This window comes from Anastrepha obliqua, chromosome 1, assembly GCF_027943255.1.
Source record: "Anastrepha obliqua isolate idAnaObli1 chromosome 1, idAnaObli1_1.0, whole genome shotgun sequence".
Classification (NCBI taxonomy): domain Eukaryota; kingdom Metazoa; phylum Arthropoda; class Insecta; order Diptera; family Tephritidae; genus Anastrepha; species Anastrepha obliqua.
This window is the reverse complement of record NC_072892.1, coordinates 140973039-141462225: the sequence shown is the minus strand read 5'-3', so window position 1 is coordinate 141462225 and position 489187 is coordinate 140973039. Positions and strand designations below refer to the sequence as shown.

General features: G+C 37.2%; 6 protein-coding genes across 15 annotated transcripts; 4 read left to right on the top strand and 2 right to left on the bottom strand.

Moving 5' to 3' along the window:
- Positions 1–10626: 10626 nt before the first annotated feature.
- Positions 10627–43247, bottom strand: LOC129236340 (peroxisomal membrane protein 11C). Of its 2 annotated transcripts, XM_054870680.1 has the most exons (5): positions 43165–43247; positions 43003–43111; positions 16017–16381; positions 15889–15945; positions 10627–11362 (listed from the first exon to the last, which is right to left on the bottom strand). In XM_054870680.1, the coding sequence occupies exons 2-5, from the start codon at positions 43066–43068 to the stop codon at positions 11149–11151; spliced, it is 702 nt and encodes a 233-aa protein (XP_054726655.1). In that variant the 5' UTR covers positions 43069–43111; positions 43165–43247; the 3' UTR covers positions 10627–11148. The 2 variants fall into 2 exon arrangements, with proteins under 2 accessions (XP_054726655.1, XP_054726654.1); XM_054870679.1 differs by having other exon boundaries at positions 43003–43225.
- Positions 43248–50735: 7488 nt separating this feature from the next.
- On the top strand, positions 50736–54121 carry LOC129236339 (TAF5-like RNA polymerase II p300/CBP-associated factor-associated factor 65 kDa subunit 5L). Its single transcript, XM_054870678.1, has 7 exons — positions 50736–50917; positions 50981–51147; positions 51210–52061; positions 52155–52436; positions 52494–52794; positions 52854–53200; positions 53271–54121. Exons 1-7 carry the CDS (start codon positions 50813–50815, stop codon positions 53416–53418), a joined length of 2202 nt encoding a protein of 733 aa, XP_054726653.1. The 5' UTR covers positions 50736–50812; the 3' UTR covers positions 53419–54121.
- Positions 54122–61461: 7340 nt separating this feature from the next.
- LOC129236337 (transcription elongation factor B polypeptide 3) lies at positions 61462–70783 on the bottom strand. The gene is made up of 8 exons (XM_054870676.1): positions 70366–70783; positions 66499–67293; positions 63516–64058; positions 63231–63457; positions 63063–63157; positions 62804–63003; positions 62435–62726; positions 61462–62363 (listed from the first exon to the last, which is right to left on the bottom strand). Exons 1-8 carry the CDS (start codon positions 70441–70443, stop codon positions 62284–62286), a joined length of 2310 nt encoding a protein of 769 aa, XP_054726651.1. The 5' UTR covers positions 70444–70783; the 3' UTR covers positions 61462–62283.
- Positions 70784–73836: 3053 nt separating this feature from the next.
- Positions 73837–76177, top strand: LOC129237528 (DNA repair protein Rad60). Its single transcript, XM_054872337.1, has 6 exons — positions 73837–74068; positions 74134–74615; positions 74716–74832; positions 74894–75221; positions 75390–75591; positions 75661–76177. Exons 1-6 carry the CDS (start codon positions 74020–74022, stop codon positions 75752–75754), a joined length of 1272 nt encoding a protein of 423 aa, XP_054728312.1. The 5' UTR covers positions 73837–74019; the 3' UTR covers positions 75755–76177.
- A 26325-nt stretch (positions 76178–102502) lies between these two features.
- On the top strand, positions 102503–208746 carry LOC129252883 (endoplasmic reticulum aminopeptidase 2). Its single transcript, XM_054891023.1, has 14 exons — positions 102503–102656; positions 170379–170516; positions 199343–199483; positions 199615–199697; positions 199814–200022; positions 200102–200282; positions 200350–201204; positions 201267–201425; positions 201502–201808; positions 201891–202033; positions 202108–202370; positions 204862–204991; positions 207992–208363; positions 208461–208746. The coding sequence occupies exons 1-14, from the start codon at positions 102503–102505 to the stop codon at positions 208608–208610; spliced, it is 3285 nt and encodes a 1094-aa protein (XP_054746998.1). The 3' UTR covers positions 208611–208746.
- Positions 208747–230643: 21897 nt separating this feature from the next.
- Positions 230644–485830, top strand: LOC129236335 (segmentation protein cap'n'collar). Of its 9 annotated transcripts, XM_054870668.1 has the most exons (12): positions 270076–270227; positions 276702–276822; positions 277367–278143; positions 285397–286850; positions 357963–358142; positions 361513–361597; positions 428560–428639; positions 430812–431288; positions 458385–458816; positions 458875–458965; positions 482425–483680; positions 484283–485830. In XM_054870668.1, exons 4-12 carry the CDS (start codon positions 285861–285863, stop codon positions 484703–484705), a joined length of 4014 nt encoding a protein of 1337 aa, XP_054726643.1. In that variant the 5' UTR covers positions 270076–270227; positions 276702–276822; positions 277367–278143; positions 285397–285860; the 3' UTR covers positions 484706–485830. The 9 variants fall into 9 exon arrangements, with proteins under 9 accessions (XP_054726647.1, XP_054726648.1, XP_054726643.1 ...); XM_054870672.1 differs by lacking the exons at positions 270076–270227; positions 276702–276822; positions 277367–278143; positions 285397–286850 and adding exons at positions 230644–231400; positions 264494–264561; positions 264662–264862; XM_054870666.1 differs by lacking the exon at positions 276702–276822.
- Positions 485831–489187: the final 3357 nt, after the last annotated feature.

The following is a 489187-nucleotide window of genomic DNA, read 5'->3' as shown; positions in this document are numbered from 1 at the left end:
ATAAATAATTAAAAATAAGTAAATAAAAATAAATAAATAAAAATAAATAAATAAAAATAAATAATTCAAAATAAATAAGTAAATAAAAATAAATAATTGAAAATAAATAATTAAAAATAAGTTAATAAAAATAAATAAATAAAAATAAATAAATAAAAATAAATAAATGAAAATAAATAATAAAAAAATAAATAATAAAAATTAAAAAAAAATAGTTAAGCACTAAAGTGTATATGCACACATTCTTATAAGCAGTTCGCCTGCCTGACAATGAGAAAATGCTTCAAGTTCGCAAATAAAAATATCTAAATGCCTACATGCCTACATCCATACATACTTACATGCATACAAATACTTAGACTACTAACTATATATACAAACATATATGTCTATTATAATTAAATACAAACTAAAATGCATACATACATACAAACCTACCTGCCTAAACACCTTTCAAACTTATTACCTTAAATCAAAACATGCGGCTAGTAATACGAAAGAAATCGTGTACGCACATACATATGTGCATAGGTGCATACATACATACATATTAACTGCTTCAATTTACACTCTATACTGCAATATTATCATTATATTAATTGTCCCAATTCCAAATTCCTACTCGAATCCTAATAATAGGACTATGAATAAGTTCGTGCGGTTTTTTTTCAAAATTTGAAACTTTATTGACGTAAAATGGTTACAAATTTAATATTCAAAGTATTGTCCATCGCTTACTATTACTTTTTCCCATCTTTCTGGCAATTCACGGATTCCCTTTGTGAAAAATTCGGTCGGTTTTGCCGCAATCCACGAATCGATCCATTTTTTGACTTCATCGTAATTACGGAAGTGCTGGTCAGCCAGGCCATGTTGCATCGATCGGAAGAGATAGTAATCGGATGGCGCAAGGTCTGGACTATACGGCGGGTGGGGTAGGACATCCCATTTGAGCGTTTCTAAGTATGTTTTGACCACTTGTGCAACATGTGGCCGAGCATTGTCATGTTGCAAAATAACTTTGTCGTGTCTATCGGCGTATTGCGGCCGTTTTTCTCGCAGTGCTCGGCTCAAACGCATCAATTGTCGTCGGTAGACATCCCCCGTAATCGTTTCATTCGGTTTCAGTAGCTCATAATACACAACACCCAGCTGGTCCCACCAGATACACAGCATAACCTTCAGGCCATGAATATTCTGCGCCGACGTCGATGTTGAAGCATGGCCAGGGTATCCATACGTTGCCCGACGTTTTGGATTGTCGTAATGGACCCACTTTTCATCGCCAGTCACAATTCGATGCAAAAAACCCTTTCTTTTGTGCCGTTGAAGCAGTTGTTCGCATGCCATAAAACGGCGTTCAACGTCTCTTGGCTTCAATTCATACGGCACCCAATGGCCTACCTTTCGGATCATTCCCATGGCTTTTAAACGTTTGGAAATGGTTGATTGATCAACTCCCAAAGTTTTTGCAACCTCTTCTTGCGTTTGAGCCGGATCTTGATCGAGCAATTCCTCCAATTCGGTATCCATGAACTTTGGCGGCGCACCCTCGCGTTCTTCGTCTTCCAAGCCAAAATCACCACTTTTAAAGCGTGCAAACCACTTCTGGCACGTTCGCTCAGCTAGAGCATGCTCACCATAAACTTCCACCAAGATACGATGACTTTCGGCTGCTTTTTTCTTCATATTAAAAAATTCCCCGCAAAAACACATTATTTGGCACGAAATTCGACATTTTCAAGTGTGGTAAAAATATTGTTGTTTACGCTTCAAATAAAAAACTTATACTGACGTTTGTGCCTTACGACAGTAGCTCTCCAATGAATGTTTGGAAATGTGGATCGATGGAATAATAATCAAGTTACGCCATCTGTTGTAAAACCGCACGAACTTATTCATAGTCCTATTACATATTTTTAATGTCAAATCAAAGAATTTTAAACTAGAACTTGAACATAAATAAATACTTTTAAAAGAATATCGACGAATGCATAAGGACACATGCAAATATTTGTGAACCTAACATACCTACATACATGAATGCAATACCGTATATGCGTATATATTTATAAGAATAAAAAAAAATATAAAATGTTTAAAAGTGAAATCCATAAATACTTAATTAAAAACCGCGTAAGCGTGAAAATAGACTGGATAAAAAAAAATAACTTTGAAAAAAAAGCAAAGTAACATTTTAACACAAATTTGACAGAGTTAACCCCAAAAACTCATCGCAGACAACTCGCTTTAGTGCTGCATAACAGGCAATATTAATTATAATAGTTATACTTTTGTTAGGCCGTTGCTACTAAGACTATACAGCTTTGATGAAACTTTTAAATGAATTCGTAAACCCTAAATGTTGGAAATCACAGGGTATGTCTGTATGTAGGAATGTTACAGATAATAAAAAATATTTTCATACTAACATTACATTAAATCAAAAAAAAAGAAAAAACAAAAACATAAACATATTTATGTATGTACGAGCATAAATTAAAGAGCAAAACCGAATCGAAGAAGGGGAAGGAGAAGGAGAAACTCGATGCACAGAAGAAAAAATTTTAAACCTATCACTGAGGGTGAAGAAATTTCGAAAGTAAGGAACCAGAATAGGCGTAAGTAAATGAAAAAGCAAAAGAACATAAATATTCTAATTGTTTTCCCACCTTACATGAAAATATTACTGCAGTGCCATTTTAAATAGCTTCCGATAAGAACTACTAAATACATACATAAATACATACTTACATACATAAAACCTTGTACTTACATAAACTAAGAAAAAATTGTATTAAGTGAAAAGAAATTGCAAATTTTGCAAATTGCAAGTCAAAGATGTGTTTATGATAATTAAATACATACTTACATGCATACATGCATACACAAGCAAGATAATTTGTTACAGTGCATAAATGGAATGCAAATATTGCCTAATCATTATTAATTTAAGCAGTTCAGCTTTAGCTTTAAAAATAAGTATAAAAAATAACTTCGTATGGAATTGCAGTCAAATGCAATAAAAAACAATTTTTGAAACAAGTTGTAATCGTTGAAAATTTGAAAATAGACTCAGCATTAGATTGCAACTAACACACATACATATACAATATTTTAAATGCAAGTAAGAAACAATATTTTTAGGGCTTAAACGCAAAGCAATTTATAGAATAGGGTTGAGTATTTTCATTTTATTTTTTTTTAACGTAGACTTAGAAAATGTATTGAAGGACCTGCACAAATATATTTTTCTAGTAGCAGCAAATTGGTTATATTTAATTAATAAATTTAAAGCAGATAACATTGATAATTGGCGTAAAATAATTTGGAATTTGGAATGTGGAATGCAGGACGATATAAAAATAGCGCTCTAGCCAAAAATTATATAAGCCACAGAAATTAGTGCTCATGCACTGTGCATGAAAAAGGTATTTATCCAACTCCGCTCTTTTACCTCTCTGCTCTGCTCTTTTCTACGGTATCCCCCTGATTGTCAAGACTCTCACAGAAATACTACACGGTCAAACGGCGAGTGTTGAAGCACAGTAACAAATCCGCATTTTATTGTTTTTGTACCAACAAACTTCGAGATTTGTCGTTATTTTAAGGGGAGAATGTCGTTCGAGTAGTAGGGCCGATCGTGTGACCATTTCGCATGTTTTCTATATCTATATGGTCATTTTTCATACGAAATTTTCATTCTTGCTCGAATCTCAAAACAAAAAATGGTTTTCTAAACAAAACATAATTCTTAAAAGAGTGTCTTATTAAGTAAATATTTTTCGTGTAAGATTAAGTAAAGATACATACAAACATACCGACAAATGTTCCATCAAAAATGATGTAAAAAGTGCATTTTAGAACTAAACAAGTCCAACTGTGCATTGAAATTTCACCGTAATCTATAGGCTGCTTGTGGCTGGTACAAGGTGGCGCAAAATTAATCATCCTATTTTGTTCTTAAATAATTTTTTTACTGAAAAATTTAGTAATTTTGAGTGAAAAATTTAATAATTTTGAGTGATGGAAATCTTTATTTGACTTCTGCGCCCCCATTGCTTGTCTGTCTGTATGTATAGGTATACTGCAGCAGTGTAGTTCGCAAGTGTCAATATGACCAACATACGACACCATTTGCAAAAATTATATGCTTTCCGAAAAGGTGTTAATTTTGCGCCACCTTGAATAAACAACACGAGAAAGTCTAGCGTTTCGCAGACTATTTCGAATTCCGAATGCAAGGATATTCCGTTCAAAAATTATCCGGTATTTGTCAATAAAACGAGAACGGACAAAGTATTCATTAATATTTATTTAATTCCTCTCAACATTTTTTCCCATAGCCAAGCTGTGATTAAGGTTCTAACGGCGCCATGTTGCATATCCAAATTGGTGAACTCCTGTAAGCAGGAGATCAAATCTCTTGGGTGTGCAGGTAATTTTTCTCTGATCTGAGTTCCAGAACATAGGTACATAGTGGGAAATGAAATTACTAATGAGCTTTCCAGCAAGAGGTCGACTGAATTGGTCTCAGAGATCTCCTACCCGGTCATCGGCATCACCCTAACTGTTGTTAAAGGGTAATCGCACAACTTTTTTCTCAAGAAAGCACAGATCAGATGGAGCTCCATTTCTTCGTGTGCTATTTCAAAAATCCTTTGGGCTCAATATAATAGACAATTTCCAAGCTTGTAGCCGGTCATTGGACGATCGGCACTCACGCAGAATAGCTAGGGTTACTATTTAATCCCCATTGCAGAAGCTGTGGGGAGCTTCCAGAGGAGGAGACTATGGAACACTTTCTCTGCAAATATCCGGATTTGGTAGCCATAGGATTAAGGTCACTGGGTACTCCTTTCTTCGACAGCCTGGGGCAGTACTCCAACCTAAATCAAATCAACGTTCTCCGTTATAGCAACAACTCTGATTGGCTGCCCGTCCCGTTGGAGGTCTCATAATGGCATCGAAACGGCGCTTTAGTGGTTCGCTTGGGGAGTGTCAGTCTGGTATTTCAACCATTTCACTGCCTAACTAATCTCCATGATATCCAATACTTCATATTCGTGGTAGTCACACCTGCAATCGATTTCAGCTCCTTCCATGCATTCTTCTCTAATACGTCAATCGACTAAAAACGCAAACGAATGAGCCGTGCAAGAAATACTGTTACGGCCACTTATATGGAATATTCTCCCACAATCACTTCAATACGCTCACATAAAACTTTTTTACTGTTTTGGCTTGACGGAAGCAACTAGGAGTGGGTAACATCACGGCAATTATTTTCAAGTCGCATATCTGCTTCGCTGTATTAACTTTTTAAAAATGCAATACTTCCAAAAAAGTATTTTTATGCGTCACAGTTGTAGTGAAACAATTACTTAAACTGCAAATTCTCATTTCCTGTACACACAAAATTTCAATAATATAAATATTCATGAGTCAAAAGCAAAATTAACGTAGACAGAAAAAAATTTTAAATTTAAAAATATAATAAATATTTTTTTTTTATTTTAATATTTTAAAACCCAGGTAAACAGTAAATCAATAGATGAGTGCATTCATTAGCGGAGTACGGCTTCAATATATCTAACTAAATAGAAAACGAATGACTATAGAAAAAAAATATCACAATGAGGCTGCTAAAAACAAATAATGCAAATACCACATTTAAAATACATATTTAACTACATACATAAATACTTAGTCGTAGGTAGTGTAAGGGAAAATGTATTTAAATATATTAAGAGAAATGTAGCTAGGATTATTATAAAATTAAAAGAGAAAATAATCAAAATGAGCAATATAAAAATGCTTCAAATAACTGAATATATCTTTAATCAGCTGACTGCAACTATGAAGAAAAAATCATTTATAAAATTATGTACACTCATTGCTAGTTACGATCGATATCGATATCCCTACATACACACACTATGCATATATGTAAAATATTAATGCAATTTTAACGAGTAAAAATTGAGCATATGAAAATCAAATTATTCAAGAGAATAGTACGCATGAACGGCTGCTCCTACATGCATACATTGGCAATACAAGCACGTACTATACATGTATGAGCGCACTACGGGCTGATCAGCTACTGGTTAATAATTGTACAACAAAACGTATGAGCATGCTGAAAGCCAGCCATAAATACATGCATACACACATACATTAACACCTACAAGACGAGTGCACTCAAGCAGCGAACAAATAAATCAAACTGAGCTACGCTAAAGTTAACCAATATTTAACGTAAAACAATAGCAAATCAACGCAGCAATAAATCAAACTAAATTTGGTAAATCTAGTAAAGCAAAAACAATAGACTTGCAAACTCCTTTACGCGACACAAATCATTAAAGTACATACCTACTTATATCTAAAGCAAAATAAATATATTCTAAAACAAAGTATTACTGTTATACATAATTAAATTGAATAATGCAAAAATTGTAATCAAAAGCAGATGAAAAAAAAGAAAATAGAAATAAATAAACAAATTCAAAAGTAATAAATACTAAATATACACATATATAAATATATATATATTAAATATTTAAATGAGTATGACAATATACATATGCGCCTGTATTATAAGTTTAAATTGAAATGTACGAGTATGTATACCAATAAAGGATTCAGAACCAGAAAAACCGGACAACAAATACCTCTTCTTTGGATTACTGGGCTTTAATTTAAGAATAAGTTTTCATGTGTTGACTGATTGCAAAAGCTATTCACGTAGCCTATTAAAGCAAGGACATAGGAGCAGATTTTACTACTATAAAACTCTTTATTAGGTCGCTTGCGTGCTTGCCTGTTCGGTACAAATTTTGCAGTCGGTTTTATTAGGTTGGGTTCCTGGGCAGAGGGGACATGAGAGAAATGAAATGCCTGATCATATGGCTAAAAGAGGGGGAAATATGCCCCTAATTGGTCCTGAGCCTTTCCGTAGTCTTACAAAAGTGCACTCAGAAAGTGAGAGGAGAATAAATTGATTGAACACTGCCGAAATTCTATCGATCTATCACAAGCGAAACAATTCCTAATGCCGAACAGGGGAATTTCTAATACACTACTTTCGCTCAGTAGAGTAGACTTAAGACTTTTAACTGATTACTTTACGGTTGACTGTAGTCTGAGATATCGCTTAAGCAAAGTTGGTCTCTCTGAGACCTTTCTCCGTCGATTCTGTGAAATGGACACTGAAAATTCAGAACACATTCTTTGTGAATGTCCTGCACTAGGCAGAAAAAGGCTGCACCATCTTGGTGATTTTGCCGTGCATTCATATAAATTATAGAACAATAAGCCCCGGCATGTGTTACAATTTTTGAAAAGCCTTAAAATATAGGGTGCCTCAGAGAACAACCCAGGTACAATAGATCTGTTTCCATCGCAGCGCGTGTTTCAGCGTGTTTTATCAAGTCGTTATCGATATACAAGCATTGACGCAAAAATTGGGCATGGGACCGCAAATTTTACTTGCATCGTATTTACTTTTGGGTCCCTTATTTGAATAAAATTTTAATATTTGGTTCATTTAAAACAGAGATATCACGTTTCTTTTTTCTTTTTTAAAATTACCTTTATATGGTAGGTGGGCGTGGTTATTGACCGATTTCGCACATTTTTAATATCGAACTAAAGGGTGATTAGATTGGAGAAACTTCTTACAATAGGGTTTTTTGACAAATCACGCGTAACTACTGTTTAACTAAATAAATAATTTTGTTCAGTATTCATTGACATTTCATCATGGAAAGACTTACTTACCCCTCAACTACGTTTACAAGTCGTAAAATTGTATTACGAAAATCGACGCTATGTGAAAAGTGTTCATCGCGTGCTTAGGGCAACTTTTGGTCTACATAATCATTCAGCGACGAGGACCAGTTTTGGTTTAAGCGGCTCAAGAGCAACCCCAAGCCATTGAAGAACGGCTATTATATCCATTGAAAATAACCGTTTAGTGCGTGCGTGGTGCCTATGCGTTGAGGAATCATCGGGTCATATTTCTTCAAAGACGAAGCTCCATGATAAACGACTTTTTGATAACAAAAATTGAAGCCCGTGATCTCCACTACATTTGGCTACAACAAAATGGCGCTACTTGCCATTAGAGACAGACAGCGCGTGAAACAATGGATTTACTGCGTCGTCGTTCCGGTAAGCAATTTATCTCTCGCCTTGAACCAGTGGGTTGGCCACCAAGATCGTGTGATATCACACCTTTGGACTTTTATTTGTGGAGGTATGTAAAGTCGAAATGTTTTGTGGATAAACTAGCTTCGATTGAGGCATTGAAAGCCAACATTACTATAGTTATTCACGAGTTAACGAACGAAGTCCTCCAGCGAGTCATTCAATATTAGTGTTTACGGATGGCCAAATTACGGCACAGTTGCGGCCAACATTTGAAAGGGATCTTGAAAAAATAAATGTCATAAATGGTTCTACACCATATAAATAAAAAATAAAGATTACCCAATAAATTTGATTTTTCTTGTTTTATTGCAATTTAAAATCCAATACATCTAAATTGATCACCCCTTATTTTGAATAAAGAGCAATATGTGTACCAAGTTCATCGTGTGCTTGGACGGACATGACTAAATCAACTTCTCCTCATAGACACATTTGCCCATATTTTGGCGTTTCGTGTCCACAGCGGGCACTACATTCTGTCAAAAAAGTAATGGGAGTTGTTCAATAAAACACAAAAAAATTGTTTAATCAGAATTTAATCAAAATTTATTTTGTCACCTTCAAAATAGGCTCCATTCAAAGCAATGCACAGATGCCAACGATTAGTCCAGTCATCAAAGCACCTTTTAAACGGTGCTTTAGCTCCTTCAGCGAATTCTCCTTAATGGCCTTTATTGATTCAAAGCAGCATCTGCAGAGTGGCAATTTAAGTTTTTTGAAAAATCACAGAGGGCTAAATCCGGTGAATACGGTGGTTGTTCGATGATATTTGTCGAGTTTTTGGTCAAAAAAGTGTTCACAATATGAGCCTTGTGAGACGGTGCGTTATCATGGTGCAAGATCCATGAGTTTTCTTTCCACAAATCGGACCGTTTCCTACGCACATTCTCTCTCAAATGTCGCTAAACTTCCAAATAATATTCTTTACTTACCGTAGAACCATTTGGAGCGAATTCAGAGTGCACAACATCGCGATAATCAAAGAAAACGAGTAGCATGACTTTCACTTTTGACCGACTTTGACGTGTTTTTCTGGCGATAGCGCCATTCCGCCGCCTGTTGACTGGTTTGCATGTCAAACTTATATACATACGTCTCATCACCTGTTATGATGCGCTGGATAAACGTTGTGTCCGAATTCACTTGCTCAAGCATGTCTTCAGCCGCCTTCTTCTGATGAATTTTTTGAAAGAAATTCAACTCTCTTGGAACGAGTCGAGCAGCCACGCGTCTCATGCCCAATTGATAATGTAAAATGTTGCGAATAGATTCGTAAGACACGCTACCTCACTCAAACTTAAGGGGTTTTATACCTTGTGTTGGACTAAAAAATTATAAAAAAATTTTTTATGGCATATTCTAAAAGTGCATCATCTTAAAAATATAAATTCAAAAAATCATAAAGATCGAAGCACTAGAACAAAAGTTACAGACCGTGGAAGCGCGCAAATTATCCATAAATGAAGTGCACGCAAAACTTTAGACGCGATTATCTCGAAGTCGTATTTTTTGAAAATTGCCATCGCGGTGATCATTATTTATCAAAAACTATTTGACTGATTTGCATAAACTTTGTTTTTAATTATTCGAAGTTCCAACCTCGTGAATCTGAGCGGTTCACTTTTTATAAATATTTGCATAGTTCGCTGGAATTTATACCATATTTTTTTTTAATTTTTCAACTCCTCAAAAATCGTTTTCTTGGTTCAAAGCGGTTTTCATGTCGAGAAAAATTTTTTTTTTGGTAAATAAACCGTTCAGATTCACTAAAAAATTTGTTTCTACAATAATCATTTAATTTTTTTAATTTCAAATGAGCTGCTCATGCGCTACCGTGATCACCGCAAGCCTCTTCTAAAAAGCGGCGTTTCGGGGGAGGGGCGATGTCAACGATAAATAATAACACCAAAATGTATTCTTCGAGAGTTACCCTTCAGTATGATATATGCCTCATTTGAATAAAAGTTCTAAAAGATATTAAAAAAAAAATTATGACAATCGTCCATTTTTTCGGGCTCACAAGGTATATAACTCCGTAATGATGGTTTTCCGCCACCATTTCCTTGACTTTGTGGACGCTTTGAAGCGTTGAAGACGTTGATGGGCGACCTGATCGGGGCAAATCTTCCACGACTTCTCGGCCCTCTGCAAAAGCGTTATACCACTCGTAGACCCGTGTTTTTGATGAAGCACATTCGCCATAGTCTTCCTGCAACATTTCGACTATTGCATATTATCGTATATAGTAAAAAAGCCTTTGAAGTGATTTAAAAAACAAAAAGATGTTTCACAACAATTAAATTGTGAACTGATATTAGCCTTCATTTTTACAACCATTATAAAATTAGTTATTATTATTATTAAGAAACAGTTGATTTTGAATTTTTAAAATTGAAACACAAAATATGTATGTTTTTCTTTTAAATCGTTTTTTATTTTAGTTTTTTATTTGCATTTTCTTTTTGCAAATTTAGTTCCTTCTGTACACAAATATACATACACATTAGATATGTATGTCGATAAAGTATCGTATAAATTAAATTTTCTTTTTTTTCACTCTATAACATACAAAACAACAATTGCACGATTATTGATTAATTAATAAGGCCAAAATGGCTAAATCCTTGATTGCCTTGAGTTGCATTGGTTTCATATAATAAACTTATAAGATACATAGGAATACATTTGCAAATAACTCGTCAGTTTTGTCTCTCTTTTTTCATTTCCGTCGCGCAAATCGCAAATCACAAATATGTATAAAAAACTTTATTAAAACAAAAAACAAAGCATGAAAATCAATTATCAACTAATGCACTGAGTAGTGTAAAATATCCATTAGTAGAGCTTAGACGATATGTTTTGATGAGGGTACGAATGTGTGTGCGTGCTTGTACGCGGCTTTGCCGCAGGAAGTGTATATTGTTTTTTTTTTCATTTATTTAAACGTCGCTTGGCAAATAGTTGATAAATGCCAATCCCTGCGGAGAGTGTGCCGATGGCGCCTACTTGAAATGTGGATAATTTACCACCCCAAAGGTAGCCTTTGGGCAGCGTGCTGACGGCATGTGCGAAATCGAGTGACAGTCGAAGTACGGAGAGTAGCTCTAGTCGATGCTTTTTGAGTACTTTTTCATCTACATGGGAGCTGGAAAGGAAAATTAATTTAATAATTAAACAGTAATTATTTTGAATATTAATTTTTTATATTATATTAATTTAATAATTAAACAGAATGTTAATTGGTAAAATACAAGTCATTTCAAAAAAGCACTAATTTCTATAAATATAAGAGTTTATACAAGGCCTCTTTTTTCGCCAAGACTTAGCGAGAGGCGAATAAATGAAGCAACTGGTAGAAATGCATGATGGAAAGAATAATGAGATGGCGCCTATCGTGGTCCCGTTACTTTGCGCTCAGCGAATTTGACAACTAGTTACGTGATTTTAGCTCCAGTATGGCCAGATTACCATTTTCGTAACTTGATTTAGCATTTTTTTTTTTTGTTGTTTTTATTATTTTTTGTCTCGAAGTTTTAGTTCTTTCTTCATCACATTTTTCTAGCTGTTCTAATTAAAATGTCATGTTTATAATTTTGTAAAATATAAATTTTTTAATAATTATTTAAATAATTCACTCAGTTTTATTTAGCTTTACTTTTTTTTAACATCTGGTGGCATTGCCCGCGATTGCAGGTGTTGTTGGTGTTCTTCTGCTTTCGGCAGTCAAATCTCTTTCTCGCTACTGCAGTGTTGCCTAGCTTTGGATATAAAAACGCACTAAAATGCCCATTCAAAGAAAATAAACCAACAATTTTTTATTGAATTACTTAAGGAACTCTGTATGCGTGACAAATTGTCTTTAAAATGTGCGTTTTTTTTAAATAAATGTGTTGCTTATGTACAATTTAATTTATGAGTTTTTTTGTTAAGCGAGACTCTTTTGTTAAGGGAACGACTTTTTTGCTATATTTGAAGTTATGTAACTAGATAGGGTACTCTTTTTGTAAAAATGTCAGTATGGTTTTTTTAGTATTTTCTGGTATTTTGTTGTTTATTTTTACTATGAATACACCTCTTAATGTCCTATGTCTCACTAAGGATTGATGACCGGAAGAAACGATTACACCTCTATGGTTTTAATTCGCATTCAATAAATTCAAAGGCTTTTTAAAATGTGTAAAAAGGTTTTCAATCTTAAGAAGAGTTGAGAGAGGGGCATTTAATATTTTTGCATAACCTTAAATGGAGCCAAAAATTAAATTTGCACTTTCAAATTATCAAATTTTATAAGAGTAAACAAATTTTCATTAGCACTAAAATCTTCTCAGAGTGACCTTTTTTAACCTTTTTTTGTTTAATAATAAGTTTGTTTTTTAACTTAAAGTTTCGGTAGCTTTAAATTAAAAAAAAAAGCAACAAACACGAAACTTAAAAATGTTTGCATTTTCGGTATAAAAAAGCACTAAATTTATTGCGAAGAGCAAATGGTTGGCAATACTGCACAACTCAGCAAACGTGACGTCACGTACGCTCTGATGGGCGCAATCTTCTTTCTATCATTCTTGGTAGAAATGAACATACGTCGGCAATGCGGGAAGAGAACTGCCTTAAATTACATTTGCTGGTAAGGCAGTGCGGCCTAATGAGTTATAGCCATACTCACTAGCAGCGAATCTTTTTCGATATCTTTGTTGTTGCTTTGCATTGAAAAAGTTTATCGATCATAGAGACACCGAGCGGGGAAATAGCGAATACAAGAGGCCTACAGTGAACAAATATATTTTTTAATAAATGAAATACTAACGGCATACTTTTTTTCGAAGTATATTATATTTTTTTTTTTAATTAATAACTTAAATATAAATGTTATTTTAGTTTATTCTTGTTTAAAACCATAAAAAAATGTTAAATGGCTGTCGTTCCTATAGGACAGGAGTTCAACTCCACCTTTCAATGGAATGTAGCATTATCTTAGGTCGGTAACAAAATACCCTGTATATAAAGGGTGTTTTTCAAGAATTTGAGAACTTAAAATGATAATACAAAACAGAAATATTATTGGAATTATTTTTTTTTACTATATGTAATCTGTTAGATAATTTCAAGACATTTATTTTTTGAATATAATATCCGGAATATATCCATTCAATTAGTCCAATTTTGGACTACTTTTTCCAATAAATATGAATAATAAATCTAAATGAGTCCAATTATATTAACAAAAATGTGACGAAAACGATGGTCATTTGGCTTCAATTCTTGGACGAGCTGTATTTTATAGACACGTAAGCGAAATGGGTTGGTGCGTGACTACCATTCGGAATTCAGAGAGAACGTAGGTTCGTATCTCGGTGAAACAATAAAGTGAAGAAAAAGTTTTTCTATTAGCGGTCGACCGTCGGCAGACAATGGCAAACCTCCGATTGTATTTCTGCCATGAAAAAGCTTCTCATAAAATATATCTGCCATTCGGAGTCGGCTTGAAACTGTAGGTACCTCCATTTGTGGCACAACATCAAGACGCACGCCACAAAAAGGAGAAGCTCGGTCAAATACACGAAAAGGGTGTAAGCGCCAATTATATATATATGTATATATACATACAGTGTTGGAAAAAATAATAGAAACGATGTGAATTTTTCTTTCTTTTGGGTATATTTCTTGCAAAATAATTTTTGCTGTTGAAGTTCATATCTTTTTATAAAGAAACAGTTTTATATATAAAAAAAAATAGAGGTACTCAACTCTTGCTACATATTTGTAAAAAAGAAATCATGAAGTTCATTTTATTGTACTTGGAAAAAATAATAGAAACGACGTCCTTAAAGCTAAACATAAGTATTTTTCTTTAAGATAATTAAACAAAACTTTTAAAATTGTAAACAAATTAATATTTGGTTGTTGCACCCTGGGCTTTAATGACTGCGGTGCAACGCCGGCTTATTGAGTCCACTAACTTGGCACAAACTGATGGGTTTATACTAAACCATTCTGCCTGGACTTTTTCCCACAAATCTGCTTTATTTTTTGCCTTATAAGCGGCAATTCTCTTCTTCAGAATGCCCCAAAGGTGCTCTATTGGATTCAAGTCCGGGGATTGTGAAGGCCATTCTACTAACTTTACATTGTTATCCTGGAACCATTTCTTCGCCTGTTTAGAGGAGTGTTTTGGGTCGTTATCTTGTTGAAACTCCCAAATCAATGGCATTTCTTCTTTGACATATGGAAGCATGACATTATTTAAAATATTTACGTAGTCCGCAGCGCACATCTTATCTTTAATCCAGAATAAAGGACCAACTCCTGCCGACGAAAAACATCCCCAAAGTAGTATATTACCACCTCCACGCTTCACGGTCTTCAACATGTGCTTTGGATCGTATGCAGAGTTTTTAGGTCGTCTTACATGTACCTTGCCATCAGACCCAAACAAATTAATCTTTGTTTCATCTGACCTTAATACGTTTTTTCAATTTGCGCGCAGTAGATGTTTCTTTGCAAACGATAATCTGCAGGTTATGTTTTTTCTGCTAAGGTATGGTACTTTTCTTGCACTATAGGCCTTTAATCCCCCAGATAATAATCTATTTCGGATTGTTTGACTGCTTACTGGCGCTTGTAAAACATTTTTCAATTCTTTTGAGGATAAAAATGGTTTTTTTTTTCGATTCTCGTATAAGCAGTTGGTCAAACTTCTTTGAAGTTTGCGCGCTTTCGTCCTCGTTTTTCCTCTGTAATTTTAAAATTAATCGCAGAAAACACCTTTTTTTAACATTTCATTAAATCGGCAATCCGTGACATAGAAAGGTCATCACTTTTTATTTTTTTTATAATTTCTCTTTCATTAACAATACAGTGTTTACCACGTCCCATTCTGAATGCAATATTCATAAGATAAGAAATACTTTATGAACAAGACAATAATAAATATAATTTTTTACATACTTTTCCAACAAAATATAGAACAGTTTAAAAATAAGAGTATATTATTAATTTTAACTGTAGCTATTCAAATTTTTCCGAAACGTTTCTATTTTTTTTTTCCAACTAAAACACGCGGTTCTGCACCAAAAAGAATACTGAGCCTAAATATTTGCGATTATACACATAAAAACAAGACAAAATAAAGTACCGTTATCAAGCAGTATTACACAGTGTGTAACTGCATAAATAGGTACATACTTACAAACTAAAAATTGTATATGAAATATGGAGTGATTGTCGTTTCTATTATTTTTTCCAACACTGTATATAACTAAGTGCTCTCTCGTAGATTTCAAAAATAATATTCTAAAATTTTAAAATTTTTAATGCCAAAATAATATCCCACTTAATATTCAATAATTTTAATGTATGTACATATATATAGGGTGGCGCAAAATTAGTCACCCTATCGGAAGATTTACAATTTTTGCAAATAGCGTCGTGCGCCAATCTCATTTAACACGAGTGAATTGCAGCTGCAGTTTACAAACAAACAAGCAATAGAGTGAATAAAGATTTCCATCACTCAAAAAAATTTTTTAATCATATTTTTTTATGATCTTTTTTTATTATCTTTGATCAACAAAAACAGAATTAATGATTAATTTTACACCACCTTGCAGTGAATATAATTGGATTATTTAATTATATTATTAAATTATTATTTACACTGCATTCTCTACTCACTTAGCAACATTCACCTCATTAAACTTCTGTTGATTTAGCGAGTAACTTCGCAATGTTCTGAAAGCGAAGAATAAAAATTATGTAAATGCAGCTATTTAAATCAAATTATCAAAATCAATTCAAAGTACCTCATCAAATTCAAGTAAACGGAAAGTACCCAAAAAGAAGAGTTAAGCACATCCCAGGCATCTGCATTCTTAACATCGATAATATTGTGTTCCGATAGCCAGCAAATTTTCTCAACCGGGTAAAAAAGCAAATCCACAATATTTGCTGAAACTCCCAGCACCGCCATTAGTCGATCTGGCTCCGCTGTGCCCAAGCCATACTCCAAGGCGTATTGTATCATGGGGATGTCATCGATGAGGCGAAGGGTGGCGCGCGCGCCCGAAATACGTGAACTGGTAATGGCATAACGTTTCGCCAGCTCTGGGTTACGGCTGGAATGATAGCCGGCGATCAGTTTGGCGCTGTAGCACAGTGCCTTCATCACCTGTAAAAGATTGCCAGATTTAATTGCATACTCGTACACTGATAAGGAAAATAAGTAGAGCTAATAAGCGAATGTTTACAATACAGAAACCAATTGTTTAATTAACACTTTATTGCTATTAACAGCTCAAGTATTGTCGGCTTTGAAAATACTTTTAAAAATAAACTACGGCATGACTTCGAAGTTAAATGCAACAAATAAAAGTGTTGAAAAATAAAGCACAGTTGTATTGCTATCTATGCGCTGGGTTTTATATGACAAATAGATAATGAGAGGGCAAAAGCGCGCCAAGTTATTGTTTTTATAGCGCTGCTTGAGGAAACCCCCACATTTACTCATTACTGGAATTCCAAAGTATAGCCTCGTGTAATTGATTTTTAATTTCTTTCTTTTTTCTTGTTTTACGAATGTATAAGCTCTAAGCCGCTTAGTAAACAAAATAAACAATTCGTCTACTCTTGAGTGCTGATTAGACCTCCCAAAGTGTCATGAAGCGCAATGCACGCGATACACCTTATGATGGCCTAATCACTTAATCGCTTAGCTTTGTTTGTTTTTATTTATTATTAGTGGGTCGAGAAGAAGCCAACAACAGCAAGCGTTTCGGCTCGTTTTCCTAATCACTAGCCATTAATGAGGTAGCTGTCTTGTTAGGCAAAAATGACGAAATGACATACCGTCAAGGAGAGAGTGGCAGACACTAAGACCATGGAGAAGAGGGGGAATTCGATATCTATACAAATGGTGCCAAAGCTAGACGATAAGGTTGGCTATGGAATAATTTCGAAGGAACTATCCGTGCGACTACCAGACTACTGCAGCGCCCATCAGGCAAAAGTTCTAGTTATACAAGAAGTGGCTACGTATCTAAATACGCGTGGCGTAACAAAACTCCAGGTGATCATTAAATCAAATAATGCGGCTATACTAAGATCAAACGTTGCACGGAAACGCCGGGCAGTTCTAAGTGATATTAGTGCCGTATTCAAGGGCAGCCTTATTTGAGGGAAATTGTAAAGCCGATGAGCTAGCCAGGAAAGGTACGACCAAATTAATAATTAAGAATAACATTATCCAAGAGTCCAAGAGGTCAATAGGGCATGAAGAGATGAAGACACTTGCGTAACAGCTAGGCTACTATGGAAAAATACAAAGGAACTGCTTAGCCTCTCAAGAGAGGATATCTCGAAGGTCGTGGCTTGTAGAACTAGTCATTGGTTATTTGGCAGCATAGGTGGGCACACTGCATTATAAACTTACTGCATTACAAATAGCAGTAATCAGTAAAATTTTACTGATAATGAAGTTTAATTTGCATTACCAGTAAACTTTTACTGATTACTGAAAAAATTGCAGTAAAAATATTTTTTTACTGATTACTAAAAAAAAATTTGCATTAAAAATATTTTTTTACTGATTACTGAAAAAAATTGGAGTAAAAATATTTTTTTACTGATTACTGAAAAAAATTTGCAGTAAAAATATTTTTTTACTGATTACTGAAAAAAATTGCAGTAAAATTACTGATAATATAATTTGATTTGCATTATCAGTATAATATTTACTGTTTATGGGAAGTCAAAATGTAATACACTCTCATCACGAAATTCAATCATTTATGTACTCAATAATTCTTTTTTTTTGGTTTCTCTTATTTTCTTTCTTTCCAAAAGTAAAAAATCCTTCAATTTAATTGAAATTTTTTATATTTAATATACATATTTTCTTACTGCACAGATGCACACAACTTTGGAATAAATGCAATAGACCGAAATCTGCAGAAGTAGTTAATGGAGTGATAAATGCGAATTTAATAACTCCATGCATAACAAGGTGGAACTCGCTTTATGATTCCGTAAATAAGTTACTGGAGCACAAAACCAATTTAGCGGAATTGTGTTTCCGTTTAAAAATTCCTACCATTCTCAGTGGTGAGCTTGAGTACTTAGAGGAATACGTAAAGCTTATTAAACCTATTGCAGAAGCAATCGACTTCCTTCAGGGTGAAAAGACCATGTATTTTGGTTATTTCATACCCACTATAGTGTCCTTAAGAATAAAAATGCGTCGTTTGGAGCCTAAAAGTTTTAAGTATTTAACCGAAAGTAGCAAAAAAATGCATGAAGCATTGCTTAAAAGATTTGAAAAGTACTTCCTGATTCAGCCTGACGCTTGGGATGCTGTTAATGCCGCTATTTCTGTCCCTGACATTAAGTTGCGATTTGTGAAAGCTCTTTTAGAAACAGCTAAAACGCAAACAGGAAGTTAAAAAAATGTTGAACACTTATGTGGTCAAGTATGGAAAAGTAGCCTGTGCCAAAACGCGTATTCTACCTCAACCCCCTCAAAAAACATTGTTTGACTTCGGGGATGAAGTAATGGTAAACTTTTTACACTTGGTTTTCAATTAAATATTTGTTTTACGCATATATTTACTTAAATAGATATTAGCATACAATGTGGTTCCACTGACTCGGAAAATTATCTTCAAGAAACGCTCTTATACCTGGCCGAACGAGAAGAAACAACAAGTTGCCTAAATAAATATCAGGCTATTAAAAACGTATTTTTAAAATATAATACCCCATTACCGTCATCTGCACCTGTAGAACGGTTGTTTTCATTCGCTGGAATTGTAAATCGGTCCAGAAGGCAAAAACTCAGCGATGCAAATTTTGAAATGCTTGTGTTAAGAAAGGCTAATAGCTAATAGCAAATCAAATTATATTAACAGTATTTTTACTGCAATTTTTTTCAGTAATCAGTAAAAAAATATTTTTACTGCAATTTTTTTCAGTAATCATTAAAAAAATATTTTTACTGCAATTTTTTTCAGTAATTAGTAAAAAAATATTTTTACTGAAATTTTTTTTCAGTAATCAGTAAAAAAATATTTTTACTCCAAATTTTTTTCAGTAACCAGTAAAAGTTTACTGGTAATGAAAATTAAATTGCAATATCAGTAAAATATTATATTTACTGCATTTTTACTGTTACTGCAAAGTGCCCACCTATGTTTGGCAGGCATTCCTTGAGACTAGAAGTGAATATTGTAAAAGTTGTACAGATGAGCACTTCCTTTGCAATTGTCCAGCCTTAGCTAAAATTAGAACAAATTTCCTCGGAAATACTTTTTCAATTCTCTTACAGAACTGTCTGGCGTGGGGATGAGACCAATCCTGCGCTTCATAAGAGCCACAAAATGGTTCCACGAAGAAAAACAAATGCGGTTCCCGTCAACTTGCAAGGACCTGTAAGGTCTTAGTAAGTTGGTCGTACAGACCGACTACCACGATAACCTAACCTAACCTAGGCAAAAATGTGACTATCTTTAGAGAAATCTATATACAGGGTTGGCCATATTAAACTGACCCATTGAGTAACCCTATAACTTTTTACTGTAATTTCAGATCAGCTAATGACATACCGCGTTGGAAGCGTCAGTCGAGGGAGATTTATACCATGAAACAGTACACCCCAATAGAACGCGCTGAAATTGTTCAGCTGTACATTCAAAATTCCTTCTCGATTGTAAAAACGCAACGTGCGTGGAGAAAAAAAAATAAAGTGAAAAGTGCGCCGTCAAAGAACGCAATCAAGCAAATGCACAAAAGATTTTTGTCTTCCGGCACTGTGGCTAATACCCGACGTCCAAATAAAAAGCGGCCAAGACGATCTAACGAAAATATCGCGGCCGTACGAGCCAGTATCGAGTCATCGCCGCGAACGTCAGGTAATCGTCGTTCTGCTCAGTTGGACATCCCTCGGACCACTCTACGACGTATCATTCGTTTGGATTTGGGGATATTCCCGTACAAAATACAACTAAATCAACAACTGTTGCCGGCCGATAAGCCTCGTCGCTTGGAATATGCCAATTTTGTCGTCCGAATGGCCCAAACTGATGAGGATTTTTGGCATCAAATCATTATGAGTGATGAGGCCCATTTCTCCTTGAACGGAACCGTAAATAAGCAAAATTGCCGTTTCTACGCCACTGAAAACCCTCAAATTATTGAAGAGGTACCTCTCCACGACCAAAAAGTTACAGTCTGGTGTGGCATTTGCGCTGATATGGTCATTGGGCCGTTCTTCTTTGAAAATGGTCAACACCAACCATTGACCGTCAATCAAGAGCGTTATCGGGCCATGATAACCGATTTTGTGATGCCGATTGTTCGTGAAAATGGTATGGAGCACTTCTGGTTTCAGCAAGATGGCGCACCACCACACACAGCACGAGCCACCGTCAACTTATTGAAGACTTTGTTCCCTGGCCGTTTGATATCAAAAAGCGGCGATTTTGACTGGCCGCCACGATCACCGGATTTGACGCCACCGGACTTTTTTCTTTGGGGCTATTTGAAATCTAAGGTTTACGTCAACAAGCCAAAGACACTAGGCGCACTTAAGGCCAATATCCGACGGGAAATAGCCGCCATATCGGCCGAGACGCTGGCCAAAACTATGGAAAACGCCGAAAAACGGGCACATTACGCTATACGAGCTAAGGGCGACCACTTGCGCGATATCATATTCAAAAAGTGATGTAAACGAATCTCCTTGAACTAAATTAAATGTTTTTCACAATGAAACACAAAAAAATGTTTCTTTTTCCATATTTTTTTAATAATCACATGGGTCAGTTTAATATGGCCAACCCTGTATACTCGGATAGCCAAGCGGCGATAAAATCTCTTGGTGGGGTTGTCGCTAATTCCATCATTGCTCGCATCAAATGCCGGGCGTCTCTTAACGAGATAGCACAATATTTCCGCACTCATTTGATATAGGTGGCATACCAGGGAATTGAACTATAATTACATAAAAAAATTGTGGTATGCTTAGAATTTTCCAACCGAGTGCACAACCGAGTTCTCATAAACAAATCGTATTAGAACGAATTAATAGTGGTTAGGATTAAGTAAAAGGGGTTTAGGTAAACTATCATATCTTCATATACATATATTGGTACTACTTTTATTTATGTGGAAATCTTCATCTTTAATGAATATATGCACCTTTCCAAATACATTAAAATTTGACTTTGGGTTCTGAAATGCTGAGTTTTTGCTTTGAGTCGGGTGTGGGATTTGAGGAATTTTTCGTGGTTTCATAAAATTTCATAATTATTATGGCGGCCGCCGTACCCAAATGTGTTGTTACATGACTACCATCCGCAAGTGCACTGCGCCCCAAGAATTGAACCTAGAAACTTTTGAATGACATGCTATTGCTCCTCCCCTATCAACTATTGCGACAGCAGCAGCCGCACGACTTAGTTTACGTTTGCGTATCTCATACATATATGTATGTAACTTATTGAAGAATTGCCGGGGAGACTAGTGACCAAAAAATCATTTACCAATCACTTCCATATAAACTTAAGCTAATGTTCTATATGGCATAGCCTAATCGTAACTGGCATTTAAATGGTTTTTTTTTGTTAAATATACGAGTATACTTATACAAGCACATAAAATAAAAGTTTAAAGTAACATAAAAAACATAAAAAAAATTCGATATTAGATTTTATAATAAGCAATAACAGACCAAAGTGTCTATGGGCATACGCTTGCTTCTATAATATGAATGCATAATTAATAAAATCTAACAAAAATTTTATTAGAATTAAGTCTACAAACCTCTTTTCTTCGGCGCCAACCATTTTATTTACAGGGTCTGAACATTTCTGAACATTTCAAACGAGAAAATTTTTCAAATTGAGCAATTCGTAAGCTCTCAAAACGATAGGGTTTATTTGGTCCGACATTCATACGAGAATTTGAGTCATCGATTGACCACCAGGAGGCAGCACCCGTCAGAGGTAATGGTTTGGGCTGCTGGATCACAAATGGGAGCTCTCCTCTCGAGCCTGGCGTCAAGGTAAATGCGAAGGTTGCTTTGAAGCCGTCGGCAGACAAACATTTCCGTGGGAGGCCATGGACGTTTCAACAGAACTCGGAACCGACTCACAAAACTCGAGTGAACCAAGAATGGCTAAAAAACAGACTAGTAGTGGTTGCCCCTTGGTAGGTCATAGCAAACCTCCAGTGTATTTCTGCCATGAAAAAGCTCAATATACTCTTCTCTATTAATTAAAAACTTTTCTTAAGCTTGCATTTTTCACTTCGTAATTTACTTCAATAAATATTCATTTGGTATTTGCTAAACAGTGATGCCAAATCTCTCTACGGATCATAGAAAACTGCCAATGAGCGTTTTTTTTTTGTTTTTGTTTTTTGTGTTTTGGTAAGCGCAGATAGGTATACTTACAGGGTCCGGGACTCGAAGTGTAACCAACTTCAGACCGCTTACGCCCAGGCATCAGCTGTCTGTTAATTGGCTAAATGACAGTGCAGAGTATTGTTTACAAGTGCGCGGAAGCGGAAGCAAGCAAGAATGGCTAAAAAACAACATTTCGAACTTGATAACGCCCACGCAATGGCTCTCAAATTCAGTAGACGCGAATTCCTTGCCAGTCTAAGAAACTAATTATTTGTACAAATGGAAAATTTTTCTAAGAAAATAATTCAGTTTCTTTAGTACCTCGAAGGTTAATAAATATTGTTTTGATAAAACATTTGTTTTGATAAAATTTGTCTTAATTTGAAATTCAACGAAATGATTGGTAGTGGCATCTGTTTTGTAGTATTTTAAAGCAAGCAAACATCATGCAAATATTTACTTGAAGCGGCCGGAATTAGAAAAAACATTTTCCATCATTTGGTGTTTCATGTCCACAGTGGGTTTCGAGCCCAGTACCTGCCGAATCGTACTCACGCTCAAACCATTCGAATACGGCGGCCGCAAACTTAATATGTAGACATAAGAACGTCAATCCATCTCAATATGAATTCATACACGTCTCTTACTATTGGATACTAAGTAAAATTATTGCCGTAATTTAGCGCAATTCTATTAAGACATCTGTATGTATGTATGTAATATGGAGACTTTATTGCCGGACTTTATCGCAATTCAATTAGCACGTGGGTATGTACATATGTATGTATGGATGTGATCGGAATACGCTATCTTTTAAATCATATTTTGTTGCTTGAACTACTTATAGTACATACATACATACATACATCAAAGAGTTCATAAAAAAACAAAAACAAGAAGAAAGTGTCAAAATAAGTGAGTTATATGCATTCAACGCCTTTAACGTTAGTGACACGATGTGATAAGAGAAAAACTCGTAGACAGGTTGTTTCCGTTCAGCGAAATTACGAGTCAGTCGGCAGTAAATACCTTGGGTTGTGCAAAAACGTAAACTAGAATGCGCGCGTTTTCTCTTTCGATAGATGAAAAAATACATATATATGTATGTGCATAGAGTTGGGTTTCGGGAATTTCCCGACGGGAATTCTCGAGAAATTCTCGATATTTTTCCATCCCGAATCTCGAGAATTGAAATTTTTAGCATTTCGGGAAATCCCGAATCTCGAGAATGTTTCAAGATTTCTCGAGAAATCCATTTTTTTTTTTAAATTTTTGTTGTCAAATATTAAGAGAAAAACCAATTCTTTCAAAAGTAAAAGAATACACATACATATGATTAATACCTGGAAACACCAAACTGTAACGGCCATTATGTTACAAAGAAGCGCACACTACATACTGTTTCGCAGAATCACATACAATTCACACCATAGTTTCAATTGCTATGTGAAAAGCCACAACAGTATAACTGTTCCATTTGTATGTTTGTTTTTTTTTTTTTTTGTTTTAGGGTGACTACAGAGTAAATGCTAGATGCGTTGCTATGCTATGTCGAGGGGAAGTACTGTAACATCAAGCTAATGAAGTTTAGTTTTATGTGTTTCTTTTATGTAGCAGCAGTTAAGCAATTAGAAATGCTTTGAAAATAGTCAAGCAATTTCAATTTGTTCGCAGACTGCACAGACGACGTTTGCAAATTTATTTTTTGTAGTGAGCGGGTGCATTTCATTTGTGACTGATTAAGTATAAATTATACACCGTATAATAAAATATTTTGTGGTCCAAATATTACTTATTTTTAAGTTTTTAATCGACGTATCGTTGACTGTGACTACCGGTTAGTTACTTCCTTTAAAAAACAAAATTTAAAACAAATTTTGAATTTTTAGCATTAAAAATCATGAGTTCAGAATACGTATACGACCAAGTGTGGCAGCTTTTCAAGCCATTTGACGACGAAGCAACATGTTTGAAATGCAATAAAATCATTAAATGCAAGACATCGTCAACATCTGGACTTCACCGTCACATGGAGAGGATACACAACATGAAGCGAAGGGAACATGAGGCTCCAAAAGAACAGCCACCAGCCAAGAAGACCCGAACTCTTCACAACTTTTTCAATACTTTTTCCTCGCCTGAATCGCTTGAACAAATTGTTGCAAAATTGGCTGCAAAAGATGGAATTCCAATAAACGCGATAACAAAAAGTGAGTTCATTCGTAATAATATAGTATCAGCCGCTTAGGATTTCATCTTCCAAAGTGTCACAAAGCTGTTCTGGGTTTGGTTATGAAGTACTGCACGAAAATAAAAAGCGATTTGAAGATCAAAATTGAAAATTTTAAATCTGCACAGCGTAAGTTCAGCTTGAGCATCGACGAGTGGACAAGCGTGCGAAACCGACGTTACATGAACATCCATATATATTATGACGATGGACAATCTGACAACCTTGGCCTGGTTCGCATTCAGGAATCATGTCCCGCTGAAAAAGTATATTTTTCCACTACTTGGTTCGTATATTTTCTACGAGCATTCAAGAAGACCAAGCAGTGTCTAGTTCTGACGATGATGACGTATTTGCAACCAACAACGTGGATGAAGAAGACATGGCGAAACAGCTTGAAAAATACGTTCAGCAATGCTCAAAACCGAAAGCAGACATTGCGCAACATGCGGCGAACCAGATGTTTTCGTCGCTTAGAAACGTGCTAAAACTATATGAAAAAACTGGAGAGAAAACACAAAAAGTTGAGAGACTGATCGGAGCTTTTAACACTGTTAAGCCAACATCGACTCAAAATGAGAGGAATTTTTCTACAGCGGGTAATTTTGTGTCCAAAAAGCGTACGCGATTGTCAGACGAAGCCATTGACAGTCTGTGTTTTTTAAAACACCATTTTGGGAAATAATGTTTACAATCACTTTTTTCCCCTATTTTAATAAGTATAATCTTGAATTATTTTTGTTTTGAATTTTTTTGTAATTATTTTTGTTTCACTTTTTTGTTTGCAATAATTGAAATAGTAATATTTTCAAATATTTTTTTATGTAATTTACCATATACTTTAATAAAAATAATATTTTATGAAATTCATTGCTCTTACACTGGTTTTAGATTTTTTTTTTTAATTTTTTGGAATTTTTCCCGAATTTTCGAGAATTCTCGAGAAATCTCAAAAATTATTTTCGGGAAATCCCGCATCTCGAGAATTGAAATTTTCGTTATTTCGGGAAATCCCGATTCTCGAGATTGGGATTTTCTCGGGAAATACCCAACTCTATATGTGCATACACTAGGGCGGAGTAATTTTTCGAGAGCAAAAATTTTCCAAAAATAAAAATTATTTCGAATTTACAATAGTCCGTATCATGAAGTTTCACGAAAAAGTTATTCCAAAAGAGTTTTTAGATGAGAAAAATTTTTTTTTCTCGTTGCCGATAAGAGTTATTCCACAACTTTGATTTTTTACTTTGCCTGGTAAAAATTGCTTTAGCGACAGCCTTACCCTTGGGTTTACACAAGGCAATGGTTTGAAGACAACTGAAAATGCGTATTAGCAGTCAAAAAAGAGACTTAGGTGTCCAGACAGTTATTGGGTTTGGGAATAAGTTTCCGCCCTCGTAAAAGAGGTGTCGCTGCTGATACTATAGCGTTTTTCAATAGGTACGCTTTAACTTTTTTCCGATAGGGAGGGCGAACGACGCAATATTTTTTATTTTTCGCTTGTCATTTGTAAACTTCATTAGTATACATTTCATCATGGAACGCTACACACTTGAGCAACGATTGCAAATCGTGCAAATTTTTTATGAAAATAATCGTTCTGTTGCTGCTACTTTAAGAGCATTACGGCCAAAAAATCATCTTCAGTGATGAAGCTCACTTTTGGCTTAATGGCTTTGTCAACAAGCAAAATATGCGTTACTGGGCAGAAAGCAATCCACACGTGATTCATGAGGCACCGTTGCATCCCGAAAAAATCACTGTTTGGTGCGGTTTACATGCCGGCGGCGTAATTAGCCCATATTTTTTCGTTGACGAGAACGATCGCCACGTTACTGTGAATGGAAATCGATACCGCGACATGATAAACGATTATTTTTGGCCGCAATTGAATGGTATGGACTTAGACGACATGTGGTTTCAACAGGACGGGGCCACAAGCCACACAGCACACGCTACAATTGATTTATTGAAGAGTAAGTTCGATGAGCGCATTATTTCCAGAAATGGACCGGTCGAATGGCCTCCGCGCTCGTGTGATTTGACGCCTCTAGACTATTTTCTTTGGGGTTATGTGAAGTCATTGGTCTACAGTAACAAGCCGGCGACGATTTGTGAGCTCAGAGCCAATATTGAACGCGAAATTGATGGAATTTCGGCCGATTTATGCAAAAGAGTGGTCGAAAATTGGGTTCAACGATTGGACTTCGTAAAACGTGCACGCGGTGGTTTGCATGATCGAATTTCATACTTAAATGTATATGTTCAAACTCGATAATAAAAAAAAAATTAGTTAAAAAAGTCAAACCGTTTGTGTTTTATTCAAAAAAAAAGTTGAAGCGCTCTTACTGAAAAACGCTTTATTTTGAATTTTCGCAGGTTACGTATATTCGAATTTCGATTTTTTTGTGACGATATGTTAGTACTCATGTCTCTCACTCATGCCGACGAGTTCGGCCATTTTCAATGTACAGTTAATTGTTGACAGTGCGCGGATGCATTCCGAATGTTGACTGTGTTATACGGAGAAGCTACTTTGGACCAAAGCACGAATCAAAATGTTCTCAGAAGGCCGAGAAGATGTGAACGACGAAAAGCGTGTCGGACGCCCGAGCACTTCAACAATAGACGAAAAAATTGATGAAGTGAAGAAAATGGTATTGGCCAATCGTCAAATCACCGTTAGAGAAGTTGCTGAGGATCTAGACATATCGATTGGCTCGTACCATTCGATTTTTTTCAATGATTTGGGCATGAGACGGGTGGCCGCAAAATTCGTACCAAAACTGCTCAATTTCGACCGAAAGCAGCATCGCATGAACATTGCTACTGAGATGTTAGACTCTGTTCGCGAAAACCCAAATTTGCTCCAGAGGGTCATAACTGGTGACGAATCGTGGGTTTATGGTTATGACGTGGAAACCACAGCTCAATCATCTCAATGGAAGCTGCCGCACGAACCAAGACCGAAAAAAGCGCACCAAGTTCGGTCGAATGTAGAAGTTTTGCCTACCATTTTCTTCGATTGCAGAGGCGTTGTGCATCATGAGTTCTTGACACAGGGTAAAACGGTCAATAAGGAATATTACCTGCAAGTTATGCGCAATTTGCGCGAAGCAATCCGCCGACAACGCCCCTGCTCACACATAGTTGCTTGTACGCGACTTTTTGACCAAAAACAACACACCAATGATGCCGCAGACTTTTTCTTGTTCCCGAAACTGAAGAGGCTAATGAAAGGACGATGCTACGCTACGATTGACGGCATCGAAGGAGGAGCTGAACAAAATAAAAAAAAAAAATATTTTTTAAAGTGCTTCGAAGATTGGAAAAAACTTTGGCACAAGTGCATAATATCTCATGAGGATTACTTTGAAGGGGACAAAATTGATATTAATGAAAAAAAATAATAATTTTTGAAAAAACACAAAATTCCCGATACTTTTTAAACACATATCGTTATGAGAGGTCTCGATCGCAGTAGTTGACATTCGTTTAAGGCGTAAAGATCCTTTTTTATCTAACGTCAAAAATGTGTACGTTCGTTCAGCATTTGCAGGAGTCATGATTCATTATTACCTTTCAAAGAAAAGAGCAGCTGAAACGTGTCGTATATCGATCAATATTTACCGTAATAACGCTCCATCAAATACAACTTGTAAAGAGTGGTTCGACGCTTCCAAAGTGAAAATTTCGACGTGAGTGATAAATATCGCGAAGGGGAACCGAAAAAATTCGAAGATACTCAACTACAACAATTATTGGAAGACGCATGCCGAACCCCTGATGATGTGTCTAAAGAGCAGAAGCAGTTAACTGGGTGCCACATCAATAGAAGGAGAGGGATATCGAGAGAGGTTTGGTGACGTGTGAGGTGCTCCTTGAACGGCAGAAAAGACAAGGTTTTCTGCATCGCATCATCACTGGCGATGAAAAATGGATCTATTATGATAACTCCAAGCGTCGAAAATGTTGGAGCCTGCTAGGTAAACCAAGCCCATCGACAGCGAAAAAAATGCATGCTTCAAAGGTTATGTTGTGCATCTGGTGGGATCAGAAGGGTTTCATCTACTATGAACTCCTTAAACCATCTGAAACCATCACTGGCGATCGTTACCGACTGCGGCTAATGCGTTTAAATCGAGATCTCATAGAAAAGCGGATAGAATGGGACGGTAGGCATGACAAACTGATTTTGCTGCATGACAACTCCAGATCACACGTTGCTAAATCGGTCCAGAAATATTTAGAGGCACCGAATTTATAAATCTTGCCACACCCGCCGTATTCCTCAGACATTGCCGCTTCGGATTACCATCTGTTCCGACCAATGCAGTCAGCCCTTATTGGAGAGTGGTTCACTTCTTACGAGAGCATTGCAAACTAGCTCAATGAATGGATCAAGTCAAAAGAACTCGAATTTTTCGTCAGAGGAATCGGTATACTGCCTGAAGGATGGAATAAAGTTGTAGCTTCCAATGGCGCATACTTCACATAATATCGCGCATTAATTAATTGTTTAAATGATTCGAAACTTTGGCTAAGAAGGGATGGAAACTTATTCCCATACCCAATATATAGACAATTAACTTTTATCGCTAGAACTACCGTTGTTAAATATTGGTTGAGGAAAAATAAATCCATTATTTTTGCACAAATGTTTTAAAACTGTTTTATGGTTGATCTTTAGCTCATGGGCGTTGCTACGACTACTAACAGGTCAACTTCGATTATTTCTATGATTTTATCGACATTTTCTTTAACATCAAATAGAAATTCAATAACAAAAGGGCACGTAATTAACTGTTCCAGTATCGGCACCACAAACACCATTCACAAAAAAATTTACCGAATTTTCTCTTTATTTATGACACACGGTAACTCACAAACGAACAAGCAAGAACAGCAAAAGAATATTTTAGTGTGAAATGTCACCCTGACAACGAGCATTCACTTTAAATTGTTTGATCGATACTTTCATGGATTTCATAATGGATTTGTTGCATTCATTGCAGATATAAATCGTCCTAATTTTGTTGCACAATCACAAGGTTTTTTTTTTTTTGAGTTTTTGGCAGTGCAATCCATTGCTTTCGGTTCTCCTTTTTGGGAAGCTCCTTTTCTACAGCATTTATATTCTCTAGAGAGCTCTTCGGACAATTGGAACAAACTTTTTTGTCATTTTTTTTAATTTACTTCACAAGTTTCTTTATGTAGTATCCACAAATTGATTGCTGCTAAGTCCAAAATATAGTAAAATACCTGCAAAGGTCATCTACGTGACCCTCCTTTAGGCTATATTTATAGGCCATTTGGTCAACTACATCTACTTCAAACTTAGCCTCATTGTAAAACGATACAGTTTCAAGAATTCGTTTTCGATTAGAAGCAATATTTACCGATTTATGTTCAGAGCTAAGAAGTAGAACTCTTTTACGAGGCCTAAATTGTTAGAACAATAACATTTTGTAGAGTACCATAAAGAGCCCTGTTACCTTTTCTAACTTTAGCTATTTTCGGCAATTTCACCTTTCACAATTCCAACAAGACTTGTATTTTAGGCTAGAAGCTTCTTTGCAAGTTGTATATTTGTAAAAAGATTATCTGTTGCTATATTTTTGCCACAATTTACATAGTTTTCTACAAGATTCAAAACCACAAACTCGTTCAAAAGTAGACTCTCGGGGAAGTTGGAGCTTTTCGTCTGCGATGGGTGGTGGTTGGACTCCGATGATGGTATTCGGGGGTCGGGAGCTTAAGAAGGTGGTAAGGGTCCCCCGATGAATCTCGTTGATGGTTTGTCTGTACACTGTCCGATCCAGTAGCTGTCGGTCTATTTTGTCTTGGATCTCGTCCGCGTAATTGAGGAAGTGCCTCCTGAGATGCCTGAGAGGTGGCTCAGGCTCAAGCAGGTGTCTGCATGGGTGAGATCTGCGGTAGCATCATAGCAGGAACTGCTTGCTGAGCAGTTTGTTATACTCCTTCATAGGTAGCATAATGGCCTCGTCATGTAGGTGTTGTATCGTGGACATCATAAGACATCTTGTCGTGGTCCTTATGGCACTGTTTTGGCAGGTCTGTAGCTTCGTCCACTGCGTATCACTGGTTCCAGGCGACCAAACAGACGCAATTGCCTTAAATGTCGATAGCAACAATTCTTTGTTTTTGCCCCAAGTGCTGCCGGCAAGCGATTTGAGGACCTTGTTGCGATTTAGGACTTTAGTGGCAATTGCGGTTGTGTGCGCAGAGAAGGAGAGCAAACTGTCAAAGGTAACTCCCAATATTCTGGGGTTGTTTACCGTCGGAATTAGTGTGTTATCGACTTTCACCTTAAGTTGCAACTTGACCTCCTTTGTCACCACCTTGTTACCAGAGGGTCGCCGTGGATTTAGTGGGGGAAAGTTGTAAAATCCTCGCAGTGAAGAAGCGAGAAAGGCAGGCGAGGTGATCGTTTACCTTGGAGCATAGGCCATCAATGTCACTGCCCGACGCCATTATCGTGCAGTCGTCGGCGTAGGAGACCACAGAGACTTCCGCTGTTGGCTGGGAGAGTTTCAAGATGTAGAAGTTAAAAAAGCAAGGGTGAAAGGACACCACCCTGCGGAACTCCTAGCTTCATTTTCCTTCTCTTTGAATGTTTGGTCTCGAAACATCACCGACGAATGACGACCACGCAAGCAGTTCGCGGTCCACTACTTCAGCCCTGGCGGAATTGTCGACTGTAAAATTCCATCTAGTAGCATGGCGTGGCTGACTGTGTCGAAAGCCTTTTTTAGATCCAACGCCACTAGGGCAGTCCTCTCGCAGGGGCGGTTTGCACTCTTCGGAAGCCATGCTGGTGTGAGGCTGGGGTCAGGTGTTTCGTAAAGAGTGGGAGTAGAAGGGCTTCAAGAGTCTTCACTACTGGGGAAAGAAGAATTATTGGACGATAGGATCCCCCTTGGTTGGCGGGTTTCCCAGGTTTCAGTAGTGGAACCACTCTCCCTGATTTCCACTTGTCAGGAATGATGAGAGTGGTCATAGACAGATAGAAGACCCTGGTGAGGTATTCTACTCCCAACGGAGCATTCCCATGGCAGCGAGTTCAACGTTACCGGAATGACTCGGGTTTTTCCCGACCAAGGGCTGCCGCCCCATTCTTCGAAAAATAGTTGTTCTGCCCTAATGTACGTGCTCATCCCATATTCGTAATTTTATTTTAATATTATAGTTTTATCAAGCGTCTTGGGAAATCGCCATTATTAGTTTTTTTTTTGTTTTTTTTTTTGTGTTTTTTTTTTGTTTTTTTTTTTTGTTTTTTTTTTGTTTTTTTTTTTGTGCTACTCTTTGTTCGTTGTTTACTTGTCTAAGCAGTTGCTTACTTAGCCTTTAGGGGGTGGTTCATTTAGCATTTATTTGGAATTTAATTTAATTTTTTTTATAAAAGAAAGACGCATGAATATTTTACAATGAATTTCTAATGAAGCAGCTTTATTCATTCAAATGAACTCCCCGCCTCACTTCACAGTAGTATTAATTATTTTTAGTACATTTTCGCGAGTTTCAACACTTATCTCACCAATGACAACTTATATTTCATATTTCAACGCTCAAATAGTCTGGATTGTTGGCGTGACATTTAGTCTTAACAACGCTTCCTAGAAAAAACAGTCCAATGAAAGTTTCTAAGTGCCGTTTCTGCCGATTATTAAATTTTCGAAGAAAATCGAATATTTTTAAAATTTGTTGTATTAACTTAAAATTTAAAAAATAAAATCATAAACTAAATTCACGTGGCATCACGAATGCAATTTTAACAGCCAAAGTATAAAGAATCGATTGTTCAGACTTCAAGCGCTAGATTAATCACCCTGTAGAAACCGAAATTTAATTTTATATCTTGAAAATGTTAGCAAGAGGTATATAAATTCTCAACTCATATGCCGTAGACAATTTAGCTGCCTACCTTTCCCTCCTTTCCACCTACGGTCGCACAGCATTTTGACTCACGTGATTTTGTGACGGCAGCACTATTAAGGTGGGAGTGGCCTATTAAGTGGCCATGTCGCAGATTTATGATAACCCATATCGATGTGCAAATAAGAAAATTCCGCCAAAGTTGTGTGCTTAAGTAATCGAATTTTAATTTTATTAATAGGACTATGAATAAGTTCGTGCGGTTTTTTGAAACTTTATTGACGTAAAATGGTTACAAATTTAATATTCAAAGTATTGTCCATCGCTTACTACTACTTTTTCCCATCTTTCTGGCAATTCACGGATTCCCTTTGTGAAAAATTCGGTCGGTTTTGCCGCAATCCACGAATCGATCCATTTTTTGACTTCATCGTAATTACGGAAGTGCTGGTCAGCCAGGCCATGTTGCATCGATCGGAAGAGATAGTAATCGGATGGCGCAAGGTCTGGACTATACGGCGGGTGGGGTAGGACATCCCATTTGAGCGTTTCTAAGTATGTTTTGACCACTTGTGCAACATGTGGCCGAGCATTGTCATGTTGCAAAATAACTTTGTCGTGTCTATCGGCGTATTGCGGCCGTTTTTCTCGCAGTGCTCGGCTCAAACGCATCAATTGTCGTCGGTAGACATCCCCCGTAATCGTTTCATTCGGTTTCAGTAGCTCATAATACACAACACCCAGCTGGTCCCACCAGATACACAGCATAACCTTCAGGCCATGAATATTCTGCGCCGACGTCGATGTTGAAGCATGGCCAGGGTATCCATACGTTGCCCGACGTTTTGGATTGTCGTAATGGACCCACTTTTCATCGCCAGTCACAATTCGATGCAAAAAACCCTTTCTTTTGTGCCGTTGAAGCAGTTGTTCGCATGCCATAAAACGGCGTTCAACGTCTCTTGGCTTCAATTCATACGGCACCCAATGGCCTACCTTTCGGATCATTCCCATGGCTTTTAAACGTTTGGAAATGGTTGATTGATCAACTCCCAAAGTTTTTGCAACCTCTTCTTGCGGTATCCATGAACTTTGGCGGCGCACCCTCGCGTTCTTCGTCTTCCAAGCCAAAATCACCACTTTTAAAGCGTGCAAACCACTTCTGGCACGTTCGCTCAGCTAGAGCATGCTCACCATAAACTTCCACCAAGATACGATGACTTTCGGGTGCTTTTTTCTTCATATTAAAATAATGAAGAAGAATTCCCCGCAAAAACACATTATTTGGCACGAAATTTGACATTTTCAAGTGTGGTAAAAATATTGTTGTTTACGCTTCAAATAAAAAACTTATACTGACGTTTGTGCCTTACGACAGTAGCTCTCCAATGAATGTTTGGAAATGTGGATCGATGGAATAATAATCAAGTTACGCCATCTGTTGTAAAACCGCACGAACTTATTCATAGTCCTATTATTCCACAGCAGAGAAAAACCGCTTTGTTAGTAATAAATAATAATAAAATAAAAAAATACTTTCTTAGCGACATACATCAAACTGTGGGTTTAGTCAAGCAGTAAAGTATGCAGGCGGCCGAACGTTAATTTTGTTTACCAGTGTTTATACGTATATGATTCTATGTAAAAAAACAAATTCGGTTTTCAACGAGCCACAAATTAACAAAATTCATTCCAGCTCAGCTAAGTCATTTGAACCTTTTATTTTGTCATAAAAAAGCATCATAAAAAATGGGGAAAACTGGGAATTGGTGAATTCTTTATGATATTTTTTTTGGTCACACGGTGTAATTATTTAATAATTTGTATTCATCTAAAGATAGAAGTAAGCACAATCGTAAGTGCAATTGCTTTTTAAATCATATGAGTTCAAACCTGTTTTAGAAATATGCAAATGAATCATCTGCCGTTCGGAAGCAGCGTAAAACTATAGGTCCCTCCATTTGATGAACAACATCAAGACGCACACAATAATTCGGAGGAGGAGCTCGGCCAAACAATCAACAAAGTATGTAAGACCCAAATATATATGAATATATAAAGGGTGCTCACATTGGAGGTACTACTTTCAATAGAGGTTTTTTGACAGATCACACGTAACTACTGTCAAACTAAATACATAATTTTGTTCAGTATTCATTGCCATTTCATCATGAAAAGCCTCAACAATGTTTACAAATCGTTAAGCTGTATTACGAAAATTGACGCTCTAAGAAAAGTGTTCAACGCGCGCTCAGGTCAAGTTATGGTGTGCATGAATGAGATCCATTTTTGGTTTAATGACTATGTCAATTTGGGCTGAAGAGCAACCTGACAACATTCAAGAACAACTGGAGCCAATGTAACAGTGAATGGTGAAGCTATCGCGCAATCATAAACACCTTTTTGATAACAAAAATTGAAGTCCGTGATCTCCACTACATTTGGCTCCAATAAGACGACGCTACTTGCCATACAGCCAGACAGCCCGTGAAACAATGGATTTACTTCGTCGTCGTTTCGGTAAGCAATTTATCTCTGGCCTCGAACCAGTGGGTTGGCCACCAAGATCGTGTGATATCACACCTTTGGATTTTTATTTGTGGTGGTATGTAAAGTCTAAATGCTTTGTGAATATACCAGCTTCAATTGAGGCATTGGAAGCCAAACTTAATAAAATGATTCACGAGATACCGAACGAAGTTCTCCAGCGAGTCATTCAAAATTGGTGTTTACGGGATCATCTTTAAAAAATAAATGTCATGAATGGTTCTACTCACAAATAATAAAGATTGTCAATCAATTTGAAGTTTCGTTGTTATATTTCAATTTAAAATCCAATACCTCTAAATTGATCCCCCTTTATACATACCTATGTTTAGTGCCATAAAAATGCTCAAGATTGCGTAATCAATTTAATTATTTTTTCATTGTTGTGGAAAATCTTAGTTTATAAAAACTAACCAAAACCTTACATTTGAACCTATTAAAATGCAGCTAGGCATGAAAATTAATATTGCTATTTTGCGATCTACATACATATCATTTTTTTCAGTTTTTGATAGTGATCAGAAAACGATTTCGAGCAACCTCCTTCAAAACAGTGTTTGACTTTCATGGAGAAGGCCGCCTTTGGAACACTTAGCAATATGTTTTGCGTCATATCGAGCTGATAAATCCAGTTAAAAGTTATATTTTTCCGCACAAGGCAACGTGATATTCTGAATGCTTTTATAGACAAAACGATCTCTTATTTTATCAGTTTGATAAATTTGATCGATCCCGCCACTTGAAAAAAAAAAAATTCTTCCACCAAATCTTCTAAATATCACTTTGGGAAAAAAAAATGCATAATTTTTGTGTAAAATTTTTGCTCAAATGGTTTAAAACTGTTGTATGGCAATGCTGCGACTACTAACATGCCGGTCTACTTCGACTATTTCTGTGATTTTATCGACATTCCCGACATTATCGACATTTTCTTTAACTTGAACGGAATCGACGAAACTAAAATTTTACGTAATTAGCCGTTACAGTATCGGCACCACAAACACCATTCACAATTTCAGCGGCCTGGCTTCCATTTTAAATTTCTATAAAATAAACCGAATTTTCTCTTGACTTGTTAACACCCTGTAACTTACAACTGAATGGAACAAACAAAAAAACATCAAAAGAATCTTTTAGTTTGAAATGTCAGCTTGAAAACGAGGATGAACTTTAAATTGTGAGATCGATACTTTACGAGATATCGATGACTAAAGCCATCTTGAAAAAAAAGCCATCTACTTAAAAAAAAATGCCATAAATGAATATAATGAATTTTTTCCCGCCCAAACTAATGTTAACCTGTTGTTTACCGTAGATTGGAACGGCACACAAACTGCAAACGACCAAAACTACTAAAATGTAACGGTACACTAGACAGGGCTAGTTCGTCTGGAACCAGTGATTCACAGTGGACGAAGCTTCAAACCTGCCAAAACACTGCAATAAGGACCGCGACAGGATGTCTCTTGATGTCCCCGATACAACACCTACACGACGAGGCCCACATGCTGCATGTAAGGGAGATTAAGAAACTGCTCAGCAAGCAGTTTCTGCTAGAGTGTTACCGCAGGCCTCACCCATGCAGACACCTGAGTCTGAGCCACCTCCCAGGCATGTCAGGAGGCACTTCCTCAATTACGCGGACGAGATCCAAGACAAAACAGACCGGCAGCTACTGGATCGGAAAGTGGACAGACAGACCATAAACGACATTCATCGGGAGACCATTACCACCTTCTTAAGCTCCCGACCCCCGAATGCCGTTATCGGAGTCCAACCACCACCAATCGCAGACGAAAAGCTCCAACTTCCCCGAGAGTCCCGCGCAACCTTGGCACAATTGCGTTTTGGATACTGTAGCAGGTTAAACTCCTACTTCTTAACCAGAATCGACCCTGACATACTAAACATATGTCCGGCATGTGAAGGCACCCCGCACGACACTTACCACCTTTTCATATGCCCCATCAAACCCACTCATCTAACACCCTTCTCCCTCTGGGCCCAACCTATCGGAACAGCTAGTTTCCTGGGTCTACCGTTAGATGAGCTAGACGAAGACGGCCGGTGATTACACTACACTGACAGGGCAAAGTTACTGCTACAACAACAACAACAATGTAACTCGAATTCGCCCAAAATATGACAGCTCATCATTATGTTAGGTTTTTGCCATTTTAACAATTAACAATTTAACAATTGTTTTTAAGAAATTTCTACTTTTGTATCATAACCCCACATCTACACATTCCCATTTGCATGCGGCAACGCAGTTATCCAATTTGCTTAATGCAATTTTGAAAATGAAATGTTAGACGGAGAGGTGTCCACATGAGAAAACGGGACAAAGTCAAAACAGAAATTTTACCGATGTTAACCCTTTCGCTACATCTTTTTATTGCGTCATCCAAAAAATCCAAATTTTTCTCTGAGTATTTATTTTAGGACCAATAACAATACAAATACATTTTTTTTTTAATTTTTTTTGTTAAGTGCTTTTTTTTTAATGTTGCCATATGGCAACAAATGTTTTGTATTCGTTTCAATCGCAAATAAACTTCTTCTGCAATCTAATGAAAGTTAACACCTTACGAGAAATTCGTTGCCATATGGCAACAAGCTTAGTTTTAAAAATTAGCACAGCTTTTAAAGCTGCGAGCGAAAAAATATTTATATGCCAAATAACAGATTGAACATTTTTCTATATACTTTATTCAAAAATTGTTGAAAACATTTGCCCAAAATGCCTCAAAAATCTAAAAATGCAAAATACAAATTTCAGAGTGCAGTGCTATGTGCCAGAAGGCTTTCTTTAAAAATGTTGTATTACCAGTATATAATGGGCGGTTATTATTTATTTTATTTATGTTTAACCACTAAACTTCAATTTTTGAAAATATGTAACAAAAAAGTTGATATTTTTTACAAGAGAGTGTTGACGGCCTTTTAAAGTTTACTGTTGCCATATGGCAACAATATCGCGAAAGGGTTAACCCATTGCACTCGGAATGCCAGCACTGCTGGCAGTAGCATTTATTTCGGTAATTCGAAATGCAGACATTGCTGGCATGAAAAAGATGAGACAGGGCGTAATAAAACAATAAAACGGGCGATAACATGAAACAAAAAAATATCCTTTTTGGTAGCTTTTCTAAGAATTGGGTAATTAGTTAGGTTAGATGTAATAAGGTACAATAAGATGTTGTTAAATTTCAAAGGATGTTGAGATTCATTAAACTTTTGTTCGGCAACGTTGTTGGAAGGAAATGTGAAAATGCTCTCCGAGTGCAAAGGGTTAAGACACATTTAGTGGCAGGTATAAATGTGGGCTAAAGTGATCATCATCGCGTCGTTAGATGGATGAAGATAAAATATGTAATGGGAATAACTTTGAATCGATATTGATTAAACATACGAGGAAGTATTTCCTAAATAGTTTTCTCCATTACTGCACATAAGCATCTAGGCACCTGAGTAAACGAAAATCGGTTGTACCTCCAATTAAAAAGTTTCCAACTTATTTTTAAACTAGTAAATGTATGTATATACATAAATGTTGACATGTGCACTTACATACATATGTGCATATACAGGGCGGCTGATGAAAGCCGCTACCAAAAAAAAATTGAATAACTTGTTTTCTTTTTAAGTTATCTGTTCCATTTTTGTTTTAATTTGCAGATTGATCTTTAAAATTTATTAAAATGGATAACTGAGACACGCAAACAAGAATTTGGATAGTCCACCGCTATCACGCACTGGAGTCCGTATTTTTGGTACAGAGAGAGTACAGGCGGATGTTTGGCGGCGATCCCCCGAGCAGATGGACCATAATAAGAGTGGTGAATAATTTTGCTGTGCAAGGAACAGTCGCAAGAAGGCCTTATCATCGAAACCCACCAGTTCGGACGGAGGAAACGATCGCTGCTGTAGCTGCAGCTATACAAAGCAATCCAAGGGTTTCAACAAGAAGCTTATCTGCTACACTTGGTGTCAGCCGACAGTCTTTGCAAACAATAATGCACAAAGATTTAGACTTATTTCCCTACAAAATTCAAATGGTTAACAAACTGAATGCAGCAGACTTGCCGATTCGCTTGGAATTTTGCCAGAAGATCCTGCAAATGGTGGAAGAAGACCAAAACATGTTAAACTGCCTTTTCATGTCTGATGAGGCCCATTTCGATTTAAGCGGCAATGTGAACAAACAAAATTGTCGAATATGGAGTACTTCTAACCCACAGATACTCCACGAGACGGAATTGCATCCTCTTCGCGTGACAGTGTGGTGTGCGGTTTCTTCACGCTGTATTGTCGGGCCTTATTTTTTTGAAGAAAATGGTCACACCGTTACGGTTACTGGAGACCGTTATTTGAAAATGCTGAAAGAATTTTTCTATCCAGAACTACGCCGAAAGAGAATTCCTTTCAACTCTGTGTGGTTTCAACAAGATGGGGCAACGTGTCACATAGCCCAGACTGTTATGACAGAGTTGCGACGAAAATTTCCCAATAAACTGATTTCAAGAAACTCCGAATTTCGTTGGCCCCCAGGTCGCCTGACCTTACTGCACCTGACTTTTTCTTGTGGGGTTTATGTAAACAAGAAGTTTATAAAACAAAGCCAACAAATTTGGATGAACTAAAACAATCCATTCGGGCAACAATTGCGGCTATTCCTGTCGCAACTCTCAAAGCAGCAATGAACAACTTTTTACTAAGATGCCGCACTTGTGTCAACGAGCATGGGGGGCATTTGAATTCAATTATTTTTAAAACTAGTTAAGCTACATTTAATAAAATTAAATGACCTTCAACTTGAAAAAAAATAAATGAATTCCATACACTAAAAAAAAGTTATTTGAGTTTCTTAATGTAGCAAAATTCATCAGCCACCCTGTATTTGAGTTTGTTTAACAATTTCAATTGAGAATAAATTGCACTTTCCCATCAGTCAATAAACTGTATACGGAGATATGTACCTATACAGTTACTTTTGCCAGCATTGCCTTGCTTGCGATAAATACATCAAACACACCCAGTTCCATGGCCGTACTTTTATATACCTACGATGGAAACCGATATTAGCGGAAAATTTCGATCCCGGGATATTTTGAATGGATACAACTTATTTAATATGAGTTAAAATTTAATAACTAAAATCATTTTAAAATACCAAGAAATAAAATCATATAAAATTTTAGATAAAGTGATTTTAAAAATGTGATATTTACTAACGCGAGCAAATCTTGAAGTACCTAATGAATTTTTTGAATTGCATGTATTTAAAAAACCATTTAGTTCAAGAACGCATTCTTGCGTTAATTGTAAAAATATATACACATAGTAGAAAAAGTCTGCGTTCACCTATGCAAATATTCTGTGCATTAGAAAAAGTTCAAAACAATAAATATTTCAGACATTTTTTTTTAATGAGTTTTATTTAGTTCACTTAAATGTAACTATCACACATATTTCGCTACCAATAACAAAATCAAATTTAAAATGAGATCACATAAAATTAAAAATGCCAATCAAACTAAACGGAAAAAGTTTGCGTTCACTTCAATAATAATAAAATAAAAGGCTTAAGATCATAGAAATGTTTTAAAATTAATAGCTAGTTGGATATCCTCGCCTTTTTATGACTTCTAGAAGGCGTCTTTTCATTGATCCAACTAGTTTGGCTGTTATTTCTGGACTTATGGCTTCCCATTCCTCTTTAAGCGCGTTCTTAAGCATTTCCTTGCTAGTTATTGTACGCTCTCGTATTTTTTTTTTCTAGAACGTCCCGTAAGTGCTCAATGGGGTTAAGGTCAGGTGATTGTGGGGGTATGCGAAGTTGTTTTGGAACATTATACAACAACCACAACCTAACAATCCCTGCTGTGTGTTTCGGGTCGTTGTCCTGTTGGAAAACAAATCTTTCACCGAGTCCCAGTTTGATTGCACTTTCTCTCAAATTCGTTTTTAAAATATCGAGATAATTATGTCAGTTCATTATCGACTCAATAAACTGTATATTTCCAACGCCCGAACTAGTCATACACCCCCATATCATGGCACCTCTTCCTCCATGCTTTACCGTAGGTGCCAGATTTTGCTTTCCAAGTGCCGTTCCGTTTTTCCTCCAAATAATTTTACGACCTTTTATCCCGAAAATGCAAAACTTGCTCTCATCTGAAAAAATCACACTATTCCAAAACTCAGGGGCTTGTTTACGTATTCCTTGGCGAAAGCCATCCGCTTAAGTCGATTTACTCGCGATATGAAGGGTTTTTTTCGGGCCACTCTGCCGTGAAATCTGATTAGAAATCTGATAGAATTTTTCTTATTGTATCTGGATGCACTTTCTTTTGGTATTTTACTTCTATGTCTTTTGAAATTTGGCTTGCTGTTAATCGTGGATTAGACTTCACAAGAATAGTTATGTTGCGTTCTTCTCTTTCCGTCAGTTTTTTTGGACGCCCAGAACGAGGCTTAGACTCCAAACAATTCGTTTGCTTGAAGTTGTTTATCACTCTTTGGACCGAGGAGTATTGCCTCCCAACATTTTTCGCGATTTCCCGATAGCTCTTACTATTTTGTCACAACCTTGCAATGATTTTCCTTTCACCAATATCTATTTCTTTTCGCCTTTGGTCCATAGTAACAAAAAATGTATTTCTAATATCAATTTTTCCCTCTTCAGATTTGTTCTTAACCGCGTCAACTACATGAAAGATTTAAAATTAAATTTAACGTAATTGCCATGCAAATAATCGTCACTATTCGAAATGAACGCACACTTTTTCTGCTCAGCCTATTTAAGTAACTGTACTACAATCCCGTTATCTGAACACGACGCAGCTCAAACTCCAAAAAATTTTGTTCATACCCTCTACGAATAATTTTCTTTGAAATAAGTGAAAAGAAAGAGAGTTTTAAGATAACACGTTAAATTATTTTAATACTTTATAACAGTGGGTGAACGCAGACTTTTTCTACCATGTGTACATACATTCATACATACATACATACGTAGTGAGTATGAGTGTATATTTCGTGAATTTTATTGAAGTGTTAAAAAATATATAGTGTAATAGGCAAATTATAGTGAAGTTACAAAGGGCATTTTGAGACCTTTTTTATTAAATATCTCGAAAACTAAGCGAAATATCAAAACATTTTACTTTTTCATTTCGTTTTCTTTTGTCGAGTTCTATAAGAATCCGTCGTGAGATTGCGGCGCCACGGAAACAGCAGAATCCCCCATACGTATGTAACATAACCCCGTTGAAGTTCATGACAAAACAAAAATTTTAATTTGGTTTCTCACAAAATAGTTACTGTGGTAAATAGACTTCGAATTCATTTTTCATAATCTGGCAGATCCTGTAATTCACTTTCGATTTCACAATGCAATTACCAAAAGATTTCAATGAAATTCACTTGGACATGAATTACATAGCCGATTCGAATATGCCGCATCTAACTTTATATAACAGTTAACATACAAATGGTCACATATTTAAGTTCAATAGTTTTTCGGCGGGAGGGAGAAACCTGTTGTTCAGGTTGCTTGACGCTGGCAATGTGCGAATGGGCCAACGTAGCAGTGCGTGGCGCGTGCGACATCCGGATAAGTAGTGTGGAATTTAATTAAAAATTAGCAAATATTGCGGCTACTGCCATTGCTATTGCTAATAACAATAAGGAATTAGGGTAAACTTCAACTTACCTTATCGCGACCACCGTAAGTGTCGATAATTTCGCAAAATTCATTTACAAGCTTTGTTGTTGACATAGTTAGCCTAGCGCACCGAAGTTTCGTAGGTTCTAAGTAATAACTAAAGTTAATTAAATAATTCGATTTCTATTCAATGAAACTCAATTCACTCACAATAATTAAACTTTTATAAATAAACAAAAAAACGCGAACACCGCACTAGTTTTACGCACCAGTTATCAAAATGAACTGCCAACAAATTCGCGCATACGACGGGAATATCGATGTAATGAAAGAATAATAGAAAATTAAATGTCTTCGACGAAATACAAATACCCTACTATAAGGCATATGAAGTGATAGATATGTATTATATATTTATGAGTATACTAGCATTACCCAGTGGGCTTCGCACCACCATACATAAAATGTTTTTTTATATCGCAAGAAATTTTTCATATTAAGTTTTCTTTATAGAACTCGTAAAATGTTTAAACAGTTGATTTAGTTGATTTTTTTCATTCAACATACTTTCTAAAGATGTCACAATAGCCTTTTCTGTACTTTTTTTAAATTTTATTGTTGTGGTCACCTACATATATACAGGTAAGGTGAAAGAGCCGATAAAAACTTGTAATTAAACCTTGATTCTTTAATTTCCATTTCAATTTTTTATGCTAAATAAATTATGCTAAAATAAATAAAGTTAAAAATGTTTTTCCAGTTCCTCCTGGAGCATTCAATTTTTTATTATATTTGCGTCCAAAATGACTTGCAATTCGATAAAAAATTGATGCGAAAGTTGATTGCATCGCAAAAAAAATTGTTTTCTTGAGGGCGAATCATCAATCGATACGAATAAAAATTCATCGCACTTACGGTTTTCGTTGATTTTTGACCTGCGATGCAAAAATTAATTAGCGTATGAAAATTATTTAAAAATCATATTTAAACAAAAATAAAATGTGTATGTACCAGTTGTTGGATTTATCATTGGTATGTTGATATGATAGCCATCGTCCCCTCTCCAAAACAAAATGGGGTATTGCAATGCATCATAACAGCGATGGAGTTCTGAAATACGTTGTAATTGCTCATTTCTACGCACAAAACAATATCTCGTGGCTGAAACTGTTCACCAACCACAACAAAAGCTACTTCATCAATCGTTGGTACACTGAATCGTCTGGCGTGCTCCCAATTGGTGTTTTATCGGCTTTTATTATGATTTTGTGGCCATCGGTGGGCATCAGATCGAGTGCCACTTTGAACAATTTCACCAATTCATTGTGTTGATGGAACATTGTTTGCAATTCATTCACGATTGATCTTCTCGTATTCGTCAAAATTGCACAGCGCTGATCTAATTCACGATTCTCATCACCAATAAAATATATTTGCAAAAATTGATGGTCACCATCTGGGAATGGTAGTAAAGACCCAGCTCTATGGTATATTTGATCTTGAATCTGTAAAGTTCGAGAAATATATGTAGATAACGGATCTGAATTTTTAAAAACATTTTAACTGGTTGTAGTACATAAGAATGCAATCTGTTAACCTGAAGACGAGTTCCCAATTGGTCTATATCTGGAGTCCTTAGTTACCCAGCGAAAAGAAAAGTCCTCTTTTCATTAGCATTTATCAACAACTTACAATGGATACTCATGTGGTTCAAACACATCCTAGGGTTACCCGGGCACGCGTTTTGGCCTATTTATCGAGACCCTGGTATCCGATTCTTAAAATTTCACAACACAAACCATCTACTGAATAGTCCAAACAAAGCCTAAAAATTTGGTTTGGATAGGTGAGCCCGTTCTTGAGTTATAAGATTACCAAGGAAATGTAACTTCTTTTTATATATATAGATGTATGTATGTCAAGAATGATAGAATACAAGATTGCACCAAACCAGGGCCGAGTCGTCGTTTTTTTTATCATATTTTTATTGTTCATCCTGTTGTTATTGTTGTACCTCATTCAAATTCCCATATATGATTGATGAATGCTGCTGAAATGCTAGTCCATGGCTTGATAAAAATTCGAGTCGTCCCGCTAACGTTCAACCGACTAACGTGGGAATGATATGTCTATTTTATTTAAGTTAGGTTAAGTTGGCCTGGCTGGCTAAAAGCCAGCACATAGGCCTATGTGTTCTAAGTGATACCAGATGGAGCTGGACCTTTACGTTTCTCTGTAGTACACATCTCGTAATAAGCCTTCGTCTTTGGCGAATCTAAGTAAGCTCTGCAGCTCTAACCTGTTTTTTTTTTCAGAAACATTTACTGGTACGACAAAAGTGCCCAGTTCCGCGATTACGCTAAGTACTAAAATGTCGTTTTGCCTATACAAATCAGAATTCATATAATAGGAAGTTCGTGTGAAGAATCAAGTAACATTTCAACTTTTGTGTAGCGGTCAAATTACTCAAAGGGTTCATTTGCGAAGTAAACAAAACCAAATTTTAAGTACTCATCAAGTACAGTACAACCTGTATAAGTAAGACACCACGATGCAGCACGTTTTGTCCAGCTTAGGCAAGTGTCCAAGTTATAAAGAAATTAATTTTTTCCGGCTTCATTGACTTTATCTTAAAAACCAAGTAAATCAAAATGTGAATTGAATTCAATAGTTATTAACCCTTTCGCGGACAATAGTTTTTGGTAAGGCACCTATTGTATTTTCGGATATAATGAAGATAATTGCTTCGAAATTGCGGCAAAATTATTAAAGTCAATAGTTGAATTAACTTTTGGACATTATATACACTCCTCACAAAAATTAAGGGAGCAAGAAAAAAATTCAAATTTTTTCAGGTTTTTTGACGGACTGTATCTATGTGAAAAATGATCGTACCAGAAATTTAAAAAAAGCATTTTGAAGCTCCAGGGCTCTACTTTTCGAATCCGTGGAGCAAAAATTTTGCCAGGCCACGGTTTCAACGCAATCTGAAAAAGTATGACGAAAAAAAAATTTTCCAAATTTTTATCTTTCTTTCTTGGGCTCCACGGGCTCGAAAAAAATTTTTTCGATAAAGCGATCATATGGACCAGAAAGCCTGATTATTCAGCTTCATTTTCCTTTTTTTAAATTCTTCCTACGTCCATGTGTCACGGAGATATCCGGAATTGAACAAGAAAGGACCCTTTTGTCCTCAAGCAGCGATATCTCGACAACGAATGGTCGCATCGGAAATTGGAGGACGGTTTTGGAATCTGCAATAAATTCCCCATAAAATTCCGTGTAGGCGTTTCACGGCGAAATTTTTTTTTTCTTTCAGTACTTCCCTGCAAAAAGTGGAAAAAATTGAATTTTTCTCTTGATTTGGAAAATCGGCTGTATCACCGCAAATATTGAGCATTGAGCAACGGTTTTCAGGGTTTTTTTCACCTTAATGTATCCCTAATAACCCTGTAAATTTTTAGATTGATCCACTGAACCGTTTTTCCGGGCCGATCAATCAAAATTTTTAAAAAAATTAAAGGAACAAGATGTTTACCCTTAAACTCTGATCTTAACCCAATCGAGCATGTCTGGGATATCCTGAAGCGTCGATTACGTCGGTTTCACCCCAACATTAGAACCTTACCTGCATTAGAGCGGGCGTTAGTTGAAACGTGGCGACGGATTCCGCAGAGAATGATTCGAAACTGCATTTCGAATATGCCTCAAAGGTTGCAGGCTGTTAAGAGGAACAGAGGTGGCAATACGCGGTATTAGCCCACACACACACACACACACACACACACACACACACACAATCTTTAGAGAATGAGTTTGGAGTCTCAAAATACTGTGGAAGTGACGAGCCACGGGGTCTCATTCTCTGAGAAAACCACACACATACACGTGCGTAAGCACAAAAGAAGCGTGAATCCGACCGAGCAACCTCCACGTGGTGCGCTTTGGGTAACGCAAATGCCGGCGGTGGATGTTCCAATCCACTTTTATGTGGAATAATTTCAGTATTTGACTCAAATTTAAAAAAAAAATTTTTTCAAAAAAAAATTTTTTTTTCGAAAATTTTCGAAATTTTTTTTTGTGTTTCTTTTTTTGAACTAATGCAGTATCTGGTGCAGAATTGAGAAAAAAAGTGAGAGAAAAAAAGATTTTTCCATTTCAAAAAAATTACAAAATGTTTAAGGGTAAACATCTTGTTCCTTTAATTTTTTTAAAAATTTTGATTGATCGGCCCGGAAAAACGGTTCAGTGGATCAATCTAAAAATTTACAGGGTTATTAGGGATACATTAAGGTGAAAAAAACCCTGAAAACCGTTGCTCAATGCTCAATATTTGCGGTGATACAGCCGATTTTCCAAATCAAGAGAAAAATTCAATTTTTTCCACTTTTTGCAGGGAAGTACTGAAAGAAAAAAAAAATTTCGCCGTGAAACGTCTACACGGAATTTTATGGGGAATTTATTGCAGATTCCAAAACCGTCCTCCAATTTCCGATGCGACCATTCGTTGTCGAGATATCGCTGCTTGAGGACAAAAGGGTCCTTTCTTGTTCAATTCCGGATATCTCCGTGACACATGGACGTAGGAAGAATTTAAAAAAAGGAAAATGAAGCTGAATAATCAGGCTTTCTGGTCCATATGATCGCTTTATCGAAAAAATTTTTTTCGAGCCCGTGGAGCCCAAGAAAGAAAGATAAAAATTTGGAAAATTTTTTTTTCGTCATACTTTTTCAGATTGCGTTGAAACCGTGGCCTGGCAAAATTTTTGCTCCACGGATTCGAAAAGTAGAGCCCTGGAGCTTCAAAATGCTTTTTTTAAATTTCTGGTACGATCATTTTTCACATAGATACAGTCCGTCAAAAAACCTGAAAAAATTTGAATTTTTTTCTTGCTCCCTTAATTTTTGTGAGGAGTGTATACATTTTATTTCTGCGGATATAACCATTCTGTCCTATTTATAATCCAAACTTGATAACATAGGGCAGACTGGGAAGTTCCGCCTTTGTGCCTTTTACCGTTTTGTTGTTGTTGTTGTTGTAGTAGCATAAACATGCCGTTTTGTCCTATGTTTTGTTTCAATAATTAATGATGGGAAATGGTGTCCTGACCCTGTTTTTCTATGCAAATTTGACGGCGTTTACCGATTTGTCCGCGAAACGGAAAAAAATACACATTTGAAAATATATAGTTCAGTTTGTTTTAATCCACAAAATTCAACGCATGCAGAATTTCGCAAGAATAACTAAAATGCAATGTGTTAGGATAACAAAGTCCATTTACGCCGAGGTGCAAATATACGTATGTATACCCATATTTATGTATGTATATGTATGTGTGTGATGTGTAGCATGAAAAGTTTGTCTACATACATACTTAAGTATAACCCAACATATAAATACATTTTAATGCTTGTGATGTAAAAATTAGACAGTGTCCAAGTTATACAGGGAAAATATAATTAAATAAGGGTGTCAAGCCTTACAAGCCTTACTGTACTCATAAAATTTTAATGTATATAAAAATTAAGAATTATAGAAACGTCAAATAGTGAAATAGCAAAATCAGCTGATTGCCCATGGTTGCATTTTATACGCACACTATCTGCAACTCAACGCGTAAGAATTCAGTTAGGCTAAACTTAATTTTTGTAACTTACTTTACTATTTTACCCAATGTGTTATATATAGGAATTGGTTTAGTGAAATATTTTATTGTTTTTGGTTTGTTTAATTATTATTAACGGGATGAAGAAACAACAAATAGAAGCAATAGTTAATTTCAATGCGCAATCTGCGGCTAGTAATAGACAGTTTTAGGAACTAGCGCAAAAAAATATGGCAACAAAAGTATATTGAGTATCTGGCGTTATTTTATAATCTGAGAGATTTCAGGGGAGCAATTTTATAGGATTGAGTCGTTTTATAAGTAAGCTCGAAAATGTAGGTAATCTGGTTATATGTATGTATGTGAACCTATTATTCCGTAAATTGAGAACGTTGAGTGGAGAAAGGCTTATTTATCTTCGATTTTATAATTTTTAAAATTCAATGTACATAGAATTTTTTTTTTTTTTCTAAGTATTTAATGTGCCATTCTATGAGACGAACTGTTGTGACAAATGTAATGAAAGATACAAAATTGGAACATGTACGTGCTGAGTAATTATTGTCAAGGGAACCCGAGTGCAGTGCAATGGATTTAATTGTGTCGGAATGCTGCACCTGCTAGTCTGTCCCGACAAAAAAAAATTATTCCTAATTTCTTAAGCAGTTATATACAGAAGAAGAAAACACGAGTTTTTCAGAATTTTTTCTGAGAAAACTTTTAAATTTATTGATCTAAAAATTTGTACACATATTATGTTATCTTTTAACTGTAATTTAAGACTTAGTATTAGTAAAAATATTTATTTGGAAAGGAGCTACAGCTGATCTCCGGGAGCTCCTCTCAAAAAAGACTTTTTGCCGTGACACTTTATCTCTGAGCTGGATTCTCTTAAATTAAAAAACCAAACAGATTTCGTTAAAGTAATGTTAAATCTTGTAATTAATCGAAAGATAAAAAAATTTTTTTTGACAAAATGGCGCTTTCTAAAAAAAAATTGATTTTTGACCAAAATTTCAGCTTTAAGGGGGTCTTCTGGTCTCGAGGCCCTAAAATGAAGGGTTTTTTTGGGGATTGATTGTGACAAATCCTGTGAATATTTAAAAAAAAAATTTTTTATTTTAAAGGTACATGTCTTGGCTTTTAAAAAATGGTTTTGACTTTGAAAAAAATTAACACCCGCGACCTTGAAATGGCGCTGAAGACGTCCACCTCCAAACGAAACAGGTCTCCATTTTGGTCACGGTTTTTCCACCTGGGTAATCAGAAAGCAAAAAATAAGATATGCGTTGTCTTCAGAGTTGCCTTGGTTAAGTTTTCCCGTGACAGATTTTTTTTTTAATTTTTTTCAAAAGTTATGCAACAATTTGCAAAAAAAAATTTTTTTTGCTCATTTTTTGAACTTTAAAAGGTTATAAAAATGGAATGAAAAAAAATTTCAAAAATCGTACACGGAGAAACTTAGCGGTAAGTTTTCCGAACCTTTTAAGACCAAAACCATTGAAATCGGAGTATAACTACTATGAAAAGTGTGACCAAAATGCTTAAAAAACACGATTTTCGGGGAAACGCGTTTAAAGATAAAGTTTATGATAAAACGGCCGGAGGAGGGTACACTTCGGTGCCCAGAAAAATGTGAAAAAATGCGATTTTCAAAAAATCCTTTCTGTGCCGTATTCTCGCATACACATACAACAAAATTATGCAAAAAAAAAATCGATTTTTTTTTCGCTGGAGACCAGAAGACCCCCTTAAATTATTTATAAAAAAAATGTATCGGGGAGAAAAAATATTCGATTTGTTTTTAAAAATTATATTTAAGAAGCTCGTGTTTAAATCGGTTAAGCCGTTTTCGAGTAATCTTGGTCACCGACTTTCAAAACACCATTTTGAGAAAAACGCGTTTAAAGTTTGCTTTTACTCTCAAGCACTCTGAAACGCCTTTTCAAATTTGCGTGCAACTTCGAAAATAATCACCATATTAAATTAACGATATTAACTTTCTGTGTGTATTCTTAAATATATTTACATTAAGAAAAAAATCGATTTTTGAAAATTCTAACTGTATATAACCCCTTAAGTTAAGTTAAGTCTAAAGTAATTGAGCCTTTACGCGGCTTTATCTTTTCTTTCATAAATTATGGCACTCTTCCACTCTGTTTTGTATCAGCCGCAACAAACAGGTAATCGCCGTCGGTTTCTTCGTTTTGTCATAACTAATATCCTGCATTTGTTGCTAAATTTTGTATGGAATGCCAGAGATGGGTGAAAAAAGTAGTGGAAACAAAGTAAAGAAATCAAAAAATGATTTATTTCGCACTTCCTTGGGATATTACCTAAAGCAGAAAAGTTATGTGGTAAATATGCATGAAGCAAATATATTCCCTCTACTATTAGCGCCGCCAAAAACACTCTTTCAGGGTAGCGAAAAATTTCGAAAATCTGATTTCCTCCTACTGCAGAATAAGCAACAGTTCATGGTGCAAAAGATGCTGGATCTCGATCTACAATGTGGGAATAACTTCGCCTACTCCAATGTACTCTGCATCACAAACAATCATCACATTGTTGATCAACAATTTGGGCGGTAAGTTTTCCACCTCTATTCCAATAATGTCCTGCTAAACGAGCTTTATTACTTTCACACAGTTTTTCACAATTTGTTGAAGCACAAAGCGACTTCATACGACTAGAATTGCGACGCTTCTATGCGCCTATGTTGTGCCATCTTTATCTGGAGTTGATGAAAGCGCGCGAACAAAAGGCTGCAGTTGAGCTACTTAAAAAATATGCGCAACTAGTGTCGCCTGTAGAAACATACGATGCGCCGTTGCCCACGAAGATCAATGGCTGTTCCGTCTCGAATGACACGCATGCTGATCAAGCTAACGCTACCACTCCGCACACCAGCATACGCTTTGTCAGCCCGTCGAGTGAGACGCCCGTTGATCCCGAATTAATGTATTTCATTAAGCTCATACAAACACTCTCGGCTTGCACCAAACTGGAGACGGCCGAAAGTGATCCAGATGTGGCACAATTCCGTTCGTCCAAATATGAGATACACACTACCGAAGCGGTAGTAGATACTTTACGGGATTATTTGGAAAAACGTGGGCATGTACTAATACTCAATCTATTGTATTCATGGATGCATGTGCACGTCGTCGATAATGAAGTGCACAAATGGAGCGAAGATAATATAATATTGGGGTTTGAGGCCGCTGAAGATGACGAGGAGGAAAAAACTGAATTTCCTGAGGTCAAACCGAAAGTTAACGTTACAGCTGAACGCTCGAGTGCAAAGCGTATTGCGGAAGATCCTCCAGATGTTTTAATGGTCAAGACTGAGAAGTTGGAAAATATCACTGATGAAATAAAAAATTTGCGAGCACAACAAGTAGCAGAAAGCTTACAAACCTTGCAAGCATGCAATGAGCAGATGCTAAAGGCTCAAACACTATACCCCTATTTCATAAAGTTAGCCGATCGCGGCAGAGGGTGAGGGAAAAATTTATAAATATATTCTTTATATTTTAGCTCTTAATTTTATTATATTTATTTTGCTCCATATAAACACATTACTGTGCACAGACTTTCATCGGCTCACGTAGATGCCAGTGAATGCCATTTGGTAGCCGGTTTTAACAATTCAGTGGTGCAGCTTTGGCAGCTAAATCAGCAAACTTGTAGCGGGAAGAACCTATACGCACGCTTCGCGGATTCTGCTTGTCGGTGGGAGCTAAACAACCTTTGTGCGGAGGAGTCCGAGACTGAAGATCACATTGACTTGGATGTTAGAGAACATGCGCGCCTCAATAACAACGACCGACTGAAACGAAAATACGAAGCTGGCAAATACGAGAGCAATTCCTTGTAAGTTTGAAAGTTAACTGAATTTGTATTACTTGACTTACGTAATTCCGATTTTAGCAATGAATATGGTGGCATACAGTTGCGTGGTCATGGCGCTGGTGTAACAGACGTACGCTTCTCCGCACATTATCCCCTCCTTTATAGCTCATCTAAAGATAGCACCTTACGCAGTTGGCGGGCTGACAGCTATGGTTGCGCATGTATATATCGCGGACATCGATATCCAGTTTGGTGTCTCGATGAGAGCCCGGTAGGCATGTACATTGCTACTGGTTCAAAGGATCTCACAGCGCGTTTGTGGTCACTGGAACGTGATTTTCCACTAATAACCTATGTTGGTCACACACAGGATGTGGAGGTTAGTAGGTGAATAGAAAAGTTCTCTTTAACTCAACAAACGCATTATTACTTTTTTAGTGCATCGCTTTTCATCCGAATGGTAATTATCTTGCCACTGGTTCTGCAGATCTCTCCGTGCGTTTATGGTGCGTTACAAGTGGTAAACTAATGCGTGTATTCTCCGATTGCAAGCAACCTGTGACAAACATCGCATTCAGTCCGGATGGCAAAATGTTGGCGGCTGGTGGTGAAGAGTTGAAAATACGTATTTTCGATTTGGCCGCGGGCGCGCAGCTTAACGAGCTGAAAGATCACACAGCCACCGTAAACAGTATTTCATGGAGTAAGAGTGGTCGGCATTTGGCGTCAGTATGTCGTGATGGCACTTTACGCGTGTGGGATGTAAAAAAATTATCGCCCATGAAGTAAGTACTGTTTGAATTCGTTTCAAATTGTCGAAATTTTTATATGTAAATATATTTTTGGCTTTTCCAGTGACAGCAGCAGTGGCAGTAGCACAAATTCCTCCTCATCATCGTCAACTGCTTTGAATCGTGCAATGGCGCTGAGCAGCAATTGTCAGCGTCTGGTGAAAGTGGCATTTAGTAAACAAGATGAAATGGTGTGTGCTATAGGCAGCTAAGGCTTCAAAATATTACCCTTAGGATTTAAAATTGTATCTGATATGAACTGTAAGATTTCTGAAAACAGCAATGGCTGGACCGAAGCACACTGACTAGTTAGTAGTAGTGGAGCAGCTGATATCATTTTTTATTTATGTGGTCTCTTAATTGTAAGTGGTTATTTATAGATTTGGACATTCTAGAAACCAAAAGCGAAAACAAAATAAGTGAACCTTCGTGTTTTTGTTCTACTACTACCAGCAAAGATGCAAAAAGAAGACAGTTGCACTCAATGCCATAGCAGTCCTCGTCATCGAAATATGACGACCAGATTAAAAATGCTAATTAATTTTCTTTCAACTGCCTTAAATTCAATTATATGAAATAATATAAGAAATAGAATTAGTTGCGCATTTACTCGTACACTCGTACAAGCTGTAAATACTCAAAATAGTAATGCAAGGAAGCCGGTTTGCAGTTTTTAAATTTCGAAATATCATAATTTATTTGAACTATTAACAATTTGGAAACGTTACTAGCAATAGGAACAAATTATCTCCCCTTCAAGAATCCCTGCATCCATAAAAAAATTTCCAAGTGGAACTACCTTCTTTTCATGCATCTTTCCTGTGCCTCGGCCTGAACAAATTAATTTTAGGAATAAGCAAAAGTTCTGTTCTCGTACTAGTTGTAGTATATAAATGGTTGATATAAACTAAATTATTAAGCTCTGTCTAAAATAGAACAAATACAAACGAATTAATTAAGATATTACATTTGACTTTCATATAAAAAGTTGCATAGCATTACAGGTCAGGTCAGTTCATGAAGCAAATAATTTTTAACAATTGTTGTTATAAATTATCAAGTTTTTGTGTTCATGTACCTAAAACAAAAGTTGCAAAATAGGGGAGAGTGAGAGAGCAAGGTAGGTAGGTAGGTAGGTAAGATGGCAAGAGTACCCCAGGTACGCTACAAGTAGCACTTACGTGCCGTTTTGATACCATAAAGTGGACCACTACCTGTGAAAGGATTAAGGGAGGAGATAAGACCGTCTACAGCCATCCAGTGCTGTTGATGTAGCGGAGGAGAGAAAAGCGATCTAGGCTGGAGAATTTCATCAAGTTATCCCCAAAGGGGACGCTGAGGAATCTCAAGTGCCTAGCCGCCAAAGCCGGACATCTGCAGAGAAAGTGTTCCACAGTCTTTCCCTCCCAACAGCGATCCCGAAGCATTTTGCATGCCTGCAGGATCGCGAAGACCTCTGCTTGAAAGACGCTGCTTGTCTCCGGCCGTTTATAGGAGACCGAAATGTTGGCTGATTTGGAGTAGACCCCCGCTCCCACTCCAGACTCCATTTTGGATCCGTCAGTGAAAACAGAGGCATCTATATCCGCAACAACTCTCCCCTCTTTCCAATCTTGCCTGCTCGGAAAGATAGCCCTAGCACAATCCTCAAAGCACAATTTGCGGATGGAGAGGTCGGTGCGAATATCAGAGAAGGAAGGGGAGATCTGCTTCAAGATGCTGCTATGCCCTACAGGGAGTTGTCTCCAAAAGCCAAACTCCTTCAGTCTAATAGCACTCTGAGCAGCAATGGATTTAACCTGCAGATCCACAGGAATTAAGTGGAGTATAACGTTGAGCGTAGCGGTGGGACATGTTCTACAGGCACCAGTGATGCCCACACATGCAGTTCTCTGCACTCTCTCTAATTTAGTGAAGTTGTAGCCCTTCTGAAGAGCTAACCACCAAACTAGGCAACCGTATGTCAAAATTGGCAGAACCACTAAGATGTACATCCAAAGTACGACACGTGGCTTGAGGCCCCATTTTTTGCCGAACATAGATTTACAGGCGTAGAAGGCTATATTAGCCTTCTTAACTCGATTTTCTATGTGCAGCTTCCAGTGGAGCTTGGGGTCAAGTATTACACCAAGATACTTGACTTCCGATGAAAGTGTAAGACACTGGTTGTTAAGTCTAGGAAGCTTAAAAGGTGGAGGCTTGTATTTTCTGGTGAATAGCATCAACTCCGTTTTGTCAGAGTTGACTCTGAGACCGCTACTGGCGGCCCATCTGCTGAGTGTAGCCAGTGCACCTTCCAAAATTTCAGTCATTACTGATGGGAAGGGACCTGAGACCATCAGGACCAAGTCATCGGCATATGCTACCACCTCTTTCAAACACCTTGAGAATAAAGGAGGTAAGACTTATGGTATAGGTCTGAAGTCCTTGGCCAGGACGTGGCCCCTCCTTCCTGTCTTAGGAATGAAGACCACTTTGGTTTTCTTCCAGCTAGCAGGAACGTGGTTCAGCGAGATACACGCCGAGAAGATCTTTTGAAGAACGGGAACCACCACGGTCTTAGTCTTCTGAAGCATTACTGGCATGATACCATCGATACCTGGAGATTTGAAAGGGGAAACACTCTCGATTGCCCAGTTTATTCTGTTGACGGACAAGATCGGTGTCAGGGACATCACAGGTAACCCCTCCTGCCGGTTCGCGTCTTCGTTACAGACCGGATCAATAGAGTTTTCCGGGAAATGGGCATCAATAAGGATTTTTAAGGATTCGCCTGCAGATTCAGCCCACTCCCCATTCTCTCTTTTGACAAGAGTTTTACAGGAGTGGTCCTTGGATAGGATCCTGCTGAGTCTGGCCGAGTCTTTTACGGATTCGATGGATTCGCAGTACTCTTTCCAAGAGTTGCGCTTCGCATCTCTAATGGCTTTCATATAAACTTTCAAAATTTCCCGGTAATCTTGAAAGTTCCTTATTTGGTAAGTGAGAGAGCAAAATGACGTTTCATTTTGAGGGCAAGTTGCGGGTTTTTACTGAATAAAACTTTAACTTGTAAGAGTTTGCAAGTGAGAAAAGCAGTTGATGGCAACGTAAAAATAAAAACGAATTAAAATTTGCGAATTGCAATTGCTAATGGAATATTCTTCATCTCACAGCAATGATGAAATGGAACAAATTATTTTAGACAAAATGAAATCATGTGATTCCGAAGCTTATTATTTTGCGTTTTATTTGCTTTGTTTTTTTTTTAAGTGAAACTTCTTAAACGTCGTTGGACGAGCGAGAACGGAGAGTAAAATTTCAAGGCCATACAACGTTTTGGGCATTTTCGTTGCACGAGAGAGAAAAAAGCTATAACGTAGAGGAGAAGGAGAGAGAGAGAGCATTCTTATATATATTTGTTCTTTTTTTTTATAAGTTTTTCCTTGTGGTTGCAATTTCTAGCGAGAAATAACACTGCCTACTTTTTGGCGCTTGTTTGTTGGTGCAAACTTGTCGGAAATATATTTTTGGTGCTTACTTTTTGGCGTTATATTTCCTTGGCGCCTACTGTTTGAGGCGTTTTTTGGTCCCAATTTTTTTTTTTGGCGTTTTTTTTTTTGGTACCTACTTTTTGGCGCTTATTTCCGTTTCCTGGCTAGTGCTTGTGCGTACTATAAAGTGTTATCCATTCCGACGTCGGACTTATTGGTATTGCCTTGCGGTAATTTTTGCCGTTGCTGCGGTCCTAGAATCGCTGCGTTTTTGCGGGGAATAAACGCTAGAGTAGTGCGCGTTGTTGGCAGCCATTTTGTTTTGGTGACATCTGTCAAATCTTTTGTTTATTATTCAATTGTTTATGCCAAATCATTATGGCAAGTTACACGATTGAACAGCACGTTCAAATGATAAAACTTTATTATCAAAATGAGTGTTCATTAATGCAAACGTTGCGCGCATTGCGCCCATTTTTCGGTAGACGTGGTGGCCCTTCCAATTTCTTATGGCCTATATTGAACCATATGGACCTAGACGACAGGTGGTTCCAGCAGGACGGCGCTACGTGCCACACAACAAACGCCATTTTATTCCATTTCAACATCTACCCGCTCTTATTGAAAAACCCTTTACAATAAATCATAAAAAACAAGAGCTGGCGCAATAACGGTACAGACGAGTACAGTCTTACGTCAAAATATAGTTTGATCTCACAGACGGTGGAATACCTTGGAGTTTTATGTATTTTCATCACGCCATTTTAATTAAAGTTCAACAAAAATTCCTGATCGTTCCAATAGCGCATACCCGATTGTCAACCCGGAAATGTCGGTCGCGATTTCAGCATCTTAACTCAAGACAAAAAATGCAGCTTAAAGCTTAATAAAAGCTAAGTCCTAATAATAACACAAAGTTATTCAATTATTCTCTCAATTAATTTCGAAAAAGCATTCGATCTCATCGGTGCGCACATCGTCATCGAAACCCTCCAGTCGCGAGGCCTCGGCCGTATATCTTTAACATTCATCCATGTCTTTTTAACCAACCGTCTTTTCAGAATTAAAGTCAACAACTCATTCTTGGATACCCAACAATTGCACAACGGAATTCCACAAGGTTCGTCCTTGTCCGCAAAGCTATTCCAAGTCGCTTTCAGCCACATGTGCAACATCATACAAAAACACAAGCTATTAGATCGGACGATGTACGAGTATATATAATATAATGGACAAGGGAAACAGCAACAACGGCAACAACACACTATTAGGTAAGCCGTCGTAAGCGAAATCTGTATCTGGGCAAACATAGCTGGTACAAACATCAATTTTTCAAAATCAGCGATTCTGCATATCTGCGAGAACCACAACTGCATTCCACCGGACCTTACAATGAACTCCAGTCGAATCACATACGTAGACAAAATCTATTCCATACTGCCTATTTCTATACGGAAAAAGCCTGCAACTACTTTAAACATCAAGCCTTCCTACTACCACAAAGAGCAGTTTACATGCGTTGGTCACCACTCCAATAAACAGCATTTTGTCTGAATCAGGCCTTCCAGCACTGGAAGAAAGAGTCCACGAAAACAGCCATGCAGCACAGAGCTTACAAAATATATAAAAGACAAAAATCCTAACACATTACATCTACAAATATTTAGTCAACAACTCTACCAATTTCGTACATAAAATTCACACAAATACTACAAAAGTGGAACACAACACCGCATACACAGTAGTAGACTCAAAAGGCCAGACGCCATCAAACTACACTATGCCGCCTACCATATCTATATTTACCGCTGAAGCCGCTGGTATACTGGGCGCGCAGAAAATAACCCAAAAGAAGAGGGAAAAAGCTGGAAAAAGCCGACAGCCTTTCAGCCTTGGAAGCCATAAAAAACATATATAACAGCAACTGTGACACGCGTATGTATTCCCCGACACGTAGGAATTAGTGGCAATGAGTGGCAATAAGTGAAACGGCTGGAGCCACCTTAAGACCTGTTCAGGCCTTAAGTCGCACAGGGAGTGGTCCAAACGGTATGTGGCCACGTGTTGCTCCCGCCAGCAAGCGTCTGATGCCTCCACGGCTCTTACACCCCCTGATAGGCCGGCACTACCAACCGCCACCACAACCCACACCTCCCCGGTGAGGAGCCTATCGGAGCTACACAACTCCCCTTCAACCCCTCCCATCCCTTCCTGCTCCAACCCCAGTGCGGGGACAAACCAGCCGCTCCTGGTCCCCCGTACAGTCTGTTCCGTGTGTCAGACCGTAATACCTCGGAATCTGGTATCAGTCCAGTGCAATTCCTGCAATGGCTGGTGCCATTTTCGGAGATGTTCCGGCCTGTGCACCACCCGTGAGTGGACAACTGCCTACCTTGCCCCATGCTGCAGAGCTCTGCACCCACTATCGCTCCCGGAGGCGCGGCCGCCCACCACCATCAGGCCGCAACAACCACAGTGGATTGCGCAGCAGATCCCACGTAGACAACCCCACGCGTCCCTCACCCCCCGGATTACACAGACCTCACCGAGAAGCTTCAAGCTTCTCCAGTTTAACTGCAACGGACTTACGAGTAAGGTCGACGAGATAGTTGACTTTATGAGCGGGCACAGTATTAAAGTAGCTGCGGTCCAAGAAACAAAGTTGCACGCTAGGTCATCTCTGATCACCAGGGATGGATATAACGTGCACAGACACGATCGCGAGCGAGACAATGGTGGTGGCTTAGCGTTTATAGTCCACCACACAGTGCAGTATCGTCTCATCGATGAAGGAATCGACCGCAGGGACAGCACCTTAGAATCGAAATATTTAACGCATATATACCCCCTGTCACCTGCTGCCCGGCAGGATATCACCCTGATATAGGTGCGCTCATCAGAGGTGAAAACCGATTGGTTGTAGGTGACTTTAATGCGCATCACGATCTTTGGCATTCAAGCCTACCAAATGATCGTAGGGGACAGCAATTGGCAGAGCAGATAGACGACTCGACATTCAGCACTGTGAACGACGACGCCCCCACCAGGGTAGTGGGTAATTGTAGCAGCTCGCCTGACCTAACAATAGCTAGCGCGGGTCTGATAAATAGCATAACGTAGCGACCTATGCTATCGCTTGCATCAGACCACTTGCCCATTATCGTCTCGATTGAGAGACCTGCCGCCTCACCGAGGACACCTTCGCCGCTCTTCCCATCCCCACTGATGTGCACGTGGGCGAACGCGCATACCGCAAGGTGCTCACAGCTGCTGCGGCTCGCTTCATCCCAGCTGGAAGTTATAAGGACATTCGTCCTCATTTCCCAGCCGAAGCAGCCAGTTTAGCAAACGAGCGTGACCACCTACGCCAGGCCGATCCCGGGGATCCCCGCATAAGGGATCTCAATTTGGAGATCCGGCAACTGGTAAATCAACATAAGCGGACTAAATGGGTTGAGCACCTGAAGACCTGTAATCTCACCTCTGGGGTGAGTAAGCTCTTGTCCACCGTTAGGTCCCTGTCGAACCCGACGAAGCACAACGACAAGGTGGCTATCACCTTCAACGGTTGTACTTCGTCGGACCCGAAGAGATGCGCGAGCTATTTTAGCCGGCTTTTCATACTGCATCCTCCATCCAACCGCTTATGCGAGTTTAACAAAGCGCGCCAGTCGTTTCTTTCTCGTGCTAACCGGCGCCAGTTGGGCACACGAAGTGAAGCCAAGTCCTTCTCCACCTGATCTTTCCAACGCAGAGGAGGCCGCCCTCTTCCTCTGCTACCACCAGCTGGTACCGCATCGAATACTTTCAAAGCCGGAGCGTTTGTATCCATTCGGACGACATGACCCAGCCAACGTAGCCGCTGGCTCTTTATTCGCTGCGCTATGTCTATGTTGTTGTAAAGCTCATACAGCTCATCGTTCCATCGCCTGCGATATTAGCCGTTGCCCACGTATAAAAATCTTACGCAGAATCTTTCTCTCAAACACTCCAAGCGTCGCTTCATCGGATGTTGTCATCGTCCAAGCTTCTGAGCCATACGTCAGGACGGGCGTGATGAGAGCCTTGTAGAGTGTTAGTTTTGTTCGTCGAGAGAGGACTTTACTACTCATTTGCCTACTTAGTTCAAAGTAGCACTTGTTGGCAAGAGAGATTCTACGTTGGATTTGAAGGCTGACATTGTTGTCGATGTTAATGCCGGTTCCTAAATAAACGAAGTCCTTTACAACATCAAAATCGTAACTGTCAACTGTGACGTGGGTGCCAATACGCGAGTGCGCCGACTGTTTGTTTGAAGACAGGAGGTACTTCGTTTTGTTCTCGTTCCCCACTGGACTCATTCGCTTTGCCTCTTTATCCAGTTTGGAGAAGGCAGAACTAACAGCGCGGTTGTTAAGGCCGATGATGTCGATATCATCAGCATACGCCAGCAATTGTACGCTCTTATAAAAAATTGTGCCTGAGCGATTAAGTTCTGCGGCTCCTACGATGCTCTCCAACATCAATCATAAACACAAATAGCACACCTGCCATATACCAAACTACAATTGGAAAAGAAAAAAATTTTGTTTTCTCGCGCCTTCGCCTTGGCCACACAAACGTAACACATTCCCACCTGCTAAGCAATGAAACTGTCAACTGTCAACTGTCAAAGCAGCAACTGTCAACATTGCGCCACACGCCTCACTGTCAAATATCTCCTCGAATGCCTGGTACTCTGTAAGCTAACTATTAAATCTTATAATTTATTATAAATTTCAGTCAATAAAAAAATAAATAATATTCATTTTTATGTGTGGTATTTATTCAAAAATTTCCTACTTTAACGCTATCCCTTTAAATAATGTTTCTGTTTTTTTACACGGTTTTAACAATTAGCACAGCCGTAGTGCGTGCATTACACATTTGTGTGTAAATATGTAACTGCTTTATAATCGCTTATTAATATTTTAGTAGATAAGTAAATTATTTAACACAATAGTTAACCACAAAATTCAGAAATCTTACATTTACCCATATTTATTTTTAAAATATACTTATATATATATATCTATATATATACATTTATGTATGCGTATTTGAGTGTACATGTATGTGTGATGCTACGTTTTTACTGATGAATTATCATGGTTTTATCCTATAAATTTAAAACATTTCTCAGAATCTTGTAATGTTTGAAGAGTATACATGTGCTTGATCATACAGGGTGATCAATCAAGAGTTTTTTAAATTGAACAACCGATTTTCTTTTACTTTTACATCATAAATTATTATCCTTGGCGTTAAACTAAAGTGTGGTGCTTTTTTTTCTTGAGCAAAAATCAGTGATGCCAATTGGACGCCTACAAGCTGTGATTTCACTCGATTAGACAATTTTTTGTTGGCGCCGATGACTAGCCATAAACGATTCAAAAGATGAAACATGCAATCAAAGCCGCCATTGGTGAGTTAATTGGACTACCCTGTATATGTTCAGCTACATAATCATATTGAAACATTGTAATTTCATTAACACGTGCATAAGCAGTAAAATTTTTTTCAAACTAAGTCTAATTGAAAAAGAGGAAACGAACACAAATTGTTGAGTTCGGACTAAAAGTTAGCTTAACGCTTGTGGCGTCCACGCATGAACTGCAGTGTCTTGGCCATAAGTGGCGCCTTCTTCGCACGTAAAGGCGCATGAGCTGGAAAATATAGAAAATAATTGATTGAGTTGAATACAAAGGCATACTTTATATTTGTCCATTATGCTTACAAACTTGCGCCGCGTCCCGCACAGTAGCCGCTACTCGCAGACGCGTATCACCCACTTTGGCTGCATTCGGCGTGACGCTTGAGAGTGCTGCAACACGTGCAGCCGGGGTGGCAACCAGCTTGGCTTTTGTGCCATACTGCTCCTGTTTGCGCAGGACATTGCGTGGCGGTTTCACCATTGAATCCACAAATGCCAGTTGGGTCTTGCGTACGGGTGCAGCGATTATTTTCTGTGACTGTTTGATAGTCTCTGTAAGACTATTCAATTTTTGCTCCTTTTCCTCCTCACAACGCTAGAGAAAATACACAAAAGAAAGTGTGGAAAATAGAAAAATAAAAAATATTATTAATGGTTGGGGTGCAGGCATACCAAAAACATTTCACGCCAAGATTCCATTTCCAGCCGCTTTTTTGAACGAAAGTTTCGTTGTACGTGAATCTGCCACAAACAATCGCTGTCTTCCATCAAATATGGATTGTATTCTTCAAAGGTAAGAAGTTGTTGTGGTGTAGCGCGCTCCAAAACAGAACGTAACACCTCGAAAGGTACACCACCAGTGTATTCCAGCGCTGTAAATGAAGCTTACATTAGAACGGGTTATATTTTTTCACAACTACTAATGTCTCACCATCGATATTCTTTTGCAGTATGCGTATGCATAGATCAAATAATGATGGCACTTGTAATACTTGTCCAGTCTTGATACCCGAGTAAATTTTTGTACTAAATTTTCATGAAAACAAAGGAATCAATGCAATCGTGTCTTTATATAAAATATGCCAATGATAATGCTTACCGCATTGTTTTCGAAGAGATGCCATGGCTGAGGGCTTCTGCATCGGTAAGTGTACGCACAGGTGGCTTAGGGGTGCTAATCACGGCTCCACTATTTCGATAAACACAATCCATTACAGTCTTATTATGTGGGAGCGGTTTGTAATTGGCTGAAATCGTTGGCAGCTCAAGCGCAATACTGGGATCAAGTGGGGCCAGTTTTGCAGAGGCTGACAAAAGCTCTGGTTTCTGGAATGAATTAGTGAAATTCAATTTTATAATTTACAAAAATGTTTGTTCAACAAACCTCATCTATTGGCCTTGACGTAGATGACGCTGATGATATAGAACTTGGTTTGTATTCGTTTCTAGCATTCTTATTGGAGCTGTTGCTACTGCTCGGTTTGTCGTTGGCAGTACTCTTGCTGGGCGTACTAGAAGTGGGCGATTTGTTAATATTTAACGATTTTTTCGACTTCTTTGTTGGCATATTTAGCATGCCCAGAACATCGGCGAAATTCGCGCCCATCGAAGAATCAATGCCATCGTCGCCATCGGCTTCATCCTCATTATCCGTAGCTATCGCTTTTAATTTAATAGTTTTTGGTTTTTTCAACTCCTTAACTTTGGGTGGGGACGCATCGTTCGAGTCACTGTCGTGTTGACGTTTCCTGCTGCTGCTGCTGCCGCTATCTGGTGCCTGCGTATGTGATGCTGACGAAGTAGGTTTTTCGATGGTTGTTGTCGAAGGCTTACTACTGCTGATCGACGAATGTGATGTGGACGATTTGTGATGTTTTTCACGATGTGACGTGTTTTTGGACGACGATTTATTTTTGTCGTGCTTGTTCTTCAATGAAACAAGAATTTGAAATTAGTTAAATAATATTTGGAATTTCGATAATGAAAACCTTAACTACGCCGCTCGCCAAATGTTCTACATAAGAATTTACAACAAAAGGTCTGTTCAAGGAGCAACTAATTTGTAACAATTGTTGTTGTTGTAACAAATGTTTTTGACGTTAATGTATCCAAAAAACTTGCAAAGTAGGGGAAAGTGAGAGAGCAAAATGACATTTCATATTGAGGGGAAGTTGCAGGTATTTACTGGATGTATTTTTACTTATAAGAATTTGCATATCAGAGAAACAGCTGAGCGCAAAGTAAAAATAAACACGAATTAAAATTTTGCGAATTGAGTCAAAGTTCTAAAGTTAAATAAAAACGGTGATTAAAATGCAGAATGCAAGTAAATGTATTTTAGATAAAATGTATAAAGTTTATTAGAAGTCATATATTAAATAAGAATCAGCCAATGATTTAGAGGTACGTTCTTCTGAACCAAAGCCCTCAGTCACCGTTGCTGCAATTTCCGAAATACGAATCAAAAGCATTGAAGGCATCCTTTGTGTTTTATGCTAGCATTTTTTGGTTATTAACTAATTTGGCAATAAATGCAAGGAAGCAAGAAAAAAATGAAGAAAGCTGTGATTGCCACAACAATACTACTGCTGATGGAATATTCTTTATCTGACAGCGATGATGAAATAGAACAAATTATTGGAGACAAAATCAAATCATGTGATTTTAAGAATTTTATTAACTTTATTTTTTTTAGTTTAATACGAGGTAGCTGAAAATGTGTTAACTCTTTATGATTTTTCCCGCCAACATTTTAATTAGCTATTCGTAAAACTTGCAAATTGCTACTGGTTTTGAGTTCATGCCCTTTTTCTTGAAATTTTTCTCTTTGAGAGCGAATTTTTGGAAATTAAGTTACTTGCAAGTTGCTTGATAACTTTTACAAGAACAGACGTAATGCGGAATTATCTAATTTAGCTGCAGAACTTGTGCGGCACCTTTCAAATGAAATAATGAGAGATAGAGACGAATTCAGTGGAATAAAAAATAACTTGAGTGGATAGAAAACTTAACTGTGATCTGATTTTACGGACGTAGGCAAAATAGTAGTTTAACGATAACCTGCTATCGCCCTTCTAATTATGACTTTTCAAACTACCTAATTCTAACGATAGCTCAAATAAATGTTTGGCCTTTTCTTCCTATTTTTAAGAGTTTAAGGGTATATTTATAATAAAATCATGAAAAAAGTTGTATTAAGCCTACGCTTGGGCTGAGAAAAGTCTATTTAGTCTCGTAAAGTAATTGAATATCATAATTTTTTTATACAAAAACTGCATTATCACTTTCTGTCTACAGCTCGGCAATTAAATTTTTGAAATCTCGACTTAATTCTTGAAATTGACGAAATCATATTGAAAAGGTATACTCTGATAGAATAGGCAAAGTAGTTGTGAAAGCTAAACCAAATGTTAGAAAGCCACAAGGACGACCATCCGGAAGATGGAACGGATGCTGGATATCGAGCTCGCAACATGACTTCACACTTTACAGAAAACACAAGAAACAACTCCTCAGATCTATTCGCTACCGAAAATTTGTATCAACAATCGTTCGATAGACACCAGAAGGCATAGGCGCTGGAATATATGGCCCCAGAACCAAGCATTCTGTGCCAATGGGTAATTTTCCCAAGCAGCTTCCAAGCGGAGATATATGCCACCTGTCTATGTGTTCCCAGAATGAGCGACAGTACCATTCTGAGTAACAGGTAGGTGGCACTCAAGGCTCTATCATCCTCCTAAGATTAAGTCCTCACTGGTCCTTAAGTTTATCGAGAAACTCAATCTACAAGGAACGCACAATCGCATCCGGCTAATTGGGGTCCCAGGGCACTTGGGTATAACTGGGAAGGAAGTAGCGAACGTATTGACGAGAGAGACTGCGGTCTCGCCATTAATAGGACCCGAGCCTTTGTTTGCTATGGGACAACACACTATCAGGGAGAAACTTAGGAATGAAGAGATAGGGCTGAGAGAGGTTCGCGGCACCAAACTATGTGGCTACGCCAGGGGAAATCGTTACTGAGTGAGGGAGTACAACCAAAAGAGGTTTAGAAAACTCGAAACATTCACCAAGCATAAACTGAGAATGCTAAGAGGGATTATCACAGGCCACTGCAGACTATGCAGACTATGCAGTCATATGCACATGATCGGGATATGGCCCCGAATCTGGTCGTTTTTGCGGTCAATCCCATGAGACTTCAATGCACCTTCTCCTTGAAGGGAACTGGGTCTGGATGAGGTACTGTGATGAGCACACAAAAGACCATGAGGTCAAAGTGCAAGCCCAGAACAAATCTCTCTATCTAAACGGATATATATACATAATTATTTTGGCAATGACAAAAGCAGTTTGCTACATACCTCTCGCGATCGTTCGTGCTTATCTTTCTCCTTAGATGAGCTGTGTTTTTCACTGTCACCATGTTTTCTTGCCTTCTCTGGCAAGTGATTTGCGTGGTGTTTAGACGAGCTTGTATTTTCAATCTTCTGACTGTCTTTTTTATCTCTAGAATCACCACCATTTTTATGATGAGAGTTATTGGAAGCATTACTTTTTGCATCCCCTCTCGAGCTTTGTTTCTCACTGCGATCACGTTGTCGTTCTGATTTCTCGCGTGACGACTTATGCTGTTCATTTTCACGAATCTTAACTCCATTGTCTGGTTCATCATGTTTGGACTTTTTCGAAAATGGCATTTCTTTGTCCTCTTGTCCAAGATGCCTTTTGTGTTTCGACGATGAATGCGAACTCTTGTGAGAACTTTCGTCATTTTGTGATTTAGATTTATGTTCCGAACTGCCTTTATCCCTATGATTAGATTGTCGATCTTTCGACGTATTTTCACTTAAATTATTTGGTTCTTGAGCTGTATTTTTATTTTGAGTATGATTGTGATTATAGTGGTCATCATCGCTTGAACCATGCCCGTTGGCATTGTTCTCATCATCACAGTCGGTACTTTGGCAATTACTGGTGTCCATTGGTTCCTCCTCAGCCGCCACCATGGCTTTCCACTTGGTGACCAACGCTTTAGCAGCAACACCTATTTCTCCATTATATTTGCGTAAAGAGTTGACTGTTTTGCCAACACCAGTTTGCTGCAAATGTTCCACCTTTACCGGCAATCTATACAGTTTGTTAATGCAGTGCAGAAGCTAGAAATAAATTTAAATATTTTGTTCTTAAAAGAAATATCTTTGTAGATAATATACAAATTTTTCAAAAGTCAGTTTTTTATGTATCCACATATCTTTATCCTAATATAGAAAGGGTATAAACTATAGTTTCTTTCACACCTGACGGTGTTGAACATTTTCGCTAATTACGAAATTCAGGAAATTTCATTTTATATGGAGAAAATGCGCAACTTTACTTATATTAAAATAAGAGAAGTTTTGTAATGTTGTATAAGTTTGAAGCTTGAATTTTTTTGTTTTTTGTTAGGCAATGATCTAATCTTATATATAAAAATGAATGTTTGTCTGTATGTCATCGATGAACTCAAAAACTACTGGACCGATTATTATAAAAATTGGTATATATATGTATTTTTCCACGGAGAAGCTTTGTAGAATATGCTCATTGATGCCACTCGTCACCAGGTGGCGCTGCAGAGTAGGAACTTCTGCCCCGTTCAACCGATTGTCATAAAAATTAATATGGTGCAAAAAGTTTTCCCAAAAATTACAGTTTTGTGTACAAAAACCATCAGAGGCTCAGTACGCGTGCTATATTAGCAGCCAAAAACATCGATGTCAATACCATCAACTTCACCATTCTGCATGGAATACCCTGTAAAACGACAACATATACATATGTAAGTCCATCGATACTGTGGAGAATCAAGGCGAAGTTGTCAACTATCCAACATGTCGCCGCACGTTCTTACATTGAAAATTAGCGTACCCATCATTCTTCTTCGAATCATCAATCCACCACGACTTTGCACCGGCACCAGACTCTCAGTCAAGAAAATGATGAACAATGTTATCGAGGCAACAATTTTGACTGGAAAATTCAAAGGTGAAGACGTACTATTGCCACGTATCCCAATGATCTCAACAGATATGCCATTCGAATTCAAACGTTAACAGTTCGCGGTGCGACTCGCTTTCGCAATGACTATTAACAAAGCACAAGGACAATCGTTACAAGTGTGTGGATTAAATTTGGATAATCCATGCTTCTCACATGGACAGCTCTATGTGGCTTGCTCCCGTGTCGAAAAACCTTCCGATTTATTCGTCTATGCACCAGATGGAAAAACAAGAAATATTGTGTATCCGACAGCACTTCAATAAACATCGAATTGAAACTAAACTTTGTAATGTCACAGTTTTTTCGAAATAAACAAAATCAATAAAATGGTTTAGAATGAATTGAATATTTGTGTACTGATTTTTCTTTAAAGTTATTTTTCTTAAGGGGGTCCTCTAGTTTCTCGTCTGTTTTTTTCGGGTTTTTCAATAATTTTTAACGGGCAAACGATCAAAATAATAAATCTCATTGTGTTCACATAATCTTTAGTAACATTTAAATGAGCTTTACAAATTTTTTGAAGACAAAATATATAATAGAATAAAAGTTATAGTGGCCGACAAGAAGACATAAAGTAAAAGAGGTGCTTGACGGTGACCAAGATTGCGGCTGTTTGGCTTATCTGAAATCGAAAAACCAAACGACATTTTAATCTTCATATTTAAGACTAGCGATTGAACTAGAATGAATTCTTAATTACAAAAATTAATTTTTGTATACACTTTTGAAAATTAAATTCTATTTTTTACTTATTTTTTCTTAATTTTTTCGCTCATAGGAAAAAAACTATCGAAGCAATCATGATAATCCTAGTTCAATCGCTGGCTTATAATATATTAAAGATGAGGTATATATTTGAACAAGATCGGTTCAGTAGTTTTTGAAATATCGTGGTCACTATTTTGAAAAATAGTGTTTCGAGAAAAAAGCGTTTCAAAGTTCGCGCAGCGTTGAGCGCGCTAAGTATACCTGCTCCGTTCAAGGCCGTAACTTGTGAGCCACTTCGAATATCGAAAAATCCTTCAGCACATACTTTTAACACATGTTGTAAATGTGATTTATGAAAAAAAAAATTCGATATTTTCGACCCAAGAAACTAGAGGACCCCCTTAAATTTATTTTCCTTGTTGGCGTAGCAACGCGTGCCGGGTACAGCTAATTTTTAATAAAAATAATGAGCATTCAAATAAGAAAACTAATCAAAATGCTGAGATGTCGTTATTGTTGTTGTAACAGCATGAACATTCCACATACATATGCGGCGACTGCTGCTGGAGTGGCAGTCCTTGGCCGGATATAAATCCGGGTCGTTGCAGTAACGTAGAACCGACTGTCGTGGACGGACGAATGAACGGAGACGTTATGAGTGCTATGAGATGCTATCGTTTTCTTACGTGTTACGTATACATAAGTACATATGTACATACCATATATCCCCGGTTGTTTAGACCGCCTAATGTTTGGGTAATTTTAGTTAAGAGCCCAGACTTTAAGAAAAAGACGACACTTGAATATAAACTCCGTCAAGAAATTGACAGTCAATGGCGTAAAATCTTTTCCTTGAACTTCAATCTAGTTTATATTCGCTCTTGTCTATTGAAAAAAGGAGGTATAATCGAAAGAGACAATAGCAAGATTCTGCCAAGGACTTTCACTTCAACAGCATTCTCCAAAAATATTATATTGTATTGTATATTGTACAATATACAAATTTCATCAAGTCGATGAACTCCTTAATATTAACTACAGATAATTTTCGACCTTGATTCACTTTCAGCTGATGTGCATTACAAGTTATTACGTTTTTACAATATGAAATAGTAGTCATAATCCACTTGGCTGCTTACTATGCCTCCCTAAGTAAAAAAAGACAAATTCCCATCTAAAGAGATAATATTACTTGATATCACCATGAAATTTTGTACACAGCATAAAGGAAGAGCTTGTGGTCATTTCTGCATACATTTTTTTTTTTGTTTTTGGATTATGACACTCTTGCAAAAAATAAGCGATATGTAGTTCATTACGAGAATTCGGGAAATATTTTATATAGAAATACATACCTACATATATGTATAACAACACTAACCCAGCCACAAAATTTTCTTTAATGCAATTTTAGGCCTTAGGCATAATAATACTTCTAGCAAGGTTCTCAGAGTTGTGCTTTGACCACCATAATCACTTACTCTGCCTTCATCGTCCTGGGAATGCTCGATACTCTTTTGGTAATGTTCAATTACACTTAATATTGACGCAGAAGACATTTTTCCAACCGCCTCTCTGGGGAAACTTAGTCGATAATTAACGCAGGCTTGTTTCTTTTGTTAACGATTTGCTTGTCTATACGTGTAATTGCCAGTCTGTCTGGCTAGGTGTGGAGATTCGTCTCTTCAGCCAAAACAAAAGACCACAAAGAAAATTACGTTTCAGCGATCATCTGTACCAACGATTAAGCAATCGAAGACACGTATTAATAACACATTATATTTTTCACCATTTCTAATGAAAATTAGTCTTGAATGAGATATTTAATATAAAAAATTCTCTATTTTTCCACAACTTGCCAACAATCACATCGAATTTTCTTTCACTAATGCCAAAAAAGAAATGAAATTTCGCCTGACACTCAATGACGTTGGAGAGGTATGTTCAAAGAATGGAAATAGCACATAGTTGCATTGCGCACAGGGTAGTATATGAAAAATATAAGCCCAGGTATAAACAGTGGAAGTTAATGCACAAACACTAGCAGTCTATTAACAGAAATTGACAGAAGAGTTTAACTTAAAGAAAGTTTAACAATTAAGAGGCCGAATAAACAGATACAGATTAGAATAACAACCTTGCTGTTGCTACCTGCTTTATGTGCCTTGGTTTAGGTATAAAGTCACGACCTTTTGTATTTGGCGAGGTAAATTTTGAGTGTACAAAAAATTTAAACATATAAATGGTTCGGTCATGCAATATCCCAATTCGGAATTTTTTTTTGATTTCGTCATATATCGGCCGACTATTTAGTTGGTCTCAGTGCGCACACTACATTATTCAATCGTCACCGATTAAACAAATAGTTTGATGTGCAGCCCGATTGTAATCAAATTGAAGAGTCTGCTAATCAGCAAGGAGTTTCTCTACGCGCGAACGAAGTTTCAAATAGCTATTGATGTCCTACAAGACGAATTGAGTATCTATGGTGATGCCATTGAAAGACAGTTACTTTATTTTTTGCGATTTTGACAAGTCGGACGTCAGCTCAGTTCGCAATACGAAACAAACGAACAACACAAACAAAAGTAGGAAAAATTAGGCGTTAGTGGAAATTCAGTGAATGACTTGATAATTTTGTGATTTCTGAGATTTAAACTAATCAAACTAATGAGAACGAAGTGCCGTGAGTTAAATTGTGAAAGCACAAATTAATATAAAGCCTCTAAATGCAGTTTGCTTGGGTTTATATGCGGAAGACGCCATGGCGGGAAAGTATGTGTGTGTGTAAAATTTCTTGTGTTTGGTTGTTTCCATTCGTTTCGCCTACTCTTCTTCTTCACAAACAAGGAATTCCCCCTCCTTTTGCTTGTTTATTCATCCGCTCTTACGACAAAGCGACTTCTGTCTCTCTATCCTAGTTGACAAAGCTAACATATCTGTTTCCCTTTTCCCAGGCACATCTATTAAAAGTAGTAACGGTAAATCAGCTGATTTGCTTTTTTGTTCTTTCGCCGTGTCCATGTGGCTGCCAGCCCAGAATGAAACAAAGCGAATTCATTCTTTGCTTTTTTACTTGTCAATACCCTGAATCTTCAACCCAAGGTGGATTTAATAAGGTGACATCATTCACCCAGCTGAATTTTTCGCCGTAGGTATGGCTTACGTCAAAATGATATGCTTTGTTTGTATGTATTGGTATGTTTACATTCGTATGTTTACATTTGCTTGCTGATTTTGACATGATGCTTGCACCAAACGCAACAACAAATACATGTAGGGTTTTACTTATATGTGTTTGCTGTCACCTGTAATAAATTCGCCTTGCTTCAACCCGTAAAAAAAAAATGTAGATGAATCTAATTATTTTGCCGCCGTAAAAATAAGTGACGGCATGAAATCCGTCCCTGGGTACTCTTTAACCCGTTACCCGCTGTTCACTGCAATTCTGTCCATGCCTGGGATTTCGAACCCGGGCACTACCGAATGGTAATTACGCACCAACGCATTCCGCTTTGGTGTAATAATTATTTAATGTTTGCTTTGTACTACATCTCTAGTGCTTGTCGTATAAATTGTACATAAATAACTTAAAATAAGTAATTAAGTATATATAAACTAGCATTTCCCAGTGGGCTTCGCACCACCATATATAAAATGTTTTTTTTATATTGCAAGAAAATTTTCATATTAAGTTTTCTTTATAGAACTCGTAAAATGTTTAAACAGTTGAATTAGTTGATTTTTTTCATTCAACATACTTTCTAAAGATGTCACAATAGCCTTTTCTGTACTTTTTTAAAATTTGATTGTGGTGGTCACCTATATACAGGTAAGGTGAAAGAGCCGATAAAAACTTGTAATTAAACTTTGATTCTTTAATTTCCATTTCAATTTTTTACGCTAAATAAATTATGCTAAAATAAATAAAGTTAAAAATGTTTTTCCAGTTCCTCGAATGCTCCAGTTTTTATTATATTTTCGTCCAAAATTAATATTAACATAATACACTTACAACCACAACAGTACAACAGAAACGCTCATAAGCGGCTGTGCATTTGTTGTTGTTTTTCCCATACAGGCATTTCGTATGAGAGGAAACCGTTACTCACACAAAATGTCATAACTCAGGAACGGCTGCACCGATTTCAATCAAACTTCACACAAACCACCTCCTCAAAGATAGAAAAGAACTCTGAAATTTTTGTGTCAATCGGTTTGGCTGTTCTTGAGTTATAAGATTACCAAGGAAATGTAACTTCTTTTTATATATATAGATATACATTTCTGTATAAAATTAATTTCTGATTGAAAATTTGGTTACTTTTTCCAACTGTAGTATTTTTTTTATCGGTCGCAGTAACATTGGTTAGCGCTGTGACTCCCTATTTCGACGCTCCCCATGTGAACTCTGATCACATGCAAATCATTTCTTACGATAAAATCCAATGGATACCACTTGTCGCAATGCTTATGGCATGAGACATATCGCATGCCATTAACTGCCACTTTGATGTTTTAACAGCAATGGTTTATTTATACGCAATCTACATACAATCATTATAAAATCAAAAGCGAAATTTATAAACGAAGTGTTTCTCCTTTTTCCATTCCCTTATTTAACATTTTTAACGCATAAAGGCGTGCAAAATAAGTCGAAGAAAGTTGCAGAAAACATACTTCACTTGCGACATCTTATGTGCTTGATCAAATAAGCGAGGGTTTCCATATAATGAAAGCTGCCGGTTATGATTTTCGTGATATAAATTCGTAAAATACTGAAAAGGGAAAGAAAAGAAATATATAAATACCCTTTGTACTAAAAAAGCTCTAATCAACATTATATCTTAAAATGTTGTTTTTATAAAAAAAGTGCGTTCTGACTTACATGCACAGCTCTATGTAAAAATTAAGAATATTTCCTTGAATAATTTGCACAAAGCTGACAGCTTTTAAAAATTCAGTGAATACATAATAATAATCGGTTCAGCAGCTATCAAATATTCTACTTCACTATCTGAAACGTCAAATTGGCGGGTTCTAAAATTAAAGTGATTGTACTACATCCTTTGAAAACTTGTCTTAATTTATTCAGGAACAGGAACGCTGAGAGCATATTCAACACATGATAAAATATGTCACAGGATTATGATGTATTTGCCGATTTGTATGACAATGATAAAGGTAGCTGATATAAACATAATTTAGGTGAAAGCAATTTAAAAACAAGGACATGGTTTATTTTACAGATGATAATGCTAAGGTTTTGGAGACACTCACGTATCGCAATGCGGCTTTGTTAAAGAACGATAGTTCAGACGAAGACGATTTCCTTGTACCAAGTAAACAAAATAAGGGGAAAGGTCGTGGTAAAAAAGCGGGATCGACTTCAAATAAAGAATGTGCAGTAGCAAAAGCGCTTTCTCCAACCAAGAAGTCGAGGAAATCGCAGTCAGAACCGGATAAAGATGCGTTCCAGAAATCTGCTGAAGAGCAATCAACGCATTCAAATGCATGCGAGCCGATGGCTCGAAGGCGTACTTCACGCAGAAGCGCGGCAGTGTCGTCTGAAATAACAACAGATTCCACTCCAAGTACAACAGTAACTAGCGCTCCAGCAAGAGGAAGAAAGGGACGCCGTGGTAGAAATAGCCGAGAGATAAATGTGCCTACAGTGGAAAGCATCGATACGATGGTAATTGCTGCAGTAATGAGCCGAGGGGTGAGTGGTGTGAGTAGAACTATTGAAGTAATTGTTATTTGAAGTAATAATGAAAAAATAATGAATCTGCTATTAGTGGAATAATGAATTTATAAATTAACTTTTGCAGCCAAGGCGCAACGTAATGCGGGCTCGACGCGCTTGTTTAAGTGAAATCGCTGCGCGTGCCACTAACGTTGACTACATGGATTTGGTGTCTAGTCCAATACCACACATTGAGGGTGTTGTAAGTTGTGTACTTAAACACAATTTTGATAACTAATTTGTATATATTCTTATCAAAATAGATTACACTTGACTCTGACGGTGAGGATAGCATATCTAATAATAATGTACAGAGCTCGGGCACAGAAACACCAAACACGTCCAATGCTGCCACACTGGATTGCTCATTTGATGAAGATAATCCAGAAATTTCAGTAAAAATAAAATGGGAAGGTGGGCGACCCGAAATTTTTCAGCTACGTCGACATCAAAAATTTCACAACATTTTCAGTGAAATTGCCGACCGCGAAAATAAGTCAATTAATAACATAGTTTTTAACATTGATAATCGAATAATAGCGCCGAACGATACACCTGCCAGTATTAGCTATAAGGTTTATGAATTTATTAGTAAGTACTGAATAAGCATATCTTATTGCTAATGTTTATTGTAAGCGAAATCTATATATTGACTCTTCAATAATAGAAAGTTTTTAATATGCACAAATTTATATTCTTTTAATAATCTGTAATCAATTTACGTATTAATTTTAAATTTGTAACATTTCCTCTCGACAGGTGGACGCGAGCTAACCGAGTCATTCGAAGTAGGCACTGTGCGGAAGAAGCGTGATGCTAATGTAATTACGTTGAAAATTCAATCAGATTTATGGCCAAAAAGACCACTAAAAGTGGAGCTAAATAAATTAGATAAATTAAAAATTTTATATATCAAATGTGCTGAAGAACTAAAAATGTCAGCTGAGGATCTTGTATTAAGGTGTGTATCAGAACAAAAGATGTTAGCAGACCTGCATTGCAATAAATGCATTTTATTTATTTTATTTAGTTTCAATGGAGATCAATTGGGTTTCAACGACACGCCTGATGATTTCGAATTCGAAGGTGATGAAGCTATTGATTTACGTGTAAAGAAGAAATAAAATTGCCGTTAATGTGACTTTATTGTTTAAACTACTTTTTTATGCACTAATCTTTATTTTCTTTGTATGAACAACGTATACTGTAATTTTGATAAGCGTGTTTTTCTGCAGACTTGTAAGTAGTATTGTTGAAACGTTCAAATGTTCGGCAGAATTTCTAGATAATTAGTTTATTTATTATTTTGATTATGTCAAGAACTTCGATGTAAAGACTGTAAGCTCCATGTTAAAGTGGACTATGTCACTTCACCAGAAGATGAACTCATTTTAGCAGCTGCAGTGGAGTACGCTTCGAATTTTACTTTTTGTTTAGCTTATTCACTCATACTATATTTAAATTTTGTTCATTTATAAAACATACACATATGCGCCGAAATTGAAAATTATATTTAAGCATACATAAAATATTCATAACAAATTGCAGTTATGTTTTTTGAAACCAAAAATGTACTCTTAGCAACGACAAGTTTGCCATCGTGCAAGTGCAATGATTGGAATGCTTTCGTCTTCATCCATTAGTTTTCGCTGTACAGTAATTTGTGTTCTCTATTTCCTAGTATTGGAATATCGAATGGCAAATGAAAGCAGTTGAGCATTAGAAACACCTTGAGCAAATTCCATTGTGTTGTAATTGTGCGGATAAATATTAAACAGCAAGCGTGAGCGCATCCTTAGGGTTGAAACAGAGAGAGCTCTGGGCAAGAGAGCGAGAGAGAGAAAGAAAGGACTTAAAGTTCAGAAACAACATCACCCCATTTGCCACCCCCTGCAGTCCAGCCTCTTCGCTATGCGATAATATCAAAGCGCTTTTGCTCGCGCACATCCCACATTTCGGGAGAAAAATAAAAACGAAGACGAAAAGCGTAAAACCGTAAAACTTTGCAGATTTCATATTAATGGGATTTGCGCACACGAGTTTCGCTTTGGATGCGTTCAGAAAGAGCAAGTCCTTTGTGGCAAATGGCTGTGTTCTCTGTTTTGTTCATGCATAAATCTACAAGCAAATAATCAGCAAGCGCTTAAATATTCTTGTTTGTTTTTTTTTACTGTAAATTTAGAATTGCGCTTTAAATGCACTACAGTGTTAAATACGTCGTTTTATTTTGGCGCTGTGTCTAAAGCTAATTGCAAATGTGTTAAGAAATTCAGAAAATACAAATTAAAAAATCATAATAAAAACGAACAATTTGTTATTGAATAAAAGCAAAAGTGTTTTTTCTGCGGACTGCACTTAACAGAGCGGGCGTGTTGTGAATGTGGCAAAGACGCAATAGAACGCTTTTAAAGTGAGCAAAAAAGCTACTAAGTAATCCGCGTGAAATTTGTGTAATTTTTCTGGCACTTTACAAATAAACTGCAGGGAAAAGGTTCAACAACATATCTATTTTGAGAAAGTGATTAAGTAAAACGGAGAAAACTTGCGTATTACAGGTGATATTTAAAGGCATAGAAAAATTTAGGTAAATATGTCTTTGTTTTATTTTTAGATAATTCACACCTGCATACATACTAACATATATAGATTTAGTTTAGTTACAAATATTGATTGATTTAGTGCCAGCCAATAGTGATTTAGTATTAGTAAAGTTTTGAATTACTAAATCGCAAGCAGCGAGCGCGGATAAGCGCAATCGTTTGTATAGGGCGCAAAATGGCTTTCCTTAATAGTTGCAAGCATTCTCCATTAAAAGGCATAGGCTTTAATGTCGTTGTATGTGCATATGTATTGACTTTATGTGATAGTTACCCGAGAATTATTTCTTTTTCGTTTTGTGTTTAAAAAAATTAATTATTATTAATTTTGTGCTTAAAACCATTAATTACAATCAAAATGCAAACATACGAACGCGTACATACATATACAAGTGGCAGCTTGCGGCATAAGCAGCATGTAAATCTTCATTTTTCGCGACAACAGAAGCCACCATAAATTTTGTTGGTTAACAAATTATTCTTGTAAATCGACACAGGTGCTTTGTTTTCGTCGTTATTAAATACTTCAGACACGCATTCGCGCATGTATGTACGTACATGCATATGCAGATTTTAGTTTCGAAGGCAACGTGCCCCCTTCTACATATGTACACCTGAAAGTATGCATCAGTTCTGTTAAATGACGACTTCCGTTCAATCTCTACACATGCATGTGTTTGTATGGAAGCGTAGAAAATTTATGCGAAAGAGCATCAGTGCAGAAGCATTGCGCGATTTTAACATTTTAATGCCGTTGAAAGAATTGGCACCTGCTTGTATTAAAAAAAAAGAAGTAGTTTATCAATAAAATACATACAGTGATGAACTGTATGACTCGATGTTTATTAAATTTAATAAAAAAAATGTGTACGACTTATAATGAGATATGTATGTACGTACTGCTCACCACTGCAGAAAGAAAAATAACAAAAACTAAGCATGCTGAAAAAATATAGAAACAAATAGTTTTCTCATCAAAATATGCTCACAGCTTAAATGATGCAGTGTATTTTATGTTTTCTCTGAGAATGCAATGCCGGTGAAATGCATTTTTCTGTTTAGCTTAGCGTCTTAAGTCATTCTCAAAACATTTTTGTAAAGAAAAGTTGAAGAATTTAAATTTTTTGAAATGGGAAAACGGACCTCACTTGAAAAAAGTGAAGACGTTGTTCGTCATTATAAAGAGGGCAAATGCCAACGATAAATTGCAGAATTTGTTGCTATGAGTTCCTCAACTGTCCAGCTCATTATAGAAAGGTTTCGCCACGAAAACAGGATAGAAGATAAGGGCAGATAAGATTAATGATGCAGATAAAAGGTGGATTCTTCGCAAAGTTAAAGAAAACCCCGATTTAAGCGCTCCAAAATTAACGAACGAAGTCGAAAAATACTTAGGCAAGATCTGTAACACTAAAACAGTTCGTAAAGTTCTGCGCGAAGAACATTTTCATGGAAGGACTGCCCGAAATAAGCCTGCTCGTAATAGAAAACAAAGAATAGAGTTATGCAGACAACATTTGAACAAAGACATTTCGTTCTGGAAGTCCGTTGTTTTTGCGGATGAAAGCAAATTTAACCTTTTCAGGTCTGATGGGAAGTCCTGCATTTAGAGAAAACCAAACACACAGCGCTTCAATCATGTAATTTGCGCTCTACAGTTAAACACGGCGGGGGCAGTGTGATGGTATGGGTTGCATGTCCAATAGAGGCGTCGGAAATTTAACGTTTTTCGAAGGAAACATGAATAAAGAGATAATTTATTACAAAGTGCAGGTAAGTGGGCGTTAGGGATTCGTTTAGGTTCTACTAAGACAACGACCCCAAGCATACATCTGGTATTGTAAAAACTTGGCTTATTTGGAACTGCGCACATGTAGTACAGACACCTGCACAGAGTCCAGATCTCAACGTTATTGAGAATTTGTGGTCAGTGCTGGAAAATAAAATAAGAAATCACAATATTTCTAATACTTCTGATCTGAAACGGGCACTACAGGAAGAATGAGATAAAATTAGTTCCGACTATACAGCAAAACTTGTAGAATCTACGAATCCCCTATTAAAAGCTTTTCTGAATCAAAAGGGATACCCCACTAAGTATTAGCCGTAATCATAAAATCGGAATGTTAATGTGTTTATGTTTTTTGAATACTTTTAATTTAGTGCATCATTTAAGCTGTGACCTCAAAACTGTAACTGATCTTTTTGAATTTGCCGTATCTTTCTAATATGCAGAAACATTTTTTGTTACAATATTAAATAAAACAGAAAATATACGATTTTTTCTGTAATGGAAGTGCCATAAAATATATTTGATATTTTAATCATTTTCTTTTTTGGCTGCATCAAATAAGCTGTGAGTCACTGTACATAGGTATACCATACACAAATGAGTGTTACATTACGAGCATTATTGATATTATTAATAGGCTAGTGCGCTCTGCGATTAAAAGAGCTCTATTGCGGAAAGCTTACTGAGCTACAATATATTTTAAGGCTTTTTAAAAAATTTAATACATTCTGAGGTTTATTGTTTCATAATTTATATGAATGCATGGCAATAGAACCAAGGTGGTGTAGCTTTCTTCTGCCTAGTGCAGGACATTCACAAAGAATGTGCTGAATTTTCAGTGTCCATTTCACTGAATCGACGGAGGAAGGTCTCAGAGAGTACAATTTTGCTTAAGTGATATCTCGAACGAAACACAACGAATGACGTAGACTCTAAAGTTTCCCTCAAAAATTTTTTTTCACCATGCCTAACGAGCAAGCCTGGTATCTATCATCCTTGGTTGCCACCTAACTCTGAAGGGGAAAATGGTAAATAATCAAGGTTGATAGATTTCAAGGTTTTCTCTTTAACTATGGTGAAAAAGAAAATTGTGAGGGGAACTTTGGCTGCCACTTCACTTGGAGATATGGCAGCCGAATCCTGCACGATCATTCACACACTCGTCCAATCAGTCGTGGTGCAGACGGTAACGAAGTGTCATTGGTTGATTTTTTTCGTATATCATCAACACTTGTAGAACCACTACTTTTGTGTTGGTGCGTAACTACCATTTGAAGTTCAGAGAGAACGTATGTAGGTTCGAATCTCGGTGAAACACTAAAATGAAGAAAAAGTTTTTTCAATAGCGGTCGCTCCTCGGTAGGCAATGGAAAACCTCCGAGTGTATTTGTGCCATGAAAAAGCTTCTCATAAAAAATATCTGCCGTTCGGAGTCGGCTTGAAACTGTAGGTCTCTTCATTTGTGGAACAACATCAAGACGCACACCACAAATAGGAAGAGGAGCTTGACCAAACTCAAAAAGGGTGTACGCGCCAATTATATATATATCTTGATTTGACTATGAATCTGCCTATGTCGTTAATTTTCTTTTCTGCAATTTCTTTCAAGTTAACCATTGAGAATTCCCCCAGCATTCAGTGTTCCGAATATACACCGACGCGGACGCCATAATTCTTCTTGGATCCGTCAGTGTATGTAAAGAGCAGTTGCATTCTCTTTGACTACAGAATTCAAATCCCATTTCTTAAAACTCTGTTCTGATGTTCAGAGTGGCGGTAGTAAAATCTGATGAGCTACTCGTAAGCCTTTGGCTGTTTAACACAACACTGTGGCTGAAAGTCGTTCGACTTCGAATACGTCGCTGTTAGTCGTAGCTGTAAGTCTATTGGTAGCAGGTAGAGCGTGACATTAAATACCTCTGCTAGACACGATTTCATAGCTCCAGTTACTTCTGCGTAGGCTGCTCGTTATACGCTTGTTATCCGCCTTGCGTTATACTGTTTGTTTAAAGGGTTAGGGGTAGTCAGAGGCCCGAAAAAAGTATGATTTTTCATTTTTGCTAGTCAATTGTTTTTTTTTACAAAAATAAAAACGGAGTATTAATACATCATGTTTCGACTTGACTTTAGCAAAATTTCAAAAAAAAAAAAAAATTAATAATTGTAAAAATTATCACTGTTTGTGTGGAGCCCATTTTTGCAGAAGTCCCTTGGGGTGATCATCACAAGTCCTTGGAGATTAATCTAAAATCAATCAGACAAGAGAAATTAGTTTCATTAATAGATAATCTTGTGCCTGATCGAAGCTTTTTTTTTTGCTTTTTCAAAATTAACATTATGGCGGCCTCAGGAAATATTTATCAGATTTTCGAGAAAAAAACGATGATTAATGTTAAAAAAAATCGAAATATTTGAAAAGAAAATCCTTCGATCAGCCACGAGTTTCTTATGTTTTTCAAAAGCTGTATAAATTTTATTAAAATCTACCAAGCGGTTTTTAAGTTACAGTGATCACCAGTTCAAAAAACATAGTTTTGAGAAAAATGCATATAAAGTTTTGCTATCGATTTATGTAGAGTTATACGAATTATTTAATTAATTAATTTAATTATAATAGTTCTTCAGCCGTCATAGCAGCTTCCTAAATATCGAATGGCTGTTGTCTACGTAGCATTCTACCTTCTCGAGTGTTATAGTTACAGCGCTTATCTGCCACTTTCATACGTGCAGCATCCATTTTTTCAGCATATGAACTCTCCGGAGCGCCCAAGCGCCCTTTGTTAATTGTTGAATAATGCGCAAAGTATTTGTCGGACTCACTTCAAATTTTCACACAATATTTCTAAGATATTATATTTTAATAAAAGGCAAAAAAGATCAAATTTTTTGAAAATTCTCACTACCTCTAACCCCTTAATGCCGGCTACCATACCAATGCTTCGTATAACTTAACCGGTCTTACTGTGGCGGATGTGGGTATTCACGCAAACTCTGATTGAGTACGTTTTAATCAATAAGTATTGTTTTTTTCTTCCACTATCAATTATACGTTGATTGCTCCAAATAAGTACATAAGTAGCTCAAACGATTTTTTCATGCGCGATATCCATATTGAAACTAAAAATAAGTAAACAGAGAAGCAACTCAATAAGTATTTATATGTATGTATGTACATACACATTTAAAATTAAAAAAAAATTTTCAGCTAAAACCGGAGTTTGTTTGCCTCTCCGTTTCAAAAATTTAATGTCGATAGGTGTTTCAAGTATTTACTGAATTTCATTTTATACTCAAGCGAAACCATGGCCACCATTTACTACGTACGTATGTATGTATACGCTTCTAGATTAGCAAGGAATTAATTTTTGTAATTATATTTGTACATTCGCATACATATACATAGTTTATAGATTCATGCAGTCTATTGTTCGCAAAATATAAATACGACTTTCAAGGACTGTAATTATCAACGCTGATACCCAGTTACACTTAACTATCTAAGCATTTTATCAATATGCGTATGTATGTTATATGTAAATGTATGCATATGCATATGTATGTATATCTGCGCTTATTTTTACGCATGCATATATATGTACATGCAAGTATGTATGAAAATTGTGCGTAAACTTAGCCCGTGCGGATGTGATTTATAAACGTCACATACACACACGCACTCTAACTGTTGCCTTCCCGTGCACACATTCGTGCTTGGTTTTTAGTTGCGGAAATGTGTCTACTTGGAATGCACGCTTGTATGTACATACATATGTGCAATACTTACATGTGTGCGTAGAAACGTGTGTGAAAAAGAAGATGTACGTGCGTGTATTCGTGCTTGTAACGAATTTCCTCATTATTTTTTCGCTACACTGGTGCGTTACCACGGATACGTCACATTCAATCGCTCCGTGTAAGAGAGCGAAACAATTTAACGAGAAATTTGAATAAATTAAAATTAAAATTACCGTTAGTAAATCATGGTAGACAAACATACATACATTTCGAAATTTATTGTCAGCATTTTTAGAAGAAGAAAAATATCGCTGATTTTCTATGATTTCAAAAATATTTTACTTTTTAATGCGGACTATGTTTTTTAATCTATAGTATTACATTGCTCAATTTTAAAAACTACTCAACCCACCTGCCATATAATCTATCTTTTGTAGTTTAGTTAACACGATGGGGAGCAAAGGAAGACGCAATAAGTAATAGAAAGCTAAATTCGGTCCAGACTGAATTTTATATTCTTAGTCTTGCCATAAGTTCTGTTACAACTTAAGTCCGTTATAGATATGACATTATAATAGTTTTTTTTAATGAAGATGGTTTTATTTAATCATGTAAATATTAAAAAACAAACTATACATTTTCATTCCAAATGGTCAACATTTGCTTTCACACAAGCCTTCAAACGATTAGACAATTCAACTATTGCAGCACGCACGGATTCCATGGATATTGACGTTGCTGCTCGAACCAAATATTGTTTGAGACTCTCCAAATTTATGTGAGGCCTTCGACAGATCATGTTCTCCAATTCTGAACACACACTGTAGTCTAATGGATTCAGACCTGGACTTTCAGACGACAAATTTTCTGCGGCTATGAACCCAGGAATATTGTTTTTGAGCCACTGCTAGGTGGTTTTTGCCTTATGGGCTGGAGCGGAATCTTGCTGGAAGATCCAACGCTCGCCATTAAAGAGAGGGCTTCTCGACTGCTTTTAAGACATCCTTCTGGTACACTTCTGCGCCTGGCTTAACCTCTTTTTCGTAGAAATGAAGAGATGTAACGCCTTAACAAAACACTCCCCACCAAACCATTACGGAGCTCGGATGGTGGACACATTTTTTACGTCTTTAGAAGGATTAGCATAGATTTTGTTGTTTTACTTATTAAAAACTTCTTCAACAGCTAACATTTTTTCATCTGTGAAAAGAGTATTTTCATGGCCGTTGACCGCGTGCCACCGAAGAAGCTGCCTGCATCTGTTGAGACTAATTAACTTCAAGCGGCTTTCATGTGAAGATCACCTCTAATTAGCCTTAACATGGATTTCCCTGGACATAATTCCTTGCTTTCTAAGGGGATTTCTGCGAATTCTTTCTCGAACGGCTTTTATGGCTGCACTGGACGACTACTTCTTTTTCTCTCTGGCACTTCAGACGTTTGGGAAAAACGTCCATCGTTGATCGTACGGTAAACAAACATTCTCGAAATATTCAGTTTTTCAGTAATTCGTAAATCTCCAAAAATATAGAGGCTCCAATGTTACTTGCATTAGCTCCCAAGTATTGTAAACCGCTACGCGCTCCATTATTTGTCTGTTTGAATACTGTAGCTCTGTAGTTCAGAATTAGATTAGTTAAGATTGATTTGAGGTTTGCATTTCGACCTCATGGTCTTTTGTGTTCTCTACTCAGCACAGTACCTCATTCAGACCCAGTTTATTAAACTTAAGATAGAGCTGCGTTGATCTGTGTCTTTCTTCTGGCTGAGTTGGCCGAGATATCTCAACCTTCTCCGAGCTATGGAGAAGGTGCATAGGAGTTTGGCCCCTGGCACGACAAGAATCAGTAGACCATATTCCGATCATGTGCAGATGACTGCGCAATCTGCAATAGACTGTGAGTATGTCCGTGAGCATTATCGGTTTATTATTGGGGCGAGGTATGCGTTTTTAAACCTCTTTTAGTTGTTCCGCCCCCAGTAAGGATTTCGTCTGGCGTAGCCTCATAGTTTGGTGCCAGCTGACCTTCCTAAGCCTTAACTTTTCACTCCTAAGTTTCTTCTTGATGGTGTCTTGTCCCATAGCAAAGAAGGGCTGTACAAGGTGGCACAAAATTACTAGAAAAGTTGGATAATGGTGAAATGGTCGAAGTATCGCTCTAGCACTCCCCAAGTAGCACTAAAGCGCTGTTTTGATAACGTTATGAGATCTCCAACAGGCATATCTGCAGCCAGCCAGAGCTCGTCTAGATGCCCAACAATTTCCACTGAAAGGTCCCAACAGCTTCTACAATGGGTATTAAATGGTAAACCTAGCTTTTATGTGGTAAACACAGCTACGAGTTTGGACATTGAATGGCGTGGAGTCCCTAGAACTTTCTGAGCCCTCCGTCTATTTTACTAGGGCCACAGGGTTTTCAAAACAGCACGCGAAGAAATTGAGCTCCATCTTTTCTGCGCTTTCCTTAGATGTAAAAAAGTGATTCAAAAACAAAATTGGATGCCTAATTTTGAGCTACTTTGCTTGATCTTCTTTGTTTTTCCTCTACTTCCTGAATAAGAGAGAAGAAGTTACCTTTGCCTAGGGCACAAAATGGCAAGACCGCTCCTTTCCTGACAAATTTATCTGCCATTTTGTTCCCAGTGATTCCTATGTACTCTGGAACCCATAGGATACGTACCCACAAGATATTCAGCTTATCAACATATTCCCGCACCACCTTGAAGATTTTAGAGCTCTGATTGCTGTCTGACTAACAGTAAGAAAAATAGGTCCGAGGTGATGCAAAATTGATTGATTGATGGAGAAAAAACTCGAACAAATCAATGCAAAATATTATTTTGGGGGAAAAGAAATCCATTATTTTCTCGGTAGATGGCTTGGAAGGCTTTAGTGATCGATATCTCGTAAAGTATCGATCAAACAATTCAAAGTGAATGCCCGTCGACAAGGTGACATTTCACACTAAATAAATTATTTTGTTTAATTGAGTACATTTTACAGTTTTGTTTTGATGCCGATACTGTAACAACAAATTTCTTGCAATTTTGGTTTCGACGATTCCGTTCAGGCGTTTTTGATGTTAAATAAAATGTCAATAATGTCGATAAAATCACAGAAATCACAGAAATCGCCCAGCCCAGATAAAAATCGATCATAAAATAGTTTTAAACCATTTGCGCCAAAATTGTTACGCAAAAATAATGGATTTTTTTTTCCCGAGCTAATATTAAAATTTACAAGGAATAAAAGTCTATTATTTATTGCAATTGCAATCACACTGCGTCAAGAATTTACTAAAAATATTTAAAAATAGACTTACAAATGTGGACACTTGCCCAATATTACGCTAGCAAACTTTGACGCGCTGCCTATGTAAAAATAGTTTATGCAAATAGCGAGCAAAGAGTGCAAGTAACTCAAATTTTATTACCACCGGATGCCGTTTAACAAATGTCAATTTCGAAGGTAAACAAAATGCGACAAAAACAAAACGGAAGTAAATAAATGAAACAAAATGGCGAATAAAAGTAAAACAAGCAAAATGTTAAATGTAAACTGTTGACTGCACTGCGTTTTTGGCAAGCCATATTGTTGGTTTTGCTTTTGTTTCGTATTTGCATGAAACAAATGCATCATGGCGCGTCTAACCTTTGTACGGTAAAACACAAACAAAAAGGCCAATAAAAAATAAAAATAAAACAGCATGTTTATATGTATGTATGTATGTATGTTTCTGTACAATGGTACACCACAACTGTAATAGCAACAAAAGCCTCAGAACACCACACACAACAAGTAAACAAACAACATCGACATAAAACGAACCGAAACAATGGCGGCTCAGAAAGCCTGAGGGAACGGGGAAAAGCCACATTGTAAAGGGTCGTGAACGTAATGGCATTGCAACTGACTCGACTCCATTTGCCACTTGCCATTTGGCCATTAATCGCAAACACTTTAGAGACAGTCGTGCCAGCTTCGATGCTAGCCAAGTGCGCGAGCCCCCAATGACCGTTTACAACGTCTGGCTTTACTATCGAACACAAACTACAACACCGACTCTACCATTAAAACAACCATATCAATGTTCGTTTGAAGAGCCGCAATGTACAGAAACAAGGCAAAAGGCATGACCAACATTAGCTGCAGTTTTAGCTTCAGCCGCTCGTTTTGGTACGAGGAATTGTCCTGCACTAGGCGGTGGCAGTGGTATCGGCAGCTATGGAGTTGCAATGGCGGGCGCGTTGAGTGTCTATCCGGTGGCAACCGGCGGTATGGGCTTATGTACGTAAATACTTACATAGTTGTTTGTTATTTTTTCCGTTACTTTCAACATACCACACAGTTGAAAGTGTTTTATGTGCGTGAAGGAAAGTGGAAGGGAGGTTGCATTGTTAGTAAAACAATGTGGCGCGAATTTTGGTGGGCGTGGTGAGTGTATTTATGAAAGGCATACGCCTATGGGCGAATTAAAACATAAATGGAAAGTGCATACAATTTTTATATCCCGACTGCTAATGATGAGTGATTCTCTGCATGATTGAATTGCTGCCTTGAAAAGGTAGTTGGGTTATATTTATAACTTTAATAAAAAAAGTTTATTTATTTAAAACAGAGGATATTTCAGAGTTCCTTAAAAGTACGTTTGCTCAAAGATAAGAATCAAAATTTTAAATCTTTAAAGAGTTTATAATGAGTAGACAATTTTGGCGCAGGCTTTTTATGAGCAGCTGTTCATGATGGGAATACACTCGGAGGATTGCCATTACCTGACAAGGGGTGACCGCTATTAGAAAAACTTTTTCTATCATTTGATGTTGTCACGCATTCGGCTAGAGAGAGGACTCTCTACTCAATTACTGAATCGCACTGAGTAGCACTTGTTGGCAAGACAGACTCTCAGCTGCATTTCAAAGCTGACATTGTTATTGGTGTTAATGCTGGCCCGTAAATAAACGAAGACTCTTACAACTTCGAAATTATAACTATCAACAGTGACGTGAGTGCCGATATGCGAGTGCGCTAACTGTTTTTTGATGACAGCAGGTACTTCGTTTTGTCCTTATTTACGACCAGACCTATTCGCTTTTCTCTTTCCTTTTCCGTTATCCTGTTTGGTAAGGGCAGAACAGAATTGGGAAGGACCCCTTCGAGCAATTTGTTACCAAACGAGGTTTCAGACAGGGTGACTCTCCATGGTGTGTTTTCTTTAACCTCATGCTGTAAAAAAATTGTACGTGTCGCAGAACTTAGACGCTCAGGGCCATTTGTTCAAAGAGCGTACAATTGTTGGCGCATGCCGAACAAGGACAAGCCGAAGTACCTCCTACCACCACTCGCGTATTGGCACTGCTGACAGTTAAGATTTTCAAGTAGTTAGTATGAAACTTTAGGAACCAGAATTAGCACCGATAATTAGCCTTGAAATTCAATAGAGAATCTTTGATATGTCAGAGAAAAATAAATACGTATCAAAATGGGTTTAGCGGAATCAAAAGGAATTAATAGCATTAATTAATGCGATGATAGCAAATTTTAGGCGGCCGCCGCAGCCGATTGGGCTGGTGCGTGACTACTAGGGCGGGTCGATTTAAAAATCGCTCATTGCTCTGTGAAAATCGTATTTTAGGGATCAAAATAAGAAACTTTGCCGAAGGAACCATACCTCTAAAACGAATTCTGATGTCCCTCATTTCAAAATATCACCATTTTTGGCCTTTACATGAAAAAATCAGCTAAATGGCTATGTTTTTTCTTTATTTTTATTTATTGTATAATAATATTTATTATTTATTTATAATAATATCTATTTTTTTCTTAAGAAATTTATTTAGTCAGAACATATGTAAATGAAAAAATTAATTTAAGTGAGTTATAGAAAAGAAACTAAAAAGTTCGACCCAAATTGGGGGACATCAGAATTCGTTTTAGAGGTATGGTTAGTTCGGCAAAGTTTCTTATTTTGATCCCTAGAATATGATTTTAACAGAGCAATGGGCGATTTTTTTGCCTCCCCACAAAAGACACTAAATGTTCGACCCAAATTGGGAACATCAGAATTCGTTTTAGAGGTATGGTTCCTTCAGCAAAGTTTCTTATTTTGATCCCTAGAATATGATTTTCACAGAGTAATGGGCGATTTTTTTGCCTCCCCACAAATCGACCCGGCCTAGTGACTACCATTCGGAAGTCAGGCAGAATCTCGGTGAAACACCAAAATTGAGGAAACGTTTTTTTCTAAAAGCGGTCGGCCCTCGGCAGGCAATAGCAAACCTCCGAGTGTATTTCTGTCATGAAAAAGCTCCTCATAAAAAAAATATCTGCCGTTCAGGGTCGCCCTGAAACTGTAGGTCCCTCCATTTGTGGAACAACATCAAGACGCACGCCACAAATAGGATTAAAAAACTAACCAATTTCGTTCAACCAATATTGGTTAGGAAAATTTTCAGTTTTTTTTTGGCAAGACTTGAAGTTGAAAATTGTAATTGAAAAATGTCGAAAAGGATGTTGGCTTTACAAGTTGTGACTAAACCTTGTTTCACTTAATATAAATATTAACTTAGAAGACAAATAGAGCTTGAGAAATTAAACTGGTAATACAAAACCGAAATATTGTTGGAATGATTTTTCTTTTGTAATCTGATAGAGAGGTTAGGTTAGGTTAGGTTAGGTTAGGTTAGGTTAGGTTAGGTTAGGTTAGGTTAGGTTAGGTTAGGTTAGGTTAGGTTGAAGCAGTTGACATACTCAGACAGCGGTCACACTCAGACTCATAGCCGATTGAGATGCCGTATGGGGAACTTGTGCTTGTCTTTCCTAAAACCAGTGTGAACTTCCAAAAAAATTTTTCTCGAAATAGATGATGTAAGTAAATTAATGTTGGTTTTAAGAAGTAGTCTAAAGTTCTTAAATAAGCAAAATAAATTTGTTTGACAAATAGCGGTTTAAAAAAAAAATCGATTTTTGACAAAAATTTTGGCCTTAAATTGTTTAAAAAAAAATTACCGATGAGAAAAAATCTTCCATTAATTACTAAAAAATATATTTAAGAAGCTCGTGTTAAAATTTGAGACTGATCGGTTTAGCCGTTTTCGAGTAATGTTGGTCACCGACTTTGAAAACGCCATTTTGAGAAAAACGCGTTTAAAGTTTGAAAATATACATTTTTTTTAAACTTACATGGAGCTGTCTTCTCCAGGACCATATATGATAATACACCCTCCGCCGCTTTGGCAGCTTCTAATAACTCGGGCTGATGTTGTTTGCGGGCCATTCTTCCACCTCGGGTGCTCATACGCGCTCTGAGATCGGAAAAGTTCAAGCGCTGCTCATCTTCTTTTTCGGCATATGAATGCGCATTGGGCCCAAGTGTAATTCCTATTGCCTTCATATAATACAATAGTAATGCCATTCCTTCATTAAATATGCAGGCAGCTATGTATGCAGCGATATCCACAGTTTTCGAACCGGTCGGAACAACTTTCGGAGTGATTTTCCAAATCAGTTGATTGTAGCTCTCGTTGTTGTTTTGTTTAAAATCACCTACACATCTTTCTAATAAATTTTCACTGAGATCTGTATAAATCGGGAGTATAGCCTCAACAACATCTTCTGGTAATGGGTCATAATCATGTTCGAAAGTGGATAATTGATTGGCAGCTGCCGCCCTCTGCCAGCCGCACCATGAGTCTGGTTCGTCCGGGCACTTATCGTATTGAGGTTTTTCGTCAGTTGAACAATAATGATAATATGTGGTCCAGATAGCATTATACATTTTTTCAAGCCATAATAAACTGCCAATCATCTCTTCAGAAAGTTGCCTTTTCCACCGAGAGTTTTTCTTTTGTATTTTGACGTGATAACGTCTTATAATTCGATTTAGCCGGCTGCACGCACGAAAAAATGTGTCGTTACCTTGCTCATTAGTGTTACCTTGCTCATTTGTCGTTACCTTGCTAATTTGTCGTTACCTTGCTCATTGCCGTTACCTTGAATGAACTGCAAGCGAGAGCGCGGAACGAACGATAAAGAACACAATCGGTCCCCGCGTTCGGCAACGTTCGACATCTGGCTCTTTCCTACTTGAGTGAGCATATATGTATATGTATGTATATGCGCATATGTACATATATAAATTCACGTATTTGTATTTGCATGTGCCTTCTTATTGATTATTATTAATTTGATTTACTTGAAGAATTTAAAATAAAACCAAGTTTGTTAATAGTACCTGTTGTTTTAATGTTATTATTATTTTTTGACGTGATAACGTCTAATAATTCTATGTAGCCGGCTGCACGCACCAAAAAATGCGTCGTTATCTTGCTCATGCGTCGTTACCTTGCTTGAACAGCATGTTATGTTATGTTATGTTATGTTATGTTATGTTATGTTATGTTATGTTATGTTATGTTATGTTATGTTATGTTATGTTATGTTATGTTATGTTATGTTATGTTATGTTATGTTATGTTATGTTATGTTATGTTATGTTATGTTATGTTATGTTATGTTATGTTATGTTATGTTATGTTATGTTATGTTATGTTAATGTTAACTCATTCTCTATATCCATACAAAATATCTATCAAACAAATAAAATTAAAATTTTCTTTTGAAAAATGCAACCATTCAATCAATATTTTCTTATGACGTTATCACGTTAAACTATCGTCAGTAAACCGACTTTACAGACAACCTCTTTTTGTTTTCAACTGTTCAATCTCGGAGTCGCGTGCCCATTCGTTTCTGTACGTGTCCAATACATTATTTTTGCACAACTTCTTGATCACCGTAAGATGCAGCATTTCAAATTCCCGAGTAGGTTGTGGAGCCACCGTCTCCGGTATAATTTTTGTAATATACATGACTCCCAGATTTTCCAATGAAAGTTGGAACATTTCGACGGCTGAATGTACTTCCATTTTCCCAAAAGAACCAGAATGATTATCAATGCAAGTATTTTTACGCTCTGCATACCATTCATTATATTCTTCGGTATCGAATTTCTTCCTCCAAGTTGCACACTGTTTGCAGTAGGCAATTTTTTACAATAATATGAATGGTTTTACCAGAACAGTATCCGGATCAATGATGTCACACCGTACAAGGAAATAAACCCTCGCTTTTTCCATGTGCCATCGCCAGATACAGTTAATTCTGTCGAATGTTCATCATCTTGATGATCTGAAGTCAAATTTTTTTCTTCAGTACAAGCCTGTTGAAAACGATTTTCGGTGGTTGTTTTTACACTGGAGTGAATATTAATCATTATTAAATCGTAAGTGGGCTGTAATATAAAAGCTCGCATGCCCATTAATTTCGAATTTATATTAGTAGACATTGGCGTGCAGTGATACCGCTTTAATAGAGTTTACTAAAATCGAACCTAGGATGGATTCAGTGAAAGGGCAGATTATACCATATGTTCTCATTATATTTATGCCCAAACGCGTTTATAGCTTCTTCTGAATAAGAACTCTCACCCAATTTTCTATTTCTTTAGAATAATGGAATAGACCTATAAGCATTTCTCATTTATCAAGAAAACTTTTTGCCGTTCAAGAAAAAGTATGTACCATCTAAGTTTTTTCCCATCTTTGCTATTATTGTATGTTGCTACCACTTGAAATGGGAGTATTCAAACGCATCGAAGTGAATCTAACGGAAATGGGTTTACTCAAGAACAGTAGCAGTAAAGTTGCTGTGCAAATAGATTTTCTACTATAAAAATATACAAATGGTTCGCTGCAGGGAAATTTACTTGTGGGGGGTGGCTGTTTTAGTGTGCATGTGTGCGTGTGTGATTGTGCAAGCAATCTGCGCAGGCAGTCATTTTTATTTTCGAGTGTGATTTCTTTTAATGGTGGCGACCTGAATGTACGCACTCTGCTAACAGCTGATGCATACCCGGCAGTAAAATATAGTAAATGTGAGTGGTAGGGATTCGCTTAATTTGCAACTAGTCTTAGGTAAATTTAATGCCACAATGAGCGTAAAGGACTGATTCAGTTGTAAGACGGTCCAACTGATTACCTGACTGTATACATCTGTTGTCGGAAAAACTGCCAAGTTGTGATGCGCGGAAGAACTTCATTAGGATCGCGGTCTTGTGGAAGCTAAGTTTCGAACATAACTTTGTGTAGGAAGAAAACTGCCTAGTAACTGAGATAAAATTGGGCATTGGAAAGTTACAATTATGACACATTGCGTGCGGTAGTTGTGGACAATTTAACAGTAAAACTGATTAACTTTTATTTTGAACTAAAATTTAATGAAACTTCACGAATTTTTTACACAACATTAACTTATTATATCTATAAGATCAATATAAAAAACAAAGAAAAACACACAGTTACACATTGCATCAGTGGCGACAGCAAGAGAAAGCGGGCAACCGCGGTAATAGCGCAGACACACTAAATTTAGCGAAGTCCTCAACCATCAGTGAGATCCTTCTGGCAGTAAAATGTTAAACACAGATGGCGCTCTAAGCAGTAAGAAGCTGTTGTTCCCAAGTAACGACAGGTGGTCATTCCCACTATTTAGGACTGGTAGCGGCAGGCCAATCACTTACCCTGCCGGAAATCAAAATAAATTAACGAAACCAACGCAAGACTGAGTCTTGTCAAGGCCTTATGCTCCCGAGAGGAGTGAGCGGTTGCCCGCTTCTTCTTGCTGTCGCTACTGATGCAATGTGTAACTGCGTGTTTTTCTTTGTTTTAGCAGCCAGAATGCAAATAATGCGCTGACTATTGTGCGGGAGTAAAGATGGAAAGCCGCTTACTTAGATAATTAGAGATTTCTAAATCGGTGTGATATGCACAATTAGCGACGATAACTGTATGTCTCTTCATTCCTTAAGCTCAGTGTAGTTCTCCATGCTTTTTCTGAGGAAGAGCAGAAGAGTTGCGTGAAGTTATAGCCACTGGTAGTAAATGCATTTCCTCCTCTACCGTATTCACCCTGTATGTAGGGAATGTATGGACAGCCAGCAAATTCACTATTCGACAATCTCTTCTGCTCCTCCAGAACTTTTTCGAAAATGACGTTGAACCTGAAATGCAAAATTTTATACAAGTATCAACCAATGATGTCTCCAGTTCCACATCAAACAGTTTTCTCACTCCCGGTATGGATATTTTGCAATCTCACCTGCCCATTGAGGCAGATACGAACCTTATCACAGAAGTTGATCTCAACGTTAAAATTCAGATCTTAGTACGACGCAAACGATGGTCCAATGTCTACAATCTGTGCATTTCAATTTTATCCGCATGCAGGTCAATAAATCTCGAAATCTTAAAATCTTAGACATGGTAGTGGATGGGTAGAAGACAAGCGAGAATGTCGACGAATCGATAAATTTGAGTTTGCGGTCATACTCGTACTCACTTCTATATCACTGCAACTTATTGCATATAAACTTTTCAGATGGTCAATTAAGTGCACCTAAATATGGTCGAACTCCCTATTAACTTGAATTATCTTTCGAGAGTGAGGGCTTTATTTATTTATTTATTTCAAGAAATAACGAAAACATCAATTCAAACTGACTACTAAAAGTAAAGAATAATAAAAATATTCCATAATTGAATTACAAGCTTACATCTTCTCATCATCATACTGGCAGTGCAGTCCGGGGTGGACCACTCCCTCTTCCACAATACGCCTCCATTCTTGCTACTTCAGGATTTGCTTCAAAAACTTTTTTGGTCGCTCTTTCGCTGCTCATTCTTAAGACGTGTCCATACCCACGTAATCTTTGCGACTTTATAAACCGCGTTATATTTCGTCCCGCGAATAAAGCATTGAGCTCGTGGTTATAACGTATACGGTATGTAAAGGGCCGAATATTTCTCCGAGAATTTTATTTTTCAAATTGCTTCAGAAAATTCACGTCATTGACTTTAAGGACTCATGTTTCACAGCCGTAGGTGAGAACCGGTCTTATTATAGTTTTTTACATCTTGAGCTCTTGTTCCTTTGATATCAATGAAGACTTCATAAGTTTGATATGGACAAAGAATGCTCTGTTAGCTGCCTGAATACGGTCTTGTATTGATAAGGACGGATCCTGATTTATGCTGGGTACTACGCCTTAGTATTTAAACTCTCAAACTTACGCCTAACTAAACTAAAAGATAGAGTTGAATAGTGCAGAAAATTCTTTCTTTGAAATCGAGCAAATTCGAATTGAGAATAGGAGCATTACGCGCATAATTTGTATTGAATTTATTTAAATAAAAAGGAAGAGCGTAACGAAGAATTCTTGGAGGTGTACAGAAAATTAATGCTTTGAAGCAGAAATGGATAATCAATGTCACTCTTTATTACATTGAAAGCAAACGAGAGAGCAAGAAAAGATCTTCTATTTTCCAAAGACTGCAAGTTTATTGATAACAAACGGGATGTGTTAGATGGAATTGGTTCAGAAAGCTTTAATGATCTTAGTACAAATTTCCGGCACACGTTCGATCTTTTACGGCTAAATAAAGGATGATTTTTTAAGAGATATAGGAAAGTTTTTCCAAAAAAACACACGTAAAATACAGAAAAAAGCATGAAATTTGTATTTAAGTCGATAGTACAGTTCATATAATTTAATGTTTGAAGATTATTTCATGCAAATGTTGACCGCGACTACACTTCAAATGGTCCATCCGCTTAGTCTAGTTTTGGCATACTCTTTCCAATGTTTCGGCCGGTATCTCACATATAAATGCTTTAATGTTGTCTTTCAATGCGGATACATTGGTAGCTCTTGCAATTCTTCTTGCTGATCTTCACTCTAAAATCGACAATCCTGCTTATTTACGTGCCCATTGATCCAAAAATGAGCTTCGTCGCTGAACACAATTTTTCGATAAAAATGGATCTTCGGCCAACTTTCCAAGACCCATTCACCAAAAATTCTGCGTTGCGGTAAGTCGTTCGGCTTCAATTCTTGCACCAGCTGTATTTTCACACCTAAATCCTTTCGCAAAATTTTCCACGTTGTTAAATAACAGAGGCCCAATTGCTGCGAACGGCGACGAATCGATAATTGATGGTCATCATTAACACTGGCCGATACAGCTGCGATATTTTCTTCAGTTCGCACTCTACGTAAGCGTGTTGATGGTTTGATGTCCAATAATGCAAATTTGGTTCTAAATTCAGTCACAATAGCTCGAATAACCGCTTCAGTGGGTCGATTAAACTGACCATAAAATGGAAGAAGCGCACAATAAACTTTCTTAACAGAACACTCATTTTTATAATAAAATTCAATGATTTGCAAGCGTTGTTCGTGAGTAAGACGATTCATGTTTAAATTATAGACTAAACTGAAGATATTTGACAGTGAAACAAAACACGAAACGTGCGTCAGCTGTTTAAACCAACTGTTTAAAAAGATAATAGCTAAAAAATCACCCTTTAGTATATTTACGATATGAATAGATGTAAAAAAATCTGGAAAAAAATTTGGTATTTTTATTTTCTTGGTTTTTATCGCAAGAACTACAAGTCTAAAAAAACTCTCATTATTTAAAAAAAAAAACTACCAGAATATTGAGCAATTTACAAAAGATTCAAAGTCTATGCAAATTTCCGCAAACATAATTTAGAAAAGCGATACCGGGCAATCTCAACCGTGTTCAGCTCAGAGCCATGCACCCGCATAGAAGGTGTTCAACAATTTCTTCTTCTTCTATATCCTGACAGCTTCTACAATGTCATTGGATGGTGCCCCTAATCTTCTGGCATGTTTTCCTATTAGATGGGACACCTACTACGATTCTTAAATCCGTCCTAATTAATTTAAGTATACTCATAGTGCGACCCATGTTCCATTCAGGCGTGGCTGAGCTAAACGACTTCCAAATCACCGACTATATCAAGTTTCAGCGTCTTAAGTGGTCTGGACGAAATTGCAAAAAAGATCTACTAATACAATAATAAGCTATATGTTATGTGCCTTATAAAATCAGTTGCCCAAAGAAAACCAGGATTGATACAGTTAATGGCAAAGCCAAGATCTTTGGACTGAAAACTGGAGGATATCTGTACGGTATGGAGATTCTTGGTCGAAGTTATTAGAGAAGCCCAATGTTCAACCCGATCCCCCCGGTAAAGGATACCGCATTTAGTCAGATTCGTCAATTCCACAAAGGGAGGTAGGAGATATCACGGAGCTGGGTTGGCCGGTATACATAGTATGTAGGCATGCATTTGTGTTTCAAGCGGAGGGGTTTGCTGTTCAAGAAGCAATGAACTTTATTGGGGAAAACAGATGGAGAGGCAGATCTATATGGGTCTGCAGCGACAGCCAAGCTGCGTTCATGACCTTAGACAGCCCCCCAACCACTTCAAGGGTAGTCGACTCCTGTAAATCCAGGCTGAACTATGTCGGTAGACATAATAGCCTGATGCTAATATGGGCCTCGGGGCACGTGGGTATCGCGGGTAACGAGATCTATGACTCTTTAGCCAGAATGGGCTCTGAGGCCAACTTTCTTGCCCCAGAGCCCGTTCTGCCACTCCCTTCTGCAGCCATCAAAGCCACGGGCAGCAAACTGGTTACTTTAACCCACAAGCGAGCTTGGCAAGCTGAGAGAGGCTGCAGATGGACAAAACTGATGTTACCTGTCATGTCCGACCGACTGTCGCAGTTCCTCCTGTCACTAAGCAGAGAGGACTGTAAGCAACTGGTTGGACTGAAGACGGGCCACTTTCTATGGGAAAGCACATGGAAAAGCATCTCACACAGTGTACTCTGTCCAGCATGTGGAGAGGAGGGATGAGACGGCGGACCACTTTCTGTGTGTCTGATCCGCCTTCGCTCGAATCAGGCTTGAGATCTTTGGCATTGATGTGTAAAGAAGCGACCACCTTGGCTCCTTGCCACCACATGATCTACTCAGATTTCTTCGGAGGTCGAGTAGATTTAACCAAATTAAAAGGGAATCCGAGGGCAGTACAATGGACTTACTTGATTCTGAGTGCTGTACTTGCTAGTCGGCCCCGACAAAAAAAAAAAAAAAATGGTTTGTAGATAGCCACTTTAATATAATATAATATAATATAATAATCTTTGTCGCGCACCTCATAATGATCTGAATGGAATTGATCCTACATTGACCTGATTCCAGGTGATAAATATCAGGTCCCAACTGCCTTACTTTGCAATAGTTTGAAAGTAGTTACGTGTCCGTTTCAATTTTCAGCAAGAAACTGTTAGGTACTAACTTGTGTTTGTCTAAACATACATACATATGCAAGTATGCACAGAAAATTCTACCACAGCTTCCATAGGTTAACGCCTCCAGCCTCTTTCTGGAACACATTAACCTCCTTCTTTGCGTTTATTACAAACACAAAGCGTAATCATCTATTAAAGAGTGTTCTTTTAGTTGTTTGCTATTGTTGTCGGATTTTTTGCTTTTGTTATTTCTTATTTATTGTATGTTTGCTTTGTTTTAATTTTTTCTTACTCAGGGTGCATGCCCCAATGTGTGTTGGTTTATAGCAACTTGTGGCATATTACAACTGGAATAAGTTAAAAAAGCGCAACTTTGAGACTTCTCAGCTTTGTAATGGTAGATACGTTGCTCGTTGGCATGTTGATGCAGCAACGTTTCATTTATTGCAAGGAAGAAAATATACTGAAAACATGTTGAAGTGGGAGAAAACATACCCAGAGAAGAACAATGAAAAATAAGAAAACGAAAACTTAACTACTGAAAAACATGAGGAAAGTACAAATTCCGGCCAATACTCCGGTTACTTACTGCCGGAAATATACAGGACACTTACAAACACATATCCACATGGTTGCATGGAAAATTGTAAATTCAAACACACCAATACGAATATTTGCACAAACCAAGCGTACAGTTCAACGGCCGCTCTACTCACGATGTACCGCTCCACCGATAAAGTGACTCACTGAACTGTGTGAAGAGCTGCAAGGTGATGAGAGATGATATGCGGGGTCGTCTAGTGTTTGTTGTTGTTATTATTGTTAGACTCTAACAGGCAGACTTTTGTAGTGTTTTTGTGAGCATGATTGTCTGCCCGTGCCTATACAGAGAAAATGCCTCAGGTAGCTGGCGGCAAAATGGGAACTCCGAAAAAGCGCATCTATGTCGGAGTGTTTTCAGTTGTGTGTAGGAGACGAAACGATGCGAGGCGGGGCGTGGTTGTGACGTGTTTGTCAATTTCTCCAATACACCTATGCTTGTCTATGCCAGAGTAATGCATGATGCTTTCAGATGAAGTGGTGAAAGATGCAGGAGCGCACAATGGCAAGCGAATGAAAAGTTATTAAAAGTTTAAAGTGAGACACTTCGATAAAGTCGATTGAATGAGATGAGTGATGCAAAAGCTGTAAATAAAATAATGATATGAGGGTTGTAAAGCGCGGTAGGGACTTTGAAAAAGTTTTTTATAATTGTGTGAATTTAATTTTTCGCATGCAAGCATGACGAGGAATTGGTTGCTAAATGGAAACAACAATCTGAATTTATTCGCAATGTGTGAGCGTCTTTTCAAATAAAATAACGTTTTTGCATAGCCCTCTATGTGAGTTATTTTAATTTGGACAATTTATTGACGATTTCATATGCATAATGTGCACTATTCACAAATATTATCACTGACACTTAGATTTTGTGATTGTTTTTAATCAAATTAGTTTTCGTTTATGTACATACAATAATGGCCAGTATCGACAACATGTTGTGCAATACGACTCCCTTTCAGGCCCACAACCTTCCTGCCCCAATCCCAGTGCGGGGACAAACCAGCAACTCTTTGTCCGCCACACAGTCTGTTCCGTGTGACAGACCAGGGTTCCTCGGAACGTGACATCAGTCAAGTGCAGTTCTTGCAATGGCTGATACCACTTTCGGAGCTGTTTTGGCCTACGCACTACCCATGAGTGGACACGCGACCAGGTTGCAGGGTTCTGCACCCGCAACCACCCCCTGTGGCGTGGCCGCCCGACACCAGCAGGCCGCAACAACAACTGCGGAACGCATAGGAGGACTAACGCAGACAATATTACGGGTCCCTCACACCCCGAGTTACACCTATACTTCCGAGGAGATTCAAGCTTCTTCAACTTAATTGGTTCATGGGTAAGATAGATGAGATAGTCGACTTCATGAACCTGCCCTGATTACCAGGGATGGCTATAACGTGCACAGAACGGATGGTGAGCGAGACAACGGTGGTGGCCTAGCTTTTATAGTCCACCACACCGTGCAGTATCGTCTTATCGTTGAATGTATCGACGGCAGGGACAGCATCTTAGAATGTCAAGGTATAGCTGTCCTGTCAGGTGATGCCGAGTTCGAAATATTTAATATTTATATACGCCCTGTTACCTGTTGACCGGCGGGATATCAGCCTCAAATTGCTGCGCTCATCAGAGGTGAAAATCGATTGGTTATAGGTGACTTTAACGCGCATCATGATATTTGGCATTTAAACCTACCAAGCGATAGTAAGGGGCAGCACTTGGCAGAGCAGACAGACGACTCAACATTCAGCACAGTAAGCGTCGACGCCCTCACCAGGGTAGTGGGCAACTGCAACAGCTCGCCTGTCATAACAACTGCTAGCGCGGGACTGATAAATAGCATAATCTGGCAATCTATGCTATCGCTTGCATTAGACCACTTGTCCATTATCATCTCGATCGATCGACCTGTCGACTTTCTTTCCGCGCATTACCGGTCATATATTAACTTTAACAAAGCTAATTGGGTCGGCTTCGTGGAATTTACCGAGGACACCTTCGCCACTCTCCCCATCACCACCGATGTGCGCGTAGGTGAATGCGTATTCGGCAAGGTGCTTACAGCCGCCGCGGCTTGCTTCATCCCCGCTGGAATGAACCGGGACATACGTCCCAATTTCCCAGCTCAATAAGCCGTTCTAGCAAACGAGCGTGACCACCTACGTCAGGCCGATCCCGGGGATCCCCATATAAAGGATCTCAGTTTGGAGATCTGGCATCCAACGTAAGCGGACAAAATGGGAAGAGCAGCTTCACTTCTGGTGTGAGTAAGCTCTGGTCTACCGTAAGGTCGCTGTCGAGCCCGACGAAGCACAATGATAAGGTGAATATCACCTTCAACGGTTGCTCTTCGTTGGACCCGAAGAGAAGCGTGAGCTACTTTAGCAGGCAATTCATATTGCATCCTCCGACCGACAAATTCAAGCATCGTGTCACCAGGCGGCTCTACAAACTGCCAAGCAACAGTGCACCACTTGCTTTCTCCAGTAATGAGATTCAGGGGGCCATCAACAAAGCAAAACCATCAAAAGCCATTGGTCCTGAAGGACTAAACCAGCTGATGCTGAAAAAGCTGTTCCCATTTGAAGTAGAGTACCTCACAAGTGTTTTCAATATGTCCATGGCCACTCTCGTAATCCCTGACAAGTAGAAAACAGGGAGAATGGTCCCATTACTGAAATCTGGGAGTCTCGCCAACCAAGGGGATTCTTATCGGGTGATAGCTCGCCCTTCCCCAGTTGTGAAGACCCTTGAAGCCCTTCTACTCCCATTCTTTACGAAACTTTTGACCCTGGCTTTCGAAGAGTGCACAGAACCATCACGGCACCCACCGTCATTAATACCCAGGTAAAACGCGGGTTCTACCAAAACGGCCCCTGCGAGAGGACTGTCCTAGTAGCGTTGGACCTGAAAGAGGCTTTCGGCACAGTCAGCCATGCCACGCTACTAGATGACATTTATCAGTCGACACTCCCGCCAGGGCTGAAGACGTGGTCCGCGAACTATCTGAGTGGTCGATATTCGTTGGTGATATTTCGACACCAAATCTCTAAACAAAGGAAGATAAAGCAAGGAGTTCAGCAAGGTGGTGTCCTTTCACCCTTGTTTTTCAAGAAGAAATTTTGAAAAGAAAGATATTTTACGCAAATAGAAGCATTTTAAAACACTCTTAAGAATATCATTTACATCTTAATCAAATTCTCTCACTTAAATTCCATACCAGTTAGACAACAATTCTACCACGTCGAGACAAATTTTGAAAATTAGCTTTGTAAATAAATTTTCCGCGCATATGTATAATCTTATTATTAAAATAAGTAATTTGAATTACACTCATATACTAATTTTAATTAAATTAATATATTCTTTTTATTTTATTCCAGCTCATCAGCACCAATCTACTAAGAAATTTACATTAACATCTTTTATCAAAAAAAGTAATAATAGAATCCAGAAAGCGACCCCACCAAAATTTTTGTAATAACCTAATGATATAGAAAAATCAAAAAAAAAAAAAAAGATTTTACAATTATAAAACTGTAGAAAACTATATAGTAGTTATCTTTTGCTGTGTCACGCAATACCCCAATTTATATACCAGCAGTAGTACTTTTTACTCTCACCTACTCGTACACAAAACCATACTCGTAGCCATACTTGAACTTCGTTTGGAGTCTCAAGCACCAGCATACCACCATTAGTACAAACCACTCCAATTTGGCCGCCCTAAAATTGACATCTACACTCTATCCCTCCCCGTCACCAGCAACAATCAACGTAATTCGTGTCTACTTGCTCGCAGCGCATCCGTTGGAACTGAGTTGAGTCTACCACAATACATATTGCTTGACTGCCTGCCTGCACGTTTGTCGGCAATTTCCGCAAATTCTGTCAAATCCTGTCAATTTTACTTAATTTTCGGTCAACCTGAGTTCAAAGGGGAAAAAGAAAATTTCACCGATGTTATGTTGTGGATTTTGCTGCGGCAATATGTCGAAACGTGATTATAAGGTGGCCACAACGGATGGCATTGAACTGGAGCCATTGGGAGGCGAAAAAATTGACAAGGAAAAGGAAAAGGATAAGGAAAAGCAAACGAATGGCGTGACTTTCGGTAAGCAAATTTAAACATATTATTCAAAGATAACAAAGTCAGTTTATGAGGTTTCATTGGGGTCGCAGAATGGGTAAAAAAAATATCAATGATGTTATATGGAAAAAAGAGGTAAATTGTTTTAATACTCGTAGTGAAAGCTACAGTGAAATAAAACATGCATTGTAATGCAAAGTTTGCGAAGTTAGTATTTTGAAATTAAATAAGAAAATACGTATTCATTTACCAGATAAACAAGGTGAAGTCCAAAATAAACAAGACTGAGCTAAAATAGGAACGACAGAAGCTTTGATCTGATAACTTCGAGTTGATTTATTCAGAAAAGTCCCCTCTGACCTCGATACACTGTATTGCGCGATCTAAAATCTTTTCGAAAGAGTGTTTCAGGTCATTGACCGGAATGTCCGTCGGGATGACGGTACAAGCATTTTGGATGGCCCCTACGTACGTAAAACGTTTTCCTTTCATGGCCAAATATAATTTTCCGAAAAGGTAGAAATCACAGGGAGCCATATCAGGCGAACACGGTGAGCGATTGATGGTTAAAATACGATTTCTAGTCAAAAAATCAGTCACAAGAGTGGATCGATGAGATGGTGCATTATCATGCAATAAGCCCAGCTTCCACCCTCGTGATATTCACGGCAAATTCGAAGAATGCGATGCAACAAACGCTTCAAAATGCCAAAATAGAAAATTGCATTAACGGTTTGGCCCGTTGGCACGAACTCCTTGGGTACAATTCCTTTGGAATCGTAAACACAAATGAGCATCGACTTGATTTTTGACTTCTCCAAACGCGATTTTTTGGTGGCTCATCTGGGGCCTTCCATTCGGCACTTTGCACTTAGTTTCAGGTTCATGTTGGAAACACCACGTTTCATGATCGGTTACAATGTTTTAAAAGGCCTTTCTTTAATGAGGCCTTTCGAATGTTGAGTTCTCAGCAATTTTTGCTTCTCAGTTAACTCGTGCGGAATGAAACGTGCACAGACCTTTCGTAAGCCCAAATAATCAGTTAAAATGCGACAAATCGATGTTTTGGAGATATTCAACGCCGACTCCATGAATTTCAACGAAGATTTCGGTTGATTTTTGATAAATTTACGAACAGTTTTGACGGAGCTTTTGGTTATTACTGATTTTGGGTGGCCCGTATGTTCATTGTCATTTATGTCCTCACAATCATCTCTGAAACGTGTGAATCACTTACGAACTCTGGCTCAAGATAGACAATCATCGCCATAAACTCTTTTCATCAATTCGAACGTTTCGGTAAACGTTTTACCGATTTTAAAACAAAATTTGAAAAAACTCATTTTTGACACAAACATACTGACACTTTGGACGCAATAACTTCGCTTCCACTGAACCGAATGTCACCAAGCTTTCACTGGAAGTCAGCTAGAGATGTAACTTCCAACACACTAACTCATTAAAAAGATAGCGCCATTAAAAATATTTTGATGCCGCCAGGCTTGTTTATTTTGGACTTCACCTTGTATTTTGGCTAATTATTATTTAGTCTCGTCCATATCCAAAAGATTTCGCAGATATTTGGAAATTCATCACTTATTCAGGCCGTAAATTATTGCACGTATTTAGTCAGTATTTAATAGCCTCTATTTTGAATAAAGTATAAGCTGTTTGTTGCACTTTTTTGCTGCTTATTTAAAAAAAATACTGTTTACTTTCAAGAAACATTTACATCGTCCCCCGTTATGCCAGAAATATCAGAGTATAAAAATAAAAATGAGGTCAAAGCTTATTAAAAAAAAAAAAATTGCCGCGTACACTTTTGTTAGGTGTTTGGCCGAGTTCCTTCTTTTATTTGTGGTGGGCGTCTTGATGTTGTTCCACAAATGGAGGGGCCTACAGTTTTAAGCCAACTCCGAACGGCAAATGGTTTTTTATGAGGAGCTTTTTCATAGTAGAAATACACTTTAAGATTTGGCATTGCCTGCCGAGGGGCGACCGCTATTAAAAAACAACTTTTTCTATATTTTTGCTGTTTCATACACGGAGATTCGAACTTACGCACTTCCGAATGATAGTAACGCACCAGCCCATTCGGCTACGGTAGCCGCCAATTGTCAAAGTGTATTGCTCTTTTAGAATTAGAAGGTTTGGTTTCTAATATAAAAAGTTATCTGTGGCTTCGTATGCATCGACGAATTAGCGAGAGAGGCCTCTATCACTCGCGTACCTCTTTATATTGAGATTGTAGGTATACCTATCTCCACCTACAAACTGCGTGGTTCAAGTAGCACTGCCACTTCAGCCAACACGAGATGGGTTGCTAGTCTGACATGTAACGCTACAAAAAGTATTTGATCACGTGGCTCGAGAGTCAAAGGAATCATGCTGACTTCAAACGTGATCGCAGAGACACCGATGATGCACAACGCAGTGGACGTCCAAATAAGGCGGTAACACCAGAAAACATAAAAAAATCCACAAAATCGTTTTTAATGATCGAAAAGTGAAGTTGCTTGAGTTAGCTGGCATCGTAAAGGCATCAAAAGGACATGTGGGCTTTATATTGCATGAGCCTTTGACTATGAGACAACTTTTTTCAAAGTAGGTGCCGCATTTGCTCACTGTTGGCCAAAAACAAAAAGTCAAAAGTCAATCACAATAATGGCAAAAATGAATTGAACTTTGAATTGCTCCCACATCCACCGACTTCGCTAGATTTATCTCGCAGCGATTACTGACTATTCGCAGACCTAAAAAAATGCTAGCCGGTAAGAAATTTCACTCGAATGAAGGGTTGCCGCTGAAACTGAGGTCATTTCGAGGCAAAAGATGAAACGTTCAACAAAAGTGGTATTATAACATTAGAGCGGTGCTAGAATGATTGCGTTGGTCTTGATGGAAATTGCGTTGAAAAACAATTTTGAACAAAAAAAAACTTGTTTTCTTTGTTAGTCCCGGGATTTTTCAGCCCATGTGTTAGTTGCTTTGATCACAGGACACTGCCTCCTAGGTCGATATACTCACATTTAGACTATTGCAGAAGCTGCAAACATGAGGAGGAGGAAGAGTCTGTCAGTCATCTTCTCTGTCACTGTAATGCGTGACGTGCCAGTAGGTTTAGATACTTTGGCTCACATTTTTTGAATAATACTGATGACCTTTGGGATATTACTTGTGGTGTCAGCCAGATCAATCGGTTTGGACTTAAAACAAAATGGTGTAACGAGGAGAAGCTGATAAACTGTTATTGTGTTATCACAACGGATCAGCAACGGCCTAAGTGTGTGGGTTTAAAGACCAACTGCTACTTGCACCTACCTACCTCAGTATGCATGGTATTCTAGGTTTCAAGATGGAGCATCCAAAGGTTAATCAAGTTAACCCATTATCTCAAAATTGGAAAATTTGTGCATTTATGCTTCTGCCTTAAGGTGGTCAACATTATAAGTATTTTATGGATAGAATGTCCCGTGGCAGAATTAGGAATTAATAGCAAAATTACTAAGTAATTACTAATGGTACAAGTTTATTTCAATAATTATTACCAAAAGGGCAAATGCAAATTTTATTTATTTTGAATTATTTCCTCTAAATGTTACACGATTACACTCTTGGCAACTGTCCTCTGTACTCCGCGCCACTTCATAGAGAAGTGATATCGGGGTGTCATCAGCCTCGCGAATGATATTTTCTTTTAGTGCTGAGGAGGTCGCTGGGTTTGTTTCTTAGACTTTACTTTTGAGGTACCCCCACAAAAAAGTCCAAAAAAGATCGAGAGAACTGAGTGACCACAATACGTTATGTCACCGAAAAGGCTTATCAGTTTGTTAGAGAAGAAATCACGCAGTATCGCCATGATCTCCATGGCAGTGTGCGGCGTGAAGACATTTTGTTGTTGTGCGTACTCAAGGAAGGATGTTCTCTTATTATTGGTACAAAATATTACTTCAGTATACGCCGATAAGAGACACCGTTAACTGGAATTACTTGCCCTCGACCATTTTGAAAAAAAAATTTGGTCAAATTATTCCACTGCTTGAAAATGCATCCAAACAGTTACTTTGGGACTGTGAGGAGGCTGTTGATGTTCTATTTAGTAGTGGGTTCTGTCCTTTAGGTGACCAATAGTGGCAATTTTGTTTATTTACACTTGCATTTAAATGAAAATGGAATTGGAATGGAAGAATTGAAATCACTCCAAAATATCATATATGTATACCCTACGAAATTGCTTCAACATTGTTTCGCAAAATTTTTACTCAAATTCTAATCGTTGGGCTTAAGCGCTTGCGATATTTGAATTTTGAAAGAGTGAAGTCTTCTTCTTTAATATTTCATGCACAATTGTTTTTGGAAGTCCCAGGACAGCCGCTCTCTAGTGCATGGTCTGAAGGAGATTATCAATATTTTCATTTTTTCTCTGTGTCCGGCTGGACCCACCCATGATCGTTTGCCTCCAAACTTGTTGCGCGGAATCAAATCCTCACTTGGAGCATCACATAAACATCGAATATTCTAATGTGAACAAAATCTACGAGGAGCAGTTGCACTCAAATCATTGAACTTGAAATACTCTTAAATTGCGAACCCACGTTGTTCACTCGTAAAAAACTCGTACGAATAACGAAGCTAACGCGGTCCAATTCCCGCTCATACGCTCAGTGTTTAAGGAAAAACTTTAAATTTAAAACATAATTCAGCCATCGGACACCCTGTATTAAGTGAACTAAAAAGTACTGAATGTGTATCGCTAGATGCTTTTTGTGAGCCATATCTGACGATGTAAGCAGCGATTTAAAGAATAGTAGTGCGGGCAACCCACTTAAATATTCACTTAAATTTTTTATTGCACCAAAATAATGGTATGTAAAAATATATTTGAAATCGGACGAACCGTTTAACCAGACCGCCATCTATACAATTTTACGCGATTTTACTTTCATCTCGCTTCATTTTTCGTTTTACTAAGTCCAAAAAGAATAGAAATGTTTTTTTTTATAAAATATACTCAAAGCATAACAGTCACAACTGGCAGCTTGTTGCATAGAAGAATAGCGTATAGCAAAACACAAAGAGTCAATGATCCATCCAGAGAACGAATAGCAGGAGCTGCAATAATTTCGCTCAAAACAGTACTGGCCACAAGTTAAGCACTTCCTCAGTTGATTTTGTTGAAATGGTAAACGACGTTTTTGGTAGCCTTATATTGGGTAGTAATTTTTTTACGTACATACGTTTTTACATACCTGTTGTACCTATAACTTCAAGGAAGCATTTCAAATAGAGTCGTAAGCCCTGGCAGCCAATACTCTTTCATATTTTGCATTTTGATTAATCGAGATGTCTGATGAAGATAATCAGGAAGAACATTTGGCAGCCAATCGCCATAATTTCTTCAGGAAATCATCTTCTTCAGTTGACTTCGGTTCACTTGTTCTAACAGATGATGATGTCATTGAGGGATTGTTAAATATTAAAAACTCTTCTCATTCGGATGTAGACGGGCTTTCTGTAACTTTGTTTAAAAATTGTCTCTTAAAGTAATTTTTAACAAATTCCTGGCTGAAGGAGTATTTATCTATGATTGGAAGCTGACTTCAGTCACTCCAATTTTCAAAAGCGGAATAAAAGCGAAATTGCAAATTACAGGTCAATTTCCGAATTATCTGCTGTATCTAAACTTTTTGAATGTGTTGTCAAATGCAAGTGATGTTTTAGCATTAAACGTCTAATTAGTTCTAGGCAGCATGGTTTTGTAGTTGCAAGATTTACGTTATCTAACTTATTCGTTTTTTCTAAAGATTGCCACGCAAGCTTTCAGAATGGTTTCGAAACTGACGCGATATACACGGATTTCTCTAAAGCCTTTGATAAAATCTCCCATACGATTTTAGTAACTAAATTGGCATGTATCGGTTTTCATTCAACTTTCCTTGAGTGGATTCGACCCTATTTAATAAAGAGATGCAGTACTGTAGTTATCGATGGAGTTTCTTGGAAACAGTTCATCGCCACCTCTGGTGTACCTCAGAGTAGTATTTTAGGGTCTTTGTTATTTGTTTTGTTTATTTATGATATTTTCCTTCGCTAATTTTCTTCTCTATGCTGATGATCTAAAATTGTATGCTGAAATATGCAATTCTAGTGATTCAGCGGTCCTACAGTCCGAGTTGAATAATTTATTTTCCTGGTGCCTTATGAATCGCCTATTTCTTAATATTGAAAAATGTCATAAAATCACATTTTCTAAGCTTCAAAACCCCCTTAATAGCTCTTATCATATTAATTATACATATCTTGCTTTGTCCGATGTGATAAAAGATTTAAGGGTTCTCTTTGACAAAGCTTATTTTTATCACGCATTGAAATTATGCCGTTTCCAATTCATTTGCTATGCTCGCTTTTGTTAAACGTCACTCATTGCACTTCACTGACCCATATACTCTTAAGGGGACAGATACCAACTTACCAATATATATTTTTTTTAAATGGGCATACAGTTTATTTATACATTAAAATAATAATTTTTTTTTTTATCAAATAAAATGGCGGATGTACACTCAATTCTTCCAGGAAGGTCGCACTGGGGCTTCTCAATCGGTGGACATTGTAGCATCGGCGTCAGTGACCTGAATACAAAAAACCAAAATTTTTTTTTTATTAATGTCATAATTTCGACACGAATTAAACAAAAATGAAAAAAAAATTCCCGGAATAAAATGCTTTAAAAAAAACTGAATTTTGGGGCGAATTTTTCTACTATTTTTGCTTCGAAAAAATTTTTATTTCGAAAAATTTTCGAAAAGTGGTTAATTCACATAAAAAGTAATATCATAAATGAGATGTGTGCGAAATTTCAGGGAGATCGGTCATTAACTTATCGAGTTAAACAAATAAATAAATAATCTAATAAATAAACGATAATAAGAAAATGAAACGCCAATTCTTATGGAAAATAAAACTTTTGAATTTATTTTCCCCTTCTTCTTGATTGGCGCTATAATCGCTTACGCAATTTTGGCCGAGTTTAACAAAGCACACCAGTCTTTTCTTTCTCGTGCTAACCGGCGTCAATTGGACACACCAGGTGAAGCCAAGTCCTTCCCCACCTGATCTTTCCAACGCAGAAAATGCCTTCCTCTTCCTCTGCTACCAGCAGCTGCTACTGCATCGAATACTTTCAGAGCCGGAGCGTTTGTTTTTATTCGGATGACAACGAATGCGCTGGATCTTTATTCGCTGCGCTATGTCTATGTCATCGTAAGCTCATACAGCCCATCGTTTCATCGTCTGCGATACTCATTCAAAGACGTCGGTTTCATCAAAAAATTTACTGTAAGAAAAAATGTTTCGAAAACGTGCTTAAGTTTTGGCAAATACTGTACGTACAAAAGTAATGACAACGACAATTGCTTAATTGCACTCGTGTAATTTGCCGCTTAACTTATTTTCACTCATTTTCCCTGGAGCTGCTGCAAGAACCACGACGCTTGACTCGTGCTGCATTACATATAAATGCATGTGTATATGTATGCCTGCTTGTATGTGTGTACGAGTATTTATGCACTGCTTTGACATTTATTCCGCAAGTACATTATGCTAAATCAAATGCTGCGCGCTACGATGCCGAAAAGTATTTCTCATAACCAGGAATAATGGCTCAGTGTATTACGAGTACCAGATGGTTAGCTGAGGCTGCCTTGGTATGCTGTGCGCTTTCACGTTAAACGTTCCCTTTCATTACTCATTGTTAATAGTCGTTGTTGTTGTTTTTGTTGTTGATTTATTCATCAACACATTCACAATTTTTTAATTATGGCAACAAAAGCGCCAAGCCGCGTATAACAACAACATAAAAAGGAGCAAAAGCACTGACAACAGGAGAAGGCAGAATGAAGGTTTCATAGAATCTCAGTAGAAATGAGACAACACATACAAATATATTCAAGCTGAGTATCGGGGTGTGTAATACAGGGTGGCGCACGAATCGTGCTACAAAAACAAAACGTAATAACTTTTTTTCTAATCAATGTATTTAACTTTTGGTTTTTTTATTGTATAGATAATTCAATTTTATTTTATGTAACTAATTAGTTTTGAAAATAATAGAACGTAAATGACCTCCATGCTCATTCACGCATATGCGACACCTGATGAGAAAATTGTTCATTGCGCACTGAAGGGTTGAAGTCGGGATCGCCTCAATTATTGTTGTGATGGACTGCTTCAATTCAGTCAAATTACTTGGTTTTGCTTTATACACCTCTTGGTTGAGATAACCCCATAAAAAAAATCTGGTGCAGTGAGGTCAGGTGACCTTGGGGGCCAGCGGAAAGTGGAATTTCTGGATATCAATTTATTTCTAAATTTTCGTTGGAGCTCCTCCATAACCGGTCTGGCTATATGTGCAGTTGTTCCATCTTGCTGGAACCAAATGCTGTTAAAAGGGATACGTCTTCGCCGCAGTTCTGGATAAAAAAACTCCTTCAACATGTTTAAATAACGGTCCCCATTTACAGTCGCTGTTACACCGTTTTCTTCGAAGAAGTATGGCCCGACAATGCACCTTGACTGTTGTCTTCTTCGGCCATTTCAATAATTTTTTGGCAAAATTCCAGGCGAATAGGCAAATCCAGAGGGTTTAATTTGTTTGTGATTTGAACTTTGTACGGAAACAAGTTTAAGTCATCATGAACTATCCGCTGCAATGACCGTCTGCTAACTCCAATTTGCGCCGACAAGTTACGAGTCGAAACTCTTGGATTTGCCTGAATTGACGATGCTACAGCCGCGATTGTGGCTTCGACCCGAACATGGGGATCTCGATGGTACGGTGCGATGCTTCCAGATTCAGCAAACATGTTCACCAGCCTCATAATGGTCCATCTGCTCGGGGGAGTGCCGCCAAACTCCCGCCTAAATTCCCTTTGGACGGAAATGATGGACTGCAAAGCATGGTACCGCTGCACTATCCAAATCCTCTTTTCGGTATCCCAAGCCTCCATTTTTTGTAAATCTAAATACTAATCTGCAAAATAAAAAAAAAAAGCCGATTACTCACACAGAAAAAAAGTTATTACGTTTTGTTATTGTAGCACGATTCGTGCGCCACCCTGTATGTTGCAGTGGGTAAGGCAGCAAATTGACGACAGTAGTGAATAAAGTACGTCCAACCCCCCAAGACACCCCAAAACGGAAGAAACCTGATTTCCAAGTGGTAGACAGCAACAAGCTTGTGTTTTTGCGCACATTTTTTTCTTGCTATTTTCACAGGGAGCGGCTGCTGGGAAGTTGGGGGAAATATATAATATTTAGTGTAAACGATATGTATGTACCATGCGAAATTGTCGCACACTTTGCAAACCGCAGACGCACCACCGCCATCACCGACACATTGCGTTGCAAATGTCTAGCAGTAACTTTAAAGCTTCGCGAAAACGGTATGGCACAATGGGTATTTCGCCAGAGTAAATAACTATAAAGAAAAATGGACCTAAATGATAATATATGAAGGAGGGTGGATATCAAACAAAACAGAGTTAAAAAAGCATCGCCTCTCTAGTTTCATCCAATTATCTTGCCCAACTTTTCAAACCACTTCACTCTGCAACAATCGAGAGATAAAGCGTCTTGCGGTTGCACATAAAGGGTATTCCAAAAGTAACGCCTAGATGTCAGTAGTGAATAATTCCAAGATGGTACTTTTTTATGTGATCTTTGACATTTAGCAAGCAGAAATAAGTACAACTTTACTTGATGGAATAATGCGTGAAAATTACTGAAACTTAATATGAAGATGGTCGATTTTTAACTCACTTAAAACTATTCAAAACTCGATTACTATCAAAAGATGAAAATGTAAAAGGTGATAAATTTAGAGATATCGGATTTTAAATTGAAATAAAATAACGAAAATTCATACTGATTGGGCAAGCTTTATTATCTTTGTGTGGAACCATTCACGACATTTATTTTTTAAAAATAGTCCCTTGCAAACGTTGGGCGCAACTGCGCCAATTTTGAATGATTCGCTGGAGGACTTCGGTTGGTATCTCGTGCATAACTTTAGTAAAGCTGGCTTTCAATGCCTCAATCGAAGCTGGATTATTCACAAAGCAATTCATCTTAATATACCATCACAAATAAAAGCCCAAAGGCGTGATATCACACGATCTTGGTGGCCAATCCACTGGTGCGGACGAAAGAAAAATTGCTCACCGAAATGACGACGCAGTAAGTCCATTGTTTTACGGGCTGTATTGCAAGTAGCGCCGTTTTGTTGTAGCCAAATGTTGATCACCGGCTTCAATTTCCGGCATCAAAAAGTCATTTATCCTGGTGCGATAGCGTTCGCCAGCCTCGCTTTTGAAGAATCGTGGGCCGATTATTCCTCCAGCTCATAGCCGTTTTCAATGGATGTAATGGCTGTTCTTGAATGGATTTGGGTTGCTATTCAGCCCAAATATGGTAATTTTTCTTTTTGATGTAGCCGTTAAGCCTAAAATGGGTCTCATTGCTGAACACCATAAGTTGGCCTGAGCAGGCGATGAACACTTTTCACAGAGCGTCGATTTTCGTAATACAACTGTACGATTTGTGAACGTTGTTGAGGCGTAGGTCTTTCAGTGATGAAATTTCGATGACTACTAAAAAAAATTATGTAAATACTTTAACCGTAGTCACGCGTGATCTGCCAATAACACCCAATTGGATAAAGTACCTTCAATCTGATCACCCTATTTTTATCAATATCGCAGTTGCATATTTAACGTTTAAAATTCTTATTAGGGGCTTATCTATCGATAGTTGGCAATGGTTTTTGAGCGACTGTTCATTGCCACTTTTCTATGATTAACATAGGTATAGCGACATTTATTTGATTATCGATAGTGCCATCGCTAGTTTGCTACCTATTTTGAGAATATTTGCATGTTTATCGTTTTTGGGTTGTTACTTCATCCCACAATAAGTTAAGTAGAAAGTAAGAAATTAAGCAAGAAATTGGTGTTTTAAAGGACGGTGAGATGTTAATAACTAAAACAAAATCGAGTAAGTCAGCAACTGTTAGATTCCAAAAAAACAGAAGAAAAATAATAACAAATGGATCTACCGCTCTTGCAAACGTACTAGAAAAAAGTTCTGATCACCGCTAGAAGACTTTTTAAAGCTGCATTTCATTTAGTGTATCTTAATTTTATGAATCTTAAGGGGGGAAACCGGTTTAGGAGGCCAAAATTTTGGTATTTTTCTAGAATTTTTTGAACAAAGAAAGAATAGTCAGAAATTGTTTAAGTTTATTTTATTTATATTTAGGTACACTTTTAAATTTTTTTGAAGCTATTGCCGCAGGAGATAGTGGCGTTAGAGCGTGCTGCCCATAGATGATCGCCATCCGAGTGTCTTATATATATAATTGGCGCGTACACCCTTTTTGGGTGTTTGGCCGAGCTCCTCCTCCTATTTGTGGTGTGCGTCTTGATGTTGTTCCACAAATCCGAGTGTCTTGCTGGTGGGAATTCCTGAAGTTGCAATCTTTCTCTGAAATCAACAGCAATTTTTTTTTTATTAAGAACATATTTCCTAAGAATATGAACCTAATTGTGGTAAAAATATTGAAAATTGCATGCTTTTCAGTCGCTTGAACACAAGGGTACATTTTTTATACCATATTTTTTCATCTATTTTGCTTAAAAAACCATATTTTAAATAATAATATAATCCCAGAATTAGGTTCACATAAATTCGAATTGAATAAAGAAAAAATCCCGAAAAATTTTAGAACGATTGGTCGATAACTTAAAGTTAGAATGCCCACCAGTTGAAAAAAACTCGTTTCGAGAAAAACGCGTTTGAAATAAAGCATCGTATCGTAAGCGCTATGGGGCCGAACCGACGGGCGCTCACTTAAGTGCTCATAGCATCGGTAATAATACGAATTTAGTTTTAAATTTTTTACCACATATTCTTGAGTAGTTATTACTAACGATTTATGCAATAAAAAAAAATCGATTTTTTGATCGATCTAAACCGGTTTGCCCCCTTAAAGAAAGGATTTTTGTTCTAAACAGATTTTAATGAATTGTACCATGGTTATTAATTGAAAGAGGAATATAAAAAAATTTATTAATAAATAAATGAAAATATAAAATAAATTTTAAAATTTTTTTTTAAATATCGAACCTAACTAATTGAACCTTTTCTAACCTGTTGCAAGTGCAAAAGTATCGCGACTAGTTTATTAACATAAAATTGAAGCGTAAAATGTTTTGTGAAATATTCGGTGTAGATTGCCACCATTCTTTACTATTTTTCAATTTATTTCTGCATGCACACACATAGCCACATATCAAATAGACATAGACATTTTTTTCTTTTCTTTTTCGTTTCTTTTTTCCTTGGAAAGCTCACAACGTTGAATTCCTATTTGTCTTTTAGTTTTTCTTCCATTTCCCGTTTTATTTGTTAGTCGGTTTGTCGACCCGCTACGGCTGGTCACCACCGTCAGAGGCATTGTAACAATTGAACGAGACAGTTTTAGGCCATGTACGGTTTGTAAAGGACATTTTTCGAATAATGACATCGGTGGGTTTTTATGCCTCGTGGCGTATGGTGTGAGATTTATGTGGTGTTGCATATAAATACGAGTATATCCCTACAACTACGACTAACCACACGACTTTAGGTACATAAATTTACTTAGCTCGATTTTGAATGACTTGAAGCAAATAAATTTATTCGTTTGAAAATATACTCGCAGTTGTTATAAATTATGAATAATTTGAATATAAAAATACATACCTACATACATACAGACGTATGTACTATATGCCAATCAGACGTCGAAGACGTGGCTAAATATCACTCATACGCCATGACGAATTACGTGTCATTATTTCTTTTGGAATGTTTTTATTAACATTTAAAGATGACTTGATTTTTTTATAATTCATCGCAGTAGGTGGTTTACTTTAAAAGAGAATCGTCATATAAAAAACGAAATTCATTATGTCGGTATACAGTCGGCAGCCACCATTAGTCAGTTTTTAGTGACTCTTAGACTTAAAAAATTTAGGTAATGAAAATCAATCAACAATTTTTTAAAATTTTTATTATTGAAATTTGGTGCGCAACTAAGTTCCCGCTGTTTTTTTTTATGAAAATACATCTTTATTCTGAAAAAATGGTTACAAGTGAATCATTGAAAGTATTGCCCATCGCTGGGACCATGTGCCATCGATCGGGGTAATCGGACGGCGCAATATCTGGAGATCTGGAGAATATGGTGGTGGGGTAGGATTTCCCATTTCAGTGTTTCCAGGTAGGTTTTAACGGGTTTGGTAACGTGAAACCGAGCGTTGTCATGTTGTATAATCACTTTTTCATGCCTCGCCACGTATTGCGGCCGCCTCCCGCGCAGTGCTCGGCTCAATCGCATCAATTGAAGGCGATATCGATCCCCAGTGATGGTTTCGCTTGGTTTTAACAGTCCATAATTAATAACTCCAACTTGGTTCCACCAAATACATACATAGCATAACCTTCGCGACGTTCAACATTCCTTGGTTTTAACTCATAAGGAACCCAAGTCCCCTGTTTCTGAATCATTCTCAAAGCATGTAATCACTTGGAAATGGATTGGCGGGTAACTCCTAAGACTGAAGCAAGCTCTTTTTGCATTTGACACGGATCCTCATTGAGCAATGCCTCCAATTCAGCGTCTTCGAAGGTTTTTGGCCTTCCTTCACGCAGACCGTCGTCAACATTAAAATCACCGTCTTTGAAGCGACGGAACCAATGTCGGCACGTTGTTTCACTTAAAACAGCATCTCCATCAACTTTTTGTGACTCTCGATGCGCTTCAGCCGCCGTTTTTTTCGAATGAAAGAGGAAAATCAGACATTTTCACAAAACCAAAAGTGTATGACACAAAAAAAAAATCACTAATGTGTCAAAGCAGTTTGTTTACCATATGTCTAAGCTTGCTTTATGATGTTTAGGTTATGTTAGAATCGAGTAGCACACACTGCTGGCGGCATCTATTGACAAAAAGCGGGAACTTATTTGCGCACCAATACATTTTTTGAAGTTTTGTTTGAATTTTAGAAAAGGAATGCACCAAGGCTTACATTTTTATTTTCAATATAAGATATTTCAGACAAAAATCGTCCGCACCAATCAAGGTACGAAAAAGATATTTCTCTGAATATTTGCCTATAAGGCAGTTTCTTTTCTGTTTAATTATATTTCCTTTTTATAAATGTTTTATGGGCTGCAATTGTATTAGAATATTTTTTTTCGAATTATTGGGGGAAGATATTGCAGGCATTACAAAATCTCAACTTTTCAAAGTCAAGAAGGTACAAGAAATGTGAACGCGAAAAAATAAGGGCCAGTTGAAATTTACATGACGTACTTTGACATAATGGAATGAATTTATGATGAGTCATAGCTGTAGCATTCCCATATAGCAAACACTGCCAAATAGTATCGATGCCAAGCACCAAACTCAAAAGAGTCATCGAGTTAAAAAAGAAATACTTGCTCCAGTAAATAAGCATCGAGTTCTTCTTGTGCTATTTTGAAACCCCTTTGGTCCCAGTACAATATACGAAGGACTCAGAAAGTCCTTTGGACTGGCCGATCGGCACACACGCCGAAAAGCGAGGGTTACAATATAACCCCCATTGTAGAAGCTATGGGGACCCTTCAGAGAAGGATAGCCTGGTCAGTGCGCCTACATAAATCCCATCAATCTTTCCATTATATCAACAGCTCTGGCTGGCTGGCTGTAGATATCTGCCTGTTGGAGGTCTCATAATGGTATCAAAACGGCGCTTCAGTGCTACTTCAGGAGTGCCAGACTGGCACTTCAACCATTTCACCTACCTTCCTAAATATCTGGGATGGAATGTAACGCCGTTAAGAAACTTTGTTAATTATGATCAGTATTTAATAGCGCTTAGAAAACCACCAGAAAGCATCAGGAGAATGGTACTGAACTGGAACCCGCAAGGGAGCAGAAGTCCCGGTCGGCCAAAGATCACTTGGCAAAGGTCGCGAACTAACAGATGCCGACATCACAAGGGACGGCGCAAAAACAACAGCTCAGAACGGTGTACAATGGAAGAGTCTTGTCGAGGCCTTGTGCTCCCGAGCGGAGTGAACAAGGATATAAAAAATAAAATTAATAGCGCTTCCAAAGAACTAAAAAAAACAATTTTGGTTTTCCAAATATTTAGTACGACTTTGGACAAATATTAATGGTTTAAGAATATCTGTGCCGGAGTTCGAATAGTGCCCATAGTCGCTGTAGTTTCTATTATATCAACAGCTAAATTCAGACCACTTGCCCATTAATCTCACTGCTGGTGGCAGGTGTGAACCTCAAAGCGCTATATGTTAATGAATAGAAATACAGGGTGTATATATTTGGATCGTATGCCGGAAAATAGTGTACCTGTAAAATATTCTAATAAATTTCAATGTCTACCCTGATATTGAGGAAGAAATCGAAAAGTATACGAACCTTATTGAGGCAGCTGCTTGGTAGAGCACACCAGAATCAAAACTTAGAGACGTTTGAAAAAATTATGCAGCAGAAATTTTAGAAGGCAGAAAAAATTTAGAAAGGTATGATAATTAGTCCGTCCACAATAATTCAATGTCCTACTGAGTCATGACGCAATAATTAAAGGTGTTGTAAGATGTCTAATTTTTACCCTGTGTCAGTCATATTTTATTTCTTTATTTATTTAAATTTTAGTCATAAAACAAAAAGGTTCTTACTGACTTAATACTAATATAAACAATATATTAATAAAAAAAAAAGATTTAAAACAAAAATACAAATTGATTAAAGAGAATCGGATTATATTAGCAACTTAAATGATGCAACTAAAAAGAGAATTAATTTTTTGTTATTGTTAAACCTAACGATATGGAATTAGAGGTCTCAATAAATTCGCGATGAGTCCAAGTAATAGGTGCATTGGACTCGAAATTTGTCTTCTTTCGTATATCTTGAGCTAAAAAGGGTAAGAGTTGCGTAAAGTTCTAGCCGGAGTAAGAAAGTTAATGCGTTGTAAACGAAACGCACAATCAATGTCACTTTGAATTAAATGAAAGGCAAATGAAAGCGATAGAAGTGTCCTTCTGCCATCAAGCGACTTTAATGCAATTAATAACAAGCGGGAGCTGTAAGCGGGATAAGGAACAGAAAATTTTAGAGAACTTGAGGTATATTTAAGAAACATCTTTTGTACCCGTGCTGTTTTTGTGATAGCAAATTGGTGATAATATCTCCAAATAAAGCATATTTCAAGCGATACTAGACAAACGCGGTTAACAGTAACTTAACCGTGTAAGGGTCTGAGTAGTATGAATGGCTAGTGTGAATGGTTAACGTCTAACAAAGCCCAAGATCAAATATTATTTGGAGATAATATAATTGATATGACTTGAGCATTAAAAATTAGAGTCAAAAATTACTCCAAGGCCTCTGATCTCATCCACAGATTAGAGGACATTATTAGAGATATACAGTCTGTGTCAGACAAAAAGAACCGTTTTTTTTTTCTTGTAACTTCAAGAAATATATCGTTGTGCTTTTTTCTGCATAATAGTTCTACTCAAGAGCTACGACGGCAGGCCTAACTCAGGTTAGTGTCGTTCGAAACTTTCTCGTCAACGCAACCCAACAAAAATGAGTGAGCAGTACGCGAAGCGTTTTGAGGCGGTATTTTTATTCACGCATTCGAAAGAATGCGAGTGAAGCAAGTGTCGAAAAAAAAGCAGAATAAAGTGATCGTCTAACTTTTTAAGCGGGACCCTTCTTTGTGACTACGCCAAGCACGACCAGTTCTTGCTAAAAAGGGAATAGTTGTGAGTTTCAACATCATCGAACGTCGACTGAAGGAGGCGAACATATCCTACCGGCCAACATCGTCAAAACCACAACTCTCAGAAAAAAAGTCCCCAGACGCCAACCCCATTGAAAATGTGTGGGAAACTATGAAAATGCATCTTGCCGGAAGGTCAGTCCGTGATTTGAAGCAACTCGTGCGTCAAGTTCAGCCCTGTTTCTCGACGAGCTACGCAGGAAAGCTGGTTCAAAGCATGCCGAGAAGATGTCAGGCTATACTCAACAACGATGGAGACTACACGGCCTATTGAGTAATTGCGTCTCGTAGTTTTTTAAACTAATTTTAAATATATATCTTTTATACTTCATGAATAGTTGAATTGTACCAAAACAACTCATGTCACTTAGATAATATTTTAAGCATAGAAGGAAAACCGAGCGAAAGCTAAGAGAGCTCAGTGTTAAAGACCTTGGAGAAATCAACTTGAAGTGCAGACGAAATTGATTCAATATAATATTCACTGAAAACGGCCAGGTTGAAAACAGTGGATTTACCTGTGCCCATTACAGCTTTGAAATTGGTCTGTAGTTACGCATTCATTCTTTTCGCCACTTTTAAAGGTCGGAGTAACTTAAATACGAAACTCTTCGAAAAACATCATACCAGTATGGGTTTCGTGAAAAACATTCGTCTTCAGATCAAATTCAAGGAATTACACACATTAACGTAGATGTGTTAGAACAAGAGAGTATGCGGTGCGCAAATTGAGGGTCCCACAGTTTTATGCCACCTACGAACGCCAGTTGGGTTCTTAATAATAGGACTATGAATAAGTTCCTTGCGGTTTTACAACAGATGGCGTAACTTGATTATTATTCCATCGATCCACATTTCCAAACATTCATTGGAGAGCTACTGTCGTAAGGCACAAACGTCAGTATAAGTTTTTTATTTGAAGCGTAAACAACAATATTTTTACCACACTTGAAAATGTCGAATTTCGTGCCAAATAATGTGTTTTTGCGGGGAATTCTTCTTCATTATTTTAATATGAAGAAAAAAGCAGCCGAAAGTCATCGTATCTTGGTGGAAGTTTATGGTGAGCATGCTCTAGCTGAGCGAACGTGCCAGAAGTGGTTTGCACGCTTTAAAAGTGGTGATTTTGGCTTGGAAGACGAAGAACGCGAGGGTGCGCCGCCAAAGTTCATGGATACCGAATTGGAGGAATTGCTCGATCAAGATCCGGTTGCAAAGAAGAGGTTGCAAAAACTTTGGGAGTTGATCAATCAACCATTTCCAAACGTTTAAAAGCCATGGGAATGATCCGAAAGGTAGGCCATTGGGTGCCGTATGAATTGAAGCCAAGAGACGTTGAACGCCGTTTTATGGCATGCGAACAATTGCTTCAACGGCACAAAAGAAAGGGTTTTTTGCATCGAATTGTGACTGGCGATGAAAAGTGGCTCCATTACGACAATCCAAAACGTCGGGCAACGTATGGATACCCTGGCCATGCTTCAACATCGACGTCGGCGCAGAATATTCATGGCCTGAAGGTTATGCTGTGTATCTGGTGGGACCAGCTGGGTGTTGTGTATTATGAGCTACTGAAACCGAATGAAACTATTACAGGGGATGTCTACCGACGACAATTGATGCGTTTGAGCCGAGCACTGCGAGAAAAACGGCCGCAATACGCCGATAGACACGACAAAGTTATTTTGCAACATGACAATGCTCGGCCACATGTTGCACAAGTGGTCAAAACATACTTAGAAACGCTCAAATGGGATGTCCTACCCCCCCCGCCGTATAGTCCAGACCTTGCGCCTTCGGTTACTATCTCTTCCGATCGATGCAACATGGCCTGGCTGACCAGCACTTCCGTAATTACGATGAAGTCAAAAAATGGATCGATTCGTGGATTGCGGCAAAACCGACCGAATTTTTCACAAAGGGAATCCGTGAATTGCCAGAAAGATGGGAAAAAGTAGTAGTAAGCGATGGACAATACTTTGAATATTAAATTTGTAACCATTTTACGTCAATAAAGTTTCAAATTTCGAAAAAAAACCGCACGAACTTAACCATAGTCCTATTAAGTACTAGCAATTAGCCGGCCGTCGCTGCCGCAGAAAAACTAATTTTATTGAAAGATTAAGTTTGTTTAGTTCTAGCATATAATGAGTACACTTAAGGGGGCCCGGTGGTCTAGAAATTTCGAAAAAACCGTTTTTATGTTTTTTCGATATTTCGAAAGTTTAATATTTTAAGAATATCCTGCGGAATTTTCACGCTGAAATTCCCAATATTATAGCTTCTACAGTACATTAAGGGGGGCCTCTGATCAGTCGGCTTAAAAAAATCGTTTTTTTTACTGCAATCGATAGATATATTATAGGAGAATATTCCCTCAAAATTTTATAGCGGAATTCAAAGCGATTTCGGAGTTACAGGTCTGTGTACCGTCCCTCGTCTGAGTATACTGTCTACCTTCTGAAAACACTTTGAAACACTTGAAACACCCCCTTAACTAGGTAGAGAGCGCTCCGCGCGCTCCTGTACCTCAAACTTTAAACTCATTTATCTCGAAACTACTTTTTTCGGCCTGGAGTTGACAAAAATAAAACTATTCAATGTGTTGTTCACAACATCAATGGCTATCGCCAGTGCTAGAATCATATTATTATTTCAGTGATTTCATATTTTTTTTATTAAAAAACTGAAAAAGTCCGATTTTAGAGTGTCAAATTCAAAACCGCGCCTTTTTGTCAATTTTTTTTTATTCTAGTTGCAGGACATAGCTACAGTCACATTGATTAATAATATTTAGGTTTTTGTGTTTCAGATAAATAGAAGAGCGAAAATGGACAGCACCGTCCAGGTCCAATTTCTCGTGAGAGTCAACTTCAGCGTCATTTTTTAAATTATTAAAATTAAAAAAAAAAAATTTTTTTTCATTTTTGTATTCAAAAGGAGTTAAATAAAAAGCCTAAAAAGTTTAAATATCGTTTTTCATTTCTTTTATTGTAAAAAAAAATCCTGAAGATACCCTTAATTTTCGAGCTCTAGATCACCGGGACCCGTTAATGAAATTTAATGAGATTTCATTCAAGTGCTTTAGTATATAGAATCTTTTTTGTTTTTTCGTTTTTAGCAAAAACCAATACATTTTTTGGCTCTCCGATACGTGAACACTACATACAATTGGCCGTGTGAAAAACATGGATTTTCCAAATTCAATCTGCACACTTGAAGTGATTGATCTTGTATGATACAATACTTTGTTGATGGTCATAGAGAACGCAGGTCCAATGGGGGGTACTGCAGTCGTCTGATATCAAACGGCATACTTGTAGGATATTATGCAGATTAAAACTAAGGTGTGTTTCATAATCATAAGACACCTCTAATTTTTCAAAATATTAATTTGTATTGTATTGTATATAATTTAATTTGTAGATTTCGGAGAAAAATAAAAATTTTACTCATCGATTAAAGTAGCAAAAGTTAACAGTTTCATTACAAAATTTAGAACGTTTTTTTAATACAAAAAGAAAATTTTTGGCAAAAACGTATTTTCAGGCGTTTCAAAATGATAGGACACTGCTTAATTAAAGTGATCGTTTAACAAAAGTATACTTTTATCGAATTTTTTTCTGTCGACTAGCATATTTTAGTATTCTATGGAAGCACCATTTGCTTTTGCGACACAAAATATCCTTTTTTCATCGATTCTGTCAAATTGGCGACTGTTGGCGTAAACTCTTCTGAATAATATACCCCAAATGTTTTCTATTGGGTTTAGATCCGGAGAGAGGCTGTGTGACGTCAGTCAGTCCATAGTTTCCATGGAACAATCGGTCAAATACTGCCTTGTTTCCCTGCTTACGTGGATTCGGGCGTTGTCTTGCTGAAAAACGAAGGCCACTTCCCGATTATCCTGAATAAGGACTCCGTAATAACACAGCGACTTCTGCTTGTTTTTTTGCAATTAATTTTATTGACAAGCCTCAATCTTTGTAGGCCAAAATTTTTCCACGCTCCTCTTGTGATAATATTGAACCCTTCGGCATTTTAGGTGAAATTGAATAAAATTATAATTAAAGTCATCTTAAACAACAATCAGCAGCTTCTATCTCTTCAGAAGCTTATTTTCGACTAGTATCTTATCATTATGAAACGCCGAAAAGACTAGCAAAAGTGCAGCTTCTTGGAAAAAGATAACCGTTCTACAAAATAGAGTGAGCTTTTGCACCAGAAACAATTGATGGAAGTCTTAAGTCTGTTAAAAGACGCCAAATAAAAGCTACTCCGGAAAGTAAGAGCGAGCTTATGGTATAAAAAATTGGTTCAAAAATTGTATACCAAAGGTGTCTTATGATTATGAAAAGCACCTTAATTATTGTTGGATTATATACTCTCAGTACTCATTTTTGGTTTGTGGTTTGCTCTCTTTACCAATTCTCGATCACTTTTGGGCAATATCAAGACATTGACATTGAATGGTCTCGAAATCATGCAACGTTTAAAAACTGATCTATATGGGAGGTGTCACGTCTACTTGATCAATACCATCCACTTCTCATAATTATTAAGGAGGTGACATATTATGCATTTGTGCCAAATCCCATTATTCCACCATAAATGGTTTCGAAACTATGCAATATTAAAAACTGGTCTGCATGAGACGTGCCACGCGCCATTTACCAATATCGTCAATTTTTTGGCGTTGTTAAGGCATTGATATTTCATATATCTTTGCGAAATCATAATACTCCATTATGAATGCTATCGAAACTACACAATAAAAAGGAATTGGTTTATATGGCCTTTGCCAATGCCGCCCACTTTTCTGAATTGTTAAGGCAATAAATAATATTTTATATTCTTGGTTTGTATGGGAAGTGCCACTCCCGCTTATTCTAAGTTAATTTTACTATGCCTGTATTCTTCCGGCAACTGCAAGCAATAAGTTGACGAAGTTTCATTGCAATTCGGTGATTGGTTTGGTAGATTTTAAAATACATTCAAACAAACAAATATTCATTTACAGTCTGGGTCAGAAAAAAGGAACCGCGATTATTCATGAAGTATAGATATATATCTATTTAAAATTTTTTTACAAAACTACGAGTCGCAATTACTCAATAAGCCATGTAGTCGAGTATAGCCTGGCATCTTCTTCCAGCTTTTCTGCGTAGCTCGTCGACAAACAGGAATAGATTTTGTGAACTTGACGCACGAGTTGCTTTAAATCATGGATTGCTCCTCCGGCAAGATGCGTTTTCATACTCCCCCACACATTTTCAATGGGGTTCGCGTCTGGCGACTGGGAAGACCAGTCCAATACTGTGACGCCATTGTCTTGTTTTGTTGTTTCTCAATGTATTTGTCTGAGAGCAGTGGTTTTGATGATGTGGGAAGGTAGGATATGTTCGCCTTTTTCAGTCGACGTTCGATGATGTTGATACTCACATCTATTTCCTTTTTAGCAAGAACTGATTGTGCTTGGCGTAGTCACAAAGACGGGTCCCGCTTAAAAAGTTGGACGATCACTTTATTCTGCTTTTTTGTCGTCACTCGCTTCAAGCCGCGCTTGGAAAAGTCATCAATATTTTTGGACACTTTACACCGCTCATTCCACACCACAACAAACTTCTTTGATTTTTTAATCACTTTTACAGCCGCGGCGTAAGATGATTTCGGCCCTTTCGAATGCGTGAATAAAAATACCGCCTCAAAACACTTCGCGTACTTTCCACTCACGTTTGTTTGGTTGCGTTTACGCGGAAATTTCGAACGACACTAACCTGAGTTGGCACTGGCGTCGTAGCCCTTGAATGGGACTATTAACCAGCAAAAAGCAGGACGAAAGATATCTTAAAGTTACAAGAAAAAAAGCGGTTCTTTTTTTTTTGACACAGACCGTGGTCACCTGAGAGTGGGCCATTGTCCCTCATACAAAGTTTTTCATCATTTGATGTTTCACACCAGCAGTGGGCATCGAATTCACCGCCAACCGATTGGTAGTCATGCACCAACACACTCTGCTAGGGCGGCTGCGTAAATATTCATTAGATAGACGTTTTCAAAAAGTTTACCCAAGTAGTTTTGGTAAGCAAAACAAAATTATTGAAATAATTGCTTTTTTTATTTGTTGTTGTTGCAAAGCCAGCAATTCACGTTCATTTGACAGACATTGCGCGCGCTCGCAAATCCTCACAATTGCTTTTCTGCACAAGTGCATTTATTTTCTTGCTTTCAGTTACAATACGCACTTACTCCGCATAACTGTACATACAGACTTGCATTCATTTCGAACCTATACGCAAAAAATACCCACATATGCAGCATGTGTGTGTGTGTGTTGAATTTGTTGTGCCACTTGCCACATAAGCAATTAACATTCACGAACTTAAATCCACTTGGGATTTTTGTATGTCAACTTAATGGCATGCAAGCCAGCCGAGTCGAAAACGGAGTCAGAGCCGGAGTTGACGTGAGAGAAGCGTCGAGTGGCGATGATGAAGAGAGTGAAGAAGTGCAGAGTTGGAGTAGAGTGAAGTGATGTGGAGTGGCGTGTCGTGTGTCGTGTGCATAGTACTTTACTGTTGCTAACGTTTAGCAAATGCCTTTTGTAGGCAGAGTGCAGATGCACCGGCGCATGCTGGATGCTGCAAACGAGCTGCGTCACATCTTTAGTGACGCAGCAGTGCCACTTAAGATGTTCCAACAACAAAACAAAACCAAATGAAATCAAAGAAAAGCTTAAATGCGCCCCGTTGAGGAAAATGACGTGGCATATCCCAAAGGAATATACGGCAGCGCCGGATAGAGTGTGGCCCGCTGAGGCTGTACGAGACGCTGTGCTATGTGCAATAAAATTTGTTTGTGCTGCGCTAAATTGTTGCTGCAACTGCAGATATAAGACAGACAGATATGCATGTGTACGTGTGTATGTGAACATAGGCACGGAATCGCAAATATGTTTAACGTAGGTAAGTGCATTAGTTGGATAGCGAGAGCTATAAGCGTGGAAATAAATATATTTATAAACATAGTTATTAATACCCACATACATTCACACATGTGTGCAAATATATTAGTGAGTACTTGCATGAGTACTTTAGATTTATTCCCAATGCATTTGCAACGATACCAGCGGGATGTTATCAGCGTAAGGCTAGTGGAAGGCTGAGAGGTGCTAAGTGGTTCAGATACAATCAACACACGATGCGCTGGCAAAACAATACAGGCACACACCCACACACACACCCGGAGCCGTAGTCTCTACACATACAGGTTCTATGCACATACATTCAAACAAGCAGGCAAACGCTTTTATCGTCGCTTCTCTCCGCCAACGTTTTGCTCCTCGCTTAGTCTTCCTTTATCTCACAGTTGTTTATTTTCTATTTATTCTTTTTTTCTATGCCATGCAGGAGTGTTGCATGCAATATGCCATGCAGCCTTCCCGTTTGTCAGGCAGGTTGCAATACATTGCAAATACGAGCGCATGTTGGATGCATGTGTGTGTGTGTGTGCTTGTGTTTGTGTGGCAAGTGAAAGTAAAGTGGAGTGCAGTTGTAAGAAAAATGTGTTTTTAGGTCAAAGTGGGTACTTCAATAATGAAAATTGTGGAGAATAGGGAAAAAGGGAAAAAGGCCCAATTTAAATGCCAGCGGATGTGGAAGCGGATGTTGGCTGGCGGTTGATTGTGTGTGCCGCTGTATGGTTTGACGCTAGTGCGAAAACGGATGTGGTTCTTGCATTTGCTATTACAGCTGCTGCTGCTACTGCTGCTGCCGCTGCCGCATTTCCTGTCTTCTCGCTTGATAGTGTAAAGGAATTGTGGCACAATTTAGAGACAAAGCGCGCAAAGTGAGTGATGGCTGAAGGAAAGAAGGCATATGGATTGCTGCAGCCTGTGACATGCAAACTTACCGGAATATATGTATGCGTGTGTATGTATGCATATTTCGTACTCAACTTCGTTACACCAGTTGCTGGTCTATTTTAATGCTTTGCAAAAAGGAAAAAGAAATTAGCAAATAAAATGCAATATGTTGCATCATGCCTTTGCCATAAACCGCATTATTGGTTGGCCTGGCCACATAATTAAATTGAAATTGCACTCAACTAGCCTCCTGCTGTTATTGATACACCCCACTGTCTGAATTTATTTATATCTTAACACTGTTAGTCGGCTGTAAGCATATTACCGTGTTCTTAAATCGATTTACAGTTTGCAACTCTTCATTTTTTCGAAAAAGACTGCGTCAAAAATCGATTCACAGTTCTTTTTGTAATAATTTTTACTAAATAAAATGTCTTTCAAAAGATGCGCCTAGATATTGTTTTAAAATAAAGCAGACACAAATTTAGATTCTTTCAGGTTTCACTATTTTTGTGCAAAATACGGCTCTTCAGAATTATTTATGAAAAATAGCATCATTTTAATGTCTACCCTGAGCAGCTCTACAGGTAAAAGTCAGCCAAACAGTAGATTCATGAACGCCTAATTTTTGAGAACGTGGATATCTCAATGTTGAAACTTCTACAGCAAAACTTTGCGCTACACCAGCAATATTCTCCAGGATTTGGTCTGCCAGTTCTCTTTCAAATCTTGACAGAACCAGTTTCTTGAAGTTTTTTCATTAACTTTTGAATTGCCGATTCATTTGAACTCTTGATTACTTCCACCAAAAAATTATCTAATTTTCGGTGCGTTGTTCTTAAGGGGTTATATACAGTTAGAAGGCCGAAAAAAGCGAATTTTCCAGAATTTTTTTCTGAGAAAACTTTGAAATTTGTTGATCTAAAAATTTGTACACATATTATGTTATCTTTTAACTTCTTAAGACTTAGTATTAGTAAAAATATTTATTTGGAAAGAAGCTACAGCTGATCTCCGGTACCTCCTCTCAAAAAAGAACTTTTGCAGTGGCCACTATATATCTTCACTGGATCCTCTGAAATTAAAAAACCAAATTTCGGTAAAGTAATGTTAAATCTAGTATTTAATTGAAAGAATAAGCAAAATAAATTTTTTTGGCAAAATGGTTTCTCAAAAAAAAAAAAAAAAACGATTTTTGACCAAAATTTCCGCCATAAATTGTTTATAAAAAAAAATAAATATTTATCGGTGAGAAAAAATCTTCCACTAATTACTAAAAAATATATTTAAAAAGCACGTGCTAATAATTTGAGAATAATTGGTGTAGCCATTTTCGAGTAATGTTGGTCACTGACTTTGAAAACAGTATTTTGCGAAAAAAGCGCTCCCGCTCCGAAATAAAAATTGATTTTTTGAAAATTCCAACTATAGGGTGATTTTTTAATAGGAAAGTTTTTCAAAAAAACACACGTAAAATTCAGAAAAATGCAAGAAATTTTTATTTAAATCGGTAGTACAGTCCATATAATTTAATATTTGAAGATTATTTCATGCAAATGTTGACCGCGACTGCGCTTCAAATGGTCCATCCGCTTAGTCCAATTTTGGCATACTCTTTCCAATGTTTCGGCCGGTATCTCACATATAAATGCTTTAATGTTGTCTTTCAATGCGTTAATTGAAGCAGGCTAGTCTGGAAAGACATGAGCTTTAACATAGCCCCACAAAAAATAATCCAAAGGCGTTATATCGCATGATCTGGGTGGATGTTTGACAGTGAAACGCGTGTCAGCTGTTTAAACCAACTGTTTAAAAAGATAATAGCTAAAAAATCACCATCATCAAAATTATATATAACCCCTTAACTATCGACCATTTTCATAACATAAATTAAAAAAAAACGAGTTCCTCCTCCTATTTGTGGCGAGCGTCTTGATATTGTTTCGGAAATGGAGAGCCCTACAGTTTTTGGTTTTTTATGAGGAGCCTTTTCATGGCAGAAATACATTCAGAGGTTTGTCAGAGGGGCGACCGCTATTAGAAATCACTTTTCTATAATTTTGGTGTTTCCTGCACGAAGATTCGAATTCACGCACTCCCGAATGGTACTCACGCACCAACGCGTTCGGCTACGTCAGCCACCGTAACATAACAATTTTTAATAATTTTAACACGTTGATTTGTGGTGTAAAATTGTCTACGAAGGTGTCATAAAAGAGGTGCCGTCTAGGAATTATTCACTACAGACATTTAAAGTCCCGGGCCTAACACATAGATGGCACAAGTTTTATTGTATTCACCTCGTTTTCAGTACTAACCTTAAAAAGACAGCTGTTAAAATTTCAAAACAATGGATCAACAAGAATTTCGGTTTCGGAGTTTCAATTTTGTCCTGTTTCTTGATGGGGAAAAATACCGTTAAAGCGAAGCAATGGCTGGAAAAGTGTCATAGGGACCCCGCTCCATGAGAAACAATAATAAAACGATGGTTTGCTGACTTCAAACGTGGTCGTAGAGACACCGATGATGCACAACCCAGTGGACGTCCAAATGAGGCGGTAACACTAGAAAACAATAAAAAAGTGCACAAAATTGTTTTGAATGATCGAAAAGTGAAATTGCGTGAGTTAGCTGACATCGTTAAGATATGAAAAGGCCTGTTGGCTTTATATTGCATGAGCATTTGACTATGAAGAAGCTTTGTTCAATGTGGGTGCCGCGTTTGCTCACTGTTTTGTTTCATCAAGACAACGACCGTGTCACAGGTGAATCAAAACAATGGCAAAACTACATGAATTGAGCTTTGAATTGCTCCCACGTCTCCCGTATTCGCCATATTTCGCTCTCAGTGACTTTGATGGCATAAGCCCATATACTTAAGTTTCCTCTGAAGAATCAAGTATAAATCACTTCATCTTGGCCACCAATTCACATCACCTCCTCGAGAGATAACTGTACCCTCAAATCGTTCATAATTAAGTCTGCCCAATTGAGAAACTTGCCATGGTACGTTTGAATCAATTTCACTGCCTCATTCCTGCCAGCATCGAACTGTCTCTATTAGAGCTATCAGAGATAAGCCCATATGGTTTGTATAGGGTTTTTCAGTAAGAGCGCTTCAACTTTTGAACTTTTTTGAATAAAACACAAACGGTTTGACTTTTTTAACTAATTTTTTTTTTATTATCGAGTTTGAACATATACATTTAAGTATGAAATTCGATTTCTTTTGCATGACCACCGCGTGCACGTTTTACGAAGTCCAATCGTTGAACCCATTTTTCGACCACTCTTTTGCATAAATTCCAGTAATTTCGCGTTCAATATTGGCTCTGAGCTCACAAATCACATAACCCCAAAACGGGACGGCTTGTTAAATGGACCGTACAACTTTTTCTATCATTTGGCGTTTCATGTCCGAGATTTTGAACCAGTGCACTTCCAAATGATAGTCACATACCAGCCAATTCAGCTACGTCAGCCGGCCTATATGGTCTGCAATTACACATCAAACAAACTATGAACAATTAGTGCCCCGGATTGTTATAATTTTGTTCCTACAACATTTATTGATTTATTTCCTTTATTTCTGACATAACGGGTTAAATTGCTTTAAAATATCTTCATGTAAGTTGAATTCAAACTGATGATATTTCCCTCAACACAAACACACTGTGCTTGCGTTGCATTTGCTTATTGCTGCTTAGCTCAATTTCATAGCCACCTACTTATGACCACATATAGGCGGATATGTACTTACATTAGGCTGGGTTGGTGCCCAGACAAAAAAAATGTATGGGAGAAGAAACTATCCCGAATTTAAAGCTTATATGGAGAATATATCAAAACAAAGAACTTTTCTTTGGATCACCGTTGAAATCGCTCAGATATATTTTGTTGGCCTAATCGGCTTAAAACTGTAGGTCCCTCCACTTGTGGAGCAACATCAAAACGCACACCACAAGTAGGAGTAGGAGCTCAGCCAAACACACAAAAGGGCGCCAATTATTTATATACCTTCTACTCAAATATGAACGAGACGGTATCAATAAAACGGTCCGCGGATGACATATGGCAAAAATAAATTTTTTGTTTTTTGGTAGAACTGTTATAAGCTTACATGGCAAATTTCAGCGTGATATGTCACATAGTTTGTTTTCTGTGCTACTGTAAACAAGTCAAGCTCGAGTGTGTCCTTCGAATTCTCTTTTATGACTTCAATTGTCTCAAAATGTTTTCCACGGAACGGCAACTTGAGCTTATGAAACAGGAAAAAGTCACATGGAGCCATATCAGGCGAATACGGTGCTTGCGGAACGATATTAACATTATTTTTGTTCAAATAATCGCGAACAAGACGTGATGTGTGAGCTGGTGCATTATCGTGATGCAAGAACCATGACTTGTTGTCCCACAATTCCTTCCTTTTAAGACGAATGTTCTCGCGCAAACGCCTTAAAACGTCTAAATAATATTCAGTGTTAACCGATCGGCCTTGCGGAAGGAACTCCGAGTGCACCACACCTTCGTAATCGAAAAAAACAGTCAGCATAACCTGAATTTTTGAGCGACTTTGGCGTGGTTTTTTGGGTTGATGTACGGTACTCTTTGAACGATTTGTACCACTGGAAAACACGTGCACGCGATAGAGCAGAGTCCCCATAGGTTGTCTACAACATTTTTAAGGCGTCTGAAGCCGAAATTTTGTTGGAATAACAAAATTTCGAACAAATTCTTTGTTCAACTTGAATTTCCATCGTTAAATTCGAAGAACACACTCGAGCTTGACTTGTTTACAGTAGCACAGAAAACAAACTATGCGACATATCATGCTGAAATTTGCCATGTAAGCTTATAACAGTCCTACCAAAAAACAAAAAATTTATTTTTGCCATATGTCATCCGCGGACCGTTTTATTGATACCGTCTCGTTCATATTATATTTGAGTAGAAGGTATATTTTTTTGCCAGAACTTGATAACCGGTTTTTAAAAACGTTATGTATTGTAAACGTCTCGACGAGTGCTACATATTTTTCTAAGGTGTTATTCAGCTCTTACGTTATTCCACAAGTAAACTTTGGCAAGAGGCCTGGTTTTCTAATAGAACAGAATGGCAAGAGGGTTTAGAATCCGATTGCCACGCATACAATTTCTTTACAGATGGATCCAAAATGAAGAAAGGAGTAGGAGCAGTTGCTTTCAGCCCGCAGTTTTATCTCCAAAAATCTTTCGACCTACCTAATCACTGTAGCATATTTCAAGCTGAGATCTATGCAGCTGAATTAGCGTTGGAATTTACTCCCCTCGACACTCCCACAAGCTGCTATTAAAGCAATATTGGCTGTAATGACTAGCTCGGAAAGCGTGCAAAATTGTAAATCCGAAATGAACGAGATCTGCGAGAACTGGTCACGATTTACTGGGTTCCTTGAAACAAGGAAATAGAGGGAATTGAGACAGTTCACGAGCTTGCTAAGGCAGGCACCCACTTGCCTAGGATGAGTACATCGATCATATATCTCTCCCTCACAGTTTTAAGGGGGCAGATACCTGTGAAATTTTGAAAAAAAAATTGTTTTTTTTTCATAAAATGTTAATATAATCCTTTAAGAATATGTCAAAAAATGTTTAGAACGTAAATTTAAGTATTTCTTATATAGGGTGATCAATCATGAGGTGCGAACCCTGATTTTCATAATACAGTTGAACAATTTGTAGACGTTGTTGCGGTGTGAGTCTTTCCATGATGAAATGCCAAACGCTGTTCAACAAATCCACGATGACAGTTTGCCACAACTCGCGAGCGATCTGTAAAAAAAACGCAAATGAAAAAAACTCCTCTTAATTGATCACCCTATATTATAGATCGTCAACAGTGACTCTATTCTTTGTGTTCGAGCGCTGGGAGAGGTATAGTTAAGTTGCCGACTTTAGATGCGATTTTCTCAAAACTATATTTTTCGAATTGGCGTAGACGATAAAGCGAAAAGTTATTGACCGACCTCCAAGAAATTTTGCGCACATCATTTTTTTTAATATTACTTTCTATGTGAATTTACAATTCGAAAATTTTTCGAAAAAATAATTTTTTCGAAGCAAAAATATGTAGTAGGAAAATTCGCCCCAAAATTAATTTTTTTTTTAAGCATTTTATTCCGCGATTTTTTTCCATTTTTCTTAATTCATATAAAATTATGACATTAATAAACAAAAAAAAATTTAAATGATTAAAATAAAAAAAAAATATTTTATATTATTTTAATGTATAAATAAACTGTATGCCAATTTGAAAAAAATATATTGACTTCATTTCAAATAATTTGAACGAAAATCAGGAAAAATACGGCCGTTTACAGGTATCTGTCCCCTTAAAGGCGGCAGCAGACGAGGATCTAACTTTGCAAGCACAGTCTATATGGGAAGCCTCGACTTCTCACAGGATTGCCAAAATAAAGCTCCGAACTTGCAAATCAAAAACAACCAATTTTATTTGACCACTCGCAAAGAAGGAATGTAAAATATTGGTTGGGGTACTGACGGGACATTGTCTCATTCCATATCACGCAGCTAAAATGGGATTGGCGCAGAACGACGCGTGTAACTTATGCGAAGAAGAAAGGGGTGCGTTAGAACACTTCCTTTGTCACTGCTCAGCTCTGAACAGAAGTCGTCGTAACGCGCCTGATAAAAGTTTAAACTGCTTATGAAAGCTCGCCAAGACATGCATCACGAACTACTTGTATGTCTAACACGACTCCAACAACACTGACTGACACTACGAACTCTTGTGGTCTATCTGAAATCTATTGAGATCAGCCAGATAAACCCAACCCAATCTATTCATCACAGAAAAATAAATATTTTGCTAGTGTCGTTTTATATTACAAAAGTGAAAAAGCAAAAAAGTAAGCCAATTTTTCCGAAGAAGTGTTCAATAAAGTTTATAAAAAGCAAGTTATTGCCTCTTAAGTTTTTGTTGCAATTCTAAATTCATACACTAAAATTATGATAAAAACTTAATTTTTGCACTTTTTGGTGGTCCGCATAAGCCTTCAAATAGCCATATTTCGAATATGTTTTTTCCACCCTCTCTAATGTGGATCCATCAATCCCTATTGCCTCACTTGAGTTGCACATATTGCACTGCTATTTGGAGCGAAGCACAGCCTCTATGTGGCAGAAAGCTAGGAAGGATATAAGGGGAATAAAAGTTATGTGATGTGCCCTAAAATCAGCTGCAGGTGAGTTCATTGTACGCTCCAAGCTGCCTAACACCGAGTTTACTTTTTATTTTGCCCACATTCACTACCCCTCTTCTAACATGAAAATTGCTATTCGGTGTTATTGATTCCTTGTTGTTGCGCTGAAGCAGCAGCATTTGCCAGCTGCAGTCGGTAATCCAAAAAATTACAAATAGCGCACATTTTCAATTACCAGGATTAACATCTTCATTCAGTCTATGCGGATCTCAATGCCTATCGAGCTGTGCCCTGCAGCTTATTTGTTCGCTGTGAAATGAGACGATTTGTTGTTTGCTAGCTGGCTGTTGTTTGCTGCTTGCCAACAACAACAGTAAGAGCACGCAACTACAAGTATCTACATTTACTGCACGTGCCATGGAAAATGCCAAGCGAAATGTCTGCATGCCACATACCACAGGCCTCTTGCAGTGCTTACTGTGCAAATATTGCATTCAACCTGTGTTTGTGTAGCTGTGTGTGTGTACATATGCATGTGTATATAAGGAGAACGACGTTTTTTCGCAGTCGTACGATTACAAGTGCTTGAGCAGAGTACTTTTAATTGCAACTACATTGACTGGTACTTGTGGGTATTTTTACTTATAATCAGTCAATTAATGTACAGCTACGTTTGGTTGGCTAGCTGATTGCTTGTAAGTATTAATGTAGCGATGACGTATTCGTAGGTTTTATGCAAATTTTTGCACCATTCACTTAAGTTGATTTTGATTTGTGAGTACCTTTTTTGCGGAACTCTTTAACACGGTCTGCCAATTAATTAAGACTCTTGAAAAGTCGCATGAAATTGAGTGTGTAAACTTTAACTGGCAATGCCGTTGTGCATTGAACAGTGAAATTGCTTTGATTATTTTCGATTGATATGCACTTAATTACATTCATATATATGTATGTATGTATATGGCATATCTATACATGCCTGTGTATGTGCTTATTTACAAATAGATATTCTTCAGCTGGTCGAAGCCGCATGTGCCGAAGGTTTCGGTTTCTGAGTCCAGCCCGAACTGTATATACTCGCGCACATTTTAGTAATATTTAATAGTAAGTTTTTAATGTAGACCATTTTTTCCTTGTTCACTTTTCCCGGGAGCATAGGGCCTCGACAAGACTCTTCCACCATTCACGGTTCTGTGCTGTTATTTTTGCAACGTCCCATGAGATGTCGGCATCTGCTAGTTCGCGCAACATCAACCTTCTCCATGTGTTTTTTGGTCGACCGCGACCTCTGTTCCTTTGCGGTTTCCAGTCCAGTGCTATTGTCGTGATGCCATCTAGTGGTTTTCTCAACGTGTGACCTATCCATCGCCACTTTCTACGTTTGATTTGCCTAAGGATGGGTTCCTCATTCGTTAATCTCAACAGTGTCTCATTACTGATGGTGTTTGGCCAGAATATTCTGCAGATGATGCGGAGACATTTGTTTACGAAGGATTGTAGCCTCTGTGTGATGGTGTTAATTTAGTGAGTCTGGAGATTTGCGAACTTCCTCATACTGTATGCCTTCGCCCGAATGCCGCCCTTGCTTTGTTAAGCCTGCAGTTGACATCTTCCTCTGCTCCACCATCTGCCGTGATGATACAGTCGAGGTAGCAGAAGCTTTCAACAAATTCCACCGGGCATCCGTCAACCAATATTTGCCTCGCGTTATTGTGGCTAACTCTCATAGCCTTGGTCTTGGCGATGTTGACCTCCAATCCGACAGTGCGTGCCAGCGCGACTAGTCTGCCCGCCTTCGCTTGCATGTCAGAGAGTTAGTGAGAGAGGAGGCAAAAGTCATCGGCGAAGTCCAGGTCTTCAAGATGTCTGGTGAAATTCCATAAGATGCCTTTTTTGTGCAGGGTCAGTTGGCTCATCAAGGACGAAGGCGAAGAGAATGGGTGACAGGGGACAACCTTGCTTTACGCCTGTGTTGGTAGTGAATGGATCGCCGATATCGCTTTTGTGAAGCACTGCCAGTTCGGAGTTCTCGTAGAGGGCTTTCATAGGGCGGATTATCTTAGCGAGACTTCCCTTTCTACTCAGTGCCAGTCATATTGCGTCTCGTTTGATAGTGTCGAATGCCTTCTTAAAGTCTACGAACAGCATGTAGAGCGGGGAGTACCATTCAACTGATTGCTGTACTATAATCCGAAGAGTGTTGGCTTGGTCAACACAGCTTCGGTGAGGGCGAAAACCAGCTTGCTTGCCTCTTAAAGAGCGTTCGATATCTTTGAGCCTGCTTTTTATGATCGCGGCTACAATTTTGTAGATGATGTTAAGTAGGGTTATTCCTCGCTAGTTGCCGCTCTCACGCAGGTCGCCTTCCTTGGGCAGTTTCACGATGTAGACCATTAGCTGCGAAAAATTTCAAATCTTAACGGAAGAAAAATAATCTAGAGCCATCCAGTGCTGTTGTTGTAGTGGAGGAGAGAAACGCGATCTAAGGCCGCCTCAGACTATCCACGAAAGGCACACTAAGGAATCTCAAACGCCTAGCCGCCAGACTCGGACATTTGCAAAGAAAGTGCTCAATGGTATATTTCTCTGCCGGATCCCCACAGCTTCTGCAATGGGGATTGTATGGATGCCCAAGCTTCTCCGTATGAGATTCGACCCCCCAATGACCGGTGCTCACCACTATGAGTTTGCAAATTGAGTGGCGTGACATCCCCACACTTTAGGCGTCATGTTTCTGTCGTACTGAGGCCAAAGTGTTTTGAGATGGCACACGATAAGATGGAAGTCTATCTGTCTTGCGCTATTTTAAGAAAGAAATTGTGAAGTTTCCCTTTAACAACGCTCAAGGGGACACCGATGCCTGAGATGGGGACAACTGAAACCGACCTTGTCGACCCTTTCCGGACAAGCTCATCGGCAATTTCATTTTCATTTCCTTCTATGTTCCTATGCCCTGGAACCCAGATAAGAAAAATGTTTCCCGCACATTCGAGACGTTTGATCTCCTCCTTACAGGAGTTGACAAAAAGAGAGCTGCAACATAGCGACGACAGGGCTTTGATAGCAGCTTCGCCATCGGAAAAGCTATTTACGTCTCCCTCCCAATAGCGATCCCTAAGCATTTTGCATGCTTGCAATGCTTGCAGAATCGTGAATGTCTCTGCTCGAAGAACATTACTAGTTTTCGGCAGTTTAAAGAAAACTGAAATATTGGCTGATTTAGAGAAAACCCCCGGTCCAAGATCCAAGGTTCAATATGGAATCTGGAATCCGTCAGTGAAAACAGAGGTACCTACCTGCATATGTCCGTGCAGACCCTCTAAAGGTAGCAGGCACGAGATGAGAAATATTTACTGTAGGTATATGTATAGAAGCGTGAACGGAAAATTTCAAATTTATAGTTAGGTTAAGTTAGCCAGGTTGCATGTCTAAGACAAGACACTTGGTGGCCCTAAGGCCTATTATGATACCTGAATTGTGTTTCTATTCCCTTAGATCTTTTTGAGAAGGTGCCCAACCACTGCTGGGAGACATTTTGCGAATTTCCCATTCGGCACGGCTTCTTTGAAGTGCAGGAAACTCGCAGAGAAGTGTTGTACCGACTCAATTTCTTCTTCATCTCCACAACTCTTGCAGAAGTCATTGTAAGCTACACCCATTCTACTGGCTATGGTGACAATAGTGCAGTGACCCATTATAATACCTGAGAGGACCCTGGTAGTTGATCTGTTGAATCCAAGCAGACATTTTATTCTTTTAAGATTCAGTTTTGGCCAGAGCGCTTTGGAAACCCTGTTAGTAGTTAGTAGTCAGAAACCATCTTCTATTGGTTTCCGCAATTACGCTCAGGTTAATCGCAGTATATAATTCGTTTAGAAGAATGCTTATGTTCTCTACCACTCACTGAAGGTCAAATTTAGAGTTCCGTTATAAAAAAAAAATTTTTAAATCATATCCTTTTCCAAAATACGCGTTGTGCAGTTTGTTATTTTTGTGATAAATTTAGAAGCGTACGTTGTTTTTAGAAAATGAATTCCGTGCATTAAAAACAATTTGAAGAAGCGATCCTATGAACGCACCCTATAGGTCCAAAAATGTCACGTATATCTGTTCACAGGACGATCAATCGTTTTCCCAAACATCTGAAGTAACAGACAGAAAAAGAAGTGGTCATCCACGTGTAATTCGAACCAGAGCAGTCATAAAAGCTGTTCGAGAAAGAATTCGCAGAAATCCCCTTAGAAAGCAGAAAATCATGTCCAGGGAAATGAATGTATCGATCAGATTCATGTCAAGACTAATTGGAGAGGATCTCCACATGAAAGCCTTCCGTCGCTCAAGTGGTCATATTTTGACAACGCGCTTGAGGAAAAGCAAGCAAGCATCTACTTCGGTGGCACGCGATCAACGCCATGAAAATATTAATTTCACAGATGAAAAAATCTTAACTGTTGAAAAAGTTTTTAATAAGCAAAACAACAAATTCTATGCTAAACATTCTAAAGACGTAAATGTGGCCACCATCCGAGCTCCGTAATGGTTTGGTGGGGAGTGTTTTGTGAAGGCGTTACAGCTCTTCATTTCTACGAAAAAGCGGTTAAGCCAGGCGCAAAAGTGTACGAGGAGGATGTCTTAGATGCAATTGAAGAGCCCTCTCATCAATGGCGAGCGTTGCATCTTCCGTCAAGATTCCGCTCCAGCCCATAAGGCAAAACCCACCCAGCAGTGGCTGAAAAACAATATGCCTGGGTGCATAGCCGCAGAAGATTGGCCGTCCGGAAGACCAGATCTGAATCCATTGAGCTACAGTTTGGGGTCAGGATTGGTGAACATGGCCTGTCGAAGGCCTCGCACACATTTGGAGAGTCTCAAACAATATTTGGTTCGAGCAGGAAACCGTGCGTGCTGCAATAGTTGAATAGCCTAATCGTTTGAAGGCTTGAGTGAAAGCAAATGGTTACCATTTGGAATGAAAATGTAGAATGTTTTTTTAATATTTATATGACTAATGATTAAATAACACCAACTTCATTAAAAAAAAGTATTATAATTTCATATCTATAACGGACTTAACTTGTAACAGAACTTATGGCAGGATAATATACATAAGTAGTATATATTATATATATTTGTGTATATATGTATATGTAGTTATATATATTTTTGTATACATGCATATTATTTATTATTAATTGTGAACTGCCCTAATGTTTTGTACAACGTCATTCTCGTTACTCACTAGCCGCTCCTCCTATGCATAACTCTTCAACTTTTTTATATACCAGTGGATTGGGCATTTATTTTTATTTTTACAACTATGTATAGTATTAACATGCGACTCGTGTCATATACAAAAATCGAGATTTCATGAGAGTGAGGTATATACCTAAGTATATAAGTCAGCAGATAAAGGCAGCAACAAACACTCAACGTTGAGCAACATAATTGCATATTGAGTTATATACAATATACACACACAAAATATGTACATATATAATCATATTAACCGGCTTTGACAGGCCAATCGATAGCATTAATCCGTCGCAGTGTGACCTTAATCTGACTACATATAAAAAGCTACTGAGGGGTTAGGGAAGGTGAAAGATCTATTGAATACTACTATCGATTGGCTCGACTTTGAGATGGTCGACGCCTAAGCCTTTTGTTATTATTATTATAATTATGTATGACTATTATTATTATTTGCATTTTGAAGGTTCTTGTGCCTATATTGATAATATTTGCTCAGCGATTAATTTTACGGTTAGTGGGCACAGCAGTTTTTATTTGCATAGATAATAATATTCAAATATATAAGAAAATGAATGCGCTTGTATATATGTATGTACGAGTAAATTTACACATCCATCCGATTGCGATGTGGTGTGTCGGCAAGGAGGAGCCCGAGTCGAGGTATTTCTAAAAATCATATTGGTGCGCCACTAAGTTCCCGCTGTTTGTCAATAGATGCCGCCAGCAGTGTGTGCTAGTCGGTTCTAACATAACCTAAACGTCATGAACCAAGCTTAGACATATGGTAAACAAATTGCTTCGACACAGTAGTGATTTTGTTTTGGTATCATTTACTTTTGGTTTTGTGAAAATGTCTGATTTTGTGCCGAATAATCGTCATTTGCGGGAAGTGTTGATTTTTCTCTTTCATTCGAAAAAAACGGCGGCTGAAGCGCATCGAGAGCTACAAAGTTTATGGAGATGCTGCCGAGATTGGTTCCGTCGCTTCAAAGACGGTGATTTTAATGTTGACGACCGTCCGCGTGAAGGAAGGCCAAAACCCTTCGAAGGCGCTGAATTGGAGGCATTTCTCAATGAGGATCCGTGTCAAATGCAAGAAGAGCTTGCTACAGTATTAGGAGTTATTCACCAATCCATTTCCAAGCGATTGCATGCTTTGGGAATGATTCAGAAACAGGGAACTTAGGTTTCTTATGGGTTAAAACCAAGGGATGTTGAACGTCGTTTTTTCGCCTGAGAACAACTGCTCCAGCGGCTAAAAAGTAAGGGGTTTCTTCATCGCATCGGGACGGGTGATGAAAAATGGATTCATTATAGTAAACCAAAGAAAAGAAAGTCATGGGGACTTCCCGGTCATGCTTCTACGTAGTCGCCTCGGCCGATTATTCACGCTGCGAAGGTTATGCTATGTATTTGGTGGGACGAAGTTGGTGTTATTTATTATGAACTGATAAAACCAAGCAAAACCATCACTGGGGATCGATATCGACTTTAATTGATGCGATTGAGCCGAGCACTGGTGAGGCTTGAAAAGGGATTCTACGCTCGGCCTCACGTTGCCAAACCCGTTAAAAACTACTAGGAAATACTGAAATGGGAAATCCTACCCCACCCGCCATATTCTCCAGATATTGCGCCGTCCGATTATCACATGTTCCGATCGGTGGCACATGGTCTAGCTGACCAGCAGTTCCACTCATATGAAGATATCAAAAAATGAGGGTGCAAAGGACTGTATGCATTGGCATCGTCGGAGCATTTAAACTTGCCCCAGTGCTGCCCTGACTGTCCTTTTGCACTTACTTCCCATCGACTTTTACGATATTTCGATCGCAGCTCAAAATGCAATCAGGTTAAATGAGGTTGGCCTCTGAAGACAATCTCTCATGGGACATGGTAGCATTTTCGGGCAATTAACACTGTATTTCTCCGAACTACGAACAGATCTCTCTATCCGCAAACTAGAGTTTGAGAGTCGTGCTAGGGCAATCTTTCCAGGATTGGATACAGGGGAAAACCTGCACTGAAGCTTGCGCCTCTGACGGTTTCAAGATGAAATCGGGAGTCGGAGCAGGGTCTTTCTCTAAATTAGCCAATTTATTTGTCTTCTTTAAACTGCCGAATACTGCTAGTGTTTTTCAAGCAGAAGTCTTTTTCTCTGATAGTCAAGCCGCGATAAAGGCTCTGACGGCGCCATGGTGTAGAACGAAACTAGTAAACTCCTGTAAGGAGGACATTAAATCTCTTGGGTGTGCAGGTAACATTTGTAACAAGTAACATTTTGTCTGATCTGAGTTCCAGGACAAAGGAACATAGAGGGAAAGGAAATTGCCGATGAGTTTGCCAGGAATGGGACTGAATTGACTTTAGAGACCTCCTACCCGGGCATCAGCATCCCCCTGACAGTTGTTACAGTGGACCTGCTCAAATTTTTTCTCAGGAAAGCGCAGAAAGATGGAGCCCCATTTCTTCATGAGCTATTTCGAAAACCCGTTGGTCTCTGTACAATCTACGAAGGACTCAGAAAGTCCTTTTGACTCCTCGCCATTCAATTTCCAAACTCGTAGCTGTATTTACCGATCACTGGACGACCGGCACACACGCGGTTACTATTTAACCTTTCAGAGAAGGAGACTGTTGAGCAGTTTATCTGTAAATGTCCGGGTTTGGCAGCTAGACGACTAAGGCCACTGGATGCTCCTTTCTTCGACAGCCTGGGGCAGTGCACCAACCTAAATCCCATCAATCTTCTCCATTATATCGACAGCTCTGGCTGGCTGTAGATATCTGCCTGTTGGAGGTCTCATAATGGTATCAAAACGGCGCTTTAGTGCTACTTGAGGAGTGCCACACTGGCACTTGAACCATTTCACCTACCTACCTAGGAAGCGGCTTGCTATCCATCATTCCTAATAGTAAATATACTAACATATTGTCGGTCCCTATCCCATTTCCTCTCTTATCTTGTATTAAAATATTTATTTACTCTTCAATATCTATTTTGTCCCTAACTGAAAAGTCCTTCATCCGGATGAAATAGACTTGTATCTGCGCTTTTTTAATCCTCAATACGGTACTGCTATACTTTTTATGATGTAACCAGAAAAGTCTTCGCTTTTTATACTTTTACTTACCACTATCGAATACCTCGCTAAATCTTCAAAAGTCGCTCTATATCGCCATTTGCATAAAATAATTTTAATATAAGCAAACTTCATATTAAGGTATAAAATCCTCATCTACATTTGTGACTACGTGTTGAGAGGTATTCCATTGAGTTTCCTCCGCGAATATTTTACTGTGAAGGAATGGAAAAATAAATAAGGAGCAAATTATAGATAAGCGCCCACGTTGGTATCTTATTCTAAGCTCTAAGCTTCTATTTTTGCGCTAAGACTTTTCACTAAAACCTCGACTAAGACAAGTAAGTTCGATTATTTGTATGTACCTATGTTCATAAATATAATAAATATTATATTCAATCACAAATCCATTAAAATTCACTCAACATTTGCCTCACAGCTAATTTGCTACTGCCTTTGAAAACCTCTGCTATTCTCTGCTATCTCAGCTATTATGGCAGACACTCTCCCCAGCTTACAGATGTAGTTCAGGAACGAAAATACGTATAGCAAGTACAAATATATATATATATATATATATATATATGTAACAATATATAACATCACAAAAAACCCTTAGAAATTACAGCTCCAAGCAACTAACTGCCATATAATCACACAAAGCAATCGAATAATAAATGATTCTCGGACAAATACGGCTTTGGGCGTAGACGTCATTGTAATTATCAACATTAGTAGATATCAGTGCAATAGTATTCAAAAATTAATGCGAAGAGGCGTCGCATGAGATGATGACGACAAAGACTCCTATGACAGTAACGATGACGTTCGTGAGGTTTCGCGTAAAATGGTTTTGGGGGCAATGTTGGTGGGTGCACAGCAGAATACCCTTATGAATTTGTAAGTATGTATATGAGTAGTGTATGTAAGTTTATCGCCTGCATTGACGCTCACTACGAACTGTACGCTTATCGAATACTTCACACACCATTGCAGTTACAAACTCGCACAATTGCAAGGCAAAACAGAAGTGGTGGCATTGACTGCCGGGTTCATTCAACATTCAGCATCAGTTGTCGCAAAGGGATTCGTCTGTTGGCATCCCAGTAAACCAAATTAGCCATTTCCTCTCACTTATCTTTAAATTCTCTTCGAAAAAGTGTAGTTGCTGCAGAAGCTGGTTGATTTGTAGAGGTGCTGTTTGAGTGACACACCCCAGACTCAATTAGCACAAAGGGTGTCATTTTAGTACACCACTAGTAGAACCACTACCGTTATTTTGTCAAATCATCTTGATTTGGCTATAAAGGCATCTATTTTTTTTCCTGCAATTTCTACCAAGTTGTTCATTGAGTATTTCCGTATGTCGAAGAACACCCAAACTTGGGCCCTCACACAGATAGTGGAGGACTGTTTCCCTAGAATCTTCTTGATGGTAGCTTCTACATCTATCGTTACACGGCCCCTCCATTTTCCTAGCACGAATTTCGATATGCTAATGGTCGGTTATTGTTGACGTCATTCTAAAGATGTCTTGGTTTTCTTAACAACTCGTCAGTTCTGGACTTGTTGTAATCTGGCCACGTTTCTTTCGCTATTTTGCAGATATCGGTGTTGGTCCATCTGTCAACAGCCTGCTTCTGGAATTGCAAAAAGAACTCTCTTTTGTAGACGCTTCAGAGGCAGCCCACTGCTACCACTTCATATACTCTAGAGGAAGCCCAGCTCATCAGCTTTCTCATTCCTTCTATGTTCCTATGGCCAGGTACCCAGATGAGAGGGATGTCTGTCATGCGTGCTAAGGCATTTAATCCTTCTTTGCATTGCCTGACGATTTTTCAGTTGGTTGTTTGTAATTTTATAGCTAAAATGGCTGCCTGACTATCTGAAAAAATGCGTGCTTCTGATAGTTGTTGTGAATGATTTGTGAATATCCTGCAAGCTGCCCCTATCCTGAGAACTTCTGATTGCAAGATTCTCGAGGTTTTTCGAATATACAGCCGCGCCGATGCCGTAATCCATCTTGGATCCCTCGGTGTAAAGTGCGGTGGTATCTTCCTTGAATGCTATATTTAACTCCCATTACTTTCGCGTGGGAACATTACCTTAAATTGTAGTCTGAAGTCTAGGGTAGCGGTAATGAAGTCTGATGGATTGCCGTTGAGCAAACTGTAGAGGTAATATAAAGGTGGTTGTAGAGGTTATATAAAATAAGTTTATTAGTTAAATCTAGAGAACGACCGAACATTGCCTTCTAAGGCCTAACCGAACCGAAGCGAACCGAACTTCAACCAACAACATCAGAAATCGAAGAAAGAGTACAGGATATCGTGTTGGAAAATCGTCGAGTGACTGAAATCTCATTAGGCAGTGTAAGCAATATTTTGACTGAAGTATGGGTTTCACTGAAGTATTTTCTTGTATGCATGGGTGCCGCATTCGCGAACAGTGGAACAAAAACTCATTCGAATGCAATCAGCAACATTTAGACCATTCTGACCATCGCAAATCAAAACAAGAGCATAAAGAGTGGGGTTTTTTTTCGGGATTACGCCCGTGCAGAGGAAACTCTCACGAGTACTGCTATACCGGCATAGCAGTATGCACGACTTGTAGCCTCATAGGAATTGTAGCCAAAAGGAATTACCTCACGGGACTGGTTAGCTCATAGGCTGCTAGTTATTTCGTCTACGAACCTCCGCGCATTATCACTCGATTTTAGCATAAAACCTACAATATTTACTCCATCTAAAATACCACAGGTTTCGGGAGCATAGCGTGGGCTTTGGAATAAGACGTTCTCAGCGTCTTCTTCCCTATCCGAATCTATGGAGGATTTTCGAAATACTACGTGCCCTGAAAGGAATTGGGTTAGGTGGAAGTTTGCTTCCCCATGGTTCCTTTCTAACCTCGTCGTTAGAATGGCCCATGCGTCCATCTACCTTTCAGTGATCTGTTCCACCAATCTTGCCAGTAGGCGATTGCACGAGCCTTTCTCTTTTGCAATAGAGTGGTGTGAATCTGGTTATTCGGCTCCAAAATGAGTTCAGATCCAGAAATCGTCCAAGAAGGTATTTGTATCCGTGTTATGGGATGCGAAAGGAATTTTGTGGATTAAATACAAACTGGTAAAAAAATAAATTCTAAATATTATTGTAAGCTTTTAGACCAGCTGAAGGAAAAAATTTGTGAAAAAAGTCCCAGTTTGAAAAAGAAAAGATCTTTTTTGAGCATCCACCGTCATTCATCAGATTTGCCCCCTAGCGACCTCCATCTGCGTAAGATTCTTGGACCTTTGCACGTTGGCAACGGCGAATATCGCAGGCGATGGCACGATGAGCTGTATTTACGACGATATAGACCTTGCGCAGCGAATAAAGATCCAGCGGCTACGTTGGCTGGGTCATATCGTCCGAATAGATACAAACGCTCCGGCTCTGAAAGTATTCGATGCGGGTGGAAGTAGAGGAAGAGGAAGGCCTTTTCTGCGTTGGAAAGATCAGGTGGAGAAGGACTTGGCTTCACTTGGTGTGTCCAATTGGCGCCGGTTAGCACGAGAAAGAAACGACTGGCGCGCTTTGTTGAACTCGGCCAATATCGCGTAAGCGGTTATCGCGCCAATTAAGAAGAAGACCTCTATCTGTTTCCACACCTGAAAAAATTCATGCGTGGAAAGCGTTTTTCATCAAATTATGAAGGACGAAATAACATCAGTATTCAAAAATCGACTACGTTTGATTCAGTTGTACTAATTCACAAACTCGGTGAACTATTTTGAGTACCGTTTACCAAAAAATTTTAAATTAAAGTAAAAATTTGAATACCATCCAAAAAATAAGTTCAAATGCAGCAATACCACATAGCCTCTGTATTCACATGTAAATCCATACAATTTGCATCTGCGTCCAGCCAGGCCTCATGCGTACTGAATGTGGCAATCGACCCATGCGACTGAGGGAGAGTTGAATAAAATACGAAAATACACATTTAATAAGCTTTTGTTTATTGGGTTGCTTACTGTTGCGCTGTTGTTGTATGCGTTGTTAATATATTTATGTGCTTGACTGTGCTACTCATTCCGTCATCTGCAACTATTAACAACATCAACTCACCACCACAGCTTCCGAAAGAATTCATAGAGGGTGGATTTTTCTTTTGTTGATTTGTTTTGTTTTGTTTTGGTTTGTATGCATTTTATGTTGGTCTTGTTTCATTTGCTGCGTATTGTGTTTCCTGTGAGAATCAGTAATGAAATTAACATGAAACAAGTGCCGGTTAAAATGATCAATATAATATACGAGTGCGTGCATGTATTCTCGCAAGATTTACTTTAAGGCACTGTGAAACTTTATGGAATAAATGGGGGGAAAAACAAAAACAAATAATTGATAAATTATAGTATTTGAAAAATATGAATGTGTATACATTATGCATTCGATTTGAATACTTATTTTAGGAAAGAAGTTGTCCTGTAGGCACTGTAGGGGAAAGTAGTCAAAAAGACAGACTTAATGATTCGTAAAATTATTTTTCTCCCAAACACTTTGCGGAAAACTTTGCTAATTTAAGTAACTGAAACAGGTGCAAATGAAAGTTTGATGGTGAAAACTAGTACAGAATATCACTGCAGTCAAGAAATTAGAGCAATGAAGTCAAAGCCAGTTTAAAATTTGAACAACCATAGGTTAGGTTAAGTATATCTGGCTGACTTGAATAGATATCCCATAGTCCACAAAGGCCCGTAGTGTTACCAGTGTTGTTGGAGTTGTGTTAAACATGTCTTGGCAAGATTTGATTTAATATTTGATTAAATTTCATTCTTGAGAACCCCTCATTAGGTTTCTTCTGGCTTATTATCCGTCATGAAACATTTGAGAGGAAGGTATGCACTTCGACTGAAAAATCTAATCGCCTTTGCAACACTGCATATGATGAGCTGAAGATCGATATTTCGATCGAAAAGTTTGGTATTTTTTAGCATAAGCTTCCATAAAACGTTTTCACTTCCGAGCTTTATTTGCTCTTTTTTCAGTGAGTTAAAAAACTTGTCTAGCCAAAAAAAAAAATCGTGCGATGATTTACTACGATTTTCGAGGTAGATTATAGAGACAGGAGTGCATTGATCAACTTACTTCGACTTTTGGCGTTGAAGGACCACACTTGGCCACTGTGAAACACTGGTACAATGAGTTACAATGTGGCTGTCGTTCCTTGGAAGCTGAATTTCGTGAAAGATGTATGCCAATTGATAACACAAGACCGCTAAGCGTGACACATCGCGAGATAGAGTCATCATTTGGCATTAGTGGGACCAGCATGCATTAATGATTGTATGAACAATTGGTCGTCAAGTAGATTTCCTTCCGTTGGATGCCGCATAATTTGGTAATTGCCCGAAAAAGGACTCGAACTCTTGTCGATTGGTGTAAAGAAATGTGGAAGAAATTCAGCCATTCATAACCATTTGTTTGCCCGAAATTTTCGGAAAATTAACGAGATTAAGCTTTCACGTATAGGCTAACGCAAGAGAGTTTGTAAGCACTCACAAGATCAAATTAATGGGTCAAATCTGTTTTTATGTCCAAACATCGAAAACAGAATGCATCGTCAACGTTTTTCAACGGCTGAGAGGCTGTTGAAGTCTTTAAACAGCTCGTTTTGGAAGTAACCACTTTAGAGTGGCAAAGTGTTTTGAAAATTGACAGACATTTTTGACTATCGAGGAGAATTTTTTGAAAAATAGATAACGGCATTTTCGTTATTAGGTATTTTACTTTGTTTTCAGCAAGAAATTCAGGCAGAGCTCAGTAATAACTCCGAATAAGTAAAGTGATATCATTTATAACACGTATGATTTCGTTCTTCAGCTCCAAAATCGTCTGTGGCTTATTGGCAAATACCATACTTTTCACGCAGCCTTAGAAAAAGTGGTTCAATGGTATAAAATCTTGAGTTAATGCATGCCGGAAACTGCGTACCCAATAGAGGCATTGTTTCAGGCGCTGTGTGACAAGTGGCCACGTCTGGTTGAAACCATATCTTGTTCAAGTTCATGCCATCTAATTTAGGTCACATATTTAATACAATATCCCATTCTAATGCCCCACCAATATCAACGCTACCACCAGCATCGCTCTCAAGATCATTGCACCTACTACTAGGTTGTTCAATAAGTTTGGAGTTCGATGAGAAAAACACAATTTTATGGTTTGAAATACACTTTATCATTCAGCCTAGTCAATGAGATTCCAATTTATGAATTCCATCCCTGAAATGAAAATCTGGAAGGGTTCCAAAATATGCTTCCCCAGCTGTTATGACGTCATCCTTTGATGAAAAATGCTTTCCATTCATGGATTTTTTCAGGTCTGGAAACAGATGGAGGTCGCTAGGGGGCAAATCTGATGAATACGGTGGATGCTCAAAATTCCTGGATTTTAGCCAGTGTCCAAATGCTCTTGTGACGCGGTGTATTTTCCTGATGAAAAATAATTTTTCTTTTCGGCAAATTGGGTATTTTTTTGGAATTGTTTTTCTTTCAGCTGGTCTAAAGGGTTACAGTTTGCCAGTAATCCACAAACAAAAATCCTTTCGCATCCCAAAAAAGTGAGGCTAACAGCTTCTTAGCCAATTGCCGATTTTTGGACAAGAACTCGTTTCGGAGCCGAAGAGGCAGGTTCACACCACTCTTAGCCTCCTTTTTTGATTTCAGATCATGGTGATAAACCCAAGTCTTATCCATAGTGATGAAGCGATGCACAGAATCCACTTTATCTTTTCAAAAACGCACCAAATGTTGCTGAGAAAGTGGCATTCGAAAGTGTTTTTGTCCCATTGTTAGCGAATGCGGCACCCATTGCGCACACAGCGTTCTGATAACCAATACTTCAGACAAATTATTGCCCAATGAGATGCCTAGCGCTTCCCCCAAATCATTTTCAATCACTCGACGATATTCCAATATGTTGTTCTGTATTTTTTCTACGATTTCTAGTATTTTTGCTGTGTTTGGACATCCTTGACATGGATCGTCTTCAAGGCTTGTACAACCACATTTAAATACAGCAACCCATCTTTCTACTGTACTAATTAATGGCAAACACATTTTTTGTACATTTTTAACACTCGTTCATAAATTTCCTTTGCAGTTAAGCCTCCCAAAAATAAAAATTCAATCACTGTTCGGTACTTGAGGCATTAAAAAATCCTGTAACACGTTGATACTAAATTGCAAGCCAAAAAAATTGCATTGACAGATTGAAATGAAACTTCAAGAAGAAGAGTGTACCAATATAACGAAAAAACAATTTAGCAATTTAACATAAAAATATTTAATAATCTAGTAAGCCTTCTCATCGCGGTAAGATATTAATTCTTCGAGGAGAATTTAGGCCACAAAAAGTTTCTTATTTCGTCTCGATTACGTTCGCCGCTGAAGGAAATAGCGTTGTCGGTATCATTTTCGAAATATGAAGGCTCCGTCATCTCAAAAACTATACCAAATAGTGACTTGTTGTGCTTGCATGGGTTTTTCCTGAATGAGGTGCAGATTTGCAGTACCCCAAATGTGGCGCCAAAAGGCTGATTGTTCACTCAAATGGCCACTTATGTTTGCCGACAAAAGTCATGCAATGCACAAAATGGCCTTCTATGTAATGGAGTGAAATGCCTTTCTTAAAACGTTTGGATCACTTTTGCGCGCTGTTCAATAGAGTATCGCAGCATGAGTTAGTGTGCTAAAGCAGGTAGAACGAATTGTCTGAACAAAAAATTAAATATCACAAATATCGTAATGATAAGATTATTGAAAAATTTAATTGAGCGTTTTGGAATTTAAAGGTGATTAAATCTCCGGCCGCCGTAGCCGAATGGGTTGGTGCATGATTACCATTCGGAATTCACAGAATAAAAACATTTTTCTAATAGCGGTCGCCCATTGGCAGCAATGGCAAACCTCCGAGTGTATTTCTGCTATGAAAAAGCTCCTCATAAAAATATCTGCCGTTCGGAGTCGGCTTGAAACTGTGGGTCCCTCCAGGGTGTACGCGCCAATTATATATAAATAAATATGTTTTTAATCAACAACTTTAGAAGCAAGCACAGCCAACAAGCTTGATTAACTGGTCCAAAGTATAATTTTCTTATGCGCCAATGATTGTCGCACCATTTTTTTCTACATGAATTTGGCGAAGGAAAAAATATGAATTTAAAAAACCTCTTTAACATACTGTTCTATTGCTTAATTTGTGACAAGAGCGACCACGCAGATATACATACGCGCGATATGAGGGATTCCCCAAAACAATAAATCCATATGGCGCTCAAACGTTAGCAAAGCACAATAAAAGCCGATGCCGGCAGCATCCCTTGAAAATGCGTTGATAGAACAGTTTAGCGCATTTCAAAACGAAAATGAAGAAGAATATAATGCAAAAGAAGCTAGCGGCTGTGCTTTAAAAAGCCAACACAAACATCAAACGCAGTAGAACAACAACAAAATTGACAGTAGTATAAGGACATGAGCACTTGCAAAAGCAACAAAAGTATTCCGATAGCAGTTGAATAAAATATACGAAAAACGGAGGCTTTATGAATTGCGTGTATCGATGTACTAGTGTGTGTGTGTGTGTGTTCGGCCGTGTATAGGTAAGTGTGCTCACATGCGTGTATTTGATGTGCTGTATGAGCCGTAAAGGCCGGGTGGTTTATATGTGTAAGGGTGATGGCTGTTAGGTTGAAGGAGTGTTCAGTGTTGGGGCTGTTATTGCCGGCGCTTTTTCATGGCTGGGGGCGGAAGAGGATTGCTGCTAGTGTTGATAGTTGAAACAACCACCTGAAATAATACCAGCACTCGACTCATCAACAACGTCAGCATTTGCGTCGTGAACAGACGCGTCAAACTAAGAGGCAACTTTTCTCAAAAACTTGCTCACCAATACAAGCTCACAACTGTAAGCTTACAAACTGTTATTTGTGAGTCTATGTATCAAAGACTGCTGTATCATTTCCGTGTGCGTGCCGTTGAGAAGCAACTCTCTGAAAGCATAGAAACGCTCTTTTGAGCGGCAGGCTCTTATGCTCTACAAAAGCGCGCGCTGGACAAAACTGGATTTCCAACAGATGCAAGTTTATCGCCAAGCGAATCGCATGCGCTGCGCCGGTTACTGCGGTAATAGATTTGCATTCCAATAAAACAAAAAAGAAAAGAGTAACAAAATATTGTCAACAACAACAAATGTGACTTTTAATTGAGTGTTGTAGAGTAAGGGCAAAAGCGCAAGGTGTTGCGTCGTTGCGCTCTCCAGCCAGCGAGTTAGAACTTCGCGTTGGGCTCTGCCAATGAACAGCATCCAGTTGGGAAACGTCTGTAAAAGCAAACAACACATTGACGGACCGCGAGTCCGTTGTCGGGCTGTATTTTATTAAACCAATTTTTCCTTTTGATTATTACTGCTCAAAAATTACTTATAGTATTTATTGCCAAAGTTAAAAAGATTTAAAAAAATATATAAAATTTGGCTACCCAAGTCTGGTGGCGAAAAACGAAACAACGGCATCGAATAGTTAGAAATATATGTACATACATACATATTGCACTCGGAGTGAAAAACCTTCTTCAGTATCAAGTTCAAGCAGCTCGGCGGCACAGCGGCTGGGCGCTGCGCGGCCGATAAATTATCTATGCCGCAGGCACGGCAGCCACGGCGTATGATGCATGTTTTTGAGGCGACGCAGTGCGGGTATAATAGAAGTGACGAAAAACGTACTAATGAAACGGAAAGAGTGAAAAGAAATTGAGCGAAGTTTGTAGCAGACAATCAAATTATAGAGTTCACGACCAAAAAAAAAATACATATATAATTCGATTATGATTACAAGTGTTCCGATTGTGAATACCCAGTTGAGTGCTTGCGCCGTAGCGCCTTTACGCCCCTAAATATATACAACAGCAATGAAAACACACAAATACGAACAGACACACAGGCAGTAGGCGCATGGCGTACAAGAAGCACACGGAGCGTATAAGTGCAATGTAGTGCAGGTGAAATCGAATGTTTGATTTGGACAAAGTAAAGTCAAGTGAAAATTTTGCGTAAACGTCTTAGAACACTTCGAAGAGCCAGTCAAAGTCAAAGAGTGTGTATGTGTGTCAAAGTGAAAATCAACAGCAGCAGCAGTAAGAAAACAGCGCATTCAAGTGTTATTGAATTTTCCAAGCCCAGTTAGTCAGAGCTTCTTGCCACTAATCCATTTTCACTTAATTACAAAAACGTGTCCAAATATGTAGCACGCGTGCGAGGATATCAATTTGAATAAGCAGCCTTCAAGTCATTTATAAACTAGCCATATTTAGTTGTAGTTAAAGGGTGTCGTTTCTTGCGGGCGTACGCGTCGTATACGTGCCCTCTAACCTAATAAGCAAATGAGAAACGATATGTAGGGGGCCTGTATAAATAAATGTATACTTAGATATGCATGTATACCCCACACTCCACATACACACTTATATGCATATTCCTTATGTTTGTGTGTGAGCTTGTTTGCGCGCCGCTTCCGCCGTTTGGGACTTCCTGTAGCAATTTATTAAATGCGAAAGGTCACTTTACTTGATGGCACACCAGAAAAACCAGCTACTATAGTTGGGACGGTCACTAAAATAGCACAATTAGACCAGTCCAGGCCACACACATACTTATACTCACACAAGTATATATAAAGCAAAAACATGAGAAGCAAAACTTAAAATAACGGCAAAGAAAATGGTAAGCAAACAAACTTAAACGTTTGAATACTTTGAGGCAAATAAAAAACAAAACCAGAAGAAAAAAAAACAAAACTGAAATACAATAAAGCACGCAAGCAGCGTTTGTGGCAGCAATGGCAGTGGCGAAAGAAAAGTAAAAATGAGTACAAGTGAAAAAGAATACATTGGAAAGCGCACTATTGACATACATACGCCGCGCATTTGTGTGCTTTACACCTCTTTCACGTCTCTAAAGCGCAAGCATTATACGCCTCTCTCCCCCTCCCCCTCTGCCACTGCATACTGCTGCTTAGCGCGCTGTGAAGCTAAGCACTTCAAGCACTGTACGCCTCTTTGACACTGTTTTAACCAACTTGACTGGCAAGCGTGAAGGCGTACATGCACATACAAACACATATGAACTCAATAACAAACACCCATACATGTACATATATATACCTATACTTGCGGTTGCATATACTGTGCGGTGGAACATATGTGTATTTGTATTAGTTCTAATTTACTTCAAAATTGTTTGGCATTAGGTTATGGCAGCATATATGCAAGTGTGTGTGTGTGTGTGTGTTTATATTTTTTCCATGCAGTCGTTACAAATTTCTGCTTCTGCCATTCTATTAACACCATTTTTTCTGAGCTAATGGGAAAGCGAAATGTTCTAAATGAGCATTGGAAGTTTTTACTTCCTTTTTTCATTTTCTTTCTAGCACCAATTCTTTCCTTCCTACTTTTATTTAGCATTATTCTATTTTCCACTCATCACCCTTTAAGTTTAACTAGTTTCGTGTTTTTTGCAGACTGGAATAGGACACTTTCTCCTTCTCCATCTCCCTCTCTCTCACTCGCTGACCCTCTCTGAGCTCAGTTATTTCCACTCTCATCAAGCTATTCGTCGGCCATATTGCCTCTCTTCTCTCTGTCTGTATATTTCTCACTGTCTGTTACATTCCTGCAAAGCTCATCTGTTGGTTATAGTTGTTTGCGGTTTCGTTTATTTTTCGCTTATTCTCTAAGGAAAAAGTCCCGCCATTGGCATTTAACGTACATTAATATACATACATATATATATGTATGTATATGTACACATAAGCTCCTATACATACATGCCAGCTAGAGGGAATCATATGTTGAACGCATGTAAACAAAACGGCTGCACAAAGCGGAATTGCCGCTGTCGTTACTAGTAAGAACAACGAAAGAAAAATGCTGTAATCGAAATACGAGTATGCTTACGCATGTACTATATATGGTATGTGTGTATGTGAACACATATTAATGCGGTTTTACGTATTTCCGGCAACAAGTAAATCAATCTATTTTATATGTAGTTTTGTTGAACGTTTTGTAATCATGAAAATGAGGATATGAGAATATGACTGAAATTGTAATTGAATAACCGGCCTGTTTGGTTTTGGTCTACAGCGCAATTATTATGGTCGTATTAAGGATCATGTCACATAATTTGGCAAGTACGCGTCTATGAGAGCATATTCTTCACACTCAAAAAATCCACACATTATTGCCATTAGCATCGTCATGCATAGCTCGGTGCGAGCCTGAGCTTCACAAATTTTCTCCATGCATCTCGGTCCATAACTGTATCACGGTAACTGGCGCTCCTATGCATTTTAGATCGTCCTCTAGCCATCTTTTCCACGGTCGCCCTCTTCGCTTTTCACCACACATGCATGCATTCGAAACTTTGCGAGGTATTCTTTCGCTTGACATTCTGCAAACGTGTCTTTGCCATCGGATGCGCTGCGATTTTACCAAGTCGCACGACGTTTTCACCTAGCAGGAACTCCTCTAGTTCGCTATTATAATACATGGGCTGAAAAGCCTAGGGTCTGACAAAGAAAACACGTTTTATTTTCAAAACTCTAACGTTTTATCGGCGAGCATTTTTTTAGGTCTACGAACAGCCAGTAGTCGCTGGGAGCCAAATCTGGCAAATACGGTGGACGTGGGAGCAATTCGAAGTTTAATTCATGTAGTTTTGCCATTGTTTTGATTGACTTGTGAGACGATGCGTGAGTGAGCACACGCGGCGCCCACTTTGAACAGAGCTTTCTCATAGTGAAATGCTCATGCAATATAAAGCCAACAGGTCTTTTGATATCTTTACAATGTCAACTACCTCAGGAAACTTCATTTTTCGATCGCTCAAAACGATTTGTGGATTTCTTTGATATTTTCTGGTTTTACCGCCTCATTTGGACGGTGTATCAGCGGTGTCTCTACGACCACGTTTGAAGTCAGCAAACCATCGCTTCCTGTTGTTTCTGATGGAGCGGAGTCCCCGTAATACTTTTCAAGCCCTTGCTACGTTTGCAAGGTATTTTTTTTCATCAAAAAGCAGTGTAAAATTAAAACACAAAATTCTTATTGAGGTTTTTTTTACAAAAAAAAAGTTACATGATTCTTAGCACAATAACTCTCGAACCAATAAATAGAATATCAAAAAATTTTAACAGGTGCCTTTTTAAGGTTAGTACTAACTAAAAAATCGGTGAATGCAATAAAACTAGTTTCATGCACATAAGTCCGGGACTTTTCACTCCATGTGTTAGTAGGAAACGGACTTACATATCTGCGCGCAAGCCCTTTTTGCGGTATTCTGAATTTTTTTGGTGATAACTTAGAGTTTAGTGTGTATTCAGAGCGAGCGTCGTAGCAAGATTTTTCTGCCCAATTTGAAAAGTCCTTTTAGCACCCTTTTTTTTATGAAAAGACAACCCATTTCATCTTCTTTTGTACCAAATATTTTACCCCATTGATGTTAAAAGGAGGTCCTTAAGTGTGCTTTACTAAGCCAACACAAAGATTCTGTGCCATGATCTGTTGAAGTAGCGCCACTTTTCATTAGGCAGTCTATTGGTTGTCATTATAGTGCTCATGTCCAGGTGTCTATAACAGGATATAATAGGACATTACGGACCGTAAGGTAATCATAAAAGGTGTGACACATCAGAGATCAAAGGTAAGCCTAGACTGCTTTGTAAAAATATTTGTAAGAGATACTCATCTCTTCTTAATTAGCCCAGTAAGTGCCTAAATTCAGCGCTAGTTACTTATAGAAATTGTTGCGGGAATGTTGCGTGGAGAATCCTTAATATGTTGCGGGAATGTTGCGCCAAAAGTCCTATTTTTCAGAGCAAAATGAAAGTCTGCTGGTTCAGCTTCGAAATTACAATTTTTTTCTCACAATTTTATTACAACTATTCCCTATATATACACAATTATTTCAAACAAAACCTACTTATGTTCACAGAAAACTATATCGAATAACATGAGTTGAAAAACATTAAAGTATTTTAATCTAATACTAAACTGGACTCGACAGAAATATTAAATGAAGCATAATAAGTGCCGACTCCGAATGGCTCGTTCGGGTTTTTTGTCCGGAGCTTATTGATGGCAGAAATACACTCGAAGGTTTGCCATTACCTGCCGAGGGCCGACTGCTATTAAAACAAACTGTTTCTATCATTTAGTGTTTCATGTGTTTATGTTTTACACCCGGGTAATATTGAATGGCAGTCACGCACCAACCCACTCGGCTGCAACGGCCGCTACGAGTGCGACTAGGGACTTGTAAAATACAGTTTTAGTTCGCTGAGGGAGAATTTTAATGGGCAATTCAAAAAGACTTTCTTGGTTAACAAAGTGAGACAACCATTTTATTGCTCCGACCAAACTAATTTCAAGCGAGGAGATTTTTTTCCAACTTATTAAACTTGTCCTGATCTCTCCCAAAACCAATGGGAGCTTTTCAAAAATTTTAGAACAGATGGGTGATTCCCTCAGAGTCACAATGATCCAAGTTTGAGTTGTGCGAACTTACTCGGCTTGGTTTTCTCACACATCTTGTCAGGTGAAAAGTGCCTGATAAGTTCTTAAATCACAAGTTTGTTTTCTTGCTTGCTTTGGGTGAAAGGAAACGTATAACGTTTTGAGTCAAACTTAACCAGGCACTGAAAAGCTTATAATTTGATGCAGTTAGAATATCCTTCAACACACGGTGCAGTAACATAGGGCTTGGTGGTTATCCAACGATGCTGTGAAAACAGAATTACGCCAGAAGCATCCTAACTGACTTTCGAGACTGCATCTTGAAATGGGAAAAACCTGCTCAGCATGCATCTAAGATCCACATAACATCAATCATAACATAGATCTCAGTCCGAAGTCTCAGACGCACGAAACTCTTCAAACTGCACCAGTTTACTTTGCTAGGTTCTTCGGTCACAGGTTCAGGGAATCGATGATACTTGACGAAATCAGTTTTTTAATTAAACATTAAAATAAAGAAGAAATTGTAATTTCTTATAAAAATGGTGATCTAAACAGGATCTTAGCTTCCAATTTAAACTAACGTCTGCTCTTCGACAGGGGCTTTCCCAAGATTAGACTTATGGTAGATATCCAGTCGATTACGATGGAGTTGTTGTTGTTGTTGTTGTTGTTGTTGAGGTGGTTGAACATTTCTGAACTGAAATGCTCCTAATTAGTGACCAGCACCGTTTTACTACCACTATCTCGTGTGATGATGATGTTGTTATTTTTTTTTTTTTTTTTTTGTTTCCAAGTCAGATCCATTTAGTGAGGTCCAAGTATAGCAGCAAATCCTTTATCTCGATGTCTAAGATCTCCTTAATTTGCTGTAGGAAAGGCTTACCGAAGGATCGGAGTCGTGCCCTGGCTAGTCCCGGACATTCACATAAATAGTGGAACAGACTTTCCTTCGCCCCTTCCGCTTGACAGCTTCTACAGATAGGATTGAAGGGTAGATTGAGTCTAGCTGCATGATCCCCTACTTTCCAATGTCCTGTAAGGGTTGCAGTGATACGTAAAATGTTTGGCCGAGAACATCCTAGCACGTCATTCGTCCTTTGGATTTTGTATGACGGCCATGTGTTTTTTGTTGTAATACATGTAGGTATTTGCTTCCATCTTCTTTCGGCTAAAGCATGATAGTGTGAAGCAATGGATGCTTTTAGTGTGTTCAGTGGGGTGGAGACTGACACCGCCTCTGCTATGTCTAGTGTCGAGATGCTAGCTCATCCGCTATCTCTTTGCCCCGTATGCTCCTACGACCGGGAACCCATATCAGAGTAATTTCAAGCCAATGGCTGAGCAGTTTCAGCTCCTCTCTACACTGTAGGACCAGTTTGGATGAAATTTAGTTGGAGTCTAAGGCCTTAATAGCTGCTTGACTGTCTGAGAAGATAACTACTCTTGCACCAACTTCCTTGTAGAGTTCTAGGGATTTGCATGCTTTTCTGATCGCTAAAAGTTCTGCCTGGAACACGGTGGAATAATCGGGAAGACGAATTGATTGAGATAGGTTGAGTGGCTCCGAATGGAAGCCAGCTCCCACACCACAGTTCATCTTAGAACCATCGGTATAAATTTCGATATCGTGTATTCCAATCACCTCTCCTTTGCTCCACTCGGCTCTCGGTGGAAAACGTACCGTAAAGCCTTTCTTGAAGTTGAGGTCGGGGACTGTGTAGTCTGATCCATTTTTGAGCAGCGGGGGTCCCTGTAGGAGGATCTTACTGTGACCGTACGACCTTGTTATCCAGCTTCCTATGTCTCTGAGTCTCACCGCGCTGCAAGTAGCTATTGTTTCAATGTGTAAGTCTAATGGCAATAGATGTGTTAGTACATTGAGCGCTTCAGTAGGACTGCTGCTAAGCGCTCCTGTAGTTAAGATAGACGCTGTTCTTTGTATCTTATTCAGCTTAGTTTTGTTGTATTTCGTATTGTATTGTATTGTATTACTTCGATAAACCTCTCCAACACTCTGAGGTCCGCGTACTCTCTGTCAGAGACCAGAAGCCTCTCCTCCTCGAACCTGTCGAATAGTTGCCCAATATTGCAGACGAACCCCGCTAAAGAGCGGGCATAGTCAGCATTATCCCCATCTGACAGGACGGTTTCCACATCCATGCCCACGAGAGCTTCCTCTAACTTGGGCCTATCTCCTATGGTAGTGGTAAGGCCCAACCTTTATGCTGGTGGTGGTCATTTATGTTTAGTTCATTAGAAACTTATGTGCAATATATTTATAAGGAAAAGTTTGCCGTAGCAGTTGGCGGGGGTTGCAATGTTCCTCGTCGAGAAGAACGAGTAGAGCATAGTTAAACTCCTATTGACTCCGACCAGACTGAATTTTGCCGGAAATCATACTTCATAGGAGTTGCTGCACTGTACCCCTTGCTCCTACTATTCCAGCTATTAGGCCGTCAGCACAGAAAGCATTAACTTCACCTTAACGCTCATAGGAAAAGGTGACAACTCGTTCGTAGTTTTCTTCCCAACTTCTAAACATTTTTACAGAGATGTATTTTGTCATAGTTGCACAAACATAGCTACGCATAAATATGTATGTACTTAAGTATTTTTTGGGGAAATAAGCGAATAGACGATGCTCGACTCCCACCTGGGCTTCATTGTACAGTTGCTCACTAAATATTCACAAAAAACCAACGATTTTTTCACTAACTCAATGCGACATTGAAAATATGCGAGAAAATGTGGCGAAAAAATAATAGACCAAAAATATTTATAGGAATAGAATGAAAAGGGTGGATGCCGATGTTGTCGGCATCAAACTACACACTTACACGATTACTAACCTTCCTGCGGCTGAGTTGTTGCCGGAAAAAGTACACTGATAAGGACAATCAAGGTGATGGGGATAGTCGACGTGATGCTATGCTCATAAGTATGTATTTGAGGGTGAATCGCAGTTGGTGTTGGTGGTAGTTGTTGGCGCGGAGTATTTCAACTACACACATACATGCATATATACATTCATACAATTACGCCAAGTATTCCCGTGTATGTGCGTTTGTGTCTGTGTGTCTGCCAGTCTGGCTGTTGTCGTGTTCAAATTGTCTGCCTGCTCTTTTGAGCATGAACCGGCCGCCTAGGCACAGTGTGTTCTTTGTGCTGCTAGCTTTTCGCATTTCGCATTATTACGGTTATTCTAAAGTGTGCGTGAATTTCGACGCATACAAAGAGCCAACCGGTGAAAATTTCGATTCGCACCAAGCAAACACTTTAAATGGAATGACGATAAACTACCCCGAAATAAAATGAGATTTTTATGTTTGGTTCGTTGCTGGGGCTGACTTGCTTGGATTGAATTTGAACATTCCTTTTTTCATTTTCCCAAATTCTTTGCTGTTGTTGGCTTTATAGGTGAGCTTGTTTGGCACACAAAGCCATACATACAAGGATGTGACCGAAAAATTCAGTATTCGCCATTATATGTTTGTATGTAGCAAAGTGCAATGCAGTTGAATAAAATATGAGTTGGATTAACTAAGTAGAATACGGCCGGTGTTCATAATGTCTGCTGAGATTTCTAAGCTGTGAGGCATTTTGTTGACTGCAGCTTGTTTACATTTTGCCGGCAGACTACTCGACTGACTGGGCAACACTTCAAAGTGAATTTGCATATAAAATCATAAAATCAAAAATGAAGTGCTACAGTATGCGAAATATATATAAGTATCAAATCTATTGCATTCAGGGTTTGAAAGCCAAAATGATAAAAACGTTCCGCCGCGTGTGTGTCACTGACTTGCTGCGTAATTAGACTAATTTATGAAATAATGAAAGGTACACAAAAATGTATAAGCAGAAACGCTCAGACAAAATTATTATTAAAAAATTCGTTCAAATAAAAATTCCCGGCATTCAAAATTGAGTGAATATTGGAATTTACGTAAAAAGCTTAGTAAACACTCTGCAACAAAAGTAAATAAAAAAAAAAATTGTGTGTGTGTGTGGGTGTGCGCTTATAAGTAAGATTCGTGTCCAACGTCGAACGAACGAAATCGCGTAAACGTTTTTCATTTCGTTCTACGTGCCCAAGTAAAACGCAAAAATTCGTACGTACTGGCAGGAAGGCAAAGATCAGCGGGCCCCGTTAAGATATCGTTCGTTGGCGGCGGTCAGAGAGGTTCGAAAGTTTGGCGACGCGAACGCATCGAAATGACAAATGATCCAGATTTAGATGACTGTGCCTTTCTATCAGGTAGACATCCATACATACTTATGCATTTTAATAAATATATTTGTAAATAGAATAAATATAATAAAGCTTTGAAGAGTGCTCGTTTTTAAGTTATTTGTATAATTTACTATAGTGGCTCAATAAAGAACTTGGACACCCAAGTTATATGGTTTCAAAAAATATATATATATTAAAATGCAAATCTAATGCGTTTATAGGTCTCATTTATTTACGTTCTTCAAGTGTATTTTTCAAAACTACAAAAACATAAACAAATTTCAACGCATTCGTATTTACAGGGTTGCCCATATTCGACGGACCTATCTGGCAACCCTGTATTTTTTGACAGAGACGTCAGATCGCTTAATGACATACCGCGTTGGAAGCGTCGGTCTAAGCAGATTTTTACCATGGAACAGTACACGCCACGCGAGCGCTCCCAAATTGTTGAAATTTACATTCAACAAGAGAAGTCAAAAGAAGAAGAAGAACAAAATCATCATGTCCGATGAGCCTCATTTCTTATTGAATGGGACGGTAAACAAGCAAAATTGTCGTATTTACCACTGAAAATCCTCACGAAATTCAAGAGGTATCTCTTTACTGTTTGGTGCGGCGCACACTGGGGATTTTTGTACAGAGATGCGAAAAAAAGTATACATCCCAAAAAATATTTACATTTTTACTACTAACGAAGTTGTATATATTTGTGTATGAAAAGAACATGTCTAAAAACTATTTTTAAAAAAAATTAAAAAAAAATTTTTTTTTTTTAATTCATAAATTTTAATTTTTTTTTTTTTTTTATTAATATAAGCCAGCAAATATTTACGCACAGGATACATGTAAGTTCATAATTCTGAATTACCCTCAAAATGTCAAAACAAAATTAAAAGTGTTTCGTTATCATTATGCACACACTAGAAAGCGTTTAGTTATTATCATTGCCAAAAAATAATCAGTGGCGCCTGGTGGCACCTGCAATTGATTAAAACTGAAAGAGACGTTATTAAGCAACACGTTGATACTAGTTTCTGACCGTAGGTAAATGTAGCTCAACTTGCAGATCCAAGAATATGAAGGAACATGATTTTTTTTTTCGTAAAATTAATTATAAATAGATAATCAAATGCTTTACAGCCTTTGTTCCTCCGGCTAAAATATATAAAAATATCGTACCCTAAATGAAAAATAAAAAATTAGGAAGTCGGCTCAAGCAAAAAAAAAAAAAAACACCTTGGGCTTTGAAGTTTTTTCTTAGTCAGTTCAATACTATAAAAAAATTATACTTTTGACATATCTATAAAAAAAAAAACTGTAAGTCGGAGTTTAGTAATTCTTTTTGATTTTATTGTTGGTTCTATTCTGGAATTTAGAAATACCATTAAACACTGCGTAGGTGGTATGTTGCAAATTTGACTTTTTTCCGCAAAATCCCCAGTGTGCGGCGTTAGTGCGAAAACCCTTATTGGGCCGTTTTTCTTCGAAAATGAAGATGGTCAAGCTATTACCGTCAATCAGGAGCGTTATCGCGATATGATAGCCACTTTTGTGATGCCAATTATTCGTCGAAAGCGTATGAGGCAGTTCTGGTTTCAACAAGACGGCGCTCCACCACACACAACTCGCATCACAATCGATTTTTTGAAGAAATTGTTTCCTCGTCGTTTGATGTCGAAAAATTGCGATTTTGACTGGCCACCGCGTTCGCCCGATTTAACGCCACCAGACTTCTTCTTGTGGGGATATTTAAAATCAGAGGTTTACATTAATAAGCCAAAGACCAAAGAAGAGCTCAAGAACAACGTCCGAGAGGAAATAGCCGCTATTCCAGTCGAAATGTTAGCTAAAACTATGGAAAATGCTGCAAAATGGGCACAATACGCCGCACAGGCTCAAGGCCATTTGAGAGATATCATATTCAAAAAGTTATGTCAACAAATCTACTTGAACCAAATAAAATGATTATTATCGTCAACATCAAAAAAATTGTGTTAAAAAAAACACATGGGTCCGTCGAATATGGGCAACCCTGTACATACATAGAAAATACAAACATAAAAACTTAGCAAAATACATGACAAAAAAGAACTCGGATATTTATATAAAGTAGAGGTAGGCAAATGATATTTAAGAAAAAACAATATAATTAATATTTAGTGGGCAAGCCTTTATTTTTTCTCACAGCATTCCGTCATCTTGGCATGGACTCGACCAGCTTCTTGCATGTTAAGGGATCTAAAGTCTATGTCAGAAGAAAAGAACCGGCTTTTTCTTGTAATTGCAAGATGTATTTCGTTCTGCTTTTTGCTGCATAATAGTCGCACTCAAGGGCTACGACGCCGGTGTTAACTCAGGTTAATGTCGTTCGAAACTTTCCCGTAAACGCAACCAAACAAAAATGAGTGAGAAGTACACGAAGCGTATGAAGGCTGTGTTTTATGCACGCATTCGAAAGGGCCGAAATTATCTTCCGCCGCGGCTGCAAAAGTGATTAAAAAATCAAAAAAGTTTGTTGTGATGTGGAATCAGCGGTGTAAAGTGTACAAAAATATTGATGACTTTTCCGAGCGCGGCTTGAAGCGAGTGACGACAAAAAAGCAGAATAAAGTGATCGTCCAACTTTTTAAGCGGGACCCGTCTTTGTGACTATGCCAAGCACGACCAGTTCTTGCTAAAAAGGGAATAGATGTGAGTTTCAACATCATCAAACGACGACTGAAGGAGGCATACATATCCTACCGTTCCACATCATCAAAATCACTGCTCTCAGAAAAACACATTGAGGAACAACAAAACAAGAAAATAGAGGTCACAGTATTGTATTGGCCCTCACAATCCCCATTGAAAATGTGTAGAGAGCTATGAAAACGCTTCTTGCCGGAAGGATAGTCCGTAATTCAAAGCAACTTGGGGGTCAAGTTTGCAAAATCTAGCCCTGTTTATCGACGAGCTACGCAGAAAAGCTGGTTCAAATCATGCCGAGAAGATGCCAGGCCATACTCGACAATGAAGAAAACTATATGACTTATTGATTAATTTCGACTCGTAGTTTTGTACATACTTTAAAGTACAGTTTTTTTTAAATACAGGGTGCGCCATCTCGAGCTTCGGTATGGAAATATTGAATAACTTTGTTATCCATTGTCAGAAGGACTTGAGAAAAAATAATTTGGAAACGTCAGTTCAGTACAATTTTAACGATGAATAACTTTACACCTAAAGAACGCGCGGAAATTGTGACCATGTATTTGGAAAATGGTCGTTCAATTGTGCTTGCTCAGCGTGCATACCGTCGAAAATACCGCGGTCGTAAAGTGCCTTCTGATAACACCATACGCAATCTGACTAAAAATTTTGAAGAATCGGGGTCTGTAGCAAATCATCAACGTGTTTCAGTTCGTAAAAGACGCTCCAATGAAACTGTCAAGCAGAGTGTTTTGAAAAGCCCAAATCTGTCATATCGTCACCGTGCCCAGCAGCTAAACGTAAAAGAACCACTCTTAGAAGGATTTTAAAAGAGGATCTTCACATGTTTCCTTACAAAGTGCAAATAACTCAACGATTATTGCCCACTACATTGGAAGCGCTCAGGACCAACATTAGATGTGAAATAGAGGCAATATCACCCGAAATACTAGCAAAAGTAATGGAAAATTCGAAAAAAAGAGCACAATATTGTGTGGCTCGTAAAGGTGGTTATTTGTTGGATGTTGTGTTCTAAGTGCAGTTGAAACAGATTGTAAAGGACAAAATCAAATAAAAAAACACCAACAAACATTCAATTTTGCTAGTTGCTAAAGTTATTCAATATTTCCATACCGAAGCTCGAGATGGCGCACACTGTATATATCTTTTATACTTCATGAATAATCGCTGTTCCTTTTTTCCGACACATACTGTATTTTCCCCCACTCTTCTTTAATAGGATCTTCTAACTCTTCCTTGTTTCTAAGAGCATACTTTTTCAGTTGGTTTTCCAAATGAGCGCACAGACGTTCAATTACATAGATGTCTGCAATTTGTGAAGGTGTTTCAAGTACTTTAGAACAGTTGTACATAAGCCATAAACGGACATCAAGTGCCTTATGCTTGGTATCGTTGTCTCGATAGTTTCGGAAATTGTCCTTAATACCCAACTTTTCAGCACTTTGGAGCAAATTTTTTTCAATAATTGTTAGGTATTGCTTGTGGTCTATATTGCCGTTAATGAAGCACAAATTTCCAGTATCAGCAGCGGACATACAACCCCATGCCGTTACTGACGCATCCTCATGTTTAACTGTCGGACGTAAGTTTTTTCCCAGCAACTCTTCATTACGTCTTCTCCACGCATATGATTGTCCATCTAACCTAAATATGTTAAACTTTCTTTCATCTGCTAATAAAACGTGCCCCTAGCATCTGAAATCCTTATCCCCATGATGCTTTGCAAATTTTATTCTCTTGTGTCGGTTAATCTCGTTGATGAAAGGCTTTTTTCGTGCAACTCTTCCTTTATAATTATTCTTTCGCAACACTATACGTACACTTTCGGGGTTGCAGTTAATATTAACTTATTGGGCAGTTTCTGTTGTGAGCTAAGGAGCGCTCAATTATAATTATTGATTTTTCGTAATTTGTTGCACTCTCCACCGTCATCTGCATCCGAAAACAGTTTGGTCGTCCCGATTTCCTCTTATTTTCCACGGATTTTGTTTCTTTCAAACGTCGTATACAGTCGAATGGGGACTACCCACTATTTCTGCGATTTCTCGGTTTTACCCTTTTCATGATGACTAATAATTAAATTTCTGACTGCAATTGAGCTTTGTCCGCGCTGTCTACCCATGCCTTTATTTGGGCTTTTATTCAACAAAACACGACTGAAATTTTATTTTCATTTATTACGTTTGGTTGTTTCTTTGTACTGTTCTACCGAAAGCAAATTAATTGTGGGACTCTCCATTTTAAAGTGCCAAACAATCGCAATAATACCAGATGTCTTCGTCTGACTTCTTTTTTGACATCAATTTTGCGAATGGTGTATGATAAATTTTTTATAGCAAGGAGGCAATGGATTTGTAAATTATTATTGCTATTTTTAAAATCCTGTTTGAATACCCAATAAAAAAATAAAAATATTTAACTTGCATTTCTTACAAAAATTTTGAATTTGAAGCTCAATGCTATGTTCTTTATGGAGCCACTGTATTCAGTACTAAAGTATTACTGTTCTAAAGCGTTCGTAGGAGATTAAATATTTTTTATAAAAACGTATATACATATTTTTACTAATGCATTTATTTTATTTGAATTTACAAACAAGTTAAATTTGGTTATACACCTTTAAAACTATACACAGTCGGACCTGAGAGAAAATTTTATTAACGAGGTAATTTTTTAAATTTTTTTACGCCCACTTGAGTCCTTGAGGTAAAGTCAGTTGAAAACTACTCCACCCTGTTGATTAGATTTTCATTCAATTTGTTTTTTTACTAAAAAAAAAGTTATTTTGATTGAAGGTCACGCACGGGGGCTCCCTTTATATGCTGAACAAATGTAGTCATCCATAATAATTTTTCGAAGTGCAACCACTTTATTTCAAAATGCTTGTATATTAAGCTTGCGAATCTGCTAGTTTAGAAAATAAAAAGGCTAAAGTACTTTAATTCAGTGTTAGCGGTAGGCTGTGAGGCAAAATAATGGGTTTAAGGTTTTTAAAATATGTACTTGGAAAATGTATATTAACGTTATAATTTGGTCCATATTCAGAATAAATTTTATATTAATAAAATTTGCTCAAATTCGGATATGTTTTCTGCCGTATTTTTACAAGGTGGTGCAAAATTAATCGCCCTATTGGAGGATTTACAATTTTTGCAAATGGCGTCACACGTCAATCATATTTGACAATTGGCAACTAGACAGCTGCACCATACAAACACACAAGCAAGGGAGCGCGTAAAGGTCAACACAAAGATTTTCATCACTCAAAATTGTTGTATTTTTTATTTAGTAAAAAAAGTAAGAAATGTATCCCTAGGTTAGGTTAATATATTGGGTACGGCTTCTTTGAAGTGCAGGACATTCACAGAGCAGGTGTTGTGCCGACTCAATTTCTTCTTCATCTTCACAACTCTTGCAGAAGTCATTGTGAGGTACACCCATTCTACTGGCTATGGTGACAATAGTGCAGTGACCCATTATAATACCTGAGAGGACCCTGGTAGCTGATCTGCTGAATCCAAGCAGACGTTTTGTTCTTTTAAGATTCAGTTTTGACCAGAGCGTTTTGGAAACCCTGCAGTTAGTAGTCATAGACAACCTTATAATTGTTTCTGTGATTATACTCAAGTCAATCACAGTGTACGGTTTGTTTAGAGGAATGTTTATGTCCTCTACCACTGGCTGAAAGTCAAGCCCAAAGCCTTTCCTTGCTCCCTCATCCGCTCTTTCATTTCCCACCACTCCAGAGTGGCCGAGGACCCAACAAAGTGTGGCGTTGTGTTGCTGGATAAGAGCGAGCGGCCTCCAGCATTCTTTAATAAATCTTTAATTGATGTGCGCTGAGGCCAGTGCTTTGATCGCTGCTTAACTGTCAAGAGAAATCGTGAGGTTTGCCGGAGGTAAGTCTATTAATCTTAACGTTTTTGTTGCTTTGTCTATAGCGTAGATCTCAGCTTGGAAGATGCTTCACCGGTTTGAAAGTCTAAAAAGCAATTTGAGGATAGTTTTTTTGAGTACACTCTTGATCGGGTACACTCTTGTCCAACTTTGAGCCGTCAGTACAAATTTTGAATAAATGTCTTTCCAAACTATCCAAGAATGTATCCTCAAAATTTCAAAAGAAAATTCAAAATATCTTCGAAGTTACAGAAGAAATTGTGTGCGATTTCTCGGTTTTTTATTTTTACGATTTTTCCTAATTGGGGGGAAAGAAAGGGAAAAAGTTAAACATCCTACCGAAACGAGATAACATTGATTGTATTCGGAATTAAATTCTCTTCTAGTTGAACCTAAAAAATCTTAAGAAAGTTATGATTAACCCAAGTGAATTTGTTTTTCCAAATAAAATTAATTTTTTTTTTAATTAGCGAAAAAGTGTTGAATTTTTCACTTTTTGTTTAATTTTCTTGACTTAACTAGAAGCTATGGGTTTTTGGTTTCAGATGAAAATTGCGACTTGCATCTTTCCCGCCGCACGACACATGCACACTCGAGGCGCCTCGGCAAAATGCTTTTACCAGACATAATATGACATATATTTTAATGCAAAAAAGCAGACTGTTGAAATATATAACAATAAAACCTGAAAGTTTCGTTTCAATCGAATATTTCTTTCCTTCCCAAAAAAATCCACGAAAAAATCGATTTTTTGAAACCTCTAAAGCAGGCTTTCCCCTTAAAAAGGCAATAGTGGAACTTTCTTTCCATGACATAAAGTATACGCAGTGGCTACCTCTGTTTAAGTTTCCCCTAATAAATAATAAGTTAATAAAATTAATTGAAAATAAATTAACAAATAAGTAATACATTAATTTAGTCCTTTGAAAGACCTTCAAAAAAGTATGTTGATAAGGAACTAAAAAATTAATTATGTAGTATGGGTTATTCAATAAGTGCGCTTCAACTTTTTTCCGATAGGGAGGGCGAACGACGCAATATTTTTTATTTTTCGCTTGTCATTTGTAAACTTCATTAGGATACATTTCATCATGGAACGCTACACACTTGAGCAACGATTGCAAATCGTGCAAATTTTTTATGAAAATAATCGTTCTGTTGCTGCTACTTTAAGAGCATTACGGCCATTTTACGGTCCATTTAACAAGCCGTCCCGTTTTGGGGTTATGTGAAGTCATTGGTCTACAGTAACAAGCCGGCGACGATTTGTGAGCTCAGAGCCAATATTGAACGCGAAATTGCTGGAATTTCGGCCGATTTATGCAAAAGAGTGGTCGACGTGCACGCGGTGGTCATGCAAAAGAAATCGAATTTCATACTTAAATGTATATGTTCAAACTCGATAATAAAAAAAAATTAGTTAAAAAAGTCAAACCGTTTGTGTTTTATTCAAAAAAGTTCAAAAGTTGAAGCGCTCTTACTGAAAAACCCTATATTACCATATAAAATTTATAGTCTCGCGTGCATATTCAATTTTTATTACTTCATAAAAGTAGATTTTTGTCACAAGGTGTAATAAGTAAATATATATGATGTGAAAATAAAAGGTTTCACGGCGCTAGTCTCGTTATTTAATAGCCACACCTCGTATTTATAATTGCATACATAAATCTAACTGCTAGACACAATAAGCACTTAAAGGGGCCAACTATTTGCAACGACTCCTGGTACAAAGCAACAATCATCAAAAAACAAATCACCAAAAAAGTTGCAATAAAAACGAAAAAAGCCAGATAGTCCATAGAAATTATACGAAAAACTGTACGAAAAACCGAAAAAGTCTTTTGGGCGGCAACTAAATGTTGTTAGCTGTTGAATTGTTGATGTTGATTGAAGAGCGCGCTAGTCAGTGCTTTCTGCCAACTTGCCTTGTTTGGCTTGTTGAACTCTTACTTTATAGCCTTTTGTAGCAAAAAAAAAAAAAAACAAAAACAAGATTTAAAAATACAAAAATAAAAAATAAACTTTTTAATTAAATTTACAGGTGGCGAATCGAGTGGTCGACAGACGCGTCAAGGAGTCGCTGTATGCTCCCAGCGGCGCGCGCTACTGGTTGCTGGTATCGTTTTAGGCTCGCTGCTGCTCACCGCGTTAATAATAGCCTATGCTGGACCACAAAATGGTAGGTTGAAAGTGTGTTTGTTTGTGTGCATGCGGGTGTGTATTGCGGTGTATGATATTTTTATTATTTGTGGTTAAGCGGACACAAATACTCACATCCAAAAACACGGTTAATTGAAGTATCTTATGAATTTGCGTATATAGTTGCATCCACATACATAGTACATACACACATACATATATACGTACCATACACACATTCCTCTCTATCCCTGCAGGGAAATCAACTAGTTTTTGCTGATGTGCAACTAATGAAATCGCAGATCTGACCAGTTTGCCTTATATACATTTTCATATATAAGTATTTGATGAAATTTTGATTCCGTAAATTAAGTGAAGTTTTTATTGCACTAACTTTCGAAAAGTTTATTAGTTTTCCAATTTAGCGCGAACTTAATAGTTTCTTATTTATTGGCGCGTAGAAGAGGCGAAATCTATTAATCTATTAATAATTAAATGAATTTAAATCTGTTTACACTTAGTCCTTCCAGAAAAGTGGAGGTTTTCCTTTTTCTTTGTTGCCATCTTCAGACATCGTATCGAATACTGTCAGGGCCAGAGCCAGAGTGTCTGTGTCCATTTATACGACATGACCTAGCGAATGGGTTCGCTAAATCTTAATTCGCTGCACCATGCCCCTATCTGTGTACAGTTCATACCTCTAATCGTTCCATCGCCTATTCGCTCTCACTATACTAGCAGCAAAAGAGTCTTTCCTCATCCCACAACTTAATTTACCACTTCGCAGAAAGTTTTGAGTCAATTCAGGTGAAATGGAGAAGAATTTTCAGAAACAGCTGGACGTGATTAACCTATGAAAAGTGTTTTTTAGATTACAAAAAGCGTGGACACATGAGTATTGGGACATTAGCTAGCCAGCAGATGCACTGCGTTATGTCTATGTGCCGTAAAGTTCAACATTTCATCGTGTGCCACATTCGGTGCCGCCAACGCGGTAATGGTCCATAATTTTTTCCCAGAATATTTCTTTTGAACACTCCGAACAAGGTCCGCCTCATCTGTTTTTGTTATCATTAACGCCTCTACGTGATTTTATAGAACGGGCATGATAACAGTCGCTGTAGCCGAATGGGTTGGTGCGTGACTACCATTCCGAATTCGGAGAGAACGGAGTTTCGAATTTCCGTGAAACACCAAAATGAAGTAAACGTTTTTTCTAATAGCGATCGCCCATTGAAGGCAAGAAACAGCAGATGAACTGGCAAGAAGGGGATCTTCCATGAATAACGCTCTTGAAGAGTCGGTATTAAGAGTGCAATTTCTCTAAAACACCTCCGAATTGCGGATTGTAGATGGCCTATCTACAACCTTAAGCAATCGGCAACATTAATAAACATGAAACGACGGGACGCCTGGAGACCAACGACAGTCATAACTGGCTTTTGGTCTGTGGGAGAACAGAAGGACAGAATGTTTGCCCTGGGCAAACCACTGTTCGAGAGTCATGAACAGCTTAGATGTCAACAACCTGATAAGGTTCCTGAACCGCACAGACTGGATATATAGGGTGGGCCATGTAAAATTTGCCTTTTGAATCGGCTATAAAAAAAAACTAATCAATATTTTTTTAAATTTTCTTTTTTTTATTTTGAAGATTGAACATTGTCATTTATGAATGAAAAATAATGTCGTTCAAATGACTGCCATGACTGGCTTTACAGTAGGCCATTCGATCAACCCAATTTTTAAGCACATTTGCGATTGTTTGGGCTCCAATTTCATGAATGGCAACTTCGATTTCGTGTTTTAAAGCATCAATCGTCTCTGGATGGTTCGCATAGCATTTGTCCTTAACGGCTCCCCACAAAAAATAGTCCAACGGGCTTAAACCGATGTGAAAATGAGCTTCGTCAGAAAAGATGATTTTTCGGCAAAAATGCTCATCTTCGGTCAAACGATTTTCTGCCCATTGAGCGAACCTAACTAACTAACTAACCCTTCATATCGAGGTCTTTATCCAAAATTCTCCTCAAAGAAGTGCGTGAAATGTTCAATTCTTGAGAACGATGACGAGTTGAGGTTGTTGGATGTTCACGCACATTTTCGGCTACAGCAGCAATGTTTTCGGGTGTATGCACTGTATTAGCACGTTCACGTGTTGTTTTATCCATTAGCGATCCACTTTCACGAACACGATTAACAAATTGATCTACAAACTGTCTTGTTGGCAAATCTTTTTTTTGGAATTTTTTTTCAAATTTCTCACTGTTTGAGTAGAAGACTCACCACTCTGGAAATAGGTTTTCAATATTTCCCAATTTTGTTCAAGCGTATAGCGTCCCATTTCGTAAATGTCAAACCTTTAAGTAAATTATGAACACATGACATGTCATTTGTGTTACCATTTTCAAAAAAATAGGCGGTTCAAAATGCAAACGCTATATGGCCCACCCTGTACTCATGCTGTAAATAACTGGTAAGCAAGTAGTTGGATTCTGGAAGAATTACCACTTAAACTAATCAACCAACCAGCGATCGACCCTCGGCAGGCAATGGCAAATCTCCAACTGTATTTCTACCATGGAAAAACTCCTCATAAAAAATATCTGCCGTTCGGAGTCGGCTTAAAACTGTACGTCCCTTCATTTGTGGAACAACATCAAGACGCACGACACAAATAGGGCGAGGAGCTCTACCAAATACCCAAAAAGGGTGTAAGAGCCGATTGTTTGCATATGTATATATATGATGACAGCTTCCAGTTATTTTTGCAATAGCACAAACGAGCAAAAGTAGCACTTCATGGCAATACTAGGCTGATATCATTCATAATCTTACGAGTAATACTGATTCCCAAGTAAACGAAGTCTTCTTCGGAAATTAAAAATTTGATTTTCTTCAGTGATGTGGGTGCCGGAAATCCAGTGCACTAACTCGTTCAGCTCCAAGGTCATTTACTTCCCGTTTTTTATGTTTTTATGTATATTAGTTTAGAAAATGCAGAAGAAATGATATCAATACCGCCAGTATACGTGAACAATTGTATAATTTATTTCTACAAAATCTTTTCCAGCATCAGATTAAAGGGGTTCGAGGATAGTGATTTACTTTCTCTCTGAAAATTCGTTACGCAGCTACCAAATAACTTTTAGCATTCTTAAGAGCAACTGAAGGTTTCTTGGCCAACTGGAATTATGGATATACTTAGTTGGTTGGTTGAAGTGGTGATTCCCCAAGAGTTTAATAAGTGCTGCCACACCATTTTTGTGCCACATCCTCGCTACCTACCAGTTATACGATTACTTCTTCATGACTATATCCAGTCTGTGCGATTGAGAAACCATACACGGGTGCTTGCGTCTATCCTCGAGGTTTTCAAAACGCGGCTTGTCAATGGTTAACATTCGTGCCTGCCTTAAGGCAGAACATTCATAGAGGATGTGGAATATAGTTTCCTTTTGCTCCGGTTGATTACATCTATGGCAGTATGTATATATTGTCTGCCTTCTCTCCTATGGGCCAGAAACCAGTTATCACTGCCGGTACCCATTATTATTTCATATTTGTCAATGTTATCGTCTGTTTGTGGTTGTAGGGGGGCCATAACATTCCGCTGACTTTTGAGGTTGCCTGATCCCTCCGCCTACTTATACAGTCCGTAATTCGTAGATATTTTGAGCGGATTGCATTCTTGATTGCCCCCAGATTTAGGTAACGATATGGTTTACGCTCAAGGTGGTAAGGTTATTCCTACTTTGTTCCACCAGTTTAGAGGTTGTTGCAGGCGAATCAAATGCCTGAATTGCAGCTTGGCTATCCGAAAGATGGGCGATATTGCCTCCCTTACTCCATTTCGCCGAGATAGAAAGAGAGTGGCAAAATTCCTGTTGAATATCATCGTTAAAACGATGTAATCAGTCCTCCCCGAGGTGAACTGAGTTTGTCGCAACAATAGATTGCCATGACCATAAGGGGTTTCTCTCCAGCGACCCGCGTTTTTTTTTTTGTTTTTTTGAAGGGGGCTTAAATCAAAATGTCAGAAACAACGGAAAGGTGCCATCACACCAATAATATGTGGTGTACGCTCCCACTAATACTGCAACAATCCTCCCATCTCGGCTTCTGCCCTGGAACCACTAAAGTGTAACATCTGGGTAGAGCCGCGTACGTACGTGCGCCCAGGTTCCTCTGCTGGTTCCTGGAAGGCTATACGCCCTCAATAGTCCCAATTACTCCCACTGTGTTTATAGGGGGTTCTAAAGTAAAGGAGATATCGGAAAAGTTGCAGTAGTGGTATACTAACCCACTACCGTCTTGTCTTCTGCACGATATTGCATTGAGTTTTTTATTCAAAAGTCTGTGCTTGTCGTCGGTTCGTCAGATACCATTCGTCTTCTCTTTAGCTGCTGCTGCTGCGGCTGTAACTGTTGTTGTCTCGCTTTGCGCTCCCAATCAATGTGGCGGAATCGCTTCATGATCGTACCTGCGAACATTTGGGCTGCCTCCCACTTACTGCTGCTTGCGCACATATCTTCACGAGACTGCTGGGGGATGGTTGATGACTCAGGGATTTTTCGAGAATAGCTCGTTCCTCTCTGAAGCGATCGCAATAAAAAATCACGTGTTCTGCGTTTTCTTCAGTATTCGAGCAGTCTGGACAGAAAGGGCTGTCTGTCAGCCTAAAATGGTGCAGGTAATCCCGAAAACAGCCATGCCCGCTAGGCAACTGCGAAAGGGCATAGTCGGTGTGTCCATGATTTCTTACTAACCATTCATTAACACATGGTACGAGTTTGTAGGTGCAACGACCGCTTTGTGACTGATCCAACCGTTGCTGTCACCGAACTATTTGTCAGCAATTGCTCAGCCGCTTTTTGTACTGGTGTGGACCGTGCTTCTTGCACGTTATAGAGCCGATTCATTTCATTTGTTAAGAGGCCGAGATGCAGCTTTCCAGATTGCAGCTTTCAACTGTCACGAGGTCCAGAGGTAGCTTTCCAGCGACCCGCTTCATTTATCCTAATGCGCTAACGGTAGCCAGCTTTCTTGGTATGGAGATCTACCGGCGTCACATGTGTCAGTGTCATGAACTGTAGTCCTCCAGTTTAGTTTAGTGTTATGTAGGGACATATTACTGGGATACAACAGAGCTTAGCTTTGCTCCGACAGTGTTTCTTTGCTTTGCTTCACCCCAATTTATATCTATATATCAAATGGCTTGGTCTTCCTTGTATATTTGGAAGAGTTTGGAAGAGTACACTTAAATTTCAATCGTGGCAAAATTAATGGAAATTTAGAAGTAAAAGCGAGAATTTTAGATTAAAAAAATAATATATTATAATATAAAATATTAAAAATGAATAATAAATTATATTAAAAAAAAACTAAACGAATTAAAAAATTAAAAACAACTTAATAAATTAAAAAAAATAAATAAGTAATTAGGTTTTCCCTGCAGGGATGCATATCTTTGTAAGAATCTGCGTTTACCTCTGTTTTGAATATACTTTTACATACAGCAAGTATATCTGAAGGGTGTGTGAGTCACCATTTCATTGCCGACATTCTTTGTTTTCGTTCGTTTTCAGCTATATAAAATAAAGCAAACAAATTATTACAACAGTCATTAGTTAGGTATCAGCGTATTTTAATTTGATCATGTTTTTATACACGGTTTATCATGACTCAACCCTTTTTAACAAATTTCAATATCACACAGACTTCACGTACTTTAAATTTTGCCTTTAATTTCATTATTGTGTAAGATAAGCCTCAAAACTGACATTCGTAAGCAATTTTGAAATACATTCCACCTTACAAAAGATGCCTGACGATTTATAATTTTATTTTTATTATTTTTATTTTTACATTGGTAGGGGGATTGAGCAAGGCCATATCCCTTGGAATAAACACACACCACACTATCACAGTCCATCTTGGACTCGACGGTATAGAGACGCAAGACTTCCGTACCGGCAACTTGATTTCCTCTTCATTCTCTTCTAGATGGGAATCGTACCTGAAAGTTAAAATCTAGGTAGGTTATCTTATAGTCAGAGACAACGTCTATTGGCCCATCTACCAAGATATAGGAGTTCCACTCAGTTCCCTACTAACTGAGTCCTACTGCCGAGAATGCTGTAACGCATTTCCGGTGTAGATGAATAGGATCCAAGTCAGGATAACCTTTCGGAACTCTTTTGGAGAAGAAATATTTTTCAATATTTGAAGACTTCTGTGGTGGGGAGCTTTCAGAGAAGGAGACTGTAGAGCATTTTCTCTGTAAATGTTCGGGTTTGGCAGCTAGACGACTAGGGGCAGTGCGCCAACCTAAATCCCATCAACCTTCTCCATTATATCGACAGCTCTGGCTGCCTGTAGATATCTGCCTGTTGGAGGTCTCATAATGGTATCAAAACGGCGCTTTAGAGCTACTTGAGGAGTGCCACACTGTCCCTTTAACCATTTCACCTACCTACCTAAGACTTTTGTGGGATAATAATTAATCACGTATCGATTTTTCACGACTTAAAATATATTTACGTGTATATCGCACTTTAATTACTAACTACATAGAATTAGTGAAAAAAAGTGTTGCATGGTGCACGTATAAAAATTCAGAATGTTTTGGTTGTCGCGTGAAAAACTATAAAGTTCAATCATGCAAGCGAAAAGTAGCAAAATGAGAATGTAAAAAGAAAAGAAAAGTCCCGAAACGAGTCAGCGTGCTGCAGGATGTGTTAATTGTATGCCCCTTACTTTTTGCCTATTGAAGGCAAGCCGCCATATTAAGAAGTCACAAGTTAATATTGGTTCTTTTATGGTAGAATATATCCAATCCCAAGTTTTCCTTGCTACCCCCACTTTTTAACCTCTCAAAAAATAGGATTTGTCGAACTCTCCAAAATACGCCCCTGTCTCGGCAATGACTTCTTTGTTTGAACTAAATTTTTTCATGTTAGGGCACAAGTCGCACGGAGCCAGATCGGGTGAATACGGGGGGTGCGGTAGTAATTCATAATGCAATTCCTGCAGCTCGGTGGCGACAACTCCGGATGAATGGGCTGGTGCCTTATCATGGTGAAACAGAACCGTCTTCTACGCTAAATGCGGTCGTGTCTCTTTCAATTTTTTGGGAAAGCAGTCCAGTAACTGACTGTAAATTGTTCAGTGATCGTTCTTCATTTTTATAAAAAAATCCATGAGAATGACGCCGTTCGCATCCCAAAAAATCGTCGCCATAGCCTTTCTGGCCGATGGGACTATCTTGGCCTTCTTTGGAGCAGGTTCACCGGGAGAAATCCATTGTTTTGATTGTTGCGTAATTTCTGGTCTGTAATTATGAATCCAAGTTTCATCAACGGTGATAACTCGATGCAAAAATTCCTTCGGATCTCGCTTAAATTGATCCAACCACTGCTTTTAAGTTAACAGCCGCATCCGCTTGTTGTTGCTTGTGAGCAAACGCGGTACCCACCTGGACGACAATTTTTTTATCTCCAACTTATCATGTAAAATATTAAATGCCGTTCCTGCCAACACATCTATGTCCTCTGTTCGATCAGCTAGAATCATGTCGTGGACTTTTTGAATGATTGCCTCGGTAACCACGTCTGCCTGGCGTCCTGGTCGCTCCTCATCAAACACGGATGTGCGCCCACGTTTAAATTCGTTAAACCAATATTTACTGTGCTCATAGATGGCAAAGTGTCCCCATAGACAGCATCCAACTTTGATTTTATCTCCTCGCATTTTTTCCCATCCAAAATCAAAAAGTGCATTACCGAACGATACTGCTCCTTTTCCATCTTAGCGAAAATCACGAAACAAGTCTTACTTGAATAGCTGCCAAAGCCAAGCTAACCTATCAATCAGTCTGAAATTTGTTTTGCCGTCGTTTGATAGATGGCATCACACGATGCTAACACGAACTTCCCTTAGGAACGCCCTCTGTCATCAAACACGGATACTTATTGAAGCGATCTCGTAAAATTTTCTATCACCCACCGAGGGTTGTCAATGTTAGGGTTATCAATATTTTTCATGCATGATTAGAGTCAGTAGTAGCTTGTCCTTGAGCCTAGCGATGGTAGGTCAATCATAAGACTTTCTTCCACCTATCAGAACTGATAAATGCTCTGATTGAGTTTATACAGCGAACGACTCCGTACCTTCTTCACACTCTTGGTTCGATAATTGAATTTACACACGGGCATCGATTTTGTGAAAAGCAGAAACTAGCAAAGTTTATTAATAAGTTGAACATAAAGTAATAACCGCAGAATCACTAGCAAGACTTAACTAATGCATTTTCAATTTGCGTGACACTTTTGCGTATGTCGATATGCGAGTGTGTGCGCGTTTGTGTGCGTCGTCAGCTTCAATTAAACATATTACACAGAGGTCCTTTGTGCCAACAGGTTTGCCTTGTGAAAACATCAAGAACGCCCACGTGGGATCTCTCTAGCTGTACATATACGAGCACATAGGTACATATCTACAAGATCTGTGTTTGTGTTAAAAAGCTGTTTTTTTACATTCATCACCCTTTTAAACCCGTTACTCTTTGTCACTAACAAAAGAGGATGGGAAAAAAGTAATTAATGCAATAATAGAAAAATGGAATGTAGCAAAAGAAGAGTTAAGCGGAAAGAAAAGAAGAAAAAACACGATTAATTTATGCAGAGCACAAACATAAAGTTGCCATTGCATATTTAATGGCGTTTAATACGGGCAGGTTAATTGAATTGACAACAACTGACAGGACAAATTGCATGCTTGTAGCAGCTTATGAGAGGAGGGGTGGTGTTGAGTATAAAGAACATGACAGGTTTAATTTTTAAAGGTCTCATACGCTAGATGGTTTGTGGAAGGGCAATAATTTAGTTAGTGGCTGATTAAAGGTGCAACCGAAGTTAAGAAGGGGCTAAACAATACATTTTCTCTTCTTCACTGAATATTCAAGGCCATTACACTCTTGAAATCTGGCATCCGTACTCCGTGCCACTCGCTGGATAAGTGATGCAGAGATGCCATGAACCTCATAAATGATATTTTCTTTTAGTGTTGAGATGGTCGCTGGGCTTGTTTTATAGGCTTTACTTTTCAAGTACCCCCACAAAAAAAATCCATAGGGATAAGATCGAGCGACGTGGTTGGCCAGAATATGTCATCGAAACAGTCATCACTTCGTAAGGGATGAAATTACGCAGTGTCGCCATGGCCTCTCTGGCCGTGCTCGGTGCGGCGCCATCCTGCTGAATCTATGTGTGCATACTGAAGGCAGGATATTCTCTCATTACTAGTAGAAATTAATCGTTCAGCATGCGTTAATAGGAGACACCGTTCACAGAAATTGCTTGCCCCAGACGATTTTCCAAAATATTGTGTCCAATTATTCCACTGCAGGCAGAGCATTGCAAACATATTTACGGATGGCTCAAAGTCGGATGAAAGTGTTGTTGGGGGAGTATTCTGCGAAGAGCTCCCCATCAAGCTTAAATTTAGGCTTCCGGACCACTGTAGTGTTTTCCAAACGGAAGTAGCCGCAATTAAAGAAGAAGGGGATTGGTTGCTTACGTCTGTAATTACAGTAAATGATGTAAATATCTATTCCGACCTTGGGCTCATTGTTTGAGCGTTCGAAATTAGTCGGGAAATACTTTGGTATTAGGCCCATTTGGGTTCTCGGTCGCGGCGGCATGGAGGAAAACTGCTAGGCTGATGAGCTGACTAGACAGGTGACCCTGAAGACGGTTTCACCGCGAAATGGGAGGAATAGGGTTCCCTTGAGAGCCTGTGGTCTGCTCCTGGAAATATAGACGTCGCGTGAACTCAGCGAGCGCTGGGCTAGTGCGCAAACGTGAAAAGTCGCGCGGTCCTTCTGGCCGCGGGTAGATCGCGGGCGGGAACTTCTAAGGCTAACAAAACCGTACCTCTCGAATTTCATAGGTATCCTTACTGGACATTGTCTGTTAGGTGTCCATGCGGTGAGGCTTTGGGATTGCTTCAAGTCCTTTCTGCAGAAGCTGTCTGGAGGATGAGGTGGAATCTTCTCAGCTGCCCTGCTCTCGTTGGGCAAAGGTTTAGACATCTGGGTCCTCACTTTTTTTCTACACTTGCGGATATTGCGCACTTCGATTGCGAACGCACGTAGTTCATCGGTCCACTTCGCCATCTAAATTTTTACAAAGTCAAGTAACAGCTGATTTGTGAGAAAACGGCCCAACAAATTTTTAAAGTTTCTGATAGTGGAAATAATTTTTTTAGCTTTTTTAATTTTACTAGAATAAAGGCAAGTATTCTCGTCATGCATTTTTTGAGAACTTTCATTGTTTTTATTAATATAACATAAAATAGCGGACGGAATCGGAATTGGACGTAGGCTTGCAATTTTTTTTGCCACTTAGTTCATATGAGGCTTTGCTTTTATATTTTACGCCCAATAATGACAAATTCTCCAAATTTGATAAATATTCTCCTTGGAAGTTTATACTCTTTAGCATTCGTTAGAACTAATTTTTAAAACACTTGTGCACTCACAAGTGAATACCACTAAAATGAGCTGTTTAAGGACTTTAACAGCTTCTTCAGGCAAAAAAAAAAAATCATTAGGTGCTAAATCAGTGCTGCAAGGCTGGGGATCTATTACTTCGATCTTTTGAGTGCTCAAAAACCCTCTTTGTGAAGGATTACTCGTCTTCTGAGGTTGGTGTTCCTAAATTTTCCGAAAACTTCTGGCAAAAAAATGGACATTAAAATAAACTGTTTTAAGTTTCTCTGGTGGTAGAGTGGTGACATGCCTAGATTTTTCAAAAAAAGCAGGCGACCATTTGCTTTGAGGTGCTTCTTTCGCGAACAACTTTTGTTGGATTAACCTCGTCCTGGAACACCCATACTGTCGATTGTTGTTTTGTTTTCGCTTCATAAACATAGATCCAAAATTTGTCACATGCTATGATGTCATAGACGTGCTTTGAATCACCGCGGCTGAGTTTTTTCAGCATTTCATAACACCATCCTTTTTTCGGCAATTGTCGAATCATGCGGTATTTTATCTTCTTGATGACCAAATGTTAATGCAATATTGTATGTACGCTGATGCCTCGTAATGCCCCATGCTGTCTCTATCGTGCAATATGTCACTGCTGATCCTGCAAGGACAATCGTTTTTGAACGGCCTTCACGAAATGCATCTTGCAATGATCGACGGCCACGTTGGAACTCGTTTTACTAGCGTTTCATAGCGGGCAAGTGTTGTTGTTGTTTCAACACCAAAAGTTTAAGTAAATTGATCACTACACTCCTCTCTCGATAATCCCCGCCGAAAATCGTAATAAATCATCGCACGAAAATTTTCACCAGTTAATTCTCAACTCACTGAAAAAGAATAAATAAAGCTCGTAAGTGACAAAGTTTGTGCTAAAAAATACCATATTTCCTGATAAAAATATCAGATTATCACTAGTAGAGTCTCAAAGGCGCAAAATAATACATGGGCTGAAAAGTACCGGGCCTAACAAACCACGTTTTTTTTTGTTCAAAATGAGCTTTATTCATTAACGTCATTCCCTTCCAGAACAATGCAATCATGCCAGCGCTGCTCTAACATTTCAATACCTTTTTTGTTGAACGATTCATCTTTTGCCTCAAAATGGCCTCAGTTTCAGCGGCATCCTCTTCATTCGAGCGAAATTTTTCACTGGCGAGCAGTTTTTTTAGGTCAGCTTTTTTAAGTTAACCAGGCGAATACGGTGGATGTGAGAGCAACTCAAAGTTCGATTCTTGTAATATAGTTTTCACCTTGTTTTGAGAGACTTGCGACAAGATCGTTGTCTTAACGAAACCGAACAGTGAGCAAACGGCGCACATTTTGAACAAAGCTTTTTCATAGTCAAATGCTCATGCAATGTAAAGTCAACAGATTCTTTTGATATCTTCACGATGTCAGCTAACTCACGCAACTTCACTTTTCGATCATTCAATATGATTTTGTGGATTTTTTTGATGTTTTCTGATGTTACCGCCTCATTTGGACGTCCACTACGTTGTGCATCATCGGTGTTTCTACGTCCACGTCGGAAGTCAGCAAATCATCGTTTTATTGTTGTTTCTGAGTGTCCAGATTTCACTGTTCGCTACGGTAGGTAGTCAACATAAAAGGTTTTCCAGTAAGAGGTGTGATTTTGGTAAAAGATCAACGGTTTCATTGCTTGTGTGGCACGTAGCGCCGTCTTGTTGAAAATATACCTTGTCCAGATCAATACCATCCAATTCCGGCCATAAAAATCGCTAATCATCTCTCGATAGTGCAATCCATTCCCCGTAACTGTTGCTCCAGCTTCATTTTCGAAAAAGTAAGGTCCAATGACTCCGACGGACCATAAACCGCACCAAACAGTCAAACGTTGAGGATAGAGAGGCTTTTCAACAATAACTCTTGGATTTTCTGAGCCCCAGATCCGACAGTTTTGCTTGTTGACGAAGCCATCGAGGTGGAAATGGGCCTCAGCACTGAAGATGATTTTTCGATGGAATTCCGGATCCTTTTCAAGCATTTCAACGACCCAATCAGCAAAGACATATCGTTTTTGATGACCGGGCGGCTTGAGTTCTTGTGTTAACTGGACTTTATAAGCCTTAAGATCCAAATCTTTATGAAAAATATAGTAGTGTAATGACGTTTGTGGAATGCCTGATTCCAAAGAAAGACGAGGAATGGAGAAACTGGGGTTTTCTTCAACACTTTCGGCTACAACAGCAATATTTTTGGCTGTTCTTGAGCGACGTGCACGGGTTTTTTTCTTCACATCACTAACTTGTCCCAACAGCTCGAATTTTTTCACCAATTTCTGTAATGCGGTCCGACGAGTTTTACGAACCGTCTCTGCCAAATTTTCACCATTTTTATGGTGAATTTTAATAATTTCAATGCGTTGTTTAAGCGTGTATCTTTCCATTTTTATTAAGGGGGGAGCCTGGTTTATGAGGTCTATAAATTGCATCTTTTTGCGATTTTTTTTTTTAAGGAAAAAATTAATTTAGCACTGCAAAGTTTTTTCTATCTTTTAATCAACATTCAAAAAGTATAAAAAATTTTGGTACTGGTTAAAATAAGTTGAAAAAAATGTTTAACATAGAAATTAGTAGAGCGCTGCAACGCTGGAGTTTCCAACTGGCGTACAAGATACAGCTCGTAATTATTATCTAAAGCAAAAAATTCAAATGGATTTCTAATTATCATGATTTTTTATTCTAGATGAACTAAGAAAACTGAGAGAAATTCCGAAATTTCAACTTTTTGGAGGTTTTAAAGAAAAAAATGCCTTTCTATAAAAAAAAAATTCACTTCAACTTGGTATAAAAATCTAGAAAATTTTTTTTTTTTATCTATTTTGTTAGTTCAAAAAGAAGAGAATTTAATACTGAAGGGAACAAGCTATGATTCATTTCAAAAGGTTCATTAGTTTTTTTTCATTCATGTACGCCAATTCAAAGAAATCATAAAAAGGAAAAGTCGAGAAAAGAAGATAAAGTTTGTACTATAGCTGTCCGCTCACAGCGTAACTACCTAACGCTCGCCTACCTTTGGCTTTGTATCTACGGAAATATTGAGAATTAGGCTCTGTAACTTTGTGTGAATATTCTGAAATATATTAGGAATCGCTTAAAACGAAAAAAAAATGATTTTTTTGACCTTATAAACCAGGCTCCTCCCTTAATGGCGTAGTTTCTACTTGTCAAATATCAAAAAATGACAGCTTCAAAAGTGACATCTACCGAAATAGCGGGCTATTCAAAATAACACCTGTTACACTGTGGTACAAAAAAAAAAGTTGCAAAAAAACTTTGGATCGGACATGATGAGGGTTGTAGCTTATGAAAAACTGAAAAGAATGGTATAGGAGAAATTTCCAATACACCCCCAAAATCTCATTTTATGGCCATAAAACCGTTTTTCAGTAGGTTGATGTGAAGAATAACTCCTAACTTCGCCAATTTCCATCCGATTTCGAATTTGCTTTTTTAGTTCGAAAGAACAAAAACAAGCCTTTTTGACAGTGTGTTAACATTTTTTCTGAAATGACAACTGACGAGACTGTAGACGGAAGTATTTGGAATTTTTTTATTTTTTCTCTATTTTTTCGACTTTGGCATAATTTTTACGATATTATCCGATATTGAGGATTTTTTTTAGTACCCTACTGTGTTAGTAAATTTAATTTTGCGTCGAATGAGCTATATTTGACTGTAATTGAATTAAAATTAGTAGAGTTGTGCGAGTTTTAAGATTTTTTGTTTTTTTTTTTTACTAATTTGGAATGTTGGTATAGCTTACGCTAAATGGGAATAAGGACGTGTTTTGATGCGTTATTATAGATACGTAATATTTATTGGAGTGTATATGTATACATAAGAGTACACTGTACTGCATACAACAGAACTGGTTAGAACTTACGAAAATATTTGACATATTATAGCACTTTTTTTTTCAATAGAAATATGAAAAAGCTCCCAAGTGTACCAAAGTTCACTCTGTACATTGATTAACAAAAGAAGTTTGTTATTATAATTTAACCTTATTAAAACGTCAAAGTTGTATTGTTTGTTTCATTGAAATTCAAAAGATATAAATCAAAACGTTGCCAGAAAAGTCAAATTTCTCAATATTCTCCGATGATATGGCATCATCAGCCTTATCATAAACCAGATGATTGTTATTTTTGTAAAACGGACGTAAACGGTCATCGTTATAAAACTCGAAAGCACATAAAGTATGCTGATGTTGCAACTGTTAAGAACCACGTAGTCTTGGACGATATGATTGACTCAACTGCAGGTCATGAACTGAAGGAAGTTCAACTCATTGCTGATGATGATCAAACTGATAACAATAAACCTGATGATGAAGAGTACTTTCCGTCTGGTTCTAAGTTTTCAGAACGAGACATTGTATCAAATTCAGATTTTCAGGATCTTTCTCGTGATTTACATACTTCTATCGGGAAGACAATCTGAAACGCTCGCTTCTCGATTTAAACAATGGAATTTGGTTGATGACGAATTTCTTACAGAAAAGTATTCAAAACTGATGAAGAAATACAAATGTACCGTACCATACTAAACTCCAAAGGGCCGTTTCCAATGCATTTTTAAGTTTGGAACCAGTGCCGTTGTGTACTGCACCGCACCATACCGTACAGTGCTGCACTGCACAATACTCCAATAAATATTATGCGTTTATAATGACACTTGTTATTATTTTCATGCTTCGAAACGCATACCAAATCTCGTAGTAAAAAAAAAAGAAAAAATCTTAAAACCCACACAACTCTATTAATTTTAATTCAATTACAGTCAAATATAGCTCATTCGACGCAAAATTAAATTTACTAACACAGTAGGGTACTAAAAAAAATCCTCAATATCGGATAATATCGTAAAAATTATGCCAAAGTCGAAAAAATAGAGAAAAAATAAAAAAATTCCAAATACTTCCGTCTACAGTCTCGTCAGTTGTCATTTCAGAAAAAATGTTAACACACTGTCAAAAAGGCTTGTTTTTGTTCTTTCGAACTAAAAAAGCAAATTCGAAATCGGATGGAAATTGGCGAAGTTAGGAGTTATTCTTCACATCAACCTACTGAAAAACGGTTTTATGGCCATAAAATGAGATTTTGGGGGTGTATTGGAAATTTCTCCTATACCATTCTTTTCAGTTTTTCATAAGCTACAACCCTCATCATGTCCGATCCAAAGTTTTTTTCCAACTTTTTTTTTTGTACCACAGTGTTATTGGAAAACCCTTTACATTTAACTACATACGAGTGCATACGTAAACTAGTTTTTCTACCCCTCACCTACTCACTTAGTACCCCTATACATACGCAAACACATAGAACAAAATAATTGCCTCCCGATCCATACTTAGGTTTTCATCCAAGAATCGTCACCATATCTTATACAAAAGTATGTATGTATCGCTAAAAATATTTCGTATGTATGAGCACACCCAGCGAATTGATTCGCACTATATACATACATAAATATGTACTAAATGAGTACAAGTACAACTATCTACATATATACCATATGATACTGAGTTTTATGAATCCATGTACGATATAAATAAAAATATGTTTGTTTTTAATTTACTTTTTGCAAACGTTTTTTGCTAACCAAATGCAATTTATTCTATATATATTTTCTGTTTATATTTACATATTTATTGAAAAAAAAAAAAATTAAAAATCTGAAAAAAATAAATAAATAACGATTTCACTTTATGCTTGTTTGATTGGTAAAAATGTGAGTAAAATTTTTAAAGAAATATTACCTTTTGAGTAATCCCTTCACCTATTACCCTTCTTCACGTATTTTCGATATTTTTTCAATATGGCATGTTGGTGTCGAAGCAATTAAAAAAATGAGAATAAAACTAAAAATTAGTGCTTTCAAACGATTCCTAAAATCTAGGCAATTTCTCATTTAAAAGAATCATAATTTGACGTAACTATTAGTAGAAGTGTATGATTTGCGAAAAGAAATGATACAATCATTGATAATTTTATTTGATTAATTAAGTTTTAATTTTCATTCGCAAAAAAAAATAGTTTTTTCTTTCTTCATTCTACATGCATATGCCTGTATGTATATAATAAATATATTTCTTATGTGAATAACTTATTTACTTTTTATTTATCTTAGTTGCGACTATGAGACCTAACCGAATTTATTAACTCATTTTTCATGAACTCAAGAAAACATGATTTGAAACTGTCTACTGAATTTAATGAAAAATGCTTAAATTACAAACTTAAGCCTAACTAACCAAGAGATAGAGTTGAATAGTAGAGAAAGTTTTTTCTTTGAAACTGAGAAATCTAGCAATTTAGAGTTGGCGATCTCAATAAAATTAAGAAGTGCCCGTTCAATAGGAATATTACGCGCATAATTTGTATTGAACTTATTTAAATGAACAGGAAGAGTGTTACGGAGAATTCGTGGAGTTTGCAACAAGATTAATACTTTGAAGCAGAAATGGGCCATAAATGTTACCCATAGGTTAGGATAAATGGCTGCCCACGAGGGACCTACTTGAGCAAAGAACTAAAGTTCGTCTGTTGTGATTCCATACAGAAGGAGGAAAAACAGAGGGAAAATAACCAAACAGGAAGGAAAAGAGAAGAAGAGGAAAAACAGAGGGAAAATAACCAAACAGGAAGGAAAAGAGAAGAAGAGGCTTTGGATTGTAGGATGACTACCAACGGTGGTCATAATTTAAACCTAATATAACCGCAGGTGTAGCTAAAAAATGAGAGTCCAGTTTTCTGCCCGACGAGAGCAGAGCAGCTGAGAAGAACGTGCTGAGATGATTCCGCCTTATCCTCCAAACTGCTTCTGCAAGTGTAGCTACATAACAGACAATGCCCTGTAAAGGCACTCACCAAACCCGAAAGCTTCAACTTTGTTAGCCTTAGCAGTTCCCTCAGGTACCCCCTATCCACCCATGGTCAAAAGGATCGCACGACTTGACCCGTTTGCGCACTAACCCAGCGCTCCTTGAGTTGACGCGAGGCCCATCTTTCCAGTAGTAGGTTTTTAAGGGAACCCCATTCCTCTCATTTCACGGTGAAACCGTCTTCAGGATCACCTGTCTAGCCAGCTCCTCAGCCCAGAAGTTTCCCGCTTTGCCACTGAGACCGGGAACCCAAATAGCCTTAATATCGGAGTCATGGGATACAATGGAGGGAGAAATCAGGCATTCCCTAAAGACTAATTTCGAACGCGCAAACAACGAGTCCAGAGCCCTAATTGTCTGGCCTCGCTGTTGGAATAGATATTTACATTTTTTACAGTTATTACAGAAGTAACCAATCCACTGTTTTTTTAGTCGCGGCTACCTCCGCTTGGAAAACACTACAGTGGTCCGGAAAGCTAAATTTGTGCTTGCTCATGCTGCAGTACAGGGTTGCCCATATTCGACGGACCCATGTGTTTTTTGGGCCCATTCCAATCGACGAGGCTTGTCCGCAGCCAACAATCTTTGCGACAATTGAATCTTATACGAGAATAAATGCAAATCAATGCGGATAATTCGTTGTAAAGTGGTCCGAACAATGCCCAACTGCTGAGAACGGCAATTTTGGGATGTCCTTGGCGACGTCTCAACACTGGCTGATTCGATCGCCTTGGTCGCATCACCAGTCGAAAACCTTTCGTACAAACGTTTAATGGTGTTCTTAGAAGGCGCACTTTTCACATTATTTAATTTTTTATACGCACGTTGAGTTTTCACAATTGACTTCTTTTGTTGAATGTAAATTTCAACAATTTGGGAGCGCTCGCGTGGCGTGTACTGTTCCATGGTAAAAATTTGCTTGGACTGACACTTCCAACGCGGCATGTCATTAAGCGATCTGATGTCTCTGTCAAAAGATACAGGGTTACCAGATGTGTCCGACGAATAGAGGCAACCCTGTAGTTTACCCTGCGATGTCCATGGGTAATATATTTAGGATAGAGTTTAGCGCTAGAGGACAGGCCTCTGGTACTTCTCCAGCTTCATAATAGAAGTCCTTTCCAGCGAATTTCACCAGAAAAGAACTGAAGCCAAAATGTAACTTTAGGTCACCTTTTGTCAAAAGCGCCCCTATGTCTATATAAGGTGAATGTTGTCTTCTTGATTCTCTCTTCAATGTTGGGTTTCCACGTTAGCAATCTGTCAAGGATGAGTTCCAGTTCATTCACCTTATCAGAGAGCACCAATGGAGCTGCCGCTACTGAGGGAAGTTAAGCTCTATGTATTTTATATTTTCTCGAGGCCCGTCTTCAGAATATTTACCAAGAGATTGCAATCTGCAGATTTCACAATTAGTTTTACATAACGCTACCGACGACATTCTGTCCCGACCGTTCTGTGGCTAAACATTATGTGGATACATCTAATAAGGTCGGTTCCGACCTCTAGTTTATCCAGAGGCCTGGTGATTGCCACCTGAAGGACATTGTTAAAAGCTATAGGAGGCTTTTACCCGTAAAAACATTGAAAGCAAACGAGAGCGCAAATAACGATATTTTGCTTTCTAAAGACTTCAAGTTAATCAATACCAAATGGGATGTATAAGATGGCATTGGATCAAGAAACTTTAATGATCTCAGAACAGAGACAGCTTTTACACAAGCTTGATCCTGCAAATTTTGTTGTGCTTTCTGTAGCCAAGTTTCTGTTTGTTTTGCTTCTTCGTTGCTAAATTTCAGTCGGAGTTTAGAAGATGATAGCCTACATTACTAGAGTTGTCGAGCCGATGAAGGTTGTGCGAGAGCCCTTATCATACAGTACATTTCGTATTTTTTGGCTTGGGTAAGATTCGCGGCCGCCGTGGGCGAATGGGTTGGTGCGTGACTACCATTCGGAATTCAGAGAGAGAACGTCGGTTCGAATCTCGGTGAAAGATCAAAAATTAAGAAAAAGTTTTTTCTAACTTTGGAGTTCAGGCCACGGGCTAAATCATCTTATTCTTCTTGCTCGAAGAGATTCATATGGAGAGATGGCATTGACGAAAACGAAATGTACAGTTGAATACCTAAAAGTTGAAGGAGAATAGTTTAAAATGTTATATTTAAGAATGTACCTCTAAAATCTCCAAATCCGGTCTATCACCATCTTATCAATGTGCCCAATCTGACTGCTGCACTTATCTGGAGTTTTACATAAAGGTCGATGAGAGAAATAAGGTTTGGGGCGTTTTTGGCGGAACTAAGCGTGAAAACCCCAAAGTTAGTGTATATGATGTATCTTAATTAGCAGACCTTTGCATCTTGATATGTTGGTTTGTGTAGTGTACGAGTCTAAAGTCGTCATCAAAGTATAGCAGTACGAGGGTCGTTTAAAAAGCGCGTATTGAGGTTATGTATAGTTAGTAGCATCTCTTTCAAGTTTCAGCCAGATCGGCTTCTTTATTTATGTTGGCATTCGTTTGAATTGAATAAGTCCAGTGATTTTCATTTTCCATCACGACAGCACACCAGCTCACGCTTCACCAGTTGGGAACGCAAAATTTATGCAAATAGGGCACCAACTCGTTTTATATCCTGTTTTCCGATTATCCAGACTAGGCTCCCTCAGATTTTTTTGACACTCTAAAATTAGGGGTTTTTCAGTTTTTTAATAAAAAAAAAACGAAATAATTAATATAATAATATGATTCTAGTACGGGCGATAGCCATTGATGCTGTAAACAACAAATTAAAATTTCAGACGGTTCGGTTGAATAGTTTTTTTTTTTGACAACACCAGGCCGAAAAAAAGTTTGAGGTACAGGAACGCGCGGACCGCTTTCTATCTAGTTAATGGGCTCTAGAAGCTATAATATTGAAAATTTCACAGTATATTCTTAAGTTACTATACTTTCGAAATATCGAAAAAACAAAAAATCGTTTGAAATTTCTAGACTACCGGGTCCCCTTCAGTCTATGCAAAATTCACCTCAGATTAATGCGTAAAATGTTAAAGTGTTTAGATCGATGTTCATCGAATGAATTCTATACTCAGCAGTCGCATTCACGTCGGTACGTCCCGTGCGCCAATGGAAGGTATTCTTTTAATATATTTTTATGACTAATGTTCTTATAGGCCCAGACAGTATAGACACGTTGCGATTGAGGCATTTATAGTAATGAAAGTGCAGGGTATTTCTCGTTTTTGAAAGGACATTAAAGGAAGATAAATGAACTTCGAATTGGGTTATTCATATTTTTTCTGTTTCTTTTTTCTCAAAAAGTATACTTATCATTTAATCTGAAAAACATTTCTATGTACTTGCATACCTCTCTATGCTTGCATGTATTTACAGACTTATGCATGTATGTATGTGTACATAAACGTTTCTTCGCATGTGATGTAGTTTACAGACATTTCCTTGCTTGAGATACAACTGAGTCTTATTTTGAATACTCGCATTAGCTGGCTAAATTTTTTTTTTTTTCAATTTTGCATGCACTCTTGTATTAATATTAATAATGTTGAAATTTTTATTTACATACATTGGTTCATAAGCAAATAAGTAAAATTCTAATATTTTAGTTTGGGGGGGATGTAATGGCTCTTCCTGAAGGATTTCGTGTTGCTCTTCAGTCCATATACGGCAATTTTGCTTATTGACGTAGTCATTAAGCCAAAAATTACCTCCTCGCTGCACAAAATTCTGGTCCCAAAATATGGTCCATCCCCTTAGTCCAATTTTGGCATACTCTTTCCAATGTTTCGGCCGGTATCTCACATTTAAATGCTTTAATGTTGCCTTCCAATGTGTTAATTGAAGCAGGCTTGTCTGAATAAACATAAGCTTTAACATAGCCCCACAAAAAATAATCTAAAGGCGTTATATCGCACGATCTGGGTGGCCAATTGACAGGTCCCGAACGTGAAATAAAATGTTCACCGAACTCGCCTCTCAACAAGTCCATTGTTACGCGTGCTGTGTGGCATGTGGCACCGTCTTGCTGAAACCACATGCCATGCAAGTCAAGCTCTTGCATTTTGGGCAAAAAAAAGTTGGATATCATTTCACGGTAGCGCTCACCATTCACAGTTACGTTACGATTCGCAACATCTTTGAAGAAGTACGGTCCAATGATACCTCCAGCCCATAAACCGCACCAAACTGTGACCTTTTCTGGATACATTGGTAGCTCTTGCAATTCTTCTGGCTGATCTTCACTCCAAAATCGACAATTCTGCTTATTTACGTACCCATTGATCCAAAAATTAGCTTCGTCGCTGAACACAATTTTCCGACTTTAAACTTTCTTAACAGAACACACATTTTTATAATAAAATGCAATGATTTGCAAGCGTTGTTCGTTTGTAAGACGATTCATGGTTAAATTATAGACCAAACTGAAGATGTTTGACAGTGAAACAAAACACGAAACGTGCGTCAGCTGTTTAAACCAATTGTTTAAAAAGGTAATAGCTAAAAAATCACCCTTTAGTATCATAAAATAGTCGAAACTCTCATTAAAGCCGCAATATTCTCTTCACATCGGCCTGTATGTGGTCTAATCGGTCGAGCATCATTCAATAATGTAAAATTATTCTCAGTTTTGCCGATGGTTTGCTGAACAGTGCGTTCGGTGGGACAGTTACGTACATACATATACCATAAGTTGTCATGAGCGCACAATGAACTCTTTTCACGGAGCTCCGATTTTCGTCATACAATTATACGATTTGTAAAGGTTGTGGAAGCCATGTGCCTCGAAAGTAAGTCGAGGTATGCTTAGAGAATAGAGAATATGTGCAGAGGCAGAAGTTTTGGTATCTTCACTAACAATCAAACTACACTTTAAGCATTGATTAGCATTATAAATATTTCAAAACTAGTTCGGTCATACATGAATAATGGAGTCGCAGATAGCTGATAGCTTGACCAGATTGGGCTTTGGAATAGCCATCAGTCAATGGAATATATATATATTAGGCCGGGTCGATTTGTGGGGAGGCAAAAAAATCGCCTATTGCTCTGTGAAAATCATATTCTAGGGATCAAAATAAGAAACTTTGCCGAAGAAACCATACCTCTAAAACGAATTCTGATGTCCCCCAATTTGGGTCGAACTTTTTAGTTTCTTTTCTCATGTAAAGGCCAAAAATGGTGATATTTTGAAATGATTGTATGGGGAACCCCCCAGGGGAGTTCCAGGGGGTGTGCCACTGGCATGGGTGGATCGGCCGTCCAAAGTTAGTGGGGGTTGGTCATACATTTGGGCTCGATTGGAGCACTCTAAATGGGTCAAAGTGGGATTTTTCGTTCGACCCAAATTGGGGGACATCAGAATTCGTTTTAGAGGTATGGTTCCTTCGGCAAAGTTTCTTATTTTGATCCCTAGAATACGATTTACACAGGGCAATGAGCGATTTTTGAATCGACCCGACTTAATATATATATATATAGATATATGCTTTCCTTTAACTACTAGTGGCGCCTTTAGCGTATTGACGATTTGTTAGCAATTTATGTAGATTCGAAAAATTAGGTAGCTAGCCCGCCTATCCTAGTTTGATGAAAAATGAAATGAAAACTACCTAAACCTCCAAGCAGGTGTTGCCCATTTTGTTTCACGAGTGGTTTTTAATTTCTCACCTACCCTGCATATCTGACGAATGTTACGCTATCCGCCATCTGGGAACGTGACCGATGGGAGATAGGAAACTCCACACTGTAGTGGAATAGCTATTATTCGATGGAGCAACCATCAGAAAAATGAATTCATATTTTACTCAGTGATAGCTGAAGGATAACAACGAGGCTGTAGAGCGCTAAACTCAAGTTGCTCTCAATCTCAGAAGAGCGAATGCAATATACGCTCTCGCTAAGTAGATGGGACTACAGCAACTTGTTGGAATGCTTACTGAATCTTACTGGTATACATACCAGCCACATTTGCTCTTGCTGCCTTGAGAAGGATGAGCCTCTGGAACCTTTGCTGTGCGTTTGTTCTGCCTTTGCTAGAACTCGATAAGAAGCTTTTGAAAAAGATATATTAGAAGTCGAACATTTGATAGCTTTCATAAACAGCAGAACGATGCTTCAATAGTTTCCTCTAAAAATAACTACTTAAATGTTTTCATCTAAGAAGCTGATTCGGTATTTTTCTTTTTTAACTTCTTCTGGGTAAATCTAATGGGGAAGATCAGCTGGAATTCTTTGAATATTTTTGACACTTCTGGAAGGTCAACACCAGCTCCACAACAGTGATGTGTTATTCAAGTTGAATCCGATTGTCCTTGTTATAATGTCTGCCAGCTCGACCCTTTGAACCTTTATTATGGCTAGCAAAGATAACTCCAAGTGCTTCGAACGACCTGTTCTTCTATTCTCCATTGTATGAGCCAAGTTAGAAAGGCCTGTAAGTATGTGCCATAAGAAAGAAGTACAAACGATCAGTCCAACCCAGCTCTATCATAAGTTTAACAAGGGAGCTGGCGGTGGTACTCTCATGAGTAGAGCGCAGAAAAAACCATGAGGTCGAAGTGCAAACATCAAACCAAATCTATTTATCTTTCTATGAGCCAAGTATATCACTATGACTGTCAAACCAAAAATATGTGCGTGCGTATATTATCCATTTAGTCATTGCGATATTTTTAATAAGATTTAAAAATATTTATACTAAAACCAAGATACTTCACCAGACATGATTGCAAAGCACTCAGTGGTGTAATTCCTCAAATTAAGCTCTTTAGCATATGAGATCTATTGTTGATTTCCTCTTCAATCTGTTAAAGGAAATGGGATTGGTGGTAATTTTTGTAAGTAAGGGACTTAGGTGCGATAGATGTCTTATATTATATTAGTGATGTGGCTAGCTTTTTGATTTCCTCCGCTATTGTGGAACTTGGCGATTTGCGATCCTTTTTTGAGAGTTTTCGGTTGAATTTTTGGAGTATTTCGATAAGATGAATTCCGAGATATTTGGTCACATTATCTTGGGGTATGATTACATTATTGAGTTTAACTGGTGAACAAGTATTACGATTGAGTGTAAAGGTAACTTGAACAGATTTTATCTCATTTGATATTATTTTCCAGCCTCGATGGCTCGAGCTATTTAAACAATTCATTTTTTGGAGTTTAAGAGAAGTTAAATCAGGGAGTGAATCTGCAAAAGTTCCGACTATAGTTTCATCAGTAACTGGTAGATCGTGAATGTAAAGCAATTATAAGATAGGACCCATAATACTGCCTTGAGGCACACCATTGCGCAGAGCTGAAGCTCTGCCACTCGAAGTGTAATCAATTAAAAAGGTCATACATTTATTTTGGAAAATTACTTTTATTCAACTAAAAGTAAAAACTGTGTGAAAATAATCCAATATTAAAAATCAATTTACTTTTACTCGATATGACCACCTTTTGCCTTGACTATGGCCTTGAGACGGTCCAGAAACTAATCGCAACCTGACTGAATGTGACTTGCAGGTATTCTGGCCAACTCGCGGTCAATGCTTTTTTTCAGCGCCTCAAGACTGATGAATCTTTGTTCGGACCTTGTTCCCCAAAATGGGCCAAAGAGAATAATCCATCGGAATCGCGTCTGGTGAATTTGAGAGCCATTGCGAGTGAGAACGTTATGAAGTTCGGAACGTTGTTGCTTAGCCATTCTTGGTTCACTTGTAGAAACTTTTAAAACTTATTTTAAATATTATCCTCCCAATACTAAAAATAAATAATTTAGGGTTGTAAAGTTGTTGAACAGTTGTTAACTTTCCTTGATGTGCCCTGCAAGGTTTCATACAGTTACCATTCCAGAAGTAGTACGTAATTAATCATGGCACAACCTTCTCGATTGTTTTCAACTTTTGCAAATTTGGCCCGCACCTTTTTTTTTATCGGGAAATACTAGTACAGCACTCAGACACAATTAAGTCCATTGTACTGCACTCGGGTTCGCTTTTTAAATTTCTTTAAATTTACTCGATCTCCGAAGAAATCTGAGTAGATCTTGTGGTGCCAAGGAGCCAAGGTGGTCGCTCCTTAACACATCAGTGCCAAAGGCCTCAAGCCTGGTTCGTCCGACGGCGTGGCAGACGCACAGAAAGTAGTCCACCGTCTCATTCTCCTCTCCACATGCTAGGCAGAGTACACTATCATGCACCCGTCATCAGTCCAACCAGCCTCCTACAGTCCTCTCTGCTTAATGACAGGACGGGAAGGAAGTTGGCCTCAGAGCCCATTCTGGTTAAAGATTTAGAGACCTCGTTACCCGCGATACCCACGTGTCTCGGGATTCATGTTAGCATCAGGCTGTTATGTCTAACGATATAGTTCAGCCTAGATTTACAGGACTCAACTACCCTTGAAGTGGTTGGCGAGCTGTGTAAAGCCATGACCTCAGGTTGGTTGTCCCTGTAGACCCATATAAATCTACCTCTCCATCTGTTTTCCACAACAAAGTTCATAGCTTCTTGAACAGCATACACATCCGCTTGAAATACAGATGCATGCATTCCAAGAGCAAAGTGCAGTTTTGTCCCGCTGGATTCCACGTAGATCCCAGAGCCGGAGCCGTGCGCGGTCCCGGAGCTATCCGTGAAAATGGGAAAGCACTTGAGCCTCTGGCAGCAAAATACTGTATCTCTTGTCAAGCACGACTCTGGATGGCATAGAGTCAAGGGGCATGACGAGGATCGTTAGATCGAAGTCCATGCCTACTCTGTTGTCCAATGCCGGAAAGGGGCCGTACTAATTCTAATTTGTGTTTTAGCGTGCAGATGGCCTTCAAGGCCTCTCCTTGGATGAAAACATTAAATGGTAGACTAATCAGAGCATCTAATGCCGGGCCCGAAGTAGTCGGAAAATCTCCAGTACCACAGATGACCACAGTGCGTTGTAGTCTCCTCCTGACTCTCACGAGAGAGAGTATACTCATCCAGACCACTGATGCATAGGTGATAATAAGTCTTATCATAGCCGTATAGAACCATAGGACCTTGCTATGAGAAATACCCCACGTTTTCCCAAAAACACCCTTGCACTGCCAGAAGGCAGTCAGTGCTCTGGATGTCTTTGTTTCAACATGTGATTTCCATAGAAGTTTGCTATCGTAATCCCATTTACACAGCACCAAGTGTCAATCATATCTAGAGTTTTCTGCACTTTCCTACAGATGTTCACAAGCGAAAGGCCTATTACCAAAAAGGCAACGTCGTCCGCATATGCTAGAGCTTTGTGAGAAGTTCTGTTGAAACGTCCATGGCCTGCCACGGAAATGTGCGTCTGCCCACGGCTTCAAAAGAACCTCCAGAATACTTTCCAGATAATATTTCGCGTTTAACTTAACGCCAGGCTCGATGAAAACGATTGAAGAGCGCCCATCTGCGGTTACAGCGGCCCAAACCATTACCTTTTGCGGATGCTGCCTCCTGGTGGTCAATCGATGACTCATATTGCCGTATGAACAGTCGGTCAAATAAACCCTATTATTTTGAGAGCTAACGAATTGCTCAATTTGAAAAATTTTCTCGTCAGGAAACACAATGTTGGGAAATTGACCGCTTTCTGCCAAGCGAAGCGACTCCTTCGCTCTCTCAATTCGGACGTGTTGCTGCTTTGGTGTACGATCAAGCGCCTTTTGGATCTTGTAAGGCATGACTTTGAGATCATTTTTCAGTATGCGGCGGATGCTACGGTCAGATATTTTCAGTTCTTTCGCCATTTTATTGGCACTTCGTCGGAGATTTCGTCCAAGTCGCTTCTTCACTTTTTGAACCATTTCACATGACGTTGCAGTCTTTTGATGACCACCCCCATGACCTTTCACGATGCTACCAGTATCGTTCCAACGAGTGATGGTACGATAAACAAAAACTTTATTTACTTTAAGGTGCTCGAGCTCAAGAACAATCAATCACTGGTTGTGATTTTCCAGCCAAATATAATGCAATCACACTTATACGTTTGAAATCCATTACTGATTTTCTTGTTTCGCGTTTACTCTCGACAAAATGCTTCCGTGGCTTGTAAACAATACTCTGGACTGTCATTTCGCCAACTTACAGACAGCTGATGCCCGTGCCGAATTGGTGATTTGGGATTAATTTCTGGGCTTCAATTATGGGCATCACTCTTTTGAGAAGTAGTGACTCCAAAACTTTTGAGATAATAGGCAACAAGCTGATGAGGCGATAAGATTCCACTTTTTCGGCGCTTTTTCCGGATCATTTTTAGTTGTGTAACTTTCCATTGGGAGGAACGAAGCCAGTTTATATTGAGGCATGTTCATATGCGTGAGGAAAGATATTCCTTCTTCTGGAAGCCGCTTAAGTACTTCTCTACTGATGAGAGGGGGCTTCCTTGGTTTTAAGTTTTTTATCGCTTCTTTCACGTCGTATTTTTCATATTTTTATCATGTGGGGTAAAATCTCGAGGTAAGTGACGAGCTAATGTTTGAGCTTTTTGGAGATCCGATGGTTTTTTATGAGTAGATTTTCACTGCAGAAATAGACTCGGAGGCTTACCATTGCCGGTCGAGTGGCAACCGCTACTAATATAGAAAAATTATTTTCTATCATTTGATGCGTCATGCCACAGTGGGTCCTATCGAGTGCTAATCACGCACAAGCCCACTCCGCAACGGCGGAATGCGCTTGTTTCTACTTAAGCTACTGTATTTTTGTGTTAATATTTTGTTTTTCTTAATTTTATGAAGTAATTATGCAGTGCATGTAATTTTAATCAGTGCATGGGGAAGATTCTTAGATCGAAATAATTTTCTGCCCATTCTAATCTATTAATGCATGAGTATTGGTATGTATATATATACAAATTTATAGCTGTAAGTGAACAAACATAACTGTTTTTATTTATTAAAAAATAAGCTACTTTTAATGTTAGTTTACATCTATAATTTGAAATTATTTATTTTGAGTGTGCGTGTATTTATGTCTAAAAATAAACACTCGAATAGTGCATTAAGAAACACCAAATTATAATCAACTAAATCTCGTTTGTTTTTTTTACTTAGAAACACATTTACACCAATCAGCTGTTTTAGGTCTGAAACAAAATATATAAATATTATACATACATATATATATATATAGTAACTTTAATTCTTAACAAAAAAAAAAAAAACTTTTGCCTAGTTGTAAACAAATACGCGTGTGTATTGTACTCCCCAAATCCTTATGTATTAAGAAATTCTTATAAATAAATTATACAAAAATCTAAAAGAAGATGAGTAACAAGAATTTCTCTCATAACATTTCACTACCCTCCATTTGGCATCTTGTTTGCTTGCTTGCCATTGCAGATTGTTCGTGCGCCGGCAAATTGGCACCTGGGTTCGAAACGGATGAAGAGAACGACACACAACCCTTCAATCCGATTGCGACGAATGGCGAGCCCTATCCATGGCTGGAATTGGCACTGCCAACGAGTGCGCGTCCTCTGCGTTACATGGTGACAATACATCCCAATCTGACGACGTTGGATGTCAAGGGTAAGAAGAAGGCGCAGAGAAGCGTAGCGTCGGATGAAAGTGAACCAAAAATTCACTTTATAAGCGCTTGAGTGGGTAAAAATATATTAATTAACTTTTCTTTCCTTTACTCCCTTTTCTTAAATCATCAGGTCAAGTGACAATTGATCTTTTCATGGAGAAGGAGACGCATTTCATAGTGTTGCACATACAGGACTTGAATGTCACGGATAGGGTGAGTCGCATTAGGTTCTTATTATTGAGTTGCGCACTCGCACAAATTCTTACCCAATTCATTCGAATTCGTATAAAATTGATCGCACATAAAAACGTCTCTGCGTTTTCACACAGGCTATTGTGACGTCAGGCAATAAAGGTTATGCCATTAAAATTGTCAAAGTGTTGGAGTATCCACCACGTCAGCAACTATACATCGAAGTGAAGGAGAAACTGAAGAAAAAATTAAATTACACGCTCAACTTGCGTTGGTATTCGAAATTAAGTCCGGAGCCGGAAGGTTTTTATGTGGATCAATATGAAAGTTCAAATGGGCTCGAACGGTAAGTGCGGCCGGAAATAGAAAATATTTAGATTAAATATAAATTAAAATATTCGCTTTGTCTATCGCTTCCCTCATAGTTTACTAGCAGCTACAGTATTTCGGCCGAATAGCGCGCGTCGCGCTTTCCCTTGCTTTGATGAGCCGCAAATCCGCGCGCCCTTTCGAATTTCCGTTTTTCGTGATCGCTTCCACATTGGTCTTTCCAATTCGATTGTGCACACCACAGAAGATGTCGGCTTTTACATGGGCACGGGCTTGGTAAGTGTGTCTTGACTTGCACATTTCGCTTTATGCACTTCGTTGTAATCGAATTTATTCTACTCAGTTACGTGACGACTTCATTGAGACGCCACCACTTCCCGCCGATGCAGTCGCTTGGGTGGTGAGCGACTTCCAGCGCGAATCATTGCAGCCTTCGCCAGCCTATTTGCCCACCACACCCGCGCCGCCAGGTACTGGGTTGAAAAAGTCTACGCAGCTCAATAATTACACCCAGTTGAGGGATAAGAAACCACCAGTGCGCAATATCACCGCGCTAACCCATTCATTGAACATTAATCTGATGAAGAATGCCACCACAACGACAATTGCGCCCACTGCCGAAACGAATGGCAAGAATTTCACATCGTTGAGCCAGTCGACGGGTTCGCTTATCAAGCGCGCACCCTCCTACACCTTCTATGCGCCACGTGATCTACTGCCACGCTCATCTTTTATACTACACACAGCACGTGACGTATTGGAGCATCTTCAGACCTGGTTAGACATATTATATCCGCTGACGAAGGTCGACTTCGTGGCGTTGCCCTCTCTGGATCGCAACATTATCTCCTCGTTGGGCTTGGTTACATTGAAGACCGCTTTTCTAACAGATCCTGACTCCATTACAACAGAAGAATATCAGAAGAGCGCTTTGCAAGTGGCTGAGGCCATGGTGCGACAATTCTTTGGTGGTATTACATCAAGAAAGGTGCTGAAGGATGTGTGGCTATGGGAGGGACTCATCAAGTATTTGGGCATACATTCGCTTTCACCGCAAAAAACCAATTGGCCGTTGAAGGAAATGTATTTGCTAAAGATGGCTACTGCGGCCTTAGATATTGATGCCATACAGGGCTGGGACAGCATTATGAATGGAACCAAGCATGATGGGAACAATGAAGAGTTCTTCATACAAAAGGTAGAATGGCATATAGAATATTTGGAAAATGAAATTTAATAAAACACATTTTTCATTATAAGACCGCTGCCATATTTTCAATGTTACACACCGCCATTGGAGAAGACCGTTTTCGGGGTTGTCTCGGTGCTTTTCTAAAAATAAATCGTTTTAAAACTGCCGAACCCACTGATCTTTGGACAATTTGCACAAAGAAAGCGAATGGTTCCAAGAATATCAAAGTAAGTGTCTCGCTTTAAGTCCTTACTCTCCAACTTACCTGCTAAGCATTGAGTTTTTTGCTTATATTTTTTTAAGGACATGATGACTTTATGGACACATCAACCGGGCTTCCCTCTACTAACTGTTACCAAACTGGGCAACAGTGTATCCATATCACAAAGACCTTTCAAGCCGGCTGAATTTCTTGCCATACACGATGAGACTTATGACGGCAACAACTACAACAAAACAGTGGTGAATGTCACCCAGGCGCCGAGCACAGTGGCGCCAGCGACAACGGGTAAAAATAAGCAGCCCACGCATATGAAATGGATATTCCCAATCACTTACATAACCGACATTAATAATGTCAGTGAAACGTTATGGCTGCAAAACATTGATGGTGAGTGCGTTTAAAAGAATCGAATAGTAAAATATGCGGAAATTTTTAATTTTGTGAACATTTTCATTGAAACTACCCATAGTCACCTTCAATGTGCCGGAGAACGTAAAATGGATCAAGGTAAATGCGCTGCAATCAGGCTACTACCGCGTGCTGTATAACGATGATAATTGGGCCAACCTAATTGAGGAGCTCTCAAACAGCCCCGACAAATTTTCCAGTGAGGTGAGTGAGGCTTGCCAAAATATGCTTCATAACTAACTATTCAAATATTTTAACTGATTGTGTTGCCTTTTCAGGACCGCATTGGTCTGCTGTCAGATTCCTTTACACTGTGCCATGCCAATTTACTACCCTGTGAGATCACCATGAATATGATACAATATTTACCCAGTGAAACGAATTGGGGTCCAATGGCAGTGGCGTTACGGCATTTGGAAAAATGGCGACGCATACTGAAGTATTCAGAATGCTTCCTGATGTTGTCTGAATTTATTAAAATGAAATTGGCCACCGTCATTGAGAAAATCGGTTGGAACGATGACGGCGACGAGGCTAAGAGGTTAGTGAGGGCGAAAATGATACTTGAGTAGATTTACAAAATAATTGATGTATGCAGAAGATAGACTGATCAACTTCCATGCAGGATGCTGAGCAGCATTACGGTTAATAATTAATATAAGGCCTCTTCTATTCGCATCTTCTCTGCTCGACTAACTTGCATGCGAAAGCAACGACAAAGCTATCGAGCAACATGTCGCGGAAAGAAAAGGTCTCTAGTCAATTTAGATAGAACAGAATATTCTTAAAATTTCAATTTCCAAAGTCTATCACTTTCAAAACAAATGAAGTGCCCAGAAAAAATGTTGGGCTCTTAATCGGGAAATGTGTTTCTTTTGTGTTTTAATTTTTTTGAAATTTTGAATAAAAAAGTAAAGCTGGCATATTTTACCAGACTATTAGGCTACAAAGTGAAAGTTAAAAGTAGACTGCCGCGGAATTTAGATGTATCCTTCCAAATTGCATAGCAAAGACTCTGTGAAAGTCGTTTGAAAAGTCCATGCCAAATCAGAGAGGTGGCACTACTGGCGCGTATCGAGGTTATGTTTAATTAGTAGCACAGACATCATTGAACTAACAGACATCAAGTTTATGTCAGATCGGTTAATTTCTTTGTTAGTCATTCATTTGAATCGAGGAAGTCGAATCATTTTCCTTCTCTAACACGGCAACGCACCAGCTCACGCCTCAGCAGTCGTGAACGCAGAATTAATGGGGAAATAGGGTTATAACTAGTTTGGCATCCCCCTATTCTTCAGGCTTAGCTCTCTCGAGTCACTCGCACTACGATTTGTTCTCCAATTTGAAGAGATGGCTGGTGAGAAAAACATTATATTCAAACGAGGAGGTGATTGCACAACGACTGACTATTTTTCAGACTTGGACAAATCCCCTTATTAGGAAGAGATTAACAAACTACTATGGAACAGCGTTAAACGAAAATGGGAAGTAAATCTTTTTAAAGAAATATTAAGGGCCTACAACCCAGATCTTCTTGTTGAAGCCTCATGCTCAGTAAGGGGTATAAAGTTTTAAGCCGTTTCCGATCGGCAAAATGACTTTTCATGAGGAACTGTTTCATGGTAGAAATACACTCGGAGATTTACCATTGCCTGTCGAGGGACGACCACTATTAGAGAGAACTTTTTCTATAATTTTTGCTGTTTCATGCACGGAGATTCGAACCTACGCACACCCGAATAGTAGTGACGCATTAACCCATTCGGCTAAAAATACGGTCCAATTACTTCTCCCGTATGAGCAACGTACCACAGAGTGGCTTTGGATGGATGTCATAGTTCTTCGTGCATCACACGCGGATTTTCAGTGCCTCGAAAACGAAGAGTTTGCTTATTGACGTATTGAAAATGGGCGTCGTGGCTCATGCTGATCTTTGACACAAAATTCATTGTTGAGATTGACAGTAACCCACACGCGACAGACTGTCAGCAAGCACTTTCACTAAAATTCGCTGTATGGTCCGTCTAGTGATGACCAATTGCGTGGCTCCTCATCTTGTTGATGGTTCTTTGTTCTCAGCAACATCGACAGTCTCAATCGCGATATTTTCGACTGAATGAACAGTGCGGTGTCGGCGACGCTCTGCAAAGTATCGTGTGGTTCCTGTCTGTTCGAGTTGAGCAGTTAAACGCCGGAATGTTTGCCCGATTGGTGTGACACGATTTGCCCGATAGGAAGTCGACGTCGATATTCACGTCGTGGATGTTAATTGGTAAAAAAATCGATGCAATTAGTCTACGCTCTTGTGGAGTATAGCATATGACTGTTACACGCCAGTCTTGCAAATCAACGCTGGGTCGATCTTGCTTATCTCGATAACCAAAACATACGCAAAACTTTCAATATGCCCGAAGGATGGCAGACGGTCACATTCGACAATATTACCACAAGAGTGTGCGAATGCAAGGTTCTCCCAGAAAGGTTCGATCTTTTATATATTAGTATTGACGAATACTGCAGACAATGGAAGGAAACGTATGGAATTTGATGATGCTCCAGGTCATAAATGAGCGCAACGCGTCAATCCTGAAAGGTGATGGTAGACAAAGACGAAGATCTTTTCTGCATAAAAAACGCCTAGTGGAGTAGGGATTGGTTTCTTTTAGTGTTTCTACTCTGTAGCCATGAGAAAACGTAAGCTGCTACGAAGAGATGAGCTGGAAGTAGAAATTGTGTTGTATTTAAGAGATTGGATAACACCGTGAAACCTCCGTGAAAGCAAAAGCCAATATTTTTAGATAGTTAAGGCTTCTTCACATGCACGACGCATATTACAAATCACGTTTGTTGGCCCATTTTGGATAACTTGTCCCAAATCGTTCCAAATTATTCCGAACGTAATTGTGCTAAGTGGTGACATTTAGATTTGAACTTATTTTGCAAAGCAAAAAATTATTTATTTAGTATATATATATGTATTTATTGAATCTCATCCTCACTGAAACGCATTGAAATCTTTTCTTCTTTCTTAGACTCATGAGACCCGAAGTACTCTTAAGCTCAGTGCTCTGGGAAGACATCGATAGCATAACAAAGGCGAAAAATATGCTCAACCAATTTCTTTATTACAACGGCACGGCGATACCGCCTAATCTGCGAGAGGTAAGGGCATGTAATGAAGTGGTAGCCAAGTTTTTTACGCGCATATGTAGTGGTGCTCACAGCAAAAGAAAATGCACATCGACAATTGTCTTTAATTCGTCAAAACATTTGGCATCAATGTTTAACTAATATCATTAAACGATATCAACTAAGGCGAATGTATAGTAGGTGATATCCAAGGCAAACTTAGTACTGGTGGCGATGGTAGCGCCTTCCCAAAACAATTACTTTATTTTTCGCGATTTTGACGAATCTGACGTCAATATCTCCTTTTCAATACAAAACAAAAAAAAAGGGGGGGAAATTACTAGTTTCTGAAAATTCAGTGAATCGCTTGGTAATATTGTAATTTATGCGATTAAAACTAAACAAACTAATGAAAACGGAGTGCCGCGTATTTGTTAATTATTTCATGAGGACTGAGGCCTTTTGTTTGTTTATTTATGAGACCTGACGACACAGTGAATTCGGAAGGCGCAACCTGGTATTTCTTCATTCTTGGGTGATATCTGTAGAAAAGCTGATTAATTCACCGTGCGCACTTACGAGGTGTGTTCAAAAAGTATAGCGAATTTTGAATTTTCGCAGGTTATATATGATATATTCGAATTTCAATTTTTTTGTGGCGATTTTGCGGCCATTTCGAATGTTCAGTTAATTATTGACGGCTGCTTTGCTTGCACGAGTTTCTTCGATTTTTATCTATTCAAAAAGATGGAGCAAAGAACCTGTATCAAATTTTTTATGAAAAACGAGTGCGCGGATGCTTTTCGAATGTTGGCTGTGTCATACAGAGAAGCTACTTTGGACCAAAGCAACGTTTATCGGAGGAACAAGATGTTTTCAGAAGGCCGAGAAGATGTGAACGACGAAAAGCGTGCCGGACGGAAGTGCTCGGACTTCAACAACAGACGAAAAAATTGATGAAGTGAAGAAAATGGTTTTGGCCAATCGTGGGATCACCGTTAGAGAAGTTGCTGAGGACCTAGACACATCGATTGGCTCGTGCCATTCGATTTTTTTCAATGATTTGGGCATGAGACGGGTTGCCGCAAAATTCGTACCAAAAGTGCTCAATTTCGACCAAAAGCAGCATCGCATGAACATTGCTAATGAGATGTTGGACTCCGTCCGCGACGACCCAAATTTGCTCCAGAGGGTCATAACTGGTGACGAATCGTGGGTTTATGGTTATGACATGGAAACCAAAGCTCAATCATCTCAATGGAAGCTGCCGCACGAGCCAAGACCGAAAAAAGCTCGCCAAGTTCGGTCGAACGTAAAAGTTTTGCTAACCGTTTTCTTCGATTGCAGGGGCGTTGTGCATCATGAGTTCTTGCCACAGGATGAAACGGTCAATAAGGAATATTACCTGCACGTTATGCGCAATTTGCGCGGAGAAATCCGCCAGAAACGTCCGGATTTGTGGAAGAACAAAAATTGGCTCTTGCATACCGATTGGGACCCTGCTCACACATCGTTGCTTGTGCGCGACTTTTTGGCCAAAAACAACACACCGTAATCCACAGATCTGGCCCCCTGTGACTTTTTCTTGCTCCCGAAACTGAAGAGGACCATGAAAGGACGACGCTATGCTACGATTGACGAGATAAAGACGGCACCGAAGGCGGAGCTGAACGAGATAAAAAAAATGATTTTTGAAGTGCTTCGAAGATTTGCAAAAACGTTGGCACAAGTGCATAATATCTCATGGGGATTACTTTGAGGGGGACGAAATAGATATTAATGAATAAATAAATAATTTTGGAAAAAACACAAAATTCGCGATACTTTTTGAACACATCTCGTATGTGCTTTGTTTATATAACTCGCGGCTTACTTTACTATATTGAAGGGAAAATTCTTATTCGAAGTGTGAATAATAGCATTCCAGTCATTTAAATTAAATCCAAACAAACAAAAAGAAGTGGAAATATTATTTTAGGTAAAAACTTAATATGCGAGAGTGGAGAAGAGCTTGTTGCTCGCAATTTACAGAAAAGTGTGGATATGGCTGAATTACTTGAGGCATTCAGATATGTGTGTGACCTGTGGTGGAAGTAAGCATTGGGTGCCGGACGCTGTTCCACAGCCTCACCGTTGCCAATTACAAGCTCCAACTTTACTTCTTGCTTATCACCCAGGAGTAATTAATAAACCTGTGCAAGGTTTTACTAATAAAAATACTGCGAGCAATTAATTGAGATCTTTCCGTGTCTCTATTATTGGTTTTCTTATTCCACCAATTCGCCTTGGAAATTTTTCTTTTGATAACTGAGTCGAAAAAATAAAAATGCATGTAACCAAAGGCGCAATCATTAAAGGTGGTGGCACTCGACCAACAACAATATTTTGTACGCTTGTTTGTCAAAGAAAAGTATAGTCGAAATAGTAAAAAAAAGAATGAATTCGGCTCGTTTTGCTCTGGGCTGATAGCCACATGAACACGGTGAAAGGAAAAAAAGCAAATCAGCTGATTTACCAACACCACATTTAATAGATTCGCCTTGACTACTACTATCACCTTGAATAGACTCGCCTTGATATCAACGTAGGTCTCTTCTGTTGACATTTTGTTTAATATTAATTGACAATAAAACAGATGCCAAAAAGTCGATAAAAACTACATAACAAAACGTGCAACAATTTCATGAGCGCATATCAACCTGCTTGTTGATCGCTTGTTGCTTCATACAAATTTTAAACGTAGACGCAAAGCACTACACCAACAACAATATTTTGTATGTTTTTTTTGTCACGGCAAGGTATTGGCGAAATAGAAATTAAAAAAATTAGTTCGGCTTGTTTTATTCTGTGCTGACAGCTACATGGACACAGCGAAAGAAAAAAAAAACATCAGCTGATTTACCAACACCGTCTGTAATAGATTCGCCTTGCGTGTACGCATATCCGCGTAAACCAAAAACACAGCTATTACTCTTTAATTATAAATAAATTAAATTAAATTAAATTAAATATTTAAATTTTTCAAACTCACAGGTGGTCTATACCGGCTCCATACTCTCCGGCGAGTACATTTACTGGCAACACTGCTGGGAACGTTTCGTCACACTGCAACGCACATCGGAGAGTTTCGTCGAGCGCATGCAATTATTGCGAGCACTGGGCCGCACCAAAGACGCTTGGCTGCAAAATCGCTTGCTCTCGCATGTAACTATGCTGCCAACCGTCGAAGTAGTGCAGGTGCTGCAGGCCATTGCCGGCACACCGACGGGCGGCGCAATGGCGTGCCGCTTTCTACAAGCCAAATGGTTCGAGTTGGAAATGCGACTAGGCCATGGAACGATTAGTTTTGCTAAAGTGATATCAGCGATAACACAATACGGAGCGACGAAGTTCGATTACGATGAGGTTAGTTGATTTGTCAACAAACTTGGATGATATATAAAAGTCAATAAATAATTTTTTTTTTATAAATTTTTTTAATTTTTAATTTTTGTATTTATAGCTTAAATCGCTGGTGCATCGCTTTGGACGCGGTCCCGGCATGGAAGTGCTAAATATGACACTCAGTAGTGTGGCATCCAATGTGGAGTGGGTGGCGCGCTCTCAAACGTCGCTGTATAAATGGGTGGAGAGTAATTTGCATTCGCATTGATTCAGCAAAACAGCAACACGCAATAACAACAAAATATTAAGATTTTTGATTTAAAAGATTTTCGTTCAGTTATAGAGTTTCTCATCAAACAAGACTTCGTTCAAAATCATTGTAATGGACATGCGCAACTAACAAATATTCATACATACATACATGCATACATATATATGTAGGTACACTTGTGCATACAAACATACTACTTTTACATGTAGTAGTTACATATATTTACTACAACTACATAACATGAATATCAATCAATCAGTCGTACACTCATAAATTTCCTCATTTGTAATTATGTTCCTTACAAACTATTTACCATATACGTATTCATAAAAATTTACATACCTACATACAGCTCATAAATCGTGCAGTCTTAAGAAATAGATGGAGCGAGAGAGATCGAGGGAGAGATGGAGAGAGAGCGAGAGGTAGAAACAGCTGGAGGATGAAAGAGAAATAGGGATCATTCTAGGTTTAGTTATAGGCTAGGAAAAAGGTACTGGAACATAAGTTTATCATATCATCTAAAGGGTATAGTTAGTAGCTAAATTGTGTTAAGTGTATGTATGTAGAAAAGGGGGCATTTCGCAGTTTCTCAAAAACGTTTTATGCTTCATTTATTGCCATTTTTTTGTATTTGAGGCGTACATTTTTTGTTTTATCATTATTTATTAAATCGAAAAACCACAAGCATTTGCTATTTAAATAAGCTTACCAAATGCACATAAAATTGTGTTCAAAATAAAACAAGCCAATGTAATTGTACGTAATTGTACCTACTAAAAAATATGTGTTGTAATTAAGTTCATAAAACTCATTAATTCATTAGTAAAAGAACATATATTAAAAATTACTTAATTTTACGATGTCAAAAATGGAGCTCCAACGCAATATAAAAAAGTCTAAAAGCCATGTACATACATACAAGTATATCCCACGATTCAATGATAAAAGGTTTGCTCAGAACGCAGCTTTCACGTTTCCCTTGACAAATCCGCTGCCTTAGCCAGATACAGGGTTGCTAGCTCTAGAAATTTTGAGTAAAAGTGGAGGAAAACTATTAGGTTGGGGAATAAGTTCGTAGCGTTCCTACCGAAGACTTTTATTTAAACAAAAAGCTATAATTACATTAATAAGTTTGAAATTTGAATTGGTCGAGCCAAGGAGCACCAAGAGATTTGATGGCTCCTAAAACACTCAAGCTAAAAAGCCCATTGTATTTAGAACTCTGGAAAGGGGATAGATAGTCAAGGAGGGAAGGAGAAAAGTATAGGGTGATCAATCATGAGGTGCTTTTTTCAATAGTTAAAAAAAAAAAAACAAAAATGTAAATTATGTTCAAAACCTTTATATATCATTTGAAAGGACATTCTTTGACATTTACTTTTTGAATATGACTTCATTCAAATGTTGGCCGCAACTACGCTTAAGGTGGTCCATTCTGAAGGTCCAATTTTCAATCATTCGACTGGTATGTCGTGAATAACACGCGTAATGTTGGCTTCCATAGCTTCAATCGTAGCTGGTTTATCAGCATAGACCTTGGACTTCACGAATCCCCAAAGAAAAAAGTCCAAAGGTGTGATATCACAAGATCTTGGTGGCCAACTCACAGGTCCTAAACGTGAAATCAGCTGCTCTCCGAAATGACTTCTCAATAAAGTCATTGTTTCACGAGCTGTATGGCACAGAACGCTGATTTTCATAATACAGTTGAACAATTTGTAGACGTTGTTGCGGTGTGAGTCTTTCCATGATGAAATGCCAAACGCTGTTCAACAAATCCAAGATCTGTAAAAAAAACGCAAATGAAAAAAACTCCTCTTAATTGATCACCCTATATAAGAGAAGAATAGAGAGAGAGAGAGATAAAGGTAGTTAGTCCTGTGAGAAATTTCCAGATTCTTTGGTAAATCTGTAAATATCCTCCAATTGTAGGGAACGAATATTACTCACTCTCACGACATTGTAATCCTAACTCGTAGTCTTGCTCTCGCAAAGACAGTACACCCACAGGGAGCACTTGCTCAGTGCTACCCGGCCTCCTCCAAACAAGACAGACACATTGGGCTCTCAATGATTCCAATGGTGGTCATAGGCTGATCCCATGGGTTGTGCCTTGTAATAATACCGATCAGCAACCGAACGTCTTTCCTTTCACATTAATTAGTTATATTATAATATATAATTGATCCATTCGTCGTTGCTGTTTACAACCTCTGACACCTCTCGACCACTTTGTTCATATCGTTCCACCAAAAATCGCCAGATCTGGTGTCAAAGAAGTTGTTGAGTCAGTTTATAAGGGCCTCTTTTTTATCGTAAGTAACGCCCTTCATATGGTTTGATAGTGAGCGGAAAAGATGGTAATTGGTCGGTACAAAGTCCGAAGAATACGGCGGATGCTGAAGAATCTCACTTTAGAGCTCTTGGCGTTCGGCTTTGACGACTTGTGCAACATGGGGCCTGGCGTTGTCGTGAAGGAGTATAGTTTGACCATGTCGATCAGGTCATTCAGGCGGTGTAGATGGGCAATATAAAGCTCCTTGTTGACCGTGGCATTCTTTTCGAGCACCAAACACACACACACTTTGGATTCAGATCGGGCCTGACACTCGGCATTGACGTATCTCCTGGAGCCAGTCACTCCTTCCTTTGCTTCATATTGATGCATGCATGCCAAATCCCGACATATACAAGGCACCCCTCGTATTATAAAAGAAACACATGCATTTTAGGATTTAAACTTTCTTAAAGTGTGATGTCTTTCGAAACAAGACAAGTATCACAGTATTCCGAAGTTTCGCGTCTTTGTCCCTTTTCCTGTCTATTAGAACAAACAAGACAAGAGATTGTCTCTTTTCTTGCCTTTTCGCAAAATGTGCAGTTTTTTGTCCAGTCTTGTTTCAGTTGCTGAAGTGGAAGGTCTTGATCGATCTTCACCGAATTCACTCTTGACGAACTTCAAATGGGACAGTGGTTTTTCGTTCCTGCTTTTTTTACACACTTATATAAAATTTTAAAAGGTGGCCGCCGTGGCCGAATTGGTTGGGTTGGTGCGTGACTACCATTCGGAATTCAGAGAGAGAACGGCGGTTCGAATCTCCAGGAAAGATAAAAAATTAAGAAAAAATTAAGAGATTTTCTTAGAAAACAAAATGATGATGCGTATTGATCGGCGCGATCAACACCACTCAATGAAGCCGTGTAGTTAACAACAACTTTTGACTTCTCCACATTTTGTTGCTCGGCTCTTCTTACAAATCTGGTTTTTGTAATGAATTCAGCGCTATCACTGGTGCTTATCAGCGTAACCACCCTTTTATCATTCCAAGCCAATATCATCTTTCTTCCCTTTTTGTCAGCGATCGATTTATTTTCACCGAATTTAGGGATCTTTATTGGATTAGGTATGCCCCTGCAATTGATTTTTATTGCACCTGTTAGATGGCATTTCATTCGTAATAATTTTTCCGCCAGGACAATACTAGTGTAATACCTATCTGCATAAATATGGTTACTTTGTGCATCTGGTACGTTCGACAATAAATTGTTATGCAGGTGCAATGGAATTTTAGTACTAACAGGTAATTGAGGTTTTATAAGATTATCGAAGGTAATACTACCATAATATGGGAGAATATTGTACATATACCCAGTTACTGAGTCAGCCAAAACGTATATGCGTATGCCCCATTTTGTAGGCTTATTTGGATTGTAGGTTATAAAACTAACTTTACCCTTGAATTTTATTACCGATTCGTCGACACATATGTAAGTACAGTAGGTTCTGTTTTTATGCGGTAGATACGTTCCGCAAGAAACAGCATAAAAAAAGCTACCAGTTCTATAGTAAAACTATAGATACGTTTCCAATGCTAAAACCGCATAAATCTGAAATAATATAATAAAATCGCATAAAAAAGGGCACTAGTCTCATATTATATTATAACTATAGATACGTTCCATAGACCGCATGAATCTGAAATAATTAAATAAAATCGCATAAACAAAATATTGTATTTTTGAAAATTATATCTTTATTTAAGAAACGTTAGAATCGAAAAATAAATTTAAGTCAGAAATAGAATCAGACAATACCCACATGTTGCGCGTTCGTTTAGGATTTGGCTAAAATCACTTTCGTCACTTTAGGAAATGTACACGTCTGATCTAGATAGTTATGCAAGCGGTTCCATACTTGTAGGGTTAGCATTTCTGATGTAATCTGTGATGAGTTTTTGCTTAGCTGGTTTAGAATCTTGTTTATATGTACAATTTCCGATAGGTCGACATGCATTTTGTAATTAAAAAAAAACCACACTATTTCAAAACCGCATAAAAAAAAGCCGCATAAAAACAGAACCTACTGTATATCTTATCCTGGTATAAAATATTTCGCAAATTTTGAATTGATATATTCCATAAAATTACTTACCCGTTGAATCCGTGTTTGATGTCTGTTTTTTGCTGATTAACTGTTTTTAAATGTAACATCCGAAATAATTGGTTAAATCTGCTTCTAGTGAGCGCATCAGAAAAAAATGGTATTTTGGTATTTACACTAGTAGCACAATAATCTTGAACATTTGGCAGAAAAACAACCATGTCGCCACTACGGCGACAGCGGATTTATTGTTAGCTTTTTAATGTCGCAAATACGGCGACAACGGAGTGCAAAGGGTTAAGTGAAACAATTTTTTGTTTTAACATCAGACTTGGCCATTTCCGCTAATAACTTCTATTTGTATGTGTATCTTCTTTGTATATGTCCATATATGAAATAAATTTACGTTGTCCATAAAATATGTGATTCACATTCAAATATTAATTAAAATTTATTCGTTAAACCATTCGCAGTTCGTTTCCATTTACCGAAAAAAATACTTCTACCATTTTCAACAAAAACAGATTTAATTGTTTCCCCTTTTTCACCTTCTTAAACGCAACCTTTTATAAGGGAGTGTCAAAAATCGAATGTTACAAGTGAGCAAACCTTTCATACTTGAATCATGAACCCATTCGAAATAAAAATATTTTTATTTATCTATCAGTTATTTGCAAATATTCACTTAAAAGTCAAAACCACACAAATATTGTGCGAGATATCTGAAAATTATGCTCACTTTTTATGTATCTCAGAGATAGAAAAGTAGCGCCCCAGAAGTTCAAAAGCCCAGTTTAACTTAAAAAAACACACTCATAACATTTTAATATGTATGTACTATAGTATTCAGTAAATCAGTGACCCTTCCAGTCTAAATCTGCTAATAATAATATTTTGTAAATAAACATAAATTAAACATAAAACTACAGTAGAGCTACGCGCACACATTTATCCAAATAAAATCCCAACAAAGACTACAAATAAGCAGCAACAAGAAATTTACCTACAGTATTTATGTATATGTAAAAATGTATTAAAAAAGGTACTTTTTTGAAATATTATTTTAAATGAGATTGTTTGAAGCAAATGATTTATGTATGCATGCAAACAACTACGCTGAAAATACAAACAATATTTATTTAATTTAATTTAGTAAATTTGAAAACTTTTGGGTTTAGTAACCAAAAATTGATGACATAAACACCGTTAGGGTACTACTACAGCTAAGGTTATGGCGTTATGGTATGGCACCTCTACTTTGAGCTTAGACTTTCTGTTGCACTGTAGGCTAGGCTAGTACAAATGGCTGCCCTTGCGAGGGGCGTACTTGGCTAAATATTCAAAATTTGTACGTTGTGATATCAAATCGGGCGAGTGGAGGGCAAAGGAGAAGGAAAGGAAGCAAACAGTTGCAAAAAAGGAAAAAGGGGCTTTGGATTAGAGGGCCAACAGTGCCGATTTACGTGCGTATTAACCACTTCAAGCTACTGATAAATGTGTAATATTTAATCTCTTAACCTGCAATGACGGTGATCGGGCAGAAATGAATATTGCTAAATAAACGAAGTCTCTCACTTCTTCAAAATCATAACTGTTAACTATGACATGGGAGTGCGCCAGACCCATTCGCTTTGCTTCTCTATCCAGATTTGAAAAGGCAGAACTAATAGCACTAATAGAACTTATAACTGATACTCACTATGAAACTATAAAACTACTAATACTGTATTTTTCATTAGTTGGTTTACAAACAATCAAAATCGGAAAGTAATGTGAATCGCAAACAATCTATATTCTTGCACTGCATTAGACAGAACCTGAATGAAATGCCTAGGAGCTCTACAATACGTATGAGCCTCTTTCAACTCTTCTTAGTGTACGCCCGATGTCGATGTAAAGGCCTCCACCTTTATTTTGCCCCTCAGTACTCAGTATCTTCGGGATTTCCAAGGACTGGGAATTAGGAAAGTGATCCACAGGGAAGCATCCTCCCATGGCATTGCGTCAGTGATAGCCGCTTTTAACCAGTCCGCATCCAAAATGCCGGTTTTATGTTCTGATCTTTCTCCACCAGTATTCTCCCAAGGACAAAGTTCTGGATGAAGTCCATTTGATCTGTTGTTAGGGGCGTATTGAGATAATCGTTTGAGAGCACTGCCATTTTGACATCTGGGTCCTCTGATGATGAACTACATATTATGGCTGCTCACCCCATTTTCGTTTTTGTACAGCCTGTCTTTGTCTCGTCGAGATGCATTCACGAAAATGTGGGCACTTTGTGATTTCTTCTTCTATCGTTTATAGTAAATATTCAAATGTTGTTTGGCTCAACCTAAAATACTCGAAAAACTTTAGTGCGTTGTCCGATAAGCCTCGAAAGACGTTTAGAAATCTCTCAACATTTTCTGTTTTCCCACTTGTCAAAAATTACTTATTCGACTTTCTGGAAAATAAAACTCAGCAATTTTGTCCATAGAAGCGTTATGGCCATCAGAAAACTCTCACGCACGTAACCTCATTATTTAGACGAACAGGTCGTATCTGTAGCCCTTCAAGGCACGCCTGGTATTGCTGGTTTTAATAAAAACTATTTCACATAATTTTTTTATTTCAAATATTCTTTTTATTATTAATATGTTTTACAGAAATTATGCTGAACTCATTTCAAACATATTTCCAATACTTTCATAAAATGCTTGGGCATTTATTGTATTTACATATACACTTAAGTTTCAAGGCATTGTCAGCATTGAGCAGAATACATTTAGAACTAATAGATAATATTTATGTATTTAAATTGTAATTGTACTATAGTTATTGCAAACAAGTATTTTTTTAAAAGCAAAAAGCAACCCTCTACAAGTAAACATATAAATTTAAATAAATCATTATTTAAATGATAGTAATTAAATGATGAAAAAGTACTTAAAAATTGGGAATAAATGAAAATGGAGAACAGCAAACAATACTAAAAGTAAGTAGGCATGAAATGTGTATATGTATGTTTTTTAGACAAATATATACATGTTTTTTTTTTAATAAAATTAAATCGTCAACTCTAAGTTCAAAGTAATTTTAGTTTCCTAACGAAGCACTTAACTCACTTAGTTACTCTATCACTCTGTGTATTTTAAGTATTTAAGGTAATTACTGTAATACTTACTAGTTTTCAAAACTCCTATGAAATTAAACAAAAATATGTTAATGCATTTAGTTAATAATTTAGTTCAATTTGCAACAATTGTTTACTATTAAATAACTTAGTTAATGTTTTTATATGATTATCAATACTAGTAAGTGACTTTCTATACAACATTTAGCAAGTTTACATCCACTATGCGTAAATAATGTCAATCTACAGCAAAATGAAAATATTTTGAAAACATACAAATAATAAAAATGAGTACATAATGGGCCCAACAAAATAGTAAAACAAAAACGCATATGGGTAAAAAACAACTAGAAAAAAATTAGTGAAAACATAAATATTACATTTTGGAGACATTTTACTCTTTAATACTAAATTTAGCTAAAAATAAATATTAAAAAAATATGAAATAGAAATGGAAATCAAATGTTAGCGCAAATGATAAGAGAAACAAACACAGCAAAAAATGGACTTTTGTGAGCAAAACTTTATAGACAACTTTACAGTAGATTTTACAGTGAATGAGAAAAACAAAACTAAAAGCCAGGCAGTTTCTCTACATACCATACACACACACATATATACATAGAGGCAAATTATATAAACATTACAAAAAAAAAATGTATATGTTTTGAATGGCGGAGTTGACTTTGCAAAAATTGAGCGAACAACAACAATTACCTACATACATACAGGGTTTGATTGGAAAGTAATGAGCCTTATTTTTTTGAAGCAGTTTTATTAAACCTTTAGGCTTATACAACTAATATCCTTCAAAATAGAACCCTTGAGCGTCAATACACCGCTGGTAGCGGTCCTTCCACTGCAGGAAACATTTTTAAACTCATCCGCCGGAATCGCGTTCAATTCGGCTGTCACAGTTTTCTGGATCGCCTCGATGGGGTCGAAACGCCTCCCCTTCAGCTTTCTTTTCAGGCGCGGAGGTCCGGAAGTCCGGAGGGGAAAGGTCTGGGCTGTAGGGAGGGTGGGGAAGCACCGGAACCCCCATCGTGTGCGCCGACGCATTGTCGTGATAAAGGGTCCAATTGTTGACGAGGTCGGCCCGAACCCGGGCGACGCGGTTTTTCAGCCGAAGGAGCACTTCTTTGTAAAATAACGCGTTTACAGTGCTTCCTGTCACATCTTCGTCTGTTTGCGTCATCGAAGGCCTTCCAGATCGCTATTCGTTTTCGATGTCCTCCCGGCCTTCCTTGAACGACTTGTGCCACCGTTTTACCTGGGCACTGGACAGAGATTGGTCCCCGTAGCCCAATGGTTTCGGTACTCGTTTTATTTAGCTTTACGCAAAATTTGATCGAGTAACGTTGCTCCAACGATCGCTGCATTGTCGCCACTGCAAAGTCCTAACACACTTTTAAAAAGGCCAAAAATTTAGTTTGGAAAATTACTTTTATTCAATTCAAAGTAAAAAATGTGCAAAAATAATACAAAATTATCAATCAATTTACTTTTGCTCCATATGACAACCTTTTGCCTTGACTATGGCCTAGAGACGGTCCAGAAACGAATCGCAAGTTGCCCGAATATGACTTGCAGGTATTTTCGTCTGGTGAATTTAAGAGCCATTATGTGTGAGGACGTTAAGAAGTTCGGAACGTTGTTTTTTAGCCATTCTTGGTTTACTCGAGCTTTGTGAGACGGTACCGAGTCCTGTTGAAACGTCCATGATCTGCCACCGAAATGCTTGTCTGCCCACGGCTACAACCTACAGAATACTTTCCCGATACTATTTCGCATTTACCTTGACGCCAGTGCTGCCTCCTGGTAGCCAATCGATAACTCAAATTGTCGTATGAACGGTCGCTCAAATAAACCCTATCGTTTTGAGAGTTCACGAATCGCTCAATTTGAAAAATTTTCTCGTCAGACAACAAAATGTTGGGAAATTGACCGCTGTCGTCCAAGCGAAGCAACTCCTTCGCTCTCTCAAGTCCGTCTTGTTGCTGTTTTGGATCTTGTAATGCTTGAATTTGTGATCATTTTTCAGTATGCGGCGGATACTACGGTCAGATATTTTCAGTTCTTTCGCCATTTGATTGGCACTTCATCGGAGATTTCGCTCAAGTTGCTTCTTCTCTCTTTCCCTCTTTTTGAACTATTTCACGTTACGCTGCAGTCTTTTGATGACCACCTCCATGACGTTTCGCAATGGTAGTGGTATCATTGTAACGAGTAATGGTACGATAAACAAAAACTTTATTTACTTTAAGGTGCTCGAGCTCACGAACAATCCCTGGCGACGTTTGAAATCCATTACTGATTTTCTTTTTTCGCGTTTACTTTCGGCAAAATACTTCCGCGCGCTTGTAAACAATACTCTGGACTGTCATTTCGCCAACTAACAAACAACTGATGCCCGTGCAGGTACTTTTTCTAATTGGGTTTTTTGACAGATCTCGCGTAACTACTGTCAAACTATGTAAATACATCATTTTTTCAGCGTTCATCATGGGAAGGCGTAAGCCTCAAAAACGTTTACAAAAATCGAAGCACTGTGAAAAGTGGTAATCGCGTGCTCAGACCAACAGGTCAATAAACAAAATTGCCCCATTGTTGCTGTAGGTGCTGTCGCTGTATTATTTCAATTTAAAGTCCGTTACCTCTAACCCTCACTTACATATGCATATGTAGTAATAGAAGTAGGTTAGGTTCGGTTGAAGCGGTTGTTCACTGTTTGACATACTCAGGTTCATTGTCCAATACTTTTCAAAAATTTTAGAAGATCTCTGATTTTCACAGCATTGAGAACTTCCAATTCATTAAAAAATTGTCCACCTAGAATAGTAAACCTATGACTGGATAGAGCAGGACAGTGGCACAGGAGCTGCGAGGTCATCTCTTCCTCTTCCTCAACTAAACAGCTTCTGCAGAAGTCACGTGCTTGCACGTCCATCCTCGGGCGTGTTTGCTTATTAGGCAGTGCCTTGTTGTAACTGAAGTTAGTGTTCCAAGACTGTGCTTATTTTGGCTTAGCAGAGATTCTGTGCGTTTAGCATTGAGAGTCGACCGCCATCTCTCATTCGCTGGTCTTACAATTTCTTCAAAGATATTTAGCTTACATGGCCTATGTTATTGTCTGTGTACTCATCAGTCAAATTCGTAGTTGCCCTCAATGTTCCAATGGCCAGTACTTTAAAGGAAAACGACGCAGCTCAGGTATTGCATCACACTGTACCAGTGAGACGGCTTTCATTATTCTTATCAGTTCAGCCTGAACGAGGCTACAGTAGTCGTGAAGCCGAAAACTGAAGGAGATCCCCAGATGTTCGGAATATACACCTCCGCCCACACTGCTCTCGAGATTTGAGCCATCTGTGTATGCATGAATAGAAACGCTCTGTCTTACATTTTCCCGTTCGCACTCTTCCCTTGAGCGCAGGAGGATCGTGAACTTGTAGTACTAATTGCAGGCGGGAGTGCATAGTCCACCAGTCTGGGAAGCTGCGAAATGCAGCCTAGAAGTTTACGGTGGCCGTAGTCCTCGTTTGTTTACTTACTTAAAGAGTTCAACCCTATTGGAGCACCACGCGCGATATAATTTGCCTGCAGATCTTCTTGGACGAGGTTTAAAGCGGTATTTAATGCTGAGAAAAGTAGAGCGAAGGTATACGTATTTTTATTTAGAACAAAAATAACTACAGTTATTAACATTTTAAATTCATTAATGAAAATACTATGAAATAATAATAAAAATTTTCAAAGCACTTTGCCACTCAGAAGTGGATTCCTCCAAAACGAGCTGTTTAAAGACTTCAACAGCTTCATCAGGCATTGAAAAACATTGACCTCGCATCGAATTATGATCTTCGAGAAGAAAACGAAATTATTAGAATCCAAATCAGTGCTGTAAGGCGATCTTTTTTGAATGCTCAAAAACTCTTTTATGTGAGCCGATACGTGAGAGCTCGCATTGGCTTGATGAAGAATGATTTGTCTTCGGTGGTTGGTTTTCCTTTCTCCGAAAATTTCTGTAAAACAGATGGTTATATATCCCGCAGAATTAACTGTTTTAAGTTTCTCTAGTGGTACAGTTGCGACATGCATAGATTTCTCGAGAAAACTCACGACCATTTGCTTTGAGTTGCTTCTTCCGCGCACAACTTTTGTTGAATTAAGCTCACCTTGGAACACCCATACTGCCGATTGCAGTTTTGCTTTCGACTCGTGTGCATAGATTCAAGATTCGTTACCTGTTTCAATGCCATAGATGTACTTTGAGCCACCACAGCTGAATTTCTTCAACAATTCCTTACACTAATCGACCCGAGTCCGAGTCTTTTTTTGCGAAATTTTCAAATCATGCGATATCCAACGAGAACAAATTTTCTTATTGCATTTGGTAGTCATGTTCATGCAACAAGGCGAAGGCAAAGGTGCAAAATATGAAAGGCAACCCTCGTATTTCATGATTTTGCGCGAAAATTTCCTAGCAGCGCGTCATATAAATAAAAAGTGTACAGATGCAAGAGAAAATTGAGTGCATTTTTGGCCTTTAATATGATTAAAACCTCCATTCGTATTTAATGGCTGGAAAATTTTATTCGGAATTGAGTCAATTAATTTGCGCAGTGTCCAGCCAATCATGGAAAATTCCACTTTTATTTGAATACTACAGACCATTTAGATGCACAGCGCTTGGAATTATCGCCTGAACATTTTCAATGGCTGGCCAGTGGAGCAGTTTCTCCGATCGCGGAAAAAACGTTTCGACTTTCTGAAAACGTTTATACTGGCATCTTACTGTTGAAAAGTAAACTCAGTGTTCGAGTGGTCTTCCGTGCGCACCCATCATAATCAGCAGATTGAGATGGGCAGGTCACATATTGCGGGCTAATACGGATTACCCATCTCAGCAAATAGTCTTCGGTAAATGCCACAGCCAGAGAAAAAGGGGCCGTCCGCCGCTTGGATGGATTGACGGCGTATGTGAAGACGCTGGGATTTTGGAGATGGAGAACGCTGCTCGCCGAACTAAGACATTTGGAGACATATACTGCAACAGGCGAAGACCCGACCAGGTTTGTACAGCCAATAATAATGATGATGATGAATCTTTTGAAAGCCTGGCTAAGAAAACTTCGCTCACTGTACACGTTTCAAAAGTATTGCAACATTATAAAATAATGTGAATTTTTAAATGGGATACGTATTTCAATAATTCTCTAACCATTTTGTACCATCTCTGCTGCTGAAGCTCTATAAAATATTTTTCTGCAACATATTGTTGAATTGTCAATGACGTGGCACTAATTTTCCGAACAGCTTTTCCACACTTTATAGGTTCAGTCCTGAGTTACGTCTAATAAATTATATTATATAGTTTATTTCCGCTTCTACGGCTATCGATTTGCAGCGAAAGAGCTCACCAAGCAGGGAAATATGTATGTAAAGGGTTTTCCAATAAGAGGTGTTATTTTGATATTGAAAGAAAAATGCTATTTTTTAATATAAATGAGCGCATGTTTATTTCATTATAAAGAGGAAGGTATGCCGTTAATAGTGGGAAATAACATCAGGAAAATTACCACCACGACCACGCGTACAGGACAATATCATTTTCATGAAATTTTCCATAACCGAATTGCAAAGTGGCTGCCCTATGTCCTCGACAGCCTCACGAATTCCAACTTTGAGGTCTTGAATCGACCCTGGGCTGTTGGCGTAAACCTTCTCTTTCACGTGGCCCCAAAGAAAAAAGTTACAAGGTGTTAAGTCACAAGATCTTTTCGAGTGATAACACGATCCGGAAACTTTTCTCCTAAAAGATTAATGGTTTCGTTGCTTGTGTGGCACGTAGTGCCGTCTTGTTGAAAATAAACGTTGTCCAAGTCAATACCATCCAATCCCGGCCATGAAAAATCGTTAATCATTTCTCGATAGCGCAATTCAATACAAAATAACACCTGTTATTGGAAAACCCTTTACACATAACTAACACCTTTCTCCATTTAATAAGAGACCATCCTTTTGTACGCGTCATCTTTGTTTAAGTGGTTGGCCGAACTTCTAATGGATTTTCACGGTGTGCTTCTTGGTGAGAATCAAGATACTTATCATTCTTCGCATACTCTGAACGGCAGCTATTATAGTTTTCGCCAACAGCTCGCGTGCAGAAAAAAAGCTTTTTCTATCAACTGATTTTTCATGTTCGCAGTTTCGAGGCTGCGAATTTCCGCATTGTAATCATGCACAAATCCATTCGGGTAAGGCGGCGGAGCATAATAAATATTTAAAGTAAAGACTCAACGAAGGCGGCCGCCGTAGCCGAATGGGTTGGTGGTGCGTGACTACTATTGGGAATTCAGTGAGAGAACGTAGGTTCGAATCTCGGCGAAACACCAAAATGAAGAAAAAGTTTTTTCCAACAGCGGTCGCCCCTCGGCAGGCAATGGTAAATCTCCGAGTGTATTTTTGCCATGAAAAAGCCTCACATAAATAAAAAATACCAGTCTAACGGTTAGACGCGATAGAAGTGAAACCTTCCGTAAAACAAACTGAGAGAGAATGAGACGAAGGCAGCAATAGGAGCGGGATAATTATAGGTTCATTATAATATTGCTATAAAGTTCATATTTTATTTTCTTCATTTTATCATTATTCATCCTCAATGTTTTCAATTTCAACAAATGATATGAGTGGCTTATGATAGCTAAAATATGATACAAATGCTTTGGTTTCGATGTTGTCAACATATCTTTGAAATACCGTGTCAATTGTTGTTTTTTCTGTCGATATTCACGACACTTTTCTGTATTATTTTTCGGCATAATTGTGGTAAACATTTAAAAATGAAAATATTTACGAATATAAAAATACGGACGCAATAAAGCACACGCGGTTGCTATTATGAACGTCGTAGCGCGTATATTACACAGACGTACTAACATACACACAAACATTCGTAGGACGCTTGGTTTGAATTTTTTATACATATGTATGTATGCTATACTATGGCCTAGCCTATGTACGTACATACATATTTGTGTTCTGAACTTCCAGCAAAACAATGCTTATTAATATACACATATGCATCTACATACAACCGCACACACAGGCCACTCACTTTATTCCTGTAAATGCGTATGTCGTCCAAAGCTAAAATTCTATGCCTAGCGACTACAAGAACAAAATGCATTAATAGGCGCAGGCGTAGCGGCCATCATCCTAGTTGCCATAGCGCAGAACAGTTTCAACTATTGCTCTGTGCAACAAAAACTCATCATCAAAAAATTGATTTATAAATTCGAGCTCATAGTTCTAAGAGCAAGTACTTTCATTCATAAAACGAGCCGCCCATATGCTAATTTTCTCGACAATTCGAAAATAGTCAATATTGGAATATTTCGCGTAGAATTATTTGCCAATATTCAATTTAGGCCGGGTCGATTTGTGGGAAGGCAAAAAAATCGCCCATTGCTCTGTGAAAATCATATTCTAGGGATCAGAATAAGAAATTTTGCCGAAGGAACCATACCTCTAAAACGATTTCTGATGTCCCCCAATATGGGTCGAACTTTTTAGTTTCTTTTCTGTAACCCACATTCATTCATTTACATATGTTCTGACTAAATAAATTTCTTAAGAGAAAAAATAGATAATATTATAAATAAAGAAAAAGCATAGCCATTTAGCTGATTTTTTCATGTAAAGGCCAAAAATGGTGATATTTTGAAATTGGGGGACATCAGAATTCGTTTTGGAGGTATGGTTCCTTCGGCAAAGTTTCTTATTTTGATCCCTAGAATACGATTTTCATAGAGCAATGAGCGATTTTTAAATCGACCCGCCCTACTGTACATGCAATGCTGTGCCTATGAATGTGCGCTGTGCCTATGAATGCGCGCTGGATTTCTTGAGAAATTTTACCGTATGTTTTGCTGTGGCGAGGCACATATGTACATACACACAACATATATACATATATCCGCATATATACATACATATATAAATTCACAAATTTAAATTTGCTTATGCCATCCTTCTGTGTGCCTGGTAATGAAGCATTTTCTATACATACATATATATACGTATATCTTTTTTCTTCTTTTTTTTGGTGTCGTTTTTTCGTTTCACTTTTTCTCAAATCACTCCCAACGATTCTAAAGAAGTTTTCACTTCAAAAATATCTGCCGTTCGGAATCGGTTTGAAACTGTAGGGCCATTCATTTTTGGAACAACATCAAGACGCACACCACAAATAGGAGAAAGAGCTTGGCTAAACACCCAAACTATTTTACTTTACTACGAAAAATTCGTATCCCGGGAAAACGTTTTTGCGGAAGATGTCTGCAGAGCTTAAAGAAAAAGTTTGTTTGCCATCAAAATTAATTTGTTTTACCAAAAATATTCTTAGAATTGATTTTATTTGTGCAGCAATACAACTCCGTCATTTTTAAAGCTATTTTTATAAGTATTTTCATATTTTTTTCTAAAACAATTTTTTACGAGTTTTTATATTATAGAAATCCACTTTGTCTTCAGCTTCGCTTTTCGCATATTTCATAAAATTTTAACAATTTGTCCGTCCAACTTATTTAGTATTCTACTAATTCCATACTCTTTCCACACATACCTATACACATTTACGTTCATATAGAATTATTTGTATGTGTATAGAAATTATTTATTTCAACGTTTAGCGTTTCTTAGTGCGATTTTCTCGCCATACACTCACACTTGTAACTTTTGATACGCTCAATTTAGCAGCTTGAACGCATAAACAGAATTTTACAAAATAAATGTATTCACACACATACACATTTGCTTAGAGTTCAATTTCGCAATTAGTTCCATTTCAAATAGTTAATTTAGTCAAGTTAAGGAATCACTTATTTTAACTTTTAAGTAATTTTTAGTAGAATTTCTAGTTTACGGGAATATTTTCTTCGAAGCGTAGAATTATTAGAATTCTAATATTTTACATATATACATATTATATAGATGTAAACAAAGTTAAGCTAAGCTAAATGGGAATATCGAAATTGAATAAATAAAAAACAAAGTAAAATGTAAACCAAGATAAGCAAACGCAAATAGTTATGTTAATTAAGTTTTGTAGATCTGAAGGTGGTAAGTATGGGTTTTTTATAAGCTTCAAAAATTAAACTGTCATTAATGAACGCATTTGGTGCGAATAGCAATACAAGCTGAAGTCCAAAATAAACCAGCCTGAGCTAAAATAGGAACAACAGGAGCTTTGTTCTGATAACTTCGAGTTGATTTATTCAAAATAGTCTCCTCTGGCCTCGATACATTGTTTTGCGCGATCTAAAAGCTTTTCGAAAGAGTGTTTCAGGTCATTAACCGGAATGGCCTTAAGACTGTCGTTACAAGCCTTTTGGATGTCTTCTACAGACGCAAAATGTATTTCTTTCATGGCCAAATACAATTTTCCGAAAAGGTAGAAGTCACAGCGAGCCATATCAGGCGAACACGGTGAGCGATTGATGGTTAAAAAGCGATTTCTAGTCAAAAAATCAGTCACAAGAGTGGATCCATGAGATAGTGCATTTTCATTTCATTTTCATTTTTCAGCTTCCTCCTTCGCGGTATTCAGGACAAGTTCGTCGAATGCGATGCAACAAGCGTTTCAAAACGCCAAGATAGAAAATTACATAGACGGTTTGGCTCGTTGGCACGAACTCCTTGTGGACAATTCCTTTGGAATCGTAAAAACAAGTAAGCATCGACTTGATTTTTGACTTCTCCAAACGCGATTTTTTGGCTGGTGGTTCGTCTGGGGCCTTCCATTCGGCATTTTGACGCTTGGGTTCAGGTTCATGTTGAAAACACCGCGTTTAATCACCAATGTCGTAAAGAAAGTTCTCGTTTTTCTCGTCTCCTTAGAGCTCTTTCGGGTTGGTGATTACCATTAGGAATTCACAGAGAGATCGTTGGTTCGAATCTCGGTGAAAGCCAAATGAAAAAAAAAACATTGTTCTAATAGCGGTCGCCCTCGGCAGGCAATGGCAAACCTCCGAGTGTATTTCTGCCATGAAAAAGCTCCTCATAAAAATATCTGCAGTTCGGAGTCGGCTTGAAATTGTAGGTCCCTCCATTTGTGGAACAACATCAACACGCACACCACAAATAGGAGGAGGAGCTCGGCCAAGCACCTAACAGAAGTGTACGCGCCAATTATTTATTTTTTTTTTAGAGCTCTTTCGAATGGTGAATGAATACGGAATGAAACGTGCACACACCTTTCGTAAGCCCAAATGATGCGAATAACAATTGAGCGGTAAAGTTAAATCTTCCTTCTCCAGACTAAAAGGCGGCTCTTTAGTTTACTGCACAAGAAGAAATAGCAGCGGTTTACAGAATTCTGTTAATGGCAGAAAAATATGGGAATGACAGGACTTAAGCGTTTACAAGATAGCCATGAAGACGTCGAAAATGATTTATGTAACGCACTAACGACTCTCACAACTGCTCTCAACGAGTACTGCCGAACAACCTGGCATACACGAGCAATGGAGCAACATTTCTCGCTTTCTACGTACCGCCGCATGCCTGCCGATTGCTACCTAAGTTTGCTCTGCCCAATCCATAAGAAGGGCGATCCTGCAATTTGTGCTCATTACCGCGGGATTAGTCTTCTAAATATCGCCTATAAGGTTCTAGCGAGCTTATTGTGTGAAAGGCTGAAGCCCACCGTCAACCAACTGATTGGACCTTATCAGTGTGGCTTTAGACCTGGAAAGTCTACCATCAACCAAATATTCACAATACGCCAAATCTAGGAAAAGACCCACGAAAGGAGAATCGACACACACCATCTTTTCGTCGATTTCAAAGCTGCATTCGACAACACAGAAAGGAGTTACTTGTATGTCGCGATGTCTGAATTTGGTATCCCCGCAATACTAATACGGTTATGCAAGATGACGTTGCTCAATACGAGCACCGCCGTCAGAATCCGGAAGGACCTCTCTGAGCCATTTGATACCAAACGAGGTTTCAGACCGGGTGACTCGCTATCGTGCGACTTCTTTAACCTGATGTTGGAGAGGATCGTGCGAGCCGCAAAACTTAATCGCTCAGGCACAAGTTTTTATAAGAGCGTACAATTGTTGGCGTATGCCGATGGTATCGACATCATCACAATATCACAAAATCACCGCGTAAGCGGTTATCGCGCCAACTAAGAAGAAAATGAAGGTAATAATATCGAATACGAGTTCGATCTGACCGCCGGTTACGTAAACTCACGAGAATTCGGGGTCAATTTTGTAAGGGTTAAGAAATTTGAAGTGTGGAAGGTTCAGGACAACAAGTTCGGTGGCAAATAGCACACGGCAGGGGCCCAGCAAATGAAAATACCGAACTTGTCGCTGCAAGTTTGCAGGATAAACCGCGTCAGTCAGTTCCAAAAAATATTGAGAAAGGATCTTAGACTTCACTTACTAATTTATAGAACTATCTCTTACACTGTGAGCCTCACATTTTGAGGAGAACTTTTGGTCTTGTACGAGAGCCTGATGAGTCTTATAGAATAAAACATAACAATGAGATTGAAGAACTTATAAATGAACAAAACATAGTGGGCTTCGAGAGGGTGCAGCATCTTTGATGGCTAGGACACGCACTTCGAATAGATGGACGACAGAATTGCAAAGAAGACTTTTAACTCGTGCAGAAGGTGGACAGATGATGTGGAAGACGACCTGCATAGCATGAACGCACGAAGAAGTCATGAGATGAACCGAGACGTATGGAACGCAATAGTAAAGAAAGCACTGACTCACCCCGAGTTGTAAATGCTATAACGATGATGATGATGGATGTCTCAATAAGCAAAAATGCTGTTATTGGTCACCCAAGCGACATAACTTACTATTAAAATATCAACAGCCACTTTACAGTTCCTTGGGGACGGTTGTCAGTGACATTTGTCAAGCAATGGAATGATTGAAATATGTTTTGTTGAAAACCGTCGAGGGCAAGCAATTTGTGTGGACAGCGTCTCGTATCGGGTCATGCTGAAAGATTATTTTCTGCCAATAATAAGAGAATATCTTTTCTTCCGTACGCACACTTGGTTTCAGCAAGATGGCGTCACGCCGCATACGGCCACGGAGATCATGGCGATATTGCGTGATTTCTTCGCTAACAAACTGATAAGTCGTTTCGGTGGCATATCCTAGCTTTTCTTCTTTACTTTTTTCTGTGGGGGTACTTCAATGGTATGTTGGTTGGTTGAAGTGGTGATTCACCGGAATCCCATCCTCGCCACCAAGGAGTTATCAGATTATTTCTTCACGACTATATCCACTCTGTGCGATTGCGAAACCTCATAAGATTTACTTCTATACCGGCCAGCTCTTCGAGGTGTTTAAAAGGCGGTTTGCCAATGGTTAACATCCTCGCCTTCCATAACGCAGGACATTCACAGAGGATGTGGAAGATAGTTTGCTTTTTCTCTGGTTGATTACAATTACGGCAGTGTATATTGTAAGCGATACCCATTTTGGCAGCCTGCTCTCCTATGGGCCAGAAGCCAGTTATCACTGCCGGGAGTCTGCAGGTATCTTTTCGTTTCATATTTGTCAATATTGACGTTTGTGTGCAGTTGTAGTTGGGACTTCAAAAGGGAAATCAAACTACCATCTGAACACTAAAAGAAAATGTCATTGATGAGGTTCATGGCACCTCAGCATCACGGCCGTAACGGTCAACATTTGTCTTCTTTGTAGTAGTTATTGAAATAATGTAAACTTATCATTAGTAATTATTTTTAAATTTAGCCTTTAGTTCCTAATTCTGCCACCGGGCACCCTGTATTCATGGAAAGTTGAAACACACTCATGGCGTTGCATGTATGTACAGACATATTTATATGAACTATTGAGAAAAAAGCTCTTCATGAGCAGACATCTTGTTCGGAGTCGCCTTAAAACTGTAGGTCCCGCAATTTGTAAAACAACATCAAGGCGCACGCCACAAATAGGAGGAGGAGTTCGGCCAAACACCGAAAAAAGGTTGTGAGCGCCAATTATTTATAAATAAAATTTACATACGAAGAAAAAGCGTAGAATTTAGTCTAAGTAATTTTGAGTTGGTTCGTATTTGCGTAAATTTAAAACTAATGTCTTAAATAAAAACTGGCTAGAAAAAAGCCGCGAAACTAGAACTAAAATTCTGAGGTAAGAGAACAAAAATGAATATCAAATCTATAGAAGAAACTTCGACATTGTTGTTGCTTTCAGAGTTTGGAAACATTTACCTTTTAATTATAAATTCGGTCGTATGCAATTTAATCTTAATTTTTATTGCAAATGACTTGGCGCGTTGAGCGTTGCTATATGCAGATTCGTCCTACTACTATACATACAAGCACTAGTTATACATACGTACATGTATATATGTATGTGTAAAAAAATAGATTAACCCTTAGAGTACGGAGTCTATTTTATAACATAAACGACGGAGTGGGGTAACTTGGGCCCCCCAAACGAAAAACTTACCTTATAATTATAAATAAATTAATAATAGAGTGTCACTAATAAGTTTTTATAAAGGATTTAAAATAAAACTCGACTACCTAGAGGGAAGAAGAGAGAAAGAAATTATTTACGAAGTTGTTAAAGAAAAACTAATCTTGGGGGACCTAAAGTCTCCCACTCCGTACTCTAAGGGTTAATAAAATACCGCTCTTCGCGCCAAAACGGCAACACTGATCGCCACAATGATAGCTCTGTTAGCCAAGACTTAGACATAATTTTACATAATTTACGCCAACCTACCATACAAGCAGTGCGTATTTCTGGTTAGCCCAAACTGCGCTTCTCTACGCCAGAGAGCTGCAGATTTTAAATTCCCAAGTTAAGTGTTTTACGTAAATTGAGAGCCGTGAGAGAATCATGTTACCGTACCTTTTTTGCGCCTATTTTGAAATATTTTCCGAAAAATATACCAAACGCTAATCTTATGGAAGCGTATCAAAGCGAAAAAAAAGTAAACAATAAGCAAAAAAAAATTGCAAACATGCACGATGGAAAATATCGTTGACGCAATCATGCTGACGTGCCTCTAATTTTCTATGAAAACTATGTTAAGTCTATGTATTGCTTAACAGAGCTCTAACAGAGCTTTGATGGACTGTAAGAGCAGAGAATGTTAATTGCATTAACATTCTCTGGTAAGAGGGTCAAGTTGAGTAGTGGGTTGAGCAGGCAAGAGCAAAAACAAGTGAGCGACAGATGTCCAAAGCTAGTGCACTCTATAAAGTTTATAGTATAAACGATAGAATAATCTTGTATTCTCCTACATATTAAATGGTAGGTGCTCACAAATCTTTCGTGCTCTGACTCAAATATCACTTGATAATGTATTTGTATGACTAAAGCGAATGTGAGTAAGTTGCTTATGCGGCACTTGACGATTGGGGGAGGGAAGGTGAGAAATAATAGCGACAAAATGTGGCTCGACAAGAGTTGAGGCGGCAAAGGCAATAGCAGAAGCAACAGCTACCAGCTACGAGTTGTTTGTGATTTTTTCTAGTGACGCTCCAGTGTGAATCTAATTTACGTGTCGTTTTTTCTAATGCGCGTTATTTGTTTAATATTCAATAATTGGCAAGCTTTTTTTGTTTGACATTTATTATTCATAATTGAAGTATAACAAAAAAGTGACAAAAAACTTATTGAACAATTAAAGTAACAGCAACTTCTCATTGAAATATTAACCGCGGGCATTGATTAATAGACACCGGCGACGTCAGTGAAAAAGTGCGTGTAGTATTTTGTAATTCACAGCGGGGACTGAACCAGATGTACCATAAACAGCATGGTTGAGATTAGCTGTTGAAAAGTGAAAAAGATAACGAAAACGAAAATAAAGTGAACAAATTGAATTTTTTGCCAAGCGAAGACTTGTGCGAGGTGTGATAAAAGAGTAGTAAATAAATAAAAGATTTGTGAATAAATGTGACGTAAGGAAATACATGTTAAATTAGTGAGCATTAACAAAACTTTTCTATGAAGTGAATGTAAAAAACAAAAACAAGCTATTTTCATTAAGCTCTCTCTCTCTCTCGCAAAAAACAAAAAAGATACCTGATAATCAAAATTAAATACATAAAAACAAATCACTTACAGCGGCGTAGCAACTACACCTGTTACCGCTAGCCAACCACTTGAAGTTCAAGAAACAAAAATTCCCAGCATTAAACCGGTTACTTTTCAACTAACAATTTTTTTTGTGCAATCGGTATTTGTGCCGGCTGTTTTGAAGGTAAAGTGCGCATATTTTCTTGCGTTCTTCTAAAGCGCTTTTAGGTTAAGCATAAAAATCATTTAAAAAAATAAAAAAAATTTAAATAAACACGAAAATGAACAAAAATATTAAAAACACGCGCCAGGCGCGCAGAATATTTTGTCTAGTATGTTTTAGTGTATTAGCTTATATTTTTATATATGTACATATGTATGTGTTGTTGTATGTGTGTGTATATAAAACGAGCGCATACACAAGCGCATCTCTATTGATGATTCGGCAGCTCGGGCTGCCACAGTTGTGCGTAGTTGTGAAAGAGAGTTTTGATAACATGGAAAATTATTTAAAACTGATTAATGTTGAAACTACAAATTTGAATGGGGGCTAGCTCTGAAATGAGTGCATCTGATCTGTGGGTAAAAGTGGTACCGTTTGAACACTGGAGTTCCCTCACTATTAGCTGCCGGAAGCTTATTGTTTTCGGGTTATTTGTAGATAAAATTTTTAAATTTGCTAACCATAAAACGTCATTTCCTTATGAAGAAAAGCTCAACCTCAATTATTTTACTTGCACACACACACTTTAAAATATTTAAAATTGCTAGCACGTCTTTACTCTAATTATTATTTATAGGAAACCTTTTAAAATACAATCATAAAATAAATTTAATTTGCATGCCGCCAAAGAGCAAAAATTGTTTCAATTTGACAGCTATATACATATGTATGTGTTGTATCATACATATGTATGTATTATATATATATATAAAGTATACAGCCAAACAAATACAAGTATTGTACACCTTCGTTTATTTTTGTGTTGTAGAATTTCTTATACAGTGCACTCTCTCTTAAGCGGACACCTAAGGGACTGAACAATTTGACCGCTTATGGGAGGTGTTCGCTTATGAGAAAACTGTAAAAAAAGTGAATAATATGTTGTGGGAGGGTTGTGCGCTCAAGAGAATGCTAGGTTAAGTTAATCCGGTTAAATCTAAGCAGCGCAGGTGGATCGATTTTTGAGACATCTTCCAGACCCTCAAACTGTGGTACTCCCAGAAAAGAGAAAAAATAAAAAGAACTAAAATTCCTAAAGATTTTTGATATGTACGGAAAAAAGTGTCCGCTTATGGGAGGTGTCTACTCATGAGAGGTGTCCGCTTATGGGAGGTGTCTACTCATGAGAGGTGTCCGTTAGGAGGGAGTAAACTGTGCATATTCATTATATACATATATGATGTCCACCCGCCTGCGGCCGCCGTAGCCGAATGAGTTGGTACGTGACTATTATTCAGAAGTGCCCGGGTTCGGACATGAAACACCAAATGGTAAAAAAAACATAAGCATTTGTAATAGCGGTTGCCACACGGCAGACAATGGCAAACCTCTGCCATTAAAAAATATCTGCTGTTCGTAGTAGGCTTAAAACTGTAGGTCCCACAAGTTAAAGTGCAAGTAAAGTAATTAGCAATAAATCCACATAATTAATCTACCCGTTCACATATGGCAGATTACGTGCAAAATATTGTTTTGAAAGGTTTTTCATCATAGAACTTGCTTTGGTGGAATAATTTGGACTTTTCGGTTTGTTTAATTATTATTAACGATATGAAGAAAAGACAAGCAGAAGTAATAGCTAATTTAATTGCGCAATTGGCTTCCATTAATGAACAGTTGGAGGAAATCCGTGAACTGCGTTTACTAAGGTTTCAAAAAATTATGGCAGAAATACGCATTCGAAATTCGATATTACATGTTATAATAAGTAAGTTATATGTATGCATAGTTAACAATACCTAACAAACATTTTATTAGAATATTGTTTTCTTTGCCAGCATTCATTTTATTAAATTTTTACTTTTGACGTTTTGTCAAAGTTTATCTTTACATTCGTAAAAATAATTATCTATAAAACAGAAAAAAAAACAGGGTTGTATGTAAAAAGTATGATTATTTTATAATCTCAGATTTCGGGAGATCAATTTTGTATGCTTAATCTCGCTTTTTAATTACGGATTGGGAGTTAAGCTCGAAAAAGTAGATAATCCAGTTATATGTGAACGTATTATTAATCGAGCAGAGAGATAGCGAGCAGAGAAATGACGAATAGAAGAAGCCTATTATTTGCCTGCTGTTGCTTGCAAACAAACCAATTCTCATCAAGTGATCAGAAAAGGAATCCTAAGTCTCCAAACCGTCGGAGAAAGAAGAAATTAATCTAATTATTTTGCCGCCGTGAAAATTACCGACCGCAATTCACGCGATTAAATGTGTTCTAATTATGCAATTCTTACAATTCACATTATTCGCTTTTGAAATGGTTGTTAGCCACGCTATTAAACAAAACAAACAATGCTTAAGGCCTAGACATTTAGCTTAAGGCGCCAATATTTTTTTGTTTTTTGGTATGCTTGGATATGCGTGGAATCTTTTAAAGATACATACTTATGAGCCGACTCATACGCATGCCCGATTCACATGGAACTATAGTTGTAACCTAGCCTAGTCTAGGGCCTAGGAAACTTGATTCAAAAAGAGCCGGGGAATATCTCTTTTTGAATCAAGTTTCCTAGGGCCTAGACTAGGCTAGGTTACAACCATAGTTCAACGTTTCATCAGATTCTAGCATTTATTGTACTATGTTTCGTTCCCCATCAAATCTAGAACTTTCTTACAGGGCATACTCAGGAGTTTCATATTTTCCTTGGCAGTATAGGCAAAATGGGGAGTCTGTGTGCTTGTATTTGTAAAAATTGTGCCCAGTTAAAAACGGTGTCAGCATGAAATTAACGGTTCCTTGTGTTCTCCGGATCCTTTTCTGTATGTCGGGGATCATAGTGAAAGTGGTTCTTGTCTTCCCACTATCGTTCCATTTGATCTGCAAATTTTGCAGAGCGATATCATCGATCCTCTGTAGGGCGTCCCTCAGTGGGGCTTTGTTACCAGATATCCGCTCGGTTTTTGTAAGCTGGTATTTTTGTTTCATACAGTACGCCTTTATATCGAGGGGGATTCTGCCTGTTATTACCTCTGCTACTTCGTCAGATATGGTCCTGTAGCCTGTAATGAATCTAACATTGCAGAATCTGTACACCTGTTTAGCCTGTCTCAAGTAGCTGGGACATTTCACTACGTCGCCCCACACTTCCGCAGCGTAAAACACGATCGAGTTGCAGACGCTTGCTAATAATGCTTTCATTTGTTGTCTTGATCCACCCACATTGGGCATCAGTCACGATGAAGCCGTGCAGGATTTTACAGCTTTCGAACTTGCGTATTCCAGATGCTTTTTTGAACTGAGTCTTCTGTCTATCATCACCCCTAAATATTTTATGGTATCTGTTAATGTTATATTGTGGCCACCAACCTTTATTTGAAGGTTTTCAACTTTTTGTCGATTACTTATGAGAACCAGAACTTAACTAAAGGCCTTCGCACACGGATCGTATCGTCAATGGCAGTATATCATTTTTTAATTTGGCGACGTCGAAATACGAGTTGTCAATATGTCGAGTGATGAAGAGGAATTTATTTTATTGTTTTATCTTCTCCGGAGGAGAAATAAAAGAAACAAGAGTCACTCGGTGCATCCGTACAGTAAGAATAACTCAAACAGAAGATTATTCATTGCCACAAGGGAGTTACAAGAGAATGATTATAAATTTCAGACATTTTACAGAATGTATAAAAAAAACATGCGTTTCAAGATCTTTTGAAGCCGACTATTCGAAAAGAAACTACAAACACTGAAAATCGAGAACAAACTATAGGGTGAACCATGTAAAATTTGCTTTTTGAATCGGCTATAAAAAAAAACTAATCAATATTTTTTCAAATTTTTTTTTTTATTTTGAAGATTGAACATTTTCATTAATGAATGAAAAATAATATCGTTCAACCAAATCGTGATTGCCACGACTGGCTTTACAGTAGGCCATTCGATCAACCCAATTTTTAAGCACATTTTCGATTGTTTGGGCTCCAATTTCATGAATGGCAACTTCGATTTCGTGTTTTAAAGCATCAATCGTCTCTGGATGGTTCGCATAGCATTTGTCCTTAACGGCTCCCCACAAAAAATAACGGGCTTAAATCACAGCTCCGAGGCGGCCACTTGATATCGGAATTTCGGCTGATTATTCGGTTTTCAAAAACGGTAGCCAAATGTTCGAGTGTAACTTTGGCAGTGTGACAAGTTGTCCGTCCTGTTGAAACCAAATGTCGTCCATGTCTTCCTCTTCAATGTTTGGAAACAACTCGTTGAGCATGTCATTTGTGTTACCACTCTCAAAAAAATAGGTGGTTCAAAAAGCAAACGCTATATGGCCCACCCTGTACAAGCGTACAGGATATTTGACGACTCTGCTGTACGATAAGCGTCATGCCGCATGTTTGCTTTGACGAGAGCAGGTAACTAACGACCCGTGTGCGGTTCGCCATTTGAACACAGGCGTGCAACAACGAAGCGTATGCCTCGGGCACATTTTGTGGCATACGCTACGATGACAGTACGACGGTACATTCCCATAGCAGCCGGTTCTACGTTACCGAAATGACTCGGGTTTTTCCCGACCAAGGGCTAGTGTACCGTACCCCACCATGACGGTACGACCCGTGTGCTAAGGCCCTAAGAACTATTATCGTATCGTTTAAGGGCTAATTACACATACATACATATGAATCATTTGATCAACGTGCATGCTTACAATATATACATGGGGCGTTCCACGTCAACCGGACCAAAGCTCTGTCCAAAATTCTATGGGATGAAAATAATCATATAATATGTCAAAATACTCGTAAACTCATGCCCTTTCAATTGCAAAGTGGCAAATTTGAAAATTCAAAATGGCGTCATTACTGTGTCACCTCAAAGACACTAAATTCCAAAATTTGCAAATATATCTATCAATTACTTTTAAAAATAGGTTCAAAAATGATGACTCATGATATATTTGAATGTTTTTGGGGTCGCTGATTACGAATCTGAAATCAGATTTTCAAAATTCAAAATGGCGGATCCAATATGGCGGACATTTTTCGAAAATTTTTTTGGATTCGCTTGAAACTCATCACTTGGGGGTTTTCGGGGTCGCTGATGACGAATCCGATGTCAGATTTTCAAAATTCAAAATGGCGGATCCAATATGGCGGACATTTTTCGAAAATTTTTTTGGATTCGCTTGAAACTCATCACTTGGAGGTTTTCGGGGTCGCTGATGACGAATCCGATGTCAGTTTTTCAAAATTCAAAATGGCGGATCCAATATGGCGGATATTTTCGAAATTTTTTTTAATTTGCTTAAAATTTGTTACTCGGGGGTTTTCGAGGTCGCTGATGACGAATCCGATGTCAGTTTTTCAAAATTCAAAATGGCGGATCCAATATGGCGGATATTTTCGAAATTTTTTTTAATTTGCTTAAAATTTGTTACTCGGGGGTTTTCGAGGTCGCTGATGACGAATCCGATGTCAGTTTTTCAAAATTCAAAATGGCGGATCCAATATGGCGACTGAAATTGTAAAAGAATAATTGAGTTTACATGAACTATGTTACTCGGAGGTATTTGAGGTCGCAGATCACGAGTATGATGTTAGAATTTTGGCGTAGCAACGTTGATTTTTGTAACTTAATTAGCCATCATGGCGGATAATAAAATGGAAGCTTCTATTTATATGACTCATGTAGATAGATGCATTAATCCTTTAAATCTTCCTAACCATAAGGGGTTAATTTAAGAAAACTGTCCAAGACACTGTTAAAAAAGTTTCCTCTGGTAGCAGAAAATGCAAGAGTTTGCCATCAGTGTCGTAAATTGTGCAATAGCAACGATTATGATCATAGCGTTTGCGTCTGCTTAATTCATCAAAATTTTAAATTAATGATTGATGAGTTGAATTTTGAAAAACTGGCACCTGATTCAGAGCTTTTAATTAAAAATTATAAGGATTGTTTTAATTTTGTTTTATGTAAAATTCCTCAGCCCTCTTGTTTTCTTTTAGAATGCACCTCATGTCCTGGAATTGAAACCTTTTTAAATAAAGTGTCAACTGCTTTAGAAGCTAATGAAATTAGTGAAATTATTTGTAGATCTTGGCAATCGACTGATAGGTGTACTCTGAAGAAAATGTTCTTTTACTCAGAAGATTTTATAGGAGAAATGTCCACTCAGTTTAAGAAACTTTTACCGCATCATTTTATTGCTAAGAGGCAGTCTGAGTACTTTCAGGAAAAAAAAAAAAATCTTCAAGACGGCGAAGTAATATTGCAGTGTGATTTTTCTGAAAACTATGCTTATGTTGCGCAGGATGCTGTGCAAGGATTTCATTATAATAATGATCAATGTACAGTACATCCTGCAGTTTTCTATTACAAGGAAGGGAATGAAATGAAGCACCGCAGTATTGTATTACTGTCAGACTGTACAACGCATGATACTGCAGCAGTTTACATATTACAGCAGACAGTAATACCGGAAATAAAGAAAGTATGCCCAAATGTCAAAAAAATGACGGGGCTAAACAGCACTACAAAAATCGGTACCAAATAATAAATTTAATAAACCACGAAAAAGAGTTTAATGTAAAGGCTGAGTGGCATTTCCATGCAACTGCTCATGGGAAAGGAGCATGCGATGGCGTTGGAGCAGTTTTAAAAATAGAAGCAACGCGTGCCAGTTTACAACGTAAACCTCAAGACGCCATTTTGAATGCCAAAGCTCTTTTTGATTGGGCAAAAGAGCACATTAAATCGATTCAATTTTTTATTTATTCAAAACAGCAACATGAAAAAATGAAACGTTCGCTAAACAAGAGATTTTCCGCGGCACCTTCTGTAACAAAAATCCAATCAGCACATTGTTTTATAGTTACACCACATAATAAACTCAACGTTTATAGGTACTCGAATAACCATGAACCACTCGCCATTATCCAATATTAATCAGCCGTTTTGAAATATAAAACCATTTAAAGAGAGTTACTATCAATCAGCCCTTTTCAGAGCTAATAAATTAATTAAAACACCAAAAAATAAACCTTTAATCAGCCCCTTTCAGGGCTAATAAAGTAGCTAAAACACCAAAAAATAAATCATCAATCAGCCCTTTTTAGGGCTATAAAGCAACATTGATTTGACATATTGGATCCGCCATTTTGAATTTGAAAAACTGATATCGGATTCGTCATTAGCGACCTCGAAAACCCCCGAGTAACAAATTTTAAGCAAATTAAAAAAAATTTCGAAAATATCCGCCATATTGGATCTGCCATTTTGAATTTTGAAAAACTGACATCGGATTCGTCATCAGCGACCTCGAAAACCCCCGAGTAACAAATTTTAAGCAAATTAAAAAAATTTTCGAAAATATCCGCCATATTGGATCCGCCATTTTGAATTTTGAAAAACTGACATCGGATTCGTCATCAGCGACCCCGAAAACCTCCAAGTGATGAGTTTCAAGCGAATCCAAAAAAATTTTCGAAAAATGTCCGCCATATTGGATCCGCCATTTTGAATTTTGAAAATCTGACATCGGATTCGTCATCAGCGACCCCGAAAACCCCCAAGTGATGAGTTTCAAGCGAATCCAAAAAAATTTTCGAAAAATGTCCGCCATATTGGATCCGCCATTTTGAATTTTGAAAATCTGATTTCAGATTCGTAATCAGCGACCCCAAAAACATTCAAATATATCATGAGTCATCATTTTTGAACCTATTTTTAAAAGTAATTGATAGATATATTTGCAAATTTTGGAATTTAGTGTCTTTGAGGTGACACAGTAATGACGCCATTTTGAATTTTCAAATTTGCCACTTTGCAATTGAAAGGGCATGAGTTTACGAGTATTTTGACATATTATATGATTATTTTCATCCCATAGAATTTTGGACAGAGCTTTGGTCCGGTTGACGTGGAACGCCCCACATATATATATGTATGCAAATACAAGTAAATACGTTTGTATGAATGAGTTTATATAGTAACTGGTAATGACACATACTAATAATTGCTATTTACCCACTTGAATGCACTTTTAATGCAGCAATATAAAAAGTGATCTCAACTTTTAATTGACCATCAATTGTTGAAAGTAGGTAATTAATTATGCCGTTTTCCACATTCGAAACTACTCGACTACTGGCTGCATATATACATATGTAGGTCGATGGACTCGTTCTTCCGAAGCTTCAAAGAATCAAAATCCAGCTATCCAAAGAAATCAAATATCTTGGAGACATCCTCGATAATAAACTCCTTTGGAGTAACACGTTTAATCAAAAACATCCAAAGCACCGACAGCCTTATGACAGTGCAAGGTTTTGTTTGGGAAAACTTGGGGTCTTTCTCCTAGCAAGATCCTATGGATCTACACAGCGATGGTAAGACCAATTATTACCTATGCATCACTGGTCTGGATGAGTGAACTCTCTCTAGTGCGAGTCAGGAAGACCTTATCGAGATTGCGACGGCATTAGGTGCTCTGGTTAGTCTACCACCACTTGAATCCTTCATCCAAGGAGAGGCCTTGAAGGCCATCGCACGCACCAGAAGGCCGAACAAATTAAGAGGTTTTTTGAGATTTTTAGTGTCTTATTATAAATTTTTTGGCTGAGAATGTGGAAGATGCCCTTTTTATTAATTGATTGATAATGGGCCTCTTCTTTTCGCCAAGCTTTAGAAAGTGGCGAATAGATGAAGCAACTGGTACAAATGCACATACATACATATGTCGACAATGCGGGAAGAGAGCTGCCTTACATTGCAGGTGTTGGTAAGACAGTAGTCTAATGAGCTATAGCCATACTCGTAGCGGCGAATCTTACTCGATAACTTTCGTCTCTACGACAGTCGGTTCTACGTTACCGAAACGAGCCGGATTTATATCCGGCCAAGGACTGTCACTCCAGCAGCATTCGCCGTATGTAATATGGGTAATGTTTATGCTGCTACAACAACAACTACAACTCGATAACTTTTTGTTGTCTTCGCATGCAAATTTTTCGTCAAGTTAATCGAGCATAGAGATAGTGAGCGGGGAAGTGGCGAATATAATAGGTCTAATGTTGGCTTTCTCGCTGAAATGCGGCATTTCTAGTATTTTTTTTAATGAAATTTTTATAAATCAGCTGGTGCGAAAAAGCGTTACCAATTAACAGAAATCAGTCAAAAAGATCGTTCACAGCAAAACCCATTTGCCGAACTGCCAACTAAAAATAGCGAAAGTGAAGTGAATACCCCTAATGACTATGCCCAAAATTAGCAATGTCTGCGTCTTATCAACCTATTAATCAGAAAACAACTTATATATTATGTACATGTACATATGTATGTATGTAAAAATCGCTCCATACTGGTAAATTAAAATCTTATCTTAGCTCACCAGTAGACGAATTCAATTTCTGTGGAAAACCTGGCATCTGTTATATCGTGAAACTATGACGAACTTGAGCATTCGTATGTTATTCGTAATAATACGTGACTTCAGGAAGGAACACTTGGCTTTGAGAACTAAATATTTACTTTGAATAATTTGACAAATGTTGACTGTGTAGATAAAAGAAACAAAGAAGCGATTAGGAATTACAATAAAAAATATAGCATGTATGCACCTATACATATGCAAAATCGAAGTAATTGAGCATCAGTAAACACTCGAAGTAGTGCCAAGCAATCGGCCGTTTGTTCGTTCGGGAAGTTATGCTATGACAACAGTGCCGCTGCTATTGGCGGTGAGTGTTTGGTGAGATAAGATAAACAAGCGGGCGTCATGTTTATCAAGAAAATACGAGCTCACACAAACAAATTACTCTTTTGGGTACTCATTTATTTTTATTAATATTTCGTAAGCAGCTAAACTGTTTGCCAAAATAATTTGGTTTTTTTTATTATGCTGCTTTTGTGAGAAGCTTTTTCATTTTTCATGGAAAAATGCTTTGGAAATTTGCCATGGCTGTGAAAAAACCGAAAGTTCTCTTCGAATTCATTTCTCTATACATGTATTGTTATTTTTTTATGTATGCAAATATTTCATAACAGTTGAAATTCAAATGTTTGGCGATTCGAACTTTTTGAAGTGAAACTTCTTAGGCGTCGATCAACGAGTGAGAATGGAGAGTAAAATTTCAAGGCCATGCAACGTTTTGGGCATTTTCGTTGCGCGAGGGAGAAAAAAGATATAACGTATAGGAAAAGTAGAGAGAGAGATATACCTTATATATATCTTATATATATATTTTTCCTGAGTTTTTCCTTGTGGTTGCTAATTTCTAGCGAGAAATAACACTGCCTACTTTTTGGCGCTTGTTTGTTGGTGCAAACTTGTAGGAAATATATTTTTGGTGCCTACTTTTTGGCGTTATATTTCCTTCGTGCCTACTGTTTGGGGCGTTTTTTGGTCCCATTTTTTTGGCGTTTTTTGGTGCCTACTTTTTGGCGCTTATTTTCGTTTCCTGGCTAGTGCTTGTGCGTACTATAAAGTGCTATCCATCCGGCGTGGGATTTATGGGTATTGCTTTGCGGTAATTTGTGACGTTGCTGCAGTCCTGGAATCGCTGCGTTTGTGCGGGTGATAAACGCTCGGAGTAGTGCGCGTTGTTGCCACGGTTTGTGTCCGGCGTTTACCTACACCGGTCGACCCTTCTCAGTTTTTTGTAAATTTTGTCTATTTGTACTCTCTGCAAATGTTGTTTATTTATTTAGATATATATTCTTTCTCTCTCTCTCATTCTCTCTCGGGTATCTCCCTCTTTCTTTGTCTGCCTTGAAAGTTTTACTTCTGTTATGTGTACTACGCTACACGCACTTTTTTTTTGTCCCCATTTGAGAATCACATTTTGAAAAGAATCACATTCAGAATAATTTTTCTCTAGTTGAGGTTGGCAATTTATGCCATAAAAATACTCCTTATGTTGGCAATACGTGGGTTGCTATTTATCTGACCTTGAGCCATCTGACATTTCTATTGCAAAGTTTATCATATTTTACCATAAACGTACCCAGAACGCTTTGATGTGCGAGCCATACAAAACGAAGAAAAGCCACGGTTTTGACCTGATAACTTTGGTATTTTAGAAATATTTTACTTGATCAAGTTAATCTCAAGCCTCAAGGATTATAGAATACATACTCAAGAAGGATTAAAGCAAGAGTGCGCCCATCGGAAAGTGCGTGAAATCGCATTGGTGTAGGTGCATGAGAGAAATGTGAAAATGCGAACAAGAACGCAAAAAAAAAGAATAAATTACACGAACAACGCTAGAATAAATTGCATTAGTGCGACGTCACACACACAGCAAAATTCTGTCCGATTCACTGAGAGCAAAGTAGCGGTACCACGATGCGGTACCACGATCGGTGCCAACTTATTATTCTCTTCATCGTGAGTACATACACATATTTACATATGTACATATATGTATTAATAGTGTGTCTCATAGGACACGTCCCAACTATAAGAGAGAGAGTTCTCGTATAGGCCCGGAGCAAAAAATGTTCTCTAATATTTAATTAACTTTTGAGTGGATTTGCCAGAAAAATTCCGTCAAAAACTAATATTTTCAAACCATCTCCGAAATCCCCTTACTACTTCGATAGTAAATTTTCACAATTTCGATGGATTGTGCAGCTGTGCATCTCATTGCCCATGACTTCCTATGGTGCACATGATGTTCATGTCAGATAGTTGTCAAACAACAACTTTGTATAAGCAACACAAAAACCAAAGGGCAAATTCCAAGTAGATGATAAACAAATAATATACAGTAGCCGCTCGTTTGCCTAAACTAATTCAAAATAATCTAAAATGGCTGATAAGTACATTGGGTACAAATTATGGGGTAGTGATTTTATACACATACATATATACAATAGTAAGTATGTACTTATTGTAAGTATTTACTGCTCAACTCATACTTTGTCAGATATGTAAAGGGAAAACTTGGTTTTAATAATACAATGGAGTCATGTTTGGTTTTGGGTCATAATCATTTTACCTTGAAAAAGGCACAAAACCGTACAGCTTTTAATGAACTCGAAGTCATGAGAAAGCTCTGTTTAAAGTGGATGCCGCGTTTGCTCGCTGTCGACCGAAAACAAGAAGTCAGAAGTCAATCAACACAATGGCAAAACTACATGAATTAAGGGGGTATTCTAGTCTAGAAATTTGAAAAAATCGAAATTTTTTTTTTTTCAAAATTCGATAGTCTAGGTATTCAAAAATATCTCCCTAAAAGGATTTTGCAAAATTCGAATTATTTTCGAAATTCGAATTTTTCGAATAGTGACGCGACAGCTAGACTGGTTTGAGCGGACGGCGAAATTCAAACGCGTTTTTCTCAAAACTCCTTTTGCTGAGGTGGTTGACACGATATCTGAAGTTCTATCTGACCGATCCCTTTGAAATTTGGTGAGAATCTTTTTCATACATCTCTTTATCACTGGAGCCTTGGATTTTGAAAAATTTTAATTTGAAGTATTTTTAAAAAATTCGTAAAGGTCAAAAAACAGGGGTAAAAAAAAATTTTTTTTTTCAAGTAGGCGCCATTTTGTGAATTTTTATTTTTTTTTTTCGGCCGAGGCTCAAGATGTAGCGACATCTTTACTAATTAAGAATTTTCTTTGTTTGTTCGATTTAGATCACTACAAGGGTTGGAATCATGTCAACCAGGGAGCACTGTTTGACTAGCAACCCCTACTTCACCGACCTGTCACTGGATGAATTTTTGACTTTTTTTTTTTTTTAATTTTTTTTATATACCTTAAACATCAATAAATATTATATAAAAAAATGGATAGTAAAAATGTTTTTAATTTTTTTTTTATCCTAGTTTGAAAAATACCCAAAAAGTAGGGCTCTAGACCAGAATACCCCCTTAAACTTCGAATTGCTCCCACATCCATCGTATTTGCTAGACTTGTTTCCCAGTGACAGTGATATCGATATCATCGGCCTTAACAACCGCGCTGTTAGTTCTCTCTTCTCCAAACTGGATAAAGCGGCAAAGCGAATGGGTCTGGTGGTGAACGAGGACAAAACGAAATACCTCCTGTCTTCAAACAAACAGTCGGCGCACTCGCGTATCGGCACCCACGTCACTGTAGACAGTTATAATTTCCAGCTTGTAAGAGACTTCGTTTATCTAGAAACCAGTAATAACACCTTGAAGTCCAACGGAGAATCTCTCTTGCAATTGCCACTTTGACTAAGTAGTAAAGTCCTCTCTCGACGAACAAAACTAACACTCTACAAGGCTCTGAGCATGCCCGTCCTAACGTATTGCGCAGAAGCTTGACGATGGCAACATCCGCGGAAGCGACGCTTGGAGCGTTTGAGAGAAAGACTCTGCGTAAGATTTTGCACGTTGGCAGTGGCGAATATCGCAAGCGATGGATCGATGCGCTGTACGAGCTTTACGACGACATAGACATAGCGCAGCGAATAAAGATCCAGCGGCTACGGGTCATATCGTCCGAATGGATACAAACGCTCCGGATCTGAAAGTATTCGATGCGGTACCAGCTGGTGGACTTGGCTTCACTTGGTGTGTCCGATTGGTGCCGGTTAGCACGAGAAAGAAACGACTGGCGCGCTTTGTTAAACTCGGCCAAAATCGCGTAAGCGGTTATCGCGCCAATTAAGAAGAAGAAGAAGTTTCCCAGTGACGATTGGCTGTTCGCAGACCTAAAAGAATATTCGCCGGTAAGAAATTTCGCTCAAATGAAGAGGTCGTCGCTGAAACTGAGGCATATTTTGAGGCGAAAGATAAATCGTTCTATAAAAGTGATATTGAAATATTAGAGCAGCGCTGGAATGATTTCTATATTTTTGATAGAAATTACGTTGATGAATACATCTAATTTTGAAAAAAATAAAACGAATTTTCTTTGTCAGGCCCTGGATTTTCAGTCCATGTGTTATATTTAGATTTGTTTGGTAAAACGAGAAAACAATAAATTCGATGACGCTTTCACGTTTTGGCAGTAAGCCACAAACGTGCCACTTCTGAACAGCTTTTCGAGGCATAGTCTAAACATACCAGTGGAAAGTAATTTTTGTGTATCTAGCAAAACTCTGGAAAGGAGGAGAGATGCACGACAGTTGACTATATGACTTGCAATCTATATATACATAACTAAACTTTCCGTTAAGAGAGTGCGTTTGTGAACGTGAGCAAAAACAAACAAAAAAAAAAAAAATAAACAAAATCTGAATGTGCATTAGTTATGAGATCGTCATCGGGATTGTGCCTGGTTGGGAGTCAATTTGTGTAACCTAAAATTGATTTATTTGTACTTCTTAATCACACGATATAAATAATAAAATTCAAAATGATGTAGTATTTACATGGTGCAGTTGTCGAACGATAGGTCCGCCACCAATGCCATCTACTCAAAATAGTTTGAAGTGGCTGTATAAAATAATTACCATAGTCGAAATACAGTTCTTAGATGATGGAAAGAGTAATGAGATGGCGCCTATCGTGGTACCGTTACTTTGCTCTCAGCGAATTTGACAATGAGTTACGTCGTATTAGCAGTAGTATGGCCAGATTACCATTTTCGTAACTTGGTTTAGCAATTTTTTTTTTTGTTATTTAGTCTCGGAGTTTTAGTTCTTTCTTCAATACATTTTTGTAGCCTATTTTAATTAAAATGTAATGTTTATAATTTTGTAAAATATATATATATATTTTTTTAAATTAGTTCAATAATTCACTCAGTTTCAGTTAGCTTTTTTTTAACATCTGGTCGCATTGCCCGCGATTCCGGTTATTGTTGGTGTTCTTCTCCTTTCAGCAGTCAAATCTCTCTCTTGCTACTACAGCGTTGCCTAGATTTGGATATAAAAACGCACTCAAGTGCCCATTTAAAGAAAATAAAATACCAAATTTCTATTGAATTATTTAAAGAACTTTGTATGCGGGACAAATTGTCTTAAAAATGTGCGTTTTTTTTTAATAAATGTGTTATGATTATGAACAATTTAATTTATGAGTTTGTTTTGTTAAGCGAAACTCTTTTATTAAGAGAAAGACTTTTTTGCTATATTTGAGGTTATGTAACTCTTTTTGTAAAAATGCCGTTATGGTTTCTCCAGTATTTTCTGATATTTTGTTGCTTATTTTAAGTATGAATACACCTCTTGATGCCCTATATCCCACTAAGGTTTGAGGATCGGACGAAACGATTACACCTCTTTGATTTTAATTGGCATTCAGTAAATTCCAACGCTTTTTAAAATGTGTAAAAAGGTTTTCAATGTTAAGAAGAGTTGAGAGAAGAAGATTTAATATTCTTGTATCTTGCACCTTCAAAGGAGAAAAAAATTAAATTTGCACTATAAAAATATTAAATTTTATAAGAACCAACAAATTTTCATTAACGCTATAATCTTCTCAGAGTGACCTTTTTCAACATTATTTTATTTAATAATACGGTTTTTTTTTAACTTATAGTTTCGGTAGCCTTAAATTAAAAATAAGAAACAAACCCCAAACTTAAAAATTTTCGCATTTTGATATATAAAAAAGCTCTAAATTTATTGCGAAGAGCAAATGGTTGGCAACACTGCACAACTCTGCCAATGTGACGTCACGCACTCTCTAATGAGCGCAATCTTGTTTCTATCATTCTTGAGTTCTTATTTGTTCCCATACAGGCATATATCGTTTCCTGCTCTTCATCAGGCTCTGTCTCACACCAACCATATGTTTCTCACCAATTTTAATACTTCAAGAAAGAACTCATTCCCTCTTCCAAACTTTTTATGCACAAAGCACATTTACCCACTTTTTTTTTTTTTTTTGTTTTTATGCAATAAAATTTTATTCTGAAATTCCACATCGCAATAAGAATCTAGCTTTATGACGACATAGACATAGCCCAGCGAATAAAGATCCAGCGGCTACGTTGGCTGGGTCATGTCGTCCGAATGGATACAAACGCTCCGGCTTTGAAAGAATTCGATGCGGTACCAGCTGGTAATAGTAGAGGAAGAGGAAGGCCTCCTCTGCGTTGGAAAGATCAGGTGGAGAAGGACTTGGCTTCACTTGGTGTGTCCAATTGGCGCCGGTTAGCACGAGAAAGAAACGACTGGCGCGCTTTGTTAAACTCGGCCAAAATCGCGTAAGCGGTTATAGCACCAATTAAGAAGAAGAAGAATAAGATTGTAAACAATAAAATATGTAAACGCATAAAATCACCTATTTTAGACACTTGTGTACCAAAGTGCATAAATCAGCTGTTCTACTGACATCACCTTGTACAGACTTGCCTTGCATGTGGTTAATGCACCAGATTATAATTTGAGATCGATCTCTTTTTCCCAAAGTACAGACTGCTGATAAAGGATTATTTGCGTAAACCCTTTTCCCATATTTCGTTTTCTGGTGGGAAAAAATGCATGTATTTTTCACGAAAAGTGCAATCGAATGCTCGCAGATTATATACATATTTCGTGATGAATGTTGCTGTTGTTGTAGCAGTATAAACATTCCCCATGCACATACGGGGAATGTTACTGAAGTATTAGTCCTTGACCGCATATATGTAAATCCGGGTCGTTCCGGTTACATAGAACCGACTGCTGTGAGAACGGTTGTTGTTGTAGTAGCATAAAAATTCCCCCTGCATATACGGGAAATGCTGCTGAAGGTGGGCAATTTTTGCTGGTTAAAATTTCTTCAGCACAAAATGAACGTCTCTCTTGCATCAAACCAAGGTGGATTTAATAAGGTGACAGCATTCACCCAGCTGAATTTTTCGCCGTAGGGATGGCTTACGTCAAAATGATATGCTTTGTTTGTATGTATTGGTATGTTTACATTCGTATGTTTACATTTGCTTGCTGATTTTGACATGATGCTAGCACCAAACGCAACAACAAATACATGTAGGGTTTTACTTATATGTGTTTGCTGTCACCTGTAATAAATTCGCCTTGCATCAAACTGTGCGCTCTCAATTTTTGAATGCTGAATATTTTTACTACTTGCACAAATTAGGAATAAATATTACACCTAATTCTTCATTTAAACGTTGATTATTTAAACAGCACTTTCAATAAAATTACTAAGTTATTTTTGTACCGTAGCTATTTCTATTCGTATCAATTTTAATGGCCTCATGAATATTACCTCTTTGTTCCTATTGTCAATAATTAAAGTTTTAAAGGATTCTTGAATTATTATTTATATTTGTTATATTAATCTATGAAATAAAAATCACGTAAAATTTAGTATCTGAAGAATATTTAAATAACTTGTATTTTCCGTATTAACATACATACATACACATTTTCTAATGATCATACATACAGTCAGCGTCAAAATGATAGCACAATCACAAAAAAACTAAAAATTGCTTCAATATGTTTGTATTCCTTTTGTTATTCTTTTTGTTTTGCAATGTAAGAGTTAAATGTGTCCACTTGATCATTTTGAGCGGCATAGCGGTAAATATTTTTTAGTTAAACTATTTAAATATTTTTTAGTTAAACTACCGTTAAAAATGTGTGAAATCGGTGCATCAAAATGATAGCACATTTTCACAAAATAATTGGTAGGTATTAATGGACAGTCGTTAAATGTGGACAATAATTTTGTTTCACAAAAAAACGTGTTTATTTTGTACAATAAAGATAAAAATAACATTTATTGATAACAATGGGGCGAAGAACGCAGCTTAACAGTGCAGAAGTGAAAGTGGCTCTAAATTTGCATAAAAACAAAGCAAAAATAAGTGAAATTGCAAAACAATTAAATAGAAGTCGTAATGTAATTTCAAATTTATTAAAAGATCCCGAGAATTATGGAAAAGCTCATTCCGGAGGCCGCCCAAAATCAATTACGACTAGACAAGAGCGAGCGATTTTGCATCCAATTCTGACCTCACTGCCAAGAAAATTGCAGTAGCAGCTGGTGTTGAAACACGTGTACGTAATGTACAAAGATTTTTGCAAAAATCTGAAACTATCTAACGCAAAAAACTTCAAAGGAAGCCACCACTAACAGCGACGCATCGGCAAGAAAGATTACAATTTGCAGAAGAGCACATTAAGTGCAATAAACGTTGGCGGCATGTTATGTTCTGACGAAAAAAAGTTCAATTTAGATGGACCGGATGGTTGGGTTTACTTGACTTGCGGAAGGAGCCTAAGGTTTTGAGCCGTCGCCAACATGGAGGAGGATGTGTCATGCTATGGGCCGGGATTGGTTATCGTGGAAGGAGTGAAATTAAATTTGTACCTTCAAGAATGAACAGCAGAGACTACATAAATCTGATTGGCAACGAAGTGGTAAACTGTGGCCATCATGTTACAAAAGGTTCCCTAATTTTCCAGCAGGATAACGCAGATGTGCATACAGCAAAAATTGTAAAACAATTTTTCAACGAAAAAAACATTAATATTTTGAAGTGGTTCTCCCGATCTCCTGACCTAAACATATTGGAAAATTGTTGGGGATCTCTTGCGAGAAAGGTTTACTCCGAAAATCGTCAGTATGAAAGTATTGACGAACTTAAAAGCAGCATTTTAGCACAGTGGGACGAGATTCCGCAAAAGTATATTAAGAAACTATTTAAATCACTTCCAAATCGCATGACTGAAGTTATAAAGAAAAATGGAGGGTCTACTCATTATTAGAATAAGTTTTTTTCTTTATTTATTATTGTTATGTGTTTAAAACTCACTGATTCCATAAATGTGCTATATTTTTGACGCAGTACGAAAATATTTTTTTCACTTTAATGAAGAGCTACTAATTTTGGTTGTCCATAAATACTGTTTTTAAATATATTATTACATATACATATATTGGAACTGTATGAATCTAAATTTATCATTCGTAACATATGTAAAATTAAAAATAAAAAATCAAATGTGCTATCATTTTGACGCTGACTGTATGTATGTATGTATGTACATATGTATGCATGCATAGCTAAGTTTTTAATAAATATTTGACATAAACTCGTTCTGAATCCAGTATTTTTTCCCTCCTCCATATTCATATGTATGTACATACATATGTACATAAATAACTGGTGTATTTTACAAAACAATGAGTCAGAATGTGTAAATTTTTCGCATTGCAAACCTCTTTTGGTAGTATCATTCAATCTTCTAACTAACTAAATAAGCAAAACCTTCATCCGAGTTTTTAAAAAATAGTATTCCAACATAAATACATACATATGAACATATAAAATATCTAATTTAATACCTTGATTGAAGCAACTAAAAAAATATGTTCTATTATACATATGTACATAAATATTTCGCCTTAGCCATTATGAAGTAGAAATCAATTCCACAAGTTTATTGTTTTTTTTTTTCAATAAAGCTAACGAGCTGTGACAACATGTTTTTCTCTTTTCTATATTTTGCAAAAACGTCATTAGCATATCTCACCCCTGAGAAATCTATTTGCGAAATGTGTACGTATGTATGTATAGGTACATATTTGCCTGTTTATTTTCTTTGAAACTAAAATTATTGCTAACACTCAAATTGTGCACAGTGCCGGGCCAGCAGTTCTCTCACACTCACCATCCAAGCTGTTTAGGAGAATTTTTGGGAGCATGTAAAGTGTGTGTGTGCATATATAGGGTTTTCTATAAGGGATAACCTGATGTGGCAGCCGGGCTATTATGGCGCCGTCTGACAGAACTGTTATCTATGTTTAGTCACCGAAGCCAAATTACAATCGCACGTTCCCACGACAATCGGTTCTACGTAATCGGAACGACCCGGATTTATATCTAGCCAAGAACTATTACTTCAGCAGCATTCCCCGTATGTGCATGGAGAATGTTAATGCGGCTACAACAACAACAACAATCATCGCAATTTTCAGGAGTAAACAGCAAATCATACAATTTCATTATAAATGATTTAATGGTACAATTTTATATCGGAGTGTTTACACCCTATTAGACTTTTTCTTGTAGGATTTTCCGAAGTCACAGGTGTATGCCAATAGGCCGCAATCGACCGATGCCTCCGAGAATCATTAAAAATTGAATCTCTTACAGCCCTTCAATCGATTCTTCTATTGAATTAATACCTTACAAACAGCTTGCTTAATTTTATTTCGACTTGCCCTTATTGGAATACCCTACATATATATACTTGCATACGTAATAGGAAATCCCATTGACTGCAAATTTGTTATGTACATATTTGTAGCCATTAATACCCTGCAGGGAAATCTCCTTGTGTCGAACTGGTGCCCTTCCATTGAATTTAAAAGCGTGACTAGTTCGCGTTTCGTTTACTGATCCACACATTTTCAAGAAAATATTTAAATAATAAGCAGCTCTACTTTTTCATGCAGTCTTTAAGGGGGAACACCACTGTGATTTTTCAAAAAAATCTATTTTTTTTTTGCATTTTCTTAAAGTAATATAGATATATTCAAAAATATTCAAAAAAAAAATTTATCTTAAAATCTTGAAAATTGACGAAGTTATACCGAATACAATAAGTGCAGGTAGTGAAAGTGAAGTGCCGCCAATGAAAACGTTTTCTCAAAACGACTTTTCTGAACACGGTAGCCTCAATTTCTCGAAGACTTATGAACCGATTTTAATTTTTTTTTAATTTTTGTACATGTATTGGCTACAGTCGTACATAGCCGCCGTTTCCAAAAATTAATATCTTTTCAAGCCTTTCGAAAACAAAAAAGGGTAAAACCACAAACTCATTTTTCAAACCTCCACCATTTTCTCAAAAAAAAATAAAATTAAAATAAAAAACAAACGCCACGAACGACGATAGCCATTGATGTATAGATTAAGAATTTTTTTGGTTTTTTGCTTTCAGATGATTTTTCACCGCTGTATCGTAGCCACCAGGGTGCATCAGTTTTTTATGACTTCATCGCATTAATATTAATAACAATTATAATTTTTAATATTTCTTAATAAAAATGTGTGCCTGTATAGTTGAGTATATGTTAAATAAATTATAATTTGTCCGATTCTCAAATAATCGTCCCTACTTATAAAAAAAATTCATGTAAATCACTTAATTTTCACGCGTTCACAGTGGTGTTCCCCCTTAAGAGTGTTCCATTGAGCATTCCCACGACAGTCGGTTCTATGTAAGCGGAACGACCCGGATTTATATCCGGCCAAGGACTGTCACTTCAGCAGCATTCCTCGTATGTGCATGTCATGTTTATACAACAAGAACAACAACTGTTCCATTAAGTTCACCTTTTTGAAATATATCTTGAGTCAGCACAATAGTTTTCCAGTCTCTCCAGTTAGAGGTGAGCGAGAGGCTCAAGACCTACATTAGAAAATTTCCGTAGAATTTGGATGCATGGGTTCTGAAAGCCTTTTCTCATATCAGGATTCCCATTCACTTGCAGCGCATGCGTCATGAAAAAATATATGCCATATTTTCAATAAAAAGTACTTATCCGCACTTCGAGTGCTCCTGACTGGGGAGCTTTTGTGGTGTTTTCATATTTTCATATATAATATAATACATTTTAAATATATATTTGCGCATCAAAAAATTCTTAGAATTTTTCTGTGCAATCAATGTTGCTTGCAATAAAACTCTCTTCGTACCCACAATGTAAACATGTGCATACATATATACGTATGTATGTAGCGGTGGCGAATCAGCACTGGAAAAAAGATACTTGGTGCTAATTTATAGATTCTATAAAGGCGATAGAAGATGATGACAAACATATTGACTTAGAAAATTAATATAAAAACTTATAGCTGCTTTGGATATTAGGGCAGGTTGAAACATTTGGGACAAATTTGTACTATTCACCAAAATAACTTAATAAAGAAAATTGAAGCGACAAATCTGTTGTATTATTTTTTTTTAGTTCTTAGGGATTGAAGGCGATTTTTGGCGTTTGTGGTTTGTGGCAAGAGCAAACTCTTCTTGCAAGAAATATTACGCTTTCATGGTTTTTAAATCTAAAGAGAACTAAGAGAAATTCTCGTATATTGGTCACCATTGAAATGTTATTTCGAATGTGTAAGCATAAGCATACATCCACGTTGATTGATATGTGTAATTAGCCCCTAAGCCATAGTTCTTAGTTAACTTAAAAATATGTTCACACCTTAAGTTAAGTGTTTAAACCTTAAGTATTGTTTGTTTTGTTCAAGAGCGTGACTAACATCCATTTTTAAAAACGAATAAAAGCACAGATTGGACTTGACTACGAACCAGGTTGGGTGTGCATTTTTATATCGAGTGTGGCAAACTCAAAGGCAATGGAGAAAAGGAAAAATAAATTGTTTCACCAAATGAGAAAATAAAGTAGGCTATGAGGATTTTTCAAAAGAATTAGGACTAAATTACCTGTGCGACTACCGGACTACCATAGCGTCTACCAGGCAGACCTCTTAACCATAAAGGAGGTAACTGTGTACCTTAACACACGCGCCGTAACAAAAACTACGATAAAAAATTTCGCGGATAGCTAGGCGGCCATCAAATCAGACTAAGATCTAAGGTTGCTCAGGAATGCCTAGCAGCTCTAAATGGTATTAGCACCGTCTTTAAGGGGTTATATAGTTTACAGTTAGAATTTTCAAAAAATCGTTTTTTTTTTCTAAATGTATATACATATAGGGTTTTTCAGTAAGAGCGCTTCAACTTTTGAACTTTTTTGAATAAAACACAAACGGTTTGACTTTTTTAACTAATTTTTTTTTATTATCGAGTTTGAACATATACATTTAAGTATGAAATTCGATTTCTTTTGCATGACCACCGCGTGCACGTTTTACGAAGTCCAATCGTTGAACCCAATTTTCGACCACTCTTTTGCATAAATCGGCCGAAATTCCAGCAATTTCGCGTTCAATATTGGCTCTGAGCTCACAAATCGTCGCCGGCTTGTTACTGTAGACCAATGACTTCACACAACCCCAAAACGGGACAACTTGTTAAATGGATTACAGAACGATTATTTTCATAAAAAATTTGCACGACTTGCAATCGTTGCTCAAGTGTGTAGCGTTCCATGATGAAATGTATACTAATGAAGTTTACAAATGACAAGCGAAAAATAAAAAATATTGCGTCGTTCGCCCTCCCTATCGGAAAAAAGTTGAAGCGCACCTATTGAACAACCCTATATATTTAAGAATACACACATAAAATTTAATATCGTTCCGTTGAATATTTTTGAAGTTACACGCAAATTTGAAAAGGCGTTTCAGAGTGCTTAAAAGTACAAGAGCGGAGCGGCAGCGCGTTTTTCTCAAAATGGTGTTTTCAAAGTCGGTGACCAACATTACTCGAAAACGGCTTAACAGATTAGTCTCAAATTTTAACACGAGCTTCTTAAATATATTTTTTAGTAATTAATCGAAAATTTTTGCTCACAGCATTTTTTTTATAAACAATTTTAGGCCGCAATTTTGGCCAAAAATCGATTTTTTTACAAACCACCGTTTTGTCAAAAAATGTATTTTGCTTATTTCTTCGATTAATTACTAGATTTAACATTATTTTAAGGAAATCAGTTTGTTTTTTTAACTTCAGAGGATCCAATTCAGAGATATAGTGGTCACCGCAAAACGTCTTTATTGAGAGGAGCTCCCGGAGATCAGTTGTAGCTCCTTTCCAAATAAATATTTTTACTAATAGTAAGTCTTAAAATACAATTAAAAGATAACATTAATATGTGTACACATTCTTAGATCAATAAATTTCAAAGTTTTCTCAGAAAAAATTCTGGAAAACTCGCTTTTTTTCGCCTTCTAACTGTATATAAGCCCTTAAGGGCAGTCTCATATGGGTTCCGGAGCATAGAGATATTGGAGGAAATTGCAAGGCCGATAAGATAGCTAGAAAGGGTACTAATCTTCCACTGCTTGAAAATAGAGGCAAAATTTGAATGCCTATGGCAACTTGCAAATTAGAGATAAAAAATAATATTCTCCAGGAGGCCCATTGGTCACGGAGAGAAGAAACTACTTGTGTTACAACCAGGCTAATTTGGACGCAAATAGATAAGAAAAGGTCGGGAGAATTGCTCAACTTCTCAAGAGAGAACATCTCGAAAGTCATGGCTTGTGTCACCGGTCATTAGCTGTTAGGTTGGCACTCTTCTAGGCTAGCAGTATTTTCCCATGAATACTGCTGAAGTTATAGAGACGAGGAAGAAACTGTAGAATACTTCCTCCAGTCCAGTCTTAGCTGGGAGGAGAACAAGGTTTTTAGGAAACCCCTCGTTTGACTCTTTTACGAATCTATCCGGCTTTGGCAAAAAGCCTTTGCTACGCTTCATAAGAGCGTCTAAATGGTTCCAATGATGAACAAACGCTGAGATTTCCTTGTTACTCAGTGGTATCACAACGAACCCTTGTGGTCTAAGTGAGTTGGCTATTCTAAAGCGACTGCCACAAAAAACTAACCTAACATCTTACGAAGAATTAGAGCACTAAGGATCGGATTTGATTTTACTTTTTGGAGAACCTAACGCATTTCACATCCACACTTTGGGTAAATGCGGGTATCTCGATAACGACGTAATAAAAATAAACCCCGCCGTCTTTTGTTTAATGTTGGGATTTCATTTCTGTTCGTTTATCTGATGTCACAGGCTATAAACCTCCATTCCAAATTCCGAAAATTTATAGCCAGCTAATTAAATTTTATTAAACTGTGCGTGGCTATATAAAGTTCGATACGGACCGATTTTAGCTCTCCCTACTTGGTTTTTTTTTTTTTTGTCTTTTTGTTTTGTCTTTTTTTTGTTTATTTATTTATTTTTTTTTTGCATGTAGACCGAACCGGCTTAATATATGTAAATAAATACATACTAATACATTCATTAAAGGTGATGACAATAGACCAACAACAACGTTTTATACATTAGAATGTCACGACAGAAGAAAATATAAAAGAAAAAGACGAACTGGGTTCAAGCGCCGACATTCATTTGAAGTTAAAAGCATACGAATTGAAGGCTTTTCCTTATTTCATTTTGCGCTAACATCCGCATGTATACGGCGAAAGAACGAGAAACAAATCAGCCGGTCTGCTCCTATAACCTTCCATAGATTCGGCATGGCTTTTGCATAGAAATCGATCTGACCTAATGTACGTTCGCATGCGGCGGAATTGTTTGATATTTTTTTCATATTAAGACTCGTCTTAATGTATGGTATTTACATGCGAATTAATTTATATATGAACGTACTTACAATGTATATGTGTATGTATGTATGTACGTATGTTTGTCTGTATGTAATATAGTTACAACTCAATTTCGCTTCATAAAAGTACTCAGTGATTTCGTGTTAGCTGAACATTTTGAACACTAACGTGCGCGAAGTCAAAGTGAATTTGCAGCTGAAAGAGATCACGTGCATGTCTCATTACAGATCAATGTTAATGACAATGAATAAATTTGTAATCTAGCGACAGATGTCGGTGCGGATGTGTGTATTTGTAAACTCGTATTTTGTTACAGTTTATAGAAACTAGTTTGACAGCTTTAATTGACTTCATAATTTTTACGGTTTTGCTCATCTTATTAAAATTTACATCGCAACTGGAGATCAGATACATGAATAAATCGACACTAAGTTTGTATGTAAATACTTACCTTTTTACATCCTGAAATAGGCCTACTATTGCGAGTCTTAATTATTCAAAAGCGTGGCTTAAATTAAAAACAGTAACAATTTTTTTTAAATAAAATTACAACAACTCAATGAGATGTTCAGTACTCTGCTGCTGTTGCCTTGTAATTTGCATCAGGTTATGTGAAATTAATTTCACGTTGCGTTGTTGGATACACTATGGTTGGTCCAATCTTATACATGCACATGCCCCAGAAAGTCTGCGTTCACCCTACAATAACTTTTTAGCGAATGAAACACACAACCTGATTTAATATTGTAATTTTTATAAATTTGTATATATTGACATATGTTTATTATATGTTTAAGTTTCAAAAACAAAAATAAATTTCAAGATTCCTCACATAAGTTTTTAGATAGCGGTGAATAGTAACAAGTAAATAAAGCGACCATAAAGTCTGCGTTCAGTCTTAAAGTCTAATACAAAAACATGATATGCTATATACAAATATTAAATCTAATATTTAGTTGAATATACACGTTGCTTCAGTGAGGTGCCCGTTATTTACCAATTTGATTATTTTTCTTGCTACGATCATTTTTTTATATAAACGTCAGAATTTTGCTATAACAGTAATAATTTTGCTGCAAAAGTGAAAAAGTCTGAAATTTACACACAGTTAAACTTTAACTTCGATTAACTTTTAAAGGAGTCAATTTATCGAAAAATTACATGAGGTCTTTTTTGTAGAGAGTTAAAATTGCCATCAGAATATGTGTTTTTCATAGCTGTAAACTAGCATACTAGAGAAAAAAAAGTTTATTCCAAAAAGTACCAAAATCCCATGTTATGTAATATACATGGGAAATATATCGTGTTTGGGGCAAGATTTATTCTGAATATTAAGAGCTGATTTTGATCTGATAATTTTTCTTAGACGGAAAACTAAAAGTTTAGGGGGCGTCGCAAGAAAAATAATCAAATTGCTAAATAACGGACACCCTATTGCTTCAGGACTTCACCCAGCCTATTTGGCATTGAACTTACTAGTTTCTCTGTTTCCTCTGCTGTTATCTTCCTCCATTCTGCCTGCATGACACTCCGCAAAACCTCTTTACTAGTAATCACTTGCTGACGAATTCTTTTTTCCAATAGATCCCACAGATGCCCGATGGGGTTAAGATCTGGGGACTGTGGCGGTGTTTTAAGCTGTTTTAGAGCGTTGTACAAGACCCAAAGCTTAACGATCTCGGCTGTGTGCTTCGGGTCGTTATCTTGTTGAAACCAAAATGTTCTTGATAAGCCGAGATTTTCTGCACTTTGCTTTAAATTCCGTTTTAGTATGTTCAAGTATCTTAATTTATCCATCGTCGAATCAATAAATTCTAACTGACCCACCCCATTTGCCACCATGCAGCCCCAAACCATAACCCCGCCACCTCCGTGCTTAACCGTGCCAACAAGATTTTGCTTTTCAAGAGCAGTTCCAGGTTTTCGCCAAACAATTTGACGGCCTTTTATTCCGAATATACAAAATTTACTTTCGTCTGGAAATATCGCTTTTTTCCAGACCTCGGGAGGCTTATTTATGTACACATTAGCAAACTGAATGCGTTTACGTCTGTTCACAAGAGAAATGAAAGCTTTTCTTCAGGCGACTCTACCATGCTCTCCAGCTTTTTTGACAGTTTCAGCGCAAATACTTTTTTTAAATGTTTGATTTATGTTTTCAACTAATTTTGAGGATGTAATCCGGGGGTTAACCTTTGCCAAGTTGATTGTAGAACGCTCTTCCCGGGTCGATAATTTTTTCGGAAGCCTTGACCTGGGCTTAGATGTTCTTTAATTATCTCCAGTTATAAATAAAATATTCAACTAAGCTTTGTTAACACTCAGTCGAAGTAATGCGCAATTTTCCCGTTATCTAAAAAGTGAAGTGGGGAGTCTTGTTTTTTTTTTTGCCCTTAAAAGCTGGGAATGTAGTGAATAAACAAATTGTAAAGATTTCAATTTAATCATAATATTCTATTTTGTTTTTAATACATTTAAGAAGGCTATTCGGGTGAACGCAGACTTTGTGGGGCATGTGTATGTATGTACATTTACGTTTTATTTATTTTCGTATCGAATAATACTCCAAGATCCTTAAACTCTGTTACACTTCGTAGTGCCTTATTAGAAATGGTGTAGGATGAGTTAAAAATATACTGACGCCTCGAGAATGTCAAATGAAAACATGCTTTAATATTCAAAGACAGACACGAACGCATGCACCAACGATGAAAATTGTTCAAGTCCATTGTCCATTCCCATGGCAGCCGGTTCTACGTTACCTTAAGACCTGTTCAGGCCTTAAGACCCATAGGGAGTGGTCGACACGGTAAGTGGCCTCGTGTTTCTCCCGCTGCCAGGCGATGTTGTTGTTGTTTTAACCCTCTGCGACTGACGTGATTTAATTTTCACAATTCCACTGACATGGTAGTATATTAAACACCATTTCGACGACTTGCCTTTACCAAGTTCCGGCTTGTAAAGTTGGTGAAACTATTTTAATTTGTTGCTTAAAGACTTATATTTTTATTTATTAACATATTTATTGAATTTAGAATGGCAGTTTACGTTAAACAGGTTTTGTTCTCATTTTACAAAATAAACCTTAAAACTTATATCTATACAAAAACAACGAAAAATATTCCATATTTTTTTTTTTCAACAAATATTTTACATTTACTTTTGTTTAAACTTAAACTCAACGATATATTAAGAAAAAGATAAAATCAGTGCTTAAGTTAGAAATTATTTTATATTGAACATTAGTTAAAAATTCGTCCTCCAAAAGTTTTGTATTAAAACAAAAACAATATTCCATTCATTCATTCATTCATTAAAAAAAAATTTTGTATTCTATATTAAGCTTAAACTTATCAGTCTAGTAAAAAGAGATCATATGAATCGTGTAATAAAAAGTTACAAATTTTGTTGGATGGTCTCACAAAGTGTCTTAGAGTTTTGGAAGCAAATTGGTTTTAAGCGATTGCAGCAACAATATTTAGTTACTCTTTTTTTTTTGGCGGACAAATAGTGCAAAGTTTTCTTCCACTCGATGAGTTATATCGAATGGTTGGTGGGGGAGGGGGAAGATCTTTACCGAGAACCCTGCTTATCGTCATTCTTAGTTCTCTTATCAATCTTTCATTAAACACCCGAAATTTCATGTGATCTAACGCCAATTCTCTTGCCAGATTGAGTAAAAAAGTTTTTCTTCTCATTTTATCAACACTATCTGAACACATTTGATTCAAAACAAAGCAATTTATAAAAATCATATCTATTAGTCTTTCGAAAACTGCCATAGGCCGACGAGTTTTACGGCTGCTTTAATATATCGAACATTTTTTGTCAACTTCGTCGACTCCTCCTTTGGTATGGTTGCAATCTGCTATCATAACTGGTTTTTTTGTGTCAGCATCCATTTCTTGATTGTAAGTACTTTGTTGTTCAGCGATGGACCTGGCTTGACTTGAAACAATAAGCTCTTTATCTGTTTTATCATTTGAAACTTCATCGTTTTCTAAAAGTTCAGTTTCTGGCTGAAATTTGGGGTCAGTGCCTTCGTCATCAAAATCGCTGAACTCATGCTCGGTTTCTTCCTCCAATCACTTTTGTATCTGCTCGTCACGGCTTTTCAAAGTTCCAGATGATGTTCCCTTGGAAGAGTGTATCCTCTGATTTGTATTTAACTGCTCCATCAAATCAAAACTGAAAAAAATTTAAGGTAATGAAACAATTTCACTGATACGTTGATCAGGAGACACTACGAAAATATAACAAAAATACTGAGGTGATTGTTTCTCAGACACCTACGTCAATACTGATATGGTTGACTTCTAGACACTTTTTCACACACACCGACGCGTGCGCTCACTTCAACTGCCTTTTGTACACTAACGTACTCATGAGAACGTAATAAGAATAATAAAAATTTGAGATTATGTGCTTATAAAAGAATGGAGAAAAATAGTGTTTTGTAATATTTAGCCTCTGTTATATACCACGTCAGTTGTAGAGGGTTAACAGTAATAGCAGCCCCTTCAGTGTAGGGTATATCATCGGTTGTTTTCGTCTGGCTCATCTAAAGGTAGGCCCAGGAAACATGCTGTTTCGACGGGTTGGATCCAGAGGGAGAGGGGTGATAGATGAGTAGGTTTTAAAGGGCTTGTGAAAAGGTGGTTAGTATCGTGCGAGGTATCTTCACATGCCGGACATATGTTTGGTATGTCGTGGTCAATTCTGGATAAGTAGGAGTTTAACCTGCTACAGTACCCAGAACGCAATTGTGCCAGTGTTACGCGTGCCTCACGGGTAAGCTGGAGCTCTTCATCTGCTATAGGTGGTGGTTGGACTCCGATTACGGCGTTCACTGGACGGGAGCTTAAGCAAGTGATGACGGTCTCCCGGCGAATGTCGTTTAATGGCTGTCTAAACACTGTCTGGCCCAGTAGATTTCTGTCAGTTTTGTCCTGGATCTCGTCGGCGTAGTTTAAAAGGTGTCTCCTGACGTACCTAGGAGGCAGCTCTGGCTCAAGCAGGTGTCTGCAAGGGTGAAACCTGCGGTAGTACCCTAACAGGAACTGCTTGCTGAGCAGTTTGTTGTGCTGCCAGGTGTCTAATGCAGCAACGGCTACCACATCCCCTGATAGGCCGGCACTACCAACCGCCACCACAAACGCAACACAACACAACTCCCCCAACATAGCCCATCGCCATCCCTCCTGCTTCAACCCCAGTGCGGGGACAAACCAGCAGCTCTTGGTCCCCTGCGCAGTCTGCTTCGTGCGATCAGATCAGAATACCTCGTAACCTTGGTGTCCTTTCACCCTTTCTGTTCCAACTTCTATATATCGAAGTTCCCCCAGCCACCAGAGGGAGTCTCCCTGGTCTCATACGCTGACGATTGCACAATAATGGCGTCGGGCAATGGGCATTGATGGCCTGTGCGTCAAAGTGAACATCTACCTCACCGATATTTCTCGCTTTTTTACTGCGAGGAATCTCCAACTTTCCGCCACAAACTCGACGGCGACCCTCTTTCTATCACCTGGACAAAGGAAGTCAAGCTGCAACTCAAGGTAAAAGTTGACGACACACCAATTCCGACTGGTAACAATCTCAAAATTTTGGGTGTAACCATTGAAAGTTTGCTCTCCTTCTCTGCGCACACAACCGCAATTGCCACTAAAGTCAAAAATCGCAACTAGGTCCTCTAATCGCTTGCCGGTAGTATTTGGGGCAAAGACCGACTGCTACCGACTTTCAAGGCAATAGGCCGACCGGTTCTAAACTATGCTGCGCCTGTCTGGTCGCCTAGAACTAGTGACATGCAGTGGATAAAGGTCCAAACTTGCCAAAACACTGCTATTCGGACAGGGACGGGTTGCCTCTTCATGCCCCCTCTTCAACACCTTCACAACGAGGCACAGATGCTCCCGGTAAAGGAGCACAACAAACTACTCAGCAAATAGTTTCTGCTTAGGTGCTACCGCCGGTCTCACCCATGCAGACACCTGCTTGAGCCAGAGCCGCCTCCCAGACACGTCAGGAGACACCTTTTCAATTACGCCGACAAGATCCCGGACAAAACGAACAGACCATTAATTAATCGCAGCATGATCGAGCTAATGATGCACTCGTGACTTGAATAAGTTGAGAATATTTGAATCCTGGCCTGCTAGGTCTAGCCCCGAAAGTCCCGGTGGTTGACCAATGCAAAATAATGGGAAATGTAAATCATTTTATTTAAACAGAATTATTTTGCTGAACTTTTTATTTATCCACTTATGTAGGGCAGTCGGCTCTGACTATGGGCAATGTTCATGCTCGTACAAAAACAAAAACTGTTAGTTACGCCGATGCTACAATGCCCGCCTATTGAAAAGCCCCGCTGCGACCTTCCTGGATGAATTGAGTGTACATCCGCCATTTTAAATGATGAAAATAAAAACAAAATTTTAAATTATTTTAATGTATAAATAAATTGTAGGCCAATTTTGAAAAAAATATATTGACTTCTTCATTTTAAATAATTTTAATGAAAATCAGGGAAAATATGGCCGTTTAAAGGTATCTGTCCCCTTAACCTGTTTGTATACTGCAGTTGTCATTGTGCAGATTCATAAGTAAAAACATTCTCAGCTGATTGTCAAAAAATGCTTACAGCTGAGATCACCTGATTCCAAAATGCTCTTTTATGTAAAACTTTTGCATAAAAAATGATTAAATTGCATATAAAATAAATAAGAAATATATTAAAATATTTGTTATTGTAAAGCCAATATGTCAAAGATATCATTTTTTTTTTAATTTTCTATATTTATAATAATTCTAATTTGGCATAGCAACCCCTGCAATATGCTCAAGCAAAATATCAAAGTACTTACACCATCACAAACTTGACTGCCTGTCAAACTCACGCCAAAGGTGCCTGCCAAAAAAATTGGGAGAAGAAGAGTATTGTACCGGTATTTTTGTACGACTTTTGTAGAATTAAAATGCAAAAATTATAAATTTTCCGATAGGGTGATGAATTTTGTGCCACCCTGTACCAGTTAGGGCAGCTTTTTGGTGCTAATTAAGCTGTGGTACATCTTTTGAACTAAGTTTAAGCCAGAAAAAATGGACATTCAAACTTTAACTGGAGTAATTGGCCTTAGTCAATCACTTTTATATAGGTATATGTATATATAATTCACCCGTACACCCTTTTTGGGTGTTTGGCCGAGCTCCTCCTCCTATTTGTGGTGTGCGTCTTGATGTTGATGTCTTGCAGATATTTTTATGAGGGGCTTTTTCATGGCAGAAATACACTCGGAGGTTTGCCGAGGGGCGACCGCTATTAGAAAAATGTTTTTTTTTTTGCTTTCACCGAGATTCGAACCAACGTTCTCTCTGTGAATTCCGAATGGTAATCACGCACCAACCCATTCGCCTACGGCGGCCGCTAGTCAATCACTTTTACAAACAGAAAAAAATTCATGTGGAACGAAATGTAGTGCCACCGCCAAAATTTAGTATAAGCACTTAATATATGTATATGAGATAATGTAAAGAGTTTTCCAATAAAAAATGTTATTGGTGAATGGATTGCGCTATCGAGAGATGATTAACGATTTTTTATGGCCGGAATTGGATGGTATTGATCTGGACAACGTTCAGTTTCAACAAGACGGCGCTACGTGCCACACATTCGTGAGGCTATGGACAATTTCATGAAAAGGATATTGTCCTGTAAGCGTGGTCGTGGTGGTAATTTTCCTGATGTTATTTTCCACTATTAACGGCATACCTTCCTCTTTATAATGAAATAAACATCCGATCATTTATAATAAAAAACAACATTTTTCTTTGAATATCAAAATAACACTTCTTATTGGAAAACCCTTTACTTTCAGAAATCTGTAACGAGCGCTTTAAATCAATCTAAACTGAAAAAAGCTAAAGATTATTGAAAATTTACTCATTTCTTTTGCAGGCAAATAAACCAAAAACATTGGAGCTTGTGACGGATTCTGGAACTAGAAATTGGATAAGATTTTAAACGTATACATTGAGTCATAAGACTCCCCCGAGATATGCTAAATAAATATATAATATAAACTTTCTATATTACACTAACACAGATTCTCTTCATACTTTTCAGTTGTAAAAAGGTGAATGCTCAAGGGTTATGATAAGCTTAGAAGATTTACCACGCCTGGAGTCTTTATCTCCGGTTAAAGACATTGAGGCATATCATATGACGATACTGGAGACTAAGGAACCCGATAAGGAGTCGGTAGGGGATGGTGATGGCAAAGAGAATCATGCATGGCCAGGCCGTGGTTGTCGCTACATTAATCAGGTAAGTGCTTTGTTTGTCAAAATCAAATAAGTAGATACATGTGTGTATGTATAAGTATGCACTTATACAGGGTGGTCCATATAGGATTTTTCGTTTAAATAATATGTTATTTTGACTGTGGCAGTTCTTTCCCGCTGCATATCTTGAGAGAAAGTCAGTAGCATATCTCCGCGGAACTAATTGAATCGCTTTACGCTTGAATATTGGAAAATATTGATGAATTATTTCCAAAGTCAATGCACTGTAGCCCAGACAGGCGCCAAAATCATATTTTCTGACAGATCATATTTTCATCTCGGTGGCTTTCTTAATAAGCAAAACTGGCGCATCTGAAAATCGGAAAGCCTGCATGTGATCGTCGAGAAGCCAACGTTGCACCTTCAGAGAGTAACAATTGGGGGCGGGGCTTGAAGCGGCGATATTATAAGCCCATTTTTCTTTGAAAATGCTTCTAGAAACGCCATTTCAATCAGCGGTGAATGTTATAGAGGCAACGATTTCCGGTGACCGGAAATTCAATACATAGACATGGACGATCTTTCGCTTCAGCAAGATTGCGTGTCATGCCACACAGTCCATGCCGCAATCGATCTTTTGCTCACCAAGTTCGGTATTCGTGCTATCAGCCGTCGCGGCGATGTCAATGGGCCACCTCCGAGCTGCGATTTGACGCCGTTGGCCTTTTTTGTGCCGTCAAAGACCAATTTTATGCTAATAACACAGTCCTGCGAGGGTGAGTTTCTAGAATCGCTGTACTTGTTTCTTGTAGTTTTTTAAGCGCTGAAAACGAATCTGACCTTCAAAATGCTCCATCACGTCAGGATTTTTGGTAAATGAAGCCTAAAAGGTCAAAAAATGGCCATTTTAGCCATTTTTGATAATTTTTTTGGGGATAGAAAATTTTTTCTTTTCAATTTTCGACGAAAGGGTCGCATAGTACAACTCTTTAGCTTTAAAACCCATTTTTTTAAATTATTGTACGATTTTTAAAAAAAAAGTTATGACATTTTGAAATTAACAGTTTCAGTTACGCCAATAGACGTTATACCCAACGTATACGTAACTGAAACTGTTAATTTCAAAATGTCATAACTTTTTTTTAAAAAATCGTACAATAATTTTAAAAAATGGATTTTAAAGTTAAAGAGTTGTACTATGCGACCTTTTCGTCGAAAATTGAAAAAAAAAAATTTCTTTCCCAAAAAAAATTATCAAAAATTGCTAAAATGGCCATTTTTTGACCTTTTAGGCTTCATTTACCAAAAATCCTGACGTGATGGAGCATTTTGAAGGTCAGATTCGTTTTCAGCGCATAAAGAACTACAAGAAAGAAGTACAGCCATTCTAGAAACTGAAAAAAGTTAAATTTCGCAGGCCTGTGTAATTCATTAACGATCCAGTCCCTTAAGGTGAATATGGAGAAAGCCATTTGTGGGGTAAAGACAGAAACCCGCACCAGGTTCTTGGGAAAGTTGGATAAAAGTATGCGCCAAGCAAGCCGAGAATGAGCAAGAAGGAGCCGAGCAAGCCAGATGAATAAAAGCGTTTTTTTTTTATAAATAATGGGAATGTTTGGTTTTTCGATTGGGTTTTGTTTATTTTTTTTTAGAATTTTTGAAAATAACTCTCTACATGGACCACCCTTTATTTACTTAATCTTATCTGTGGTTACAAGCAATAACCGGTCAAGTCAAAAGTCCTGAGTTCAAGAAAAAGTAGGTGGCGCAAAATTAATTACCTTATCGGATGATAGGGAAGATGGCAAATGGCGTCGCAAGTCAATCATATTTGGCTTTTATGAACTAGAGAGAGCTGCAGTATACAAGCAGACAAGCAATGGAGTGCGTAAAGGTTGGAATAAATATTTAGAGCACTCAAAATATCTTTTTTGGTAAAAAAAAAAATTTTTTTAAAGAAAAATTTTGTAAAAAAAAAAAATTTGTAAAAAAATTTTGTAAAAAAAGTTTTGTAAAAAAAAATTTTGTAAAAAAAAATTTTGTAAAAAAAATTTTTTGTATATTACAAAAACAAATTTTCAAAAACAAAATTAGATGACTAATTTTGTAAAAAAGTTTTGTAAAAAAAAATTTTGTAAAAAAAATTTTTTTTGTTAAAAAAACAAATTTTCAAAAAACAAAATTAGATGATTAATTTTGCGCCACCTTGTAATTATGTTATAATATATTTTAGAAGAATATATATTTTTGTTAATTCGTGTCCTTAGTCGGATATAAATCCGAGTCGTTCCGGTACATTAGACTGTCGTGGGAACGTCGACTTATGCGGTTATTGCTAACAACTACAGCTGGTTATACAATATGTACATACACGTACACGAATCTCTGTATTTGACTATAAATAATTATATAAAATATTATTGTTATTTATTATACCTATTAGAGAAATATAAAATATTGCACTAACAATTTTAACACACTGGCGGCCAATGCAGCATTCAGTGTTTTTGCACTTAAGTGGTACGGATTTGGTAGTGTTGATTAAGTTGATGCTAATTTTACAATGCTTTGTGTAGATCTATAATATAATATAATAATGTAATATAAAAAAGATTCCTACAAATATGAAGAGTCAAGTTGTTTGCAAAATTTGGTTGAGAAACTCTTATGATATTTAATAGTGTCTAGCTTATCAAGAGTGTACTATATATGTGTATTATATTTATATATGTCTGTATGTATATGCACAAATGTATTTATAACAAAAAATGTATATAATTAATATTAAATGTAATTTATCTAAAATATGTGTGTAAGTAATAAGCTGTGAAAATTAAATTTTGCTTTTGTAAGGGGTGGACAGCGGATAGACATAAATGCTCCAGTCACCAGCGAGAGAGACAGAGTGTTAACAGAGTAGAGAGTGTATTTGTGTTAGAGACGGAGTAGCTTAATTAAGTTAAGAAATCGAACATATAAAACAGTTTTTAATATCTATGAGACTATTTTCATTTGACTGAGAATTTTATGGCATTAAATATTGAATATTACTAAACATTTCAAATATGATTTCGGGCTTGTGTTCAGCGCCACCAGCGCATATGTATGTGAATTGCCAAACCAAACTGACCTCAAAACAACCGATAACTATGAAAGCGGCTGTCGTAAAACACAGTTTTGCCAATTAAAAGTTCTCTGTTTCAACTTTTATTTATAAGTTTACTAACTACCCGACCCGAAACTCAGCATATTTATTACTTATCAATTTTGTATTATTTAACGCGAATTATCAAAAATGTCTACAATGGCAGTTGAAATTATTATTTAACTTTGTTTAGAAGTCGAAAGGCTTTACACATGTTTTCGATCCTGATACAAATGTTTATTTATGCCCCTATGGCTATTTACATGCAATCATTTTCCAAACAAAATTTAAAATTCTTTTTGTCAATCTGTTTTTCTTTATGCTGCGAGTACAGGCTAATCTTCTAAATGACTGTACCGATTTTATTGGGACTTTCATTCGCTAGTAGAAGTCCCGCTAGGGCATATTATAGGCTGTTTTATTAGTCTTTATGTTCAACTTTAGTCGATATATTATGACAAATTATCGTGTGCTTATATAGCTGGAATCCTGGCGTGTCACAAAGTGGCTTCGGCATAGCAGCTGATTTTCGTTTTTTACTTGCGATTTGGTGGTTCGAATCTCAAAGAGATTTGCTTCTTCTTATTTGCTGTTGGTTCATATTCTCATTGAAATTTTGACATGCAAACCACCGAATTGCAATAAAAAAGTGCATGTAAATGCAAGGTAAATGTTGCTCTACCGAATTTTCGTTTCAATCCGAATGAAATTTTGCATACAAACATATGCACATTATCACCTCATATTTGAAAGCGACCTTAGTGCCGATTTACATACGGAGACATCTGGAAGGGAGACATTGGAAATTGTCTTTTGAACGTTCGTCGACAATTTCTTAAATATTTCAATGAAGAATGCAAACTGGTTAAATATTAATAATTTTTTTTTTTATTTATTATACATACAAAAAAGTATATATAAATTTTTGTTCTAGAATGAAAAAAACAATTTAATTAAAAATACTTGATGTATAAATAATTAACTTAAAATTAACTTGAGTATTTAGAAAGGGGAGAAAAAATTAGAATTCAACATAAATATCCCCATAAGTTTTTTAAATTATACCTGCTCTACTAGCAAAAAGTATCCTTTATTTTCCAAGCTGCGTACCGATGTTTGTTGTCATTGATTTCTTCTATTTGATTAAAAACCAACAGAGAACTCAGAACTGTCTCCCACAAAAGAAGAAAACGAATGAAGTAACTGTCAAAAATCGTTTTGCACTCTACTTTAATGATGCTCAAGCTCACCAACGTAAACGTACGTCCGTATCAGCTGACACGATGAAACTAATGAGAGCCCCATGAAAATGAATTCTCACCGCCGTACCGTTCCGTAGTATCGTAGATCGTGGTGTCATCGTGTCAGCTGATACGAGCGTACGGGCGTACGTTGACGCTGGTGAGTGTGAGCACCATGAGACTGAAAATACGAATAGGAAGCACAAAGTGTGTCGCCAGTGCGGGAGACAAAATCCCCTCTCCACTCATCTAACACCCCTCTACGTCTCGACCGTCGAAACAACATGTTTCCTGGGCCTACCTTGAGTTAGACGAAGACGACTGGTGATATACACTATACTGACAGGGCTTGTATTACTGCTACAAAAACAACAAAATGGCCTCTCTCTCTCTTCTCCGTCCATCCTTCTCACACGAATGTTTCCCTATATAAATGGGCACTTAGTAAAACTTTTCTTAATAACCATAAAAAAACGGAAGAAGCTGAAAAAATTTAATTTTTTTGTTCACTTTTATGAAATATGCAATATTGAAGAATATGAACGCGCATTAAGGTAATGATTACATATTAGAGAGTTTGACGTACTCTTTAAAAATATTAAAAATTTAAAAATTAAAAATATTAAATTTTAAGTACTATTTAGTATTTGTACTATTTAAAAAAATGTGTAAATGCCACACTGGCATGCTTATAACTCCACCATCGCTCTCTGTTTCCAATTCGTAGTGCTTTCCAACAGTGACGAGCTTTTATCTTTACAATAAATTTCAACACACCCATCGTGGTGAATAAGTTCAACGAAACAAAATGGCAAAAGTAAACGTAAAAAATTCGTATGACAACGAGTTGTAGTTGTTGTGTGTGTTCAGTTCAATGAAGAATCTAGTAAAATTAACACAAAATTTATGCGTCTGTTGCTAGTTAATGTGAAGTGAAGAAATGTAAACGGAAAAGAAAATTAAGCATAAGAAAGGAAAACGAATTAATTTCCATTGCTCAAACAAAGCGATAATCCGTAAAAGTAAGCGATAAAGTATTTATAAACGTTTTAAAACTGGAATTGCACGCCATTGCGGCATTTTTATTTAGTGAGTGTGTGAAGTTAATTTGTGATACGAAAACATTGTCGTCGACGGGCGAACGAGCGAAGTTACGAGGCAGCGAACGACAAGAAAAACGTGCAAAGTGCAGGCAAATCAAGTTTTGCGGTTTACGATCTACATATGTACTTCTGACAAATAAAATTATGATGGCGTTGCAGATTATCAATTTTCTAGTGTAAAAATGTTTTTATACGCGAATGGCATGGCGTAAATAAAATGAAATTCAGGGCTGTCTGCCATGCCGCTGCGACTTTGTTGGCTACATTTTCTCTTGTGAATGCAATTAGAGCGGGAATAGTGCGCTGGTCAAAAATTATGAATTTATCGTACATAGAAAAGAAAGTATGTAGCCCAGGAAAGTGTAAGCAACACGCAAAGAAAGGAAACATATTGGTGAAAAGTGCTGCTGTTTTACCTATAAAAATGGAAGTGAACAAGTGCAATAGTAGCAGCAGCTGGTATTGTATGTGCGCGTAACTCAGCGCTTGCTTCTGTTGGCATTTGATTGCATGCAGTGCAGTGAAGTTTTTTTGCTGCGTCATAATGACAATAATTGTTCATGGTTGACCGGCCCTTAAATGCAACTCAGAGAGCGTCTAAAGTATGTTCTCAGTGCAGCTCCGACACGAATGCAAGTTGAAAGGAAAACGTCATAGTTTTTGCCCACACTTTGTTTTATGTATTTCACAACAATCTTGCTTGAATTATGATTGCATAGATATTTCTCGATGTAGTTGCAATTGTTGCGTGTGTGTGTGTTTTGTCTACTTACAAATACTAAAAGAAATTTAAATTAATTCTACCAGACATAAGTGCGAGAAATCGTGTTTGCTTTAAAGTTGTATTATTGCTGCTTCTGCTTTCGACGCTTGGATTTTGTGTATTTCTTCTATTAACCAAATCGGCAAAAGATGATCTCTGGACTTGACCCATTTGATGCGCTCTCTCTTTTATTATTGTTATTATTTTGGTCCCTCTATTGGGAAAATACGCCTACCTGCTTTGTTGTGGTCTAAGTCGATTGGGCCTTTTGTTGCAACAGTGTTGCCAACGCACGTGTAACAATGTAAGAAGGGGATATACCAGTGCTAGCAGCGACCCGAAATAAATCCTATTTTGTTTTGATTATTTAATGTTGAAGTGTCAAAAAACAAAAAATTCAAAAAAAAGAAGTGTTGAGAAAACGGCTTCATGGTTTTCAATTTACTATGCCTGCCTACGTAAGGGGAAAATATATTTTCATCTGATGCGGTACTGCTAATAGATATCGCTATGCATTTTTTACACGGCATAAAAGAAGAGTTTGCGGTAATTTCTGTATACTTATCTAAATTGAATTTATTCATTATTGTTTTTTGTAATGAAAAGTGTAAAATTTTTCAATATAGAGTTTGAGGATGTTTGTTTACTTAGTTTACCTTCAACGAACTTCATTTGTATGTACACACGTGAGCAAAATAATAGGAGCACGACGTAATACCAAGTTTTGACTTTTAAAAAATTTTTATTTTTTTATTTTCTTATTATTATTTTTTTCCCCCTTTTTATTTCTTTTTATTTTTTTTCTTTTAATTTTTTTTTCCTGTTTTTTCTTTTAATTTTTCTTTCTTTTAATTTTTAATTTTTTGTTCTTTTAATTTTTTTTTATTAATATATTTTTCTTTTTATTTTTTATTTATTTTTTTTTAATTTTATTTTTTTATTATTTTTCTTTTCATTTTTATTATTATTTTTTCTTTTTATTTAATTTTTTTTTATATATGTTTTATAAAAGTATACAACAAACACAAAATTTAGCTAATGGAAAAATCTTAGCTAAATAAAAAAACAATTCATTGCAATTTTTAATTATAATCTTAGAAATGTTCAAGGGGTGTAGTTTTATGGCTTATTCAATTTTATGATAATGGTGTGAAAATTTGCAGTTGCTAAACAACCGCTTTGATGCTTGACAACATTTTGCATAGCCAGGAAACGGAAATAAGAGCCAAAAACTAGGCACAAAAAAACACCAAAAAAGTTGGGACCAAAAAACGCCCCAAACAGTAGACACCAAGGAAATATAACAAAAAGTAGGCACCAAAAATATATTTCCTACAAGTTTGCACCAATAAACAAGCGCCAAAAAGTAGGCAGTGTTATTTCTCACTATAAATTAGCAACCACAAGGAAAAACTCAGGAAAAATAGCCCAAAAGTGGATTTAAGATATATAAAAGGTATAGCTCTCTCTCTCCTTTTCCTATACGTTATATCTTTTCTCTCTCGCGGAACGAAAATGCCCAAAAAGTTGCATGACCTTCAAATTTTACTCTCCATTATCGCCCGATCGTCGACGCCTAACAAGTTTCACTTCAAGAATTTAATAAAGGGTGTTTTTTTTAGAGGTTAGGTTTTCAAGATGAAATAAAACGTATATAATTTAATGTTATGGTCAAGAATTTAGCTTTATTATAAAGATAAGGGTTTGCCATTATGTTTTAAAAATGATTTCGCGCAAGTGGCCGCCGCGGCTGGCTCGAATAAATTCCAGCCGAGAGGCCCAATTTTCGACCACTTTTTGCAGCAATTGGGGCCGTATGTCAGCAATAACGCGCCGAATATTCTCTTCCAAGACGTCAATCGTCTCGGGCTTATCTGCGTAGACAAGCGACTTCACATAGCCCCACAAGAAATAGTCCAGCGGTGTTATATCGCACGATCTTGGAGGCCACGCCACAGGTCCACGGCGCGAGATAATGCGCTCACCAAAAGTTTCCTTCAATAAATCGATTGTTGCGTTGGCTGTATGGCATGTAGCGTCGTCTTGTTGGAACCAAAGGTCGTCCACATCAACATCGTCCAATTCAGGCACGAAAAAGTCATTAATCATGGCTCTATAGCGCTCTCCATTGACTGTAACATTATGGCCGGCTTCATTTTTAAAGAAATATGGACCAATGATTCCCTCTGCCCATAAGAGCACACCAAACAGTGACTTTTTGAGGATGTAACGGCGTCTCAGCAATGGCTTGTGGATTATGTTCACTCCAAATGCGACAATTTTGCTTATTGACATACCCATTCAACCAAAAGTGAGCTTCATCGCTGAACAAAATTTTCTTCGATGCGTCGCGCGAACCGAACCATTATTTTCGTAATAAATTTTCACGATTTGCAAACGTTCTTCAGGTGTAAGTCTATTCATTATGAAATGGCAAACCAAACTGAGCATAAATCAAGTGACAGCTGTCAAAAAGACCATCTACGAAAAAAGTAGTGCCAACTTGAAAACCTAACCTCTTAAAGAAACACCCTTTACAAAAAAAATTGTTAAAACTTGGGAATACATCGTCTTCCTATTATTTCTATATATGGTTGGTATGTGGCTAGGTACATACAACCCGCGATAAATGATAGCAAATCTACATTTGGATCAGTTTAGAAAACTTTTTTTTTCTATGTACATACTTTTTTTTTATTTTGTAAAGTTAATTTTTTTTAATCTTCATTATTTTTTATTACTGTTAATTATTTCTTAATTTTTTTTATATTTATTTATAAATGTTAAATGTTGTAATTTTTTTAACGTTCTAACATTTTTAAATGTTTATTGCGTCTTTTAATGTTGATTATTTGCTTTTTTGTGTTCATTTTTGTTTTTTATTGTTCATTATTTATTTTTATTTTCTTTATTATTTTTTAAAGTTCATTATTTTTTGTTTACGTTCGTTATTAAATTTTTATTGCTATTTATTTTTATTTCATGAACATTATTTTTTCATAATTTTTTTACATATTTTTTTGTCTTTTTTTCGATATTTGTTTCTTATTTTATTTTATTTTAATGTTAATCATTTTTTTTAATGTTAATAATTTTTTTTAATGTTAATAATTATTTTTTTAATGTTTATTATTTTTTTAATGCTCTTTTTTTAGTTTCATATGCATTATTTTTTCATAATTTTGTTAAATATTCACTTTTTTCGTTATTTGTTTTTGTTGTTTTAGTTACAATTTTTTTTAAGTTCATTATATTATTTTATTTTTTAATGTTCATTATTTTTTTATGCTCATTATTTTTTTTTAGTTTCATTATATTTTTCATGCTCTTTATTTTCGTTTCATGTGCATTACTTTTTCACAATTTTCATTAGTTTTTTATTTATTTGTTATTTTAATTATTATTTTTTTAATCTTCAGTTTTTATGTTCACTATGTTTTTTTTGTGTTCATTATTTTTTTTTAAGGCACCTTATTTTTTTTTGTTGATTTTATATTTTTTAACAAACAAAAACAATTTCTCTTACAAACACCATACAAATCCAAGTTTCAAACTTTATATAAAATGAGAAAAATTCCACAAGCGTTTCATCACAATTCCGCGGTTTTTAGTTATAATTGAAAAACATATAAATAACTCGTTTTCGATAAACAAACAAATATCTATCCGCTTTTCAAATCAGCTGATCGATCAATTTGTTCGTGACTAAGTCAATTTTGCTAGGTAAGCCCTCAATTTAACTACGTAGTTGGGGTGACGTGATGCACTGCTTGCCTCCAGGTATATTTACAATTAGCTTGACTTGGCTTTGTTTCACTTTCTCAACTTCAAAAAAGTGTATTTTTTTTAATAAATTGGTACCATAAAAATTAGAAACGTGATTTCTGTCAGATAGCTAACACGGCGGATAAGAAACAAGCTTCTAAAAATTATTGTATCCTGATCGAAAGAGACGTTTCGAGTTTTATGTTTGTAAATATGAAGCAATATCGCGCATAGAAGAACATATTTGTTTTACTATGATTTAGCGAAGATTTAAAAAAATTATTATTGATTAATAATTTCCCTTGTAGCAATTTTGCGCTTAATTCCTTTGTAATTTTTAAGTCTCGAGAAATTTACCTGCACCTGGTAAAGCAATCTAGCAGGATATTTAACACCTATTACAAAAATTAAAAATTATTAAAACGTAAATAGATGAGTAGTTTGCATATATGTATGTATAGCACTCCAACGAACTTTGTATATAATCACAAGCCCACATGCAGGGTAACCCGGCATGCGCATGAGCGTCTGTTGTAACTTTGCTGTCGAGTACTACCTGTATGCTGTCACTTGACTTTCTCCATTACTATACTCGGATTTCGCTTGCACACTTTTTACGAATTAATTCGTATATTACTCACGGCAATAAATATTTATCAATAAATTAAGAAAATTGTTACGGGTACTCTAACTCGTAATTATAAGATAAGAATTGTAATATGTAATATATACATAACTCAATTGTTTCTAAAGTCAATTGGGCGATTATTGCTCCAGATTACAGAGTTATATAAACAGAAATTAAGCCTTGAAGAGTCGTTTTGCCCCATGATAATGTCTAACCAAGCCAAAACTTCACCATGTGCGCCTCGGCATTTCGGGCACCGCTTAACGGCAGAAAGGGATAGAGCACCGCATAATACATATGTATGTATGTATGCATACATGTTTTACAAGAGTAACACTGGCAGTATCGTTATCAAAACAAAAATTCAAACTGCGTCGGAATAGGCAAGATCGGCAGGGAGTATTCGTTCACGCACAGTGCTACTCAGTTAGTTAGCCAATTTCACGTGTCTCTCTTCTGACACAACACTTCGGCAACCTCAATAGCCAAATAGAGAGTAAGAAAAAATAAACAAAAAATGAAAGAGGCTACACGCCAACACTCCTTTTCTAAGCGTTCGATTACTAAACAAACCAATGCGTACATACTTACATATCTAAGCTGATGAATAACCTACCCACTAAGCTCACTCGTTTTCCATGCCGCGTATTTTGCAGAGAACAAAGAAATCAACATTGCGCATCAACAACAACTAAAATACAACAGTGATGTTGATACTTGAAATGCATTTGTAGTAGCAGCAATAGCAATAACAACGTATGAATTAAGTTGAGTTGTGTGCGAATATGTACGAATATGTATGTATGCGCGGGTAGTGATTCATGCGAATACGAAAAATGTTGTACCAATGTCGGCAATGGTATCGTAATGCTACGAATAGCCAACGATTGCGTGCATGTGAATTTGTGAAAAATTTTAAAGCGCATATAGCAAACAGAAAGTCAGTCGGCGCGGTAAACGCATTTGCCGTTGCAGAGCTAAACCAATAAAAGTTTGCGAAATATTAAAATATTCTGATTAAGACAACAAAGCAGTGCAAGTGGTAAAGTGGAAGCAGCAAAAATAATAGCATTTAAATCAAACAAACAAAAAATACACACATCTACATATGTCTGTATATGCGCACATACATTCATACATAGTTACTAATATTTATACTTATTTCTATGTTTTCCTGTTGAATTGTGAGGCTTTATTTCATCGTTTTTTTGTTTGTTTTTTGTGTATGTGTGGGCAGACGTTAAGTCTAGTGCTTGCTGTAAAAATTACTTGACAAACCAACAAAATAATTAATAACAGCACTTCTAACTCGGTACTTAATCGCAGAAAGTCAAATACAAAAAATACAAATACAAAAGGTAAACGGTAAACGGTAAATACGCGAGAGTGCGGATTCTCATTTTCGTTAATTTTTATTTAAAATTAAAAAAAAAAAACAAAAAAAAACAACCTCAGTGAAATTCTTAAAGTGAATTAAAATACATTAAACAAATAGTGCCCCTGTCCATTAGGACTGGAAAGTGTGAGTGCAAATATGTAAATGGAAATCCCATTACTCGCCGCCGTTCTTCTGTTCTGAAATACATACATACATACATACATAAATTACTTAGAATAATTGCCAAACCAACACCATTTTTCAACAGCCACAACAAAATCAACAAGCAATTACTGAACATATGTATGTATGTGTAACGGTGATACCCTAGTGTTTTAAAATGTCTCCTATTCCAACAGAGGAGACACATGCGGTGCCTTCACCAGCGCCCAATCGTATTTGTTAGCTCTTGTTTGTGTTTGCTTTTTAGTACATATATTTTCACTTTTTTTATTCTCTCTATTTGGTCTATAAAAAGACTTCATTCTATTGTTTCGCCACACTTTTATCATTCTTTATCTAAGTGAAAGTACGTCGGCCAAGTTCAAGGACACGCACGTAGAGCGCGAGATATAGTAACAACAAGAACAACGAGTAAGTGCACATTGCTTGAAAATTAGTGACGCACTAGGCAATATCACGTTAATACAAAATATTCATCACAACAATAATAACAACAACAAAATCTCTGTCATAAATCGCCATAACTTCGATTTTGGAATTTTCGCCGGACAGTGACCCAAAAACAACATAAAATTAAATTCTCATCCACCCCCAGCCTCCTGCACTTTCCAACAACCCCTTGACACACACACACAAACAACAACGAAAAATAAAGAAGTGTACACTAATAAAGTAATTTTGTGCACGTATGCGAGCGCTGATTATGAGTTTATATATCGAGTAAAAGAACTTTTATGAGAGTAAATTTTGTGGGTTGTGTGGGTGTTTGTGCAGCTCCCACGTGGACGTAAAGTAAGTGAGGGCAGACAGAACTCAACACAGGATCATTCAACTAATAAAACAACAGAAAGCGCAACAATAACAAGAATTTTATTCCTTTGGAAAAATAAAGACACCTTAACACACACACACATTCACACTCTGTCGACGCCAAGGAGCGCCGCACACCAGTCATTGGTGCAATTGGCAGTCAATCGTCTTTGCTTTGCAAAAAACCGAAACTCTGCTAGTAGGGGTTAGCAGCTGCAGGGCAAGCAAATTGCGTCGCAATACTTTTGCTCTCACGAGTGTTGAGACGGTCGGTGCAAATATAGTAAACGCGAAAAAAGCCCGAAAAGGTGAGTGAACGACATGTCTCTGTAGAATGCCTGTAACTGCGAACTTTGCAGAGCATTCATATGTATGTTGTGTGTTTATTCTGCATTTGTTGTTGTTTACGCATAAAGCACCCACGCGGTATTGTTAAAATGCCATCATCTACATACATATACATATGCTAACATCTTTAAATAGTACATATGTATATACATATGTACATATACAGTAGGTTCTGTTTTTATGCGGTAGATACGTTCCGCAAGAAAGAGCATAAAAAAAAACAGCATAAAAAAAGCTACTAGTTCTATAGTAAAACTATAGATACGTTTCAAATGCTAAAACCGCATAAATCTGAAATAATGTAATAAAATCGCATAAAAAAGGGCACTAGTCCCATATTATAACTATAGATACGTTCCATAGACCGCATGAATCTGAAATAATTAAATAAAATCGCATAAACAAAATATTGTATTTTTGAAAATTATATCTTTATTTAAGAAACGTCAGAATCGAAAAATAAATTTAAGTCAGAAATAGAATCAGACAATACCCATATGTTGCGCGTTCGTTTAGGATTTGGCGTAAAATCACTTTCGTCACTTTAGGAAATGTACACGTCTGATCTAGATAGTTATGCAGGCGGTTCCATACTTGTAGGGTTAGCATTTCTGATGTAATCTGTGATGAGTTTTTGCTTAGTTGGTTTAGAATCTTGTTTATATGTACAATTCCCGATAGGTCGACATGCATTTTGTAATTTAAAAAAAAACCGCACTATTTCAAAACCGCATAAAAAAAAGCCGCATAAAAACAGAACCTACTGTATACAGAATATAACAAAATTAAATTCCTCAGTGTAATTATAAGAATCAATATAACATCATCGATTATTTTTCGTAATTTTTAGGGGAGTTAAGGTTTTTCGGTGTATGCAGTTTTATCACGTCTGGACACATTTGTAGATTTTTATGCATTTAAACAACATACATACATACATCCATATATACATATTTACTGTTCTCCATTACATGCTGATGCTCTGTATTCAGCCGAAAAAAATTTAGATAAGCTTCCGTTGAATGCACTTATTTTTTTTTTATCTTCGAACTTGCACTTATTTTTTTTTTATCTTTTAATGAAAAAAGAAAATAAATAAATATATCAAAAGCTCGCAGAAAGAAAATCTACTCACTCCAAAATATTACTAAACTAGAGAATATGGCATAATTTTAAAAAGAACTTCCCTACCGCAGGATACCACAAAAAGCTTTAAAGCGCGCGGAATAAAAAGTAGCACACCTAGGAGACCACATATGAGACAACATTAGGCTTCATATTGACTTTATTGCTCTAAGTTAAAATTTTTGTAATTTTTTTAAATCACAATTCAAAAGTAATATAGGTTTCAAGAATTTTGTGCGGGAACTTGCCTTATAGAAATGCGTCAGTGATGACTAAAGAAAAAAGGAATTTAGTATCTATAGGGTCCGCCATATAACTTTACGGAATTAAAAATGCTATAAAAGAGAAACTACTCAATATTTTTCCAAACTGTTTTTTTTTATTTTGAAGTACAATTCTTCCGGTTAATGATGGAACACAACTTCATTCATATGGCTGCCTCGGCTAGCCATGCACCATCCCATACGATCGGTCCAATTTTTCAACACATTTTCGATTGTATGCGGCTATATTTCAGCTATGACATCGCGTATGTTGGCCTTCAGTGCATCAATTGTTGCTGGTTTGTTGGCATAACACTGGTCTTTGACGGCACCCCAAAGATAATAATCTAACGGCGTCAAATCGCAGCTCCGAGGCGGCCAAACGATATCAGAACGCACATACGCTTCATGGGGTGCTTTGCTTCTTCCCATTGCCGTACGTAATTTTCGTACACATTCTGCAACATTACCATGATTTTCAAAGTAATGTCGCAATATTTCCCAGCGTTCTTTGAGCGTATACACAACCATTTTCGTTCAGCGGAAGAATAAAACTAAATTTCTGTCAAATCAGATGACAGCTAAGTGTTACCATTCTTCAAATAATACCTAGTTCAAATCCGTAACGATAGATGGCGGGCCCTATATAAGCAGCATGAACACATTTAGACGCGAAATTCAGAGAGAGGTTTATCCTTGCTGTGTTGGGATTGAGTCATTTGAATAAATAAATAAGCAATTAGTCGGCCGGTTCCGAATTATGCTGCGCGCGTCTAGTCGCCTAGCACTAGTGATTGGCCGTGGACAAAACTCTAGACCTGTCAAAATACTGCTATCAGAGCAGTCGCGGGATGCTTTCTAATGCCCTCCTGCAACACCATCATAACGAAGCTTCCGTGTTCCCATTCAAGGAGCACAGTAAAATGATCAGTAAATAATTTCTGTTTGGGTGTTACCGTAGGCAGACATTTGTGTTTTCGAAGCAGAGCCACCTCCCAGGCGAGTCAGGAGACATCTCTTTGACTGCATCAACGAAATGCAGAACCAAACACAACTGCAACTACTGAACCAGATGGAAGACTCCTTACCACCTTCCTAAACTCCCGACCCATGAATACCGTTATCGAAGTCTAACCACCACCCATTCCATACGAAGTGCTTCAGCTATCTCGTGAGACCCGCGTAACTTTGGCTCAATCGCGGTCTGGATATTGCAGTAGTTTAAACTCCTACTCATCCAGAATTGAGCCCGACACACCCAATATATGTCCAGCATGTGAAGTTACACCGCACAATAGTAACCGCCTATTTCCATGGCCTCTTAAATCAACCCTAGCACACCTCTCCCTGTGTATCCAACCTATCGAAACGGCACCTTTCCTGGGCCTACCGTTGGATGAGTTAGACGATGACGAACGGTGACTACACCGCCTAGTTAACTGTTACAACAACAACACTAAAGAAAAAAGCTTCCCATGTGAACTTTATAAATACCTTCAGAGTATTCATATAAACAAAAAATAAAAAAAATGATCGGGAATATTTTTAATATTTGATTAGTCTAAACAAATATAATTGAGCTTTGAAAAACTAAAGAAAATACATTTCAGAATCATTGTTATGCTACTTGAATTATGATGTGGAAACTTATTTATGTGAATTACTGTAGGTATCCTCGCAAGTGTGTGTGTGCAACACAACTGCATTACACATCATCGCACAGACTAACAGCATTCAACCTCAGCTGCTTCATTGCCACTCATCGCTTTTGCTTTTATTGTTTTGCGTTCTTCCCATTAATGCATGAAGGGAATGTTGAAAAGTGGCAATTTTATTTAAATCCAGCATTCTTACATACATACAAATATAATTTTTTGTTGTGATTCGTATTCTAACACCTCCGCCAATTCAGCAGAATCCTTTATTAAATTAGGCTGGGTGAAATGTTTTTGCAATATACGCATATTAGGAAAAATATCTAAATATATAATCTCATTTATTTATTTTTTTTTGTTTTTACACTGACAGCAGATGTGAAAAAATTGTTTATGCAAAAACGTGAAATGTGAAAAATACAAAATTATAAATAAATGCGCTTTTACAAAATCCTTGAAGTAATGGCCTTGACTTTTTTGCTTGCACTCGTAAATGCGTAGAAAATTTCGCAAGGCAAAATTTGCGAAAATTAGTATATGTTTTTTCAGAAGTTGTTGTATAAAAATATAGTCGCCTAATATTTTTTTTAATTTAAAAATATTTAACGATAAGAGGCTCCTTGCCTAGCTTACGCTATTGTTTTGATAAACTAGCACTACGTACTAAGCGAAATCGCTTTCGGTGCCTCAATCAATTAAAAGATTTGTATGAAATCAAAGCGCCGAAAATGTGTTTAGCCTAACCACGATTTTTGCCTCCACTCTTCTTGTTCGCTGCTGCGGCGATGGAGCTCTTATATGAATAGCTTCAAATCTTCCTCAAAAATTGTCGAAAAAACCATCTTAGCAATAGTTCTGAGTCGGCTATAAATTAGCATCGTTCCGTCAAGTAGACCCGACTATCGCGAAAGAAGTGCTATAGAGAATGCTGCGACTCAAGTAGCCAGTCTAATGGCTACGCATAACTTTCTCTATAGCTCAGCTATGGTGAAAAGATTTTTAGAGGTAGCAGACAGTTATTCGGCTCTGAGCGGATTCGACAGATATGCCGACGTCATTCGTTTTGTGTTTCACTAAGCTAAAGCTAAAATTTGTGAAACAAAAAAAGAATGACGTAGAATCCAAAATTCCCCTCAAAAAACATTTGTTTTTTCACCATACTTAACAAGCAAACCTGGTATCTATCATCCTAGTCGCGCAGCTGTAGTTATTGTTGTTTTAGCAATAAAATATTTCCCATAAATGTGTGGTGAATTCTATTGGAGTGTCCGTTCTTGGCTGCCTGCTCTGTCTTCTGTAATGGCTTTTTAAGTCTCGGAACCACTTTTTTGACTGCTTTCATCAGTTTTAGGTCACAACAGCATTGCCACTTAGCAAAAGCTAGACTCAGGCCAGTGTTGAAGAGTCGACAAGTAATTATAAGAGCTTCAATTCACTCGCATTTTGTGGAAACTTTTTCAGAGGTGATCTGTCTAGCCAGGTCTTAGTCACTGAAATCAATTTTATTGAAAAGTAATCATGTGCTTCCGAAAAAGAGTATATTTGCCTTTTTCTTTAGGGCATTGATGGCTGTCTTGATTGTCAGAAAATATATTAATATCTTCTTTCTTATGAAAAAATAAATAAAATAAATCGCAGTTCTGAACCACTAATCTACCGCATCGCTAATATACTCCTGCGATACTTCAAAGACACTACATTGACCGAAGAGAGAGACAGTTTAAGTAGATGATAAACGGTTCACTAGACAGGGGCTAATTAATCGGCATACTAAACATATGTCTTGCATGTGAAGACACCCAACACGACACTAACCACCTTTTCACATGCCCCACTAAACCCACTCATCTAACGCCCCTCTCCCTCTGGACCCAACCTGTCGAAACAGCAAGTTTCCTGAGCCTACCTTTAGATGAGTTAGACGAAGACGAGCGGTGATATACACTACACTGACAGAGGATAGGATTGCTGCTAAAACAACAAGAACAACAGTTTAAGTAGAACAATACATTTGTAATTTATTACCGCATTTTCAATTCTGCTAAATTTTGTTTAGAACAAAATATCGGCCAAGTGGCCGCCTCGGCCTCGGCGGCACACCTCCATCCGATGGTCCAAATTTTCGATGGCGCTGAGGTATAATTGAGGTTTTATGTCGTTAATGTGCCGAATTACCTCATCCTTTAGCTCTTGAATTGTTGCTGGCTTATCGACGTACACCTTTTCTTTCAAATAACCCCAGAGAAGGAAGTCCAACGGTGTCGAATCACATGATCTTGGCGTCCAATTGACATCGCCGCGACGTGAGATTATTTGGCTATCAAATGTTTCGCGCAAAAGAGCCGTTGTTTCGCTAGCTGTGTGACAAGTGGCACCACCATAACAAGTTCGTTATCATCTCACGATAGCGAACATTATTCACAATAACTGTCTGACCGGCCTCTTTTTGGAAAAAATACGGCCCAATGATGCCGCCGGCCCATAAACCGCACCAAACAGTCACTCTTTGTGGGTGCATTGGTTTTTCGGCAATCACTCTTAGATTATCATTCGCCCAAATGCTGCAATTCTGCTTATTGACGAATCCACTGAGGTGAAAATGTGGCTCATCACTGAAGATGATTTTCTTCGAAAATTGGTCATTCACTGTTGCCATTTCCTGCCACCATTCTGACCATTGACGACGCTTGAAATGGTCAAGAGGCTTTAGTTCTTGAGTCAATTGCACCTTGTAAGCGTGCAAATGCAAGTATTTATGCATAATGTTCATCAATGACGAGCGTGAGAGGTGCAATTGTTGGGCACGGCGACGAGTAGAGGTGGACGGCTCTTCAACCACACTATCGCGAACAGCAGCAATATTTTCTGCAGTACGAGCTGTACGAGCATGCACTGGTGTTTTCACATCTCCTACAGACCCGGTTTGCTCAAACTTTTGCACAATTTTTCCGATTGTACACACATTTGCACGATTAAATTGACCGAAAAAATCATAAAGTGCGCGATATGCATTTTGATTTGAACGCCCGTTTTCATAATAAGCCTGAATAACTTTAACGCGTTTCTCGATTGTGTATCTTCCATGGTTCAAATTGAGTTAGTCTGAAATTGAAAAATGTCAAATGAAATGCCCAAAAAAAATTGACGTTTAGGTGTGGTTCACATTCTACATCGGCCCTTAAAATTTAACCACCCTTTGTAAAAAATAAACCATTTCAGAATTTATAGTAGCGAAGTTTCTCAACAAACCCACGATGGAGAGAATAATAAGTTGGCACCGATCGTGGTACCGCTACTTTGCTGTCAGTTAATTTGCCAGAATTTTTCTGTGTGTGTGTGACGTCGCACTTGTGCAATTTATTCGTGTGTTGTTTGTGTGATTTCTTCTTTTTCTTGCTTTTTTGTTCGCATTTTCACATCTCCCTCATGCAACTGCACCAATGGGACGTTACGCGCATTGATATTTTCCCAGGTTTACAGATAAGTCATTTAGATACACAGATTTGTGAGTTAACATTTTCTCATTAGCGAGCAAACCATAACATCGTATGCGAAATTATGAATCGCCACCTCGATGTAGAGAAGCTTATTTTTTTATTTTTTATTTATATAAGCTTATATAATGTTAATTAACATATCGCACCCTAAATACAAAAGGGTCACAACTCAAAATGTACTTCTGCTCAAATATGAACGAGACGTTATCAATAAAACGGTCCGCTGATGACATATGGCAAAAATAATTTTTTTGTTTTTTGGTAGGACTGTTATAAGCTTACATGGCAAATTTCAGCGTGATATGTCACATAGTTTGTTTTCTGTGCTACTGTAAACAAGTCAAGCTCGAGTGTGGAAAATTTTGAGTTGTGACCCTTTTGTATTTAGGGTGCGATATGTACAACCTAAAATATGCAGCGCTAGCATCAGAGGCTATCAGCTGATGTGGAGAAGCTCAAACTGATATTCATACATTCCATGTGTCGGATAACTTCCTCATGCATTCAGCCTAATCTTATTCAATTATCATTATTTATGTGACTCGTTTGTGCCAACATTCAAACATCCTTCACACATCATCAGCTTAATCATTTAAATACAAATCTGTTCATATATCTGTGTATATTTATATGGTCATTTGTACATTAAGAAATTTTCTCTGATTTCTTTCAGAATTCGCTGCAATAAGAATTAATTAATTCTTTACAATTTGGATTTATCTCTGCGAGGCTGAGAGATCGATTGTGTGGGACGCGCAGCAAAACAATATAAAACAATCAGCAGCAGAGAAACGACTGCAGTAAAAGCCAGAAGCAATTAAACATTGCGACAAGCCAAATCTGCGTAATAAATATTTCATTATTGCTAGAAAATAAAAAACAAATAAACGCAAAATATCACAACACTAACGCACAAAACAACCTCTAACTCAAGGCAGTTGAGTCTGCGGCTGCGCCGGCAACGACGGCGCGATCGTCACTGAATGTTCAGTGTCGCTGTTAATAAGTGACAGTTCGGTACGTGACGGGGGTTGTGGAGGGTGCGGGTGACAGAGGCTGGTTGGTGCAAGCGTCGAACGCACGCATAAGACACCGTCAATAGAATAACGTCCAGCTTAGACACCAAGACGGCTCAAAATGATCTCCAACAAGAAATCGTACGCCATGAAAATGCTTCAAATAGCATTGGCCTTAAGCCTTCTGCAAGTGGATCCGGAAAATCGCCTACACAATTGGGACTCGCAGCTGGAGTTGCGCGATGGTGACGGTTGGGAATTGGAAATGTTGCGCGCCGTACCGATGGTGGAGTATCCCTATGCGAATCGTAAAACTATGATGCCGCTGATTGAGGATCTAATACGCTACGATCGACAACACGATGCCACGCCGTCACAATACAATGTCACCGCTTACATGTTGAACGTACAGCATGACGGCGGGACAAATCAGACGGCCACTTTGCCGGAGTTGCAAGCAACACCGAGTAATTCGGTTAACGCTGGCGGAACCGTGAATGTGGCGGGAGCCACTGCGCTGGAGCAGGCAGCCAATGCTGCGGCGGCAGCAGCTGCCGCCAGTACGAATGCCAGCAACATGGGACTGCCTACATCGGAGTTGGATGCGTTTCTCAATTCGGAAAACTTTCAAGACCAACGTTCGGTGTGGGAACAAAATCTGGCCGATTTGCGTGACTTTGGTGATCTCGCTGTGAATAATCCGTACGCTGGCTTGCCGCTCAAGGATGAGCCGTTCAACAACACTTATATTGATTTGAATTTGGACATGTTTTTTCCCAGCTTTGCGAGTGCTGCGACAGCAGCGGCTGATGCTGTGAAAGAAGAAGTGGAAGGAGATGAAGAAAAAGCAATTGGTGCTGGTGCCTTAAATGACACATATCCAGAACCCGCAGATATTGCCCGCATTAAAACCGAACAAGTAGATAAGGAAGATAAGGAATTTGTGCTGGACAACGAAGTGGCAAGCTCCAGTTCGAGCAGCCTAAATTTGGGGTCTACTGTGGCAGTCATAAAGAAGGAACTGGAGGGCAGTGGAGACGACAGTGAGCAAGCGGAAGCGGAGGATGTGGATTTGAGTCCCTTCATTAGTCAACTGGATCTAAACAAAGAGGTAACATATTTGGTTTTTAAATTCCTAAGTCATTGTTTAGATGTTGCGAGTTTGTTTAATGGCCCAAATAGCAAAAAAAAGGTAAAGTTTTCTGCGCCGTGTTGAAAATTCAATGCACTACCCCGCTTGGTATTTTTATGGATTTATATTTTATAAAGGAAATTGGCTATTTATGTGTACAATAGTAATAGGCATACACACTCGTTATGACTCGTCCTGTTCAACCCAAAAATAATATGTAAATCTCATTCAGAGTGTTGTAAGGACGCTGTAAAACCATTTATTTGACTTATTTTGACTTTGGGGGTTTGTCCGTGCTCCTCCTTTTTGTGGTGGGCGTCTTGATATTTTTCCACACCGAGCTATAGGGAGGGTGTTTATTTAGTAATATTGATTTAATTTATTTTTTATGTGGGCGAAATTGATTTGTTTGCGTAAATGGCGTGGCATATCGAACAAGATTGGGATATGTCAATGTTTTGCATGTGAGAATTTCGTCGTCACCAATATTTGGGTTTGCTCTTTTGTTTAATTTGCTCTATATACCTAAATTGTATTGATCCACTTCAGTAGATACTTATTTTCAACTCATAGAAGGTTTCAGACACCAAATATTTTCAGATATTGTGGAGTACTTTAAAATAAGAAGGTTGTTCTTTTAAATTCAAACTTGTCAATAGAGCAACTGAAGACGTCCTACGGCTCATAATTCATACTTAGAACCTATTTTTCAAGATACTCGAGGAAAAATTGAGTTTTATAAGAGCTCAAATAATCAGTTAAATGATTTAACTGAATGCACACATCTAAGCTTAAATCGCGATTTAGCTAATCCTCTGCCTGCAGCCCCGATTGGTATCAAGGAGCTACTTTGATGTTCGCAATTTTAACTGCGCTAGGGATTTGATATGCTGATTTCTACTCAGCCAAGAGGTGCTCCTCCAGCAGAAGAAATTAGTTGGTTCTACGTTACCGGAACGAGACTTTTTGATATTTTTATTTAATTTCATAAATTTATGGCCTTCGGACACAGAAAAAAATATACTACAGGGTCCGGCACTCGAAGTGTAACCAATTAAAAAGGTCATACATTTAGTTTGGAAAATTACTTTTATTCAATTCAAAGTAAAAAATTTGTGAAAATAATACAAAATTAAGAATCAATTTACTTTTGCTCGATATGACCACCTTTTGCCTTGACTATGGCCTTGAGACCATCCAGAAACAAATCGTAAGCTGCCCGAATGTGATTTGCAGGTATTTTGGACCACTCGTGGACCATGGCTTTTTTCAGCGCCTCGAGACTGGTGATTCTTTTAGTTCGGATCGTGCTCTCCAAAATGGCCCAAAGAGAATAATCCATCGGATTCGCGTCTGGTGAATGTGAGAGCCATTGTGTGAACGTTGTGAAGTTCGGAACGTTGTTTTTTAGCCATTCTTAGTTCACTCGTGCTTTGTGAGATGGTGCCGAGTCTTGTTGAAACGTCCATGATCTGCCACCGAAATGCTTGTCTGCCTCTACGGCTTCTACTCGTAAGCAACCTCCAAAATACTCTTCCGATAATATTTCGCATTTACCTTGACGCCATGATCGATGACTCAAATTCTCGTACGAGCGGTCGCTCAAATAAACCCTATCGTTTTGGGCGTTTACGAATTGCTCAATTTGAAAAGTTTTCTCGTCAGAAAACAGATTGTTCGGAAAGTGATCGCTTTCGGCCAAGCGAAGCAAATCCTTCGCTCTCTCAAGTCAGACTTGTTGCTGTTTTAGTGTGAGATCATGCGCCTTTTGGATCTTGTAAAGCTTGACTTTGAGATAATTTTTCAGTATGCGGCGGATGCTACGGTCAAATATTTTCAGTTCATTCGCCATTTGATTGGCAGTTCGTCGGGGATTTCGCTCAAGTCGCTTCTTCACTTTTTGAACCATTTCACGTGGCGTTACAATCTTTTGATGACCACCTCGATAACGTTTCGCGATGGTACCAGTATCATTGTAACGAGTAATGTGCGATAAACAAAAACTTTATTTACTTTAAAGTGCTCGAGCTCACGAACAATCCCTGGCTACGTTTGAATTCCATATCTGATTTTCCTTTTTCGCGTTTACTCTCAGCAAAATGCTTCCGCGTGCTTGTAATCAATACTCTGGACTGTCATTTAGTCAATTAACAGACAACTGATGCACGAGAAGCGGTCTGAAGTTGGTTGCACTTTGGGTACGGGACCCTGAAGTTTGAAGTTTACAAGAGCTCATATAAATAAGGGTGAGAACATCTCGAACAGCATAATTTTTGCTGGCGAAGCAAGTTTAATCCTCACAGATTAGACGACAAAAGTTTTGTTTTGAGAAAACCAAATGTAGAGCTACAACCACAAAATCTGGGCAGAACAGTAAAACACGGAGAAGGACACGTATTGGTATAACGTAACTGAGGAATGTCGTCTCAAGAAACCGGAAATTCAATTTTTATTGAAAATAGTATAGATAGGCATAAGCATTTGAATATCTTGAAGCAAAATTTTGCTAAAAGATGCCAAAAAATTTAGAATAATATTTCGAAAACGTTCGCTCCTATCATAAATCGGCGATTGTAAAAGTCATTGGCAATTGGGCATATTAGTCAAACAATAGCACAGTCGCCAGATTTGAGTGTTATTGAAAAGGGGATACCCTAAAAAATATTAATTTAAATACTAAAAATACATTATGAAAGTTTTTATTAACAAAATGGTTGCAAATATGCACTGTTGGGTAGAACTACATAATTTTGGCTGCCTTTTTAGCTTATGCTATGGTTTTGTACTGTAAAATAAACTTATTCGGAATATTCTAAATTATTTTTGTCCTTATATTTTAAATAAAAAGTTGTGTTACCAATTGGAATATCAATTTTATTCAAAATGTGTTTTATTTCTTTCTTTTTCGGCGTAGTTATGGGAAGAAAAGTTCGTTGAAAATTTATAAATAACAGTCTAAAATAGCTGTTACAATGCGATACAATTTTTATAATTATTTTTCAAGTGGAGCTACACACCACTGAGATTCAATCTTTATTATTTACATATTTAGTTCGACCAAACTTCGAGTTCTGAAAGTCAAGTACAGTAGTCCGCTTCTGTAAGAAATCGACAAAATTGTCGATTGTAATGACGTCACTTCGATACCATCCAATTGGTCGTTTGACCGAGAAAAAGTGTTTCTGCAAGCATTAATCGACAAAATGTGGAACAGTGATACAAATGGTCAGCCATGGGGCAGGGAATGTGTGAAATCGAATCCACATTAATTTGTGGCAACACTGAAAAAACTAAGCAGGAAAACCAAAATATTAATTTGGAAAAATGTATTATTTTTGCGTAAAATTTTCGCGCAAATGGTTTGAAACTGTTTTATTGTCGATCTTTAGCTCCTGGGCGATGCTTCGACCACTAACAGCCCGGCAAACTTTGATTATGTCTGTGATTTTATGGACATATTGGACATTATCGACATTTCCTTGAACATCAAAAATACCTGCACGGAATCGACGAAACCACGTAATTGTAGCTGTTACAGTATCGGCGCCATAAACACCATTCAAAATTTCAGTGGCTTGGTTTGCATTTTTGACGTGATAACGTCTTATAATTCGATTTAACAGGCTGCACGCACGAAAAAATGTGTCGTTACCTTGCTCATTACTGTTCATATGTAGTTACCTTGCTCATTGCCGTTACCTTGCTCATATTAGTGTTACCTTGCTCATTAGTGTTAGCTTGCTCATATTAGTGTTACCTTGCTCATTGCCGTTACCTTGCTCATTGCATTGAATGAACTGCAAGCGAAAGGGCGGAACGAACGACAAAGCAAACAAAGCAAACGAACGGCAACGTTCGATAGCTTGCTCTCTCCTACTTAAGTGAGCGTATATATGTATGTATGTATATGCGCAAATGTACATATATAAATTCACGTATTTGTGTTTGCATATGCCTTCTTATTGATTATTATTAATTTGATTCACTTGAAGAATTTAAAATAAAACCAAGTTTGTTAATAATACCTGTTGTTTTAATGTTATAATTATTAATTTTTTTATTATATATGAAGGAAAAAATGTATGGTATATTAATATTTACCATATACCTTATAAGATATGTTGTCTATACTAATATTATAAAGAGGAAAACTTTGTTTGTTTGTAATGAATAGGCTCAAAACTACTGGACCGATTTTAAAAATTCTTTCACCATTCGAAAGCTACATCATCCACGAGTAACATGGATTATATTTTATTTTGGAAATAGGGCTCGAGATATAGGTCAAAACGTGGACCCGGGTAGCCTTCGGATGTGTATGTACAATATGGGTATCAAATGGAAGCTGTTGGTGAATGCTTTAGTCCAGAGTATTTTTCATGCTGCTCCGTGACTAGGGTCTCGAGATAGAGACCAAAACGTGGACCCTAGAATGTGTTTGTACAATATGGATATCAAATTGAAGCTGTTGGTGAATGCTTTAGTACAGAGTATTTTTCATGCCGCTCCGTGACTGGGGTCTCGAGATATAGGTCAAAACGTGGACCCGGGTAACCTTTGGTTGTGTATGTACAATATGGGTATCAAATGAAAGCTGTTGATAAGTGCTTTAATACGGGGTAGTTTTCATACCTATTGATGACTAGGGTCTCGAAATATATGCCAAAACGTGGACCCGCCGTGTCTTTGAACCGAATTAAACCAAACTTACACACATTGTTAAGTAGGTATTGAAGATGATTTCCGTATAGTTTGAATACCTATTGGTAGATAGGGTCTCAAGATATAGGTGAAAACGTGGACCCGGGTAACCTTCGGACGTGTATGTACAATATGGGTATCAAATGAAAGCGTATTGCGGCCGTTTTTCTCGCAGTGCTCGGCTGAAACGCATCAATTGTCGTCGGTAGACATCCCCCGTAATCGTTTCATTCGGTTTCAGTAGCTCATAATACACAACACCCAGCTGGTCCCACCAGATACACAGCATAACCTTCAGGCCATGAATATTCTGCGCCGACGTCGATGTTGAAGCATGGCCAGGGTATCCATACGTTGCCCGACGTTTTGGATTGTCGTAATGGACCCACTTTTCATCGCCAGTCACAATTCGATGCAAAAAACCCTTTCTTTTGTGCCGTTGAAGCAGTTGTTCGCATGCCATAAAACGGCGTTCAACGTCTCTTGGCTTCAATTCATACGGCACCCAATGGCCTACCTTTCGGATCATTCCCATGGCTTTTAAACGTTTGGAAATGGTTGATTGATCAACTCCCAAAGTTTTTGCAACCTCTTCTTGCGTTTGAGCCGGATCTTGATCGAGCAATTCCTCCAATTCGGTATCCATGAACTTTGGCGGCGCACCCTCGCGTTCTTCGTCTTCCAAGCCAAAATCACCACTTTTAAAGCGTGCAAACCACTTCTGGCACGTTCGCTCAGCTAGAGCATGCTCACCATAAACTTCCACCAAGATACGATGACTTTCGGCTGCTTTTTTGACGTGATAACGTCTTATAATTCGATTTAACAGGCTGCACGCACGAAAAAATGTGTCGTTACCTTGCTCATTACTGTTCATATGTAGTTACCTTGCTCATATTAGTGTTACCTTGCTCATTACTGTTCATATGTAGTTACCTTGCTCATATGTAGTTACCTTGCTCATATTAGTGTTACCTTGCTCATATGTAGTTACCTTGCTCATATGTAGTTACCTTGCTCATATGTAGTTACCTTGCTCATATGTAGTTACCTTGCTCATATGTAGTTACCTTGCTCATATGTAGTTACCTTGCTCATATGTAGTTACCTTGCTCATATTAGTGTTACCTTGCTCATATGTAGTTACCTTGCTTATATGTAGTTACCTTGCTCATATGTAGTTACCTTGCTCATATGTAGTTACGTGAGCGTATATATGTATGTATGTATATGCGCAAATGTACATATATAAATTCACGTATTTGTATTTGCATATGCCTTCTTATTGATTATTATTAATTTGATTCACTTGAAGAATTTAAAATAAAACCAAGTTTGTTAATAATACCTGTTGTTTTAATGTTATTATTATTATTTTTTTATTATATCTGAAGGAAAAAATGTATGGTAATATTTACCATATCTATACTAATATTATAAAGAGGAAAACTTTGTTTGTTTGGTTGTAATGAATAGGCTCAAAAACTACTGGACCGATTTTAAAAATTCTTTCACCATTCGAAAGCTACATCACGAGTAACATGGATTATATTTTATTTTGGAAATAGGGCTCGAGATATAGGTCAAAACGTTGACCCGGGTAACCTTCGGATGTGTATGTACAATATGGGTATCAAATGGAAGCTGTTGGTGAATGCTTTAGTTCAGACTATTTCTATCTGCTCCGTGACTGGGGTCTCGAGATATAGGTCAAAACGTGGACCCGGGTAACCTTTGGTTGTGTATGTACAATATGGGTATCAAATGAAAGCTGTTGATAAGTGCTTTAATACGGGGTAATTTGTTATGTTATGTTATGTTATGTTATGTTATGTTATGTTATGTTATGTTATGTTATGTTATGTTATGTTATGTTATGTTATGTTATGTTATGTTATGTTATGTTATGTTATGTTATGTTATGTTATGTTATGTTATGTTATGTTATGTTATGTTATGTTATGTTATGTTATGTTATGTTATGTTATGTTATGTTATGTTATGTTATGTTATGTTATGTTATGTTATGTTATGTTATGTTATGTTATGTTATGTTATGTTATGTTATGTTATGTTATGTTATGTTATGTTATGTTATGTTATGTTATATTATGTTATGTTATGTTATGTTATGTTATGTTATGTTATGTTATGTTATGTTGTGTTGTGTTGTGTTGTGTTGTGTTGTGTTGTGTTATGTCATGTTATGTTATGTTATGTTATGTTGTGTTATGTTATGTTATGTTATGTTATGTTAAAGTATATGTTATGTTAATGTTAACTCATTCTCTATATCCATACAAAATATGTATCAAACAAATAAAATTAAAATTTTCTTTTGAAAAATGCAACCATTCAATCAGTATTTTCTTATGACGTTATCACGTTAAACTATCGTCAGTAAACCGACTTTGCAGACAACCTCTTTTATTCTTCATATTAAAATAATGAAGAAGAATTCCCCGCAAAAACACATTATTTGGCACGAAATTCGACATTTTCAAGTGTGGTAAAAATATTGTTGTTTACGCTTCAAATAAAAAACTTATACTGACGTTTGTGCCTTACGACAGTAGCTCTCCAATGAATGTTTGGAAATGTGGATCGATGGAATAATAATCAAGTTACGCCATCTGTTGTAAAACCGCACGAACTTATTCATAGTCCTATTATATTATGTTAATGTTAACTCATTCTCTATATCCATACAAAATATCTATCAAACAAATAAAATTAAAATTTTCTTTTGAAAATGCAACCATTCAATCAGTATTTTCTTATGACGTTATCACGTTAAACTATCGTCAGTAAACCGACTTTACAGACAACCTCTTTTATCAAAGAAAAACTGTAAATTTTCGGAATTTTCTCTTTGTTGAATTTGTATTTGCTGTCGCTAGCAAGTTTAAACGCAAACACCAGCTAAAACACTTGTCAAATTCCGTACAGATATCCTAACCCAAACCCATTTCAAACGCATCTTTCTTCATAGCGTGTTTGTGTTGGGTTTGCATGAATATTAGCCCTCTTCTATTTGCCAAATCTCTGGTTCACTTGGGGAAAAATTTGCATGTGAAAGCAACACAAAAGTTTTCGAGCAAGATTTTACGCTAGCGAGTACGGTTACACCTCATAAAACTGTTATAAGTCACTATTTTCACAAACGAATATAATTTTTCCCAACTCTTCTCGAGCGCAACCAAGATATGTTTATTTACTTGTATACCAGTTGCTTCATCTATTCGCCACTTGTTAACGATTCCTACGAGGCCTACAATTTTTTCCATCAAACACACAATGGAAACAGTTGAAAATTCTCTCAAATCCAAAATCTGCAAACCCAGAATTTGGAAACGTTTTATTAGAAAAGAAAGAACAGCAGATGCGTTCCATTTCAATTCAACCGGGCTATTCGGGCCATGTTCTTCGATTTCGATGTAACTGAAATATGTTTCTCTCTGGTCAAAATAATGAGACACGTACTTTTTTTCGCCCGAAAAAATTTTTTTTTCAAGAGTTATCGGCAATTTTGTTTTTCGGCTCAAACTTGATTTTTTTTTAATTATATAAGAACATTTTTCAGTGAGCAACATATTTCAGTTACATCGAAATCGAAGAACATGACCCGAATAGCCCGGTTGAATTGAAATGGAAAGCATCAGCAACTATTCGGTTAAATTTCGGTCGTAGATTGATAAAATTCGCCGAAGTTCAGTTCGGCCTGATATAAAGTCCTTCTCTACTTATTTATTTGCATTGCTGGGCACTTGGCGGAGAGAATAGTTTTACGCAGAGAATAGCGCAACATTCACACTCTTTTACTAATACATTTACAACTCTCTCATTGGCTTCGTAGCTGTCTATGATTTTACGAACGCAGTAAATTTGGCCAATCCAGCGACGTTTCGTTATAATTCGCGAAAGAATCGAAGTCAGAGCAAATAATTTGTGACGGATGATAGATTACCAGGTTTGCTATTTAGCTATGATGAAAAAATAAATTGTTAGGGGAACTTTGGCTGCCACGTCACTTGGGAGATTTTACAGCCGAATTCTTCTAATTCTCTTTTTACACGAATCGTTTTGTTTCAACACGATTTTCAATGTTTTAAGAATTTTTCTTGAATCTAATAGCGCAAATAGAGTGAGATTTTCAGAAAAAATCTCTAAGACTCGGTAGACTTTGCTCTCGCCGTTTAATCATTTATTTCTTATAATACATTTAATGAATTAAAATGTGTAAGCACGCAATAAATTCTTAAGTGAACTCTAAAAAGAATTTTTTAATATTGTTTTCACCTAATTCTCTTTTTACACGAATTTTTGAGAACGTGACTAACAAAATCTTATCGGCAGCCGAAATTTGCACTATTATTTCACACATATTTACGCATTCGTCCAATCAGTCGTTGTTCAGTTGGCAACGAAGTGTTGTCATTGATTGATTTTTTTCGTATATCATTAACACAATCTCGGTTTTTTCATAAACAAACCGTTTCGTGACCTAAGTGACGTCAGCCCATCAGCTGATTCTGTCCAATTCGCTCTCAACAGCAGTTGCTAAAAAGTAAATTGTCGAAAAAAAGTATTTTGTAATTTTTCTTAATGTCTGCGGCATTTAACTCTAGACATCATTAAATAAATAAATAACTGCCTGGACGCATGGGCTACGCAAACAAATTTTCTCGATTTTTGAGATTCGTATTGGCCTGTGTAAATTCAGGGTTAGGTTAGGTAGTGATGGTTGCCCAGAGAGTGGGCCCACTTGGACGAAAGAAGTTTGGTTCATCCTTTGTGATACCATTGCAAGAGGTGGAAAAGAGGTGAAGGAAAAAAGGACGAAAGGGAAAGGGATGGGAAGGGTTGAGTGTTTGTAGACTACGAACGGTGACTAGTCTGCGGTTGTGTGAACCTCTTTATGCTGCTGATGAAGTTCATCAGCGCTCGTTGAGTTGGTGCAAAGCTCATCCTTTCAGGAGTAGAGCGCAGGTTGTCAAGGGGATCTCGGTACACTACCTCACACGTCGCTTGTCTGGCCAGCTCGTCTGCTTTGCAGTTTTCAGTAATGCCACTGTGACCAGGTACCCAAATTATCTTTATGTCGAAGAATTCTGATGCAATCGAGAGAGAGACCAGGCAAATTCAGGGTGAGTCGTAATGGTTTTGTCTGACACAAAAATTTGCTTGAGTATGGCTTCGTACTCTTGCACCATTTGAGTCCCAGGACTTAGAATATCATAAGAGGAAATAAGGAAGCTACTTCAAATCTTTCTGTGTAGTTATTCGCTTTGTATTTTTTCTAGTAATCGTTTGAGTAGATAAATTTCTCATCGGCATCAGCGACAGCAGTAATTGCTTCCCACGTCTGGGCCGTCCGAATTTCGATGATAAAGCCTTCGAGCAATTGTTGGTCGCACTCTCGACTAAATATGTAATTTATCGGTGTCATTATTGTTCATCTACCCAGAGACATGGCGCCAATGGTGCAGTGAAATTAATTTTTGTACGCAAATTGTCGACTTCAGTGTTTGATTGGCGCTGCTCTACCCAAATATTTTTTTGTTATCTTAATTTCTTAAATTTAATTAGCAATCTGTGTATTAAAACAAATTTTATTGATTATTTATTTAAAACAAAAAACAAAAAAAGTTATTACATTTTGGTTTTTGTAGCGCATTGCGTCAGCCGCCCTGTTTCTTTGGGCAAGTGGACAAACCAGATTAATGAAGTATTCGACGAAATGTTTATGTAACGCGACGTTGACTAATTTAATTAATTTCATATTTCTGATGAGGTTTTTTAACTTTTCACAATCAATTATTTTAATTAATGTACAGATATTTGCGCTTTTGGGTACAGCACAAATTACGCGAATTACGAATACAACGCATAAATAAATGCGTTTTACTTGTCATGCCTAATTTGTCTTTGTAGTTTTGGCAACGTTGTATTTTTCATTTGCTTACGAAAGACACGAAATGTGTGTGATTGTGTCTAATTTTCTTTTTATTCGCGGCTGTATTATGAATTCGGTTTTTTTTTTTTGTTTTTTTTTTTTTTTTTTGTTGATGAAGGCCTACTATGGAAAGTTTCTTAAAACATTAGTTAAGAGGTAGACTTTCACTGGCTTCTCCCAAAACTTTCTTTTCTCTCAATTGCTTGCTTTTGATTTTTTTCAAAACTTCAGGAGGTATTGATTGCGAGTTTAGAGTAATGGAGAACAAGGTTTTTCGATTATTTTTCACTAACGATTTTCTAATACACAAAAATTTGTTCTTGATTTATGACAAGTGACATAATTTCTTCTTAATTTATTGACTAATTTTATAAACGAACTTGCTTCATGCAGCACCAAAAGGTTCGCGTTTTAGGCGGCATTTTGCGCCAATATTTTGTTGGTATTGCGTAACATTTTCATATGCAACCCTGAAATAAGATTTTCCGCCAATAAATTTATTTAAAAAAAAGCAACATTTGCACCAAGTAAATAGTAATTTTTATCTTCTTATTTTCTGTCAAATGCTTGCCAGTTTCCATATATTTGACGCTTGATTTTGCTTTACACAAAGAAAACCCACAGTTTGTATGTATTTACTGCTGCGTAGCAGAACCGAACAGGAAGCAGCTGCCAGCAGAAGTTTTTACGTTCAATAATAATTTCTTTATTCTTCCACGTATGGGCATTTCACCTCGTCTGATGTGCATCCTTTTCCTGCTTTCATTGCTTTGATTTCTACGGTGCATGGAAGATTTGCTTTGTTGTTACTGTTGTGCGCGAATAGAATGAGTTCTTTGCTTTTGTCAAAAAATATTTACGTACCAAAAAATAAAATATCGATTTTACACATTTTTTTGATGTTGCTGGACAAGAGATGCACCACTGCATTCGCCATAAAATATAAAATTTTTTTTAGGCTTGCACACTTTTAACCAGTATTTAGGCCATTTTTTTCCTTAACTTTCCATAAAATATTCACGTATTTGGCGAAGTAAAAGGTTCTGAATGAATGTGTAAACATTGCACCAGGTCATACTAGGCCTGTATAGCGATTTAAAGATAACATTAATACATACCCAAAAAAAGTTCTTTAATAGTTTTGAGTTTAGAGAAGCCCGTTATGGGTTACAGTGTTCTAAAATAAAAGTAGAAAAAGAGAAGATTCGAGATACCTTCTTCAGCTCGACTACGTCCAAGATGAAAAGCCGGAGCAGGCGGTCAAAAAAATGGTGCTATTTGTAGACCCAATACGGCAGTGCAGTGCAACAGCAAAGCAGTGAGTCCAACGATTGAGTTCTGGCAAGAATGATATATTACAAGGTTTTACCATCCGAAGTAAAACTGTGTGAGTAACTTCGAAAACAACGAGAAAAAGCAAGATGAGCGAAGACTGTGGTGATTTTTTTCATATATAACCAAAACAATCTCAGTTTTTTCGTAAGCAAATCCATGATGAAAATATTTTTAGAGGTGTACTACTAGCAGACCGTTATCCGGATCTGAGTGAATTTGACAGATATGCCGACGTCAAAGTTCCCCTCATTTTTTTATTTTTTCACCATACCTAACGAGCAAACGTGGTATATATCATCCTTAAATAAACCACTGTCGTGACTTCGGTTCCGTCAGCCAATCAGCTGATTCTATCAAATTCTCTGAAAGCCGGTTAACTGATTTTTTTCACTATCCGCTCATATCACACCAATGATTATAGATTAGCAGGTTTGCTCTTTAGCATTGGTGAAAACGAAAATTATGAAGGGAACTTCGGCTGGCACTTCATAGAGTATTCGCCAGCCGAATTCTGCACAATTCTTTCACATGCATTCACGCCCAAGGCGAATTGAGTATTTAAAGGTGGCGCCATTAAAAAATAGTGCCTTTATTTTTCGCGATTTTGACAAATTTGACGTCAGCTCCCTTCGCAGTACAAAACAAACGAGCAGAACAAACAAAAGTAGGAGAAAGTATGTACATGTTTGTGAAAATTAAGTGAATGGCTTGGTAGTATTATGATTTGTGAGATTTAAACTAATTAAACTAATGTAAACAAAGCGTCATCTGTTAAATTGTGAAAGCACAAATCAATATAAAGTCTCCAAATGCAGTTTGTTGGCGTTTTTAAGCGGAAGATGCTGTGGCAAGAAAGTTTGTGTGCGTGCGTATAATTTCTTGTTCTTGGCTGTTTCCATTGCTTTCGCCTACTCTTCTAATTCCCCTTCCTTTTGCTTGTTTATTTACCCGACACGGCGAATTCGGAAGGTGGAATCGTGTATTCTACCATTCTTGATTCACGTCAGCTCATCAGCTGATTCTAAGGCGAATTTATTACAGGTGATAGCATTCGCATATAAGTAGAAACATAAGTGTACTTTGCTTTTGCTTTTTGACTTCCTTCACGTCAAAATCAGCATGCCCTCCTTCACATTTGCCATTTCAATTCACCTCCAGGAACGCCAAAAAGGGTGCTTTACGCCGCTTAACTTTTTTCAAGCCGAATTCACTTTAATTTTTTTTTTTTTGTAATATTCCACTTTAGATATTACAGTTTGTCAAGAATGAGTTTTCACACTGAAAATAAATTTAATTTTTTGTTTTAAGAAGCATAAAAGTTCATTTATTTATTTGGTACAATTTTTTTTAAGCAATTTATATTTAAATAAACATTTATAGTTACTTCATGGGAAAAGAATTAAAAATTAAACGGAAAGAAAACAAAAAAATACAGCAAAAAGAAATATTAGCTCATTTTGTAAGTGTCAAATTACTCTTTTCACAATTGATATTGTTTGCTTTCTTAAACAAGTTATTAAGGAAATGCATACTCTTTTGTAAAAATTAATACTTGGTATTGTTACCCTTTGCATCTATTACGCATTGTAGCCTTTTTTTCATGGACTGCACCAACTTTACCAGGTCATAATTGTTTGGTATATCATGCCACTCTTCTAATATGGCAGTTTTAAGTGCTGTTCGGTTTTTGGGCTGCCTCTTTGCTACTTTTTTTTTTAAATGCACCCATAGATTTTCAATGGGGTTTACGTCGGGGCTCTGAGCTGGTGTATCCATAACTTTTCCGCAGTTATACAGAAGCCACATACACACTCTATGCTCTTTGTGTTTGGGATCATTGTCTTGATAAAATTTAAAATAAGGTTTGTTGTTTGTTACGAACCCAAATTTCGTCGCACTGCTTACTAAATGTCTCTTTAAAATCTGCAAGTACTGCGTAGAATCCATAGTATCCTCTACGAATGCCAAATCTCCTACTCCTCTGCTGGAAATACACCCCCAAATCATGACTGACAACTTTCCAAATTTTACAGTCGGAATAATATTGCGTCTTTCTAGCGATGTTAATGCCTTGCGCCACACTCTTGCAGGCCCGTCGTTATAATATAACATCATTTTCGTCTCATCACAGAATATAACGTCGTCCCAATAGTCAACAGGCTCGGAAATCAGCATAGTTGCGAAGGACAAACGTTTTTCCACATTCGCTGAAGACAGCAACGGTTTTTTGCGTGCTGACCTTGAAAAATATTTGTGCTGCATTATGGTTTGGCGTACTGTTTCATGTGAAACAACAATTCCGCACTCTTCCTTAAGTTCTCTCGCAAGAGTTCTGGTCGAAACCTGAGGATTTTGATTAATTTTTCGCATGATTACGCGCTCTGCACGTTTTGTTATTTTTTTCGAGGGACCTCCTCCACACTTTGGCTCTAATCTATTCTCATTTTCAGCTCGATTTATCACATTATATATTGTTTTTCGACTTATGCAAAACATTTCAGACAATTCCCGCGCACTTTTACCCAATTGATGGTTATAATAAATCAATTGTACCACATCAAACGATAATCTTTTTCCGGGCATTTTAGAAGTACAATATTTTAATAATTTCCGTCCCGTCAAAGCAAAAACTAATGAGCTATTGACAGAAAGTTCATAGGAAATAGGAATGTAAAGGTTTTGTAACTTAAATTACCGCTCTTCCGTGAATAAGCTCTAAAAAATTTTAAAAGCGATATAGTGAAAACAGTTGTTTGACACTAACAAAACAAAGTGGGATAGGTTTTTGTTGTATTTTGCAATTTTATTTATATGAACTTGTGCTATTTTTTGCATACCTTTAAATTTATTGTATTTATAAATAAAAATCATCAAAAAACAAGTTCCAAAGAAATTTAATTAATACTTCTCTTGATCACTTTAAAAAAATTTGTGTTTATTTTCAGTGTGAAAACTCATTCTTGACAAACTGTATTTAAATCCCAAACTATACATTCTCAATGTACACAAATCGCAAAGTAAACACACAGATGTAAACAAAACAAATAATTTTGACGTTGCGGCGAAAAAATCAGCTGGGCAGATGCCAGCACCAGTAATAAATACATCTTATCTGATTCTTCCAAATTCGCTCAGAGCCGAATAACAGTCTGTTATTGGGCACACCTTCTCAATTCTTTTCATCATGAACAAACTGGGCACAAAAGGCCGTGAAGTAAAAGTGCAAACTTCATTTTCATTCATGCAAGCAAACTGTTGGATCTGAGGTGGCTAAGTCAACTCTTTTAAATTTCAAAGACTTATCGAGCAATACTCGTATGACCCTTTTCCACGATGGTCGAGCTCAACAGCAGCATTCCCTAACAATGTCTGGGGAAAATTTTATTATTACAATAATAACAACAACCAAAGGTCGAGACGTGACAATTGCGGCATTAGTGTGCTGAAGAAAAAATGAATTCTTTTTTCCCGATATTCTTATATTTATAACATATAAACATATTAGAAAAATAAATCCAGTTCCAGCTAATGTGTGTTGAAAGAATTTTTTGCCAAAGGCGTTGAACGAGACGGAAAAAAACACAACTTTCTAAATTAGATTCAAGCTAAAACGAAAAATTGCATTTGGGTCAACGCTAATGATTTACTAAACTGAAGTAAAACTATATTAGCTTTGCATTGCTTTGGCTCAGGGTCTAACTGATTCAACGATTTTCTATTATAAAACGAATTTATTAAAACGTTTCGGCTATTTATTTGCATACATTTGCATTGAACTCAAAAAACAATAAAAAAAAATTTCACTAAAAAAAGACTAAACGAAAACATAAACAAAAATGAGAAAACAAACATACAAACATGTATGCACACACATATGTACATATGTATGTATGTGTAGTATATCTTAAAAGCGTTCGCCTTAACGCTACGAATCAAGAACATCCAGTCGTTTAGTCAGCGAATCAGTCAGATGCTGCTGCGCTCTGCTTTTATTTTTGCCAATGCTTTGTTGTTACTGCTGTTGATGTTGACGCGGTTGTTGCGATTGCTTGTGACATGCACACGACAGCGAATGCTACTCTTGAAGAATAAATGCACACACATTTATATAATCTTGTATTTGCACACACACAGACAAATGTATTTGTGCATATAAATGTAGATATTCCTCCCAGATAATCGGATTGTGTCAATCCTAATTCAGAACTAGGCCGTTTTGGCGCTGCAAATAAGCTCGTCCATGATCGCCTGCAAATGCTTTCAATTATAGGGATTCCATTAAATTTTGAAAGCCAATAATGTTATTAGAATAGAAGACTGCGCTCTGGGACTTGCTTTGGTGTCAGAATCGAAGCCGCAGTGCGAATTGGAGACAAAGAAGTAATGCAAAAATCTCATACAAATGCAAGAATTTCAGAAATGATAAGCAAATAGGCGAACGTTTGTATAAAAATGTAAAATAACTACTTTAAAATTAATAAAAAAATACATAAAAATATTATTTTATTTGATAGTTTATGATGAAAAAATATTAAAATATTCTTCTTCATGATTTGCGCGCTAACAGCTTAAGCGAATTGAGCCGAGTTGAACAAAGCGCGTCAGTCGTTTCTTTCTCATGCTAACCGGCACCAGTTGGACACACCAAGTGAAGCCAAATCCTCCGCCTGATCTTTCCAACGCAAAGGAGGCCTTCCCCTTCCTCTTCATCTGTTACCACCAGCTTGTACCGCATCGCACACTTTCATGTCCCAGCCAACGCCTCCTTCTTTTTGATTGGCGCGATAAGTGCTTACGCGAGTTTGGTCAGGTTAGCTGGTTGTTCGCTAGGTTTAAGGTAGGATGATTCAATATGTGGAAGTCCTCGCAAGTGGAGAAAGTCACTGATTACCATTCACTTGGAAGTAACCAGGACGATTCTTCTGCATATAGTCCAAGCAGCTCACAATTTCCGGGCTAAGCCCAAGTATCCTCTGGGTAGCTCCCGAGCACCCGTTAGAGAGCGAGCTAATGGGAGAAGGCGAAACAACCCAGGATAGCTGGTTGTTGTGCACGCCGTCGTCAACGTGTAAAGCTCCAAAAATCTTCCGTTGAATCTTTTCCCCAAACGCTCAAAGCGTCGCCTCATCGAGTATTGTCATCGTCCAAGCTGCTGCGCCATACAATAGGACGGGCATGATGAGAGACTTGTTGAGAGTTAGTTTTGTTCGTCGAGAGAGCATTTTACTACTCAGTTGCCTACAGAGTCCAAAGTAGCACACTTTGGCAAGAGAGATTCTCTGTTGGATTTCAAGGTTGACTTTGTTATTGGTGTTAATACGGGTTTCTAGATAAACGAAGTCTCTTACAACCTCGAATTCATAACTGCCAACACTGACGTGGGTGCCGATACGCGTGTGCGCCGACTATTTGTTTGGTGGCAGGACGTACTTCGTTTTGTCCTTGTTCACCACTAGACCCATCCAGTTTGGGGAGGGCAGAACCGATAGCGCGTTTGTTAACGGCAATTGTACGCTTTTATAAAACAAATTGTGCCTGAGCGACTAAGTTCTGCGGCTTGCACGATCTTTTTTAGTATCAGCTTAAAGAAGTCACACGACAGCGAGTCACCCTTCCTGAAACCTTGCTCGATATCAAACGGCTTGGAGAGGTCCTTCCCAATTCTGACGGCGCTGTGGCCATATTAGTTTTGCCGGGATACCAAATTGAGACAACTGGGCATATGGTCAACTCCTTTTCATGCTGTTGAATGCAGTTTTAAAATCGACAATAGGATGGATATGTATCGATTCTTCTTTCATGGGTCTTTTCTAAGACTTGGCGTATTGTGAATATCTGGTCGATTGTCGATTTTCCAGGTCCAAGCAAATTACAAAAAAAAAATATTATATGTGCATTTGCATATGCAAGTAGTCTCGAATTGGTTAGTACTGGACTAGTCATTTTACATACATACATATAAAAAATTCACGATCGTATGACTGCATTGCTATTAGGGCCTCCGCACACGGATCGTATCGTCAGCAGCACTACATTACATTTTTTCATGACTATACGCTTGCTTCTTGTCCGCAGACAATGCAACTAGCTGTCGTACCGGTACGGGTTGTCAATATATCGAGCGATTAAGGGGAATTTATTTTATTGTATTATCTTCTCCATCGAAAGAGAAATAAAAGAAAAAGGAAGCATCATTGGGTGCAACCGTACATTAGGAATAACTCAGACAGCAGATTATTCATTGTCACAAGGGAGTTACAAGAGGATGATTACAAATTTCAGAAATTTTACAGAATATCAAAAATGCTTTCAAAGAGCTTGTAGAAATATTGAAGCCGACTATTCGAAAAGAAAATACTAAAACTGAAAATCAAAAACAAACTACAAGCGTACAGGATATTTGACGACTCTGCTGTACGCTAAGCGTCATGCCGCATGTTTGCTTTGACGATTACGAGTAGCTGACGACCCGTGTGCGGTTCGCCATTTGAACTCAAGTATGCGACAACGAAGCGTATGCCTCGTGTATATTCTGTCGCATACGCTGCGATGACGATACGACCCGTGTGCGGAGGCCTTTAGTTCCATGATATGAATAACCATGAGCGTATTTTTTGTGCGAATTTCGGGTAATATTTATTTTTAACGAATGCAAACCAGGCATCAGAGTGCTGAGAAAGAATATGGGATTCTTGCCTTCGTTGCTTGTTGTTTTGCTTGCTTAGCAAATATGCATTAAAAAAACAATTTTTCCATTTATGTATGCACATACATATATTTATTCATAATTGGAGATGTCGAAATTGGTATAGATGGGTTTGTAATTTGCTGCTTTCTTTTCGAATATTTTTGAAAATAAACACTAAAAGTACGTAATCCAGCTTGTGAATTATTATTTTTTTGTTTGAATTTTTTTTAAAGGCGCCAGAAAGGGTGAAACAAATTTAAACGAGCGCTTATAAGTTAGACAAAATTATTTAAAATAAAAAAATTTATTATTAAAAAAAAATTATAAAAAGAATATTAACAAAAAAAAATTAATTTAAACAAAAATTATAATTAATAATTATAAAACGGACAAAATTATTAAATTAAAATTATTAAAAAAAATTATTAGAAAAAAATATTAAAAACAAAAATATTAAAATTCAAAATTATTAAAAGAAAAATTATTAAAAAGAAAAATTATAAAAAAAAAATATTTAGAAATCAAACATTAAAAAAAATAATAATAATTTAAAATAATAACAATTTAAAATAATAATAATTAAAAAAAAAAAATTAAATAAAATATTTAAAAAAATTATCAAAAAAAAATTATAAAAAAGGAAAATTATTAAAAAAAAATTATTAAATTAAAATAGATTATTAAAAAAAAATATTATAAAAAAAAAATATTATAAAAAAAAATATTATAAAAAAAAATAAATGTTTCAATTGCCTTTACGAGTAAATGATTGAGTGTGCAACGTAAAAAATTTACATTTGTAAATGGTGCTATTCAAAAATGAGTATTAAATAGATATCAAATTATCAAAATGGGTATTCAAATGAGATTCCAAACTCGAAAGTCTATATTTTAAGCTACTTTAAAACCAAACTTTCAAAACTGAACTTTCTAAATAGTTGAGGAATATAACTTTACTCACTTCAGTTTTTGGTTTGCCCTGCAGTAGCCCATTCCATCAATCTAATTAGGGGGAAAATACCCGGCTTTTGGATTGCGGTTTCTATAACAGTTAATTTTCAGCAAAAAAAAAAAACACATTATCATGTTTAAGAGCTTGAATTGTTGACTCAATAATAAATCTTTAGCAGCATCCTATAATAAAAAGTCTAACGGTATCAAATTGCATAACCGTGCAATCCGGCTGACATCACCGGTTAGTAAACTGCTGCAACAACAACAACAACAACAATAGCTGACATCACCTGTTAGTAAACTGCTGCAACAACTGTCGTGCTAGTGATCGCCTGATTACACGACCTATCGCACTTGGAGCACAAAATATCGATTACTGCACGATTTGTTTGGCACGTAGCGCCATCTTGCTGAAACCAGAGATCGCGCACATCCATTTCTTCAAGGAGTTGCCAACACAAATAGTGTTTCGCATGCCTCCGCCGATCGATATTGCCGCCGCTGGCACTTCCCATGAAGAAATGGAGCTCCATCTTTTCTGCGCTTTCCTGATAAATAAGTTGTGCAATTCCCCTTTAACAACTGTCAGGTGGATGCCGATAACCTGGTAGGAGGTTTCTGAGGCCAATTCAGTCAACCCCTTCTTGGCAAGCTCATCTGCAATTTTATTTCCCCCTATGTTCCTGTCCTGGAACCCAGATCAGAGAAATGTTACCTGCACACCCAAGGGATTTGGTCTCCTCCTTACAGGAGGGAGTTCGCTAGTTTGGTTCTACACCATAAGCATTTTGCATGCCTGCAGGGGTCGCAAAGACTTCTGTATGAAATACACTGGCAGTATGCGGTATTTCAGTATTTTAAGGAGATGGGTTGGTTGGTTAAAGTGGTGATTCTTCCAGAATCCAACTAGCGCTTTCGCACCATTTTGTTGCCACATCCTCGTTGCCAACTTGTTTAACGGTTTTTTACAGCATAACTATATCCAGTCTGTGCGGTTTAGGAACCTTATTAGGTTGTTAACGTCTAAGCCAGATAGTTGTTCGAGATTCTCGAACAGCGGTTGGCCCAGGGTTAACAGTCTGTCCTTCCATAGGGCAGGGAGATGGGTAAATGTGCAGATTTTTCTCTCGATCCAATTCTGCCTATTAGAAAATATGGCCTAGCACGACCCTCAAACTACAGTTTGTGGATAGAGAGATTTGTCGGAAGTTCGGAGAAATACGGTGTTAACTGCCTGAAAATGTTACCATGTTCCTTGAGAGATTGTCTCTAGAGGCCAACTTCCTTTAACCTGATTGCATTTTGAGCTGCGATGGAAATGACGTAAAAGTCCAAGCGAATTAACTGCGAAACGACATTCTTAGCAGTACTCGGGCAAGTTTTACATACATGTTCCGGTGCTGCCAATGCATGCAGCCCATTGCACCCTCCTCTGTTTAGTGATATTATAGCCCTTTCGAAGAGCTTTCCACCAAATCAGGCATCCATACGTTAAAATTGGCAGAACTCCACTACGTTGTACATCCACAGCACGAGCTGCGGTGTGAGTCCCAATTTTTTACCGAACATAGATTTGCAGGAATAGAAGGCTATACTGGCCTTCCTTACTCGGTATCACTCAAAAAAAGAAAACCTAATAAACAAACAAACTTTCACGTTTATGATATAATATTATTAGGAAGTGTGATTACTATCTGTTGCATTACACAAAATATGTATTTAGCAGTAAATAGCTTAGCTTTGTGGTATACCATGTGGTCGTTGATAAGGAGCTGTTGATAAAATATGGTAGTTTTTCACCTTTAATGTATTTAATTTAGTTTGAATAGGGCCCCAATTTCATTTTTGCCCCCGGGCCCTTGGTTGCATAATTCCGCCCTTGACCATTCGGATTTGGTGCTCACTGTGAACATGAAACATCAAATGAAGCAAACTTTTCTGAATAAATATTCACCCCAATACCACGCTGTTATCTATCTATCCATTCAACTCACAGGTTATCACCCCTTTGAAAAGTAGTTTTCCCCACCGCCAGCATGATGACTGACGTGCTGTTGACAATCAACTGCATTTCATTTGATTAGTTCTCCACTTTCAATCGATAAATAACCCCGGCCACCGTAACAGATATTCACTCACTTCTGTTGCTGTTGTTGTTGCTAATAAGTCATTGTAATCGAATAATATACATTTCCAAACAGAACCAGCAAATGCACTTGTTATTTAATATTAAAATATTGATTATTTGAGTATTATTTTAACGGTATTGTGTTTGTTGTTGCTACTTTCTAGCTTAGATGAGTAATACATATAATAAATGTGTTTTAATTTTATGTTTGTATGTTTGTTTGTTTGTTTAAATGTTTCTCCAATATCGAAAAGCATTGCAACACAACGTTTATTAGAAAGTAGTAAAAGAGTTTGTAGATTTTCAAAGATTATATTTAATAAGTTGACAGTATTTATTTGAATTTATTTCTGGCGCCAATGCCGGAACACTATTTTACAATGCAGCACTTATTACAAATTAGTAATTAAAAAAAATGTGTCACTTTTGTTGTTTTTTTTCGTCTCTCACAAACAGAAATTCGTCAACCTGTTGACATAATCTCGTTAACTAAGTTTGCATTTTTGTTTTTGCTCAGTATTTAAATTCAACCATGAAACAAACTCACGATTTCTTACCGGTTTTAAAGCAACGGCATATTTGTGTGTATGTGTGAACACATATTTGACTGCTATCGCTTAATTGCTTTCTTTGTCGCTCAGCTGTGCGCAAACTCATAACGCCATTCACATAGTTCATATTGAGCTTAGTACAGAGTGTATGACCACAGCTCACCACTGATGACAATGACTCTCACACTGATTTCGCAAAGGCTAACCACTAGTTGACATTTTGTATGTGCGAACTTTCAAGCATATGTGTGCGTGTGTGTGCACGTTCATACCCACTAAAGATGCTAATGTCAGCGGCGATTGTTGATCCCGCAATCCTCCGCGTAAAACGAGACCTTATAGTATTGTATAGCTGATACAACAACAACAACAACAGACCTTACAGTATTTTTAAGGGGTTAGGAGTAGTCAGAGGCCCGCAAAAATGATGATTTTCAACAATTTTTTTTGCAAGTCAATTGCTTTATTTTACAAAAATAAAAATACATTCAGTTTCGACTTGACTTGAGCAAAATTTCAAAAACAAAAAAAAATTAATGATTGTAAAAATTATAGCTGTTCGGAATTCACAGAGAGGTCGTTAGTTCGAATCTCGGTGAAAGCAAAATTTATAAAAACATTTTTCTAATAGCGGTCGCCCCTCGGCAGGCAATGGCAAACCTCCGAGTGTATTTCTGCCATGAAAAAGCTCCTCATAAAAATATCTGCCGTTCGGAGTCGGCTTGAAACTGTAGGTCCCTCCATTTGTGGAACAACATCAAGACGCACACCACAAATAGGAGGAGGAGCTCGGCCAAACACCTAACAGAAGTGTACGCGCCAACTATTGTATTTATTTTGTATTTTAATAGATTTTTTTTCAAAATTAATAATATGGCGGCCTCAGGAAATATTTTTTAGATTTTCGAGAAAAGAAAACCGATAATTAATTGTTAAAAAACGTCGAAATTTTGGAAGAAAAAATCCTTCGATCAGCCACGAGTTTCTTATGTTTTTCAAAAGCAGTATAAATTTTATTTGAAATCTACCAAGCGGTTTTTAAGTTACAGTGATCACCAGTTCAAAAAACATAGTTTTGAGAAAAACGCATTTAAAGTTGTGTTATCGAACCGGAGCGCTCGAGGGCCCTTTGTTAATTGTTGAATAACTCGAAAAGAAAAAGATATTATAATTTAAGAAAATGCAAAAAATTCCAATTTTTTTTTAATTCTGACTACCCCTAACCCCTTAATGCTACCACGGAATTTCGGGATTCGTCCCGGGAAACATTATTCTTAAGGGGTTACATGGGCTTCCTCGGGTAAAAAAGTCCTATTTTCAATATTTTTCTGTTTAATAGATACATATTTAAAGAATAATTTCTGAAATTTTCAAAAAAAAAAAATTAAAAGTCCTCCATTGCGACGTCATTTCCGGCGACCCCTCGGAAAAAAAGATGCGTCCGTGTTGTCCGCATAACTCCTGACAGGATCATCTAAAATGAAAAAACAAAAATAAGTGTTTTAGTTAGACCATAAACTCGTGCTTGATTGAAGGAAAGAATAAAACAGTAAAAATTGGAATTTAGCAGACATTTTTCTAAAAAATGAAAAGAAAATTTCGGTCAAATTTGCTTTTTTTTAATATATATACATATATATATAATTGTCGCGTACACCCGTTTTGGGTGTTTGGCCGAGCTCCTCCGGTGTGCGTCTTGATGTTATTCCACAAATGGAGGGACCTACAGTTTCAAGCCGACTCCGAACGGCAGATATTTTTATGAGGACCTTTTTCATGGCAGAAATACACTCGGAGGTTTGCCATTGCCTGCCGAGGGCGACCGCTATTAGAAAAATGTTTTTCTTAATTTTGGTGTTTCACCGAGATTCGAACCTACGTTCTCTCTGTGAATTCCGAATGGTAGTCACGCACCAATCCATTCGGCTACGGCGGCCGAAAAAAAATCCTTAGTCCAAACTCTAGTAAATTGTATCTCGAACACCTGCGTAAAATTTCATCAAGATCGGTTGAGTAGTTTTCGAGAACATTTGACAAGCGACTTTGAAAACACAGTTCCGAGAAAAACGCGTTTAAAGTTTTGAGTAACAATAAAAGTGGCTTGGAGCGCACACCTCCAAAAGGCTGTATCTCCGAAACTAATATATTATTCGGATCGACTTGAAAATTTACGATAATATTCTTGAACTGTTGTAAAAATTAGTAAGCAAAAAAAACGATTTTTTGAACCCACGAAACCCATGCAACCCTTTAAATTGAGCGAAAATTTACTAAACCTAGCAGCCTTTTTTTTTTTAAACTGCAGGAATTTAATTTACATTTACATCCTTCAAAGCATACATTTCTTTCAGGTTTCACTATTTTTATTCAAAATATGGCTCTGAACAACTTATTATTTATGAAAAATGGCATCATTTAAATGTCCACCATGAACACGTCACCGGGAGAGTTAAAATGTGTCACACAAGAATTAACATCTTCAAGTGCCCCCGTACACTGAGTTCAGCAATCTCGATCCAAATGTTTTGTTTCAGTTCTGGAATCGTTGTTGACTTATTCACATAGACTTTATTTTTCAAGAAACTTCACTCTGGTCTGCCAGTCCTTTTTTTCTATCTTCAACATTTTCTTCAAATTTTTCACCAACCTTTCGATTGCCGACTCGTTCGGATGATTATTTCCAAAAAAAAACAAAAAAAAAATCATGAATTTTCCGATGTGTTGTTCCAAAAGATCGGCTGTTTTCATAAAAAGTTTGAATAATTTTAATGCGTTGCTCCATAGTGTAAAATTGTATACCTGTCTATTTGACGAGTATATTAAAGGTGACATAAAAAAGGCACCAGCTAGTCAATATCCACAACTGACTTCTAGGCGTTCATTTTGTAAGACCCTTCACATATTCCATTTTAAGATCAGTGTTGTCGCGACATCTAGAAAAATTTAATTTCTTTTTTTTTCATTTTCGAAGATTGAGAATAAATCTGCTCTCCTCACCTGTGCTGTGCCGAGCTCGTTCACATCCCGGAAAGAAATTGATATTAATTTTTACTTACTGCGCGAACTTCTACGCTCGTAGCCACGCAAACCTCACTTCCACATTTTTTGCACTTCTTTCCCACATTATCGCGGTTTAACTTAACAAATGTTTCTGAAAATAGAAAATAATGCTTCATAAATGAACATTCTTTAAGCAAAAATGATTAATTTTTAACTATGAATTTTTCTGTTATATGCACATTCAAATTTGCGTATGTTTTCGATATAAAAAAAATGGATAAATATTTTATTAAGTGCTCTAATATCCAGTTTAATCGCCTTTGGCGGCAATAACTGCTAGGATCCTGGCAAGTATTAAAGCAACGAGGTTTTCGAGAATTTCGTTAGGAATTTCATGTTCCCATATCTAATTAAGCACATTTCATCATTTCTGCCTTAGAGTTTGGTTTCTGTTGAGTCACTTTCTTTTTCATCGTGTGCCAGAGATGCTCAATCGGATTCAAGTCGGAAGAATTTCCTGGCCACGCCATATGCGATATTCTGAAATCTGCAAACATTTTCTACACCTGTAGAATATCGTAAAATATCGGCAGATGACACTTTTCTTAACCATAAGCATGGGATATATCGTTGATTAAATACCTTATAAAACCTTAACGATTTAGCCCGATGGCATGATGCCGGGCCGTCCTGAAAGATTGCCTCAGAAGTGTGTTCTTCTACCAGAGGAATGATGTAATTGGAGACAACATCTCCATACTTTTGGGTGTTCATCATTCCAGCAACAAAGAGTAAAGGACCCGCTGGTTTATGGAAAGAAAAACATGCCTGGACTATTTGCCTTTCAGGATGGTTTACCGTTCTCGTCACACAATTTTCTTTAAAGCGTTCTCGCGGTAGTCGACGGACTTACGGCTACATCCACCATTTCTCGCTATCACGCGAATAGGCACTCGTTCTTTTTTCCGCTTAATTAAATAATAATATGCATAAAATCAGGCATGTACTTTTATTCCAAATTTTCCTACGCTTCAACTTGCAGAAACACAAGTTTGGGCACTAATAGATCCCGGAATTTTCGGTACTTAAAAACAGGAGATTGGCATATCTATTGCGTAAATATTAAAGCGATTTGCAATTACAAAGTATGTGCCAAAGTGGCTGGTCGGTGGAGCGGAATGTTTGTGCGGTCGCATTCAATACTACAGAGAACTCCAGTAGTACCGGAGCGGCGCGCTTCTGGTGAATTTAGAACCAACACGGGTTTGTAATAGAAAATACTAAATAAAATAAAAAATACAACAATGTATAAATTGGCCCTCTGCCTCTGCATCTCTCTTTTGATTGTTCGGGACTAATGCTAAATTTCATGGCAAACAAAACCACAAAGTTGCTCGTATCGCTCAGCGTCAATGTGGTAATATTTATCCCGGTATTCATTCCCTGTATTTGTGTTGCTAAAGCAATTGTTGTCACCAGACAATTTCTTCAGGGCATTTATCTGATTTAGAGTGCCTAAAAAGTTGTTCCCATATACCGAATCCACTTTCCAAATAGTGTGAGGTAGTGAGGTAGTAATAGGGAGGATGCAAGCCCATCCTTTCTGCATGTTTCTCTGCTGAATGACCTCTAAGAACTCGGATGCCAGTAGAAATACATGTAAGGTGGCGCAAAATTAATCATTCAATTCAATTTTGTTTTTGAATACTTTTTTATTAAGTAAAAAAATAATTTTTTGAGTGATGGAAATCTTTATTTGGACCAGCTTGCCAGCTGTCTAGTTCACAAGTGTTAAATATCTTACTTTACCCACTCGTATTCGTTATCGGTCCCATTTCAGCCATGTCTGCTTTGATATCCGACAAGCTTTCACTAGATTAAAAAATAAATAAATATTTGGCTCTTCTCCACTGACACTTCTGTTGGGTGTTTGGCCGCGTTCCTCCTCCTATTTGTGGCGTGCGTTTTCATATTGTTCTACAAATAGAGGGACCTACAGTTTTAAGTCGACTCCGAACGGCAAATGGGTTTTTTGAGGAGCTTTTTCATGGCAGAAATACACTCGGAGGTTTGCTATTGCCTGTCGAGGGGCGACCGCTATTAGAAAAAAATGTTTCTATTGTTTTGCTGTTTCATGCACAGGGATTCGAACCTATGCACTTCCGCATGGTAGTCACGTCAATTACCTTATCCAAGTTCTCTAATTAGCAGTCTTCAAATGGAGTACGGCCTACCAATAGTGGTTCTTGGTCGTACTTTCGCTTTCAAATTCATTCGACATGCAGTTGGCCTCTATGTCTCTTCGATGTAGACTTCAAGTGAGCTGCAGTTTATTCTGTTTCACCACCTCTTGCGAAACTCGGCGATAAACAATAGCGAATTGCTCGTCATATGCAAGAAAGGCGATTATTTGCATTAATTTGGTTTCGAGTTGTCAGTTCCTGAAGACATGAGTAGCGAAGTAGTGGGAATTAGCGAAATCATACTACATAGTTTTCAACCAGAACTACCATTGATAGCCCAGCATTTTTCTGCAGAGAAGTAATCCCAAAGCTCAAACGCTTGAAAATTCAGGTAAACAGATATCCGTTTCTATTTATTGGAACGAAAGTAGTTTGAAAATAAATAAATCTTTCCATACAAGTAAGATGCTTTTAATAGTGATTTTCAATAAGATGAAACTTTTATATTCTGAAAGTTATTTTGAAAAGGCACACCACCTCTCTCTGTAGTATTGTTTACCACTTCGTAAGTCGAGACGTTACATCCAGTTACATTTTGGTAAATTATTTTTAGTGGCATTTTATGAACCGCACACTTTCAAATGCTTCGCGTCAGATATTTGCATGTTTAATGAAATTTTAGTGTTGATTGAATGCTGACTCACAGACGGCGGCTCTATTGAAGCAAACCAAAGTTATTTTTATATTTTACGATGCTAAACAAGCCGCATTATCTCATCAAGACTCGACACGTAATTTTTGTTTTTTAATCGGCTCGCTTATGTCAAAGCCGAAAACATCAATCAAAGCAAAAAAAAAGGGAAGCAAAGCTGATTAATAAGGGGCAAGGGAACAAATCGGCGGAGATAAGGGTTTCCTTTGTTTTTCTCTAATTCTTACCAAAAATGGGACTTTAAGGGGGGACCCTCATTTATCGGGTCAAAAAAATCGATTTTTTGGAAATAATTTTAATCTATTCTACAACTATTTAAGAATATACTTTCAAAATTTCAAGTCGATATCTGTATTTTTGAAGCAGTGACAAAATTTTTAACAGGACGCGACGGGTGGCCTCATCGCCTGTATCCAAAACTTTAAACGCGTTTTTCTCGAAACATCATTTTTCGATTTTGTGTACACAATTGAGAACGCTGTATTGAACCAATCAGGCTTTACAATAGCTCATTTTAAAGATAATTAAATTGTTTTCAATGTGACATTAAGTGTTTTTTTTTAAAAAAAGATTTTCATATTTTTTTGTAATTTTAAAGTCAATTTTTATGCATGAAAAATCACTTTTAACATAAAACTGGGTAAAAAATATCAATTTCGACATTTTTTTTTTAAATCAAAATGTTACATCGAAGGTATTATCCTAAAGTTTTAAAAAAAATTTGGTTTTTTTATTTCAGAAAAAAATTCAGAGCGCTAGAATGTACACAGATAGAATGAGGTGCCATGGACGAGGTGTATATTTCCATACTTAAAATGTTTTTTTTCTTCTCCGAAAATTTTTGTAGACAGTCAAGACATTTATTAAAGTACTTTATGAATTACAAAACGTTTGAAGTTATTTTACCTGAGAAAAAAATTCCCAAAAATGATGCATTTTTCGACCGTCTAAATGAGGGTCCCCCCTTAAATAAACATCTTACAGAGGAAGTAAAAATTTTTTATTTATTTATCTATTACGCGTAAAAACTATAAATTATTTTTACACGAAATAAGGAGCACTGGCTACCAGGGCCTTCAGTTCGCTGTTGCGGATATAAAGGAAAGATAAACTTAATTAAGTCTTATACGTAAAAGTGAGGCTATGATGAAATTAGCTATTAAGTCGTAGTTGTCCATATCCAATTAAGGGATTTTATCCTGTTTGTAATAAATATGCTGATATTTTTAATATGTTTTCTGGCGAAGTAGTATTTAATAGCGAAGAAGGACTTTGGCTATCGAAGATATTTTTCCTCATTGTTGTGAAATGGGGACATTCGTCGAGTAGGTGGTGGACGGTTGAGGCCAATCTCGGGCAGTGTAAGCAAAGAAGTGGGCTGGAACACAGAAGTAGATACGAGTGTGTGGCGGCGATTGTATGTCCTAAGCGTAAGCGGACGAATGCTTTGAGGTCATAGCAATGGCAACTTACTGGATAGTTTGGTGTTGTCCTGCATGGATTATGTATGGTGACGCCATTGGTGTGTTATATTGGCGATGCGATATAAAGTTGTATATGTCTTTTTTTGTGATATATCCAAAGGTTATAAGAGGTTGCTTTGAGTGAGGCAAGCTTTGCTTTCGTCCGCCAGTTAATTTGCATTGATGCCCGCATGTCTTGGTACCCAATTGAGTTTGCTTTGACTGCAGGAGATTAAGTAATATTTGTTCTTTCTGTTCATCCACTCTACACTCCATGGTTCATTTACTATCGGTGCCAATTACTGCTTTTAAATTGTTACTTTCTGCCAAGATGATTGCGTTGAAGATTCCTGCAGCTTCAGCTGTGTAGACGGACCCATGAGAATCAACAACTGCAAACAAGGTATTTGTGACGGTTTTTGAACCATCCGTAAAAATCAAGCACCATTCGGGAGGCAGAGCATTTGTGTGCCCCGCAAAAAGTTGTCGGTACACTGTCGAAATTGTACTGCTCTTCGTGTGCTTCTCAAAATTGAGATTTTATTATCCTTCAGGACGGAGACGATTCCTTTTGGCGAAGGGAAGGAAGTACGATATTAAAGTACTTTTGTGCATTTTCACGCCATAAAATCGGACTTATGGTTTATGCTCAATCAAAGTACCAAAATATGTCACCCTTAAGGCGCCTTCTTCAATTCGTTACTTCTCTGCTTGCTATGCTCGGGCTCTGCTCGCTTGAAGAAAAATTTGCATGGAAACGCAGGAACAGAGTTATCGAGCATGAATTTGTTTTTTAAAGAGTCCAAAAAGTACGGTAACTTATGTGTTAAAAGCAACTTCTTGGGTGGCATGCGGTCAATGACCATGAAAATATTCTTTTCACATATGAAACAATTTTCACTGTTGGAGAAGTTTTTAATAATCAAAACGACAAAATCTACGCTAAAACTTCTAACGATGCAAAAAAATTTGGTTCCAAGGGTTTAGCGTGGCCACCATTCAGCCTCCGTCCGTAATGGGTTGGTGGGGAGTGACTTGTAAAGGCGTTACATTTCTTCATTTCTCCGAAAAAGTTGTTAAGGCCGGGCCAAAGGTGTACCAGGAGGATGTCTTAGAAGGCATGTTGAAGCAGTTGAGCAGTACTCTCTTCATTGGAGAGAGGTGGATCTTCCAGCAAGATTCCGCTCTAGCCCATAAGGCAAAAAGTAACCAGCAGTGGCAAACATCACAGAAATTTGGAGAGTCCGAAACAATATTTCCAATATGGCTTTGATGGCTTGTGTAAAAGCAAATGGTGACCATTTGGAATGAAAACTAATTAAGTATAGTTTTGTTTTAATATTTACATGATTGAATAAAACTAACTTCATTAAAAAAGTATTATAATTTCATACCTATAACGGACTAAATGCAGAACTAATTATATTCAGTGTAAAATTTCATGCGTTCGCTCTTGTTTTTCAGCCTAATAAAAAGCTTCTTTCGCGTAATTCGCCGATGAAAGTTAGGTTTTTTCAACGCATTTCGAACTGTTTCATCACAAACTACTTAATTAGTGTTTACTTTATTAAGTTGTATGGCTGATAGAGTAAAGAAGCTGGAGAGGGTACAAAGGTCTGCCCTCATTGGAATCAGTGGGGCGCTCCGCTCCTACTCTACTCTAGCGCTTAACGCTATGCTGAATGTGGCACCCGTGGGCATTGTAGGAAAAAGTACCGCTCCACGCGCCGCAATCAGGCTAAGGTGTTCGGGCCATAAACTAGACTTGAGCTGCGGACACTCTAGCTTTTTTAAAAAATTTTTGTTTATCCCCATGGTGCTGGATCATTGTACACGTACGCTAGGTCTGAGCGGAGCTTTTTCCACTTATATTCCCTCAAGGGATGAATGGGCGGGGTGTAACTTTGACGGCAAGGCATGGCAAACATGTTCAGGGAGCTCCCCATCAAGCTCAAATTCAGGTTTCCGGACCACTGTAATGTTTTCCAAGCGCAGGTAGCCGCAATTAAGGAAGCACTGGATTGGTTGCTTACTTCAGTAATGACCGTTAGGAAGTAAATATTTATTCCGCTAGCCAAGCGGTAATAAGGGCCTCGCGCTCGTTGTTTGTGCGTTCAAAATTGGTCGGGGAATGTCTAGCTTCTCTCTCTCGATTGCATCCGAATACTTCGATATCAGGCTCATTTGGGTGCCCAGTTACAGCGGCATAGAGGGAAACTGCTGGGCTGATGAGTTGGCTAGACAGAGAACTTTGGAGGCGGTTTCGTCGCAAAATGAGTGAATTGGGGTTCCTTTAAGAACCTATGGTATGCTCTTGGAAAGATGAGCCTCGAGTCAACTCAGCAAGCGCAGACGTGTAAGGTCGCGAGATCTTTCTGGCCACGGGTAGATCGGGGACGCTCGAGGGAACTCCTAAGGCTAACAAAGCCTCAGCTCTCGAGTTTGGTGGGAATTCTTACCGCACATTGTTCGTTAGGTGTCCATGCAGTGAGATTTGGGATTGCCTCAAGTCCGTTCTGCAGAAGCTGTCTTGAGGACGAGGTAGAATCATCCCAACGCCTTCTTCTCAGCTGCCCTGCTCTCCTCTGGCAAAGATTTCGACATCTGGGCTCTCATTTTTTCGCTACGCCTGCGGATATAGTGGGTTTAAATATCACAAATTTGGTGAAGTTCATCAGTAAATCAGCCACCGTCGGCGTTGTCGTAAGTGCATGGTCATCATCCTCTAATCCCAGGGCTCCTTTCCCCTGTATGGCATCACAACAGTCTAATTTTGAATATTTGTCCAAGTGGGCCCCAAGCTAGGGCAGCCATTTAACCTAACCTAACCGATGACATTATTCATTCGAAATATAACGGAATAACAATAATATTCCATTTGATTACTGAAGTACAGCTATTTATTGGAATTCATAACACCAGGAAAGAAAAAAAGCTGAAGTAAAAATATCAAATATCTGCATATATATTCGCATAACAATGAAATGTAATGCAAAATCTAAATAAACTTTACGAATTCACTCATTTTGGACGTAGAAAATGCCTCGAAATTTGCCAAAACCATATGGAAACACATTTTTTGTCTCAAAACGAGCAACAAGAAAATATTTTCAAAGACAGAAAACTTACAACCGGCCATTAACGATCACGCGTATCTGTATATTTCTAGGTGTGTTGCATGTGTGAGTGTGACTCTGAGTGTGTACATACATAAATGCATGACTTTTACAAATACATAAGCGCACTAATTAATGGACACCTGTGCCGCTGCTTATGGTACTCAAGTGTGACAGACTTTTGATACATATGCGATCACGCAAACAAACGAATGTGTGCTTGTATGGGTGAATATTAAACCCTCTCTCTTACCTGACACTACATCATACCACACACCGCCTGATGAGAACCTTTCAGCTGTCGTTGATGGTCGCTTCATTTTCGATTCTACTTTACTTTACTTTTTTGGTTTTTCGTTTTTTGTTTCTCTTCTATTTTGTATTTAACTAGAATTACTTTTAGTTACAAGTTAGGTAAGTTTCTAACTCTGCACGCAAGCGATGTACGATGTAGAGAATACAAAGGTGGTGGTGTTATCTACAGTATCACCACTTTGTTCTTGGCGTATTTGACAGAATCGGCTGTTTTGAGTGACGTCAGCAGAGAACAGAATAAACAAATTTTGGGCGCAAGTTACTGTAGTTGTGAATATATTGGCTTTTCAATTAAGCAAATAATAAAAATGTATGTGCTAAACTGAACGTCACGGGAGTCTAAAGGGTTTTCCAATGAGAGGTGTTAATCCTGTAAAAGATCAATGGTTTCGTCGTTGATTGTGTGGCACGTAGCGCCGTCTTGTTGAAAATAAACCTTGTCCAAATCAATACCATCCAATTCCGGCCATAAAAAATCGTTAATCATCTCTCGATAGTGCAATCCATTTACCGCAACTGTTGCTTCAGCTTCATTTCATTCGAAAAAGTAAGTTCCAATGACTCCGCCGGACCATAAACCGCACCAAACTATCCTCACACGTTGAGGATAGAGAGGCTTTTCAACAATAACTCTTGGATTTTCTGAGCCCCAGATCCGACATTGTGCTTGTTGACGAAGCCACCGAGGTGCAAATGGGCATCATCACTGACGATGATTTTTCGATGGAATTCCGGATAATTTTCATGCATTTCAACGATCCAATCAGCAAAGACACGACGTTGTTGATGATCGGCCGGCTTGAGTTCTTGTGTTCACTGGACTTTATAAGCCTTAAGAGCCAAATCTTTATGCAAAATACGGTGCAATGGTGTTTGTGGAATGCCTAATTCCAAAGAAAGACGAGGAATGGACAAACCTGGGTTGTTTTCTTCAACACTTTCGGCTACAACAGCAATATTTTCGGCTGTTCTTGAGCGACGTGCACGGGTTTTATCCTTCACATCACTAACTTGTCCCAACAGCTCGAATTTTTTCACCAATTTCTGTATTGCGGTCCGACAAGGTGCTTCACGATGACCCAAAAATGATCGTCTCTGCCAAATTTTCACCATTTTTATAGTGAATTTTAATAATTTGAATGCGTTATTTAATCGAGTATCGTTCCATTTTTATTAATTGCGTAGTTTCTACTTGTCAAATATTAAAAAATGACAGCTTCAAAGTGACATCTACCGAAATAGCGGGCTATTCAAAATAACTCCTGTTATTGGAAAACCCTTTATTATTTTGTGTTCTATCATTCTTGCGAGGGATGCGTAAAGGTGTCTAACCAACGAGCGTAGGTAACAACGTTTGTGTTTGTGCTTGCGATCGCATTTGTCAGCTAACGAACTGAAGTGTAACTGCTGCTGCGCCACAACCTTTTTGAGTTAGAAAATGATTCATTGAACTTTCTTAGCTCTTTCTCATTGTACACATATACATACATACACATTTTTTTACTCTCTGTTTTGCGTTCTATTTGCGAAACGCTTTATTTTTTAGACTAGCAAGTTTTTATTTTTAATTTTTTTTTTATTTATTTATTTTTTTTTTCTTCATATTTTTAACATTTTATTTTTATATTCTGCTTCTTCTCTTTCTTTTCGTTTTTGCTATCCAGCTCAAGGTACTCGCTTTATTCTTACCTATTTTCGCTTTTGTGCCGCATTTGGCGTTTTATATTTTTTTTTTTACATCTCCAAGATGATTTTTAAATATATTCTCTTTCGAGCTGCCACAGACTGATTTCCGCTTTATTTTCTAGACAATCACAATATCAACAAATTTCTCAATTTCACGGATATAGAATTTAGTCTAGTTTTTAAGCTTTAATTAGTGCGCTAAAAATCTCTTTTAAACGTTTTGAAGATATTTTTTTTTGTTGTGGTGGAATGAATGAAGCGTTTATTTTAAAAGTTCGCCTCTTTTTTTCATTGAAATATAATCTTTTTTGTGTATTCGGCTAATACTTACACCACAGTAACATTAAAAATGTATGGAAATTTATTTCCAAAATAAGTTTTCAATAAAGAAGAGATCGCATTGCCTTTCGCTTAATATTCGATGCTCAGTGATGAGGCTCGTTTCTGGATAAGTAAAAATGTCTCAAAAAGTTGGGTTAAAAATGCCTTCGCACCATATAGTAACCATCGCTACTACGTGTGTGGTGATTCCAATAAAAATATCCCTCCTCTTCTCTTTGATTTTTCCCTCCACCCCGAGACTGCTTCCGCATTGCTTCGAGGCGTCCTAAGAAGTACTTACTCACCTTGCGTCCAGGGTCGCCTGTTTTGAGAAACCTATGCTCAATGCTCTTCAGCCTAAATTTCCATTTCACACTTCTTCTTTTTTCGGATAATATCCTCCACGGATGTTATCATTTTCTCGATTATTTCTTCAGGCGTAAATACACCAATATCTCGGTGCAGAGCTGTTCTCTCTATGTTCCACCTCTCGCCTTTAAAGAAGGTGTGCACCGCATCATCATACTCAGTATCTCCATATATGCAGTTTGGTAGGCTCACTTTTCCCATTCGCCACAAATATCAGGTCAGTCCATAAGTTCGTGCGTTTTTTAAAGGTGGTTTTAAAATTAATAAAAAACATGTTTAAAGTATTTATTAAGGCAGTAGTCTGCTTTAGAAGCCGAAAAAAAGCGTTTTTTAGCAATTTTTTTTGAAAGGGAAGGAAATGATTGCGGTAAACGGAATTTTAAGACGATAGTGTACTATATTTAAGGTTTAAAAAACAATATTTATTTTTAAAAAATATTGAAATTTTTTAAAGTTGTAAGTATTTTTCTGGAGCGCCTGGAGTCTGCACTTGTAAATCGGTGCCGGTGATGGAGGTCGTGCGATGCATCTGAAACAGTCGAACCAATTTTTTTTTTAATTTTTATAAGTTTCTTTTCTTTATGAACTAAAAAAATACCGAAGAAGTTATAAAATTCCAAATTTTTTCGAAGTTTGAAAAAAAAATTCACTTTTTTAAGAAAAAAATTGACTTTAAGTTGCAAAACAAGTAGTTTAAATAATACTTTTGTCCAACTTTTTTAGTTCAAATAGAAGATTATTTAATACTGAAGCTAGATCACTTTGGTTTTTTTCGATCGGACATATATTCTTTTTGCTATCGCCGGCACCGTTTTCTAACACTTGTGAAAATGAAAACTCGAGAAAACGCGCTTTAAAGTTCTGCCTGAGCATTCGCACCTGTTCGACGCTCGGCCACCAAAACTGCTCTAGCTTCGAAAATATGTCGAATTGGCCTCTGGAATTTTAAAGACATATTCTTGGATAGTTTTGGAAGAGATTTAAAACAAAACAAAAAAATCGATTTTTTGAAGCCTGTAAAGCAGACTACTGCCTTAATCAATAATATATTTTCCTTCCTCATTTACAATGTCTTCTCAACGTTTAGGCAAATTTTTAATTCCCTGCTCAAAAAATTGTTTGTCCTTGGAGCCAAAATACGCTTCGATATCCCTTTTTATAGCTTCTTTTGAGGAGTAGTTCTTGTTACTCATAAGGGATTGAAGCCCACGGAAAAGGTGATAATCACAAGTTGCAATACCCGGAGAGTTCGGTGGATGCAGCATTAGCTCCCATCCGAGCTCGTTCGGCTTGCCTAATGTTTGCCTTGCGCTATGAGGTCTTGCGTTGTCGTGGTGAAACAAAACTTTGCGTCTATTCATTAAAGACGATCGATTTTTTTAAGTGCCTCATTCAGGTTTGATAGCTGATGGGAATAATAATCAGCAGTTATCGTTTGGTTTAGTTCCAAAAGTTCATAATAAACAATACCGGACATATCCCACCAAATAGACAGGAGAATCTTCTTGGGGTGGAGGCCATCTCTAGGGGTCGGTTCTGGTGTTTCATCTTTATCTAACCATCGGCGTTTGCGAACAGGATTATTGTAAAGGACCAATTTTTCATCACCAGTAACGATAAGGTTCAAACAATTTTCATTTTCAAGCCGTTGCAGCAGCTGAGAACACACATTCACTCTCTGCTGAAGGTTGGCGACGGAAAGTCTATGCGGAACCCATTCTCCCAGCTTTGAAACCTTTCCCAACTGGACCAGGTGCCTGTGAACTGTTTCATGCGATCAATTTAACCTCTGAGATATCGACTGTCAAATTTGGCTCAGCTCAGAAAAGTGCTTAAATTCTGTTATAGTTTTGAATTTTTATTCAATAAAAATATTCAATGCAAATTAGTTTCATATTCTCTGAGTGAAGCAAACGTATGTAAAAGTTGGTTAAGTTTCAAGGGCCGGTGTTGATTTTGAATAAAATACAATTTTTTTTGGAAATTATTATAATTTCTCTTTATTATGATAATATTGGTATTGCTCAATTACGTATGGAATAAAATATTAGCCAAATGGCCGCCGCGGTTTCGGCGGCACACCTCCATCCGATGTTCCAAATTTTCGATGACGCTGAGGCAAAGTTGCTGTTAATGTGCCAATTCGGCACATCATCGTCATCATTTAGCTCTTGAATTATTGCTGGCTTATCGACGTACACCTTTTCTTTCAAATAACCCCAAAGAAAGAAGTCCAACGGTTTCGTTGACGTTTAGGTGTGGTTCACATTCAACATCGGCCCTTGAAAATTAACCACCCTTTAGATTTTTCTAAATTACATTACACACTCGCATACCTTCTTATTTGCGTACACTCGTTTCATATTACTACACGTTTTACACGATTTTAATATTATTATTTTTTTTTTTTTGGAATTGCTATTGACCTTTTCGTTGTTTCGAGCCAGTCAATTAGACTACTCCGCTGGCTTATCAATAAGGCGTGAATATCAGCTCATCAATGATAAATTCATCGCACTCGTGTTAGCCGATAACACAGATTTTCTATTTATTCTCTATTATTTATTAATAAAACGTTTTTTTTTTTTCATTTCAATTTTATGACAGTTGATTGCTTTTTTGACTTTGGACCGTAATTGCCTTTTCGAAAGTAGCTACGTGATCAATATTTACTTCTCTTTTCTATATATTTTTTGGTTTTTGTTGTTGTATAAATCTTTGATCTTTTATAGTACAACATGCATGGCTTTTCGCATTTTAATCACTGCTTATGTTTTGGCTTTTCGCTTACGCTACTTTTGTTGTCAGCTGGCAGCGTCAGTGGGACGGCAGTAGGAGGGACGTATTTGAACTCAAAAAATGTGAATTAATTATATGCAAATAGCTTGAAATGCAGTCGGATAGCCAGGGTTTCTGATTGAAATTAAAATAACGAAAGAAGAAGAAAAAAGAAAGAAATCAAAGAAAAATAATAAATAAGCCAATAAATATTTGCAAACTTGTGACAGCTTTTTAGGTTACATTTGAGCATATGTATGTATGTATATAGGTACATAATCAGTATCTAAATTTCGAATGGAATCGAGTTTTATATAAACAAATGATAATTTTACGATGTCTGCCGCTGACGATATTTTGATTTCACGCATATTTACTTATTGCCCTGCAAAAACAGTGACAGCCATTTGACCTATGTTGAAAAAAATTCAGTTGGCGTGGTCAATATTGGACCGTTCACCGGCTCTCAGGGAATTTGACAGAACCAGCTGATGGGCTGACGTACATAGGGTCATTACAGCGACTTGTTTACGAAAAAACTGAGTTTGTGTTGGTGATATACGAGAAAAGCAACACAGTATTTGCCCATATTACTTCGTTGGCGTCTGAACAACATGGTTGGACGAATGTGTGAAAACGTGTGAAATGCTGCCGAGTTTCCGGTGACGCTTCAGCCGAAGTTTAATTAGCTAAATTTCGTTTTTCACTATAACTGAAGGGTAAGCTTGGAAGTCTATTATCCTTGATTTGATTTGGTAACTTGTACTCAAGAATGATAGATTTTCAAGGTGTGCTCTTTAACTATGGTGAAAAAGAAAATTGTGAGGGGAAATTTGGCTGCCACCTCACTTGGGAGATTCTTCAGCCGAATTCTGCACGATCATTTCACATGTATTCACACACTCGCCCAATCAGTCGTTGTTCAATTGGCAACGTAGTTTTGTCATTGGTTGTTTTTTTTTTTCGTAAATCACTAACACAAGCTAAATTTCGTTAAACATATCCCAAGTGACGTCAACTCTTCATTTAATTCTGCCAAATGCGCTCAGAGCCGATTAACGGCCTGCTAAATAGCACACTTCTGAAAGTCTTTTCATCCTAGAAGGCCAAACCTGGTAATCTATCATCCTTGATTTGACCAATCATATGATGGCAATATTCGGCAATGCTCGGAGCAAAGTTTCCATTACATTCTTAAGAGACATTTGTATTATATTTGTGACTCTTCACCTTCCTCTAACTTAAGGAATTTGTCGACGAAAATAAACATATATCTGTACTGCTCTTTTGTACTGCTGCTTCTTTGTAGTCAACGTGGAAGTAAATATTTATCACGTATGACAAATCACAGCTGATATCTAAATCTTGCCTATATTTTGCGCCGGTTTCCATTTGCTTGCTTAATAATGAATTGTTTGATAAATTTAGCAGTGAAATCAGAGAAAGTGACTTGACTGACCTAGAAAAAAGTGACTAAAGTATAAAAAGTTTGGGGGTCAAAGTTTGTTGCTGCAAATAAAGTGATTTATGCCGGAAATTAAGTATCTGACGAACAATAAAAATCAATGAAAATAATGCATTATGCTTTAGTACAGGGTTTGGTTGAAAAGTAATGAGTCTTATTTTTTTAAGCAGTTTTATTAAACCTTGAGCGTCAATACACCGCTGGTAGCGGTCCTTCCACTGCAGGAAACATTTTTAAACTTATCCGCCGGAATCGCGTTCAATTCGGCTGTCACAGTTTTTTGGATCGCCTCGATGGAGTCGAAACCCCTCCCCTTCAGTTTTCTTTTCAGGCCCCTTCAGCTTTCTTTCAGAAGAAGTCCGGAGGGGACAGGTCTGGACTGTAGGGAGGGTGGGGAAGCACCGGAACCTCCATCTTGGCCAATGCAGAGGTGCAGAGGAAGGCGGTGTGCGCCGGCGCATTGTCGTGATGAAGGTTCCAAGTGTTGACGAGGTCGGGGCGACGCGGTTTTTCAGCCGTAGGAGCAGTTCTTTGTAAAATGCCGCGTGCACAATGCTTCCTGGAGGTACAAACTCCTTGTGGACGATGCCTCGAGAGTCGAAAAAGATGATCAGCATGGTTTTGACCTTGGATTTCGACATGCGCGCCTTCTTGGGTCGCCCTTAGGATCGTACTGAAAGCAGCAGGTTTCATCTCCTGTGATACAATTGTCTAAAGTATTATCCTGTTCGAATAACGTTGCTCCAACGATCGCTGCATTGTCGCCACTGCAAAGTCCTAACACCCTTTTAAAAAAGCTTTCACGCACGGAGCGATGTTGACTGCACCGCTGTTGCCAGCGAACTGTGACCGGTTTCTAGTGGAAGGGGAAAGTCCAACGATCATTTTTCCCCAACAGCCGATTAGGTTGATCGCTTGGCAGAGGCTCCGCGCGGGAAGGCTCATTACTTTTCAATCAAACCCTGTATCTGTATTTGATAGTTTGATAACAATAAACTATGATAATTTGATATAAAATAAAATAAATAGCTGTTCTACTTACTTTTGTTCTTTCATCACATATTTGGATGCTACTGGTTTTTATCACGATGTAGAGGATACTATACAGCTGGCGCTACTTTATTTTGGGGGAATTTGACAATCGAGTGTCGTCAGTACAGAACATAAACAAACTTTTACGTGCAAATGTATGTGAGCCCGATTTATTCTATGTTCTTGGCTTTCCATAATTCTACAAAAATACAAGTAAGAACAGTCTTCTTCTTTGTAAGTTTTGACAAGCACCTTTGGTGTGAGTTTGACAGGCAGTCAAGTGTGTCAAAAAAAAAAAAAATACGAAATAATATCTTTGACTTATTGACTTTCCAATAACAAATATTTGTAATAAATTTCTTAGCTATAAGAATGCTTTTAATTGAGAAATATCTGAGTTTTTACGTCAGTTTTTAGACTTTTCGGTACGATTTTATACGAAATTTAATATAATAATTTTTTATGCAACTATTTTACATAAAAGAGCGTTTTGGGGTGGTTTCAGCTGAGAGTGGTTTTACTCATAGATCTGTACAATGCCTTCCACTCACTTTTGCTTAGTCTACCATTTTTTTTTTTGTTTATTTATTTTTTGTACAGAGGGCACGGCGCTTGGCAGGTGCAATCTTGTATTCTTTCATTAGGCCTCTTCTTTTCGCCAAGACTTAGCAAGTGGTGAATAGATGAAGCAACTGGTACAAATGAACATACATACATACGTCGGCAATGCGTGAAGAGAGCGGCCTTAAATTGCATTGTTGGTAAGGCAGTGTGGCACACCAGTCTAATGATCTATATCCATACTCGGTAGCAGCGAATCTTACTCGATAACTTTGTTGTTGCTTTCGCATGCAATTTTTTCGTCAAGTTAATCGAGCGTTGAGATAGTGAGCGGGGAAATGGCGCATAGGAGAGGCCTATTCTTGGAGTTTTACCAGTTTTGCGCATACGAAACGCAAAAATTAGCATAGCTCAAACACTTGACATTTGCAAAAAGTGCCAAATTTTTGCATCAAACTTAATGCTTTGCAATATTAACGCACTGATGGAGACCCGAACAAGCCCATACTGACTTAAAAGTTGATGAAATATTTATTTGGTAAATAATATTTTTGACGTTTTCGCTTATGACTGCTGACTTGATGACTTATTGACCTATTTCAAAAGAGTTGCATACAAAAATAAATATAAATATAAAAATTTGCTATCTGTTATCTCATATATCTATTTCGAAATAGCTATTTCTGTTTCATTAAAATTGAAAAACAAAAATACTAATGAAGCGTTGAGTATAATTAAGTTTTTCTGAAGCCTTATAAATGGCTGTGCAGCCATTTTTGGTTAGTGATCTTCACTTCCGATTATCTGAAGGTATTTTGCGATTGTTGCATAGTTTCTGCATTCAACAGGGTAAAAAGATTATTTATTGGTTTTTAATTGGCGAACAATTTTGTGTTATGAGTATAGTAAAGTATTTTGCATAGCATAAGTATATATTATGTATGTATGTATGTATACTCGTATGTAGGTATACCATAAATGCTGCAGAAATAAGCAAAATGAACTTCGCTCGGTACTTTTTTTGTTTTGTTTTTTGCCATTTAAAAACTTAATATACTTGGGTATTATTCTGTTGTATTTTGCCATTTCCAACTTCGTTTCTTCTTGCTTCTCGTGCTAGTTAACAAAAAATATTTGAAGCAGGGGTCGAATTACAGTCACTCACACTTAATTTGTTGGATATACGATTTTGTTGTAAAGTGTTCTACATTTCATATATTTTGAGAAAATGGAAACCGAGTATGTAAACATCTCATTTAATTGTTTTATTTCATTTTTCAACATAAAATACAAAAAAGTGCCCACTCATTTTATTGTAATGCAAAAATAAAAAATAGAAATAACAAATTAAAAAATAAAAACATACAGAGAATTCTCGCCACATTTTAAGAGTTAACAAAGAGCAACTATTTATTTCAATTTTTTTAAATTTTAAGGTACCAGGTTGTTCAATAAATTTTGCGGTTCGATAGGAGAGGGCGTTGCTACCAGGCCTTCTTTGCTTCCAAGCCATTTCATATCGCTAACAGAAGTAATTAGAACCATTTAGTTTTTGCAAGTTGAAGATGCGTTAAACCCAGTTCAATATACAGACGTTTCTACATACAAAATTAAAATTAAAGTAAAAAAAAATTAAAATTAAAAAAAAAATTAAAATTAGAATAAAAAAAATTAAAATTAGAATTAAAAAAAAAATTAGAATCAAAACAAAACAATTAAAAAAATTAAACAAAATGAAAATTCAAATTAAAAAAAAAATTGAATTAAAAAAACAATTAAAAAAAATTAAAATTAAAATAAAAAAAATTTAACAAAATTAAAAAAATTCAAATTAAAAAAAAAAACAAGATTAAAATTAAAGTAAAAAAAAAATAAAATAAAAAAAAAAATAAAATAAAAAAAAAATAAAATAAAAAAAAAATAAAATAAAAAAAAAATAAAATTAGAATTAAAAAAAAAATGAAAATTAAAAATCTTAAATTAAAAAAAAATTAAATTAAAATAAAGAAAATTAAACAAAATTAAAAAAAAATTCAAATTAAAAAAAAACAAGATTAAAATTAAAGTAAAAAAAAAAATAAAATAAAAAAAAGTAAAATTAGAATTAAAAAAAAATGAAAAAAATTACAATAAAAAAAATTAAAATTAAAAAAAAAAATTACATTTAAATTAAAAAACATTTAAAAAAATTAAAATTTAAATTAAAAAAAAATTAAATTAAAATTAAAAAAAAAAATTAAAATTAAAAAAAAAATTTTAATTAAAAAAAAAAATTAAAATTAAAATAAAAAAAAAAGTTATCCAAGGGTTGTTTTTTTGACTTTGACGTGCGTTATTTCTGAGACCATTTAAATTTTCTAGTTGCAATGGAAAGTAACTCAAGGGGCTGTTTTATTCTCTTTTAATAGGTAGAAACAATTTAATATTGAAAATTCTTTTTATTACCCAAAATTTCAAAAAATAAAAACAGCTCCTCTTTCGCGTACTCGTATAAACTAAAACTGAAATCCAGAAAAATTTAAAACTGGTTTTCTTTGGAAACTTGTCAAAACAACTCAAATCAACTGCGCACTTTCTTTCCTATCAAACGCTAAATTTTTCATTTTTTTCAAAGTCAGTGCGAATTCCTTCAAGGTGAAGGCACTACAGCAACTAGGAATTTTTGTATTTATTGTCAAGGTGGCCTAATTCTTTGTTGATTTGTTGGTTTTTTACATTCGCATTTCAGGTAATAATACAAATTTTCTGTAAAGCATCAAGATTTCTTGATCTGAAATAAAGAACTGTTAACTTTTTAAATAACTTTTTGTTTGTTAAACGCCCACTGACTTTGTTTAGCAAATTTTAAATAATATTTTTTTTTGTCAAAATTCCACTGAATTTGTGTTACGGTACACAAGCATTTTCATTCTTATATCTTCTTTTTTGTTGTATTAGAATAATATTTACACTTAACATCAAAAACAGCGCATGAATCAAAAGCTTATTGCTGCTATGCCTTTATAATTTTTCCTTAGAAATCTGCGAATTACAATTAACTTGCAATTTTCACTTTATAATTTGCCAGAATTGTGTAAGTGAGACCGGATAGCTCACTGCATATCAGGGAAATTTTCCCGCATTTTCGCATACTTTTCTCCATTATCCCCTTCTCTGTAGAATGCATAGATGCGGGGTCGGCAACATTGTTTCAACGTGCCAAACATTGTTTCCCCGACGATGTATCAAACATATGTTTTTACCGGCTTTTTCTATTCACCATGAATCACACGTATGTTTTCAATTCCCTTGTAGCTGTATTCACAGTTGTTATCTTTCACCTCAGCAGAAAATGCTTTCAACTCAGCTCGCGTGCTTTTTTCGTTCACGTGTTGTATGCACAGCAACTAGCCTCAATTGTAAAGCGATGAGTATTCCACGATAGATGACGCACGCGGAGAGCTTTCCATTGTTAGCTCTACTGACCGCTAGAGGACGCCGTTGATCTTTTGCATAACAAGAACATTTGGTAGTTTATGAGGCTCGGCTGATATATTCGCTAGCAATATTTTTGAAATATGCATAAATACAGGTTTTGTAAATTCGAATGGATTACCGGCGCAAGATCGAAGATAAAAATAAATTTCTTGGATGAGAAAGAGAGAAATAATGGCAATGGCTTTTCGTAAAGCAAATTTTTGAAAGGTAGTGACGCTACCTTTATGACACCAATATTTTGTACGAGTATATTGGAATTTTTCGATAAAATAGAAAACAAAGAAGTCATTCATTTAGAAGGCAAAATACAAAAATATGAAAGGAATTAATTAATTTGGCTTCCTCAAATTATTTGAAAATATTCATTATAAATTTCCAAATATACGGTTATCAAGCACACTAATTAAACTGAAGTGTTATGTGCAAAATAAAAATCCCTGTCAGCGGGAATATTTTTATCAAGCATGGTTTGTCTTACCTTGGGTTTTCACAAGACAATAAATACTCAGAAGACAATTGAAAATACGATTAGCTGTCAAAAAGCAGAACAATTGTTTGCGTAGCCTAGGCGTCCAGACAGTTATAAGATTTTTTTTAACCCTTTCGGGACGAGTGTCGGCATAAGGTCGCCCAAGTCGGTTTACCCTTCCAGACGCGTGCCGGTATATAGCCGCGAAAATTGCTTCGTAGCTGCAAGGTTTGCGTCGTCTGTCGTTCTGAGCGATAAGATATGCATAGGTATAGCAAAAGAGTTACGTTTTCATTCAAAGACATTAGGGGCCATTAGCGATGAAGTCTTATCTTCCTTATAATGTAAACTTACGATGTGAGACGTCGGTAGAGTCCGAAAGAATTTCAGTTCTTCGAATCAGTCTCTCAGGGTCACTGCCAGAGGAACCAGCAGGCTCTTTATATATTTTTTATTTTATCCTACGCACGAAGGCTAAGCGATCTAAAGATGATGCGTTAGATATTGACATTATTTGCCGTCATTACCATGCCAGAATATAAAACGTATGCAACCGAGTAAATACAATCAAACTTGTTTTTGTTTGTAATAATTTTTTGATTTTATGCAAAAATTTTCTTGTGTTAAATAAAATCTTAGTTTTTATAACGTTCAACATATTTTATTTCTTTACTGCACACTCCAATACCTCTCGTCCTCAGTGATGCTCGCCCGTCGAGCGGCTCCGTCCCCAAAGGGTTAATATTTACCCTCAAGCATTGCAATCAAAAAGTTTAAAAGCAGCCAAAGAAGAGATACTCTTGAAAGAAATTCTTAAATTTTATAAAATAAATAAAAAATATAAACGATAATAAAAAAAAAATAAATAATAATAATAAAAAAAAATAAAAATTATAATAAAAAATATAAAAAATAATAAAAATATAAATAATAATAAAAAAATATAAATAATAATAATAAAAAATATAAATAATAATAAAAAAATATATATAAATAATAATAATAATAAATATATATTTTTTTTTTTTTTTGGTGGGTGAGGTAGGGTTCATAATGCCTTCGCACTTACAGCGACCGTCGTCTACTGCGTCGTGTGGTGTGGCCACTAAAACAATCCCTCCTCCTTTCCTGGGGAGACTCCCCTGCCGGAACTGCTTTGTGCATTACTTCGGGAGGGCCCAGGACGGTGTCCATGAAAAGGACCAATTCTATTCACCCACGTCTGGGTCCACCATATTTGTAGCCAGCATGCATGCTATAGGCTCGTCTTCTTGTGTCTCTATCTGCGGGGCTTCATGTTGTCGGCTTATCTTCTAGTCAGGTATATTAGCATGTCGGTTAGGCATCTCTGTCTATGTCAAGTTTTTTGGCACGTAGGACTCGCTTTATATTATATATGTACATGCGAATAATTTGCCAATTTTCTGCGCTTTCTATCATTTTATCAGTGATGTTGTCAGCTCTTAAGGGGCCTAGTCTGCCTTCGACGGCTTTGCGATCTAGTTTCCATCTCTCACATTTGAAGAAAATGTGATCTGCGTCGTCAATAAGTGCATCTCCGTAGATGCATTTAGTGGTTTCTGACTTGCCTATTTTGTTAAGGTATTTGTAAAAGATCCATGTCCAGATAGCATATGTGTAGTATAATAGTTTACCTCGCCGAACTGTCATAACAGACCAACCAACCAGACCAATAACCATTTGTCTAGATTTGGTATAAGTCTCTTCGTCCATCGGCCTTTCGTCTCTGACTCCCATCGCTCTTGCCATATTTGCAGTGTATGTGCTCTAATTTGCTGCTTTGCGCTCGTTTTGGTGCGGGCGCGTGTGTGGTCTCCTATGGCGTTTGTCTCGCTCTTTTTAAAGTTCCATAGTTCTTTTCGCTCTCTCGCTAGCAGATCTATAGGTATCGTGCCGCTAATAATGAGTACCGTGCGATAAGCTGAAGCAACACGGAGGGTGGCGGTTCTTTGGGCCTTGGCCAGGATCTTGCGGCGACACTCAGTTTTAAGTGTGTCCGCTCATACTTCACATCCGTATAGTAAAATTGATACCGTCGTGTCCATGAGCAGCTTCCGCCTGCTTGCGATGGGTCCTCCGATGTTAGCCATTAGTCTTGATAGCCTTGAGATTGTTTTGGCGGATTTTTCAGTAGCGTACTGGATTTGTGCCCAGTATGTCAGCTTGTTGTCGAGTTTGATGCCCAGATAGTTCACCACTTTTGAGGTTGTTTTGTTCTCTGTGTAGACTGGCATTGTCACTTCTACAGGTATGCGCGCTCTCGTGAATAGTAACAGTTGTGTTTTTATAAATATATTAATAATAATAAAAATATAAATAATAATACAAAAATTTAGATAATAATAAAAAAAATATAAATAATAATAAAAAAATATAAATAATAATAAAAAAATTTAAATGATAATAAAAAATATATAAATAATAATAAAAAAAATATAAAAAATAATACAAAAATTTAGATAATGGGTAAGACTCCGTCAGAAAATATGAGATTTGCAAGTGGTCTTTCGATTTCTTTGAAACTTTGGGAAATATTAGTTCTAGGTAAGATACATTCGAGTCTAAAAGGATTTTGAAAAATTTTCAAAATTGAGTCATCTACGCCATGTTGAAAATCGGGAGCGTGTTTTTTGCAAAAATCAATATTTCTTGAACCGTTGGATGGATTTCAATGCAATTTACAGACAATATAGAAACAAATAAGTAGTTTAAATTAGTATTATGTTAAAAAAAAAATTTCGAAATTTTGACCAAAAAAAAGTCAAAAAAATTTTTTGAATCAATTTTTAGTTGATTTGGCCAGTTTTTTAGATTTTCTGTTATACACGTAACGATTCCTTATGATTTAACCTTTATTTTGAAAAAAAAAAATTTTATGGTGTTTATAATAGTTCTCGAGATATTGCGATTTTAGTGGAAGCGCGCACCGTGAAGTTCGCGGTTACGCAGCGCGGGAGTAGAAAAACGCGCACAGACCTGCAGCAGTCTGCTCCAGTCACTTCATACAGGAACACATAACGCAGCGCAAACCGTGCGTGCGTACGCGAACCGTGCGTGCGCGCTTCCACTAAAATCGCAATATCTCGAGAAGTATTATAGACACCATAAAATTCTTTTTTTCAAAATAAAGGTTAAATCATAAGGAATCGTTACGTGTATAACAGAAAATCTAAAAAACTGGCCAAATCAACTAAAAATTGATTAAAAAAATTGTTTTGACTTTTTTTTGGTCAAAATTTCGAAATTTTTTTTTTAACATAATACTAATTTAAACTACTTATTTGTTTCTATATTGTCTGTAAATTGCATTGAAATCCATCCAACGGTTCAAGAAATATTGATTTTTGAAAAAAACACGGTCCCGATTTTCAACATGGCGTAGATGACTCAATTTTGAAAATGTTTCAAAATTCTTTTAGGCTCGAATGTATCTTACCTAGAACTAATATTTCCCAAAGTTTCAAAGAAATCGAAAGACCACTTGCAAATCTCATATTTTCTGACGGAGTCTTACCCTAATAATAAAAAAAATATAGATAATAATAAAAAAATATAAATAATAATAATAAAAAAAATATAAATAATAATAAAAAATGTAAATAATAATAATAAAAAAAATTTAAATAATAATAAAAAAATATAACCAATAATAAAAGATATATATGTAAATAATAAAAAAAAATATAATATATAAATACTAAAAAAAAATATATATAAATACTAAAAAAAAATATATAAATACTAAAAAAAAATATATAAATAATAATAAAAAATATAAATATTAATAAAAAAATATAATAATAAAAAAATAGTAAGACATTTTTTTTAAATAATAGCTCAACAAGGCCCTTTTTGACTGGCCACTATTTGCATGTGCATATGTATTATATGTTTGTGCGTATATAAATATGTTTGTGTATAATAAGTATGTGCGCACTTCTGCATATGCTATCGATAAATTTATTAATAAAAATATTCCACAATTTCTTCTCACGCAGAGCTAAGATCGCAACAACATGCAAAGTAACTGTGTTGTATTAATTTTTTTTTTTAATCGATTCCCCATTTTTATCCACACAAAAAAGCATATCAAATCGCGTAAAGCAAAAAACGTAACGAAGAAAGCATTCACTTAATTGCCAAACAACAACAACTACACCAAAGTTGCATATTGGCTGGTGATTGCCCAACAAAATCGTCATGAAATGCACTCAAATGCATGTATGTATGTGCATAAATACTGTGCATATGTCCTCTTCACATTCAAATAGTAATTTAATAATAATTTCTTTAATTGTTATGCGCAATTCAGGTAGCCAACCAGTCGACCATCAGCAACACCAAGTTACCACCGCCCCTCTTAACGTCGTCGCATTGTGCAAGTTCCGTTAATTGCCATTGTTGCTTCGTCTAGCTGAAATAGAAAAAAGTACAGAAAAAAACCAAAATGAGTTTATGCTCGTAAAAGCCATCCAAGCAGACATTTGTGGCTAAAGACAAAAAGCAAAAGGTGAAATGCGGTAGTAGAAATGAACGAACGTTGGTATTGGTGAGCTTTAAATGTTTTTGTGCTCACTTAACCTAATGTTGTTTCTTTACTTTTTATTGATTCTATGTTTTACTGCAATATTATCGTTTTTTTTTTGTTTCAATTGCCATTTACTGCTGCCACTGCGCTTCTCTCTGTGCAGTTACGCCCCTTTTATTGCGTCGTCATTCATGGTTTAGTTGTTGTTTGTTGTATATGCGCAAGTATTGAGTGCCACTTTGTGCTGGTGCGAGTGTTGCCACCATTTTAGTGTGACGTAAGGCCAATAATTTTAATTGCTTGCACACTTACGATAACTTCCGGTATAAGGCCGTGTTTGGCATTGTTGAAAAGTTATGGTTTAAGGTGGCTGGGATTCTATCTTGCTTTGCTGTAGGAGAAGTACTCAATACCATACCTACATTGTGGAATACTTATTTCAAATGGTTTTATATGGTAATGGTAATACGATACTTACTTGAATTCACTCTGAACTGGAGCTTTCGCTTTTATAGCACATTTTCGAACAGTCCAAGCAAATGAACAACTCGAAGCAAAGTATTCGATCACCTGTTCGGTGCAAGGATGATAGATTGGATTTACCAGGTTTGGCCATTAGCTATGGTGAAAAATAAAATCGTGCGAGCAACTTCGGCTGCCATGTCACAGGGGTCTCGGCAGCCGATGTCTGCCCGCTCATTTCATACGTATTCACACACTCATCCAATCAGGCGTTCAGACGGTAAGCAATATCGGCGAAGGCTGTTTTGATTTTTTTTGGTATATAACCAACACGAACTCAGTTTGTTTGTAAGCACAGCCCCGGTTTCGTCAGCCTATCAGCTGATTGTGCCAAATTCGCTTAGAGCCGTATAACGGTCTGATATTTGTCACACCTGTAAGCATCTTTTCACCATTTTACTTGAAATTATTTTAGCGTGAGCTTGCGTTTATCGAGCCTTTTCGACTAATTTGATTTTTAAAAGTTGAAGTTTTGAAGTTTTGCAAATTATTTATCCCCAGTGGTAAACTAGAGAAATGCTGACGAATAAAATTGACAATATTTGCTTCTAAAGCTCAAAATTTTCGAATTAATGAGTTTCGGCCGAGTGTCGAGCTATTCGCTCTGCTCGATACCCGGGTAACTGGAGCTCTACTCGAAACACAGCAAATTTTATGAATTTCGCAAAGATGTGGATATAATAAATTAACTGGCTTGGAAAGGTTATGCGGTTATATCTAAACAAAAAATTTAAGCTGAGGCTTGTCTCTATCCTAGAACGTCAATCGACGCCGCCACTTCTCGGTCACAATAACTTCATGACAAATTTTTTCAAAAAAACAAAAACAAATTATTTTTTTTTTATATTTAAATAGATTATACCAAGGGGTACAAAAGGGTAGCTGATGGAGCGTACAGAATCAGATACAATGATGAGATCGATCAGCTGATATCAGGTCAAAACATTGTACGGCTCGCTAAAGCTCAGCGGCTGAGATGGTTTCGACACCTACTCAGGTTGGACGACAGCAGAACTAGGAAAAATACCTTCAACTCTCTTCTTATGGGCAGTAAAAAGCGTGGAAGACCGCCAAGAAGATGGGCGGACTACATCGAAGGGCAGATTTACGCCTTATAAATGTTAGAAGCAGCGAAGCAATGAACCGAGTCAGTCGCATGGAGCGTGATTGTGAGGGAAGCACTGGCTCACCTCGAGCTGTAATTGCTATGAGGAGGATGGTGCCATAAGGGTATTTTAAAAATTTTGAAGATGGTGTATTCTTATTACGCAATAAATTTTTTCGCTCTGCTGTAAACTTTTAATAAAGAAGTTAACAGATTTTGCCGCGGCAGTGACGATTTAAAAGCTGAAAACCAGTTAATAATTTTTAAACCAATATTTCAGATCTTTTGTTTAAAATTTTCTCAATTTTTATTTCGCCAACATTCTTTGCTTAATTAGAAAAAAGTCAATAATTACCTGGGTATGAATTTTTAAATGTTTGAAAGAAGCTAAAACTATTTACTCTCCGACAATTTTAAAAAGAGAATTAAAGTTTTTTTTTTTTTGACAACAGGTAACACAAGGCGAATCAATTAAAGGTGGCATCAGTAGACCAGCTGAAAGCCTCAAAGGGTGCCAATTAGCACTTTGATGGGGTTTAAGACCTATCTAAACCTCTGCCGTTCTATGTGTCCGGCACCCGGTTGCAATGCAACTCCACATCGAGCCAACAAGCTCTGTCCGCATTTGGGTGTTGAACCACAACCACCACGCTGCTCTCTCCAAGGGGCCGTTCTCAAGAACAGGGCTCCTGTTCGCTGTAGTACCAGCTTTAAGTCTCCGGTCAGACTTCGTAGCCAAGTCTACTACCAGTTGAGCTTCCATACAGCTTTGGACTGGTGGCCATACACCAAATGCCACAACAGCATACACAAAAGCTCCGGCTAATCAATTGAACGCCTGAAAATGCCTTCGCCGTCTGAATACTTCACGCGCATATTGACCTAACAATTCAACATTCCGACGGGTGGATACTACACCACTCACATCAGACCGTCCATCGGTCCAACTAATCTCCACACCCGTAAGATTCCTAATGGCTGAGTGCATCGGGCATTCGCAGAGGACATGCATCCAGTCCTCTCTCTTGGCGACTCTCAAACATATTCCTCACTTATAGATAGCTGAGGTAGCTGTTTTACAATAACAACAAATAGTATTTAAGTTAAATTCATTCAGTTTGAAAAGCTTAAATTTGGTTAAGAAGCTGAATTGGCAAGGCAAAAACAATTTTCCTGTTTTAAGGAAATTTCTTGTCTGTCATGAAAAGGCTTGTCATTTTCGGAGGTGGCATAAAACTATAACTTCCTCCATTTGCGGAACAAAATCAAGATAAATAAATAATTGGCTCTTACACCCTTTATTGGGTATTTGGCCGAGTTTCTCTTGTGGCTGCGTCTAATGTTGTTCCATAAGTGGAGGGACCTACAGTTTTAAGTCGACTTCGCATGGCCGATGGTTTTTTTGAGGAGCTTTTTTATTATATATATGTATATAATGCGAAGGAAAAACTCAGAAGCGAATAACTAAGGCTTTAAGACATAAGCTGACACCAGGCTGAGAGTTTACTGGAAGGGTATAACCAAAAGATATTTACTCTAACGAGAAGAAGGAGTCGACCTCTCGACCTGATACGTCAAAACGAAGGTGCATACCTTTAATCTATCTCACCTCCAGAGAAGAACTCGAGAGAACTGGGTTTGTTGAAGAAGTCAAGAAAACGTAATTTCAGGCTGCTGCTAAAACTAAAGAATACTGAAAATATATACAAATTCAATTACAAACTTACATCTTTCTTAGAATATGAGAACATTTTTAAAATAAAAAAAATCGATTTGGAAATTGTTTTCAATCGCTTTTAAAATTTTATTTTCCGAGCAACAAAATCCGCTAAAAAATATTTTTTAATAAAATACGAAGTGTAAAATCTGCGCTAAAAAAGGTATGACTAATAACAATATTCAAATTGGCGACTTCTGCTTTGCACAAAACTTGAGCTCTCAATCTACGATGGTTGAAATTCTGTGAGCAGTGTTTTCTACATGAAACGATACTAAATACCACCACCTCCATCCTCATTTGACCAGCTTCAAATAATTTCGTGACTGACGAAAGCAATCAATATTTTTTTGAAATTGTTCCAGACCTCTAAAAATCTAAAAAAAAAAAAGAAAAAGCTGACCGAGCCTCATTATATTTTCCCCATTCAAATGTAGCTTCTTTTTTTATGTGCTTCTGCATTTTAATCTCGCCAGTGGCAACTCTCGACTTGCTTAACCGCAATTACTGTCACACATTCGGCTCCTCGCCTGAGTGCAAATTGCTGCGAAAGTTCACATGTCAAATCGATTATGGGCGTTCATAAAATATTCGCAATGTGTGTAATTGATTACTGCAACTGTCATCGAATCACTTGATGAGAAACAAACATTATAATTATAAGAAAATGCGACAAAGTGTATGGAGGAGGGTGCAGACAGCGAAAGCACCTCTATCCAGTATATGAAATTATGCAGCAAAAATAAATAAGTGCAAAGTAGCACAAATACATTTTGATATAAATTTTAATTTAATTTCTTTTAATAATCAAGTAAAATTTGACTGTGAGTTGGGAATTTCTAAATAATTTTTGCACATTCGATGATTCTCAGCGCAGCTAAAAAAAAGCAAAGCTGCCATTTAACGCCTTTGTCGAAAATAATCTCTATCACAATTGCTTTTCATCCCATTTTCCTTTTGGACTCTTTGCAATCTGCCATAATCAGCTACTCATTACAGCCAAAACGAACACCACAAGCAGACCTACTTCGGCGTGAGGTCTTTGACAAGCGAATGATTAATATTAAGCCAAAATGTCCAAATGTCATTGCGTCGTCGCCATCGTTGTGTTTGCCCTTTGAACTCAACAGTTTCGAGTTTCGCTTCAACTTTGGCGTCAAGTCGACTTGACTCTGCAGTTCCTCATGGAGATCACTTGTCTATTCGCATTCATTGGCTTGGCTGCATAAACGCCACAAATGGAGAAGCACAAGTTGGTTTTGTTGTTACCGGTTTTTTTTTGTTTTTTGTTTTTTTGTTTTTTATCCGTTTTGTGGCTTTATGTGTTTGCCGACCTGTCAGAGTCACTTTGGTGTCATCGAATTTTTCATTTTATTGATGATGCACCTTTCGGATTTGGAAGTTTTTATGGTAAATGGTAAATGTAAATTTACATGCACGCCGAATCGGTAACTGTGCACCTACTTTCTCTGCTTTCGCCATCTAATGCCATTGCAAGTGCTTGCTGGCCGACATAAGGACTATTTGTCAAACATTCAACACAATATCCATCATTAACCACAAAAAGTCGTAAATGTTGGACAAAGTGTTCGCACTGGCCATTGTCGCTGCCTTTGCATGTCAAAGGATATATTGAGGCACCGCCGATTTCGGTTACCTTTCAATGATCAAAAACACATTTATCTTGTTTTTTTATCTTGTGGTTGCCATCTAATCCATTGTGCAAGTCTGTCTGCTTCCTATGTGGTGGTCCGCACGATTGGCTGAGAGCCTATTGTATTCTTGTTGTTGGCATTTTACCAGCCCAGATAGTTGCTTAGGTGTTTTTAGTTGTTTTGCGCTAAGATTGTGGTCAGTGGACTAGCGTAAGATCCAAGCAATGCAGTGTCAATATTTTGACATAAAGTATTTTTAATTGACTATAAAACGATTAGTGTTGCTATTACGACAAAAAAAACGTAAACTTTCGATGTCATTAGTGCAAAAGCCAAAAAAAAAAAAAGTATTTATATTCATATTTTAGGTGCCGAAAATTAACTAAGAGGACTGAAAGAATAATTGTCTTATAAAATTTTACCTGGTGTGAAATTGATGTGAGCGATTTTAGGCTATAGTTTTGTTAGTGTGTCATGGCAGTTGATCCTGGATTCGCTGCCAAGTGCGGGCATTTTAAACATCCAAAAAGTCTCTAATAGCAAACAGACGCCCCTCGACAGGTCATGACAAACGTTCGACTAAATTTCTGGCATAAATATCATCGTTCGCGCTAAGGTTGCATACCATTTTATGCAACAACAACAATACAGGGTGCCCCAGACCATTCACGTCGCTTGGAATACGGAGAAACAGTCGCTCGAATGGTTGACACTGAACCCAATTTTTGGAAGCAAATTTTAATGACTGACGAGGCACATTTTAGTCTCTCTGGCAGCGTGACTAAACAAAAGTGCCGCAGAAGATCCATGAAACACCATTTCATGACCGGAAAGTAACTGTTTGGGCCGGAATTTGCGCCAAAACCATCATTGGGCCATATTTTTACCGAGAAAACGAAACGGTCGATGGAAACCGATATCGATGGGTGTTGGCTCATTATGTCTGCCCGCAAATGCGTGAGAAAGGTTTAATGTTGAAAACAGTGACCGACGTAAACGCATTACCCTGACAGCTGTTACGATCAAACTAATGAGAACACCAATGAAAATGAAAAATTCCTTCCTTCCGTATGGTAGTATCGTAGATTTTATTGCAGGATTGTTAAAAAATCCCGTAATCTCTTTCAGCTGATTGCTATCTCACCACACAGTGTTGCCAAGCAGTACATTTCGAAATCATTTACAAAATATACTTAGAAAAATTTAAATTTTTATTAAAATAACTTAAAAACACTGTTGAATAATGTTAATTATAGGTAAATGAACTATTTGCATTTGTTGGTTTTTGGCTTTGGTTTATTAAACAATGAAAAATTGTAACTGATAATGCGGATGTGTGAAAAAGTGTATAAGCAAAAATATCAATGGAAACATTGTGTAGATACAACCAAACACATACCCACACCGATGTATTGTGTAAATATGTAACTAAAAGAACGCAGTTGTTCTCTACGGGATGAGATTTGCTCAGTTTTGTGCTCGTTAGGGGCTGCGGTAAGAGACTGCGTACGTCGGTCACTGTTTTCAACATTAGACGATTACTGGTTTCAACAAGATGGCGCGCCATGCCACACTGCGAATGCAACAATTGAATTTCTGCAACGAAAATTCCCGGGACGTCTTGTGTCAAAAAGAGGCGACATCGACTGGCCTCCCAGATCACCTGACCTAACCCCCTCGGACTTCTTTTTCTTTGGTTATCTGAAAAGTAAGGTTACACCAACAAGCCGCAGACTATTGACCAGCTTAAGGCAAACATTCGTGCCGAAATCGACGCTATAAAACCCGAAATGCTTGGCAAGATGATCACAGAAAAAAGATCGCAGTTTGTGGTTCCTAATAAAGGTGGCCACTTCATTTATATTGTATTCAAAAAATGGTTTTAATAAATTGTAAATAACGAAACCAAATAAAAATACCTCACTTATACAAATCTGTTGGCACGAATTTTTTATGTTTTTCAAAAGCAGTATAAACTTTATTGAAATCTACAAAGCGGTTTTTAAGTTACAGTGATCACCAATTAAAAAAACATCCTGACTAGAAATTTTGGTAAGGCGGTGATTAGGCGCAAATAAGGCAGACCACATTCCAAATTTGCGCCTCATAAGACAGCCAAACTAGGCCCAAGTCCCGAAAGGTATCGCCACACATCTGCCTCATTAGGCGCAGGTTCGAAAAACCGAACTTCGGTAATACTACGGATGCCCTTCTACAAATCAGTTAAGGATTTCAATTTATGCCTAAGTGAGACACTGCCACAGATTTTCGTGACCACAACCAAATTTGGTATTGTTCTGGCATGCCAATCTTTGCCTTGCCTAACGTGGGCCTAGTAAGGTAATAGTGAGGCGTGCCTCAGTAAAGCCTGCCTAGTTTGGGCCTAACTGATTTTTCGGCATGCCTCACTATAATTCTAGTCGGGATAGTTTTGAGAAAAAGTTTTGCTATCGATTTATGTTACTTCCACTGTGTCATCTATTCCTGGGCTATATAATGGTTCTTCAGCCGTCATAGCAGCTTCCAAAATATCGATTTGCTGTTGTCTACGTAGCATTCTACCTTTTCGAGTGTTATCCTTAGCGCGCTTATCTGGCACTTTCATATGTCGGTTGCTTGCAGCTGCTGCTAGCTACTCGCTCTCGAACGCTCCGGAACGCCCGAGCACTCTTTGTTAATTGTTGAATAACTCGAAAAGTATTTGTCGGATTCACTTCAAATTTTCACACAATATTTTTAAGATATTATACTTTAAGAAAATGCAAAAAAAAATTGAAAAATTCTGACTACCCCTAACGCCTTAAAATGCACGTAATATGGCAGTTCGTTTGTGAGTGAAAAGTATGTGAGTCCGAAAACATGGCATTTTTAAGCGAAACGTCTTCGCAAGAAGTGTGCAAAAGGTGATCAATTTAGAGGTATCGGAATTTAAATTGAAATGAAATAACGAAAATTCCAAGTGATTAGGCAATCTTTTTTATTTTTGTGTAGAACCATTCCTGACATAAATTTTTTCAAGATAGTCCCTTTCAAATATTCACCGTAAACATCCGTAAACTCTAATTTTAAATGACTCACTGGAGGACTTCGGTCGTTATCTCGTGAATAACTTGGTTAACTAAATGTTGGCTTTCCAAGCCTCAACCGAAGCTGGTTTATCCACAAAGCATTTCGATTTTCCCTAACCATACAACTAAAAGTCCAAAGGTGTGATATCACACGATCTTGTCGGCCAATCCACTGGTCCGAGACGAGAGATACATTTGTCACCGAAACGACGACGCAGTAAATCCATTGTTTCACGGGATGTCTGGCTGTAAGGCAAGTAGCGCCGTCTTGTTGGAACAAAATCTTCTGGACATTACGGGCTGCGATTTCCGACATCAAAAAGTCGTTGGCACCAGCCTCGTCTTTGAAGCAATATGGATCGCTGATTCGTTCAGCCTAATAACGATCGCCTTTCGCCAGGCAAAGATGGCAAACCTCCGAGTGCATTTCTGTCATGAAAAAACTCCTCATAAAAAAATATCTGCCGTTCGGAGTCGGCTTGAAACTGTAAGTCTCTCCATTTGTGCACACACACAAATAGGAGGAGGCGCTCGGCCAAACACCCAAAATGGATGTACGCGCCAATTATATTATATATATATATGTAATGGCTGCTCTTGAATGACTTCGGGTTGCTCTTCAAGGCGTAAGTCTTTTCATGATAAAATGTCAATGTATACTAAACAAAATTATGTATTTAGTTTGACAGCAGTCACGCGTGATCTCTCAAAAGAATCCTATTGGCAAATTTTTAATTTCAGTTTCTTTGCCATAGATTTTTCTCAAAAGAAATGCCCACTAATCAAATATTTTCATAGGTGTCCCAAGGTAAACTCCTATGTTAAAATGATTTTGGGCAATAAATGAAATGAAATGAAAAAAAAGAAATGCCGTAGCGGCAAGCAGGAAAAAAAGTTGGGAAGCCATATCATTTGAATTCGATGGCTGTTGGATGGTATTACTTTCGTTCTTGATCAAAAATTCACGGATAATGATGCCACTCTACGATGGTGCATTATCACGATGCAAAATCCCCCATTGTTTTCTTACATATCCCATCTTTTTTGGCGTGTCTCATAACGCCATAATCGTGTGACCTTCTGACAAGAATTCATGGTGCATAATACCATTTTAAATTCATAAAAAACAATAAGTATAGCATTATTTTTTTACTAAAAATTATATGGTTTGTTTGGTCTTGGTTCATTTGTAGGTCTCCACTCACTCGCTTGATGTCTGGATTGGGTGTCGTACTGTTATGGTAAACAAACGTCTCGTTTCCAGTAATGATGTGTTTCATGAATTTTGGGTCGGATTCAGTTTTGGAAATCATGTCTTTGATGATATCAACGAGGTCCCTTTTTTGGATGAAATTCAGGTCCTTTGGGCTCAACACGACGCAAACCCAAATCACTAGCTACAATGTCCTGAAAGGATCCAATAAGCAATGTTCAAACCCTCTGCAAGCTCTCTGATTTTCTTTCACTTTATTGATGTTTTCATCAGTTTTCGATGTCGAGGGTTTGCCACTACATTCCTCATCCTCAATGGACTCACGATCTCTTCTGAAGCGTTCAGACTACGCGTAAACGGCTGTCGACTGTATTCTTTAGAGTTCACTGCCGAAGCAGTTTCCCAATATTTCTAAGATTTTCGCACCATTGAATCCATTTTTAACGCAAAATTTTTAATTCAGACTCGTTGCAAATTCAAATCCATTTTTAAAACTGTAAAAATCGAAAACACGCGCAGTGGTAGATTTACTCAAGAAGGTGTAACTTTTGCAAATGTCAAGCAATGGCGATAAAATTTTGGTGGGGAAAAAACAAAACAGTAACAAAAAAAAAAAAAAAACAGAAACAGTACTCCAATCAGTTGACTTGGAGCGTCTCCTGGCAGTTGTTCTAAGAACTTTTTGTTGGTGTTAGGTATACCGTAAACTTGCTTTAAAACAAAAAAAAAAAAAAAAAAAAAACACTCAAGTTTAGTCTATTGCGCTCTCCAACCAATTTCGCTCATTGTATTCAAAATTCTTTAAGTTATAATTACAATTTAGATGGAGCTCAAATGAAACTTCAGTCATAGGGATGTAAATAATCAGCGCGGCAGGCAGGGATAAAGCAGCGAAAAATAAAAATGTTGATATGGGGTTTTTATGCCTTCTAACGCTACTGTGCAGCACAAAAAATAGGGGTTTTGATTCTTTGTGTGTATATGTACGTGTGTATGTGTGTTTGAATGTATGCTTGTATGTACGCATGTATGTATGTGGTGAAGACACCTACCATTAAATTGGTAGGCCATCCCCTATTCGCCTTTTAATTGCTCATTTTTATGAAACATGCGCAGAGTCGGCCAACAACAACGCGCACACAGCTACGCACACTCGTCACGAAACAACCACTACATACACACATACACGCACATTTACCCATTTCTTTGCTATCCTGCCTGCACTTTCACATCAGCATCATCTCCTTCTAGCCAATTGGGCTCCCCGTGTGTGTATGTGTGTTTGTGTTTGCGTGTGTGTGTGTGTATCAAGCAACTGCAGCTCACACTGCCTTTGCTGCCAAAGTGGATCCTTTGCTGTCGCTACCGGCGGTGTTGCTGCTGCCGTCGTTGCGTTTATGTTTTTTTGTTTTTTACTCTTGCAGCGGCGCATCTAAAGGCCGTCCATTTTTGTGCTGAGTAATACAGGAGATAGGCGTGGTTAAATGGAATGATTGATTGTATCTTTTTTGTGAGTTTTCTACACGAGCAACACCAGCTTGCGCAGCGGTTTTTGTTCTTGTTGTTGTGGCATCATTACAACGGCGGCAATGCCTTCTGTGCACTGCCGTCGCTAGAGCGCTTTCAAGTTGCACAAGAAGAAAAGGTCGAAAGTAGAGTTGTACATATGTACAACAATGTATGTATGTTGCACTCGTATGTGTGTATATGTAAGCGAATGTGGTTCCAGATCCATTGAATTGGAAATTCTTACATTTTCATTACTAAAAATGGGCAAGAATATGAAGAAAATTCAATTGAAAATGTCATTTGACATTTAGTGCACGACAAAAGGCGACACAAAACATAACAGAAAAGTCAAGCCTTAGAAACGCCAAGCGAACTGCTACATGCGTATAGAAGAGGGAAGTCGGAGTGACTGGCCACTCAATTGGTCTTTCAGTTCTCATTAATGCGTGCCTACTGAGGTAGTTGTGTTTTTTTTTTTCTAGCAACAAAAAATGCTTTCTTCACTTTTTTCTGCTTTGGAAAACAATTTAATTAAGCCATCAACTAAGCTGCCTTGTAACCCAGCTGGGGCCGGCCAGTATTGTCAAAAGCGGTGCATAGGACAAGTGTTGTGTCATGCAGCGTGTGCATGTGACAGTTATACATATACATACATATATATGTGTACATGCATGGATATCTCCGTGCATACGTACATGCAAGCATCTGTTAAAAAAACAAAAAAACAAAAAAAAATATCCCAAACTCTTTCACTCACCTACACATCGCCACATATTTCCATGCCTCGCCGCACCACTCGCTTCCTGCACTTGTTTGATCTGTTTACTTTACTGCTTATGCTGCTATCTAGAAAATATCTTCTGTTCTGCGAATTCCTTCACTGTCTCCCTAACAGATTTTGACATGCAAAGATGGTCTCATCCCACTAATGGATGCGATTATGCCTCGATTATCTTTGGTTTAAACGTCACTGCATTGGTTCTTTTTTGCTAATTGTGCCTTTTAGTTGCTTTTGCAGTTGCATACTCGTACATTCATATGTACCTGATTCTCGTCAGCGGCTACCTGTAAAATGCCAAAAATTCCAACACCGCTCGGCTGCTTTATCTCTTTTTGTCTTTACTCTGCGGTTGTTGCGGCTTAAAACGCCCGCTTTTGTCCATCTGCCACTTGGACGTTTAGTTGTCAGTTACTGTGGCAGCTATTGTTGCTGTTGCTGTTGTTGTTGAGTGTTGTAAGTTGTTGACTTGCGAAAGGATTAAGTGCGCCGGTGCAGCGTTAATAATGCATCATTAACGCTATAATTTCGGATCGAGCGTGAATATGCAAAAATTTCAATTTGAAAATTTTTGCAGAATTTTATGATTTTTTTTTTTTTGTATATTTTTGCATTTCAAAATGTTCTTTGATGAAACAGAGGGATGGCACTAAATTTTGAATGTATGTACATAGTTTTCAGTGTTTTTAGTTGAGTTCTCTTAACCTTGCAAATGAAGAAATATACAGCCGTTGAAAAATACTTAAGAACGATACCCATTCGAGACTTTTTTCAACAAAATCACTTAAGGGTTTTGCATTTGTGGCTTAATTTTATAAATCTAAAATGTTTTCCATTTGTATTCGTTTTTTTTTTTATGTAAGAAAAACATAATTTTTTTTACTTGATCTACAAAAGTTAGTGCTATTCGAAAATCCTTTGAGAAAAATACTTAAGGACGAAGCCAAATAATAGTGAAATCATCAAAAATGCAAGTTATTGTACATTAATGAAAAGGAGTCTATGGAACACTTAATCACCAACTGTGAGGTATTAGGCCGCAGGAGACACAGAATCCTGGAGTCGTACCTACTAGAGGAGAAAGAACTACAATTGCTCCCTCCAAAGGAGCTGATTCGATTCCTCGGTATACTAAATAATTATAATTAAGTAATTAGGGGCGCACAATACATCCATCTGGTCGCAGCGCATATAAGCTTTAGCCTAACCTGCTCAACCATTACCATTACCATATTTTGTTGAAAATCGTGTCTGCTTTATTACTGCGGCACAGCGCCTCTGAATTGACGTTATAAAACCTCTACAACGTTCCACAGGAATGGATTCTGAAGCTGCCTTGGCCTTTTCAAATGATTGATTCCCAAGTTGCCTTGACCTGCTAGCAAATGACTGTTTCAAATTGTGGTATTGTGCGTACTGAGTGCGTTTTTTAAGTCGTTCCAAAGATGTTCGATTGGATTTAAGTTGGCAGTCGAAGATGCCCAATACAGAATAAAGAGCAAATTAGCTTTTTTGCTATACGAGTAGTGTGCTTCAGATCATTGTTTTGTTGAAATTTCCAAATTACCGTTAAATTATCTTCCGAAAAGAGAAAGTCTACGCCAACAGCCCAGGGTCAATTCAAGACCTCAAACACATCTTATTGGAAAACCCTTTATCTGAACGTACTTGACCGCATCCATATCACCTTCAATACGATTAATTGTCCCGACACCGTTCCACGAAAAGCAGCCCCACACCATTATTGAGCCTCCCCCGTGCTCTATGATTGATGAGACGCACTTGGGGTGGAATGAATGAATCTGCAACAACTCCATTTATTTTCGTTTCATCGCTAAATAACATAGAACGCCTCTCTCTGAATGGAGAAGCTCTCGAACAAACTCAATTCAGCTTTGTCGTTGCGATGCTGTTGTCGATGGCTTCTTCTGTGCCAGTCGACCATGAATTCCTGTTACTGCCAATCGAAGCGCAACTGTTCCTTTCGCTTTTGGCTTTTCCAGGTGAACATAAATTTGTTAATTGATGTCAGCAGCACTCTTCCTGGGACCTGTTTTGACAATCTCACAATCTGGCTAAGAGTCTTTCGCGCATCGTTTTTTTCTGGAGATGTTTTTTGCTGCTTTATACTCAGAAAAGTATTTCGAAGCATTAAAAAGCATCGTTTTTGAAACGTTTAATTCTCTTAAAATAGATTATCCGGTCTTTTGCAACTCATGATTGCTTTTCGAAAAGCTAGAATGCAATTTTTCACGTTCCACATTGAATATTGAATCAACTAAAGTGAATCGTTTCAACTAAGTGATGTAGGAATACTCCAAATATTTACTTAGCAGTTACAATATAAAATAGAAAATAATTTACAAAACTTTGGACGAAAACCGAATATTTCTTAAGTATTTTGTTTTCCTTGTTCACTCCTCTCGGGAGCATAGGGCCTCGAAAAGACTCTTCCATCGAAAACGGTTCTGTGCTGTTGTTTTTGCACCGTTCATTGGATGTCGGCATCTGCTAGTTCGCGCAGCATCGACCTTCTCCAAATGTTTTTTGGTCGACCGTACCCTCTGCTCTCTTGCAGGTTCCAGTCCAGTGTCATTCTCGTGATGCTATCTGGTGGTTTTCTGAAGTCTATATCTCACAAAAATATCAGTGATCCTACAAAAACGCAAAAAAACTACGCAAACATTTCCAGAAAAATAGATAAATGAATCCCATCTTTGCTTGGTAAAATTCCAGTTCATACTAAACCGAATGGCACTACGATGTGTTTACTGGGGTATTTTGTATAACAGATTTTTCTACGTCATTTTTCCGTAAATCTGTAAATGCAAATTTAATCTTTCTTATCGTTGGTTGGAAATGCAGCTAGCAAAAATTAATCCAACAACAAACTTTTTTTACATACGTACGTACATACATACACATATTCCCAGGTACATGCAGGTACACCTGTTTTCTGCTCACTTTTTGTTCGCTCTTTTTTTTTGTTTTTTTTTTCTTCTTCATGTACTTAGGCATGCAATTATTTCCTGTACCGATTATACAACTGACAATTTTTACGAAAGACAAATTCATCAGCAATGCAAAATTTTGAATAATCAGTCTAAAACTAAATGTTTTAAAGTAGTCTCAACTGAACAGATTCCCATGGCAACAGTATTTTTTTTCTAATTAAGAATTTAAAAATTATGAAAATTTTAGTGAAAGTGTTGGCTGGTTTTTCCGTGCCCTGCCGAGTACAATGGTAATAAACGCGTTAATAAAAAATGTTGTTTAAAAAATTCAAAAATTGTTGTTTCAAATGTTCAGACGTATAGTCTGCCTCAGAAGAAAAGAACCGTTTTTTTTTTTTCTTGTAACTTCAAGATATATTTCGTTCTGCTTTTTCCTCCGTAATAGTTCCACTCAAGGGCTACGACGCCAGTGCTAACCCAGGTTTTTGTCGTTCGAAGTGACGGTCGAGTGACGACAAAAAAGCAGGATAAAGTGAGCGGGACCCTTCTCTGCGACTACGCCAAGCACGATCAGTTCTTGCTAAAAAAGAAATAAATGTCAACACCATCGAACGTCGACTGAATGAGGCGAACAGTTCCCACCGTCCAACATCATCAAAACCACTGCACTCAGAAAAACATATTGAGAAACAAAAAAACAAGACAATGGCCTCACAGTATTGGACTGGCCTTCCCAGTCGCCAGACGCGAACCCCATTGAAAATGTGTGGGAAATTATGAAAACGCATATTGCTGGAAGGTCAGTCCATGATTTAAAGCAACTCATTCCTCAAGTTCGCAAAATCTAGTCCTGTTGGCGACAAGCTACGCAGAAAAGTTGGTTCAAAGCATGAAAAAGATGCCAACGACAACGATGAAGACTACTTAAAATTTTTTTAAATATATATCTTTTGTACTTCAAGAATAATCGGAACAGCGATTTTTTCTGCCACAGATTGTAAGTCTAGGAGAGCAGCATACTTCGTTATTTCCTTTCGAATGTTTGGTTTTCCTAAAGTTCTCAATTCTCAATATTAACCTAAAATCTTAACTTTACAATAATTGCCCAGCTTTCTTTTACAAAATCCTAGATTACAGTTATTTTACATCCTCCGTTAATTCATTAACCTTTTTAGTCTTTTTATTATAAAATGCTACGGTGAGATGGTTCAGTTTTAAATAAAGGCTGCTTAGAGTCTGATATTATGACTATGGGTTTCTGTTTACTCAAATACTTGGTAACTAAAGTGGCAACTTGCACTTGATTTTCGAAGTTGATTACCGGGACAGGAGAGCATTGGTCAACTTACTTCGACTTTTGGTGTTGAAGCACCACACTTAGCCACTGTGAAATGCTGATATAACGAACTCCAACGTGGCCGTCGGTCCTTGCAGGTCGAATTGAATTTTGTGAAGGTCGGTCGTTGCTGTGCGTCAATTGATAACACAAGATACGCATGTGACACACCGCGAGGTAGAGGCATCCTTGGTATTCATTGGACCAGCATACCTTCGATTTAGCATAAATATTTGGTCGCTAAGAAGATTTCTTCTCGTTGTATACTGCATAATTTGACTACTGCCCAAATGCCCAGAAAAGGACTCATGTCGATTGGTCTAAAAAAAAAGTGGAAGAAATTCAGTTGCGATTGCTCAAAGCACGTCTATGACATCGTAATATGCGGCGAATCTTAGATATATAAGTATATGAGCCTGAAATGAAACATAAATCGACGGTATGGCTATTTCAAGGCGAGTTTAATCCAACAAAAATTGTGCGCGCGGCTCATAGAAACAGAGGCACCTCATAGAACTGGTCTGTCGCAACTGTACTATTAGAGAAACTTAAGACAGTCAATCACTCAGTTGTATGGTACCCAATCATTTGCTTGCCAGAAGTTTTCGGAGAATTGAGGAAAACCAAATCATCCTCGAATCATCCTTCATCCAGACATTCCGAGATCTCACGTATCGGCTCACACAAGAGAGTTTATGAGTACTCAATAGATCGAATTAATTACACCCCTGATTTGGCAACTAACGATTTCTTTGTTCTCGAACATCAAAAATAAAATGCGAGACCAACGTTTTGCAACGCCTGAGAAGCTGTTGATGCCTTTAAATCGCTCGTTTTGGAGTTATCCGCTTCTGAGTGGCAAAAGTGCTTTGAAAATATGTTGAAGCGAATGCAGAAGTGCATTGGCTTCCTAGGAGAATATTTTGAAAAACAATAAAGTCATTTTTAGTACTATTTCACTGTGTTTTCATTATTGGACGCAAAATATAAAAAGCAACTCTCGTGGTGTTGTTGGTTTATAAAAAATTGAAACAATTTGTTTTACTAGTTTCCTAGTCGGTTTAACCCCCCGTTGGACACTTTTTTTAAAAACTTCGGTTGGGCGTCCTTTTTAAAAGGTTACATCCATAAATCGATAGGAAATTAGATTTTATGAAGCCAACTGGAAGCTCAAGTCGTCAGCTACAATAAAAATATGCAAAATTCATATCCAATGTCGAAAAAGTCTGGCCAGACCCAGGTGCCCAATTAAGGGTTAATTTCAACTTATTTCTTACGCTTATCGTAACGCCCAAGTATTTTCTTTTTAGTTTTGTCGATAATGAGTTTTATTTGTACACAACCATTTGTGTAGATCGCTAAAATTAGATTGTAATTTATTTCTTATTTCAACTACGTCTGAAACACTAATCGTTCATTATCAAAGCATCGATAAGTGGAATAGATTGTTCACGCTTATCGACTTCACTTGGCCGAAATTGGCGCGGAGATATTTCGGGAAAGGAAAAACCCGAACCTGTTTTATTTTGATATTACAATAAACTCTCGAACGATCTCCTATACAACAAAAAAAAGAAAGAAATAATAAAAAATAAAAAATATAAAAAAATAAATAAAAAATATAAAAAAAATAAATAAAATATATAAAAAAAATAAATAAGAAATATAAAAAAAATAAATAAGAAATATAAAAAAAAAAATAAATAAAAAAAAATAATAATAATAAATAAATAAAAAAAAAAATCAATAAATACAATTTTAAATAAATAAAAAAATGCAAAAAATTATAAATTAAATTTAAAAAATAAATAAATTAATATTAAATTTAAAAAATAAATATAAAATATAGAAAAAAATAAAATAAAATAGATAAAATATAAATAAATGTAATTTTGAAAAAAAAAATAAAAAACATACAAAAAAAAATAAAAAAAAAATAAAAAATATAAATTAAATTTAAAAAAATTAAATTAAAATAAATTAATTAAAATAATGAATTAAAATTAAATAAAAAAAATAAATAATTAAAAAATATAAAACAAGATACTTATATATAAAAGAAAAAAATGTTTAAGTAAAAAATATATATATAAATGAGAAACAAAATTAAAAAAAAATATGTAAATAAATAGAAAAATATATAAATAAATATAGAAATATTCAAATAAATAAAAATATTTCTATAAATAAAAATATAAATTAATATAAAAACATATAAATAAATAAAAAAACAAATAATTAAACAAAAAAAAACAAATAAATAAAAATATAAAAATAAAAAAGATAAATATAAATATAAATAAAAAATAAATAAATAAAATAAAAAAGAACTAATATAACGATATTTCTACTTTTGCATAACGAAAGAGAATTAATATAACTTAATTTTAGTTTTTTTATTTACCCATTTCGCTCATACTTTGATTATTACTTAATTAATCCCATAATTCCTTTTTCATTATCTCCTCAATGGAATGTTTTCACAAAATCGTGGAATTTCTTCAGACGTGCATACATTTTTTTTGGTAAATACGGATTCGGTCGAATACATCAATTTTTAATGGCTGGCAACCTTTAACTGGCCACTGCCGTGTATATATGGCGCTATGTACATATAATACAAAAATGTGTGCATAATCCGCACATGCCGACACTTGATGTAGACATAACATTTCTATAATTGGAGCCTTCAAATAAATAAGTTCAATTACTTTTCCGAATACATACATACATACTATACATATGTACATCATTTTTAACGAAATTTGCTTCGCACGCTTTAGTATTAATGAAAAGACTGCTGGACGAGGAGCCAATATACCACTTTTTTAAGGCGTAAAAATCAACAACCCAATTCTGTTCTGTTGACAGATATTTATCAAAAGAATTTTACGACATCGCACCTACTGAGTGCCGCATGATTATGGGTGGTAGTGTGGTGGTCCCGTAATTACCGAAATATACAATGCTAAAACCTACTATGTATAGCTTAAGTAATGAATTGTATGTATTTAGAGTAAGAGAGAGAGGCCTGGCACTCTTTCGAGAGGCTTATTAGCAAAGCAAGAAGAGCACGCCATATTCACAACACAAAACTAAAAGTAACAAAAGAGCGTTGCTGATAAGAAATCGCCTTCCGAATTAGTGTTGATATTCCGATGCGAAGCGCCGAACGTACATGTGGTAATTTACGAGAGTACAGTTCGCGGCAGAACAATAGCACCTCAATATGTTTTATCACTTTTGACTATTTTCCTTTTTTTTCTCAAATGTTATTGTTTTTATTTTTATGTTTTTATTTTTTTATTTATTTATTTTTTTTGTGTTTTTTGTTTTTATTATTATTCTTATATAAAAGTGTAGCTCAAAAACATATAAATCCGAATTTTGAACTTTATATATTGTACAATAGTATGTTGCAAATTTTTCTTGTTTTTTTCGAATGTTATATTTTTTGTTTGTTTTTATTTATTTATTATTATTTTTTTATTTTTTTTTTATTTTTTTTTTTTATTTTTGTTTTTATTTTTTATTTTTGTTTTTATTTTTTATTTTTGTTTTTTTTTTTTTATTTTTTTTTATTTTTATTATTTTGTTATATGTTTTTTTTTTGTATAAAAGTATAGCTCATTCCCAACCAAAAGCCATGTAAACCCAAATTTCAAACTTTATATAAAAACTAGAAGAATTCCAAAATTTTTTTTATCAAAATTGTCAAATCTTTTGTTTATTATTCAGTTGTTTATGCCAAATCATCATGGCAAGTTATACGATTGAACAGCACGTTCAAATGATAAAACTTTATTATCAAAATGAGTGTTCATTAACGCAAACGTTCCGCGCATTGCGCCCATTTTTCGGTAGACGTGGTGGCCCTTCCAATTTCTTATGACCCATATTGAACCATATGGACCTAGACGACATGTGGTTCCAGCAGGACGGCGCTACGTGCCGCACAGCAAACGCCATTTTATTCCATTTCAACATCTACCCGCCCTTATTGAAAAACCCTTTAGTTGTGGATCCCTTGCTTTATGTTCCAGTTTGTTCTTCAAATAATAGGATTTGTGCAAGTCTGAACAATAGCCATTCGTTTATGCAATAATAATTAATAATTGGTGCGCACACTTCTGTTAGGAGTTTGGCGAAGCTCCTCCTCCTATTTGTGATGGGTGTCTTGGTGTTTTTCCACAAATGGAGGGACCTACAGTTTTAAGCTGATTCCGAACGTCAAAAGGTTTATTTTAAGGAACTTTTTTTCATGGCAGAAATACACTCGGAGGTTTGCCATTGTGTGCCTTTTTCTATTATTTGGCTGTTTCCTTCACGGAGATTTGAAGCTACGCACTCTCAAATGGTAGTTACTCACCAACCCATTTGGCTACGGCGACCGCCTCTTACAAGAAATTTTACTAACTAAACATAAACGCGATACGCGCCATTGGTGCCCTCTGGCTCGGCACGGACTTTGCAAATGACACTCGTAGCTTATTTAATTTTAGTGTGTTGATGTGCAACCTTGAAATTACTATCCGTTCAATTTTATAAATTCTTTCTTTTCTCCATCAAATGTACAAACCTTTTTTAGACTTAATTTGTTGAATTTTTACATAAAGTTTGAAATTTGGATTTATATGGTTTTTGTCAAGCACTGAGCTATGCTTCTCTAAATAAAAAGATACTCAAAAGTGATCGAAATGTTGAGGTACTCCCATATGTCGCCGTCTGTAAATGCGTCACACAAATCGCGCTGCCTCTTTGGTGAATGCTTATCAGTAGCCAGCAGTTATAAAACTAAGTATGTAGAGAGCAATAATAATAACACAAAAAAAACGTATCTTCATAAATGAAAATTATACTTCGTAGCCGAGTCTGGCTATCAGCAGATAGACAAAATCAAAGAAAGCTAGAAACAAAAATATTACTAAGAAAAAGAGTAATTTTGTAAAGAGCCAATGTCGTAGAAAGACGTTTTCAGCGTGCACAGAGAAAGCAAAAAACGAAATTTTTAAATTGCAAAAACGCAATCATAAACACTCAGGACAGTAGACTTATTTCCAAAGTTTTAGATCAAGTGAAAGCCTAACAATCGCAGAAAATAGTGAAAAGTGAAACATTTTCATTTGCAGAATTCTTATAAAATAACGTACTCCCAATCATCTCAAATGCGGGCATACATAAACAAAGTGAGTTATTTAATGAAATATTTTGTGACAAAGAACCAAACAATTGCAAACAACTTGACTCGTTCACCGCTGCTTTTAATCCAGTCGATTCGCAAATCGGCATGGAATATTCCTAAATTTCATAAATTCATAGGACCATTCATATACTAGAAACATACACACATACATACATACATAATGCTTTTGCTTTTTGCGCTACGACGTGTACTCAAACTTCCACCTACTACGTTCAATTGCAGGAGAGCGAAATTGTCGATGTGCTGTGGAAGCAAGATGTCGATCTGGGTTATACATTGACACCACCGCATCTGCTAAACGCAACTGGCAATAATAGTAGCAGTAGTGGTACAACAGGCGTATTGGTTTCTGATGACGACATTGAGAAGTTGAAAGCATTGAAAGAGCTTAAATTAGATAAGGTAAGTGATAGTGAGTGGCGCCAACAACGAGAACATTAGAAAAGCATGAGATCGACGAGTGCTTAGTTGAGGCACAGTTATGCTCTTTGATAAATTTACTGCACAAGCGGCGTAAGAGCGCGGGATTTCCAATAGCAACAACAGTAGCACCAGCTGATTACAGGTAGAAGACCGCTTAGGTGTAAAAGCCAATTTCACAACAGGTGAAATTGCGCTTCTTTTTTTGGCTACAGTGGTGTAGGGGAATATCTTAAGCGCTCTCTGAAAAAAAAAATACTCGTTGCAAATTTTATAGGTGGCTTGCGACTTTAAAGCTGAGGTATTTTTTTGTACCTCCTAACCCGACTGTGATGTGGTGGAAAATAATTTAAGTTGGAACTGTGGTGTGGTGTAAACTTGTATAGCAATCTAAGGTGGCGCAAAACTAATCATCCTATTGTGAGATTTATAATTTTTGCAAATGGCGTCGCATGTCAATCAAATTTCACGACTGCGCAGTGTACAAGCAGACAGGGAATGGAGGGCGTAAAGATTACAATATTCCGTTGCCCAAAATAATTACACCTAATTCTCTGTTTAAACATTAAAAAAAAAAGTTAAAAAAATATATTTTTTTGCACAAATTTGATTTAAAACGAGTTAAAAAAAGAAACAAATATTTTTTTACACGAATGTGATTTAACACAAGTTAAAAAAAAATTATTTACACGAATTTGATTTAACACAAGTTAAAAAGAAGAAAAAAAATTTTTTGCACAAATTTGATTTATTATCAGTTAAAAAGAAAAAAATGCATATTTTGCACAAATTTGATTTAACACAAGTTAAAAGAAAAAAATTCGTTTTTACACCAATCGTTTTGTTTTAACACGATTTTCAATATTTTATAAATTTGGCTTGAATCTCATTCATAAAGCAAATAGAGTGAGATTTTTCTTCGCATGCACGAAGGGTTTAAATTAAAATGTGTAAGCACGAAATAAACGCTTAAGTGATAGGTAGGTAGGTAAGATGGCAAGAGCACCCCAGGTACACTTCAAGTAGTGATACCATAATGTGGACCACTACCTGTGAAAACATTAAGAGAAAAAACCATCTACAGCCATCCAGTGCTGTTGATGTAGTGGAGGAGAGAAAAGGGATCTAGGCTGGAGAATTTCTTCAAGTCATCCTCAAAGGCGCTTAAGTGGACTCTAAGAAGAATTTTTCAATATTAATTTCACCTAATTCTCTTTACACGAATTTTTTTACACGAATTTTTTGTACACGAATTTTTTTATCTTCTAAAAAGGGAATAAGGTGCATTATTTTTTTATTTAATAAAAAAGTCACTTAGAAACATAAATGGATGATTAATTTTGCGCCACCTTGTATGACAATGTTAAGGTATAATAGAAAAATTTGAGCATGCAGCATAGCTAGTCAAATGTACGCATTTTCAAATAAAATCATTTTTTTAGTGAAGGCAGCGCCTCATCATCCAACCACTTGAAATTAATCTCGATGAATTTTTATGCTGGTTGTAAAGTTTGAAATATGTTTGAGCTAAAAAATATTAAAGTTAAGATTTTAAATTTTAAAACAGAAAATTCATTATTTCTTTCTGCAATCGACAGTACCTATATCAAATTAACACTTTTTCCTCGTACAAAGCCACATTATATGAAAGCAAAATTTGATAAGGGAGGAAAGCTTTAGTAAAAGAGACCAGTAAACTAACCCAATCACGACAGAAAAAGATTGGCTCTTTCGCGGCCATTTATGTGAACATAGACATGCTCACTTAACTACCGAGTCAGCTACGTATTTGAAAGATTATTAAAATTTTAGGTCTTCGTACGTTCTCGTCAATAAATTTCAAAGTTCGAAAAAAGTTGAAAAATTAGTTCGAGGAAAAAGAAATTCATTATTTTCACGTAACATTTTTGCGAAAGTGATTTAAAACTGTTTTATGGACGATCTTCAGCGTCTGGGCGATGTTACCACTACTAACATGTCGTACTTGCTAGTTTGACCCGACACGAAAAAAAAAAAACATGCCTGTCAATTTCGATTATTTCTGTGATCTTATCGACTTTTTCGATCTTATTGACATTTTCTTTAACGAAATGCCTGAACGAAATCGATGAAGCCAAGATTGCCCGTAATTGGCCGTTGCAGTATCGGCACCATTAAAAATTTCAGCGGTTTTATGGTTGATTTTTAGCTCTTGGACGATGCTAACAACGGGCCAACTTCCATCATTTCTGTGATTTTATAGGCATTTTCTTTAATATCAAAAATGCCCGAACGGAAACGACGAAACCAAAATTGCACGTAAACACCATTCACCATTTCGAGGACCTGGCTTTCAAATGCTCCGCCTTTATCTAAGAAAAACTGTAAAATGTATGGAATTTTCTCATTGTTGACTTCCATTGTTAACAGCCTGTAACTCAAAACTGAATGGAACAAACAAAAAACAGCAAAAGAATTTTTTTAGTGTCGAATGTCCCCTTGACAAGGCGCACAAACTTTAAATTGTTTAATCGATGCGTTACGAGATGCCTACCGTAAAAATTATGGATTTCTTTTTCCCCAAACTCAAATTGCTGTATTAGTAGGTAATAAATTTCTCATCTACTGAAAACTTTCTTCATCATACGAGTACACGAGTTATATGATTTAAAAATGTTATGCTCTAGAATATGCCATACCACATCAGGGTTAAGACTAATGTACCCGTACGTACTTTGCTTTGTATGGGATTGCAAAGAAACATTTATTTTTGAGAACGCTCTGAGATTAGTATATAAATTGTACGCACCCAAAAATGAAAATTCTCTTAAATCTTTTATTGCTCTAAGCCTAGATCCAACATGTGATGCTCCGACACATACACACACGATGTAGGTAAACATCGTTGAGCGAAAAATGCGATAGATCGTTGATCATCACATGCAAACCGCGCTCAAATTGAAGATAATACGTTTTTAATACATAAAAATCAAAATGAATAAAATACAGAGATTTGATTTTAGTTGTAAATAAGTAGCATTTGAAGTGAGTGTAGCCATAGAGACACATAGAGGATTTTGCAAGGATGTGTTGGTTTGAGCCAATTTTGAAGGGATTTGTGAAGAAATCACGCAATCTTCTCAAGACAACGAAGGCAAAATATTTTATCTATACGCAAAAAGGACGCACCTATGTTTTGAAGCGCAAGGTGAAAGAGGATACCTGTGTAAAGAAATGTTTTACAGAGCCAACAGCAGACTCGCGACATTAATTTTTTTTTCTGTTTTTTCTTTTGATTTTTTTTTTACAATTCTCTTATGCATATTTTTGTGTTTTATAATAATATACTAAAACGATTGTTGTTGTTATATAGCCAAGCTTTGAGGACAAAGATGCGGCAGTATCCGATATTGATGATGAATGGGCTGGCATACCTTTTACGGTGGATAATGAAACTGGTAAGTGATATAATTAATATTCCAAAATATTCCTTATTTGTGGTGAAATTTGCCGAATGCTACCGAGTAACATCGTGTATATGTATGATATGAATGTGACGAAGTCTGTGATTGACGACAGGCAGGTAGTGCGCAATTAGGCGAGGGGATATATATACATACATATGTACATGTGGCTCATTCATCTTGAAAAGGCTCATAATTAAAACAAAAATTATTTTAGATAAATATTAGAAATGACCACAAGCGCTGTGATTTTATGCTATGTGGAGAAAAATCGAAGAAGAAGAAGATTAAATGGAAATACACAAGCATTTACTTTTACACGGTGAGACGTATGTGTATATGTATATGTGTACATATATATACATATATACCCTTTTTTTGGTGTTTGGCCAAGTTCCTTCTTCTTTTTGCGGCATGCGTCTTGTTGTTGTTCCACAAATGGAGAGCAGACATAGTAAATTGTAAACTTTAAACTTAAACGTTTTAATCGACATTTCGGTTTTTTGGGTTACGACACTATTGAAGTAAATGAGTGATATGTACATACATACATATATATTTCCATGGGTCAAGTAAATGAAGCAATTAGAAGTATATTTACAAATTTTTTATTGTACTTTGGAGATGCAGAAAAATGTAGTTAAATTAATGTAAATTTTTTTCTTTTTTAATACTAGAATGAGTAATCATCAAAATGTTGTATATTTTACTTGTAGCATATTTGCAATACAAGGTGTGTTCAAAAAGTATCGCGAATTTTGAATTTTCGCAGGTTACGTATATTCGAATTTCGATTTTTTTGTGGCGATATGTTGGTACTCATGTCTCTCACCCATGCCGACTAGTTCGGCCATTTTGAATGTTCAGTTAATTGTTGACAGCTGCTTTGCTTGCACGTGGTTCGGCTCATCTTTTCGCTCGATTTTTACCTATTCAAAAAGATGGAGTAAAGAACTTGTATCAAATTTTGTATTGAAAACGAAATTAAGTGCGCGGATGCATTCCGAATGTTGACTGTGGCTCATACGGAGAAGCTACTTTGGACCAAAGCAACGTTTATCGGTGGTACAAAATGTTCTCAGAAGGTCGAGAAGATGTGAACGACAAAAAGCGTCGCCGAAAGCCGGACGCCCGAGCACTTCAACAACAGTCGAAAAAATGTATGAAGTGAAGAAAATGGTTTTGGCCAATTGTCGAATCACCATTAGAGAAGTTGCTGAGCTCCTAGACATATCGATTGGCTCGTGCCATTCGATTTTTTTCGTACCAAAACTGCTCAATTTCGACCAAAAGCAGCATCACATGAACATTGCTAATGAGATGTTGGACTCTGTCCGCGACTACCCAAATTTGCTCCAGAGGGTCATAACAGGTGACGAATCGTGAGTTTATGGTTATGATGTGAAAACCAAAGCTCAATCATCTCAATGGAAGCTGCCGCACGAACCAAGACCGAAAAAAGGGCGCCAAGTTCGGTCGAATGTAAAAGTTTTGCTTTCCGTTTTCTTCGATTGCAGGGACGTTGTGCATCGTGAGTTCTTGCCACAGGGTAAAACGGTCAATAAGGAATATTATCTGCAAGTTATGCGCAATTTTCTCGAAGTAATCCGCCAGAAACGCCCGGATTTGGGGAAGAACAAAAATTGGCGCTTGCATCACGATAACGCCCCTGCTCACACGTCGTTGCTTGTGCGCAACTTTTTGGCCAAAAACAATACACTAATGATGCCACAGCCACCGTATTCCCCAGATCTGGCACCCTGAGACTTTTTCTTGTTCCTGAAACTGAAGAGGCCCATGAAAGGACGACGCTACGCTACGATTGACGAGATAAAGACTTCGATGCCGTCTGAAGCTGAGGGGAGCTGTACAAGATCAAAAAAATAAAAATAAATAATTTTTTGAAGTGCTTCGAAGATTGGAAAAAACGTTGGCACAAGTGCATAATATCTCATGAGGATTATTTGGAAGGGGACAAAATAGATATTAATGAATAAATAAAAATTTTTGAAAAAACACAAAATTCGCGATATTTCTTGAACACATCTCGTAAATACTACCACTACCACAGAAAAATATATAGTTCGTTTGCTAAAGGAACGTCATAAATCAAAAAATGTAAGATTTGAGTAAAACATCTTCAAAGTTGTCAATCTACTATGCCTCGCTAAGTAAAAGTAAAAACGCATTTTCAGCTAAAGAGATACCAGCTGCTTTCGATTCATCACATCTCTGCTCGCCGTAGAATTCCACTGCTTGCGGGGTGGAAAATTTTTAAGTGAAAGCACCAACAGCTTAACGACTCAAGCGACATGTTAAAGCCAGTGCTTCCGAGCATAAGTAGGGATATTTTTTTTTGTTAATATTCTATTTTGCATACTTTCAGGCGTGATGCTTTGATAAGCAATGAAATTACATAACAGTTTCTAAAAATGAAAATAATGCAATTAGGCCCATTAATATGCAACGTTGGCTTTTTTTTGTTTTATTCACTACTCGCTAGATGGTTGGTGAATCGAAAGCAGCTACTCTTAGAATATTTATTATTATTATTAGGCTACTGCGCACTGCGACCAAAAGAAATATATTGCGCAATATATATGTACATATACAGTATGTCAAGATAGATATTTGACATAGAAAATAAATTCAATTTTTAGACTTCAATAGCAAAAATTAGCATTTTTTTATCTTTGACTTCTTTTTTGTACTGATTCATATTTATTTACTGCATTTAAAGGGAATTAATAAAAAAACTTTAAATTCTTTGGGAAAAACAACAACTGAAGTAACAAAAACAAATAACACACTATTTCGACTATTTCTATATGGTATATAACATGACCATGAATTTTTCATGCATCATAAAATAAGCCATTTTTGCATGCTTATCGAAATTTTTTTTTAATGTTTTTTTTTATTTTTTTTTTTTAATTTTTTTTTTATTTTTTTAATTTTTTTTTATTTATTTATTAATTTTTTTTTTTTAATTTTTGTTTTTACGGCACTTCTGCCGCAAATGAGTGGTATGCATATACATATTTGCATATACATATGTGCATATACATATGTGTATGTGCAAGGTGGTGCAAAATTAATCATTCAATTTGGTTTTTGCATAACTCTTTTAATAAATACAAAAAAATAATTACTTTGAGTAATGGAAATCTTTGTTTTGACTATTACGCGCTCCATTGATTGTTTATTTTCCTACTGCAGCCGCCTAGTTCACAACTGTCAAATATGATCGCCATACGACGCCATTTGCAAGAATTGCAAATCTTCGGATAGAGTAATTAATTTTGCGCCAACTTGTACATAATTGTTTAAAATATTTGATTTTTTTTATAATTTTTTAATTCATACATGATTTGAAATTACATGCAAATACTGCAGGTTTCTTTCAGTTTCAGTTTATTTGCTCTTAGTAAAATTTTGCCAGAAATTCAGAATGTCAAAATACAACACTTTTAAACAAAATATATATTTTATGTATACATACATATAATTTTTTACGTATGCACAAGTAAATGTCGTAAATGTCGTAGAATATTGCATCAAGTTGCAAGGAATTTATTTTTATAAATATTAAACTAATTTTTTTTAAATTAATTTTGTTTTTAATTTTTTTTAACATTTTTTTAAATTTTCTTTTTCGAGTTTATTGAAACTAATTTGTTTAGTGTTTTTTTTAATTAAATATTTTAAATAAATTTTTTTAAATTAATTTTTAATTCTTTTTTTAAATATAATAGTTTCATTTTGTTTTAAATTAATTTTTGTTAATCTAATTTTTCTACTTTTTTTAAGTTAAAACAATATTGAATTTTTTTTTTCAATTTTATTTTTTTTCTTTTAATTTTTTCTTTTTAATTTTATTATACATATAGTATTTCTTTAATTAGTTTTTTTTAATCTAATTTTTTTTATTTAATATTTTTTCTTTTATTAAGTTTTTTATCTATTCTTAAATTATTGAAATTAATTTTTTTAGTGTTTTTTAATTGAATATTTTAAATTATTTTTTTAAATTTAATTTTTCTAATGTTTTCTTTTTATATAATATTTTAATTTTGTTTAAAATAATTTTTGTTTATCTAATTTTTCTGCTTTTTTTAAGTTAAATTGTTTCTTTTATTTAATTTTGTTTTTTTTTTTCAATTTAATGTTTTTTATTTTTTTTTTTTATTTATTCTTTTTAATTTTGTTATACATATTTCTTTAATTATTTTTTTTAATACATTTTTTTAATTTAATATTTTTTTATCTATTTTTAGTTTATTGAAATTTATTTTTTATTGTATTTAATAATACTTATTTATATAACATACTAATTTTTAAACTAAATTTTTGCCAATCTAATGTTTGTAATTTTTTAAGTTCATATTTTTTCTTGTATTTAATAGTTGTCAATTTAATTTTTTTTTTTTGAATTTTATTATACATACATATTGCTTTAATTAATTATTTTTATTTATTATCTTATTATTATCTTATTTTTTTATTATTTTTTTTAATCTATTTTTAGTTTATTGAAATTAATTTTTTAGTGTTTTTTTAGTTTTCATTAATTGTTTTTAATATAATTTTTTTGTATAATATTTTTGAGTTGTTTTAAATAAATTTTTAAGGTATTTTTTTTTGTTTTAATTTTTTTATAATTTTTGTAACTAATTTTTTTATCTATTTTTGTTTTAATTTGTTGTTTTTTTTTTCAATGTAATATTTTTGAACTTTTTAAATTAATATTTTTAATATAAAATTTTTTCTTTTTAATTCAATTTAATATTTCGTCCCCTTAGTATAACAATAGCCTATGTGCTCATAGGCTATTATTTTTTTATTGAATTTTTGGATTCTCCATCGTCGATTTTATATGTGGTCAAAATTTTCTCAAATTCTAGTTCCACAAAGTGGGTCAAAACGTCAGTCAAAAAATAATAAATATTTACAGACATAACGAGATTTGGGTGAGAGCTACTTTCGACAAAAAGTTTGAAATTCATTTTCTCAAAACATCAAAAAATTTATAGGCTATTTTAATACTAAGGGGACGATTTGTAATTTTATTAAATGTTTTTTATTAATTTTTTTATTTTGAATTTATGTAACAGTTTTTTAAATTAATGTTTTTTAATCAAGTTTTTAATTTTTTTTTAATTCAATATTTTTAATATATTTTAATTAATACTTTTCACAATAGATCAGCTCTGGTCGCAGTGCGTAATGGCCTTCTAATAATAATAATAATTAATGTTTTGTTAATCTAATTTTTTTTAATTATTTTCATTTTTTTTAATTCAATTCCTTAATTGTTCTGTTTAGGCTATTCTATTTTCGTATCTAAAAAATGAGTTACAGGCGTATTTGCGTCAATAATCAGAATGTAACTCTGCTAAGATTTTATTACCAAATTAAATATGCTCAATACTCATCTCTATAAAATATGTATGTATATGTACATATGTATGCAAGTTAAACTAAATACATAATTTTCTTTTTTTTTTTAATGTCTAAATATCGACATTTATATAATTTTATTTCGTAAAGTTGTGAAATTTAGCTCATTTGCAGGTAAATATTGCACGTAAGTATGTTTGTGTGTGTATATATTTATAAATAATAGACTAATTGTGTGTTTAAAACTGCTATGCTGTATGAAAGAATTTTTATCTGTATTTTTAAGCGTTAATGCTTTTTATCTACAATTTAAAGCTTATTAGAGCTACACTCGAACGAAATCTGTCGTTGATAAGAAATTAACTAATTTGAAATAAAAAATGCGAACCAAAAAATTTAGTGCCTAAAATTCAAGAAAACCCGCTTTTGTCTACAGCGCACTCTCGACTTTCAAATACTCAGCCATAAGAATGTTTATGTTTCTCTCAACTTACGAGTATGCGAAAGATTGTTTCAACATCCACATTCGGTGCTGCCTTAAGTGCTCGTATTGCTACAATTAAAAATTGGTGTTCCAGTTTATATATCAAATCTTCAGTGTTTCCATAGTTTTCATTTGGCTTATGAAGTGCTTGTGAAAAAATTAATTTGTTCCAAATGATCGCATTTTGCCTCTATGCCTACACGCTCTGGTCTGGCGCTATTGCTTCTTCGCAGGTTGCTTGGTTTCTAGATGCATTGATGATAATACGGCAGCAAGTGCTTGCTTAGGAGTCTAAAAATTTTGCAGATCATACCTTTTAAACCCGACCATAAGCTGTAATAGCTGTAATTTGAAGCATTCAAGTCCGAGCGTCATTCTTCAATAAGAATCAAAGCAGAAACGTTGATGCTGTGACTAGAACAAATGTTATTTAGTTGCTTTAAGCCAACATTTGTGTATGCATTAAAACCCAACAAACAATTTGGAAGGCAGAATTTGCTGAGTAAACTTTGAAGTATTTTGTTAAACCTCTGATGAGATGAAATCATATACAGATGTGGTCACAATAACAGCACTGTGGCATTTTGTAAAGTTTTGACTATTTATTTATTTATTTTTGAAATTTTTTTATCATAAAATAATAGGATATCTTCTTCTTTATCTTAATCGGCGCGATAACCGCTTACGTGATTTTGGCCGAGTTTAACAAAGCGCGCCAGTCGTTTCTGTGCCAGTTGGACAAACCCAAGTGAAGCCAAGTCCTTCTCCACCTGATCTTTCCAATGTAGAGAAGGCCATCCTCTCCTACCACCTGCCGGTACCGCATCGAATACTTTAGGTAATACTGCAACGAAGACCATGTAAGCCAAAGTGTAATTTTTTTTCCTTGTTCACTCCTCTCGGGTGCATAAGAGCCTCGACAAGACTCTTGTCTTGCGTTGGTTTCGCTAATCTATTTGATTTCTGACAGGGTAGGTGATTATTCTAATTGCAATATATAATTTACCGAAAGCATGCAATGTATGCATCCACACAATAGATCTATATTAGAGGGCATGCTTTCAAACCGAAAATATTGGACTGTTCTTAGGCAGCGTATGCATACATACATATGCAAGTACGCCTGTGTTCAAAATAATAGGAACGCGACGAGTTACCAAATTTTGACTTTTTTTTATATATTTTTTTATGATTTTTTAAGCTGACTTAATAATTTCTTCATATAAATAAATGCCGATTTGGGAAAACTCCATCTTCCATTAGTTTTCATTAGATTAGATGGTTGCCTGCCAAGGAGAAGAGCTATAGGAATCCGTGCATTGTGGTACAATTAAACGAAAAAGAAGGTGGGATCAAGGAAGGAAAAGGATCAAGCGATATATTCCAACATTGAAGATTGCATGATTGTGAATATTACGTAGGCGGCTAATATCTGAATCTTAGCCGCACGAAAGTGAGTGAGCCGATACTGAGATGAATATAGGGGTTGTGAATGGAACACTCCGCCCTTTTTCGTTTTTGAGATGGAAACTGTAGCCGTGAAATTTGCAATTTTAAGTATATAAGTTTCTTAAACGCCGTAGCCAAATGAGTTGGTGCGTGACTACCATTTGGGAGTACGTAGGTTCGAAACTCCGTGCTTGAAACAACCAAATAATAGAAAAGGTCTTTTCCAAAAGCGAACGGCAAACCTCCGAGTGTATTTGTGCCATGAAAAAGCTCATCATAAACAAAAACCATTTGCCGTTCCTAGCCAGCTTAAAGCTGTAAGTCCCTCCATTTCTGGAAAAACATTAAGATGCACGCCACAAATAGGAGGAGGAGGAGCTATGCCAAACACCTAACAGAAGTGTGCGCACCAATTATTTATTTTTATTTCTTATTTTCTTAAACTTAGTATTAACTGATTTTCAGAAGAAAATAGTGAGTCGAATTAAGAAATTAAAATTTTATTCACGAAAAAGCAGACATTTTCGTACGAAATTTGCACACTTCTACACATAGCACCACCCGCTGTACCAAGCAAGTAAAGTGGTTTGTCAGGATCTCCTTTACCTTTACTTATAAAAATAAGCTTTTGTTTTTCCCATATTTCATGGAACACTGCTTCAGCCAAACAGGCCTTATTCGTGACCAATAGTGGGCGAGATCGCTCAAGTATTTCGGACGGCATTCCGTCAGGTCCAGGCGCTTTATGGTTTCTTAGCGTGCACGGGGCTATTTCAAGTTCCTCTTCCGTAAAAGACGGGAGTAAACTGTGAACCACTGCACTGCTCCGCTTCCTACGTTCGAATTTCATCTGCCGGAAAAAGGTAGCTTACAATGTTTTCCATCTGGGCCTTTCCCAGTGCTGGTGTGTGTGACTTTGCTCCAATCTCGTAACAATCTTATAATCGAGACCGCAAGGGTTCTGTTTAATGTCATTTCCGAGTTCTTCCTATTTTGCTCTTTTCGTGTTTTTTTAAGTTTATTCTTTGTCGTCATACACTGCGTATATGTACTCTTCAGGAGCAGTCCCATATCGCCTGGTTTTGGTGTATTTTTTTTTTTTTTTATGCATATTTCCCTCAGTTGTCGAATTTCCTCTGCCCACAGTAGACGGTGTTTTGTGATCGGCTTTCATTCAGCTTGAGCATCGATGCTTTACAGGCTCTGGTTATGCCACTGAGCGTATTTCCCACTTTAGGTCTTGCGTCGCTGTTGATATTGAGCAGATAAACGTTTTCCAGTTGCACGGCCTCCAACATTAGGCGTGTGGCGCTACGTAAATCAGCAGAACATTGGGAAGCTACTTCGCACAAGAATCATAATTAGGTTCACTTTTTTTGTTACTTTTTTCGCTTGGTTGGTGATAAGAACATTTAGCTGTGCGGGAGATAAGCGGTGCTGTCCTCATCTTGCTAGTTCTCAGATTTGTTTACTACATACAAATTTAATCGTTTATGGCATACACGAGTGGGATTTATGGCAAAATATTATTATGTGCATTTGCATTCTAATTATTTTCGTCGACTTAGTTTTCTTTTATCATACAATGTTATTATTTCATAGAGTAGTGGCTTAACCTTTCACTCCCATCAGCATTAAAAATTACTTTGCGCACACGTTTTAGTACCGTTAAATAAACAATTATTGTTTGGAAGGGGGGCAGAAGTAACCCCCAACTATGAAGCAGGCACAAATAACTTTGAGAAGAAAATCGCTACTTTTACTTGACACGAGAAAGTGCGATTGACGGGCCCATTAATAATTACATAAATTATTCAAAAATAATTAAAACGTGTTATTAAATTATTTTAAAAAAGAACAACAATGTAAGGAAAGTGATTTATTGGTGAATGGTGCATAATTTTCAAGCAATCTTTTCAATACGAGATGTTGATTAATATGGTGACGGAGGGGCCCAAATAAATTAATTTTAATGGATTTATTTGAAATGAAATGATGAGGCTGATAGTCAGCCACCTCTGCTAGAAATCGCAGAGTATTCACTACGAGACCCAGCGCTGTCACGCCATGTACAGAATGCAAAAGTGTGGCCAACAACAGACCGTTAAGTGACTCTCAGCGATTTTGAAGGAATCAGCTAATTGGCTGACTATTTTGACTGCTTTATATATGAAAAAGCTGAGAATCGGCTGCTCAAAGTGCAATCAGATTAAAGGAGGTTGGCTTCTGGCGGCCATCGATTTAGCCGCAAACTGAAATTTGGGGGTCGTGCCAGTGCAATCTTTTCAAGTAGGCAGGATTGGAACAAAGGGAAAATCTGTACCGAAGCTAGTATCTCGGTCTTCATTGACGGCTCCAAAAAATTTTCGAAGCACTTTTGCCACTCACAAAAGGTTATCTCCAAAACGAGCTCTTAAGAGGCTTCCAATAGCTTCTTCAGGCGTTGAAAAACGTTGCTCTCATATTTTATTTCTGAAGAAATCTTTAGATACAAAATCGGGGCTGTAAGGCGACTGCCCCATTAATTTGATCTTTTGCGTGCTCAAAAACTCTTTTGTGTGAGCCGATACGTGAGAGCTCGCATTGTCTAGATGAAGGATGATTTATCGTCGGCGGTTGGGCTTCCTTAATTATCCGAAAACAAATGGTTGTACAAGTTGAAGCCCAAAATAAACCAGACTAAGCTATAAATAAAAACAACAGGAGCTTCGTTCTGATAACTTCGAGTTTATTTATTCAAAATAGTCCCCTCTCGATACACTGTTTTGCGCGATCTAAAAAGCTTTTCGAAAGAGGGTTTCAGGTCATTGGCCAGAAGGTCCTCGTTACAAGCATTTTGGATGGCCTCTACGGATGCAAAACGTTTTTCTTTCATGGCCAACTGCAATTTTCCGCATAGGTAGAAGTCAGTGCGAGCCATATCAGGCGCATACGGTGAGTGATTGATGGTTAAAATGAGATTTCTAGTCGAAAAGTAAATCACAAGAGTGGATCGATGAAATGGTGCATTATCATGCAGTAAGCGCCTGCTTCGCCCTTCGCGGTATTCAGGGCGAATTCGACGAATGCGTTGTAACAAACACTTCAAAGCGCGAATATAGAAAATTGCATTGACGGTTCGGCCCATTGGCACGAACTCCCTGTGGACAATTGCCTTGGAATCGTTAAATCAAATGAGCATCGACTTGATTTTTGACTTCTCCAAACGCGATTTTTTGGCTGTTGGCTCGTCTGGGGTCTTCCATTCGGCACTTTGACACATAGTTTCAGGTTGATGTTGGAAACACCGCGTTTCATCACCCGTTACAATGTTGTAAAGGAAGTTCTCGCCTCTTTAATGAGGTCTTTCGAATGTTGAATTCTGAGCAATTTTTGGCCCTCAGTTAACTTATGCGCAAGGAAACGTGCACAGACCTTTCGTAAGCCCAAATAATCAGTTAAAATGCGATAAATCGATGTTTTGGAGATATTGAACTCCGATTCCATGAGCTTCAACTATGATTTTGGTTCATTTTTAATAAATTTACGAACAATTGCGAGGGAGTTTTCGGTGATTACTGATTTTGGGCGGCCCGTATGTTCATCATCATTTATGTCCTCACAACCTGAAAGGTGTAACCACTCATGAACTCTGCCACGAGATAGACAATCATCACCAAAAACCTTTTTCATCAATTCAAATGTTTCGGTAAACGTTTTACCGATTTTACAACAAATTTTGATAGTAGCCCTTTGCTCGAAACTCATTTTAGTACCGGTAACACAAACATACTGACACTTTAGACGCAATAACTTCGCTTCACCAAGCTTTCACTGGAAGTCAGCTAGGAATGTAACTCCCAACGCACTAACTCATTAAAGAGATGGCACCATGCCAGTCTGGTTTATTTTGGACTTCACCTTGTATGCCACTAAGAGTTGACTGTTTTAAGTTTCTCGAATGGTACAGTTGCGATATGACCAGATGTTCGGAACCGGCGAACAGGCAACCATTTGCTTTCGGGTGCTTCTTCAGCGAAAAACTTTAGTTGACACGCAGTATCGATTGCTTTTGGATAACAACTGTTCTCAGACGACATTCACGAAATGCATCATGCAAGAATCAACGGCCTCGTTAGAACTCATTATACCAGCATTTCATAGAGACTAAGCTGATGCTTCAACGCGCAACAACTGCGAAGTAAGTTGATCAATGCAATCCTGTCTCGATAGTCCACCTCGAAAATCTTAATAACTCATCGCTCTAAAATTTTCACGAGTTAATTTCATCTTCTAGGCGATGCGAAATTTTCGACTCACTGAAAAAACAACAAATAAAGCTCGTAAGTGAAAACGTTGCATGTAAATTTATGCAAAAAAATACCGTAAACATAGTGTTGCAAAGGTGAAAAATACATATAAAGACAACCCTCGTATATAGTTAAAACTTCAAGTGAGGCCCACAGGGTTTACGTGAGTTGTGACTAAAAATGTGGCTTCCAGAAAATCGAGTCTTAATTTTCTCTATAGTACGCACTGAGGGGAGAGGGGCGGTGTGCACACTTAAAATATAAACATTCTGGTATTTCGGCACTGTTGAGTTTATATTCGCCACACCCTGTATTATTATCGTTCTTATCATTGCTTGCAAATGTGCTCCAAAGTAAAATGAATATTTAATATCTCTACGTTAACTGCCGCACACGTGTCTTTAACACATCTGCCCACAGATAATCCATCTTCAATATTGTCTTATTTCCCCTATTTCCTTTTCCTTTGTCGTTCAATAAAGACTTTCGCTTGCTCACTACACTTCCATTTGCTATTGCATAATCACAAAGAGAAAAACTTTTAATATTAAAATGGCGTAAATTTCGAACATTAACCAACGTTGATAGATCGAGCTTCATCCCTTTTTAGAGAAAATACACCACCAACCAAATCCGCTGCATGGCCTGCTTGGTTACCCCCTACCCGGTGTTGGCTTGTCAGCCTGCCAGTTACCCCGTCGCTGTGGCGTTGGGGAAAGCATCGTAAATGGCAGCAGGCGTTTTGAGTTGACAGGCACGTAAATGAAAGAAAAATGAGCTTTTATCAGTTGTTGCTGCTGGTCGGCCTAAGCCGCAGATATTCTAGTGAGTGGGTGGTGGGTGTAGGTGCCACGCGCTCGGCGGTCTCATAAAATGCGCCTTGCTTCTATTTTTTGCGCCTGTATTTCGTGTACGTGTGCCTTTCTAAATGTGGAGGCTTTGTTTTTTGCTTTTTTTATTTTCATTTTGAACGGAAATAATTTCGTATCAGATATATTTTAATCGAATTCCATTACCAAAACATGTTTTAATTTTGCTGTGCGTCAGTGGGTGGTGCGCTACAGCAATATAGCCTACCGTGCTACGAATATTAGTAATACTTTCTAAACAATTTTTTTATTATTATTATTTTTTTTTTTTGCTGCCGCTATAAGCTAATGTTAATTTTCTTCTTGACACGCACGCACTCATCAAACTTTATCAGCAAAACCAAGCTGCAATATCAGGCATTCGAGGCCGAGCGGGTAGGCAGCGTGCAGACGCGCGGGCATTTAGACATTCAGCGCCCAGTGGCAATGCGAGCTCCCTATTGTTATTAAACTCGTAGCTGCCTGCACCACCCATGTCAGGTTCGTCTCGCTGACTGCGTGCGTGCCAGTTGCTGCTGGTGCTAGCTGCCACTACCGCCCGCTGCGTTACATTCTCCATTTCTTCGGCATCTAGTTTCCAACTTTTCTCTTTGTTTAATTTTGTATTTGAGCGTTGGGTTTTTTTCTGCTTTTTTTTTTGGTAGCAAAGACAGCCGCATAGAGCCGCTTTGAGAAATGATCGCAAGATGATTTGCCAAAAAATGCCTCGTCCTCCTCAATGTTCCGCGGCAGCAACGATATGTAATTTCGGCCTATGAAACGATTTTGGTCGTTGGCACGTCGACGTTACAGTGTTTCGGTTAACGAAAACAAGCGGAAATATTGCGATAGACATCCGTTGGAGGCACCACGATTTTGGAAGCTAAGATTGAAGATTTTCATTTCAGCTGTTGCTAAAAGTTGAACTAGTTGTGTTAAAATAGAGAAAAAAGAAAAAGGATTTCTATTTGTTTTTAGTAGTTTTTAATTTAAAATGAATAATGCATCCATATAGCAAGTATGCGATTTATTACTACCTTAACTCTTGTTCCAAATCTTCTTATGAAACCTACAACCATTTCCTTTAGTTCAGCGCCTTCCACACATCTTTGTTGTTTTCTTTTGATATTGCGTTGGTATATCTTCCCGTAAGATTAGCTCAGCTATTTTCAATAAAATCCAGAGAATTGTCGTGTCAAGGTAAAATAACGACATTCAATGAATCCAAAGCTTATATGAAACAGTTCGCTGCCGTAAGTGCTGTTACAAGTTAAGGGGTCCAAGTGGTCTAGAGCTCGAAAATTAAGGGTATTTTCAGGATTTTTTTTTACAATACAAAAAATGAAAAACGATATTTAAAATGTTTAGGCTTTTTATTTAAATTCTTTAACATACCAAAAGAAAAAAAAAAATTTTTTAATATAATTTTTTATTTTTTTTTATTTTAATAATTTAAAAAATGGCGCTGAAGTTGACCCTACCGAAAAATTTTACCTGGAAATATTAATCAGTATGACATAGCTCTCGTACTAGAATAAAAAAAAACAAATTTGACAAAAAGGCGTGGTTTTGAATTTGACACTCTAAAAATCCGTTTTTTGCTTGAGTTTTTTAATAAAAAAAAACCAAATAATTGAAATAATGATTCTAGTGCGGTTGATAGCCATTGATGTTAGCAACAACATATTAAAATTTCAGACAATTCGATTGAATCGTTTTTGTTTTTGTTTGACAACACCAGGCCGAAAAAAGTCCTTTCGAGATAAATGAGTTTAAAGTTTTGAGAGTGGCCGCGTGACGAATCTGACTCTTCCTGCCAAAACGGTTGTAGAATCGAAAATACTGGGAATATCCTTCCAAAAATTTGACAATATATTCTTAAAGGCCTAAACTTTCGAAATATAAAAAAAAAACAAAAAAAAAGGGTTTTATTGAAAATTCTAGACCACCGGGGGACCGCTTAAGTCCGTTGTAGCTATGAAATTATAATACTTTTTTAATGAAGTTAGTTTTATTTAATCATGTAAATATTTAAAAAATAATAATTTTCATTCGAAATGGTTACCATTTGCTTTTATAGAAACCTTCAAACAATTAGGCACGGTTTCCATGGATAGTGACGTTGCTGCTCAAACCAAAGATTGTTTGAGACTCTCCAAATTTCTGTGAGATTCTCAACAGGCCATGCTCTCCAATTCTGACCACAAACTGTAGTCCAATGGATTCAGATTGGGACTTCCTATTATTATTATTTTTTTGTTTTTATTAATGTAAATGACCACCATTCTTTTCAATTACTTGAAAAATGGAATTTTAGGAATTACTTGAAAAATTTGATTTGGAATAGTCACAAAATTTTTCAAAATTTCATCAAAACTTTCAACTCTTTAACCACAATATTTAGAATTTGTCTGAGGCATACTCCATTTTTTTTTATATAGAAGAAAAAGTTTAGCACCAACAATAATAAAAATTGCTAAAAATCAACGGTATTTTTTAGTCATTTGAATCTCGCAGTTTCCTATACTTAAATTCACTGGCCTGAAAACTGCATACCCAAAAAATTCTGAAAATTCAGTTTAAAAAGTTGATGAAATTTTGTGCAAAGTTTGAAACTCTGCGTTACATGGTTTTTGTTGTAGAATGAACTAAATTTTTATGATAAAATGGCGGTGTGTATAATTTTTCTACGGGGTTTGTATGAGAAGAAATTGCAGGGGTACGAAGTGCTAGGTAAAAGATAGCGAAGTTAAGATTCTTTCAAAAGACTCGTCTAGATTTTGTTTTAAAATAAAACGTGCATTTATTATATGTGAAATATTATATCATTTAAATGTCCACCATGCTCAACTCTGAGGTAAAATCTGCCAAACAGTTGATTCAAAGCCCTCGAATGCCTAATTTTTGAGAACGTCGAGATATCGGATGTCGATGTTGAAGCAACACCTTGCGCTACAGCAGCAATATTCTTAACAGAACGCCCAGCTTTTGGTCCGCCAGGCAGTCCTTTTACTATTCGCGGCAGAACCAGTTTCTTGACATTTTATCACCAACCTTTGAATTGTCAACTCATTACGATTATTGCCACTAAAAAATCACGAATTTTGCGATATGTTGATCTTAAAGATCAACCATTTTAATTTTTTTCCTTGTTCACTCCACTCGGGAGCATAGGGCCTTGACAAGACTCAGTCTTGCGTTGGTTTCGTTAATCTGTTTGATTTCTGACAGGGTAGGTGATTAGCCTGCTGCTACCAGTCCTAAGTAGTGGGAATGCCCACAACGCCTTCTTACTGCTTGAAGCGCCATCTGTGTGTCAAATTTTTCTGGCAGAAGGATCACACCGATGGTTGAGAACTTCGCTAGTGCACTTACGCTGGACCTCCGACCATTTTCATAATTTCAATTTTGCGCATTGTTGTTCTATCGCGTCAAAAAATGACATAAAAAAGGCGCCATCTCGGAATTATTCACTATTCTTCACGACATACACCGATTACAGCTCAGGGTGAGCTTCAACTTCGTCCACAATCCTCTTCCCATCTGCACGGCTGATAGCGATAGACTTCCAGCTCCTAACTACTAGCTTTTTCAGGTCGGCTATGACTTGGACGTCCCCGGGCCCGGTGCGTTAGGGAATTTGTTGTTAAAAACGATTTTCGAGAGCGACTGCCCTCTATGCGCAAAGTGTGTCCCCTGAGATTTAATGTGTTTAATGACATCTTCTGCCCGGCAGAACTAATCGTTGTAGCGTATTCGGTACGTTCCATCGTTGCAGTTTATGGGGCCAAACACATTTCGGAGCACTTTTCGCTCGAACACTTCCACACTCTTAAGGGGGGAAACCAGTTTAGACTTATCAAAAAATCGACTTTTTTTTATTGCATAAATTGTTAGTATAACTATTCAAGAATAAGTGGTAAACATTTTAAAGCGAAATTCGCATTATTCCCGATTCTATGAGCACTTAAGTGACTGCCCGTCGGTTCCGCACCGTAGCGCGCGTTAGTTAGAACGACGTTTTTCTCGAAACTACTTTTTTCAACTGGTGGGCACTCTAGCTCAAAAAGTTATCGACCAATACTTATAAATTTTTTTCGGAGTATTCTTTATTCAATCCTTATTCACATGAACCTAATTCTGGGATTATATTATCATTAAAAATATTTTTTTAAAGCAAAATAGATGAAAAAATATGGTATGAAAAAACTACCCTTGTGTTTAAGCGCCTCAAAGATATGCCATTTGCAATATTATTTTAGCACAATTAGGTTCATATTCTTAGGAATCATGTTGTTAACGAAAATAAAAATTGTTGTTGATTATGGAGAAAAATTGCAACTTCAGGAATGCGCACCAGCAAGCTACTCGGATGGCGATTGTCCATGGACAACACGCTCTAACGCCAATATTTCCGGCGGAAATGGCTTGAAATAATTTTAAAGCGTACTTAAAAATATGAGTAAAATACCCTCCAAGTTTAAACAATTTCTGATTATTCCTTCCTTGTTCAAAAAATTCACGAATTTCGGCCTCCTAAACCGGTTTCCCCCCTTAAGCTTCTTTCGTATTTGCTTGTTATTGTTCAGCACTCGACATCATTTTGTAAAAATGATAAATCTTTCAGTAGGATGATTAATTTTGCGCCACCTCGCATATAGACCAAAAGGGCTGTGTTGTAATTTTTGAAAAAATCTACAAATCGACATAGGAATTATTTACTACTTACACACAGGAGTCGCTTTTCAAAGAGCCGAACGACTGCCCGCGTCCTTGAAAACCCACATTTTGTTATAAAAAGGGTCCTCAATAGTAGAAACCTTGCTAAATCAATTGAAATATATACCACACTTTTGCGTAGAAAATATCCACTGTGCTGTTGCTACCGAGTTTGACACCCTCCCTACTACGGATTTGGTGCGGCGCAAAAGCTTAGCATATGTTTGCTCATGTATTGTCTACACACGCACTTGCATGAATTACATTATGTGCCACATGCCACATGTATGTGCCTGTAAGAGTATAGCGTAGATACACAACTTCTTTTATTTAATTTATTTACTTATTTTCTTAAGCACCAAGCGGCATTGGCACCCCACCAAAGCGGGCGGCTTTCTATACCTTGCATTATCATCATAACTTGGCCTGTTTGCCTTTCAAAGTGCCCATATCTATGAAAGTATCCATTACACATGGATTGCTTTTGTGGCTGTTGTCGTTTTTGTTGTTTGCTTAACTGGAAACGAGACATGTCGAAGATGGCGTATGCAATGCAATGGGGTGGAAGGCAACGGAATGGCAGTGCGCTGCGAGCAAGCGGTCTTTGACGATATTTGGCTTGTGCAAATAAGAGCAGTATTTGATTTTCCTGCGATATTTAACCTAATTTTATTTACTTGCCTTTCACTGTTTGCTTATCGTGAACTAATAAGTTTTGGTTGGGCTGCGCGCATCGTTTATTTGTTGTTTGTTTGGTAATATTGCGTTTGAGCCAAAATGTCAATTGCTGTGTGGGTTAAATGTCCTGCTCGGGTGTAAATTGAAATGGTGGATGGGCAGGCAGCACGTTTAACATAAGTACCTAATATATGTATGCATGTTTGTATGTCGATTGTGATAGATTTTACGCTGGTCTTATTTGGGATTTGCTTATTTTGCCACACCTCCATTGCTTGTGATTGATTGCTTTTGCTCTCGTACTTTGCCGCCGCCATTTTGTAAGTTTGCACCAGAGGTGGTTCAAGCGAGAATCCATTTGCCGCCACTCTGTTTCTATTCCCAGCAGTGCCTTTTCTGCTTGCGTCTACATAATTTTTCAAATATTTCCAATATTTATTATTATTTATTAAAATCATTAATTTCTTTTGTTCATTATACGCTTTGCCTCAATCGCCATCCCTCAGCCATTATGCCGCCTGCTGCATTCTCTCACGCATGCATTCCCCACAGCATTCAACAATGGTCCGGCAATGCATGCCGTACACGTCCCAAATCCATATCAGTTACGATTATGTGCATCTAAAATACATATTTATGTATATCTGAACTGCTGCTGCTGCTGCATTCTCCTCCAGCAATTTCTAATTTTCCTGCCAGCCAATTTCCCATCGAATGTTTATTGTAGTCGCGCCAATAAATGAAAGTCATTTTTGAATCTTTAATTCTCGACTTTTGTGTTTTTGTCTGCCGCACAGTTCAATATTATCACTACGTACACACATACTTGTGTGTGTGTGTGTGTGTACATGCTTATGAATGTTTAACTATCGAATGTAATGAAGTTGGAAAAATTAAAAATTTTTTGTTAAATCATTTTCTATTTAATGCAGCAGGGAATTCGTGATGCTGAAATGCGAATGCAATCCAGCAGCAAAAGAGTGCTCGCTGCGTACTTGTGTGTGTGTGTGCAACTGCAACTGCATTTTTCACACCTTTTGTGCAACGCATAATAAATAGCCAATAGCTGTGCGACGATATTCCACAGCCACTGTCCGATGGTGGCTAATCGTGTTCATTTCCTTTTGGACCCGCAGCAGCACAATACAAAATAGTAGTCACTCACTTTATTGAAGTTTTGTGTTTTTGCCGAGAAAATGTCAACCTTTTTTTCGTATAGAAAAATTAAGTTGTTACTAGTTTTCAATTGTTTTTTACAAGAAAGTAAATTCAAATCTCTCTATTCGCATGTGACTTTTAACATTTTTGTTTTTGTACTCGTGTAGGTATGCCATGCATACATATTTTAACTTTACAGCTTCATTAGCGCTTGTCATCCATGAATTGACACTAATGATTTCGATATTTCTCGATTTTCCTTAAAAAAAGTATCTTTGTATGTATGCATGCATTTGAATTTTTTAAATGTCATTTGGTTGCAAGTGAAGAAGCCGAATTGACTGACCACGTGAGATTTGAGGTGATTTGGACTTTTTTTCTCACCAAAAATAAAATGTAAAAAAAATCACTCACGTGCACGAAACTGCTTTCAAGCGATTAATGCATTAGCGTAACGCGAATTGAGAAAATATTTACCACTATTGATTTTGGTAAATCAAAAACGGTCGATTTGTAAATTTTTCAAACATTTTGTTTATTTATTTAAATATATAAATATATCTAAAGTAAAATTCTTGCAGACTACCAACACAAATTAATAATCTTAACTAAAAGTAGCGTCACTCTTAGCCCAATAACTCACGAACTAATGAATAGAATATCATGAAATTTTAACCGCTGTATTTTTAAGGTTAGTACTAACTGAAAAAGAATTGAATGTATTAGGTGCGCAACTAAGTTCTCGCTGTTTTTTTGATGAAAGCACAACTTTATTCTGAAAAAAATGGTTACAAGTGAATCATTGGAAGTATTTCCCATTGCTGGCTACTACTTTTTCCCATCTTTCTGGTAGATGTCGTATATTGTCGCGGTAAAACTATTCATATTTTGAGGCTATCCACGGATCAAGCCATTTTCTGATGTCTTGATATGAATGGAACTGCTGTTCAGCTAGACCATGTGCCATCGTTCGGAACAGGTTGTGGTGGATAATCGGACGGCGCAATATCTGGAGAATATGGTAGGTGGGGTAGGATTTCCCATTTCAGTGTTTCCAGGTAGGTTTTAAAGGGTTTGGCAACGTCAGGCCGAGCGTTTTCATGCTGTAGAATCACTTTTTCATGCCTCTCCGCGTATTGCGGCCGCTTCTCGCGCAGTGCTCGGTTCAATCGCGTCAATTGAAGTCCCCAGTGATGGTTTCGCTTAACAGTGCATAATAAATAACACCAACTTGGTCCCACCAAATACATAGCATAACCTTCGCAGCGTGAATATTTGGCCAAGGCAGCGACGTAGAAGCATGACCGGTCAGTCCCCATGACTTTATTTTCTTTGGATTGCTGTAATGAATCCATTTTTCATTACCCGTAACGACGCGATGAAGAAAACCCCTCTTTTTTGCCGTTGGAGCAGTTGTTCACAGGCGAAAAAACGACGTTCAACATCCTTTGGTTTTAGCTCATAAGGAACCCAAGTTCCCTGTTTCTGCGTGCAACCGCTTGGAAATGGATTGGCGGGTAACTCCTAATACTGAAGCAAGCTCTTCTTGGGTTTGACACGGGTCCTCATCGAGAAATACCTCCAATTCAGCGTCTTTGAAGGTTTCTGGCCTTCCTTCACGCAGACGGTCGTCAATATTAAAATCACCGTCTTTGCAGCGACGGAACTAATCTTGGCACGTTGTTTCACTTAAAGCAGCATTTCCATAAACTTTTTGTAGCTTCCAATGCGCTTCAGCTGCCGTTTTTTTCGAATGAAAGAGGAAAATCAACACGATTATTCGGCACAAAATCAGACATTTTCACAAAACCAAAGTATATGATACCAAAACAAAATCACTAATGTGTCGAAGCAGCTTGTTTACCATATGTCTAAGGTTGGTTTATGACGCTTAGGTTATGTTAGAATCGACTAGCACACACTGCTGGCGCACCTTAGTTGCGCACCTAATAATAATAAACAAATTGGAGAATAAGCTTGACCCAAACAGCTATCGAGGCTATCTCACCAGCTTTTTAGTATTACGTAAAACATCAAACTACGTAAAAGGTTTGTTCTATAAGCTTTCGCCACTTGATAGGCAATGGCAAACCTCAGAGTGGAATTCTGTCATGAAAAATCTTGTCATTTATATATTTCATATGAGAAAAGTGCCATTCATTTTTCGAGTTCGAGCAGTCCTAGTTGAAGTGGTGATTCATTTAGTCCTAGTAGTTTTTATAGAAAATCTGGCAAATGTCATATGAAATTTTACATTTTTACGTTAAAAACGCAAGATATGGTAATCTTGGCGGATCTGTGTTTCAGCTGTATGGGGCACCATATCCCATCTTTTATTCCATAAATTTTTTGGTCTTGGTCATATCAAGTGTTTGCCCTTTCGACCTATTTTTTTCGCGTATCGCTTAAGGTCAAGATTATGCATAAATCTGACAAATATGACTTGACGGATATCAACTTGACAACAGGGTCTCGGACAATTGTGTTAACAGGGTAGGGCAGTCGTGGAATCAGGCGAGACAGCTGCATGAATTTTGTAATTTTGTGTCATAAATAATGGTAATATTTATTATTTCCAATCAAGCCAAAATATACTAAATCAAATTAAGTTTTTCCATTCCATTTCTAAAGAGGGACTTGTATGTGCGCTACCCTGTATGTGTGTAGATATATTTTTCGAACAATAATTGCCGCTTTGATGAGGCACCTCTATGCTCGTTAGAGTACGCCGCTGCTCGCCAAGCCAAAAATTGATATCTGAAAACACCACACAGTTTAGATGATCAAGCGACTTTCTGTTTAGTCGCTTAGCTCATAAGCGACATGCTTAGGCCAGTGCTGCCTGGAATAAGAAGGGATATTATTATATGATAGGAAGGAGTATTTACTTTCATACTTTCAGGCGGGATGCTTTGAGAAGCATTGGAATTACATAACAGTTTGTTAAAATGCAGAGAATGGCTGCCAAATTATTTACAACGCTAACATTTTCTTTCTTTGCTTCATTCACTATTCGCAGCTTATATAATACAAATACACACATACACAAACATACATACATATATAAGTTCGTTACGAAAATCCTATTAATTAAGCGCATCCAATGTAAATGAAAAGAGCCACGACGGCAACTTAAATCGTATTTTATCGACGCAATGCCAGCATCGAGTTGGATGTGTTTTTGTTTAATCATATTAATGTGCATCTATTTTTAAATGAAGTAATATAGTAATGTCTGCTTGTATGTGAATATTTTTCAACAACTACAGTAGCGGGCTGGAAAAAGTTACTACTACTGTCAAATTTGGGTAGAATACAATTACAGTAGCGTCTGGATATCTCTTCTTCTTAATTGGCGCGATAACCGCTTACGCGATTTTGGCCGAGTTTAACAAAGCGCGCCAGTCGTTTCTTTCTCGTGCTAACCGGCGCCAATTGAACACACCAAGTCAAGACAAATTCTCCACCTGATCTTTCCAACGCAAAGGAGGCCTTCCTCTTCATCTGCTACCACCAGCTGGTACCGCATCGAATACTTCCACAGCCGGAGCGTTTGTATCCATTCGGACGACATGACCCAGCCAACAAAGCCCCTGGATCTTCCAATTTGGTCAATTTCTGTGTCGTCGTAATGCTCGTCCAATTCATTGTTTTACGGCCTATGTCACCAACGTGCAAGGTCTAAAAACCTTGCGCAGAATCTCTCTCTCAAACTCTCCAAGTGGCGCCTCAGCGAATATGATCATCGTCCAAGCTTCTGCGCCATACGTTAGGACAGGCATGATGAGAGCCTTATAAAGTGTTAGTTTTGTTCGTCGAGAGAGGACTTTACTGCTCAGTTGCCTACTTAGTCCAAAGTAGCACTTGTTGACAAGAGAGATTCTACGTTGGATTTCAAGGCTGACATTGTTATCGGTGTTAATGCCGGTTCTTAAATAAACGAAATCTTTTACAACCTCCAAATTATAACTGTCTACAGTGACGTGGGTGCCGATACGCGAGTGCGCCGACTGTTTGCTTGAAGACAGGAGGTATCGTTTTGCCCTCATTCACCACCAGACCCATTCGCTTTGCCAGATTGGAGAAGGCAGAATTAACAGCGCGGTTGTTAAGGCCGATGATATAGTGAATTATATAAAGGTTAACATTTTTTGTTCAAAAACTTATTTTATTTGCCCAAAATACACTTGTGTATGTGTAAATGGAGCGAAGCTATTTAAATGTCCCATCATCTAGAGCGCTTCGTAATTTCCCATATTGGATTTTTTCCATACTGACTTTAAAAGAACTCTGATCGAATTCAGTACTGCAATTACAAATCTTTTGGGATTGATTTTGCTTCCTCTAAACACTCTTTCAATAAACTTATCACATGCATTTCTATGGGACAAAATCCAGTTAAGAACTCTGCCAATTTCGCGAGCTGTAGCTGCCTAGATCACCGCTTGTCCAGTCCTGGCCAAGAGAGACCTTTAAGCTTTTGCAAGTCCTTATATCCTCACCACCATTGCTGTCATGCCAAATGCAAAGCTTTCAGTTTGTGTCAGGCTTCCAACCCACTCAGTGCGAATTGCTGGGAGAAAATTCATATTCCGTCTTTCAATCATCTTTCATACATCAGCAAATAATCTTCTGTGGCCAACATCAGTTCAATTGACAAGAGATCCATGGCTTTTATGGGTTATCTATGGCTTGTTGGATGCACTGAACTTTACCGAGTTCTTTATGTAAGAATATGAATCAAACGGAATAAAGAAACACATTTTTTGTAATATACTGACACCAGCGCCACCTTCTTCAGAATTGTGGCTTTTTACAGCGATTTTATTAAAAAAAAAAAGTAACCTTTATGTACGTATCAACAGCAGTTTTGCGCATCAAACGGTTTCTAGTAGTTTCGTTTGTTTTTTATGCGGTGAATACCCTCATCAACAGCTTGTTTTCTCGGCTTTGTCTTCCACCGATTTTAGAATTCTCCAACACAACATAAAGTCTTCGAAATGACTAGCAAAATTGTGTGACTTTTTTCTCTTGAATTATTCGTTTTGTAATAGCAAAGTGTTTGTAGAGGGTAAAAAACAGAAAAAGAGTATTTTTTTATATAATTCACAGCAGGTGAAGCAATAGCAACAACACAACTCCCTATAATGCAATAAGCTTCATAAGTATTTATGTTTAATATTTTCGTTTTGATATCTCTGTATGTGTGTGTATGTGTGATCGATCATGTGCATGGAACACCGACATATGAATAGGTTGCGCTGCTGTCTCGATTTTAGCTCATTATGCTGGCACAGCTGAAAATTTGTTGCTTTATTTATATGTATTGAATTTTTTCCATTATCTAATTGCTACTCTACTTATTTCTATTTTTTCCACAACTCAGGCTAGTGTCTGGGATGCTGGTCAATGGTTATTGAGTTGAGTTTCTATTGCAGACATGAAACACTAAACTGTAAGTTCTTTCTGTAGAAGTTATTTCCATCGGCCGCCGATCTGCAGCAAATAATATTTACTAAGAGTCCGAGCTCATTTCTGTCATAGTAGAGGCTTTCTATATAAGAAAAATGTGTATGCTGTGGTGAACTAGGCATGTAGATCTTCAAATAAATTCAAGTACAAGTCTGGCCTATACCTTTACAAGGCCGTATACTTCATACTAAAATATAAATAAATAAATAATTGGCGCGTACACTTCTGTTTGGTGTTGGGCCACGTTGCTCCTCCTATTTGTGGCGTGCGTCTTGATGTTTTTCCACAAATGTAGGTACTTACAGTTTCAAGCCGACTCCGAACGGCAGATATTTTTTATGAGGAGCTTTTTCATGGTAGAAATACACTCGGCGGTTTGCCGTTGCCTGTCGAGGGCCGACTGCTATTAGAAAAAACTTTTTCTATTATTTCGTTGTTTCATGTGTGGAAATTCGAACCTACGCGCTCCCGAATGGTAGTCACGCACCAGCCCATTCGGTTACGGCGGCCGCGGTTACACGAAATTATTACTTGAATCAGCGGCTGAAATGTAATGAGCCGCTTCAATACCAGCGGCTATTTAAAGCAACTTATTTGCGATCCGATTCAAATCATTCGTCTCAACTTCGTTTGATACGCTTCGATTTAAGCCAAGTTGATTTAATGTGATTTGATTGTGTTGATTTTTTCAATTGTAATCAATACGTTTTTGTCTTCAATTCGTTTTAGCTCGAAGATCGCAGTTCGGAGCAATTCGCCCGCAAGCTAGCCGCCGTTTTTGTTTTGATTACATATAATGCTGCTGTTTGAATTGTTATTGTTGTAATCAATCGGTAGTCTGATCGCTGATGGCTCTTACAAAAGTTCACAAATACACACACACAAATGCCATAGACCCATACATATGGTTGTATGAGTAAATTTGATTGATACGTGCACAATATTAGAGCTTTCAGTTTTTGGTGTTGTTGACATTTTAACTTTTATTTTGTTGTTTTACCCGCTGATAGGACCCATTTTACAGTTGACGCGTTAAGGTATTCAACAACAAAAACTTCAACTGCATCAACAAAAATATTTTCAATACTTGATTGTAACCAATGCGCTGTCAAATGAAGCTGATTAACCGATAATAAAATATTTCACAGTCTGAGAGGGCGCGGGTTTGTTTTATTTTTTGATTTTCAACATTTCTCTGTTGTTTTTGTATATACCTATATATATATTTTTTTTTGTATAATTTTTTTTTTTGGTTTTTGTTTTTTGTACATTTTTTTTAATATTTTTTTATCTTTTTTTATTTTTGTTTTTTTTTTTATATATTTTTATCTTTTTTTTATTTTTGTTTTTTTTATATTTTTTTTTTTGATTTTCTTGTGTATTTTTTTTAATTTTTTTCCGTATTTTTTTCAGCATTTTTTTTGCATTTCTATGTTTTGTTGTGCGCTCAGTTATTTTGTTAGCTTTGACTGAAGAATCTCCATTGAATTGCGTTGTGTATGTTTGTCGGCTGCTATGCATTACCGCTGTTTATGTGTCTAAGAAATGCTCTTATTGTTAATTATATTGCGTTATGTCATTCCGTGTTGATTTTTTTGTTTTAGTTACATAACTTTAAATCCATCCAACGGAAGTTTTAAATAAGTTTATTGACTTTAGTAAGAGAAAATTTTAGGTGCGCATTATCGAAATATTCGAACAAAACTATTTCATTTTCAAAGTAATTTTTTTTTTTTCAAAAATATTCTTTACTCAGAAAGGCTCTTAGGGGCCACATATTATTCACGCTCCATAAACTTAATGGCTCACAATCATAGACGAAACTAAGCCGGTTCCATATTTGTTAAACAGAGGTTTAAGTAAACCCATTGTTTATTTTAATCATAGTCGAGTTGGTACCTGGTTTTTTAATTTAATTTGAACCCACCACAAGCTGGTATTACGAGAGTTACTTTTTGTATTTTGCGCACAATAACTTAAACACAGTAAACTAATAATAAAAGTGCCTTTATTGTCAAGCATTTCCTGGAAGCTATTTAAAAAATTGAAAATGCAAGTTTATTCCTAAAAAGTGATATTATCGCCTTGAAAGTACTCCCCATCGACGCTTGATCCAGCTCTTGAAACATTTCTGGAACTCTATTTTCGGTATTGCCATCGGAGCCGACTTCCAATTTTCCATTACTTCCTTAGAACGCGTTCCCGGTAGTAGTTTTTTGATTCGATTAAACAGACAAAATGGCAGGCTTTATTAGCTGAAAATTCGGTGGCTCTTGTGGATGGTATTCGTTTCGTTCTTGGTCAAAAATTTAGGGATAATGATGGCACTGTGCGATGGTGCGTTAACATGGTGAAAAATCTACGAGTTGTTATATACATCATTTTTTTGGCGAATCGCTTCACGTAAACGTCTCATAACGCTCAAATAAAAGGAATATTATTGACTGTCTGAGCTTCTGGAAAAAAAATCGTGGTATACAATACCGTCCTAAATCCATAAAAGCCGTGAGCATTGCTTTCTTTTTTGACTGAAAACGACGTGACTTTTTGCTCTTAGTTCATTTGGAGCACTCCACTCACTTGCTCAATGTCCGGTTTGGTCGTACTCTTATGGTAAACAAATGTCTCGTTTCTAGTAATAATGCGTAAAATTTTGGGTCGGATTTAGCTTCGGAAATCATGTTTTTGTCGACATAAACGCGGCCCCTTTTTCTGCATGAAATTCAAATCTTTTGGGACCATCTTTGCAGCAACACGACGCAAACCCAAATCATTAACTACAATGTCCTGAACGGATCCAATAAGCAAGCCTCTTCCAGCTCTCTGATGTTCTGTTGGATAATTTGCGGTTATGGGTAAACTTTCAGTTCTCGCTGTCGAGGGTCTGTCACTACATTCCTCATCCTCGATCGATTCACGATCTCTTCCGACTCTTTAGAGTAAAGGGTTTTCCAATAACAGGTGTTATTTTGATAAAAGATCAATGATTTCGTTGCTTGTGTGGCACTTAGCGCCGTCTTGTTGCAAATAAACGTTGTCCAGATGAATACCATCATCTCTCCATTCACCGTAACTGTTGCTCCAGCTTCATTTTCGAAAAAGTAAGTTCCAATGACTCCGCCGGACCATAAACCGCACAATGCAGTCACACGTTGAGGATAGAGAGGCTTTTCAACAATAACTCTTGGATTTTCTGAGCCCCCGATCCAACTTGCTGACGAAGCCGCCGAGGTGGGAATGGGCCTCATCACTGAAGATGAGTTTTCGATGGAATTCCGGATCATTTTCATGGATTTCGTCGACTCAGTCATTTGTTGATGATCGGCCGGCTTGAGTTCTTGTGTTCACTGGACTTTATAAGCCTTAAGAGCCAAATCTTTATGCAAAATACGGTGTAATGCCGTTTGTGGAATGCCTAATTCCAAAGAACGAAGAGGAATGGACAAACCTGGGTTGTGTTCTTCAACACTTTCGGCTACAACAGCAATATTTTCGGCTGTTCTTGAGCGACGTGCACGGGTTTTATCCTTCACATCACTAACTTGTCCCAACAGCTCGAAGTTTTTCACCAATTTCTCTATTGCGGTCCGACAAGGTTTTTCACGATGACCCAAAAATGATCGTCTCTGCCAAATTTTCACCATTTTTATAGTGAGTTTTAATCATTTCAATGCATTGTTCAAGCGTGTATCGTTCCATTTTTATTTATGGCGCAGTTTCTACTTGTCAAATATAAAAAATGACAGAAAAGTGACATCTACCGAAATAGCGGGCTATTCAAAATAAAACCTGTTATTTTTAATTCAAACTCGATGTTGCAAACTCAAACCCATTTTTAAAACTGTAAAAAAATCGAAAACACGTACAATGGTAGATTTACTCAAGACGGTATAAATTTTACAAATGTCAAGCAATGGCCCTAAAATTTTAGTGGGAATGTACATCACTGATGTGGCAATCTAACAAAAAAAAAAACAGAACTCAAATCAGTTGCCTTAGAGCGTTTCCTGCCATTTGTTCCGGGAACTTTTTGATCAACTCACTGAAAAAATAACAAATAAAGCTCGTAAAACCGTTATATGTAAGTTTATGCTAAAAAATGCCAAATTTTTTGATAAAAATGCCGAATCACACGTAGTTTTGCATAGGCGCAAGAAATAAAAGGCAACTCTTGTACAAAGAGTTCCGTTTTTGCCCTCTTCTGCAAGCTCTTGGTGAAGTATTTCTTCTCTATGTGGGGCGGTGGAGATTATCAAAGAGATTTGGAGGACCTTTGGAGGGCATATAAATTACAGATTTTCTGATGCTTATGCTTAAGTTTACACTTTTTTCCTTTGCGTCATCGGGAAGAGCCTAAGGAAATTCCACTACAGAGGAATCGTGTTAATCTTACCGAACCTTTTTTTAGTCTTCAAGGAGCTTTTGCATTTAAATGTACTGAAAAGCACTTCAGAATGAGGAAAAATTGTTTTCTCTAGTCAGCTTTCTAACTATGTATTATATAGGATTTTAGGGTTAAAAATAAAAATTAGTAAAACCAAATTAAATAAAATAAATGAAAAAATTAAATACTGTAAATTTTCAATAAATAAAAAAAAAATCAAAGAATATATAAACAAATAAAGCTAAGTATTAATTCGGGGAGAAAAATCTGCATTATTTTCCCGGTAGATGAATGGACTGTTGGATATTTCGTAAATTACCGATCAAACAATTTGAAGTTTATGCTCTTTGTCAAAGAGAAATTTCACACCAAAAAAAAGATATTTTGCCGTCTTTTGTTTATTCGATTCAGTCAACAAAGAGAAAATTCCGTACATTTTACAGTTTTTCTTAGATAAATGCGAAAATGCATCCATTTCGCTGCAATTGTGAACGATGGTTATGGTATTAGAAACAGCTCTTTTTTGACCATTTGGTTTTTCATGCACGCGGCTTCGCATCCGAGCACTACCGTACGATAGTCACCTACTAAGGCTTTCGGCGACGGTGGCCGCCTTCTAACTACTTACCGGAAATACCCTCGAAGTGCCTCAAAGTGTGTAATTTCGACTTCCGATATCTTGTCACATCCTGCATGTAATAAACAAATTCATATGCAAATACATTTTATTGCATTTATGTTGTGCGTAGCTCCGACTAATTCATACCCGAATGGACAACACAGCCGCCAGTGGTCATCTGGAGAGCCAATAATGGCACCATATTTGAACTCATTTGGGGGTTTAAAAATAGCATACGAAGTGTACCAAACGTCTACTCATCCGATCAAGTGCAATTACAAAATTTTCAATTTCATTTTTTGTTTGTTACCACACAAATTTTAATTAAGCCAATTATATGAAATTACAAAAAAATCGAATTGAACGGCTTCAAAATGAAATTTCAATTCCACGCAAAGCAGCATGCATTTGAAGCGAAGCGAAAAGAAAAAAATCACAATGAAACTTAATAGGCCAACGCACCGCACCAGCACACAAATCAACGGCCAACCCATTCATTTCAGCAGCCAGTTAGTTAACTAACACACTTCGGTTGCGTTGTAGTTGGGTTATTGTTGAAAATTGGCGTTATCATCATCAGCATCAGCATCGCCAAAAAGAGGCAACAACAACAAAAGATGTCTATGGTATAAATATAGCAACACTGTAGCTGCTGGGCAATTGGCGGCGTTGAATTTGAGGCAATTGCCATGAGAAATATTTTTTGTATTCATAACCAACTAAAGTACGTCTGTATGTGTGCATGTGTGTGTGTGTACTTAAACTAAAAAGCTTGCTGTTTGCCGTTCAAAGTACGCTTGCGCGGCATAATTACAACTCAATTAGCTGGAAATGTCTATCGAATCAGCCGCGCACACACCAATCGTCGACGCTGGCATTTAGAGGCGACGGCGGCGGTTGCAAAGCAAATGAAAGGGCAACAAACACAAAATGCCGGGTGTAATTTCGTCGGAATGGCTGTTGAGATGGCGGCGGCAGCAGTGCGTTGCAACGCCGTATAAATTGGTGATGGGCCGGGCCAGCCAGTCACTGTCGCAGCCGTTGTTTGGTTACAATTTCCGGTGATGAAAACAAATCAAAAGCTGGAAGTGTTGAAAACCGCGAGCCATCATTGAATTCTTCTGTTGCTTTGCAGTTGCTGTTTAAAGCGCGAAATCCGTTAATGAAATAGCGATTCACTAGCCGCTGATGGCTGGCGTTGCTTGGCGCGCACTTTGTTGTTATTGCTGTGCAACACTTGTTGTTGGAATGTCGACTATGGTGATTCCACTTGCGGCAATTCGTTTTCCAGTCATTTTAAGTCGCAGCTACTTTTGTGCGGTTCTTCTGCATGCACTCATGAACCTGATTCATTTACCACTCGCAAATTTTCTACTTTGTAATGATGATTGCGCTCGGATTTTAATGAGTTGCAATACTAAATGGCTGTTTTTGTTGCCTGCTTTGTGCATAAAAATGAAAAGTGAGAAACGTGTCAGCGAAAAAACAAAAGTGTTTCAATTTTCCCCTATTTTTGGTTTTTTGTTTTTGTTTATGGCGGCGCGGGTGAAATACCGTAAAACTGTGCCATCACTAGCCAAGTGATTTTGCGCAAAAGCAACATCGTCATCAGCACAACCAGAGTCATCATTGGCATTGGCGTTCGTGTAATAAAAAATACGAAATAAAGAATAACAATAGAAAAGCGCAACACTGGGGACCTTGCGACCTTCAAAATTACTATGATGATATGTGAAAATGCATACCAGAATGAGGCGTAGATTAGTTGTAGTTTCAGTCGTAAGTTTACAGTTATTCAGGATAATGAAAACATTCCGTATAGTATACATATTATGATTCTTTATAGGGTGTTTCAATAGGAGGTGTCATTTTACTACTTTAATCATTGCTTTTACAGCAAACTAAGACTGCCAATTGTCACGTCAGCGCGCAATAGGAGGAAGAGGAGCGCGGCCAAACACCGAATAAAGGGTGTAAGTGCTAATTGTGTTAGTTTGGGGGAAAATAAATTCATTACTTTCGCGTACAATTTTTGCGCAAATGGTTTGAAACTTTTTTGTGTAAAGGGACAGATACCTGTAAACGGCCATATTTCCCCTGATTTTCATTAAAATTATTTAAAATGAAGAAGTCAATCAATTTTTTTCAAAATTGGCATGCAGTTTATTTATACATTAAAATAATATACATTTTTTAATTTTATTTTAATCATTTAAAATGGCGGTGTACACTAAATTCTTCCAGGAAGGTCGCAGCGGGGCTTCTCAATTGGCGGGCATTGTAGCATCGGTGTCAGTAACATGAATAAAAAAAAAAAACAAAAATGTTTTTGTTATTAATGTCATAATTTCTATGTGAATTAAAAAAAAAAATGGGGGAAGAAATCGTGGAATAAAATGCTTAAAAAAAAAACAAAAAAATGAATTTTGGGGCGAATTTTCCTACTATTTTTGTTTCGAAAAAATTATTTTTTCGAAAATTTTTCGAAAAATCGAAAATTCACATAGAAAGTAATATCATAAAAAAGATGTGTGCAAAATTTCAGGGAGATCGGTCAATTCAGTCCCTCTAAATATTTCTGGATCGATTTAGCAGCGTGTGGGCTAGCGTGGCGTTGTCTTGCAGAAAAATCCGTTTGTGATGTCTACCGTCCCATTCCTACCGCTTTCCTTTGAGAGCTTGTTTCAAACGTAACGTCGGTAACGATCGCGATGGATGGTTTCAGATGGTTTAAGTAGTTCATAATGGTTGACACCCTTCTGATCCCACCAGATGCACAACATAGCCTTTGAAGCATGAATATTTTTTTCGCTGTCGCCTGGCAGGCTCCAGCTTTTTTTCGGCGCTTAGGGCTATCATAATAGATCCACTTTTCATCGCCAGTTACGATGCGATGCAGAAAACCTTTTCTTTTCTGCCGTTCAAGAAGCATCTAGCACGGCACCAAACGTGTCTCGATATCCCTCTCTTTCAATTGATGTGGCACCCTGTTACCGGCTTTCTGGACCATTCCCATCGCTTGCCAACGTTTACCGACGGCTGATCTGTCAGCATCCAACTCTTTAGACATATCATCAAGGGTTCGACATGCGTCTTCATCCAATAATTGGGTATCTTCGAATTTTTTCGTTTCCCCTTCGCGATCTTTATCACTCACGTCCAAATTGCGACTTTGGAGGCGTCGAACCACTCTTTACTAGTTGTGTTTGAAGGGGCGTGATTACCGTAAATATTGATCAATATCCGACAAGTTTCAACTGTACTTTTCTTTAAAAGGTAATAATGAAACATAATTTCGCGCAAATGCTGTTTTTTGGTAGACATTTTCGACGTCAGATTATTTATTAAGTAGTAAAACGTTCAATATATGGTAAAATGTTGTTAATATGGTGTATGCTACCTTAATTTGACGTCAGATAAAAATGGATATTTACGCTTCAAACGAATGTCAACTACTGCGATCGAGACCTCACATATACACCTTCAAATTACTTATTCCCATACCCAATATTTTTTTAAATTTTAATTTCTTTTTTGTTTTTTTTATTTGCTTTTGATTTCATCTTATTTATTTATTTTTATGTCTTATGCATTTTTGATTTCTATGTTTGTTTAGTTTTTCTCATTTTAATTATTTCATATATTTTTTTAGTTTTTTTGTGTTAGCTTATTTTGTTTTATTTATTTATTTATTTTATTTTGTTTCACTTAATTTAATTTATTTCATTCGCCTTATTTTGATTATTCTATTGTATTTCTATTAATTTTTTTTCCATTTAATCTGATTTAATTTTATGGTTTTATCTACTTTTATTTATTCTTTTTTTATTATTATTTATTTTTGTTTATTTTTATTTATTTTTTGATTGTTTTATTAATTGTTTTTTTATTTGTTTAATTTAAATTAATTTAATTTATTTCATCTTATTCTGCTTTTTAAGCTTAATTTAATTGTTTTTTTTTTATTTACTTTAGTCCTACTCTACATAATTCAATTTTTTGGTTGTACGTATTTATTTTTCCATATGGCTTGTGTTTTTAGTTAACTTAATTTAATTCAATTTTGCTTTTATTTAGTTTTATTTAATTTTTCGTATTGTCTTTTTTATATAATTTTATTTTAATTTATTTATTTAATGTAATTTGCTTGTTAAATTTTATTTTCTTAAATTTTTTCTGTTTAATCTAAGATTTTTTGGTTGTATTTAATTTAATTTTATTTATTTGGAATACGATTTTATTTTATTTCGTCTTATTTTATTTTGTTTTATTCTTTATTTTACGCATTGTTTTGTTTAACCTCATTAAGTTGAATTTATTTTATTATTATTTTCTTAATCTTAATTCACTTTTTTTTTAAATTTATTATATCTTTAAAAAAAAATTTTATATCTCTATATATTTTTTTTTTAATTTTTGTACTTTTTTATATTTGTTTTTTATATTTTTTGTTGTCTTTTCTATTTTTTGTTTTTATATTAGTTGTACAATATTTAATTTAATTTTATTTATTTGGAATACGATTTTATTTTATTTCGTCTTATTTCATTTTATTTATTTTGTATTTTACAAATTTTTTGGTTTAACCTCATTAAATTGAATTTATTTTTTTATTATTTTTTTCATCTTAATTTACTATATTATTATTTTTTAATTTTTTATATATTAAAAAAAAAGTATTTTATATCTTTATATGTTTTTATTTTTTATATTTTTTTTAATTTTTGTATATGTTTTTTCATTTTTGTATTTTTTTTATATTTGTTTTTTATATTTTTTGTTATTTAATTTTTTTTGTTAATTTTTTTTTATTTTTTTTTTTTATATCTAATTTTTTTTAATGGTTTTGGTTGGTTGGTTGGTTTAAGGGTGAGTGCCACATAGACCGCAAGTTGGGTCCGTTGTGTTGCCCTAGAGCTTATTATGTTATATGATTTCCCCACCTAACCGAGATTTTTATTGTAGATTTTGCTCAAAGATATTAATTCCTTTCGAGAATTTGATGAGAGATTCGATTTTCAGGTTCGTCCTCGCAGTATCTGCACAGGTCGTTTTGAGGAACCCCGAGCCGACGTGCGTGAGTGCCCAAAATGCAGTGGCCGGTGATAAGAGATATTATATGCCTTAGTTCGTGTTTCGAAAGACTTATAAGGGTTTTTGTCTGTTTCAGATTGTAGGATGGCCAGATTTGTCTGGTCGTAACGCAAGTAGTTTCCACTTGCCACCTCCGATCAGCAATGCTGTGAAATTCTCGATCAATGAGCATTTTACATGTTGAGAGCGGAATGTGGATTGCGCAGCTCCAGCTCTTGCGAGCTCATCAGCTTTGCAGTTACCTTCGAATCCACTGTGACCCGGTATCCAGATAACTTGGATAACTTGGTTGGTTGGTTGGTTTAAGGGTGACCCCGCATCGGAGTGCCACATAGACCGCAAGTTGGGTCCGTTGTGTTGCCCTGGAGCTCATTATGTTACATGATTTCCCCACCTAACCGAGATTTTTATTGTGGATTTTGGTCAAAGATATTAATTCGTTTCGAGAATTTGATGAGAGATTCGATTTTCAGGTTCGAGAGTACTGAAAGATTGTCAATTGTTGGAGAGCCAAGAAGAGCGAGGCGACTTCTGGCTAGACCGGGACAACTGCACAGCAAATGTCTGCTCGATACTTCCTCATCTTCGTCCTCACAGTATCTGCACAGGTCGTTTTGAGGAACCCCGAGCCGACGTGCGTGAGTGCCCAACAGGCAGTGGCCGGTGATAAGAGATATTATATGCCTTAGTTCGTGTTTCGAAAGACTTATAAGGGTTTTTGTCTGTTTCAGATTGTAGGATGGCCAGATTTGTCTGGTCGTAACGCAAGTAGTTTCCACTCGCCACCTCCGATCAGCAATGCTGTGAAATTCTCGATCAATGAGTAATTTACATGTTGAGAGCGGAATGTGGATTGTGGGTAAGTTACTAACATTTGATTGCGCAGCTCCAGCTCTTGCGAGCTCATCAGCTTTGCAGTTACCTTCGAATCCACTGTGACCCGGTATCCAGATAACTTGGACAGAATTCTGAACACTTATCTCGTTAAGAGATAAGAGACAGGATCGAACCACATCTGAGTGGGTATAAGAGGAGCTGAGTGCTCGAACGGCCGCTTGACTGTCGGTGAAAAAGCGGATATCCTCTAGTGATATTCTATTTTCTAAGAGAGTTTTCGCAGCATACCAGATAGCGCATACTTCCGCTTGGAATACGCTACAGTAGTCGGGTAATCTAAATGATAGATTGATGTGAGGGGATTTGGAAAAGATTCCAAATCCCACTTTACCGTCTTGTTTTGAACCATCTGTATATATAATCAGTGGGCCATCGATTTCGGTTAGATTTGTCTTCCATTCTTCCCTAGTTGGGAGTGAACAGGAGAATAGCAAGGGTGGTGATGGAAGACTTACATGATAGTCTATGTCGGAAGAGATAACAGTGTTCCTGTTCAGTATGGCCGAATGGCCAAGATACTTATTCCATTTCGATATAGCATTCATGCGTGTCGCTGCTTTCGCTGCAATCGCTTTGCCAGCCAGATCGATAGGGAACAAGTGAAGCAACGTATTTAAAGCCTTAGTAGGTGTTGTACTTAAGCATCCTGTTATCAGGAGGCAGGCTGTTCTTTGAACTCGATCAATTGTGGCTACTCTGCACCGTTTTTCGAGTGCTGTCCACCATACAACCACACCGTAGAAGAGTATCGGTTTGATGATCGAGGTATATATCCAATAAATGATCCGAGGTGAAAAACCCCAGGTTTTGCCTATAGCTTTCTTACAAGTATAGAGAGCTATGAAAGCTTTTTTACATCTGTTTTCGATGTTCAATTTCCAACTCAACTTCCTATCTAGAATAACTCCTAGATATTTAGCTGAGTCAGATAGGAGTAATGATTCCCCTTTTAAAGTTATTGTTTGCAGTGGAGGAGATTGTTGTTTCCTATTGAAGAGAACAAGATCTGTCTTTGCTGGATTCGCATTTAGTCCGCATTCGGTGCACCATTTTGACAGAATATTGATTGAGCGTTGCATGAGCTCAGTGAGGGTATTCAGGTGTTTGCCTGACACGCAGAGAGCAATATCATCTGCATAGGCTACAACCTTGCAGCCTGCTTTTTCGAGATTTCGAAGCAAACTGTTTACAGCGAGATTCCAGAGAAGGGGTGAAAGTACTCCGCCTTGAGGGGTGCCTTTGACGGCGTACATTCTCATGCGGCTTAGCCCAAGCTCTGAAGTGATTATTCTATTTTGGAGCATTTGTTCGATCATCTTTCGGATGGAGTAATTAATACCCAATTTGGCAATTTCAGATAAAATAGCGTTGGGTTCAATATTATTAAAAGCACCTTCTATGTCCATAAATGCGACAAGAGAGTACTCCTTATTGTGAAGGGAAGTTTCCACTGTTTGCACCAGTGAATGAAGTGCCGTTTCAGTCGATTTCCCTTTAGTGTAGGCATGTTGTGCCTCAGAGATCAACTTAGTATCAAGTTGGGTTTTGATTTGCTCATCTAAGACTTTTTCAAAAGCCTTTAAGCAAAAAGAGGTTAGGCTAATGGGCCTGAAGTCGTTTGCTTTGCAGTGTGAAGGTTTCCCCGTTTTCGGAATGAATACTACCTTCGATTTCTTCCAAGTTGTCGGAAGGTAAGAGAGATTTAAACACTTGTTAAAGATCCTTGTTAACCAAGGCAGTAGAATTTCCAGTCCTTCTTGAAGTTCTGCTGGAATGATGTTGTCAGGACCTGGTGATTTAAATTTTTTAAAGCTTAGTATTGCTGTAGAGATACTATTAGAGCTGATTAGATCTGATCTATTCCCATAATTACTCTGAGGAGTGCTGGGAAGTGCAGGTAGGTTGGCAACACAGCCTGGAAAGTGAGATTCTAGAAGTATTCTAAGAGTGTGGTCAGTTGAAGTAGTCCAAGTTCCATCTTGAGTCATGATAAAACTGGGAGAGACTGGGTTTGATGCAAGAATCTTGCGTAGTCTGCTTACTTCTGAGGTGTTCTCTAATTCTTGAGTGTATGATCGCCAGGATGTGCGTTTTGCACTTCTGACAGCTTTCTTAAAGTCTTTGAGACATTGTCGATATTCTTCCCATTCGTCTGTAATTTTAGATTGGTTAAAGAGTTTCCGAGTTCGATTGCGAAGTTCTGAGATTTCTGGAGTCCACCAAAAAGGTTTATGCTTACCTCCTGTTTTTGTCAGGGGACAAGATTGTCGTGCTGCGCTTTGACACGTCTTCGTTATCATGTTGACAGCGTTTTCGATATCGTTTTTATTTGCCATTTCAAACTGCCTGATATCAGGAAGTCCATTGGCAAGATGTTCTTTATATTTGATCCAATTCATACGTTTTTTGTTAAGGTACTTCATGGGTTTTGCCGTTTCGGCTTTTAAGGTGAATGTTATATATTGGTGGTCGGAAAAAGAGTGCTGTTTATCAACGCTCCAGTCCTGCACCAGTTGTGTACATGATTCGCTAGCAAGAGTAATATCGAGTACCTCTCTTCTAGACGAGTTAAGAAACGTAGGGACATCACCTCTATTACATATATCAAGCTTATTCGCTAGAATATAATCAAAAAGTTGCTCACCTCGTGTGTTGTTGTTTGTACTGCCCCAAACAATGTGATGTGCATTAGCGTCTGCTCCAATGATGATGCGTTTCTGGTTCAGATGCGCCGTATTGACGAGCCTCCTCACTGCTTCAGGAGGAGGCGCCTCCGCTGCGTCGTAAGGCATGTAAGCCGCCACAATCCAAATCGGGCCGTGGACTGCTTCAACCTCTATGGCAGTGGTGTCAGCATTGCTAAAGGGAAGAAGAAAAGCATTAATATGTTTTCGAATGAGAATACAAGAGCGCGATCTGACGTTAGCCTCACCTTGAAACAAGGTGTAGTGCCTATCTTTCAGGCCGCATATCTTGTTGTTTGATATCCAAGGTTCTTGGATGAGAATGATGTCTTCTCTGAGGTCAGAGAGACGAAGAATGAGGGCTGCCGAGGCAGCCTTAGAGTGGTGCAGATTAATCTGCAGCACTTTTAGACGGGCATTTGATGACTGTGGCGTTCGCGTCATCACCGCTATCTAAGAGACTATCCTCGTCCTCGAGTTGAATGTTGAATAAGTTTCCCACAAGTTCGCTGTTTGATTCCGAATCGGACTCAATCGTCGAAACTTGTGAGAGAGGCTTATCGACATCCATCTCGGGGGCCGCCGTACTCTCTTCGCTGGGTGCGAGGAGATTTTTCGGCTGATAGGTCCAAATGGTAATGGTAGTGAACCCGAATGCCACAATCCCCTTGCGGTCGTCCAGTGCTTGAACGCTTTCCTGGTCCAGGAGCAGCGTGACATGTCTGGAGTTTCCTGAAGGCTCTTCCACCTTAACTACCCTCCAGTTTTCGGTGGGTAGGTTCGGGTTTCCGATCTTCAGTAGCTCCAGGATGGTTTCCGGATCGGATGGCTCTACAGGAATTCTTGCTCTGCCGCGGGGTTTGTTGGGGATATCGCTCTTTTTGATAAGTTGGAGATTCGCTCCGGGCCATACCTCGCCGAGTCGGTCGAGGGCCTTGCCATACAGGCTGACCGAACGTTGATCCGAGCACGCGATCAACTTGACCCTTGCCTGGAACCATCCCGCGTCAGAGCAGAAAGGAGGAGGCCCTGGGTTCTGCTTCAGAACGTCCAGGTATCCCAACTGGAGTTTTCTCTCCACAATCTTCCAGTTTGATGGAGAGATGAAACCGTCAGGGTGGCTCTTATCCACCACCGCCATGACCAGACTATCTCTGGCAACTTCGCAGAACTTGCGTAATTTGACCTCAGAGGAAGCTTTATGCTTCTTGGGGTCGTTGGAGCTAGAAGGATCCTCTGAAGACCGCTGCCGCTTAGCTGCACTCGGTTTCTCTTTGGATGCCTCATACTTCCGAAGGACTTCCCGGGCCCAACCGAGAGTTGACTTTTGTTGGTCGGACAGCTCCTCCTCAGGGGTTTTGCCGAACTTTTCCATAAGGAATGTGGCGCGTCTTCGATCTCTGTATCGACGGAGATGAGGAGGGATGGGTTTTTTGGAGACTTCTGTCCGACTTGTTTTCCCAGTTTCTGGCAAAACAGATTTGGTGATCAATGGGTTCTCCGCAGCCGAGTCGGTTTTGGAGGAAGTAGAAGCCACCTGGGAGTGCGGTGGTGTCTCCCTGACGGTCTTGCTCTTAGTGAGCACTTTAGCCACCGAAGGGGTGGTTTTTGACTCCGCCATTAGTTTGGTGGAGCCAACAGGTCTTCCGCGTCGGGAAGGAATTTTTTGTTGTGTTGTTTGTTTTATGTTAGTTTTGTTCATTTTTGCGGGGCGGTCACTCAGCTGACGAGTCAGCAGTCGTAACCAGAGATTTTAGTAGGGAAATAATGGGGTTCGCCACGCCAGAGCCCTATGCCGTGGTAAGTCTAATTTAAACTGGGGTGCGACAGGTGCCCCAGAGTCCGCATACTAGCGACTTAGCTCACCCTAAGCCATGCATCCCTCGGCGTATGCTGTTCCACCTTGGATTGGTAGCCTTTGATATAAGGAAGTGGCCTTCTCCCCGTGAGTCCATGTTTACTCCATTCGTATTAGCAGAGACATGACCTACTAATACGAGTGGCTTCTCGCCTTCCACCGAAGTGGATATGGGTCACTGCCAGCAATTATGGCAGTTACGGCACGCGTGCAGTAACACTGCACTACATGTTCTTCCCCCTACCATAGTTGTTGGTTGACAAGAACTAGGCTGGTTCGCGAGTAGGCTTTTACCAAGGCTATGACCTACTTAACCACAGAAGATAACTGTGGCGTACCCTATCCACCACCTGGGACGCGCCGCAATAGGTGCCCAACCAAAGGGATAACTTAATGGTTTTAGTTTTTGTTTTTTTTTATATCTTATTTGTTTTTGTTTAGTTTTTTTAATTATGTCTTTTAATTTTTTTTTTATATTTTTTTTTTCATTTTTTTATTTTTTGTTCAATTTTTTTATTTTTTATATCTTATTTTTTAATGTTTTTAATTTTTTTTAGTTTTATATCTTATTTGGTTTTTTTAGTTTTTTTTATTTTTGGTTTTAATTTTTTTTTATATTTTTTTTTTTTTTTGTTTATTTTTTTATATTTTTTTTCAATTTTTTTATATCTTATTTTTTTAATGCTTTTAATTTTTGTTTTTATATCTTATTTGATTTTTTTAGCTTTTTTATTTTTTTTTTTTAATTATTTTATTTTTTTTTTAATTATTTTTTTTTTATGTTACGGTGGTATATATTCAATGAAAATTTCTTTAACAATCCGAATTAATACGAAATGAATTAAAATTGAAAAATAAAAGAAAATATTTTCTTCCCGCAAAGCGCACTGTGATGTGTCCTTGACAAGTATTCGCTGATGATTCCATTATTTATTTCTGCAGAAAAACATTTGTGAATCATAATTATTAACCTAAATAAACACAGAAAAGGCATGCGCATGTAAAAAAAACAAGAAAAAACTTCTTGCATCACTGGTTCCAGTTCTAATCAGCATACGAGGCTAAAATCCAATGACTTTGCTGCCAAACATCAAATAGCAAAAGCCAACATTGCGTACTGGCAGATGGTCGCTGCTGCGCCAGACACAACAGCAGGCGTGATATGATAGTTTTGTTGTCAACAATGAACTTGCGTAAATTGAAAATTTTATTATAATTTTAGAAAAAAGAGGTGTGTGTGTGTATGTGTGCCTGGCCCGTTGCTCGCCATTCATTGCATTGTGGGCCGAAAACTCGGCCACTTGGCCGTTTCGCCGGTCATTCACTCGTTCGTTCGAATTTCGACATTGGCAAGTAATCTTCTCTCTTCTACACTCAACTCGTTGTATTTCGCCTGGTTTTAATGAATGAATGAATATGAATTTTATGAATATTGAAATCACTTGCCGCCAGCCTTTACTACAAAATGCCACCAACAACACACCACACCATATTACAATTACCGCCACTTAAAGAGCAGAGCCACAGCGCAGCACAGCACAGAGAGGAAAGGAACAAACTCATCGTTACGCTGCCTTGTACCGCTTCTATGACGCGCGTCCACAATTCATAGCACAAAACTTACATTGTTTTTGGTTTTGTGGTTGTTGTTGTTGTGTTTGGTAAAAAGCGCAAGCATCATGATGATCGCAATGAATCGGTAAAAAGTACTAGTACTAATATTTTACTATCTTTAGGTCAAGAACTTCTCTGATGTGCTATGCGTACGACTTTTGTAGGTGTTTACAGCGAACAAGTGGAAAAAGTGGTCAATCTTGGGGTTTGTTTTTGAAATCGATAGCTACTCTTTGAAAATAGCAACATAAGCACAACACAGACATTACATAACAACAACAATAACAGTAACAAGTTTTCTAAAAGTCACTTCAAATGAGTTGGTTAAAATTCTGTTAAGATTTCATAAATGAGTTGGCTATTTAAGAGTGGCGTAGGTCAACGGAAATATACAAATTAGCTGGGTTGTAGATTTTCGAGTGAACTATTAGTGATAATTCTAAACTTTAAATAATTCGAACAAAACGAAAAAAACGCATGCATAGATGTATTTATTTATTATAAAAATACAAAATCTGAAAAGGCAAACCATTTTGGAATTTTGTAAAATAAAATAAAATTTTGAAAAATTAAACTAAATAAATTAATTGCGAGTCTTAAGATGTTGTTTTTCGTTGTTGTTGTAGCAGAAAAAACATTTCGTTGTTGTAGCAGCAAACATTTCCCATTGCACGACGAGTGCTGCTGAAGTAACAGTCCTTGGTGGATGTGTAATAAATCCGGGTAGTTCCGGTAGCGTAAAACCGATTGTCGGGAGAACGAAATTTTAAAAAGCAGTAGGCATTAGTTGTAGGCAGAAATAGTTCCTTGTCCTCTTACTAGAGTGGTTGCTGCCAGAGGCTTAAGTGTGGTCAACTCAGAAAATGAGCTCGGCAAACACTGTTTTCTTTTTTTTCATGGATGGCTGCAGGACCGAGCACGGTTCCGGCTCAGGTGTCTACGTGGAATCAAGCGGAACAAAACTACACTTGGCTCTTGGAATGCATGCATCTGTGTTTCAGGCGGAGCTGTATGCTGTTCAAGAAGCGATGAACTTTGTTGTGGAAAACAGATGGAAAGGCAGATCGATATGTGTTTGCAGCGACAGCCAAGCTGCGCTAATGGCCTTGGACAGCCCCCCAACCTCTTCAAGGGTAGTCGAGTCCTGAACTATGTCGATAGACTTAATATCCTGAAGATAACATGGGTCCTGGGACACATGGGTATCGCGGGTAAAGAGATCTCTGACTCTTTAGCCAGAATGGGCTCTGAGGCCAACTTCCCTTCTGCAGCCATCAAGGCCACGGTTAGCAAACGGATTACTCTAACCCACAAGAGAACTTGGCAGGCTGAGAAAGGCTGCAGATGGACTAAACTGATGTTTCCTGTCATGTTCGATCGACTGTCGCAGATCCTCCTGTCATAACGCAGAAGGGAGTGCAGACGGCTGGTTGGACTGTTGACGGGCCACTTTTTATGAGCGAAGCACATGGAAACGGGGGGCGTCTCAAACAGTGTAGTCTGCCCAGCTTGTGAAGAGGAGGATGAGACGGTGGACCACTTCCTGTACGTCTGCCCCGCCTCGAATCAGGTTTGAGTTCTTTGGCACTGATGTGTTAAGAAGCGACCATCTTGGCTCCTGGGCACCACAAGGTCTACTCAGATTTCTTTGGAGATCGGGTAGATTTAAAGAAAGTGAAAAGGGAATCCAAGTGTAGTACAATGGACTTCATTCAAGTCTGAGTGCTGCACTTGCTGTTGTCCCGAAAAAAAACCGTTCGAGTTCTACTTTCATTGAATGTTGGTGAGAGTGAATGCGATACTGGGCATCTGCTAGCGCCGCTAGCTCTCTTCTCTACTTCTGACTACAGGCAACAGAGTAGGGTTTCTGGTTCTGGACTCGATTCTTCAAATCCTGTTTTAGATGCTTCCTTTGCTCCCCTGTTTTCCGAAGCTCCATCATGTTCCGTTACACATACAGATTTACGTTGTTAGACCCAACTGGACCCGAAGATACATGTAAGTGTGGTTCGGGGAATACATTTAAGGGATAATCAATTTAGAAGTATCGGATTTTAATATGAAATAAATCAACGAAAATTCAAATAGACTGGGCAATCTTTATTATTTTCGAGTAGAACTTGGCCGCAACTGCACCGTAATTCGGCCATCCGTAAACACCAATTTTGAATGACTCGCTGGAGGACTTCGATTGGTATCTCGTGAATAACTTTAGTAATGTTAGCTTCCAATGTCTCAATCGAAACTGGTTTATCCACAAAGCATTTCGACTTTTCATACCCCCACAAATAAAAGTCCAAAGATGTGATATCACACAATCTTGGCCCCCAATTCACTGATCCGATAAATTGCTCACCGAAACGACATCAAACAACGCAGTAAATCTATTGTTTTACGGGCTGTATGGCAAGTGGAGATCACGGGCTTCAAAACGTGGTTTATTATTGCGCGATAGCGTTCGCCATTCAGTGTTACATTAACGCCGGGCCTCGTCTTTGAAGAAATATGAGCCGATGATTCCTCTAGCTCCTAGGCACCAGAACCACACCTAACGTTTGTTTTCAAAGGACGTAACGGTTGTTCTTGAATGCCTTCGGGTTGCTCTTTAGCCCAAATACGGCGGTTTTACACTTATTGATGTAGAGTCTTGCAACGGACATGTTTAGCGCAACTATAAGATCAGAAGCAACTTCAACTTCTACTGAAGAGCTTACTCTTTCATAGTTTGGGAATTTTTTTTTTTTATTTTTATCATTATTATTATTATTATTTTTTTTTTTGACGCAATAATTTGTGCAAGAATGAATTTCGTTCAAGAGCTCCGACACTAATAACTTTGAATTGCTCGCATTGCGTATTTGACTTCGAATTTCGCTTAGAAAATCATCGTCTTCGATTCCTTCTGCATCTGCCTGGACTAAAGCTTTGCAATACTTGCGAGTGTAGATGAGCCAAATTTGGATGCACATTGAAAAAATTTAAATTCTAAAAGTTACATTAATTGAACAAATTTTTCCACGAATGTTGCTTTTTCAATATCAATAATTTAAAAATTTATAGGTAAGCCGAAAAGATGCACCCGAAGCATCTAAAAAATTTCACTAATTCGACAATATAAAATAACAGTAAAAAGCACAGTGCAAATTGAAACAGACGCTTCATCAAGTAACTAGCAAAGAGGCAAAGAGTATAGGCGTGAGTTATACATTCTTTATTTTATTTAATTTTTTTTTTTGGTTAATTTTTTTTTTTATTTATTATAGTATTTTTTAATAATTTTTTTTTTATAATTTTTATTTAGGTTTTTTTATTTATTTTTTCTGTATTTAATTTTTTTTATAAAATTTTTTTTTTTTATTTCGTTTTTTTTTTATTTAATTTTTATTTATTTAATTTTTTCTTATTTAATTTTTTCTTTTAAATATTTTTTTTATTATATTTTTTTTTATTTAATCTTTTTTTATTTAATTTTTTTTTTAATTTCATATAGATATTTATATATTTATATATTATTATTTTTTGGTTTTTTTGTGTTCGTTGATAAATTATGATGCAAATTGACATTCTCAATATTCTCCATTGATTTGTGTTACTTACGCACATGTTCTAAAACAAAACACTACTACTACTACTGCTTGCTCTGGCGATGCACTAGCACAGATACTACAGAAACTAAATGAGCAAATGGATTTCAATAAAGCACTGGAAATACGCTTATCTAAACTTGAGATATTCTTATCCGAATCTAACCATGTCTAAAACCCTAAAAATACTTTTATGGAACTCGAATGGACTACTAAAGCACAAAAATGAGTTGGAGATTGTACTCAATTCGGAAAATGTTGATGTCTGTATGATATCTGAAACGCATTTCACAACGCAATCATACATAAAAATTAAAAACTATGAAACCTATCATGTGATTCATCCAAGCAATTGTGCCCGAGGTGGTAGTGCAATAATAATAAAAAGCTGCATCAAGCACTTCGAAGAAGAAAAAGTTTCTGATGATGAGTTCCAAGTTACAGCCGTAACCATTAATGAAGATCAAAACCCCCTTTCGCTTATCGCACTATACAGCCCCCCAAGATACCAGATCAAATGTGAACAATATTATAAACTATTAAAAAGATATAAAAATAGATTCATCATGGGTGGAGACTTTAACGCTAAAAACGTATACTGGGGTTCAAGACTAACTACAACGAAAGGAAGAGAATTACATAAGGCAATGCAACTTGCTGGATGTGATGCGGTCACAACATGCAAACCAACGTACTGGCCAACTGATTTCAAAAAAAATGCCTGACCTAATCGATTTCTTCATAGTTAACAAAATATCTCGAAACTTTCTAGAAATTGAAGATAGTGATTATCTAAACTCGGATCACTCACCAATATTTTTGTCTCTCAGCGAGCATATCATTTTTAAAGAACATATGGACAAATTGAGTAACCGATTCACAGATTGGCATTACTTCAAGAAAATTCTACAAAATTGCAAAAATAATGCATCACAAATAGTTAATGAGGAACAATTAGATAGTGAAGTTCAAAATTTTACGTCCAACGTGCAACTTGCCTCATGGAAAAGTACTCCAGCTATTAAAAAAACCGCAGTCATTACTCAATACCCAAAGGACATCAGAGATCTTATTTCACTAAAGAGAAAACTTCGCAGTAAGTGGCATCAAACACGAGCACCAATAGATAAAACTAGGGTAAACAAAATGACCAAAGACCTCAGTCGGAAAATAAAGAAGTTTAAAAATGATGGGTTTTCTCGTTACTTGCATTCATTGTCCAACGATCGTCGTATGGATTACTCTTTATGGAAATGCACAAAGTACTTAAGAAGGCCACAAATGCACTGTCCTCCACTCAAGATAAAAGAAGGAAAATGGGCTAATAACAATTCCCAGAAAGCAGAACTATATGCAGATTATCTAGCTGATATTTTTACACCTCATGAGGCAACATCTGAAAGTCTGTCTACATCCGTGCTCCAAGAGTTTGAAGAAATTCCACGAGTCACGAGCGCCGAACTAAAAAGAGAAATTAAAATGCTAAAAAATAAAAAATCTCCTGGTTTCGATATAATCACTGCAGAAATACTCAAGCAGCTTCCCCCTAAAAGCATCCAAATTCTCACTAACATAATGAATGCATCTTTTAAGCTTCATTACGTTCCTATTCTCTGGAAAACTGCGGAGGTTATTATGCTCCAAAAACCAGGCAAACCTGGACACGAAGTTTCATCGTATAGACCTATATCACTCCTACCAGTGATCTCAAAGCTATTTGAAAAGCTGTTGATTAAAAGACTCAATAAAATAATAGAACGAAAAAAAATAATTCCAACACATCAGTTTGGTTTTCGAAGTAAACATTCTACAATCGACCAGGTACAGAGGATCACGCACGAAATTGAAAAAGCACTCGAAAATAAAAAAGTATGTTCTGGCGTATTCCTCGATGTGGCAAAGGCATTCGATAAAGTTTGTCACACAGGTTTGCTTTTTAAACTAAAATTAATACTTCCTAAGCAATATTACGAAATCTTGGAGTCGTACTTATCAGATCGCTATTTTCGAGTCAAGCAAGATGATGCTTATTCAAGTCTTCGACAAATAAATGCAGGTGTACCTCAAGGCAGCGTTCTTGGGCCTCTGCTGTACCTTATCTTTACACATGACCTACCGTCTGATCCTAATTACGTCACAGCAACGTTTGCAGATGACACCGCCTTGATTGCAGTTGGAAAAACTGAAAACGAATCGACAGCCACATTACAAACCGCGTTAAATAAGATCTGCCAGTGGACTAATACATGGAAAATTAAACTTAACAAAACAAAATCTGTACACGTAGTTTTCACAAACACTAAAATACAACATATACCACTATACATAGATGATCAACAAGTCCCATACTCAAACTATGCGAAGTACCTAGGTATGACACTTGACTGCAAACTTCAATGGAAAGAGCATGTCAAGAAAAAGAGGCAAGAATTAGACATCAAACTCAAAAACATGCAATGGCTCATGGGTAGCAGATCAGCTCTCACGATAGAAAACAAGCTGTTAATTTACAAGCAGATACTAAGGCCAGTATGGAGTTATGGGGCGCAGCTATGGGGGTGCGCCAGTCAAAGTACGAAAAACGAAATCCAACACTTCCAAAATAAGGTCCTTAGGTGCATTGTCAAAGCACCATGGTACTGCAGAAGTTCCGACATTGAGCGCGACCTTAAAATAAACTCCGTTAACACTGAAATCGCAAAGATTGCAGTTGCCCACAAAGAAAGACTATTAAACCACATCAATGAAGAAGCACTTAATTTAATTGAAACCAACGGATTAATACGAAGGCTCAGACGCACTAAACCTAGCGATCTCATACCACCATAGAATTGCTTTATGTTATGTAGAGTGTAAATTGTGTAATGTTATCATAATTAAGTTGCTTGTTAGTCATTTGTAAATATTTATGAACTAGTTGCAATAATAAAAAAAAAAAAAAAAAAAAAAAAAAAAAAGCCGCTATGTATGTGATTTGGTTTCAGGTGGTGGTGGAAGGACTCCCGTGGGAGATTATTCGTATCCAAGTTGCCCGTGGGCGAACTCTGTGCCCACTTCTTTGCTTATTCCATTGAAAAGCCATTTTGTGGCAAAATTACCCCCTTCTCCAATCCAATTCCATTTTCTTCCTTTTATTTCGAGTTTTATTGGGCAGCTTTTTTAGTAAGCAGAAGAAGGTCCATATTTGAGATTCTTCTCGACAAAAAGGTACGGCATATTATTCTGAGGCGACAAGAGGCAGTCCTGACGAACGACTTTGTTTATGGTGGATTTCCCGCTGAGCTTTCCTTTAAAGCGTACACTCGATGATTTTTGTACATAATTATATGATATATTATGGTGTAAACAGGTACTTTCTTCCTTGTTACTAAGAGTTGGCAGTAAAGATAAAAATTGCTTAAGCAAATTGGCTCTTGGTTTTTGAATTTACCAGATTTCTGTAGACCTTTTGCTTCTCTATTCAGAAGCGTACTTATTTATGTATATATGCACATACATACGTATTTATACATTATATAATGAGCCCCAAATGTCCCATAAATACCTCCTCAACAACAGAAACCTTATGTACAAAAATTTAGACGTGTTTTGAGTAATAATCGACTGGCTGCACATGAAATTTCTAATACAAAAATTTGGTGTCATGAAATTATATATTTTTTTGTTATACTCAAAGAGATTTCTTAAATGTATGCAAGATGTTTCCTTCAATTCGGATTGGGCATATTTTTAAATAATATTTTTTTAAGCATTTAAATTAATAAAAAATATGTAGTATTTTATATTTACAAGTTCGTTAATTAGTTTTAAGTCAAGGAACGTGCAAAGGCAGTGCATAGACATTTTTTTCATACCAGAACTATCTATTCAGAATTTATCCAAACCTAATAAAACAGAGAGGAAACTTGAATTAAGTATCTACATACTACTTACGTATGTTTGTGTAAAAGCATTTTAATTATGTATCTATAGCAGCTAACGAAAATCAAAAAACAATAAAAAACGTCGACAAGAATTTGGGGAAAAGTATAAAACCCCAAAAGGCGGCAGCAAGAAACTTGTTACAATCTAAGGAAATTGTCGGAAAAAAACCTGTTCCTGCTGTGTGAAGTGAAGTCAAGTTGCGTGTTGGCCAGTGCGGATGCACAGCAGTGGCATCCATATTGAAAATGGAAGACGGCGACAATACATGCATACAACCACCACTCGCGCACAGTGTTTATGCGCATTATATGTTTACCTACAGGAACCGGTATTGCCACTCACACACAAACACACACACACGAATGCTGGTGCAGAAACGGCGCGCTGTCGTGAGTAAATGGTGTGAACGCCAATGAAACTCCGCCTCTATTTCATACACTTACAGCAGCAGCAGCTGCAGTGGCTTTTTATGGCACTCCCTTGCATGTGTGTGTGTGACTGATTGAGCGCATGTGCGCAGTAGCTAGTTTTCGTGTCTTCTCGCTCACACATATCCAATTCGAATTTGGATACCAAGTTCTGCTAGCAGCGGCGCTGACTGTGACTACCGCAGTCTGCAAACATTTTGTTCGCTCACTCGCTGGCTAGGCTCCAGCTATGCTGATGCCTTTGACTGAAGCTGAGCAGCAACAGCAGCAGCACTAGCATTGGCTGCCGCCGACGTTAGCGGCAATTTTTTATTTTTTACACTGTTGTGTGCAGATGTGTGTGTAAATGCAACTCCATCGCCATCTCGGGCCGCCATTTGCGGGCCAATTATTTAGAATCAAATTGAAATTTTTATACTTGAACGCACTTCGGTCGATGGTGGACGCGTAAAACTACCTAACTACCAGCCAAGTAATCGTAATTCGCCGGCGTTAGAGTTCAATTTCAGACGGCAGTCAGCAAGGAAAGGTGAAGTGGCGCCATTCCTTTGTATGTATTGCACATACAGACATACGTACATATGTACGCACATGCACAGCATAGCCTACGAGCTCGAGTCCATTTTTGTTGTGTATTTCTGCGACTTTTGCGCAATAGTCGGTGATTTTAGTGATTGTGGGCGTCGTAAAGTGATTTCTTATGCAAGAAAATATCCTTGCAAGGAAGCATTTGCTCTCGGGCGTGTTAAGTGTTAGCTTGCTTGCGAAGCGCAGCAAAAATTGTGTGAAAACTAGCGACGGCTTTTAAGTTAAATGCAATTGAGAAATGTGGGAATTTTGCAGAAAAAAATTGGCAGTTTTGGTAATGAAAGTTTTGTGAAGCTTAGGGTCATGTAACTGTGTCAAACACGAAATTTAAAAAAAAAAAACTTGTTTTAGTAAAAAAATTACAAGCCTAATAGAAATACATTTACTGTCTGTTACCATAATAAACTTGGTATCTGCTTTTGTTTCCTACAAACTTGTGAAGAGTGAAAAATTTTTAAACTTATAGTACAGTTATCGTTACATGAGACATATATATGTACATATGTGTGAAATACTTATAACAACACAAAATGTAAAAGTTGCATAAAAGTGCTGAACAAAGTGAAGGTGTATTGGTATACAAAAACAACACATAGCCTGCCACAACAAACTCTTTGTAAAAACAGCAAACAAACAAGCAGCCATAAAAGTGTCTCAACCAACCATTGTTGCTTTGTGTGTTGCCAGCATCATTTTGTCCCTTTATGTGCCACATTTTGGTGTCACAACACTAAGCAAGTATTTGCAAAAAACAAAAAAACAACAAAAATAAATAAATAAAATTTCATTGCGCAATCAAAATCTTTCGCACTGCAAACCTACATTTTTGCGGCGGCACAAAAATTGTGACATATCGTAAATCTTTTTTTTTTTGGGATTATTTTATTGCGGCGAATGTGGCTTTGAAATTGAGGTGCGTATCAATTAACTATTGCTTTTAATACCTATTCAGCATCTTTTTTTTCCTATTTCGCTTACATTCATACCTGTGTAGCGTAATGAGTTGTTGTTAGTTTAACTTTGATTGCAATTATGTTGAGTTTGAAGCGCACTTGAAAATGTGATGAAGCAGTTCAATTTATGATACTTGCGCTTCGTGCACTAAGAGGCATGCACGCATACATACACACATACATACATACATATACACATGCAGGAAAATATGCTGTTGTACGTTTGGGCAAATATGCAAACTGCTTCATATCGATTTTTGGTTTCATTTACGCTGAGCCTTCGTTGGTCTAATTAGGAATAAAATCGGCGCTATTCAGTCGAGCTTTCGGCAAACCAAAATGCGTACGATATTTGAGGACAACTTGAAAGTGAAACTAATTATTTATTTATTTTTTATTTTCAAGAAGTTGGGAAAACATAATTTCAGACTGACTAGTAAAACTATAGAATAAAGAAAAAACTTGGTACTGCCATAGGTTCTGTTACAATTAAGGGGGAACACCACTATAAACGCGTGAAAATTAAGGGAATTTCATTAATTTTTTTTTATACGTAGGGATGATTATTTGAGGATCGGACAAGTTATAATTTATTTAACATATATTCAACTATACTGATACAAATTTTTATTAAAAAATATTAAAAATTACAATTGTTATTAATATTAATGCAATGACGTCATAAAAAACTGATGCACCCTGGCGGCCATGATACAGCGGTGAAAAATCATCTGAAAGCAAAAACCTAAAAAACTTCTTAATCTATACATCAATGGCTATCGTCGTACGTGGCGGTTTTTTACATTTCTTTGTTTTTTGAGAAAATGGTGCAGGTTTGAAAAATGAGTTTGTGTTTTTATCCTGTTTTTGTTTTCGAAAGGCTTGAAAAATAGAAAAATATTAATACTACAAAAATTATATACATGTACAAAAATTAAAAAAAAAAAAAAATTAAAATCGGTTCATAAGTCTTCGAAAAATTATAGGCCACCATGTTCAGAAAAGTCGTTTTGAGAAAAAAGCGTTTAAAGTTTTTATTGGCCGTTGTAACTCACTCCCTGCACTTATTGTATTGAGTATAACTTCGTCAATTTTCAAGATTTTAAGTTGAAATTTTATTACATATGTTTGAATATCTCTACTTTAAGAAAGTGCTAAAAAAATCGATGGTTTTTGAAAAATCACTGAGGTGTTCCCCCTTAAGTTCGTTATAGCTATGAAATTATAATATTTTTAATGCAGTTAGTTTTATTTAATCATGTAAATATTGCAAAAAAAAATTTTTTTTTAATTTTCATTTGAAATGGTCATCATTTGCTTTTACATAAACCTTCAAACGATTAGGCCATTTAGCTATTGCAGCACGGAGGGTTTCCATGGGTATTGGCGTCGCTGCTTGAACCAAAGATTGTTTGAGCCACCTGTGAGGCCATATTCGACAGGTTGTGTTCTCAAATTCTTACCACAAAATGTAGGATTGAGATCTGCACTTTCAGACGGCCAATCTTCTGCGGCTATGAACCCAGGCATATTGTTTTTTACCCACTGCTGGGTGGTTTTTGCCTCATGTGCTGGAGCGAAATCTTGCTGGAAGATCCAACGCTCGCCATTGAAAAGAGTACTGCTTCACCACGTCTTCTGAGGCATCCCCTTAGTACACTTTTGCGCCGATCTTAACAAATTTTTCGTAGAAATGCGTTTACAAGACATTCCCCACCAAACTATTACGGAGGCTGAATGATGGCCACGCTGAACCTTGGAACAATTTTTTTTTGCACCTTTAGAAGGGGGCAATTAATGACGCCTTTGATTGAAAACAAACAAAGGGACAAATCAATGACGCCTTTGATTGAAACAAACGATGAATCGATCTTCCACTTTCTAAAGACTAGCAAACGTGATGTGTAAGATGGGATAGGAACAGAAAACTTTAATGAGCTTAGTACAAATTTCAGAGGCACCTTTTATACACCTTCGATCCTGTCGTTAAAATTTATGGTATGACCTCCAAATAAAAGTGGTGAGCCAACCTTGAGCGAACGAAAAAAATAAATAGAAGTTTCTTTATACACAGAAATTCGTTAACTTTGAGCTATTCCGTCGTACAAAGCCTTAGACATAATATGATTTAGACACAATATGATTAAATGAAAAACGACTGTCAAAAATTACACCCAAATCTTTAGATTCTTTAACAGATTGAAGTGCAATATTAGCTATGCTATAAGAAGTATGAAATACAATGGGAATTTTGGAAAAAGTGGCCTCACAGCATTCGTTGATATTTAAAGGAAGTTGAGCTTTTTGACACAACACAACAAATTTGTCTATTTCTGCATACCTTAGTTGTGTTATTTATAACTGAAAATATTTTTAAATCATCAGCAGATAACAGAAAATTCGCAAAGGGGAAGCCATTACTAACGTCGTTTATGAATAACACAAAGCGTAGCGAACCGAAAACTTCCAAACACTTCCACTGCCCTGTGGCACTCCAGAGCAGGCAATGCATGTTTCAGAGGATCGTCCATTAATTGTGACCACACAACGCCTTCCACATAAATAGGATTTCAATCGTTGCAGGAAAACAGAGTGAAACTCAAGCGAAGATAATTTATATATGTAGTAAAATGTTGTGTGGGACTCTGTCGAATGCTTTGGAAAAATCCGTGTAAATGCTGTTGTTGTTGACTTGCTGCCCTACTGACAAGGCTCTAATACAATATTCACTAAAAATGGCGACGGTCTAGAAATTGTGGACCGTCCAATCCATCCATGAATCCATGCAGGGAATTAGGCTTTTAGTGGCAAAGGACATCTTTGATTTCAAAAAGCTTACAAATTGTTGAGAGCTTGAAAATTGGCGCTTTTAAAAATTGGGGATATATAGGTTGGCAAAAAAGTCTTGCGGTATTTTTATTGAATTTTCAATTGTTCATAAAATTGGTTATAATAATGCGATTTAAGTCAAATATGCGCCGTTTTGTTCGATGACGAGTTCCCAACGAGATGCCAACTTCATAATGCCCCTCTTATAGAAGCTCGCTTCCCTATTGTCAAAAAACTCGGAGAGCCAATTTTCACAGGACTCTCTTGTGGACAACTTCCGACTACCAAGCTCGTTCGTCATGGACAGAAATAGGTGGTAATCACTTGGTGCGAGATCCGGATTATACGGTGGATGCAAAAGAACCTCCCATCCGAGCTCCCGGATCTTCTGGCGCGTCACCAAAGATGTGTGTGGCCTGGCGTTGTCCTGATAGAAGACAATTCGGCCTCTGTTGATCAAAGATGGCCTCTTCTGCATGAGTGCTGCATTCAAGCGGTCCAGTTGTTGGCAGTACAGGTCCGAATAGAGCGTTTGGCCATAGGGGAGCAGCTCATAGTGGATGATTCCCTGCCAATCCCACCAAACACACAGAAGAACCTTCCTGGCCGTCAATCCAGGCTTGGCCACCGTCTGGGCAGCTTCACCGCTTTTTGACCACGACCGTTTGCGCTTCACGTTGTCGTAAGTGACCCACTTTTCATCGTCAGTCACCATCCGCTTCAAAAACGGGTCGATTTTGTTGCGATTCAGAAGCGATTCGCATGCATTCATACGGGCAAAAATGTTTTTTTGCGTCAAGTCGTGTGGCACCCATACATCGAGCTTCTTTTTGAATCCAAGCTTCTTCAAATGGTTTATAACGGTTTGATGACTCATGCCCAGCTCTTGGCCGATGCTACGGCTGCTACTATGCCGGTCTCTTTCGATCAATTCAGCGATTTTATCGGAATTTTCGACGACAGGCCTTCCGGACCGTGGCGCATCTTCGATCACCTCTGCACCAGAACGAAAACGTTGAAACCATCGTTGTGCGGTGGAAATGGAAACTGTATCGGGTCCATAAACTGCACAAATTTTATTGGCAGCATGAGATGCATTTTTGCCTTTATCGTAGAGGTACTGTAAAATATGGCGTATTTTCTCTTTATTTTGCTCCATGTTTGCGACGCTATAACTCACGAACGACTAAAAGCAAACAACAATTAATAAAACACGTGTTAGCACGTGAAAAGAGCTTTCCAAAAAGCTCTAGCGTGAACCGATGCGACGAATACAACTAGAACTACGCGCTTGCAAAGACAAGCTTGCGGAAATACCGCAAGACTTTTTTGCCAAACTTTATTTGCTAGTTTCCAGTAATCGATGAAAATTTCAGAAGATAATGACTTATTTCTGATTATTTTTAGAGGTGAAATAACTGCCGAACATCTTTAGAACAACTACAGAAAGCCAATCGAGCTATTACTGAGACGTTGTAGGTGATGAATGCAGTGATGGCAATTATGAGAGTTTCTTCCACTCACCACTTACATTTTCCAGGCGGAGGTCTACGCCTTAGAGCTGTGTGCCAGAGAATGTCTACGAAGAGGCACGCGCGGTGCCAATATTAAAATTCTCTCTGACAGTCAAGCAGCTCTAAAATCGCTGGATAGCTTCTCATTCCAATCAAGGTTGGTTTGGGAATGTTTTAAGTCCTCAACACCCTAGCATCAAGAAACTTTGTTTACTTGGCACGAAGGGAATGAAATTGCGGACACTTTAGCAAAAAGAGGGCAAACACTCCCTTCAGAGGTCTTGAACCTTTCTGCTGGGTAAAAAACAGCTTCAAAAGTGCCTTTCTGTGTGAGAAAAACAACGAGGCCTAATCGATTACTGGAGAGCCCAATCGGGCATGCGGCAGTCGAAAAGACTCATAGATCCTGCCGGGTGCTAACTACTCCACATAAAGATAAAGCATTGGTGTGGTTGTTGTTGGTTGTGGTTGTTGTTGTTGTTGTTGAAGTGGTTGAGTATTTCTACTGCAATAATCCTAATTAGCGACCAGCACCGTTTTGCTACCAACTGTTCTCGTGTGATGATGTCTGGTTTCTTTTTTTATTTTTTGCTTCTAAGTCAGATCCATTTTGTGCGATCCAAGTATAGCAGCAAATTCTTTATCTCGATGTCTCACATCTCATTAATTCGCTGTCAGAAAGAGCTAGGTCGTGCCCGAGGTAGCCCTGGATATTCACATAACTAGTGGAAAAGACTTTCCTTTAGCCCTTCGGCTTGAAAGCTTCTGCGGATGGTATTCAAGGCGAGGTTGGGTCTGGCTGCATGATCCCCTACCTTCCAATGACCTGCAAGGGTTGCAGTGATGCGTGAAATGTTTGGTCGAGAACATCCTGACAGGTAATTCGTTCCTTGGATTTTGTACGACGGCCATGTGTTTTTTGTTGTAATACATATAGTTAATTGCTTCCAACTTCTTTCGGCTAAAGCATGAGAGTGCGAAGCAATGGATGCTTTTATTGTGTTGAGTGAGCCGCCTCTGCTATGTCTAGTGTCGGACCTTTTCTTGCCAGCTCATCCGCTATCTCATTACCCCGTATGTTCCTATGACCGGGAACCCATATCAGAGTAATTTCAAGCCAATGACTAAGCATTTACAGCTCCTCTCTACATTGTAAGACTAGTTTGGATGAAATGGAGTTGGAGTCCAAGGCCTTTATAGCTGCTTGATTGTCTAAAAAGATAGCTACTCTTGCACCAACTTCCTTGTAGAGTTTTGGTGATTTGCATGCTTCTCTGATCGCTAAAAGTTCTGTCGGAACACGCTGGCATAGTCAGGAAGTCGAATTGATTGAAATAGGTTGAGCGACTCCGAATGGAAACCAGCTCTCACATCACAGTTCATCTTAGAACCGTCAGTGTAGATTTCAATATCGTATCTTCCAATCACCTTCCCTTTGCCCCATTCGGCTCTCGTTGGAAAACGTACCGTAAAGTCTGTCTTGAAGTTAAGGTCGGAGACTGTATAGCCTGATTTGTTTTTGAGCAGCGTGGGTCCCTGTAGGAGGATCTTGCTGTGAGCGTACGATTTTGTTGCCCAGCTTCCTATGTCTCTGAGCCTCACCGGTGGGATACCCCATTTTTTACTCAACATTCTCCTGCACGTGTAAAGTGTTATATTCCCTTTCTTTACCCTGTCCTCTACGTTGGACCTCCAGGTGTGCTTGGGATCTAAGATAACACCTAAGTATTTTGGTGTGGTACTCAGAGAGAAAATTCTACATCAAGAAAAGAAAATGTATTTCCAGGAAAAACTGTAAATACCCTATTTGATGTGCATCGCAAGTTTATATTAAATAAACAATAATTGATTTTGAACTTCGTAATTCCCAATCATTTGATGTTTTAGAAAAGGCTAAAATGTCGTACAGATTGAGGCTCATTTCTTAAATATTAATATTTCTTAAATAAATAAATAAATAAAAGCAGCAACACTTTAGAGATTTTTAAGCCGCTTAGCCTTAAGCGACATGCTTAGGCCGGTGCTTCCAACTACATATACAGCTTTGGCCAAAAGTATTATATTAGGCACCCCACTAGGTAGGTAGGCAGGGTGGCTGTCGCAACGACACACTTAGACCTTTCGCAGGTCCATTTTGATCACTCCATTAATCACTGCATTTTTCGTTTTAAAAAGTAAAGCATTATCTTCTATTATACAAATCAGTGCAAATAAAAGGAATTAGTGATAAAAACATTAATACTTAGTAGTCCACCTTTTGCTTTGATAACAGCAGCAATAATGCTCTGTAACAAGCTTTGCACATTCGGCTGTACTCGTGGCCCTCCACTCGTGAATTAAATCATTTTTCAGGGCGACGCGTGCAAATGGACATTTCGCCGACACCATCAGCAGCCTTACAGCACCGGATCATAATGCTGCCTTTTTTTTGTGGTCGAAAGCCCATGACCATTATGGCCGTCAGTGTGGGACTTTAACCCGAACTAAAACCCCCTCTTGTCCGAACGGTTGCTCCTCCCGGAACTTTGGCGTTGAGTACTACGTCGGGAGGCCGTTATGAAGTATATTAAGTCAAATCAGTCAGTCTCTGTCAGTATGAGAATCTGTGCGGTGTCCGTCCTGCAATCACTCTTCAGCATTTCTGTAGTTGACGCAGATTCGCCTTTCGGACCCCTTATTCAACACGCAGCGTTTTTATTATACGCGTTACTACACCACTTAATGCTCACCATTTTCCAGATTTATCGCACATTTGCATCGTAAGGTTTGCCTCTGTGGGATGCTCACCAAAAACCCAACCCTGCAAAGGTTTTCTCTTTCGGTGTCGAAACACGGGCGCCGGAATAGCACATGCCTTGCACTCTCGGGTGCGTCAGGGTAGACCGGGCAAAAGCGGTCGTTTTCCAAATTAAAACGGTGTAGATACTCCTTAAAACATCCGTGACCGCTCAGCAGTTGCGTCACGTAGAAGTCTACTTCCGCGTGCTTCCTTTTATACCATTTCTCTATGTCTGGTATCAGTTTGTGCGTCCAACGACCATTTTTTGATATAATGCTGCCTGCTCTATGCTTAAAAGTGGGTACCTCACGAAATCTGGTTGCCATTTCTTGGCAACCCGTCGCCTCACGAACGTCACACGAAAGGACTGCAGAACTATTATAGCTATGCTGACAGGACAAATGCAGGAAATACAGAGAGGATGTTGAGGAAACTTTAGAACACCTTCTGTGCATTTGTCCGGCATTATTAACAACGCTTTTAAAATGTCTAGAAGCTACACTGTTTGAGGGTTTAAAGGACGTCTCAAAAGCGGATCTCCCAGCGCTGCTTAGATTCGCCAAAAGCGTTTACATCCTACATGATGTCTACTTTCAGTATTCAGTATCAGCTAAGGACCGAAAGGTCTATGCGTGGCTTAATGCCAACCAGGCTAACCTAATCTAAGCTTACCTCGTAGTTCGATTCATCAGACAGATAGAATACTCCACCAGTCTTCCTCCATAAAATGTTGGTATCGGAGTGCGCATTCTAAACGCTTTTTCCACGGCTAATTGGTGCGTACACGCATTTTGGGTGTTCGGCCGAGCTCCTCCTCCTATTTGTGGTCTGCGTCTTGATGTTGTTCCACGAATGTAAGGATCTACAGTTTTAAGCCAACTCCGAACAGTAAATATCATATTTTTCAGATTTTTCATGGCAGAAATACACTCGAAGTTTTACCATTGCCGAATGGCGAGCGCTATTAGAAACAACTTTTTTCTATCATTTTGGTATTTCATACACGGGGATTCGCACCTACGCACTTCCGAATGGCAGTCACGCACCACCCATGCGGCCGTATTGAAGACAAATATCAACTAACTAACAAAAAGGTGTATTAACAGAGCTGCCGTGAAATCAGGCATGAGACAGCTGCATCAATTTTGTAATTGTGTTCCATAAATAATGGGAATATCAGTTATTTCCAATCAAGCTATAAAATATACTAAAATAAATTCAGTTTTTTCATATTTTATTTTGGACTAGCATGTCCACTCCTATGTCTGCATGTTGGATGATTAATTTTGCACTACCTTGTATATCCTACAATACACATCCATACCCCTACCAATCCTGTCAACTGACAAACGCATCTAATAGCTGCTGACAAATATACAATAAGTATTCAAAACTGCATAGTTTAATACAACAAAAAAAAAAAACATTCAACAGAAATGCGGATACATTTTTAGTGTTGGTGTTTGTGCGTAGGGGCGAAACAAAGCCAACTACAAATTGAATAATATTTTCATAGGCCACAGTTGCTAGAACACCTTCTGTCTCCACTAAAATGAAGCAGCTTACATAAATGTACACACATACAATATTTATATATTACATATATGTGCCTGTGTGTATTTATGGGCATGTAGTGGTGGGAGAAGTGCTGTCTATGTGGGTAAATGCAAAGTAAACAAGAACTTTGAATGTCGCTCACAAATTTGTACAAATGCCCAAGAATTGTTACCAAAAAAAAAAGTGAAATAATTGAAATAAAATAAAAGCAAATGCATAGTAGAATAATCGAGTGAAAAAGACCTAAAATAACAGCTACAATTATGGTCGAAACACTTAGAAAAATATGGCTACGATGAGCGTCAGAGGGTGAAGTGAATGTGAATGTGAATATAAAAGAACTATGGAGAAATGTAGGGAAAGGTAAGCGGGGGGAAAAAGAAAGGTGGGTGCGCAACACAAAACGAACGGAATATTAGAATAGCCAACAGTTGCTTGATTTAAGGTTGTTTAGTTTAGACAAACAGCTTCGTTTTCAAATAACTTACAACAACAAATACGAAATAACACCTTTAATTCATATGCTGCTCTTTTTTTTTTCTTTTTTGTTTTTTTTTTTTTTTGTTTTTTGATTGTAACGAATTTGTTGCAAGCAAAACATTGGCCAGGCTCAGGCGGGAATAAGAATGTTTATTCTAATTTTGACCCTATTCAAGTGTTGCCTTAGCCCGAATGAACGATAGCAGCAAGCCTTCTGCCGCCTGCCTGCCTGGCTGTCATACCTGCCTAGCTTCGCCCACTAAATTTTTTTCCACAGAATTTTTTGTGGTGTTATTTTTTTTTTTGTGTTGCCTTTGTTTACTTAGCGATGTTAAGTAGTAATTTTCTGATAAAAAATATATGCACATAGGCGCTTGTGTTGGCCGTAGATTTTGTCAAGCATTTCTTATGCTTTATGTACTTTTTTTTCGAATACCAGCTTTTTGGCTCGATGGTATCTAATATTAAATGAAAGTAGGATTTATGGAAAACACTCCGCTTCCTTGCTTCCTTTGTTTGAGAAAGTATCTGCCTGCCAAGCAAGTTAGTAATACTTGTTCAACTGATTAGTTGTTGTAAATAGCTGTTAAGCCAGCAGTTAATCAAAGAAAATGTGCTCAGGGGTCCTGAGTTGTGTTCTGTTGTGTGTATGTTTGCTTATGTGCTTGCATTTATTCGGAGTAGTACAGTGAGTGTTACTAAAAGTCGCATAGAAATCTTTCAATGTTTAGAAATTGTTGTAAAGATATTGGCGCATGATCATATCAGTGTCCGTCACTCGAAGTGTAACTAACTTCAGACCGCTCGCGCTCATAGCCCGTGCGTCAGCTGTCTGTTAGTTGGCTAAATGACAGTCCAGAGTTGTGTTTACAAACGCGCGGAAGCATTTTGCCGAGAGTAAACTCGAAAAAAGAAAATCAGTGCTGGAATTCAAACGTCGGCAGGGATTGTTTGTGAGCTGGAGTACCTCGAAGCAAATAAAGTTTTTGTTTATCGCAACATTACTCGTTACAATGATACTGGTACCATCGCGAAACATCATGGAGTTGGCCATCAAAAGAGTGCAACGTCACGTGAAATGGTTCAAAAAGTGAAAACCGACTTGAGCGAAATCCCCGAAGAAGTGCCAATCAAATGGCGAAAGGACTGAAAATATCTGACCGTAGATAAAGAAAAATGATCTCACAGTCAAGCCTTACAAGATCTAAAAGAAGCATGATCTCACACCAAAGCAGCAACAACAAGTCGGACTTGAGAGAGCGAAGGAGTTGCTTCGTTTGGCCAAAAGCGGTCCATTTCCGAACATTGTGTTTTCTGGCGAGAAAATTTTTCAACTTGAGCAATTCGTAAATTCCCAAAACGATAATTTGAGTCATCGATTGGCCATCAGGAGGCAGCACCCGCCACAGGTAATGGTTTGGGCCACTGTAAATGCAGATGGGCGCTCCCCAATCGTTTTTATCGAGCCTGGCGTCAAGGTGAATACGAAATATTATCGGGAAAGTATACTGGAGGTTGCTTTAAAGCCGTGGGCAGACAAATACCTCGGTGGCAGATCATGGACGTTTCAACAGGACTCGGCACCGTCTCACAAAGCTCGAGTGAACCAAGAATGGCTAAAAAACAATGTTCCGAACTTCACAACGTCCACATACACAATGGCTCTCAAATTCACCAGACGCGAATCCGATGGATTATTCTCTTTGGGCCATTTTGGAGAGCAAAATCCGAAATAAAAGGTTCAACAGTTTCGAGGCGCTGAAAGAAGCCATTGTCCGCGAGTGGGCCAAAATACCTCCAAGACACATTCGGGCCGCTTGCGATTTGTTTCTGGGCCGTCTCAAGGCCATAGTCAAGGTAAAAGGTGGTCATATCGAGCAAAAGTATATTAATTCTTAATTTTGTATTGTTTTCACACATTTTTTTTCTTTGAATTGAATAAAAGTAATTTTCCAAACTAAATTTATGGCCTTTTTAGTAGGTTACATTTCGAGTGCCGAACCCTGTAGTATATTAAATGGATGCAGAGAAAAGCTAAAAACAATTATTATTTTTTATTCATACTGAGTTCTCCAGAAATGAAATTATATTTTTATTTTAAATTACTAGAACATTGTAAAACTATTGGAAATATTTCAAAATCAAAATAAAAAAAATAGCAACTGTCCGATTTTCAGTGGCACTCACTTTAAGTGGAATCCTGCATGCTTCTAACTGTTAACCAGCCCTTCTTGCGTTAACCTATAAAATCCGCTACCCGCTTGCCTACAAATCTGGCTTGTTGTAGATATGTAATTGCAAACAAAAGTTGCTGCCAGGATTTAGCGAAAACTGGTTGGGTTTCCTACTGCATCGCCTGACGGCCATTCAAAAGAAATTTATTAATTTTTCATACAAGCCTAGGCTATCATAAATAATAATCGCATTCTGTCAATGGTTGTTGGTTTAGCGAGCGTGTGAGTGAACGTCAAGCGAACTGCATCATCTGCTTCCGTACTTTTTCTGTGTTTTTGATTTTTGTTTAATTTTTATTTATTTTTTTTTTTTTAATTTTTTTTTTTTTTTTTTTTTTTGAATTTCGAAATGTGCATTTTTATGATTAATGATGCTTTTGACGGCACAAGCGGCAATTTATTTTTATTATTATTATTCTTTTGTTTTTTTTTCATTTCAAATTGTCTTAAATATATTTACTTAGTAACGTTAAATAAGACTGTCAGTTTCAGACTAACTGCCCGTTTGTGTGTCCGTCCATGCATTCGTGTACCTACGTGCAATTATCAAGAGACCGATCGTCGTCTTCATGCATTCGGAGCTCTTGCTGTGCCATCGTTCAAGGTGTTTTAATGCTCTATGCATATTTTCCCAAGACTCATTTAATGAAGCCGCACCATTCATTCCCTTGCTTCTCGACTTTTTGACGTTGCTTACCCATCACAAACGGTAGCAACTACTGGGCGTTATTTTAGTGCATATTTACTTTTCGAAATAACCCTGAGCGCAAATCCCACAGTACCGCTGGGTATTCCCACAACGCTTTTCATAGGGCTCGTATGAGAGGATGTTTGTTTTTTGTCTAATTCCAGCGTGGAAATGAATTCACATAGAATAGAAATATTTTATATAAATACATTATTTCCTTATCAAAATAAACTGTGTTGCCTTGTATTTTATAATTTTTTTTTTTACCTTCAAATCGATCGCCGCTCTCTTGGGAGTAAACATTTTGTGGTACTCCTGCGTTATGGTCTCTCCAAGCACGTAATCGTTGAATACGTTATTAAGCATGCTCGGTAACCTTTCTTATTATTTTTAATTTTTTCACTTTTATTATTTTTTTTTTATTATTATTATTTGAAAGCGACTCTCTTCATCAATGCCTCTTCAATGCATTTTTCAATGCATTTTTTCTTTCTGTCAATCAAAATATTTACATGTTCGCATTCCTCTGCCTTTTCGTGTGTATTTACATACATTCGTATGTATGTATGGCTGTATGTGTGTGTTGACTCCTTTTAAATTGTTTACTTTGTTGAAGGCGAAAACTCAAATGAGCGATTCAAGTGAGTTCCTGGAAGTGTTCCTTTTGATAAAATTCCCTTTTTTGTATGCAATTTTTTCACAACTTGAAATTTGTGATGCGCCGATAAAGATTGAGCTGTAATTTTGTATGCTTAAATTGCTGTTGATTCAAGTTATTCCCAAAATTTCTTTTACTCTTATTGAGCGCCGGAAAGCGGGAGTCTCACATAACACCAAAAAATTTAAAATAATAATTTATATTTTTTTAAAGCGGCCACATAAAAGTTCTGCGAAGTTGACCTTTTAAATTTTACCCATGAATAATAATAAAAATGGCTTTCTTATTTTTCACAATATTCTCCTCTGAATATGAAGGGTGGTTAAGTTTCAAGGGCCGGTCTTGATTTTGAATAAAATACAATGTTTTTAGGAAATTATTGTCATTTCTCTTTATTATGATAATATTGGTATGGCTCAATTACGTATGGAACAAAATATTGGCCAAATGGCCGCAGCGGCCTTGGCGGCACAACTCCATCCGATGGTCCAAATTTTCGATGAAGCTGAGGCATAATTGAGGTTCTATGCCGTTAATGTGCCGATTGATCTCATCCTTTAGCTCTTGAATTCTTGATGGCTCATCGACGTACACCTTTTCTTTTAAATAACCCCAAAGAAAGAAGTTCAACGGTGTCAAATCACATGATCTTGGCGGCCAATTGACATCGCCGCGACGTGAGATTATTCGGCCATCAAATTTTTCGCGCAAAAGAGCCATTGTTTCGTTAGCGGTGTGACAAATGGCACCGTCCTGTTGAAACCACATATCGTTCACATCCATATCTTCCAGTTCGGGCAATGAAAAGTTCGTTATCATCTCACGATAGCGAACACAATTCACAGTAACTGCCTGACCGGCCTCATTTTGGAAAAAATACGACCCAATGATGCCGCCGGCCCATAAACCGCACCAAACTGTCACTCTTTGTGGGTGCATTGGTTTTTCGGCAATCACTCTTGGATTATCATTCGCCCAAATGCGGCAATTCTGCTTATTGACGAATCCACTGAGGTGAAAATGTGATGATTTTCTTCACGAAGTGCGCGATATGCATTTTAATTTGAACGCCCGTTTTCATAATCAGCCTGAATAACTTTAACGCGTTGCTCGATTGTATATCTTTCAATGGTTCAAATTCAGTTAGTCTGAAATTGAAAAATATCAAATGAAATGCAGAAAAAAACTTGACGTTTAGGTGTGGTTCACATTCAACATCGGCCCTTGAAATTTAACCACTCTTTACTTCTACATTCGCTTGAACCAATTTTCAAAAAACGTTTGCCACTCAGAAGTGGATACCTCTAAAATGAGCTGTTTTAAGGCTTCAACGTTGACTTCGCCTTTTATTTTTGATGTTTGGGAACAAAAAGAAGGAGCGGAATCAGTGCTGTATGGCCGACGACCCATTAATTCAAGCTTTGGAATCTTTGGAGTGCTCCAAAACTCTCTTGTGTGAGCCGATATGTGAGAGCTCGCATTGTCTTGGCGAAGGATGATTCATCTTCGGCGGTTGGGCTTCCTTAATTATCCAAACACTTTTGGGAAACAACTGGTTGTGTACCACTCAGAATGGAATGTTTTAAGTTTCTCTAGTGCTCAGATCAGATTTTTTAGTTTATGCGAAAAAGAGGATACCCTTTGTTTTGAGGTGTTTTTTTCTTGGAACACCCATACTGTCGATTGTTGTTTTGTTTCCAACTCGTATGCATAGAGTCAAGATTCGCCACCTGTTATGATGTCAGAGAAGTGCTTTGAGCCAACTATACTGAAATTCTTCAATAATTCTTTGCATCAATCGACTAAGTCCTAACGTGAACAAATCATGTGGACGACCAGATTTTCATGAAATATTGAATGTACTGGTATACTGGCCCTACCAATGCCCAAGGATATCTCAATTTCGCGATATGTCACTTGCGTTATCAATGGATTCACATCATCGATTATTTCTGGCAAAGCAAACATTTTTGGATGGCATTCACGAAGTATATCTTGCGAGGATCAATGGCCACGTTGGAACTCGTTTGTCCCAGCGTTTCACAGTGGCGCTTCAACGCCAAAAATCGAAGTGCGTTGATCAATGCAATCCTGTTTTGATAGTCCACGTCGAAAATCGCAATAAATCATCACGCGAAAATTTTCACGAGTTAATTCTATCTTTTGGGCGAGATGAATTTTTCAACTCAATGAAAAGAGAACAAATAAATAAAAGATGACAAAGTTAAATAAGTGAAAACATTTTGAAAATATTTAAGTGTATGCCAAAAAAAAGACCAAACTTTTCGTTAAAAATATCGAATTGCAGCTCATTACATGCGGTGTTGCCACAGTGTATGATAACAAGAGCATGGTTTCGTATTTTATATATGTACAGGTATGTATGCATATAATGGGTGGTTCATCCAGCGAGTTCTTTTTTAATCATGTGAGTTGTATGGGTGTTTTCAAAAGGAGTGCGGACGTTACTTAGCGGCCATGTTGGTAAAGTTACAGCTGTCAAATTATCTGCTGTTCTCGCACAAAATTTGACTTTAGAACGCTGTAAGATTCAAGAATGCCTTGGATATGTAAAATTTGTTTATCAACATCAGCGTTTAATTCGCCAAACATTCCGTGCGCTGATTGCGAATTGCGAGATTCGGTGCGATGAAATTTCACGGCTCATTCATGAGGTGTCTTTCTCTTCTTGTCTTGACATACCGGGAAAGTGATGGTATAACGTCAGCGAATGCATATGAAAATAAATATTTAGAACAAAAAAATGGCAGCCATATCGTTGTATAAAAAAATTTACATGCGTCTAAATTCAGCGTTTGCTCCGATTAATTAACTAGTGCTAATTTTGGCTTAGCGTTGTAAAGGTGCAAGGGCAATGTAGCCCTTTGTCTGTTAGGGCTTTTAATATAGATTTTAGTTGTTTCTCTAATTTAATAAAATTTTATATATTTTTTGTTTTTTAACAAAGTCTAACTATGCACTCGGCAGCTACTCGGCAAGGATCACGTACCCTAAACTTATTTATTCTCATTATAATATTATATTAACATTGTGTATGTATGTGTAATAAAATTTCCATATTTTACTTTTCAGGTGAATATATCCGTTTACCTCTGGACGAAATTCTTAACGACGTACTACAATTGGCTGAATTCGATAACGATAATAACGAGGTAATTAAATCAAGTTTATTGCAAAATTTTTACAGCCCCATCCCTCGTGATATGTGATACAATCACTGGTCAAAAATTATACTCCAAAAGTGTGACATACCTAAATACGGGAAGTTTTTCAATAGGAAGTCTTTACAATACTAAAAGTAGCAGAGTGCGAAATTGGTGAAAGTGGACGAGGAATGGAAATCAAAGTCTGTTGTGAGAGGCAAGCTGCTCTGAAGGCCTTAGAAACCGCTCGCATCTCTTCAAAAACTTTTCAGGAATGTAAATTGAGGCCAAACTCTGTTGCAAGGCGGAATGAGTTTGAGTTTGTAGGTGCCGGGATACTGTGGTGTTCAAGGCAACGAACTGGCTAGGTTAGGTTAGGTAGTGCTGGTTGATCTGTAAAAAGATCTCACTTAGACCTCTAGGGTTCATTGTGTTGCCAATCCTATGATAATATTTTATGTAATTCTTAATGCACGTCTTCCCGAGTTTTAACAAGCTCTTAAGCCTTTTGCCAGCAATATCCACAAGGATCCTGGAGATCCTGAGATTATTTGTCGAGTACTACAAAGGGAGTTCATGTCCAAACAAACTGGCTAATGAATTTATAAACTGAGGTTCCTTGGATAGTCCTATTGGACTGGAGCCTATTTCAGGACCAAGTATAGCGGGTATATTCGGGAACATCAAGACTCTCACTAATAAACCTCATCAAAACCTTTGGTGCAGTACTGATATCTGCAAAACAATCAAGTTTTCCCTGAAAAGGCCTGACAGGATGGTAATAAAATTCCTTCTCAAACAACCAGAGTAGTGAGCTGCGAGCCCTGCTAGGACTAATTACGGGGCACAATCCATGGGTACGACATATGGCCATCACCATAGGTATCATCGAAAATCCACTGTGCATATCTGGTTTGAAGAAAGAAGATATCAGAGATCATTTTCTCTGTCGCGGGCAAGAATTAGATGGTACATTTTTGGGTTGGATGTATTGGATAGGGCACGTAACGCGCATGCCGAAAGAGCCAAATGCTAGGAAAGCTTTTATTTTAATACAGATTGGAGCAAAAAAAAGTAGGGCGTCCACAAAAGAATTGGTTAGATGACGTCGAATCAGATCTTAAGGAAATGAATGAACGTACACAACTGGGGAGATGCAGCCGTGTATAGAATAAAGTGGAGGAAAGCAGGAAAATAGTTGATGAAGCTGGGGTCCATCACGGATTGTGAAGCTAAGAAGAAGAAGTATTGAGAACGGCTCGTCCATTACAACTCTTTCCATACCTAAACATAGATTGCGTCTACCTTCTCTTTGCCTCGTCAAACTGCTAAGATGTATTGAACAATCTGGCGACGTTTGCTAGGACTAGTACCTGTCTTTCTCTCTCTTTACCTTTGATAAATCCGATCTCTTGACTTTAAGTGCAATGGGCAATAATGCCTGAGTGATTGGAAATATTTTCGGCCATCCACAATTCCATTCCATTTCCTTCCAATGTGAATATTATTGAACTTCAACCAGATTGAGATACTCCGAGTTCAGATAACAAATAAGGCCTTCGGGAACGGCAAAGATTGTAGTGATCCTTGGTTGTGATATCCAAAAACTGATAAGACTAATTTTGTAAGAATAGTACAACAAATACGACATTTATATGTAAGAAAAGCCATGATCTCTCCCAACGGACACTTCTGTTAGCTGGACACTTCCCTTGAGCGGACATTTTTTTCTATACCTAATCTTATGTACCGGAAGATGTTACCACCCCCTTTGAGTGAACACCTGTCTTGGATGGACAAAAGCTGACTGACGGTGAGTGTCCGCCCAAGAGAGGTTTCACTGTATCTATGCACATTTTTTCAGCTAGGATGACCAGAATACTAGTTTTATATTTGGATATCCCGAAAAATGTCGAGATCGCTCAGGAATTAAATGCCTCAAAACTGACTATAATTGAATTAAAAAAATAAGTTTTGGCAGAATCATTAACTGACTACTTTTTTGGGTCTCAAATAGAGTGAAGTGATTAAGAATATAAAAGCTTTCTTGTCATGGAATGCAACACGGCTCTGCAGGCAAACGAAGTCTCAATCTTTTTAATGAATAATGAATAACTCTTCCTGCAAATATTATTTTTAACAAATACTAATTCACTGTCACATTTTCCCCCGAAAACACAGTCCAATAACGATTCTGTCGCTTCAACATCGAAAGCTGCGGCTGCCAAGAACAACAAAAGCAGCAACGATAAGACTAAATTGGAAACTGGCGAAGAAGTGCTAATCGATAACAACAACACTTCCGTGGATAAAGACGAAGGTGAGGATTTGAATAAAGGTACACTTGCCAGAAGTGGCGGCACCACCAAGGACGAAGAGGACAACAACAAAGAGGAAGATTATATTGACGATTTCGATCTATCGTTATCGGAGATCGAAGTCAATTCGTTGCCATCACCACTTTTCGATTTAGATGACGAAGCACGCGAAGAACTAGCCGATTTCGATATAATGTTACAATCAGCTGCAGCACCACCACCGCCATTCCATCACCATCACCCACATCAGCGCGGTGCCGGCATGCAGAGTTATGTTGGCGGTGGAGCAAATAGCGCATTCCATCGACAGGCGACCGGTTTCCATCATGGCCATCATCAGGTAAGTGTAAGAGATGTGCGCCACCAAAAATGGTTGCGCGATTATAATGAACAGTCAGCCAGTCGACATAGGGGGTGAGTTGAAGATGCATGTAATGTGTGTGTGTGTGTGTGAGTGTGACTTGATGCAATCAACGTCAGTTGGAAAAGGTTTCAAATGTGTGCTGTATTATTATAATAATAAGGCAATTGAAAGGTTAAAAAACGCGTACAAAGAAACAAAGAAGAGGATTGTTGGGGCGGTAAGAAAAACAAAATGAAGCACAGAATTTTTCAGGTGTCTGTATTTTCGTTCTTCATACTTAAAAAAATGTGTGGTTTTGCTTTGTATTGTATTTCATAAGCATTTTAAGTGGCATGTTCCATCGATTAAGACGAATTCAAGTTGGTATCGTCAAAAAAAAAAACATAAAAGAACAGCCAAGAAGTGTTCTCAGGCGTTCATATGAGCTGACTAATATTAGAAGCAAAAAAACTAAAATAAAAAGTATATATATAAACCAATAAAATAAAATGAAACGATAAATACAAAATATAAAAAAAAGATAAACAAAGAAATAAATAAATACAAAATAAGATAAAAAAATGAACAAATAAAAATAAAGAATTAAATAATAAAAATAAATAAAACAAAAGAATATAATAAATAAATATATTACCAAAACAAAAAATAAATTTAAACAAATAAAAATTAAAAAAAAAATTAAAAAAATATTTTTATATAAAAATAAAAAAAGTAATAAATAAAAAAATAAAAAATGAATAAAAAAATAAAGAAGTAATAAATAAAACCAAAAAAAAGATATCGATTAAGTCGAGTTCAAGTTGGTTTCGTCAAAAAAAAAAAAATATAAAAAAACAGCCAAAAAGTGATCTTAGGCATTCAGATGAGCTGACTAACATTAGCAACAAAAAAACTTAAATAAAAAAATATATATAAGCCAATAAAATAAAATAAAAAGATAAATAAACAAAAAAAACAAAAAAATAATAAAACTAAAATAAAATAAATAAACAAATAAAAAAATAAAAAAATAAATAAAAAATAAAACTAAATAAAAATAAATAAAAGAAAATATTTGTGGTGTGCGTCTTGATGTTGTTCCACAAAATGATATATATATATACATATATATAAATAAAAAAGTAATAAATAACAAAAATAAAAAATTAATAAAAAGATAAACAAATATATCGATAAATCGGGTTGCTTTCGTCAAAAAAAAAAATCAAAAAAAATCGTGTTCACGTTCACGGCACAGCTGACTAACATTAAAAGAAAAAACAACGTTCAATTATTAAAACTAAAATAAAAAAACCAATTAAATAAAAAATATTAAAAAAAATAAAATTAAAAAACAAAACTGAAATAAAAAATATTTAAAAAAATAAAATTAAAAAAAAATATAAAATAAAAAAAGCATAAATAAATTAAAAAAATTAAATAAATACTAAAATAGAAAAAAAATACTACAATAGAAAAAATAATAATAATGATAAAAATAAATAATAAAAAAATAAAATAAAATAAAAAAAACTGAAATGAAAAAAAAAAATAAAAATAAAAAAAATTATTAATATTATTAATAAATAAATAAATAAAACAAAAAAATAAAAATAAATAAATTTGAAAAATGTATACATATAAAAAAAATCAATATAAAAATAAAAAACGATAAAATTAGCGAATTTTATAATTAAACAACTTGTTGTGTTCTGCTTTTGACTAAGCCATCATTACCTTTTTAGATTACAAAAAAGCGCCTAAGTATCTCAGCTAAGACTACTGCACAGTGCGGTCGATTCCCAAAAAGCTGGCCAAAACTCAAAAAATTAAGTAATTGATTCAAAATTTCTTACTCGGGGGTTGTCGGGGTCGCTGATTACGAATTTGATCTTAAAATTTTGAAAATCCACCCCCTTCCACCCCTATTGGCCACCCCCTCACGTGAAATAGCGTATATTCATTCTCTCTTCGTGTTTATTTCTTGTGCACAAAAAATAGCATAAAAGCCAAGGTAGCAAGTGGTAGCAGCTGAATCTTGTTTTATTCAGTAACCATTACTTTTTTGAGTAACCTTTAATAGGTTTCAAAGCAGCATATGACGGCGTTGTATTACTATACAGTTTGAAAACTCAAATTTTATAAAAAAATTGCAAAAAATGTATCTTCGTATTGCTGCAGCTAAAAATTTTGTGTCGAGGTATTGATATGTACTAAAGATTTCTCGTATTTTACTAACCTTCCGAAGATGATTCCATTTGGTTTTGTTCAATTTACTCCATTACAAAATTTTTCAAATGTGTACAACTTTCACTATTCATCGACAGTAATACGATGCTCAAACGAAGGCCACGTTGCGACTGAAAATACAGAGGATACTTAGGGTACAGGACGTTGCTATGAACGGTTTTCACTACTCAAGGCATTACTGTAGCCAACCCAAAGACAAAAAAACTCTATCTAGAAACTTTTTTTTTCGACTTTTGGCCAGCTTTTTGAGAATCGGCCGCACTGTGTACTGGCCCAATCATACAAGATCGCATAACTTTTGGTTATGGATGTCCAAAGCTTACTAAAATTAATTATTCAGAGTCATATACCTACAAACATACATACATGCATATGTATGTATATATTCAGTTACAAAAAGTTTCTCAGTACACTCGTTTACCTATAGTTCCTCCTTCTTCTGTCTCGGCTACCACTTCAACTTACATACATACATACGCATAAATGTATGCCTTGCACTCGTCCGTCAAGGATCATCATCTAAACATACTTACATGTGTCAAGTGTTTTCTTTTTGCTTCAACAGTCAAACCAAAATGAAATGAAATCAAATAAAATAACTTCAAGTAAAAAAATTAGTGTAGAGTAAAATTTCAAGTGTTTGCTCTTGTTCTTGTTAGTGTTGTTTACATTAAGTTTCAGAATAAAATCAGAACGTGAAATACACCAATACTTAGGGAATGCTTACTCGGGAATGCTTTTTACCTTTTGCTTTCGTTCATAAGTTCAGCTGGTGATACATATTTCTACGCATTGGACAACTGGTCCTAAACGAATCCGATTTTTTTCGCATAGAAGATGTCTTAGCAAGTTTGTCTCAACTTGTAGAGATTCACATTTGAGTGTTGTAAGGCCTTTAGTATTCTACAGAGATGCGATAAATGCGGGTGCTGTGGTAAAAACTGCAGTTAATGTGGCAAAAGCCATAAAATTACTGCTTAACTGTGCAGCAACAATTCTCATAAGTCGCTTACCAACTGCTGTTTTACTATAACTCAAGGCGAATCTATTCAAGATGGTGGCACTCGAGCAACAACCACATTTTTTAAATTCGAATTGTCAAGGAAAAGCTAGCAGAAAAATGGAATGAATGACAAATAGATACAATTTGTCTGTCGCACATTCACAATACTATGCAACAAAAACTTTCCGTCATTCCGTTTTACTCGCTTTTCTAAATTAAAGTCGAATGGAAAAGGAGGAAACCAAGTACTCTAATCACACCATCTTCTATAGATGCTTCTGAGAATTTATCAGTCTCAGGCAAAGCAAAAGCAAAATTCGATTGCTGAAAGACTGCGAAGTACTTCGGCGGTCGGCACCCGGCAGCCGGCAGCCGGCAGTCGGCAGCTTCGACAGTCTTAAAAACTGCCAATATTTTTTACTGCTGCCAGTAGTCACAACAATTAAAGCGGATAGTAAAAATGTCGAATAGAAAGGAAAAGAAAGCGTCACAAAACCATCAAACTCAACTACATTTAAATTATTTGCCCAAAAGAAAATGTAGCTGCTGCTCCAACTTCAGAATCGGCCAAAAATTGCAGTCAGTCAAACGAAAAACTGTAGAAGCTGCCGACTGCCGAAGTACTACGCATTGCTTCAGCGATGAGTTTTTTGCTTTTGCTTCGGCTGCGACTGAGAAATTCTCAAAAGCATACTCGTAAGTTTAAGCAGCAGCCTAAAATTTTGTAAGTTTTCGAATGCTGAGTAAAATTAGGACAGGAATGAGGAACAGTACTTGAATTAGTACTTCTGCGTTAAAGATTACTGTCCGATTCTGCTTTATTTTTTATTAAAAAGTCTGTAGGCAATAACGATAGTATATCCTTGTACGTTACTGACGTAATAAGCGATATGACAGCGGTTCATTTACAACGGAGGTTGGCAAAAACTGAGAGTGTGTTGGTAATAAGGAAAAAATCAACGTAGCCACTGCCCATGGCTACTTCGTCGCCGTTTGAACAACGACTGATTGGAAGAGCGTACGAATACGGCTGGAATGAGCGGACACAATTGTGCTGTCAAATCCCCTATGACGTAGCAGCCAAAGGTATTCTCACTATTCTGCTTGGGATGGCCAAATTTATCTTGTAATCTATGATGCTAAGGGCTTTTTCCCAGATTCTTTGCCGAACAATATTTAATTCATATTTCGATGAAACTTCAAATAATTCATTCAAAGCCTGGCCGATAATTAACGAATCTTCTCGAACGGAAGCTTGTCTAGTTGTGGATAGTTTTTTAGGCGTAACAGTTGGTCTTCGCTTAGGGTTCGCAAATTTGTGTTGGAAATAATCGGTTTTGCTGTGCAAATGATTTGAGTAAGCACCACACAAAATTTCGCTATCACTTTGAACTTTTTTGGTAAAATATCTGCATTACGGTACCCTTACTTGTTTTGCCATTTTGAAAGCAATGAAATTCAATTAATTTGTAATAACGCTAAGCTCGCTATTTATGAATAAAATCATTTAGCAAAAATATGAAATGATGCTATCTAGCATTCTCGAGCTGTTTCTCCATTGCTGAGCTAAAATATTTCGAGTAATCTTCAACTTTTATAGAATTTCGTGCAAATCTAGCGTCTTCAAAAATTTTCAATCCATTGAATTACCTACTTTGAGGGAAGCAACATGGAAAGTAACCGCGGGAATCACGAGACGCCTGCAAACGTTTGCCAACCGTTGCCTGTGACGTATTTTGCGATTTTTTGGGTCCCATACAATAACCAACTCAGACCTGCTAAACAAAGCCAATCAGCTCGACGTGGCGTGAAATTCGAAAGAAGAAGTAGCGTGGCAGTGTATACAAAAGGTCAAGTCACAATGTTGCTAGGCCGATCCTCCTTTAGAACCTCTTCCAACAAGATGATCGAGTAAGCCACGCGGCCACGCATCTCCTGGAAACGCTCAACAGAAGCTGAAATGAACTTTCTTGGTCTTACGTGGAAGGAACTGGGAGATAGCGTAGTTGACGCACTATGCTCTAATAGGAGCTGAAAGAAAAAAATATTATTTACTTCACAAAATTCTCTCAAAGATCTTACTGTGACTTTCGATATGACATTTTTTTATACGATAACTGCAAAGAGAGCCACAGGTTGTCATATTCGATGGTTTATTCGGTTGATTTTTGAGTGGAAAAGGCAATGTTTTTGTCACTTGATGCGCCGATAATCAGCGGCTTCGTAGTCAACCAACTGATGAGCGATGAAACACTCGGTTACACGTCGGCGCAGGCGCTTGCATACATGCAAAAGCAACTACTTGCCTCAATAACAAAAACAACTACTTGCACTATGTTGCTATTATAAAATTCATCACTCGTAATTGCTTCATTTCACTGCTTTTCCAAACTATTGTCAAAAAAAAAAAATTGTGAAGCTGAAATAGGCAAAACAATTCGGAATTCGCAGAACAAAATGCACACACACACACTTCGACTTTTGGGTGTAGCGTGAAAGATGCGTCAAGGTAGTGAGCTGAGCTGAGGTAAACACGGCACAAAGCGCGCTAATAGGAATGGTCGTCAGGCTAAACCACAACTCGGAGAAATGACAAATGCAGTCAATGTAGTCATAAAGTCAGTAGCAATTACCGTAAAACCCAGCACTGCTGCATGAGTCCGTAGCCGATACGCACACACACACACACAGCAAGAATAATAGTGAAGTATTGAAGAAATGGAAATTTCTTACTGGAACCTGCACTTACATACATACTTTGTGTGTCGGATTAAGACAGTTAAGCCTTTGATGTTTGTGCACAGGCGCACACAGCAGGTTCATTTGTTCTAGGTGTGCAATGCAGCAGGTATGCGTGTGTGTGTTTGTGAATGTGTTCCATAGGGTCGTGCTTGCGAAAGAACGGTCATCACACAAGACTAATGACTGTGGTTGGTTGAGCAAATTTCGTAAAATTCTCAAAATTTTTTACTTCTTGCAAATTTTGATTTTACATTGAATTTTTTGTTTTTACAAAGTACCGTTAAGTTGTGCGATAACAGTCGAGAGACTAGAGAAGTAGGTATGCAAAATGACTAGACGTTTGTGGTTTTCACAATATGAGTACGAAGAGGAGGAAAGAAAAACAAAAAACAAAACGTGGTTCAAAGAAGGCGCCTGCTTTTTCTGGCCTTACTGCTGGTTTTGCTGTGACAATTGTTTTTTCTCCATTTTTCCCACTTTTGTGCATAAATTGTTTGATAATTGTTTCGCTACCGCAATGCTTGCCACTGATTGCTTGCAGATTCATTTTTTGAATATATACGGGAATGCCCATTTGTGCCAATACATGAAATCATCACCTATGCGAAGTAAAAAAAAAAATTGGAAAAATATAAATGTGTACCTCAGCTAAATAAATAATGAAACAAATACTTTTTTTATGAAAACAAAATACGTACTTGATTTTTTTAAATTCTAATATAAAATACAAAAAAAAGAGGCAAAGGGCAAGGCTTTGAGGACGATTTCATAAAATTTAATTTTATTAGGTTGGGTAGCGTTTTACCCGAAGATTTTTATTTAAATAAAAACAATAATTATATCAATCAGTTAATGAGTTATATATTCGCCGATGCTGTTTACAAACTCTTCCCACCTCTCGACCAACTTCTTGACGCCGTTCGGCCAAAAATCGCCTAGTCTGGTGTCAAAGAAGTTGTCGAGCCAGTTTTTAAGGACCTCTTTGTTATCGAGTATAACGTCCTTCATATGGTTTGACAGAGAGACGAAGAATACGGCAGATGGTGAAGTAGCTCCCATTCGAGCTCTTGGAGTGCGAATTTGTCGACTTGTGCAACATGGGGCCTGGCGTTGTCGTTTGTCGATCTGGTATTTTCAGTCGAATAGCCTCATTCACGCGGTGAAGCTGGACAATGGCATTATTTTCGATCATTTCCCAGCGCACCATGCCCTCCCACTCCCACCAAACACATATCATGATCTTCTCTGGATGAAGATCCGGCTTGACTTTCGACTTTGGCGTATCTGCTGGAATCGCCCACTCCTGACTTTGCTTTATATTGATGTATAGGCACCATTTCTCATCTCCCTTGACCATTCGGTAGAATAAGCGTTGTTTATGACCGCGTATTGGTCGATGGCGGGCGAGATGCTGAGAAGCAATTTGAGAGCGATTTTCTTTGTTTTTTCGTTGAGCTCGTGAGGTTCCCAGGCTCCCAATTTTTCGGTACCTCCCATTGAATGAAGGTGACTGTGAATCGTTTTATGATCTCCTTCAAAATTGATTTGAGACGGTCTTCATCGACGTCAAAGTCGCCATTTTTGAACTTGCAAACCATTTCCGTAATATAGACTTGCCTATGGCACCTCCTCCATACTCGTCACAAATGTCAGCAAAGAAGAAAGAGCAGGCTTGTTCCCTATTCATTTTGCACGACAAAACACGCGTGTCCTAAAACGGTCCCAAGAAAGGAAGTAAACAAAACTAAAAATTATCATTCTCTGCAAAATTGCATATTTCAGTTGCATAGTTTTTAAATTATTTTTTGCATTATGAATTTCGCTGAGGTATTTAATACTCAGTACTGCAGTGGAAATTATTACTGGCTGATGGAAAAAATGGCAGTAAAGAAATCACGGAAAACAATTAACGTTTTTTGTGCAACTATTTAAAATATTAACCGCTTCCTCTTACATTTTTTCCCAACGCTCACTTATTTCTCTAATCCTTCCCCTACATTTGCACTTGGCATTTCTTTCGGCGCATTTAGCAAAGCACTTAAGTATTTAATTTACAATTTACCTGATGCACAATTGCACATTTGACTGAGTTCTTACTAATTACCGCATGCCAGCGTCGCGATTGAGCAGCACTTCACCGCAAACGTACGTTGCTCCCCTATTCGGAGTGCTGTTGCAGCAGCCCTGGTGCAAAATTATCAATTCAGTGGCAGTTGCAGGGCGCAAGCGCAGCACTCGCCGCTATCACAAAACAACACCGCTTTCCCCCAACGGCTTGTTGACATCCTTATGCGCGGGTACGTACCTACACGACTCACTTGAGGTGACTTTGTTGGGGCTGTGCTTAGCCTGTAATTAAATGTCAATTTGGCTGCTGTGACTGCTCTACCCAGCGCATATAGCTGTCGCTATGTTGTTATTGTTATTGCTTGTGATTATTGCAAAAAGTGTTGGCAACCACTTGGGCGATTTCACACCGCATTGCGCACAATATGATTTAATGAAGCGCTTTATTGCATTCACGCTGAGTTTTTCTTTCGGTTTTTTTTTCTCTTCTCAATTTTTCAGTTTTTGTTTTTTGCCACTCAGCCACTCATACTTCATTTGTCTGCGTTTATTTTTTGCGCTATTTAAACCTTTCGGTAAATTAAATATGACAATAATAAAAATTATACGTCTGTATTCTATGTATGTATGTAAGAAAAAACAAAAAAAAAAGCAAAAAAAAAAAACAAGAAAAAGTTTCACAGCCACACATATTATATTTATGCATACATACGTACATGCATATTTATGCATACATACTTACATAAGCGACGATTTGATTGCACTTTATCGCGTCTCTGTAACGATTTGCTTTGGGGCTGAATATAATTAATTTTTATTGTTGTTCACATAAATCTAAATGCATTGAGAAATTGAGTTAAAGAAATTTCGTATGCGCGAAAAAAATTGCAACTCTGTATTTGACTAATGTCGCGCAATAAATAGAAATGATAGACAAATATTGAATAATAAAGTTGTTGCATTTGCGCATTTCTCGTATTAGTTGTGTGAATTTTCTCATTCCCGAAACCATCATACGAATCTCGCTGTCGATGGATTAGTTTTTTCCCATTAAGTGACAGATTGACGCTTCAGGCAGTGTCATTTATCTTTGATCTCGTTAATGGCGCAGTTGACTGCCCAGTTCTTCTAGAAAGAATGCAGTTCAATGTTCCTTGACGAAATTTCGTGGTTTCAAATTTTTCGCTTTGGCTTTAGTAGGACACTAAATATGTAGTGCACCATAAAGGGAAGGGATCCTATGACATGGTGCCTCTTACCTATCACTTCCAATCTTCTCATTTCGCCTGCACGCGGTGGTGCTGCTAACCCTGACTGGAGGCTGAATACCTCTCAAAGAGAGAAGTTTCAGTGAAAAGGAAGGGAATGAAAGAAATAAGCTGAGAAAAACTGGTTTGAGGCTGGTGGCCACTTATCAGTCATACCCTTTAAATAGAACAAAGCAGAGTAAAATTTCAGGCCACTTTATTTTATCTCCTTCAAAATATGACCCGTCTGAAGCAACACACATGTGGCAACGTTTAACCCAGTACTCCATGCACCCCTGGTAGGCCGACGAAGAGACGGCCTTCAGCTCCTTCGTCGCATTGTCTTTGATCTCCTCTATCGACTGAAATCTCGGAAACAACTTCAACTTCGGAAACAAAAAGAAGTCGCACGGGGTCATATCAGGTGAGTAAGGTGCTGGCACGATGGTATTTACTTCGTGTTTGGTCAAATAATCCAGCACAGTTTGGGCTCGCTGCGATGGCGCGTTATCATCATACAAAATTCAAGAAATGTTTGCCCACATTTCCGACCGTTTGCGACGCACAGCATCTCTCGAATGCTTCAAAACGGATATATACTATTCCTTATTGATTGTCTAGCCCGATGGAAGGTACTCATGGTGCACTACGCCTTGGCAATCGAAAAAAATAGTCAACATCACCTTCCCGGTACTTTTTGTTCATAAGGTAAATCATAATGCCACGAATCCAACCATATTGCCTCGGATAAGAACACATCAAAGATATTGGCCCACGCAATGTATTGCGAAAGATGATAATCTCATCACATAGAGTGAAAGTGGGCTGTCGAGAAGAAAAAAGGCGTATTGTAGAGGAAGCAATGGTCCATCCCGGACTTTAATGCCAATATGATGATGAATACATAATCGTAGTGCTAATGCACCACGGGTTAGGTCGTTATCTGATTTTTAAGGCACCTTTCTGGTCTAGAGACGTGAAAATTTAAGGCGTTGAAAATTGAAGAAAAACAGACGCTATGAATCGAAAATCGTTTTATTCCTTAGATCAATCAATTCTTTATAAAAAAAAAAAAATTTGTTCCATGACAATCACAAAAAAAATTGCTTCCCCTGACTTAACACATGCCACTGACGTAACTGATTGGGCTGCTCAGGTACAAACAAAATTCGGTCGATTATTCATCAGGAGATATGTCGCTATGGTGGGTAGCAGATTTACAAAAAAAAAAAAAACAAACATGTTTAGATATTTTATCTGTTTATTGGAAAAACAAAACAAAAAAAGGGATTTTTGTCACGTTCTCGCTTTAAAAAAAATAGAAAAATTGATTATAAAATTAGAATTCTGCTACCCGCGAGAGCCACAAACCTACTCAATAACATATTAAAAATTCAAATCAATCGGTTCAGTACTTTTTGAGAAATTACCAATGCCAATTCGCTTATACCTGGGCGTCGTACTCCAAACCGGTACCGTTTTAAAGGACTGCAACGTCTAAATTACAACGAATTTCAATATAAAAATTTGCAAGTTTATTTTTGAAAGTATAAAGTATGATAACATAAAAAAAATCGATTTTTTCGAAATTCTAGATCAGAAAGATGCTTTAATTATTTCTCAACCTTTTTGGATTTGTACCTTTTTGGGGCCAAACAGGTATTTCAAATGCAAGTGAAAATTACTTTCTATGCAACAAATAAAAATAATATTTCGTAGAGTTTTGTGATTTTAGCTTCATAATTATTAGTTTTGTTAAAATTCAATTTGAACTTGTATATATTTTTTGCAATTTAATGGTTTGTATGCTACTTGATAATTTAATTTTATGAAAATTTAATTGTACTACACTTTTTAATCCTCAATATTTTAAATTACTTGCATTGTAGTTTTCAATTAATCTCTTAAATGCCTGTTCTGAATTTTGTTTTAATGAAAAAAAATATATGTAAATAAAAAAATATATAAAAATTAAAAAAAATATATAAAAATTAAAACAAAAAAAAGAAATACAAGGTGGCGCAAAATTAATCACCTTAGGTTGGGTTAGCTTAAGTTATGATGACAGTCGGTCTGCACGACCAACTCGACCAACTCACTTAGACCTTACAGGTCCGAAAACTCCACAGCCAACCTTATCGTCGAGCTTGGAACTTTCTGTATAAAAATTTAATGCCCCCCTTCTCCAGGTCTGGGCGCCTGCCACTCCCTTCTTGACGGTATACTTGTCTTGAAGAGCCTTTTGAAGGTGAGTCTAGGAATAGAGTAGTCTCAAACCATATGGTGGCCAAACTATGGTCTTTCCATAGCGCCATACATTTGAGCCTGAGCGGCGAGGCTGCAGCCACATGTTTCCCTACCAGATTTAGTACAGGTAAATAGATTGGCACTTCCAACGCTTTGTTTGGGGTAGTCCTTAAAGCACCAGAGATGCATAAAAAGCTGTTCTTTGGACCTTACTCATGATTTTAGCGTAACTCGCCTTTTGAGCAGATGGCCACCAACAAGTATTAATTAATCATCAGATTAATCATGGAATGACGTTGTAAGTCAGCCATATTTGGCACTTGGGAACCTGATAACTGCAGCATACAAATAGACGAGCAATGAATGGAGCGCGTAGAGTCCAAAATAAAGATTTTCGTCACTCCAAATATTTTTTTTTTTTTTTCATTTAGTAAAAGAAAATTTCAAACAGATAAGCAATGAAGCTCGTAAAGGTCAAAATAAAGATTTCCAGCACTCAATTTTTTTTTATGTATTATACTAAAAAGTTATTTACAAACAAAAAAAAATTGTTTGATTAATTTTGCGCCACCTTGTAATAATTTTATGTGCACTACGCCATAACTCTTTTTATGTACACTTGTGCTCACATAATTAAGTCACTTCAGCTTTTTACAACATTTTCAATATATTTTATGCCAAATTTTATCGTTAAGTTTTTATAAAAAACAAAAAAATATAAAGCACATAGTCGGAAGTATTTTATATGGAAGAAAATCCTCAACATCATATACAAAATTTTTTTTTTTTTTTTTTTTCAAAATCATCGCGATTTTTTGGCGACTTTAAGCTGCATATACAGTTTTTTTCTTTTTCAAAATTTTGTTAAAAAATTTGGAAATTTTGATGACAATTTTTTTAAAATTGTTAAATTTTTGTGAATTTTATAGAAAGTCTGAAACTTGAATTTAGATTTCGATCACACAAGCTTTATAAAAAATGTACGAAAAAATTTTGGCTTGAAAAATATCGCGAATACTGTGTTATCTTTTCACTTACACTATGGGCCGAAACTATAGCACCCCCATAGTGCATTTTTTTTAGGGTTTGATGATTTTCTAAAAGCAATGAGATCAGAAATAAAAATTGTATGCATTTTGATGCATTTATGCATTAATAAAACAGCATTCTTGTGACCAATTTTTATTTTTTATTTCAAAAGTTTAGCATAAAATAGTTCATAGTAATCGAAAATTTAATGGACAAAATTAAATTACCCCCTCTATTTTGGTATAAACAATTACGTTGCTAGCTAATATTTGTAGAAAATCCCTTATTTTGGATGACCGCAGCGCATCTTTTGGACATTGAAGATATTAAGTTATCAATAAAATCTTTCGATATGCCTTTTTTGCTCCTTTCACAATGCCGGAGGAGCACCGCTTAAATATGCCTATTCAGTTTGTTTTTCATATTAAATTATGCATTTACATTCATCTGCCTAACGTCATGGCGAAGGCATGCAATGCCAATCAAACTTCAAACTCATCGGCATCTCATTAAGGAGACGGTCAACCACTTAAGCTTGAATGATAATCGTCATTTCTCTTATAGCTCATAAAGTACATAAATCATGGCGCTGAAATTCGCTAACTTAGAACAAAAAAAAACATTCTAAGTATGACCAATTCTTATGTCTGAACAAGTCTTTCGAACTCACCTGCAATTAACGCAATATTTTATTATTAGTGGAAAATCAGTTAAATTTTTTACTATGCAGAGGAATCTACATAAATTTTAAAATTTAATTTCTTATTTGCTTCATTTTTCTTGGTTTATTTTCAATGCTGCATGGTAAAATTTATAAATAACTGCAATAACAAAACTAATTTCCGTAAATAACCATTTTTCACATATTTTGTACTGACTATACGGGGAGTTTTGAGGTCGCTGATTACAAATTCCAGTTTTTCAAAATTCAAAACTGCGGTAATTACGGATCCAAAGATTTCAAGTGTTCAGTTTGATGACTTTAGTTACACTTTTTGATTTGGCATCCGCTATTTTGGATCCGCCGTAGCTTAAAGGGTGGTTGCGTCACTACCATTCGGTAGGGGACATGAAACATCAAATAGTAGAAAAGGTTTTTTTAATACTGGTCGGCTTTCCGCAAACAATAGCAAATCTTCTGCGTGCATTTTAGCCATGAAAAATTCCTCATAAAACACCATATAGATATACTCTCAGCTTCGAAGGAAAGTACATGTACAGTGGTGTACATATTGATAAGTTTTGATTATTTATTTTTTAATTTTAATTAATTTTATACAAAATATGGTTCATACTTCTACAAAAACCATATAAAGCTTTTGACGTTGACTGTATATATATAGGGTGAAGTCAAAAATAAACAAGACTGGTGTCATAAAAATGTTTTTGAAGATCATTGTGAGGATATAAATGCCAATGAACATACGGGCTAAGGCCGCCCAAAATCAGTAATCACCGAAAATTCAATCGAAATTCTTCGTAAATTTATCAAAAATGAACCGAAATCATCGTTGAAATTCATGGAATCAGAGTTTAATATCTCCAAAACATCGATTTATCGCATTTTAACTGATCACTTGGGCTTACGAAAATGAAATTTTCTATCTTGGTGTTTTGAAGCGTTTGTTGTATCGCATTCCTGAATACCGCGAAGGGCGAAGCAAGCGCGCTTACTGCATGACAATGCACCATCTCATCGATCCACTCTTGTGACTGATGTTTTGACTAGAAATCGCATTTTAACCACCAATCAATCACCGTATTCATCTGACTCCCTGTGACTTCTACCTATACGGAAAATTCCATTTGGCCATAAAAGGAAAACGTTTTGCGTCTGTAGAGGTCATCCAAAAGGTTCGTACCAATATCCTGAAGGACATTCCGGTCAGTGACCTGAAACACTCTTTAGAAAAGCTTTTAGATCGTGCAAAATAGTACATCGTGGCCAGAAGGGGCTCCTGTGGTTTCTATTTTAGCTCAGTCTTGTTTATTTTGAACTTCACCTTGTATATTTGATTGAAAAGTAATGAGCCTTATTTTTTTAAGCAGTTTTATTAAACCTTTTGGCTTATACAAATAATATTCTTCAAAATAGGACCCTTGAGCGTCAATATACCGCTGGTAGCGGTCCTTCCACTGCAGGAAACATTTTTTAAACTCATCCGTCGGAATCGCGTTCAATTCGGCTATCACAGTTTTTTGGATCGCCTCGATGGAGTCTTTTCAGGCGCGGGAACAAGTAGAAGTCCGGAGGGGACAGGTCTGGACTGTAGGAAGGGTGGGGAAACACCGGAACCCCCATCTTGGCCAATGCAGAGAAGCAGAGGAAGGCGGTGTGCGCCGACGCATTGTCGTAATGAAGGGTCCAATTGTTGACGAGGTCGGGCCGAACCCGGGTGACGCGGTTTTTCAGCCGAAGGAGCAGTTCTTTGTAAAATGCCGCGTTTACATTGCTTCCTGTGGACGATGCCTCGAGAGTCGAAAAAGATGATCAGCATGGTTTTGACCTTGGATTTCGACATGCGCGCCTTCTTGGGTTGTGGCGACTGGCTCGTGTGCCACTCCGCACTCTCTCTCTTGCCCTCAGGATCGTACTCAAAGCAGCAGGTTTCATCTCCTGTGATACAATTGTCTAAAGTATTATCCTGTTCGAGTAACGTTGCTCCAACGATCGCTGCATTGTCGCCACTGCAAAGTCCTAACACACTTTTAAAACAGCTTTCACGCGCGGAGCGATGTTGACTGCACCGCTGTTGCCAGCGAACTGGGACCGGTTTCTAGTGAAAGGGGAAGGTCCAACGATTATTTTCCCCCACTAGCCGATTCGGTTGATCGCTTGGCAGACGCTCCGCGCGGGAAGGATCATTACTTTTCAATCAAACCCTGTATGTGCATATATGCATATAATAGTACAGTTAAACAAATTCTTGAGTCTAAGGTCCCATCAGTCTCAATGGAATTTGTGGCAATCATTTGAAACAGCCGCCTACGAAAATTTTTGTAAAGATGGAATAGATGAATTTCTAGTACACATTGGGCACGCAAGCCAAACAAAAACCTCGAACATATGGTGAGGACTCTTCTCTTTCTTATTTATTTAATTTAATTTAATTATCCACAACTGGATTACTGGATTTCCATGCGGTCGTATCTGCACAATCGACGCTGCCCAGATCGACGGTTGGCCAATACTACAGACGTATATGGATCAGTATTTGGATATACTTAAGTATATAAAGCTATATATAAAAAGTTATACCCAAGATTTGCATTAACTCACAAGAGTAGTGTTTGGCGATGCTTAATCGCACTCCGAGGTGAGGTTTTGCCCTTAATTCTAACATCCTTGATATTTCTAACTCGGGATAATTTAGAACCTGAGATAAAAGATATTATGACTTCTGTAAAAAAAATTATGTCGAAATTCTGTGGAAAATCGTTTAAAGTGCATCTTCTCACGGACTCGGCTTTCAACGTTAAAAAAACTGCACTATTCTTCCACAATACAGTCCATTCCATACATGATCTACCTCGAACTTATTCAGTTCCTGGCCTTCATAGCTCCGGCCAAATGAAAAACAAGAATTGTAGTTAGGCGCGCGGCAAGCCGCTAATGAGTGCTTTTATTTTATTTATTTACTAAATGGCGACCATAAATTAAAGCCTAAGGTGAGCCTTGGTATCTTTTGTATTGCGCTTAACTTTTGCTATGATAACATTTTGTATATGTATGTGTCTTAATTGGGTTTGTTATTAGTAATTTTGGATCAACTATTTTGTCTCGTGCACACCTCGTATTCACATGGACCCTGCTGGGTTGTAGGCGTGGTACCACAAACACTTGACTGCAATTATTGGTTTGAATGGCAAATGGCTTGCAAAAAAATAAATCAATGAAATGAGTAGAAAGGCAGTGAGCGAGGCGCTCAAAATGCGGTCAGTTGCGAAGCGGTAAATTACTAAGTGCGCGCATGGCATTGTGAGAGCATAAAGCAACTACAATGTAGCATTCAACACGCTTCGGAAGCTGCATCTGAATTACAAAAAAAAAATATGAATTAAAAAATTAGAAAATATTAACTCGCTGCTATTCTTAATAAATACAGATGTGTGTTTGTGTATGTATATACAGTTGCGGTCAGAATCTTAGTAGTGCCTATGGCTCATGTGGATGTGGAAGTGCAAAATATCATTGGTTACTCACCAACAATGGTACGTAATGCCATCAAGTGCAAACCAAGTGGCAAAAAGCGTGGAAGAAAGCTAGCAATGTCGGCAAGAGAAGTTAAGTCTATCGTCAGATACTCAAAGCAGTTTCCATTTGCGGCTGCTGATGAGATAAAAGATGCCTTAAAAGTGTCTTCGGGCGTTGAGACTGTTCGTCGGCGTCGGGTGCCTACAGTCCAAGAAATGTGCCGTTGTTGACAAAAACGCATATAGAAAAGAGGCTTCGATTCGCCAAAGAACATATAAATTGGCCTTCGACCAAATGGCGCAACATTTTATGATCGGACGAGTCGAAGATTGTCATGTATGGTGGAAAGTGATCGCGCCAATATGTAAGACGACCATCTAACACCACCGAATACCAGCCAAAGTATACAACAAAAACAATAAAGCATGGTGGTTCTAGCATTATGGTCTGGGCATGCTTTTCTTGGCTAGGCGTTTGACCCATTCATTGGGTTAAGGAAATGATGACTGGCGCTTCATATGTTGATATACTCAAGGCCATATGTCAGGGACGAAATGCCGCTTGTTTGGACGTTCCAGCAAGACAACGACCCGAAACACATGTGCAAAGTTGCTGCAAAGAAAGTTTGAGAATAGTCACATCAACGTAACGGAATGCCCGCAACAGTCAACAGACATAAACCCCATTGAAAATTTGTGGGTTAATGGCAAGGAAGCAGTAGCCCAACGCATGCCAACATCTAATACGCAACTATGGGAAGCTGTAAAGAGCGCATAGGAGTTGATGTCGATTGAAAGATGCCAAAAACCCCGTTGTGCTGCAATTCTAAAGAATAAGGGTCATGCCACAAAATACTAATTTTAATACTAAACAAAACCCCATGTAAAAATAAAAATAAAATCACCATCATATAAAAGTTTTGTCAAAATTTTTCTTGCAATTTGTTACACTATTAAGTTTTTGACCGCTCAAAATTTGCTGCAGTTTTTCTAAATACAGGGCCCGCCATCTATCGTTACGGATTTGAACTAGGTATTATTTGAAGAATGGTAACACTTAGCTGTCATCTGATTTGACAGAAAATTAGTTTTATTCTTCCGCTGAACGAAAATGGTTGTGTATACGCTCAAAGAACGCTGGGAAATATTGCGACATTACTTTGAAAATCATGGTAATGTTGCAGAATGTGTACGAAAATTACGTACGGCCATGGGAAGAAGAAAAGCACCGAATGAAGCGTATGTGCGTTGCTTTGCGAAAAAAGTAAGAGAAACTGGGATGCTTATTGATCTTTTGGGTGCCGTCAAAGACCAGTGTTATGCCAACAAACCAGAATTAATTGAAAAAGACCAACATATTGCAACAAATTGCACTGAAGACCAACATACGCGATGTCATAGCTGAAATACAGCCGCATACAATCGAAAATGTGTTGAAAAATTGGACCGATCGTATGGGATGGTGCATGACTAGCCGAGGCAGCCATATGAATGAAGTTGTGTTCCATCATTAACCAGAAGGATTGTACTTCAAAATAAAAAAAAAACAGTTTGGAAAAATATTGAGTAGTTTCTTTTTTATAGCATTTTTAATTCCGTAAAGTTATTTGGCAGACCCTGTATATAGTTTTACTTTACTGAAATAAGATAAACGTTGGTTTTTTTTTTTAGGATTTGTTTTTTTTTGACATTTGGGCTATATTAGGGCAAAAATAAAGCGATTTTTAACGCACTTTTTTAACCCATTCCATTTGACGTATGTGCACTACTAAGATTTTGACCGCAGCTGTATGTATGTATGCGTGTATGTGCATGCATATTTGTGCTAACAACAAACTCAGCTTCAGTAGCAATCGTCTATTTAATGTCAACAACAAATACCAGTAGTTGCGGCGGTGACAATTAAGCCAACAAAAACACGCAACAACAATCAGCCGCTACACTATTCAATCACTCACTCACTCACTCACATGCACGCAAATGAAATGCAATCAACAACGCACGTTGCTGCACGCGAACACAAATACATGCAACGCAGTTACATATACATACATACATACATATGTACACATACTGCTGCATACCAATTTGTGTTCTTATACATGCATACATACATACATATATGGCCGCTTATGTGTCTTACCTGTGCATCTTCGAGAGTGTAAGGCTTTAAGTTGTTTTAGCTGCTTCTTTACTTGTAGTGCGGGAATTCATGCGTGCATACGATGATCACCATTAGAGTTTGTGTGTGTGTGTGCGTGCGTGTAGCAGCACTAAGCCGTTTACGTTTACATAGTACATTTTCCGTCTGTTGGTTGTTTATTTTGCCACTTTACTCGGTACTCTTACACTTGGCATGCACGGGTCCGACTGGGAATTTCTAAGCTACCGTCCTTATTGTGGCATGTAGGCAAGTATGCAAGTAAGTAAGCAGCCACACACACACTCACACTCTCATATATAAATATATACAAACAAATCACTGCATTCTTAAATATTCCTGCTTACCTGTGGCTGCGCAATTGCGTCCATATTTGTATGTGTGTGTGTATATATTAATTTGTTTGTATGTGTGCGTGTTTATGTTGCGCTGGACCAGCTGTACTACTGCCTGCCACCAGCAGCATCATCAGTCACCGCCGCTCGCCGCTCGCCACTCACCATTTCGGACATCATTTCGTGCGCATCAGCATATCGCTGCGCGCATACTCAATTTGTCAGTCAGTCTGTCAGCTAGTCGCTTTAGCACTGCAACGTGTCGTGTCAGTCTGTTAGTCGCTTAGTGGCTAAGTCAAGTCAATCAGTCAGCAGTGCATTCTGTCGGACACATTTCGAAAATCGCTTTGTGTTTTTTCTCTCTTTTATTTTTATTATAAACTGATTGCCGCTTCAAGATACGCCGCGCGCCGAAATACAAAACGTTACAGTTGATTTTATCGCGCGTACAAAATAAGAACTTTCAAGCCAAGATTGGCAGCTAAAAGTGGTTGCACGTTTTTATTTTTGTCCAGATATTTTCAAAGTGATTTTTTTGTTGATAGAACCGCATAAATTGTGTAAAATGTTGAATGCAGCTTAAAAAGTTACTTTCTGAAAAAGCAAAAACAAAAAAAAACTGATTAAGAACGAATATATTTGCAAATCCTTCGACTTGATTGAGACTTCCGCAAAATTTGTGAAAATATCGAGATTATCTGTAAACTCTTGCACAATCGGCTATTAGCGAAAACTTCGCCGCTCACAAAAATATGAATCTGTGCGCTGCTGTGTGTGCTAAGCTGTAATTAAAGCTTAAAGTTGACTAAGGTGTGTAATTTTTCTAATATCTAATTATAACCCATATTGTACATGTAGCAAAGTTAGAGAAAAAAACGTATATATATAAAATATAATTGGCGCGTACACCCATTTTGGGTGTGTGGGCGAGCTCCTCCTCCTATTTGAGGTATGCGTCTTGATGTTGTCTCACAAATGGAGGGACCTACAGTTTTAAACCGATTCCGAACAACAGTTCCTCTTTATGAGGAGCTTTTTCATGGCAGAAATACACTCGGAGGTTTGCCATTGCCTGCCGAGGGGCGACCGCTATTTGAAAACACTTTTTCTTCTTTTTAGTCTTTCACCGAGAATCGAACCTACGTTCTCTCTGTTTTCCGAATGGCAATCACGCACAAACCCATTCGGCTACGGCGGCCGCCAAAAAAAACTTACATGAAAAATTTTTCACTTATAACTGAAAATTGTGAATGGAAAACTATAACTTCGCTTAGGTGCAACTTTCCGAAGAATGTCGAAAGTGTTTTCGTGTTTCATGGCTCGAAAAAATTATTAATGGCCGAAAGAAATATTCAGTCTCTAGCGTAATCACGAATGCTGGCTGCCACGTCGTTAATTGTAGCTGGTTTATTAGCATAAATCAGTGACTTGCTTAGCGTAGCCCTCGTCGTTATTTTTTTGTGTTTTTTATTAGCATATATCAGTGACTTCACATAGCCCTTAACGAAAAGTAGTTCAAAGCAGTTAAATCACACATCCAAGGGGAGCAATTAGCAGACTAATTTCATGCGATGATTCGATCACCAAACAACATCATCCTCATATTGGCATTGCATTCCGCGTGGCCCATTGCCTTCTTTACAATATGCCTCCATTTATCTCTACAATCCGCTGTCGCTCTATGTAGTGGTATTCTCATCTTTCATATATCATCTTCGACGTCTTATAATCATCTCTCAGCCTCTCTTTCTTGCAGTTTCTGGTTTCGCTTCCAAGTTTTTTTTTTTTCGTTCTTTCGCTGCTCATTCTTCGGACGTGTCCATACTAACGTAATCTTTGCGACTTTATAAACCGCCTTACATTTCGCCCCGCAATTAAAGCACTGAGTTCGTGGTTAGACGGTATGTACCGTCTTTTAATCGTATAGAGACGAATATCGATCACAAAACATTCGTCTGCAAACAGTAAGGGTTGCAGGCGCAGTGTAACTTATATCGTCGTCATATCGTTTTAGCATCTATGGTGTGAATAATTTAGACATCAAACTCTCTCTGACCTCCATATCCTGTTTTAAAGACAAATGAACAATGGTTACGTCCGGCCTCCCAATTACTTAAAAAAGTTACTTTTTCGCGATGTAATAGCATCTCGATAGTGTCAGCTCATTGTTCTCACGCGGAATAAGACAATCTCAACATCCTTATCTGTGTACCTGGTCATGGCGACATCGCTGGAAGATGAGCGAGGCAGATGAGCCAGCTGGATAGAGGACCTGTGAGGTAGTGCCTCCGCGAAATGATAGGATTGGAATCCCGTTGACTACCTGCGGTTTACTCCTGGCGAGGTGGGCTTCGAGTCCACTCAGCGAGCGCCGGGCAAGTATACAAACTTGTAAGGTCGCGAAATCTTTCTGGCCACAGGTAGATCGGAGGCGCTCGAGGGATCTCCTGAGGCTAACAAAATCGCAGCTCTCGAATTACGTGGGTGCCCTTATAGAGCACATTGGCTGTGTGGTATACATGCTGTGAGACTCGGCATTACTTCGAGTCGGGTTAGTGTCAGTTGCTTGGAGAATGAGGTGGAACCATCTCAGCACTTCTCCTTAAGCATCTTGACTCTCATGTCTTTGCCACGCCTTCTGATATTGCAAGCATTGATATTAAAAACCTGATAGATTTCATCAGTAAATCAGTCATCATTCGGTTTGCCTTCACCAAATACACATCCATCGCCTTCTCATCCTTCTTTTCTTCCAAGTCTTCTTATTTCCTTTACAATGGTTCACAAAGGACGATGGTCCAAGTGTGACGTCTCTATGGGCAACCATTTCAACCTAACCTAATCTCGACATCCATTTGATTTCCAGTTCATTCAGCAAACTCATAAGTTCCAATGGCCTCATCAACTGGTACAGCAAAAGGTCTTATGCGGATGTAAGCTAAGCTCTTTCCTAAACATATTTCACTTTGACGACAGTCAGAGGGACCGTTTTGTGTGGGACGTATCGATTGATAAATTCGTATGGTCAGTCACTCTGCACTCACTTCTACAGCGGCTATGGCTTATTCAGCATGCATTAAACGAATATTATCTAAATAAGAATCGTGAGAATTTTTAGTAGTGATAGTAATAATTGGCGCTTAGGAGTTATTGGGAGTTTGGCCGAGCTTATCGTCCTATTTGTGATGCTTTTCCACAAATGGAGAGACCCACAGTTTAATGCCGTTTATGGCAGATGGTTTCTTAGGGGCAGTTTTTTCATATGAAAAATATACTCAGAGGTTTACCATTAGAAAAACTGTTTATATAATTTGATGTTTTATGTCCGGGGTTTCGCATGCAAGCATCCCCAAATCATAATGTTGCCGCCACTGTGTATGACTGTACTTTTTTGTGAACCACGGTGAGAACTCTTGTCCTTTAGGGCGTCTAATTTTCGTCCAGCAACATTTCCAAATTAATTTATTTTTGTTTCATCGCCCCAAAGTATGCTATAACATTTTTTCGTACCCTCTGGTCCATGCCATGACTTGTTATCATCATAAATTCTTAGAGTTCCAGTGCGGAACATAGCACCACTTGACTTGTGTTCTTGAGCTTAACTTTTTCTCTTCCTTAAATTTGCTTGTTTCAACAGAGGAGCTTTACGAGCTATTCTGCCTGGTAGGTTCATTTCGTACAATCGACGCGGTACAGTTCTCGCAGATACTAAGTTGTTGATCTCAGCTTCAATGGCCTTTGATGACTTAAAAGAATCCCTCACAATTAAATTATTACTAATGCAAGTCGTTTGCGGAAGCAGTGATCCACCCAGGACTGTCATGCTAAGAAATATGAGGAAGGCGAATCATTTTCTTTTTTCCATAATGTCGTTCTGTGGATTTTTTGAGTTTCAGGGCATTTACAACAAAATTTTTGGTCATTCCAAGTGAGTCAACGATAAATTTGTACGATTTTTTTTGTTTTCGAAGATTGACAAGGAGCCTCCGCTCCTCAATTGCAATGCTGCGCACGTCCCATTCAAATGAACTCTCTAATTCGCTGCTTACGTTAGATTTAATATTCTTCACTTAATTAGTTAAAATGCCAGAGTTATCCGCAAATTTTTATTATTGAATAGATCGGTTTTCGAAGATTTGAAACTGCAACATGGCTTGGGCATATGCGACCACACCTGGTCCTTGGCGGCTTTAAACCACACACGTCATGCATTATTTCGCTAATTTTAGCAATTTAATTTTTCTTCTGAACTGAAATATACCTAAGCAAGGAAAGCCAGGCAGCTAATTCGCGTTCTGCGAAATGTTGGGCAGTTACGAAAATTCGTTCAGGGCTCATTTAGCATAGTTTGCATTACTTGATGTGCCTGTATAATTAAGCAGCAGTTCTAGTTTTGACTCGTAGTACCCCAGATAGATGGCGACATCAATCGAGTTTACCGGCGCAGGTAATTTTGATTAAATTGAAGTGTGGCAGAAGGTTGTTACGCGGATTAGTGAACAGCTGATTTGCTTAATGGATAGTTTTGTCAGTAAAATATGAACCGCAGGCAATAAATACGGGCATTAGCTGCCCTAATACTAAGAAATAAATATTTATTTGAAAAAATCTGTAATTTCTAAAACTGCTTTGGAATATCAAAACAATTCATATAATTTCGAATGTGTGTGAGTGTAGACTAGCATTTGCATACAGTCTTTCTTGATCTGCTCTTTAAAAGTTGCATTATTTTTTATTCACAATAAATACCTGGTCTGGTGTCAAAGAAGTTGTCGAGCCAGTTTTGAAGGACCTCTTTGTTATCAAAGGAAACACCCTTCATATAGTTTGCGAGGGAGCGGAAAAGATGGTAATCGGTCGATGCAGGGTCCGGAGAATACGGCGCATGCTGAAGGAGCTCTCAATCGAGCTCTTGGAGTGCGGCTCTGCCGACTTGTGCAACATGGGGCCTGGCGTTATCGTAAAGGAGTATGATTTGACCATGTTGATCAGGTATTTTCAGTCGAATAGCCTCATTCACGCGGTGTAGCTGAGCAATGTAGAGCTCTTTTTGATAATTTTCCAGTGCATCATGTAATCACAGTCCCACCAAACATATGTCCTGATCTTTGGATGAAGATCCGGCTTAACTCTCGGTTTTAGCGTATCTCCTGGAGCCACTCACTCCTTTCTTTGCTTGATATTGATGTATAGGCACCATTTCTCGTCTTCCTTCACGATTCGGTAGAAAATACGTTATTTATGACCGCGTGTTGCTCGATGGCGGGTCGCAACTTGAACTTTGAACTTTGCAAAACATTTCCGTGATGTAGACTTGTCTATGGCATCTCCTCCTCACACGTCGCAAATGTCCCGGGCTGCTTCGGCAGCTTTTTGACTTCGATGAAAAGCAAAGCAGAGCGGGTGTCGAAAATGTTGATGTTTGCCTCCTGGGTATTCCATTTCTAAGCCTCAAAACTAATATAAAAACTAAATAACTCAAAAATACAATAAACATAGTTTTGTAGAGCAGAAATAATTCTATCCAATGAATACTTACCCTTTGCCAAACAGCTAACAAATCGTTGTAAAATAAAAGAAAATATAAAAAACGCTATGAATTTATTCCCCAACCCAATATTGACTGTAGTTTTGCGGCAATGTTGCCATCGAAAATACCCCTAATCAGCTCAAAGTAGGAGAATTAAGTCCAGTTGTCAATCCGCATTAATTGCACTTAATTCCTGAGATAATTTCGAATTAAGTCGATAATTCCGATAAACGCCACCGACTGTCTAGGTTATAAGGTAGTATAAGGCGGTGTTGTGTTTGTCCCACCCGTCTACTATTCACGCCTGGAAGCGTTAAAAGGTGAATAGTTGATAGTTTTTGCGTTGCCTGCCAAATGTTAATAGATTCCTCTAGATGCTCGACTTCGATAATAATACTTTGCTTGGATTATATGACAAGTAGCTGAGAAGCGGAAGATATGTGGCATATTTACCGTTGAGAGACTTACACCGGTTTTAGACAGCGCATTGGCCCGGCCCGGCTTGCTTATTTCCATCAATTCAGCCGCAGGCAGTGACTTTTCTATTAGCGCAAAGTTCTTCTTTCGCTTATAGTGATGCAATTCACGGTACCTACCGTTTTGAATCCCTGACTTAAATATTAAACTCATTAATAAAAAATTAAAAAAAAGTTTATTGTTTTGTTTTTTACAATACAGTCATCAAGCCTTTTATCTGAGTCGCATGCATACATACATCATGAATTCGATAATTTCCTATAAGTTTGCCAATTTCTAGTAGAAAAAAGTAGTCATTAGCAACAATTACAAAAAAATTACGCATTGTCATGAAAATATTGGGCAGCAACAACTGCCACAACTACCAAAACTTACGTAATGTAAGCAAGCAAAAAAACAATCAGCATCGGCGCAAAAAGTCTTTGGCTGACAACAAATATTTCCCAATTCGGCCAGCAAATCAGCGTTGGCTAAATGCGCAAAGCTAAACTAAGAACCGCAAAGAGAATAAAAAAAATTTATGATTGAAGTAGATACTTGAACGCGTTTGCTGTCGATCAGCAAAACCCAAAAAATACAAATATATGATTTTTTTTTTTTAATAAAACCGACACCCCTTCGCGCACTTGTCAATTTTCTTAGTAACAAAAAAAAAAAGAACGAAAAAGTGGCTGAAATTTTTACCACGATTATTTCAATTTAATTTCGATCGATCTTAAGAGGCGATCCAGCCATGCGACTGGACGTCAATAGCCGACAGCGTGAACGTACAGCCTTTCGCAGCAACCTACAGCTGGGGAGACCTTTTCCGGCGGCGGCAAAGCGCGCCAAGCAACGATTGACGACCGCCGATCGCCGATCGCCGTTGAACGCAGATTGATTCATTGTGCACGATTCCATTGTATTGTTTTTGCTTTTGTTTTTGTATTTGTATTATATGTGCATGCTATACGTTGCTAAGCTGCCAAGCTAGAAGGCTATGCGAGCGAGGTGGCGGGTGATTTGAAATTTGAATTTTTCTGGAAAGAAACATTTCGCTCATTTTGGTTTTTTTTTTGCTGTAGGCTGTGTTATTTTTTGATTTACTCATTACAATTCTTATTATTTTTATTTTTACATGCGTTGTGAGGCTGTTTTTGTTATGCTAAAGACCCAGCATTGCACATGCGCACGTTTTTGCCACTGCTTTTCTTATTTTTTTTTTAATTTTTTTGTTTCAAATTTATTGAATTTATTCTTCTGGCTTGTAGGTGTGCAGGTATGTAGGCATATGTCTGCTGCTTGTTTACTTCTACAGCATTGTTGCTGGTTTTGTAAGCAGCTATGAAGGATTGCTGTGGCATGTTTGTGGGGGCTTTAGTTTGAATGTAAACTCGGCTGTTGAGCATTTCAAAAATGTGTATGATTGATCGCTTATTTATGGCTCGTCAAATGCAGCACCGATTTTGGTGCTATGCTCGTTTTCAATTCCCTTATTGTCTTATTTATTTTTATTGCCTATACCCCACGAATTTTTCCTGCCTTCATAATAATACTCGCACCTTGCTAAAACATCATCGATTATTGCGCTGTTGAAAACGTAATTTTGTTGCACTTAAAAGTAACAAATTAATCACCGCAACGCGAGTGAATGAGCTGATACAAAACCAAAAAAAAAAGCAAACAAAAAAAATATATATATATATATATATACATATAAGCACAGACACTATAAGGCAATAAATCTCAGCAAACAATTTATTATTTCATTTTGTACTGCAATTGAATTTGAATTTTATTTCATTTATCCCCCTCTCCCTTTCCTTTTGCAGGGTCGCATGTCTCTCAGCCGTGGCGTTTCGATGGAGCAACGCCTGCAGGATATCGCCAGTTTCTTTAATCCAATATCGGGCATGGGTGTTGTTGGAGGCGTTTCCGATATGCCGCCATATCCACATTACCCCAGTCATCCCTATTCGTACCAGGGTGCTGCTGGCATACCGGCACCACCACAACACGCCCAATATCCGCCACCACCACCGCCGCACCCACACCATCACAGCCATCACGCAATGTTGCATGCGAACGCTACTTTGGGTGACATTTGCCCCACACAGCCGCACTATGGCCACAATTTGGGTTCGGCCGTTTCGTCCAGCATGCATTTGACCAACTCTAGCCATGATGCAGATGGTGGCGCCACTAGCGCTGCTGGCAGCAATGCGGGCGCTTACAAAATGGAGCATGACATGATGTACTATACCGTGAGTGGGCAAAATAAATGTCTAAAAATGTTATTAATATTGTTTCATGCGTTTGCAGAATGCTTCTTCGGATATGAATCACACTACGGAAGGATTTATTAACTCCATTTTAAATGATGAAGATTTGCATTTGATGGACATGAATGACAGTAAGTACCCGGACTTTTATTATGAAAGATATTTAACACGAAAATGTAAACATTTAGGAACTTTTTTTTTATTGTATCAAAGAAACAAAACACAATTACACCTGTCTATATGGTTAGGTTAGGTTGGTATGGTTGCCCAAGGATGAGCAACGAAAAATAATGGATTGGGCGAAAAATAATGGATTCGTCCTTTGTGATACCATTATGTAGGAGGTGACGTGAAAGAGAAAGGTCGATGGGATACAGGGAGAGGGCGGGGAGAGGTAGTGATGGGATGGTTAGAAGCGTGTGGATTTACGAACGATGACTATGCTGCGTCTGCGTCAACCGCTTTGTGCTGCTGATGAAATTCATTAGATTTTTAATGTCAGCGCCAGCTATATGAGCAGGTGCAGCAAAGAAGTAAGAGCCAAGATGTCTGGATCTTAGCCCCGCCAGAGCAGGGCAGCTAAGGAGAAGGTGCTGAGATGATTCCACCTCATCCTCCATACATCCAGCGCAAAAAGGACTCGAGGTGATCCCAAGTCTCACAGCATGCATTTCTCGCGCATAGGGGCCTGTGAGAAAACCCACGAGATTCGAGAGCTGGTATTTTGTGAACTTCAGAAGCCCCCGGTCCACACGTGGCCAGAAGGATTTCGCGACCTTACAAGTTTGTGTACTTGCCCAACGCTCGTTTAGTTGTTGCGATGCCCGTCTTTCCAGGAGCAGCCCGCAGGTAGTCAGGAGGATCCCAATTCTCTCCCTATGCGGGGAAATCACCTGTCGCTGTGACCAGGAATCCAGATGAGGCTTATGTCAAAGAATTCGGACGCAGTCGAAAGTGAGGTCAAGTATTCCTTGACTAGTTCCGAATGCACCATCATAGAGCCGAGGGCCCTTATTGCCGCTTGGCTGTCGGAGTAAATATTAACTTTTTTGACTGTTAGTACGCATTTGAGCAACCAATCAGCTGCCTCCTTGATTGCGGCTACCTCTGCCTAGAACACACTGCAGTGGTCCGGTAATTTGAATTGGAGTCTGATGGGGAGCTCCTCGCAAAATAGTCCTCCGCCAACCTTTCCTTCCAACTTCGATCCATCCGTGAACAAGTTCACGAGTCGCTTCCCCCAAGTGTAGCCCCCCGTTCACTCTTCCCTTGATCTGTCTATATGACAATAAGTAATTTATTTTACAGAAAGTTAAGTGATACTATAACGCCATTGCTCCTAAGGTCCAGAAGCCTTAAAAGAACGGTAGTGTCAAAATTGGTTTGCCAAATTTCGTGCTGGTGATTTTTCACTCAAAGGTCGTCCAGTTGAAGTTGATGTTGTCCTAAACAAAGCAATAATCGAATCGGATCGTCACAGCACAACACGTGAGATTGCAGAGAAACTTCATGTATCACATGCATGCATTGAAAATCACTTAAAACAACTTGGATATATTTAAAAACTCGACACATGGGTTCCTCACGAACTGAAAGAAACGCATTAACAGCTGCGATTTGATAAAGAAATGTAATAAAAATGATCCATTTTGAAAACAACTGATAACTGGCGATGGCAACTACAGCAATATCAAGCGGAAAAGATCGTGGAGCAGGTCGGCTGAACCAACTCAAACCACATCAAAAGCTGATATTCATCAAAGGTTTTGTTATCAGTTCGGTGGGATTACAAAGGAGTTGTCTACTTTGAACTCTAACCACCCAACCGAACGATGAATTCTGATGTCAACATTGAACAACTAACGAAATTAAACAATGCAGTTGAAAAAAGGGGGCCGAGTTGAAAAATCGAAATGGTATTGTATTACATCATGACAATGCAAGAGCACACGCATCTTTGGTCACTCGGCAAAAATTATTGGAGCTTGGTTGGGATGTTTTGCCACATCCACCATATAGTTCTGACCCAGCACCATCTGAATACTTTTTGTTTCGATCATTACAAAACTCCTTGAATGGTAAACATTTCAATAATGATGATGATGTCAAATCGTACCTGATTCAGTTTTTTGCTAATAAAAACCAGAAGTTTTATTAACGTGGGATTATTATGCTGCCTGAAAGATGGCAAAAGGTCATTGATCAAAATGGGCAATACATTACAGAATAAAGTTATTTAGTTCCATGACAAAAATTGTCTTTGATTTTCTAAAAAAAAAACCGCAATTACTTAGTTGCCAACCCGATACATTCTGTCAAAAAAGTACCGGAAATTGTTCAATAAAACGCAAAATAATTGTTTATTATCAAAATTTTGTCGACTTCAAAATAGGCTCCATTCAAATCAATAAGCAAAGCCAAATGTCAACGATTAGTCCAGTCATCAAAGCACCTTTTAAATGCGTTTGAAGAGATTCTCTTCAGCTCTTTCAGCGAATTCTCCTGAATGGCCTCTATCGACTCAAAGCTGCATCCGCGGAGTGGCAATTTAAGTTTCGCGAAAAGGAAAAAGTCACAGGGCGCTAAATCCGGTTCGATGATATTTGTTGAGGTTTTGGTCAAAAAAGTGTTCACAATATAAGCCATGTGAGTCGATGCGTTATCGTGGTGCAAAATCCATGAGTTTTCTTTCCACAAATTGGGCCGTTTCCTACGCACATTCTCTCTCAAACGTCGCATAACTTTAAAATAATGTTCTTTTTTTACCGTAGAACCATTTGGAATGATTTCCCAGTGCACAAAACCATGATAATCCAAGAAAACGAGTAGCATGACTTTCCCTTTTGACCGACTTTAACTTGGTTTTTTGGGGTTTGGCTCATGTGGATAGCGCCATTCAGCCGCCTGTTGACTGGTTTGCATGTCAAACTCATATACCCACGTCTCATGAACCTGTTATGATGCGCTGGATAAACGTTGGGTCAGAATTCACTTGCTCAAGCAAGTCTTCAGCCACCTTCTTCCGATGAATTTTTTGCAAGAATTTCAACTCTCTTGAAACGAGTCGTGCAGCCACGCGTCTTATACCCAATGGATGGTGTAAAATGTTACGAACTGAGATTCGTGAGACAAGCTAAGGTCACGAACTACCTCCCTCAAACCTAAATGATGGTTTTCCAGCACCATTTCCTTGATTTTGTCGATGTTATCATCCGTTGAAGACGTTGATGGGCGACCAGATCGGCGCGAATCTCCCACGACTTCTCGGCCCTCTGCAAAAGCCTTATACCACTCGTAGACCCGTGTTTGTATTGTGTTGATAAGGCACATTCGCCATAGACTTTCTGCAACATTTTCAACGATTCGGCACACGAAATCCCTGCGACACTATAGAGGACAGTTGCACAAATATTTCAGGAAAATTAGAACAATTTCCGATATTTTTTTGATTAAACACGGTCCAGAATAATAAAGGATAGAATTTTCTGAATGCATTTCTGGTAGCGAAGTGTGATCAGTGGTCAATGTTACGTCCCTAACGTCCCGCTTAGTAACCAAAGCATATTAAGACTCGTTAATAAAGGTCCTGGATTGCCACATTTCTAGCAGTGATCGGTTTATATGTATATCTCTTGAATAAATTCAAGCTTCAGTCCAGGCCTGAGATTCACTTTGAGTGTGTTGAGATAACTCTTTGTTCTCTAAAAGTGAGTTAACCTGCGAGCAACCTTAACTCGGTTTTACTCTACCGATCTACCAAAGTGGTACCTACAAAGCTTTGCTTATCGAAGTTCCAAAATGTTAATTTACTCTAATAGAAGCGGGAAAAATTCAAACTTAGAGTTCTGTTATAAAAAAAAAAAGCTGCGTACGTTGTTTTTAGAAAATGAGCTTTGCCTATGAAAAGCTATTCGAAGCAGTGTTCTTACGTAAATAACCGAAGGGTCCCAAATTCTCGCGTGTATCTGCAGCAAAATATTTGAAGAAGTCAGAAAAGTTCGTACAGAAATGGGTGCAACGGTATACCGAAAATGAGGCCACAAAAAAGTATATCTCCAAAGCAAAATCAGAAGATCACTGATTTGTTTGTGATAAAGTCGAACTTATCTAGCTGAAGCAGTTGTAAGAAAAAGTGGTGTTAATGTGTCCAAGTACACGATTCGAGCACGTTTACGTGCAGAAGACCTCAAATTCCGAAGCACAATAAAAAAACGAGTTGAATGGGATAAGGCAAATACGAAACGGAATTGAGCAAACGTAATATTCACCGATGAATCTTTCTTCTGGGCGAATAGTCGCTTACATTGGTTCTGGCGCACTGCTGTTAATCAACAACTGCAGCGAACTGTTAAGATTCATGTTCGGGGCTCCTACTTCGAAAAAAGATTTGACTGTTTATTTGTCTTTACCACCAATTTGAATGCAGTTGTGATGAATAAAATTTATCAAAAATTATCATTGTCATCAGAAGCGAAGATATTTGGGGAACTAGCCAACCTTGGATTCAACAAGAGGACAGCGATTCCAAGCATCGAAGCTAAAGGTGTGTAGAGTGGAAGCAGCAAAATGCGATTGAAATGTTGGATTGACCTTCACAGGCACCTGATGCTAATCCTATTGAAAATGTTTCGGCAAGTGCTTAACTCTTCAAAGTCACAGGAAAACAAATATGGACGCTCAAACAGTTATTAAGGCAAATTCGGCTGATTTAGAGCCCATTACTCGCACAATGTGCGAAGAAATTAACAAAAAATATGACTCGAAGATGTGCAGCCATTGTGGCTAATGGTGATGACTATACATTTATAGAATATATTGCGTGTAATAGATATTATAAGCCCATGAAATGCAGTTTGTTAGCATCGAATTGGTCAAAGAGTTTGCAAGATATGACGTTCACGCTTCCATTAGACAGACTGTAGCGCAATTATACCGTATTTCATACCTTAACTCTTTGCTCTCGGATGTCTGAGAATCCATACTTACTTATATTGAATATTTCTTACCTGACATTTTTAGCTGATAAGCAACTTTTATTATACAAATACATAGTGATAAGTGGTGAAGCTAAGGTGCGCACGTATGCACTTATATACATACATACACGCAGTGAAAAGCTTCAGGAATAGAGCGGGAACAATATCGTCCCGTAAGGACGCAGATATTGTGAAAAAAGGTAAGCCTAGGAGAGGGGGAGGGAGGAGTTTGAAGAAAGTAGGTAAAGGTGTAGCTTTTGCATTGGAAATGGAAAACAAAATTTTCGATTTACGAGTATACTGCTTCAATATACAAATATTTTCAGGCGATAAGGCGTTAGAGGAACGATCAAAACAAAATACTTTTTTTTCTTTAATCAGTTTGTGATAATATGAAATATTGTTTCCTGTTATTTTTGCAATCAGTATGTATTTTTAACTTTTCTTAGAACTGACAATTTATTTTCAATCTATACCAAATAAATTGGAATTATTTTAAATTTACTTCTACTGATGTTTTCATGTGAATTCATTACGAATAATCAACATTTTTCAAGTACAATAATTTCGCCAGGTTGCTAGTCTAAAATAAGACCTTCGGCCCATTGTAATGCCTGCATTTGATTTCCACCTCCTAACTAGGTTGCTTCAACCACTTAGATCTTTTTAAGAAGATAACGACCTGCTCCCGTGAGACATTTTGCAAATTTCTTAGGTTTTCAAAAAAACAATCGTCAAGATACTTGGCACGGCTTCTTTGAAGTGCAGGACTTTCACAGAGGAGGTGTTGTACCGACCGACTCATTTTCTTCTTCATCTCCACAACTCCTGCAGCAGTCATTGTGAGGTACACCCATTCTACTGGCTAGGGTGTCCAATAGTGCAGTAGTTGATCTGTTGAATCCAAACCGATTTCGTTAAGATTTCGTAAGATTCAGTTTTGGCCAGAGCGCTTTGGAGACCTTGGAGTAGTTTTCAGTCAGAGACCACCTACTATTGCTTTTCGCGATTACGCTCAAGTCAATCGCAGTGTGCATACAGTCAGTTTAGAGAAATGCTTACGTCCTCTACCACTCGCTGTAGGTCAAACTCGGAGTCTTTCCTTGCACACTCATCCGCTCTTTCGTTTTCCTGCCACTCCAGAGTGGTCGGAGACCCAACACAGTTTGGTATTGTGTTGTTGGATAAGCGAGAGCGACCTCCTGCATTATTTAACACTCAAGTAACCAACTTTGAAGGCGTATGTTTTGTGTCAATCCATAATGGAAAACATTTGCTATCTTTTAGAATTCATTTTTCTGCAGCAAATCTAAGGAAAAATACACCCTGCCAGGCCAAAATTGCGATTGAAAGGCTTTGTGTGTTACTCGCATTAAAACGCATCATTTACTATCAGGTGACTATCTCCAAATTATAGAGTAGTTGGCGTACCACAAATTTTGTTCACGTTTTGGGCTACTCATGTTTTTTAGCGTTCACGTTGTCGAGCGTGCGCTGTATTATCGAAGGTCGTAAGCTCTCTTTGAGAACGCAATTCATTCAACTTCTTTGGCTTAATAGAAAATGTTTTGTAAATAATCACAGCCGTTCCACAAATTTAAACATTTTTACAAGACACATTCAGCTGCAGTCAGAGCCGTTTCTATAGGGTGTGCCATCAGCTATTTGAAACTTGTACTACTGATTGCCTTTAATTCATTTTTATTAAAACAGAAAGTTAGGTTAACATTCTCCTTTCACGAAATGGGTCGTCTCGACCCTCACTTGAACAACGTTGGTAAATATAAAAAATTTTACTAAATGATGAATAAGCTTCTAAATTCGGTAGAAGGGAAGCGTGTGCGTGAAACTGAATCTCTCGAGTGCATAGCCGAAAAAAATTACTTTTGTTAATGAAAGTGTGCAAGTATCGGGTGTTTTTTTAGCAGCATGAGAACTATCGAAATCGACAACTATGGTCTGATAGCTGAGAATGGCAAACTGTGCTAACATTTCCGTTCAGTAAGGCTTGGCAAGTCATCATGAATCGTTTAACGTCAGAAAAACGCTCCCAAATTGTGGAAATTTTCATTGAACCAAAAAAATAATAATTGTTATTCTGTTCACATAGTTCATAGCGCTTTGTCGGCATCATCGATGATCAAATGAAGAAGGACTGTAACGGTAGGGTGAATGGCGAGTGCTATAGATCCATGCTGACTGATTTTTTGTTTCCAAAATTAATCAGCTAAACATCGACGACATTTGGTTCCAACAAGGCAGCTCAACTTGTCATACAGCGCGCTTAATAATCGATTTATTCCGATATTCAAGCCACCATTGACGCCATACGTACGGTCAGATCTAAGTAGTAGTCAAAAATTCGACTGATCAACTGGAGCATGTAACTCGTAGCCGCAACGGACATATGCCGAATACCATTTGCAAAAAATAAATGCCATGAAATTATCTACCAGATTATAATAAAAAATTCATACATCCACCAATATTTCTGTTTTGTATAATCATTTTAAGTTCTCAAGCTCTTTTAAAAAAACACAAGATGCCACAACTCGTCGTCTTTTTTAGGAGTTGAACATTTCACGCACATCTTTGAGGTGAATTTTGAGAACAGACCTCAGTATAATGGTACTGCATAGCCAGCCGTGAAAGTCATTTGAATAAAAAATTTTTCCATAATTAACCGTAAAAATTGTCTTATCAAATGGAAAAACCCGCATTGAAAAAAAAAATCATTCCTTTCTTAAAGCTATGCATTTCACCTTAAATTTCACGTTAAATGATGATTAAATGATTAGAGGGGTCATTAACTAAGTTCTGTGTGGTAGAATTTCCTCACAGAAAATTACATTTTTCTTTATTTTTAGCACAAATATACATTTTAAACGAAGAATCAGACGGTCTTAATGGCACCTCTTCCATTTTCAAGAGCCAAAAAAATAAAAAATCACAAAAATGCCATTCAAGCTTTTGTGTGGCCTGAAAGAAAATTAAAAAATTTTTTAAGAAAAAGTTATCATTACATTCTACCATTTGATAAAAATATATGCACTTTGAATAGGTTTGTGTGTGTATGTGTGAACCAACGGGCTTTTATAATTTCTCGCCCAAAACGAGCGCTTTTTTTTATCAGTGGGTCAAAGCTTGATATTCAACGTCACTGCCAGCAGCGCGGTCAAGGTGCGATAACTCAAAGTGCAAAACAGCAACAGAGAAAAATATAATAAAAGCATTCATTCAGTCGGAGCGCCGAAGTATGTTCGGGTGTGTGGGTTTGTATGTGCGTGTGGTTTGTGAGAAAATGTGTGCACTGTGTTAATGAGAGCTTGAGTGCAGTAACAACATATTTAGCAAGGCGTTTGCTGAGTGCGACTGTTTTGGCAATTAATTATTGTATTTTTTGTACTTGTATTTACTTCTGTATGTACATTCACAGCTATGGAGAGAGAAATAGCGCACTTTACCATAGTAACATTTAATGATGATTATTTTTGCTGGATGACCCATTAAACCGGTTATGTTTTCACAAATCTATTTAAGTTTAGTATTCTAAAAAAAAATAAAATAAAAAAATAAAGAAATAAAATAAATAAATAAAATAAAAAAATAAATAAAATAAAAAATAAATAAAATAATAAAATAAAAAAAAGAAATAAATAAAATAAAAAATAATAAAAAAAAATATAAACATAATAAAAAAAAATATAAACATAATAAAAAAAAATAAAAAAAATAAAAAAAAAAAATATAAAAAAAAAAATAATATAAAAAAAATATAAAAATAATAAAAAAAAATATAAAAAAAAAATTATATAAAAAAAAAATAAAAACACAGAAGTTAAATAAATAAAAGTTCACTGAAATACCGCACTTTTATCGATGTGCAAGAAAAACAGAAATTAGTTATGTCAAATTGTTTAAATTTGTTCATTTATTTTTTATCTGATTAGCATTTGGTTGAGTATCAATTATTTTTTAAAACTGCGAAGGTGAAACTTTCCTTCACTTTGGGCATCTCTCCAAAGGAATGGAGTTCCATGTTTCCTGTACTCCTTGATATAGTCCATTGGCATTTTAAAAATGTTTTTTTTGTTTTTGCCCAACCTTAACCTCAATATCGTTCTACGGATTTTCAATGCGGTTAAGGTCGGTTCTTTGCGCTGGCCATTCCAGAATGCCAATTTTTCACCACTTTTGCTGGGTGGTTATCATGAATGAATACCCAATTAAGTGGCTTGGACTCAAGGGAATATGTCTCTATCGTATTTTTGAGCATTTTGATATGTTCATTATTAAATTAATTGAATATTATTATTAATAAATTAAGATATCCATACTGCCTTAATTTATTCTGACTATTGGGCCAACTACAGTCCCAGAAAATGATCTCCAAGCTTTCAAGTTACCCCCACCGTGCTTTGCAGCCTTTTTTGTATACCGGGGATTGAACTCTTGGTTTTTGCACGATGATCAAAGGGAAATAAAAACAAAAGGTCTTCCCAGTAGTCACAATCATATTAATATTAGTTTCGTCCGTAAAAAGTATTTTTTCCCCAGAATTTTACGTCTTTGCTTTGCGACAGACAAACGTGCCTTGATATACTGTTTTTTTCGACAGTAGCCATTTTCTTCGTTGGCACAGCCATACAATTTATTTCCATTGAGGCGCCTTCGCTCTTTCCTTAACGATGGCCATGTCGCCTTGTTCTGCCGGATTGTGTTCTTTCACACAGGCGTCTTTCGAAATTTTATTCTTTTAAGCATACTTTTGTCTGGACTAATACATTTGATCACATTGTATGCTATTATAATATACGTGAACAACTCATCATTTCTGCAATTCAACGAAATCATTCCAACGCCGTTCTATTCTATCACTTTTGTGGATCGATTTATTTTTTGCCTCAAAATAGGTCTCAGTTTCAGCGATAATCACTGCATTTGAGAGAAATTTCTTGCCGGCAAGCAGTTTTTTTAGGTCTGCGAACAGCCAGTAGTCGCTGGGAGCCAAATCTGGCGAATATGGTGGTTTGGGAGCAATTCGACGTTGACTTGTGACACGATCGTTGCCTCGGTGAAACAAAAGAGTGAGCAAACCACTTGTGAGCGGCACTCACTTTGAACAGAGCTTTTTCGTAGTCAAATGCTCATGTAATATAAAGCCAAAGCGTTCTTTTCATATCTTTACGATGTCAGCTAACTCACGCAACTTCACTTTTCGATAATTCAAAACGATTTTGAGTGAACCATCGTTTTAATGTTGCTTCTGATGAAGCGGAGTCCCCATAACAGCAGTGTAAATTTAAAAACGTGTAAAATTAAAACATGAAATTCTTTTTGTTCCATTGTTTTGAAAATAACAAAAGTAGCGTCACTCTTAGCACAACCACTCACGAATCATGAAATTTAAACAGCTGCCTTTTTAAAATTCGTACTAACTGAAAATGAGGTGAATGCAATAAAACTAGTGCCATCTATGTGTTACGAAGAGGAGGATGAGATGGCGGACCACTTTCTGAGCGTCTGACTCGCTTTCGCCCGAATCGGGCTTGAGGTCTTTGGTGCTGATATGTTAAGAAGCGACCACCTTGACTCCTTGGCACCACAAGATCTACTCAGATTTCTTCGGAGGTCGGGTAGATTTAAAGAAAATTAAAAATGGAATCCGAGTTCAGTACAATGGACTTAATTGTGTCTGAGTAGCTGTACTTGCTAGTTGTCCCTACAAAAAAAAAAAATTGTTACACGCGTGATTTGTCAGCCCATGTGTTATATATATAGAGAACACTATAAGTGCGCTATTTTCATGTCCACAGCTGTATGCAGGGTTCTCACAAAATAATTTCGCCTCAATTTTTTATTTTTTATTGTAAGTAAATTGTTTACGCTTTTTGTGCTTTAAACTAAAATTAAATTTCGTTTAAATGTAAATGTTTGAGTTGCGATAAAATTTCAGGGCTTTTTGTTTTTTTGTTATCTCCTCCTTTTGAGTTTTCATATCTAGAAATCTACAAGCAGCAAAGTCGAAGGTTATTGCATGCGATTGTGTTTTTGCTGTAATTAAATTGATTTATTAAATTTCACGTTTCTTTCACACTACTCTCACTGTTTTGCTTTTTTTTTTTGTTATATTTATATATTTATATGTATATGTGTGCATGTGTTTTGTAATTTGAATACCACTTTGAGTAGATCAGATGATATTTCACTCGTTCATCATTGCCTTCTGTGATTCTTGAGCGTTTGCGCTCTCCGAGCACCGTGAGCAAACTTTGTTCTGGTGCTGCTCACCACCATAACGCCCAGGCAAAGAAAAGTCTACGTTCTTGCTCCGAGCTTCTGCTTTACCTTCGAACAGTCGCTGTAACGCGCTGTAGCGGATTGCTTTATCGCCGATTTTCGCAGATCATTGCTGGCATGCGAGAACAAGTCGATCGTAAAGTTAAGAAAAAAAAAACAAAGAATATTAAAAATATACACTCGTTCACGTACAAACATACATATGTACACATACATACTCGTTTATTGAGTTTCTTGAGTGCGCACAAATTTGAATAACTCGTCGCAGATTCTCGATGTTTTTATGTGCCTAGTTTTTTTGTTTTCTTTTTACATATTCTATTCGATGGAGAATTTCGCTTAGTATTTACGTGCCATTGAAACGTGCGAGAAAGCTTCTTTTATTTGTTGAATGCGTAATTAAGGCGCGTCTTTCGAGCTGAATTGATCATCATCACCACCTCACCAACATCGCTGCCAGCATAATTACGTGCAAATATTTGATTGCGTGAATAAGTTTTTGTAAATTCAATTTAAATCGCAAATTATTGTGAATTGAAGGAAGAAAATAGAATGAAGCCAAATTTAAATACTATTTTTACAATGAATTAGCGTAAAATTTTTGTAAAATTAAAATCAAAAGCAAAAAAAAGGAAAAAAAGGAAGAAAAAAAGAAAATAAAAGGAAAAAAGTGTGCTTGTTTTTTGTTACTCAGCCAATTGAAAAGGGAAAGTGATAACTCAGCTCAAGGCAAAAAAAAGTTCGGCGTCGAAGTGTGGATATTCTTAAAACGTTCGAGTTCTGCCACATACCCGCGCGGGTGTGCGTAAACGAATTGCCAGCAATCGCAAATCGCAATATTTATTTCAAAATACAGAAAACAAAGACAAATTTGCATATAGTAAAATGTATTCGAAAATAATCGCCACTGTATAGCGCTCCGTGCAACGTGCGCGTATTCATGACTGCCTTGCTGCTGGGTCGCAATTGCCCCATTCTCTCTTGACCGCCATTCTCGGCCGGCAGACAACTGTAATATTACTCAACTACACTACCACCACAATCGCAAATAAGCGCGCTGTGTTGGTGGCATTACTATTTACCGCAGAGCAGAATATATTTGTGCTCAATATTAGGCCTGCGGCGTCTGGCTGTGTGTTAAATTTAGCTTATTTAGAAAATTTATTCGCAATTCAACAGGTGAGTGCATATGTAAACACACACATACATATTTCAAAGTTTATATACACACAAATATACATACATACATACACCATATATGCGTACCTACACATGCAAAGTTAGTGATTTGACTTTTTTCGCCGCCGGCTTGTTGAATGAGTGAGCCATTTGGCTTGTTGCCCATTGGTTTGTTGGCGTTGTAGCGTTTGCCCATGGCTCATGCCTCATGCATCATTCTGACTATGCTTAGGTTGTGTTTTTGTTTTTGCTTTTGTAGTAAAATAGTTTTTCGTTTGTGTGAAAAGCGTGATCGGTGCTGAGTAGACAAAATTAAAATCATCAACGTTGGGTGGCACAGTGTGGCTTCGTTAATTGACATCAGGAGGAGAATTTAAACAAAAATATTTTTTTGTTAAAAAGCAGATCATATATATATATATATATGAATATATTCGACTATAAATGTAGTTAGTTCGCAAAAAGGTTTTCGTTTACATTGCCTGGGTGCAGAACTGCCAGGGACTTATGCGGCGACATAAAGGAATCCCGCATTTTCGGTGTTCCTTTAAAAGAAATTCTACAGATTCATAAGCATACATATGTACGTATGTATACCTGTATAACAGGCATGTAAAGGGTGATCAGATTAAAGGTGCTTTCGGTACTTCCAATAGGGTTTTTTTGTTTTTTGACAGATCACGCGTGACTACTGTCAAACTAAAAACATAATTTTTTTGAGTAATCATTGACATTTCATCATGAAAAGGCTTACGCTTCGGCAACGTTTACAAATCATACAAATGGTACTACAAAAATTGACGCTCTGTGAAAAGTGTTCATCGCGCGCTCACGCCAACTTTAGGTGTTCTGGTTTAATGGCTATGTCAATAAGTAAAATTGCGCTCTTTGGGCAACCCGAGCAACCCGAAGCCATTCAAGAACCGTTTTGTGCGGTTCTAGTGCCTATAGGCTGGAGGAATCATCGGCACATATTTCTTCACAGACGAGGCTGGCGCTAATGTAACAGCGAATGGTGAACACTATTACGCCATAATAAACAACTTTTTGATACCAGAAATTGAAGCCCGTGATTTCCACAACATTTGATTCCAACAAGACGGTGCTACTTGCCATATAGCTCGTAAAACATGATTTACGTGAGTTTACTCCATCGCCGTAACGGTGTGAAATCTATCTCTCGTCTCGGACCAGTGAATTGGCTGCCAAGATCGTGTGATATCACACCTTTGGAGTTTTATTTGTGGGGGGTATGTGAAGTCTAAATGCTTTGTAAATAAACAAACTTTGATTGAGGCATTGGAAGCCAAAATTTAGCTTACTAAAGTTATTTTCAAGATACCGACCGAAGTCCTCCAGCGAGTCATTCAATTCAAAAAATAAATGTTATGAATGGTTCTACACAAAAATAATAAAGATTGTCAAATCAATTTGTATTTTTGTTGTTTTATTTCAGTTTAAAATCCGATACCTCTAAATTGATCACCCTTTATATTATAAATAATAGGAGCGCAACGAATTGTCGAATTTTAACCAGTTCTTTTTATTCATTTTTTTATGTTTTTATAAAAGTGTAGAACATTCTTCTACAAAAATCATGAACCTCAAAGGTTTAAACTTGGCACAAAATTTACAAAAATTTAACAGGTTTCAAAAATTAAAAAAAAAATCAGAATCTTCAAATTTGATGTTTCATTCATTAACTATTTCAACTTAATTAGAATCTCTAGATAACTTCAATCCATGCAGTTTTAGAGCCCATTTGATTTTGTTATACTATTGTACCAGTTTAAGGTCCTTTAAAATTCACGTTGCTCTTTAATATAATAATATATTTTTTTTTTTTTTACTTTATTATACTTGCTTCTTCATATAATGAATGCTCGACGTCTTCTTATATAAAATTAAACGCCAGCAGCGAAAAAATGGTTAAAAATCAACGAGAGTTTTGATTCACTTGAAACGGGCTGTAAAACTGCATATATAAGAATATTTATTCGTAGGATATACAAATACAGACAGCAATGAATTATTCGATACAGAGTTTCCGAAAATATGCTTCGATTTAAACCACCCCGGCCTTGGTATTTTCTAAAAAGCTGACTTTCGAAGAAAGATCAACATGAGTAAGTTGCTGGCTGTTCACGTTAACGAAGCATTACTGTAGTCACGTACACATTTATATACTCGTAGTTAGATATAGTTCGTTGCGCGGTTCGTTACTATGTGGGATTTTGGGATTTGTTGTGGGTGATGGTTTCTGTTAGTCTGCTGCCCAGGGTTTATGATAGTTAATATGCTTGTGTGTGTGTGTGTGTGTGTGATTTATGCGATAGTGCGTGATTATTGATCAGTTTAAGAAAGCGCTCTTCGAGTAATTTAAAGCCTAAAACGAATGCGAACATTTCTCTTTTTAAAGTAAAAAAAATCTTATTTCGCTTTTCGTATCATATTATTTAATTTCTTCTTTCAAATTTGATTTTGTTTCTTCAATTTGTATTTTTCACGTTCTTTTCCACGAAGTTTTTTTTTTACTTATTTAAGGCAGCTTCTTTAAATTTTTTTTTTTTTTGCGAATGAGGGGGTTTAAAATGCCCTTCTTTACATATTTCGTTATATTTTGTTCTTTTTTTTTTGGATTCGTGAAGGCTAAAGAGAACCAAACCGCTTGATTTGATTAAACATTTTAAAAAATATAAAATAGATAATAAAAATTAAAAAAATATATATAAAATAGATAAAAAAACAAATAAAATAAAAATTTATATAAAAAAAATATATATATAAAAAATAAAAATTAATTTAAAAATATAAGAATAAAGAAATATATAAATAAAAACATCATTCGAATTTCTTATTTTATTTAAATTTGTATTTATTTTTTATATCATTTTATTTTAGTATTATTATTTTATTCATTTTCTTACTTTAAATAATTTATTTTATTTGGCTCTATTTTATTTAATTTAACTTTATTTTATTAATACTTGTATTTATTTTTGTGTATCATTTTATTTGATTATTATTGTTAATAATTTTATTTTATTTGTTTTTTCCTCTACTTCACTTAATTGACTTTAGTTCACTCCATTTTATTTAATTTTATTTTATTTTGTTAATTTTTTTATTTTTTGTATCATTTTATTTTATTATTATAGTTTTTATTTTATTATTATTTTTGTATTTTATTATTATTGTTTTTATTTTATTATTATTGTTTTTATTTTATTTATGTTTTCCTTTACTTAATTTATTTTATTTTGTTCCATTTAAATTTATTACATGTAATTTAATTTTATTTAAATTTTTATTGATTTATTAAATAATTTCTTTTTATTATTATTGTTGTTAGTTTTATTTATTTATCTTGTTCCATTTAATTTTATTTCATTTAATTTTATTTAATGTACATTTTTATTTATTTATATTATTAAATCATTTTATTTTATTATTATTGTTGTTATTTTTATTTTTATTTATTTTTTCTCCTTTACTTTATTTATTTATTTAATTCCATTCTATTTTATTTAATTTAATTTTATTAAATTTTTGATTTCTTTTTTATCATTTTATTTTATTGTTGTTGTTATTATTTTAATTTAATTTTTTTTTCTCCTTAACTTCATTTAATTTATTTTATTTCATATAATTATTTCTGCGTAAATTGTTGACTCATCTATCGTAGGGAGTCAATGCCAAGCTCAGCTGTGGTTAGTAGAGAGCCACCTCTCTCCCGTTATCATTTTTAGTTGTGCATGCATTATCAGCCAGTGAGCTTTTCTAATACAATTCGCAGATTTCAATAGATGACTAAACACCTTTTAACTTCCAATGAATGAATCAAGTCATTCGACCCACACTTTCCTGGCTTCTTAATCTAATCTCTCCTGTTGCCCTGAGCACATACATACATACATACATGCATGCGTATAATGTAACAGCAGATGACAAAGCGTTGAGTCGCGCATGAAAGTAGACGAGTATGCGAGTATTAATTTATGCTGGCGTCATCACTGCTCACTGCTCACTGCTGTTATAGTTTGTGAAACGCTTAGCAATCGCTTACTTATACGACAACGAAATGCTTTGGTTCTCGCTGCCTTCTGGCTGGGGCCAGTCAGACTGCTTTCAATGAATTTGTATTCATTTTTTATTGTTTAATTTTTTTTTGTTTGGTTTTCAACGACTTACATTGCGCTTATATGTATTGATATACAGAGTTCCTCATATTCAAACGATTTTCATTTGCCAATTTTGTTCGTTGGTATTTGTGCTGTTTACTATTTTTAAATTGCTGAGTCATTTGGTTAAATGCACAGGCCGACCAGCGGTTGCACAGTAATCGCCTGCCCAGCCGCAATGCAGCGCTGGCATATGAGTATAATGATTACCATATTAAACGAAGTAAACCCCAAATCAAAACAACAATAAAAAAATAACTAAAAAAAAATTAAAATAAATAAAATAAAATAAAAATAGAAAAAAAAATTAAAAATAATAATAATAATAAAAAATAAAAACGTAGCGCTGTTCGACAACCAGTTGTGCTAAGTCAGTGGCCAAATTGCTTGGCGCGTATTTTCTGTGGGTCATATACGCACACCCCATTTGCAAAATCATGTTACTAATTTGCTTGTCTGCTTGTTTCATTTGATTTTATTGCATTTGCTAGAAAAGCAAAGAAATTAATTATGTTATAAAAAGCAAAATTGTAATTATCGTCAACTATGCATGATTAAAAAAAAACAACACGAACAAAGACATAGCTTCTGCTCAAATATGAACGAGACGTTATCAATAAAACGGTCCGCGGATGACATATGGCAAAAATAAATTTTTTGTTTTTTGGTAGGACTGTTTACAGTAGCACAGAAAACAAACTATGTGACATATCACGCTGAAATTTGCCATGTAAGCTTATAACAGTCCTACCAAAAAACAAAAAATTTATTTTTGCCATATGTCATCCGCGGACCGTTTTATTGATAACGTCTCGTTCATATTTGAGTAGAAGGTATAATGGGAATTTATGTTCGTTTATTACGATTTATCTTATCTAACTTAATGAATAAAGTATGTAGATCCTACAAATCCTCTAGGGAACTCTACTGAAATCCAGTTATGTTGCTGAAAAATTATTGTTTTTCCTTTTATATACCGGAATGTACCGGTTGGAATTCGAATACAAAAATTATTTATAGTTACGTTTATATTTATGCTATTTTGCACAGCCACACAGAACAAAATGAGTCGCTTGCCAAAACAATTGGTTTTTTGTACCCTAAATTTGATAAGCGTTTTATCAGCCCACTCCGCGATGTCAATTCGTCGCTTTGCAGCTGCGCTGTGTCCTCGTCAAATTTGTTCTGTGTGGTAGCGTTAAATATCGAGGGTATTCTGATAATCCAGAGTCTTAAGGCAAATATCATCTGAGTCACATATAAGTACGGCAAATGCAATAAAAGTACTTCGAAAACTAAGTTGTTATATTGCAGCTACATTCCTCACTCACACCTTATTTGATGCAGATACAATTTTTTTTATTAAGTGTTCTATATTTCACAATATTTTGCGAAAATGGAAAAAGAGAGTAAGGAGAAATCTTATTTCAATTGTTTTATTTCATTTCTCAACATAAAATACATAAAAAGTATCCACTTATTTCATTGTTAAGCAAAACAACAAAAATTAAATAAATAAAAAAATAAAATAATATAATTAAAAAATAAAATACATAAAAAATAAAATAAATAAAAAATAAAATAAATAAAAAAATTAAATAAATAAAAAACCTAAATAAATAAAAAAAATTAAAATATAAAATAAATAAAAAACTTCAAAAAAATTAAATAAATAAAAAAGTTAAAAAAAAATAATATAAATAAAAAATTTAAAAATAAAATAAATAAAAAATAAGATAAATAAAAAACTTAAAAAAAATAAAATAAATAAAAAAGTTAAAAATAATAATATAAATAATATAAATAAAAAATTAAAAAAACGCATAAAAAATATAAATAAAAAATAAAATAATAAAAAGTAAAATAAATAAAAAAATTAAACAAATAAAAAATAAAATAAATAGAAACAAAAAGAATTAAAAAAATAAAAAATAAAAATAATTAAAAAAGTGAAAAAAATATGTATAAAAAATAAAAAAATAATATAAATAATAAAATAAAATAAATAAAAAAATTAAATAAACAAAAAATTAAAATAAATAAAAATATTAAATAAATAAAAAATAAAATAAAGAAAAAAATAAACACATACAGGGAATTCACGCCGCACCTTAAATGATACAGCTAAAAAAGAGCAACTATTTATTTTGAATTTTTAAAATTTTAAGGTATTTAGTACCTTGTTGGGGTATCCTTTATTATCAATTCCAGTTTGAAGTCTACGTGGTATGGAGTCAACCAATTTTTTTGTATTCTGGACTAATTTAGCTCCACTCTTCAAGTATAGACTTTTTAAAATCAGATTTGTTCTGGACGTCATATTTTCATATATTTGTAAAAACCTTTTTGTATTTTATATTAGATTATGAAATAAACCAATATTAGTAAAATATCTGCATACTCTGTAATGTATTGTGAAATATAGAACACTTTACAAAAAAATCGTATCTGTATCAAATAAGGTGTGAGTGAACGAAATCGTATTCCATAAGCAGAGTTGAGCAAAATTCAAACGAATAGTGCATGGCAAATATAAATATAAATTGTAATAAATATGTAATTCATTCTTCCTCCTTCTCATACTTGCAGCTTCTGTAAAAGTCGAAAAGTGGTACTTTCAATCTTTAAGCATATTGACCACATAGACAGTGGATCTATCACTACAAGCCAACTAACATAGAGACGTTTTTCCTTGACCGTTTAAGTAGCGCCTTTGAGCGCCTGTGCAAATTCGTATTGTAGCATTACATGTCAGACTATGACCCCATCTCGTACTGGCTGAAGATCCCATGCTACTTGCACCCAGCACGCAGTTTGTAGTTTGAGAGAGGGATATATGATACTACAATTTGCTGCATACCAAAAATGAGGCGAGTGATTGTGTCCGCTCTCGCTAATTTGTCTGCCTTGCAATTCCCTGGTATGTCACTATCTACACCCTGTCACCATATCAAATGGATGTGGATATATTCCGCCATCTCGTTAAGAGATGTCCGTAGTTTGCGAGCAATGATGGAATTAGTGACAACCCGCCAAGAGATTTAATCTACGCTTGGCTACCAGAATAAATATAGATTTCTCTAAAGGTAGCCACATTTTTGCCTAACTAGCGAACTACCTCAGAGGTGGCAGACACTCACAAATTACGGTAAGCGGCATAACTATTTTTAAATTTTGTTGATTTGAAAATTATTAGTGTCCGCGATTTTTGACCCACTTGAAGCTTGCACTTACATTCAATGAGGTATAAAACTGTATAACCGGATTTTATTGAAAAATTCTGAGTAAAAAGTTTTGATGAAAATTGGTGAAAGATTCATAAATGTTGTACAAAGTTTGATATTTTGCGTTATATAGTTATTGTTGTTGTTTGAATTATATTTGTATAAAAAAATTATTGAAATAAATAAATAGTCAAAATGTTCTTTTTTATGCTGCCAGTATGTCAAAAAATATATTGAGATTTATTTTATTTTTAAACTTAAATCTAATAATTTTATAATTATTGTCTATGTAAGAGCTGTGACTGCTATAACCTTAAGCTTTTATTTTATTTTACCTTATTTTATTTTATTTTTATTTTATTTTACTTTATTTTATTTTATTTTTTATTTTATTTTATTTTATTTTATTTTATTTTATTTTATTTTATTTTATTTTATTTTATTTTATTTTAATTTATTTTACTTTATTTTATTTTATTTTATTTTAATTTATTTTACTTTATTTTATTTTATTTTTATTTTATTTTACTTTATTTTATTTTATTTTACTTTATTTAAGTGCCTATAAATGGATCAGTCGATTACTCGCACTTGTGCTAAGCGAGGCATTGTCTTATAAATACTTTTTACTTTTACTCCAGTCGCCAATCTTTCGCATTGAACAGTTAGTAGCACTAGAGCAATTTAATTGATTTTTTTTTCTTTTTATTTAAATTGTGAAATTTCGTTTAGAACTTATCTAATCTGCCGATCTTTGTTTGTAGATCTTCTGGCATTCTAGGGACCAAAAGCAAGAACAAGATACATTGGAACTTATTGCTCTATTTGCTCTACCACTACTACCTGTTCAATATGCTTTGCTTTCACCTTACTATATCACCATACTATCTCTCGCTCTCTCTGTTGGCTCTTCTCAATCAAGTTTGCATATAGTGCATATATACATACATATGTATATTTATGTGAAGCCTATTACTCTTGATTGTTCTTTATTTACCAAATTCGAATAACAAGCCATTGTCGCACTGAGTGTTTGCGGCGGTCATAATCCGATCAACGCCCTATTCAATTGAACAAGGCTGTACGCGTATGGAGCGGAGGCTTTGACAATAAGTGTGGGCGTGTTTCATCGCACTCAACTGTTACAGCAATATTGCGGACCTGTTAAACAAACAATATTAAACTTCAAAGTATAATAGTATTTATTAAATAAGAGCCTATGTATTTTTCCTCTTCCATTTCAATTTCGCAGTGAAAAGTTTTGCAGTGCGTGTTTTAGCTAGTGATAGCCATCAGATTGTCAATATTTTATGCCCTGTTTCGACAGGCGGATGCTAATCGCATGCAAATCATCTCATGCGATATAATGCAATGGGAGAGTACTGATCACAGACCCCATGCGAGGAAACCAGTGCTTATGGCTTGAATTTTATCGCATGCAATGAACTGCCGCTTTGGAGGTTTGACAACTAAATATGCTTGCATTTTAATTTAAACGAAATTGTTGTACGGGCAGAATAATAAAACCCAAAGGGAAATCCCATAAACGAAGTAATCCTTCTATTGCTCGTTCGTTTCAGCTCGTCTTACGCTTGCCTATGTATGTACATATGTTTGTATGTATGTTTCTACAAGTGTAGAACTGTTAAGTATAATTTTCACTTGCTTGCGTAGAATTGTATAATTGCTATGAAATAAGTTTATGTGGAATTATTATGCATATTCTCAAGAGTCTTTGTTTAAGGCATTTGGTTTTTGCACATAGTACTCACTTATAAAATATTATTTGCAAATTTAGCTCCGTGCTGATACTTGGACATTTTTTTAGTGTCTGTAAGAATTTTAACTGTTCGCTTCACTTCACTCAAACGACGTGCATAAGCTTACGTATGTTTTGCGTACTTTGCACAGTTTATCAGTATTCACAAAAATACCATCATGTGATATGACTTGCACTATTTCCCGCTGCTATCAGTAGTTGAATACAGGTGAACATTTGATACGTAAGTAGGTGAGTTAATTTGTCGGCTTAACAGAATTTGTATATCATGTAAACAAAAAATAATGACTATATAAAATAACTTTGTAGAATAACCTAGAAGTACTTCATTGCTGGGGGTCTTGGCTACGTCGCGTGAATGAAAGATTTTGCGCCAAATTGTGTACCTACAAATACATGTGATAATATGGAGCTAACCCAATTTCCCGTAAACACATTGTATCGCATTAAATACTTATGCTTTACATCGGCGATGTGTGTACAAATGTAGATATGTTTCGAGTGTTTTGTTTCTTTATTTGAATTGCAAGTATTAATTGGTTGTAAAGTGGCTGCCAGGCGAGAGTGTAAAACTGGCACGTGTACAAACTGGCTTGGCAACTAATCAGCTGAGTGCTGTGCACTTTTCGAGTTGAATGGTTGTTGTTTGTTCATTCAAGTATTTGACCAGAAGCTTTGTGATTACAAAGCAAAGGGTGGGAATCACGCATAAAAAAAATTATATCAATTCAAAATATGATTTTCCATACTCTTAACATCGGCACGTAGTCCTTGTTCAACGTTAAAACACATTTTAGTTAAAGCAAATTGTAACTTAAAATAAAATCTAAAATAAGGGAGAACAGTGCTATTCATATGAAATGAAAAAATTTGCTCGGCAATATATAAAAAATATGAGTACTTGAATTAGTTCACCCTGTGTTAGCGGCAAACAAGTGCAGGTACTCATATTTGCGGAAGTATTTACATATGTATGTTTTTGTTGTTTGGTCGGCACTACACATACAAAACCTCCTAATATTCTCTGAGTTGGTGCGTGGCCACATCAAATGATATAACATTTCTAATAACGATCGCTCTCGACAGGCAATGGTAAACCAACGATTGTATTTCTCCAATGAAACAGCTTCTCTCTCATAAAAACCAGCTGACGTGTAAAGGTGCCATAAAACTATAGGCCTCTCTATTTGTAAAACAATGTAAAACAAACAAACATCAAGAGGCGCATCACAAATAGGAGAAGGACTTAATAAAGGGTGGAGACGCCAATTTTATATAAACATATGTACATACATACATACATACATATATATATATATATATATATATATGTATGTACATATGTTTATATAAAATTGGTATATATATATACCAATAAATGTACGTATATATATGTACGACTTCTACCACGAAATGTATTAGTGAAGTGAAACGTTCCCACAACAGTCAGAAAAGATAGTGCCACACAGCCACACAGAAAATCCAATTTATTACCGAGCGAAATTCCATAGAAAAAAAATTAGCGATATTCTCTTGCAATTTGGCCACTAAATTGCCTGCTTTAGCATTTTTGGAGCATTTTTTTATGAGTGCATCTCAAAGATAGCGTTTGTGGAAATAAACCAGAAATTTGGAAAGAACGCACAATGCACGAAATTGCCGCGAAAAAAAGCTATACTAAGTTTGAATTCCTTTGAAAATGTTACCTTAAGAATTAACATCTGGTAACAAACAGGCGGGGAGCATTTGAAAAATATAATTTATTCTTCAATTATATACCCCACTGCTCCATATGGTATGTCAATAAACAGACTTGAATTCAAAAACGAAACTCGAACTTGCAAGACCCTGTACATATAAGCAATCGTATACTCATACAATTCCCTTTACTACCGCACAACTCTTTACATTAATCTAATTGCTGCTCTTTCTCGCTTTATCTACTTTTAGGCTTTTGTCGCATGGTCGACGTAAACAACAGCACCAGCAATAATTCGTCCGTACTCGGCAGTGGTCTTACAAGTGGTCATGCAAGCGGCGGTGGCAGCAGTGCCACAGGTTCCACATCAAACGGCCTCGCAATGAGCGGTGCTGGCGCTACAAATAGTGCTCTTGCTGGTGGCGGTATGACGGCAGATCTCTTGAATTCGGGTGCTGGTGCGAGTGCCGGCGGTGATCGTTTGGACGCATCCAGTGACAGTGCAGTTAGCTCAATGGGTTCGGAGCGTGTGCCATCGCTATCGGATGGTGAATGGGGCGAGGGTAGCGATTCAGCGCAAGACTATCATCAGGGCAAATATGGTGGACCATACGACTACAGCTATACCAATAATAATCGTCTGAACGATGGTTCACGTCAACCGCCTGTCGCACAGAAGAAACATCAAATGTTTGGCAAACGCTTTCTCAACGAGCAGCCCAGTTTGACTGCTGCGGGTGCAGCTGGTGGCAACAATACCGCCGGTGGCGGGGTAGTACCACCGTCAGACACGAATCCGATATTAAATGTTGGACCCGCACCCACTGTCAAATATGAATATGAACCATATCCGACAGTGCCGGGTCTACATCAGGGCGGTGCCGGTGGTGCGCTACGCATCGAGGGTGCTATGGGGCCGGCTCTTAGTAGCAAGGAACAACAAGCTTACGATTTGAAATATGGTCCAGGTATTGTTGGTGGCATCGGCGGTTACTCACTAGATTTCGCACAGCGCCCACCACGTACTCCACACGAAGTGGTGCAACACAATCACACTTACACTCTGCCACAGGGCACCGGCTCCTTGCCTCGACCGCAAACGCGCGACAAGAAACTGTCGACGTCATCGTCGAAATCGTCCAAATCCTTTAATGGTGAGGAGGAACATTTGACACGCGATGAGAAGCGCGCACGCGCTATGAATATACCCATATCAGTGAGTGACATCATCAATCTGCCCATGGACGAATTCAATGAGCGTCTCTCCAAGTATGACTTAACTGAAAATCAGCTCTCACTAATACGCGACATACGTCGGCGTGGTAAGAATAAAGTGGCCGCACAAAATTGTCGCAAACGTAAACTGGATCAGATTCTATCGCTGGAGGATGAGGTGAAAGAGGTGCGCAGGCGCAAGGAACAGCTGTTTTCGGAGCGTGACAGCCTGGCTTTGGAGCGCAAGCGCATTTCAAACAAATTCGCAGCGTTACACAGGCATATATTCCAAGTGAGTACTACCAACTGAGGGATGGAGGGTGAAATAAAAGTGGTGAGGGGGAAGCAGGTTTAAACTACATAATTCATATCAATGCTTTTGCAAAAGTATTTTAAAAATTGTTTTCTACAGAAAAATATAGGGCTCCCTCATAGAATAAAAAAATATGAAATAAATTTATTGAGGCATCAGTACAAAAACAACATAATTTACAAACTTGTAGGAAGTTTACACGGAAAGCGTCATAACTCAAAAAATTTGAAAAAAATGACCTCAAATCCTCAATTAAAATTGTTTTTTTTTTGTTTTGTTTTTTATTATATATTTTTTTTGTTAGTTTTTATATTTTTATTTTATATATATTTTTTCTTATTTTTTTAATATATATATTGTTTTATTTTTTTTAATATATTTAAAAGATTTTTTTTTATACAATTTTTTTTTTGTTTTTGTTATATTTTATGTTCTTTTATATATATTTTTTTTTTTGTTTTGTTGAAAATGAACGTTTAGTGCAAATACTCAGTAATATTCAGGATTATGAAGTTAATTTGGAACAAAATTGAAATTGAAACAAAATAAAATTAAATTTTTCTACTCACCCACTCTTTCAGTACTTGCGCGATCCCGAAGGCAATCCCTGCTCGTCGTCCGAATACACGTTGCAGCAGGCCGCCGACGGTTCCATATATCTGCTGCGTAAGTCCGATGCCGCGAATGGCAGTGGCAATGCCAGCAATAGCAGCAGCACAAGTAGCAGCAGTAGTGGCTTGAGCGGCCACGTGAGTCACAATGGCATGTCGCCACAGCAACAACCACAACAACACCATTCAATGTTGGGCGCTGCGACGCACTTGCAGCAACACCAACAGCAAGCGCTGCATCATCATCATCATGCGCAGGCGCAGGCGCAACAGCAGCAACAACTGCCGCATATGCATACACAGCAAGCGCAACAGCAACAACCACAACAGCAGCAGCAGCAGCGACAACACTCGGCGCATCCGCATCATCATCAAACGCATCAAAAAGATTGAAAATTGTTGTTGCAGCACTATGCGAGTTGGTTTAAATTACAGCAGCAGCAGCAGCAGCAACAACAACAACAAGAACAAAAACAACAGAAACAGAGTCATCACCAACGTCACCACAACCAGCAGCAACAGCACCACCACCACTACGAACGCCACTATCGCTATCATCTCTATCAGCAACAACACCAACAGCAGCAGCAACAGCAAAAGTCGACAAAGAATTTAAGGCAATCAACAACAGCGTGGCCGCAGGATCAGCAAAAATATAAGCAACAACAACAACAACAACAACAACATGCGCTTCAACCGTATGCCGCTGAATTTGAGCTTTTTTATCAGCCCGCAGCGACGTCCCAACAACAATGCCAATGCGCACATTGCTATGCGTTCGATTATGTGGGGGGGCCACAGCAGCAGGATGCCAAGGATTTCGAATGGTTGCATGAGGTGGCTGCTGTGCCCGCAGCTGCGACCACCTCGATTGCCACAAGTTTCTATTTTTATTGATTTCATAGATTTAAACGAACTTAGTAATGAATGTAAATTGGCTTTGCTCCTCTGCACTTTTGCTGGCAGTTTTCGTAATTGTTTTTTGTTTAGATTTTTTTACTATGCACGCCGTGGTATATGGGGTGTGGCCGTTCATACTTGCATATAGTATACATACATACACACACAGATATGTGCATACACACATAGATAGTTAGGGATGTTGGTATTCATTTTTTTTTTTGTCGTAAATTCAAAAAAGAAAACTAGCAATTCATTTTCTCTATTTCGAACAAAAGAAAAACTCAAAACTCAGACAAAGAGCAGACAATAAAAACATTTGCACATCAGCAAAGGAAGAAGATGCTCTGAATAACAACCGTTATAGCCACGTTTGCGCTTCTCCCCATTTTAAAACAGACAAACGTTCGCACATGCGCACTCACATCTCATCGAAGGATCGAGAAACTGATACAAAATATAAAAATATATATAAAAATGTTACTTGAATTTAAAGTTGTTGAGCACAAATTATGTTAATTAGGTAAAGGTAAATAATGAAGTGAGACAGAATTAAACAAACAGATTATAGGAATAAGAAAGTGAACAAAAACAAAAAATAAAAAATAAAAAACAATATTCTTTTTTTTTCTAAAAAAAATACCACTATTAGGTACGCTGCTGAGTTGAAGGCAAAATGTAAGAAAAAAAAAATTAAAAATAATAAAAAGCAAAAAAAAAAAAAAATTAAAAAAGCGAAAAACTTGTGATACATTTTAATATTTAAACTAAACTAAACTTAACTTAACTAATAATGTATAAAGTATTTTATCAACTTTTTTGCATTACAAACACAATTAAGCATTTTTTTATTTTTATATTTACTTAATTTAAATATAAAATAAATAATTAAATTATAAATTAATTGAAACCCTGATTATTAGTTTGCGCGCTTTGTGGACCTTAATTTTCGAAGGTGGCAGCGCTCTCGTTCATACTACTTGTATACTGTGCTAGGGATTTTTTGTTGTTTACTTTATAATATTTTCATTTTATATTTTTTATTTTTATATTTTAAACATATTTTTAGTATTTTTTCATTTTGTTAATTTATGTTTTATATTTTTTTGTTATTGTTTTTTTATATTTTCTTTTTTTATTTTTTTCATTTTTTTATATTTTCTTTTTTTTTATTTTTTTTTTCAATTTTTTTTGTTTTACCCTCCGTTGGTCTCCCGGGTCTGGCGTGAATTTTTCGACTTTGGACGTGAATTTAACATATTTCTGTTATAGCTATCGACTTGAGCTGCCAAATAGCTCAAGTTAGGTTTGCCAGGTTGTTTGTCTAAGACAAGACACGCGGTGGCCCTAAGGCCCATTAGGATACCTGCATTTGATTTCCATTTCCTAATTAGCTTGCTTAAACTACTCAGATCTGTTTAAGAAAGTAAATAATCCCTCCAGTGTGACATTTCCCAGGTCTTTGAAGAAAAAATCGCCAAGATATTTGGCTCGGCTTCTTTGAAGTGCAAGATATTCGCAAGCTTCCATATAACGTCCTGAAATTTAATTTTCCATCAGTTTGTGGATATAAACTCTTAAAATGAATCCTCGAACAGAACGAAAAATGGCTAGACCTACGTGACCGAAGGTTTTAAAAAAGGTGTCCAACGCAGGGTTTATTATAAATTTTTTTTATACATTTTTTGCTTAGTACTTTTTTTTGCCTTTTTTTGTACTTTTTTATTTTTTATTATTTCCAATATATTCAAATTTTGTTTTTAATTTGTTCATAACTTTTTTTTTATTTTTTTCAAGTTTTTTTTTAATTTTTTCAAAGTCTTTTTTCAATTTTTTTTTCATTTTTTTTTTCTTTTTGTTGTTTTTTCTTTGTTTTTCTTTAATATTTATTTTAATGTTTTTTTCATTTTTTATATATATGTAATTATTTCTTTTTCTAATTTTTTCCTATTTTTCTATTTTTCTATTTTTATTTCTTTTTTATTATTTGTTTTTTCATATTTTTTTATTTTGGTTTTTGAATATTTTTTTTAGTAATTTTTCATTTCTTTATATTTCTTTTTTAGTATTTTTTTCATTTTTTTTTAATACTATCTCCGTATTTTTTAATTTTTTGTATATAATTATTATTTTTTCAATTTTTTTTTCAAATTTTCTATTTTTTTCTTTTATCAATTTGCATATTTCTCTCCAAAGTCCCGCCCCATATCGCCTTTGAAATATTTCTGCAAATTATAGCAAAGCAACTTACGAACAGCCTACCTCCCTAATTAATAACAAATAATAATAATTGTAAACAATAAAAATAATAATAATTAAAACAACAATAGCCAAATAGCTCATATTAATCAGATTAGCTTCTAATTACAGTTGGTTTAACTTTTTAAAAAACTTTAACTTTTTAAAAATTTTATTTTCAAAAAAAAATTTTTGTTATTTTTTTTTGGTTTTTAATTTTTTGAAAACTTTTTTTATTGTAATTTAAAAAATTTTTTCAAATTTCTTTTTTTAATATTTTCAAATTTTGTTTTTTAATTTTTTCATAAATTTTTTTCCAATTTTTTCAAGTTTTTGTTTTTAATTTTTTCAAGTTCTTTTTTAAATTTTTTCAAATGTTCATAACTTTTTTTTAATTTTTTTATTAATTTTTTCAAGTTTTTTTTTTTAATTTTTTCAAATTCTTTTTTCGATTTTTTCAAATTTTTTTTTTTCAACATTTTTTTTTTAATTTTTTTACAACTTTTTTTAATTAAAAAAAATTTTTTTTTTTAATTTTCATAACGGTTTTTTAATTTTTTTTTAATTTTTTTATTAATTTTTTAAAGTTTTTTTTTTTTTTAATTTTTTAAATTCTTTATTCAAATTTTTTTTTCATATTTTATAATAATAGTGCTATTCCCCTATATTTACTTGTAGTCATTGCCCGAAAATAAATGAAGTAATAATTTTATTTTTATGTCTGTATTTATATATTTTACGAATGTTTATGGCAAATGAAGAGCTTTTCTATGATAATGGTAATTAATTAGCTAGTTGCCAGCAAAAGTGGAAGGCTGAGAGAGAAAGGATTAGTTATTGAATAGAAGTAATAGAAGATGTCACACAGAAGTGCAGAAGTTTCTACTGATCCTCTTTAGAGGTCAGTGCATTGGTGTGTGATTTTCATAGCACTTCCACTTTGAAATTTAAGTTTGATTTAATAGTTTACTTTCTTCTTTTAAATATTGCAAATTTGACTACTGTATCTGTAGTGGGTGGGTCACAAGCAACAGCTACCCAAGTTGATTTGGGAAAGAATTGAGTTATTTAGTAAACACCCAAAAGGCTATGAGGTCGAAGTGCAAACCTCATAAAGAGTCTAGTATAATCTACTAACTTTCTACATAACAAAACTCTATATTTATGTACGTCATCGTGCATATCTGTGGACTTTTGGTAAAACAAGTTATTTGACTTAAGCAGTTTTTGCTATTAGTTATATGCCAAGCGTAGAAGTTAGCAATGCAAGTTCGCAAATTAGTTTTACTGGTCGCTTATTGCATACATACAAACCTTAATGGACAAATCTATGATTCTCGTGCAAGAGAGCTCTCTCTTATCTCCCCGGTGGCAACCATCTAACCCAGCTTATTTACATTTGTGGTCGCCGCAGCTGAAGCGATTTGTGCATGATTAGCACTTTGCAGTGCCCGATTTCGATGCACAAAAATTTTAGAAAATGTTTTTTTCTTTCTAATAGCATCGCCCCTCCACAGGCAATGACAAACAACCGAGTGCATTGCTACCATGAAAAGGCTCCTCGTAAGAAACTTATTTGCCGTTTGAAGGTGGCATGAAACTGTAGGTCGATCCATTTGTAGAAAATCAGCAAGACGCTAATCGCAAATTGGAGGAGCAGTTCGGTTAAATTCGCAACACTCGAGGGCTTAAGCGCCAATTTTATATGTATTTGCATTTTTTTTTTTTATAAGAAAT

Bases quoted from the DNA above. Each gene is read 5' to 3' on its own strand.
- LOC129237528 (XM_054872337.1), top strand. From the start codon at position 74,020: ATGTCACAGGATTATGATGTATTTGCCGATTTGTATGACAATGATAAA. The intron at 74,069-74,133 runs GTAGCTGATATA...TTTATTTTACAG, and splicing joins TTTGTATGACAATGATAAAG to ATGATAATGCTAAGGTTTTG. The intron at 74,833-74,893 runs GTAAGTTGTGTA...TTATCAAAATAG, and splicing joins TACCACACATTGAGGGTGTT to ATTACACTTGACTCTGACGG.
- LOC129236340 (XM_054870680.1), bottom strand. From the start codon at position 43,068: ATGTCAACAACAAAGCTTGTAAATGAATTTTGCGAAATTATCGACACT. The intron at 16,382-43,002 runs GTAAGTTGAAGT...AATCTTTTACAG, and splicing joins CTTACGGTGGTCGCGATAAG to GTGATGAAGGCACTGTGCTA. The intron at 11,363-15,888 runs GTGAGTAGAGAA...TTTCCTTTCCAG, and splicing joins AATGAGGTGAATGTTGCTAA to CTCCCATGTAGATGAAAAAG.
- LOC129252883 (XM_054891023.1), top strand. From the start codon at position 102,503: ATGTTATGTTGTGGATTTTGCTGCGGCAATATGTCGAAACGTGATTAT. The intron at 201,426-201,501 runs GTAAGTGTCTCG...TATTTTTTTAAG, and splicing joins ATGGTTCCAAGAATATCAAA to GACATGATGACTTTATGGAC. The intron at 204,992-207,991 runs GTAAGGGCATGT...TCAAACTCACAG, and splicing joins TACCGCCTAATCTGCGAGAG to GTGGTCTATACCGGCTCCAT.
- LOC129236339 (XM_054870678.1), top strand. From the start codon at position 50,813: ATGCCAGAGATGGGTGAAAAAAGTAGTGGAAACAAAGTAAAGAAATCA. The intron at 52,062-52,154 runs GTGAGGGAAAAA...TACTGTGCACAG, and splicing joins TTAGCCGATCGCGGCAGAGG to ACTTTCATCGGCTCACGTAG. The intron at 53,201-53,270 runs GTAAGTACTGTT...TGGCTTTTCCAG, and splicing joins AAAAAATTATCGCCCATGAA to TGACAGCAGCAGTGGCAGTA.
- LOC129236337 (XM_054870676.1), bottom strand. From the start codon at position 70,443: ATGTCTTCTGCGTCAATATTAAGTGTAATTGAACATTACCAAAAGAGT. The intron at 63,158-63,230 runs GTAAGCATTATC...ATGAAAATTTAG, and splicing joins ATCTCTTCGAAAACAATGCG to TACAAAAATTTACTCGGGTA. The intron at 63,004-63,062 runs GTGAGACATTAG...CTTCATTTACAG, and splicing joins ACTGCAAAAGAATATCGATG to CGCTGGAATACACTGGTGGT.
- LOC129236335 (XM_054870670.1), top strand. From the start codon at position 285,861: ATGATCTCCAACAAGAAATCGTACGCCATGAAAATGCTTCAAATAGCA. The intron at 361,598-428,559 runs GTAAGTGATATA...TTTACTTTTCAG, and splicing joins TACGGTGGATAATGAAACTG to GTGAATATATCCGTTTACCT. The intron at 458,817-458,874 runs GTGAGTGGGCAA...ATGCGTTTGCAG, and splicing joins ATGACATGATGTACTATACC to AATGCTTCTTCGGATATGAA.